This window comes from Pelophylax lessonae, assembly GCF_965119305.1.
Source record: "Pelophylax lessonae genome assembly, chromosome: 5".
Lineage (NCBI taxonomy): Eukaryota > Metazoa > Chordata > Amphibia > Anura > Ranidae > Pelophylax > Pelophylax lessonae.
In genome coordinates, this window is record NC_138772.1 from 35,737,805 (window position 1) to 36,314,520 (window position 576,716).

The following is a 576,716-nucleotide window of genomic DNA, read 5'->3' on the forward strand; positions in this document are numbered from 1 at the left end:
GGTGTCAGTGGAAGGAATAGTACCCCATCATTGGCATCAGTGGAAGGAATAGTACCCCATCATTGGCATCAGTGGAAGGAATAGTGCCCCCATCATTGGTATCAGGGAGTGGAATAGTACCCCATCATTGGTGTCAGTGGGAGGAATAGTGCCCCCATCATTGGTATCAGTGAGAGGAATAGCGCCCCATCATTGGTATCAGTGGGAGGAATAGTGCCCCCATCATTGGTATCAGTGGAAGGAATAGTGCCCCCATCATTGGTATCAGGGAGTGGAATAGTACCCAAACATTGGTGCCAGTATAGGTAAAGAAATCAGGTGCGCTGCCCTAGTGCATATGTGCAACATACGTATGTTGCACATATGCACTAGGGCAGCGCACCTGATTTCTTTACCTATTCTACAACATACACTCTAAGGTAGCAGCACACCCTATATTGAATCAGCGCACTTTCCTACCCACCACATTGGTGCCAGTATGAGGAATAGAGGCCCTTCATTGGCATCCAACACCTCTGGCCCTGGGAGTAAAGGAAAATCTCTCCAGAGGTGAAACAGGCAGCAAAACAAACCCAACAGAGTTGAGGTCCAATCCTTCCTCATCCAATGAAAAAAAAAAAAAAAGTTTTGGCTACAGTTCTAGTTTAAAGGCCAATTTAAGTTGTCACATTGAGCAGGCACATTTGTTGTCAGTGTGCGTCCACAGGCCAACAAACTTACCCGCCACTATTTTTTCAGCAAAAGCTGAGGCATGTTCGATTCCATAATGTGGTTGTAATATAATAATATATAAGCTGCAGTGTAGTGAAGGGCAGGTGCGTTTTTCTTGTTCCAGTATACACGTTGAGGTGCTATGAATAATGAATGGCAATGCACCGCAATACGCATACACCGCACACTGTACTGCACTTATTTAATAGAGCAATATGGAGAGTGGACAGCAATAAACATTTGTCTCTTTTTTAACTGAAATTTAGAATCTCATGGTTTGCTTTTGGTTACTGCTCTATTATATATAAATAAATACATTATATACACTCACCGGCCACTTTATTAGGTACACCTGTTCAATTGCTTGGTAACACAAATTGCTAATCAGCCAATCACATGGCAGCAACTCAATGCATTTAGGCATCTAGACATGGTGAAGACAACTTGCTGAAGTTCAAACCGAGTATCAGAATGGGGAGGAAAGAGAATTTAGGTGACTTTAAACGTGGCATGGTTGGTCTGAATATTTCAAAAACTGTTAATCTACTGGGATTTTCACACACAACCATCACTCGGGTCTACAGAGAATGGTCAGAAAAAAGAAAGTATCCAGTGAGTGGCAGTTGTGGGGAGGAAAATGCCTTGTTGAGGTCAGAGGAGAATGGGCAGACTGGTTCAAGATGATAGAAAGGTAACAGTAACTCAAATAAGCACTTGTTACAACCAAGGTATGCAGAATACCATCTCTATATGCACAACACATCAAACCTTGAAGTAGATGAGCTACAGCAGAAGACCACACCGGGTGCCACTCCTGTCAGCTAGGAACAGGAAACTGAGGCTACAATTCGCACAGGATCACCAAAATTGGACAATAGAAGATTGGAAAAATGTTGCCTGGTCTGATGAGTCTCGATTTCAGCTGCGACATTCAGATGGTGAGGTCAGAATTTGGCATAAATAATATGAAAGCATTGATCCATCCTGCCTTGTATCAATGGTTCAGGCTGGTTGTGGTGTAATGGTGGGGAGGATATTTTCTTGGCACACTTTGGGCCCCTTAGTACCAACTGAGTATGGTTTAAACGCCACGGCCTACCTGAGTATTGTTGCTGACCATGTCCATCCCTTTATGACTACAGTGTACCCATCTTCTGATGGCTCCTTCCAGCAGGATAATGCACCATGTCACAAAGCTCCAATCATCTCACCACTGCTTTCTTCACCATGACCAGTGCTTTAAGTGGGCTGGTATGCACTGGTACTCAGTACCGCCACTTCCAAATATGGCTCTTGAGCATACCGCCACCTCTCCGTGCGCCTTAGCGTACCAGTACGCTCATTTTGGACATCTGCGCCCTCAATTGCCCCCCCCCCCAAGAATATTTTCCACTCCAGAGCCAGACCAGTCACCACCAGTGAGTCCCCCTGCTCCGGAGTCCCAGCCCAGGCCGGGGGGGGGGTGCTCTGTGGGGACCCTGATGTGATGTTATAGGCTATAATAGAGTACCGGCACCTCTTTTGGGCCACTTAAAGCACTGACCATGACAATGAGGTCACTGTACTCCAATGGCCTCCACACTCACCACATCTCATCTAATAGAGCACCTTTGGGATGTGGTGGAACGGGAAATTCCCATCATGGATGTGCAGCCAACAAATCTGCAGCAACTGCGTGATGTTATCATGTCACTATGGACCAAAATCTTTGAGGAATGTTTCCAACACCTTGTTGAATCTATGCCACGAAGAATAAAGGCAAAAGGGGGTCATTAAAGTGGCCGGTGAGTATATATATATATATATATATATATATATATATATATATATATATATACATATACAGTCAGGTCCATAAATATTGGGACATCAACACAATTCTAATCTTTTTGGCTCTATACACCACCACAATGGATTGGAAATGAAACAAACAAGATGTGCTTTAACGGCAGACTTTCAGCTTTATTTGAGGGTATTTACATCCAAATCAGGTGAAAGGTGTAGGAATTACAACGGTTTGTATATGTGCCTCCCACTTTTTAAGGGACCAAAAGTAATGGGACAATTGGCTGCTAAGCTGTTCCATGGCCAGGTGTGTGTTATTCCCTCATTATCAAGTGTGCTAATTGCATTTGGAATCTGTTGCTGTCAACTCTCAATATGAGATCCAAAGAGCTGTCACTATCAGTGAAGAATGCCATCATTAGGCTGAAAAAACAAAACAAACCCATCAGAGAGATAGCAAAAACATTAGGTGTGGCCAAAACAACTATTTGGAACATCCTTAAAAAGAAAGAACGCACCGGTGAGCTCAGCAACCCCAAAAGACCCAGAAGACCACGGAAAACAACTGTGGTGGATGACCGAAGAATTCTTTCCCTGGTGAAGAAAACACCCTTCACAACAGTTGGCCAGATCAAGATCACTCTCCAGGAGGTAGGTGTATGTGTGTCAAAGTCAACAATCAAGAGAAGACTTCAACAGAGTGAATACAGAGGGTTCACCACAAGATGTAAACCATTGGTGAGCCTCAAAAACAGGAAGGCCAGATTAGAGTTTGCCAAACAACATCTAAAAAAGCCTTCACAGTTCTGGAACATCCTATGGACAGATGAGACCAAGATCAACTTGTACCAGAGTGATGGGAAGAGAAGAGTATGGAGAAGGAAAGGAACTGCTCATGATCCAAAGCATACCACCTCATCAGTGAAGCATGGTGGCGGTAGTGTCATGGTGTGGGCAAGTATGGCTGCCAATGGAACTGGTTCTCTTGTATTTATTGATGATGTGACTGCTGACAAAAGTGGCAGGAGTAATTCTGAAGTGTTTCGGGCAATATTATCTGCTCATATTCAGCCAAATGCTATAGAACTTATTGGACGGCGCTTCACAGTACAGATGGACAATGACCCGAAGCATACTGCGAAAGCAACCAAAGAGTTTTTTAAGGGAAAGAAGTGGAATGTTATGCAATGGCCAAGTCAATCACCTGACCTGAATCAGACTGAGCATGCATTTCACTTGCTGAAGACAAAACTGAAGGGAAAATGCCCCAAGAACAAGCAGGAACTGAAGACAGTTGCAGTAGAGGCCTGGCAGAGCATCACCAGGGATGAAACCCAGCGTCTGGTGATGTCTATGCGTTCCAGACTTCAGGCTGTAATTGAATGCAAAGGATTTGCAACCAAGTATTAAAAAGTTAAAGTTTGATTTATGTTTGGTAATCTGTCCCATTACTTTTGGTCCCTTAAAAGTGGGAGGCACATATACAAACTGTTGTAATTCATACACCGTTCACCTGATTTGGATGTAAATACCCCCAAATTAAAGCTGAAAGGCTGCAGTAAAAGCACATCTTGTTTGTTTCATTTCAAATCCATTGTGGTGGTGTATAGAGCCAAAAAGATTAGAATTGTGTTGATGTCCCAATATTTATGGACCTGACTGTATACACTGTATATACATACACACTGCTTGAATAGCCCAAATATTCGATAACCAGCTCCAGCTTTCATGCTTCTCGCAGGTGTCGGGGTGGAAAAGTTTGCCGTGTATGTGAGAGCCGTAAAACATAATCCAGAGGTGGAAGTGAGTGAGACGGGCCAGTCTCCATGTTCTGAGCACTTCTCCAGATGTGGGATGGTGAAGACAGAGATCTCCCAGCACGCAGGCTCCAATTACAGCACTGCTGCCTCCCTAATAGGTGTGCTAGGCTGAGCTTTCTGAGGTCAGTCTTACTGTTTGATACGCAAAGCTTTTCACCATAAGCCGTACGGACTCTGTTTTATTTACAATTCTAAATAATTGATATGTATTGCACGTCTCCAGCTCTAAAATATATATATATATAAAGAGAGAGAAAAAAAAATTAAATTCATAATTGTGGTAGTAGTTTGCATGTGATAGTTCCTTTTTATGATGACATCAGGAGAATAATGTCTCCCCAGCCCTTACCCAAAGCAAATTGTGGACTATTAATATTTCACCCAAGATTCACACAGCTTTCACCTGTTTTCACAACACTGCATGAAAACTGTGGGAGTTTTGGGTGAAAACATAGATAGATGCCAAAGCCCCCTATTGTCAGGTATAAATATAGTGGAAGCTGCAGGATTTAAAGCCCAATTAAACATTCAATTTAAAGTGATATTTACCACTTCTGGACTGGAAGGATTTACCCCCCTTAATGACTAGGCCATTTTTTGCGATTCCGCACTGCGTTACTTTAACGACGCTGTACCCAAATAGAATTGATTTTTTCCCCACAAATAGAGCTTTCTTTTGGTGGTATTTGATCACCTCTGCGTTTTTTTGCGCTTTAACCACTTGTCGGCCGCTTACCGCATATATACTGCAGCAGTGTGGCTCTCCCAGGCAAACCGACATAGGTATACATCGGTCACCTGGTGGCAGCTAACGGCCTGCCACCAGGGGGCCCTCCTGCGCAAACCGACATAGACCTACGTTGGTTGCGTGCCTGCAGCTAGGGGGCTAGCGCCGCCGCGCGCTCCTGCCCCCACTCAGCAGCGGGGACTCCGATGCAGCGGGCAGGTTGCTCCAATTGCCGCCTGACACCCGCGATCATTCCTTGCTGAGAGAGAAGAACGGTCAGCTGTTGTAAACACAGCTGACAACCTTCTCCCTGGAATGGTCACAGAGCCCATGTGATCCTTCTATATAGGATCACATGTCTATATGGTCATTTCAGAAGCCACGCCCCCCCCCCACAGTTAGAATCACTCCCCTAGGCTCACGTTTAACCCTTGATCGCCCACAGGGTTAACCCCTTCCCTGCCAGTGTCATTATTACAGTAACAGTCATAGTTTTAGCTCTGATTACTTTAGTAATGTCACTGGTACCCCCAAAAGTGTCAAAAATGTCAGTTAGAGGTCCGATCTGTCCGCCGCAATGTCGCAGTCCCGCTAAAAATCGCAGATCGCCGCCATTACTAGTAAAAAAAAAAAACAATAAAATTATATAAATCTTTCCCGTAGTTAGTAGACGCGATAACTTTTGCGCAAACCAATCAAAATACGCTTATTGCAATTTTTACCAAAAATATGTTGCAGAAAACACATTTTTTTGGGGGAATATTATATAGCAGAATGTGAAAAATATTGATTTTTTTTTTTTTTTAAATTGTCGCTTCAAAGAATGGAAAGGAGAAGGGGAAATGGAAGGAAAAGGGAAAGGACGTGAAAAGGGAAGGGAAAGGATATTGGAGAGAGAAGAAAAAGGACAAGAGAAGAGAAAGGGGAAGGGAAGGAAAGGGGGAAGGGAAGAAAAAGGGAAAGGCCAGGAAAAGGAAAAAGGAATGGAAATGAAATGAAAGGGGAAAGGAAAGGGAAAGGGAAAAAAAGGAAAGGAAAGTAAAGGGGAAATGGAAGGGAAAGGAAAGGAAAAGGAAACTAAAGGGAGAGGAGAGGAGGCGAAAGGACAGGAAAGGGGAAAGAGAAGGAAAAAGGAAAGGAAAGGAAAGCAAAGGCAAAGGGGAAATGGAAGGGAAAGGGAAATGACAGGAAAAGGGAAACTAAAGGAAAAAGGAATTGAAATTAAATTAAAGGCAAAAGAAAAGGGAAAGAAATAGGAGAGGAAAGAAAAAGGGAAGAGAAGAGAAAGGTAAGAGAAAGGAAAGTGAAACTAAAGTAGAAGGGAAGGGAAAGAAACAGTAAACTAAAGGAAAAAGGAGTGGAAATTAAATTAAAGGGGAAAGGAAAAAAAAGGAAAGGGAAAGGGCAGGCAAGGAAATGGAAAGGGAAATGGAAGGGGAAAGCAAAGGAAAGGAAAAGGGGAAATGGAAGGAAAAGGGAAAGGAAAGGAATGAAAGGGAAACTAAAGGGAGAGGAGAGGAGGCAAAAGAACAGGAAAGGGGAAAGAGAAGGAAAAAGGAAAGGAAAGCAAAGGCAAGGAAAGGGGAAATGGAAGGGAAAGGAAAACGGGAAATGGAAGGAAAAGAGAAAAGACAAGAAAAGGGAAGGGAAAGGTAATCAGAGAGGAAAGAAAAAGTAAAAGAGAAGAGAAAGGGAAAAGAAAGGAAAGGGAAGGGAAGGAAAAGGGAAAAGACAGGAAAAGGGAAACTAAAGGAAAAAGGAATTGTAATTAAATTAAAGGGAAAAGAAAAAGGAAGAAAATGGGAGAGGAAAGAAAAAGGGAAGAGAAGAGAAAGGAAAGTGAAACTAAAGTAGAAGGGAAGGGAAAGAAAAATGAAAGGGAAGGAAAAGGAAAAGAAAGGGAAACTAAAGGGGAAGGAAAGGGAAAGGAAAGGAGACGGGAATGGAAAACTAAGGAAGGGGAGGGAAAGGAAAGGATACATGAAAGGAAAGGGAAGATTGGCCTTTATAAAATTGAAAAAATATATTTTTTAAATGAAATCATGGTACGCCTAAGTTATATTTAGTGATTTGGTTTACAGCTACAATATTTAAATAAAAATGTATTTCTAGTTTATCTTTCTACCCATAATTGTGTATTATTGTTTGCGTTGTATCATCTTTACCCCGGACCTCCCCGTCACACCCAGCTACCGGGGCTCCTCCTGTCATGTCTGCTGGCTCTGCTATTTCTGTCTTTGTTATATTTCATATTCATAGTATTTCAGCCTTTGTCCCCGGCTGATCTGTCAAATGAGGACAAGCCCATTCATCCTGCCCGGCACAGATTCTCAGTATCAGGTTCTCGGTCGGGTTATTGTATGAGTGGAGGCGCCGGGCTGCTCACCAGTTTCCCACTGACACACTTGTATGGTGTTTTATCACCCCAGCCCCGGGGAGTTTCCTTTCTCACCGCTCTGACATTATTCTATGATTTTTTTTCCAGCTATGTACACAATGCATTATATGATTCTGTGTGCTATAACCACAAAACAATCGGACTTTCGAACCGGGGGGCGGGGGTGGGGTTGGGGGGGTTGCTGCACAACTGTATTTCTTTGCCTTGTGCAATTTCCTATCTATGAGTGTGCTGAAGAACCATAAACCAAACAGGTGCTATGTGTAAACAATTAATTTTTTTTTTAATAAAAATGTAATTTAATTTATAATTTAATTTTATTAATATAATTTAAGGCTAGGTTCACATCAATGCATTTTGCAGTGCGTTATCAGTTTTTCAGAAATGCACTACAGTCCATTTAACATGATTTCCTATGGGTCGAGTTCACATCTGTGCGTTTTCAACGGGGACTTTTTGCCCGCAGCAGGTTTGCGTTTTGGGTTCCATAGTGCTTGCATTTTTGATGCATTTCTACTGCGTTTTTGCTGGTTTCTCCTGCATGACAACAAACACCTACCAAAAAGGCAAAGAACAAAACGCATCAAAAGCGCATTAAAAATATGTGAAGAAAATGAAAAACACACACTAGGTGGGAACCTAGCCTTACATTGAATTTAAATGCATTTTAAATCTAATTTAATTGAATTTGAAATGGTCAAGTTAATATAATTTCATTTTCTATCTCAGGGACCATAAACCAAAAGGGTAATATGTGTAAAAGATTAAACATTTTTAGGTAACAGTGTATTTTAATTTAAAAATTAATTTCATAAAATTAATTTTAATAAATTAATTTAATTTTATATTTTAATTAAATTAATTTTAAATTAATATAAATTTAATTTCAAATGTTTAATTTATTTTAAATGTTTAATTTACTTTCAAATGTTACATTTAATTTTCTTTTCTATCTGTGAGTGTGCTGAAAGACCATAAACCAAAAAGTTACTATATGTAAAAGATTTAAAGTGTATCTAAAGCCCAAACTTTTTTTTTTAATTTTTTAATGGAGTTGGGAATGATTAAAAACAATGTCACATACTGTATTTCCTTTTTTATGCTGTATCCAATTGGAAAGATTTTTCTTCACTTGGGGACACAACAGGAAGTAACATAATTCCAATCTTTTATCTTGTCATTCAGGCTATCATAGCACTTCTATGACTGTTTTCCTCAATGATGTCTCATTTGAGACAGGCATGATGGAAAGCCTCCAGGGAATTAGAAGCAGAGTTGTCACCAGAACAATTTTCCCATTGGAACATTTTCTATTAAATTGTAAAATTTCCCAGGAGAAATAATGAGGTAAACCTCCCCAACAAAGGGACAAAGACAGCCTTTACAAAAAAGGATGGCATGGCACGTTATCTATTAAGAGTTTGAAAAATGTTTATTTTCTCATATGGTACTATTCAATGGGTTTTGGGGTCTTCCAAATACCTTCTTCATTGGGGTTGGTGATTGCTACATTCTGGTGTAAACGCTCTGTTTCCAATTATTGTGTATTACTATATATGCATGTAAGGGTAGAGTGATGGGGTGGTCATCATGTCCTCCTTGTTTTCCTCCTAATTGGGCATCAAGCAAGGGTCACATGAGAGGCTTACCCCAGGGTGGGTTCTTCTGGGCTACGCTAGGCTTTGGTTAGGGTTACACAAGGGGATACCTTTACTTGAGCAACCAACGGAACACTAATAAGCTCTCTCGATGTTACTGTACATCACTATGGTCACTTGTGCATTTAGGAGGGACAGGCAGAGCCAATGCCCTCTCCACCTGTCCAGCGTATCACCGCTACTTCACTGAAAGCAACCGTATGGGGTCCCACCATCGTCATGTCCTCCATGTTTTCCTCCTCATTGGGCACCAAGCAAGGGTTACATTAGAGGCTTACCCCAGGGTGGGCCCTTCTGGGCTATGCTAGGCTTTGGTTAGGGTCACCATCTCACACAGGGGATACCTTTACTTGAGCAACCAACGGAACACTTATAAGCTCTCTCGATGTTACTATACATCACTATGGTCACTTGTGCATTTAGGAGGGACACGCAGAGCCAATGCCCTCTCCACCCGTCCAGCGTATCACTGCTACTTCACTGAAAGCAACCGTATGGGGTCCCACCATCCTCATGTCCTCCATGTTTCCTCCTCATTGGGCACCAAGCAAGGGTTGGTGGAATGCACGCCGCCTACCCGGAAGTCAGCTGGAACGCAGTACGGGGGATACCGCTCTCCACGCTACAGACTTCACAAAAGCGGGTTTTATTTTTATTTTAACTGTACTGTACGTGTAATTTTTATCTCTATTTTGGAAATAAACCTTTTGAAACGGTACTTCACCATCTGGAGCCATTTATTTTTCCCTACCCGGATCTTGAGGACATCGCCTGTCTAGGATAGGATCTCGGTCGGTGAGGGATAAGCCCAGCAGGTACCGCATCTGAGGCCAAGAGGGCCATCAAGCTTCACTGGTCTCTGTGCTGTAAGGTAACTCAGACCCATTACATTTGGTAAGCTTACATCTTACCTATCCTAGAATCACTCGTTCGGCTATTGGACCATAGGAGGATCCAGCACTGAGCACCTGTACTTTTATTTGCACTGCAGTGTAATCAACTTTCACTAAGTCACTTATGAACTTTGTATTGGACTTTATTTTTTGCACTATCATGCACCTTATGACACCTATTTGATTTAATTTTTTATGATATTTATTGGGCACACTATCTCTTAATAATCATTTTATTGTTATTTATGAATTTTATTGAATTTTACTGATCTTAATGATGTATTTTATCTGGTGACATTTAGCTCTATGAATATTTATTTCCCTGTTCCTAGTCCCCATTAGCAAGCGCTATTAAATCCCAATCAGATTGGGGTTTATCCATTTCAACTAATCCTATACACATTTTAGCAGCTGCTTCCCCTTAGATTTTAATAATTCACCCCACCTCCTAGCCTTCCTAGGCGCAAAAAATATACTCTATTGAGTATATATAAATATTTATTACATTAGACGCTTACCCCATGGTGGGTTCTTCTGGGCTACGCTAGGCTTTGGTTAGCGTCACCATCTCACACAAGGGGTACCTTTACTTGAGCCAACAACCGAACACTAATAAACTCTCTCGAAGTTACTATACATCACTACGGTCACTTGTGCATTTAGGAGGGACACGCTGAGCCAATGCCCTCTCCACCCGTCCAGCGTATCACCGCTACTTCACTAAAAGTAACTTTATGGGGTCCCACCGTCCTCATGTCCTCCATGTTTTCCTCCTTGTTGGGCACCAAGCAAGGGTTACATTAGAGGCTTACCCCAGGGTGTGCCCTTCTGGGCTACGCTAGGCTTTGGTTTGGGTCACCATCTCAGACAGGGGATACCTTTACTTGAGCAACCAACGGAAAACTAATAGGCTCTCTCGATGTTACTGTACATCACTACGGTCACTTGTGCATTTAGGAAGGACACGCAGAGCCAATGCCCTCTCCACCCGTCCAGCGTATCACCGCTACTTCACTAAAAGTAACTGTATGGGGTCCCACCGTCCTCATGTCCTCCATGTCCTCCATGTTTTCCTCCTCATTGGGCACCAAGCAAGGGTTACATTAGAGGCTTACCCCCAGGGTGGGCCCTTCTGGGCTACGCTAGGCTTTGGTTAGGGTCACCATCTCACACAGGGGATACCTTTACTTGAGCAACCAACGGAACACTAATAAGCTCTCTCGATGTTACTGTACATCACTATGGTCACTTGTACATTTAGGAGGGACACGAAGAGCAAATGCCCTCTCCACCCGTCAAGCGTATCACTGCTACTTCACTGAAAGCAACCGTATGGGGTCCCACCGTCGTCATATCCTCCATGTTTTCCTCCTCGTTGGGCACCAAAAAAGGTTACATTAGAAGCTTACCCCATGGTGGGTTCTTCTGGGCTACACTAGTCTTTGGTTAGGGTCACCATCTCACACAGGGGATACCTTTACTTGAACAACCGACCGAACACTAATAAACTCTCTCGATGTTACTGTACATCACTACGGTCACTTGTGCGTTTAGGAGGGACACGCAGAGCCAATGCCCTCTCCATCCATCCAGCATATCCTCGCTACTTCACTCAAAGTAACGGTCCCACCGTGCTCCTAGTGCAGACTCCATGCGTGCACTTCAATTAACTCTTTTTCAAGTGTGAGCGCTGAGACAATGACCAGTCCAGTATCTTTGGGTTATGGAAGGGAGAAGGGATGAGTGGGATAATCCTTTGGCTCAACTATGCACAATTTGCTTGGGACAACTGAAAAAGCTTCTTGGCGCTGACTTGACGCTGGCTAGATGCCGGTCAACGCTGGTTAATGCTGGCTTGCTGCCTGTTAACTCCAAACTGCCCTTGGACTGCTTTCTCACATAAAGAAGTCCTTTTTAGCTCCCTTAAGCACTCCTTGCTGAGGTAGCTACTTGTGCTGCTGCTGTGCTGCTAAACACTTCAGGGCCCACACTGGCACCCTATTTCTCTCACTTATCTTTAGGGCTTAAACACTGGCACCCCCTTTCTCTAAACCTTCTCCACTGGTTAGCTGGCTCCTGGATCCCCTTGACCTTCTGGAGTGGTCCCCTCTCCTAAACAGACCCCTGTGCAGTCTCAAGTACTCACGATACTGTTTTTCCCCAAAACTTCTGCCCAGCAGCTCCACTCAGTCCACAGCACTCTGGATCCCTCCTCTGCAGCTCAGCTCAACCTTCGTCCTCTAGGCCGACCGCCCAGGACACCCTCACTTGCACTGACAGGAGGAGAGACAGCCGTCACCCTCCTCCTGTGACTCTGCTTCCCACCAAAGACGCTGCATCATGTTCTCCCTTCAGACTTATACCCTATCCCAGGTTGCTTTGCGGCAGATTCTGCCCTCTGAGATGGATACAAGCCCTGGTGTGCTATTGGTCAGGCTTCCTCCACTGTCCAATAAGAGCCCTCATTGGACACAGTGGGGAGACTCCCCAGACTCAACAGACACCCTTGGAAGCACATGACAGCCTAACCAAATGATCAGGCCCTCCTGATATGCTGATATGCACACAGGGCCACCCATATGCTTCTTCCTAGCACCTACTTAGGAGGGTGCTACATCTATCTATCTATCTATCTATCTATCTATCTATCTATCTATCTATCTATCTCTCTATCTCTCTATCTATCTATCTATCTATCTATCTATCTATCTATCTATCTATCTATCTATCTATCTATCTATCTATCTATCTATCTATCTATCTATCTATCTATCTATCTATCTATCTATCTATCTATCTATCTATCTCTCTATCTCTCTATCTATCTATCTATCTATCTATCTATCTATCTATCTATCTATCTATCTATCTATCTATCTATCTATCTATCTATCTATCTATCTATCTATCTATCTATCTATCTAACTATCTATCTATCTATCTATCTATCTATCTATCTATCTATCTATCTATCTATCTATCTATCTATCTATCTATCTATCTATCTATACATATCTATCTATCTATCCATCTATCTATCTATCTATCTATCTATCTATCTATCTATCTATCTATCTATCTATCTATCTATCTATCTATCTATCTATCTATCTATCTATCTATCTATCTATCTATCTATCTATCTATCTATCTATCTATCTATGTGATGTTTGGGGTTCTAAGTATTTTTTTAACTTGATTTTAACTTGTAACCAACAAATGTCAGAGAAAGGCTTAGGCATGAAGGGGTTACCTTTTCTCATCAGCAGTATATAGCAGTCCTGTGACTTGTATTAGTGTCAGGTTAAAGTTTGCAGGAGGAGTTTTCAATCTTCTCTGTCTGTCCAATGAGGCTGCAGGACCCCTGGCCCTCTGTCTGGCCCTGTGCTGATCAGATGCACCCTCCCAAGAAAAAAAAAAAAACTCTATAGCAATACACACTAAACTGAGCATGTGCAGAGTGACTCCAAAGGCTCTGTACTGTCAGGATATGGATTGGGGACAGTAGAAAAATGGGAGGATCAGAGAAGACAGGATCAAACAGCCTTTTTACACAATGCAGAGGATTAACCCCTTAGGTTCCACAGTAAGTATAACAAGCATGCTTTACTGCATATACAGACTGATTTTACTGTTGTGGGTTTAGTAATGCTTTAATGATGCACAATAATTCATTATTGCATTTTTTTAACCCTCTTTTAAGAAATAAGTGATTGGAGTTTTTTTTCAAAGCTTGTGATTCTGCTCCTGCCCCATTATTTTCAGGGATCTGCTTGTGTTTAACATTCTGGCACCGGCAGATGTTATTGAAAATCCCCTCTACCATCATCGCCGACTCAGGAAAATGCTAATAGAACACCGGGCCCTTCTGTTTTTATCCTGGATCTACTCCGTGCAACCAGAAGAACGTTCTCCTGTCAAACTTTCTGAACCTGATGAATATGTATGCCAGCGCAGAGAAAATAAAGCCAAAATCGCTTCAATCAAGCCACGTTCGCCGAAGATGTATGTATACATTTCCTATCCGTGGAAATTTCCAGGGCGTAGCGGCACGGCTTGTCAGATTCCAGAACGAGCTGGAGATTAATTTATCTTTGCAGAGTATGGGAAACGTTAAATAAGTAAGCAAGCCGGAGTGGGCAAACTTTACGGCGAAACCCGGGAAATAGCCTGGTCCTTGGATTACGTCATTATTGTCAGAGCCCCAGACGGGGAAATATACAAATCCATCCGGTGCAAATCCAGCTGTAAGGGGTTCACAATATTGTTCTAATATTTATTGACTGTAGCGACTGTGCTTACATGTATGATAAATCCAGGAGTGTATTATAATTTATGGGGCCCCACTGAAAAACTTTGATGGGTCCCCTAGTAACTTCTTTGTGACACCTGGCAATATCAACTGGGACTGGGGCTTAATTCAAAGGTTATCAACCAGGGTTCCATGGAGTCCTAGTGTTCCTCAAGAGCAGGGATCTCCAAACTATGGCCCTCCAGCTGTTTTGCGGGACTACACGTCCCATAAGGTATTGTAAAACTGACATTCACAGACATGACTAGGCATGATGGGAATTGTATTTCCTGCACAACCGAAGGACCATAGTTTGGAGACCCCTGCTCCAGAGGTTTCTAGGGGTTCCTTGAGTTATGGTTGGTTGGTGTTCTATTTGATGGTGCCCTTCAGAGAAAGGGAATACAATAAGACACATGGCCACTCACTAAAACTAGAGGAAAAACGGTTTAACCTTAAAATATGCAGGGGGTTCTTTACTGTAAGAGCAGTAAGGATGTGGAATTCTCTTCCGCAAACAGTGGTATCAGCAGGGAGCACTGATAGTTTCAAAAAACTATTAGATGGGCACCTTAGAGACCACAACATACAGGGGTATACAATGTACGGTTAACAGCAAACACACACACATCATAGGTTGAACTGGATGGACTGATCTCTTTTTTCAACCTCACTAACTATGTAACATCGTTTTGGAGCCAAGGGCATGACATCAATGATAATTTTAGCTGTCTCCCCCAATGATGACCAACCTGAGGGGCATTTTATCATTAATCCATGATGAATTGTTTTTAACAGGGGTCCTGAAAATTCTTTCAAGGGTTCCTCTGGAGTAAAAGGTTAGGAAAGCTGGTTTACTGGATCATAACAAACGTTGATGATGACATCATCTCAGCCTAGGTGAACTCACTGGCCATAGCAGAAAAAGCAAAGGGCATTCAACACGTTTCGGGGGCCACAGGTCTGGATCTGGTAACTGATTGTTCAACAGGTGACAGCAAGAAAAGCAAAGGGCATGCAATGTGTTTCATGGGTCACAAAATCACTCTTTATCAGGGCAGCTGAATGAAATAGCAAGAATATAGATGACCTTAAAAGTGCTCTCAAACAAACTAATCTGTAGGCAGAGAATAATTGGGAAGAGACCCTTTCCATTTTGCAGTAAACGCTGGCACTGACCACTTCCCCTATTTATTTCTCTCTAATAAATTGTGTGCAGTGCTCTTTCTTATAGTCATTAAAGTGTCTCCCAGATAGCAAGGATAACTTGCACAAATTTGTGGCAGTGTTGAACTGTAGGTCTGTTAACTTGCTGAACATTTTCACTGGCAAGTTGTACACTTGCAGAGCACTTGAAGTACAAGTTCTAGTTGACACTTTTCAAATATGTAGCATATTTGTGTGGCAGATCTTTACATACCTCCCAACCGTCCCGGATTCCACGGGACCGTCCCGCAATTTGAAGCAAGTCCCGGGGATCTGGAGTCCCGGAGCCCAGGGCTGGCCCTGGGCTCCAATCCGTAGTGGTATCCTCAATGGGTGCAATGTGTGCTCTCATACAAAGGAACAAGTGAGGATTTATGGGAGAAGATCTGGCCTGCAATCTATGCTCCCCCCTCCTCAATGCAGTAACTGGTTGTTAGGACTGCGACATCCTAGAAACCTATGAGATCATTTGCAGGCCACCTCTCTGTTCCGTCCCCGCCTTCAGCTCCTGATCCTGTCTCTCAGTGGCTAGTGAAAGGTAAGTGGAATTCCTTATCACACAGATGCACTCCACCAGGTTCTGTGTGTTAGCACCAGCCAACCAGAGGGGACATGCTCCACATTTGCTGGTGGGTGCCCCGGGTCCCGGCGCTACAACCACCCACATTGCTGTTTTATTGGGGATACCGAAGGCGTCTTCTTTCCCGGCCTGTCAGGACTGTAGCACGGAGCCAAGTAAAGTGCTGTGAAACTCCTCCTTGACTCCATGCTACAGTCCCGACACTCGGAGCTGTCAGCAGCACTGTGCTTAAAAAAAAGCACAGGGATATATACCATTCTGTATTTGTGATAGGGCTGGGGGGGGCGCAATGGGTGAGAGAACTGGGGGGCACTAGTAGGAGAGGAGGGAATTTTGGTGAGAGAGCAGGGGGGCATTAGTAAGAGAGGAGAGGGAAATTGGTGAGAGAGCTGGGGGGCACTAGTAGGAGAGGAGGGGGGAATTGGTAAGTGAGCTCGGGGCACTAGTAAAAGAGGAGGGGGAATATGGCGAGAGAGCTTGGGGGAGCATTAGTAAGAGAGGAGGGGGGAATTGATGAGAGCTGGGGGGCATTAGTAAGAGAGAGGGGGGTGAGAGAGCTGGGGGGGTCATTAGTAAGAGAGGTAGGGGGGATTGGTGAGAGAGCTTGGGGGGGCATTAGTAAGAGAGGAGGGGGAATTGGTAAGAGAGTGGGGGGGGGAATTAGTAAGAGAGGAGGGGGAATTGGTAAGAGAGTGGGGGGGGGATTAGTAAGAAAGAAGGGGGGTTGGTGAGAGAGCTGGGGGAGCATTAGTAAGAGAGAAAGGGGGGGATTAGTAAGAGAGGAGGGGGAATTGATGAGAGAGCTGGGGGGCATTGCTGAGAAAGCTTGGGGGGGGGGGCACTGGTGAGAACTGGGGGAGCATTAGTAAGCGAGGAGGGGAACATTGATGGGAGGGCTGGGGTGGGCATTATTAAGAGTGGAGGGGGAGCATTGGTGATAGAGCTGGGGGGCATTACTGAGAAAGCTAGGGTGGGGGCACTGGTGAAAGAGTTGGGGGGCATTTTTGAGAGGAGAGAGAGCTGGGGAGGGGGAATTAGGGAGAGCTGGGGGGCATTGGTGAGAGAGCTGGGTCTTGTTTAACCCCACCCCTTAAGCCCCTTCTACCATTAGAACTTTGGCCACACCTACATTTTGCTTTTACATGTGCTGCAGCTCACTTACTCCCTCAATTGTCCCTCATTCCGAAGTTGGGAGGTATGGATCTCTAGCAAGAGCAAAGTTGCAGTTGTAAGTCTGCAGCAAGAGCTCTGCAAGCCTACAGCATGACAATTTAGCCACAGTGCCCCCTGTGGTGGGAGGACTATTGCACAAAATAACTGAACCAGAACTTCCAGCAGACTTGCAGAATGTTTTCAAAGAAAGTTGATCTGAAGTCATGCAACGCGGACTTGCTGCATTTGTATAACAAACTTGTGTAGCCTGGCAAAGCTAGCAATAGCTTAGCAAGTCATTTCCAAACTTGCAGCACAATTGCTTGCTATCTGGGTGAGTACAGACCCCCCTCCAAGCCTACGCCCCCCCCCCCCCAGCATAGACCCCCTCCTTCAGTATAGATCTCCCTCTTCAATTTATCAGATGCAGTAGCAGTTCTGAGTGAGGAGAAATGCCCCCCTGAGCTGTGCCATGTGACCATAGCAGAGAAGGCGCCTCCCCTTGGCTCTGAACTGCCGGTGTCAGGTGGGCAGAAGTAATAATGCGGTGCAAAAATCCCATCCATCAGGCTTAATGATTGGGTCTACATTTTCAAAATGTACAAATATTTGTGTCCAGCGCCCCGCCAACATCTGTTCTAAGACAAAGTCACCAACCGGAGCTCAAGGATTGCTATAAAGTGAAAATAATAAAAAGTGGAGCGTTTTTTTGAAAAATGATACTCTTGCTGTTTATTGTGACATGTCGGGAATTTATTCATGCCGACTTGCAGCAAGATTACAGAAAGATCCATTTTAAGTTTGCCTGCAAATTCCAATACAATTTAGATTGGTCTGGCTTCGGCAGACTGAATTCTGATTGGATGCTCTGGGACGTTGCACTTAGCATTCATTCACTACTTCGCTCTTCACACTTTTTATTCAGTTGACCCAAAAGCTTTATTTTCCACGCCAGATCTCTGGATTATACGATAGCAATTTTTTTCTCTATGGTTTGCCACTGGAAAAACCAAAGTAGCGTTTTAACAGGTGTGACGTGTTGAGAAAGCCGCGAGCAACGAGCAGAATTGAAGGAACGCGCTCCTCGTCTTCCTTCGTACATGTGTTATCAATATCCGCCTCGATGGTACACAGTGTCTGTCCAAAACACAGAGAAATGTTTTCCATTCTGCTCGAGTCACAGAGCTGACATTCCGTCCTCCTTCTGTGTGGTCCTGATTAATATGGCCCCGTTGTTTAGATGCGAGCCTCTGTGGAATGCTGAGTTGTCAACTGGCCTTATTTCCAGGGCCGGTCCCCAGCTTTTCCACATTAGTCCCTGGAAATTCCCCTCCTTGTCAGGGATGGACCAGAAGACCTTGTTTATATATATATATATATATTCTGTATGTACATATAATATACTATATATATACTATATATTCTGTATGTGCATATACTATATATATATATATATATATATATATATATATATATATATATATATATATAAACTTTGTGTATATATATATATATATATATATATATATATATATATATATATATATATAATATCAAGGTGGGACACCTCTGCCGTGTAGTCAATGTTGCTTTTATAGGATTACATCTGATGTGGCTCTCCTTTTCCTTTTCCACCAGACATATATAAAAAAATTGTATATATATATACTGTATATAAAATTGGAAATGCAATCTCAGTCTTTGTTAAATTTCTTTACTCGAAATCTTCATGCATTTTACAAGCGACTGCACAGTTTCGGACATGCATATGTCCTTCATTGAGCTGCATGACATATGCATGTCCGAAACTGTGCAGTCGCTTGTAAAATGCATGAAGATTTCGAGTAAAGAAATTTAACAAAGACTGAGATTGCATTTCCAATTTTATATACAGTATATATATATATATATATATATATATATATATATATATATATTACATATACCGTGTATATATATATATATTTTTTCCCACTTTCTGCTATATAACATTCCCAAAAATAAATTTAAAAATCAAAATTTTTCATCCTTTTGTATTCTGCTACATATTTTTGGTAAAAAAAAATCCCAATAAGCGTATTTTGATTGGTTTGCTCAAAAGTTATCGCGTCTACAAACTAGAGGAAAGATCTTATGTCTGCGATTTTTAGCGGGATTGCAACATTGCAGCAGACAGACCGGACCCTTGACTGACATTTTTGACACTTATGGGGGGACCAGTGACATTACTACAGTAATCAGTAATCAAATGCTAAAAATATGCCCTGTTACTGTAAAAATTACACTGGCAGGGAAGGGGTTAACCCAGGGGTGATCAAAGGGTTAAGTGTGAGCCTAGGGGGTTTTCTCTAACTGTATGGGGGAGGGACTTGTGAAATGACCACAGAGACCTGTGATCCTAAATAGAGATGTTCATTCCAGAGAAAACAACCGTCTGCTGTGTTTACAATAGCACCCGCAGCCACCGGCCTCATGGATCGGCTTCCCCACTTCCTAATGGGGACGGGCGCGCACCCTCAGGAGTGCTCCCGCGAACCGATGTACCCATACATTGGTTTGCGCAGCCAAGCAAACCTGCCGCAGTATATCTGCGGTGGGCGGTTGGCAAGTGGTTAATTGTCATATGGTATCAATACAGTTCATACACACTGCTCGAAAAAATTAACCACTTGCCGACCACTCACTCGAGCTCTACTGCGGCAAAGTGATTAGTTCCCGTCCAGCGACGTAGATATACGTCGCTGGACTCCTCCCCTTGTGGGCGGTGCACGCGTGCCGCCGGAGGCTCGCTCCCGCTGTATTCAGTCACAGCGGGAGTCGGGCCAGGGGAGGAGCGGCAGTGATCACCGCCGCTCTTCCCCGATCGTCGGGGATCGAGTTTGGAGATCCGCCCGCTTGTGTAAACAAAGCGGGCGGATCTTCTAAGTCTCCTAAGTGACAGACAGTGACAGATTGCAGGGTTCAGCATAGCTGAACCTGCGATCTGTCCCTGTGTCACTCAGTCCCCTCCCCCCACACACGTTAGTAAGCACCAGGCATACATTAACCCCTCCCTCTCCAATAAAATTAATCCCTTCCCTGCCAGTGTCATTTTTACAGTAACAGTGCATATTTATAGCACTGATTACTGTAGTAATGTCACTGGTACCCCCAAAAGTGTCAAAAATGTCAGTCAAGGGTCCGATCTGTCCGCCACAATGTCGCAGTCCCGCAAAAAAAAAATCGCAGATCGCCGCCATTACTCGTTAAAAAAAAAAAAAACACCAAAAATGACAGAAATCTTTCCCTTAGTTAGTAAACGCAATAACTTTTGCGCAAACCAATCAAAATACGCTTATTGTGGTTTTTTTTACTAAACATATGTAGCAGAAAACAAATTGGCCAAAAATTTAAAAAATTTAGATTTTTACATTTTTTGGGGGGGAATTTCATATAAAAAAATGTGAAAAATATTGTTATTTTTTCAAAATTTACGCTCTTTTTTTGTTTATAGCACAAAAAGTAAAAATTGCACAGGTGATCAAATACCACCAAAAGAAAGCTCTGTTTGTGGGGAAAAAAAGGACGCACAGTGCCAAATCGCAAAAAGTGGCCTGGACGTAAGAAAGCAAAATCCTCCGGTGGTAAAGTGGTTAAAGGAACACTTTTTAATCAGAGTACAGCATTAAGTCAATTGAACTCCTGGAATATTTATCTGATCAGCTAAGTAGCAGAGGGGGTTGTTAATCAGTTTCAGCTGCTTTGGTGTTATTTAAAGGAGTAGTCTGAAGCCCCATTCCACAAAATGCCAGAATTTAGCCAATTGAAATACCTTTTCAATGTCGCCACTTTCAAGAAAATCGGCCCAGCGGTTATTCTTTTATTCCCTCCCGAAGTTTTCAGCACTTCCGGGTTTTCTTCTATGGCCGCCATGATAAAACTACCTCTCCCAGCATGCCCGCTCATCTCTTCCGGTAATCTCCTGCCCTCCCCCTGTGACTCCTCCGCTCGGCCCCCTCCCTAAATTATAATATTACACGCCCCCTCCTCTCGCACCTATTTCCCTATCCCCGCCTCGTAAAATACGTCCTCTTCTATTGGCTTGCCGAGCTCCGATTTTTCTACGGTCGGACGTACGCATGCGCGGTACGTAACCGCTGATTGGAGGACAGCGCTCCAATCGGCGTTTGCTGAGCTGAGCCAATGACAGCTCAGCTCAGCGCATATATGCATAAATTAGGTCAGGGGGAGTATTCGACTCCGGGCGTGGAGGCCGGCGCAGCCCGCAGTGACTCCTGGGAATCGATGAGTCACCGGGCGAAGATGGCGGCGGATGAAGAAGAAAGAAGTCGAGCGTCATCACAAGACCCAGCTTCCGGCCGGAGAGAAAAACGAGGAGAAGACCGGGCAAAAGACCATAAGGAAAACGTGAGTATATTTGAATGTGTTATAACTTTGTGTGATGCTCTATTTCCCCCAGAAACACTTTGCTTCAGACTACTCCTTTAAATTAACAACAGGTCCACTAGATGGGCAAAACAGGAATGGTTTTACAGGTAATGGCTACAGACATTTTTTCCCTACTCATCTTTTCTGACTGTTTTTCACTAGTTTTGCATTTGGTTAGGGTCAGTGTCACTACTGGTACCATGAGGCGATACCTGGACCCTATAGAGGGTGCACAGGCAGTCCAACTCCTCCAGGATGGAACATCAATATGTCCCATTGCCAGAAGGTTTGCTGTGTCTTCCAGCACAGTCTCAAGAGCATGGAGGAGATTGCAGGAGACAGACAGTTACTCTAGGAGAGCTGGACAGGGCCATAGAAGGTCCTTAACCAACAGCAGAACCGATATCCACTTGGTTGACATTTACCTATAGGTAAGCCTATATTAACGAACAATATATTTGTGTACTGGCGCAAGGGAAGAAGAGGGAAGCCAACGGCTTCTACCTTACACAATAGAAATGTCTAATGCACATATACACATGAAAGGTCCATATTCAAGCCCATATGTATATAGAAAGTCCTTGGCAAGAAGAAGAACTTGAGGGGTACTGTAGAAAAAAGACAGGCGCCACTCTAAGTGCAGTAGGAAGGTTTAATATGGCATATAAATACACACCAATATACTCACAATAGAGCAAGTGAGAAAGGCAACATATAAAATATAATCATGTCCGTCCGTGAGATGAGTGCGTCAGGATGTCTCGCTCTCCAGCCATCTCTAGTGCTCCGCTGTAGCCGATGGATGTCGGCACTTCCTGGTGACTGGGACACAGAGGTAAACATGTTGGTAATTTTTAACAACATTCAAATACAATTTGACTTGTGTTGCAAATGTATACACTATATCATTTTTTCTTTATTTGCTATATTTTTTCCCCAAGAAAGTGGAGAAACCCTTTAACATCAGGGGCGATCAAAGGGTTAAGTGTGTTCCTAGGGGGTGCTTACTAATTGTAGGGTGGTTGGGCTGATTGGGGGAAGACAAAGATCCGGGTTCCTGCTTAGCAGGAACACAATCTCCATCTTGTCCCCTTGCAGAACGGCGATCTGCCTTGTTTATGTAGCACCCTCCTAGAAAAGTGCTAGAAAAAAGCATCTATTGCTCCTTCTGCTTATCAGGGGAGCCTGATCTGTTAGGTTGCCTGTTGCATGTCTCCAGGTGTGAATCACTGGGTCTGAGGGAGTGTCCCCACTGTATCCAATGAGGGAGCTTGTTGGACAGTGGAGGAAACCCAGCCAGTGACACATTAGCTTTTATGGCAGTCCCGGTGGGAGGGCATTCTTGCAATGCATCCTGGGATTGCTCATAAAAGTGGAGGGGACATGTGACAGGGCGTCTTTGGCGGGAAGCAGAGTCCAAGGAGGAGGTGAATGGCTGTCTCCCCTCCTGTTGTGTATGAGGAAGGTGGTCTTAGGCAGTCGGCCTAGTGAACCAGGTGTGGAGCTGAGCTGCAGAGGATCCAGTGTAGCTGACGGTGGAGCTGCTGGCAGAGTCTCTCGGGAAAAACAGTGTCCGTGATTACTAAGGGACTTGCCAAGGGGTCTGCCCAGGAAGGGGGACCACTCCAATGAAGTCAGGGGATCAAGGAGCCAGCTCACACGCAAAAAATTACAGTAAAGGGGGTGCCATGTAGAACCCTGAAGAATAGGGATAAAGGGGTGCCTAGTTGGGCCCTGAAGAGCGATTCACAGAGTAATACAAGTCCAGGAAAATTCTTCTTCACTGCTAATGACAAGGTGAAGCAGCGGCCTTGCCGCACTCAGTTATATCTAAACATCCCAGCAAATTGTGCATAGTTTATTCAAGTTGGGGTATACCACTCATCCCTTCTCCTATCCAAGTTCTCAAATAAAACTACAAAAAAACAAAACCCCTGGACTGTTCCTTGACTGAGCCAAGCACTTTAAAGTCGCTAAACTATTGTGTTGTTGCTATGGGTCACCCAGGGGAACCCATCACCAGCAGCTCCCAAGGGAGTAGATCGACGTTCTGCCTCTCCCAGGGACGATAGTGGATGGCCAATGGACATCGGGTCTCCCGGACCTGTTGATTGACATCCCCGCTAGCCAATCACGGCGCAATGGCGCCACCTAGCGGCTATTGAACTAAACAACGTACAGGTACCTCGTTTTGAGCAAGAGCGCTACTTTGCCGCAGTAAATACACAGTGGCCGGTCAGCAAGTGGTAAGGGCATGTGTGTTTCAGTGTGTTTTTGGTGCATTTAGGTGCGTTCCTGGGCGTTTTTTGATGCGTTGCATCCAGGGCTTTTTTTCAGCGGGAACGCGGGGGAATGCCGTTCCGGCACCTCCAGCACTGAATGTATCTAATGGCAAGGAGTGCTGGGTTGTGCTACACTGTCTATTGATGCTGGCTGCTGAGGAACCTATTGTTGCTGGAGGGGATCTATCCCTGCATAAGGATTTATTGCTGCTGGGAATATCTAGTGTGGCTGCTGGGGGATCTATTGTCTCTGGAAGAGATCTCGTTTTGCAGGGGGGTCTATTGTTGCTGGTGTGGGTCTTATTTTGCTGAGGGGTGAGTTGCTGCTGGGAGGGATCTACTGTTTAGGCAGAAGTCATTGATGCTGGCTGCTGGGAGATCTGTTGTTGCTGCTGAGGGCTCATTGTCACTGGCTGGATCTATTGTTGCTGGGGGATCTATTGTTGTTGGCTGCATGGGATCTATTGCTTATACTGCTTTTTTGTTATCATTAACAAATTCCATACAAATGACTTAGTACCACAAATGTTACTTTGTTCTGTATTTCCTAAAAGGGATGGTACTGGGAGGTGGGTAGTGGGTGGAACCAAGGAACGGTTCATGGAGGTAGGTAGGGGCGGAGACAAGGGGTAATTCCAAAAGAGGGAGTTCCTGCTCTCTGAGAAAAAAAGCCCTGGTTGTACCGCGTTCTAGTACAGTCCAGTGCAAAAAAAAAAAAAATGCAGCATGTTCTACTTTTGTTTCTGGAACTGACATGCATTGGTGTGAACTATGCCATTGAAAACCATATAACCTACTTTCCATGCGTTAATGCAGAAAAACAACGCACTAGACTGCATGTGGTGTCAACTGGCCCTAAAGGAAACCTGTACTGGGATACAGAGGCCGCCACTGCAGCTTTTGAAAGTGAAATGTTCACATTTTTCTATAAAGTTTTGTCTACGGGTTGTATTATTGTTACACTCTGAACCAACAAATGCACAAAAATCTTCAATATACAGTCCTAAAAATATGCAGATGATACGTATCTTTCCAAAATTGATGAATCCCAGGCAAAACATAAACATAAGCCAATTACTGTTTACATCATTAGGATAAGAATAGCAAAAAGTCTTCTATCTCCAGTCATGGGGGCCTCAGGCAAATGCCCCCTTGCACCCCGTCCTATATAGAATCTCCTTTACATTATCATTTTAAGCAGTAAAATCAGAGAGGATTGCATCAGGGCATGGAAATAATGAGATTAGCATAGACTGCAATCTATTTTCTTCTTCCCCTTTAAATCAGCCATAATGAGTGTTGGGCCGGTTAATGTAATGAGGACGGACACTAATGGACCATTAGCCATATGCTAGTGAGTTTCTGGTTGTGCTAAGCCCCGGAGTGATTTGTTTTAAAAGGATCCACCTGAATAATCTGCACAAATGATTGCTAGTTCCTTTCTCTAAACTTCTTATCATCTTGTTTATTGTTTGACCGATGATGTCAGCTGGGTAACATGCCATTTAGATGAGGTTTATCTTAACATTTAGTCATCTTGCTAGCTGGTAAAAATGTAAAAAAAAAAAAAATGATAGTTGAGGTTTTAATACTTAAAGCGTATCTCTAAAGCCAAGAACAAAAATGTAATACAGTGAGGGGGGAAAAAGTATTTGATCCCCTGCTGATTTTGTACGTTTGCCCACTGACAAAGAAATGATCAGTCTATAATTTTAACGGTCGGTTTATTTTACCAGTGAGAGACAGAATAACAACAAAAATATCCAGAAAAACTCTTTTTAAAAAAGTTATAAATTTATTTGCATTTTAATGAGTGAAATAAGTATTTGAACCCTTCGCAAAACATGGCTTAGTACTTGGTGGAGAAACCCTTGTTGGCAATCACAGAGGTCAGACGTTTCTTGTAGTTGGCCACCAGGTCTGCACACATCTCAGGAGGGATTTTGTCCCACTCCTCTCTAAAGCCCCGTACACACACGCAGATCGTCGTCATACAAACGTCGGCGGACGAAAGATCTGCCGATTGTATGCGTGTTAGTATGGTGCCTCCGACAGATGTCTGCACACAATCCGCGGACAAGAGTCTTTCTTGCAAACATGAAAATTTTTGTCTGCAGACACCAGAACGGACGATTGTTCGCCTGTCAGTACAGAAATCAGCCGACAGACCGCAGATTTGCAAGACTGGGCATGCTCAGAAAATAAAAAACACAGGGAAAGTTAACCATTACATGACATCACTTCTGCAGTCAGCTGAAGTCTGCGGACAAAATTCTTGTGCTGTCCTTGTGCTGTCTTTGCACTTTTCAACAGACACCGACATCCCGGGGAGAAAAGACGAACATTTGTATGACGACGATCTGCGTGTGTGTATGGGGCTTTAGTCATTAAGGTTTCGAGGCTGACATTTGGTAACTCGAACCTTCAGCTCCCTCAACATATTTTCTATGGGATTAAGGTCTGGAGACTGGCTAGGCCACTCCAGGACGTTAATGTGATTCTTCTTGAGACACTCCTGTGTTGCCTTGGCCGTGTGTTTTTGGTCATTGTCATGCTGGAATGCCCATCCACAACCAGTTGCCCTGGCTGAGGGAAGGAGGTTCTCACCCAAGGTTTGACGGTACATGGCCTCATCCATCCTCCCTTTGGTGCGGTAAAGTTGTCCTGTCCCCTTAGCAGAAAAAGCATAATGTTTCCACCTCCATGTTTGACGGTGGGAATGGTGTTCTTGTGGTCATAGGCAGCATTCCTCCTCCTCCAAACACAGCGAGTTGAGTTACATAGTTACATAGATAGTCAGGTTACAAAAAGACACAAGTCCATCTGGCTCAACCAAGTAGTTGATGCCAAAGAGCTCGAATTTGGTCCCATCTGACCATAACACTTTTACTCAGTTCTCCTCTGAATCATTCAGATGTTTATTAGCAAACTTCAGACGAGCCTGTTCTTGGGCAGGGGGACCTTGCGGGCACTGCAGGATTTCAGTCCTTCACGGCGTAGTGTGTTACCAATTGTTTTCTAGGTGACTATGGTCCCAGCTGCCTTGAGATAATTGACAAGATTCTCCCGTGTAATTCTGGGCTGATTCCTCACCATTCTCATGATCATCGAAACTCCACAAGGTGAGATCTTGCATGGAGCCCCAGACCGAGGGAGATTGACAGTTATTTTATGTTTCTTCCATTTGTGAATAATCGCACCAACTGTTGTCACCCTCTCACCAAGCTGTTTGGCGATGATCTTGTAGCCCATTCCAGCCTTGTGTAGGTCTACAATCTTGTCCCTGACATCCTTGGACAGCTCTTTGGTCTTGGCCATGGTGGAGAGATTGGAATCTCATTGATTAATTGCTTTTATGTGAGCTTCCATCTATATATGATGTCAGCTAAAGCAACCTGTTAAAAAAAACAGTTTTTTAAGTCCTCATGCACACTGGGCGCTTTGGCCATTTCTCCGAGACGCCTTTTCTTCCCGGCAGCAGCATTTTGGCAGAAAAATGATTGATGCTTGTAAATGCGTGTAGGCGCGTTTGGATGCGCTTGGGCATTAATTCATTAAATTGGCCAGAATAATAACTTATTGTGAACCACCATGCGATCTGATTCTGCTGCGGACCAAAAAAGGGTCCTGTGCAAGTTCACTGCGATTGCGGAGCGAATACAGTTTGTATGGCTGAATTCGCACCCCACAGACATCCCATGTAATGTTAGGAGCAGTGCGCTCCGAATCATATGCGATGCCTGTGATCGCAATAGTGTGAACCGGCACTAAAAATGTCCAGCGTGCATGAGACTTAGCCCCGGTTCACACTTGTGCGTGTGCGGGGTTCGCATGTAATGTCGGAGCGCACTGCTCCGACATTACATGCGATCGGCTGTGCGGTGCGAGTTTAGCCATACAAACTGTATGGCTAAATTCGCATCGCACCCGCAGCAAACACGCACAGGAGGCATTTTTGCAGCCGCATCAGGATCGGATCGCACAGCGGTTCACACTTGTGCGATCCGATCCTGTGCGAACTGCACGATCGCACTGCGATATGCGATCAAACTGGGGGTGTCGTTAAGATTACATTGACACCCCCAGCGTATCGCATATGGCAGTGTGAACTGCCAGGGGTGCGTGTGCGATGCGGGAACAGGCTGCGAGTTCGCAGCCTTCCCGCATCGCATCAGTGTGAACCGGACCTTAAATAAAATTTGTTCCTATATAACCTCCTATGAACCCTTTGTTTACTCTGATCAGCCCTAAATAACTCCCTTTCCCCTGCTCCCCATGACTATTGATTTACTGCTGATTTGTTTATTTCTATTTTTTTCTGCTAAACCTTTTTTTTTTTTTTTTTTATTCATCAATTAGGGTGTCCTTAAAAAAAAGTTCAAAATTAAAAATCAAAATCCTTAAATTTATTGTTAAATAACTTTGCATGGCATGTATCAGAATCATAATTTTTGTGTCATTTTAAATGAAGCAAACAATATAATAAAGTGTATACTTTTATCCACAGTAGCAATACTTTTTTTAAACTAACACTGATCAAATAAAAACATTTTTTTTTTGTCTTTTTTTTGTTTTTTTTTACGATCGTGGAAACGAAAATAAAATAATTTTGTGTCCCTCACTGGCACTGCTTATGGGAGTGACAGTTGGATCCAGCACTGCAGTCTATGCCTATGCCATCTGGGTGCCTTTCCATTACATCATCATGCCAATGCAGTCTTCTGAATCCTAAGAGGCTGATCACATTCCTGCTATAAATGGCAAAATAAGGCTTGGCCAGTAGTATCAAAAGTATGGCAAGCTGGAAAATTAGTGCTATGAATAACTCTTAATCTGGGTGAATATTTCAGGTTACTGGGAAAACCCTTTTTACTTGCAGTGGCAAAAAAAAAGAAAAACAACTAAGAATAATATTAATAATAATAACAATAATATATATATATATATATATATATATATATATATATATATATATATATATATATATATATATATATAGTTATTATTAATATTAGAATTATTTTTTTTTGCCACTGCAAGTAAAAAGGGTTTATATGTGTATATATATATATATATATACATACACAGTGCCTTGTGAAAGTATTCAGCCCCCTTGAACTTTGCGACCTTTTGCCACATTTCAGGCTTCAAACATAAAGGTAAACAAATAAAAAACTAAAAAATTGGGCGTGCAAAATGATTCAGCCCCTTTTACTTTCAGTGCAGCAAACTCTCTCCAGAAGTTCAGTGAGGATCTCTGAATGATCCAATGTTGACCTAAATGACTAATGATGATAAATAGAATCCACCTGTGTGTAATCAAGTCTCCGTATAAATGCACCTGCACTGTGATAGTCTCAGAGGTCCGTTTAAAGCGCAGAGAGCATCATGAAGAACAAGGAACATGCCAGGCAGGTCCGAGATACTGTTGTGGAGAAGTTTAAAGCCGGATTTGGATACAAAAAGATTTCCCAAGCTTTAGACATCCCAAAGAGCACTGTGCAAGCGATAATATTGAAATGGAAGGAGTATCAGACCACTGCAAATCTACAAAGACCTGGCCGTCCCTCTAAACTTTCAGCTCATACAAGGAGAAGACTGATCAGAGATGCAGCCAAGAGGCCCATGATCACTCTGGATGAACTGCAGAGATCTACAGCTGAGGTGGGAGACTCTGTCCATAGGACAACAATCAGTCGTATACTGCACAAATCTGGCCTTTATGGAAGAGTGGCAAGAAGAAAGCCATTTCTTAAAGATATCCATAAAAAGTGTTGTTTAAAGTTTGCCACAAGCCACCTGGGAGACACCAAACATGTGGAAGAAGGTGCTCTGGTCAGATGAAACCAAAATCGAACTTTTTGGCAACAATGAAAAACGTTATGTTTGGTGTAAAAGCAACACAGCTCATCACCCTGAACACACCATCCCCACTGTCAAACATGGTGGTGGCAGCATCATGGTTTGGGCCTGCTTTTCTTCAGCAGGGACAGGGAAGATGGTTAAAATTGATGGGAAGATGGATGGAGCCAAATACAGGACCATTCTGGAAGAAAACCTGATGGAGTCTGCAAAGACCTGAGACTGGGACGGAGATTTGTCTTCCAATAAGACAATGATTCAAAACATAAAGCAAAATCTACAATGGAACGGCTCACAAATAAACATATCCAGGTGTTAGAATGGCCAAGTCAAAGTCCAGACCTGAATCCAATCGAGAATCTGTGGAAAGAACTGAAAACTGCTGTTCACAAACACTCTCCATCCAACCTCACTGAGCTCGAGCTGTTTTGCAAGGAGGAATGGGCAAAAATTTCAGTCTCTCGATGTGCAAAACTGATAGAGACATACCCCAAGCGACTTACAGCTGTAATCGCAGCAAAAGGTGGCGCTACAAAGTATTAACTTAAGGGGGCTGAATAATTTTGCACACCCAATTTTTTAGTTTTTTATTTGTTAAAGCGGAGTTCCGGGCACAGAAATCATTTTTCAACAAACATACCCCCGGGACAGTCAGGGCTAGTACATTCCACAATGGCTAGCCTCTGATCTGTCCAGGTTCGCACTTACCTTTTAGAAGAAATACTCACTTATAAAATTTCTTCCACAGCGTTTCCATCTCTCTTGTGGGCAGCTGAAGCCGGCGCGGTCCTCTTCGGCGTCTTCTTCCGCGTCTTCTTCTCCCAGAATGCGCCTTCACCGGCCCCTCTCGTCACTTCCGGTGCGGCGCCGCATTCCTCCACATTCCCCTGTTTAGCAGTGAGATGACGTTCAGCTCCCAGGAATCAGTGGAAGCCAGGAAGTGACGACGGAGCCGCGGCACAGAGGGAGGAAGTGAAGACTAGGTGAGTATCTTCGATCTTCAATTACAAGGTGAGTAAATAAAAAAAAAAACCTAACTATCCAATTCCTTTTCAGATGAAGGTGTAGAAGCGGACGGGCACAAAAAAAAATATCCATTTTGTGCCCGGAACTCCGCTTTAAAAAAGTTTGAAATATCCAATAAATTTTGTTCCACTTCATGATTGTGTCCCACTTGTTGTTGATTCTTCACAAAAAATTACAGTTTTATATCTTTATGTTTGAAGCCTGAAATGTGACAAAAGGTTGAAAAGTTCAAGGGGGCCGAATACTTTTGCAATGCACTGTATATAGCTTTTCAATATGAAGCTAAGGCCATAACATGAGGATATGGCCTCAAACTAGTAAAAGGAAGGGTAAAAAGTAACAAAGTACTATTCTATCAAAAGAGTAGCTAATACTTGGATCAAACTTCTAGCTGTCAGTCAATAGTAAAAGAGTTGAAGCATTATGGGACAAACATAGACCCATAGACCTATAGACCTGTAATTTGACAAGAAGAATAAAAATAAAAAATTATAATAAACAAATAAATTATTAAATTAACCCCCCCCCCCCCTCAGAAAATTATAGAAAAAAAAAATAACCAAAAAAAAAAAAAAACTAAGACATACAGACATAATGGACCCCTTGGTCTGTTTCTGCTATTGCTCTTCTATGCTTATATGTGTTTTTTTGTGTGTTTATATATTTTACATTATTATATTATATTATATTTTATTGTTAATTCAGTTTTTTTAAATCATTTTTTGTATGCATTTTGCATACCAAATTAACAATCTGCGCATATTAAAATTTAAAAAGTGATCCTTAGCACTTCTAAGTGTTGGGACAGTTCTTAATTTTGAATTTCGTCCCTAAAAAAAGCGGGTGTTGCACAACAGAGAAATGCAGCAGACCGTCACCTTTTGGCCTCACACTGACGCAAAATTAAAGATGATGCTTTGGTTGCAAAACAAACCTAACGAATAATGCTAACATATTCACACACATAAGGTACATATGAGTTGCGAATTTTGATGCACTTGTGTTGTTAATAAATGTCACCCCTGTATGTTTCCAGGACTTTGTATTGCAATATAGAGCTTAGCCACTAGATGGCAGTGCAGTCAACTGTTCCCCATGAGAAGGGTGCAGATGAGAAGGGTGCAGATGAGAAGTGACAGGGGGTGGGGGGGGGGACAGTAATGCTGTATGACATCTCTATCACACAGAGAGGCAATTCTTAGCAGTATTTGCAGGGATCAGTTTCCAGGGAAAATAATCAGAGCTGTTTTGTTTGCACATAGTGTACACTGCCTGCAATCTGCGCTGTAACACAAATAAGCTGTGAGCGGGTAAAAGTGGCGTTATCCGTCATGGCGGGATCTGGCTTTGCGCAGTAATTCATAATGATGCCGCGCAGGTTTATCCGTGTCTGGGATTCTTCAGCCGATGGAAACGACCTGCGGGAGATTTATAAAACCGTGTCATAGAAAACAGACAAGCCGGAGTCGGCGTGCCGGAATAAAACTCCTGGTAGCCGCGTCCTCCAAACTGCCACGAGCTGCTGAGATTTCGAGGTTTTCAGCATCTTCCTAGATTGGAAGGAATCCTGTTACTGCAGTCCTACTCAGAAGCACAATAAAAGGCCTGCTGAATCTAATTGTAATAGATTGTATTGATCCCAGATTAAGGCGCCATTCATACCTCAGCGTTTTGTAGCCTGAAGCTTGAAGCTCCAAAACGCAGGAGGAGAAAAAATCAATTAATCTCTATGGCAGGGATCTCCAAACTACGGCCCTCCAGCTGTTGCAGAACTACACGTCCCATGAGGCATTGTAAATCTCTGACATTCCTATACATGACTAGGCATCAGGGCCAGGACAAGGGGTGGGCAGGAGGGACAACTGCCCTGGGCGCAATGGTTTATTGCAGGGATAGGGGACGCCTTAACCCTAAGGGAAGGGGGGTCGCGGTTTGTCATCTTTGCCCTGGGCGCTGGATGACCTTGTCCCAGCACTGCTAGGGATGATGGGAATTGTAGTTCCTGAACAACTGAAGGGCCATAGTTTGGAGACCCCTGCTCTATGGGGACAGTTCACATCAGCCAAACGCCTGAAGCTCAAAAAAGTTCTGGAGCTTTTTTTTTTGTAGCAGGAATCGAGCAAATTGGTGCGTTTTTTTGTTCCATAGAAATGCATGGAAACACTTGATTTTTTGAGTGTTTAAGCCACGTTTCTGAACATTTTTCTGCTCAAATGCAATAATTAAAAAAAAAATAATAATAATATTAATAATAATAATAATCATAATAATAATATTAATAATAATATTAATAATATTAATAATTAATGAGTTCCACCCAAAAGTAAAAGCTCCTTTTATCTGCTCCCCCCCCCCCCCCCCGATGCCACATTTGGGGGAAGGGGATACCTGTCAAAAACAGGTATCCACTCCCACTTCCGTGTAAGGGCGCCATGGCGACCTACGTTATTTGCGGCCCCTCCTCCCCCCCAGCTGCCCTCTGGGAGACACACACAGGTCCCAGAAAACAGCGGGACTACTCAGAAAGTGAAGCGCGACTCGCGCATGCGCAGTAGGAAACAGGCTGTGAAGCCGTAAGGCTTCACCTCCTGTTTCCCTTAGCAAGGATGCCTACGCCTGCACCCAGATCCGATGGATGGGCCGGCTTTGGGTGCCGACATGGCGGGCTCCCTGGGCAGGTGAGTGTCCTTATAATAAAAGTCAGCAGCTACAGAATTTGTAGCTGCTGACTTTTATTTGTTTTTTAAATACAGGCTGGAAGTTCTCTTTAAAAAAAAAAAAAAAAACCATGAATAAATAATAATAATAATTATAACACATGAATAATATATAAAACATAAATAATAAATAAATAAATAAAATAACTCCAACCCCTAACCCCTAATATTAACCCCTAATCCTTAATCTTACTGAATAAATAAATAATAATATAATAATAATAAATAAAAATATTTTATTAATAATAATATAATAGTAATAATTTAATACTAATAATAGTATTAAGTATAATACTTTTAATATATTAAAAGTAAAAAAAAAATAATAAACAGTAAATAAACAAATAAATAAATAAAAGTGGATGAAAATCTGAAAAACACAGCAAATTATGAAACCGATGATATTTCTCTCTATTGGCTAATAAAAAAAACGTGCCAAAGCTCAAAAAAACACTTTTAAAATGCTGTACAAAATGCTCAAAAACACACATACAGTACAAATGCATGAAAAAAAAAAAACGAAAAAAACTCCAGGCAACTCTTCAGCTGCTAACGTCATCCAACATTAATGATGACAAAGTCAGAAAATTCAATTTAATTGCCTGTTATCTTCTGCTGCCTGAATCGAGGTGCAGGAAAGCATTCCTGAAGTCACAAGAGTGAACTTCAACTAACTCCGGTCACAACTGAAAGTTAGGGGCTCATTCAGAGACTGGAGTTGGCACCCATCCTGCGTGCATGTGTCTGCATCCGCCCTACTCTGTGTGCATGCGTCTGCATCTGCCTCAATCTGTGTGCATGCGTCTGCATCCGCCACCCCAATCTATGTGCATGCTTCTGTATCCGCCACCCCAATCTGTGTGCATGCGCCTGTATCCGCCACCCCAATCTGTGTGCATGCTTCTGTATCCGCCACCCCAATCTGTGTGCATGCATCTGTATCCGCCACCCCAATCTATGTGCATGCTTCTGTATCCGCCACCCCAATCTGTGTGCATGCAACTGCATCCGCCCGATCTGTGTGCATGCGTCTGCATCCGCCCCAATCTGTGTGCATGCATCTGTATCCACCCCAATCTGTGTGCATGCATCTGTATCCGCCACCCCAATCTGTGTGCATGCTTCTGTATCCGCCACCCCAATCTGTGTGCATGCTTCTGTATCCGCCACCCCAATCTGTGTGCATGCATCTGTATCCGCCACCCCAATCTGTGTGCATGCATCTGTATCCGCCACCCCAATCTGTGTGCATGCATCTGTATCCGCCACCCCAATTTGTGTGCATGCATCTGTATCCGCCACCCCAATCTGTGTGCATGCATCTGTATCCGCCACCCCAATTTGTGTGCATGCATCTGTATCCGCCACCCCAATATGTGTGCATGCATCTGTATCCGCCACCCCAATCTGTGTGCATGCAACTGCATCCGCCCGATCTGTGTGCATGCAACTGCATCCGCCCGATCTGTGTGCATACAACTGCATACATACAACTCCCGCTGGGAGACCCGGGCAACCAGCCTGCACGGCCGCCGAAGAGAAGACCTGATCAAAGCCGCATTCGGCTCTGATCGGGTCTCCATGTAAAAAACCCGTTTTAAGTGCAGAGGAGGGGTTTGGGGTCTTTTAGATCCCCAGATCCCTCCACAAGAGTACCTGTCAAAAAAAAAATAACATTTTTTTTTTTTAAATGTCTGAAAATATCGGCCAATATCGGCCGATACTGATATCTGATGACCAAAATATCAGTATCGGCAATAAAAAAATCCATATCGGTCGATCACTACTGAGTGTGAGTACCTGAGTGGGTATTACCTTCCTGCAGTCACTGAACAGCATGGCTGCAGTGTGGGAGGAAGAACCAGCACAAGGAGCCAATCGGATCATGTGCTGGTTAGAAGCATGCTGATAGGCGGAGAGAGCAGACTGACAGATAGATTCGTTTATTGCTGTGCTGCTTCTTCGTTCACTTTACAATCACAAGGTGCAGGCAGGTCCAGGACTGGCTGGGCTCAGAGGAAGTGGGTTGAATGATGCTGACCATCAGACTGAGGACATCTGCTGGCAGAAAAAGGTACTGCAGGGGAAAACTCTGGTTTTATTTCATCCTTTAATGCATTTTTATTTTGTATCCTCTGCTGGAGTTCTGCTTTTAATATCCAGTAAGTCACTTTGTTATCAAAAAATCAGCAACACTGCTTGGTAAGCGTTGAGCGCCCGGAGACGGGTGAGAAGGACGCGGCTGGTACATGACTTGTGATTGTTCTCCATTCAGTTCCCATGGCAGACAGGACAGGAAGCCGCAGTTTAGGGAAATAAGGAATTATCTATCTTCTTCCCATCATTTCCTCAGTCTTTCCTCCGCTGCCCTCAGGAATGTTCTTCCTTTTCCAGGATCGATCCTCTATAGAGGAAATATTCGCTCTGTATCAGCCCAATCCAAGCCAGTCTACTCCGGGGGTGGGGGGGGGGGGTGAGCGCATGGCGTGGCGGGCGGGATTCTCCCAGGCAGCCCGTATTATATAAGAGCGGAAAATTATTATCAAAAAAATGTCTGTAAACTAGAATTTTAAACTTTATCAAATTTGTAGACAAATAATAGAAGGTGTTGAAGATTGAAGAGGATCTGCCAGTGTCTGTTCTATGACGTGTCCCAATACAAGGGGTGGGCAGCAGGGAGGCTGCCCCGACACTGTGGTATCATGTGAGGTGGGGAGGGGGCACCATAAGGTGATTTGGTGAAGGGGATTTGTGTTGGGACTGGGAATTTGGGGGTTGGAAGGGCATTACAATGGCTCTAGGAGAGGAAATTTGAGAGGGGGGGAGTGTTAGAAGGGGTGATTTGGAATGTGTCGCAATGGGGGAAGAAGATTTGTGCTAGGAGGGGAAATTTAGGGGGGGGGGGGGATATTAGGAGTGGTGATTAGGAGGGATGTGTGTCGGGATGGGGAAAGAGGACTTGTGCTAGGAGGGGACATTTTGGGGGGATATTAGGAGTGGTGATTTGAAGGGATACGTGTTGGGATGGAGGAGGAGGATTTGTGCCAGGAGGGGAAGTTTGGGAGGGGGGGGGGTTAGGAGTGGTGATTAGGAGGGATGTGTGTTGGAAAGGGGGGGGGGAGAGGATTTGTGCTAGGAGGGGAAATTTGGGGGGGGGGGGAGGAATGTTAGGAGTGGTGATTTGGAGGGATGTGTGATGGGATGGAGGAGGATTTGTGCCTGGATGGAAAATTGGGGGGGGGGGTGTTAGAAGTGGTGATTTGGAGGGATGTGCATTGGGATGGGGGAAGATGATTTGTGCTAGGAGGGGACATTTAGGGGGGGGGATGTTAGGAGTGGTGATTAGGAGGGATGTGTGTTGGGATGGGGGAAGATGATTTGTGCTAGGAGGGGACATTTAGGGGGGGGGATGTTAGGAGTGGTGATTAGGAGGGATGTGTGTTGGGATGGGGGAAGATGATTTGTGCTAGGAGGGGACATTTGGGGGGGGGATGTTAGGAGTGGTGATTTGGAGGGAAGTGTGTTGGGATGGAGGAGGAGGATTTGTGCCAGGAGGGGAAATTTGGGGGGGGGGGGGGAGATTAGGAGTGGTAAATTAGGACGGATGTGTGTTGGGAAGGGGGGAAGAGGATTTGTGCCAGGATGGGAAATTTGGGGGGGGTGTTAGGAGTGGTGATTTGGAGGGATGTGCATTGGGATGGGGGAAGAGGATTTGGGCTATTAGAGATAATTGGGAGACATTTGTGCTAGTAGGGGAAATTTTTTTTTTGGGGGGGGGGGGATTTGTGCTGAGAGGGGGGTTTAGAATAGGGGGGGGGAGAGAAAGTGTACTCGGAGGAGAAATTTGAGGGTTCAAGGAGTAATTTCTTTGGGGGAGGGGGGATTTGGGGAGGGTGGGTTTGAGTTGAGGGGGCAAGTATTTGTGCTGGGGGGGGGGGGGGTAAATTATGCTTGAGGGGGTAAGCATGCATATTTGTGCTCTTTTTTTTTTCAGAGGGGGGGGGGGGTTTAGCTGACACACAAGGCACATACATCTTGGGGGGGGGGGGTGGAGTTTAGCATGTTCGCCGTTCCCCCTGGGTCCTGGATGACCTTGCCCTGGCACAGTCACAATGTATTATACAACTCCATATATATACTGCGCCCTATAAGGCCCATTTACATGCGATGATGCGTGTGCATTTTATTGTAGCGATAGTAGGTGTGATATCATGTGCCTTTCCTTTCTGTATTGACATGCGTTTTGAAGTGCGTTGAAGTGCATTTTAAAATGCGTTTTTAAATGTATAATTTGGGGTGGGAGGGGTTTGCTAATATCTGTTGTCAACGCATCAAAAATTATGGTAAACGCAGTGGACTGCATCTAGCGTGAATGAGCCCTACGTGCCAATTCACACCTACGCCAAAGTCCTGCGACATTCTGAAAAAAAAAAAACCCAATATTTTTTTTCATTCTGCTATATGACATTCCCCAAAAAATTCAAACATCAAATTTTTTTCATCATTTTAGGCCAATTTGTATTCTGCTACATATTTTTTGGTAAAAAAAATCCTAATACGTTTATTTTGATTGATTTGCGCACTATTTTTCACATTCTGTGATATAACCCCCCCCCCCCCCCCAAAAGTGTAAAAAAAAAATGTCTTAGTAAATTTTGGCCAATTTGTATTCTGCTACATATTTTTTGTAAAAAAAATACCAATATGTGTATATTGATTACCTGTGCAATTATTATTTTTTGCGCTATAAACAAAAAAAGAGCGACAATTTTGAAAAAAAAAACAAAAAACAATATTTTTACTTTCTGCTATAAATCATATCCAAATAAAAAAAATTAAAAAAAAAATTTTTTTCAACATTTTAGAGCAATTTGTATTTTGCTACATATTTTGGTAAAAAAAAAAAAAATTCCAATAAGTGTATTTTGATTGGTTTGAGCAATATTTTTCACATTCTCTTATATAACATTCATGGAAAAAAAAAGTGTAAAAAAACCAAATTTCTTCATAAATTTTGGCCAATTTGTATACTGCTACATATTTTTGGTAAAAAAAAAAAAAAATCTCAATAAGTGCATATTGATCACCTGTGCAATTATTATTTTTTGTGCTATAAACAAAAAAAGAGCGACAATTTGAAAAAAAAAAAAAAAAACAATATTTTTTACTTTCTGCTATAAAACATTCCCAATAAAAAAAAATTGTAAAAAAAAACAAATTTCTTTATCAATTTTGGCCAATTTGTATTCTGCTACATATTTTTTGGTAAAAAAAAATCGCAATAAGTGTATTTTTACAAAGTAGGGGAAAGATTTTATGTAATTTTTTTTTTTTGTTTGTTTTTACTAGTAATGGCGGCGATCAGCGACTTTTAGCGGGACTGCGACATTGTGGCGGACAAAGTACGGGATTTTGCACAGCCGCCCGCCCTGATGCGGTATATATGCAGCAGGCGGTCCGGAAGTGGTTAAACCCACAAGCAGACGTATTCTATTGCAGCCTTGCGGATTCCAATAAGCGTTTATTGATTGGTTTGCGCAATATATATTTATATATATTTATGGAATTTTAATGAATTCATTTTTTTGTATTAGTAATAGCGGCAATCAGCGACTTATAGCAGGACTGTGACATTGCAGTGGACAATCAGACACTAACTGACAATTTTGACCCCCCCTCCTCCGTGAAGTAAAGTACATTTTTTTTTTTCGCAAAGAAATCAAGAGCCACCCTAGCAAATAAAATCCCGACCCCCCCCCCCCCACAAAATTTTGAAGCCCCCCCCATATATACGCACATACAAATGAAAACGCATGCGTCGGGGGCGCCTACGCGTGAAAACGTCAATTGTGATACACATGTTAATAAAGAGTCACCCTAGAACATAAAATCCCCCCCCCCCCCACAAAATGTTGAGGTCCTCCCCCACATATACGCACATACAAATGAAAACGCATGCGTCGGGGGCACCTACGCGTGAAAACGTCAATTGTGATACACATGTTAATAAAGAGTCACCCTAGAACATAAAATCCCCCCCCCCCCCCACAAAATGTTGAGGTCCTACCCCACATATACGCACATACAAATGAAAACGCATGCGTCGGGGGCACCTACGCGTGAAAACGTCAATTGTGATACACATGTTAATAAAGAGTCACCCTAGAACATAAAATCCCCCCCCCCCCACAAAATTTTGAGGTCCTCCCCCACCCCCACATATACGCAAATATGAATGTTAATGCATGGCATGTTTTTCAATAATACCCATTCATATATGCGCAACTTAAAGTTGCAGCAACTTTAAAGTAGTCCCTGCACTACTTTGGCCCGATTTTAATGCGTTTTGGGGTCCAAAGACATAGGCATTGCTTCAAGCCCAGTCAAAATTGCATCAAAATCACGGTAAAATCACGGCGGCAAAATCGCGGTAAAATCGCACGACTTTCAAGTCGCACAAATGTGAAAGGGACCTAAACGCATGCGTCGGGGGCGCCTATGCGTGAAAACGTCGATGGTGATACACATGTTAATAAAGAGTCACCCTAGAACATAAAATCCCCCCCCCACAAAATTTTGAGGCCCACCCCCACATATACGCACATATGAATGTAAACGCATGCGTCGGGGGCGCCTACACGTGAAAACATCGCTTGTGACACACATGTTGATAAAAAGTCACCCTAGCACATAAAATCACCCCCCCCACAACATTTTGAGGCCCCCCCCCCACATATACGCACATATACACACATGAATGTAAACGCATGCGTTGGGGGGCACCTATGCATGAAAACGTCAATTGTGATAAACATGTTAATAAAGAGTCACCCTAGCACATAAAATTCCCCCCCCACACACAAAATTTTGAGGGCCCCCCACCCCCACATATACGCACATATGAATGTAAACGCATGTGTCGGGGGCGCCTACGCGTGAAACGTCGATTGCGATACACATGTTACATATTGCCGCGCACGCCAAAAGGAGAGCAATAATTCTAGCATGAGACCTCCTCTGTAACACTAAACTGACACCTATAGGGGGCTTTTGAAGTGTCGCCTATAGAAAATATAGGGTACAGAAGTTTGTCGCCATTTCACAGGCGCACGCAAATTTAAAGTTAGACATGTTGGGTGTCTATTTACTCAGCGCAACCTCGTCTTTTATATTTTATCAAAAATATGGGTAGTTTATTGCGTTTTTTTGCCTTAAGATTCACTTTAGTGTGTTTTTTACAGAAATTTTGAGTTCCCTAGACCTTTGCAGTAATAATGTATGGCATAAAAAAAATTGGAACGACCAGTATTTTATTCTCTAGGGTGTCTGCCTTCAGAAAATATTGAATGTTTGCGGGTTTTGTGTAATCTTCAGGCCTAAAATAATATTTTAAACGTGTGTGCAAAAAAGGCAAAAACAGCTCTGGCAGCGAAAGGGTTAACCACTTAAGAACCGGAATTTTCCCCCTTAATGACCAGGCCATTTTTTGCGATTCAGCACTGCGTTATTTTAACTGACAACTGCGCGGTCCTGCGATGCTGTACCCAAATAAAATCAATGTCCTTTTTCTCCCACAAATAGAGCTTTCTTTTGGTGGTATTTGATCACCTCTGCGGTTTTTATTTTTTGCGTTATAAACAAAAAAAGAGCGATAATTCTGGAAAAAAAAACAATATTTTTTACTTTCTGCTATATAACATTCCCAATTAAAAAAAAAATAAAAAAATCGAATTTTTTCATCATTTTAGGCCAATTTGTTTTCTGCTGCATATTTTTTAGTAAAAAAAAAGAAAATCCCAAGATGTGTATTTTTAATTTGTTTGCGCAAAAGTTATTGCATCTACAGACTAGGGGAAAGATTTCATGTCATTTTTATTTATTTTATTTTTTTTACTAGTAATGGTGGCGATCTGCGATTTTTAGCAGGACTGCAACATTGCGGCGGACAGATCGGACCCCTAACTGACATTTTTGACACATTTGGGGGGGGGACCAGTGACATTACTACAGTAATCAGTGCTAAAACTATGCACCGTTACTGTAATAATGACACTGGCAGGGAAGGAGTTAACCCAGAGGTGATCAAAGGGTTAAGTGTGAGCCTAAGGGGTGCTTTATAACTGTGGGGGGGATGGACTTGTGTTATCAACACAGGGACCTGTGATCCTAAATAGGAGGACATTGATTTTATTTAGGTACAGCGTCGCACAACAGCGCAATTGTCAGTTAAAGCAATGCAGTGGCGAATCGCAAAATATAGCCTGGTCAGGAATGGGGGTAAAACCTTGCGGAGCTGAAGGGGTTAATACCGGCTTTACGTGCCGGTTCACACTATAGCGATGTCAGACGTCGCATGTGATTCACACCGCACTGCTATGCAAATCACATGTGATGCCTGTGCGATGTGAATTCAGCCATACAGATTGTATACAGATTGTATGGCTGAATTCGCATTGCATTCAGATCAAAGTCACATAGGACCCTTTTTTTGGGTCCGCACCAGAATCGGATTGCATGAGTGTTCAAACCTAAGCGATCCGATTCATGTCTGAACTGACAGTTCGCACTTCGATATGTGAACAGATCTGGGGGGTGTCATTAACTATGTATTGACGCCCCCAGCAGTTCGCATACGGTAGTGTTAACTGCCCGCCAGTCGGGTGCGATGCGGGAACCCGCAGTGGATTTGCAGGGTTCCCGCATCGCACCAACATGAACTGGCACTAAGACTTGAGAATTATCACAAGGAAATCTCTTTGTTTGAGCATCATTGCCGATTCCCATATATATTCGATGCAGGAACCCTGCGAATCCACTGCGGGTTCCCTGCATCGCATTCGACTAGCAGGCAGTTCCCACTGCCATATGCAAATCGCTGGGAGTGTCAATACAAAGTTAACGACACCCCCAGATCAGTTTGCATATCGCAGTGCAAACTGTCAGTTCAGACAGGAATCGGATCGCATAGGTGTGAACACTCATGCGATCTGATTGTGGTGTGGACCCATAAAAGGGTCCTGTGCGTGTTCTGTCTGAATGCGATGCAACATCAGCCATATAATCTGTATGGCTGAATTTGCATCGCACAGATATTGCATGTGATTTGCAGAGCAGTGCGCTCCGAATCACATGCGATGTCTGTCATCGCACTAATGTGAACTGGGACTCAGAAGCCAGAGACTGATTCAGCCCACAAGGCTTCACCTGTAACTAAAATATCACTTTTGGGTGGACTGGCCCTTTAAGTGTCTGCTGTTATGAATACAGTCCTCATGTACTCATATAAGTATGGGGATCTGCTGCAGCTTTGTACTGATTGTGCTGCATCCCAGGCAGCCTCTCCCGATAGCTCAAGGACGTCGCTGATAATCGCACTGGCAGGAGCTGGCTAGCGCAGCCTAAACAAAGCAAGTCATTGAACCGGAGGCTGAAGCCATCTCTTTTCTTCCTGCCATTGTCATGTCAGACCTCCCAGGGTCACGCCGCCTATTTTTTAATTATTTTTTTTTGCTCTGTGTAACTTGCACCCCTGCATTGTAAGAAACAGCATCGCTGTGCACTTTGGCTGCGAGCAAATCTCAGCAAGCCTGCCGATGGCCCTCCCACCATCACTTCCCCTCGCTGAAGTTGACACCTGAATGAGTGCCAAGCCCCCCCTCTGACTATATAAAGCCCAGGCATCTCCAGGCAAGTTCACAATCCCAAAGACAGGAAGGCGAAGAAACAATTCAGATCCAACCATGTTCATCTCTCCCCTCCAACGCTGCCTCTTCTACCTCTCCTGCATCCTCTTTAAAAGCTGCTTGTCCTTCAAGAACGACGGCACGGAGATCCTCTACTCCCATGTGGATAAACATCTGCTGACCGCCGCCAACAGCAGCTCCATCAACCAAGCCCGCAACGGGGGCAGACACCCACTCAACTCGCCCGCGGACAGAACGAGTGAGTATCCCTTTATTTATATGCCGTATCGCTGTTTTTGGGGGCTATGCGATGCCACCGACTGGCAAAAAACACTATTCGCTTTTCGATGGCCATTCATATAGTTCAGTGTTTCTCAACCGGGGTTCCTCAAGAGGTTGCTGGGGGTTCCTTGAGCAATGGGCAGTTTCTGCCTCTCAGATAAGTTCTCCTGACACCATTGATCTTTTTAGCTTTCTGTAAGAAGGTAATTCCTTCCAATGTCCATAAGTGTAAGGAGCATTCATCCCACACACTAATGCAGGGTTTCTCAACCAGGGTTCCTCCTGAGGTTGCTAGGGGTTCCTTGAGCAATGAACAATTTCTGCCTCTCAGATAAGTTCCCATTGACACCATTGATCTTTTTAGCTATCTAGAAGAAGGTAAATGTTCCCAATGTCCACAAATGTAAGGAGCATTCATCCCACACTATAAAAAAGGGTTTCTCAACCAGGGTTCCTCAAGAGGTTGCTAGGGGTTCCTTGAGCAATGGGCAGTTTCTGCCTCTCAGATAAGTTCCCACTGACACCTATTGATATGTTTAGCTATCTGGAAGAAGGTAAATGTTCCCAATGTCCACAAGTGTAAGGATCATTCATCCCACACACTAATACAGGGATTTTCAACCAGAGTTCCTCCAGAGGTTGCTAGGGGTTCTTTGAGCAATGGGCAGTTTCTGCTTCTCAGATAAGTTCCCCTGAAACCATTGATCTTTTTAGCTATCTGTAAGAAGGTAAATGTTCCCAATGTCCACAAGTGTAAGGAGCGTTCATTCCACACACTAATGCAGGGTTTCTCAACGAGGGTTCCTCCGGGGCTTGCTAGGGGTTCCTCCAGAGGTTGCTAGGGGTTTCTTGAGCAATGGGCAATTTCTGCCTCTCAGATAAGTTCCCACTGACACCATTGATCTTTTTAGCTATCTGGAAGAAGGTAATTCTTTCCAATGTCCACAAGTGTAAGGATCATTCATCCCACACAATAATGCAGGGTTTCTCAACTAGGGTTCCTCCTGAGGTTGGTAGGGGTTCCTCAAGAGGTTGCTAGGGGTTCCTTGAGCAATGAGCACTTTCTGCCTCTCAGATAAGTTCCCACTGACACCATTGATCTTTTTAGCTATCTGGAAGAAGGTAAATGTTCCCAATGTCCACAACTGTAAGGAGCATTCATCCTACACACTAATGCAGGGTTTCTCAACCGGGGTTCCTCAAGAGGTTGCTAGGGGTTCCTCAAGAGGTTGCTAGGGGTTCCCCGAGAGGTTGCAAGGGGTTCCTTGAGCAATCGCAATTTCTGCCTCTCAGATAAGTTCCCACTGACACCATTGATCTTTTTAGCTATCTGGAAGAAGGTAAATGTTCCCAATGTCCACAAGTGTAAGGAACATTCATCTCACACACTAATGCAGGGTTCCTCAACCAGGGTTCCTCCAGAGGTTGCTAGGGGTTCCTTGAGTAATGGGCAGTTTCTGCCTCTCAGATAAGTTCTCCCTGACACCATTGTTCCTTTTAGCTTTGTGGAAGAAGGTAAATGTTCCCAATGTCCACAAGTGTAAGGAGCATTCATCCCACTGACCATCACACTAATGTATCATGAGTTGTAGATATAGTCATTTTTAGCAGGGGTTCCCTGAGACCCTTGGTTCCTCTGTGTTGAGGAAGGCTGATCTAGTATATCCGAAAAATATCTGTACAATTTTTTTAATTGAATTTCCAGGGGCATGTTGCCACCGAGCTGGTGTATTTCTATCCCTATAAAAAAAAAAAAAAAAACAGGTAAAGCTACACCCAATCAACAACAAGGAAAATAAATTCAATTAAATGGGGTTGATTTACTAAAACTGGAGGGCGCAAAATCCGGTGCGGCTGTGAAGGTAGCCAATCAGATTGTAACTTCATCTTCTTTTTTAAGCTTTACCAATAAGCCCCCGTTCACATTTAGTGCAGCTTTGAAATAGTTTCAAAGTCGCATCTCAGTGAAACTTCGGGTGCGACTTTGAAGACATTTGTGCATGTTTATTGAAGTCGCACCCGAAATTGCCCAAAGTAGTACATGTACAAATCGATGCAGCACCACAAAGTAGGCGTCTCATCAATTTAAACGCTGCCATTGCCGGCAATAGGATGCGACTTGACCTGTCAAATCGCATGATAAATCACTCCCATGTGAACAGGGGTTCAAATCTAGAAGCTGATTGGTTTCTATGCAGAGCTGCAGCAGATTTTTCACTCTTCAGTTTTAGTAAATCACCCAGAAAGTGACAATGATGTGTAATTTATATACACACAGGAAAAATTCAAGGGGAAAACTGCTGTCTAATGATGTGTAAAGACACCTAAACATGAAAGTGAAAACAACATGAATAAATAAAATTTAAGTCACACAGATTTTTATCAGCAGCTACCCTAAATGCATTAATAGGTGCTTCAATATATGGTGTGAACAAAGAAGTCCTAAAATAAAACACTATTAATAAAAGCGACAATAAAATAATATAAATTACATGAGATAATTAAAATAATTAAATTTACAAGTTTTATTTTTATAAAGTAGAATTTAAAAAAAAAAAGTGATGATAGAAAAAGATCAAGTGGTTCATCAAGTCTTCTTTTTATATATTTTTATATAATACATTTTTTTTTTTTACATTTTTATATATTCTTTTTATATATTGTTCAAATTTAACAAATTTGGATTATTTATTTGTTTATTTTCAACTTTTTTAAGCTATTTGTTTGAACATAGACCTATCTTTATCTCAAGCATGTTTAAATTCTCTTCCGTTTGATGGACCCACTGCCTCTGCTGGAAGTCTGTTCCAAGTATTGACTACTTCTTCAGTACAATAATACTTTCAAACTTTCCTTATGAACGTTTCTCCTGCTCACATCCATGTTCTCGATCATGTCTTCGTGTTCTTGATCTTGGCTTCATATTGAAAGTCCTGTCCTCCTGAACCTTATCCACACCCTTTATCTATACCCTCAATGTATAAAAAGGTTTCAGTCTTTCTCTTCTAACTTGAAGTTGATCATACTACGTTCATCCAGTTTCTTCTGATATGTTTTATCTCTCAGACCTTTCACCATTCTTGGTGCCGATCTCCGGACACTTGGTAGTTGGTAGACCTTAGATTTATACTGAAAATTCTCTCCTCCTGAATCATATCCACACCCTCAATGTATAAAAAGCTTTCAGTCTTTCTCTTCTTTCCTTGAAGCTGAACTTACCAAACACTACTAATTTCTCCTGATATGTTTTATCTCTTAGAACTTTAACCATTTTTGGTCTGATCTCTGGACTCTTGGTAGATCTTAGCTTCATAGTGAAAATTCTGTCCTCCAGAACTTTATCTATACCCTCAATGTATAACAAGGCTTCAGTCTTTCTCTTCTTTACTTGAAGTTGAACATACTTCGTTCATCCAGTTTCTTCTGATATGTTTTATCTCTTAGACCTTTCGCCATTCTTAGTGCCAAACTCTGGACTCTTGGTAGTTGGTAGACCTTAGATTTATATTGAAAATTCTGTCCTCCTGAACCTTATCCACGCCCTCAATGTATAAAAATCTTTCAGTCTTTCTCTTCTTTACTTGAAGCTGAACATAAAGGTTCTTCCATCTTCTTCTGATATGTTTTATCTCCAAGACCTTTCATCGTTTTTGGTGCCCATATCTGGACCCTTGGTAGACCTTCGCTTCGTACTGAAAATTCTGTCCTCCTGAACCTTATCCATACCCTCAATGTATTATAAGGTTTCAGTCTATCTCTCCTTTCCACAAAGCTGTACATATTAAGTTCCTCCAGTTTCTCCTGATATGTTTAATCTCAGATCATTTTCGGTGCCGATTTCTGCACTCTTGGTAGACCTTCAGAACACTATTCCTAAAATATTACATTTTAGTCAAATTCCTAGGGACTTTTTGCCACCAAACTTGTGTATTTAGCAACTAATTGCCTTGGTAGACATTCAGAACAATATATTTCAGTATAAATGTAGGTTTTTCTAGCAATGTTTGAATTCATTGTTGACTCACTACCTCTGCTGGAAGACCGTTCCAAGCAGCAACTACTCTTTTAGTAAAATAATACTTTCTAAGGTTAGTTTCGAACTTTCCTACTACTAGCTTGAAGTCATGTCCCTGTGTTCTTGATTTTCACTTCATATTAAAAATACTGCCTCCCTGAACCCTAGTCACACCTTCAATGTATTAAAAGGTTTCAGTCATATCCCCCTTTTCCCCTCTATTCCTGAGGCTGGACAAGTTCCTCCAGTCTCTACTTATACATAATCCCTCAGACTTTTTATCATTTTTGGTGATGATCTCTGGACTCTTTGTAGAATTTCAGAACACTATATTTTAAAAATGTGACACTTTAGTGGAGTTCCCAGGGATGTTTTGTCTCCAAGCCTCGCATTTATCTACATTATGCCTTGGTAGACATTCAAGTCACTATATTTCAGTATAGACCTATGCTTATCTGAAAAATGTTTACATTTACTGGTTAACTACCTCTGCTTGAAGTCTGTTCTAAGCATCAGCTACTCCTTTTATAAATCAAACTTTTTAACTTTACTCTTGAACTCTCCTCCTACTAGTCTGAGGTCATGCTTCTCTGATCTTGGTCTTAGTTTTATATTAAAAAATAATGCCTTTCTGAACCCTATTCACACCCTCAAAGTATGCAATTTTCTATCTTTCCTTGATTCTGGACATATTGAGCTCCTCCAGTTTCTGCTGATTTGTTGTATCTCTCAGACCTTTCACCATTCTATGGTTTTATGCCTCAGACTATTCAGCATTCCAGGGTTTAATCCCTCAGACGTTTCACCATGCCAGGTTTATATGCCTTAGACCTTACACCATTCCAGGGTTTATATCCTTCAGGGTTTATATCCTTCAGACCTTTCACCATTTTAGGGTTTTATCCTTCAGAACTTACACCATTTCAGGGTTTACTGTATATCCTTCAGACCTTTCACCATTCCAGGGTTTTATCCTTGAGACCTTTCACCATTTCAGGGTTTATATCCTTCAGACCTTTCACCATTTCAGGGTTTATATCCTTCAGACCTTTCACCATTTCAGGGTTTATATCCTTCAGACCTTTCACCATTCCAGGGTTTTATATCCTTTATACCTTTCATTATTCCAGGATTTTATCCCTCAGACCTTTCACCATTCCAGGGTTTTATATCCTTCAGACCTTTCACCATTCCAGGATTTTATCCCTCAGGTCTTTCACCATTCCAGGATTTTATCCCTCAGGTCTTTCACCATTCCAGGGTTTATATCCTTCAGACCTTTCACCATTCCAGGGTTTATATTCTTCAGACCTTTCACCATTCCAGGGTTTATATCCTTCAGACCTTTCACCATTCCAGGGTTTATATTCTTCAGACCTTTCACCATTCCAGGGTTTTATCCTTCAGACCTTTCACCATTCCAGGGTTTTATCCTTCAGACCGTTCACCATTCCAGGGTTTTATCCCTCAGATCTTTCACCATTCCAAGGTTTATATCCTTCAGACCTTTCACCATTTCAGGGTTTATATCCTTTATACCTTTCACTATTCCAGGGTTTTATCCTTCAGATCTTTCACCATTCCAAGGTTTATATCCTTCAGACCTTTCACCATTTCAGGGTTTATATCCTTTATACCTTTCACTATTCCAGGGTTTTATCCCTCAGATCTTTCACCATTCCAAGGTTTATATCCTTCAGACCTTTCACCATTTCAGGGTTTATATCCTTTATACCTTTCACTATTCCAGGGTTTTATCCTTCAGACCTTTCACCATTCCAGGGTTTTATCCTTCAGACCTTTCACCATTCCAGGGTTTATATCCTTTAGACTTTTCACCATTCTAGGGTTTTATCCTTCAGACCTTTCACCATTTCAGGGTTTATATCCTTCAGACCTTTCACCATTTCAGGGTTTATATCCTTCGGATCTTTCACCATTCCAGGGTTTATATCCTTTATACCTTTCACTATTCCAGGGTTTTATCCTTCAGACCTTTCACCATTCCAGAATTTTATCTTTCAGACCTTTTACCATTCCAGGGTTTCATCCTTCAGACCTTTCACCATTGCAGGGTTTTATCCTTCAGACCTTTCACTATTCCAGGGTTTAATCCCTCAAACCTTTTACCATTGGTAATGCCAGTCTCTGGACTCTCCCTCACTCTTGGTAGACGTTTAGGACACAATGTTTCAAAAACACGATACTTCAGTTGAAATCCCAGAGATGTTTCATCACCGAGCCTTTCTATTTATAAACAAAATTTTTACAAAAACACGACACTTTGTTAGAATTCCCAGGAATGTTTTGCTCACCAAGACCGTGTATTTATCAATATTGTGCCTTGGTAGACCTTCAGGACATTATGTTTTAAAAATATGACATTTTTTACTAAACAAATCTTGATAACATTTGGCTCATCAACAAATTTCAGAGTGTCCATAGATGGTACAATTTCCAAAAACACAGAGATTGATAGAAAAATTGGTCAGTTTTGGAATTCAGGGTCATTTCCAGGGACAGGGCCTAAGAACCTGGAGAATGGGAATAGTTGGTAGGGTGTGCATGTCTTTAGTGAATGAGCTGGTTGTCTAGAAGTAAGATGTGACTGCTGGTGCCAAAAGTCTAAAGAGAGGAGTAGAGTCAATAAAACTTAATAAATTGGGATCTTTCTGTGCATTGTGTGTGTGTATGGTCAGCTGTATTTGAAAACATGCAACAGTGGGTCTGACTTTGCAGAGGGACAACAAGTCACACCCATCCAATGTTGTGTCAAAGTTGCATCAAAGTTACTCTTCAAAGTCGCACAACTTTGGAGTGGTATAAGGCCCCTTTCACACTTGTGCGACCTGAAAGTCACGCAACTTGAAGCAATGTCTGTTTAATCTTGAGGTTTATGGACCTCAAGTTGGACCAAAGTAGTGCTTTGAAGACGCTGCGACTTGAAGTTGCACGGATTTGAACGGTACTTATTGGAAATCATTGGGTACGACTTGCCATGCGACTTTGCAGTCCCAAGTCGCATGGCAAGTCGCATAAGTGTGAAAGGGGCTTAAGCCATACCCATCCAAAGTTGCATCAATACTGTGTTAAAGTTGCACTCCAAAGTTGAGCTACCTTGAAGTCCTGCAAGTGTGAATAGAGCCTCATGCAACTTGAGGGCCATAGACTTCAATGCTAACCTTCAAAAGTCGCATGAAAGTCATAGCGGAATGTTTTACATGCAACAGTGGGTCCAGGTTTGCAGAGGGATAAGTCACACCCATCCAATGTTGCGTCAAAGTTGCAACAAAGTTACTCTCCAAAGTCGCACAACAGATTTTGTGTGCTTTTTAGTACTCCCCACAAAGGGCAGTCCATTCATTTCAGTGGGCTGCCCCATGCGCAACAAACGCGCCAAAGTGGCTCACGTTGCTTTTTGGGCGTTGAGCTTTGCGCATTTTAACTTTGCGTTAATCAAACGTTTTTCATGCAGAAAAATGCGTGTCTGCTTGCTATGTTTGGGGTGCCGTTGAATGGCACTACAAGTGCGACATTGTTTTTTTTGCGCATCTTGTACACATGCGAAAAAATGCATGAAACGCTCATGTGATTGGGGCGGAAGGTGAAGGGGTGAAGGAACGATAAGTAAATATAATTTGCATACAATTGGCCAAGTAATCAAATACTTTGTATCGGTCAGATAGTTTCCTATCAGGCTCCATTCACATATAGGCGTTTCAGGTCGCGGGCAGAATTACAACGATTTTGGCCGCGATTCCGAACCATTGCAAGTCGCGGGACGCCTGAGCGATTCCCGTGACTTGCGATGGCACCCCAAACGCGTTGCGATTTTGCTGCGATTGTCACCCGACGAATAGCGGTAAAATCACGCATACAGGATGCCCGACGCTCAAAAAAAGTTCTTGTACTTCTTTTTGGCGGCACTTCCTAAAATTGCAGGACGCCTGATGCCCAAAAGAAGTACAAGAACTTCTTTTGGGCGTCAGGCGTCCTGCGATTCTGTTTGCGCAATTTTACCGCGATTCATCGGGCGAAAATCGCGGCAAAATCGCACCCCGTTTGGGGTGCCATTGCAAGTCACAGGAATTGCTCTGGCATCCCGCGACTGGTCATGGTTCGGAATCGCGGGCAGAATCGCGACAATTCTGCCCGCGATCCGAAACGCCTATATGTGAATGGAGCCTGATAGGAAATAATCTGACGGATACAAAGTATCTGATTTTTTGGCCATCAGGCTCCATTCACATATAGGCATTTCGGATTGTGGGCAGAATTGCCACGATTCTGCCCGCAATTCCGAACCATGGCAAGTCGCAGGGCGCCCGAGCAATTCCCGTGTCTTGCAATGGCACCCCAAATGCATTGCGATTTTGCCGTGATTTTCGCCCGACTAATAGCGGTAAAATCACGCAAACAGAACTGCGGGATGCCTGACGCCCAAAAAAAGTTCTTGTACTTATTTTTGGCGCCACTTCCCCAAATCACAGGACGCCTGATGCCCAAAAGAAGTACAAGAAATTCTTTTGGGCGTCAGGCATCCCGCGATTCTGTTTGCGCAATTTTACCACGATTTGTTGGGCGACAATCGCGGCAAAATCGCGCTGCATTTGGGGTGCCATTGCAAGTCACGGGAATCACTCGGGCATCCCGCGACTGTCAATGGTTCGGAATCGCGGGCACAATCGCAGCAATTCTGCCCACGATCCGAAACGCCTATATGTGAATGGGTTGCCATTGCAAGTCACGGGAATCACTCGGGCATCCCGCGACTTGCAATGGTTCGGAATCGCAGGCAGACCCTATATGTGAATAGAGCCTCAATCTCACGCTGCGGAACCTCCAGCCCCGAACTGACAATTGCCTTGTCCTCCTGTCACTGATATACTCCGTGTATGACAGGTAACCGTACACCCCCCCCCCCCCTCCACTTCCCCAATTCTTCCCGTCTAATGTTACATCCCCGCACAGCTGAATGGCTTCACTAAAAATGATAGAAGAAGAACGCATTTCCTGATCTCCCGGTGACACCGCCACGTCCTGTCTATACAACAACGCACAATAGAAAGATTAGCTGAACACCCAGAGAGACCGCACCCGCCCCGTGTGAAAAGGCCCGATGGCCATTGTAATAAAAGTGCATGTAATGTGTCAGTGTAACACTTCCAGGTATTTATTACCTCTCACAGAGATCACACTACTCCCCCTGACAATGCCTTCATCCGCTTCTCTCTCCAGAAGGATGGCGCCATTTCTGTTCAGGCATCACCCAGGACCACCATCTACTTCTTAGACTAAAGTAAATCCATGGCTTTGACCATAATCCCTCGTGCACATTGCATAGCCCCCAACCGTCCCTGATTTCGAGGGACTGTCCCGGATTCTGGACAATGTCCCTCTGTCCCTCTTTCCTCCTCATTTGTCCCAAGTGTTTCCCAGTGCTAAACCTTTCATCCAAATTCTAAATTGCTGGATTTAGTATAAAGAAATAGTAGTGCTAAAAAAAAAAAAAAAAAAAGAAATCAGCCTTTGGGTCTAACTAATATTTTTTTTGTATAATTCTCCCTTAAACATTTACCGACCACCCGCCGCAGTTTTACAGGACAGGCTGGCTCGATTGTGCGAAACGACGTAGCCCTATGACGGTCGCGCGCGTAGTGCTGGGGAAGGGGGGGGCGCACGCGCGCCACAGGCAGCGCACTACCGCCCCCACTGGGTTGTCCTATGTCAGTCGCACGCGTGGTGCTGGGGGATGAGATTTTGCATTGAAGTCAGCGGAATGTGATTTTGCATTGACGTCAATAGGGGGCATTATTGCATTGAAGTCAAAAGGAGGCATTTTTGCATGGAAGTCAATGGGGTGCAATTTTGTATTGAAGTCAACAGGACGCGTTTTTTCATTTAAGTCAATAAGGGGTGTTTTTGCATTGAAGTCAATAGGACGCGATTTTGCATTGAAGTCAGCAGGACATGATTTTGCATTGAAGTAAAAAAGGGGGAACTTTTGCATTGAAGTCAACGGGAGGCGTTTTTGCATTGAAGTTGCTCAAACACGCTTTTGTATTCAAGTCAACGGGACAGGATTTGGCATTGAAGTCAATTGTTTTTTTTTTTTCTTGCATTGATGTCAATCAAACACACTTTTGTATTGATGTCAACGGAATGGGATTTGGCATTGAAGTCAATTGGGGGTGATTTTGCAGTGAAGTCAATAGGAGGCGTTTTTGCATTGAAGTCAATTGAACACACTTTTGTATTGAAGTCAACGGGACGGGATTTGGCATTGAAGTCAATTGGGGGGTGATTTTGCATTGAAGTCAATAGGGGGTGTTTAATTTAGTAAAACTTTTTATTAATGCCACATATGTTGCCATACGTTGCCGACGTCATGTGACGTATTCCTGTCTCCACGTTGGGGAATCTGCCCATTCCGAGCCGCCATGACACCTCTCCCACCTGTGATCACCGGATCTCCTTCGCTCTCACCTGTTTTTGGCTCTTGAGAAATGCAAAGTATCATCCAGACATGAAATACTTTGTTTCTGTTCCAGCGTTTGTTTTCACTTCCTGGTGGAGCGCGTCTCCAGGGCCCCCGGCGCAAGCAAACACGTCCCCATTATTAATGAAAGCATCACCACCCTCCCCTCACCGGATCTCCAAGGTGATGTGTCTGACGGGAGGGGGGAGTTCTGGGTCACGCTTGGCAGGCTGGCTGCAGCCCCGGGGCAGTTCACTGCTCGGCTCTCTGACAGTTGTGAAATTTCAAGGTGCAGCCAACATGTTGCGATTGTTAAAGCTGAACTCCAGAATAGGCAAATATTGTCCAAATCCATTCATCATGTGTATTCTTCCTTCAATCTCCGTGTGCTTTGTTTATTTCCTCCAGATCTGTGCAGTAATCCAGTGCGAGACTTTCTTCCCGTAATAAAGACCGCTCACTGCTGCTCTCTCTCCTTGTGCAGGAGGATGGGTCTTGTCTCCGCCTCTCTTTTAGTTTACTACTGGCAGCCTGTAATGGGTGGAGCCTGCTGGGTCCCTCCCACAGCTCTGATCTCTGTCTCTATGCAGGAGCTTCTTGAAATAAAGACCGCTCACTGCTGCTCTCTCTCCATGTGCAGGGGAACTGGTCTTGTCTCCGCCCCCTCCTGTAGTTTTCTGCAGGCAGCCTGTAGTGGGTGGAGCCTGCTGGGTCCCTCCCACAGCTCTGATCTCTGTCTCTATGCAGGAGCTTCCTGAAATAAAGACCGCTCACTGCTGCTCTCTCTCCTTGTGCAGGGGAACTGGTCTTGTCACCGCCCCCTCCTCTAGTTTTCTACAGCCAGCCTGTAGTGGGTGGAGCCTGCTGGGCCCCACCTCCATCTCTGAACTTTGTGCAGGAGCTTCCTGTTAATAAAGACCGCTCACTGCTGCTCTCTCTCCTTGTGCAGGGGGACTGGTCTTGTCTCCGCCCCCTCCTGTAGTTTTCTGCAGGCAGCCACTAGTGGGGGGAGTTTGCTGGGTCCCTCTGGCAGCTCTAATCTCTGCCTCTGTGCAGGAGCTTCCTGTAATAAGGACCGCTCACTGCTGCTCTCTCTCCTTGTGCAGGGAGACTGGTCTTGTCTCCGCCCCCTCTTGTAGTTTACTACTGGCAGCCTGTAATGGGTGGAGCCTGCTGGGTCCCCTCCCTCAGATCCGATATCTGTCTCTATGCAGAAGCTTCCTGTAACAAAGACTGCTCACTGCTGCTCTCTCACCTTATGCAGGGGGACTGGTCTCGTCTCCGCCCACTTCTGTAGTTCTCTGCAGGCAGCCTGTAGTAGGTGGAGCCTGCTTGGGTCCACCTGCATCTCTGATCTCTGCCTCTGTGCAGGAGCTTCCTGTAACAAAGACCGCTCGCTGCTGCTCTCTCACCTTGTGCGGGGGGACTGGTCTTGTCTCCGCCCCTTCCTGTAGTTTTCTGCAGGCAGCCTGTAGTAGGTGTAGCTCCTGGGCCCTACCACAGCTCTGCTTTCTGCATTGGATATGTACAGCACAGCGATGATGTCACCGCCACTTTTAAATGGTAATATATGGGTTTGCAAAGGCACACAAAGTGAATTTATATACAACTGGTTTGCGAAAGATCATTCTTTCAGTTGATAAACTGACTTCATCTTATTGCATAACCCCCAACTTTCCGAGATGGCAAAGAGGGACACCTTTAGCATTAAGTATGTAGGCAAGGGACACACCCCCGGCCACAGACTTGGAGCATGAAAAATAATATATAAAAAATATTTGCTTCAACCCACACATAATTACCCATAATAACTATATACATTTTTAGTAGTTATGTAAGAGGGGGTGTATTTATAAAAAAATGTAGTAAATCAGTCCCTGTGAGTACAGGATTACCGATGAAATGTCCCGGTAGGTTTAAATAGCGCAGTGGTCATGACGGCAAGAGGCAGATCAGGGCTCATTCAGAATAGTGGCAAGGACTGCTTGAGTGCTGCTTTAAAATGTGCTTTGAAATGGACACAAAAATGCCTTGATTGTGGAAGACATAACCTATTATGGACAACTAGTATCCAGACCTGTGGAGACATGGCCTCAAACTAATAGGAGGAAAGTTCAAAATGAACCTCAAAAAGTTTTATTCAACTGAAGGAGTAGTGAATGCTTGTAACAGGCTTCCAGCAGAGGCAGTAGGTAAGCACTTATGCCTCGTTTCCACTGAGCGGAACGGTTCGGGTCGCTACAGTTTGTAAGGGTTATAATCAGGGGTTTTTTATTCTCAGAGAATAGGTGCAGGAACCCCCTCTTTCAGAGTCACCCCTTGTCTCCACCCACTATCCACCTCCGAACACCGCCCCTTGGTTCCAACCCCTACCCACCTTTCAATACCTCTCCTTTTAGAGAATACAAACAGTTGTGGGGCTAGGTAATTTGTATGGAATTTGTCAATGATAACAAGAAAAGCAGTAAAATAGATCCCCGGCAGCAAGCAACAATAAACCCCCAACAACCATAGATCCCCCCAGCAACAATGGACTGCTTGCAACAATATACTCCCACCCCCCAGTAACAATAGACCCCCAGCAAATATCCTCACGGCGAGCATCAATAGACCCCCAGCAGCCAGCAACAATAGACCCCTATCTTAACAGTAGATTCCTCCTAGCAAAAACGGACCCCACAGCAACATAAGACCCACCTTACGCAACAATAGATCCCCCACCAGCAACAATAGACCTCAATTAATAGAGTGATAATAATTCAGTGCTGGAGGTGCCGGAACTGCGTTCCCCCGCGTTCCCGCTGAAAAAAAGCCCTGGTTATAATGGTCCGGGCCAATTCAGTTGAGTGTTTCCACTGCAAGTCTGGACTATTATCTGGACTGAGCTTTCGTTTGACGTGAGCATTGACGTTTTCCTGACTGCCAATCAGTGGAATGTATCGTGTGACGCCAGTAGTTCTGCCCTAACCGTACCTTACCATTTCCTATGGCCCTACATCTGAAGGAGGACCAGGAATGGTGCGGTTTGGTTTGGTTGTATGGGCCACTTTCATATTGGAAACACTCAAAATAGCGTACCGTACCGAACCGTCCTGAACCAATCCGCTCAGTGGAAACGAGGCATAAGTGAATTTAACAATGCTTAGAACAAACATAGATCATTTAGTCTCCATTCACACTGGTACGACTTGTAAGGCGACTTGGTCAGCCTGACAAGTCGCGCACCGTCGCTCCCATAGTGTAGTACAGGAGCCGTTCTAATAGGAGCGACACAAGTCGCTCCGACTTAGAAAAAGGGTCCTGTACTACTTCGGGGCGAACTGGAGGTGACTTGCATAGACATTCATGTTATGAAGTCCATGCAAGTCGCGCCGAAGTCGGGCTGCACGCGACTTCACAGGTCGCCCCCGAAGTTGGAATGTGAACAGGCACTTAGGCAGGCAGCAGGAGCATACTTGGGAAAACAATGAATGTTTATAGAGCTTGAGAACCTGCAGTGCTATTGAAGCCATTGGTATTCTTTATTATTTGGGGAACTCATTTCGAGATGGCCATGAGAGAAAAATGGGGCCTTATCACATATAATTGTGGCCCAAGAAAAAAAAAAAAGAAAAGTTTCCCAGCATCTTCTAGCCTGAGGAGGATGACAAATTTGTGAAGGTGAGGTGGAAACCAGACAAAAAGTGTGCTCTCACAAGATCAGAGAGAAGATTCCAGGACGTGGCGATGAGATGTTTTGGCGTGACCGATTGTCATCAGCCGGTCGTCTCTTTCCGCTGGAGCAGGAAACAGTCATCACTTTCATTACTATATAAAGGTCTTGTGGAATTCCGTCTCGGCCTGTTCCTCTTTTGTTTTGTCATCTAGTGAGGGTTCTCAGGTTGCCTGTAAACATAATTAAAGTCATCACTTCCAAGATCAGACTAAACTTGGAGTTAATTGAAGCTGTCCCGACCTAACCGTGACGCTGGGTGAGCACATAAAATGGCCTGGCTTCTTTTTTTTATAGTCACAGGTAGACAATTGTCATTGAAACTATTTTCATTGGGATTGGGAATTGGGAATGGGAATGTGTTCTCATTGGGAGACTTTCCTATTTGGGTGACTTTCAGTTCTGGTAATGATGGCCACAGGAGAAATAGAGAAGGAGAATCTTCCCAGCAGGGACAAAGAACAAAAAAAAAATCAGGTTTGGACTCTTCCACACTTTATCCAAAATAACAATTTTTGGATTTACATATATTTCAATGAGAATTCGACCTATTGCAAAATACATTGCTTGGTAAAAGGTGTGACAAGGTCAACTAAACTTAGGTCCTACACCTATTATTTCTTGAGCTGGCATTACTCTGGAACAGCCTTTCTCAACCTTTTCATGCCAAGGGAACCACTACCACAGATAAAAAGATCATTGGTGTCACGCTGTTGGCTATGCACGTACCATTTCATGAGAGGCCAGCTATGCCGGCACCATCAGAAGGGAGGTAAATCAGTCACAGTTCAAGGAACCTCAACCAACCTCTAGAGAAACATTAGGGTTCCACAAAACTCTGCTGCTCTAGAAAGCCTCAGTAATCAAGCTCCTCTCCCAAAAAGAAGGCCAATGATCCATTTAGGTGACTCTTGACATTGGAGCCTAAGCTAACCATTAACATGAAATGGAAATAGGAAAATACGACTACTAAAAATTCCTTCTAAGAAACTTCCATACATTGCTGTCACCATCAGGTTTGAACTATGCTGCCCCCATCAGATGGGAGGTAAATCAGCCACAGCTCAAGCACCATCAGATGAGGGGTAAATTTTCCACAGTGCAAGGAACCAATCTCTGGAGGACCACTAGGGTTCCACTGAACTTTTGTTGAGAATGACTGCGCTAGAAAGCCTCAGTAATCAATCTTCTCTCCCGAAAAGAAGGCTAATGACCAATTTAGGTGGTGGGCTTTTGAAGGCCACATCCTACTTAAATTGTTTATGGTTGTAATAGCAATAAGTAGTACAGCCTGTGACTCTTAGCACTGGAGCCTAAGCTAGCCATAAACACGAAATGGAAATAGGAAAATCTGACTTCTATAAAATTCCTTCTTAGAACCTTCCATACACTGGAAAATTTGGGTAAGAAGAGTACAGGTTTAGCCACAGAGTAGGCACACTTGGCCTTTTCTTGAATGTACAGTAGCAACTGTTTGAAGAATTTACTTCAAATTAGATATTTTTATGAGCCCAAGATCAGTGAGACAGTACTGATTAAAGATGTTGCATTGAGAAGTGTTTAGGTGAAATTATCCCTTCAAGAGTTACTTACCGTAATTTTCCTTTCCTGGCACCAATCCATGGCAGCATATTACCATATGTATGCTTCCATGTTGGCGCCAGGAAAGTGATATCTTAGTTATCAATGGAGCATGATGGGTTGGGTGAGCCATATGTCTTGGATACAGCAAGAGTGTCTTACTATAAATCCTGACTCTGTTCCTGTCCACCTGGGATTTTGGAAGTCCCCTAGAAACAGAAGTTTAACTCTCTGGCATTTACCAAAAACTGAAATATGAAAATTTAGTGACTATTGTCCAATGGTGTGAAACAAATACATTTGTCAATATGCCTATTATTGATAGCAAAATATACATATAAGTATTTAATAATATTAATTTATTTTATCTTGTTGTAGATCATCATCAAGTTGGGTGCCGAGAACTGAGGTCCACGAAGTACATTTCGGATGGTCAGTGCACTAGTTTGAGGCCAATAAAGGAACTGGTTTGTGCTGGAGAGTGCCTTCCTCTTCCCATTTTACCCAACTGGATCGGAGGGGGCTATGGTCTTAAATACTGGAGTCGCAGGAGCTCCCAGGAATGGCGTTGCGTCAACGACAAAACACGGACCCAGCGTATACAGCTGCAGTGCGCCGATGGCACCAGCAGAACCTACAAAGTAACGGTGGTTACTTCCTGCAAGTGCAAGAGATACACCAGACAGCACAACGAGTCCAGCCACAACTACGAAGGCAACACCAAACCCATCCACCCCCACCATCACGGCCACCACAGCCGGGACAAAAAAAGACTGAGCAAAATCAGCAGGCTCATCTCAAGCTAGACTTGGGCCACCATAGACTGGACTTCATTGTAAACCCAGGGGGCTCTGTCCCACTAGACTGAATTGGATATTTTTCTCCAATGGAACTCTCGGGTCACTCTCTGACCGTTAAAGCTACGTTACTGATATACAGATTTTTATATACTCTAATCTTTTTTTGAAGGACTGGGATTTTATTTTTAAGAATACTTGGGAAATTGGGAACAAAAACTGCCAAAGCTTTATGTCTAAAGCTGATAACTGTGTCAAACGCGGTTCAACCAGATTTTAAGAAGTCAAATGGTCTTATTTATCAATGCAACATAAGGGAGATGTTCTAAGTGCAATGATCGATTGGGGCTGATTTACTAGAACTGGAGAGTGCAGAATCTTATGCAGCTGTGCATGGTAACCAATCAACTTCTAACTTCAGCTTTTTCAAGCAAGCTTTGACAAAAAAATATGGAGGAAGCCGATTGGTTCCTATGAAGATCTATACCAGATTTTGCACATGCCAGTTTTAGTAAATCAATCCTATAGTAACCAATTATATTTTGGGCAAAGTGACAGCGTCACTTGACAGGTCAACCTATCTCTTCCATGTTCCCCACCACTCCGTTTGCCTGTTGGAGCCCTAAGTCTAATGGACCTTTTCCCATCCCCTACATGTTTAGGGCTGGTGACTGCCCCCAAGCACAGGGAAGAAAGTGGAAAGGTCACATCCCCCCCCCCCCATACCTGGAAATACTGGGTATTTTTGTGGTCATTACAGGTGAATGGAGTGTTAGAGAGGACCTGTGGGTGGTGGGCATGATATGTCAGGTGAACTTGTCACCTTACCTTGAATGGCAAAAACTTTCATTTGGTCAGAACAGTCAGAAAAACGGAAGATGACTGCTGATTGGCTGGTGAGGGTACCTGCATTTTGTAAATTGTACTCTGGCTTATAAAGGAATCCTGTTTCGAAGCAAAAACATACAATGCCATTGTACACCCCATTCTGAAAGTGGTAGCTGCCTAAGTCATGAAGAAGGATCAACATGACAGCCAGGGAACTAGCATTTTCTTTAAGCAAGTTGGCAGTTCACTTATTTCTTTTTTCTTTTTAATAAGGGCATTGATCATAGTTAGATTTGGGGCTTAATTTAATTTAATTTGATACGATGCAAAGTGCAATGATGTGCAGTAATCCAAAGAAGCCAGAGAGCAGCTATTGGTGTCTAAAGAAGGTAACAGTGTATATATATATATATATATATATATATATATATATATATATATACAGGGCTTTTTTTCTCAGAGAGTGGGTGCAGGAACTCCCCCCTTCTGAGTCACCCCTTGTCTCCGCCCCCTACCCACCCCCATGCACGTCCACTGGTCCCACCCCCTACCCACCTCCCAGTGCTGTCCCTTTTAGAAAACACAGAACCAAGTATAATTCTGTGGTGCTATGTAATTTGTTTGGAACTTGTTTATTATAATAAGAAAAGCAGCAAAATAGATCCCCTGCAACCAACAACAATAGACCCCCCCCCCCCCAGAAACAAGAGATCACCCACACAACAATGCCCCCCCACAACAAAAAAACACCTTAGCAACCATAGATCCACACCAGTGACAATAGACCTCCAGCAGCAACATTAGATTCTCCAGCAGCCAGCAACAATAGACCTCTCTCTCAACAGTAAATCCCTCCTAGCAACAACTGACTCACCAGAAATATAAGATCCCTCCCAGCAACAATAGATCCTCCACCAGCAACAATAGACCCTCATGCAAAAATAGATCCCCGCTAGTGACAATAGTTCCCCCAGCGGCCATCATCAATAGACCCTCCAGCACCCCTTGCACTTACATACATTCAGTGTTGGAGGTGCCGGAACTGCGTTCCTCCACGTTCCCCCTGAAAAAAAGCCCTGTATGTATATATTATATATAGATTGATATTCCTATATTGACTCTGATTATTTGTTAAGGGAGACCTTTCAGGCTAGAAGCGGCTGTTGCCCTTGCTGACTTATTTTTAAAGGTGTCATCTCTGTCATTCCCATCTTCTCTGCTCCACTATTCATTGGACTTTGTGTTCACTTAGCTTAGTAGATAAGGCAAAGCTGTGTTCATGTCAATCAGCCAATCATGTGCGAAAATCAACCCTGTTTTTTTTTTTTGCTCATGATTGGATATTAAGTGTGAAAAAAAGCTTCACAGCATTTATTAAGCAAAATGAACAAACAGTGCCGAATTGTTAAGACTAGACTTTACAGCAAGCAGTGGCGGCCCGTCCATTGGGGGCGCAAGGGCGTCGCCCCCTATCCATGTGTCCGGCCTCCTAAACTACATGCAGGGCGCCGGACGCATGGATTCCAATGGGTTTTTTTTTTTTGAAGCACGTGATTAGAGCCAGAGGCTCTAATAGGCTTTAAAAAAGGGTGGGCTTGGGGCGCAGAGCACTGCGCCCTAAGCCCACCCAGTTGTATGACAATAGCGAATGAAAATTCCCTATTATCACACTGATTCTCCTCCCAGCCAATCAAAAAGAGGGTCCTGAGACCCGTTTCCTGATTGGCCGAAAGGAGAGGCTATTGGGAGACGTAGGGGAAGCCACCGCCGCCGCTGCTGGGGGAAGCTGCCGCCGCTGCCTGCCCTCCACGTCAGTCCAGGGTGAGTGAGCCGGCAACGGTGGGGGGTGGTATGGTGTGTGAGCTGGTGTGGGCTGGGGGGGGGGGGTGTGGTCAGTCTGCTGCCCCTCCCGGCCCATGGAGCACCAGCCGCCACTGACAGCGAGTGTTATTTGTCCTGAAGTCTGAAAATGGCAGCTTCCATTCAAGGATTCTCACACAGGTATCCTGCCTCTGGAACTATAAGAGGAAGGGACCCTTCATTCAGTAAAAACAGCAACCATTTTTGAAGCCAACGACTTTAAGGAGGGGCAAAAATAATTAATGTAACAAAGCACTTTTATAGAAGAGTTGCATTGTCCCCATACTTTTCCCTTCATAAACATTCCCTTTAAAAGAGGTTTCAGTTCATTTTTTTTTTCCCCAGTATAAAATGTTGAGTAGTTATAAATAAAAAATATAATTAAAGATATTTATTTTCAGAATTATTATGCACCGTCTCTTGCGGCAGCCTGGAAAATGAAGGCGGCCTGCAGCTCCTGACCCCTGGAGAGGTCCGAGAACGTTTGAATGTGTATTTTCAAAGTGTACAGAACATTATATATGTCCTACAGCAATTTTTTTTAATATGTATCAAAGTATTTTCTTACCGCTTGTAATTAGATTGCGCTCCGCCTCTTGTAGATAATGTAAAATAATTATGTAGTATTTGTGGTATATTTTTATTGTGATATTATTATTAGTACAGAACATGTGTTCAGTGTTTATTAAAACTTTATATTGTGCAATCAGAACAGTAAATCGGTTTCCTCATTTCTTTATTTATATGTGTTTTTGGTTATCTTCTGAGCTAACGCTGAGTTCACGTACAGTATCTCACAAAAGTGAGTACACCCCTCCCATTTTTGTAAATATTTTATTATATATATTTTCATGTGACAACACTGAAGAAATGACACTTTGCTACAATGTAAAGTAGTGAGTGTACAGCTTGTATAAGGGCCCGTTCACACTGGGGCGACTTGCTACTTGCCGGGGCGACCTCACAGGTCGCGGTGCGCAGCTCGCACCGCGACCTCGGAGCGGCCGTCACGGACTTCATGTCATTGAAGTCAATGCAGGTCGCTCCAGGTCGCCCCAAAGAAGCTCCGGACCCTTTTTCTAAGTCGGAGCGACTTGTGTCGCTCCTGTTAGAACGGGTCCACAGCTTCTCTATGGCAGGCGACATACGGCGACCTGTCAGGCGACCAGGTCTTACAGTGTAAATTTGCTGTCCCCTCAAAATAACTCAACACACAGCCATTAATGTCTAAACCGCTGGCAACAAAAGTGAGTACACCCCTAAGTGTAAATGCCCAAATTGGGCCAAAGTGTCAATATTTTGTAACCATGTAACCCTCTTGGGCATGGAGTTCACCAGAGCTTCACAGGTTGCCACTGGAGTCCTCTTCCACTCCTCCATGATGACATCACGGAGCTGGTGGATGTTAGAGACCTTGCGCTTCTCCAACTTCTGTTTGAGGATGCCCCACAGATGCTCAATAGGGTTTAGGTCTGGAGACATGCTTGGCCAGTCCATCACCTTTACCCTCAGCTTCTTTAGCAAGGCAGTGGTCGTCTTGGAGGTGTGTTTTGGGTCATTTTCATGTTGGAATACTGCCCTGTGGCCCAGTCTCCGAAGGGAGGGGTCAAGGGAGGGGCTTCAATATGTCACAGTGCATGTTGGCATTTATGGTTTCCTCAATGAACTGTAGCTCCCCAGTGCTGGCAGCACTCATGCAGTCCCAGGCCATGACACTCCTACTACCATGCTTGACTGTAGGCAAGACACACGGAGTCCTGACCTCAACCCGATAGAACACCTTTGGGATGAATTAGAGCGGAGACTGCGAGCTTCTCGTCCAACATCAGTGCCTCACAAATGCACTTCTGGAAGAATGGTCAAACATTCCCATAGACACACTCCTAAACCTTGTGGACAGCATTCCCAGAAGAGTTGAAGTTGTTATAGCTGCAAAGGGGGGGGGGCAACTCAATATTGAACCCTAAGGACTAAGACCGGAACGCCATTGTGTGTGTGTAAAGGCAGGCGTCCCAATACTTTTGACAATATAGTGTATGTCTAATCTTAAAGTGCAGCACAATAAATCATTAATGGTTTTCTCATAAAAAGTTCATACTCAGTCCCCAACCAAAGACAATGATCCAGCGGAGAAGAGGACCGAATAGTGTCCTAAATTATATCTAAGTGTAAAATGGTGCACAATCCCTCCACCAAATATAATTGTGGCCTCTCACCTTATAAACATGACCTCTGAGGTAACAGGACAGTCATAAAGTGCATTCCCCTATAGGGGTCATAATCCAGATGAGACATGCATTGACATTCAATGCATTAAGATAAAAAGCCTTCTGTGTGCTACAGCCCCCCTCAGCCCCCCTAATACCTACCTGAGCCCCATCTTAATCCAGCGATGTTGGACAAGAGATTCGGCTGTCCAAGACTCTCCCTCTTCATTGGCTGAGACACAGCGGTGAGCGCCATTGGCTCCCGCTGCTGTCAATCAAAGTCAGTGAGCCAATGAGGAGAGATAGAGGGCAGGGCCAGGCCATGGCTCTGTATCTGAATGAACGCACAGAGCAGCGGCTCGGCTCGGGTGCCCCTATAGCAGGCTGCATGCTGTAGGGGTTCTTGGTAGGAGGGAGGGGCCAGAAGTGGCGGCGGAGACCTGAGAAGAGAAGGATTGGGACTGCTCTGTGCAAAACCACTACACAAAGCAAGTAAGTATAACATGTCATTAAAAAATAAAAATTAAAAAATGAAACTTTAGGATAACAATGAAACTAAAACTAACCAGGATTAGGCCCTGATCTAGATACTTTATTTTGATTATCCATAGATTTTTCCCTCTAGCGAGAACAAAAAGAAACAATTTATCTCTTCCCCCCAATGAGGAGAAAGAGATGCAGGAGGGGCACCTAAAACAAGCTTTTCTGTTTCGTTTTTTTTTTTTTTGGAGCTCCGCGGTGCCGTGCTGGTTGAAACCCTGTGAACCAAAAAAGGGGAACCCATGAAATCACAGCACACAAAAAACTTGAGGGTACAGAAAGAGCCGGTTCACACTTATCCGACTTGTCAGGCGACTTGGTCAAGTAGCGCTCCATGCTGTGCAATGGAACCGTTCTAATCAGAGCGACTCAAGTCGCTCCGACTTAGAAAAAGGTTCCTGCACTATTTTTTGGCGAAGTCGGAGCGACTTGCATTGACTTCTATTATAAGAAGTAGTTTGCAAGCCGTGATGAAGTCGCGCTGCACGGGCGACTTCAAAGTCGCCCAAAGTCGGGTCGACTTTGAGTCGGATTAGTGTGAACCGGTTCTTATTGTCCAGCCTCTGAGAAGGAAGGACCAAAAAACCTAAACCTACAAGGCTCCTGGTAGGGTCAAGTCAATCTACCGTCTATCTAAGGCCTGCCATAGACGGAGTGAATTTCTTTCCTGCAACCACAGGTTGACAATGTTGGCAGAAGAATCCCTCCCGCCAAGCCATTGTATTTTCCCCCCAGAGGGGGAGCCGTCCCCGCCATGAGAACACAATGATTATTGCTAGCGGTTATAACAGCCGCTAGCAATAATCTCATGTAAAATCCGGCAGACTGGTTGTACCCACGTTGATCGATCAATCAATCAACTTAGGTACACTCAGCCTACCCAATACATGGTTTGAATTTCCTGCAGAACTATGTCTGGCATAAAGTAGAACTATAGGCAAAACTTTTTGATTCATTTTGGATAAAGGCAAGGTTATAATCCCAATCAGATTTTTTTTTTTTACGCAATCTGTGTCCCATTGCAGAGATTTCCCTTCACTTCCTGTCCCATAGCCAAACAGGAAGTGAGTGTGGAGGAATGCGTGCTCCTACATGCAGACCACTCTAGGTATATTGCCCACATGTGATGCTGAGCTTTCATGACCCAAAGAATTGAAATCTGAGAATGAAAGAGGTGGGACAGTCAGGCTGCGGAGAAAGGGGCTAGAGCAGCCTTTTCCAACCTTTTCAATGTGGAGGAACCCTTGAAATTATTTTCAGGTCTCAGGGAACCCCTGCTAAAAATAACTATTTACTATATTTACAACTCAATCATACATTAGTGTAGCCTTCCTCAACCTTTTCAACACAGAGGAACCCATGAAATAAATTTCTGGTCTCAGGGAACCCCTGTTAAAAATTAAAAATCTACAACTCATGATACATTAGTGTGACAGTCAGTGGGAAGAACGCTCCTTACTCTTGTCATCATTGGGAAGAATTACCCCCCTTACAGATAGCTAAAAGGAACAATGGTGTCATTGGGAACTTATCGGAGAGGCAAAAATTGCCCATTTCTCGAGGAACCCCTAGCAACCTCAGGAGGAACCCTGGCTGAGAAACCCTGCATTAGTGTGTGGGATGAATGCCCCTTACACTTGTAAACATTGGGATTCCACATATACAGGATGTGGAAACCTTACAAGCGGACCTGAACAAAATAATGGGGTGGGCAACTACATGGCAGATGAGGTTTAATGTTGAAAAATGTAAAGTAATACACTTGGGCTTCAGAAACACGATAGCAAGCTACTCACTAGGGGGGGGAACCTCTGGGTGAATCTAAGATGGAAAAGGACCTGGGGGTCCTGGTGGACAACAGGCTTGGCAGTGGCATGCAATGCCAAGCCACTGCAACCAAAGCCAACAGAATACTGGGATGTATAAAAAAGGGGATTCACTGCAGAGATAGATTATTCTCCCACTTTACAAGACTCAAGAACATGGTTAGTGCACAACAAAAGCCCCCTGTCGGAGGAGGTGCCACATCCCGAAATACAATAGTACAAAATAAGAAAATCCCCTAAGGGGTTGGGACTTTTTAGGCACGCAAATATATACAAAAATTTATAAAAAATATTAGCATTTTATTATACAAAAATATATAACATATATAATACATAACAGAGTAAATTGGCAAACACTTCCATAAAAAACACAGCACAGAGAAATGCAGAAGAACAGCAGCAAGATACTCAACGCATTTCAAAGCTGTATGCTTCTTCTTTAGGGGTAATCAGCTAGATACTGCAAATAAGGTTATATAACAGGATAACATAGGATCATATTAGTACAGATGTTTATAGAAGTAGTGCATGGTATACAGATGTTATTAACTGAAAACTCACATCATCTGTGATTGTGTTGAGATTTTCTGTTTGCTGGATTAAAACCAAAAGTATAATTCCAGAGCTTGCCTGTAGGTTTCCAAAACACAGGAGAAAAGAGCTGAACCTCCAGATCAAAAAAGGGGGGGGCAAGAAAAAAAGAGGGGGGGGGGAGAAAAGAGGAGGGAGAACTGGTCCCCTATATAGATAGTAGGTTGGAAAAAAGTTGAAGATATCCAGTACATATGCTGTATGTGGCTGGAGTCCAAATAGATACAGGAACTCAGATGCAGGTTGGTATCAGGACAAAAATTCCTAATAAAAATAATTTTTTTTGTTTAAAATCAGAATGGGAAACTATCCCGTCTTTCAACTTATATCGTGCATGTGAACACACTCAAAAAAGTGCACTTAGGGGTGTGCTTTGTCCTTCCCCCGAAGGGGTAGGACCTCTACCCTGATCCCCCAGGGGGCAAGACCCCTGACAGGGACAAAGGGTTCCAATGGTCCGCCCAGCCAGAAGGCCTGGCAGACCCCATTTTTCTGGGCAGCCGAAACCAATCCCGAATACTTGGTCGAGGGGCTCTCCCAAAGAGAGACCCTACAGAGGGAGGGGAGGAAGGAACCTGAGGGCCACACATCCTCCCTCTAGACATCAGGGTAAGCCCGAGGACTCAGACCCTTCATCCGTGAGAAAAACACACACAAAAGTGAAAGAGTGACAAACGTGGGAGAAAAATAAATAAATAAGTGGCCGTGCATGGTGCACTGGCCGGGCCCTGAGGCCTGGTAACAAAAATTGCCCTGGACTTTAGCAAAAAGGAGCTGTGACCATGTGCCGGTTCACACATTGGGGTCCCACACCCAAGTGTTACTAAGAGCAGCTCTGGGGTGACCACTCCCAGAGGGCACAGACACCGCGGACTCTCTGCCTTACCAGCCCATGGCTAAACAAGGTAGAACATTTGAATCAGGAGGTAATGGACCCTTCCAGCTTTCTCTGGGAGAATTTACTCCCAGCCCCCAATTACCTATGGGCGCTCCGGTATCAATTCCTGCCAGTACTAACCTTCCAGGTCCCCATCACTCCAGCAGATTTGCATAGCCACCACCCAACCTTGGCAAGGTCAGATGACAGCACAGCGCCTCCACTGGATCACTGATAAGAACAGATACTACACTTGATCATAGCCAAAAGGCCTGGTTGAGAACCACTTTTTTTTAAAGCCCGTGGTGTGTGAACAAACTCGAATTCCACCCGGTGCAAAAAAAAAAAAATAATGCACACACGCAAACCTGAAGAACACAAAAAGTAAACAGGGTGTGCAAACGGTCCACCTCCGAAGAGGACGGACCCTGACTTTGATCCCCTGGGACGCAAGACTCCTGACAGGGACTGAGGCAGGGGCGTAACTACAGGGGTTGCCTGTGCGGTTCCCCTGTACACCTGGATAGGAGGGGCGGTGGGGGCAGCATGTAGAGAAATCACTGTCCTCCTTTTTCCTCCTGTAGCTGCAGGAGGAAAATGGAGGAGATTGGTTCCTCTGTATGCTGCCCCCGCCACTCCTCCTATCCAGTTCACTTGTGTTCTGCTGTCTCTGGGCCCCTGTGTGCTCCCCTGTTCCCCCCCCCCTTCTTGCTTCCTCCCCCCCTCCACTACTGTGCTCCCTTCCCTCTCCCGCCGGCTGCGGCAGGGGATGTGTCACAATAGAGAACCAGGAAGGGGTCAGTAAATATGTAAGTTACCAGCTCCTTCCTTTTCTGAATGGACAGAGTCATAGTCAGTGACATTGTAAAAAAATAAAATAAAAAGATAAAAAATTATACAATGAAAATACCAAAAAATAAAAACTACTGACACCAGTGGGTGAACTTCCAGGATCGCAAAGGTCACACTTGCAACCGGGCCCTGGTATTCCACCACCGTGGGGAGGCCCCAAGATGACAGGAAGGGTCCCACAACGAGAGTAAAGGCCCCAGGATCAGTGGGAAGAGCCCTAGGCTTGAAGGGAAGGGCCCCGGCCAGGGGTCCGGAGGGCCCTTCATGGTTTCTTGCACCGGGGCCCTGAAGGTTCTAGTTACGCCTCTGGACTGAGGTACTCACTATGGTCTGCCTGCCCAAAACCAAGCAAACCCAACCCAAGTACTAGGTGGGGTTTCCCCCGAAGGGAAACCCCATGAGAGTTGGCGAACTAAGCCAGAAGGCCACCCCCTCCCAAGACTTTCAAGGTGGGCCCGAGGACCCACACCCTACTCATCGTGAAAAAAAAAGTGAGATTAAGACCCCGTTCACACTGGGGCGACCTGGTCGCCTGACAGGTCGCCTGCCATAGAGAAGCTGTAGACCCGTTCTAATAGGAGCGACACAAGTCGCTACGACTTAGAAAAAGGGTCCGGAGCTTCTTTGGGGCGACCTGGAGCGACCTGCATTGACTTCAATGATATGAAGTCCGCCCCCGGCAAGTAGCGTCGCCCCAGTGTGAACGGGGTCTAAGAGTCGGTTCACACTGGGGCGACACGACTCTGTACTACTTCGGTGGCGACTTGTGCATTCCCATGCACCACAACTTCGGAGCGACTTGCAGGGACTTCACATAATGGAAGTCTATGCAAGTCGCTCCGAGGTCGCCCCGAAGTAGTACAGGACCCTTTTTCTAAGCTTTTCTGACTTGTGTCGCTCCTATTAGAACGGGTCCTGTAGCGGTCAATGGACCGCGAGGGAGCGCGACTTGTCAGGCTGACAAGTCGCGCTAGTGTGGACCGGCTCAGAAAGTGACAAACCACAAATAAAAAACACACAAACACAAGAGTGGGGAAGGGGAAGTGGAGAAGTGCAGTAGTGTCAAGGTGCAGGACCTTCACAGACCCTTCGGCCAGGAATAAAAAATTCCTCTGGTCCCGGCCAAAAGGCCGTCCCAAGAGGCAGGTGTGAAAAAAGTGCGTGTAGTGCAGTGACCAAGGTGCCAAAAAACTTGAGGTGAGCTCCCCCACCGTGAGAATTAGGGCACCCCTGGGCTGCCACCCAGGGCCGCTGATAGGGGGGGACCACCAGCCCTCTTGTAGGGGGCCCGAGCACACAGGGGGGCCCACACAGGGAGGGGGATTAGTGATGGACAACAAATAAAGAAATCTTCCTCCAGCACCTGAATCTGATCTGTCCCTCTCCCTGCTATCAGCTTTTATCTGCTGAGAAAGAGACAGTTGTCCCTCACTAATCCCCTCCCTTGTGTGGGCCCCCCTCCCAGCACAGGCTCTAATGTTAGCTCTGCTCAGGAGTTTATTTGTAACTTTGTTTCTTTCCCTCTGTCTCTCTGATCATGGAGCTCCAACTGCCCAGCCTGTATATTTTTTTTCATTAACATAGCTTTTTTTTTTTTTAGATTTAGCAAGAATTATGTTGAATTTGTGTCTGATAATAGTGATTTTGTTGTAATTTTAGCTAAATATATCTTTCATATTTTCTTGGGGGGGCCCTGCCAGGTAGTCTGTACGGGGCCCCGTGATTTCTAACAGCAGCCTTGCTGCCACCCCAGGGGCACATACACCACGGCTGCTTTTGGTCCCTGGGCTAGAGGATGATGGACATCCTCCAGCCAGGAAATGAGGCTGGCTCTATCTGATTGCTGCAGCTTCTAATGCACCGTGTGAGAAGCTCACAGTGTGCAGTGAAATAAGAATAAGCCATTTCAGTCCAGGAGAGGAGCCGCTACAACCGTGTAACACTGGTGAGAAGGCCAGAGTTTTGCTGTAAAATTTCTTCATAATAATTTTATACTTTCACTTTTATTATGCTTATTCATAAAAAGAATAAAATCCTCCAGCAAGTCAGTCATTTTGTATTTATTACATTACCCAGATGAATGTTGGTTTAGATTACAGCATTAGATACATCACTCCCTGACATTTCCCACACTCTCTGACAGATGTGTATATTCAATTATTAAAGAAAATCTACACCAGACCGGCAATGTGAGATCCTGACGGGAGGGTCACCGGATTAGGAAAATGTTGTGTTTTGTGCTCGGGGTATAATTATGATCAATATACGATGCTGCCAGTCATTGATTAGGTCTGTCATAACCAATAATACAACGATTAACCCCTTCAGTACATTAACCAATTGCCTACCAGGCCGATTCTTTTTTTATTTTTATTAATTCTTTATTTAACCACTTCTGGATTGGAAAAGATTATCCCCCTTAATGACCAGGCCATTTTTTGCGATTTGGCACTGCCTTATTTTAACTGACAATTGCACAATCATACGACGCTGTACCCAATTAAAGTTGATGACCTTTTTACCCACAAATAGAGCTTTCTTTTGGTGGTGTTTGATCACCTGTGCGATTTTTTAATCATGCGCTATAAACAAAAAAAGTGCAACAATTTTGCAAAAATAGCAATATTTTTCACATTTTTTAATATGAAATCCCCCCCCCCCCCAAAAAAAAAAATGTAAAAATCAAAATTTTTTAACATTTTAGGCCAATTTGTTTTCTGCTACATATGTTTGGTAAAAAAATCGCAAAAAGCGTATTTTGATTGGTTTGCGCAAAAGTTATTGCTTCAATAACTAAGGGAAATATTTTTGTCATTTTTATTGTTTTTTTTTTTAACGAGTAATGGCGGCGATCTGCGATTTTTTTGCGGGACTGCGACATTGCGGGGAACAGATCGGACCCTTGACTGATATTTTTGACACTTTTGGGGTTACCAGTGACATTACTGCAGTAATCAGTGCTATACATATGCACTGTTACTGTAAAAATGACACTGGCAGGGAAGGGGTTAACTTTATTTGAGAGGGAGGGGTTAAGTGTGTCCCTAGGGGCGTGTTTCTAACTGTGATTGGATGTGGCTGTGTGTGTAACAGCAGAGATCTACGGTCCTACATAGCAGGACCGTATGATCTCTGCTGTTACACAGGGGAGAATGACAGGCGGCTTTGTTTACATTAGCCGCCTGCCTTTCTCCCGGTGTAACCGACGATCGCGAGTGACCGGCGGACATCGGGTCCGCCGGTCACTCGCGCGGGGGGGTCTGTGAGCGAGCGGGGGTGGGAGCGCGCCTCCAGCGGCGCGCGCTCGCTCCCTAGAGCCTTACAGGCTAGCGACGTAGACCTACGTCACTTTGCCTGTGAGGGGCTGACTGCCGACGTAAATCGTCGTTAGGCAGTCAGCAAGTGGTTAAAAAAGAAAATCAAATTTTTTCATAATTTTAGGCCAGTTTGTTTTCTGCTACATATTTATGGTAAAAAAAAAAAAATCCAAATAAGTGTATTTTGATTGGTTTGCGCATACTGTGATGTAAGGGAGGGTGGGGGACTTTTGACCTCTGATAGCAGGTGGGCTCTTGACAGGGGAGTAGGGTGCTCTGGACATCTAGTCTGACAGATACAACTGGCTCTTTGAGGGCAACCCTGGAGAAGAGACATCTGAGAGGGGACATGATAGCAATTTATAAATACCTCAATGGTGATCTCAGCATAGAAAAAAAGCTATTCAGTCGAAGGGATTGCATGAGGACTCGAGGCCATACAATGAGATTAGAGGAGAAGCGTTTTAACCTCAGGCAACGTGGGGGGTTCTTTACTGTTAGGGCTACAAGATTGTGGAATTCCCTACCACAAGAGGTGGTTTCTGTGGGAAGTATGGTGGCTTTCAAAAGACTCTTAGACGAACATCTCAAGGATCAGAACATTCAGAGGTATGAGAGATGATTACGGCCACACACACCTACACAGGTTGAACTGGATGGACTATTGTCTTTATTCAACCTCACCTACTATGTAACTATGTAACCATAATGCAGATGCGGCCCGGGATGAAATTGAGTTTGACACCCCTGCCCTAGACTGTTCTTTAAAGCCAGTGAGTGAATGCAGGAAGTGCTGTGTGCCTGGCTGTGTGTGCTCCGAGGGGAAAATAGGACCAACATTTCCAGCAGCTTTTTAGGGGGTGCGCTACATCAGTAAGATTGCTACTCAGGGTGGCCTGGGAGCTGTCTGCCACCCAATCTCTTCAAGTAGACCCTCAACAGGGAGTCAACAAAGTCCTCCTCCAGACCTGGACTCTGAAACAATGTCCTTCAGCAGGTGTCCCCCTCTCTAGCTGTCCCCCTTGGCCCCTTAGCACAGCAAATGCTGAGACCTAAATAGTGATTTCTCGTCTTAGCCCTGGCTCACACTGATGTGATTTCAGATGCATTCCAGTACACATTGAATCGCATGACAAATGAAATAGCATGATTTTCTATGGAGGTCACTTACATATATTCAATCCAAACAGGATGCAATTTTAAAAAGGGTATTGTGCATCTTTGCACCGGCGCTGTGCGATTTTGACCTCCATATATCTGAACGGAAACTGCATGCAAAACACACATCTGTTTAAAGACAATGCGATTTCAGTATGATTTGTACAAGTCTGTGCTATGTTGCTGGTCTGCTTCCCAGAGAGCGAGAGATCCCAGGCCATAAATCTAAATCACACACAAAATGTATTAGAATTGCAGCTGAACTCGCATCAAGTTGCAGGGGACGTGATCCTTGAGGTTGCACAAGAAAACTTGGGTAAATCGCACCGAATCAGTGTGAACTTAGTGGTCCTATTCCATGGGGCAGAAGCTCCAGGAGTACTAGAATCCTCCATGATGGGAAAAGAACAATATGCTCAGGGCTCCCACCTATTTATCACCCCCCAGCCACCTTCTGGATTCTCATTTTCAGGGATTGGGTGGGGCATGATAAATATTCAGTTCCCTGATAATCAGTGCAGCCCCGTCAGTGCTGCCTCTCAGTGCCCATCAGTCCTGCCTTTCAGTGCACATCAGTGATGCCTTTCAGTGCCCATCAGTGCTGCATATTAGTGCAACCTCATCAGTGTCTCCTCACCAGTGCCCATCAGTGCCACCTATCAGTGCCGCATATTAGTGCAGCCTCATCAGTGTCTCCTCACCAGTGCCCATCAGTGCCACCCAAGGCTGCTGTTAGAAATCGCGGGGCCCCGTACAGACTACCTGGCAGGGCCCCCCCAAGAAAATATTAAAGATATATTTAGCTATAATTACAACAAAATCACTATTAGCAGACACAAATATAACATAACTCACATAATTCCTGCTAAATCTAAAAAAAAAAAAAAAAACTATGTTAAATAAAAAAGATGAGATGAGAAAAATATACAGGCTGGGCAGTTGGAGCTCAGTGATCAGAGAGACAGAGAGAGAGAAACAAAGTTACAATTTACAAATAAACTCCTGAGCAGAGATAAGTGCTGGGAGGGGGCCCACACAAGGGAGGGGGATTAGTGAGGGACAACTGTCTCTTTCTCAACAGATAAAAGCTGATAGCAGGGAGAGGGACAGATCAGATTCAGGTGCTGGAGGAAGATTTCTGTATTTGTTGTCCATCACCAATCCCCATCTCTGTGTGGGCCCCCCTGTGTGCTCGGGCCCCCTACAAGAGGGCTGGTGGTCCCCCCCCCTATCAGCGGCCCTGGTGCCACCTATCAGTGCCGCATATTAGTGCAGCCTCATCAGTGTCTCCTCACCAGTGCCCATCAGTGCCGTATATCAGTGCAGTCTCATCAGTGTCTCCTCACAAGTGCCCATCAGTGCCGCATATCAGTGCAGCCTCATCAGTGTCTCCTTTACCAGTGCCCATCAGTGCAGCCTCATCAGCGCCCATCAGTGCAGTCTCATCAGTGCCCATTAGTGCAGCCTCATCAGTGCCCATCAGTGCAGCCTCATCAGTGCCCATCAGTGCAGAAAACAAACAATAAAGTCCTGGCGCTGATCCACAGAGCAACCTCCTGTAAGATGATGGGAATCAGTAATCTCAACAGTTTGTTGATAAGGACAAATTAATCAATAATTGCATGTAGTGCAGCCAAAATCCCTAACACAGGATGGTTGTGTATATTGTAAAAGGACCAGAAAGAGGGATGGCGCACAACAGTCACGGCAACCTGAAGCATCCTACAGCCTTAGTTCCACGCTGGTCCGGCTTTCCATCTTCGTCTTGGCTACCTGTGACGCTGTGTGAGGTTCCCGGAAGTGACGATCGGTCGGGCGGCTTACCTGTGCTACGCCCGTCATAGGCACAGTGAGACATCCCTCAGCCATCTGTCCCTGAGACCCTCCGGATCCCCTCCCACTTCTCTCCATATCGGTTTTGGAAGTTGGCTCCCTATTACACACTGAGCGGGACCCCCACAGGACCTTGCCTGATGCCGAAGACCCCAGGACTGGTTGGTGGTTTTAATCATTATCAATAAACTTTTCCTTATTCTTGCCATCACAGTTTATCAGTTGGATTTATTTCTGAGCAACAATTTTATATGAGAATGATGTGCGCCATCCCTCTTTCTGGCCCATCAGTGCAGCCTCATCAGTGCCCATCAGTGCAGCCTCATTGGTGCCCATCAGTGCAGCCTCATCAACGCAAAAATTATTTATTTCCAAAATTTTATAAAAGTTTGTTTTTTTTCATCCGTTTAGCAAAAAATAAAAAACCCAGTGGTGATTAAAGACCACTAAAAGAAAGATCTATCAGTCTCAAAATAAAAATAGTGTTTGGGTACAGCGTTGCATGACTGCGCAATTATCATTCAAAGTGCGCTGAAAGCTGGAAACTGGCCTGGCAGGAAGGGGGTGGAAGTGCCCGGTAGGCAAGTGGTTAAGGAATATATTTACACAATTTATTTGTGTCTGGAGTTCGGTTTTAAGGACCGGCTGCTCAGAAAAAAAAAAGACTTTCAATTGGGGCTGAGGCCGTTATTGATTGAAGTTTCCTAATTTGCTAAAAGTGCTTTCAAAGAATTCCTGCCATCAGTCTGTTCTTTGTATTTCATCTGGAGTTTTTACGAGGTCCTGGACACTACATTCCAGATATTATAAACTCGGCCCCCTCAGATTAAAGGGGATGATATCGCATGGCTCCGGAGTGAAAAAAAAAAACGACTGCGTGGGTCACATGACCCGAATTTCCTATAAAACCGAGAAGATTGGAAGAGTTTATGTCTAAGTCTAATGAAGTGTGGCTGGTTTTATCTTGACGTTGGTATGCGGTTTTGCTCCCTAGTGGCGGCTTTCTGGAGAGTGAAGAATAATGGATTTAGCGGGATATAATCTCGGAAAGCCGTCCTAATATCTCTCACTGAGATAACATTGTCAGTAGATTAGTAATGCAGACGGATTCTTCCTTTAAATGTATCCAAAACTAACACATTATTTCCCCCGTTCATCTCTCATGGGTGGATCGAGATTATCATAGAACACTTCGAAATAAGTCGCTTATTGGTTGAACCAGATGGACTTGTGTCTTTTTCCAGCCAGACAAACAATGTAACCATGAAATTGTTTTACGCTCGTGCTGCCATTGTGTAGCAATCAACAATGGAAGACGAAAACTTCCCATTCGTTAATGTACATCCACAGATAAACTAAATTTATTTCTATTTTGGATACATTAGGAATAGGCAGGGGCGTAACCAGAACCTTCAGGGCCCCGGTGCAAGAAACCATGAAGGGCCCCCCCAGACCCCTGGCCGGGGCCCTTCCCTTTAAGCCTTGGGCTCTTCCCACTGATCCTGGGGCCCTTTACTCTGATTTATTAGGATCCCGCAGCGGGACCCTTTCACAAGTTCTGCAGTGGGCCCCCTTCCTGCCATCTTGGGGCCTCCCCACGGTGGTGGAATGCCAGGGCCCGGTTGCAAGTGTGACCATTGCGATCCTGGAAGTTCACCCACTGGTGTCAGTAGTTTTTATTTTTTGGTATTTTAATTGTATTATTTTTTATCATTTTATTTTATTTTTTTTACAATGTCACTGACTATGACTCTGTCCATTCAGAAAAGGAAGGAGCTGCAAAATTACATATTTACCGACCCCTTCCTGATTCTCTATTGTGACACATCCCCTGCAGCTGGCGGCAGGAGAGGAGAGGGAGCACAATGGGGGGGGGGGGCGGCAGCACAGCAGGAGAGGGCAGCACAGTAGGGGGGGGGGGGCCAGGAGAGCACACAGGGGCCCATAGACAGCAGAACACAAATTAACTGGATAGGAGGAGTGGGGGGGGGGACGCAGCATACAGAGTAACCAATCTCCTCCATTTTCCTCCTGCAGCTACAGGCGGAAAAAGGAGGACAGTGATTTCTCTACATGCTGCCCCCGCCGCCCCTCCTATCCAGGTGTACAGGGGAGCCGCACAGGCCCCCTGGAGCATGGGGCCCGGTTGCAATTGCAACCCCTGTAGTTACGCCCCTGGGAATAGGATAGAACCCCAACAGGCTCTTTTTTTTTTTACATCTATGTTCCTTTGGGGAGATTTCTTTTTACTTCCTGTCCTGAAGACCCAACAGGACATCTCTCCAATGTGAGGGAAAATGCTCTGTTTGGCTTGGCTTACATCAGGGGTCTTCAAACTATGGCCCCCCCAGTTGTTCAGAAACTACAATTCCCATCATGCCTAGTCATGCCTGTGAATGTCAGAGTTTTACAATGCCTCATGGGATGTGTAGTTCCACAACAGCTGGAGGGCTGTAGTTTGAGTATCCATGGCTTAGATCTTGCGTGTGTAGCACTGCCCCCTAGAGAGCCGCTGAGAATTACACTTCTTGGGTTCCCCTGGGTTACCCCTAGCAACTGAAAGTAGATGAACATCAGATACAGTTCTTGGCTCAGTCAATGATCAGTTCAGGGGATTTGGTTTTTTGTGTTTTATTTAAAACTGGGATAGGAGAAGGGATGAGTGGGACACTCCAACGTTAACTATGCACAAATTCTGAGGACAACTGACTGTAGAATGCGGCAAGGCCGCTGCTTCACCTTGCCACTGAAGTGAAGATAGATTAACTGTTCCCGCTTTAATATACTCTTCAGGATTAATAACTTGACACCCCCTTTATTCCCACTGCCTGTGTGCTGACTCCCGTCCGCTAACTGTAGCCACTGGAGTGGTCCCCTTACTGGGCAGACCCTTCGGCAAGCTCCCCTGTACTCACGGACTCTGTTTTTCAAGAGTTGCGCTGCCTTCACCTCCTCAGGAGGCTTCCAGTGGACCCCTGAGTTCAGCCACAATTTGTAGGTCCACCAGGCCTGTGACCACCTTCCACAGCTTCAGAATAGGAGACAGCCGTCACCCTCCTTCTGGGATTTGGCTTCCCGCCCAGAGACCCCCTGCCACATGTGCTCCTGGCTTTTATACCCTATCCCAGGATGCACCTCTCCTCGTGCAAACCCACTGAGAGCTTGTGTGTCATTGGCCAGGTTTCCTCCACTGTCCAACGAGCCTCCTCATTGTATACAGTGGGGACACTCCCTCAGCCCACATGAATCACACATCGAGCACACCCAGCAGGCCTAACTACTGATCAGGCTCCCCTGATAAGCAGATAGAGCAACTACGTTTTACCTGCCTAGCACCTACCTAGGAGGGTGCTACACATGTCTGGGTACTTGTATTTATTATTATTTCAGGTACTTACATATAGTGTTGTCAATTTACGCAGCGCTTTACATATATATATATATATATATATATATATATTTTACATTCACATCAGTGTCTGCCCTCATGGAGCCTACAATCTAAGGTCCCTAACTCACATCCACATAGTAGGGCCAATTTACCTACCAGAATGTCTTTGGAGGAAACCCACGCAGGCACAGGGAGAACATGCAAACTCAAGGCAGGTAGTGTCATGGTTGGGATTTTAACCAGTGACCCTTTTGCTGCTAGGTGAAAGTGCTAACCACCACTACACCACTGCGGCACCCATTGTAGGCAGGTGCAGTTATCTAGCCTGCCACTAGGTGACTCTATTCCAGAACAGTGTGTAGTTGCAGAAGTTAGTGTCATCAGGTGCTAGGCCCCCTTTAGTTAGCCCAGTTATAAGCCAGGTTGGGAGGAGCCCGAGTGCAGTTGGGGCATAGGAGTCAAATTATCACGTACCTGGTGGAGACCAAGCTGTAGAGGGGGCTTCTCTTGCACCTCCTGTCCAACACCCCTGATAGAGATGACAGGCGGTGTAAGACACAGAGTGGCACGAGGGCCGGTATAGCAGGTGATGTCTTGGCAGAAGACTGATGGCTGTGGATCACCGGATGAACACCTGAAACTGGAACTCGGTGATGCTGGATGAGAAGGCAGGAGCGTAATCGGAACACAAGCCAAGGGGTTGTCAACAGCCGGACAGCACGGGTACAGGAACGTGAGGCAGAAGCGGAGTCAGGATACAAGCCGAAGTTGGTACACAGTCTGGCAGCAAGGTACAAAGGCATAAGGCAAGGCAGGGTCAAAGACAGGCTGAGGTCACAAGGCAGGCAGGAATCCAAGGAGAGTCAAAAGGCAAGCCGGGTCGGTGTAACGGGAAATCCACAAGCAGGTCAGGGCACAGGTAAACAGGAACACAAGCTGAAAGACCACTCAGCAATGTGCTCCTGTCACCGCCTGGTATAAATAGGCCGTTTGGCGCCAATTGCGTGCGCACGTTGCGTACGCACGTTCGCGCGTCCGCGCATTGGCGCGTTCGCGCATTGGCGCATTGGCGTGTTCGCGCATTGGCGCATGCGCATTCGCACATTGCTTCCCGTGTGCCTGGGCACGCGCACTGAGCGTCTCTTACATTGCCCCCCCCCAATGGGCGGCCTCCGGATGCCCATCTGCAACATCTTCTCAGGATGAAGCTGAAAAAAGGTTTGAATTAGATCCGTAGCATGGAGGTTGGCTTCTGGTTCCCAAGAATTTTCTTCTGGGCCATAGCCCTTCCATTTAATCAGGTACTGGACAGTACCTCCTCTTTTCCTACAGTCTAATATTGCTTCAACCTCGTATTCCTCGTTGCCATCAATAGTTTCAGGCGGAGGTGGATCCGACTCTCGGTCAGGAAATGGATTGGGTCTGGTAGGCTTCAGTAGGGACACATGGAAAACAGGATGAATTCTGTATGTTTCCGGGAGTGAAAGTTCATAGGCAGCAGGATTGATTTGTCTCTTAATAGAGAATGGACCGATATATCTAGGCCCCAGTTTCTTAGACGGACATGACAGTTTTAGATTGATAGAGGATAACCAAACCTTGTCTCCCGGTCTGAGGTTTAGATCTCCCCTCCTCTTCCTATCAAAAAATTTTTTGTTGTCTTGCTGTGCTCTGACAATGGCATCTTGCAATAATTTGTTGTTGGTTTGCAAAAATGTAGCTTTTTCCTGGACTGCGGGAACCAAGGAATCAGGTATTACGTCAGGCATAAAGGCTGGGAAGTACCCATAGTTTGCAAAAAACGGGGCTTGACCCGTGGCTGAATGCACTGCGTTATTATATGCAAACTCTGCTAGGGGTAAAAGTGATGCCCAGTCGTCTTGTGAGAAAGATGAAAAACACCGGAGGTACTGCTCCAGGGTCTGGTTTGTACGCTCCGTTTGCCCGTTTGTTTGCGGGTGATAAGCTGAGGAAAAGTATGTGTCAATTTTTAATGTTTTGCAAAGGCCTCTCCAGAACCTCGAAGTAAATTGCACCCCTCGGTCTGAAGTGATATTACTAGGAACCCCGTGGAGCCGAACCACTTCCTTGATGAAGGTTTGGGCAGTTTCCATTGCTGAGGGAGTTCCCAACATAGGGATAAAGTGGGCCATCTTTGTTAGTCTGTCGACCACCACAAAGATGGTCGTGAATCCTTCAGAAGGAGGGAGCTCAACGATAAAGTCCATGTTTATCATTTCCCAAGGCCTCTTGGGAATGGGCAAAGGTCTTAGCAAACCCCAGGCTTTGGCCTTGTCATTCTTGTTCCGGATGCAGATTGTGCAGGTGCTAACATAATTACGGCAGTCGGACCTCAGACCAGGCCACCAAAAGGACCGTTGTACCAGGTCAACCGTTTTAGATATCCCAAAGTGCCCTGCCAAGGGGTGATCATGGCACAGGCCGAGGATCTTGGCACGTAGACCTGGAGGTACAAACACTTTTTGGTTATAGAAAAACAGACCTTCTTCTTCCTGAAGGCACATACCTGATGGTAAAACATCCCTTGTGGACGCCTGCTTCAGCTGCGTTAACAGATCCGCTTGCAAAAGTAGAAAACTTTGGGATGGCAGGATTGTGTCTACTGGGTGACACTCTTCGTCCTCTGGGTACATGCGGGAAAGTGCATCAGGTTTGCCATTCTTGGAGCCTGGCCTGTAGGTGATATGGAAGGTAAAACGAGAAAAGAACAGTGCCCACCTGGCTTGACGTGGTTTCAGTCTCTTAGCTGTTCCAGATTTTTGTGGTCGGTAAAGATCAGGATAGGGTGAGATGCTCCTTCTAATAGGTAGCGCCATTCCTCCAAGGCCGCCTTGATGGCCAGTAATTCCCGGTCTCCAACATCGTAGTTCCTTTCTGCTGGGCTGAGTTTCCTGGAAAAGAAGGCAACAGGATGAAGAAGAGATTTCGTACCTGAACGCTGTGACAGGATGGCACCTATGGCATTTTCTGAAGCATCCACCTCGAGAACATAGGGCAGAGCGGGATTTGGGTGTCGTAAGATAGGTGCAGTAGTGAATAGAATCTTCAACTGGTCAAACGCAGCTTGTGCTGCCGGTGTCCATTGGAAACGGGTGCCTTGCCTTGTTAGCTGGGTGACTGGAAGCATAATGGCGGAGAAGTTCTTGATAAACTTGCGGTAAAAATTAGCGAAGCCAATGAACCTTTGTGTGCTCTTCCTGTCTGTGGGAGTGGGCCATTCGAGGATCGATTTGACCTTTTGGGGGTCCATGGAGATCCCAGAAGTGGAAATGACGAGTCCCAAGAATTGGATTGATTCCTTTTCGAACTCGCATTTCTCAGCCTTTGCGTATAATCCATGGTCTCTTAGGCGGCCGAGAACCTTCTTGACATGTTCACGGTGCATTTCAATGGAACCTGAAAAGATAAGAATATCGTCAAGGTAGACAATCATAAACAAATCAAGGAAGTCTCTGAAAATATTGTTCACGAAATGCTGAAAAGTAGCTGGAGCATTGCACAATCCAAAGGGCATGACAAGGTACTCGAAGTGGCCGAATCTTGTGCGAAAGGCGGTCTTCCACTCGTCGCCCTCACGGATCCGTACTAGGTTGTATGCTCCACGTAGGTCAAGTTTTGTGAATACCGTGGCTGCCCTGAAACGTTGGAAAAGTTCAGGAACTAAGGGCAGGGGGTATCTGTTTTTGACAGTAACCTTGTTCAACTCCCGATAATCAACACAGGGGCGTAGAGAATGATCCTTCTTTTCAACGAAGAAAATACCAGCCCCTGCGGGGGACGTAGAGGGCCGGATGAAGCCTTTTTTCAGGTTTTCGTCGATGTAAAGGCGTAATGCCTCAAGTTCTAGTTCAGAGAGGGGGAAGATACGCCCAAACGGTATCTCAGCACCTGGTAAAAGTTCAATTGGGCAGTCATACGACCGGTGAGGTGGTAGGATGTCTGCTTTCTGTTTATCAAAGACTTCCAAGAACTCATGGTAAGCTGCAGGCACAAGTTGGGATGCAGAGGGATCAGGTTGCAGGCCCAAAAGTGATGCAGGTTTCCCTGGACTGGGCTGGAAGCAGTTTTGTTGACAATAGGTGGATGGAAATGCCACTTCTCCTGACTTCCAGTTTATCTGAGGATTGTGTGCTTGTAGCCATGGGATACCGAGAATGATAGGGAACAGAGGAGATGGGATAATATCCAAGCACAAGTATTCTCGGTGGCCTTTATTAGAGATAGCCAGTAATGGGCAGGTTTCTTGGGTTATAGGCCCGGACTTGAGATGGGATCCGTCAGCTAGATGGATAGATAACTGACGGGTTTTCGCTTGCAGAGGGATCTGATGACGCTGAGCAAAGTCACTGTCCATGAAGCAGCTGCAAGCGCCGGAGTCAATAATGACTGGGACTTGGATGGTCTTTCCGAGAATCTGTAGTGAGAGAGGTAGAGTAATGTGAGTGGACAGATCCTTCCCAGAACTGTTTGCAAGGTAAGAAGGAAAAGCAAACTGAGACTTACTAGGCCGCACCGGGCAGGTCTGAAGGTAATGTCCGGCTTCCCCACAATAGAGGCATAAGTTGTTTCGGCGTCTTCGCAATCTCTCCTCAGTGGTTAGTGGAGAACGTAAAAGTCCGAGTTGCATGGGCTCCACACTGGAGGTTGTGGGGAAAGCGACAGGTGGACGAAAAGCCGGAGGTGACGGCACTTGAGGCAACATCCAGGTAGGTCTGGAACTTCCAGCTCTTTCCACTCTCCGCTCCCTGAGCCTGCGGTCAAGCTGGATAGTAAGACTAATAAGGTCATCAAGAGAATCAGGCGTACCCACTCTGGCAAGTTCATCCTTAAGGCCCTCTGATAGGCCGAGACGGAATTGATGCCGTAAGGCTGCATCATTCCAGCCTGTATCGGAAGCCCATCTGCGGAATTCGGCGACATAGTCCTCAGCAGGGCGGCGGCCTTGTTGTAATGTATGTAGGGTTGCTTCGGCTGTAACAGATCGCTGGGGGTCGTCATAAAGCTGCGCCATCGCTTCGAAAAAAGATGAGATGGTGTTCAAGGCTATATCATTTTGTTCCAGGAGACGGTGGGCCCAGGATTGCGGCTCTCCGAGAAGTAGAGAGATTACGAACCCCACCTTGGTGGATTCAAGTGAGAAAGTCCGTGGCTGCAGGGCAAAGTATAGCTCACAAGAATTCCTGAAAGCCCGGAATTTGTGTCGGTCACCCGAAAATCGTTCTGGAGCAGGTACCCGAGGTTCCGGTGGTGGCAAAACCACTGAAGGTGTGGATAGAGCCCGTTCGGGCATGGAGGTCCCAGGTGCCGGGGTTGCCGGGGTAGAAGCCATGGATTGGATGCGACCCTCTAATTGGAAGTAACCCTCTTGCAAGGATTTGACTGCTTGGGTAAGCGAAGCAAGTTGCTGGCCTACTGCCTCTAGAGGTGAAGCCCCTCTCTCGGTCTCCGACATCTGGCTGAGTGGTACTATCACGTACCTGGTGGAGACCAAGCTGTAGAGGGGGCTTCTCTTGCACCTCCTGTCCAACACCCCTGATAGAGATGACAGGCGGTGTAAGACACAGAGTGGCACGAGGGCCGGTATAGCAGGTGATGTCTTGGCAGAAGACTGATGGCTGTGGATCACCGGATGAACACCTGAAACTGGAACTCGGTGATGCTGGATGAGAAGGCAGGAGCGTAATCGGAACACAAGCCAAGGGGTTGTCAACAGCCGGACAGCACGGGTACAGGAACGTGAGGCAGAAGCGGAGTCAGGATACAAGCCGAAGTTGGTACACAGTCTGGCAGCAAGGTACAAAGGCATAAGGCAAGGCAGGGTCAAAGACAGGCTGAGGTCACAAGGCAGGCAGGAATCCAAGGAGAGTCAAAAGGCAAGCCGGGTCGGTGTAACGGGAAATCCACAAGCAGGTCAGGGCACAGGTAAACAGGAACACAAGCTGAAAGACCACTCAGCAATGTGCTCCTGTCACCGCCTGGTATAAATAGGCCGTTTGGCGCCAATTGCGTGCGCACGTTGCGTACGCACGTTCGCGCGTCCGCGCATTGGCGCGTTCGCGCATTGGCGCATTGGCGTGTTCGCGCATTGGCGCATGCGCATTCGCACATTGCTTCCCGTGTGCCTGGGCACGCGCACTGAGCGTCTCTTACACAAATACTCCACACCTATGAATATGTAGCCAACAAGTGGAGGCCCTGGACAGGGCTGGAGGCTGGGGAGAGGTAGTTCTGCACCAAGGAGAGCCAGCTGTAGACTGCCTTACCCTTATGGAGGTGAAGGCTGGGGCACTTTGCAAAAGGCCTTTTAGGCCAAGCCAAGAGTTCCCTGAGTGAGGCTAACCCCTAGGGGATCCCAGGAGAGGGGTACCTATGGAAAATGGTGGACCAAGGTTCGGACATGGACCGAGGGACAGTCTTGTCTGGACTGCAGCCGCACCACTTAGCAGCCTGATCTCTTCTCCTGCCTCCACCACCGCCGCTGCTGCTGTTAAAACTCACAGCGAAAAGGTGGGAGACACAGCAGGGTGGATTCCTCTTCTGTATATGTATTTGCCTGCCTGCCACCGCTGCTGTTGTTAAACTTGCAGCAGGGAAGAAGCCGGTAGATACGGCAGTTCTAAACAGGGAGCAGGAGCTGCCCAAATGTTCGCTAGTTAAGAAGTGCCCTCTGACGTGCTAAGGTAGGACTGTGAAGGGGAAGAGCTTTAACTGCAGTGGAGACTTTGATTTAAATGAGGGGTGGGGCTATGTTTGTAAGATAAGAACTGTATTTGGGTGGAGTTTCAATATGGGGGGCTGTGATGTGAGGGGGGAGCTGTGATATGAACAGGCTTTGATGTGAGAGGGGGGAGCAGTAATATGGGGGGGCTGTGATGTGAGAGGGGTGAGCAGTGATATGGTGGCTGCGATGTGAGAGGGGGGAACGGCGATATGGGGGGGGCTGTGATATGGGCAGGCTTTGATGTGAGAGGGGGAGCAGTGATATGGGGGGGCTGTGATGTGAGAGGGGTGAGCAGTGATATGGAGGGTGTGATGTGAGGTGGAGGGCTGTGATGTGAGAGGGGTGAGCAGTGATATGGTGGCTGCGATGTGAGAGGGGGGAACGGCGATATGGGGGGGCTGTGATATGGGCAGGCTTTGATGTGAGAGGGGTGAGCAGTAATATGGGGGGGCTGTGATGTGAGAGGGGTGAGCAGTGATATGGGCAGGCTTTGATGTGAGAGGGGGAGCAGTAATATGGGGGCTGTGATGTGAGAGGGGTGAGCAGTGATATGGGGGCTGTGATGTGAGGGGGGTGAGCAGTGATATGGGGGCTGTGATGTGAGAAGGGGGAGCAGTAATATAGAGGGCTGTAATGTGAGAGGGGGGAGTAGTGATACAAGGGGCTGTGATGTGAGGGGGGTGAGCTGTAATATAGGGGCTGTGATGTGAGAGGGGGAGCAGTGATATGGGGGGCTTTGATGTGAGAGGGGGGAGCAGTAATATAGGGGATTTTGACGTGAGAGGAGGGAGTAGTGATATAAGGGGCTGTGATGTGAGAGGGAGAAACAGTGATGTTGGGGGCTGTGATGTGAGAGGGGGAGCAGTAATTAGGGAGGCTGTGATGTGAGAGGGGGAGCATTGATATGGGGGCATTGATGTGAGAGGGAGGAGCGGTGATATGGGGGCTGTGATGTGAGAGGGGGGGAACAGTGATATGGAGGGTGTGATGTGAGGTGGAGGGCTGTGATTGCAAAGGGGGCTGTGATGTGAGGAGGGGGGAGCTGGTATGATTGTGTGTTATGATTGCAAGGGGGATTGTGATATTAGGGGTGGGGGCTATGATGTTTGGGAGCTGTAGAGTGAGGAAGGGGGGCTCTGATGATAAAGGGGGGACTTTGATGAAGCCAGGGCGCTATGATGTGAGGAGAGGGGGCTCTGATGTCAAAGGGGGGACTGTAATAAAGGGAGCTCTGTGGTGTGAGGAGGGAGAGGGGGCTCTGACTTGAAAGGAGAGGGGGGGTGTCTGTGATGTGAAAGAGGGGACTGAAGACGCTGATGTAAAGGGGGCTGTGATTTAAAGGGGGGGGGGCAGGTTTGTGATTTGAAGGACCTGAGTCATAGAACAAAAATTAGATTTGAACCTCTGGAGAAAGAAAATGTTACTGACTGGACCTCCGTGAACTTTAATTCAGTACGCCTGGTTAGAGTAACATTTGCACGATGCTTTCACATGTTATTACTGTGGACTGTTCACTAAATGTGTACTGATCCCAGATAGTATGTCGATGTGATGTGGCTGTTTATGCCATGTTCCAAGTATCACCAGCAGTGGCGGCTGGTGCTCCATGGGCCGGGAGGGGCGGCAGACAGACCACACCAGGCCGCTCATCATACCCCCCCTCCCGGACCACACCAGCTCCAGCCCGCACACCATAACCCCCCCCCTCCCCGTTCGCCAGCTCACTCACCCTGGACTGACATGTGGAGGGCAGGCAGCGGCGGTGGCGGCTTCCCCCTTAGTCTCCTCCGTTGGTTGGGCTTCCCCTGCGTCTCCTCCCTCCTGCTCCTCCTTGGTCAATAGCATGGCTTCCCCTTTCGGCCAATCGGGAAACGAGTCTGAGGACCCGCTTCCTGATTGGCCAGGAGGAGAATCCATGTGACAATAGCTAATATTCATTCGCTATTGTCACACAATTGGGTGGGCTCAGGGTGCAGTGCTCTGCGCCCCGAGCCCACCCTTTTTTGAAACCTATTAGAGCCTTTGGCTCTAATCACGTGCTTCAAAAAAAAAAAAAAACCCATTGGAATACATGCGTCCGGTGCCCTGCATGTATATCAGGGGGCCGGATGCATGGATGGGGGTGGCGCCCCTGCGCCACCAATGGACGGGCTGCCAATGACCACCAGTAAAGTACAGCAATTCTATTTGTGTGTGGACATTCCTTCCTTTTGAGAAATAAAGGACAATGGCCAGGAATATCGTATGGAGGCTTCTGGCGTGGAGTGGGGGCACAATATGGCGAAGGGTACAGCCTCCACAGGAGGGTCACTGTTCTAACAAGAGAGGAGCGGGGCAGGGACTTTTGCTTTTGGCACCAAAATCCAGCTAATTGTATAAACCCTCTTACATGCTTTGCCCGCACACAGAGAAACATGCTGTACACGTCCTGCAATACCCTTAAATGTCAAACACATGTGAAAACGCACATATTTTCGCATTCACCAACCCACATGGTTCTGCAGTGCCATGCAGTTCAGTGCAGCGCATTTTTGGGAAAGAGCCAGGGACTTCTATTCCGTGTTTCTTGCACATAGGGCAGCCTACTAAAATGAATGGGCTGCCCTGCACGTGACACACAGGAATGCATGAAAATATTCCCACGCTTGGTTGCACCTGTAGATGTAAACCAAACCTTAGGCCTCTTTCACACAGGCAGCTGGGAGGCAGTAAAAACAGGCAGTTCAGCCAAAGTTTTACCACCCCCAACCGCTCACCTAAAATTCACAAAACAGGGGAAGGGGGGCTGTTCACATGTCGCGCAAATTCAACACAGCATGTTGAGTTGACAGGAGGACAAAGCACACCAAGATTCAAAGTGGAATACACATAACCAGTGGCGGCTGGTGCTCCATAGGTCGGGGGGCGGCAGACAGAATACACCATACCCCCCCCCCCCCCATCACTGGCTCACTCGTCCTGGACTGACATGGAGGGCACGCAACGGTGGCGGCGGCTTCCTCGGGGGGTGGCTTCCCCTGCTTCTCCTCCCTCCTCTTCGGCCAATAGCTTGGCCTCTTCTTTAAGCCAATCGGGAAACGGGTCTCAGGGCCCGCTTCCTGTTTGGCTGGGAGGAGAATCAGTGTGATATTAGCGAATATTCATATGCTATTGTCACACAACTGGGTGGGCTCGGGGCGCAGTGCTCTGCGCCCCGAGCCCACCCTTTTTTGAAGCCTATTAGAGCCTTTGACTCTAATCACGTGTTTAAAAAAAAAAAAAAACATTGGAATCCATGCTTTCAGCGTCCTGCATGTAGATTAGGGGGCCGGACGCATGGCTAGGGGGGGGGTAGCGCCCCTGCGCCCCAAATGGACGGGCCGCCACTGCACATAACCCATGTATTTAGATGATATTTGCTTATATTGGAGTTCAGCGGTAATGTGCCCCCTCCATTGCAATTACTGAATATTTTGCTAATTTTGTCTACGGGAATCTAATACAGAGGATTGCTCACCTTATTCTATGGCCATGCAGTCTTCCTTCACATCAGAAAATATCAATGAGATGGGCGGTGATATAGGAAAAGAGCCTTCATGGGGATCATTCATCACAACCGGGATGAAGGCTAGTGCATAAAACCAATAAGAAAAAAGGATTTTTAATACAGAAATGTTGGCTTACTGAAAAGTATGTCCATGTACAGTATAGTATGCACACAATACTTGGTCAGGGCCCCTTTTGCATGAATTACTGGACCTCATGCAACTTGGATTCTGTGCCTCTCTTCACTCTTCCTCCAGACTCTGGGACCTTGAATTCCAAATGAAATGCAAAATTCTCCACAGTCAGTGATGATTTGGGGAGCCGTGTCATCTGCTGGTGTTGGACCACTGTGTTTTATCAAGTCCAAAGTCAGTGCAGCCCTCTACCAGGAAATTCTGGAGCACTTCATGCTCTGAAGGTACCAAGATTCAAAGAAAATACACATAACCAATATATTTAGATGATATTTGCTTATATTGGAGTTCAGCGGTAATGTGCCCGCTCCACCGCAGTTACTGAATATTTTGGTAATTTAGTCTAGGGGAATCTAATACAGAGGATTACTCACCTTATTCTATGGCCCTGCAGTCTTCCTTCCCACCAGAAAATGTCAATGAGATGGGCGGTGATATAGGAAAAGAGCCTTCATGGGGATCAGTCATCACAACCAGGATGAAGGCTAGTAGACTGGGTTAAGGTAAATAAACTTCTCTATTAGATTTCCATGGATAAAATAAGTATGGTACTCTGCACATGCTGGGAGAAGGGCACATTTATTTGGGCTAGCTCAGATTTCTGCTTTAAAGTGGAATAGGTATATATACCATATACACAGGTGCATCTCATAAAATTAGAATATCATCAAAAAGTTAATTTATTTCAGTAATTCAATTAAAAAAGTGAAACTCATGTATTTTCTATAGATGCGTTACACACGCATATATTTTGCATTTCTTTTAATTTTGATGAGTATGGCTTACAGCTAGTGAAAATTCAGTATTTCAGAAAATTAGAATATTACATAGGACCAATAAAAAAAAAAGGATTTTTAACCACTTTACCACCGGAGGATTTTGTCTTACGCCTGGGACACTTTTTGCGATTCGGCACTGTGCGACTTTAACTGACAATTGCGCGGTCGTGCGATGCCGTAACCAAACGAAATGTATGTCCTTTTTTCCCCACAAACAGAGCTTTCTTTTGGTGGTATTTGATCACCTGTGCGATTTTTACTTTTTGCGCTATAAACAAAAAAAAGCAAAAATTTTGAAAAAATAAAAATATTTTTCAAATTTTTTTATATGAAATTCCCCCCTAAAAAAATGTAAAAATCAAAATTGTTTATCATTTTAGGCCAATTTGTTTTCTGCTACATATTTTTGGTAAAAAAAAATCACAATAAGCATATTTTGATTGGTTTGCGCAAAAGTTATTGCGTTTACTAACTAAGGGAAAGATTTCTGTCATTTTTGGTGGTTTTTTTTAACGAGTAATGGCGGCGATCTGCGATTTTGTTTGCTGGACTGCGACATTGCGGCGGACAGATCGGACCCTTGACTGACATTTTTGACACTTTTGGGGGTACCAGTGACATTACTACAATAATCAGTGCTATAAATATGCACTGTTACTGTAAAAATGACACTGGCAGGGAGGGGGTTAATTTTATTGGAGAGGGAGGGGTTAATGTATGCCTGGTGCTTACTGACGTGTGTGGGGGGAGGTGACTGAGTGACACAAGGACAGATCGCAGGTTCAGCTATGCTGAATCCTGCAATCTGACCCTGCCTGTCACTTAGGAGATCCGCCCGCTTTGTTTACACAAGTGGGCGGATCTCCAGACTCGATTCCCTGACGATCGGGGAAGAGCAGCGGCGATCGCCGCTGCTCCTCCCCTGGCCCGACTCCTGCTGTGACTAAATACAGCGGGAGCGAGCCTCTGGAGGCGCGCGCGCGCCGCCGAGAAGGGCGAGTGTCTGCCGACGTAGGTCTACGTCGTCAGACCTACAAGAGCCACTTTGCTGCAGTAGAGCTCTAGTGAGCAGCGGTAAAGTGGTTAATTTTGATGATTATGGCTTACAGCTAGTGACACCCCAAAATTCAGTATCTCAGAAAATTTGAAAATTACATAAGACCAATAAAAAAATAAAAGGATTTTTAATACAGAAATGTGGGCTTACTGAAAAGTATGTCCATGTACAGTATAGTATGCATTCAATACTTGGTCGGGGCTCCTTTTGCATGAATTACTGGACCTCATGCAACTTGGATTCTGTGCCTCTCCACTCTTCCTCCAGACTCTGGGACCTTGATTTCCAAATGAAATGCAAAATTCTCCACAGTCAGTGATGATTTGGGGAGCCGAGTCATCTGCTGGTGTTGGTCCACTGTGTTTTATCAAGTCCAAAGTCAGCGCAGCCCTCTAGCAGGAAATTCTAGACAACTTTATGTCTCCCTCTGCTGACCAGCTTTATGGAGATGCTGATTTCATTTTCCAGGAGGACTTGGCACCGCCCACACTGCCAAAACTACCAATACCTGGTCACATGATAATGGTATCACTGTGCTTGATTGGCCAGTAAACTCGTCTGACCTACACCCCTTAGAGAATCTGTAGGGTATTGTCAAGAGGAAGATAAGAGACACCAGACCCAACAATGCAGATGAGCTGAAGGCCGCTATCAAAGAAACCTGGGCTTCCATAACACCTCAGCAGTGCCACAGGCTGATCGCCTCCATGCCATGCCGCATTAATGCATTAATTCATGTAAAAGGAGCCCCGACCAAGTATTGAGTGCATACTATACTGTACATGGACTGACTTTTCAGTAAGCCAACAATTCTGTACTAAAAATCTTTTTTTTTTTTATTGGTCATAATCATCAATATTATTATTACACAGTACTAATATAGGGCCAACAGTTTGAAACTATTGATGCTCCCTGCTGATACCACTGCTTGTGGAAGAGAATTCCACATCCCTACTGCTCTGACAGTAAAGAACTCCCTGCGTATTTTAAGGTTAAACCGTTTTTTCCTCTAGTTTTAGTGAGTGGCCACGTGTCTTATTGTATTCCCTTTCTCTGAATAGTTTGTTCCTTATGCTCGGGTCACCAGTACAGTATTTGTACATTGATATTATATCCCCCCTCAATCGTCTCTTCTCCAGAGAGAATAAGTTCAGTGCTTGTAGTCTTTCCTCATAGCTGATGTCCTCCATTCCCCTAATTATTTTTGTTGCCCTTCTCTGGACTCTCTCCAGTTCCAGCACATGCTTCCTGAGGACCGGTGCCCAGAACTGGACAGCATACTCCAGATGTGGCCGGACCAGAGTCTTGTAGAGTGGGAGAATAATCTCTTTATTTCTGGAGTGAATCCCCTTTTTTATACATCCCAGTATTCTGTTGGCTTTGCTTGCAGCGGCTTGGCATTGCATGCCACTGCCAAGCCTGTTGTCTACCATGCCCCCAGGTCCTTTTCCATTTTAGACTCACTCAGAGGTTCCCCCCCTAGTGAGTAGCTTGCTTTTGTGTTTCTGACGCCCAAGTGCATTACTTTACATTTTTCAACATTAAACCTCATCTGCCATGTACAGTAGTTGCCCAACCCATTATTTTGTTCCTATGTTAGTCAATGAGAGCTGTCTTAATTAGCACTACTGAAGTTTCTCCAACTTTAGAAAAGTTTCCTGTACTACTTCAAGACTATTTCTATCCGACTTGTGCCCATAGACTTTAATGGAAGTTGCCTCCAAGTCGGTTCCTCATATACATTGATATGATTTGGATCCGACGTTACAGAAAAAGTACCCAGGTATTCCTTCAACGTTGCTTCAAAGTCTCTTCGAATGGCTCGTTTCCACTGAGCTTTCTGGTACTGTTCGGTACGCTATTTATGCCGTTTCCATTGTGAATGGTACCCTAATTCCGAACCGTTCCACTTTTTTGGGACCCTTTCGTTAGGGTACCAAGCACATTAGTACCGTACCAACAGGGTGGAGCTACACTCTGCAGAACTTTGATTGGTTGATAGAGAATTGTCTATCACAGCTTTCCTGCTAAACCACGCCTATCATGAAAGGGTACTATTGGCAGTGGAAACGCAATGTGTACCGTTCCGAACCGTACCGTACTGAACCGAACCGTACCGTACCACTCAGTGGAAACGAGGCATAATAGTACTCAAGTCGCCAGAAAGTCGGCTGGCAAGGTCGCACCGTAAGTTGCATGTCTTTCAGGCAGTGTGAACCGAGCCTTACTCTGATATAAGGGGGACTCTGATAGGGATTTTTTCGGCAAGCGAATATTTGTAAAATCTATTATGAGTCCCTCGGACTGAAAAGTTTGGAGACCCCTACACTAACACAAAGGAAAAACAAGTATTTATGGTTTACCGGCCCTTCACCTATTTCTATGGGATTCCGTCTGTCTTTTCTCATTTAACCGAATATTTGGCAGAGTAATCATAAAATATCTTCTGTATGCAGCGCTCATCAGTCAGCGAGCTTGAAGGGGAAACACAAAGGGCGCTCCGATAACATGCGGTAAGTGTTAGTGTAAAGTCTGTGACCAATTGATTGTAAATGCTAATGAAAAACACCCATTTCCTGCACACACATCCAGCGGATAGCGCTGAAACTGCAATCTGACCTATCGCCTTTCTGCGTCTCGATTGCTAAAGAACAAGAGCCAAATGTTTTCATTTTATGCCTTTTGATGGGGATGGTGTTCTCAGGAGCCATTTGCACTGTGAATTTTGAAAATGTTTATACTGTATGCGCACTTTTCATGCTCCGTATTTCTGCATGCTGATGATTGATGTCTTCATAGGTGTCTGTGCTCTGCAACATATCTTGTTTTCTGTTCATTAATGCCTGGTTCACACCAGTGCGGCTTTGTAGTTGCGCTATTTTAGCGAGATTTCAAAGCTGCAGATCAGTGCAACTTGGACCTCGGATTTCATTGCAGCTTGCGACTTCATTTAACCACTTTACGCAAACCGACGTACCTGTACGTCAGCTTGCAGAAGTGGTTGCTCCGGGATGATGCCTCCAACTGCAGGCATCAACCCGATACCTTTTTTTGGGCCATCGGTCGGCTTTCAGGCGATAACAGCCGATGCGGCTCAGCAGCCGCTCAGCCGTTATCCTAGTGATTGGGAGGGGACGGCCCCCCCCCTCCTGCCGCCTTCTGCGGCTCTGTTCGGGTCTCCCGTCCCACCGGCTGGTTGGAGTCCCGAACGAAGCCAGATTTGGGGATACCCTGCTGATCAGGACATTAAGGGCTATGTGAGATGATTACAGCCACACACACCCACACAGGTTGAACTGGATGGACTATTGTCTTTATTCAACCTCACCTACTATGTAACTATGTAGCTGAATGTAAACAAAAGAATGCCAACATTAACAAAAAAAAAAATGTGTGTGGGGCCCCCTCTCCCTAATCTATACCAGGCCCTTTGGGTGTACGGATTTTGAGGGGAACCCCACGGCAAAATTAAATTAAAAAAAAAACGTAGCGTAGGATCCCCCCTCAAATCCATACCAGATCTTTATCTGAGCATACAGCCCAGCAGGCCAGGAAAGGAGGGGGGCAAGTGAACCAAACCATACCAGGCCACATGGTGTTCAGTAGGGTAATTCCAATTCATCTCGAAGGTGTTCAGTAGGGTAATTCCAATTCATCTCAAAGGTGTTATGTAGGGTAATTCCAATTCATCTCGAAGGTGTTCAGTAGGTTAAAGCCAGGGCTCTACAGTGCAGGACACCTAAATTCCCCCACACCAAACAGGTCCTGGAACTGACACTGATCCAGTGCCTGAGGGCAAACAGAGCCTCCTGAATGTCTGGGCCTTCCTTGGGGGAAGTTCCATGTCCTCCTGACCCCAATCACGGGAGCAAATCCCTGGTGGTGATGTCCATCTGTTCCCGGAGCTTCCTAGTGACAAAGTACTGATGGGAGAAGCATGTCCTGAGCCTTGAGGTCACCGCACAAGCTCTGGGGCCTCACAATACAGGAGGGGGAAACGGTCAAGCTTGAGGATCCACAGGGGGACAATCTGGTGGGCGAACCTCCTCAAGGCAAGATCCCAAATGGCGGGCCAAATAAAATTCCATAAAAGCAATGACTGTTACCGCCGCCTCAGCTCTGGGTGAAAATGCAGACAGATCTTGGGGGGTGGGGGGAACAGTTCTTATGCTCCCAGATAAAAATTAGAAGGTACATTTAAGAGGTCAGCACAGAGTGCAGCTGAGAAGGAGAGGAAGAAGCAGAAAGACACCACAATGCCATACTTCTAGGTTCTTCCCCTGGAACACTCTTGGATACGGAACTGGCTAAAAGTGTCCAAAGGGTGGTAATAAATACAGACTTAGACTGGTGTGGGGTGGTAAGTGGGGTCCCCCAAGGCTCAGTCCTGGGACCAACCTTGTTCAATTTGTTCATAAACAGCATTGAGGTTGGGATCAGTAGTTCTATATCAGTTTTTGCAGATGACACAAAATTGGGCAGGGCAATAACTGCACAGCATGAAGCAGATATCCTACAGAATGACCTGGACAAAATAACAGAGTGGGCAACGACATGGCAAATGAGGTTTAACGTGGAGAAGTGTAAGGTTTTGCACTTGGGGACTAAAAACATAAAAGCACAATACACGTTAGGAGGGGAACCTTTGGGGGAATCAAAAATGGAGAAAGATCTGGGAGACTTCGTAGAGGATAGACTTGGTAATAGCATGCAATGTCAAGCGGCAGCTGCCAAAGCCAGCAGAATATTAGCATGCATAAAGAAAGGGATGTATTCCAGAGATAAAACTATAATCCTTCCACTTTATAAAACTCTGGTCCGACCGCATCTGGAGTATTCTGTCCAGTTCTGGTCGCCAGTCCTCAGGAGGGATGTGTTGGAGCTGGAGAGAGTCCAGAGAAGGGCAACTAAACTGATTAGGGGATTGGAGGACCTTAATTATGCAATAGCTTGATTTATTCTCCCTGGAGGAGAGACGCCTGAGAGGGGACATGATAGCAATTTATAAATATCTCAATGGTGATCTCAGCATAGAAAAAAAGCTATTTAGTCGAAAGGATTGCATGAGGACTCGAGGGCATACAATGCGATTGGAGGAGAAGCGTTTTAACCTCAGGCAATGGGGGGGGGGGGGTTCTTTACTGTTAGGGCTACAAGATTGTGGAATTCTCTACCACAAGAGGTGGTTTCTGCGGGAAGTATGGTGGCTTTCAAAAGACTCTTAGACGTACATCTCAAGGATCATTCAGGGGTATGTGAGATTATTACAGCCACACACACCTACACAGGTTGAACTGGATGGACTATTGTCTTTATTCAACCTCACCTACTATGTAACTATATGTAACACTGACATGGTGAAGCAGTTCCATTCACACCTGAGCATATCGATTTACTGGTGTTTTTTAAGCTTTTTTTTAAAGCATTTTAGAAATGTATTAGAAGCGTTTTAAAGCTTCAGGTGTTTTTGTTTGGCCAATAGAAAGCACTAGGGGGAGGAAAGGGAGAGGAAATTAGGGATGGAGAGCTGCTATTTGAGCATTTTACAATCATTTTTCTGCTCAAGTCAGGCATTTCTATTGAAGTCTATGGGGCCAAAAACGCTTGTAATCTGCTAAAAAGAAGCTCATGTACTTTTTTCAGCTTCACGCATTTTGCTTCAGGCGACAGAACACTCATATGTGAACAGGGACTATTGAAATAAATGGGATTTTCCTTGTTGGGCGCTTTGGAGCTTCAGAGCTGAGCGTTTTACGAGCTGAAAATAGCTCAGGGGGGGGGGAACAACAACAAGCGTATCGATTTACTGGTGTTTTTTTCCTTTTTTTGCAGCTTTTTACAAGCTTTTATAAAGTGTTTTAGAAGTGTATTAGAAGCGTTTTACAGCTTCAGGTGTTTTTGTTTAGTGAATAGAAAGCATTAGGGGGAGGAAAGGGAGAGGAAATTACGGATGGAGAGTTGCTATTTGAGCGTTTTACAATCATTTTTCTGCTCAAGTCAGGCATTTCTATTGAAGTCTATGGGGCCTAAAATGCTTGTAATCTGCCAAAAAGAAGCTCATGTACTTTTTTGATCTTCAGGCATTAAGTGACAGAACGCTCAGATGTGAATAGTGGCCATTGAAATGAATGGGATTTTGCTTTTTGGGCGTTTTGGAGCTTCAGGGCTGAGCGTTTTACAAGCTGAAAATCACTCAGGTGCAGGGCTTTTTTTCAGCGACCACTAGGAGTCCAGTGACGTAGGTCTACGTCGCTGGACCCAAGGGAGCCGCAGTAGCAGCACAGTGAGCGGCCCTAAAATGGTTAAATCAGCTCCGCCCACAGGGTTGTGTTATTCATTTACACATCTCTGGTGCAATGCTTTACAGGCTCCAAAAAAAAATAAAAAATTAAACAATTACCAGCAAAAAAATGTGCATTTATTATTTTTTATAACCGGTTCCCGACCACCTGCCGTGGTTCTCCTGTGTGAACTGACTAAGCCCTAGGCAGCGGGAATGCTGATCCACCGGGCCGGTGGCCATGATTGATCCCTGCTGAGAGAGACGGACGGTCAGCTGTAGTAAACACAGCAGAACGTTCTTCTCCCTGAAATGATCACAGAGCTCCTGTGATCCTTCTATATAGGATCACAGGTCTCTGTGATCATTTCACAAGCCCCTCCCCAATACAATTAGAAAACACTCCCCTAGGCTCACACTTAACCCTTTGATCACCACTGTGTTAACTCCTTCCCTGCCAATGTCATTATTAACCACTTGCCGTCTGCTCACTAGAGCTGTACTGCGGCAAAGTGGCTCGATAACGTCTGGCGGCGTAGAACTACGTCACCAGACACTTCTCTCTCTCGGCGCCGCGCGCGCGCCGCTGGAGGCTCGCTCCCGCTGTATTCAGTCACAGCGGGAGTCGGGCCAGGGGAGGAGCGGCGGCGCTCGCCGCCGCTCTTCCCCGATCGTCGGGGAATCGAGTGTGGAGATCCGCCTGCGTGCGGATCTCCTAAGTGACAGGCAGGGTCAGATTGCAGGGTTCAGCATAGGTGAACCTGCGATCTGTCCCTGTGTCACTCAGTCACCTCCCCCCACATACGTCAGTAAGCGTCAGGCATACATTAACCCCTTGATCACCAATAAAAATTAACCCCTTCCCTGCCAGTGTCATTTTTACAGTAACGGTGCATATTTATAGCACTGATTACTGTAGTAATGTCACCGGTACCCCCAAAAGTGTCAAAAATGTCAGTCAGGGGTCCGATCTGTCCGTCGCAATGTCGCAGTCCCGCAAAAAAAATTGCAGATCGCCGCCATTACTCGTTAAAAAAAAAAAAAACACCAAAAATTACAGAAATCTTTCCCTTAGTTAGTAAACGCAATAACTTTTGCGCAGCAATCAAAATACGCTTATTGCAATTTTTTTTACCAAACATAGGTAGCAGAAAACAAATTGGCCAAAAATGTAAAAAAAATTTTTGGGGGGGAATTTCAGATAAAAAAAATGTGAAAAATATTGTTATTTTTTCAAAATTTACGCTTTTTTTTGTTTATAGCGCAAAAAGTAAAAATCGCACAGGTGATCAAATACCACCAAAAGAAAGCTCTGTTTGTGGGAAAAAAAGGTCGTAAATTTCGTTTGGGTACGGCGTCGCACGACCGCGCAATTGTCAGTTAAATTCGCACAGTGCCGAATCGCAAAAAGTGGCCTGGACGTAAGACAGGAAAATCCTCCGGTGGTAAAGTGGTTAAAGTAACAGTGCATATTTTTAGCACTGATTACTGAAGTAATGTTACTGCCCCCCCCCCCAAAAAAAAGTGTCACAAATGTCAGTTAGGGGTCCAATCTGTCCACTGCAACGCGGCAGTCCCGCTAAAAATCGCTGATCACCGCCATTACTAGTAAAATAAATAAATAAATAAAAATTACATAAATCTTTCCCCTAGTTTGTAGACGCGATACATTTTGCGCGAACCAAACAAAATACGCTTATTGTGATTTTTTTTTACCAAAAATATGTAGCAGAAAACAATTCGGCCTAAAAGGATGAAAAATGTTGATTGTTTAATTTTTTTGGGAATGTTATATAGCAGAATGTGAAAAATATTGTTTTCTTTTTCAGAATTGTCGCTATTTTTTTGTTTATAGCGCAAAAGAAAAAAAAAAAATCGCACAGGTGATCAAATACCACCAAAAGAAAGCTCTATTTGTGGGGAAAAAAGGACATTGATTTTATTTGGGTACAGCGTTGCGCGGCCGCGCAATTTTCCGTTAAATTAAAGCAGTGCCGAATCGCAAAAAAATGGCCTGGTCATTAAGGGGGGAAAACCTTCCGGTCCAGAAGTGGTTAAAAAAGTATACTTTAACCACTTTCCCCAAATGGACGTTCCTGTACATCCTTGGGTTTCAGTGGGTATACTGGGATGTTGGGTGCACCTACAGGCATCATCACGGTATCATTCTTTTCAGCCGGCGATACATGTTCAATTTTCTTGTACAATTTTCTGTTAGATTTACCACAAACCATATAATATGAGGTCAGAGCTAAACAACACTTTCAGCTGTATCCAATTAGGCAGGCCTTTGTACTACATACAACAAGCAAAAAAGTGCAGCGCTCAAATGGTCAATAAATATCTAAAAATCATTTATGAAAGATCATTCATAAAAGATCGCTGTATTACATTCTAAAAATAAGGGAGGGAGGGGTTAAAAGGTCCAAGAGAAGCCAAGGGAAAAAGTGCACAGTGCTTGACAATATCCAGATACAAGGTGCTCACACTCAGTGCCAATATCCTCCACCAGTGGTTCTAGCCTCTCACCTGAAGGCTGAGAGTAAGCAGCCTTATTCAATAATCAGCATAGTCAAATCTCCACACTGGATCATCGGACCTTTAAATGTATCCCCTTCTACCAAGTTCAGGTAATGATATTCCCCAGAAAAAGCAAAAGGCGGATCATAGCGTATTATGCATGTAATACCACATTTATTGAGAAACAACAAGACAGCCTCTTACTTGATTCAGAAGAAAAAACAGCGATATCAGCAAACAAGACGAACAGAGCCACGCTCTGCTGACAGGGACTGCGGGTGACGTCATGATCTCCTCCCCCTTCCGCACGCGTTACGTCCGTGGGCGGGACTTCTTCAGCGTTTCTACTACATAGTTGAAGGTAAATTTCAAGAAAGTTGTACAGGAAATTGTAAGAAAATTGTAAAATGTATGGCCAGCCTAAAGCAGAAGTGATCCGAGTGGCTAATTAGCCACTTGACCACTTCTGCGGGTGGCGCAAGGGGGTCCCACCTCCATTTGTATTTACTTTCTAAAGTCATGGTGCGAATGGCACCTCCTAGGACTTTAGGAAGCACATCAGCTCAGTAGTTAGCACTTCAGCCTTGCAGCACTGGGGTCATTTGTTTGACTTTGGGGTCTCTGGTAGGGACACCATCTGCACGTAATTTGCATGTTCCCCCTGGCTTTGTGTGGGTTTCCTCCCACACACCAAAGACATGCTGGTAGGTGAATAGGCTCCTGTTTAAATTAATGTGAATATGAGATAGGGACCTTAGATGGTAAGCTCCTTGGGGACAGGGGCTAATGTAAAGGTAGAGAATGTAAATCTCTGCATAAATTGGCAGCGCTATACAAATACCTGTAATAAGTAATGTAGCACCCTACAAAGTAGGTGCTAGGTAAAGTATAATGGGCCTTGGCTGCTTAACAGCAGGGCCATGATTTTCTTTTTTTTTTTTTTTAAACTGTGTTTTATTAAATTTATCACTTGAACAGTACAAGAATACTACAAAACATTGGAAAGACAGAGAGTCATGGAATAGTACCGGTCATCAATGAAATAACACAACGGTTCAATATAGGTAAAGGATATCCCATAGATACGTAGATGCAGAGATTTACAAATTTGTCAGAATAAAGCAGATATCCTCAGGTATAACACATGCAACACATGCTCGTTATATGCATAAACAACAAAAAAAAAGAAAAAAGAGAAAAAACCCAAAGAAAAAGGAACAACTCAGCAGAAAAATGCAGGTGGTGGTCAGAGTCACAGCCTCATTCGTCAGCGGAGTGTGGGCCCAGAACAGCCCCCCCCGTACCCGGACCGCCCTCACCCTCAGGGCAGCGCGGAGCTGCACGTGTCAGATAAAGCAACCCAAGGACCCCATACTTTTAGGAACTTTTTTGGACAGCCCCTGGCCTCATAAGTCAGCTTATACAGGGGTAGGACATGGTTGATCAAATTTTTCCAAAGATCAAGTGGGATCCTGTCCACCTGTGTCCATTGCATCACTACAGTTTTCCTGGCATAAAACAACAAGAGTCGGAGAAGCTGTCTCCGATGGGTGCTGAGATCAATCTCCCCGAAAATCCCCAGTATGCACCACTTAGGGCTGCAGACATTAGGGAAATCCAAGGAGGCCGAGAGAAAGTGCGTAACTTGGGACCAAAAAGGTCTAACTTTCGGACAACTCCACAGCATATGAAGCAATTTTCCCTGGTCCCCCCCACATTTATGACAGTCTGGCGCGGGTCTCTGCCTCATCAGAAACAACCGATAAGGAGTATAATAAGTCCTATGAAATATACGTAACTGTATCAGACGGTCCCTGGCCGAGATGGGTGTCCTAAAATATACCTCAAGCACTTCTTCCCAATCATCGTCCGAGATATCCGGGATGTCTCTCGTCCACCCGGCCCTAACAGTCTCCAGGCGCGACGGCACACTAGTAAGAAGGATTCCATAGTAGGAGCTAGTCAGCTTAGTGTGCTCATCCCGCAACAATTCCTTTTCCATAGGAGAATTGTCTAGCGTGACACTGCCCGGCCCAAATTGGGCCAAGGCAGCGTGTCGCAGCTGGAGATAACGATATTGCCAAGAGCCGGGCACCCGAAAGTCCGCCCGGAACTGGGAGAACGTCTTAAAATTTCCCCCCTCAAACAATTAATGGGCATACTTCAGGCCCCGTTCTGCCCACCGCGCCGCATCCTGAGACCCAGCGAAGTGAGGCAGACTAGGATTGCACCACAAGGGTTGATTCGGGGAACAGAGGCCCGGAGTCGCCGCCAACAGAGACTCACATCTGACATATATCTGCAGAGAGGATTTCAAGAGTGCCGTACCCTCGGAGGACGCAACGCAGCGCCGGTAAATAAGATTAGCAAGCGTTTCATAGGAGGAAACCACCGCTGCTTCGACAGCCGTAGCCGCACTGCTCCTCCGAGGGAAGAGCCAATCGTGGACATGTCCCATTTGTGCTGCATAGTAATACAAGCGCAAGTTTGGAAGGGCAAGGCCCCCCATCGCCACCGGCTGCTGTAAGGTGGCAACAGAAAGCCTAGGCGCCTTCGGGTACCATAGGAAACCGGAAATAAGAGAATCAAGATCCCTGAAAAACCTATTCGGCACAAACAGTGGAGAGTTGGCAAGGAGATACAGAAATTTCGGCAACATAACCATTTTAAATAAGTTGACCCTACCAGTCAGAGTTAGAGGCAGATGCTTCCAGTGCTCCAGTCTAGATTTGAACAGGCTTAGGCAGGGAACAAGATTGTTTTGAAAATACAAGGATATAGGTTGCTGAACTTGAACACCTAGATATTTAAATGAGAACGTAAATTTCAAGGGGCAGTCAGTCGGCAGCGAGAGCGGGATGTCCATATCGACAGGAAACAAGCTAGACTTAGTCCAGTTAACCCGAAAACCAGAAAAAGAGCCGAAATGTTGAATAAGTCGGAGAACGGGCATAAGCGACGTGTGTGGATCAGTTAAATACAACAACATGTCGTCGGCATAAAGAGAGACCCTCTCCTCCAGAGACCCCACTGACATCCCTTGGACAGCGGGGGAAGTTTGCAGCAGCTGAGCTAAAGGTTCTACTGCGAGCGCAAAAAGCAAGGGGGATAAAGGGCAACCCTGCCGCGTACCCCGTCGTATCTGCAGTGGACCAGAAACCATCCCATTTACCCGAATACGGGCAAGAGGTTGAGCATATAGGATCCGAAGCCAAATCAAAAAATTCTTTCCAAACCCAAATCTCTCAAGTACATAGAACAGGTACGGCCACTCCACAGAGTCAAAAGCCTTCTGTGTATCAAGTGAGAGGACCACCCTCGGTAAACGAGAGGGGTTCGGGGCCTGCAGATTGGTGAACAACCGACGAATATTCGCATAAGCCGAGCGCCCCGGAATGAAGCCAGTCTGATCTATCCCCACGATAGAGCCAATTATCTTATTAAGACGCAATGCGAGAATTTTAGTAAGGATTTTAAGCTCTACATTAATAAGCGATATGGGTCTGTAAGAGTCACAGTATCGCGGGTCCTTATTAGGCTTAGGGATCAACACTATGAGGGCCTCCTGGAGCGAAGGAGGAAGGGAGCCACCATCAAATATCGACTTGAAGAGCACCAGGAGTCGCGGCAGCAACAGTTCCCCGTGCTGTACATACCATTCTACCGGAAAACCATCAGGGCCCGGAGTTTTATGTTTTGGGAATGATTTAATGGCTACCCCCACCTCCTCCAGCGACAAAGGGGCCTCCATACTAGCGCTCTGCTCAACACTAAGTGTGCGGAAAGGAATAGAGTCCACATAAGTATAAAGCTCTGGGGGGGTATAATGGGCCCGAGAGGTGTACAGGTCCGAATAAAATTTGTGGAAGGCGCCAAGTATGTCCTCCGTAGCTGAGAGAGAGTGCCCCGCATGATCCAAAATAACAGGGATAGCAACCGGTTCCGGAACAGGGCTAGCCAAAAAGGCCAGCAAACGACCATTCCTGTCCCCGGTCTCAAAAATACGTTGGGACTGGTACAGGAGACGCTTCTGGGTCCTCTGCACCAAGGCCAGCTCGTAAGCCCGCTGCGCCGCTTTCCACGTTCTATTATTCTCAGGGGTGGGATCCAAAGTGTAAACCCGTTCGGAGGCACTCAGAGCATCTGCCAATTCCTCGATTTCTGCTGCCACTGCCTTTTTGAACTTAGAAACCCCCTGCATGTATGCTCCGCGCAGGACAGCCTTAGAGGCGTCCCAACAGGTGAGGTCCTGCACCCCTTCCGCATTCTCCGCCCAGAAATGAGTCATGACAGTAGCACATTCAGCCGACACCATCGGTTCTGCGAGCCAGTAAGGGCTCATACGCCACACCGATCCAGCCGGACGCCTGGCCACCGTCAGTGTCATCACCAGGGGTGAATGGTCTGAGATTGCCCTCGGAAGGTACGCCACGTCGGAGATCATTGGAAGCACCTCCGAGGAGACAAACCACATATCCAATCTAGAGAAGGTACCATAAGAGCTGGAATAATAGGAGTATTCCCTTCTCTGCGGATATTTCCATCGCCACGTCTCGGTCAGACCGTACGCCGCAGCCCAGTCAGCTAATGCCAGCGACTGTCGCCCCGAGCCGTGGAGACGATCCATTTGAGGTTCCAAAACTGCATTAAAATCCCCTCCTATAATTAAAGACCCCTGAGCCATGGAGAGGACCGTCCGCATACAGTCATCAAGACGTCCAACCTCCACTGGCGGAGGGAGGTATAGGTTAACTATCGTAAATAAACGTTCCATAAAATTCAATACCACTATAACATAACACCCATCCCGGTCGGTCTTCACCTCCAGCACCCGCACCGGGCACGCCCTGGAGATCAAGGTCGAGACCCCCCTTGAATAGGTGGAGTAAGTAGCATGGAATGCGTGAGCCACACGTGGTCGCTTTAACGCCCTTGTTTTGGGGTCCATTAAGTGCGTCTCCTGCAAAAGGAGGATGTCCGCCTTAGAGCGCTTGAAATAATCAAACACTAGGGACCTCTTAATCTTGGAGTTCATGCCCCGCACATTCCATGTCAAAAGCCTCAAAGACATTTATTAACAAAAAGTAGCATGAAGAAACGCGACCCACCCAGAGGAGAACCCCCTCCGAGAGCGCCCCGCCCCCACCTGAAAAAACATACATACCAGTACCTAGCGGGCGCACGGGCAGGGAAAGCCCCCGGGGGGCCCGTCCGGACCACACCGCCGCCGAAATACCACCCAATAAAGAGCTGACCACCACTGCTGAGAAAAAAAACATACAGAGTAAAAATAAAACAGGAAACTGAAATCCACAAACCCATGAACTCACCCCCCCACCCGGCTCCCTGTCATAAAAACGGGCAGAGAGCTTTAGCCCAGAAACACTAACAACCCCAGGAGGCATAACTATGCCAGAATGTCTTTAGTTCAGTGTCCCTAAAGGAGCAGGAACACACCAGAAAAAATAAAAACAAAAACAAGAAAAATGAAAAATGGAAAATGGGGGGGGGGAGAAAAAGAAAAAATTTCCCCCCAGAGAAAAAAAAAAGGGAAAAAGACAAAACACTGCGGAGGTGGCGGCACCGCCTCCGAGGATAAAGGTGCAAGTTCAGGGGATGAAAACCTCCTCAGAGAACACATGAGGGAGACCGTCCGGTCCAGTATGGAGTCGTCCAGCCATCAGGATAACAGCACCCCCAGACAGGGGATATCAGCAACAGAGTCCGAGCATCAGTATGGAGGGGCCCAGGTAGGCCCAGACCCCCGGCAAACAACAGCTGTAATAGTCAAAGCATGTTCAGCCCCGTCTTCCCAAACCATCAAGCCAGGCCGATGCATCCTGCGGGGAAAGGAAGAAGTGAGCCTTGCCCTCATGAATCACCCTCAATTTAGCTGGGTAAAGCATGCTGTAGCCAAACTGCCCCTCCCTAAGCCTGCGTTTGACCGCATTGAAGGCCATGCGTAACTTCTGTGTAGCAGCAGAGTAGTCAGGATAGATAGAGATTTTAACTCCATTGTATTGAAGGTCAGGAAGATTGCGTGCAGCTCGCAGGATATTTTCCTTGTCCCGAAAATGAAGGAATTTTGCCAGTAAGGATCTTGGAGGGGCCCCGGGAGGGAGAGGGCGCATAGGAACCCGGTGCGCCCGTTCAATGGCAAACAAGGGGGAGAGAAGTTCCACACCTACAGTATCCTTAATCCAGGTTTCCAGAAAATCCTCAGCATGTCTCCCCTCAGACTTCTCAGGAAAGCCAACAAAGCGGAGATTATTTCTGCGCATCCTGTCCTCCAAGTCCCCAAGTTTATCAGAGTGGTCCTGTAGATCCTGCCGTTGTGTGCGGACCTCTGCCTGCAAGGGGTGAACTGTGTCCTCAACATCACTGATACGCTGTTCAGCAGCAGTGATCCGAGTGCGAATCTTCTGCACTTCATGTTTAACTATAGATAAGTCCAGCCGGACTGTCTCAATTTGAGTGGTCAGAGTGGATTGGCAAGTGTGAATAGCCTCCATGATGTGCTGTAACGTGAGGCTCCCAGAAGCTGAATCTCCCGCCTCAGTAGCCCCCTCCGGAGCCCCCCCTGCTTGGGAGTCCTCCGCATCCCATGTCCCATCCGCCGCCCAGGGATCTGAACCCTCCTGCAGCCCCGGGGATAGAGCTGGGGGTCCCTTAGACAGCATGGGGGAATCAGCGAAATGGTCCCGAATAGTGGTCGGGCCTTCTGGGGCACACCATCAGGCTTACCCGAGGATGCAGGGATCCGTGAAGGAGGCTGTCCGGCCCGGCCCGACTTCTCCTTGGGCGGACGCGGCGGCTGGGAAGAGGGTCCGGCGCCATCTTGGGAGGCCTCGCGGCCCGGGCTGTTTCGGAAGGCCGCACCCGCCTTGGTGCCCTGGGGGCCGATTTTGACCATGGTGGCCGGCTCCGGAGGTGCCAGGATAGGTGTGCCAGCGAAAATTGAGGGGTTGAACGAAAGGATTAGTGCCAGGATCAATGAAGGATCACCAGGTGCCGCCGGAGCTCCGAGACCGCGCTGCTTACATGCCGATCGCTAGCCACGCCCCCAGGGCCATGATTTTCAGCTGGGCTGTCATGTCTCCCAGGTGTAGCTGTTGAGACTGGGGAGTCTCCCCGCTGTGCTCCATGAGAGGGTTCTAATTGGGCAGTGGAGGAAACCCAGCCAATGGCACACTCAGGCTTGTATCTACCTCAGAAAGGCAGATTCTGCCGCACAGCATTCTGGGAATGGGTATAAGTTTGATGGGAACGCATGACGCAGCGTCTTTGGCGGGAAGCAGAGTCACAGGAGGGAGAGTATGGCTGTCTCTCCCCCTGTCAGTAGGATCGGGTGTCCCAGGCGGCTGCCTGAGGGGACAGAGAGGGCTGAGCTGAGCTGCAGAGGACCAGCGGAGTTGAGAGGGGTCCAGTTTCAGGAAATCATTCCCAGTTAGTGAGTACTGCAAACTGCCCCCTGGGGGTCTGCCTAGAGAGAGAGGGGACCACTCCGGTGAAGGTTGTGGGGATCCAGGAGCTAGCTAGCTGGGTGCAGAAGCAAAAGTAAAGGGGGTGCCAGTGTTGACCCTGAAGAGAAGCAGAGGGGGTGCCTACTGAAAGGACCCTAAAGTGTAGAGGGGGTGCCTAGAGAGAGGACCTGAAGTGTAGAGGGGGTGCCTAGAGAGAGGACCCCGAAGTGTAGAGGGGGTGCCTAGTGAAAGGACCCTGAATTGTAGAGGGGGCGCCTAGTGAAAGGACCCTGAAGTGTAGAGGGGGTGCCTAGAGAGAGGACCCTGAATTGTAGAGGGGGCGCCTAGTGAAAGGACCCTGAAGTGTAGAGGGGGTGCCTAGAGAGAGGACCCTGAAGTGTAGAGGGGGTGCCTAGAGAGAGGACCCTGAAGTGTAGAGGGGGTGCCTAGAGAGAGGAGCCTGAAGTGTAGAGGGGGTGCCTAGTGAAAGGACCCTGAAGTGTAGAGGGGGTGCCTAGTGAAAGGACCCTGAAGTGTAGAGGGGGTGCCTAGAGAGAGGACCCTGAAGTGTAGAGGGGTGCCTAGAGAGAGGACCCTGAAGTGTAGAGGGGGTGCCTAGTGAAAGGACCCTGAAGTGTAGAGGGGGTGCCTAGTGAAAGGACCCTGAAGTATACAGGGGGTGCCTAGAGAGAGGACCATGAAGTGTAGAGGGGGTGTCTAGAGAGAGGACCCTGAAGTGTAGAGAGGGTGCCTAGAGAGAGGACCCTGAAGTGTAAAAGGGGCGCCAGCGGTTGGGCCCTGAAGTGTTAAAGTGTACAGCGTGCAGTGTTGAGAGTTGCAGCAGCACAAGCAGTTACAGAAGCTACCTCAGTCAGGAAGGACTGGAGGGAGCTGTATGCAGGACTTTTGAGCTACCCAGAGCGTCAGAAGTCAAGTCCAAGTACAGTCCAGGACTTTTGAGCTGATCAGAGTGTCAGAAGTCAAGTTCAAGTACAGTTCAGCAAGTCAGTGTCTTTTTCAAGCGCCAGCAAGCGTTGGTCGGCATCCAGCCGGCGTCAAGACAGCGCTGAAAGGCATTTTTTCCGCAAAGTGTCCCATTTGTACCTAGTTGAGCCAGAGGAGTATCCGACTCATTCCCTTCTCCCATCCCCAATATCAAATAAACAAAACAAACCAAAGATGCCGGAATGGTCATGGTCTCCAATCTCACACTTGGGTATTCAGCTTAAATGGGCTGAAGGTGTCACCGGTAACCATGGCAGACCCACCTCGCCCAATGCCCGAAAAACCTTCTACAGTAATAAAAAATAAAGGCGTAACAATTGACAACAATCAATCAGCTCTAATTTACTGCAGTCAGGTTGATGAAGGCCAATTTCTGGCCGTTACAATGGAATAAGGGACCTTTGCACGTCAGTCTTGGCCTTACCCAACAAACCTCCTTATATGAAGGACACAGCTCCAACAAACAAGCTGAATACATTGGGGATCTGCAGAGCGGTGACAGAGCCGAGACAAGGCAGATATCCTGCAGGCGTGCAGCTGCGATACCCGGATATCTGAATATGACATTAATACCTTCTGTGTAAATTCCAGCAAAACGTGTCGCTAACATAGTCCAGGGATCAGATACAGACAATTACCCTGACAGCCAGCCTTGCCTGGATCTGCAGCCCCAATACACAGTCCATGTAACCTGAAGCCACAGACCTGAAACTATTAATCATTCAGAGAATAATTGTTATTTTTTTCTCGGGGGGAGATTGGATCTCGCAGCCCAGTGTATAGTTTACAGGCTCGGATTAATGTATGAGAGCTCCCCATTCACAAACTCACAGTTTAGGATGAGAACAAATAGTCAGCTATTTGTAATACAAGGATTGTAACAAGCTCTGTTCATCATTCCTCTACAGTTCTTTTATCGTAGATATATATATATACATACTGTACAGTGGGGGAAATAAGTATTTGATCCCCTGCAGATTTTGAAAGTCTGCCCACTTACAAAGAAATGAAGGGTCTATAATTTTTTATCATAGGTGCTTTTTAAATGATAGAGACAGAATATCAATCAAAAATTCAGGAAAAACACATGATAAAAATGTTATAAATTGAGTTGCAGTTCAGTGAGTAAAATAAGTATTTGATCCCCAAGCAAAACGTGACTTAGTACTTGGTGGAGAAACCCTTGTTGGCATGCACAGAGGTAAGAAGTTTTTTGTAGTTAGTGACCAGGTTTGGACACATCTCAGGAGGGATTTTGGTCTACTCTTCTTTACAGATCTTCTCTAAATCCTTAAGGTTTCTTGGCTGTCGCTTGGCAACTCAAAGTTTCAGCTCCCTCCATATATTTTCTATAGGATTAAGGTCTAAGGAGACTGATTTAGGCCACTCCATGGCCTTAATGTGCTTCTTCTTGAGCAACTCCTTTGTTGCCTTGGGTCATTTTAATGCTGGAAGACCCATCCATGACCCACCTTCAGCATTCTCTCCAAGGGAAGAAGGTTCTTATCCAATATTTTACAATACATGGCCCCGTCCATCGGCAAAGTCGGTCTGTACCTTTAGTAGAGAAACGGCCCATAAGCATAATGTTTCCACTTCCGTGCTTGACTGTAGGGATGGTGTTCTTAGGGTCATAGTCAGCATGTTTCTTCCTCCAAACACGGCGAGTCCCCCTCCTCAAGTAGACACATGTACAGTCATGCCAATGAACATCTAAATGATTCAGAGAAGGTGTAACAGATCAATCGGCACCCCCGACTGGGTACCTCCGTTGATGGATGCGCCTAGTGCTTCCCCAGGGCTCCAAGTACTCCACCAGACACCATAACCACCTCAGACCCCACAAACCGCTGCAGCTTGGTTGGGGTCTCACCATCTCCTACCCACCCTGGACCTACGACAAGGCTCCAGGTTCCAGTGGGTGAACCTCTCTTGCCCCAGAGAGTGAAGCAGGAACAGGAACAAGCTCTTACAAGAACTTAGTGATTATTCAAGGGAGTATGAAGAGCATAGCAATCCCTTGTAGCAGATTCCCCCAATGAGAGACAGGACTCTAGATTGAGGGTAAGCAGGAACTCAAACTGTTTATTCAAACACATGCACAAAGAGATATACACTGTGGGACAATCCCCCCTCCCCCTTAGCAGCCAATCCACACATACACAGATACATCCCATAATAAGGATTTATTTATCCCATTTATCTTAAGGCAGACAGAACGATAGAACAATGAAATACAGGCACTTACCAATAACAACCCCCACTCCATCTCACTATCTAGCAAGGGTCTATGAGACACTCCGGCAATATTCTAGCAATCTGAAAAGTCAAACCATTAATCTTCCTACATTTCCTGAGAGATATTGCTGACAAATATTACTGTCTCATCTGAAGCCATCCAAACCATTCTCTCAGCATCTCCCAAGTATCTGTCCCTCACTCCCAGTGACGTCACAGAAGGGTTGGGAGAAGGGTTGGGAGAAAGTACTGTGGTCAGATGAGACCAAAATTGAAGTCTTTGGCATTAACCCGACTCGTCGTGTTTGGAGGAAGAAAAATCCCTACAGTCAAGCATGGAGCTAGAAAATTATGCTTTGGAGCTTTTTCTCTGCTTAAAGATACAGACCAACTTTGCCGAATTGAGGGACCAATGGACAAGGCCATATATTGTAAAATTTCTTCTTCCCTCAGAGAGAACACTGAAGATGGTTCATGGATGGGCCTTTCAGCATGACAATGACCCAAAACATACCGAACCCCAGTGATCTTTGATCTCTTTCATAATGTTTAGGTAGATCTTCACTTCTCAATGGTTGCTTACCCCTGTTTAATGCTGGGGAGGAGCCCTTGCAGCTTCTCCCTGCTTAGGTAATTCAGTAAACTCAGAGGACCGGGGATGGACAGGCAGGGTCCCACCCAGAGCCCTCTGAGTTTCCAGTTTCACCTACACAAGGTGACAGGGCAATCACTCTTTGCTCTTGCTTTTCATTCCTCAAAGGATAGGGATATCTAAAACCCAGGCCCACTTTAAAGAGGAACTAAACCTAACTGGTCAAAACTCTGAGCAGGCAGCTCCTTTTTGCAGCTCTGCATGCATTCCTGGCACACTCAAGCTATGCCAAAATGGCTGACTCCTGTGCACTTGCATGAGGTGACATCATCACCCACTAGCCAATAAAGAGACTGAAAACCTGGCATCTGGAAGCAGCCCAGAAAGAAGATGACAATGGTTGGTAAGGGATGTAACTGCTGCATCGCTGGAAGGTGGAGGAATTTTTGGGAGTTTAGTTCTGCTTTAAGTTAAATGGCATACAAGTCCACTTTAAAGAGTTAAAGGAAATTACACTAAAAGAGATAACAAAATGAATATACTAATGCAATCCCAGAGACAAGTGGGAGGAAATAGGACTTCAGATCAGGTGCACATTAAGCAACTTATGAAACTTATTGAATTACTAATGGAGACATTTTAACGTCTGCAAAACAATACAAGTTATGTTTAACATCTCGGCGACTGGAAAAACAATCAGGATTTGTCTGCACTGCATCACCAGCTCAGTTTTTTTGTGATAAAATGCTAACTTCCAACGTGACATTTCTTATTTTGTCCACACACTAAATTATTGTTTGGCTTCAATAGCGCTTAATAACTGCAAGATGTGTTCAGATGATTTACTTCCTCTTACGTCACTCCGGCTGATGCACTTACATAGTACATGTAAGAGAGCAGTGTGCGCAAATACAAATTGTCTTTATGTGAAAGATACTGAAATCTATTATAGATGATTACTCCACAAATAGGAGGAATGTGGCCTGAGACTACATGTGGCTACTGATGGCCATTTAGACTGAAAAAGGCTGATCACGGCCTGCCTGCTTGTTTTCGATTGGTGTACCTAGAAGGAGGTCCAATATTAGTATTATTAGTAAGACCTCATCTGGAATATGCAGTTCAGTTTTGGGTGATAGTTCTCAAAAAGGATATCGGGGAACTGGAGAAAGTGCCGAGAAGAGCAAACAAACTGATAGGAGGCATGGAGGAGCTCAGCTATGAGTAGAGATAAGAGGAACTGAATTTAATCTATGTATAAATACATAGGGGGGACATGACAACCATATATAAATACATAAGGGGGGATATAATCACCATATATAAATACATAAGGGGGGATATGACCACAATATATAAATATATAAGGGGGGGATATAATCACCACATATAAATACATAAGGGGGGATATGACCACAATATATAAATACATAAGGGGGGATATGACCACAATATATAAATACATAAGGGGGGATATGAGCACCATATATAAATACATAAGGGGGGATATTATTATTATTATTATGGATTTCTATAGCGCCAGCAATTTACGCAGCGTTTTACAATATTAGAGGGAGACAGTACATATACAATACAATAAAATACAAGAGGATTTAGAGGGCCCTGCTCAGAAGAGCTTACAATCTAATGGGATATGATCAAAATATATAAATACATAACGGGGGATATGACCACAATATATAAATACATAAGGGGGGATATGATCAAAATATATAAACACATAAGGGGGGATATAATCACCATATATACAGCGAGAGAAAAAAGTATTTGATCCCCTGCTGATTTTGCGATCATGCAACGCTGTACCCAAACTAATTTTACGTCCTTTTTTTCCCACAAATAGAGCTTTCTGTTGGTGGTATTTGATTCCCCTGTGCGATTTTAATTTTTTGCGCTATACACAAAAAAAGAGCGACAAATCTAAAGAAAAATCAATATTTTTCACATTCTGCTATATAACATTCCCAAAAAAATTTTTTAAAAATCATTTTTTTTTTAACATTTTAGGCCAATTTGTTTTCTGCTACATATTTTTGGTAAAAAAAAAAAAAATCGCAATAAGCGTATTTTGATTGGTTTGTGCAAAAGTTATTGCGTCTACTAACTACGGGAAAGGTTTATGTCATTTTTTTATTGTTTTTATTTTTTTTTTTACTAGTAATGGCGGCGATCTGTGATATTTTGCAGGACTGCAACATTGAGGCGGACAGATCGGACCCCTAACTGACATTTTTGACACTTTTGGGGGAACCAGTGACATTACTACAGTAATCAGTGCTAAAAATATGCACTGTTACTGTATTAATGACACTGGCAGGGAAGGGGTTGACATTGTGGGTGATCAAGGGGTTAAACGTGAGCCTAGGGGAGTGATTCTAACTGTGAGGGGCGTGGCTTGTGAAATTACCATAGAGACCTGTATTCCTATATAGAAGGATCACAGGGGCTCTATGATCATTCCAGGGAGAACGTTCAGATGTGTTTACAACAGCTGACCGTTCTTCTCTCTCAGCGGGGAACGACTGCGGGTGTCAGGCGGCAATCGGAGCCACCTGCCTGCTGCATTGGCTTCCCCACTGACGAGCGGGGGCGGGAGCGTGCCGCCGGCGGTGCGTGCTTGCTCCCTAGCCTCCTGCTCGCGACCGACGTACAGTGCATCTGTGGCGGGCGGTCGTAAAGAGGTTAATGAGTGAAATAAGTATTTTATCCCCTATTAATCAGCAAGATTTCTGTCTCCCAGTTGACTTCTATACAGGTAACGAGCTGAGATTAGGACTCTCTTAAAAGGAGTGCTCCTAATCTCAGCTTCTTAGCTGTATAAAAGACACCTGTCCACAGAAGCAAATCAATCAATCAGATTCCAATCTCTCCACCATGGCCAAGACCAAAGAGCTGTCCAAGGATGTCAGGGACTGATTGTAGACCCACATAAGGCTGGAATGGGCTACAAGACCATCGCCAAACAACTTTGTGAAAGGGTGACAACAGTTGGTGCGATAATTCACAAATGGAAGAAACACAAAATAACGGTCAGTCTCCCTTGGTCTGGGGCTCCATGCAAGATCTCACCTCATGGAGTTTCAATGATCATGAGAACGGTGATGAATCAGCCCAGAACTACGCAGGAGAATCTTGTCAATGATCTCAAGGCAGCTGGGAGCATAGTCACCAAGAAAACAATTGGTAACACACTACGCCGTGAAGTGAAGGACTGAAATCCTGCAGCGCCCGCAAGGTCCCCCTGGTTAAGAAAGCACATGTACAGGCCTGTCTGAAATCTGCTAATGAACATCTGAATGATTCAGAGAACTGGGTGAAAGTGTTGTGGTCAGATGAGACCAAAATCAAGCTCTTTGGCATCAACTCAACTCGTCATGTTTAGAGGAGGAGGAGAAATGCTGCCTATGACTCCAAGAACACCATCCTCACCGTCAAACATGGAAACATTCTGCTTCGGGGGTGTTTTTCTGCTAAGATGACAACTTCACCGCATTGAAGGGACGATGGACGGGGCCATGTACTGTCAAATCATGGGTGAGAATCTCCTTCCCTCGGCCAGGGCATTGAAAATGCTTCTTGGATGGGTATTCAAGCATGACAATGACCCAAGACACACAGCCAAGCCAACAAAGGAGTGGCTCAAAAAGAATAACATTAACCACTTGCCAACCGGGCCATAACCAAATGACAGCTACAGCGTGGTCAGCTTATTCATAGAGGGCCTCCCAGATGTCGTCCCAGAATCGCCCTTCCTGAGTGCCCCCTGGAAGTGTCTGTGCTTGGCGGGTTCTGGGGACCCAGTGAATCACGGATCATGGTAAAGGGCCAATGAAAGCGGCCCTTTACCACATGATGACTTTCTTCCAATGACGGAGCGATCACTTGTCAACGAACCGGCGCATGTCCGGTTCATTTCTCTCCTCGCACACTGTACACAACGAGCGGTACAGCATGCGAGGAGAGGAGGGAGACTGCAGCTGCAATAATCCCCTACCCTCAACTATGTCCATCCAAGCCCCATCCATGCCTCATCTGTGCCATATCCATGCGCATCTGTGCTCATCCATGCCATGTCAGTTCTCATCCGTGCCACATCCATGCCACGTCAGTGCTCATCCGTGTGACATCCATGCCACATCAGTGCTCATCCGTGCCACGTCAGTGCTCATCCATGCAACATCTATGCCCCGTCAGTGCCACATCCATGTCACATCAGTGCTCATCTGTGCCACATCCATGCCATGTCAATGCTCATCCGTGCCACATCCATGCCACGTCAGTGCTCATCCGTGCCAGATCCATGCCACGTCAGTGCTTATCCGTGCCAGATCCATGCTGCCACGTCAGTGCTTATCCGTGCCACCTCAGTGCTCATCCGTGCCACATCAGTGCTAATCTGTGCCACATCCACATCATTGCTCATCTGTGCCACATCAGTGCCACATCCACATCATTGCTCATCCGTGCCACATCAGTGCTCATCCGTGCCACATCAGTGCTTATCAGTGCCCTACAGTGCCTCACAAAATTGTAATGGGAAGTCAGGAAATGATGGTGCTCTCTGCATGTTGGGCCTCTGTATGTGGCTATGCTGTGACAAAGTCCCACATATGTGGTATCGCCATACTCAGGAGGAGTAGCAGAATGTATTTTGGGGTGTCATTTTTGCTATTTACATGCTATGTGTTAGAAATATCTTAGAAATTGACAATTGTGTGTAAAAAAAAAAAATGCGTTTTCATTTTCTTTCCACATTTTCCAAAAAAATGTCATGTTCAAAAGACATATTATGCCTCATAGATTATGTGTTGGGGTGTTTTCTTTCCAAAAAGGGGTCATTATGTGGGCGTTTCCATTGTCCTGGTGCTCCAGGGTCTTCAAAAGAGTGATAGGTTGTCAGGAAATTATATGTGTAATTTTTTGCTCCTAGAACACCTGGAGGTGCTCCTTGGATGATAGGCCTCTGAATGAGGTCAAGCTGTGAAAAAGTGCCACATGTGATATCGCCATACTAAGGAGTAGCAGAATGTTTTTTGGGGTGTAGTTGCAAGTATGCATATACTGTGTGTAAGAAATAACTTCGTAATATGACCATTTTGTGAAAAAAATACAAATTCAAAAAACTCACCATGCCTCCTACTAAATATATTGGAATGTTTACTTTCCAAAAAGGGGTCATTTGGGGGGTATTTGTACTTTCTTGGCTTGTTAGGGTCTCAAGAAATTAGATAGGCTGTCAGTACATCAGGTGTGATCAATATTCAATGATTGGCACCATAGCTTGAAGACTCTATAACCTTCACAAAGACCAAATAATATATACTTATTTGGGTTATTTTTTTTACCAAAGATATGTTGCAGTATAAATTTTGGCCAAAATATATGAAGAAAACTACTAAATTTTCAAAATTTAAAAAACCGAAACAAAGGAAAATCCCTTTTTGTTTTACAAAAGTTTTTGTTTTTTTTTCATTTATAGCGCAAAAAATAAAAAAACACAATGATGATTAAATACCACCAAAAGAAATCTCTGTTTGTGTGGAAAAAAGGACGAAAATTTCATGTGGGTACAGTGTTGCATGACTGAGTATTTGTCATTCAAAATGCGAGAGCACTGAATCTGAAAATTTGTCTGGTTAGGAAGGGGGCTTAAGTGCCCAGTGGATAAGTGGTTAAGATCTTAGAGTGGCCTAGCCAGTCTCCAGACCTTAATCCCATAGAAAATATGTGGAGGGAGCTGAAGGTTCGTCAGCTTCAAAACCCTAATGACTTGGAGAGGATCTGCAAAGAGAAGTGGGACAAAATCCCTCCTGAGATGTGTGTAAATCTGGTGGCCAACTACAAGAAACCTCTGACCTCTGTGATTGCCAACAAGGGTTTTGCCACCAACTACTAATTAATGTTTTGTGAAGGGGTCAAATACTTATTTCACTCCTTAAAATGCAAATCAATTTATAACTTTTTTGAAATCTGTTTTACTGGATATTTGTGTTGGTATTCTGTCTCTCACTGTTAAAATAAATCTACCAATAAAATTATAGACTGATCATTTTTTTTGTCAGTGGGCAAATGTACAAAATCAGAAGAGGGTCAAATACTTTTTTCCCTCACTGTGAATACATAAGGGGGGATATGATCACAATCTATGAATACATAATTGGGGAAAGTATCATTATGTATATAGTGTATAAATTCATAAGTGATTCATATAGTGAACCTGGGGTATAGTTTTTCAATTGCAGGTCATTGCTGAGGACCACTTCTGGACCGGAAGGATTTGCCCCCTTAATGACCAGGCCATTTTTTGCGATTTGGCACTGCGTTAATTTAACAGACAATTGCGCTGTCGTGCAACACTGTATCCAAATAAAATTGATGTCCTTTTTTCCCCACAAATAGAGCTTTCTTTTGGTGGTATTCGATCACCTCTGCGATTTTTATTTTTTGCGCGATAAACAAAAAAAGAGCAACAATTCTGAAAAAAAAAAAAAACAATATTTTTCACATTCTGCTATATAACATTCCCAAAAAAAAAAAAAAAAAAAAACGAAAAAATCTAATTTTTTTAACATTTTAGGCCAATTTGTTTTCTGCTACATATTTTTGTTAAAAAAAACCTGCAATAAGTGTATTTTGATTGGTTTGCGCAAGTTATCGCGTCTACTAATTATGGGAAAGATTTATGTCATTTTTATAGGTTTTTTTTTTTTTTTACTAGTAATGGCGGCGATCTACGATTTCTTTTTTTTGCGGGACTGCGACATTGCGGTGGACAGATCGGACCCCTAGCTGACATTTTTGACACTTTTGGGGGGACCAGTGACATTACTACAGTAATCAGCGCTAAAAATATGCACTACTGTAATAATGCCATTGGCAGGGAAGGGGTTAACCCAGGGGCGATCAAAGGGTTAAATGTGTACCTAGGGGAGTGATTCTAACTGTATGGAAGTGGGACTTGTGAAATGACCGTAGCGACCTGTGATCCTCTATAGAAGGATCACAGGAGCTCTGTGATCATTTCAGAGAGAAGAATGGTCAGCTGTGTTTACAACATCTGACTGCCCTTCTCTCTCAGCAGGGAGTGATCGCGGATGTAAGGTGGCAATCAGAGGCATCGGGTCCGCCGGTCACACGCGCGGGGGGTCCATGACCGCGTGGGAGCGTGCCTCCGGCGGCGCACGCTCGCTCCCCAGAGCCTCACAGGCTAGTGACGTACCCCCTATATGTACTTGCGGTGGTCGGCAAGCGGTTAAACAAAACTGCAATCTTGTGGTGACGCCCAGTGATATGAATGGACTCTTACCACAATTGAGAGAGAATGGAGCATGTACTGTGGTACCAAGGAATCCAGTGAATCAGCCAAAGTTGATGGAATATCTGGTGGGATGGATGGATCAACAAAGCTTCCCGATTATTAGGGGGTCTGGAGGCTTCCACAGGTAGAAATACCAACGAGAGGATTATCAGATGTCAAACAGTTAAGTCTTAGCTGTTAGCTGCCTTGGCACCACAGCATATGCTCCATTCTCTCTCAATTGTGGTAAGAGTCCATTCACATCACTGGGTGTCTCCACAAGATTGCAGTTTTGTTTAAAGTGGAGTTCCACCTAAAAAAAAAAAAAAAAACATAAAAATACCCCCGGGACAGTCAGGGCTAGTGCATTCCACAATGGATAGCCTCTGAACTGTCCTGGGTTGCACTTACCTGCAAGAAGAAATACTTACCTTGAAAATGTATTGTCCAGCGCTGCCATCTCAGGTGTGGGCAGCTTGAAGCCAGCGCGATCCTCTTCTGTGTCCTCTTCCGTCTTCTTCGGTCCCACGATGCCCTGCGCCGGCCCCGCCGTCACTTCCGGGGCTGCAGCGTCATCTCTGCACAGCCTCTGGGCATGCCCAGAAGATGTTTAGCAGGGTATGACGGCGCCTGCACCGGAACTGACGTCGGGGCCGGTGCAGGCGCATTGATTCCTGGGAGCGATGACGTTCAGCTCCCAGGAATCATTGCAAGCCAGGAAGTGACGAATCGCCGTGGCCGCCGAGGGGAGGAAGAGGAAGTAAGGTGAGTATATTTTCTTCTAAACAAGGTAAGTAAAAAAAAAAAAAATTGCGATTATCCATTTGTTTTTCAGGTGACCCGGAGCGAGAAGATGGACGGAAGTTACATTTTAGGGTGGAACTCCGCTTTAAAGTCACGTTTTTGGATTGTTTTTTGGTAAGAGGTTAATTCACCCATTTCATATACACCCATCATCCATCAGCTGGTCTTTCTGCACGTATCACTTTGGGAACACCCCCTTCCAGATGAAAAAGACTTTTATTTAAATTGTTGTTTTATTTGGATCTTTTTTCACATATGGATATTATGTCATTGTTTATTTGTTCACGTATTAGCGCACTTTTGTCATTTACATGTTACATTTCTTCACCTATTCATTTCCCATCACAGTGCTGCTTTTACACATATTTACATTGGTTCGCGCACATTTTTCTTCATTATTTCATTATTATTTTTGATTGAACTAGATGGACTTGTGTCTTTTTTCTAGCTTTGTAACTTTATGTGTTCTTAGGTTTCTAAATATCAGTATGTCCTTCTGGGATGTCAGGTGTTGTGTGTGATTGTTCTGCACCCCCAGTGTCAGTGTATCATTGCTCTGTATCCCCAAATGTCAGTGTGCCATTGTTCTGGATCCCCAGTGTTATTGTTCTGGACCCCCTAGTATCAGTGTACCATTAATTTGGTACCTCCAAGTGTCAGTGAATCATTGTTCTGGAACCCCGAATTCTCAGTGTGTCATTGTTCTGGATCCCCAGTGTCGGTCCGACATTGTTCTGCACCCCCAGTGTCAGTGTATCACTGCTCTGTATCCCCAAGTGTCAGTGTGCCATTGTTCTGGGACGGTGCATAGGACGCGGTCCGCAGTGCTCGATGCATTTTGGAAGTTGTGTTCACAATGAATGGCGGTGCAGAGCAACAACGCATGTAACGTGTATTACCGCAGTGTTACCGGGACCCGAGGATATACCGTCCACCCTCACACAATGTGCGCTAATGCAGTGTGACCGGGACCCGAGGATATACCGTCCGCCTCACACAATGTGCGCTAATGCAGTGTGACCGGGACCCGAGGATATACCGTCCACCCTCACACAATGTGCGCTAATGCAGTGTGACCGGGAACCGAGGATATACCGTCCGCCTCACACAATGTGCGCTAATGCAGTGTGACCGGGACCCGAGGATATACCGTCCACCCTCACACAATGTGCGCTAATGCAGTGTGACCGGGAACCGAGGATATACCGTCCGCCTCACACAATGTGCGCTAATGCAGTGTGACCGGGAACCGGGGATATACCGTCCGCCTCACACAATGTGCGCTAATGCAGTGTTACCGGGACCCGAGGATATACCGTCCGCCTCACACAATGTGCGCTAATGCAGTGTGACCGGGACCCGGGGATATACCGTCCACCCTCACACAATGTGCGCTAATGCAGTGTGACCGGGAACCGGGGATATACCGTCCGCCTCACACAATGTGCGCTAATGCAGTGTGACCGGGAACCGGGGATATACCGTCCACCCTCACACAATGTGCGCTAATGCAGTGTGACCGGGACCCGAGGATATACCGTCCGCCTCACACAATGTGCGCTAATGCAGTGTGACCGGGAACCGGGGATATACCGTCCGCCTCACACAATGTGCGCTAATGCAGTGTGACCGGGACCCGGGGATATACCGTCCACCCTCACACAATGTGCGCTAATGCAGTGTGACCGGGAACCGGGGATATACCGTCCGCCTCACACAATGTGCGCTAATGCAGTGTGACCGGGAACCGGGGATATACCGTCCGCCTCACACAATGTGCGCTAATGCAGTGTGACCGGGAACCGGGGATATACCGTCCACCCTCACACAATGTGCGCTAATGCAGTGTGACCGGGAACCGGGGATATACCGTCCGCCTCACACAATGTGCGCTAATGCAGTGTGACCGGGAACCGGGGATATACCGTCCACCCTCACACAATGTGCGCTAATGCAGTGTGACCGGGAACCGGGGATATACCGTCCGCCTCACACAATGTGCGCTAATGCAGTGTGACCGGGACAATAAACATGGCGGTAATAATCCGGGGTCGTGTTCTGTATGCCAATATTTTGCTACATAAACTGAGGTGTGGGGGTAACGGGCTGCGTCTGACCGCCAACGTCAGGACTCGGCGTGGAAGAATAGCGCCCGTGTGTCGTGTGTACGCGATCAAACTGTTATCTCCGCCATTAAAACACACGGCTTTAATAAAATTACCACAAAAACGCACAATTAACGTGAAAGAACTTCTACCATCACAGAGCCCTCTGTACGGGGAATAGAGGGGAGAGGGGGATGGGGTCTGCACGGCTCTCCTCTCAGCACCGGCCTCAACCAATCCCGGGACACCTCCGGTGCGGCCTATCCCCGGGACACCTCCCTTAAAGCCTATTTCAGTACAGCTCCGGTGCGGCCTATCCCCCCGGGACCCTTCCGGTGCGGCCTACACTCAGGATCTCTCCGGTGCGGCCTGTGTGTATGATCGGAGGGGGGAGGGGCGGCGCACGGTACGGATGGCGGAGGTCGGGCGGGTGTCGGTGATCCTCCCGGCGGGGGGTACCGGGGAGCGGCTGGGTGGCGGAACCCCCAAACAATACTGCCCGGTGCTGGGGAGAGCCCTGATCAGCCGGACGATGGAGGCCATGGAGAGGTGAGGGAGATCGGCCGATCTACATCGTGCTGTGTATGTGCAGAACGTACTACAGGACCTTCCTGGGTTCTCCTCTGTACCTAACCTCCTAATCCTCCAACCCTCATCCATTCCTAACCCCTCTGTACCTAACCCCTCCTCCATTCCCAACCTCCTAATCCCTCCTCCATTCCCAACCTCCTAATCCCTCCTCCATTCCCAACACCAATACCCCTCCTCCATTCCCAACCTCCTAACCCCTCCTCCATTCCCAACCCCTATACCCCTCCTCCATTCCCAACCTCCTAACCCCTCCTCCATTCCCAACCCCTATACCCCTCCTCCATTCCCAACCTCCTAACCCCTCCTCCATTCCTAACCTCCTAACCCCTCCTCCATTCCCAACCCCTATACCCCTCCTCCATTCCTAACCTCCTAATCCCTCCTCCATTCCCAACCTCCTAATCCCTCCTCCATTCCTAACCTCCTAACCCCTCCTCCATTCCCAACCCCTATACCCCTCCTCCATTCCCAACCTCCTAACCCCTCCTCCATTCCCAACCCCTATACCCCTCCTCCATTCCCAACCTCCTAACCCCTCCTCCATTCCCAACCCCTATACCCCTCCTCCATTCCCAACCCCTCCTCCATTCCCAACCCCAATACCCCTCCTCCATTCCTAACCCCTCCTCCATTCCCAACCCTAATACCCCTCCTCCATTCCTAACCTCCTAATCCCTCCTCCATTCCCAACCTCCTAATCCCTCCTCCATTCCCAACCTCCTAACCCCTCCTCCAGTCCCAACCCCTATACCCCTCCTCCATTCCCAACCCCTCCTCCATTCCCAACACCAATACCCCTCCTCCATTCCCAACCCCTATACCCCTCCTCCATTCCCAACCTCCTAACCCCTCCTCCATTCCCAACCTCCTAACCCCTCCTCCATTCCCAACCCCTATACCCCTCCTCCATTCCCAACCCCAATACCCCTCCTCCATTCCTAACCCCTCCTCCATTCCCAACCCCAATACCCCTCCTCCATTCCTAACCCCTCCTCCATTCCCAACACCAATACCCCTCCTCCATTCCTAACCCCTCCTCCATTCCCAACCCCTATACCCCTCCTCCATTCCTAACCCCTCCTCCATTCCCAACATCAATACCCCTCCTCCATTCCCAACCCTTATACCCCTCCTCCATTCCCAACCCCTATACCCCTCCTCCATTCCCAACCCCTATACCCCTCCTCCATTCCCAACCCTTATACCCCTCCTCCATTCCCAACCCCTATACCCCTCCTCCATTCCCAACCCTTATACCCCTCCTCCATTCCCAACCCTTATACCCCTCCTCCATTCCCAACCCTTATACCCCTCCTCCATTCCCAACCCTTATACCCCTCCTCCATTCCCAACCCCTATACCCCTCCTCCATTCCCAACCACTATACCCCTCCTCCATTCCCAACCCTAATACCCCTCCTCCATTCCTAACCCCTCCTCCATTCCCAACCCCTATACCCCTCCTCCATTCCCAACACCAATACCCCTCCTCCATTCCCAACCGCTATACCCCTCCTCCATTCCCAACCGCTATACCCCTCCTCCATTCCCAAACCGCTATACCCCTCCTCCATTCCCAACCGCTATACCCCTCCTCCATTCCCAACCCTTATACCCCTCCTCCATTCCTAACCCCTATACCCCTCCTCCATTCCCAACCGCTATACCCCTCCTCCATTCCCAACCGCTATACCCCTCCTCCATTCCTAACCCCTATACCCCTCCTCCATTCCTAACCCCTCCTCCATTCCTAACCCCTATACCCCTCCTCCATATACCCCTCCTCTGTGCCTAACCTCCTAACCCTCAACCATTCATCCATTCCTAACCCTTCCTCCATTCCTAACCTCCTAACCCCTCCTCCATTCCTAACCTCCTAACCCCTCCTCCGTTCCTAACCTCCTAACCCCTCCTCCGTTCCTAACCTCCTAACCCCTCCTCCGTTCCTAACCTTCTAACCCTTCCTCCATTCCTAACCTCCTAATCCCTCCTCTGTGCCTAACCTCCTAATCCCTCCTCCATTCCCAACCTCCTAATCCCTCCTCCATTCCCAACCTCCTAATCCCTCCTCCATTCCCAACCTCCTAATCCCTCCTCCATTCCCAACCTCCTAACCCCTCCTCCATTCCCAACCCCTATACCCCTCCTCCATTCCCAACCGCTATACCCCTCCTCCATTCCTAACCCCTATACCCCTCCTCCATTCCTAACCCCTCCTCCATTCCTAACCCCTATACCCCTCCTCCATTCCTAACCCCTATACCCCTCCTCCATATACCCCTCCTCTGTGCCTAACCTCCTAACCCTCAACCATTCATCCATTCCTAACCCTTCCTCCATTCCTAACCTCCTAACCCCTCCTCCATTCCTAACCTCCTAACCCCTCCTCCATTCCTAACCTCCTAACCCCTCCTCCGTTCCTAACCTCCTAACCCCTCCTCCGTTCCTAACCTCCTAACCCCTCCTCCGTTCCTAACCTTCTAACCCTTCCTCCATTCCTAACCTCCTAATCCCTCCTCTGTGCCTAACCTCCTAATCCCTCCTCCATTCCCAACCTCCTAATCCCTCCTCCATTCCCAACCTCCTAATCCCTCCTCCATTCCCAACCTCCTAATCCCTCCTCCATTCCCAACCTCCTAACCCCTCCTCCATTCCCAACCCCTATACCCCTCCTCCATTCCCAACCCCTCCTCCATTCCCAACACCAATACCCCTCCTCCATTCCCAACCCCTATACCCCTCCTCCATTCCCAACCTCCTAACCCCTCCTCCATTCCCAACCCCTATACCCCTCCTCCATTCCCAACCCCAATACCCCTCCTCCATTCCTAACCCCTCCTCCATTCCCAACCCCAATACCCCTCCTCCATTCCTAACCCCTCCTCCATTCCCAACACCAATACCCCTCCTCCATTCCTAACCCCTCCTCCATTCCCAACATCAATACCCCTCCTCCATTCCCAACCCTTATACCCCTCCTCCATTCCCAACCCTTATACCCCTCCTCCATTCCCAACCCTTATACCCCTCCTCCATTCCCAACCCCTATACCCCTCCTCCATTCCCAACCCCTATACCCCTCCTCCATTCCCAACCCTTATACCCCTCCTCCATTCCCAACCCTTATACCCCTCCTCCATTCCCAACCCCTATACCCCTCCTCCATTCCCAACCCCTATACCCCTCCTCCATTCCCAACCACTATACCCCTCCTCCATTCCCAACCCTAATATCCCTCCTCCATTCCTAACCCCTCCTCCATTCCCAACCCCTATACCCCTCCTCCATTCCCAACACCAATACCCCTCCTCCATTCCCAACCGCTATACCCCTCCTCCATTCCCAACCGCTATACCCCTCCTCCATTCCCAAACCGCTATACCCCTCCTCCATTCCCAACCGCTATACCCCTCCTCCATTCCCAACCGCTATACCCCTCCTCCATTCCTAACCCCTATACCCCTCCTCCATTCCTAACCCCTCCTCCATTCCTAACCCCTATACCCCTCCTCCATTCCTAACCCCTATACCCCTCCTCCATATACCCCTCCTCTGTGCCTAACCTCCTAACCCTCAACCATTCATCCATTCCTAACCCTTCCTCCATTCCTAACCTCCTAACCCCTCCTCCATTCCTAACCTCCTAACCCCTCCTCCGTTCCTAACCTCCTAACCCCTCCTCCGTTCCTAACCTTCTAACCCTTCCTCCATTCCTAACCTTCTAACCCTTCCTCCATTCCTAACCTCCTAACCCCTCCTCCGTTCCTAACCCTTCCTCCATTCCTAACCTCCTAACCCCTCCTCCGTTCCTAACCTCCTAACCCCTCCTCCGTTCCTAACCTCCTAACCCCTCCTCCATTCCTAACCTTCTAACCCCTCCTCCGTTCCTAACCCCTCCTCCATTCCTAACCTTCTAACCAGCGTGCCCCCCCCTTTCAATGCACAGTGATCAGCGTGCCCCCCCCTTTCAATGCACAGTGACCAGCGTGCCCCCCCCCTTTCAATGCACAGTGACCAGCGTGCCCCCCCTTTCAATGCACAGAGACCAGCGTGCCCCCCTTTCAATGCAGAGATCATCGTGCTCGCGCCGTGCCCCCTTTCAATGTAGAGACCAGCGTGCGGCATGCCCCCTTCAATGCAGAGATCATCATAGAAACATAGAAACATAGAATGTGTCGGCAGATAAGAACCATTTGGCCCATCTAGTCTGCCCAATCATTCTTGCCCCCTTTCAATGCAGTCTGCAGAGACCAGCGTGCTGTGTGCCCCCTTCAATGCAGAAATCATTGTGCCCCCTTCAATGCAGAGTGAACAGCGTGCCAACTTGCCAAGCCCCCTAGACCAGTGCACTTGACTTACCTGTTGTAGCGGCGGTCCCCGCGTCTCCTCGAGTCCTCTCCTGTGTCCCGCCTCCTCCTCAGCCAATGGCATTGGCCGAGGAGGAGGAGGATCCGTGTGACAATAGCGAATTTTCATTCGCTATTGTCACACAATGGGTGGGCTTGGGGCGCACTGCTCTGCGCCCCAGGTCCATCCTTTCCTACTAGAGCCAAATAGGCGGGGAGCCGTGGACTGTCTGGGAGGCGGCGGCCTGGAGGAGAAGGGGTGACGTCACTGGTTGCTAGACGCTAAGCGGCTCTAGCCTAGCAACCAGTGCAGTGTGTGGGCTCCCGGCCGCCTCCCTGCAGAGAGACAGCGCCGACAGAGAGCAGCAGAGCGGTCAGCGGATCAGGGGGACAGATGGTCAAACTCACAAGGCGGTTCTGCGAACTTGCAGAAATGTAGTAACCGGTTCTATTTAACCGGTGCAAACCGGCTGAATCCCACCACTGCCCTCCTCCGTACCTAATCCCCCAACTCCTATACAACTCCTCTGTACTTAATTCCCCAACTCCTATACCCCTCCTCCATATCTAATCCCCCAACGCTTGTACCCCTCTTCTTTATCAAACCCCAGAACTCCTATACCCTTCCTCTGTACCTAAACCCGCAAACCCCTATAGCCCTCCTCTGTACCTAATACCCCCAACCTCTACAGCCCTCCTCTGTTCCTAGTACCCCAACCCCTATAGCCCTCCTCTGTACCTAATCCCCCAAGCTCTATAGCCCTTCTCTGTTCCTAGTACGCCAACACCTATAGCCCTCCTCTGTATCTAGTTCCCCAACCCCTATAGCCCTCCTCTGTACCTAGTCTCCCAACCCCTATACCCCTCCTCTGTACCTAGTCCCCCAACCCCTATGCCCCTCCTCTGTACCTAGTCCCCCAACCCCTATACCCCTCCTCTGTACCTAGTCTCCCAACCCCTATGCCCCTCCTCTGTACCTAGTCTCCCAACCCCTATGCCCTTCCTCTGTACCTAGTCCCCCAACCCCTATACCCCTCTTCTGTACCTAGTCCCCCAACCCCATATACCCCTCTTCTGTACCTAGTCCCCCAACCCCTATACCCCTCTTCTGTACCTAGTCCCCCAACCCCTATACCCCTCTTCTGTACCTAGTCCCCCAACCCCTATACCCCTCTTCTGTACCTAGTCCCCCAACCCCTATACCCCTCCTCTGTACCTAGTCCCCCAACCCCTATGCCCCTCTTCTGTACCTAGTCCCCCAACCCCTATACCCCTCCTCTGTACCTAGTCCCCCAACCCCTATGCCCCTCTTCTGTACCTAGTCCCCCAACCCCTATGCCCCTCTTCTGTACCTAGTCCCCCAACCCCTATACCCCTCTTCTGTACCTAGTCCCCCAACCCCTATACCCCTCCTCTGTACCTAGTCCCCCAACCCCTATAGCCCTCCTCTGTACCTAGTCTCCCAACCCCTTTACCCCTCCTCTGTACCTAGTCCCCCAACCCCTATACCCCTCCTCTGTACCTAGTCCCCCAACCCCTATACCCCTCCTCTGTACCTAGTCCCCCAACCCCTATACCCCTCCTCTGTACCTAGTCTCCCAACCCCTATGCTCCTCCTCTCTACCTAGTCCCCCAACCCCTATACCCCTCCTCTGTACCTAGTCCCCCAACCCCTATACCCCTCCTCTGTACCTAGTCCCCCAACCCCTATACCCCTCCTCTGTACCTAGTCCCCCAACCCCTATGCCCCTCCTCTGTACCTATTCCCCCAACCCCTATGCCCCTCCTCTGTACCTAGTCCCCCAACCCCTATGCCCCTCCTCTGTACCTAGTCCCCCAACCCCTATACCCCTACTCTGTACCTAATCTCCCAACCCCTATGCCCCTCCTCTGTACCTAGTCTCCCAACCCCTATGCCCCTCCTCTGTACCTAGTCTCCCAACCCCTATGCCCCTCCTCTGTACCTAGTCCCCCAACCCCTATGCCCCTCCTCTGTACCTAGTCCCCCAACACCCCTCTTCTGTACCTAGTCCCCCAACCCCTATGCCCCTCCTCTGTACCTAGTCCCCCAACCCCTATGCCCCTCCTCTGTACCTAGTCTTCCAACCCCTATGCCCCTCCTCCGTACCTTTCCTCCATTTCTAACTCCTAAGTGAAGAGTGGGTGAGCAATATTACAAATCCTTTGGCAAGTAAAACAGTTTAGCTATAGATAGTTCAGTTGTACTGTATAGTTGTTTGATAAATTACAACAAATCTGTAATAAAACTGAGTATGTGTTGCTCCCAAGTTTATAAATGCACTTGCTCCTTTTTTGCAGAGTCAGTTGGATATCGGACATCGTTGTGGTGGTGGCCACAGAGAGTGTGGATTTGATGAAGTCCATCATTCACAAATATGGACACAAAGGTATAACTCTGGTGGAAGGTGGGGCGACGCGTCACCGATCCATCCTCAATGGGCTCCAAGCTTTCATAGAAGATCATTCGCTGGGGCCCGCGCTGCAGAAACCGGAGGTAGTGATCATCCATGATGCCGTGCGACCATTCGTGGAGGAAGATGTCCTGCTGCAAGTCGCCAGATCAGCCAAAGAGCATGGTGTAAGTTGGATCTTGTTATGAGCACATTTTGGGGAATTTCCATGCATATGTTATGCTTTAAAAAGCCAACATTCTCTAGTTTTGAATGGAGGGTTGAAGGATTAGAATTTCTGTTCAGTTTTTACTGTTGTTGGGTTTTTACTGCTATCTGGCTGCCTCCTTTAGAGAGATTTCCTCTCACTTCCTGTCCTGCTGAAGACACCAGACAGGAAGTGGGGGAATATCTGAAACAGGAACACAGACAGAAAAAATCTAGTAAAGAAGAAATATCCAAATAAAGACTCCTGTTACTAATAAAATATAAAACAATAACCTTTTTAGCCAAACTATGAGACAATAAATATGTTTAGGCATGGAGAAAAGGGGTATAGGAGTTTGGGGATTGGGTATAGAGAAAGAGTATAGTAGTTTGGGAGTTGGGTATGGAGGAGGGGTATAGGAGTTTGGGGGTTGGGTATGGAGACTGGGTATAGGAGTTTGAGAGTTGGGTATGGAGGAGGGGTATAGGAGTATGGGAGTAAGGTATGAAGAAGGGGTATAGGTATGAAGAAGGGGTATAGGTATGAAGAAAGGGTATAGTAGTTTGGGAGTTGGGTATGGAGGAGGGGTATAGGAGTTTAGGGGTTTGGTATGGAGACAGGGTATAGGAGTTTGGGAGTTGGGTATGGAGGAGGGGTATAGGAGTTTGGGGGGTGAGGTATGGGGGGTATAGGAATTTGGGAGGTGAGGTATGGGAGAGGGGTATAGGAGTTTGGGAGGTGAGGTATGCAAGAGGGATATAGGAGTTTGGGGAGTGAGGTATGCGAGAGGGGTATAGGAGTTTGGGGGGTGGGTATGGAGGAGAAATATAGGAGTTTGGGGTGAAGTATGGAGGAGGGGTATAGGAGTTTGGGAGGTGAGGTATGGGAGAGGGGTATAGGAGTTTGGGTGGTGAGGTATGGGGGGTATAGGAATTTGGGAGGTGAGGTATGGGAGAGGGGTATAGGAGTTTGGGAGGTGAGGTATGAGAGAGGGATATAGGAGTTTGGGAGGTGAGGTATGCGAGAGGGATATAGGAGTTTGGGGAGTGAGGTATGGGAGAGGGGTATAGGAGTTTGGGAGGTGAGGTATGCGAGAGGGGTATAGGAGTTTGGGGTGTGGGTATGGAGGAGGAGTATAGGAGTTTGGGGTGAAGTATGGAGGAGGGGTATAGGAGTTTGGGGGTTAGGTATGGAGACTGGGTATAGTAGTTTGGTATGAAGGAGGGGTATAGGGGTTTGGGGATGAGGTATGGAGGAGGGGTATAATGGAGTTCCAACGTGTTCCTCCTGATAAACTGGGTGTGAAGGCCACATGACCAGGCCTGGTGGGCTGGATTCGATTCACGGACCTTGTGTTTGACAAATGTGCTATAGAGGATAAGCCCATGTTCAAGGGCCTGGTGGACACAAGGTTGGAAGCTCTATTTGAGCCCTTGTTTTTTTTTTTTTTGGCAAGACTTGCCATGCAATCTGTGATTACCTCCATGGCTATCTGCAAGACAAGAAGATTTGTGCTTCTTTAGGTAGACCTTTAATTCCCAAGACCAGGAAAAGTTCTCAACCTCCTCAGGCCCCAAGCTCCAAGTCTAAGTCTAGAGCACACTTTGGTTGGAAGATGTGGAGCTCCAAGCTTGACAAACCTGGCTCCAAGCCCTCTTCTTAATAAAGAGGTGTCCCCACTTGTCAGAGTGGAGGACATCTCTCTGCCTTTTCAGCCTTCTCACCCTAAGAAATCTTAGACGTTTGGGCTCAGAGTGTCATTACCAAGGGCTACAAACTATAATTTTGGACACTGCCTCCTCAGTCCTTTGGTGTCTGTTTTGTACCCGTTAGGAATATTCCCTTGTCTGACCTCACTTGCAAGGTATTCTTTTTATGTTGCTATCACTGCAAGGCTTAGGGTATCTGAGTAAGCCACCTTATCTGGTAAGGAGCCTTTGCTAGTGTTAAACAAGGACATGATTGTCCTGAGGGGTCCTGAAGTCCCTTTTCCTTCTTCCAGCTCAACCAGGACAGTGTCCTCTCCTCCTTATGTTCGCATCAAAACTTCCCAAGGAAATTTCTATCCACTGTCCCAATATGCTATGCACTATGAGAGTCTACTTCTCGGCTACTGCCTATTTTTGACAATCAGATTCCTTCTTTGTCCTTCCTGAAGGCTCCTGCAGGGACCTTCCTGCTTCTCACTTCACCACTCCATTGGGTTGTTGGGCAAGCCATCATTGATGTCTAAAGCAGGGCCGTGCAGAGACCTTTGGAGGGGCAGGTGCTCAAAGTATAAAGTGGGCACATGGAACAGGGCTTTAAATAGGGCTGTGCTCAAAATATCAATACAGCAATGTATCGTGACGCATTTCTTCCTGATACGCATATCGATACGGATGATTCTGTATTGATGGGGCAGAAAAATGCTGTGATACAGCTTTGAAAAAGAAACCGAACAGAAAAGACTATTTTAAGTTTAAACGTTAAAAAACATTTTGTGTCTTAACAAGTTGTGCCAACCTGAAGACTTTTTTTCTTCTGTTATACAGAATAATAAAGAAGGTACTGCTGGTGGGTACTGCTGGCGGGTACTACTGGTGGTAAATGCTTGCTCCTCTGAGACACCAATGCCGGAGTATGATGAGCCTTGCTGGAGGAAGCATGCAGAGCCGTTGCTTCTTGTATCTCTCCTCTCACAGGCGCAGTGCATTTGATATCACTCCGCCTGTGACAGGACAGAGCCGGAACTATACAGGAAGCATCGGCTCCATTCTGACCCGAGGATGAGCTGGCAGCCAGGACATCGCACGGGGGTCAGGGAGCTGCAGCCCAAATGCGGGAGACTCCCTCACCTTGCGGGAGACTTGGGATGTCTGCCTTGACAAAAGGACACTTTGGGCATCAAGGGGCAGGTGCTCAGGAACCCTCTGCTCCCCCCCTCTGCTCATGTCTGGTCTAAAGCAATGGTCTCCAAACTGTGGTCCAGGCCAGATGTGGCCCTGTACTTTCCTTAATATGGCCCTTAGGTCGCTTTTCCTCCAACTTATACGAGATACCATTTTCCCAATGACCCATAACATTTGGCCATAGTTACTGCCACTGACACCGACGATGCACAAAACTTCTTCCCACTGACACCAGTAATACAAGGAACTATTCTTTCCACTGACACCAACAATGGGGCATAATTCCATCCACAGACAGGAATGATGGGGCACTATTCCATTCACTATTCCATTCACTATTCCATTCACTATTCCATCCAATGATAGTGTAATATTCCTCCAGCTGACAATAACAATGACAATAACCATTCCATCCACTGACACCAACGATGGAGCACTATTCCTCCCACTGACACTAATGATAAAGTATGGTTTGCTCCCACACTAGGACATTTTCCATTCCCATTGTCCACAGTCTGGCTATTATACTGGCCCTTTGTTTAGAAAGTTTGGAGACCCATGGTCTAAAACAGGGGTGTCAAACTCAATTTCATCGCGGGCCACATCAGCATGCATTATGGTCGCCCTCAAAGGGCCGGTTATATCTGTAGGATTAGATGTCCAGAGTACCCCACGCCCCCCTTACACCCTTGCATGAGATGTCAGGAGCCCCTCCCCCACCATCAGAAGTCAATAGTCACCCACCCTTCCTTGCATCACAATGCACCCCCTTACCTTGTGCTGCTGACAGGAAGAAGATGCAGGTAGATCTGGAAAGAAGTGCAGGGTCTGTAGGAGAACCAGAGGAGGGCTGGAGAGTCTGCTGAATGCTGAGATCAGGCAAGGTGGTGTGTGGCTGCACAGAGAGGTGCTCACATAGGATCATAGGATGCTATGAGGAAGGCGTAAAGCCGAAACGCATCAGATTTGTCATGTTGTCACCGCTATCCATGTTGGAATAAAGAATTTTACTTGGAAGAAGACTTTTAGTGTGGCGGCTTTATTCATATAACAGTTGGTTTGGACATTCAGCCTGAGCACCGACACTTAGCTCTTTATCTTCCCACAGTGCGGTGGAGCTAGGGTGAGTTATTGTTTAAAAGCTAATAGAGTAGGAGATAATCGGACAGATAAGGGTAAGGAGTTCCATAGGATTGGAGAGGCTCTGGTAAAGTCCTGGAGGCGAGCATGGGAGGAGGTGACGAGGAAGCTAGAGAGCAGGAGGTTTTGAGAGGAACGAAGAGAGCGATTAGGTTGGTATTTTGAGACTAGGCTAGTGATGTAGCTAGGGGCTAAGCTGTGGATTGCTTTGTAAGATGTTGTTAGTATTTTGAATTTGATCCGTTGGGTGAGCGGAAGCCAGTGGAGGGCTTGACAAAGAGGAGCAGCTGAGACACTGAGCGATTGGTGAGGTGGATGAGTCTGGCGGCAGCATTCATGATGGATTGGAGGGGGAGGATCCTGTGTAGAGGTAAGCCAATGAGAAGGGAATTGCAGTAGTCGAGGCGCTAGATGACCAGGGGAGTGAACTAGAAGCATTTTTCAGATCTTTCCATAGATGTTTGATAGGACTGAGATCAGAACTCCTAGAAGGCCACTTTTAGAATAGTCCACTGTTTAGTTCTTAGACATTTTTCTGTGCCTTTAGCTGTGTGTTTTGGTTCAGTATACTGTTGAAGGACCCATAACCTGCAACTGAGATAGGGCTTTCTGAGACTGGCCGTATGTTTTGCTCCAGTATTCCACAATAGTCTTGATATTTAATTGTGCCCTGCAAAGATCTATAGCACGCCTTTGCAGATGCAGCAAAAATCACCAAAACCTTTTTCTCTTGCGTCCTCTGACAGTTGCCACCCACTCATACAGTCTCCACGATTGGGTTAGCTCCTGTTGAGCTTTGGTTGCCCAGTTGGCTCAGTTGCATATCTCTCTGGCCTGGTTGCTACGTTGCCTTTTTGGAGGTTGCGTCTTCCCACCCCTCACACCTTCACTGCTTTGGGACTTCCCAATCGTGGAGACTGTATGAGTGGGCGGCGACTGTCAGAGGATGTAAGCCAAAATAGAATTTTGTAAGAACTTACTGTAAAATTATTTTCTCTGAGTCCTCTGACAGTCGCCGCCCCCGTCCCTCTTGTTTTAGGGTTGATGGTTTCCATGGACTGCTTGCTACAGAACTGAGGAAGGAGTGGTCACTAGCTGGGGATATTGGCTGGAGGGACGGCCCCCCCTGGAGGTGTGTCTGTATGTATGTAAACGTTTTTTGCTATTTAATGCTGCCTAGCTTGCTCCTGCAGAGGGCGCCAATACCCACACCCAGAGAGGGTATTGGCCCTCTCCGCAGGAGCAAGCTAGGCAGTAATTTTGTTAATACAACAAACATTAACATATAGACACACCCAGTGGTGGGATTCAAAAATTTTAGTAACCAGTTCTGACTTTCCCAGCAAAATGACCAGCGTGCCCCCTTTCAATGCACAGTGACCAGCGTGCCCCCCTTTCAATGCACAGTGACCAGCGTGCCCCCCTTTCAATGCACAGTGACCAGCTTGCCCCCCTTCCAATGCACAGTGACCAGCGTGCCCCCCTTCCAATGCACAGTGACCAGCGTGCCCCCCTTTCAATGCAGAGAGACCAGCGTGCCCCCTTTCAATGCACAGTGACCACAGCATTGCCCCCAATGATTGCAGAGTGCCAGCCACAGCATTGCCCCCAATGATTGCAGAGTGCCAGCCACAGCATTGCCCCCAATGATTGCAGAGTGCCAGCGATCCCCCCGCACTTACCTCACGGACGGTCTCGCAGTCGCAGCTTCTCTTCAGTCCCCGGCTCCCCGCGTCTCCGAGTCTTCAGTCCTCCCGCGGCGCCTCCTCCTCGTCCAATGGCACGGTGTTTGCCTTTCGGCCAATCAGGAAGCGGGAGGACCCGCTCCCTGATTGGCCAGGAGGAGGATCCGTGTGACAATAGCGAATTCTCATTCGCTTTTGTCACAGAATGGGCGGGTCGGGGCGCACTGCTCCGCTCCCTGGCCGCCACGTCTGCGGCTGCGCGGTCCGAGCGCGGGACATTCAATTGTACTGTGCTCGGATGCGCAGAGGGATTCAGCCGGTTCTGCGAACTTGCAGAAAGTTAGTAACCGGTTCTATGGAACCGGTGCGAACCGGCTGAATCCCACCACTGGACACACCTACAGGGGGCCGTCCCTCTGGCCAATATCCCACAGCCAGTACCACTCTAATCCAGTTTTGTAGCAAGCAGTCCATATCACTTTTGAGCCATTGTGGATCATTTGGGGCTGTGCCAATACCGTCCTCATTATGGTCATGAGCTCCCCCATGCTCCTTTGTATATACAGAGCTGAAGAAAGTATTTCATAAATTTGCCTTCTCTTTGTCCCCAGTCACCCACTCCTGATTATTTTGTAATTGTGTGTGTGTGTGTATATATATATATATATATATATATATATATATATATATATATATATATATATATATAATGTGTGTGTGTATGTATGTATATGTGTGTGCGTACAGTAATCCCCCGCTCCATCGCGGTTCAGTTTTTGCTGTCCCGGTAATTCGCGGTTTTTTTTGTAATGTTATTTTACTATATAAATCATTAAAAATGAAATATTTTTGTGTTTTCCATTGCTCTTGCTCTTAGTATCTTGTACGTGTTTAAATAAGTTTCTATTGTTTTAAAAGTGTGTTTAAAGACCTTTAAAATGCTTTTACACGTACAGTGACAGTAAAAAAAACATGCCTACAATGCATTTTAATAGGGTTACACACACACACACACACACACACACACACACACACACACACACACACACACACACACACACACACACACACACACACACACACACACACACACACACACACACACACACACACACACACACACACACACACACACACACACACACACACACACACACACACACACACACACACACACACACACACACACACACACACACACACACACACACACACACACACACACACACACACACACACACACACACACACACACACACACACACACACACACACACACACACACACACACTGTTGTTTCACCAGTGGATATCTATCCAAATCCTTTTTTTTGGGGGGGGGGGATTTGGGTAGGTTCCACTCTTATCTGACTTGATCACCAATAGAATAATGACTGCTTTCTGGATGGAATATAATTCCGGAGAACACACATTATGGATACCAGCATGTGTCATTTCTGAGAATCCATATATTACCTGGATATTGACCTTTACTGACCTATCAATGTGTGGGAATGAATTCTCTCACCAGTAGATATTCTTTCATGTTCCAATATTGTGAGTTCCTGGAGATGTGAATATTTCTCCTGTTATGATTTCACAATGCGCATTGAGCAATTGTTTCCAAAGGGATGTTTTGAGCTCTGTACTCTGAAGCGGTATTCTAAGAAAAGTTTGTAATGTGCTATTTCTTCTTTGAAATGCAGATAGTACAAATACAGTTTCAGTGATAAAGTAACTACTTTCATACGGTCCTTACATTTTTGAATGGCAGTTTATTAATTCTCACCCTCAGGCGGCCAGTAGGCCTGTTAATGGCTGCTTTGTCAGTCGTTCCCTGATGGCTCAGTTCAGACACAGAGCTGATCCGAGTGGCTCTGTACTGTGTGCTCACTGTGATGACCAATCACAGCGATCACAAATGTAAATACTGTACTGTTTACATTGGAGAGCCCGCCCCTTCCTCCTTCAAGCAAAGAAGGTGGAACTAATGAATTATTATTTCTACAGTGATCTATATATTAACCCCTTACCCCCCATACCCTGTACATCTGCTCAATAACCCCCTTGAGCTCCATCCTCCTGCTGTATGTGACTTGTACATTAATCCCCCCGCCTCCTCCCTTTGTGTATGACCTGGATGTTTAAAGTAACTAATGTACCATTACCAAGCTTCATGTTTTAAGCCCCTCAATACTGCCATGTTTCTTAATTTCCAAAATATTTTGGCAAAAAATCTAATAATTTTTTGGGGTGTTCTTACTGTCCTGAAGTTTGTATGATGCTTTAGAACAGAAAGTAGTCTTTTTCCTTCTTAGAGCAAAACATGTAAATATTCAGTAGTTAACACCTTGTTGCTGCTGCCTAGTGGCCCTTTAAGATCTTAGCGCCGGGAGGCAGAGGTGGCTTTTCCATTCATGTGACCACTGTGATTGGCTGTGACAACGATTACTTGATCGAAAACTCCATATCATAAACAATGTTTGTGATGTATGTAGGCGCTCAGGCTCTGTGCTGGGAGCACGCACTGAGCACGATAACAGCAGAGAAGAGTAGTTACATAGTTACATAGTTACATAGTTGCATAGTTGCATAGTTGCATAGTTGCATAGTTGCATAGTTGCATAGTTGCATAGTTGCATAGTTGCATAGTTGCATAGTTACATAGTTAGTGAGGTTGAAAAAAAGACATCAGTCCATTCAGTTCAACCTATGATGTGTGTGTTTGCTGTTAACCGTACATTGTGTACCCCTGTATGTTGTGGTCTTTAAGGTGCCCATCTAATAGTTTTTTGAAACTATCGATGCTCCCTGCTGATACGACTGCTTGTGGAAGAGAATTCCACATCCTTACTGCTCTGACAGTAAAGAACCCCCTACGTACTTTAAGGTTAAACCGCCTTTCCTCTAGTTTTAGTGAGTGGCCACGTGTCTTATTGTATTCCCTTTCTCTGAATAGTTTGTTCCTTATGCTAGGGTCACCAGTCCAGTATTTGTACATTGATATCATATCCCCTCTCAATCGTCTCTTCTCCAGAGAGAATAGGTTCAGTGCTTGTAGTCTTTCCTCATAGCTGATGTCCTCCATTCCCCTAATTATTTTTGTTGCCCTTCTCTGGACTCTCTCCAGTTCCAGCACATCCTTCCTGAGGACCGGTGCCCAGAACTGGACAGCATACTCCAGATGTGGCCGGACCAGAGTCTTGTAGAGTGGGAGAATAATCTCTTTATTTCTGGAGTGAATCCCCTTTTTTATACATCCCAGTATTCTGTTGGCTTTGCTTGCGGCGGCTTGGCATTGCATGCCACTTCCAAGCCTGTTGTCTACCATGCCCCCAGGTCCTTTTCCATCCTAGACTCACCCAGAGGTTTCCCCCCTAGGGAGTAGCTTGCTTTCTGGTTTCTGGCCCCCAAGTGCATTACTTTACATTTTTCTACATTAAACCTCATCTGCCATGTAGTTGCCCACTCCGTTATTTTGTTCAGGTCTGCTTGTAAGGTTTCCACATCCTGCATAGAAGATATTGGCATGCTTAGTTTAGTATCATCCGCAAATACTGAGATTGTGCTGGATATCCCCTCCTCTAGATCATAGTTCTTATGGACGCATATGTCCATATGCCCTCCAGGCCATTTCATGTGGCCCTCGCACCTCTCTTGCAGCTGCAGCATCCCCTTCATCTCCGCCCCCACCTTGTCTCAGCAGTTGGCAGCAGAGAAGAGGACATAACTTCAGATCCTTCTTTTTTCTGTGCAGCCATGGTTCTCTCTGCCCCCGTCTCAGCAGTTGGCAGCAGAAAGGACAAAAACTGCTTTTCCAGATCCTGCACCTCTCTGTGCTGCCACAGAACCCCCTCATATCTGCCTCCCCTGGTCTTAGCTTTCAGCAGACTCAGGCAGATGACTGCCACCCTTCTAGGGTCCTCCTCCAGACCCAAACTTTTTTGCTTCCCAGCTCCTACCCAAGCTTTTTTCAGGCAGCAGGTAAGTGGGTTGCACTGTGACGAGGGAGGTTTGGGGACTCTTGACTTCTGATGGTGATTTGGGCTCTTTACATCTGATGTAGGGGGTGGGGGGGTGCACTGGACATTTCGTCCTTTAGATACAACTGGCCCTTTGAGGGCAACCATAATGCTGATGTGGCCCGCAATGAAATTGAGTTTGCCACCCCTGGGTTAGACGATGCAGCCAGGAAATGGGGTGGGATCTATCTGACTTGTTGCAGCTTCTAATGCACATTGTGAGAAGCTCACAGTGTGCGGTGAAATCAGAGGAAGCCATTTCAGTCCAGGAGAGGAGCCGCTACAACCGTGCAAGACTGAAAGGAAGGCCAGACTTCAGCTTTCATTGCTGACGTTTATTGGTGTCAGTGGTCCTGTGATATGCAGGGTGGGGGTAGAAGGATTTAGACACTTCAATACCGGGCACTTTCACCCCCATTCCTGCCCAGGCCACTTTTCAGCTTTTAGCGCTGTTGCATTTTTAATGACAATTGCGCGGTCATGCAACGCTGTACCTAAACCAAATTCATGTGATTTTTTTTTCCCCCCCAAAAATGGAGCTTTCTTTTGGTGGTATTTGATCACCGCAAGTTTTTTTGCTTTCTTTTTTGCTAAACAAATAAAAAAAGACCAAAAAGTTTGAAAAAAAAATGCTTTAGTTTGTTAAAATGTTGTAAATACGTTTTTTTTTTCCTACACTGATGAGCACTGATGGGGTGGCACTGATGAGGCACTAATATGCAGCACTGATGGGCACTGATAGGTGGCATTGGTGGGCACTGATAGGCAGCACTGATGGGCACTGATAGGCAGCACTGATGGGCACTGATAGGCAGCACTGATGGCCATAGGTGGGCGGCACTGATAGATGGCAATGATGGGCAACACTGATGAGGAGGGCACTGGCAGGCTCCCTGAGCACTGATTGGCATTCCTGGTGGCCATGGGTTGGCATTCCTGGTGGCCATGGGTGGGCATTCCTGATGGTCATGGGTGGGCAATCCCTGGTGGCTCTAGTGGCACCCCCCCAAGGATCTGCACTGGTAGTCAATGCTCTGATTACCAGCACAGACCCCCCCCCGTCAGGAGAGCCGCCGATCGGCTCTCCTCTACTAGTGCTTGTCAGACGCGAGCTGAGGAAAGCCGATCAACGGCACTTCCTATTTATTTGATTGGACACAGCTGGTCACATGTTAAAGCAGAGTTCCGGCCACAGAATGCACTTTGGGCCATCCGCTTGCTGAGTGTCACCTGTAAAAGAAATGGATAGTCCCGATTTTTTTTTTTACTTACCTTATTATAGAAGAAAGTATACTCACCTTTCTTCCTCTTCCTCTCTCTGCGGCCGGGGCCCGCGCCGTCACTTCCTTCTTGCGTTGACTCCTGGGAGCTGAACGTCATCGCTCCCAGGAGTCAATGCGCCTGCACCGGCCCCGCTCGTCACTTCCGGTGCGGGCGCGTCATTCCCTGCTAAACAGCTTCTGGGCATGCCCAGAAGCTGTGCAGGGATGACGCTCCTGCCCCGGAAGTGACGAGCGGGGCCGGTGCAAGGCATTGTGGGACCGAAGAGGGACCCGGAAGAGGATGCAGAAGAGGATGCGCTGGCTTCAGCTGCCCACACCTGAGATGGCAGCGCTGGAGAAGAAATTTTAAAGGTAAGTATTTCTTCTAAAAGGTAAGTGCAACCTGGGAGAGTTCAGAGGCTATCCATTGTGAAATGTACTAGCCCTGACTGTCCCGGGGGTATTTTTAGCTAAAATCCGAGGCCGGAACTCCGCTTTAAAGAGCCTACGTCATAGGCTCTTTACCGGGATCGGAGATGCGGTGTCTCAGGGTGACACACCGCACCACCGATCGCCGCTCTGCGCGCCGGTCTATCCTGCTGGACGTCATATGATGGCCAGTCAGGATAGAGCAACCACTTTGCCGCCTTCATTTTGCTATACGACGGGCGGAAAGTGGTTAAGAAAAGATTCCAGATCTTTTTTGTCTGATCCTCCAAAGCATGAGAGAGCAGCCAAGTCTATAAGGAAGGGTACATCAGCAGGCAGCGCTCAGTCTGGTATGGCGGAGGTGGAGACCTCACCTGTGTATACAGCCAGCCATAGACGATGCCATGAATGTTCTGTGGAATGCGGTGTTGATGGAACCGCGATTCCCCCTGCCTGACAGTGCGGCTGTTGGATTCTGTGGGGCAGACAATGATTTACCTTTGTCTACACGCCCAAGCGCATTGTTCCCGGGATTATGAAGATTTTCAGGGGCATTGCTCGGGATGTGGGCCTCTATTGTACTTTATCAGTCAACTATAGCTCAAGTTTTCTGCTGCAGACATAACCGCAGGACGAGCAGTTGGGATTCCTGGTGCGGGGAAACAATGGCATGCAGACGCTTTTCAACGCCATTTATTTACTCAGGAGAATGGGGGCCTTGCCTGGTGTCATCATAGGGATGTCTGTATTCTTCCTACATTTCCTCTTCCAATTAACCTTGTATAAATTGTGTCATCTGTGTCTGCTGGAAGACGCAACTTTCAAAACAACGTCCTGGAGCCTACCGGATATTTTTCCAATGTCGACATTTAAACTTCTATAAGAAAGCACTAAAGGAAGAACCTTGGGCTCCGTATATGCAATGGAATGAAAAAATGGTCTGTCTGTATCACTCAGTTAAAAAAGTAATTACATTTTATACAATGGGGGGGGGGGGGGGGGGGGGGTACTAAAACTGGAGAGTGAAAAATCTGATGCAGCTGTGCATAGAAACCAACCAGCTTCCAGGTTTTACTGTCAAAGCTTAAAGCGTGACTCCACTTTTGTTGAGAAAAAAACATTCCCCTCTGGGTGATCTCTGTACATTACAAGGATTGAAACAAACTTTGTTTCAGATTCCTCCCTTTTCTTATTCTGAAGAAATCATTGTTTGTTCCTCTGTGCTGAGTGGCTCAAATGGGAGTGGTTTCATAATTATCTATCAGCTGTGGCAGCTGCAGGGCTCTAATGAGGAAATCTGCTGGGTCTGCATCCCTTTAGACGTGTTCCTATTGGGACTATCTCACCAAAAATGACATTCTTGTTGCAGGGGATGCCAGAAATCTGACTTGTATCTTAGTGCAGACTTCTGGGAAAATTGGTGAGCCAATCACACAAGCAGGAAATGATGTTTCTGGGGTGTGGTCAGTATACATTCTGTGTACAGAACACCTCCAGGCGGCCATATTGCATTGCAATTTCAGAAAATTACAACAGCTGCAGATTGAAAAGGAAAGGTCATTTTTAATAACATTCAATTACAATATGATTTGTGTCGCAATTGTATACACTATATTGTTTTTTTCTTTATTTGCTATTTTTTTCCCCCACAAAAGTGGAGTTACCCTTTAAAGTGGTACTAAAGGTATTTTTTTTAAAATAACAAACCTGTTATACTTACCTGCTCTGTACAATGTTTTTGCACAGAGCAGCCCCAATCCTTCTATTTTCGGGTCCCCAGTGGTGCTCCTGGGTCCTCCCCCCTGCTGAGTGCCACTATAGCGAGCCACTTGCTATTGGGGCACTTGTTCGCGCTTACTCCCGAGCACTACTCCGTGCACCCATAAGACACACACAGCCCCACCTCCTGCTCCCTCCTCACTGGCTAATGACTCCCTCTGCTGTTTCTGAGCCCATGAGAAGGTAGAGAGCCAGGAGAGGAGCTTCTGTCATGCGCATCGCTGGATCGAGATTGGGCTCAGGTATGTACTACAGAGGGCGGGGGAGGGGGGCCCTGTATACTGAAGGTTTTTACCTTTTATGCATTGAATTATCTGAGTTTCAGTGGCTTTATAATAGTTGTATATCAGGTATTCCCATTCCCCTATATCACAAAACAAAAACACCTGCTGATCCTCGGAAAAGGTGTGATGACATCACTGCTAGACTCCGACCTACGCGTTTCATCCTACGGGACATTTTCCGAGGCAGTGGAGTAAAGTTACATAGTAGTTGAGGTTGAATAAAGACAAAAGTCCATCCAGTACAACCTGTGTAGGCACGCTTGGCCATAATCATCTCTCATACCCCTTAAAGAGGTTGTAAACCCCATACAACATTTTTTATTTTTTTTGCAACCTGTAAGAGAAACACATAATGAGCTAGTATGCATTGCATACTAGCTCATTATGCAATACTTACCTTAGAACGAGCCCCCGCCGTCCCGCCCGCTTACCTGTATGACGTGCGACATGTCCAGTCGCCCGTCTTCCGGGATTGCGGCATCTGGCCATCTGATTGGCCGGAGCCGCCGTGACGTCACTCCCGCGCACGTGCGTGGGAGCCAACAGTCACGGCACGGGGCTCTGAAGAAACGGCACCAGCGGCCGTTCCTGCAGAGCGCATGCGCCAGTGACGTCACTGGCTGCATGTAAGGTAAATATCTCCTAAACGGTACATGTTTAGGAGATATTTACAGTACCTATAGGTAAGCCTTATCATAGGCTTACCTATAGGTAAAAGTGTCAGAGGAGGGTTTACTTCCTCTTTAATGTTCTGATCCTTAGAGAATTCCACAATCTTGTAGCCCTAACAGTAAAGAACCCCCGCGTTGCCTAAGGTCAAAACGCTTCTCCTCTAATCGCTTTGTATGCCCTCGAGTCCTCATACAATCCTTGCGACTGAATAGCTTTTCTATGCTGAGATCACCATTGAGGTATTTGTAAATTGCTATCATGTCCCCTCTCAGCCGTCTCTTCTCCAGGGAGAATAAATTAAGCGATTGTAAACGCTCCTCATAGTTAAGGTCCTCCAATCCCCTAATCAGTTTAGTTGCCCTTCTCTGGACTTTCTCCAGCTCCAACACATCCCTCCTGAGGACTGGCGACCAGAACTGGACAGAATACTCCAGATGCGGTCGGACCAGAGTTTTATAAAGTGGTAGAATTATAGTCTTATCTCTGGAATACATCCCTTTCTTTATGCATGCTAATATTCTGCTGGCTTTGGCAGCTGCCGCTTGACATTGCATGCTGTTGCCTAATCTATCATCAACCAAGACTCCCAGATCCTTCTCCATTTTTGGTTCCCCCCTAAAGTGTATTGTGCTTTTTAGCCCCAAGCGCAAAACCTTACACTTCTCCACATTAAACTTCATTTGCCAAGTCGTTGCCCACTCCGTTATTTTGTCCAGGTCATTCTGTAGGATATCTGCTTCATGCTGTGCAGTTATTGCCCTGCCCAATTTTGTGTCATCTGCAAAAACTGATATCGAACTACTGATCCCGTCCTTAATGCTGTTTATGAATAAATTGAACAAGGTTGGTCCCAGGACTGAGCCTTGGGGGACCCCGCTTACCACCTCAGACCAGTCTGAGTATGCGCTGTTTATTACCACTCTTTGGACACGGCCTTTTAGCCAGTTCCGTATCCAAGAGCAAACTCTGCTGTCGATACCTGCAGACCTTATTTTATAAATTAAGCGCTTGTGGGGAACTGTATCAAACGCCTTAGTGAAATCCAGGTACACCACATCCACTGGTCTCCCCCCTATCTAGCTCACAGCTCACCTCCTCGTAGAATGCTAAGAGATTGGTTTGACAAGAACGCCCATTTGTAAACCCGTGCTGATTACTGCTGATGATGTTGTAAAGTAAACTGGAGTATATTCCACTAACCCCCCTACTCTTTCTATACCTATTGCCCTATAACAAAGTGTATGAACAAGCTATAAAGGCTCAAGAAAATCAAAGTGATATAGGCAGCATTTGCAAGTAAAACGAGAACCTGGACAGCACAGTCATTTTTAAGATGCTCAGGTGAGCCATCCAGGTAAAAGAAGCTCTATCTTAGTTTTTTTTTTTTTTTTTGGGTCCTAGAAGGACGCTATATTTCTCCTCTGTTTATCCTAGTTTTTAAGGTCCCTGCTCACAGTATGCAGCAAGGGTGCAGAATTATGGGAATACAACTGGTCGAGCAGAAACCAACTGAGCAGAACTAGTGACCAGAAAGTCGAATGGCTAGATATTTTAACCACTTAAGCCCCATCCCTATTTCGAACACTTTTTGTTTACAAGTTAAAATCAGTATTTTTTCCTAGAAAACTACTTAGAACCCCCAAACATTATATATATATTTTTTTTTTAGCAAAGACTCTGGAGAATAAAATGGCGGTCATTGCAATATTTTTTGTCACGCGGTATTTGCGCAGCGGTCTTTAAAACGCATTTTTTTTGGAAAAAATTTTGAAAAATCACATTTCACTGCATTTAAAAAAAACTAAACAGTAAAGTTAGCCGATTTTTTTTTTTTTGTAAATTGTGAAAGATGATGTCACGCCGAGTAAATAGATACCCAACATGTTACAGTTTAAAATTGCGCACACCCGTGGGATGGCGACAAACTATGGTCAATAGAGATCTCAATAGGCGACGCTTTCAATTTTTTAACGGTTACCAGTTTAGAGTTAGAGTGTAGCTCTTTTTTTTAAATTATGGCTCACGCTCTGGCGATCGCGGCGATACCTCACATGTGTGGTTTGAACAGCGATTTCATTCGCGGCTCGACTTCCATATACGTTTTTTTTTTTTTTGTGCGCGAGCTAACCGTGACGGGGGCGGCTAAAATTATATATTTTTTTTCCTATTTATTTTATTTTTTTTTTAACTTTATTACAGGTTTTTAAAAAAAAATATAAAAATCTGATCACTTTTATTGCTGTCACAAGCAATGTAAACATCCCTTGTGACAGTAATATGCAGTGACAGGTACTCTTTATGGAGGGATCGAGGGTCTAAAAGACCCCAAACCCCTCCACTACACTTCCATGTATGCAAAATACAGAAAACGGTGTTTTTGCATACAGCCGTTTTTTAAATTTGCCGCCTTTTGCAGCACAGTAACCCGGAAGTGACGTCATGGATGCCGCCTCCGGGTTACGTCAACGGAGACCTGATCAAAGCCGTTTCCGGCTTTGATCGGGACTCCATCCAGCCGGTGGAAGTGCCGGCTGGGTGCTCGGGTCTCCCGGTGGGACGGGAGGCCCGTTCAAAGTCACAGAAGGCGGCGGGAGGGGGGGGGGGAACGTCCCGTCCCGCTCACCCGGGTAATGATCGAGTGGCTCCCGAGCCGCATCAGTCGTTACTGACGGAAAGCTGACCGTCGGCTGTAAACCGCGGTACCGGGATGATGCCTCTAGCTAGAGGCATCATCCCAGTATAACCCCGCAAAGTCTGCCGACGTAAATATACGTCACTTTGCAGTAAGTGGTTAAGGATCCTTGGCTCCGTGTCAAGTGGTAAAAATAAAAGACAGCAGCGTGTGACCTGAACATTTGTTTGTTCCAGAAGAGAAACGGTTTCAATTTGCAGAATAGTGAGCCCACCAGGGGCAGCACCGGAAGCGAGGTGAGTATTGCAGCAAAAAAGGGTTTTTTTATATATTTTTTTTACAATGCTGGGCTACTGATTTCTAAAATAAATTCTAATGAGCAGAGTCAGGCTTTTAAATATTTTATAACTGTAGGGAAGTCAGAAAAGGAGCAAAATGCAGAAAATCTGGGGAGCCCAGGGGGGTATTTTGTAGCTGTCTATATGGAATTTCGTACCTTTAGGCAATTCTATTTTGTCCAAGCTATAGAAGAAGATTCTGATGGCTGTTTTTCACCCCCTATGTCCCAACCGCAGCTTTATAATGTCACGCTCTGTAAAGACGGAGACAAACAGGATGTGTTAAAGGAATTTATTTTTGTTTTCCCTTTTTATTCACAAATGTAATTGAGCGACAAACTGTCATTATTGGGCTGGGCGCGGAGCGTGGCGGCAATGTCAATACAGCACAATCCCGCAGCAGCCGCTGTATTCTCGGCGGGCGGACAAGCGTACAGCGCCGTTTTCTGCAAGTTAAACAAACATAATTGTGTACAAACTTCCTGTCTCGGTAGTTGATAAGATGGAATGCCAAGCAAGGCGCAAGAGAAAATGATATTTACAAACACAAGCGTTTCCAGCACAGGAACAGGCCGCGGCGAATGTAACCAGATATCGGCGGGGGGGAATAAAATGTCATGATGTAATACGCTAAATTGCTCCCAAACCACAAACAGATTGCATTTAAGAGGGGTGAGCTTAGGATATTCCCAAGTGTTATGGGGTCTTAAAGTAGAACTCTAACTCAATGGAATTACAGAACAATTTATATACAGTGCCTTGCGAAAGTATTCGGCCCCCTTGAACTTTGCGACCTTTTGCCACATTTCAGGCTTCAAACATAAAGATATAAAACTGTAATTTTTTGTGATGAATCAACAAGTGGGACACAATCATGAAGTGGAACGAAATTTATTGGATATTTCAAACATTTTTAACAAATAAAAAACTGAAAAATTGGGCGTGCAAAATTATTCAGCCCCTTTTACTTTCAGTGCAGCAAACTCTCTCCAGAAGTTCAGTGAGGATCTCTGAATGATCCAATGTTGACCTAAATCACTAATGATGATAAATAGAATCCACCTGTGTGTAATCAAGTCTCCGTATAAATGCACCTGCACTGTGATAGTCTCAGAGGTCCGTTTAAAGCGCAGAGAGCATCATGAAGAACAAGGAACACACCAGGCAGGTCTGAGATACTGTTGTGGAGAAGTTTAAAGTCGGATTTGGATACAAAAAGATTTCCCAAGCTTTAAACATCCCAAGGAGCACTGTGCAAGCGATAATATTGAAATGGAAGGAGTGTCAGACCACTGCAAATCTACGAAGACCTGGCCGTCCCTCTAAACTTTCAGCTCATACAAGGAGAAGACTGATCAGAGATGCAGCCAAGAGGCCCATGATCACTCTGGATGAACTGCAGAGATCTACAGCTGAGGTGGGAGACTCTGTCCATAGGACAACAATCAGTCGTATACTGCACAAATCTGGCCTTTATGGAAGAGTGGCAAGAAGAAAGCCATTTCTTAAAGATATCCATAAAAAGTGTTGTTTAAAGTTTGCCACAAGCCACCTGGGAGACACCAAACATGTGGAAGAAGGTGCTCTGGTCAGATGAAACCAAAATCAAACTTTTTGGCAACAATGCAAAACGTTATGTTTGGTGTAAAAGCAACACAGCTCATCACCCTGAACACACCATCCCCACTGTCAAACATGGTGGTGGCAGCATCATGGTTTGGGCCTGCTTTTCTTCAGCAGGGACAGGGAAGATGGTTAAAATTGATGGGAAGATGGATGGAGCCAAATACAGGACCATTCTGGAAGAAAACCTGATGGAGTCTGCAAAAGACCTGAGACTGGGACGGAGATTTGTCTTCCAACAAGACAATGATCCAAAACATAAAGCAAAATCTATAATTGGAATGGTTCACAAATAAACATATCCAGGTGTTAGAATGGCCAAGTCAAAGTCCAGACCTGAATCCAATCGAGAATCTGTGGAAAGAACTGAAAACTGCTGTTCACAAACGCTCTCCATCCAACCTCACTGAGCTTGAGCTGTTTTGCAAGGAGGTATGGGCAAAAATTTCAGTCTCTCGATGTGAAAAACTGATACAGACATACCCCAAGCGACTTACAGCTGTAATCGCAGCAAAAGGTGTCGCTACAAAGTATTAACTGAATAATTTTGCACGCCCAATTTTTCAGTTTTTTATTTGTTAAAAAAGTTTGAAATATCCAATAAATTTCGTTCCACTTCATGATTGTGTCCCACTTGTTGTTTCTTCACAAAAAATTACAGTTTTATATCTTTATGTTTGACGCCTGAAATGTGGCAAAAGGTCGCAAAGTTCAAGGGGGCCGAATACTTTCGCAAGGCACTGTAAAGCCAAACTCCAGGCAGATATAGAAGACACAAATTAATGCAGCTCTGTATTCACTAATATATTAAAGTGATTATAAAGTCTCATTTTTTTTTTCTATTAAAATAACAAACATGTTATACTTCCCTCCTCTGTGCAGTTGGATTTGCACAGAGCAGCCTGGAGCCTCCTCTTCTCGGGTCCCTCTTCGGCTCTCCTGGCCCCTCCCTCCTGTTGAGTGCCCCCACAGCAAGCAGCTTGCTATGGGGACATCCGAGCCGAGTCTACAGCTCTGTGTATCCATTCAGACACAGAGCTGCGGTTCGGTCCTGCCCCCTCTCTCTCTCCTGATTGGCTGAGTTTGATAGCAGCGGGAGCCAATGGTGCCGCTGCTGTCTCAGCCAATCTGGAGAAAGAGTTTCGGACAGCTGAGGCATTCGTGGACATCACTGAATCGAGAGGGGGCTCAGGTAAGTATTAGGTGGGGCTAAGGGGGCTGCTGCACACAGAAGGCTTTTATTCTTAGGACCAGTTCACACCACATGCAGTCCAGTGCATTTTTTTTCCTGCATTAAAAACGCATGGAAAGTAGGTTATATGTTTTTTAATGGCATAGTTCACACCAGTGCTTGCAGTTCCAGTGCATTCCAATTCCAGAAAAAAAGTCGAACATGCTGCATTTTTCCTGCACTGGACTGTACTGGAACGCTGTAAAACGCATCAAAAACACACTGGAATGCACCGGAGTGCACCTAAACGCACTTGAATGCACATGTCAAAAATACACTGGATTGAAAAATACACTGGATTGCATCAAAAACGCACCAAAAACGTGTCAAACACTCGCTGGAATGCATCAAAACACACACCAAACGCACGCATGCAGAAAAGCATCCGGAACGCATCCGGACTGTGTTTCTATGGTGTGAACTGGCCCTTAATGTATAGAATGCATTAAGGTTAAAAACGCGGTCTTCAAAAAGTTCTGACTTTACAACTCCTTTTGAAGTGACTGTAAACCTCAGACATGGAATATGAACAAAGCATATCCCTCTATAATGTGTACTTGTCTCAGTTCAGAAAACGAAGGCTCGGTTCACACTGCCACGACCTGAAAAACACGCCTTTGCCAGGCGACTTACTGACGATTTGCTGGCAACTTAACCGCTTAAGCCCCGGAGGATTTGGCTGCTCAAAGACCAGGGCCTATATTGCGATTCGGCACTGCGTGACTTTAACGGACAATTGCGCGGTCGTGCGACGCTGTACCCAAATGAAATTGACGTCCTTTTTTTCCCATAAACAGAGCTTTCTTTTGGTGGTATTTGATCACCTGTGCAATTTTTTTTTTTTCTTTTTACTTTTTGCGCTATAAACAAAAAAAGACAATTTTGAAAAAATAACAATATTTTTCACATTTTTTTTATATGAAATTCTCAAAAAAAAAATGTAAAAATCAAAATTTTTTTAACATTTTAGGGCAATTTGTTTTCTGCTACATATGTTTGGTAAAAAAAAAAAAATCGCAATAAGCGTATTTTGATTGGTTTGCACAAAAGTTATTGCGTTTACTAACTAAGGGAAAGATTTATGTCATTTTATTTTATTTTTTTTTAACTAGTAATGGTGGCGATCTGCGATATATATATATATATATATATATATATATATATATATATATATATATATATTTTTTTTTTTTTTTTTTGCGGGACTGCGACATTGCGGCGCACAGATTGGACCCCTGACTGACTGACATTTTTGACACTTTTGGGGGTACCAGTGACATTACTACAGTAATCAGTGCTATAAATATGCATTGTTACTGTAAAAATGCTACTGGCAGGGAAGGGGTTAACTTTATTAGTGATCAAGGGGTTAGGTGTGTCCCTAGGGGCGTGCTTCTAACTGTCAAGGGGCGTGGCTTGTGATGTAACCACAGAGACATACGATCCTACATAGCAGGATTGTATGATCTCTGCAGTTACACCACAGAGAATGACAGGCGGCTGTGTTTACATCAGCCGCCTGCCTTTCTCCCTCTCCATCGCGAGTGACCGGCGGCTCCGATGTCATTTTTTTGGGGGGGGAGCGGGTAACTAGTTTTGACAGGTACCCGCTCCCACTTCCGCTCGGAGCGCCGCGGCGCCCTGAGTGGAAGTTCTCCTCTTTCCCTCCCTCCCTGCAATCTTCTGGGACACGTCAGAGGTCCCAGAAGATTGCCGGCCAATCACGACGCATATCGCAACTCGCGCATGCGCAGTGCGTACCCGGCTGTGAAGCCGAAAACTGTCACAGCCGGGTGCCCACACCAATGATCCCGGCGCAGCAGACAGAGAGGGAGAAGAGCGAGGCTTCGGGCGGCCGCATCGCTGGACTGTTGGACAGGTAAGTGTGTGAGGCTGGAACTCCGCTTTAACCACTTGCCGACCAGTCACGTTGACTGTACTGCGGCAAAGTGGTTAGTTATCGTCCAGCGACATAGACCTACGTCGCTGGACTCCTCCCCTTGTCCCGCCGGAGGCTCGCTCCCACTGTATTCAGTTACAGCGGGAGTCGCGCCAGGGGAGGAGAGGCGGCAATCGCCGCCGCTCTCCCCCGATCGTCGGGGAATTGAGTGTGGAGATCCGCCCGCTTGTGTAAACAAAGCGGGCGGATCTCCTAAGTGACAGGCAGGGACAGATTGCAGGGTTCAGCATAACTGAACATGCGATCTGTCCCTGTGTCACTCAGTCCCCTCCCCCCACACACGTTAGTAAGCACCAGGCATACATTAACCCCTCCCTCTCCAATAAAATTAACCCCTTCCCTGCCAGTGTCATTTTTACAGTAACAGTGCATATTTATAGCACTGATTACTGTAGTAATGTCACTGGTAACCCCAAAAGTGTCAAAAATGACAGTCAAGGGTCCGATCTGTCTGCCCCAATGTCGCAGTCCAGCAAAAAAAATCGCAGATCGCCGCCATTACAAAAAAAAAAAAAAAAACACCAAAAATGACAGAAATCTTTCCCTTAGTTAGTAAACGCAATAACTTTTGTGCAAACCAATCAAAATACGCTTATTGCGATTTTTTTTTTTTTTTTTTTTTTTTTTTTTTTACCAAAAATATGTAGCCGAAAACAAATTGGCCTAAAATGTTAAAAAAAATTTGATTTTTACATTTTTTTGTGGAATTTCATATAAAAAAATGTGAAAAATATTGCTATTTTTGCAAAATTGACGCTCTTTTTTTGTTTATAGCGCGTGATCAAAAAATCGCACAGGTGATCAAATACCACCAAAAGAAAGCTCTGTTTGTGGGAAAAAAAGGACGCCAAATTTGTTTAGGTATAGTGTTGCACGACCGCGCAATTGTCCGTTAAAGTCACGCAGTGCCCAATCGCAAAATACCCCCTGGTCAGGAAGGGGGTAAAATCTTCCGGGGCTTAAGTGGTTAACTGTTCTTCCCGCTGTGTACTCCTCTCCTGCACATACTGCAATCATCATACCCTCTGTACTCCTCTCCTGCACATACTGCAATCGTCATACCCTCTGTACTCCTCTCCTGCACATACTGCAATCGTCATACCCTCTGTACTCCTCTCCTCTCCTGCACCTACTGCAATCATCATACCCTCTGTACTCCTCTCCTGCACATACTGCAATCATCGTACCCTCTGTACTCCTCCCCTGCACGTACTGCAATCATCATACCCTCTGTACTCCTCTCCTGCACATACTGCAATCATCTCTGCTCTCCTCTATTGCACATGCTGCCTCATGTCATACCCTCTGCTCTCCTCTCCTGCACATACCACCTCCTGTCATACTCCCTGCTCTCCTCTCATTCTTCTTCTTGTCATACCCTCTCCTCTCCTCTCTTGCACATACTGTCTCCTGCCACACCCTCCTCTCCTCTCCTTCACACACCGCCTCCTGTCATACCCTCTGCTCTCCTCTCCCGCACATTCTGCCTCTGGTCATGTCTCCACCCCCTCCTGCCATTTTCTGTAGGCAGCCTGTTGTGGGAGGAGTTTTTGGGTCCCTCCCACAGCTCTGCTCATGTACAGCGCAGTGATGATGTCACTGCGGCATTTACAAGGTAATACCTAGGTTTGTAATGGCATTTGTTGCACACAAAGTGAATATACATCTTTTTTTGCTTTGTGAGGAATATATTGAAATGAAACTTGTTGCATCCAGAGTTCAGATTTGGGTTTATTTTTTGTGCGAATTGGGCCTCACTTTCTCTGCGGTACACAGGAGATGGATTGAAGGTTTTCTAGGATAGTCTAGGATAGTTTTCTAGGATAGTTTTCTAGGATAGTTTTGTAGGATAGTCTAGGATAGTCTAGGATAGTTTTCTAGGATAGTTTTCTAGGATAGTTTTGTAGGATAGTCTAGGATAGTCTAGGATAGTTTTCTAGGATAGTCTAGGATAGTTTTCTAGGATAGTCTAGGATAGTTTTGTAGGATAGTCTAGGATAGTCTAGGATAGATTTCTAGGATAGTTTTCTAGGATAGTCTAGGATAGTCTAGGATAGTTTTCTAGGATAGTTTTCTAGGATAGTCTAGGATAGTTTTCTAGGATAGTTTTCTAGGATAGTCTAGGATAGTTTTCTAGGATAGTTTTGTAGGATAGTCTAGGATAGTTTGCCATTTTGTCCTTGACCCCTGCATAGATAATGACACATAAGTCACCCCTCTATTGTTGTGCTGGATTAGGGATGGCGCTGGTAGCATGATGGATATATTGACACATTCATTGGACACATTCCCCAGTCTTTGCATCATTAGCGATTATTTTGTAAGTCATTAGCTGGCGCTCTCAGCGCAGGATGCCGAGGAGGCGGCAGGCACAGACACGTACCTGCTCACACATCTGTGCCCCGGCCTCCTACAATACATACTGTAATTAGGCTTTTACTTTCCCTTATGGGTGCAAAGTTTACCATTTTAGTTGTGTGCAACCTGTAAACATTTCAAGCAAATACGAGATTACAATAGTTCACTTTTTAGAAACCATGTCCCTGTAACAGACCACTTGCTGTAAGCAAATAATTGAGGCAGCAGATTAGAGGATATGAAATGTATAAATCAGCACAACCACAATCTAAATACAAAGTGTAAATATTATGTAAGGCTCCATTCACACATGGGCCTCTCGGATCGCGGGCAAAATCGCAGCGATCCCGAATCGTTATAAATCGCGGGACGCCCAATGCGATTCCCGTGACTTGCAATGGCACCCCAAACGCAGAGCGATTTTGCCACTACAGTAATCCGTGCTAAAAATATGCACTGTTACTGTATTAATCAGGGTTTGTTCGGTCATGAAAAACCTGGAAAAGTTATGGAATTTTAAAATGGCAATTTCCAGGCCTGGATAAGTTTTAGAAAATAATTTAACCCACAAAGTTTTGGAATACTTACCTGGCAGGGGAGATACTATGATCACAAAGTTTTGGAAAAGTCATGAAAATTTGAGAGAAAGGCGCCACTCAGTGTAGCAGATGTAAATAATTTTATTGACACATATTAACCGGTTGCCGACCGCCGCACGACTATATACTGCGGCGGTCAGCCCCGGCCAGGCAGAGTGACGTAGGGGTACGTCACTCGCCTGTCACTGACTTGTGAGCCAATTGCGGGCGGGCGCGCGCCCGCCCCGGCTCGTTCACTGACAAGTCAGTGCGTGTGACCGGCGGACCCGATCGTCCGCCGGTCACTCACGATCGCTCCGGTGAAGGGAGAAAGGCGGAGCGGCTAATGTAAACAAGCCGCCTGTCATTCTCCCCTGTGTAAAAATGGAGATCAGACGGTTCTACTATGTAGGACCGTTGATCTGTTTTTACACCAATAGACATGTCCCTTTACAGTTAGAATCACGCCCCTAGGACACACTTAACCCCTCCCTCTCCAATAAAGTTAACCCCTTCCCTGCCAGTGTCATTTTTACAGTAACAGTGCATATGTATAGCACTGATTACTGTAGTAATGTCACTGGTACCCCCAAAAGTGTCAAAAATGTCAGTCAAGGGTCCGATCTGTCCGCCGCAATGTCGCAGTACCGCAAAAAAAATCACAGATCTCCACCATTACGCGTTAAAAAAAAAAAACACCAAAAATGACAATCTTTCCCTTTGTTAGTAAACGCGATAATTTTTGCGCAAACCAATCAAAATACGCTTTTTGCGATTTTTTTTTTTTTTTTTTTTTTTTTTTTTTTTTTACCAAACATATGTAGCATAAAACAAATTGGCCGAAAATGTAAAAAAATTTTTGATTTTTACATTTTTTTTTTTGGGGGGAATTTCATATAAAAAATGTGAAAAATATTGTTTTTGCAAAATTGACGCTCTTTTTTTGTTTATAGCGCAAAAAGTAAAAATCGCACAGGTGATCAAATACCACCAAAAGAAAGCTCTGTTTGTGGGGAAAAAAAGGACGTCAAATTCGTTTAGGTACAGCGTCGCGCGACCGCGCAATTGTCCGTTAAAGTCACGCAGTAAAAAAATCGCAAAATACCCCCTGGTCTTTAAGCAGCCAAATCCTCCGGGGCTTAAGTGGTTAAGAAATGACATGGAGGTAAGCGTCTTCATAGCTCGGCGTCCTTCCGGGTCCGCGGTGTTTCTGTCCCTGAGACTGGCCAGCAGCCAGGAGATGACGCTAGGGGAGAACCAATCAGGGGACTCAGTCAGATCGAGGCAGCGGTGAAGCGCATACCTCACTGGAGGGCCGCACGAACGTCAGACATTTCATGAAACATTAGGTCATGAATTTTTACTTGAAGTCATGGAAAAGTCATGGAATTTTATTGGTAAAAATGTGTACGAATCCTGATTAATGACACTGGCAGGGGAAGGGGTTAACACCAGGGGCGATCAAAGGGTTGGGTGTGTCCCTAGGGGGTGTTTTCTAACTGTAGGGGGGGGGCTTGCTGCATGAATACAGAGACCTGTGTTCCTAAATGAGAGGAACACAGGATCCCTGTGTTCATAACTGACAGAACAGCGGTCTGTCATGTTTACAATGGAAGACCGCCATTCTGTCTCCACGGGGAGCGATCATGGGTGCCCAGTGGCAATTGCAGCCTCTGGACCTGCTGATTGGCTCCCCCTGTGGCCAATTGGTATGCACTCGCCCCCACTAGCGGTCCCGCGAAGCGACATACAGGTACGTCCTTTCGCAATCAGAGTCGACCTGCCGCAGTAAAACTACAGTGGCTGGTTGGCAAGTGGTTAACTGGCAGTCATGCAACAAAAATGAAATTTATATCCTTTTTTCACATAGAGATTTCTTTTAGTGGTATTTAATTACCACTGTTTTTTTTTTTTTTACTTTTTGGTCTATAAACGAAAAAATACCAACAAAAAAAGATGGAAAAAATAATTGCGCAAACAGAATCGGGAGACGCCTGTCGCCCAAAATAAGTTCTTGTACTTTTTTGGGTGACAAACATCCTGCAATTCTCTTTGCATGATATTTTGCGATTCGTCAGGGGCGACAATCGCTACAATATTGTGCCGCGTTTGGGGTGCCAATGCAAGTCACGGGAATCGTACGGGCGTCCATTGATTTGCAATGATTCGGGATTGCAGTGATGCTGCCTGCGATCCGAGACGCCCATATGTGAATGGAGCCTTAGGGGCTGCCGACACCAAAAATGCTTTTACTACATATAAATGTCATAAAACTTTGGTAACAGTGCTGCGCCACTTAAAGTGGAGTTCCCTCTCTCCTGATTGGCTCACTGACTTTGACAGCTGTGGGAGCCAATGGTGCCACAGCTGTATCTCAGCCAATCAGGAGGGAGAGTCCCAGGAAAGGCAAGTGACTCGTGGACATCACTGGACAGAGAGAAGGCAGAGGTAAGTATTAGGGGGTGCTTGGGGGGGGGGGGCTGCTACACACAGAAGGCTTTTTATCTTAATGCATAGAATGCATTAGGATAAAAGACGTTCCTAACTTTACAACTCCAAGACTCAACAAAAATATTTAAATTCTACAGCAACACTCACTAATATTACACATAAATATCTAACTACAAAAATGTGTTGCGCTGTCCCTTTAAATTCTCTATAAATCAAAGTGCATTCTCTTCTCAAGAGACGTAATAGGAATCAATGTGCAAAAACAATAGTGCAAAAGTGAAGATAAATGTGCAGACATTACAATTTTAAAGTCACAAAGTCAAAGTGCTTTTCATTGTATAAACTGTGAAATTAAAAGTCCACCATGAAAGAAATTGTATCTTCTTTGCCATCACCATCTCCATTGTGCCAAATCACCACCAAACCCGACCGCTTACCAGATAATAAGACCCAGGTATTTTTTTTTACTACAGTACTCGGATCCCAGATGGATGGATGGGAGAACACCTCCTGGCAGCTGTAACTGCACCATGTTCCTCATAGGTATAGAAAGAGCAAGGGGGAATACCTTATTGGAATATACTCTAGTTTACTTTACTCCACTGCCTCAGAAGACGCCCTGTAGGACGAAACACGTAGGTCGGAGTCTAGCAGTGATGTCACCACACCTTTTCGGAGGACCGGCAGGTGTTTTTGTTTTGTGATATGAGCGCAATCCGAGTCAATGAGTCAATGTCTTACGATTTTTTAATAAAGTAAACTGTGCAAGACTTAGGGGAAGGAGTTCAGCTTTAAAAAAACGACATGGACTTTTGATATGAACTTTTAATGAGTGGGTTTACATATTCATGTGAATTTCCATTTTTTTCTGTAGGGTTTTGCTGACTTTCCGGAGTCTAAGGCCCCTTACACACAAGATGGGCTTCCTTGAAGTCTGCCTGTCCACCTGGGAATCTGTCCACTGATCCTCGCTGGGCAGGCGGATGGCTGCTCTGTGTCCACTCTGCTTATGCAAAGCACACACAAACCCAGCCTGCTCTCTTCTATGGGTGGTCGGATGTAAACGGACTGCCTGACTATTTACACCCGACTGCCATCCGATCTGAATCAAAAGACGGATTGGAACAAATCCCAATCTGTCTGTTTTTAGCAGGTCTCCATAGAAGAGACTGGAGGGTCCGCTTGAAAAACTGACAGATGGACCCGATCAGTCCGCTAGTGTGAAAGGGGCCTTAGAAGATATGTCCCCATTCACCTCCAAACTTTTAGAACGCTTAGTCTATAACCGCCTTGGCTCCTAACTCATTGAAAATAACCACCTTGACCCCTTACAGCAGGGGTGTCAAACTCAACTTCACCGAGGGCCACATCAGCATTATGATTGCCCTCAAAGGGCCGGTTACATCTGCAATACTAGATGTCCAGAGTATCCCAAACCCCTTACATCAGATGTTAAGAGTCCACCCCCACCCTCCCTTACATCAAAGTGCACCCCCTTACCTTGTGTTGCTGCTGGGAAGAAGCTGGTGGCAGAGCTGGAAAGCAGAAAGTGCAGGGTCTGCAGGAGGGCTGGAGCTCTACTGCAGCTCCAGGAAAGGTGTGAGGGCCACTTGAAATGGACTGGAGGGCCAGATTCGGCCCTCGGGCCTTCTGTTTGACACATGTGCCTTACAGTCTGGCTTTCGCTCACAGCACTCCACAGAAATGACCTTACTAAAACTCAGTAACGATTTACTAACTGCTAAAACCAATGCCCACTACTCCGCTCTCCTACTACTTGACCTCTCCGTGGCTTTTGATGCAGTTGACCATCCGCTCCTTCTCAATAAATTCTGTTGCCTTGGCCTCCCAAGATTCTGCTCTGTCCAGGTTCTCCTCCTACCTATCAGTGCTCCTTCAGTGTTAGCTACAACTGTCTTCTCCTCTCCATTTCCTCTTTCTGTAGGGGTCCTCCAAGGCTCAGTTCTTGGACCCCTTCTCTTCTCTATCCATACCTCCTCTCTTGATCACTTGGTAACCTCCCATGGCTTCCAATACCACCTCTACGCTGATAACACCAAAATCTGTCTACTCCTTACCTCAATCCTTCAGTCTCCTCTCGCATTACTAACTGACATATCAGCATGGATGTTGCACCACTTCTTTAAATTAAATCTCTTTTAAACTGAGCTGATGATATTCCCACCCCCCCCCCACTCGTGCCCCACTCCATGATTTTTCTATCAAGGTCAATATTACAACCATCAATCCCTCCCCTTATGCCAGGGTACTAGGTAAGTAATGGATATAGAAAAAAACTGCGCTACCCTGGTAATATTCTGTGACAGTATAAAATAAAAGTGCAAGTGCAATCTTATAAACAATGCTCATGTAATACCTTATTGCTGAATGTACAAAATAATAAAGCAATAAATAATCAATAAATAATGACTGTGGGATAACGTGATGACTCTAAAAGTGCACGTGCTTGAGTGATAAATAAACTATATGAAATTGCTTTACACATAAATTTACCACACAAAAATTACAATATATTAAATAAATATGATAAATACAGTGGGTACGGAAAGTATTCAGACCCCCTTAAATTTTTCACTCTTTGTTATATTGCAGCCATTTGCTAAAATCATTGAAGTTCATTCTTCTTCCTCATGAATGTACACATAGCACCCCATACTGACAGAAAAACACAGAATTGTTGACATTGTTGCAGATTTATTAAAAAAGAAAAACTGAAATATCACATGGTCCTAAGTATTCAGACCCTTTGCTCAGTATTTAGTAGAAGCCCCCTTTTGATCTAATACAGCCAGGAGTCTTTTTGGGAAAGATGCAACAAGTCTTTCACACCTGGATTTGGGAATCCTCTGCCATTCCTCCTTGCAGATCCTCTCCAGTTCTGTCAGGTTGGATGGTAAACGTTGGTGGACAGCCATTTTTAGGTCTCTCCAGAGATGCTCAATTGGGTTTAAGTCAGGGCTCTGGCTGGGCCATTCAAGAACAGTCACGGAGTTGTTGTGAAGCCACTCCTTCGTTATTTTAGCTGTGTGCTTAGGGTCATTGTCTTGTTGGAAGGTAAACCTTCGGCCCAGTCTGAGGTCCAGAGCACTCTGGAGAAGGTTTTTGTCCAGGATATCCCTGTACTTGGCCGCATTCATCTTTCCCTCGATTGCAACCAGTCGTCCTGTCCCTGCAGCTGAAAAACACCCCCACAGCATGATGCTGCCACCACCATGCTTCACTGTTGGGACTGTATTGGACAGGTGATGAGCAGTGCCTGGTTTTCTCCACACATACCGCTTAGAATTAAGGCCACAAAGTTCTATTTTGGTCTCATCAGACCAGAGAATCTTATTTCTCACCATCTTGGAGTCCTTCAGGTGTTTTTTTAGCAAACTCCATGCGGGCTTTCATGTGTCTTACACTGAGGAGAGGCTTCCGTCGGGCCACTCTGCCATAAAGCCCCGACTGGTGGAGGGCTGCAGTGATGGTTGACTTTCTACAACTTTCTCCCATCTCCTGACTGCATCTCTGGAGCTCAGCCACAGTGATCTTTGGGTTCTTCTTTACCTCTCTCACCAAGGCTCTTCTCCCCCGATAGCTCAGTTTGGCCGGACGGCCAGCTCTAGGAAGGGTTCTGGTCGTCCCAAACCTCTTCCATTTGAGGATTATGGAGGCCACTGTGCTCTTAGGAACCTTAAGTGCAGCAGAAATCTTTTTGTAACCTTGGCCAGATCTGTGCCTTGCCACAATTCTGTCTCTGAGCTCTTCAGGCAGTTCCTTTGACCTCGTGATTCTCATTTGATATGACATGCATTGTGATCTGGAAGGTCTTATATAGACAGGTGTGTGGCTTTCCTAATCAAGTCCAATCAGTATAATCAAACACAGCTGGACTCAAGTGAAGGTGTAGAACCATCTCAAGGAGGATCAGAAGAAATGGAAAGCACCTGAGTTAAATATATGAGTGTCACAGCAAAGGGTCTGAATACTTAGGACCATGTGATATTTCAGTTTTTCTTTTTTAATAAATCTGCAACAATGTCAACAATTCTGTGTTTTTCTGTCAGTATGGGGTGCTATGTGTACATTCATGAGGAAGAAGAATGAACTTAAATGATTTTAGCAAATGGCTGCAATATAACAAAGAGTGAAAAATTGAAGGGGGTCTGAATACTTTCCGTACCCACTGTATAATAAATATATGTGAAAGTCCAGTAAAAATGAGTCCATAAAGTGAATACAAAAAGTGAATACAAAATAGTAGGTGCAAAAACGTGCTCAGAGACTCTCAGTGCAAGGGTAAAGTGCTGCGTGCCGGTGATCCTTGGGTTCTCACACTCTGTGCCCAGGGGTAAGGTAGCGCACTTACCGGAAGGTGTGGATTCCAATGGCGTACGCCAAAAGGAATCGAAAACGCTTTTGTCTGCTGCTCCTGTGTCTGGATAGGTGGGTGGACAATCTCCTTATGGATATGGATGAGCATTCAGCATGGAAGAAAGAAGGTAGAAGCTCCTCATAGTGTAAAAGGTTTTCCTTTTATTAAACTTCAACTTCATAAAATCACATCAATCTTCATATACAGCATCCAAAGAACAAATCCATAAAAAAACCTCCGATCGGTACTGCAGACTTTAAAAGCACTCCAAATGTGGTAAAATCACTCCAGATGTAAACGTAGGTGACACAGCAAAAAACAAACAAGGTCGACCCAAAAAATGACTGCAGGGTCAGTGTGAAATGGAAGCCGCTCTTAGAGCTCCTATGGTGCCTCGCGGCTAGAGTAACACATAGGACGCTAGCTGTGCCCGCTGACTCGCGCCGAACACGGAAGTCGGAATCTCGGCGTGCGGTCCAGCTACTGACTCAGAGCGAGGCAACGTGCGTGCCAACTTGACGCGTTTCGTCAGAGTATGACGTCTTCGGAAGTGGCACGTACGTTGCGTTTCAGCTTGGTTATATGGAGGAATACCGGCTCATTTCCGCTCTTTTTTTCTCTCCAGCTCGTATTCCCCTTTCATGACATGTAGACCGGAAGCAATACACTTGCTTCATGGTCTATCTATTACGCTAGCATATTGTCTTTTTCCCTATTTATATGTATTTAAAACCATGTATGTTACCCCGAATGGAAACAGTGGGACAAAAAATATGGATGTGATATTAAATTAAAAATGTGGACAAACGTGCACGTCGGCCTCGGCCGGCTGATTTTGGTCCCATATATAAACAAAAAGTAATACACTGATTGTGTATTATGCTGTGTGGTCAGCAAATATTGCTATAATTTACTGTGTTTTTTGTAAATTATTTTTAATTTTATTTTTAAATTATGTGCAAAAAAAACCCTATTTAAAGTGCAATGTGATATGATTTAAATCCAGATCTATGACCAAATGTTTCCATTTACATATGGATTGCTTATGGCCCAGGTATTAACATAAATGCATGCAAATATCTTCGTGGCCAAAAAAGGGCATTAATCCCTTTTTCGCCAAATGTATACTATAATGGTTTCCCATACATAGGGCATACTTGGTGCAATAAATATAACAATAAAACAATGCAATAAATATAAATATAACAATAAAACAATGCTTAAAATTCAATAATTAGATAAAAAACAGTTTATGTCCAAGTCTTTGTTCATTCCCTTCGGCTGTAGAGTATCTAGTTCACATATCCAAAAAGTTTCATTTTTTGATATGGCTATTCTCCTATCTCCCCCTCTCCAATGTGGTTCCACTGTATCGATACCACAAAATGTGGCTAGTGTGGGATCTCTATTGTGGTGGGTTCTAAAGTGCATGGATAGGCTATGTTTCTTGAATCCCTTTCTTATATTGTTTAAGTGTTCCCCTATTCTAATACTCAGTTTTCTAGTCGTGCGGCCCACATATTGGAGGCCGCATGGACAGGTGACCAAATATGTTACATGTGTGGTAGCACATGTGATAAGTTTTTTTTATTTGGTAGTCTTTGGATGTGGTGTGGGACTTGAAGGAGGTTTGTCTCCTATTTTTCATTTTGACTGTTTTGCATGCTTTGCATCTTTTGCAAGCATAAAAACCTTTAAAATCCAGGAAGGTTGACCCCAACGTCTTAGGGGGGTCTGGAATGTTGTGGACCAGTTTGTCTCTCAGATTGGGCACTCTGCGATATATAAAAGCTGGTTTTGGAGGTAATATTGTTTTGAGGGTGTTATCTCTCATTAGTATGTGCCAATGACGTTTTATTACTTTTTCTAATTGTCTGTAGTTTCTATGATATTGTGTGATAAAAGCTAGGTCAAAGTGACTGGTGCTAGGTTGATCGCTCTTAGCCTTATCTACTAATAACAATGTTCTATCCATTTTTTCTATGTTATCTCTCAATGACCCTAGTTCTTTTTCATTGTACCCCTTATTGACAAATCTGTCTATTAAAATATTGGCTTGTTGCACATAATCATTATCGTCTCTACAGTTTCTGCGCATTCTTAGCAGTTGTCCCTTGGGAATAGCATTGATCCATCTAGGGTGATGACAACTGTGAGTGGGTATGTACCCATTGCGATCTGTTCCTTTAAAAAAAACTCCTAGTGTAAAAATTGCCCTGCTTATAATTGATAGTGAGGTCTAAAAAATTTACTTCATTTTTATCATAATTACCTGTAAAATTTATTTTATAATTATTAATATTCATATCATGCATAAAAACTTTTAAAGATTCCTCCGTTCCTGACCAAATAATAAAAATGTCATCAATGTACCTTTTGTAGATTACAAGATCCTTGATTTTCTTTTGAAATATTTCTTCTTCTTCCCATTTGCTGAGAAATATGTTGGCTACACTGGGGGCGTACTTTGCCCCCATGGCTACGCCTCTGTGTTGCCTAAAATATTGGCCCTCATGCCAGAAGTAATTACTCCCCATGGCAAGGTCCAGCATTTCACCTAGTAAGATTTGTTGGTCGTGTTTAAGATGTCTTTTCTTTTAGGGCCCACATGACAGCTCGTAGGGCATCTGTTTGGTCTATGTTAGTGTACAACGACTCAACGTCTATTGTGGCCATGATTAAATTGGAGGTGCCTTTTATTTCATTTAGAATGTTAATTAGTTGTTTACTGTCCCTCAAATAGGCCGGGTAGGTCTGTGCTAGGGGTTGAAGATGGAAATCCAGATACTCCCCTATTCTAGAAAAAATGGAATCTATTCCATTAATAATGGGTCTGCCTGGTGGTGCTGTAGTACTTTTGTGTATTTTTGGGACTTGGTAAATCACAGGGAGTCTAGGATGGTCGGGAATGAGGTATCTGTATTCCTTTTTATTCAATATTCCTTTTTTATGTGCCCTTTTCAATAATAATTTGCATTTGCTTCTATATTTGTGAGTGGGGTTATTTTTTAATTTCTCATATGTGGTTACGTCCTGTACCAATCTGTTTAATTCCTTTTTGTACATATCTTTAGTTAAAATAACTATGCCACCCCCCTTATCAGCGGGGCGGATAACTATATTTTTCCTTTTTTCTATTTGCTTAATTCCTTCCCATATATCTTTCTTAGTTCTACCTTTATTCTTGGACACATCCTTTAAATCTTGAGCTACCATGTTTTTAAAGGTGTCCGTAAAATGATTGTTCGGGGGTTTGGGATTAAAAGTTGATTTATTTTTAAGATGACTGTGTTTAAAATCACTAGGTGGGGGGGGGGGGGGGGGGTTCCTGAGGGAGGGTTTAAAATTGGAGCTGGGTCATTTTCTTTCAAATGGAAATGCTTTTTGATATTAACTTTCCTTATAAACTTTTGCAAGTCTATAAAGGTTTGGAACTCGTTGAATTTATTGTCAGGGGCAAATTTTAGTCCTTGATCTAGGACCCTGAGCTCTGTCTCAGTAAAGGTATCACTGGTCAGGTTAAAAATCCCCTGGCCTAGTGTTCCCTTTTTCTTTTTGAGGCGGCCCCCCCTGCATCCTCTCCTTCTCTGTCCCCCCTTCCATATTCTGGTTGAGGGGGTGGCGGGGGTGGGTGTTGTGGGTAAGGGTAAGGTTGGTACCAGGGTTTCCCCCTTCCTCCCCTGCCCCTTCCTCGATAATTCGGATTCCAACCCCTGTTTCCTCTGTAATAATGGGGAGGTCCTGGGGGGTTGCCGTATCCCCTGTGTTGAAAATCCCATGGGCCAGATTGGGTGGGGTATTGTGGTTGTTGATAATATTCTTGTCTCTCATTCCTATTGTGAGGACTGTTATAATACGTGTTAGTTGGTTGCTTCGGGGTTCTCGCTATTTGTGGGCCCCTAGGGGTATTATTTTTTCTCTGAAGGCTCGGCGTTACAGGTTTTATTGGGGAATTGCTATTTACCTCTTGTGGGTCCTGTTGGTCCCTAACTGGGGATGAATCTCTGGAGGTAATCTGTGGTTCCTCCAGTAATTCTTGCCATTTATAGACTAATTTATTCTGATAGTCTTTTATATCTCTTTGATATTTTTTAATTTTTTTGTTTTGTGTGTCCCTGTCCAATTTGTCTAAAAATTCTTTAAGGTGTTTGTATCTCTCTTTGTATTCCATTGATTGTGCATGTGGTTCTAATTGATCTTTTATGTTTTTGATTTTTTCTTTTATAACTCCCAGTTTATTCTTACGTCTAGTTACTATTAATTCCAGGAGTTTGGTTTCACTAGCTTTAAAGAAATTGTACCAGTCTTCTTCTAGCTTTTTATCTTCAATGCCATCGTTGGGAGCTAGGTCCCACCTCAAACGTCTGGGTGTGATATCCTCCTTTATGTATTTTTCTAAAGTAGTGATATCCCACCAAGTGCGAATCTGTTTGTCCATGTTGTTTTTTAATGTTTTAAACAATTGTTCCAAATTAGGAATTTTTGTTGTTTCGACTTGCCCTCCTGAGAATAACAAGTCCACATCTATTTTTTTGGTATCAGCATACTCAAAAATACAGTATGTATCCATGGCTGCGTGTGTCAAATAGTCCCCCTAAATGTAAGGGAGATCTAGTGTTGAGATGAAGAACGGTGATATACTCGCGCCTAGGAATTTTTTGATATAGTGTAATCCTGGACTCTGACCTGTCCTGTCAGCCCCAAATCCAATCGTTGTCAATAGCTTTAATACTTCACCTCTGTAACATCTCCAAATTTTGCCCCTTTTTTACTAATGAAACCACCAAGCTACTCTTTCACTCCCTTGTGATCCCTCACCTAGATTATTGAAACTCCCTCCACATATGCCTACCTCTTTATAGGTGATCCCCTCCTCATAGGCCTACCTCTTTATAGGTGATCCCCTCCTCATAGGCCTACCTCTTTATAGGTGATCCCCTCCTCATAGGCCTACCTCTTTATAGGTGATCCCCTCCTCATAGGCCTACCTCTTTATAGGTGATCCCCTCCTCATAGGCCTACCTCTTTATAGGTGATCCCCTCCTCATAGGCCTACCTCTTTATAGGTGATCCCCCTCCTCATAGGCCTACCTCTTTATAGGTGATCCCCCTCCTCATAGGCCTACCTCTTTATAGGTGATCCCCCTCCTCATAGGCCTACGTCTTTTTATAGGTGATCCCCTCCTCATAGGCCTACCTCTTTATAGGTGATCCCCTCCTCAAAGGCCTACCTCTTTATAGGTGATCCCCCTCCTCATAGGCCTACCTCTTTATAGGTGATCCCCTCCTCATAGGCCTACCTCTTTATAGGTGATCCCCTCCTCATAGGCCTACCTCTTTATAGGTGATCCCCCTCCTCATAGGCCTACCTCTTTATAGGTGATCCCCCTCCTCATAGGCCTACCTCCTTTATAGGTGATCCCCTCCTCATAGGCCTACCTCCTTTATAGGTGATTCCCCTACTCATAAGCCTACCTCTTTATAGATGATCCCCCCTCATAGGCCTACCTCTTTATAGGTGATCCCCCCTCATAGGCCTACCTCTTTATAGGTGATCCCCTCCTCATAGGCCTACTTCTTTATAGGTGATCCCCCTCCTCATAGGCCTACCTCTTTATAGGGAATCCCCTCCTCATAGGCCTACCACTCCATAGGCTATCCCCTCCTCAGTCTTTCATGAATGTTGCTGCCAGACTTATCCACCTTACCAACCACTCAGTGACCACCACCCCTCTCCGCCAATCCCTACACTGGCTTCCGATCACCCAGCGAATTCAATTCAAAATACTAACCACAACATACAAAGCCACTCACAAATCTGCCCCGAGCTACATCACCAATCTTGTCTCTAAATATCACCCAAACTGTCCTCTCCGCTCTTCTTAAGACTTCCTACGCTCTAGCTCCCTTATTTCCTCTTCCCATGCGTGTCTCCATCCTCTGGAACTCTCTACCTTAATCTGTCCAGGTATTTCCTACTCTAGCTGCCTTCAGGTTATCCCTGAAAACTCATCTCTTCAGGAAAGCCTATCACGCCTCCAACTAATCTTTAACTACTTCCATGAGCTCATCCCCTACAGTTACAACCTTTTTGTACCACTTGCCCCACCCTATTAGATTGTAAGCTCTTCTGTGCAGGGCCCTCCTAACTCTCTTGTATCTTATTGTATTGTAACTTGTATTGTCTCCCTTTTATATTTTAACCACTTGCCGACCGCCGCAAGTACATATACTGCGGCGGTCAGCCCCGTGCAGGCAAAGTTACGTACCAGTACGTCACTCGCCTGCGAGCCAAAAGGGGGCGAGCACGCACAGCCGGAGGTGCTCTCCCGCCCCCGCTTGCTCACTGGGATCCCCGCGTGTGTGACCGGCAGACCCAATGTCCACCAGTCACTCGCGATCGTCGGTTACAGAGGGAGAAAGGCAGGCGACTAATGTAAACAAAGCCGCCTGTCATTCTCCCTTGTGTAACAGCAGAGATCATACGGTCCTGCTATGTAAGACCGTAAATCTCTGCTGTTACATGAAAAGCCACGCCCATTTACAGTTAGAAGCACGCCCCTAGGGACACACTTAACCCCTCCTTCTCCAATAAAGTTAACCCCTTCCCTGCCAGTGTCATTTTTACAGTAACAGTGCATATGTATAGCACTGATTGCTGTAGTAATGTCACTGGTACCCCCAAAAGTGTCAAAAATGTCAGTCAAGGTCCGATCTGTCCGCCGCAATGTCGCAGTCCTGCAAAAAAAAATCGCAGATCGCCGCCATTACTCGTTAAAAAAAAAAAAAAAAAAAAAAAATGACAAAAATCTTTCCCTTAGTTAGTAAACGCAATAACTTTTGCACAAACCAATCAAAATACGCTTATTGCAATTTTTTTTTTTTTTTACCAAAAATATGTAGCAGAAAACAAATTGGCCTAAAATGTTAAATTTTGATTTTTACATTTTTTTTTTTTTTGGGAATTTCATGTGGAAAAAATGTGAAAAATATTGTTATTTTTGCAAAATTGTCGCTCTTTTTTCGTTTATAGCGCAAGAAGTGAAAATTGCAGAGGTGATCAAATACCACCAAAAGAAAGCTCTGTTTGTGGGAAAAAAAGGACGTCAATTTCATTTGGGTACAGCGTCGCACGACCGCGCAATTGTCCGTTAAAGTCACGCAGTGCCGAATCGCAAAATAGGCCCTGGTCAGGAAGGGGGTAAAATTTTCCGGGGCTTAAGTGGTTATAGTACTGCGTAAACTGTTGGCAATATATAAATTCTGTATAATTATAAGGTTTAATGTCTAAGTAATAAGAGGTGTAAAGAAATGAAATGAGCGATTCTTCATACAATAAACAGGGGGGATGGGAATGAATGAAATCAATGCGGGGATGCAGCGGGTGATACATTGTTTACATTCGAGATAATAAGGAATTTACTGGGATTTTGGATTCGCCCACATTAGGTACCTCCATATTATTCCTAATTACAGCAAAGAAAATAAACAAATTTGAATGCACTCGATGATTGTACACTGCACAGCCGTTTCCACACAAACATACATTCCTCCAACCAACAGCAAGATGAAAAGGAGCTTTTAGAGGAAAATACAGTTACAGATGGTTTAATGGCCCATAAAGTGCAATTAGACTTATTTTGGTTGGGAAGTTCGTAATTTTCATACTCTCCATGTTCGGATGGAGCTTAGAATTAATGACATTAATTGCTGAATTGATTTGTTTTCTCTTAAAGAGAAGCTATAGTGTATTTGCTGGGAACCAATTTAAGTCTTGAAGCCATTTTAAAGGGACCTTGTATCCAACTTAAAAAAAAATGGAGGTAAAACAAGAAGAATATCAGGTATGTTAAATGCTTACTTTCCATAATTGAATGTTTTATTGGCTTGCAATGTGCCACTGAACTTGGTAGGAAAATTGACTACTCCAGGTAGATTCAGTTCCCTAGCACTGCCTCGTCCATCATTGCACGTCACGTCCCTCTCCTCTTATGAGACTGTCTGTCTGATTACTGTCTGGGCTGGTCCAGCTCCTCTGCTCCTCCTTTTACCTCCCTGCATAACCTTTTATGTAGCTGCCAGGGGAGGAGCCAAGGAGAGTACTACTGTATAAGGAAAAACAAGAAGAGCGCCTCTAAGAGCAGTAATTTTAATACTGGATGAAAGCACAATAGTACACTCACATGAGGTAATGGAGAAAAAGCTTGTCAATGCTGTGTATGGTGGTTCCGTGATGTGGTGTGTCTGAGGATCCAACGCTGGAGCCGGGATGGTGGTTGGCGGTGAGGAGAGTTCCTGCACTCTAGGTCTTCCAGGTCGGCTGACCGTGACCAGCTTGGACCACAGCGTACCAGTGGACACTTGAAAAACGAGTGCGCATGCCCAATGGGGCCATCGTGCATGCTTTGAAATGCGTTGTGTTCCCCTTTGCCCGCTGGTGACGTCACGTGCTGTTACGCTGTGGTCCAAGCTGGTCAAGCTTGGTCAGCCGACCTGGAAGACCTAGAGTGCAGGTCCTCTCCTCACCACCAACCACCATCCCGGCTCCAGCTTTGAATCCTCAGACACACCGCATCACGGAACCACCATACACCGCATTGACAAGCTTTTTCTCTATTACCTCATGTGAGTGTACTATTGTGCTTTTATCCAGTATTAAAATTACTGCTCTTAGAGGCGCTCTTCTTGTTTTTCCTTGTCACTTTGATCTACAGAATTTACTTCACTTCTACGAAGAGCCTGCCCTTGCTGCATGTAGTCCTTTACATCCATCTGAAGCCCATTCATCTTTCATGGACTCCTCTATCCATTGACTTATGGACTATATACAATAGTGTATGTGTATATATATATATATATATATATATGTGTATATGTAGACATTATATTTTTTGTTTTTACTGATCCTTTGTTAATGTTACCTTGAGCGCCATATATACTGTATTTGTATTTTATGGAGAATACTACAGAGTGTCACATGAGTGACAGCTTTGAGTCTGCTGGGGGTTCTGACATCACATTCAAGATGGTGGCACCCAGCAGCAGTCTCAGGGAAGTATTTTTTCAGATGTAGAACCCTTTACATAAAATCTTGAGGCACCCCAGTCTGTAAACAATGTTATTGTTACTCATCAATGGGAAACCTGAGCCTGAGTCTCCATCGAGTCAGAGGTTCCCCCCCCCCCCATTACATTCAGAGGTCCCTCCATGTCAGAGGTTCCTTTTTCATGTCAGGGACCCCCATCACCATACCTGTACGGAGGTCCGCGGGAGCACTCCTGGGGGCGCGCGCACCCCCATTACCTAGCGGGGAAGCTGATTCATAGGGCCAGTGGCCACGATTGACCCCGGGCACCCGCGATTGCTGCTAGGCACCTGTGATCGCTCCCCGTAGAGAGAGAATGGTGGCCTGCTGTTGTAAATACAGCAGACCGTTGTTCTCTCTGGAATCATCACAGAGCGCCTGTGATCCTCCTATTTAGGATCACAGGTCTTTGTGTTGATTCCACAAGCCCATCCCCCTAGAAAACACCCCCTAGGCATACTCTTAACCCTTTTGATCGCCCCTGAGTTAACTCCTTCCCTGCTAGTGTCATTATTACAGTAAGAGTGCATATTTTTAGCAGCAAGTAAAAAAAATAAAAAAAAAATATATATATATATATATATATATATATATATATATATATATATATATATATATATATATATATATTTCTTTTTTTTTTGTGTGTTTTTTATAGTGCAAAAAAATAAAGGTCGCACAGGTGATCAAATACCACCAAAAGAAAACTCTGTGGTAAAAAAAAAAAGGACATCAATTGTATTTGGGTACAGCGTCACACGACCGCGCAATTGTCCATTAAAATAATGCAGTGCCTTATCGCAAAAAATGGCCTGGTCATTAAGTGGTTAACTGAACAAAAATGTAGCAAGCAAGATTTTTAACCCCACAATGGAAGCGCAATGGACCGGTGTGAAGACATACACAGAATTTAAGTAATTATGGATATGGTGCAGCGCTAACTAAAATATATCCACAATTCATACAAGAGTTCAAATGGATATAATACATAAATAGAACAGAGTCCATCAAAGAGAGTGCTCCTCCAAAAGTAGAAAATGTCCACCACTCCAAACTTGGAAGATAACCCCGTGTGCAGGAACCGCCACCAAAATAATAAATGGCCCCTTACCAATAAGCAATGATCCCCACTACAAGGATATCTGGTGCCCAGATCGACATGCACCGGCTCCTAGTACTCCTCAAAGGTTCCAATCGAAACAGATGAAGATAGGAAAGAGAGGGACAACTCCCATGGTGAAGTACGTTCATAAACCATTTATTAAGCAAAAACAGAGTGGCAACTCACATGTACACAAGGAAAAATCAGCACATCTCGGAGCTCTCTCTCTGAACTTCTGTTTCAAACCGAGAAAATGGCCGCCGTGTCTCCCTGTAAGTCTCAGCGCGACGTGCCGCAGGCTCCTCCTCCGACCGGTTTCGTCAATACGTGACGTCGTCAGGGGGTGTGACATGCCGGGGCGACCTGTGAAGTCACGGTGCACAGCGCACACCGCGACCTTGGAGAGACATGCAGGGACTTCATATCATTGAAGTCAATGCAGGTCGCTCCAGGTCGCCCCAAAGTAGTACAGGACCCTTTTTCTAAGTCGGAGCGACTTGTGTCGCTCCTATTAGAACGGGTCCTGTGCTAATCAATGGCGAGCGACCCACCGCGACTTATCAGCCGACCAGGTCTGTTTGTTCTGTTATTTTAATCTGTGTTCTTTAGTCTATGTTCTATTTTAATTGTATGGATGGTTTTATTTGTAGTGCAGTTTGTTTGTATTAGGCCTCTTGCACACGATACAGGCATACCCCACTTTTATGTACACAATGGGACCAGAGCATGTATGTAAAACAAAAATGTACTTAAAGTGAAACAATACCTTTTTTCATTTCTCAATGCATGTAAATACACTATCTCTATAGGAAATCTTGGTCAGCTTGACATGGCACTGCTCCCAAACCATAAGTGACAGGGACACCAAGCTTGGGGACCATGTCCAGGACTATGACATGGTAGATTACCTAGTCAAGCTGGCCGGCCACAAATAGGATATGTTGTAGTCCTGGGTCCTCTCTCGGTGCTCCCTAAGTTTGGTATCCCTGTCAATTATGGTTTGGGAGCAGTGCCATGTCAAGCTGACCAAGATTTCCCATAGATGCCAATGTTAAAAACCGGGAGTAGTCCCATGCCAAGCTGACCAGGTTGTGTCCGTATTTGCGAGTGTACGTAAAGTGAGTGTACGTATAACGGGGTATGCCTGTACTGTTTGAGCATCTATTTTGTCATCTGTTTTTTTTTTTTTGTATGTATTTGCGTGTATTTTCGCGCATATCCGTTTGCGCAAATGCGCAGAAACGTATTCTCACGTTCTTGTTCTGCATATTTTGTAAATGCTCAAGGTCCATATTCCTTTCACCCATTTGCGCACATCTGTGCGCATTTGCATGCATGAGGAGTAAATTACTGACCACAAATGCAGATTTTTCTATTTTGTTTTTATTGAAGAATGCACGGCGCTCATTTACGCGCCTGTGTGCACAGGCACATTACAATGAATGGGCTGTATTTTAGCTCAGTAAAAAAAAAAAGCTGTGCTGAGCTTTTTCAAGCTGCAGTGTGCAAGAGGCCTTAGGCTACGTTCACATCTTGGCGTTTTTGGGCATTTTTTCAGCTCTAAGGATCAGCTCAAAAACGCCCAACAAGACAAATCCTATTCATTTCAATGGCCCCTGTTCACATCTGAGCGTTTTGACGTTTTAAGCAAAATGCCCAACGCTCAAAAAAGTACATGAGCTTCTTTTTTGGGCAGATTACAGGCGTTTTTTATTTTTTTTTCCATTGGTCACTTGTCAACCTAAAAACGCCTGCACATAAACGCCTGAAAAAATGCCTAAACACTTGTACATAGCAACGCCAAGATGTGAACGTAGCCTTAACCACTTGCCGACCGTCGCCCGACTATATATGGCTACGGTCAGCCCCTCCTGGGCAAAGTGACGTGTATATATACGTCACTAGCCCGTGAGCCAATAGGGGGAGAGCGCGCGCCACCAAAGGCACGCTCCCGCTCCCCCTCGTTCTCGGACACTCCAGCGCGAGTGACCAGCGGCTCGGATGTCCGCTGGTCACTCGCAATCGTCCGCTGCAGAGGGAGAAAGGCAGGCGGCTGATGTAAACAAAGCCGCCTGTCATTCTCCCTGATGTAACTGCAGAGATCATATGATCCTGCTATTTAGGATCATATGTCTCTGTGGTTACATCAAAAGACACACCCCTTTACAGTAAGAAACCCGCCCCTAGGGACACATTTAACCCCTGCCTCTCCAATAAAGTTAACCCCTTCCCTGCCAGTGTCATTTTTACAGTAACAGTGCATATGTATAGCACTGATTACTGCAGTAATGTCACTGCTACCCCTAAAAGTGTCAAAAATGTCAGTCAAGGGTCCGATCTGTCCGCCGCAATGTCGCAGTCCCGCAAAAAAAAATCGCAGATCGCCGCCATTACTCGTTAAAAAAAAAAAAAACACCAAAAATGACAGAAATCTTTCCCTTAGTTAGTAAACGCAATAACTTTTGCGCAAACCAATCAAAATACGCTTTTTGCTAATTTTTTTTTTTTTTTACCAAACATATGTAGCATAAAACAAATTGGCCAAAAATGTTAAAAAAATTTTGATTTTTTACAGTTTTTTTTTTTTTTGGGGAATTTCATATTAAAAAAAAATGTGAAAAATATTGTTGTTTTTGCAAAATTGACGCTCTTTTTTTGTTTTATAGCGCATGATCAAAAAATCGCACAGGTGATAAAATACCACCAAAAGAAAGCTCTGTTTGTGGGAAAAAAAAGGACGTCAATTTTATTTGGGTACAGCGTCGCACGACCGCGCAATTGTCCGTTAAAGTCACGCAGTGCCGAATCGCAAAATAGGCCCTGGTCAGGAAGGGGGTAAAATCTTCCGGGGCTTAAGTGGTTAAGGTGGCGATATTGGCTGACAATAAATACATATTGTGTAGGTAAGTAGTCTAAAAGGCTACCTATAGCGCTTGCTTTAAAAGATTAGAATTAATGTGAATATATTGAGCTTCATAAAGTAAATATAGTATATAAAGTAATAAATTAATAAATCATATTCCATAAAAATATAGCCTGGAAGGCTATACAAGCTTGATAGGTCATGGTGCTATAAGGCACACATGACCCACAACGTCTGGTAAGTAATTGAATCTTACCTTTGTCACAGGATCACTACTGAGTGGATATATTAACCATCGCGCTGAGCACTCCCACTTTTGTTAAGAAGTTTGCACAAAGGACTCACTATATTGCACATTTATTGGAACTTTTATTTGGAATTTTTTGCACTAAGGATTCACCTTATATTTATATTGGACATTTCTTAAATTTTGGACTTTATATGTAATAATGTTTTTATGGAATATGATTTATTAATTTATTACTTTATATACTATATTTACTTTATGAAGCTCAATATATTCACATTAATTCTAATCTTTTAACCACTTGCCGACTGCCTAACGCCGATCTACGTCGGCAGTCAGCCCCTCACAGGCAAAGTGACTTAGGGCTACGTCACTAGCTTATGAGGGTCTAGGGAGCGAGCGCGCGCCCCCGGAGGCGCGCTCCCGCGTGGTCACGGACCCCCCCCCCCCCCCCCCCCCCCCCGCGCGTGTGACCAGCCGACCCGATGTCCGCCGGTCACTCGGCGATCGGCGGGGGAGAGGGAGAATGTCAGGCAGCTTGTGTAAACAAGCTGCCTGTCATTCTCCTCGCTGTAAAGACACTGATAAAACGGATCTAGTATGTAGATCCGTTGATCAGTTGATCAGTGTCCTTACAGCTCAAGCCACAGCCAATCACAGTAGAAAGCACGCCCCTAGGGATACACACAGCCCCTCCCTTCCAAATAAAGTTAACCCCTTCACAACCAGTGTATTTTTACAGTAACAGTGCATATGTATAGCACTGATTACTGTAGAAATGTCACTGGTAACCCCAAAAGTGTCACAAATGTCAGTCAAGGGTCCGATCTGTCCGCCCCAATGTCGCAGTACCGCAAAAAAAATCGCAGATCGCCGCCATTACGCGTTAAAAAAAAAAAACAACAAAAATGACAAAAATCTTTCCCTTTGTTAGTAAACGCGATAACTTTTGCGCAAACCAATCAAAATACGCTTTTTGCGATTTTTTTTTTTACCAAACATATGTAGCATAAAACAAATTGGCCGAAAATTTTAAAAAATTTTGATTTTTACTTTTTTTTGGGGGGAATTTCATATAAAAAAATGTGAAAAATATTGTTATTTTTGCAAAATTGACGCTCTTTTTTTGTTTATAGCGCGTGATCAAAAAATCGCACAGGTGATCAAATGCCACCAAAAGAAAGCTCTGTTTGTGGGAAAAAAAGGACGTCAAATTCCTTTAGGTACAGCGTCGCACGACCGCGCAATTGTCCGTTAAAGTCACGCAGTGCCGAATCGCAAAATACCCCCTGGTCAGGAAGGGGGTAAAATCTTCCGGGGCTTAAGTGGTTAAAGCAAGCGCTATAGGTAGCCTTTTAGACTACTTACCTACACACAATTTTTTACTTTAGCAGCTGCTATTAATATACACTATTTATTTATTCACTAAAGTACAATCACAATATTTATTATTTAATTCACTTATTTATAAATACGTGGCGCGGGGTATATACACCAGTATATTCCTTACATACCAATAAATACATATTCATTTAAATGTATGATATTATTTAAAAAGTCGAATATAATACAATTATTTTTTATAAATATATATTATTTTTTTAAAAACTGTCCTTTTTGGTTTCGGCCAGAATTTCCATTTAGTGCATCTCTAGTATTGGGATTTTTGGCTAAAGTTGCAGTATAATTATCATTGGGGCTCTACTGGGCTGTGTTATCAATTCAAACCAGAAGCACAGGACTCCTATTATCTATGCACTGCGCTTCACAATGTTCTGTTTTTCCAGCTTACAGCGTGAAACCTCAGATTTTTTTTTTTTAAATGTTTTTTGTTTTTCCCCCTGCAGGCGGCCGGCGCGGTTCGTCCATTAGTGTCCACCGTCATCGCTTCCTCCTCCGATGGGTGCCTGGCTCATTCCCTGGAACGCACTAAACACAGAGCCAGCGAGATGCCTCAGGCTTTCCTGTTTGACGTCATTTATAAAGCTTACCTTCAGGTAAGTGGACACGTGTTTCCAGTGCAGACCTCAGAACTTCGCTCTGGCGGATTCCGGAGTACAAACTTGCCCCCGGGGCTCCAAACTTCAAAAACTGGACAGACAAAAAGTGACACCAGAAAAATCCATGAAAGTGAAAATTAATTTTGAGTTCAAAACTTGCCATAAACATGAGGCTGTAACCAGACATGGGCACACACCGGGGTGGATATATTTCAAGGGTAACTCCACTTTTGGAAAAAAAAAAATTAGTGAATCGAAAAAAAAAAACATAATATAGCGTATAGCAGCCTTTCTCAACCTTTTCAACACAGAGGAACCCTTGAAATAAATTTCTGGTCTCGGAACTGCTAAAAAATAAAAATGTACAACTCATGACACATTAGTGTGACAGTCAGTGGGAAGAATGCTCCTTACTCTTGTCATCATTGGGAAGAATTACCCCCCCTTACAGATATCTAAAAGTAACAATGGTGTCATTGGAAACTTATCTGAGAGGCAGAAATTGCCCATTGCTCAAGGAACCCCTAGCAACCTCAGGGGGAACCCTGGCGTATACACTTGCTACACAAATCATATTGTAATTGAATGTTATTAAAAATGACCTTTCTTCTTAAATCTGCAGCACTGTAATTTTCTGTAAAATGCAATATGGTGACCTGGAGGTGTTCTATACACAGATGGTATACAGAGAAATGTAATTCTCTGCTTGTGTAATTGGCTCGCTTATTTTCCCAGAAGTCTGCACTTAAAAATACTTCTGATTTTTAGCATCCCCTGCAACAAAATTTGTCATTTTTGGTGAGATACTCCCAAAAGGGAAGTATGTCTAAAGGGATGTAGACCCTGCCACTTTCCTCATTGGAGCTCTGCAGGCGCAGCAGCTGATTGATAATTAAAAAAAAAAAAAAAAAACAGTCCCATTCTCCTTCACTTTGCACATGGACACAGACAAATAGCTGTACCTTCAGGTAGGAGTCTGCAACAAAGTTTGCTAAAATCCCTACAATGTACACAGATCACCCAGAGGGTTTTTTTTTTTTTTTCTCCACAAACGTGGAGTTACTCTTTAACCAATTGTCCACTGGAAGGTTTTACCCCCTTCATGACCAGACAATTTTTTGCTATTGGTGGCAATTACGCAATCATGCAACACTGTACACAAATTAAATTTGTCATTTTTTTCCACATAAACAGCTTTCTTTTGGTGGTATTTGTTCACCACTTTGTATTTTTATTTTTTCTTACACAAACCAACAATCTATAAAAAAAAAAAAAAACCTGAAAATTTTAATTTTTTTTCGCTATAAAACATATCCAAAAAAATGTAATTTCTTCATAAATGTAGGCCAAAGTGTAGTACCGGTATGCTACATGTCGCAGTGGTGGGTGGCAGTGATCGGGGGCTGATTCTGCTAACACTGCATTTTTTGGGGATGCTAGTATAGTTCTGATCGTGATCAAGACACTGATCCTTACATACACTATACTAGTACTGGCAGTGATCAGCTACTTTATAGTGTAACTGTGATAGAGTGGTGGGTAATCTGGTGCAAAATGACAGTGGCAGGGACTGACTAACTGGCACTGATGTCGCTAGTGACACTAATACAGTGATCCGTAAGATAATAATGTACTAATGGCACTAGCTGGGCGATCAGGAGAGCGGTCAGTGGGTTAACTGTTGGCTTAACAAGTGTATTTGTACTGCTTGTACTGACTGACAGTGCCAGTACTCTGGCTGGGTTTCTCTCCTTGCTTTCTTTTCTGAACGGCTAAGGGTCCATTCACACTAGCGCGACTTGTCAGGCGACTTGGTCGCCTGACAAGTCGCGGTCAGTCGCTCGCCATTGAATAGTACAGGACCCGTTCTAGTAGGAGCGACACAAGTCGCTCCGACTTAGAAAAAGGGTCCTGTACTACTTTGGGGCGACCTGGAGGCGACTTGCATTGACTTCAATTATATGACTTCACAGGTCGCCCCACAAAATCCTGTTGTGGCAGTGTGAATGGGCTGTAAAAAAAATCCAGCCTGAGCTTGTGTTAACAAACAAAGATCTGTTCTGTGAATGGCCACAGCCAATCAGCAGGTCTACAGCCAAAATGGTTGGCTGTAACCTGCTGACAAACTCATGTTGTGTCCAATCACAGCACAGGTCAGCAGGGAGCGCACACATGCGTGACAGAAAACCAGGAAATACTGCACTGCAACGGGGGGGAATGAAAAATGGAGAAAGATCTGGGAGTCTTGGTAGAGGTTAGACTAAGCAACAGCATGCAATGTCAAGCGGTAGCTGCCAAAGCCAGCAGAATATTAGCATGTATAAAGAAGGGGACGTATTCCAGAGATAAAACTATAATCCTACCACTTTATAAAACTCTGGTCCGACCGCATCTGGAGTATTCTGTCCAGTTCTGGTCGCCAGTCCTCAGGAGGGATGTGTTGGAGCTGGAGAGAGTCCAGAGAAGGGCAACTAAACCAATTAGGCTCCATGTACACGGGACGCTGGAAATGGCCGTTTAGGAGCAGTTGGGCGTTTTTTTCAGAAGCCCCTGAACCCATCTACATTTTATCTTATCTGTCCATGTACACCAGGTTGTTTACAGTCATTTGCAGGCAGTTGCGTTCAGGGACTGTTTTTAGAACGCAATTATTTGCGTTCGAACGTGTGTTTCCCGGCGTTTCAAACGCACAAACGCATCCGAACGCGCCTGAACGCGATGACCCGCGTTTAGCGTTCGCGTTTTTCCATTTTAAAGGGGAATAATTTTTTGACCTCTAGGAACGCTTCTAAACGCAAACGCTGCTAAACGCCCGCTAAACGCGGGTACAAACGCGACCAAACGGACGTTTCAAACGTCCTAAAAATTCCAGCATTCAAAGGGACTTTTAACAACGTCCCATGTACATGGAGCCTTAGGGGATTGGAGAACCTTAATTATGAAGAGCGTCTGCAATCGCTTGATTTATTCTCCCTGGAGAAGAGACGTCTGAGAGGGGACATGATGGCAATTTATAAATACCTCAATGGTGATCTCAGCATAGAAAAAAAGCTGTTCAGTCGAAAAGATTGCATGAGGACTCGAGGGCATACAATGCGATTAGAGGAGAAGCGTTTTAACCTCAGGCAACGCAGGGGGTTCTTCACTGTTAGGGCTACAAGATTGTGGAATTCTCTACCACAAGAGGTGGTTTCTGCGGGTAGTATGGTGGCTTTCAAAAGACTCTTAGACGAACATCTCAAGGATCAGGACATTCAGGGGTATGAGAGATGATTACGGCCACACACACCTACACAGGTTGAACTGGATGGACTATTGTCTTTATTCAACCTCACCTACTATGTAACTATGTAACGTACGGTTAAGGCCCCTTTCACACTAGTGCGACCTGTCCCGTGATTTTGGACCGCAAAATCGCATGACAAGTCGTTTTCCATTATTTTCAATGAGCCCCATTCATATCAGTGCGTTTTGAAGTCGCACCGACTTCAAAGTAGTTCCTGCACTACTTTGGCACGATTTTAATGCGTTTTGAGGTATATAGCCCTGAGCCATTGCTCAAAATCGTGTCGCATAAGTGTGAAAGGGGCCTAAATCGCGGTGCCTGGCTGTGCCGCTCGCTCGCAGTAAATGTACCGTGGGCGGGCGTGAAGTGATTAAAGTAGAGCTGTGGCTTCCTATTAAAAAATATATGTGCTGCAATTCTAAATTATAAGTCCATCGGCACTTACAGTTTTCTTTTAGTCCCCCCTACAAGGACCCACAAATATCTGTTGATCCTGCCAGTGAAGTCCACCTAATGCAGCTTCTTAGTGACAACGATGCTGAGCTGCACCTGAATTCAGAGTAGAGTTGTCACTCTCATGTAAGCGGTACCTGTTTGCACTACAGTGGGAGGAGATGTTGCAGGGAGCGTGGCTATCGGTATTGTTATTGCTGATTCACAAAGAATATATGCTGCGCTCTGGTAAAGTCAGCGTATCCTAGTGAGAAATAAGTAGATACATTGGAGGATGATGAATATACGAATAAGGGCTCTTTCACACGGGCGGTCCGATCAGATCCGCCTGTCAGTTTTTAAGGCGGATCTGATCGGATCCTCCATGCAGCTCTATGGGGCAGCGGGTGTCAGCGGAGACACCTCCGCTGACACCCGCTGCCATCCGCATCCGATCCTGTCCGTGAAATCTGGACGGATGGAAACCCTATTTTTCCATCCGTTCAGTAATCTGATCGGATCTGATGAGAGCGGACAGGCGGTCCGCTCTCATCCGATCCCCCATAGAGGGCAGCGGGGGCTGAGACACCTCCCTCTCCGCTCTGCAAGCGGAGACGGAGCTGTCATCCGCCGGCTCAGCGGGGATCGCGGATCGATCCCCGCTGAGCAACACGGATCCGCCTACGGAGGCGGACCGCGTGAAAGAGCCCTAAAACTTGCTTCCATTTAAGGCCTGGTTCAGACTGGTGCGACATACACTCCGACTTTGGGAGCACGTCGCATGAAATGTATAAATTAATGGTTCCCAATGAGAGCCGTCCTGACTGGTCTGACACAAGTCGGTCCGACTTTGAAAAAGGTTCCTGCACTACTTTGGCTCAACTTCAGCCCATTCGATATCATTGAAGTCGGATCATCATCTTAACTGATCCGACTTTGGCATGCGACTTGTGCTCCTAGGATCTTGATGGGAACCCCATGCCAAAAAAAAAAAGCAGTGTGCGGTTTTCCCCCAACTCCATACCCCAGAAGTGGTTACGATGTCCTTTGTCATTGGTAGAAATAGTGCAGATCTGATCTTGGTGTCATTTCCCCCTTTGGGACAGAAGAATTAACCCTTGTGCTGTCGGAGTTTGGATTTCAGACCTTTGTCCTTTGAAGCGTGAGCTCACGGTCTAATTCATCCTGAGCTGCACCGGTTCTGTACATACGATGAATGGACGATTGTTTTTTTTGGAAGGATTTCTCCCCCCCCCTCCCCACGGTGTCCCAGTCCACTCCATGTAGTCTTTCTCATCCTCCATTCTCGCTGTCTTCCCTTCTTAATGAAGCCAGGAGACAATTTGCTTTGTCTGATCGGATGCAGACGACATTCCATAGGTTACAGATCCGGAAAAGCGGCAGTGTCTGACCAACTGATTTCATTTCAGATATGCTAATTGGGGGCTTCCTTGCTCCGTATTTATCCCTGGAGGCCAATCGACCTTCAGCTTTGAACTCCTTTCCCTCTTTCTTCTAGGGAGTCTTGCAGGCCAAAGTTACATCAGCGACTGTTAAAGTGGTAGTAAACTCTTCTTTTTGACTTTTACCTACAGGTAAGTCTATAATAATAGCAGGAACATGGATCAATGCCTTCCCCTAGTAAAAGCACCTCCCACACAGTTAGAAAACACTGCCTAGGCACATAGGTAACCCTGTGATTGCCAAGAAGTAGTAATTCTCCTGCTCTCGAGTGGTATGTGACAAAGGATAAATGATCTTACGTGGTCTTTGTAGGCACCACCTTAGGTCTTGCCACCCCCTTAGGACCAAGGGTATCCAAATACACTGAAAAACAACAACAAGAGAGGGGCGCACCGATCTCCTGCATTACCACTAAAACGGTTTATTAACCACTTCCTGACCACCCGCCGCAGTTGTACATCGGTCGCGTGCCTGCAGCTAGGGGGCGAGCGCGCGGCACTGGCGGCACGCTCCCACCCCCACTCGTCAGCGGGGACTCCGATGCACGGGGCAGGTGGCTCTGATTGCCGTCTGACACCCGCGATTGCTCCTCGCTGAGAGAGGACGGGCAGATGTTGTAAACACAGCCGACCGTTGTTCTCTCTGGAATGATCAGAGCGCCTGTGATCCTTCTATATAGGATCACAGGTCTCTATGGTCATCTCAGAAGCCCCTCCCCCATACAGTTAGAAACACTCCCCTAGATACACATTTCACCCCTTGATCACTTACTGTGTTAACCCCTTCCTTGCCAGTGTCATTATTACAGTAACAGTGCATATTTTTAGCACTGATTATTGCAGTAATGTCACTGGTCCCCCCAAAAGTGTCAAAAATTGTCAGTCAGGGGTCCGATCTGTCCGCCGCAATGTTGCAGTCCCGCAAAAATTTGCAGATCGCAGCCATTACTAGTAAAAAAAACAATTAAAAACGACATAAATCGTTCCCGTAATTAGTAGACGCGATAACTTTTGCGCATACCAATCAAAATACTTATTGCTATTTTTTTTTTTAACAAAAATATGTAGCAGAAAATAATTGGCCTAAAATGTTAAAACATTTTGATTTTTTTAAATTTTTTTTTTGGGAATGTTCTATAGCAGAATGTGAAAAAATAAATCTTTCCCCAGGTTTTTAGACGTGATAACTTTTGCGAAAACCAATCAAAATACGCTTATTGTGATTTTTTTTTTATTTTTTTTTACCAAAAATATGTAGCAAAATACAAATTGGGCTAAAAGGATGAAAAATTTTGATATTTAATTTTTTTTTGGGGGAATATTCTTTAGCAGAATGTGAAAATATTGTGTTTTTTTTTTTTCAGAATTGTCGCTCTTCTTTTTTTATTTATAGCGCAAAAAATAAAAATCGCACAGGTGATCAAATACCACCAAAAGAAAGCTCTATTTGTGGGAAAAAAAGACATAATTTTTATTTGGGTACAGCGTCGCACGACCGCGCAATTGTCCTTTAAAATAACGCAGTGCCGAATCACGAAAAATGGCCTGGTCATTAAGGGGGCAAATCCTTCCGGTCCAGAAGTGGTAGTAAACTCTTCTTTTTGACTTGTACCTACAGGTAAGCCTATAATAGCAGGAACAAAGATCAATGCCTCCCCCTAGTAAAAGCACCTCCCACACAGTTAGAAAACACTGCTTAACCGGTTGCTGACCGCCGCACGACTATATACTGCAGCGGTCAGCCCCGGCCAGGCAAAGTGACGTACCGGTACGTCACTCGCCTGTCACTGACTTGTGAGCCAATTGCGGGCGGGCGTGCGCCCGCCCCGGCTCGTTCACTGACAAGTCAGTGCGTGTGACCGGCGGACCCGATCGTCCGCCGGTCACTCGGGATCGCTCCGTTGAAGGGAGAAAGGCGGAGCGGCTTATGTAAACAAGCCGCCTGTCATTCTCCCTGGTGTAAAAATGAAGATCAGACGGTTCTACTATGTAGAACCGTTGATCTCTGTTTTTACACCAATAGCCATGTCCCTGCACAGTTAGAAACACGCCCCTAGGACACACTTAACCCCTCCCTCTCCAATACAGTTAACCCCTTCCCTGCCAGTGTCATTTTTGCAGTAACAGTGCATATGTATAGCACTGATTACTGTAGTAATGTCACTGGTAACCCCAAAAGTGTCAAAAATGTCAGTCAAGGGTCCGATCTGTCCGCCGCAATGTTGCAGTACCGCAAAAAAAATCGCAGATCGCCACCATTACGCGTTAAAAAAAAAAACACCAAAAATGACAATAATCTTTCCTTTTGTTAGTAAACGCAATAACTTTTGCGCAAACCAATCAAAATACGCTTTTTGCGTTTTTTTTTTTACCAAACATATGTAGCATAAAACAAATTGGCCGAAAATGTTAAAAAAAATTGATTTTTACATTTTTTTGGGGGAATTTCATATAAAAAAATGTGAAAAATATTTGTTACTTTTGCAAAATTGACGCTCTTTTTTTGTTTATAGCGCATGATCAAAAAATCACACAGGTGATCAAATACCACCAAAAGAAAGCTCTGTTTGTGGGAAAAAAAAGGACGTCAAATTCGTTTAGATACAGCGTCGCACGACCGCGCAATTGTCCGTTAAAGTCACGCAGTAAAAAATCGCAAAAAAACCCCCTGGTCTTTTAGCAGCCAAATCCTCCGGGGCTTAAGTGGTTAAGCACACAGGTAACCCTTTTGAGTGGTATGTGACAAAGGATAAATGATCTTATGTGGTCTTTGTAGGCACCACCTTAGGTCTTACCGCCCCCTTAGGACCAAGGGTATCCAAATACACTGAAAAACAACAACAAGAGAGGGGCGCACCGATCTCCTGCATTACCACTAAAAAGGTTTTTTAAAATCGGAAAGCAACATACATTGTACTCACAAACAAATGAAGGTTGCACACATGTAAACACAATGAGAACCGATCGTCTCCAAAACAGCCAGGACACTCCTGTGGTGCTGGATGACGTGCTGGTATCTGCATATGTTTGGCTTGGCTAATGCGTTTCGAGGGAGGACCCTCTTCCTCAGAGCCAAAACCCTTTGATCGCCCTTATTTAACTCCTTCCCAGCCAGTGTCATTTGTACAGTGACAGTGCATATTTTTTAGCACCGATCACTGTATTAGTGTCACTTGTCCCAAAAAGGTCAAGCTGCTTGCTGTGGGGGAACCCGAGGTGAGACACTGCTCTGTGCTTCCATTCGGACGTGGAACCTTGGCTCGGCCCCACCCCTCTCTCTCCTCATTGGCTCATCAGACAGCTGAGGCTATCCTGCAACATTGCTGGATCGAGATGGGCTCGGGTAAGTATTAGGGGGGCTCCTGCACACAGAAGTTTTTGTTATCTTTATGCGTAGAATGCAGACCTCAAAGGGTTGGCTGTTTCTGCTGCGACCATTTCCAGATGGATCAGACAGGCAGTTAGGCCTATTCAATTAGGGGTCAGGTTCCTCCTTTCCCAGTTAAGGCACTCTCTCTACTTGGGCGCTTAGTGCCTCTTGGGCCTTCCATCAGGCATCAGTGATGCAGGTTTGCAAGGCGGCCATCTGGTCATCTGTGCCCACTTTTACAAAGTTTTATAAAGCGAATGTGTTGGCATCTGCGGATGCTTCTTTTTTGCTTCTTTTGGACGCAGGTTTTTTTTGCAGGCTGCTGTTTAGAGGACCTGGTCCTCTTCGAGGCTGTATTTTTTTTTTTTTTCAGGTTGAGCTCCATGATACCTGGTTGGCTATGGTTAGCCTTGTGAATTTTTTTCTGCTGTTTACCTACCCCTCATGTTTAAAGCGGAGTTCCACCCAAAAGTGGAACTTCCGCTTTAGGTATACTAACCCCCTGACATGCCACATTTGGGATGTCATTTTTTTGGGGGGGGGGGGAGCGGGTACCTAGTTTTGACATGTCCCCGCTCCCACTTCCGCTCGGAGCGCCGCGGCGCCCTGAACGGAAGTTCTCCTCTCCCCCTCCCTGCAATCTTCTGGGACATGTCAGAGGTCCCAGAAGATTGCCAGCCAATCAAGACGCGCAGCGCGACTCGCGCATGCGCAGTGGGTACCCGGCTGTGAAGCCGCAAACTGTCACAGCCGGGTGCCCACAGCAGTGATGCCGGCGCCGCCGAGACCAGAGGGAGAAGAGCGAGGCTTTGGGCGGCCGCATCGCTGGACCGCTGGACAGGTGAGTGAAAAGGCTGGAACTCCGCTTTAACACTGCTATTGGACATCCAAATGGTTAAGAAGAATCAGGAGCTGTGTCGGTCAATGAACGAAAGAAATTGGGATTTTTGACTTACCGTAAAATCCATTTCTCCAATGTTCATTGATGGACACAGCTCCCACCCCTCTGTGGAGTTGGCTTTCTCCTGACACTGCTTGTAACAAAACTGAGTGCCTATCGCTGAGTGTGGGTGTATACCCCCTGGAACTGCCCATAGGCATAGCTAAGCTTTTTCCTGCCTAGTGTCCTACTCCTGTAGGGGGCCGTATAACCCAGTGGTTAAGAAGAATCAGGAGCGGTGTCCGTCAATTAACATCAGAGAAATGGATTTTATGGTAAGTCAAAAATCCAATTTTTAATCAGTTTTCATATTTAAAGCAAACTCACCCATCCGTCCATGTCTCCATGCTTTATTTTTCTGTGAAATCACTTTTGAAAACCACTCTAGCATTTTTGGCAGTGGCCGTATTAACCACTTGACCTCCGGAAGATTTTTACCCCCCTTCATGACCAGGCCATTTTTTTTAAATACGGCACTGTGTTTCTTTCACCTGACAATATCGCGGTTGTGCGAAACTGTACACCAAATACAATTTGTCTTACCCCCCCCCCAAATAGAGCTTTCTTTTGGTGGTATTTTATTTTATTTCTTTCAACAAAAAAACACCAACAATTTTGAAAAAACAATATTTTTTACTTTCTGCTATAAAAGATATCCAATAAAAAATGTAAAAAATCAAATGTCTTCCTAAATTTTAAGCCTATATATTTTCTACATATTATTGGTAAAGAAAAAATCCCAATAAGCGTATATTGATTGGTTTCCGCAATAGTAATGGCATCTTTAAACTATGGGATATTTTTATTTAATTATTTACTAGTAATGGCGGCGATCAGCGATTTAAGGCGGGACTTTGATATTGTGGTGGACAATTTGGACACCTAACTGACACTTTTGACACTTTTTGGGAACCAGTGACACTAATACAGTAATCAGTGCTAAAAATATACACTGTCACTGTACTAATGACACTGGCTGGGAAGGGGTTAATATCAGGGGTGATCAAAGGGTTAAATGTGTGCATATAGTGATTGTTTTTCTAAACTCTGAGGTGCTTTTACTAGGTGAAGGCATTGATCCATGTCCCTGCTTTGCAGGAACACAGGATCCATGCCTTCCCTACTGATAGAACAGCGATCTGCCTTGATGACATAGGCAGACCGCCATTCTGCCTCTCTCCTCGATCATCGGTGGGTGCCAGTGGACATTGTGCGCCCTACCCGGAAGATCCGGATCACGTATATGTATGTGATCTGGCGTACAGGTGCCATCCTGAAGTAAGGGCTGATGTCCAGAGCACCCCACCCCACCCCACCTTACATCAGATGTCAGGAGTCCCTCTCCCTCCTATGGATAACAGGGCACCCCCTTACCTTGTCCTGCTGCCGGGAAGAAGTTGGAGGCGGAGCTGGGAAGCAGAAAGTGCAGGGTCTGGCGAAGGACCAGAGGAGGGCTGCTGAAGTCTGCTTAATGCTGAGACCAGGGAGGCAGACATAAGGGGGGGTTGCAACTGCACAGAGAGGTGCAGGATCTGTAGGAGGAGTTCTGTTCTTCTCTCTGCTGCCAACTGCTTAGACAGAGGGGGCAGTGGGGGAGAGACGAGCCTCTCCATGGCTGTATCAAGAAACACAGGATCTGTAGGAGGAGCTCTGTCCTCCTCTCTTTTGCCAACTTCTGACACAAGGTGACGGTGGAAATGGGGTGTTGCTGTAGATATAGGTGCGAGGGCCACATGAAATGTTCTGACAGGTCATATTTGTCCCGCAGGCCTTGCATTTGACACACGTGTTCTAGAACTGAAGTCTCCAAACTGTGGCCTGGGGGCTGTGTGCCGCCCTTTGCTTGCCTTTATCCGGCCCTTGGGGCACTATTCCATCTACTGACACCAACCATCAAAAGGCCACAATTTCTTCCATTGACACCAACGATTGAGCACAATTTCTTTCATTGACGTCGGCGGGGACTCTGATGCACGGGGCCAGCGGCGGCAATTGCCGCCGGGCACCCGCGATCGCTCCCCGCTGAGAGAAGGACGGTCAGCTGTTGTAAACACATCTGACTGTTCTCTCTGAAATGATCAAAGAACTCCTGTGATCCTTCTATATAGGATCACAGGTCTCTATGATCATTCCATAAACCCATCCCCCCATACAGTTAGTAAACACTCCCCTAGGCTCACACTTAACCCTTTGATCACCCCTAGGTTAACCCCTTCCCCGCCAATGTCATTATTACAGTAACAGTGCATATTTTTAGCACTGATTACTGTAGTAATGTCACTGGTCCCCCCAAAAGTGTCAAAAGTGTCAGTCAGGTGTCCGATCTGTCCGCTGCAATGTCACAATCCCGCAAAAAATCACTGATCGTCACCATTGCTAGTAAAAAAAATAAATAAATGAAAGTGACATAAATCTTTCCCCTAGTTTTTAGACGTGATAACTTTTGCGCAAACCAATCAAAAAACGCTTATTGTGATTTTTTTTTTTTACCAAAAATATGTAGCAAAATAAAAATTGGGCTAAAAATATGACAATTTTTGATATTTAATTTTTTATTTTTTTGGGGGAATATTATATAGGCAGAATGTGAAAAATGTTTTTTTTTTTTTTCAGAATTGTCGATCTTTTTATACAAATCGCAGAGGTGATCAAATACCACCAAAAGAATGCTCTATTTGTGGGAAAAAAAGGACATCAATTTTTTTTAGGTACAGCGTCGCACAACCACGCAATTGTCCGTTAAAGTAACGCAGTGCAGAATAGCAAAAAATGGCCTGGTCAATAAGGGGGCAAATCCTTCTGATCCAGAAGTGGTTAGCAGTTTTACCAAATGGGTTGCTTTCAAATGTCGGAAAGGTGTGCGTTAATCTTAGTCTGGTGAGGTTGTTTTGTGTAGGTCAGGAACCGTCCTCCATCATCCATTATGTTCTATGTGATTGCTCCCCTGCAGCATTGACACTTGTATTTATGGAGCTGCAGGTGTCGGTGACTAAAGACTTTTGTTGGGAAGGTTCTGCATGAAATAGATTTTTATTCCATAATAATGAGGAGGCTGAGTCATTGTCCCATCACTCATCGGAGGCCGCTCTGTAGAGTACATATATCCGTCTTCTCATTGTGCCGCGCACATAAACCGGAATCCTGGATAATGCTCCGTACATGTCGCCCTTTGTAATAAGTTATTTTTTTCTGAGTGTCTGCCGCTGAGATGTGACGAGGACAAGGCATGGCATGTTCTTAACGATCGTCAATAGCGCTGCACTTAAGTTGACTTAACAGAATTTAGAAAAAAAAATAAAAAATACTGCGTTGCTATATTGGTACATTTAAAGGGGTAGTAAAGTGTCTTTCCGAACTTGTACCTACAACAGTGGTGGCTGGTGCTCCATGGGGCAGCAGACGGGCCACACCACCCCTCCCCCCCCCCCCCCCGGACCACACCAGCTCCTCCAGCCCGCACACCTATCCCTCCCCCCCCCCTTCCCCAGTCTCCGGCTCACTCACCCTGGACAGGCAGTAGTCTCCTCCATGGGCTTCCTCCCTCCTCCTTGGCCTATAGCATGGCTTCTCCTTTCAGCCAATCGGGAAACTGGTCTCAGGACCCGCTTCCTGATTGGTTAGGAGGAGAATCAGTGTGGCAAAAGCGAATATTCACTCGCCATTATCACACAACTGGATGGGCTCAGGGCGCAGTTTTCTTGCACCCCGAGCCCACCCTTTTTTTAAGCCTGAGTCCACCCTTTTTTGAAGCCTATTAGAGCCTCTGGCTCTAATCACGTGCTTTGGGACAGGTGGAAGGAAGTCAGCAGTTGACATTTGGGGAGGGGAGGACAATGGAATGTTTTTGAAGTTTGAAATTCATTCATAAATGGACCGGGAAATTCTCTGCTATAATGGGATTTGTCCATCACAGTGAGAGATAAGAGAAAGTAGATTATTGGACTACAGAACAATACACAGGCAGATATCAGGAAGATTAAAGCAGTATTAAAGTTTTACTAAACCCACAACAGTAAAATCAGTCTGTATATGCAATAAAGCATGCTTATTATACTCACTTTGGAACCTAAGGGGTTAATCCACTGCTTTGTGTAAAAAGGCTGTTTGACCCTGTCTTCTCTGATCCTCCCCTTCTTCCACTGACTCCAAAACCAGTCCGGATAAGACAGAGCCTTTGGAGTCAGGCTGCACATGCTCTGTTTGATGTGACGTTCTAAGATTGCTGTCTAAAGTGAAGACAAATAAGTCACAGGGTCCTGATGAGATACACCCAAAATTATTAAAAGAGCTTAGTGGTGAGCTGGCAAAACCATTAACAGATTTATTTAACCAATCATTAGTAACAGGAGTCGTCCCGGAAGATTGGAAATTGGCAAATGTCGTGCCCATTCACAAGAAAGGTAGTAGGGAGGAATCGAGCAACTATAGACCAGTGAGTCTGACATCAATAGTAGGCAAATTAATGGAAACCCTATTAAAAGATAGGATTGGGGAACATCTTAAATCCCATGGATTGAAAGATGAAAAACAACATGGGTTTACTTCAGGGAGATCATGTCAAACAAATCTTATAGATTTTTTTGACTGGGTGACTAAAATAATAGACGGTGGAGGTGCAGTAGACATTGCATATCTAGATTTTAGTAAGGCTTTTGACACTGTCCCACATAGAAGACTTATCAATAAACTGCAGTCATTGAGCATGGACTCCCATATTGTTGAGTGGATTAGGCAGTGGCTGAGTGACAGACAACAGAGGGTTGTAGTCAATGGAGAACATTCAGAACAAGGTCATGTTACCAGTGGGGTACCTCAGGGATCTGTACTGGGACCAATTTTGTTTAATATCTTCATAAGTGATATTGCAAAAGGCCTCGATGGTAAGGTTTGTCTTTTTGCTGATGACACAAAGATATGTAACAGGGTTGATGTTCCTGGAGGGAAACGCCAAATGGAAAAGGATTTAGGAAAACTAGAAGAATGGTCAGAACTCTGGCAACTGAAATTTAATGTGGATAAGTGCAAGATAATGCACCTGGGACGTAAAAACCCAAGGGCAGAATATAGAATATTTGACACAGTCCTGACCTCAGTATCTGAGGAAAGGGATTTAGGAGTAATTATTTCAGAAGACTTAAAGGTGGGAAGACAATGTAATAGAGCAGCACGAAATGCTAGCAGAATGCTTGGATGTATAGGGAGAGGTATAAGCAGTAGAAAGAGAGAAGTGCTTATGCCGCTGTACAGAACACTGGTGAGACCTCACTTGGAGTATTGTGCGCAGTACTGGAGGCCATATCTCCAGAAGGATATAGATACTCTAGAGAGAGTTCAGAGAAGAGCTACTAAACTAGTACATGGATTGCAGGAAAAAACTTACCAGGAAAGGTTAAAGGACCTTAACATGTATAGCTTGGAAGAAAGAAGAGACAGAGGGGATATGATAGAAACTTTTAAATACATAAAGGGAATCAACTCGGTAAAGGAGGAGAGCATATTTAAAAGAAGAAAAACTACCACAAGAGGACACAGTTTTAAATTAGAGGGGCAAAGGTTTAAAAGTAATATGAGGAAGTATTACTTTACTGAGAGAGTAGTGGATGCATGGAATAACCTTCCTGCAGAAGTGGTAGCTACAAATACAGTGAAGGAGTTTAAGCATGCATGGGATAGGCATAAGGCTATCCTTCATATAAGATAGGGCCAGGGACTATTCATAGGATTCAGATATATTGGGCAGACTAGATGGGCCAAATGGTTCTTATCTGCCGACACATTCTATGTTTCTATGTGTATTGCTAGAGAGGTTTTTTGTTTTCTTAGGAAAGTGCATGTGATCAGCACAGGGCCAATCAGCACTGTTCAGACAGAGGGTCAGGGCTCATGCAGCCTCATAGGACAGCTCAGTGCAGTATGAAAACTCCTTCTACAAGCTTCACCAGGAACTGATCTAAGTCACAAGACTGCTATATACTGCTGATGAGCAGTTTATATTTACTAAAATATTTACATTTCCATGTTCTGTGTACTGTGGGAGACCAGATATAGTGACTGCAGGGTGCTGGGTTTAGAAACACTTTAAACCCAAAAGAAAACATTTTTTATATCGCAGCTTACCAATTCTTAGGCTCGATTCACACTGCTGCTGTGGCAAAGTAGTACGACTTTGCCCTGTGACTTCCTTTCCGATGTGATCCGACTTGGATGCTATTTGGGAGCCTGTGTAAGGGCTGAAATCGAAGCGGCTCAGCCATTTTGAAAATGATGGGCGCACAGTAAACATGCTCACCCAACAGCGGCTAGCGCACCCACTGACTTGTACAGTGAAGTCGTCATTGTTCACACATGTGCATTCCAGTTCATTCTTCTTGCCTGTCAGGTACATCGATGTCGAGAAAACTGTTCTCGTTCTATTAACAATGGCTGGGCATTTTCCGGAGAGACCTCATCTATGCGGCCCCACAGGGTGTACACCCACTTTAGAGAGGCCGCATATATGTGTTCACAAGGCAGGAAGGGGTTTAAGGGACGGCTGGGCTGGAAGGGGTTAAACTGCAATCCTGGTGAGCGGGGAGCTGATCAAATTGGTGCTTTTTGTAAATAAATGCTGCAGTTTAAATGACTTTTACAAAGCGTTCAGAAAGGGGGATTAGGATGACCGACCAAGCAGATTTGTCCAATTTGCGGTGAAAGCTCCATTCTAACAACTTGCTAAGCTTGCAATACAAACTTCCTCCCTGTCTTTCTTTTTTCCTCATTCTACTTCTCTTTCCCACTGTGTGTCTCTCCCTCTCTCTAATCCCCATCCTAATTTTTCCTTCCTCCTTTCTTTTCTTTGCTTTCTCTCCATCTTTCTTCTCTCTCTCTATCTCCCCCTTCACTCTTTATCTCCCTCTCTCTATTCACCCTTTTTTTATCCCTCTGTTTTCTCTCTTTCTCTCATCTGTCTTTTGCTGTCTTTCCCCCTCACTCTCTTTTCTTCCTTTTTCTTTCCTTCTCTTCCCATTTTCTCTGCCCCTCTCTTGATCTCTCTTTCTCTGTCTTTCTGTCTCTGCTCTTTTTCTCTTTCACTTTCGCTATTTCTTCCCTTCCTCTCCCTCGCCCTCTGTCTTGTTTAGCTCTCTTGCTCTCTCTTTCGCTCTCTCTCTCTCTCTTTCGCTCGCTCGCTCTCTCTCGTTCGCTCGCTCGCTCTCTCTCGTTCGCTCACTCGCTCTCTCTCGTTCGCTCACTCGCTCTCTCTCGTTTGCTCACTCGCTCTCTCTCGTTTGCTCCCTCTTTTGCTCGCTCTCTCTATTATGCTCGCTCTCTTTTGCTTGGTCCTTTTGCTTCTTCTCCTTTGCTTGCTCTTACTTTCGCTCACTCGCTCTTTCGTTCACTCATTTTTGCTCACTCACGCTCTCTCTTTCGCTCGCTCGCTCTTTCGCTCGCTCGCTCTTTTTCGCTCGCTCTCTTTCGCTCGCTCGCTCTCTCTCTCGCGCTCTCTCTCTCGCTCTCATTCTCTCGCTTTCTCTCGCTCTCTCACTCTCTTTCATCTTTCTCTCTCGCACTCTCTCACGCTCTCATCCTTTCTCTTTCTCCCCTTCACCTCTCCCGCTCTCTGTCTCTCTGTCTTTCCTTCTCTTGCTCTCTTTTTCTCTCCCTCTCTCTCTCGTGCTCTCTCTCGCTCTCATTCTCTCGCTCTATCTTGCTCTCGCTTTCTCTTGCTCTATCTTGCTCTCACTCTCTCGCTCTCTCTTTCATCTTTCTCTCTCTCGCGCACTCTCTCACGCTCTCATCCTTTCTCTCTCTCTCCCCTCCACCTCTCCCGCTCTCCGTATCTGTCTTTTCTTCTCTTGCTCTCTTTTTCTCTCTCTCTCTCTTTCTCTCGCGCTCTCTCTCGCGCTTTTCTCTCTCTTGCGCTTTTCTCTCTCTTGCGCTTTTCTCTCTCTCGCGCTTTTCTCTCTCTCGCGCTTTTCTCTCGCTCGCGCTTTTCTCTCGCTCTCGCTTTTTCTCGCTCTCGCTTTCTCTCGCTCTCATTCTCTCGCTTTCTCTCGCTCTCATTCTCTCGCTTTCTCTCGCTCTCATTCTCTCGCTTTCTCTCGCTCTCATTCTCTCGCTTTCTCTCGCTCTCATTCTCTCGCTTTCTCTCGCTCTCATTCTCTCTCTTTCTCTCGCTCGCTTTATCTCGCTTTCTCTCGCTCGCTTTATCTCGCTTTCTCTCGCTCTCATTCTCTCGCTTTCTCTCGCTCTCATTCTCTCGCTTTCTCTCGCTCTCGCTCTCTCTCTCTCGCTCTCTCTCTCTTTCATCTTTCTCACTCTCTCGCTCTTCCATCCTCTCTCCCCTCCACCTCTCTCTGTCTCTCTTTCTCTGCGTGTGTGTCTCTCTCTCTCTCTCTCTCTCTCTCTCTCTCTCTCTCTCGCGCTCTCATCCTTTCTCTCTCTCTCTCTCCCCTCCACCTCTGTCTCTCTGTGTCTCTCTCTCTCTCTCTCTCACTCTCTCACTCCCTCTCTCACTCTCTCACTCCCTCTCTCTCTCTCTCACACTCTTTCTCCCTCTCTCTCTCGCTTCCCCTCCTTTCCACCAGTCTCTCCCTTTCTTTGTATCTGCGATCCTATCAGCAAATAAACAGACAGATTTGTGAGAAATGTCTCCTCCGCTTTGCAGAATAAGAACCTGGAAATTTGATAATGGAGAGCTAAACCTAAAAACAACTTTGTTCCGCTAACACATGTGCCAGAGAGAGCGGCTGCCAACACAACTAAAACCTTGTAATGTTGTTATAATGGATACCAAATTTCCAGCGAGACCGGTGGTCCGTTGTATAAACTTGACTTGCTAAATACCTCTGTGTTTGATTAGTCTGTTGGCACTCAGCACTCGATCCAGGATATTGAAGAGGTCCTGTCGTTGGGGTTAGAGCCTCATGTCAGGCCCGAAGAATGTTTGCCATAAAGTGGTTTAAACTGTACCTTTTTAAAAACAAAGTCTGTGTGAATTACGGAGGAGATATCACCGTGTCAGTTTTCACCAAGGCTCATTGGAAGTAGTAGAGGCTCTGAAGAAGAAGGTCGGTCCTCGAAACATGTTAGTCGGTTAGGTCCTGGGCAGGGCCCCTTCCCCTCGGTCAGAGGTCCCGGTCATTCACAGGCGTACAGCCACTCAGGTGGCATGATGAGTTTTTTCATTATTCTGCTGTTTGTGAGCGGACACCTAATATGTTTTTATCATTATTTCTATGATAAACACATTGGATAATGCACGAGACCAGTGCGCCCTCACTTTTCTCTTTTTCTACAGTATGGTCAGGACAACCCCAGTTCTAGAGGGCAGCAAGGCCACCTAGAATTATCCACTGCACGACCGGGCATTATTGACATGATATCTATTTACATGGTCCAAGCACTCATACACAGGAGTTTGTTGTTCTAATTCAGGGGTCTTCAAACTACGGCCCTCCAGTTGTTCAGGAACCAAAATTTCCATCATGCCTAGACATGTCAGTAAATGTCAGAGTTTTACAATGCCTCATGGGATGTGTAGTTCTGCAACAGCTGGAGGGCCGTAGTTTGAGGATCCCTGGAGGTCACCTCTTCCTCCCCAGTCTAACCGTCCATGGACTAAAGTTGGGTTTTGCAGTCTGTTTGCATGAAGTGAAGTGGGGTTTGACCTTATCGGATGTCCATTTAGTTGTCTTCACTGCAATCAGGCTGACACATTTTGGCATTTATCAGAAGAACCGGCCTGTTTGAGAGCACTTGAAGAGACAAGAACTCACTGCTCAAGGTGGTGTAATTGCCTGATTACTCACAACGGTGCATGCCCCGGCTCGCCTCCGTGAAAACTTGATAAAGGAAAAGGAATTGGCAGCACTCCAGGTTGAGTCAAAATCCAGATTTATTGACTGGACATCCAAATATGACAATCGTGACAGTCAGTGTGTGAAACCCGTCTACCTTGTCACGATTGTCATATTTGGATGTCCAGTCAATAAATCTGGATTTTGACTCAACCTGGAGTGCTGCCAATTCCTTTTTGAGAGCACGTCTAGGCTGGCAGGAGTTCATGTGGATTATTTAACTGTATTTTAGGGGCCGGTCAACTCAGAGTGTGATATATTTTAGATCAGGGGTGTCAAACTCAACTTCACCTGAGGGCCACATCAGCATTATTATGGCCCTCAAAGGGCCGGTTGTATCTGTAATACTAGATGTCCAGAGTATCCCACCCACCTTACATCAGATGTCAAGAGTACCCTCCCTTACATCAAAGTGCACCCCCTTACCTTGTGTTGCTGCTGGGCAGAAGCTGGGGACAGAGCTGGGAAGCAGATAATGCAGGGTCTGGAGGAGGCCCAAGGGAGGGCTGGAGCTCTACTGCAGCTTTAGGTGAGGTGGGAGGGCCACATGAAATGGCCTGGAGGGCCGGATTCGGCCCGTGGGCCTTGTGTTTGACACGTGTTTTAGATGAAGCCTAATGACCTGAGTCAGCCCCTGACTTCTTATATGTCTTAGATACTCCAACAGAGAGATATCCAAGCCCTAATTCCCAGCTCTTTTCTGTTCTACCTGGGATATTTTGGTGTTCCCATCTACCTTTGGTGTGTCTCAGGCCCTCCTGTTTCTATTCTCTGGAGTAATAAATAAAACATTTTCAATAGGCAGAGTAGGAACTTCTCGTAAGTAAAAAAAAAAAAAAAAAAAAAGTTCACCTTTACCATAAAAAAATGCTTATGCAGGTAAGGGCACCTGTAGATGAAAACAGTCCAGTTTTGACTAAAGTTGAATAATCTAGAAAGAAATGTAGACTACAGTGCTACTACCCTTATTTAACCCTTAAAAGGATGAGGATTAGATGCTTGTGCTTGGACACAGGAGGTACATACCGTCCATGAAACTATGAGAAGCGAAAGACATTTTGGGGTAAAATCCTGCACTTTATTTAAGATCCATCAAGACATATAAAGAGAATCAGTCCTTACAGTAAGGATTCTTAATGTTGGAACTGGTTCATTTTATGTCTTGATGGATCTTCAATTAGGTGCAAGATTTTACTTTAAGATGTCTTGGTGCCCGACTTTCACTTCTCAAAAGTTGAATAATGCCCTTGCTTTTAGGTGTAGTCCATTTACGTACCTCCCAAAGCTTGGCCAAAGAACTCCCAGAGATGGTGTCCCCCTATTGCACCTTGTTGCTAGGACATGGGTAGGATGCTCCAAGCCATTACTGCATGCCCCGCCATCATAGGAACGCCCTCGCTCTCCAAATCAAAACCCTGCGCACGCTTGGTTTCCTCCATCACAGCAGCTCAAAGCTACTGCAACTAAGAGTGACCTTCATAGCAATAGAGTTCAACATGCACATCCATGGTAGCTGAAGGTTGTGTGCGGAGAGCGCGCTCTCAGCAGACTGACCAAAGTATCTTTAGCAGCTTCGAATAAGGAGCCAGCAGAACTTGCTCCTGATCATGTGACTGGTATAAGGGCCAATCACAATGGTCACATGATGGAGAAGCTCTGCCCCCCACCCCCTCCGTATCAAAGGTCTGTATCTGAGCATCACAAACTGTAAAACGCTATTTTATTCATTTTTATATTCAAAGAAAACTCACCCATCCATCCTCGTCTTCATGCATTATTTTGTTAGGCAATCACTTTGAAAAACACCCCCCTAGCATTTCTAGCCATGGCCATCTTGAGTGAGGAGAGATGATTCATGTAGCATTTACTTCCTGGAATCCATCCACCCTTAGCTCAGACACACAGGCAGGAGGGTGTGCTTAGCTGAGAAAGCCCTTTCTCCAATGAAGACTCCTGGCATGTATGACCTCATTTTTGACCTAGGCCAGAAATCAGAAAGCAACTAAAGATACGTAAAAAAAGATAAGTAAAAAAAAAAAAAACAAGTATAATATACCTTTCTATCTATTTACTGATGCTAGCAGCCTAAGGATTAAAAATAGTTCATGTCAATTGAGTTTAGTTTTACTTTAAGGGGTAAAGTAAGTGAAAGCAGGCTTTGAATGCATAAAATAAAGTGATAAGGCTAACATTTTTTTAAATAAAGAGTTGCGCCTGTCCAAACTGTTATTAGGGCATGCCAGCCCAAATTTATTGAATGACACGGAAAGTTTACATAAACATCAGTTGCCCTCGCAGAGATTCTTCCACATCAGCATTATTAGTCAATTGAAAATGCCGAGCCACCTGGCAGCACCACTGCTCTTCTTACCACTCCCTCTGACTGTGTTGCCCAGCTCTCCTTGTTCACTTGGCTCACTTAGCCTCCACTCACAGCACCCTGCTGCATGACCCACCCCTGGCCTCTGGAAAGGGGTTCTCCTGACACCCCAATAGGAGTCCACCTGACTCTTGGATTGAGATCTCTAGCAGCTTGACTCCTGGCTGGGGTTCCTCTGACACCTGGTGAGAACTCCTGTCTCTTGACTTCTGGCTGGGGGTCCTATGACCCCTGGGTGAGACCTCCTGTCTTTTGACTCTTGGCTAATGCTCCTCTGACCCCTGAGTGAGACCTCCTGGCTGAGGCTCCTCTGACCCCTGGGTGAGACCTCCTGTCTCGTGACTCCTGGCTGAGGCTCCTCTGACCCCTGGGTGAGACCTCCTGTCTCATGACTCCTGGCTGAGGCTCCTCTGACCCCTGGGTGAGACTTCCTGTCTCGTGACTCCTGGCTGAGGCTCCTCTGACCCCTGGGTGAGACTTCCTGTCTCGTGACTCCTGGCTGAGGCTCCTCTGACCCCTGGGTGAGACCTTCTGTCTCCTGGCTGAGGCTCCTCTGACCCCTGGGTGAGACCTCCTGTCTCTTGACTCCTGGCTGAGGTTCCTCTGACCCCTGGGTGAGACCTCCTGTCTCTTGACTCCTGGCTGAGGTTCCTCTGACCCCTGAGTGAGACTCCTATCTTGTGACTCCTGGCTGAGGCTCCTCTGACCCCTGGGTGAGACCTCCTGTCTCTTGACTCCTGGCTGAGGTTCCTCTGACCCCTGGGTGAGACCTCCGGTCCCGTGACTCCTGGCTGAGGCTCCTCTGACCCCTGGGTGAGACCTCCTGGCTGAGGCTCCTCTGACCCCTGGGTGAGACCTCCTTTCTCTTGACTCCTGGCTGAGGCCCCTCTGACCCCTGGGTGAGACCTCCTGTCTCTTTACTCCTGGCTGGGGGTCCTATGACCCCTTACTGAAACCTCCTGTCTCCAATATGGGAGCACTGAGCAAACCTCAGGCTTGAGTATATAAAGCCCCTGCACAACTGTGTACTCACACAGGCTGGAGCCACCCAGTAAAATCTGGACACTGGATTGAAGGCTTCGTCCCATCCAAGATACTTTGGAACCTTAAAGCTCCAGGTCCCAATCTGGGACTACAGAATCCAGAGAAAAACCAAAAACGCAACTTTTTCTGCTCCAAAACAATAGTCTGGAGCATCTCATTAAGTCTTCATGCGAATCCTGTGTCATTCTCTCCTACATTTGCACAGTGGCAGGGCCCCACATTGTCACAAAAGACAAAGAATTAAGATTTGGTCTCATCCCAAAATTCTGAGAACATCGTAAGTGACATAAGCTGGCCTAATATAGCAACGGTTTCCGCTTGACTTGTACAGAGTATAAACAGAAGGATGTTGTGTGAAGTCGGGGAATCACTTCTGTACATTATCGGGATGTTTGAGATGTGGAATGTGATACATGAGAGACTTTCCATGGGCTCTTCCTCTTCTACAAATCTGATGATTCCCCTCCTTCCACTCAGCGATCTCTATCTAATACAAATTTCCTTCCTATACAACATAACATAAACAGTCACTACTGAGGTGGCACGGCCGTTGGCATTTTCGTTTTTTTTTTTTTTCCCGCTTTCCTTTTAAATCTGGAGACGGGAGGAAAAGTGTTGTATATACGCCAAATACATTTCTTCATAACAAACTTTGAAGCAGAATTCAGATTTTAATCACTTTCAAGGACGCTCTCGTGGCGGCCTGAAAAGTGCGATAGTCTAAGAGTGAGAAAAGCGCTTTGTAGCTCACGCTGGCCAAGACTCAGTCACCGTCTAAACAAGTTCTAGGATGACAAACGGGGCCGGAGCCATTCGTGTTAACTTCTAATTATCCGATTGAACGGCGGCGTCTGACGACAGTCTTTTATTGGGTAACTCGAAACAAATGTGAAAATTGGTTGATTGGAGAAGGCGGGATAGACGCAGGTCTGGATTCGGGAAAAGATCGGGAAGTAATGCTGATTGTTTGGGGCGCCTTCGCACATTTTTGTTGCGCAGTGTGATGTCACCTCAAGCTTTTAAAGCAGTTATAAAAGCAGAAGGTTTTTTTTTACTTTAGCCACTTGCCGACCGCCCCACGTAGATTTACGCGGATTGGCTGTGCATAATTACGTAGATCTATGTGATTATGTGCACATAGTCTTTGCGGCGCGCGCCGCCGGAGTCGCGCTCCCGCTGTTATTAGACACAGAAGCAGTCAGACCGCAGGAGAATCGGGCTCGATCGCCGCCGGCCTCCCGCGATCTTCGGCAAAACTGACAGGAGAGCCGTCTGGAATGTAAACAATGCAAGACGGCTCTCCTGTCAGAGAGGCAAGGAATGATTGTGTGATTCAGCTAAGCTGTTCAATCCACCCCCCCACAGTTAAAGGCCATACACACTATAAGATTTTCTGAAGACTTTTTCCTTTAGACTTACCAAAACCATATAATATGAGGTCAAACCTAAACACTTTCAATTTGTATGCAATCTGGCAGACCCTTGCACTAAAAGGTAAATCTGAAGGAAATCTAACCACAAGTTGGATAGTGTGTATCCAGCTTTAGTAAGCACATATAGGGAACTCTTTTAACCCGCCCACCCGCCCGCGATCGCTCCCCGCTGAGAGAGAAGAACGGTCAGCTGTTGTAAACACAGCTGGCCGTTCTTCTCTCTGGAATGATCACAGAGCTCCTGTGATCCTTTCTATACAGGATCACAGGTCTCTATGATTATTTCACAAGCCACGCCCCCCCCCACAGTTAGAATCACTCCCCTAGGCTCACATTTAACCCCTTGATCACCCCCAGTGTTAACCCCTTCCCTGCCAGTGCCATTTATAAAGTATACGTGCATATTTTTAGCACTGATTACTGTAGTAATGTCACTGGTCCCCCCCCCAAAAGTGTCAAAAAGGACAGTTGGGGGTCCGATCTGTCCGCCGCAATGTCGCAAACCGATTAAAATTGCTGATCGCCGCCATTGCTAATAAAAAAAAAAAAGAGTCCATAAATGTATCCCATAGTTTGTAAACTCTAACTTTTGCGCAAACCAATCAAAATACGCTTATTGGGATTTTTTTAACCAAAAATATGTAGCAGAATACAAGTTGGCCTAAACTGATAAAGAATTTTTAGAAATCTAATTTTTTTTTATCGGAAATGTTTTATAGCAGAAAGTAGAAAATATTGGTGTTTTTTTCAAAATTGACCTTTTTTTTTTTTTTTTTTGTTTATAGTGCAAAAACGAAAAACCGCACAGGTGACCAAATACTGCCAAAAAGCTCTATTTGTTGGAAAAAAAGGACATCAATTTTGTTTGGGTACGGGGTCACACGACCGCACAATTGTCAGTTAAAGCAACGCAGTGCAGAATCGGCCTGGTCATTAAGGGGGTAAAACCTTCTGGGGCTGAAGGGGTTAAAGTGTTACTAAACCCAGGAGCCTGCAGTCACTATATCTGGTCTCCCACAGTACACAGAACATGGAAATGCAATAATTATAGTAAATATAAACTGCTAAATAGCTTTTCCCATCAGCAGCATATAGCAGTCTTGTAACTTCTATCAGTGTCTGGTTAAAGCTTGTAGGAAGAGTTTCCATTCTATTCTGAATGTCCTATGAGGCTGCAGGACCACTGACCCTCTGTCTGGACAGTGCTGATTGGCCCTGTGCTGATCACATTCACCCTGCCAAGGAAAAAACAACTCTAGCAACACACACCAAACTGAGCATGTGCAAAGTGCTCCCAATGCTCTGTACTATCAGGAGATGGATTGGGAACAGTGTCTTCCACTGTTCCCAATCCATCTCCTGGATGGATCAGAGAAGACAGGATCAAACCGATTTGTTTTACACAATGCAGACAATTAACCCCTTAGGTTCCCCAGAGAGAATATAGCAAATATGCTTTACTGCAAATACTGTACACACTAATTTTACCGTTGAGGGTTTAGTAAAACTTTATTGCATTCTCTGCACGAAGGTAAAAAACCTTCTGTTTTCAGCGACCCTCTTCCCCAGCCACCCCTAAATATTTACCTGAGCCCAATCTCGATCTAGCACTGTACAAAGTAGCAGCGGCTTTCTCCATTCTTTCTCTTCACTAGACATGGAGATGGTAGCAGGGACGGCCCTGATCCTTCTCTTCTTGCAACTCCTGGCTCCTCCACCCATAGCAAGCCTCTTGCTATGGGGGCACTTATCCAGACTTGATCCCTAGCCAGGATCTATGTGTCTATAGACACACACAGCATGGCTCAGCTTGATTGTAAGGGGGAAGAAGCCAGGAGCACCCACTGCTGAGGGTGGGCCTGAGCTTTGCTGTGTGTCTATGCACACACAGAGCCCGGCTCGGAATCGAGCCCACACGAATGCCCCTAAAGCAAGCAACTTGCTATGGGGGCACTCAGGTGGGGGGAGGAGCCAGGAGTGCTGGAAGGGGGATACGGGAAGAGGAGGCTGCTCTGTGAAAAACCATTTGCAGAGGAGGTAAGTTTGTTTGTTTAAAAATAACAAAAACCTTTACATCACTTTAAATGGGTGTTATGCCATATTTTACCATATGTTCCATTATGTGGTTGTAAACCCTCATATATATATATATATATATATATATATATATATATATATATATATATATATATATATATACCCAGTGAAGTGACTGGTCTCAGGTGATACACAGGGATGAAAAAAATCCTCCTACATAAATTGTACCTGTTTATCTGCAGCCCTCTGTCCTCTACAGCCTCCTAAGAGCCCATTCACACAGGGGCGACACGACTTGCCGGGGCGACCTGTGAACCACGACCTCGGCGCGACATGCACGGACTTCATATCATTGAAGTCAATGCAAGCCTCCAGGTCGCCCCAAAGTAGTACAGGACCCTTTTTCTAAGTCGGAGCGACTTGTGTCGCTCCTATTAGAACGGGTCCTGTACTATTCAATAACGAGCGACCCACCGCGACTTGTCAGGCGACCAAGTCGCGCTAGTGTGAATGGGGACTAAATCACACATTTTACATAGCATTCCTTAGCTCCATAAGGCATGGGGCGGGGGATCTGATGTCACACACACTGCATAACGTAGAGGTGAGTGTACAGGCAGTCCCCAGGATATGTTTCAATCTTTTTATTACAGATTTTTGCAAAAGGTATAAAATAGACACATTGCCAATAGTATAAAAATAAAATAGTAATTTGGTAAGGTGAAAACCCCAATTCCTCCCAATAAAACAAGTGGACTTTAACCACTTTAAGACCGGTCCTATTTTTGACACTTGGTGTTTACAAGCTAAAATCAGTTTTCTCTGCTAGAAAACTACTTAGAACCCCCAAACATTATATATATATATATATATATATATATATATATATATATATATATATATATATATATATATATATATATTTAGCAGAGACCCTAGAGAATAAAATGGAGATCTTGGGCAGCGGTCTTCCAAACGGTCTTCTGTGGACGTGGATTGCTGTCTCTAGAACTGGTAAAAAATAACTGTATCTACATCGCCAATAGTAATCCAAAGGCAGAAAAATTGACAATGAAGTGGAACCTCCCACTGTCCCAGAAGGTGCCATTTTTGGTGGCTTTCACCTCTGCGCGCAGGGTGTCGGAATTGACGGCATTATCCTGTCGTTCACTTTACTTGGTGATTCACAGTGATAAGACGGTTCTTCGCCCCTGTCCGTCGTTCCTTCCTCAGTCTCTGATTGTCTCTGATTTTCAGTTGAATGAAGACATTGTGTTGCCTTCCCTGTGTCCCAGGCCAAAACATCTGAAGGAAATTGCTTTGCATGCCTTGGATGTGGTCCGGGTAATTGGGGTGTACCTGGCAGCTACGGAGTCTTTTAGGAAGTCACTCACTATTTGTGCTCACGGATGGGCCTCGGAAAGGGTTGTCCGCTTCCTCTGCGACCATTTCCAGATGGATCAGACAGACGGTGATTCAGGCCTATTCCATCAGAGGTCAGGTTCCTCCATTCCCTGTCAAGGCTCACTCTACTCGGGCGCTCAATGCCTCCTGGGCCTTCCCTCATGCGTCAGTGACGCAGGTTTGCAAGGTGGCCACCTGGTCGTTGGTGCACACTTTCACAAAGTTCTATAAGGTGGATGTGTTGGCATCTGTGGATGCTTCCTTTGGCTGCAAGGTTTTGCAGGCTGCTGTTTAGAGGACCTGGTCCTCTTTGAGGGTGTATTGTTCTTTTCAGGGGAGCTCCAGTTGTTTCAGTTGAGCTCCTGTTTACCTTGTTGGCTATAGTTTAGCCTTGGGAATTTCCTTTTCGCTGTTCCCACTCATCCTGCTTTGGGACTTCCCAAAGATTAAGAAGATCTGGAGCTGTGTCCGTCAATGAACGAAAGAGAAAATGGGATTTTTGACTTAGGGTCATTTCACACGGGCGTTCCGTATGTCCATTGCGGATGAAAAACGGACATAATGCATGTCAATGGGATTGCCGATGTCAGTGGATGACCATCCTCTGCCATTCGATTTGCGTCCTTTCCGATCAGTTCCGTTTTTTTGGAACAGAAGAGAACCCTATTTTTCTTCCGCTTAAAAAACGGATGTCAGCGGTGTCATCCGCTGACACCCGCAATCCCATTGACATACATTATCTCCGTTTATTATCCGCAAACGGATGGGATGATAGACATATGGACCGTAAAAAAAAAAAAAGTGCCGGAGCGGATCAAAAAACGGTCTGCCCCGTGGGAAAGGACCCTTACTGTAAAATCCAGAGAGAGGGAGTATACCCCCTGGGACTGCCCATAGGCTTAGCTAGACTTTTTTTTCAGCCTAGTATCTTACTCCTGTAGGGGGCAGTATAACCCAATGGTTAAGAAGATCAGGAGCTGTGTCCATCAATGAACATCAGAGAAATGGATTTTAACTGTCAGCCTTGCAATGCCTCATGGAAATTGTAGTTCTGCAACAGCTGGAGGGCCACCAGTTTGAGACCCCTGGCATAAAATGATGAAGACATTTTCATTTTTTTACATTTTTTTTATTGTAAGGTTTTATAGCAGGAAGTAAAAAATATTGTTTTTTTTCCCCCAGAATTTTGCTTTTTTTGCACAGGTGATCAAATAGCACCATAAGAAAGCTCTATTTGTGGGCAAAAAAGGACATCAATTTTATTAGGGTACAGCGTTGCACGACCGCGCAATTGTCAGTTAAAATAATGCAGTGCCGTATCGCAAAAAAAGACCTGGTCATTAAAGGGGTTAAATCCTTCCTGTCCAGAAGTGGTTAATGAAGGGTTAGAAAAAGAGAAACCAGGGAAGGCAAAATGTAAGCAGTAAACTTTAACTTTAAATCACCGATTTGTCTTTTCCAAATGAACAAATGCCTCGTTCACGATATTTCTGTAGTTGCCATTTAACAGAAATAAAGCAGAGATCCTTCATATCTGAGTGGCTGTTTCCGAAATGTTTCCTTTGATCTGGAAAAGGAAGAGTCCAGACAGAAATGAGGGCTTAAATTGTCTGAAAACGGAAGTCTCGCTTGTTGTACAGAAACAAAACAAGAGCGAATGTTTCCTGTGGAATCAAGAGGCACCAGGAATGATAATGATAACATCCGAAGCATTTTTGGGAGAGGCGCGGCGAGTTTCACAATTCCTGCCTCCTATTTATGCTGGCGGAATTTATTATTGTTAGTCCGTTAGCCATGTGCATTCCATGATGGAGGGAGCCAGATTTTATCACAGAATGGATGCAGTGAAGCTGGCTGTATGCTAGTAGAATTTTAGTCAAAATTCTTCACTTCAGCCCTGGACGATTTACCCCCCTTCATTACCAGGCCATTTTTTGCTATACGGCACTGCGTTACTTTAATTGACAATTGCGTAGTCATGCGACGCTGTACCCTAATAAAATGTATGCCCTTTTTCTCTGCCCCGCAGGAAGAAGATAGTGATTATCGCTATCATAATATAATATTGTATATGTGTATATATATATATATATATATATATATATATATATATATATACAGTGCCTTGCGAAAGTATTCGGCCCCCTTGAACTTTGCGACCTTTTGCCACATTTCAGTTTTCAAACATAAAGATATAAAACTGTAATTTTTTGTGAAGAATCAACAACAAGTGAAGCTTAGAAAGAAATTCCCCTTGGGGTGGGACTTTTAAGGCACAAATAATAATATAGAATTTGAAACAAACATATATGATTATATAAATTTATTGAAAATTACAATTACAAAAATGATTAAAAATATATGGCAAGCTGTATATAGTTCATGGGGTCATGAGGCAGATACAAATATCGCTGTAATGAAGGTGAGTGCCCAACGCGTTTCAGAGACACAACAAAGTTCCGTCTTCAGGGGCAACCTTAACGTGGCGGTCTGCAAGTGATCAATCATATACTAATCAATCAGTGGTAAATATAGAAAAATATGTATAAACATATAACAATATTTGTAGTCATTACAATTCATGCACAATTTAAACACAATATATCTGTGATGGAACACTTACAGAATCTGTCCAATGACACTTTAGAATGTATGCCTGCCCTATAAAGATATAAAACTGTAATTTTTTGTGAAGAATCAACAAGTGGGACACAATCATGAAGTGGAACGAAATTTATTGGATATTTCAAACTTTTTTAACATAAAAAAACTGAAAAATTGGGCGTGGAAAATTATTTCGTTCCACTTCATGATTGTGTCCCACTTGTTGTTGATTCTTCACAAAAAATTAGTTTTATATCTTTATGTTTGAAGCCTGAAATGTGGCAAAAGGTCGCAAAGTTCAAGGGGGCCGAATACTTTTGCAAGGCACTGTGTGTGTATATATGTGTGTGTGTGTATATGTGTATATATGTATGTATATGTATGTATATATGTATGTATGTATATATATATATATATATATATATATATATATATATATATATATATATATATATATAATACAGTACAGACCAAAAGTTTGGACACACCTTCTCATTCAAAGAGTTTTCTTTATTTTCATGACTATGAAAATTGTAGAGTCACACTTCAAGAGGTAGTCACCTGAAATGGTTGTCACTTCACAGGTGAGCCCTGTCAGGTTTAATACGTGTGATTTCTTGCCTTATAAATGGGGATGGGGCCATCAGTTGTGTTGTGCAGAAGTCCGGTGGATACACAGCTGATAGTCCTACTGAATAGACTGTTAGAATTTGTATTATGGCAAGAAAACAGCAGCCAAGCACAGGAAAACGAGGGGCCATCATTACTTTAAGAAATGAAGGTCAGTAAGTCCGAAAAATTGGGAAAACTTTGAAAATATCCCCAAGTGCAGTCACAAAAACCATCAAGCGCTACAAAGAAACTGGCTGACATGCAGACCGCCCCAGGAAAGGAAGACCAAGAGTCACCTCTGCTGCGGAGGATAAGTTCATCCGAGTCACCAGCCTCAGAAATCACAGGTTAACAGCAGCTCAGATTAGAGACCAGGTCAATGGCACACGGAGTTCTAGCAGCAGACACATCTCTAGAACAACTGTTAAGAGGAGACTGTGTGAATCAGGCCTTCATGGTAGAATATCTGCTAGGAAACCACTGCTAAAGAAAGGCAACAAGCAGAAGAGACTTGTTTGGGCTAAAGAACACAAGCAATGGACATTAGACCAGTGGAAATCTGTGCTTTGGTCTGATGAGTCCAAATTTGAGATCTTTGGTTCCAACCACCGTGTCTTTGTGCGACGCAGAAAAGGTGACTCTACGTGCCTGGTTCCCACCGTGAAGCATGGAGGAGGAGGTGTGATGGTGTGGGGGTGCTTTGCTGGTGACACTGTTGGGGATTTATTCAAAATTGAAGGCATACTGAACCAGCATGGCTACCACAGCATCTTTCAGCGGCACGCTATTCCATCCGGTTTGCGTTTAGTTGGACCATCATTTATTTTTCAACAGGACAATGACCCCAAACACACCTCCAGGCTGTTTAAGGGCTATTTGACCAAGGAGGAGAGTGATGGCGTGCTGCGCCAGATGACCTGGCCTCCACAGTCACCGGACCTCAACCCAATCGAGATGGTTTTGGGTGAGCTGGACCGCAGAGTGAAGGCAAAAGGGCCAACAAGTGCTAAGCATATCTGGGAACTCCTTCAAGACTGTTGGAAGACCATTTCAGGTGACTACCTCTAGAAGTGTGACTCTACAATTTTCATAGTCGTGAAAATAACTATTTACAGTACCTAAAAGTAATCCTTTAGGTAAAGTTAGTAAAGGAAGTTTACTTCCTCTTTGAAGCGAAGTTCCACTCAAAAGTTGAACTTGCGCTTATCAGATTCCCCCCCACCTCCAGTGCCACATTTGGCACCTAACGGGGGGGTGGGGGGGGGGGGGTTGCGGGAGCAGGTACCCTGTCCCCACTTCTGTCGGACCTCGCCACAGCAAGATACGTCAGATGTTCACCCCCTACTCCTCCTCCTTTCCCTACTGCCAGGTCAGTAAGAGCGCAGCATGCTTCGTGCATTCGCAGTAGGGAACCAGCACTGCCGGTTTCCCTTACAGGCAATGGCGGCGTCAGCACCCGACAGCCGATGGAACTCCGCTTTAAGGCAGAACTAAACCCATCAACTGTTTCCCAAAACAGTTACATTCAGGACATGCCTTGGATAACAAATTGGCTGCTGCCACTGAACGACAAAGGTTGGACTTCTATTCAGCAGGCAGCCACATACAGATCCACATTCGGCTGGTCCCTGCTGAACTGACTGAATCTCGGTACGTCTATGTCCAGCCAATCAGTTCTTCTGCTGGAGCCCTCCTTCCTCCCTCCCAAAACACAGCTCCTAAATCTGAGCTGCCAATCATCAGGCCCAAACATTATCACGTGGGAAAAGAGAGCAGGTCATCATGAAGTTTGTGGATGGGTGTCCCGACTAAGTCTGGCCATAAACGGCCAAAGAGATTCGAACCATGTATGGGCAGGCTGAATGTACCTAAATTGATCGATCGACCAACTTGGATACAACCAGCCTGCCGGATTTTACATATGATTATCGCTAGTGGCTGGTATAGCAACTACCAATAAGCACTGTCTTGCAATAGCTCAGCGGGAGGGATTCCTCTGTCAGCACTGTCTGTGTTGATGGTGGGAATCGAGCCATGTATGGTCTACCTTAGGCTAGGTTCACACCTTTTGCAGGTTGCGGTTGATGTGTTTTTCCATGTACACTTGGCGTTTTTTTGACACGCATATTTAATACATTATTGATGTTTTTTGAGTTTTTTGGAGGTGTCTGATTTTATGCAGGAGAAATCAGCAAAAATGCAAGCACTGCACTTATGCGTTTCCACTGCATTTCCATTGAAGTCTATGGAACCAAAAATGCAACCTACTGCAGGCAAGAGTCCCTTACCCTTTCCAAAAAACTCACAAGTTGAAAACGCACAGATGTGATTGTGATCCACAGGGAATCATGTTAAATGGACTGTAGTGCGTTTCTGCAAAACTGAAAACGCACTACCTAGGCCAGGAATTGTGCTCCTTTGTTGTGTCAGTGGGAGGAATTGTATCCTTTTGATGGTGTCAGTATGAGGAATAGTGCTTCAATGTTGGTGTCAGCGAGAGGAATTATGCCCCATTGTTGGTTCCAGTGGATGAAATAGTGCCCCGAGGGCCAGATAAGGACAAAGGGCCACATCAGGCCCCCGGGCCGTAATTTGGAGACCACTGGTCATTACCTCTGGGTAAGATTCTGTTCAGTTCCTGTCCCAAAGGTGCAGCAGTAAGGTAGAGCAGGACTCTCCAAACATTTCAGTATAAGGGCCACATTGTATATTTTACAAATAATTGGGGGCCAAAATAAAATCAGAAATAACTAAATTTAAATAAATAAATGTTTTACTTGAATCTTCTTTTTTTGGAATCCACATGATATAATTCAGAAAAACAAGAGAGAGAATTTAAATTAAACATCAGAGTCCCCCCCCCCCCTATACATAAAGGTCCCTATCGCAGACCCCCCCCCCCCACACTAGTGTCTCCATCAGAGTCCCCCTTTACATCAGTCTATATCAAAGTTCCCCTTACATCAAGGTCCCCCCTTACACCAGTGTTTCTATCAAAGTCCCCACTTACATCAGGGTCTCCATCAGAGTTCCTCCTTACATTACAGTCTAGCATATTTGGAGAATCCCCTAGGGGTGGGACTTTAAAGGCCACTCAAAAAATTGTACAATTGAAAAGATATTATAATATGTATGTATAAATTTTATTACACAGAAAATATATAAGAAATTGACATACAACAATATGCAACAGTAAACCGTAAAATTGGCAAAAGTAGTGTTTGTAAAAAGATGTGCATATCACTCAACCAACTATTCCGTGCAAGATCCGACGTTTCAAGGTAAAAACCTCTTCTTCAGGGATTTTAGTGGAAATAGTTTTTCTGTAAGTATTAGAGAGATATATCATAGCAGACAATTGTCGATGTAACAAAATACATTAACAAATTATGGTTATAAATAGATTTAGAGTATAAATATATACTTGCTGTGGTAAGAGCATTTAAATGCAAATATATATGCACTTACATGGTTGGAGAAAGTATGGACACCAGAGTTGTTTTGCCATAGGATAAAAACATGGAATATTAACGACACCCACAGAGGCTATTGTCAGCTTTGTCTGTAGGGAGGCTGGGATGGATCCGGTCAAGGGCCAAAAATCTGATTTTGGGAAATCTTCCACCATGTGCAATAGACACATGGCGGCCCAGGGGTAAATCGGGATCGCACTTACGCATACTGCTGATATGCCTGTACATGCGTTTCCAAAGTTCTAACTTGGTCTTGCCAACATAAAAGCATTTACATTCACAGATTAAGAGGTAAACGATTCCGATGGTCCTACAGTTTACAAAATGTTTGGCCTTGAATTTTTGACCATTAGGAAGGATAGGGTTCTGTATAGTATGCATATAACTGCAATAGTGGCATGCACCACATGAAAAAGTACCTTTGTACTTGCATGGGTCAAAGGTGGACTGACTTTTCAGTTCACTGCGTACTAGTTTATCCTTCAGAGCTGGTGCCCGTCTATACGTAATTGACGGTTTGTGAGGTAAATGTGGGCTCAGAGCTGGGTCGAGGGCTAGAATATGCCAATATTTTTCAATGATATTTCTTAAGTCCTGATGTTGTTGGGAATAACTCGTAATGATTCTCAAAGTATTGTCATTTTTACGTACCCTAGGGACCAGAAGTGAGTCTCTGTCGCTCAATAATGCTTTTTTATATGCAGATTTTAACAGCTTATTATATGTATAGAACAACCTGCCTTCTCAAGATATTTTCATTCATTAGACCCATTTATTTACTCTTCACAGCATTCTGTTGATTGACCTCCGCATTTCTGGTCGGGCTATCTTGGACTCCAGTTGAGACACTGTCCCCCAGCCTGCACATTTCTTACTATCGCATGCTTATTTGACACATTTTTTTGGCTTGCTCCAAGCACCAAACCTTCTCCCTACAGACAAAGCTGACAATAGCCTCTGTGGGTGTCGTTAATATTCCATGTTTTTATCCTATGGCAAAACAACTCTGGTGTCCATACTTTCTCCAACCATGTAAGTGCATATATATTTGCATTTAAATGCTCTTACCACAGCAAGTATATATTTATACTCTAAATCTATTTATAACCATAATTTGTTAATGTATTTTGTTACATCGACAATTGTCTGCTATGATATATCTCTCTAATACTTACAGAAAAACTATTTCCACTAAAATCCCTGAAGAAGAGGTTTTTACCTTGAAACGTCGGATCTTGCACGGAATAGTTGGTTGAGTGATATGCACATCTTTTTACAAACACTACTTTTGCCAATTTTACTGTTTACTGTTGCATATTGTTGTATGTCAATTTCTTATATATTTTCTGTGTAATAAAATTTATACATACATATTATAATATCTTTTCAATTGTACAATTTTTTGAGTGGCCTTTAAAGTCCCACCCCTAGGGGATTCTCCAAATATGCTTCTCATATCGGGATGTGGCACTCACATTTAGGAACACAGCGGGAGCACACCTACATACATTACAGTCTATATCAAAGTTCCCCCTTATATCAGGGTCCCCATCAGAGTCTTTGCTTATATTAAAGTGGAGTTCCACCCTGGGAATACTTTTTTTAATAAAAATACCCGGGACAGTCAGGGCTAGTACATTCCACAATGGATAGCCTCTGATCTGTCCCGGGTTGCTTTTACCTTTTAGAAGAAATACTTACCTTGAAAAAGTATTGTCCAGCGCTGCCATCTCAGGTGTGGGCAGCTGAAGCCAGCGCGATCCTCTTCTGTGTCCTCTTCCGTCTTCTTCGGTCCCACGATGCACTGCACCGGCCCCGCCGTCACTTCCGGTGCCGCAGCGTCATCCCTGCACAGCTTCTGGGCATGCCCAGAAGCTTTTTAACAAGGTATGATGGCGCCTGCACTGGAACTGACGTCGGGGCCGGTGCAGGCGCATTGATTCCTGGGAGCGATGACGTTCAGCTCCCAGGAATCATTGCAAGACAGGAAGTGACGAATCGCCGTGGCCGCCGAGGGGAGGAAGAAGGAAGTAAGGTGAGTATATTTTCTTCTAAACTAGGTAAGTAAAAAAAAAAAAAAAATTGCGATTATCCATTTGTTTTTCAGGTGACCCGGAGCGAGAAGATGGAGGTAAGTATTATTTTAGGGTGGAACTCCACTTTAATTTCCCCATCAGACCTGGGGTGAAGGCGAGGACCAACTGAGCTTATTTTGTGCAATGAGACTGGGGATCTGCCATTGACCCGAGCTGCAGGTCAGTTATAATCTTGTAGCAGGCCGGATGCGGCCCACAGGCCACCGTTTGGAGACCCCAGAGTTAAAGAAAATCTCTCAAAATTAGAGGTCCCCATAACAGGTGCACCCATTCCTCTTACCTTTTGTTCTGAGGCTAACTCTAAAGTGTGAACTTCCCCCCTCACTTTATTTCAAGATTACAATCGTCACCAGTAAATATAGAGGGATGAATCTCCCCATTGGGGACACAGAAAGCAATGAAAACTCGACCGAGGGTCTAACCCTACCCTACTCTATCCAAAACGAAAAAAAAGTTTTGCCTAGAGAGAAACTTTAAGGTCTTCCCATTGGTTAGGAAGTGTACATTGTCACCTTGTTGGGTAACCGTACACAGCCTTGCCTTTTTACAATCAATATTTGAAGAGGAAAGTGTATGGCTGCTGTCAGGGCTGGCCCAAAACATTGTGCTACAAGAAAACAACAAGAGAAAGGCGCACCGACCTTGTGCATTACCACTTAAAAGTTTATTAAAAGCAAAGAAGGGTAGCGCACAATATACTCACAAACGTAGCATATGAACAAGCATATAGGAAATGGGCACCGCTCGCTTCCAGGACACTCCTCTACTGCTGGATAGCGTGATGGCGTCCTCAAAACCTGATGTGGCTTACGCGTTTCGAGGGAGGACCCTCTTCCTCAGAGCCAAAATCGCCACTCAAGACATTGTGCTGCCTGGGTCCAAGAATAAAATTCTGCCCCCCACCCCCTCAAAAAAAAAAAAAAAAAAAATCACACCCACCAAAAGGCCCCTCCATTATTTTATATAAATATAAAATTTCGGAAAATTTTAATATACTGTTATCTTCCATAACTCACCACCAGACCGATCCACCAAACACCCACTGTCTGTCCTCAGTCCTCCTGTTATTCCTGTGTCTGCCGCGCCCACCACCCTAGAGGATCCAGCCTGCCCTGCGTGAGATGGGAGTGCGCTGATGCCTGATGTCATTGCGCACACCACGATCACCCAAGGGACGTTCCCCAGATGAGAAGCTCCGCCTCCTCATACTCATCAGTCTACAGGCTGTAGTATGAGATGGGGAACTGCCGCCCGTAACTTGCAGCAAACTGATGACACACAAAACTGCTGGAAGAAAAATCTTGGGCGTCAATTTGCCGCTCCTCTCAAAGTGCCGCTATTGGGACCCATGTTAGGGCCGGTGTTCCGTGAGAATCACCTACCCGTGAGAAAAACCTACCCTCGTCACTTCCGGTTGCACGGCAGTGTGTTTAATGCGGAGGTTACATTAAAACAGCTGTGCTGCAATACGAGTCATCTCCGCTCCTGTCCCTGTCACTTCCCTGATCTCGGCAAGTAAATATAAAAGCGGCGGCGGCTGTATGAGAACATAAATCACGGAGCCGAGACCCGCTTTTATATTTACTAGCCGAGATCAGGGTAGTGACAGGGACAGGAGCGGAGATGACTCATAGTGCAGCACAGCTGTTTTAATTTAACCGCCGCGTCGGTAGGTTTTTTTTCACGGACACCGTGATAATTTCATACTAGTGCGCATGCGCACTAGTCTGATCCTCAGCTGCTCCATTACGTATCGCGGGCTGTGAGCATGCGCACTGCTGCGCTGCTCAGCTGTTTCTGGCCGAAAGTGACGAGGGTAGGTTTTTCTCACGGGGTAGGTAATTTTCACGTTACACTGGCCCTGGCTGCTGTACAAGTATGGGTACAGACCCTTCACCACTAGAGTCTATTGGAGAGAAATGCATTGAAGAGGTAGGAGGACAGTCTGGCATGGAGAGTGATATGCAATACTCTGGATTAGTGAATCTGCTTGTTGAGAGAAAGTTTGTTGGATACGAAAAACGATGCAGAAGTGCGGCTTTTTTATTTATATTTCATACAGATGAATAGATAAATCGTATAGCATTAGTTGATAATTGGGTTACGTCCCATTTTCATACCTTTTATATTCCATAACCCTGACGGTAACGCTTTCCATAAACACCCAGCTACAAAGCTGCCAAAGGGATAGCAATCTTCAGAAATTGCTGCAATTTTCTTTGCTCGTAAATAGAGAAAATTGAAAGCATTTGAGTAAATTTGTGGCTCCGTAGCCTGGAGGAAGGGAGCGCTGTGCCTTTCCACTTCACATCCTGGCAGAAAAATTCTAAATACATCCGTGGCTTATACAGGCTTCTCTACTAAGGCAGAGAGAGCAGTATGATCAGTGCAGCAATCCTCCGCAATAAGAAATGGACGTGACTTCTTTATAAAATGAAATCTGATTGGGCACTGTGGGGTGCTGGTCTTTACACATCATGATTGAACTGTCTATAACAAGGGTCTCCAACTTTCTTAATGTAGCACTACTCCCAAGGGAGCTGCAGAGTGTGGGTTCCCCTGGGTTACCATTAGCAACAGTAGCACATTTAAGCATGTTTCCAAGTGTGATTACCCCAGACAAGGACCAATCCAGTTTCTTTGGGTTTTTAGGGTTTATTGAGAACTTGGATGGGAGAAGGGATGAGTGGGATACTCCAACAACTGAACTATGCACAAAATTAGGCAGGGACTCTACTGAAATGCTGGTTAACCGGTTGCCGACCGCCGCAAGTACATATACTGCGGCGGTCAGCCCCGGCCAGGCAAAGTGACGTACCGGTACGTCACTAGCCTGTCACTTGCTTGTGAGCCAATAGCGGGCGTGTGCGCGCCCGCGGAGGTGCGCTCCCGTCCCGCCCCGGCTCGTTCCCTGGGAAGTCCATGCGTGTGACCGGCGGACCCAATGTCCGCCGGTCACTCGCGATCATCCGCCGTGAAGGGAGAAAGGCAGGCGGCTGATGTAAACAAGCCGCCTGTCATTCTCCCCTGTGTAGAAACACTGATCATACGGTTCTACTATGTAGGACCGTTGATCACTGTTCCTACACCAGTAGCCATGTCCAATCACAGTTAGAATCACGCCCCTAGGGACACACTTAACCCCTCCTTCCCCAATAAAGTTAACCCCTTCCTTGCCAGTGTCATTTTGCAGTAACAGTGCATATGTATAGCACTGATTACTGTAGTAATGTCACTGGTAACCCAAAAGTGTCAAAAATGTCAGTCAAGGGTCCGATCTGTCCGCCACAATGTCGCAGTACTGCAAAAAAAATCGCAGATCGCCGCCATTACACATTAAAAAAAAAAAAACACCAAAAATGACAAAAATCTTTCCCTTAGTTAGTAAACGCAATAACTTTTGCGCAAACCAATCAAAATACACTTTTTTTTTTTTTTTTTTTTTACCAAACATATGTAGCATAAAACAAATTGGCCTAAAATGTTAAATTTTGATTTTTACATTTTTTTGGGGGGAATTTCATATAAAAAAAATGTGAAAAATATTGTTATTTTTGCAAAATTTGCTCTCTTTTTTTGTTTATAGCGCATGATCAAAAAATCGCACAGGTGATCAAATACCACCAAAAGAAAGCTCTGTTTGTGGGGAAAAAAGGACGTGAAATTTGTTTAGGTACAGCGTCTCACGACCGCGCAATTGTCCGTTAAAGTCACGCAGTGCCAAATCGCAAAAAACCCCCTGGTCAGGAAGGGGGTAAAATCTTCCGTGGCTTATGTGGTTAACACTGACTGGTGCCGCTTACTATAACTTCACCTCTGACTGTGAAAAGTCCTTTTGCGCTCCCTGAGGTTCTCCTTTCTGAGGTAGCTGACTTATAATGCAGACTGTACTGCTGAACACTTCAGGGCCCTTACTGGTGCCCCCTTTAATCCCTAATCTTCAGGGCTTTACAACTTGGCACCCCCTTTCACTAAGCACCCCTGGTTATCTGACTCCTGGATCCCCCTTGACCTCTCTGGAGTGGTCCCCTCTCTTAGGCAAACCCCTGGGCAGATCTTAAGTACTCACAATACTGTTTTTCCAGAAGATCTCTTCCCAGCAGCTCCACTCGGTCAGCACACTCTGGATCCTCTGCAGCCCAGCTCAACCTCTGGTCCCTAGGCCGACTGCCCGGACCACCTTCACACTTCAGCAGGAAGATAGACAGCCGTCACCTCCTCCTGGGACTTTGCTCCCGCCAAAAGACACTCTGTCACATGCTCCCTCAGAATTTATTCCCAATCCCAGAATGCATTGCAGCAATGCCCTCCCACTGGGACAGTCATAACCCTGGTGTGCTATTGGCTAGGTTTCCTCCACTGTCCAACACGGCCCCTCATTGGATACAGTGGAGATACTCCCCAGACTCAACAGGTCACACCTGGAAGCATGTTACAGGCTAACTAACTGATCAGGCCCTCCTGATAAGCAGACAGGACCACGCATATGTTTTTCCTAGCACCAACCAAGGAGGGTGCTACATCGACAAAGGGCAAGTTTGCTGTCCTGAAGAATTTAGGGGGGCAGGACTGTGGCCATTGAAAGTAGAAAATGTCCTGGCATCAAATTTTTTACAGGTTAGGCATCTTGCACATGATACTAGCATCTACTTTTTCAGACTTTTTGTTTTGTATGTATTTGCGCGTATTTACAAGCATTTTCGCGCAAATGCAAAAACATATTCTTGTGTTCTTTGTTCTGAACAATATGTAAATTATTTGCGCATGTTTGTGCACATTTGCGCATATTTGCTTGAATTTGCGCAGTAACTTGTTAAACAAAAAAGCAGATTTTCTGTTATCTTTTGTTTTTTACTGAAGAATGCACGGCACTTGTTTACGTGCCTATGTGTATAAGCACATTACAATCAATGGGCTGTATTTTAGCTCAGGAAAAAAATAAAAAGCTATACTGAGCTTTTACAAGCTGCAGTGTGCAAAAGGCCTCACCTGTTTAAAGCTATAGAGGAGGTCTTGCGCTAGAATTATTGCTTTCGCTCTAACAATCGCGGCGATGCCTTCAGATGTGTGGTTTAAACGCCATTTACATATGCTTGTGCGACTTATGTATGCGTTCACTTCTGCACGCCAGCACGTAGGGATGAGGCAATTTATATTTTATTTTTCTAATTTATTTTACTTTTTATTTTAATTTGTCCTTTTGTTTATTTATTTTTTTATCACTTTTGACTGGTGTCACTCTCCTACTGAACAGAAAACAATACATTCATACCATACCTAATAATTATACCATGTGAAAGGGGGTACAATGGTGGTGTCACCCTCCTGGAGACAAAGGAATCCCAAGTATTACTATTGATATATATCCATATATGTATCCTTTATATCCACTCAATATATAAAACACACACACACACACACACACACACACACACACACACACACACACACACATCTAGAATATATATATCACTCTCTCTAGAAAAAAAAAATATAATAAAATGTCTGTCTGACAGACAGACACAGACAGACAGACAGACAGACAGACTTCTCCTTTTAATCGCATGCAGTAGCCATTTGCTCTGTATTCCACCATGTGAATCTTTTGCCAATACAGATAGCAGCCTACCTCAGTGGTTGGACCTAATAAGCATAGGTCGAATGCACATTGCCCTTTTGGAGTTGGGACCAACTCCTATCCTGGTTGCCTTTTACTTCTTCTCTACTAGGATAATCAGCTTGCTCTCTAGATCCGCTCCTTGTTTGTTGAATGCAAAGTACTTAAAGGAACTAAATAGGAACCATCCTTGCACAAATATACCATAAAAACGTACATTTTGTATTAAAAACTTCTTCAAGATACACTCCCATTTTGGTGTGCACCGATATTGGTGCACACAAATAAAAGCAAAAGTAGACTCTGGTCTCTTAATGAGCATAGAATATCGGCTTTACTCTCTTAATCGTGGGTGACATCACTTCCAGGGACATTATGACGTCATTGGCTCTGCCTGATGCGTTTCGTCATGTGAGTTTCTCAAGGGTCTTTTTTTTTTACTATGTTGTTGCTACATTACTTAACAAGTGTTTACACAAATGTATATGAGAATAACAATCAGTTCGATACCAAACATAGCTATGCGGTAACATACGGAAGGTGGATAGGTGAAATTGAAATGGCTAAGTGATGTAGTCACCCTCTTGATGTCATGTTTGGTTTTTATCAAATTGAAATTTCTTTCTGTCAAATATGTTGGTTGTTGGATTGTAAAACTGTAGCAACTGGACATGTGGATATCTGTATGTGAAATGCAGCCATCATAATATGTGCTATAGCTTCCCTTTAAAAAGACCGTCACTTTGCTCATTCTACAGTCCTTCCTTTTCTACTCATTTTTATTAAGGTTTTAAACCATACAGATATAAAACCATACAATACAATATAGAAAAGTACCTGGTAAATAATAACATAAGTGACATACACATGTGGTCACTAAAGAACCAGTATAACTCCATTTTGGGCTGTGTCTATATTTCTTAAGGGCGGGGAAATACTTCCTCCAAAGAGGAGCTGCACGACCGGGGGACGCTCTCATCGAAGACGAGGGGGGTCGTCTCAGCCATGAGGCGATCACAGTAGCCGATCTTTGTGTTTGCATACACAGCCCTCAAACTAGGAGGGGGACCGATGGCCCACCAGCGTTCCCACACGGCTCCGCAAACTACCAAAAGGATTAATCAGTAGGAAGAAAAACAGGGAAGAAAAAAAAAGAAGGGGATGAAGAAAAAAGGGGAAAAGAGACGCTTGCCTTAGATCTGACTAGGCTGTCCCTGTCAGGTAGGTGATCCAGCACCCATTGGGCAATTCTGGCGGGGACAAAGTACCATTGCATTAGTACTTTGTAGTTGGCCTCTATTAGGAAGGTGTTTTTATAATTGATTTTGCAGCTCCTTGCGCCAGTCTATGCCACTCTGCCGGGTCTAAGACCTCCTCTATATTCTGTTCCCAGTTTTCCTTATAAGGGAGTTTGTCATCCGTGGAGGTCAGAATGCTGTAAACCTTGGATATATACCCCATTCTACAGGCCTTTGCCACTTCAACCCAGCCATACTCCCCTTCCCACACCTACTCCCCTGTTCTGTTCCTTCATCAGAAAGTGTATTGGCACTTTTCCACTGGAAGTACCGGCTCGGCTCTACTCGGCCCTGCTTGGCCCGGTTTGCTTTTCCACTTCTTGTACCGCATGTTACGGTGTTGGAACGGTTCAGTACGGTACGGTATGGTTTGCTTTTCCACTAAAGTAGTACTAAAGTTAAGTGGGTGGGATAACAACGAATCTCTGACCAATCAGTGGCTAGTAGTGACTGCATGCAAAGGATAGTGGGATATGGTACCGGGTATGGTACCTCTTGGAACCACAATCGAGGTGGTACTGTTTTTGAGAGCCGTACCGTTCGGTTCCATGCAGTGGAAAAGCGCCGCCGTACCGTACCAAACCGTTCCTACACCGTACCATGCGGTACCAGTAGTGGAAAAGCACAAAAGCGAGCCGAACTGTTCGGTTCCATGCAGTGGAAAAGCGCCATAAGCTCCATGTCGGTTGGCTCCATGTGACAGTGTTTGTGCCTGCTGATTTTGCTACTTGGGCCCGAGCAAAGGTAAGAATAGGTGGCTTGGGAGGTGAGCTAGTAAAAGCCTTTTTAATGGACTATGAATGAGCAAAGTGACTGGGTCTCTTTTTGGGAGCTGAGCGTTCCATAAGATTTTTTTTTCCAGCTGTTTAAGACGTTTGTGTTTGTTTTCTGCCAACAGTGCACTGACTACGACCTGGATTTTGGCACAGAATGCTTACATTTGGCCCTGGAGTACAGTAATGTCAGAGCAAAGTTAGTGGAAGGACCCCCCGATCTGTGGAAGGTAAATAAAATGTTAGTGGAGGTGACCTCACATTAAATGTTTGAGTTACACTTAACTACTGCAAACACACGGCCGTTCAACCAGCGGGCAGTCGCTGCTGCCTGGAGCGCCACACTAAGCTCAGTTTGTACAAGGTCTGCAAACACTAATTGGGCAGCTGATTTGTTTTGGTGGAAGATTTAAACAGTTACACATTTTGTGGGAAACTGTGTACAAGCGACCACCACGGAGAAGTAAAGATAAGGCGAGGCTGCGTTCGGTCTGGTAGGTTTGTCTCTCTCCTATATGCTGGGTCTTGTACAGTTTACTTTCCATGCAAAACTTGGTGATGGCACCATACTGGCGTTTGCTGCATAAATCCTTTTTTGCAAACTGGGTACGTACAGAATGCTACAAAACCACTAACATTTTATATGAGTAGGTGCTAACCAGAGCAAAACGTGTTTAAGGTTTTGAAGCATGTATGCCCCCTGCTTAAAGCCAACCTTCACCCTAAAGGGGATGCTCTGCCACCCTGCCTCCTCCCTATTCCCTCTCTAACAAAAGGATGATCTTTTCTTGGAAAAAGCACTGTATTTGTGCTGCAAAGCAGCATTTCTGCATTCCTTGCCTGGGTGAAAAGCTCTCCCCACCCCACATGTATGCACATGTGCCACAGGGGTCAGATCCCAAGAGAGCCCAGTGGTATATATGCGCATACGCCAGTTTCTGCATCCATCTGCCCAGGCGTTGGGTTTCCCGAAACCTTCCCTGTCTGCATGAGTGTGGAAAATCACCTGTACATGTGCAGATGTGCCAATTGGCTGTTCCAGGACCCAAAGGCCAGGCAGAGACAATGGCTATAATAATGGCACCAGAGGGGGTGGTTATGGGGGTAGTGGAGCCACCAAAGGGGGCAGACTGAAGTTCCACTTTAAGGTAGCTAACTTCATCCTTTTTAACCACTTAGGCCCCGGAAGATTTTACCCCCTTCCTGACCAGGGCCTATTTTGCGATTCGGCACTGCGTGACTTTAACGGACAATTGCGCGGTCATGCGACGCTGTACCTAAACGAATTTGGCGTCCTTTTTTTCCCCACAAACAGAGCTTTCTTTTGGTGGTATTTGATCACCTGTGCGATTTTTTTTTTTTTTTGATCATGCGCTATAAACAAAAAAAGAGCGTCAATTTTGCAAAAATAACAATATTTTTCACATTTTTTTTTTATATGAAATTCCCCAAAAAAAATGTAAAAATCAAAATTTTTTAACATTTTAGGCCAATTTTTTTTTTTTTACCATATGTTTGGTAAAAAAAATCGCAAAAAGCGTATTTTGATTAGTTTGCTCAAAAGTTATTGCGTTTACTAACAAAGGGAAAGATTTTTGTGATTTTTGTTGTTTTTTTTTTTAACGCGTAATGGCGGTGATCTGCGATTTTTTTTTTTTTTTTTTTTTTTTTTTTGCGGGACTGCGACATTGGGGCGGACAGATCGGACCCTTGACTGACATTTTTGACACTTTTGGGGTTACCAGTGACATTACTACAGTAATCGGTGCTATACACTATGCTATGCACTGTTACTGTCAAAATGGCACTGGCAGTGAAGGGGTTAACTTTTTTTGAGAGTGAGGGGTTAAGTGTGTCCCTAGGGGCGTGTTTCTAACTGTGATTGGCTGCGGCTTGATGTGTAAGAACAGTGATCAACGGTCCTACATAGTAGAACCGTATGATCTCCATTCTTACACAGGGGAGACTGACAGGCGGCTTTGTTTACATTAGCCGCCTGCCTTTCTCCCCCTGTACCGGAGGATCGCGAGTGCCCGGCGGATATCGGGTCTGCCGGGCACGCGCGCTGGGGGGGGGGGGTCCGTGACCGAGCGGGAGCACGCGCACGCATCCGGCGGCGCGAGCTCACTCCCAAAACCCTTACAGGCTAGCAACGTAGCTCTACGTCGCTTTGCGTCACCCATGTGATGCAATTCTGGCAAGCCCACTGCATTTTGCAATCTGTTTCGGGGTATCGTTCATGGAACATGAAGCCCTGTTGACATTGTGCTGATTTGGCAAAATTTGTCATGTCAAATCAGACCCTATTGCCGGCAACGGCACCGGCTCACATGGCGGGCGGGTTTGAAATCATTCAGCTGAGCGCGCACGACAGACATCTGTACGGGTTCATGCACAGATGCCTATTGAAATTGCCCTGAAGTCGCCAAAAGTAGTGCAGAAACTACTTTTGGGAATCGGTGCGGCGCCGCAAAGTTAGGGTTGCACCAATTCGGACAGTGACGTTGCCGGTAATAGGCTCTGATTTGCCATGCGATTTGACATGTCAAATCGCATGTCAAATCTGCCCGATGTGAATGGGGGCTTAAAGCGGTAGTATAATCCGCTTTTTAACTTTCTACCTACAGGTAAGCCTATAATAAGGCTTACCTGTAGGTAAAATGATTACCTCTTAACCACTTAAGCCCCGGAGGATTTGGCTGCTAAACGACCAGAGGGTATTTTGCGATTCGGCATTGCGTGACTTTAACGGACAATTGCGCGGTCGTGCGACGCTGTACCTAAACGAATTTGGCGTCCTTTTTTTCCCACAAACAGAGCTTTCTTTTGGTGGTATTTGATCACCTGTGCGATTTTTTGATCACGCGCTATAAACAAAAAAAGAGCGTAAATTTTGCAAAAATAGCAATATTTTTCCCTTTTTTTTTTATATGAAATTCCCCCCCAAAAAAATGTAAAAATCAAAATTTTTTAATATTTTCGGCCAATTTGTTTTATGCTACCTATGTTTGGTAAAAAAAATCGCCAAAAGCGTATTTTGATTGGTTTGCGCAAAAGTTATTGCGTTTACTAACAAATGGAAAGATTTTTGTCATTTTTGTTGTTTTTTTTTTTAACGCGTAATGGCGGCGATCTGCGATTTTTTTTTTGCGGTACTGCGACATTGCGGCGGACAGATCGGACCCTTGACTGACATTTTTGACACTTTTGGGGTTACCAGTGACATTTCTACAGTAATCAGTGCTATATATATGCACTGTTACTGTAAAAATACACTGGTAGTGAAGGGGTTAACTTTATTTGAGAGGGAGGGGCTGTGTGTGTCCCTAGGGGCGTGATTCTAACTGTGATTGGCTGTGGCTTCAACTGTATGCAGAGTGATCAATGGATCTACATAGTAGATCCATGTGATCATCTCTCATACAGAGAGGAGAATGACAGGCAGCTTGTTTACACAAGCTGCCTGACTTTCTCCCTCTCCCCCGCCGATCGCAGAGTGGCCGGCGGCGATCGGGTCCGCCGGTCACATGCGCGGGGGGGGTCCGTGACCACGCGGGAGCGGGAGCGCGCCTCCGGCGGCGCGCGCTCGCTCCCTAAACCCTCACAGGCGAGCGACGTAGACCTACGTCACTTTGCCTGTGAGGGGCTGACCGCCGCCGTAGATAGTCGTGCGGCGGTCGGCAAGTGGTTAAACCTGCACAGTTTGGGAGATATTCATCCTGCATGCAGCCACTGACACCAGCGGCGCATGCGCTCTGAAGGTCCGGCGGACCTTCAGAGCTCCTTGCCGGAAAGTGAACTCCAGCGCGCATACGCGGGAGTGACGTCATCGCGGCTCCAGCCACTCGCAGCACCGGAGCCGCCGCCGAACCCGGAAGAGACGCCGAGGGAACATGACAATTTCCTTAGCGGTGTCCGGGCGACCGTGTCGGGTCTTCGTTCTAAGATAAGTATTTCATAATGTGCTAGTATGCCATTGTCTTGCAGGGGTTTTTTTGTACTCAGGGGATACTACCGCTTTAATGTTCCATGAACGACACCCCGAAACAGATTGCAAAATGCAGTGAGCTTGACAGAATCGTATCACATGGGTTCACATCCATGTGATGTGATTTTCATGCGGGGGGGAAAAAAGGGTCCACATTTGCACCAAAATGTTGTAGGACCCTTTTTTCCCCGCACCTAAATCTTATCGCATGGGTGTGAATACCCATGCGATGCAATTCTGGCAAGCTTTGGATTGTGGGAAAGTGGGAGTTACTAAAATAGCAGAGAGGTGATTTTTAGCTAAAAACACCAACAAACGCTCAAAAATGCCAATGCAAAAAAGCTAAAAAATGCAGAAAAACTGCAAAGCTACTGGCGTTTTTATAACGTCCAGTGAGCATGAGGCCTTAAAGGGTGCCATGACTGAAAAAAGTTAAGAAACATTGATCTAGATTGCCTACTTCTGATGCACTGCGACGCTTGCATAAATGAGACTGCATGAATTATTGGTATTGCTGCCAATGGAGAGCGCTGCTTTGGGCAGTTGCTTTATTGGCATATAATTCCTTCCTGTGCTGTAATTAATGGCTCGAATTTATTCACTAGGTGACCTACAAGCGAGATTTATACGCAGCTGAGTCAATTATTAAAGGTAAGTGTGTCTTTTTATGATGTTATTATAGGTTGCTAACAGGGATGTGTGTTCTAATTAACTCTTTAATGGTGTGAGCTTTACAAAACTGATAAAGAATGGGAGTGGAGCCATGAGGTCACCGCTTTATTATGAGCTCGTTAAACCTTAAAGAAATTCGGTATTAATAAAAAATGTTTAGGCAGTTAACACATTCCAGGCTGAGAGCGTGCATTTGTAATTCTCAGCAGAATGCTGTTTTTTTGTCTTGCATTCTTGTTTTACATGTCTTGCATTTACCTTAAAGTATAACGAAAGGTGAAACTTTTCTTTTAGCCCTCGTTCACATATTTGTCATGCGATTTGACAAGTCGCACCCTTTGGCCAGCAATCACACTGTTCAAATTGGCGCAAATTTGCGATGTCACACCGATTTGAAAAGTTCCTGCACTACTTTTGGCGATTTTGGGTGCGACTTGCAAATACATCTGTGCATGAAGCCGCACAGATGTCCTCCCAGTCACACCCGGAGTCGCAGTGACACGCAGTTTTAACAACTTGTCGCCCGCTCACCGTCAAATGACGGCGGAGAGGTGCGGCTCTCGTTCTGGGAAAATGTCATATGATGGCGATCCTTGTTGACTGCTGTACATTCTTGGCAACTATTGTGATGTCAGTAGAACTCTGCATAGTGTTGTCCATGATCTCCATGCAGCCATCTGACATCCTAATTCTTCTGGTTAACCATTGTGACAGGAAGTCAGGTAAATCTGTGGGTGTTGTCACAGACGGGAGATACATTTCTGCCTTGTTTAGACAATTCACCAATTACTATCAGGTGTCGGCTGCGGAGGTAGCCAGAAAGGTTTAAAGACGTTGGAAAGCTTCAGCTATTCAGAATGAGGCAATTAAGGCCTTTATAAGTTATCCAGAGGATAACTACTGATGGCTGCCTCCTGAGGCTTTTTGTGTTAAGGAGAGCAGTGAGCTGAGAAAGACTTCTGAAGGTGAGGTGGTGTTGACTTTTTCTGTGTGAAAGGAAAACAAATGGACTATTGATTTTCTGCTGTATGACCAGCAGTGTCTGCCCAGCAGTAGGTTGGGACAGACTCCATAGGTAGGTTCCTGTGTTGTGAAGGTAGATGCCCTAAGTGGCCAGGGTTTATTTTATATTTGTTTGATTCATGCTGTTTGGATGCTAGCACTTGTTTCCAGCAAATTGGAAGAATAAACTATAGACCCTTGTTTTCAACCACTCCTCGGCTGTCTCTCTGTGTAGCTAACCCCTTACACCACCCACACCCCTCCTCTGTCTGCTCCCTCTGCAGCGATCTCGTCGCGATCACTGTAGCCCGGCCACACCCCCTTCCCTGAGTCCTGTCCAATCACTTCCTTGCTGCAGGCTACACCTCTCCAATAGCTGCATGAGTGATCACTGCCGGGGAGACAGAGGTAGGGGGAGGGCCCAGCATGGATATGGTGAATGTGACCCCTCCCAGCAGCACTGCAGTGTGTGCCCCGAATGTCGTAATGTCTGTGACTGGCCTTCATTTCCAGGACATAGCCGGGGACAAGGTCATGTCAGGACAGCTTTTAAAAATGCGTTAGTGTCCCAGACTGATCGGAACAGTTGGCAACTATGCATTAGCCATTTCATATTTGTAATGCGACACAGAACCAATGGCAACGTATTGGATAATATTTGACCTGGAACAAGAAGTTCTCTTGTCCCTTTGTCGAATAGGAACAGGCTAGCTGCACAATAGGGGAATCGATCGACCATGAGACTATTCACAACATATGGGCCCTTCATTACAAGGTAAGGCAACCTAACAGCACAGTGAATATAGCTTCACTAATACCTAGTTAAAACAATTAAAACATTTTAAAGTGTACAATGCCTTTGAGTGCACCATTTTATTGAAATTCCATCACCATTCTGACTATCCTGCTACCTTCAACCAAAGCTATATTTTGCACATTCAGGGAAAAGTAACCGCTGTGCTTAGTAGGTTGCCCCCCTCTGCTGCTTATATTTCACATTTAAAAATGGTGTTTATGGATATTTTAACAAGGGAGGGAGGGGGGTACAGAAGAAAAGGAGGGGAGGTGGAAGTTGGAGGAATATAGTAAAAATATAACCATAAAACACAACCATTTATAAAGTCCCACAGTGCTCTGTTGTGCCATGAAGTTCTACACTTAGAAATAAGAGAAATTTTGACTTGGCTGTAAAACCTATATCCTGGATAACAGTACAGGGCACAGGCAGATTATTCATACACCATGGGTTATAGGCATGTAACTTCAGGTGATTGGATACTGGCAAAGCTTTAGAGGACACACCCATTGGGCACCTGTCCTATATTCCTACTGTGCTCCGTGAGTCCTCAGTTTTGTAGCAAGCAATGGAGTGTAAACCAAGAAATGTGAGGGAGGGTGGTGTGTGTCCTGTTATGTACTTCAAAATATGGAATTGACGGGTAAAATTCCTCTTATATTTTTTTTTTTTAAATCTTTTTATTGTTTCAACAAAATTAACATACAAACAATTGGTGCAAAAGGTTCACCAAGCAGCCTCACCACACACGGTCATTGGCTGGAGAAAAAAACATGCAGGTATAGGGGGGTGCCCACGCAGGGGCGGAATAACAATGACATCAGCAGTAAATGACATATTAAGGAACAAGAGGAGACCAACACGGCACCCGGAGCGGCGGTCCAGCCGAGTCACACTGGGCGGCTAGTCAGCCCTCGGGTCGCCCCCACCCAGGCAGTCAGCAAGCAGCGGGATAGAAGAGTCCGCCAAACATCTGGCCCAGACCCTGTCGTGTTTCTTTGGGCATCCCCTATAAAAGTATGTGTCCTTATACAGCGGTATCACCGAATCCACCAGCGCCCTCCACTGCCGAAGCGGGGGGGGGGGGGAGGGGGGACCGCTGTCTCCAGTGAAGCACAATATTCTTCCAAGCGTAGAACAGGAGGAGGCCCACGAGAGTACGATCTGCCGCCCTAGGCAGCAGGTCATCCAAGAGGCCCAGTAAAGCTATTTTTGGTGAGGGGTCGATTGAGACCTGCAAAACACCATTTGCAGCCGCAAACACCCGCGACCAATAATCCGACAGGGCAGGGCAGGTCCAGAAGACGTGGATAAAGTCCCCGGGAGTGCAGCTGCACCGCCAGCACTCCAGGGAGTGGGAACCATGAATCTTATGTAAACGATGAGGGGTGAGATAGGCCGGTGGGCAATCTTGTACTGAACCATGCGGTCTTTGAGCGAGATCAGGATCTTAAAGGGGGAGTCCCACATCTGCTGCCAGCCCTTCGCGTCCAAGCCCGGGACATTTCGAGTCCACCTGTCCCGGAGACTCCGGAGAGAACACCCAAAATTCCTCTTATCTTAACTGTATTATACAGGACACACGCAGAGTATTCATACACCATGGGACATCCCCAAGCAACGAATTAGAAACGTGGACAACAATGAGGCAAACAAAACTGTGCCAACAAGCTTAACATGGGTCAGAAGACCCAACCTCAGATAGCCCCTTCAAGAACCTTCTGAAAGCTTCATCAGCAGATTTGACATCTGTCTAGTAAAACGTTAAAAAATTAGGAACAGAAGACCAAGTGGTGGCCTTACACAACTGGGCTACAGAGACTTGGTGCCAAAATACCCGAGACGCTCCCACCGTTCTGGTGGGATGGGCGCATAAAAATGCAGGAAGATATTTCTTTTGGAGAACGTAAGCTCTTACAATTCGATTTCGTATCCATTGTGCAGTGGTGGACTTTTAAGCAGGGTGCCCCTTGTGAGGTCTAAAGAACAGGACAAACAGAATTCTGCCTGATTGGAGCAGTAGCCTTAAGGTACTGTATACTCTAAAGGCTCTTATATCCAGCGACACAAGCAATTTCCTTTGGATGCTAATGGCCCGTACACACGATCCGAAAATCGGACGAAAAATAACGCTTGTGAAAAGATCGGACGATAATCTGATCGTTAGTACACAGCTTACGAGAGGCGATCACGACAGTTCGCCCGATATTATCCGGTCGTGCAAGCATAAAAATCGTACTATAACACATCGTACGATAATCGTATTATCAGTATGTTGTTCATCCTAAAAAAAATGGTGAGCAGTAGACAGCGCATGAGCAGTAGACCTCATTTCCCCTCACACGCTACAACGTGGTTAGGCATACCGGAAGCTTTTGAATAATCGTCCGAGAAAATTCGTATCGTAAGTAACCTCTCCCATTTGCGAATATAATTGAGAGTTCCTAGCAACCAAACAAAAACGGACGGAACGTCGTCCGATTTTCGGATCGTGTGTACTGGGCATTAGGATCAGGGCATGAGGATGGGAGGATCATGACCTAATTGAAGTGGAATGCTGAGACCACCTTAGGGAGGAAGGATGACCTTGGATGTAAGACAACCTTGTCATTGTAAAGTATGAGGAAAGGCTTTTTACAGGAAAGGACTGCCAGTTCACAAACCTATTTGGCAGACGTGATAACGACCTCAATTCTTGAGCATGTGCTCTTAGATAAAGAACTTTCTTTTCTGGGAGAAAGTCTTTTGCTTGGGATATGTCTAGGACCAGACCCAAGTATTCCAGGCAATGGGGAGACTGGAGAGCAGATTTTTTTAAAATTGATCACCCAACCAAAGGCCTGAATCATCTGAAAAGTCCTGGTGACATTTTCTAATAGCTGAAAGAGACACGAGTCCTTCAGAAGAAGGTCATCTAGACTTGGATACCATCAGTCCTGAGAAGGACGGGTGGCTGTCTGTCAATGCGAAGCACAGAAAACAGTGATGAGGTGGGTAAATGGGAACATGTACTTAGACATCTTGGATGTCCACAGGTGCAATGTATTCCCCCTTGTTTCAGTGAGGCAATTAATGACTGCGGACTCCATGCAAAATTTTGGAATTTGATGGAGTTTAAGGGATTTTAAATCCAGAATAGGACGAATACCCCTGCTGGGCTTTGGTATCGTGAACAGGTTTGAGTAGAATACTTTGGGCCTGTTTTGCAGAGATACAAACACCATTCCCTGGGACAAGAAGTGGTTTAGGGCATTTTGCAAATCAAACTGTCTTTTGGCGATTTTTGGTTGATTTGAAAGAAGAAAGTGGTGAAGTGGTAGAGATTTGAACTCTATTTTTTACCCCTTTGAAACCACAGATTGAATTGAGATATGTTTGGGACGTCTAAGATAGGCAAACTTTTAACAGATATCCCCCCACTCTAAGAAACTGAAATAAAGGTTAAATTGTATCTTGGTGGCCTTTGGCGCGCTGGAATACGCATCCTCATCCAGTTTAACTCTATAATTGCCGCATAGAAATGGTTTATGACTATATATTAGGGATAGACCAATTATCGGCAAGGCCGATATATCGATGGCCGATATGCACTTTCCCCGATATATCGGTATCGGCCCTGGAACTGGCCGATATTGCTGATATTTTTGTGACATCATTCTGCCTTCTTAGGCCGCCTCAATCGCCTTGGACAGCCTCGAATCGAGTCGGGACTAGTCTCGCGGTAGTGTATCACAGCCATACACCCACCCACAGCAGCCCGGTGCCAGCCAACCACCCACATCCACAGGCCCTGTACCAGCCAGCCACCCACAGGCACTGTACCAGCCAGCCACCCACAGGTCCTGTACCAGCCAGCCACTCACAGCCCCTGTGTCAGCCACCCACCACAGGGTGCCAGCCAGCCACCAATAGACAGGGTGCCAGCCAGCCAGCCAGCCACCCACTGGCTCTGTCCAGCCAGCCACCCACTGGCTCTGTCCAGCCAGCCAGCCACCCACTGGCTCTGTCCAGCCAGCCAGCCACCCACTGGCTCTGTCCAGCCAGCCAGCCACCCACAGGCTCTGTCCAACCAGCCAACCACCCACAGGCACTGTACCAGCCAGCCACCCACAGCCCCTGTTCCAGCCAGCCACCCACCACAGGTTGCCAGCCAGCCAGCCACCCACCCACCGACCACAGGGTGCCAGCCAGCCAGCCACAGGCCCAGTACCAGCCAGCCACAGGCCCGGTACCAGCCACCCACCACAGGGTGCCAGACAGCCAGCCATCCACCACAGGGTGCCAGCAACCCATCACAGGGAGCCAGTCAGCCACCCACCACAGGGTGCCAGAAAGCCAGCCATTAAGCATTAAACAAAAATGAACATGTTCAGTACCAGATTTGCGTCAAAAATTGTCTTTATTTTTTAAAACTTTAAATGTACAAAATATCGTCCGATATCGATACGTTGTGACCAAAATATCGGTATCGGCCCTGAAAAAAACCATATCAGTCTATCCCTACTATATATAAGGTGTTTGTAGGTTTTGAGTTATTCTGTAGTGGAATCGCAAACCTTTTTTTATTATGACATGTTCCCTTTGAACAAATCTGTGCAGGGAAAAAAAGCTATTAAATGTACTGTATGTAAAGCTAATGCACCATGTGTGTCAGCATTGCCATCTGTAGTCACCACCAGCGGTGCGTGTGACAACGCAGGAGCACAATTAGGAGTGACGGATTGTTGTCATTCTATAACAGGTAGTACCTGAACAGGGATCTTCATTGCAGGATCCACAGGTATTTCATTGAAATCTGCAGAGTTACATGGACTGAAAGCAAATGAGATTTTAGTGATTAGACTTAGAACTTTTACTCAGAGTTGTATAAAGTACTCGAAACCCATACTTGAGTAAAAGTACAAGTGCTCGATCAAAAAGTGACTTGAGTAGAAGTGGAAGTGCTCGATCAAAAAGTGACTTGAGTAGAAGTGGAAGTGCTCGATCAAAAAGTGACTTGAGTAGAAGTACTAAAGTATTCAACATTTTTTGGACTTAAGAATTGCAAGTAGTTTTTTTTTTAATTTTGCTACTCAAGTACTGAAAGTAAAAGTACAAGTACTGTGTTATGTAATTATTAAAGAAAGAAGTCAAAAGTTTATTAAAGTTAAAGTTATTAAAGAAAGAAGTCAAAAGTACACATGACATTATACACATTTTTTTGAGCTTCATGAAACCTGCCATCTACTGTTCTGGCAGTGGTAATTTTTATAATTGTAACGAGTAACTATGCAGCACAAAAAAAATATTGGAGTAGAAGTATTGAAATCATTGAAAAAATGTAGTGAAGTAAAAGTGGAAGTAGGAGAAAAAAATTCTACTCTAGGAAAGTACAGATACCGCATTTCGGTACTCAAGTACAGTAGTGAAGTAGTTCTACTTATGGCACTTTTCCACTGCAAGTACCGGCTAGTACCGGCTCGGCTCTACTCGGCCCTGCTTGGCCTGGTTTGCTTTTCCACTGCTGGTACCGTATGGTATATACGGTCCGGTATAGGTTTGCTTTTCCTCTAAAGCAGTACTAAAGTTAAGTGGGTGGGATAACAACGGGGTGGGTGGGATTCTCTGACCAATCAGTGGCTAGTAGTGACTGCATGCAAAGGATTGTGGGATATGGTACCAGTTTGGTACCTGTTGGAACCACAATCGAGTAGGTACTGTTTTTTCAGGGCTGTACCGTACCGTACTGTTCAGTTCCATGCAGTGGAAAAGCAAACCTATACCGTACCGTAATGAACCATTCCGACCCTATACCATGCGGTACCAGCAGTGGAAAAGCACAAAAGGGTGCCGAACCGGTACGGTTCCATGCAGTGGAAAAGCGCCATTAGTTACTATACATCTCTGCTTTTACTTTTGGAAATTCTCCTACATGTTCATTATTGTTTTAGATATAGGAGCCCTATAAATGTCAAATACTTTTTCTGGAAAGGATAGCCCTGAGTTTGCACTGGCGTAATAATATATCAAACTAGCACTTAGTTTACCTTCAAAAGTTTTCCTTTTCTTTTTCCATGTCATCCGTGACCTGTGTGGTGCTCAACTAATCTTTGACCCTGAATGTTGGATCCCAGGGCTGTTTTTTTGTTCAGCTTTTAAGTTTTGACGAGTTTCTTGTTTTTACCTACGTCTGATAATTGCCGGTTCTGAGTGACTCCTCACCACTTCAGGGCTTTTTTGTCTTTAAACCGCTTACTCCATTTCTGATGACAGACTGGTAGCACCTTGACTGTTTTTGGCCATGTGGTTATCTTTACCTGCCTTTTTAGTGTTTATCCAGTGTATTTTAGTGCTTCATGCTTTATTTTTTCCTCCCTCTGAAGAATGGGATTACGGTAGTCCACTCAAATGCGTCATCAGTAGTATCAACCTCGCAGGAAGGACCATTGGAATCTCTTCTGTTTTTACTTAATTTTTAATCCGCCCCACCACATTGGTCAACTTTTCATGGATTCTCATTTTAGTTTTTCTTGTGGGTTCTTTAAGTTTTAATCCACCACGTTGCCAGGTTGGTCAACCTTTCTTTTGTGTGTTCTCATTTTAGTTTCTTTTTCTGCCTATGCTTTTTCCTTCGGGTGTTTCCATTCTGGTTTGTTTTTGTGGTATACTTAATTTTTAATCTGCCCTGTCACATTGGTTAACTTTACTGCTTTTGTGTTTTTTCTTCATGTGGTCCCATTTTAGTTTCTTTTTGTGGGTTCCTTTTTTTCCCTTCTCTTTTTTGCTAAGTAGGATTAATGAGCTGCTAGAGGGATAGTTCTGAGTGCTGAGCATGATTAAAGAAATAGCAGATGTATTTTATGTCCAGTTTAAATGGAAGAGGAACAGAAATTAATTGGACATTTTAGGGGTGATCTCTCAAAGAAATATTACACACACATGCTAAAATATAATAATTTATTATCACTCAGCCATTGGAGAAACAAAACAAAAAAGAATATACATGATGGATCTTTTAGAACAGTGGTCTCCAAACTGTGGCCCATGGAATGGATGTGGCCCTCTGTTTGCCTTTACCTGCCTCTTAGGGCACTATTCATCCCACTGAAACAAGGCACTATTCCTCCCAGTGACACCAACAGTGGGGCACTATTCCTTCCACTGACACCGACAGTGGGGCACTATTCCTTCCACTGACACTAGACACCAACAGAGGGGCACTATTCCTTCCACTGACACTAGACACCAACAGAGGGGCACTATTCCTTCCACTGACACTAGACACCAACAGTGGGGCACTATTCCTTCCACTGACACCAACAGTGGGGCACTATTCCTTCCACTGACACTAGACACCAACAGTGGGGCACTATTCCTTCCACTGACACTAGACACCAACAGAGGGGCACTATTCCGTCCACTGACACTAGACACCAACAGAAGGGCACTATTCCTTCCACTGACACTAGACACCAACAGTGGGGCACTTTTCCTTCCACTGACACTAGACACCAACAGTGGGGCACTATTCCTTCCACTGACACTAGACACCAACAGAGGGGCACTATTCCTTCCACTGACACTAGACACCAACAGTGGGGCACTATTCCACCGACACCAAAGAGCACTATTCATCCCACTGACACCATAGATGGGGCACTATTCCTTCCACTGACACCATAGATGGGGCGCTATTCCTTCCACTGACACCAGACACCAACAGTGGGGCACTATTCCTTCCACTGACACCAATGAGCACTATTCATCCCACTGACACCATAGATGGGGCGCTATTCCTTCCACTGACACCAAAGAGCACTATTCATCCCACTGACACCAACAGTGGGGCACTATTCCTTCCACTGACACCAAAGAGCACTATTCATCCCACTGACACCATAGATGGGGCACTATTCCTACCACTGACACCAACGATGGGATGCTTCTAAACTCTGGTAAAAACCTATGTGTGCATGGACACATAGGCTTTCATTCAGTTGGGTTCAGGAGCTTTGACAAAAAACGCCAAAAGCTCCTAATGTGAGTTTAGGAGCAGCAGTGTGAATGAGGCTTAGTGTGGTCAGTTTTTAATAGTTAGGGTCCATGCACACTGGCTTATTAAAAAAATGCGGCTCCTAGAGGAGTTTAGCATTTTGCCTGTAGAAGCAACTAATGTTATCCTATGTTTTCATGCACATTAGGTCATTTAGAGGCATATTTTTTGTGCAAAATTAGGTTTTGCCGCGTTAACAATTAATAAAAATATAATGTGACATCATTTGAAAATATAAAACAGATCAAATGTCTCAAAAGGGAGTTCCATGTGATAAAACAGTCCGTTCTAACACCTCATAGCAGTTCTAATTGTGAAGGATCTGATGCCTTTTTTATGTCTAACATGTGCATTCATTATGGGTATACTGTAGATGACAAGCCAAAAAGTGAATCACCCAAGTGCGCCTCAACCGTAGAGTAAAAAGTGGCTTCTTACCAGAAATGATGGGCTCTTAATCAAAACAGTCAAAAGCGCTGTGTGAATAAATATCACTTACAATAGAAACCATACACTCCTTTCTTTCTCTCAGATTAGAGCGATATCATGGTAGGGGTTGCTCCATCATATCATACATAGATAATGAATGAAAGATAGCCACATAGTGTAAAATTGTATAGTATATTTATTAAAAACAAGGAAGTACTAATTACTCACAATAATAATCAAGCATGTATACGATATATCGATCCAATGCTGTATCCGTCCCCTGCCGGTTCTGCAGTGAGAACTGAGCGTTTAAACACTGCTAATCAATTACTTCTCCCCCTCCACTCTGAGCAGAGAGCCATGACTGTCAGTCACCGGCTCTCTGCTTTCCCCACTAGCGCTCACTGGAGTGCTGGGCTGTGGAGGGGGCGAGAGTAGCTGGCTTAGGCTCTGAGCATCGCTGCGCTGCCTTGACCAGCTAATGGCCCGTACACACAATCCGAAAATCAGACGATAGATTGTCCATTTTTTTTTTTTTTTGCATGCTAGTCGCATATCGAAAATGAAGAGTTTAATAAAGTTACAGAAATTCTCGTACGACAGAATAAAAAATTGGAAGTGATTTCATGTGTTGTAGTGTATTTGTATTGTACTGATTAACCACTTAAGCCCCAGGCCTATTTCTGACACTTTTTGTTTACAAGTTAAAATCAGTATTTTTTCCTAGAAAACTACTTAGAATCCCCAAACATTATATATATATATATATATATATATTTTTAGCAAAGACTCTGGAGAATAAAATGGCGGTCATTGCAATATTTTTATGTAAACATCCCTTGTGACAGCAATATGCAGTGACAGGTACTCTTTATGGAGGGATCGAGGGTCTAAAAGACCCTCGACCCCTCCACTACACTTCCTTGTATGCAAAACGCCGAAAACTGCATTTTTGAATACACTTGTTGGGCTTTTTTCAGGTGTTTTTTGCAGATGTTTGGAGGAAGGCATTGACATCTAGCAAAAACTTGTAATCTGCCAAAAAAGAAGCTCATGTGCTTTTTGAGCTTCAGGCGTTTTGCTTTAGGTGACAAAACGCTCAGATGTGAACAGGGGCCATTGAAATGAATGGGATTTTGCTTGTTGGGCGTTTTGAGACTTCAGAGATGAGCGTTTTTATGAGCTGAAATACGCTCAGGTGTGAACAGGGCCTAAACCTTTTTCCCACTGACACAGGCAGAGGGCAGCAGATTTCCTCAAGATTTTGACAGTATTTTGCCTCTTCCATTTTTTTCTATCCTGACAAGTGCTCCAGTCCCTGCAGAGAAACACCCCCATAACAGGATATTACCACCTCCATGCTTTACTGTTGGAATGGTTTAATTTGGATTGTGAGCTGTATTGGATTTCCACCACTTATATCGTTTTTGAGACCAAATAATTACATTTTAGTTTAGGGGGATTCTTTTGTATACCCATTGTAGGTCCAGGGTAGTGGTCCATTCTTATGGAAACCAGACCCTACAGACTCTTCTAGGGCACCTCTTCCAAAGCATTTCTGCTTCTTTCTAGTGCCCAGTTACATGACCATTGCTAAGGTTAACCATATGGTCTATGCCCAGGGCTTTTTTTCTCAGTGAAAAGGTGCTGGAACTCCCCCTTTCTGAGTCACTTCATGTCTATCCCCCTACCCACCTCCAAGCACCATCCCTTGGTTCCACCCACTACCCACCTCCAAGCACCATCCCTTGGTTCCACCCCCTACCCACCTCCAAGCACCATCCCTTGGTTCCACCCCCTACCCACCTCCAAGCACCATCCCTTGGTTCCATCCCCTACCCACCTCCAAGCACCATCCCTTGGTTCCACCCCCACCCACCTCCAAGCACCATCCCTTGGTTCCATCCCCTACCCACCTCCAAGCACCATCCCTTGGTTCCATCCCCTACCCACCTCCAAGCACCATCCCTTGGTTCCATCCCCTACCCACCTCCAAGCACCATCCCTTGGTTCCACCCCCTACCCACCTCCAAGCACCATCCCTTGGTTCCACCCCCTACCCACCTCCAAGCACCATCCCTTGGTTCCACCCCCTACCCACCTCCAAGCACCATCCCTTGGTTCCACCCCCTACCCACCTCCAAGCACCATCCCTTGGTTCCACCCCCTACCCACCTCCAAGCACCATCCCTTGGTTCCACCCCCACACACCTCCAAGCACCATCCCTTGGTTCCACCCCCTACCCACCTCCAAGCACCATCCCTTGGTTCCACCTCCACCCACCTCCAAGCACCATCCCTTGGTTCCACCCCCTACCCACCTCCAAGCACCATCCCTTGGTTCCACCCCCTACCCACCTCCAAGCACCATCCCTTGGTTCCACCCCCTACCCACCTCCAAGCACCATCCCTTGGTTCCACCCCCTACCCACCTCCAAGCACCATCCCTTGGTTCCACCCCCTACCCACCTCCAAGCACCATCCCTTGGTTCCACCCCCTACCCACCTCCAAGCACCATACCTTGGTTCCACCCCCTACCCACCTCCAAGCACCATCCCTTGGTTCCACCCCCTACCCACCTCCAAGCACCATCCCTTTGTTCCACCCCCTACCCACCTCCAAGCACCACCTCATTTAGGGAATACAGAGCAAAGTATATTTTTGCTGTAATTTGTATGGAATTTGTTAATTAGAACAAGAAAAGCTGCAAAATAAACCCCTCTTTCAGCCAGAAGCAATATGCCCCCCCCCCAGCAACAATAGATTCCCCCAGCAACAGTTGAACCCTGCAACAAAATATCAACTCAGCAACAATAGACCTCTGGCAGCAACAACAGATCTCCCAAAAGCCAGCATCAATAGACTATCCAGCAGTTAGGTACAAAAGATCCCTCCCTCAACAGCAGATCCCTTCCAGCAACAATAGATTCCCTACACGCAACAATAGACCTCCCAAGCTACAACAGACTGCCTCGCAAAAATAGATCCCCTACAGCAACAATAGACCCCCCAGCATCAGTAGACCCTACAGCACACCCCTTGCCATTATACATTCAGTGCTGGAGGTGCCGGACTGCGTTCCCCGTGTTCCAACTGAACAAAAAGCCCTGTCTATGCCTGTTGTGATAAGAACACTGGTGAGGCCATTGTAGATAGACGAGGTAAGTCGCACCGAGGGAGCTAGTTTTGACAGTGTCTGAATCTGGTGACAACTGTCTGTTTGGGGCTTTCCCTAAACTTTCTAGAAATTTCTATTGCATCTCTGGGATGGGAAGTAATAGGAAATCTCCTCCCCAATGGGAGAAGGACAGCATAAAATAAACTGACATAGGGTTCAACCCTTCCCTACTGTATCCAAAACTGAAAAAAGTTTTGACTGTATAGTATATTCTGAATAATTTAAGGCATTAAAAAAAAAAAAAATCTAATCGTTTACTCTTCCTTTTAAAAACTTTGTGTAATTGTGCGTAAAGACGAGAAGCTTTAATCATCTCGAGCCTTGCTCCTGTATTTTTGCTGATAAAAAATGTGATGAAAGTGGTTTTATCACACGGTGCAGGTCTCCACACGTTCCTGCAGGAAGATTGCTAAGTGTTGCGGAAGTTTGTGTGAGCTTTGGGTGACCTTTGTGAGCACACAGCGGGATAAGCTGAAAGAGAGACAAAAGTCGTGGGGGGAAAACCTGAGAGACGGAAAAACGTGTTGAGGGGAGTGACAGTTCATTTGTCAGCGGCTTGTCATGGTTACTTGACTTGCTATGAGCTGAAAGATTGGCATCATAATTTTTTTTACCTACAGCAAAGATATGATATAGTTAGAAAAGTTATTTTAGTCTTGTTTGGTCAGCAGATTACCTGTATCTTTATTATGCGGGACGATATTTGAAAGACACTCCAGACAAATTGGAAAAATGGCGCCTTGTAATGTACGGATGGATCTGTAGAACACCGGGGTACTCCTTTGCTAGAAATCGTCTTGTTCCTTGTAGCCTTATGTTCTGGGAACACCCTTGCTGAGCACTGTCAATATGCAGGCTGGGTAGTCAGAGCCAGGCCCACTGTCCACTGTGGTACAGTACATTTGTACTCTCTTGTGTCTCAAAACTTTCCATTCTCACCCAGCAGCATACAGTATCTCTCAAAAGTGAGTACACCGTCCACATTTTTGTAAATATTTTATTATATCTTTTCATGTGACAACACTGAAGAAATGACACTTTTCTACAATGTAAAGTAGTGAGTGTACAGCTTGTATAACAGTGTAAATTTGCTGTCCCCTCAAAATAACTCAACACACAGCCATTAATGTCTAAACCGCTGGCAACAAAAGTGAGTACACCCCTAAGTGAAACTGTCCAAATTGGGCCCAATTACCCATTTTCCCTTCCTGGTGTCATGTGACTCTTTATTGTTACAATGTATCAGGTGTGAATGGGGAGCAGGTGTGTTAAATTTGGTGTTGTTGCTCTCACTCTCTCATACTGGTCACTGGAAGTTCAACATGGCACCTCATGGTAAAGAACTCTCTGAGAATCTGAAAAAAAAAAAGAATTGTTGCTTTACATAAAGATGGCCTAGGCTATAAAAAGATTGCCAAAACCCTGAAACTGAGCTGAAGCACGGTGGCCAAGACCATACACAGCGGTTTAACAGGACAGGTTCCACTCAGAACAGGCCTCGCCATGGTCGACCAAAGAAGTTGAGTGCACGTGCTCAGCATCCTATCCAGAGGTTGTCTTTGGGAAATAGACGTATGAGTGCTGCCAGCATTGCTGCAGAGGTTGAAGGGGTGGGGGGGTCAGCCTGTCAGCGCTTAGACCATACGCCGCACACTGCATCAAATTGGTCTGCATGGCTGTCGTCACAGAAGGAAGCCTCTTCTAAAGATGATGCACAAGAAAGCCTGCAAACAGTTTGCTGAAGACAAGCAGACTAAGGACATGGATTACTGGAACCATGTCCTGTGGTCTGATGAGACCAAGATAAACTTATTCGGTTCAGATGGTGTCAAGCGTGTGTGGCGGCAACCAGGTGAGGAGTACAAAGACAAGTGTGTCTTGCCTACAGTCAAGCATGGTGGTGGGAGTGTCATGGTCTGGGGCTGCATGAGTGCTGCCGGCACTGGGGAGCTACAATTCATTGAGGGAACCATGAATGCCAACATGTACTGTGACATACTGAAGCAGAGAATGATCCCCTCCCTTTGGAGACTGGGCCGCAGGGCAGTATTCCAACATGAAAACGACCCCAAACACAGTTCAAAGATGACCACTGCCTTGTTAAAGAAGCTGAGGGTAAAGGTGATGGACTGGCCAAGCATAATTCCCTCTCCACCAAATAATTTGGACCAGTGCACAAAGTAAGGTCCATAAAGACATGGATGAGTGAGTTTGGGGTGGAGGAACTTGACTGGCCTGCACAGAGTCCTGACCTCAACCTGATAGAATACCTTTGGGATGAATTCGAGCGGAGACTGCGAGCCAGGCCTTCCCATCCATATCAGTGCCTGATCTCACAAATGCACTTCTGGAAGAGTGACAGTGATCACATGAGCAATTACTTATAATACACTTAGTAAGAATTATACCTCATTACTCCTCACATTACTCCCAGGATTTTGGCTAGTGGTTAGTACTTCTTGCCTGTCAGGACTTAGGCCATTGGTTCGAGTCCCCATTATCGGTATAAAGATTGCATGTTCTCCCTATACATGCGTGGGATTCCTCTGGTTTCTCTGGTTTCCTTCCACAATCCAAAGACATGCTGTTACATTATTTGGCCCTTACCTAAACATTGGCACCAATCTGAAATTCTACTGAGCGCCTACAAGATGGCTGCCTCACCATCTGCCCCAACAGTAAACAATTAAAATTAATTATCTGGAAACCAGAGCCTTTCAACGCTTTCATATTTTTTCAATTCCTTGTTGTGAGTTTTAATTGTATTTCCTTGTTTGTATTTTTCATTTCTGGCCTTCATAAAAAAGAAAATGCCCTTACCCATTAGATTCCAGGAAAAAATATTAAAAGAGGCGCTGGGAGTTTTCAAACTTCTACATGCAGCCAGATAAAAGAAAACATCAAACAAGCTTAACCACTTAAGGACCGGGCCTATTTCTGACACATGTTGTTTACAAGTTAAAATCAGTATTTTTAGCTAGAAAATTACTTAGAACCCCCAAACATTTATATATATTTTTTATCAAAAACTCTGGAGAATAAAACGGCGGTCATTGCAATATTTTTTGTCATTCGGTATTTACACAGCGGTCTTTCAAACGCAATTTTTTTGGACAAAATACATTTCATTGCATTTAAAAAAAACAAAACCGTAAAGTTAGCCCATTTTTTATGTATATTGTGAACGATGAGTAAATAGATACCTTACATGTTACGGTTTAAAATTGGAATGGTGACAAACTACAGTACTTAAAATTCTGCATAGGCGAAGCTTTAAAAATGTTTAACAGTTACCAGTTCAGAGTTATAGCGTAGGCTTCTTTTAGAATTATCGCTGTCGCTGTGGCGATCGCGGCGTTACCTCACATGTGTAGTTTGAACACTGTTTTCTTTTGCGGGCGCAACTTGCATATGCGTTTTCTTTCGTGCACGAGCTCACCTCAACGGGGGCGCTTAAAATTTTATTTAATTTTTTATTTTTAGCATCTTATTTTTAAAAAAAAATAAAAAATCTTATCACTTTTATTGCGGTCACAAGGAATGTAATCCTCCCTTGTGACAGTAATAGGCAGTGACAGGTACTCTTTATGGAGGGATCGGGAGTCTAAAAGACTCCAAACCCCTCCACTGTACTTCAAAGTATTCAAAATGCCGAAATCTGAATTTTTGAAAACCAACGGTTTTTTAAATGCGGTGCCGTTAGTGTCGAATAAACTGGAAGTGGCATCATGAAAACAGGTGTGCCAAGCTTGTAGCATCATACTCAAAAAGACTTGAGGCTGTAATTGGTGCCAAAGGAGCTTCAACAAAGTATTGAGCAAAGGCTGTGAATACTTATGTACATGGGATTTTTTCAGTTTTTTTATTTTTAATAAATTTGCAAACATTTCAAACAAACTTCTTTCACGTTGTCATTATGGGGTATTAATTGTAGAATTTGTAAGAAAATTTTGAATTTAATCCATTTTGAAAAAAGGTTGTAACATAACAAAATGTGGAAAAGTTAAGCGCTGTGAATACTTTTTGAATGCACTGTATAGGGGCAGAGCCACGCTGCAGGAGCCGTAAGATGCACATGTTATGGTTGTTTTAAACAAGCATCATCTGGTTTTCATTGATGAGAAAGCAGGAGCTCCGCAAAGCGAGTAAAAGCAGGGAGATCTGATATAGAAGAGCATAGCACTGGATTGAGTGAGGACTTAGGTAAGTATAAGGGGGTGAGGAGGCATTTTTTGCCTAAATGCAGGGGTCTTCAAACTGTGGCCCTCCAGTTGTTCAGGAACTACAATTCCCATCATGCCTAGTCATGTCTGTGAATGTCAGAGTTTTACAAAGCCTCATGGGATGTGTAGTTCCGCAACAGCTGGAGGGCCGTAGTTTGAGGATCCCTGCCTTAATGGATTGTGCTAAAGAAAATGCATTAAAGTAGAACTATAGCCAAAATGTTTTTTTTTTTTTTTTCATTTTGGATAGAGTAAGGGAGGGGTATAACCTCTGTCAGATTTTTTTTGCCCTCTTTGTCCCATTGTGGAGATTGCCCTTCACTTCCTGTCCCATAGCCAAACAGGAAGTTAGAGGAAATCCCTGCAAATTAGGGGAATTCCTTGGGGACCCCATTAGAGTATTTTACCTCTATTACTTTTCTTAGGACAACCCAAAATTTGGAATTTTCTTTTACTGTCACTTTCAATGATGGTAAACAGGACAAATAGAGAGGGTGAATCTCCCTAACCGGGACACAGTAAGCAATAAAAACTGACAGGCGTTCTAATCCCTCTCCAATCTAAAACGAAAAAAAAAGGTTTTGCCTTTTAGTTGCACTTTAAGGTAAAAAAAAGTTTTGGCTTTAGAACCCATTGACCAAACCCTTTAAACTTCAATTTATAGTGAGCAGGCCATTGCATTGCATTTTTTGATTGACAGACATTAGTTATTTAATTTTGCACGGTCATTGCCCGTTGTATTCAGATTTTTATTTTTTATATACAGAGAAAGTTTATTGAACCTTGTAGACTCTGCCAGTGTGGGCAGGTGCGGGGAAGTCATCCTTTTGAGCAGGCTCGGTGTTAAGTGAGGAGCCTGCAGATAGTTTCTGTTTATCGTTCCACGTAACTGGAGGTGAACGCATTGATGAATTGGCATAAATCTGACAGAACAATTCTCCTTTCTCCTTTCTTCATGTGGAGAAAGTCCCTTGAATAGCAGCCAGTAGTTCCAGGTGCTCGGGATGTCGCTAAGTTGTGATCTCTTAGAGGCAAGACAGGATCTGAGGTCAACGAGGATCTGTACATGATCATGTTAAAGAAGAAGGCCACTAAGAACTGTTTGCACCTAAGCTAGCCACATGACATGAACCAAATACAGAAAAAAACCTTTCTGTTAAAAACAAAAATGTATTTATGAGCTACCTATAGACACTGGACCAGTGATGGTGAACCTTGGCACCCCAGATGTGTTGGAACTACATTTCCCATGATGCTCAACTACATTGCAGAGTGCATGACCATCATGGGAAATATAGTTCCAAAACATCTGGGGTGGCAGGGTTTGCCATCACTGCACTAGACCGTTCTTTCTCATTATTATTAACAAAGGAGGAAGCTTAAAATTACTTAAGTGACTTGGGGAACCTCTGCATCTACAGCTCATCAAACATTAGCTTAATGAGTATGTTGTAGATAAATGATTATGTTAAAGAATAAACTAAGTGGATAACCTAAAGTATTGGACTCCCAGAGTGTTTTAAACTCCCCATACTCTGGAACAAGGGTCTCCAAACTTTCTAAACAAAGGGCCAGTTTAGTGTCCTTCAGGTTTCAGAGGGGCCAGTGGGAGCAGAAAATGCCCCGATGTCAGTGGGAGTAAACAATGCCTCAATCTTGGAGGTCAGTGAGAGTAAAAATGGCCCCATCATTGGTTTAAGAGCGAGAAATAGTGCCATATTATTGGTATTAGCGGGAGGAATCGTGCCCTGTTATTGGTATCAGTGGGAAGAATAGTGCCCTGTTATTGGTATCAGTGGGAAGAATAGTGCCCTGTTATTGGTATCAGCGAGAGGAATAGTGCCCCACCATTGGTGTCTGTGGATGGAATGGTTCCACATGCTAAGGGACACATCCAGCCCACAGGCTGCAGTTTGGAGACCACTGGTCTACAAGAAATAGAAAAGACTAAAGATGAAGGATCGTTCATTGCCGTGGTGTGCCATCATCCCATTCATACATAAAGAATATAATGTGTAAAAAGATGAGGAGACTTTCAGGGCACACATAGGATTGAATTTGTTTCTGTACAAAATAACAATATTTTATAAAATCAGTAAAGTTCCTAAAGTGGAGCTCAACCCAAAAGCGGAAGTTCCACTTTAAGGACTTGTTCCCCGCTCCTCTTAAACAATAGGCACATTTGGGGAGCAGGGGGGGGGGTGGGTGTGAGGGAGCGGGTACCAGATTTTGACAGGTACCTGCTTCCCACTTCCGTTCCGAGCACCGCGGCACTCGGCAATGGAAGTTCTCCTTACCCCCCCTTCCCCTCCAGTCTTTTGGGAAACGGACAGGTCCCAGAAGACTGCATCCACTATCCACGGTTGTGAAGTCGCAAGCTGTCGCAGCCGATGCCCATAGTGAAGATGCCAGAGCCGGGGACCGAAGACAGCAGGTGAAACCACCTGGGGTGAGCTCACCGCTGGATCCTGGGACAGGTGAGTGACTATTTTTAAAAGTCAGGAGCTGCACTTTTTGTAGCTGCTGAGTTTAATTTTTACCACAGGTGCCTGAAACTCCTCTTTAACTCTTCTTCAGGGGATATAGTGATAGATATCTGTAATACCATTGTAAGGCTTCAAAAACTAAACAAATCCATCAGAGAGGTTGCAGCAACTTTAGGAGTGGCCAAATCAACAGTTTGGTACGTTCTGAGAAAAGAAGAACACACTGGTGAGCTCAGCAACATAAAAAGTCCTGGACGCCCACAGAAGGCAACAGTGGTGGATGATTACAGGTTCCTCGCTTTGGTAAAGAAAAACCCATTCACCACATCCATACAAGTGAAGGACACTCTCCAGGAGGTGGGCGTATCATTGTCAAAGTCTACAATTAAGAGAAGACTTTGACTTCACAAGATCAAATACAGAGGGTTCACCACAAGGTGCAAATAATTCATAAGCCTGAAGAATAGAAAAGCCAGGTTAGACTTTGCCAAAAACCATATAAAAAAGCCAGACCAGTTCTGGAAAAGCTTTCTTTGGATGGATGAAACTAAGATTACCAGTACCAGAATGACGGCTTCTTAGGGCTCTTTCACACGGGTGATCCGATCAGATCCGCATGTCAGTTTTTTAGGCGGATCTGATCGGATCCTCCATGCAGCTCTATGGGGCAGCGGGTGTCAGCGGAGACACCTCCGCTGACACCCGCTGCCATCCGTATCCGATCCTGTCCGTGAAATCTGGACGGATGGAAACCCTATTTTTCCATCCGTTCAGTAATCTGATCGGATCGGGTGAGAGCTGACAGGCGGTCCGCTCCCATCCGATCCCCCATAGAGGGCAGCAGGGGCTGAGACTCTGCAAGCGGAGACGGAGCTGTCATCCGACGGCTCAGTGGGGATCGCGGATCGATCCCCGCTGAGCAACACGGATCCGCCTACGGAGGCGGACCATGTGAAAGAGCCCTTAGTGTTGTCAGAACGCATGCAGGAAGTGCTGTTACTTGCAGGATCTCCAAGTAAGAACTCTGTAACAGATTAAAAAAATGTTGCTTAAAGTAGAACTTTAGTTCATCCCAAATATTCTTAAAAATACCCCCTTCACCCTCCTAACACCTATGCTGACTAACCTGTATAGGAGAGATGTATATACTTGCCTATTTTCAGCTCGCTTCGGTCTGGTCATGTGGTACGGCTCCCCTCTGTCAGTCAGTAGCTGCAGGGGAGAGGGGGGAGCACCGACAAAAGATGGGCTGTGGGAGCCAATGGGTGACGTCACCACTCTAGGCTTTACCAGCAATTTTCGAGCACTCTCTCCTCTCCACTGCAAAGCTTTGGCAGCCAGGGACCTAGCATTTTTTTAATGCACGGCTCTGGCAGACCAGGAATTTCTCCCATGACAGGTCTGATGGTGTGTTTTTCTTCCTATGTAAAGCAGGCACCCCAAGCACAGTCCTGCCAGGAAGCCGTTTAGAATCTATCCAGTAAAGAATAACCACAAACAAAGGATAATAAGTAACATATTACTGGGTTCTTCAGGAATGTTCCATTGGGGGTAGGGCCGCTGATCCCCCAGAGATGGTGGAAATATTAGCAGCTTTGTTAATTTTTGTCCCGCAGACATGCCACGCTTCCTGCTTTATATATTAGTGATCGTATAATTGCCTTCTGTCCTAGAGATTCACAATGAAACATGCCGGGTCTGATGTACAGGTAATCCCAGCAGGAAATCTCTGTATCTATTCAGCAGAGGATTTACATTAGAGCAGCCTGGTTCTGTACAACTATGACTAAAAACATATTCTGAGGGCTCTAAAGTGCACCTGTCACTGGAGAACATGTTATTTTGTACATTGAAGGTTCATAATGCAACCTGTTTGTATAAAGGAGTTAAATTCCTGTCCAGATTTAGCTTTATTCTCAGGCATTCTGTGTATTTAGGTGTATGGAAATATGGGTTTAGGCTAAAATCTTTATGTATAAAGAAAAAAACCCGCTAAATGTGATAAACCGAGCAAAACAAAAAGTGCAAGCAGCAAACTAATCTGTGTGATATCGTCAGAGCCCATTCACACTAGCGCGACTTATGAGGCGACTTGTGTCGCCCCAGGTCGCTTGACATAACAAAAGCAATGTTTATCAATCAGTGCCGTCTTAATTGGCACTACTGAAGTCGCTCCGACTTCAGAAAAGGGTCCGGTACTACTTTGAGGCGACCTGTGATCCGACTGTCCCATATACTTCAATGGGAGTCGCCTCCTTATCTTAATTGAAGCGACTTGTTATCAGACTTTCCAGGAAGAAGAAAGAGATTAGCCAGGCATTCTCCACATTGCAGCCATGCCTATATGGTATATATATATATATATGTATGTAATGGTATATATATTCCATTATCTCTGCTTGGTCTGTGTGAGTGGCACTGGGGGACACAGATAAGTGGCACTGGTGGACACTGATACGTGGCACTGATATGTGGCACTGGTGGTTACTGATTCGTGGCACCGATACGTTGCACTGGTTGACACTGATTCGTGGCACTGATACGTGGCACTGGTGGACACTGATTCGTGGCACTGATATGTTGCACTGGTGGACACTGATTCGTGGCACTGATACGTGCACTGATACGTGGCATTGGTGGACACTGATACGTGGCACTGATACGTGGCACTGGTGGACACTGATACGTGGCACTGGTGGACACTGATACGTGGCACTGATACATGGCACTGGTGGACACTGATTCGTGGCACTGATATGTTGCACTGGTGGACACTGATTCGTGGCACTGATACGTGCACTGATACGTGGCATTGGTGGACACTGATTCGTGGCACTGATAAGTGGCACTGGTGGACACTGATACGTGGCACTGATACATGGCACTGGTGGACACTGATTCGTGGCACTGATATGTTGCACTGGTGGACACTGATTTGTGGCACTGATACGTGCACTGATACGTGGCATTGGTGGACACTGATACGTGGCACTGATACGTGGCACTGGTGGACACTGATACGTGGCACTGATGGACACTGATTCGTGACACTGATACGTGGCACTGGTGGACACTGATACGTGGCACTGATACATGGCACTGGTGGACACTGATTCGTGGCACTGATACGTGGCACTGGTGGACACTGATTCGTGGCCATGATATGTGGCACTGGTGGACACTGATTCGTGGCACTGATATGTGACACTGGTGGGCACTGATTCGTGGCACTGGTGGGCACTGATACGTGGCACTGGTGGACACATACGTGGTACTGGTGGGCAATGAGGAAATGAGTAAAAAAAAAAACAGAAAAGGGGAATTAGGTCACAACACATCATATTCTGATTGGCCAAATACAAAGTCGTCTGTCATATAAGCCGTGCAAAATAATTCACAAGTCGCGCTGAAGTCGCGATAAAATCGCGGTAAAAAGTCGCTCCGACATGGGGCGACTTATGGTCGTGGCAGTGTGAACCGGCTCTCACTGTTCAAATGCAAAAATACTTTGCGCTAAATCATACATAAATCCACAGCAAATGTGATAATCCAAATAAAGTGTTTCTACCATAAAAAGTCCAGCAAATGTGATATAATCCAGGTAAGTGTCACCACCATCCGCCACTTTGAAGAGTGATCCTGTATGTGAACACCGCCACCAATGAATGAAAAACTCCCTTACCGGATCTTATGGACCTCTCATTACAAAAGGTCACAAGGCTCCATACCCAGCCAGGGCTTTTTACACCATCAACCTAAGCGGCTCGAGCGGATGTTCTCCTGTGTGTGTAAAGGCTGGTGTCCCAATACTTTTGACAATATAGTGTATTTACATCAAGCTGCAGCGTGAACTTTTCACAATCCCAGAGTTTGACATGTAAGTAAATGACTTCTCACATTGACATTTTCGTCATTTTGGGTCAGGATGAGAACAGACCGGATGTAGGGTGTTTTTAATGTTCAGAGACCGTGACATGCCTCGAATCGCAAGTGCCGAAAGAAAAGGAAGGAGCAAGTTTTTTTCCTTTTGTAGGTTGAATTTTGAACTGATAAGAAGTACGGACGTGAGTCAGAGGCCCCTACCTTCACTGTAGACAGTCTAAGAAACTGTTTGCCTAGATTAAGCTAGGAAGTTTTATGGAATGTAACTATTGGTTAACAAAAAAAAAAGAAAAACTAATTAAACTATTTTTTTTTTTTTAACTTAAGACATTGTTGGGACGTCTGCAGTTTCTGTACGCCTGGACATGTAGGATAGGCTTGGGTGGGCTCGACAAGTTTCTGCGATGGAGTTTTCATTCTTGTTCAGTAAAGTCAGTGTGCAAACTCTTAAGCAAACAAGACCTGAGTTTGGCTTTTTTTGTTTTATTTCTTTTTTTTATTCCCAGGTTGGTGTAGCGGAGTCACAGCTGGGGAAACACGTTTTCTTTTTTTTTCTTTTTTTACCGATTGTGACGACGTGTTAAATAATTAAAAGCAACAACTTAAATTTCTTAAGACTTCTTGATGTATTTGACAGCTTCACTCTTCTCCCACTTTGAGTGTGTAAACGATCGGATGCAACATCAAAGCCAGGATTAATGGAGAATCTTATGTGGGTTTTTTTAATGCGGTTAGGTTATTGCACCGGTGAGGCATTAATTCACATTTTCACAAGTTTAGTTAGCTAAGGATGACATAAAACACAATACCAGGTGCTACATTATACACCGGTTCACCCATGACATTGTGACATCTGACAGGTAAAGTGAATACTATTGATTATCTCGTGACAATGGCACCTGAAAGTGGGATGGGTATATTAGGCAGCAAGTGAACGTTGGGGTCAATCCTGTTTTAATTTATTCATAAATGATCTAGGAGGAGGGGATATCCAGCACAATCTCGATATTTGCGGACGAAACTAAGCATGCCAATATCTTCTATGCAGGATGTGGAAACCTTACAAGCGGATCTGAATGAAATAACGGGGTGGGCAACTACATGGCAGATGAGGTTTAATGTTGAAAAATGTAAAATAATGCACCTGGGCATCAGTAATGCGAAAGCAAGTTACTCTCTGGGGGGGGAGTCTAGGATGGAAAAGGACCTGGGGGTACTGGTAGACAACAGGCTTGGCAGTGGCATGCAATGCCAAGCCGCTGCAAGCAAAGCCAACAGAATACTGGCATGTATAAAAAAGGGGATTCACTCCAGAAATAAAGAGATTATTCTCCCACTCGACAAGACTCTGGTCCGGCCACATCTGGAGTATGCTGTCCAGTTCTGGGCACCGGTCCTCAGGAAGGATGTGCTGGAACTGGAGAAAGTCCAGAGAAGGGCAACAAAAATAATTAGGGGAATGGAGGGCATCGGCTATGAGGAAAGGCTACAAGCACTGAACTTATTCTCTCTGGAGAAGAGACGACTGAGGGGGGATATGATATCAATGTACAAATACTGTACTGGCGACCCTAGCATAAAGAACAAACTTTTCAGAGAAAGGGAATACAATAAGACACGTGGCCACTCACTAAAACTTGGGGAAAAACGGTTTAAGCTAAAAATACGTAGGGGGTTCTTTACTGTCAGAGCAGTGGGGATGTGGAATTCTCTTCCACAAGCAGTGGTATCAGCAGGGAGCATTGATAGTTTCAAAAACGATTAGATTGACACCTTAAAGACCACAACATACAGGGGTATACAATGTATGATTAACCGCAAACACACACACACACATCATAGGTTGAACTGGATGGACTGATGTCTTTTTTCAACCTCACTAACTATGTAATGTGTTGTCTCTGAAGTTGATGCGTTAAAAGCAGAAACAATGGGCAAGTGTAAGGATCTAAATTACTTTGACAAGGGCTAAAACGGGTCAAAGCAACTCCAAAACTGTAACTCTTGTGGGATGTTCCCAGTTTGCAGTGGTCAGGGCCTACCAAAAGAGGTCTAAGGAAGGAAAACCAGTGAAACTTGTGACAGGGTCATGGGCGGCCAAGGCTCACTGATGCACTTGGGAAGCAAAGGCTGTTTCCATGTAGTCTGATCCAATAGAAGAGCTTAAAGGGTAACTCCACTTTCGTGGGGGAAAAAAAATAGCAAATCAAGAAACAAAACAATATAGTGTATACTAGTGATCAACCGATTATCAGCAAAGCCCATATATCAAGGGCCGATCTGCACTTTCCCCGATATTTCGGAATTGGCCACCAAGGTGACCGATATTTCGGGAAATTGCCGTACCGGAGTGATGCCTGCAGATAGAGGCATCACCCCGGTACCGGCGTCCATAGCTGACGGTCGGCTGTCTTGTAATGACCACTCATGCGGCTGAGAAGCCGCTCGGCTGTCATTACAAGGAGCGGGAGGGGACGTCGCCCCCCCCCCCCTCAGAAGAGAAGAGCTTAAATTGCATAAAAAGTCCATGCTGGTTTTGATAGAAAGGTGTCGGAACACAAGGAGCCTCTCGGTTTGCTTTATACGGAGCTGTGTAGCCACAGATCGGTTAGGGTGCACATGTTGATCTGTGTCCACAGCCAAAAGTGCCTACATTAGGTACATGAGCACCAGAACTGGTCCATGGAGCAATGGAAGAAGGTGGCTTGGTATTGTTTTTTAGAGCCGACGGAGCACGTTCATGTAAAGGCAATCCAGAAGGCTAAATAGCAGCTGGACCGCTATTACAAGCAGCAGGAATAACCGCCACCCCCCCCCCCCGACGCCTCCCGAAACCTTCTTGGTCTCTTCCGTTTAAAAGTATATTGTGTTTGCCAGCCCCCTTCCTTTCCTGAAAGAATACAGTCAGTGATCAGTACAGATCAGTAGGGGTCACTATTCTTTCATTACTGATACATAGTAAACTGTGTTTACTATATGTCCGTTTTTGAATGAAACATAGTAAATGCTGTGTACATTGAATCGGAATCTCTATACAGACTCCTAGCTATTTTTCTACAGCGCAGCTCAGGCTGCAGAGTCCGTCTTCAGTCTCTCGCTCTGCTTCAAAAAGAGACTTTAGAGCTCTATTTAGACCCCTTATGTCTCTCCAAAGCCCCCCCCCCAAAAAAAAAATGTAAAAAATATGAAAAATAAAAATGTACCTGTAGGAAAAAAAAATTAGGTTGTAAAAAAAATGAAACTCATATAAAGGGTAGATCTAAAAATGCGTTTCAATCTCCCTTGCCTCTGAAGCCTGATCACGCTCCAGTGGCTACTGATAGGCGGTGAGGAAGCGACACAACGCCTCTTCACCACCCATTTTACCAACAAATGCGTCACAACCACATGCATTGCACGAGGTTGCAGGGCGTTTGCAGCGCTTCTTTGTTGACATGATTTTGTAGTGTTAGGCGGATGGCATCACTACAAGTTGGGTCAACTTTGTTGTGAACGCAAACATTACAGCATCGGCACCCTGACCACTGCCTATTGCAGCTTAAGGGTGGGTGTTTGGCAGGCGGCAAAAATGCAGCTCCGCACATTTTTGACACCCCCAACCGGAAGTCTAAACTGATTTTCCAGAAGTCTGCACTAAGATACAAGTTCGATTTTGGGCATCCCCTGCAGCATGCCCGGCGGACTCCGTTTTACTCAACGGCGATCGATCCACCGATTCCCCACTGCACTGAGCAGGTGAGTGACAGGTCTGTCTCTGCTCTCTGTGCTGAGACAGACCTGTCAGATCCTCGCTCTCTTCTATGGGAGATCAGATGAAAATAGACCGCTTGTCCATATTCATCCGATCCAACCCTCCAGACAGATGGAAAATAGGATCACTGACAGGATCGGATAGTAGCGGGTGTCAGCAGACATGTCACTGCTGACTTCTGCTGCTCCATAGGGGTGCATGGATTGTCCAATCAGGTCCGCCTGAAAAACTGACAATCGGACCTGATTGGAAAGCCCGTGTGATAGGGCCCTAATGGGATGCAGACCCTGCCACTTTCCTCATTAGAGCCCTGCAGGTGCAACATCTGATTGATAATTATACAATTCCTTCCATACACGCTCACTTTCCACATGGACACAGAGAAACAAACAACTATTTCATCAGAATAACAAAAGGTAGGAATCTGCAACAAAGTAAGTTAAAATCTCTGCAATGTACAGGTGCATCTTATAAAATTTGAATATCATCAAAAAGTAAATTTATTTCAGGAATTCATTTCAAAAAGTGAAACTCATATATTTTATATAGATGCATTACACACAGTGATATATTTCAAACATTTCAATAAAAAAATAAAAAGGATTTTTAATACAGAAATGTTGGCTTACTGAAAAGTCTGTCCATGTACAGTATAGGATGCACTCAATACTTGGTCGGGGCTCCTTTTGCATGAATGAATGCATTAATGCGGAGTGGCATGGAGGCGATCAGGCTGTGGCACTGCTGAGGTGTTATGGAAGCCCAGGTTGCTTTGATAGCGGCCTTCAGCTCGTCTGCATTGTTGGGTCTGGTGTCTCTCATCTTCCTCTTGACAATACCCCACAGATTCTCTATGGGATTTAGGTCAGACTAGTTTGCTGGCCAATCAAGCACAGTGATACCATGATCATGTGACCAGGTATTGGTAGTTTTGGCAGTGTGGGCGGTGCCAAGTCCTGCTTGAAAATGAAATCAGCATCTCCATAAAGCTGGTCAGCAGAGGGAAGCATGAAGTGCTCTAGAAATTCCTGGTAGAGGGCTGCGCTGACTTTGTACTTGATAAAACACAGTGGACCAACACCAGCAGATGACATGGCTCCCCAAATCATTACAGAGTGTGGGAACTTCACACTGGACCTCATAGAAGCTTGCTATGGGGGCACATGGAGAAGACGAAGAGTCAAAAGTGAGGGTGGGGGCAGGGCCGCTGATAGGGGGGGCCACCAGCCCTCTTGTAGGGGGCCCTAGCACACAGGGGGGCCCACACAGAGAGGGGGATTAGTGATGGACAACAATTACAGAAATCTTCCTCCAGCACATGAATCTGATCTGTCCCTCTCCCTGCTATCAGCTTTTATCTGTTGAGAAAGAGACAGTTGTCCCTCACTAATCCCCCTCCCTGTGTGGGCCCCCCTCCCAGCACTGGCTCTAATATTATCTCTGCTCAGGAGTTTATTTGTAACTTTGTTTCTCTCTCTCTCTGTCTCTCTGATCACTGAGCTCCAGCTGTCTAGCCTGTATATTTTTCTCATCTCATTTTATTTAATATAGTTTTTTTTTTTTTTATTTTAGGCTTCTTTCACACAGTCCGCCTCCGTAGGCGGATCCGTGTTGCTCAGCGGGGATCGATCCGCGATCCCCGCTGAGCCGGCGGATGACAGCTCCGTCTCCGCTTGCAGAGCGGAGAGGGAGGTGTCTCAGCCCCCGCTGCCCTCTATGGGGGATCGGATGAGAGCAGACCGCCTGTCCGCTCTCATCCGATCCGATCACTGAACGGATGGAAAAATAGGGTTTCCATCCGTCCAGATTTCACAGACAGGATCGGATACGGATGGCAGCGGGTGTCAGCGGAGGTGTCTCCGCTGACATCTGCTGCCCCATAGAGCTGCATGGAGGATCCGATCAGATCCGCCTAAAAAACTGACAGGCGGATCTGATCGGATCGCCCGTGTGAAAGAGCCCTTAGATTTAGCAGGCATTATGTGAGTTATGGTATATTTGTGTCTGCTAATAGTGATTTTGTTGTAATTTTAGCTAAATATATCTTTAATATTTTGTTTTTGGGGGGCGGGGGGGGGGGGGGGCCCTGCCAGGTAGGCTGTACGGGGCCCCGCGATTTCTAACAGCAGCCCTGGGTGGGGGACCCGAGAAGAGGAGGATCTGGGCTGCCCTGTGCAAAACCATTACACAGAGCTGGTAAGTATAACGTTTATTTTGTTTAATAAAAAAAATGCTTTAGCCCTCGTTCACACTGAATGCGGCTTTAAAATTGCGCTACCTAAGCTGTGATTGGCTCCCGCTGCTGCCAAAGGCCAATCAGGAGTGTGAGTCTCAGGAGAGGCAAGGCTTTCGTGGATGTTGTTGGATCAAGATTGGGCTCAGGTAAGTATTAGCAGGGCTGCTGCACGTTGGAGGTTCTTTTACCTTCATGCATGAAAATACACGAGGGTGAAAATCCTTGTCTTTACAACCACTTCAAAGCTGAAGTTAGAAGCTGATTTGTTACTATGCACAGCTGCACCAGATTCAGTGCACACCAGTTTTAGTAAATCTGCTCCATACTGTCTGGTGTATTTGTACTATTGCGTGAGAATTGTTCTTTTAATTATTTATAATGAAAAATGCATATCTTGTCATTATCTGACTTTGGTGCCATTTCCCTTTTTGTCTCTTAGAGTGCCTGGGTGAACAGCTCTGTATTATAACTCCTATTAAAGAGGATGCAGTTCAGATTGGATTTCTTCTTCATGAAACTCTAAAATCACAGATAAAGGTAACAATTTTCCCAACATTTATAAAGTGTCTCCTGATGTGTGTTGCGCAGGGTACAATGGGGGAGATTTACTACAACTGGTGCACTCATAAACCGGTGCTGCTCTGGATAAGGGCCAATCGGCTTCTAACTTCAGCCTGTTCAATTAAACCTGGAAGCTGATTGATTTCTTTGCAGAGCTGCACCCGATTTTGCACCCTCCAGTTTTAGTAAATAACCCCATAGTTACAGTTAGTGAGGTTCAACCACTTTACCACCGGAGGATTTTGCTGTCTTATGTCTGGGCCACTTTTTGCGATTCGGCGCTGTGGGACTTTAACTGACAATTGCGCAGTCGTGCGATGCCGTACCCAAACGAAATTTACGTCCTTTTTTTATCAAAAACAGAGCTTTCTTTTGGTGGGATTTGATCACCTGTGCGATTTTTACTTTTTGCGCTATAAACAAAAAAAAGAGCGACAATTCTGAAAAAATAACAATATTTTTAACTTTTTTATATGAAATCCCCCCCCCCCCCCAAAAAAATGCAAAAATCAAATTTTTTTTAAATTTTTGGCCAATTTGTTTCCTGCTACCTATGTTTGGTAAAAAAAAAATCACAATAAGCGTATTTTGATTGGTTTGCGCAAAATGTATTGCGTTTACTAACTAAGGGAAAGATTTTTGTCATTTTTGGTGGTTTTTTTTTTAACGAGTAATGGCGGCGATCTGCGATTTTTTTTTTTTTTTTTTTTTTTTTTTTTGCGGGACTGCGACATTGCGGCGGACAGATCGGACCCTTGACTGACATTTTTGACACTTTTGGGGGTACCAGTGACATTACTACAGTAATCAGTGCTATAAATATTCACTGTTACTGTAAAAATTACAATGGCAGGGAAGGGGTTAATTTTATTGGAGAGGGAGGGGTTAATGTATGCCTGGTGCTTACTAACGTGTGTGGGAGGAGGTGACTGTGTGAGTCAGGGACAAATCGCAGGTTCAGCTATTCTTAACACTGCAATCTGTCACTCCTTGTCACTCAGGAGATCCGCCCGCTCTGTTTACACAAGTGGGCGGATCTCCAAACTCGATTCCCCGACGATCGGGGAAGAGCAGCGGCAATCGCCGCTGCTCCTCCCCTGGCCCGACTCCCGCTGTGACTGAAAACAGCGGGAGCGCGCCGTCTACAGGGGGAGGAGTCCAGCGACGTAGTGCTGCTACTTTATTTTTGGTAAAAAAAAATCGCAATAAGCGGATTTTGATTGATTTGCGCAAATTTGTCATTTTTATTGATTTATTTTTTTTACTAGTAATGGTGGAGATCTGCTATTTTTAGCGGGACTGCGACATTGCGGCAGACAGATCGGACCCCTAACTGATATTTTTTACACTTTTGGGGGGGACCAGTGACATTATTACAGTAATCAATGCTAAAAATATGCACTGTTACTGTAATAATGACATTGGCAGGGAAGGGGTTAACCCAGGGATGATCAAATGGTTAAGTTTAAGCCTAGGGGAGTGTTTTCTAACTGTATGGGGGAGGGGCTTGTGAAATTACCACAGAGACCTGTGATCCTATATAGAAGGATCACAGGAGCTTGGTGATCATTTCAGAGAGAAGAACGGTCAGCTGTGTTTACAACTGCTGACCGTCTTTCTCTCTCAGCGGGGAGCGATCGCAGGGTGCCCAGTGGCAATGGCGGCAGCCAGCCCCGTGGATCGTCATCCCTGCTGCCTAGTGGGGGTGGGAGCACGCCACCGGTCAGTGCGTGCTTGCCCCCCAGCACCCTGTGAGCGACTGACGTAGAGCTACATCGGTTCGTGCACCAGCCTGCCGCAGTGAAAGGTCGGGAACCAGTTAATGACACCTCCAGGTTAGTTTGCATATCGCAGTGCGAACTGTCAATTCGGACAGGAATCGGATTGCATAGGTGTGAACACCCATGCGATCCGATTCTGGTGCGAACCAAAAAAAGGGTCCTGCGTGACTTTGGTCTGAATGCAATGCAAACTCAGCCATGCAATCTGTTTGGCCGAATTTGCATCGCATAGACATCGCATGTGATTTGCAGAGCAGTGCGGTACGAATCACATGCGATGTCTGACATCGCTGAAGTGTGAACCGGCACTTAAAGTCTTTTAATTCTGTATATTTCTGTAAGTTATATTGTGCTATTAACACATTATTCCGTCTCAAAAATACTTCACATTCTCCAGATGTAGACAGACTTAATTCCCTTTTATTTTAATTATTCGTAGCATACGCTCGTAAACAGAAAGGGCATAGCCCGCAGCGTGTGAGCTGATTATTAACAGTTTTATTAATCAGAGTCTGCATTAAATATGTTTTGTTTAAAACCGTTTGGAGTATGCAGAATGTTTAGTAAAGCATAAAGGCCCGAGGCAGTTCTGAGTGGGGAGGTGGATGTGGATGTGGCTGCAGAGCTGACTCTCGGTGTAGATCCGTGTTTTCCAACTTTTTTTTTTTTTTTTTAGTCAAGGCACCTTTTAAAAACTATGGACAATCTTGAGGCACCCCATTCTAAAATGTAAAAGCTATTCTACTTGTTTTACATAATGCAGCAACAACCGTTGTAGGACTCCCAACATTAGAGGTGATTTATTCTTCCAAAGCAAATATACTTTTGCAAACTGGTTCTGACTAGTATGCTAATGTTTCTCTTCTCCCTCAGTTTTTCTCCATCACTCAGCTTATGTGACCCCAATGCTGATGGAGAGGGGCACAGCAGGGTCAAACAAAAATGCTGTGCTAGTGACTGACATCCTCCATATCAACTGATGATGATGCCAATGGTCGTTAGGACGCCGGCAGATAGATGGTGGTAATGGTGCACAATGAAAACCTGTGACTTAGTGTAATTTAAAAGGAAGGCTTCATCCACACACCGGCTTGTATGATTATTGGGCTATTTTTAGGCATTTTGCCAAGGCACCTCTGAAGAAACCTCAAGGCACTCCCTGGATGAAAAATGCTGGTTTAGAGCAGTGTTTCTCAACCTTTTTTCAGTCAAGGCACCCTTTAAAAATGATCGACAATCTCGAGCAGGGGAGGACTGGGCCAGGGAGAAGGGGGGCAATTGCCCCCTTGGCCGCTCTGATTCCCCGTAAAAAGGCTGCACTGCTTCTGCCACAGACGGGCCTGAAAGATTCCTGGTGAAGAGAAGTAAAAAGTCCTTGCCACTGACCTACTGAGTGTGGGTTGAAGACAAGGACAGAGTGCAGCCCCCCCCCCAGCATGGATGGTGTAAACTGTGTCTGAGCAGAGGCTGGGTCCATGCCCCACTGGAGACTCTTCCCCCCTGGCCAGCCCCAACCGAGCTGTCCCAGTTCCCTCTAACTGCCCCCCTGCTGGCCAGGACGTGGACCCGGATTCAGCCATTAAAGTGGAGTTCCACCCTAATTTTATACTTACCTCCATCTTCTCGCTCCGGGTCACCTGAAAAAGAAATGGATAATCGCATTTTTTTTTTTTTTTACTTACCTCGTAGCGAAGAAAATATACTTACCTTACTTCCTTCTTCCTCCTTCCTCGGCTGCGGCCTGTCGTCACTTCCTGGCTCTGCAATGATTCCTGGGAGCTGAACGTCATCGCTCCCAGGATTCATTGCCCTTACATAGTTACATAGTAGGTGAGGTTGAATAAAGACAATAGTCCATCCAGTTCAACCTGTGTAGGTGTGTGTGACTGTAATCATCTAACATAGCCCTCAATCTCCTGATCCTTGAGATGTAAGTCTAAGAGTCTTTTGAAAGTCACCATACTACCCGCAGAAACCACCTCTTGTGGTAGACAATTCCACAATCTTGTAGCCCTAACAGTAAAGAACCCCCCACGTTGCCTGAGGTTAAAACGCTTCTCCTCTAATCGCATTGTATGTCCTCGAGTCCTCATGCAATTCCTTCGAATGAACAGCTTTTCTTCTAAGCTGAGATCCCCATTAAGATATTTATAAATTGCTATCATGTCCCCTCTCAGACGTCTTTTCTCCAGGGAAAATAAATCGAGCGATTGCAGCCGCTCTTCATAGGTAAGGTCCTCCAACCCCCTAATCAGTTTAGTTGCCCTTCTCTGGACTTTCTCCAGCTCCAACACATCCCTCCTGAGGACTGGCGACCAGAACTGGACAGAATACTCCAGATGCGGTCGGACCAGAGTTTTATAAAGTGGAAGGATTATAGTCTTATCTCTGGAATACATCCCTTTCTTTATGCATGCTAATATTCTGTTGGCTTTGGAAGCTGCCGCTTGGCATTGCATGCTGTTGCCTAATCTATCATCAACTAAGACTCCCAGATCCTTCTCCATTTTTGATTCCCCCAAGGGTTCCCCTCCTAACGTGTATTGTGTTTTTATGTTTTTGGTCCCCAAGTGCAAAACCTTACACTTCTCCACATTAAACCTCATTTGCCATGTCGTTGCCCACTCCGTAATTTTGTCCAGGTCATTCTGTAGGATATCTGCTTCATGCTGTGCAGTTATTGCCCTGGCCAATTTTGTGTCATCTGCAAAAACTGATAACGAACTACTGATCCTGTCCTCAATGCTGTTTATGAATAAATTGAACAAGGTTGGTCCCAGGACTGAGCCCTGGGGCACCCCGCTTACTACCTCAGACCAGTCTGAGTATGCGCTGTTTATTACTACCCTTTGGACACGGCCTTTTAGCCAATTCCGTATCCAAGAGCAAACCCTGCTGTCGATACCTGCAGACCTTATTTTATAAATTAAGCGCTTGTGGGGAACTGTATCAAACGCCTTAGCGAAATCCAAGTACACCACATCCACTGGTCTCCCCCTATCTAGCTCACAGCTCACTTCCTCGTAGAATGCTAAGAGATTGGTTTGACAAGATCGCCCATTTGTAAACCCGTGCTGGTTACTACTGATGATGTTGTTGTCTTTAGCATACTCTACGATATAGTCCCTTATCATCCCCTCCAGAAGTTTACATATTATTGATGTCAGACTGACAGGCCTATAATTTCCCGGGATATGTCTCTGGCCCTTTTTGAATATCGGAATCACGTTAGCCTTCCTCCAATCCCCTGGTACATCTCCTGTCCTAATACTGTCAGCAAAGATCAGGAACAGTGGTCTAGATATAACCATACTGAGTTCCTTGAGCACTCTCGGATGTACGCCATCCGGGCCTGGTGATTTGTTTGTGTTAAGTTTATCCAGTCTTTCCCTGATTTCCCCCTCTGTTAGCCATAGTGGCAAGTCCTGTGTATTACTACTAACCATACAGTCATGGTCAGTGTACCCTTCCTTTTCCTGCGTAAAGACTGACGAGAAAAAAGAATTCAGCACGGTTGCTTTTTCAGTGTCTTCTGTAACCATCCTCCCATCATCGCTAATTATGTGTGCAATATGCTCTGCCCTAGTTTTTTTGCTGTTGATATATTTAAAGAATTTCTTTGGGTTTTTTTTACTATCCTCCGCTATTTGTCTCTCAAAGTTGATTTTAGCCATCTTGATTTCGTGTTTACACTTCTTATTTTCCTCCTTGTATTGCTGGAAGGCCGATACTGTGCCCTCTGATTTATATTTCTTGAAGGACAATTTTTTTCCCCTAATAAGTTTTTTAACGCTACGGTTTAGCCAGCCAGGTTTGGCTTTGTCTCTTCTAAATTTATTCCCCATAGGAATGCACTGCAAGATGCCTTTGCTTAATATTGTTCTAAAGCATTCCCATTTTTCCTCTGTGGTCAGTGATCCCAGGGTTTGGTCCCAGTTTACCCTTTCCATCAATGAGTACAATTTTGGAAAGTCTGCCCTTCTGAAGTTTAGGGTTCTTATGTTCCCCACTTGCCTTTTTATATTGTTATTTATACTAAATGTGATCATCCTGTGATCGCTAGAGCCCAGGTTGTCCTGGACTCCTACCTCCGAGATTATGTCTGGGTCATTAGTGATCAATAGATCCAGGATAGCATTCTCTCTAGTAGGGGAATCCACCAACTGCGACATGTAGTTATCCTGTAAGGTTTCCGTGAATAGCCGGGCCTTATGCGAGTGTGCAGTCCCCTCTTCCCAGTCAATGCACCGGCCCCGACGTCAGTTCCGGGGCGCGCGCGTCATCCCCTTCTAAACAGCTTCTGGGCATGCCCAGAAGCTGTGGAGGGATGACGCGCGCGACCCGGAAGTGACGGCGGGGCCGGCGCAGGGCATCGTGGGACCGAAGAAGGCGGAAGAGGACGCCGAAGAGGATCTCGCTGGCTTCAAGCTGCCCACATCTGAGATGGCAGCGCTGGACAAGACGTTTTCAAGGTAAGTATTTGTCCTAACAGGTAAGTGCAACCCGGGACAGATCAGAGGCTAGCCATTGTGGAATGCACTAGCCCTGACTGTCCCGGGGGTATTTAAAAAAAAAAAAAAAAAAAATTCCAGGGTGGAACTCCGCTTTAAGTAGACAGTATCTGGAGCAGGGCTTCAGCTTGGAATAGGGGTCAGGAGGAGGACGGGAAGAGGTAGAGTGGAAGGGGGGCCGAGTCACTGCACCATAGGCCTCTGGTTTGTACTTGCCCCCTGGGCCAACAGTTGCCAGTCTGCCCCTGATCTCGAGGCGCCCCATTCTAAAATGTAAAAACTATTCTAATTGCTTTACATAATGAAGCAACATCCACACACGTAGGACACCCAACCTTAGAGGTGATTTATTCTTTCAAAGCAAATACACTTTTGCACACTGGTACTGACTAGTATTCCAGTGTTTCTCTTTTCCCTCAGTTTTTCTCCATCAATAAGCTAATGTGACCCCAACGCTGATGCAGAGGGGCAGGGGAGAGTCAATCAAGGATGCGACTGACATCCTCCATATCAACTGATAATGCCATTGGTCTTTAGTAAGTTAGGCAACTAGAAGGTTGTAATGGTGCACAATGAAAACCTGTGACTTTGTGTAACTAAAAGGCAGCTTCATCCACCTGCCAGCTTGGATACAATTTTTGGGCAATTTTTAGGCATTTTGCCAAGGCACCCCCGAAGAAGCCTCAAGGCACCCCCTGGGCGCCCTGGTTGAAAAATGCTGGTTTAGAGGATAGAAGCCTTTTCCGTGCTACAATCTGTTTTGTCATCCAGTGTCTCCATCGAATTCCTGGACTGATTTTCTGGCTCACAGATGTCTCAAATATGTAAATCCTGATGCCGGTGCAGTTCTTGGTGCAAAGGTTCACAGATACCTCATCAGCATCTCAGCTTGTGCCTTGCTGCAACGTTATAATGTTGAAAGGGGTTGTAAAGGCGGAAGATTTTTTTATCTTCATGAATTCTATGCATTAAGATAAAAAGCCTTCTGTGTGCAGCAGCCACCCTAAGCCCCCCTAATACTTACCTGAGGTTCATCTAGATCCAGCCATGTTGGACGAGAGACTCCACTGTCCGGGACTCCCCTCCTCATTGCCGGAAACAGCAGTGCTGCACCATTGGCTCCCGCTGCTGTCAAAGTCAGTGAGCCAATGAGAACAGAAGGGGGGCGGGGCCAGGCCACAGCTCCGTGTCTGAATGGACACAGGGAGCTGTGGCTTGGCTCAGGTGCCCCCATAGCAAGCTGCTTGCTGTGGGGGCACTCAACAGGAGGGAGGGGTCAGGAGCACAGAAGAGGAATCCAAAAGGAGGAGGAGGCTGCTCAATTCAAAACCACTGTTTAACATGTTTGTTATTTTAAAGATGTCCGTATCACTTTAAGTCTGTTAAGGAGACTAAGGAAATGTTTCCCTCTGCCTGCAGCAGACTGGCAATATCATCTCTTAAATAATAAAAAAAAAATTGTAAAAAAAAGAATCTATAAATAAAAAAAAATAGTAAAAGAAGTAAAAAAAATAAATAAATACTAACACCAGGGGCGGAACTGCCGGGGTCGCAAAGGTCGCACTTGCGACCGAGCCTTGGCGTTCTGCAACAGTGGTGGGACCCCAAGACGTGAAGAAGGGGGCCTGCGGGACTGTAAGAAAGGGTCCCACAATGGAATTAAAGTGCTCTGGAATCAGTGGGAGGAGCACTGGCCAGGGGCCAAGGGGGACCTTCAGGGTTTCTTGTATCAGGGCCCTGAAGATTCTAGTTACGCTTCTGAGAGTAACCCATCTATCTATCTATCTATCTATCTATCTATCTATCTATCTATCTATCTATCTATCTATCTATCTATCTATCTATCTATCTATCTATCTATCTATCTATCTATCTATCTATATCACACCCTTCTGCACAAAAGTTACATAAGTTAAATGTCACTTTTGTGCACTTTAAATAAAGTTTGTTTGGGAAAAAAGGGAGCTGTGTGATGTGCTGTATCTCTCACTACACCGCCACCTACCACCGCCTCACCGGCGCCTGAATGGAGCACTGCCTGTACACTAAAGGGCTGCATTTTATTATTATTATTATTTTTTTATTTTATTATTGTATATTTGATATGAATAGGACTGTATATAATTACAGAGACACGAGAAGTTGTGAAATAAGCAGCTTTTTTTTGCGGCTTCTCTCATTATATTTGACAATTGTTTCCTGTTAAGAGGAGACTCTGCGATGACTTTGTACAATAACCACCCATGCAGCCTCTGGCCAGGGATGAAACTGACATTTAGATCCCTGAAATGCCAATTTCATCATCTTCCTCTGCAGTTTGTTTCCCTCTCACGTACTCTGTTATTTGTTTCAACAATTAGAACAATGATGGCAATTATCTGCAGACAGGGATTGGAAGCCTCACCATGAATGTGACATTTTAATCTCCCATTTTTCTTACATTCCACAGAGGATCTCTCCTTCTATATTCAGGAAGGCAACAATGTGTCACCTTCAGAGCAGATCCAACCACCGACATAGGATGGGGCTCATTAGACTTGCGTCTGGTTTCATGGCCGGACAGTTTTGTATAAACATTCTATGAGCCTTCTTGTGCTTTGAAAAATCAACTTTAAAGATGGATTCCAGGTATATGTCCATGCAGTGTGTTTGTTGCATACCTGGTCAATGCCCCTGGAAGCTGGACATCACTGAAGTAGACTCCGCTACTCTAGAGATTGCTTCTGGGTCCCTCACCGAGTGACTGTCCTGTTGCATCCTGAATGAAGGAGGTCACCCGCTCAGCAGGGGCGCCTTGCAAAGAATGCTTATATTTTCTGAATGAATGCAAAGTGTTCTCTGATTGGACTAGGTGGAGAGGCGGGGCGGTGAATAAACAAGCTGTTTTAATGCATGTCCAGCTAGGAGTGCCGTTCACACTCTATATTCTATATATACCATAAGCCACACACAGTGGCGGAACTACCAGAGTTGCAACAGTCAAACTTGCGATCAAGCCCTGGCGTTCCGCCGCTGTCGGGGGGCTCCAGCAGGGTTTCTAGTCGCAGGGCTCTGAGCTGAGAGCGTCTCTCTCATATAGCTGAGAGCTGGCAATGACAGGTCCCCCTCCTACCTTCCTTTCTCCCTGGATGGGTGAGGAGACAGCTGATCTGATCCTTCTCCCTCTGCCCCTCCCCTTCCCTCATTAGCTTTACACTTCAGGAAATGCACACAGGAGGAAAGAGGTGGGAGGAGAAGGATCAGATTGGCTGTCTCCTCTCCCACCTATACAAGGAAAAAATAAGGTAGGAGGGGTACCCCTCAATGCCGGCTCTGAGCTATATGAGAGAAATGCTCTCAGCTCAGAGCCCTGCTGAGGAGGCAGGTGGCATTGATGAGAACTGAGAGGCAGGGTTGATAGGAGGCACTAATGGGCGCTGATAGGCAGCATTGATGAGCACTGATAGACTTCACGAATAGGTAGCACTGATGGGCATTGATGAGCACTGATAGGTGGCATTGATAAGCAATGATAAGTGGCACTAATGGGCATTGAGCACTGATAGGCAGCACTGATAGGCTGCATTAATGAGCACTGACAGGTACTGATATGCGGCACTGATGGGCATTTACTAGCACTGATGCATTGAGCACTGAAAAGCGGCACTGCTGGGCATTAAAGAGCACTGATAGACAACTTGATGAGCACTGATAGGTGGCACTGATGGACATTGAGCACTTATAGGCAGTGCTAATGGACACTGATAGACTGCACTGACAGGTGGCATTGATGAGCACTGATAGGTGGCACTAATGAGCATTGAGCACTGATAGGTGGCATTAAAGAGCACTGATAGGTGGCACTGATGGGAATTGATGAGCACATACCTGTCTATATAAGATCCCACAGTTACACTGCATGTCCGAGCACAAACCAAGCTATGAAGTCCAAGGAATTGTCTGTAGACCTCCCAGACAGGAATGTATGGAAGCACAGATCTGGGGAAGGGTACAGAAAAATGTCTGCAGCATTGGAGGTCCCATTGAGCACAATGGCCTCCATCATCCGTAAATGGAAGAAGTTAGGAACCACCAGGACTCTTCCTAGAGCGGGCCGCCTGGCCAAACTGAGCGAGGAAAAAGGGCCTTAGACAGGGCGGTGACCAAGAAAGGACATCAATTTAATTTGGGTACAGCGTCACATGACTGCATAATTAACAGTTAAAGTAACACAGTGCCCTGTTTTAAAAAAATGGCCTGGTCATGAAGGGGGGTAAATCTTCTGGAGGTCAAGTGGTTAATCCAAAATATTAGAAGACATTCAGGCTATAGTTTTCTGGTTTCAGACATCCCCTTAGTTACTTTACTTTTTCCACTACATTGGCTATTATTGATTAATATATATTGATGTGTAGGGATGGGCAGTGTGTTTGTTGCACACTTGAACAAATGGGGAGCTTGGCGGGAAGTTCGCCCACCGATGAGCGTCCCATAATGCAATGTGCTCTTGCAATTGCATTGATTGCTGATGATTGACTAAAGCATGCACCTGACCTGTGTGCTTTGGCCAATCACAGCACAATGTCCTGTCAGAGCCATGATTGGCCAAAGACAGGGTGCCTTTAGCCAATCTGGCTCAGGGGCTAAGTCCACGCCCCACACTGTATAAGGCTGCTGTATACACAGGAGCCATGTATAGTGTGTGACAATGGAGATTAGGCAGGTAGTTAGTGGATAGTGCGTTCAGTCAGTTTAGTGTAGTGTACATGCATACCAATTTTATAATGTATGGATATGTTGTAGTCCTGGGTCCCCTATCGGTGCTCCCCAAGTCCCTGTCACTTATGGTTTGGGAGTAGTGCCATGTCAAGCTGACCAAGATTTTCCATATATGCCAATGTTAAAGACAGGGACCAGTGCCATGACAAGCTGACCAGTATTTCCCATAGGCACCAATGTTTGACAGGGAGCAGTGCCATGTGAAGTTGACCAAGATTTCCCATAGACGCCAATGAGCATTGAAAGCTGAAAATTGGTATGGGCAAGAAGGGAGTGAAAGTGCTCTGTATTTAAGTTGTTAAGGGGAATCCTATGACCAAAACTAAATAATAAATAAATAAATGGCGTGGCCCCCCCCCCCCAAAATCTATACGAGGCCCTTTGGGTCTGGTATAGATTTTAAGGGAAACCCCATGCCAAAATTTAAAAAAACGTTGCGGGGTCCCCCCCAAAATCTATACCAGACCCTTATCTAAGCATACAGCCTGGCAGGCCAGGAAAGGGGGGGCGAACGAGTGCACCCCCTTCCTGAACCATACCAGGCTTCTTGCCCTCAACATTAGGAGGGTGCTTTGGGTTGTCCCCCAAATCACCCTGTCCCCATGTTGATGGGGACAGAGGCCTCTTTCCGACAACCCTGAGCTGTGGGTTTTAGGGTCTGCGGGTGCAAGGCTTATCGGAATCAGGAAGCTCCCTTTAACAAGGGGGCCCCCAGATCCTGCCCCCCCCCCAGCATGTGAATAGGTATTGGTACATATACCCCTACCCATTCACCAAAAAAGTGTAAAAAAGTTAAAACCACAGGAAACCATTTTTGACAAGTCCTTTATTTAAAAGAAAAAATGAAAACATATTGTGTCCCTCGATGTAAATCCATCGTCAATCATGATGCCCGCCGGACCTGAAAAATAGAAAAATTGCAAAGACCGCTTCGCCTCCTAAAAGGCTACCGGCCGTGTGACGGCTCTTCGGCATTGGCAGTTCTTTTATGCCGTATGCCGGCTCTTCGGCTTTGGCAGTTCTTTTATAGGCAAGATACATTGTCACATGACGTCAGAAGGGGTGGTGCCACCGGGTGACGTAACCAGATGGCCCCGCCACTTGCCTATAAAAGAACTGTCAAAGCCGAAGAGCGGGCATGTGGCTGGTAGCCTCTTAGGAGGCGAATCGTTTTTTTGCAATTTTTCGGGTCCGGTGTGCGTGGTGATTGACGATGGATTTACATTGAGGGACACTATTTTTTCCTTTTTAATAAAGGACTGTGGTTTTTACTTTTTAAAATTTTTTTGGTGAATGGATAAGATGTACCCGATACCCATTCACATAGGGAGTGGGGCGGGTTCTGGGGGCCTCCTTGTTACAGGGGGCTTCCAGATTCTAAAAAGCCCCCCACCCGCAGGCCCCGACAACCACAGCCCAGGGTTTTCGGGAAGAGGCCCTTGTCCCTATCAACATGGGAACAAGGTGGATTGGGGTGAGGGGGGAAGAGCCCCCCCGCCCCAAAGCACCTACCCCCCCATGTTGAGGGCATGTGGCCTGGTATATTTATATTTAAAACGGGGGGGGGGGGGGTGCTCGCTCCTCCCCTTTCCTGACCTGCCAGGCTGCATGCTCATATAAGGGTCTAGTATGGATTTTAAGGGGAACCCCATGTCTAAAAAAAAAAGAAAAAAAGAATATGTACCAGACCCGAAGAACCCTACGGCGTTTTTTTTTTTTTTTTTAATATGTATTGCCGGGAGTCGGCAATCCATTAAAGCCGGGAGCAAGTTTAAATTACGTTTTTTCCTTTAGAAATGTCAGTATTGCTGCAGCAGGCTACATACATGGTACAGATGCCCCACTTTACAGGCACCTTAAGGGGACCCCCCAAGGCATGATGTTTAAAGGAATTTTTCATTTTTGTTTCACTTTAACCATCATTAAAATCACTGCTCCTTTTAAAAACCTTTTTTTGCATTGATACATGTCCCCCAAGGCAGTACCTGGGTCCCCATACACTTTTTATGGCAATAACTTGCTTATAAGCCTTTAAAATTAGTACTACTGATTTTTCATGTTCGTTTCCCATTGACTTTAATAGAGTTCGCATGTTCGCTAGAACTTTTCCCTGTTAAATATTTTGGTGCGAACCGAACAGGGTGGTGTTCGGCCCATCACTGTTGATGTGCAGATCATGAGTGGAAGGTTTTATAAACTGACGCAGGACCTTTCCTCCATTTTTAGCGAATAAAAATTAGTCTTTGTATTTAAGAACAGTTTCCTTTTGATAAAGTTATAAAACAATATCTTTGTAAGTCTTAGTGTCATGCAGGCTTTCAGAAAATGTAGGTAACGGGATTATACTGTAGTTTTGTATATAGTTTCCTTATTATGGTTAAGAGTACAAAATAAATATTTTAGCCCCCATTCACACTACCGCGACTTGTCAGGCGACTTGTCAGCCTGACAAGTCGCGGTCCATTGATTGCTACAGGACCCGTTCTAATAGGAGTGACACAAGTCGCTCCAACTTAGAAAAAGGGTCCTGTACTACTTCGGGGCGACCTGGAGCTACTTGCATAGACTTCCATTATATGAATTCCGTGCAAGTCGCGCCGAAGTCACGGTGCACGGGACTTCACAAGTCGCCCCCGAAGTAGTACAGAGTCGTGCCGCACTAGTGTGAATGGGCTCTTAATAAGCTCAAGTTGAGGTTTACATATGAACCTTTCAATAAAAGAAACAGTGTCTGAAAGGAGACTACTTCTGCTCTGCTCTCTCCTAAAAAGGACCTGAATTCTGCAAGCTGTGCCCAAAAAAAGGGAGGCAGAGAGCAAAGGACTGGTCACCAATATTGCTTGGTCTCCCTGAAGCTGATCTTTCCCCATTACTGACTTAACTTGTCTTTGTAAGGAGGCAGCCATCTTGGTCGAGACAGGACTTTGCTTCCCCACGACAGGGCATCCAGCAAGGAGAACAGTGAGCCTACAACTTCAGCTTGTTCAATAAAACCTAGAAACTGATTGATTTCTGTGCAGAGCTGCACCAGATTTTGCACTCTCCAGTTTTAATAAAAACCCCCTATACATTTACAGTAAGGTCCCTACAGGTTGAGTGGTGCTGGATGTGAGGTAAGTATTTCAGCTAGAGAATTTTTCAGCATATAGGGAGACATTTTTAACATATATATTTGATTTAATAAAATGAAAAAATAAAAAATGTAAAAATGATTAAAAAAAAAATGTAAATTTAAAAATTTTACAAAATGTAAGATTGATCCCAAAACATTGTAGCTTCCCTTTTAAAAGTACACACCAGTTACAATTTAAAAAATCACTTGACATGAATACGGTGTACTTTTTTGGGCTTTCAATTTCACTTCAAGGCAGAGTGATTTGGGAACCCTCTTGGCTTACCCGGTTATAATGCAAAATAAGTGTTCCCAAACACACCACCAGCTGCATGCTTCCAGCCGCCTTTCACATACAGCATTAAGACATTTCTTACAGCCACCATTTCCCATTCATACCTGACTTGCAGCTTTGAATCTGATTGGTGATGCATTATACAGATGAAGAAAGTAGAACAGCAACTGGTTCAAGAAGATAATCTCTTCACCCAACACAACAGTCGCTCTGGAACCAGGCTGTAGTTGATTACATAGCATTAAGATTAATGCAAAGTAGGGAGACTTTCCTGATTTCCCGAAGCAAAACAGTTTTTGCTGGATAGCATTAGCATTCAAAGCCTTTGACTAGAGCAGGCTTTCTCAAGCCTTTTACCCCAGGGGAACCCCTTAAATCCAGGGCTTGGGAAACCATTACTAAAACTAATTTAATGGGGATCAGTGACCAAAATGCCTCTTATGGTTGATGGTCAGTAGGAAGAATGCAGCCTTTACAATGGCCGTGAGAAAGCCACTTTTAAATGCTAAAAAATATAATTTGTAATAAGCTGCTGACTTTGCCAAGTGGCGTTGGTCCTGGAACTATGCAGGCACCATTAAATGGGATGCCAGTCAGCGAAAGTTCAAGGAACTTCTACCAACCTCATGTGAAAATCTAAGCTCCACATAACCTCAGGTAAGAATAGCTGAACCAGAGTGTACCTTTAAATCAGGGGGTTCCAAACTTTCTAAACAAAAGGCAAGTTTACTGTTCTGCAGACTTTATGGGGGCCTGACTTTTGCCAGTGGGAGTAGAAAATGCCCTAGGATCCGAGTAATGTCTCAGGCTTGATGGTCAGTATGAGTAGAAAAAAAGATTACATTGCTCCTATGATCAGTAGGAGGAGGAATAGTGCCCAGTCATTGGTATCAGTAGGAGGAATAATGCCCCATCATTGGTATCAGAGGGAGGAATAATTCTTCATCATTGGTACTAGCTGGAGGAATAGTGCCCAAACGTTTATATCAATTGAAGGAGTTGTGCAGTATTGTTGGTGTCAATAGAAGGAATAAAAGCCGATCATTGGTGTCAGTGGGAGGATTAGTACCCACTCGTTAATATCAGTGGGACTAATAGTGCCCCATCATTGGTATCAGAGGTAGGAATAGTGCCCCATTGTTTGTATCAGTGGGAGGAATAGTGCTCCATCACTGGTATTAGCGAGGAGAATAGTGCTCCATCATTGGTATTAGTGGGAGGAATAGTTCCCAATTCTTTATATCAGTGGAGGGAATAGTGCCCTGTTGTTGGTGTCAGTAGAAGGAATAGTGCCCCCTCATTAGTGTCAATGAGAGGAATAGCGCCCAAAAGTTTATATCAGTGGTGTCAGTGGGAGGAATAGTGCTTCATCATTGGTATTAGTGGGTGGAATAGTGCTCCATCATTGGTATTAGTGGGAGGAATAGTGCCCCATAGTTTATATCAGTGGAACTAATTGTGCCCTATTGTTGGTGTCAGTAGAAGGAATAATTGGTGTCAGTGGGAGGAATAGTGCCCCATCATTGGTGTCAGTGGGAGGAATTGTGCCCCATCGTTGGTATCAGTGGAAGGAATAGTGCCCCATCATTGGTGTCAGTGGGAGGAATAGTGCGTCATCATTGGTGTCAGTGGGAGGAATAGTGCCTCATCATTGGTATCAGTGGGAGGAATTGTGCCCCATCGTTGGTATCAGTGGGAGGAATTGTGCCCCATCGTTGGTATCAGTGGGAGGAATTGTGCCCCATCGTTGGTATCAGTGGGAGGAATTGTGCCCCATCGTTGGTATCAGTAGGAGGAATAGTGCCCCATCATTGGTGTCAGTGGGAGGAATAGTGCTCCATCATTGGTATCAGTGGGAGGAATAGTGCCTCATCATTGATATCAGTGGGAGGAATTGTGCCCCATTGTTGGTATCAGTGGGAGGAATAGTACCCCATCATTGGTGTCAGGGGGTGGAATAGTGCCTCATATTAGTGGGAAGAACAGTGTCTCAAGGTGAGCAAAATAACCACAGCTTGGAGACTACTGCTTTAAATGAATCACAACCAGATGTGATCCAGTTGCCACGATAGATTTTAAAATAGTAGTTCTCACATCGACCTAAATTCAGAGACAAATAATGCTCTTTTTTCTGGAATGTGAATGAGTTCTTAGTGTAATTATTCTTTTTGTTTAGCTGAATACAAAATAAGCTGTACATCATTATCTGCCTTACAGGGGCTTTCCTGCTGAACACAATAAACTAATCATTGTGATTTGTTTCCAAAATTCTAAGTAAATCTGATTCATAAATGTGCACTTTAAACCGAGTGACCCTTCCAATCTGCAGGCGTGCAATAAGCTGTGCCTGTGAAAGGGATGTTCATGCAACAGTTACCCTGAAATAGTCTTTTATGAACAGATGTGACAGTCATTAGCAGGAGAGAATAGTCTGCTGATAATGAGCCAATGACTGAGCCTTCCAGCCAGGTGTGTAAAAGGTGGAGGCAAGTGATGGACAAATTCCAAACACAAAGGCTTGCCAGTTATAGAGATGGTACAGGTGTTAGAATATGGCAAATATTGGAGGAAATGATAAACAATATACAGTGTGGCAAAGCAAATATTTTACAGGATGTAGGAAATCAGCAGTAGAAGTGTAAATATCTGCAATAGTGTTCAGAATGTTGGGCACTGCCAACCCAGGTAAGATGTTCACTTTCCAGCAGCTGCAGAGGCGTAATCCACCCACATAGATCAATGAAAGAATGGCCATTGGTTCCAAATCCTTATAACACCCTTTTGCCTTACGCTCCAAATACCTTCCTCCACACCTAAACAATTCCTAATTTCTATAAACCTTCCCAAATGCATCCCTCAAAATCCTCTTCTCCACACCTAACCACTTGCTGCACCTAGAAGAAAGGAGGTTAAAGCTCCAGTTACAGAAATGCTTCTTTACAGTAAGAGCTACGAAATTGTGAAATAAACTTTCTCATGAGTTTGTTCTAGCCAGGTCTGTAGATTGCTTTAAAAGGCTGAATGTGTCTCTAAATGGTTATACTTGATGGGCATTTTGCCTTTTTTAGGTCCCTTCCACATGGGGCGGAATATGTTGGAATCCGCCTGCTTAGCGGGGAATTTGTCTGCTGATCCCCTCTGAGCAAGGTGGATGGCTGGTCCGTGTCCACTCCGCTTACACAGCCCACCCTCCTCTATGAGCGTTCAGGTGTAAACGGACCGCCTGTCAGTTTACACGCAACTGCTATCTGATCCGCCAGATGGATGGGGAACAGATCCCCATCCTTTTTTTAGTGGATAGGATCAGATGTCGGCGAGTGTCATTGGACGCAGGTCCGTTAACACCCGCTGCTCCATAGAGGAGAATGGAGGGTCCAATCAGGTTCGCCTGAAAAACTGACAAGCGGATCCAATCGGCCGACTAGTGTGAAAGGGGCCTTAAACCTGGCTAAATGTGTACCTATGCAGTCAGCTCAATTCCTATAACCTCTTCCAATCTTCCCAACTCCTGTAACTCATCCTTCACACTTATTCTACCCAACACCTATAACCCCTTCTGTACACCTAACCCCCCCCCCCCCCCGACTTCTTTTACATCTCCTACATACCTAATTCTCCAAAGCTTATAACCATCTCCTTCACACCTAAACCCCCCAACTCCTATAACCCCTCCTTCACACCCAACTCCTATAACCTCTCCTACATACCTAAATCCCCCAACATTTATAACCCCCTGCTTTAAAACCTAATCCTCCCCAACTCCTATAAACCATCATTCTCACGTTAACCCTCTTACACACCTAAACCCCCAAAAACTTTAACCCCTCCTTCACAACTTAACCCCAACTCCTTCTTTATACCCAAACCCCCTCATCTTCTATAACCCCCCCCCCCCTTTTTCACACCTTATTCCTCAGCCCCCTTTTTCACACCTTATTCCTCAGCTTATAACCCAGCGATGGTTGTGTGCCATTTCTCAGATGGCTCTATGGCATTTCTCAGGGTGGGTTTTTTGATGGTGACAACAGTAGACCATGTCTGTATATTGTGTGATCGAATGACATTAAAGTGGTTCTCTTAAAGGCTGAAGGTTTCTTACACTAAAGCATTCCCTGCATCAGGACACTACACAGCCCCTCTTATACTTACCTGAGCCCGATCTCAACCAAGGGCTGTGGTCAAGAGCAGCAGAATTCTCAGCTCTCTCCCTTCTCCTAGGCTCAGACACACCACCCGGAGCCATTGGCTTCCGCTGTTGTCAGTCACAGTCAGTGAGGAAGAAGCAGGGCGGGGCCAAGCTGCACTCTGTGTCTAGGGACACAGAGAGCCGGCTAGGGAGCAAGAATGCAACGGGGTGCCTCCATAGCAAGCCGCTTGCTATGGGGGCACTCAGCGGGGAGGAGGAGCCAGGAGCACCTGCAGGGGACCCGAGAAGAGGAGGAACAAGACTGTGCAAAACGATTACACAGAGCTGGGAAGTATGACATGTTTAAAAAAAAAAATAACGCATTTACAATCACTTTAAATTTTTAAAGGCTTATTTACCCTGTAACGGATCAACCAGGACCCCAACTGGGTACCTCCGTTGACGGATGCTCCTAGTGCTTCCCGAGGGCTCCATGCACTCCACCAGACACCGTAACCACTTCAGACCCCACGAACCGCCACAGCTTGGTTGGGGTCTCGCTATCTCCTACCCACCCTGGACCTACAACAAGGCTCCAGGTTCCTGTGGGTGACCCTCTCTTTCCCCATAGAGTGAAGCAGGAACAAGAACAAGCTCTTACAAGAGCTTAGTGATTATCCAAGGGAGTATGAAGGACATAGCAATCCCTTGTAGCATATTCCCCCAATAAGGCACAAGACTCTAGATTGAGGGTGAAGTATATCTCAACTTTATTGAACAAGAAGCAGACTTTTATACAGTTTTCCCCCACAAGGTTACCGCCCAGGTGGACCTTGTTGAAAACAGGCCCTGACATTCACAATCCAATGAAAACAGTTTTACACTCCCATACAGTGTACACAAAGATATACTTCACAGCAGAAGCTGATCTGGGGAGCCGGGCACTGGATCTCTTCTGGCAACCGCTGATCGATGGTAAACAACGCAGAACAGGGATCTGCCTATGTAAACAAGGCAGATCGCTATTCTAGCAGCAGGGAAGAAATTGATTTTGTGATCCTGCAAAGCAGGGACTAGAATCCATCTCTTCCCCTAGTAAATGCAGCACATATAGTACACAAAAACACTGGCTAGGCACACAGTTAACTGTGTTTGATTGCCCTAGATGTTAATTGCATATTTTTAGCATTGATGACTGTATTTGTGTCACTGGTACCTGCAAAGTGTCAGTTAGTGTCAGATTGTCCGCTGCAATATCGCAGTCCTGCTATAAGTCTCTGATCGCCACCATTACTAGTATAAAAAAAAAAACATTTGTGTAAACCAATCAATATATGCTTATTGGGATTTTTTAACCAAAAATATGTAGCAGAATACATATTGGCCTTAATTTATGAAGAAATTTGATTTGTTAAATTTTTTATTGGATATGTCTTTTTTTGTTTAGAGCGCAAAAAAAAAAAAAAAAAAAAACGCAGTGGTGATCAAATACCACCAAAAAAAGCTCTATTTGTGGGGAAAAAATGACCTAAATTTTATTTGGGCACATGGCCTTGCAGTTGTATGACCGCGCAATTGTCAGTTAACCACTTGCCGACTGCCTAACCACTATTTACGTCGGCAGTCAGCCCCTCACAGGCAAAGCGACGTAGATGTACGTCGCTAGCCTGTGAGGCTCTGGGGAGCGAGCGCGCGCCGCCGGATGCGCGCTCCCGCTCGGTCACGGACCCCCACCCCGCGCGTGTGCCTGGCGGACCCGATGTCCACCAGGCACTCGCGATCGTCCGTGACAGCGGGAGAAAGGCAGGCGGCTGATGTAAACAAAGCCGCCTGTCATTCTTCCCTGTGTAGGAATAGTGATCATACGGTTCTGCTATGTAGGACCGTTGATCACTGTTCTTACAGCTCAAGCCAAAACCAATCACAGTTAGAAGCACGCCCCTAGGGACACACTTAACCCCTCCCTCTCAAAAAAGTTAACCCCTTCACTGCCAGTGTCATTTTTACAGTAACAGTGCATATGTATAGAACTGATTACTGTAGTAATGTCACTGGTAACCCCAAAAGTGTCAAAATTGTCAGTCAAGGGTCCAATCTGTCCGCCGCAATGTCGCAGTCCCGCAAAAAAAATCGCAGATCGCCACCATTACGCGTAAAAAAAAAACCCAATAAAAATGACAATCTTTCCCTTTGTTAGTAAACGCAATAACTTTTGCGCAAACCAGTCAAAATACGCTTTTTTTTTTTTTTTTTACCAGACATATGGTAAAAAAAAAAAATTGGCCTAAAATGTTAAAAAAATTTTGATTTTTACATTTTTTTGGGGGGAATTTCATATAAAAAAATGTGAAAAATATTGTTATTTTTTCAAAATTTACGCTCTTTTTTTGTTTATAGCGCACGATCAAAAAATCGCACAGGTGATCAAATACCACCAAAAGAAAGCTCTGTTTGTGGGAAAAAAAGGACGTCAAATTCGTTTAGGTACAGCGTCGCACGACCGCGCAATTGTCCGTTAAAGTCACGCAGTGCCCAATCGCAAAATAGGCCCTGGTCAGGAAGGGGGAAAAATCTTCCGGGGCTTAAGTGGTTAAAGTAACACAGTGCCATGTCACAAAAAACGGCCTGGTCATGAAAGGGGAGGTAAATCTTCTGGAGGTCAAGTGGTTAATTGGTAACACCACTTTCTTGAAAAAAATATAGCAAATTAAAAAAATAATATACAGCAGCATATACAATTGCTGCAGTAGCCATAATTTAATATTAATAAAAAATATCTTTCCTCTTCAATCTGCAGCCACTGTAATTTTCTGTAAAATCCAATATGGCAGCCTGGAGGCCCTAAGTACACTGTTGGTGTTCTTGCTTGAAAAAAAAAAAAAAAAAGAGATAACAGATGTCAGAACCACCAGGATCTGATCTTTTGTAAGGTTGATGAGGTTCCTTCTGAGTAGAAGCGTCTTAATGATTGGAACTCTGTCATATGTGTTGCCCGTTCCATGTGATTTTGGTTAATATTGTGATGATTGGACAATCCTCAGTGGACGCAAGGATACGTGCGCAGAGAACGGGCCAGCGCTGCCGTGTTGTAAATTTCTTTGCTGGACATCCTGACAGCCTCTTTGATCATCTGCTGTATATTAAATGTGAGGTCTCCAGCAGGATGTGAGCTTCTGAGGACCTTGTCAGTGCTAGATGTGATAAATGACTTGATTTGTGTGTCTGGGGGTCTTTAAATGACATTTAGTGGTTTCTTAACCTTGAACATCCTTTTTGAGAAAAAGCAAGGCATTGTTTAGAAAAGCCAAGAACTATTAATAAAATTTGTTAATAGTTTTTACCTACAATGGGATAAAAGCACATTTAAATTCCAGCACCTGATGTTTGTCCAACCTATCCATTAAAACCCGATGATTAAAGCGTATGTCAAGGTGAAATAAAAAAACATGTCTGTAGAACATGTCTACAATATAGGCAACGTTGTCCATGTTTTTTTCTCTTTAACCCTTTCCCTGTCATTTCTAGCACACGTTTAAAAAATTTTTTTAGACGAGATTGGGCGCGTTCAGAGTGATGTGGTCGTAGGCAAGGAAGTAGATAAAAAATAGGAATTAGATTAGAAGAACGCGAGGTGAAGACTGTACTGAGAGCCGCACATTGCAATTCTAGAGATGTGAATACCATGGAGATGAATTATAAGTGCCTCTTGAGATGGTATATTACACCGGCCAGGGTGCACCGCTGTCAACCCGAGAAATCTAGTTAGTGCTGGAGGGGGTGTCAGGTTGAAGGATCAATGTTCCATAGATGGTGGGAATGCCCCAAGATCCATGTATTTTGGTTAAGGATACAATATCTTTTTTTTTTTTAACAATCAGAGCCCGTTCACACTGGGGCGACCTGTCAGGCGACCTGGTCACCTGACAGGTCGCCTTCCATAGAGAAGCTGCGGACCCGTTCTAATAGGAGCGACACAAGTCGCTCCGACTTAGAAAAAGGGTCCGGAGCTTCTTTGGGGCGACCCGGAGCGACCTGCATAGACTTCAATGTTATGAAGTCCGTGCCGGCAGCTCCGAGGTCGTCTTCACAGGTCGCCCCGGGAAGTAGCGTCGCCCCAGTGTGAACAGGGACTCAGTTTGCTTTATTGAAGGTTACTGAGAAATTTACAAATTTACATGGTTATGACATGGATATACAATGGTATATAAGTACAATAGTAGACACTTGGTTCCAGTGGTTATCTGGCAGCAAGGTAACTCCAAGGCAAGTATTATAGATCTCCAAAGGGTACTTAACAATGAGAGTTATCCAAGGCCTGAAGCTCCTGGATCCTGTCACCCCTTGACCCAAACAAAAAGCATAACAGAGCTATACAATAGAGAATGTGATAAAAGGGAAGAGGAAGGGATTGGGGGGGGGGGGGGGGAGGGAGCAACAACAGCCCGTCACAATTTTACTGTGAAATTCAAGGCTGCCACACCTTCTTAAATGTCCAGGGGCACCAACGACTTATAATAAGTCAGCTTATAAAGTGGCAATACAGCATTACCATAGCCTCCCAGGCTGAACCGGAAGGTGGAGCAGGAGAGGACCACTTACAGATTATAGCCTTCTTAGCATAGTATAACACGGTTAGTATGGTGGGGTCTCTGGGCATCATCATGTATTCCCAGTAGACCCAGCTCTGAGGATGCGGGTATGCACAAATCAAGTTTTAGGTTAAGTGTTTCAAAAATGGAGGACCAGAAGTTTTGTATCACCGGGCAATCCCAAAACATATGGATGTAGGTCCCCAACTGAGTGTGGCATCTGGGGCAGTGGGCGTTTCTTTCCAGGTACATAGATCTCAGCCTAACCGGGTGAAATATATTCGGTGTAAAAATTTGGTTTGAATTTGCTTATCATGGGAAGAGATTACTAGTTTTGGGCTATCCTCCAGTGAGTCCTCCCAATCCTCTCTGTCAAGGGAGGGAATATCTTCCTTCTATTGGTCCCACAGTTTCTGGATTCTGGGTGCCTCCCTGTCTATTAGGATACCATATAGCCCCGATAGTGTTTTTTTTAAGTTAGCTTGCGACATTAATTCTTCTTCTGGGTCTAGTTGCAGAGTAGGCTGACTTGGGAATTGGGCATTCACAGCATGTCTCAATTGTAGGTATCTAAAGTACATCCACCCTGGTAGCTTAAACCCCCTAGCTAGCTGAGTATAGCTAAGTAGCTCGCCCGAGGGAATGATGTCTCCAAGAGTTTTAATACCATACTGCGCCCAGACGTGGTGGATCAGGGATTGTTTGAAAGTGCGACAGATTGGGATTTCCCAAAAGCAGCTGTACGGGGGACCATCTATCTTCCCTCTGGAATCTGCGCCTGGCTGCCATCCAGACCCTCAGGGTTGTTCTAGATGGGATCGGAATATGAGGATAAGCCCCTGATCCCCTATATGCAATGTTCTGGAGGTCGGACAGGGAGCTCAAGTAGGCAGCCTCCACACACACCGCAGCATTAGAACGATCACCCGCAAACCAACAATAAATTGAGACCAGAATCGCCGCTCAGTAGTACACCTGGAAGTTAGGCAGGGCAAGTCCCCCAACCCAAGGTGCAGCGTGGATTTGGCCAGTCGCGGCATAGCCCCACTCCATATGAAAGAGCTAATGGTATGGTCCACCTCACGAAAAAAAAGGGTGATGGTATCCTTGTCGGGCAGTTCCTGAACAAGTAAGTGTACCTGAGCAGGAGCATCATCTTCAGGATGCTGATCCCACCCAATAGGTTGAGAGGGAGCCCCGTTCACAATTTACATTTGTCTTTGAGCAGGGATAGCAGCGGTGAAATATTGTAATCATAGTATAGTCCTATATCCCTCGTGATCTGTACCCCCAAATAACGGAACTGAGTGACCCATCGCAGAGGAGATGGGCCTGCCAGAGAAGACACGCCATCATCCAGTACAGGGACAGTTTCTCCTCCAACCCCCCTATATGCAAGCCACAAACCCCTGGGGACTCCCTAATGAGAATCACCAATGGCTCCAAGCCCAGGGCGAAGAGGGTGGGAGAAAGGGGGCATCCCTGACGGGTACCCCTGTGCAGTCTAAACGAATCAGAGATCCAGTCATTCATCCTTACCCTAGCCCTGGGTGCCTGATATAATAGTTGTATCAGTTGTATAAATTTGGGGCCAAATCCGAAGCAATGGAGAGTCTCCCATAGGTATTCCCACTCCACAGAGTCGAACGCCTTTTCAGCATCGAGCGAGGTCACAACTCGGGATCCAACATTGTCATGGGGTATCGAGAGGTTTAGGAAGAGGCGGTGAATATTAATGTCTGTGCCCTTGTCCGGAATGAACCCAGTTTGATCAATATGTATGAGGTCAGTAATTGCAGATGACAGTCTAGTTGCAAGTATCCTAGCAAGCACCTTAGCATCTACATTGAGCAGGGAGAGCCCGTAGGAGGCACAGTCCTGCGGGTCTTTACCAGGCTTTGGCACCAACACAACTATAGCCTCCACCATGGACCCTGGGAGAGATCCCAACTCAACCGCATCGGATATAGTGGCCTGCAATTTAGGGGCAATCAGCTCGGCATATTGAGAGTAAAATTCAGTGGGCAAACCATCCCTCCCGGGGTCTTCCCTCCCTGCAACTGTCCTATAGCAACCTGGACCTCCTCCAGTGTGATATTCGCCTCCAATCTATCTCCAGCCGCATCCTCCAGTGCAGGAAACGGGACGGAATCCAAGTAACGTCCCAAATCTGAAGAGGAAAAGTGGGCCCTAGACGAGTAGACATCCTGAAAATATTTCTGAAAGCAGTTGTTAATACCTTCAGGGGATGTAACTGTATGGCCCTCCGTGTCCCAGACACCCATTTTGTGAGTGGAGTCTACCCTCCCCTTGGCCAGCCAGGCTAAAAACCTTCCATTTTTATCTCCATGCTCAAACACCCTCTGGGCAGAATGAAGCATAGATTTCTTAGTTTGTTCAGTACGAAACAAAGACAAGTCTCTTAGAGCCCTGTACCACAATAGATAGTTATCTTCAGTTGGGGAGCTTACATATGATGACTCTAGCCTCCCATTCCTCTCCTCCAGGTCCACAAGGGACCGGGTCACCTCTCTCTGCAGAGCTGAGCTTTGGGAAATATATTGGCCCCTGATCCATGCCTTGAAGGCATCCCACCGCACACCCGGAGCTGCAGAATCCTGGTTTAGGACCCAAAAATTGCAAATGGCCTCTTCCAGAGGCTCCTTCAGTTTAGTATCTAGCGCCCAGAACCTGGAGAGACAACCTCAGTCCATGTGGTCTAGTGAGTGATAGGGAGACACATAGGGGGGCATGGTCAGAGACCCCCCTAGAGAGGTGCCTGGCCAAGTCAATGCGGGATAGGGTTTTGTAGGTATTGGAGAGGCAAGTGTACTCTCTGGAATGTGGGTGAAGATTCCTCTACACATCTTTCAATAGGAAAGTGTCTGCCCACTGTGACAGGGCAGTAGAGGTGCGGGAGGTTGGGTGAAGCCTGTCCACGTCCTGTGACGGCACCATATTGAAATCTCCAAACATTAGAACCTCGGGAGTATCATACCCCAGCACAATCTGCATCACATCATTTAGTATACGTATATCAGCAGGAGAAGGAAGATATAGCCCAACCAATACCATCTTTTTATCATAAACAAGGGCATGTAGGATCACATATCTGCCCCCCCGGTCAGTGCGCACCTCCAACACCTGAAAGGGGAGAGACCTGTGGACAAGAATACTGACTCCCCTGGCATATCTAGAGTAGGTGGAGTGGTAATGAGCCCCCACCCACTGTCTCCGCAAGCCAAGTATCCTGGATCCCAGAAAGTGTGTTTCCTGAAGGATACAAATCTGAGGGGGTGATTTCTTGAGATATTGAAATACCAGAGATCTCTTAGGTGCCAAATTAAGCCTCCTGAAATTCCAGGTCACAATGTTTACATTAGCCACATATCAGAATTAGGGAGAGGTTGTTAGCAGGGTATTGCACAATCTTGAGGGGCACCAACCCAGAGTCCCAGACAACCCCCCCCCCCCTCAGTGCAACCACCAGCAACAAGATATACCATATACCGGGGCAAATGGTCCCCTATGATGAAGATTCCTCTTAACATACTTCATACCGTCTCTTGAAACCTGCAACTGCAAAATTCCAAACCCCGCATTGCCCACAACAGTAAGTAATGCATTATTCCCCAAACAGAACCTGAACAGAATACATCCGGGAGGGCAAGTCCCTGATTATCGAGAGGTTGGTATAATGACCCAGTAGATCTCAATGGAGATGCTGGCAATTGGCAAAATGTTTTTCTCCTGGGGAGGGTCAGGGGCACAAACTTAAGCAACAACTTAGCAGTTTAATAGGAAAATATCCCCTTCACGTTGGCATCTGCTTCAGCCCCACAGGTGCACCACGCCACCAGCACCATGCACAGTCCCAGGATTATCCCACAGTATAACGATAAGGATCAGGTAGTGACACTCCTCCAGCCAACAACTGCGTGGAGGCCATGCCAGATCCAGGGTTACAAATATAGTGCAGCATCCTGAGGAGGGACATAGCAGATGCAGTTTAAGGTGTGGTGTCGGGAAGGGTCAGAGAACTCCAGGGTTTAAGCAAAGTCAACAAAATATACTGCAGGCAGTTTTCCTCCTTTCCACCAATATGGCATGCAAATCCTAGAACTACATGCATCAATGCGCAGCATAGCCAACAGGGCTGAAAGAATTATTTTGAAAGAGTATAACGTGCCCCAGTGCAGGCAGATCCCTCTGTGACTGAGATTAACGAAAGGGTGGTAAGGAATCCAGCCATGAGACCGCCTCTTTAGGTGATGTGAAGAATCGGACCGTTTCGCCATCTTGCACCCTCAGTTTAGCAGGAAATAGCATGCTATACCTTATAGCACGGGCACGCAGAGCGATTTTTATTTGGTCAAATGATCTGCGGAGCTTCTGTGTCTCCAGGGAAGAACATCAATCTTGCATGTCTGGTACTTTACTTCACCAACTTTACTTCCTCCCGGTCCCTGAAGTTCAGAAACCGGAATATTAGGTTGCGTGGGGGGGATCTCAGGGGGTCCGGTGTAGGTGGGTTTCTGTGGGCCCTCTCCACTGTATAATACGGGGAGAATTGGGCATCAGAGAGAATGGTGCGCAGTTGTTCCTCCACAAAGGTAGTGGGGTCTTTCCTCTCCATCCCCTCAGGCAACCCCAATATCCGCAGATTATTCCTCCGATTTCTGTTTTCAGAGTCATCCACTTTATACTCCAGGGCCCACACTCTGTACTTTAGTGAAATGATAGCAGCAGGGTGCTCTGTAACAGTGTTCTCAAGCTGGCCTGTTCTCTGCTCCACCTCTGACACCACGGGATCTAATTCTATCAATGTCCTGCCTCACAAGTCCCACATCCAACTGCACAGCTTCAATTTTGTTCATAAGGGCTGTCTGGCATGGGGAAATGGCGGCAATTACCTGCTGAAAGCCTAGGTTTGTGGGCTCATCTATCTCCTCAGCATTGGTCTGTGAGCCCATGGTAGAGACCGAGTGGAGCGCCGGCGCCATGTGGAGAACTGGGTCCGGCGTTACAGCCTCATGAAGCAGCGGGAACCGGAACTTTTTCCCCTTACGGTGTGGAGCGGGGGTCCCTCGAGGCATCAAGCAGCTAGCGAAGGGGACAATCCCAAAAAGATGGCTAGAAACCAAAGCCCCCACTGTTAGGGATTGGTGTAGGAGAGTCCATTACATATACGATATAGAGTTTGTGTAGCAGAGATGAAGAATGTGTGGACAAAGTGGAAAGACCTTAAAACAACTACAGACTACATACGAATTTGAGGAAATTAGAAAAACTATAAGAAGTAAGACATTTAGGAGTTATATAGAAGTTGAGTAGAACAATATGGAAGTCAGTGATACTAAAAGGGGAATAGAGGGGTTGGGATTCAGGTGGGAAAATGAGACATTTCTCTATTTTGTTTAATTTTTTTAAGAATTCTGTAAAATTGATTGAAATTAATAAAAATTATAATAAAAAAATAAAAAATGATTTTATGCCTAAAGATTAGGTCTCTGCTTCTGAAAGCAGGACCTTGGAAGATAAAATAGTTACATAGTAATTCTGGTTTCTCATCCAGTTCAACGAATAGAAGCGAAAAAAAGTGGTAGTTCCAATTTTTTAGATCACATGATATTTGCTCAGCAGTTCATCGTAGCAAATTCTCAGTAAAAATAAAAACATTAAAGGTAATTTTAGGGCACGCAAATGACCCAATTTGTTTGTAAAATATAAAATGTGAGGTTGCCCAGAGTAAATAAACATGTCCAACCTCAAAATTGCATGCATTCATGAAACGGCGACAAACTTTGGTACCATAAATTTCCCATTGAAAAGACCCTAGAGGTAAGTTTAGTGTTAAAACGATTGTAAACCTTAATTTTTGTCATACTTACCTGCTCTATGTAATGGTTTTGTACAGAGCAGCCCCGATCTCCTGTTCTGGGGTCCCCCGCCGGCGCTCCTGGCTCCTCCTATTCTCCTTGTGCCACCATAAAAAGCTGCTTCCTATGGTGGCATATGTGCGGGCTCGATCCTGGGCCGCTCCATCTGTGCCTATAGACACAGACAACATGGCTCAGCACTGCCTTCCACTCCCTCGTCATAAGATTTGATTGACAACAGTAGGGTCCATTGCTCCCACTGCTATCAATTTGCCCTGTTAGACTGAATCACACCTCTGCATTTTTAATGGCAGGCAGATTTGCCGTGATTCTGCTCGTGTTTTTAAAGCGTCGGGGTGTGAATGACAAATCGCAGAATGCACATTTAAGATGCCATTCATTTGAATGTCACCTAAAATTGTGGTGCGGTTCTGCCGCAGCTGTTGCACGATAAATTGCACTGCAGTCGCGGCAACCCGCATGGCATGAAATAGGTCGCCCAAAAGTAGCTCCTTAACCTTTTTGTAGGCTACAAGCTTCACTCGATGCGGGTTGCGATTAATCACGGCAGTACCGCACTGGAATTTTAGGTGCCATTCAGATGAATGGCATCTCAAATCTGCGTTCTGCAATTTATCATTCATACCTCAGTGCTTTGAAATCGCAGGCAGAATTGCAGCAAATCTGCCTGCGAATCAAAACACCAAGGGGTGAATGTAGCCTTAGGAGGGAGAGAGCTCAGGTAAGTATAAGGAGGAGGGGCTAGTGGGATCCTGTGGCACAGAAGGTTTTTTTTACCTTTAATGCAGAGAACAACTACCTTTAGAACTACTTTAACTGTGAAGTATGGGCCTGTATAGTTAATGTGTGTAACATTTGTACATTTTTTTTCCACTAAAACTTTGTCAATGTTGTTGTGACGGGTTCTCTTTGATTAGAAGCGAATGGATCATAGATTGTGCTCCATTAGCTTCTTCCATAGAAGTGGCAGCAGAAGCAGAAAGTGACATTATATATGTTGCTTTCGAGTTCTTCCCAGGTAGGGGAGATCAGCAAATGGACATTCGCTGGTCTCCGTCCTCTCTACCCAGTGACACCCACCATGTGGATCCCAGGCCTGCAGATAGGACAGCAGAGCCCACGGTGAATGGCAGGGAGGATCTCACACTTCCAGGGGACAGTGAAAGCCAACAGTTGGTTTGTGAGATATACTTACACTCCTGACTGTTGTAGCAGCTGGGAATGTGTGTGGAAAATCTCCCACTGCCACTAACATATGTCATACATTGGTGCGCGTAAAATGGAAAATACCTGATGATCAGCCAGAAATACTTTTGATTTTCTATTTGGAAATGAAAGCGCCCAGGGTTTTTGTGGTCAGTCTAATAATCACCTGTCTCCTTTGCTTATATTCAGGTTTCCATAGGAATGCAGTCCACATGTGCTGGCCCAGCTGGAAAGATTTTTGACATGTGCTTGGACAATCTAGGCAGCAGTATCTCAATAAATCGGGGACAGATGGGTAAAAAACACTGTGAGGGGTTTCGGGTTCTCTCATTTAAGTGAAACTTCTGCTCTCCTACCTGTGGAAGCAGTGGTGGCCTCTTGTGATGATGTGGGTGCTGTTCACTGAGACATTCTTCTGTGAGTCCAGGGTGGGAGTGGCTTGATGATATACCCCCAGCAGGGCCGGCCTTTGGGGTGTGCGAGCTGTGCGGCCGCACAGGGCGCCATGGGCAACAGGCCGCGGCCGCCGCTTACCTTCCGCTGTGCGGCTGTACCTGTCTCCATTCCGAGTCCAGACTGCAGGGCTGAGCTGTGTATCTCATACACAGCTCAGCCTCAGGGACGCGAGAGGAGAGAGAGAGATCGTCCTCCCTCCCCTTCTCCTCCTCCTCCCGCCCCTCTCCTCCTCCTCCCGCCCCTCTCCTCCTCCTCCCTCCCCTCTCCTCCTGGGTTTACCCCACCCACACTCTCCGGGGATTTGAGGGCAGGAAGTTTAACACAGAAGAAAAGCTGCAGACAGCCTGAGCCTTCATTCTGGGGTAAGTAAGCTTACCCTCTCTCCTGCCTCAATATGTAACAAATGTAAGGGGGGGCTCTGATGTAAGGGGGGGTCTGTGGGGGGCTCTGATGTGGGGGGGTCTCTGATGTAAAGGGGGTCTGTGGGGGGCTCTGATGTAAGGGGGGTCTGTGGGGGGGGGGTTTCTGATGTAAAGGAGGCTCTGTGGGGGGGGGTCTCTGATGTAAGAGGGGTCTGTGGGGGTCTCTGATGTAAGGGAGGGGCTCTGAGGGGCTCTGATGCAAGAGAAACTCTGTGGGGGTCTCCGATGTAAGGGGGGGCTCTGAGGGTCTCTGTAAGGGGGACTCTGTGGGGGTCTCTGATGTAAGGGGGGGGCTCTGTGGGGGGTCTCTGATGTAAGGTGGGGGCTCTGTGTGGGGGTCTCTGGTGTAAGGGGGGCTCCGGGGGGGGGTCTCTAATGTAAGGGGGGCTAAGTTATTAGTGAACATAAAGTTCCAAAAAAAGTCCAATGAAGTGCCAAAAAGGTACAAGAAAATGTGCAAAAAAGTGCAAATAAATATTTATGGTGACAAATCTTCAACGGAAGGTGTGCGCCAAAAAAAGCACCCTATGTGCTGCTTCCACCAATCACCCCAAACTGACTCCCCAGCCTATGTATTTTATGGAATCACGCTATGTTGACTAATTTTTTGCACATTGTAGAGGTTATGAATATTTAATTGTTATTTATTTAGTAGTGGTATATGATATGTATACTCTAGGAGCCATACAGATTTAATTAATAATTTAGCACTGTGCACTTTTTACAACAGAAACAGATTTGGGTGACATATTTATATATCATTTTAGGGTAAATACTATTTATGCGCTGATTTTTTTCCCCGTTTTTATCTTGCTGCTGCACCCACTTGCAGTCAATTAGCAGCAATTATACTGTTAAATAGTTTTTCAATAGATACAGCCATGTTTAGGGGGGGCGAGAGGTGAAGATGGGGGGCACCACAGGATTAGCTCGCACAGGGCACCTGAACGCCTAAGGCCGGCCCTGACCCCCAGTGGGCATGTCCTTGACTCTGCAAGCTCAGAGGAAGTGAGTTAAATGAGGTGGGGCCTCATTCAATCTGGAAAATAAAGAGCTATGACTGCAGGATGCAAAGTGATGCATTGAAGTGCGGAGATGGTAATAATGGTTCCTGACTTTTATTTGTTTTCGCTTTATGGAGAGGTTATTAAACTGTGAAGCTGGACTTTAAGGAATACAGTTGTATCCCATTCCTGTCTCCAGTCCAGGATATGAAGGAACAGAAATAGAGTAATCCTTAACTCTGCTCACTCCTCCTTAAAGCATCTTCTCTGTCAGCATATGTGTGTGCAACAGGGTCTGATTGGCTTCTAATGTTGCACCTCTCTCCCCCTGTCTGAGTGCTGCTGTAAGGAAATGGCAGATTGGTGGTGAGAAACCTCATGCACTTCGTCATCCTTTGCACCTTCCTCTTGGATAGTCCTGATGGTGAGGAACCACATGTATGAAATCATCCTCTGTACCTCTGTAGGGACAGTCCTGGTGGTGAGGAAACACATATACTTAGTCATCCTCTGTACCTCTGTAGGGACAGTCCTGGTCGTGAGGAACCACATATACTTAGTCATCCTCTGTACCTTCCTCAGGAACAGTCCTGGTGATGAGGAACCACATATACTTAGTCATCCTCTGTACCTTCCCCAGGAACAGTCCTGGTGGTGAGGAACCACATATACTTAGTCATCCTCTGTACCTTCCCCAGGAACAATCCTGGTCGTGAGGAACCACATATACTTAGTCATCCTCTGTACCTTCCCCAGGAACAGTCTTGGTGATGAGGAACCACATATACTTAGTCATCCTCTGTACCTTCCCCAGGAACAGTGCTGGTAGTGAGGAACCACATGCACTAAACTCCTCTGTGGACAATCCTGTTGGTGAGGAACAACATGTACTTAGTCATCTTCTGTAACTTCTCCAAGGACAGCTGAGGAACCACATGTATGAAATCATCCTCTCTACCTCTGTAGGGACAGTCCTGGTGGTGAGGAACCACATATACTTAGTCATCCTCTGAACCGTCCTGGTGGTGAGGAACCACATGTATGCAATCATCCTCTGTACATTCTCCATGGACAAGCTTGGTGGGGAGGAACCACGTGTACTTAATCATCTTCTGTACCTTACTCAGGGACAGTCCTGGTGTTGAGGAACCACATGTATGTAATCATCCTCTGTACCTTCTCCAGAGACAGTCTTGGTGGTGAGGAACCACATATACTTCTCTGGTTTTAGTGGTTGGTGCAGTGCTGCTAGTCTAACATGTGTCAGGGAGTGTGAGCTAGAAGGGTAGGTGTGAAGGCATAGCTGGCATGGCAGGTAGGTTACATGCAAAGCTGTAGAGTTCAGTGAAGAACAATAGTGTCCCTCTCCTGTCTTTGCAGCATGGCGGAATTGTATGATATACAAGATAATAGAGGTACCATATTTTGTGAAGTAATGCAATTTTATCATTGTATTTTAGCTGCATATTTAGCTGGGGTGCAAGAACTTGACTGGCCTGCACAGCCATTGGCTCATACTCCTCTCAATCAATAGCTGGGAAGGGGGGGGGGGGGTCAAGTCCTGCTGTCTTTGTCAATGGAGGCAATAGTGGGACAGGGGAGCTATCACGCATAGGTGCCCCCAGGGAAAGCAGCTTTTTCGTGGGGGCACCAGTTGAAGAGGAGGGGCCTAGAGCACCGGCAGGGGACCTCAAAAGAAGAGGATCGGGTTTGATCTGTGCAAAAGCATTGCACAGAGCAGGTAAGTATAGGGATGTTTGTTATTTTAATTGAAAAAAAAAATGAGTTTAATACTGCTTTAGGTACGCCCGTAAACGTATACTGTACCTGCAGTACTGGTGGTGAAATAAAATTTGCTCCTTCAAGGGAATGTAAGTTTTTTTTTTTTTTTTTTTTTGATATGATGTATTTTGTAAAGTTGTACACATAATATGATCGGAAATTTTAAGGTACACAATACAGTTGCGTTTTAGATTAAAATGTCCTTTTATTTATATATGAGCACAAAATTGATATCATAAAAGCAAACAGTGACTGATTATTATAAAACAGGAAAAAATACACGCTAGGTCAAGCAAAAAGAATGAAAAGGTAAGCAGCCACTTAACCAACTATGATACCAGCTGTAAATGATCAATATAAATAAGAAGCTCGCTAAATCCTAATTGTGTAATCATGAATAATCATGTGGTAAATAATGCAGCATGAAAACAACTAAACATGCAGTGAATAAATTATAAGCAAAATAGAAAAAAATCAATCATATGAAAGTGATATAATGAAATAGATGCAAAATCCAGTGTTGGGTGAACATAAAGTGCTTTCAATGGAAAAGTAATTTGCAATATTAAACCAGAGTGTCCATAAAGTGCAAAAAAGTGTATAAGTAACCTTGATTGATGAAATCCACCACCAAACACCATCACTTAGCATACGCTTCTTACCAGACACCATGGACCATAAATTCTAATGGTCATAAAAGCACAAAATAACCCAGCATCCGAGATAGGCGGTGGCTGCTCAGCAGTGGCTCCAAATGGATCGAGAATAAAACAAAGTGAACAAGCATAGTGAAGCCTTCTGACATTTAAGTCTTTTTATTTAAAACATATAAGAAGTACCTTCAGTGAATTTGAAACCGGGACAAACAAGTCAAAAAACAGCAGACTCTCAGCTCATGAGAAAGGAACGTCGTGAGTAACGACTAAGCAAGCGTGATGTCTTCAGTAACAGCCAATCCTACCACGTTTCGTCATCAATGACGTCTTCCCAGGGAACGTCAAATATTTATCATATGATTATTCACGATTACACTATTAGGATTTAGGGCCACTTCTTATTTATATAGTGACTGATTATTGAAATCTGATAAATACACTTTATCCTCTGATTTGATCTTAAATATTTTACCTATTTCGTCACACCTACAGTATGTACATGAATTTGTTGTTGTTGTTCAAAAAGTCAACTAAATGGAAAAGCACTTCTCAACACGTTTCTTGAACCAGAGACCACCTCTTCAGGAGAACATATGGAGAATGGTATATCTATGATTGTACAAATATACCTATTCTAAAGAAATGTCCACAATTTCATCAATGTATCTTTGTATAACATAGGCACTGTACTTGGATACATTTATCAGTCAAGCATTTTTAAATCAGCCATAAGTAGTTAAAAACATCAATATCCAAAATGTGTGCTTTGACAACATTTTCAAATTTCTTTTTGGAAATTTTGACTTCACTAATTTAATTTTTTTATTTCATTTTGCTTTGTTGTAGAACATAAAAGGAATTTCATCATCAATGTGCAAAACAGGCCAAGACCTACAGAGTATTCTACAAGGACAGTGCTACAATTTTGTTTGTATCAACGTAAGTTGAAATTTTTACTTTTATCGTTCTAGAGATGTCTACATTGTCATATAAGCATCATGTATAGCTCTTGTAGTATTATCATTATCATATTGTTCATATAGAACCATTATCCTCATCATCATCCTATTGGGCTGTACAGTCCAATAAACGGTGCATCTCCCTTCATTTAGCTGTTCAGTCCAATAAACGGTGCACCTCCCTTCGGTCCATAAATAGTCCAACTCCCTCCATGATTCAACTTGCGATTGACGCTTGGGCGCAGATTAGAGAATTAAGCTAGCCTAAGTTATCATAAAAGCATCATGTACAGCTCTTTCATCATCATCATCATATCATCAATTGAACCATCATCATTCTATTGAACTGTAAAATCCAGTGAACAGTCCAACTCCCTCCTGTCCGTAAACAGTCCAACTCCCTTCATGATTCAACTTGGGAATTACACTTGGGCACAGATAAGAGAATTTAACTAACCTAAGTTGTCATATAGGCATCATTTATAACTTTTATCATAATCATCCTATTTTTATTATTATAGAACCGTTATTTTCATCCCCTTGGGCTTTACAACCCAATAGTACATCTTCCTCCGGTCCATAAATAATCCAACTCCCTCCATGATTCAACTTGTGACTGACGCTTTGGCTCATATTGGAGAATTTAGCTAGGCTAAGTTGTCATAAAAGCATTGTGTACATCTTTCATCATCATATCATCCTTATCGAACCATCATCATCATCCCATTGGGCTTTACAATCCAATGAACAGGCCAACTCCCTCCAGCCTGCAAACAGTCCAACTCCCTTCATGATTCAACCTGAGATTGACACTTGAGAACAGATTAGAGAATTTAACCTGAATTGTTGTTTAAGCATCATGTATAGCTCTTATCATCATCATCATCATCATCCCATTGCCTTTACAGTCCCATAAACAGTCCAACTCCCTCCATGATTCAACTTTTGATTGACGCTGGGGCGCAGATTGGAGAATTCAGCTAGCCTAAGTTGTCATAAAAGCATCATGTACAGCTCTTTCATCATTGATCATCATATCATCATTATATAACCATCATCATCATCATCATCATCATCATCATCATCCTATTGGGCTGTACAATCTAGTGAACAGACCAACTCCCTCCTGTCCGTAAAAAGTCCAACTCCCTTCATGATTCAACTTGGGAATTACACTTGGGCACAGATAAGAGAATTTAACTAACCTAAGTTGTCATATAGGCATCATTTATAACTCTTTTATCATCATCATCCTATTTTTATAGAACCGTTATTTTCATCCCCTTGGGCTTTACAACCCAATACACAATCCATCTTCCTCCGGTTCATAAATAGCTAACCTAAGTTGTTATAAAAGCATCATGTACAGCTCTTTCATCATTCATCATCATATCATCATTATAGAACCATCATCATCATCATCCTATCGGGCTGTACAATCCAGTAAACAGACCAACTCCCTTCTGTCTGTAAACAGTCCAACTCCCTTCATGATTCAACTTGGGTGCAGATAAGAGAATTTAACTAACATAAGTTGTCGTATAGGCATAATTTACAACTCTTTTATCATCATCATCATCATATTGTTGTTATATAACCGTTATCTTCATTCCATTGGGCTTTACGACCCAATACACAGTCCATCTCCCTCCAGTCCATAAATAATCCAACTCCCTCCATGATTCAACTTTTAACTGACGCTTTGGCACAGATTGGAGAATTTAGCTAGGCTAAGTTGTCATAAAAGCATTGTGTACATCTTTCATCATCATCATATAATCCCATTGGGCTGTACAATCCATTGAACAGGCCAACTCCCTCCAGCCCGCTAACAGTCTCAACTCCCTCCATGATTCAACTTTTAACTGACGCTTTGGCACAGATTGGAGAATTTAGCTAGGCTAAGTTGTCATAAAAGCATTGTGTACATCTCTTTCATCATCATCATATAATCCCTATAGAACCATCATCTTCCCATTGGGCTGTACAATCCATTAAACAGACCAACTCCCTCCAGCCCGCGAACAGTCCCAACTCCCTTCATGATTCAACTTGTGATTGACACTTGAGCTTAGATTAGAGAATATAACTGACCAGAGTTGCCGTATAAGCATCATGTATAGCTTATTTCATCATCATCCCTTTTGGCTTTACAGTCCAGTAAACAGTCCAACTCCCTGCATGATTCAACTTGCAAATGACGCTTGAGCGCAGATTGGAGAATTTAACAAATCTAAATTGTATAAGCATCATGTATAATCCATATAATCCTTCTAGAACCATCATCATCATCATCCAATTGGGCTGTGCAATCCAATGAACAGTCCAACTCCCTCCAGTCCACAAACAGTCCAACACCCTCCATGATTCAACTTGCGATTGACACTTGGGCACAGATTAGAGAATTTAACTGACCTGAGTTGCCGTATAAGCATCATGTATAGCTCTTTTATCATCTTTGTCCCTTTGTCTTTACAGTCCAATAAACAGTCCAACTCCCTGCAGTCCATAAATTGTCCAACTCCCTCCATGATTCAATTTACGACTGACGCTTGGGCGCAGATTGGAGAATTTAACTAATCTAAGTTGTATAAGCATTGTGTATAGCTCTTTTATCATCATCATATCGTTCTTATAGAACTATCATTATCATCATCATCATCCCATTGGGCTGTACAGTCCAATAAACATACCAACTCCCTCCGTGATTCAATTTGCGATTGACAGTTGGGCGTGGGTTGGAGAATTATAGGTCTACCTTTTGGGGCAACAATAAATGCTTTTGACAGATTGAAGTGTACTTGTTTTTTTCAACTTGTCTTTGTGTGACCCGGCTGACCTTTCCCTTTCAGTGAGAAGAGGCAAGGAAGGTGTTAGGGTCAACTTGTCACACATGTCAGTTTTCCTGCGGTGAAACGTCTGTGTTTAATGAAAAGAAATTTAACGTAGATATCCCATTTCTTATTTGTTGGTTGCGGTTTAGTTTTTTTTTAGTTTTTTTTTTTTAATAGGACATGTACACGTTTTTAGCTGTCCCATTGAAAGGAATGGTGAATGCACAAAATCATATACTGTTTATAGCAGGCATGTCCAACCTGCGGCCCGGGGGCCGCATGCGGCCTGGAACCACAGGCAATGCGGCCCCCTGCATTGAAAAAAAGTAGCAAAAAAGGTGGACTATCCAGAGAACTTGTCAAATTTGACCAGATGGTTTTAACCCCTTCCCGTCTTCCCACCATGGCCCTATAACTGGGTCACGCTGATTACGTGACCGCTATGATTGACTGTCACATTATCGGGAGCCCATCTCAAAGGCTCACGGGCATCACTAGAAACCTAGTGCTCTCGTTGACAGCTTGGTTAGTGTGCTGAAAGTGTGCAGCAAGTGTGTTCTCAGTACAGAAAGCTCAGCTGCCATGGATGTATACACTTGTGGCATGTGGGTGGTAAGGCTGACCCTCCTTACCACTGCACATATGCATTTCGTGGTTGGCAAGAGGATAAAAAGGACCTGCATTGTTTAATTTGTACCCAAATAAAGGCAAGAAGAAGGCAAATGACTAGCCACCAGTATTGCCTAAGGTATTGCTGCAGCTGGTCTGTTCCCTGTTACTGACTTGCAACGCGTTATTCTGCACTGTCTTGGTGTCTCAAGCAGGACTTTGCTTCCTCGTGTCAGTGTTGACCCCTACTGACTGGCAGTCTTACTGGTGCTCTGACGGATGATGGGGTGGAGATTAAGAAGCAGCAGGAGGGGTGGAGGCGGAAACATAGATCCACAGAATGAGGAAAGCAGAAGCAGGGAGATTGTTGCTTTGCAGGCTCTCAGGTATAGCTTCCTCTCTAGCAAGGAGAACCATGAAGTAGCACATTAGTGACATCACAACGTCTCATTCCAAATCTGGTGAGACTAGTAGTCACAGGCAGCAGTGCCTTAGATGATCTCACACTAAAGATATACAGCTTTTAGGCTTAAGGCACATACAGGTAGGTGGCAGGGGAAGTCCACTGATATTACAGAATTACAGGAAAAAATGTAATGCAGTACTTGGGCACAATTAACATTTCTAGATATTCCTTATAATATAGCGAATATTCACTCTTTTTGTCTATTTTAAGCCTAATGTCCACTAAAACTGGCTTTAAAAAATGTTTGCAAAAATATATTTTGTGAGAAAGTTTTTTGTCTTAAGTAAGCCCTAATAGCCTGCTTTCATATCCAGATCCCAGGCTGTTCTCATAGACAAAGGTCTGGCACTTCCCGATTTATTGTCATACAAATTCTTATAGGCTAGTTAGGCAGCCCATTATAGCAGGGTGGATTTGATTTAAATAAAGTCGATTTAAATCATGATTTAAATCACTAGTAACAAGTCTTGATGTAACTGCTTCCAGACCGCTATGGCTCTTTTGTCGTCATCATCATATTGTTCTTATAGATCAATCATCATCATATTCCTATGGAACCATCATCATCATCATCCCATTGGGCTTTACATCCAGAAAAACAGTCCAACTCCCTTCCCATTTAGCTAGCCTAAGTTGTCATAAAACTATCATGTACAGCTCTTTCATCATCATCATTATCATTATATCATCCTCATAGAACCATCATCATTATCATCCCATTGAGCTGTACAATCCAAGGAACAGTCCAACTCCCTCCAGTCCGTAAACAGTCCAACTCCCTTCCTGAACTTGCGATTGACACTTGGGTGCAAATTAGAGAATTGAACCTAAGTTGTCGTATAAGCATCATGTATGGCTCTTTTATCATCATCATCCCATTGGCTCTACAGTCCAATAGACAGTGCAACTCCCTGCAGTCTGTAAACAGTCCACTTCCCTCTATGATTCAACTTTCAAATGACGCTTGAGCGCAAATTGGGGAATTTAACAAATCTAAATTGTATAAGCATCATGTATAACTCTTTTATCATCATCATCATATTATTATTATAGAACCATCATCATCATCATCCCATTTGGCTCTACAGTCCAATTAAAATCCCATCTCCCTCCAGTCCATAAATAGCCCAACTTCCCTCATAATTCAACTTGCGATTGAAGCTTGGGTGAATATTGGAGAATTTAGCTAGCCTAAGTTGTCATAAAAGCATCATGTACAGCTCTTTATCATCATCATCATCATCATATCATCCTTCTAGAACTGTCATCATGATCATCCCATTGGGCTGTACAATCCAATGACCAGTCCAACTCCCTCCAGTCCACAAACAAGTCCAACTCCCTTCATGATTCAACTTGCGATTGACACTTGGGCACAGATTAGAGCATATAACTGACCTGAGTTGTCATATAAGCATCATGTATAGCTCTTTTATCATCATCATCCCTTTGGCTTTACAGTCCAACAAACAGTCCAACTCCTACCGTGTTATAAAAATAATATTTTATTACAAAAAGCTAAACAATATATCATAAAACCATACAAATCGGTGCTTAAATGATAGTACAGGTCATGAATGAGAGATTTCTTCAATGTTCCTTTGCTAATGTTACAAGAGGTCGACGCGTTTTATTGCTTCCTCAGGACCTCACATTTTATGATTTGCAATAAGAGCATTGGTATGCATCAATCAAAATATCAATATAGCCAAAGATATAGTTACATAGTTACCTAGTAGGTGAGGTTGAATAAAGACAATAGTCCATCCAGTTCAACCTGTGTAGGTGTGTGTGTGGGCGTAATCATCTCACATAGCCTTGAATGTTCTGATTCTTGAGATGTACGTCTAAGAGTCTTTTGAAAGCCACCATACTTCCCGCAGAAACCACCTCTTGTGGTAGAGAATTCCACAATCTTGTAGCCCTAACAGTAAAGAACCCCCCACGTTGCCTGAGGTTAAAACGCTTCTCCTCTAATCGCATTGTATGCCCTCGAGTCCTCATGCAATCCATTCGACTGAACAGCTTTTTTTCTAAGCTGAGGTCCCCATTGAGATATTTATAAATTGCTATCATGTCCCCCCTCAGGCGTCTCTTCTCCAGGGAGATTAAATCAAGCGATTGCAGATGCTCATAATTATGGTCCTCCAATCCCCTAATCAGTTTTAGTTGCCCTTCTCTGGACTCTCTCCAGCTCCAACACATCCCTCCTGAGGACTGGCGACCAGAACTGGACAGAATACTCCAGATGCGGTCGGACCAGAGTTTTATAAAGTGGAAGGATTATAGTCTTATCTCTGGAATACATCCCTTTCTTTATGCATGCTAATATTCTGCTGGCTTTGGCAGCTGCCGCTTGACATTGCATGCTATTGCTTAATCCAGTGTTTCTCAACTCCGGTCCTCAGGGCACACTAACAGGCCTGATTTTAAGTACTACCTTGGAGAGATGAAGACTAGAATACTGCAATCACTGAGCAGCAAATGAGATCGCCTGTGATGTATTTCAGTTTTCTTGCAAACCTGGCATGTTAGTGTGCCCTGAGGACCGGGGTTGAGAAACACGGGCCTAATCTATCATCAACCAAGACTCCCAGATCTTTCTCCATTTTTGATTCCCCCAAGGGTTCCCCTCCTAACGTGTATTGTGTTTTTATGTTTCTAGTCCCCAAGTGCAAAACCTTACACTTCTCCACATTAAACCTCATTTGCCAAGTCGTTGCCCACTCCGTTATTTTGTCCAGGTCATTCTGTAGGATATCTGCTTCATGCTGTGCAGTTATTGCATTGCCCAATTTTGTGTCATCTGCAAACACTGATAACGAACTACTGATCCCGACCTCAATGCTGTTTATGAATAAATTGCCTGTGTCATGTGACACAGGGATATCATGTGACGAGTGATGCAGAACATCAAAACTGTAGTGCCAGCAAGTTTGATTGTAATAACTTAATAACTTATCCTTGAAGTAAATAATTCAGCACAACCAGGTATCTGATGTTCAATCCCTTGAAAGATGTATTGTCACAGAACAACATTGCCTGGGGTATGCCACGTCCAATGCACAGGTATCTCCTCGTATATAGTACTGACCCACACCAAAAGGTCCCATGAGCTACAGCAACTACATAGCACCATCCAGGAGGAGGCAATAATTGTGAAACGCGTTGACCTCTTGTAACATTAGCAAAGGAGCATTGAAGAAATCTCACATTCATGACCTGTACTATCCATTGAGCACTGATTTTGTATTGTTTTATGATATATTTTTTAGCTTTTTGTAATAAAATATTTTTATAATACGTTGTCTCAATGTCCTTCTCTTGTACCAGCAAAGTCTGCAAGGTTGTAAAATTCAATTCTGTGGGTATAGAAAAAACAAAAAGAGAGCGCACCAACCTTGCGCATTACCCAAGTGGTGTTTATTGATTAAAAAAGAAAAGGAATATACTCACAAACAGAAAAGTTATAAAAGCATTTCCAGTCCACAATGGACACAAAGCAACCAGGTCACCGGGACTGTGTCCAGGACGCCGGAGGACCTTCCAGATGGTTGACGCGTTTCGACGGGAGATCCCCTCTTCCTCAGAGCATGCCTCCTGCAGTCACTATATCTGGTCTCCCACAGTACACAGAACATGGAAACGCAAATATTTTAGTAAATATAAACTGCTAAATACCTTTTCTCATCAGCAGTAAATAGCAGTCTTATGACTTCAAACAGTGTCTGGTTAAAGCTTGTAGAAGGAGTTTTCATTCACCTCTGACTGTCCTTTGAAGCTGCAGGACCCATAACCCTCTGTATGGAGAGTGCGGATTGGCCCTGTGCTGATCACATGCACCTTCCCAAGAAAAAAAAGCCTCTCTAGCAATACACACCAAACTGAGCATGTGCAGCTTGTCCCCACGGCTTTGTTCTATTATCAGATGAATTTAGGACAATAAAAGGAGAGGATCAGAGAAGACAAGATCAAACAGCCTTTTTTACACAATGCAGAGGATTAACCCCTTAGATTCCACAGTGAGTATAACAAGCATGCTTTACTGCATATACAGACTGGTTTTGCTGTTGTTGGTTTAGTAACACTTTTAAGGTTTTTTTGGTTATCCTCCACTGATATACTTACTTTGTTCTCAGGTTAAAGAATCAGATTTTGAGGAAACCCAGAAACTGACTGGATTACTTCAGATTTCCAGAGTTTGTCCCTCTTACCCATCCGTTGTTGTGTCAGTAAGTACATTCAAACCATATAATTAATAGAGATCAGAATATTCAAGTTCTAGCTACACAAATCGATTTCCGAAACAGCCCTCTCAGATGTAGTAGCAGCCATGGCAAAACATGATTTAAATTGTTCCGATAAGTGTGCATTGGTGATCTGAGCCTACTCAGGACCTTATTTTAGTGTGCTCATTTGCCCTGTACCTGGAATTTTAAATTTTTATTTTTTATTTTTTTTAGGGGTTGCATTGGTGGATTGGGGAGGAATTCTTGGGGTTCTGTATGTCATTGGACAGGCAGCCCTGAGTTTGTTTACCTTTTTTGTTACCTTTTTGTTCCGGATCCACTTTTTGTAGTAAAAATTATTTGGGAGGCTGATGATGACTTCTACTAGGGATCGACAAATATCGGTTTTTCGTTGCCGATACCCATATTTTGGCCATCGTATATCGGTATTGGCCGATATGGGCCGATATTTTGTACATCCTATGTCAGGGTCCGAGACTAGTCTTCTCCTCCTCCAACCATTAGGTGGTGATGCTCATGTAAGGGTAAAATGATGTCACATAGCATTATTCCTCTTACAAATGTTATTGAATACGCCACTCACATATCTACAAATTAAAGATATAAGCAATTCCACATTAGCAGATCTGCTGGCAGATCGGTATCTCTCACCCACTTGCCGTAAGTGATACCCGGGTGGTACCGCTCCGTTCCGCATCCACTCAATACTGCTCTGTCTCTCACCCGCTCCATCTCCCACCCACCCGATACCGATCCGTCTCTCACCCACTTGCCGTAAGTGATACCGCTCCGTTCGGCATCTATTCAATACTGCTCTGTCTCTCACCCGCTCCACCTCCCACCCACCCGATACCGATCCATCTCTTACCCACTTGCCGTAAGTGATACCCGGGTGATACTGCTCCATTCGGCATCCACTCAATACTGCCCTGTCTCTCACCCGCTCCATCTCCCACCCACCCGATACCGATCCATCTCTTACCCACTTGCCGTAAGTGATACCCAGGTGATACCGCTCCGTTCGGAATCTATTCAATACGCTCTGTCTCTCTCGTGACCTCCGAGATCGTATGCCGGACGGAGCGGTATCACCCAGGTATCACTTATGGCAAGTGGGTGAGAGACGGATCGGTATCGCGTGGGTGGGAGACGGAGCAGGTGAGAGACGGATCGGTATCGGGTGGGTGAGAGACGGAGCGGGTGAGAGACGGAGTGGGTGAGAGACTGAACGCTATCGGGTAGATGCCGAACGGAGCGGTATCACCCGGGTATCACTTACGGCAAGTGGGTGAGAGACGGATCGGTATCGGGTGGGTGAGAGACGGAGCGGGTGAGAGACGGATCAGTATCGGGTGGGTGAGAGACGGAGCGGGTGAGAGACGGAGTGGGTGAGAGACGGAACGCTATCGGGTAGATGCCGAACGGAGCGATATCACCCGGGTATCACTTAAGGCAAGTGGGTGAGATACCGATCTGCCAGCAGATGTGGAATTGCTTATATCTTTAATTTGTACATATGTGAGTGGCATATTCAATAACATTTGTAAACGAAATTATGCTATGTGACATCATTTTACCCTTACATGAGCAATATTTGGAATATCGGCCAGTTCTGGGGCCAATACAGATATATCGGCAAAAGTCAATATCAGACCTGGATATATCGGCCTTGCCGATAATCGGTCGATCCCTAACTTCTACACCTCCTGAAAGTGCCTGCCCATCCTCTAACAGCTTCACAGTGGTTCTAATGCTCAAAATGCTTGAAGATATTCAGAGTGGAGAGGGGCAGAAGATGGAGGGGTTACCATTCCCTGATCTCCCCTTTAAGGTATGCACCTGGATGAACACTCCGCTCTGAGCACTTTTACATTCATAGATGTCTTGAGGTCTTGACACCCGAGGCTGGGAAAGGAGCAGATTGGGTACTCTCCTTCCTTGACCTGTGTACAACTTAGTTGAGACATTTGTGGTCTAATAGGCCATTTATGTTTCCATAAAGAGACTCCGTCACCAGCAAATTACTACCACATTGGGGGCTTGCACAAGACATATAAGGTATCACACGGCAGAGTGAGGGGAAAATTTTTAGGGGAATCATTTACAGTTAATTGTAAATTGATACCCTGTAAAGGTGTTTAAATATTTTTCCCATTGTGTAGGTGCACAGAATTTTAAAAGTTAATATAGTTGGTAATTATTTACACAATCTCACATTTTATATGTTATAAAAAAAAAAAAAAAAAAAGAAACATATTGAGTTTTTATGCAATAAAATCATTTAAGTGCATTGCTTACTGATAAGCAGCTACTCAAATAACGTGAAACCTAAAAAATTGCAGCTACCATCATTTCATGCTACAGGTTCTCTGTTTTTAAAAATATATAGTGAGGGAAAAAAGTATTTGATCCCCTGCTGAGTTTATACGTTTGCCCACTGACAAATAAATGATCAGTCTATAATTTTAATGGTTGGTTTATTTTAACAGTGAGAGACAGAACACCACCAAAAATATCCAGAAAAATGCATTTCAAAAAAGTTATGAATTGATTTGCAATTTAATGAGTGGAATAAGTATTTGATCCCCTATCATTCAGCAATATTTCTGAGTCTTAGATGTCTTCTATACAGGTAACAAATTAGGATTAGGAGCACTCTCTTAAAGGGAGTGCTCCTAATCTCAGCTTGTTACCTGTATAAAAGACACCTGTCCACAGAAGCAATCAATCAATCAGATTCCAATCTCTCCACCATGGCCAAGACCAAAGAGCTGTCCAGTGAAAAGGGGACACACGGGGAGGGGGGTTGACCAGAAGAAGGGAGAATAGGGGGGGGTTCGATATCGGAGAAGCAATTACAGGAATGATGCCCTGTGTCTATGCCTCTCCCTGCAGCAGCTGAAAGCTGGCAAGAGGGGAAGAAACTGGCTTTCAGCTGCTGCAGAGAGCCACACAGGGCTTCCTTCTGTAATTGCCCCTCCGCCCGACCACACAGATTCCCCGTGCTGTTGGGGCCTCCATGTGTGCCTGGGCCCCTTAAAGGAGTGCTGGTCCCCCCCTATCAGCGGCCCTGTGCGGAATCCTGCTTGAGAAAGGCATTCAGCTCAGACCAAGCTCCCACTGCTCTGCCAAACTATACACCGGCACGATGGGCACTGTGACTGGGGACAGTGAATTGCAAAGCAATGGTAGAGGAAGGCATGTTCTTGAATCTGGACTTCTCTCCCTCCCCATATAGTGCACTACCCGGCAGTGCGAGGGCAGATACAGTACCCAACTTTTAAAAGAGTGTGTGTGTTTATGTATGTGTATATGTGAGTGTGTGTGTAGGGGGGTCTATTAGACCCCAAATGTCTCCCCTGCCCTCTGGTGCAGCTATTGAAGCACAGATTGTGCTTGAATCGCTGCACCCTCAATTACACTAGCAGAGGAATGACAGCTGTGACCTCAGAAGGGACGTAACACACTTTGCTTCTCAGGTCATAAGCCGCTCACTCACTGGGCAAGCTGTTTCCTATGTTCCTGGGCTCCTCTAAGGAACGGGAGTGTCTGGGAACCACCACGGGTGTTGGCAGCAGGAGGGAACACACTTTGAGAGCCCAATAAAAGGGATCTGATGGTTCTAGAACAGCCCAGGTCACTTTATATTGGCAAGCCCTTCACCAGCTCTTTATCCACTTGTCTACCATGCCATTTATAAATGTACAGTACCTTGGTAGACAAGCGGTTCAATGGCAGTAGCAGTAACCTTTGATGCATTTCACTTTCTGGCATGAAATGCGAAGGGTTGACTCGTGCTGCTGTTTAAATAAATAGGAAAGTTTGCTGTAGCCCAGAGTTTGGTGATCTATGCCTATACTGCCTTTTTAAATGGACCGGCATCTTTTGAACTACAGCTAAGCTTGCAATGATTTGCTCACCTATATTATTATCATTATACAGGATTTATATAGCCCCAACAGTTTGCGCAGCACTTTACAATCTTAGGGTAGACACTAAAATTACAATACAATTCAATACAGGAGGAATCCGAGGGCCCTGCTCGTTAGAGCTTACAATCTAAGAGGGAGGATCAAGTGATACAAAAGGTAATAACTGTGGGGGATGAGCTGATGACGAGAAAAAAAGAAAAGTTGTTAGGTGGGGGGCAGGATAGGCTTCTCTGAAGAGGAAAGTTTTCAGGGATCGCCTAAAAGTGGATAGAGTTGGAGATAGTCGAATAGATTGGGGTAAGGAATTCCAAAGGATGGGAAAGGCTCGGGAAAAGTCCTGAAGGCGAGTATGGGAGGAGGGAGATCTAGAGCAGGAGGTCTTGGGAGGAACGGAGAGGATGATTTGGTTGGTATTTTGAGTCTAGGTTAGTGATGTAGCTGGAGGTAGAGTTGTGGATGGCTTTGTAAGTTATTGTTAGTATTTTGAATTTATTGCGTTGGGTGAGTGGGAGCCAATGGAGGGATTGGCCGAGAGGGGTAGCAGACACTGAGTGGTTTGTCAGGGGGATGAGTCTGGCATCAGTATTCATGATCATTATTTAAAGGTAAGCCAATGAGAAGGGAGTTGCAGTAGTCGAGGCGAGAGATAAGCCGGGAGTGAATAAGGAGCTTTGTGGTTTTATTGGTTAGGAAGAGACTTATTTTAGAGATGTTGCGGAGGTTGAAGCGGCAAGACTTGGAAAGTTATTTGATGTGGGGCTGAAAGGAGAGTTTACAGTCCAGGATAACACCTAGCACCCTGGCATGCGGTGATGGGTGGTTGGTTGTGCCATTGCGGCATTGACAGAGAAGTCAGGGGAAGAGGAAGAATTATGAGCTCTGTTCTGGAGAAGTTGAGTTTGAGGAAGTGGTGTGACATCCAGACAGATATGTCTGTTAATAAGTTAGTGATGCGTGAGGAGACTGATGAAGTAAGCTGAGGATCGGTATGAATATAGTTTTGTAAAAAAAAAAGTGTTACTTTGTATTAGGGATCAACCGATTATCGATTTGGTCGATAATCGGTGGCCGATATTCACTTTTTTGAAAGTATCCGTATCGGCCACAAACTTGGCCAATATGACCGATATTTTCTTAGGGTAGGGCTGCCTCCGGATGGGAAGGGGGGGATAGGGATTAGAGTGCCGCCTGATTTATACAAAGAGCAGGGTTCTTCTGCTTACCCGGCGCGGGTGCTCTCATACGAAGTCCTGCCTCCTGGACCGGCTCCTACCTATGCTAGACAGCACACTGGTGACGTCTATCATAGGAGCCGGTCCAGGAGGCAGGACTTCGTACGAGAGCTCCCATGCCGGGTAAGCAGAAGAACCCTGCTCTTTGTGTAATCAAATGGCGCTCTAATCCCCATGCACTGGTCACTCTGCATTGATGGGGGCACTGGTCACTCTGCATTGGATGGGGGCACTGGTCACTCTGCATTGATGGGGGCACTGGTCACTCTGTATTCGATGGGGACACTGGTCACTCTGCATTGATGGTGGGCACTGGTCACTCTGCATTGATGGTGGGCACTGGTCACTCTGCATTGATGGGGCACTGGTCACTCTGCATTGATGGGGACACTGGTCACTCTGCATTGGATGTGTAATTGAATGTGCAGAATATTGGCCCATATTGGCCGACCCTTGTGACCAAAATATCGGTATTGGTATCGGCCATGGAAAAACCATATCGGTCTATCCCTACTTTGTATATACCTTAAAGAGGAGTTCCGCCCCCCCATGAAACAATTTAAAAGTCAGCAGCTACAAATACTGTAGCTGTTGACTTTTAAATATTAGAACTTACCTGTCCAGGGTTCCTGCGATGTCGGCACCCGAAGCTGATTTTCGTTTCGGCTCTCGTGTGCTGCCACCGCCGCCATTCAGGGTAAGGGAGCCCGGCAGTGAAGCCTTTCCGCTTCACAGCTGGTCCCCTACTGCGCATGCGTGAAGCGTGCTGTGCTTTGTAATTTGCCCGGCGGCGGAGGAAAAAGGAGGGGGCCGAACATCCGAGGGACAGCGCCACAGCGCTGTCTCCTGGAAGTGGGGAAGGGTACCTGTCAAAAACGGGTACAGGTGCCAAATGTGGCACTGGAGGGGGGGGGGGGGAAGCATATAAGCGGAAGTTCCACTTTGGGTGGAACTCCGCTTTAACTTTGTGGAATTGCATTTCCTCCTTTTTCATTTTGGAAGGAATAAATTGGTGTACATTTTCTAGAGAGCTTTGCCTGAAGACCCCTTCTTGTTCCTGTTACTGCAGTGAAGCCAGTACATGCTTTGTCAGCACTTCTGCTATTGTGTAATAAGATATACTGAGAGACTGCCATCCTATCATTGTCTCATCTTATCCTTTTACTGTATCCAGTGTACTCGCAGCCTCTGGTGATAGAACAGCTTCTGGGAAATTTTATATGGGGGCCATTGAGCTATGGCAGAATTCTCATGATATAGTATATGTTCCGGTATTCGCATCCCAATATTATCTAACATTCTTTTTTTTAAAAAACTTTTTCCCTGAAGGCACAAAAGTGCATTTAAGGGCAAAACGTACAATAAATATCACCTGTCCTTTTACTTTTTTTTTTTAGTAAACATAAGAAGGAGGAGGAAGAAGTTAGGGAAGACAGATTCTATTTTTATTCTTCTAGGGATGAACGTTTTAAGTGGAAGTGTCAGGTTTTAAAAGAAATATATAAAAAAAATAAAAAATAAGATAAGCAGGAGATAAATAAAAAATCTGCTTTGCTTCATTACTCTCCTATATTCTGGAGCTGTCCCTGCCATAACTACTTTCTGACACTAAGGGGGAGATTTACTGCAAAATCTGGTGCATAAAAAAAACAATCAGTTTCCAGGTTTTATTGCCAAAGCTTAATTGAACAAGCTGAAGTTAGAAGCTGATCGGCTACCATGCACAGCTGCACCGGATACTGAGTGCTCCAGTTTTAGTAAGGCCCCCGTTTCCGCTAGTGCGACTTGTTGTGCGTCTTGACACATGTCAAGTTGCATGACAAGTCAAAACCTATTATTTTCAATTAGGACCGTTCTAACTGCTGCGACTCAAGATGCAGCGACTTGATAAAAGGTTTTTGCACTACTTTTGGACGACTTCAGTGCGACTTGTCCCTCATAGAAGGTAGTCGCAGTGAAGTCCCCAGAAGTAGCCGCAAACAAGTCGCGCTTGAAATTGCACAACTTTGTAGGCGCATTAGTGGAAACGTAGCCTAAATCTCCCCCTCAATGTCCTAAGGCTTCCAGAGTAAATGATGGATAGCACAATTCAACCTAGGCATCCTAAAAACTATTCTCTTCCTGAACTCCTGCATTACCGGTGGGTGCAGCATCAAACTGATTCTGCAGCTTTCCCCCGTCGGCTCCAAGGCTGAGAACAGAGCGATCAAACACCGCCAATCGCTTGGTTCTCAGAGCTCCCTGAGCAGAGAGCTGGTGACTGTTAGTCACTGCTGTCTGCTCTGCACCTTCCTCGCTCACTGGAGTGCTGGGCTGTGGAGGGGGTGGGAGCGGCTGGCTCAGGCTTTCAGTGGCTTGCCGAAAAGCTGAGCCGGGTGCCGGTCCAGGCATATTAGTGGATACCGGCCATGTGGTTGCGCTCTTTCCCGAGCCCGGACTGGCTTTGTGACATCAGCCGACAGCGGTCTTCGGCCCGCTACCTGCTGAAAACGGATCACAGGAGTGCAGAACGAACTTCTCCTTTTTAAAGTGGAACTAAACTGTATCTGAGCTCCACAAACTGAAAACAATTTAATTCAGTTGTAATATTCAAAGCATACTCCCCATCCATCCATGTCTCCATGCTTTATTTTGTTGAGAAATCGCTTTGAAAAAAGTGGCCATCTTGATTAAGGGCACATGATTCATGTAGCATTTACTTCTTGGGATCCATCTGCTTAGGCATGCAAGTAGGAGGGTTTGCTTAGCTGAGAAAGCTCCTCCTCCTCCCACGAAGACTCCTGGGATGTATGACATCATTTTGGCCTAGGACAGAAACCAGGAAGCAACTCAAATGTAAAAAAGTTTAAAACAAGTAAATATAATATATCTTCCTATCTATTTACTAATGCTATAAGCAAAAGGATTTAAAATAGTAAATGTTGATTGAGAGAGTTTAGTTCCTATTTAAATGATGACCAGCGCCTTTCAACCTACTTCTAGAGATAAGCTTGTGCATCCTTCAAACTCTCCTCTACCTGAACTCTTGCATTCCTGCCCTGCAGCTCACGTTAGCAATGATACCGGCCATGAAACGGGAATTACCTCATTGGAGTAAAAAAAGAGCGCAAGTCCAAGGTTTGGGTAGAGAAGAGTTCAGAGGACACTCAAACTCATCTCTACCCACTTCCTGTAAGCCCCGGCTGTCATTGACCTATTCACAGATCAACGTCATCTTGCTAGCCTGGGCTCATAGTACTGCCACTTAGAACGTCACTCACAAGTTGTTATGCAAGTGGAAAGACAAAACTTTGTTTTTTCAGCTGCCCTGAGCACCACTGCTATCCAAGATTTCTGTGTTAGATAGCGAGTTCCCCTCCGGCAGTTGTGGTTCCATCTGAAGACCACTGCATCACTGATGTAGGGATTGGCGGGTGACATCACAGCACCCATTGGTGAACATGGTGTCCAAAGATTTGACTTCTTTGCCTCTAGGGAGTGATTAATATGCTTCTTTTACAGGCTTTTCAGTCAAAGTGGTTGTAAAGCCTTGTTTTGTTTTTTTTTTTTTACCTTGAAGTGGTTCTAAAGGCAGAAGGTTTTTTTTTTTCTTATTGCATTCTATGTATTAGCCCCTAATATTTACCTAAACCCCATCTCAATCCAGAGATGTTGCGTGACAGCCACAAAGTCCGGGGACTCTTCCTTCTCATTGGCTGAGACAGAAGTGGGCACGATTGGTTCCCACTGCTGACAGTCAAATTTTGTGGCAGGGGGCAGGCCGAGCCGCCTTGTCTGGGGCAGTGGACACAGACATGGTGGCTCAGGAGTGAGCCTGCATGAATGCCCCCATCAGAAGTGGCTTCATATGGGGGTGCTCATCATAGAGGGGGTGCTCATCATAGAGCCGCCTTGTCTGGGGCAATGGACACAGACATGGTGGCTCAGGAGTGAGCCCGCATGAATGCCCCCATCGGAAGTGGCTTCCTATGGGGGTGCTCATCATAGAGGGGGTGCTCATCATAGAGCCGCCTTGTCTGGGGCAATGGACACAGACACGGTGGCTCAGGAGTGAGCCTGCATGAATGCCCCCATCGGAAGCGGCTTCCTATGGGGGTGCTCATCATAGAGGGGGTGCTCATCATAGAGCCACCTTGTCTAGGGCAGTGGACACACATGGTGGCTCAGGAGTGAGCCCGCATGAATGCCCCCATCGGAAGCGGCTTCATATGGGGGTGCTCATCATAGAGGGGGTGCTCATCATAGAGCCGCCTTGTCTGGGGCAATGGACACAGACATGGTGGCTCAGGAGTGAGCCCGCATGAACGCCCCCATCGGAAAGCGGCTTCCTATGGGGGTGCTCATCATAGAGGGGGTGCTCATCATAGAGCCGCCTTGTCTGGGGCAATGGACACAGACATGGTGGCTCAGGAGTGAGCCCGCATGAATGCCCCCATCGGAAGCAGCTTCCTATGGGGGTGCTCATCATAGAGGGGGTGCTCATCATAGAGCCGCCTTGTCTGGGGCAGTGGACACAGACATGGTGGCTCAGGAGTGAGCCCGCATGAATGCCCCCATCGGAAGCAGCTTCCTATGGGGGTGCTCATCATAGAGGGGGTGCTCATCATAGAGCCACCTTGTCTAGGGCAGTGGACACACATGGTGGCTAAGGAGTGAGCCCGCATGAATGCCTGCATCGGAAGCGGCTTCCTATGGGGGTGCTCATCATAGAGTAGGAGCGTTGACAGGGGACTCCAGAAGAGGAGGATTGGGGCTGCTCTTTGCAAAACCATTGCACAGAGCAGGTAAGTATAACATGTTTGGTATTTTAAAGGAAAAAAATGTAAACCTTTAATGGTATTTTAAGATTTGTCTCAGAGGCAACAGAGTCCCTATAACTTTATTTTGCAATGCAACTCATAAATTGTATTCTTGGCAAATCTTTATATCACACTCACTCCTTCTCGTATTGTAATGTTACGTAATTTTACAGGGTTCCCTTTGTAGCAGTGTGTGATAAGGAAGCTTACAGACAGAGAATATCATTTATTTGAATGAGTTTCAAGAGAAATATTCAATGAGCCCCCATTTATTTACTTTAACAATTGGCATTTGATGACCTCTATACACATTATGGACTGAATTCATTGTGGGTTAGAGTTGCTGGATGTTTGGGAGCTGTCCCCGTTTATTCTCCACAGGAAATAGTCGTATCCCAGTTTAAACCAGTCATTACAAGCAATTAAATATTTATCCTCACATAGAATGTACATTCATAGAAAAAAAATGACCAAAACGTATTAAAGTGTATGTTACCCAGCATTTCATACTCCTAACATGTGTTTGTTGTACCGTGTAGTTGTATTAAAAAGTATCCTGTTCTCTTTACATTGCTTCCTTTTTTATGAATATACTGATGATCCGGCCAGTCCCTCTGCTTTTCTGTGGCACACTGACCACACTAGGCATAAAAGCACATCCATCCCAGCGTGGTTAGTTTGTTTCTTTTCATTGTTCTTGGGAGTACAGCCTGCCTGTAATCTAATGGTCAACCTTGGGCTGACACTCCCCTTGTCCAATCAGGTGCTAGGAAAAAAAAGCAGAATTTTCCTACCACTGGTATCAACAATGGGGAACTATTCCTCCCACTGACACCAACAATCGAGAACTATTCCTCCTACTGACACCATCAATGGAGAACTATTCCTCCCACTGACGCCAACAATGGGGAATTATTCCTCTCACTGGCATCAGCAATGGGGAACTATTCCTACCACTGACACCAACAATGGGGATCTATTCTTCTCGCTGACAACAGCAATGGGGAATTATTCCTCCCACTGACACCAACAATGTGGAACTATTCCTCCCACTGGCAACAGCAATGGGGAACTATTCCTCCCACTGGCACCAACAATGGGCCATTATTCCTCCCACTGAGACCAACAATGGGGAATTATTCTTCCCACTGAAACCAACAATGGCAAACTTTTCCTCCCATTGACATCAACAATGGGGAACTATTCATCTCACTGACATCGACAACGGGAAACTATTCCTCCCACTGACACCAACAATGGGGCATTATTCCTCCCACTGACACCAACAACGGGGAACTATTCCTCCCACTGACACCAACAATGGGGCATTATTCCTCCCACTGACACCAACAACGGGGAACTATTCCTCCCACTGACACCAACAACGGGGAACTATTCCTCCCACTGACACCAACAACGGGGAACTATTCCTCCCACTGACAACAGCAATGGGGAACTATTCCTCTCACTGACACCAACAACGGGGAACTATTCCTCTCACTGACACCAGCAATGGGGAACTATTCCTCCCACTGACACCAACAACGGGGAACTATTCCTCCCACTGACACCAACAACGGGGAACTATTCCTCCCACTGACACCAACAACGGAGAACTATTCCTCCCACTGACACCAACAATGGGGAACTATTCCTCCCACTGACAACAGCAATGGGGAACTATTCCTCCCACAGACAACAGCAATAGGGAATTATTCCTCCCACTGACAACAGCAATGAGGAGCTATTCCTCTCACTGACATCAACAATGGGGAACTACTCCTTCCACTGACATCAACAATTGGGCACTATTTCTCCCACTTATTTCAACAATGAGGCACTATTCTATCCACTGACACCAACGATGGGGCATTATTCCTCCCACTGACACGATTGATGAGGCACTATTCCTCCCTCTAATCCCAAAGATGTGCTGCTCACTCCCCCCAGACACCAGGACAATTTGTACTTTCACTGGCCACAGTCTGGCCCCTCTAAAGTCTGAAGAACGGTAAACTGGCCCTTCGTTTAGAAAGTTTGGCGACCCCTATCTACACCATCCACTGCTCTTCCTGCTATGCCTGCTTCTCTTACTAGGACCTTTGCGTAAAACATAAACCTTTTTTTCTTGTTTTTGTGAAACTTGAAGGAAAAAAAAAAATGATGGTCTATATTCCGTGTTAATTATGTAGTTTTTAAATGCTTAGTGTGCTTATAAAATGATTAAGTGATGTTGTTGGATTGTTGGCGCTGCATTTGGCATTCCCCTCCAGGAAAGCTGTGAAGTAATGCAGAATGGTACCATTGATGAGCGAGGCTACACCTGTCAATCACGGCTCACCCTGCACTTGTAGCTCGATCTCCATGCCTGTGGAAGCTTGTCTTCATACACAGTTCTAGACAGAAATATTAATTCAACATGTGTCTGGGGCGTTCACTTTAATTGGACCCCTCGGGGATCATTTTATTCCCAAGTACATGGGAGTTTCCCTGATTGACAGCTGCTAAGTCTGCAAGGAATTTGATAAATAATTTCAGCTCAGTCATTGTGCTGTGAGGTGACCTGTATCTTCTACCTCAGAGGGGAAAAATGTAAAGGTTAGGTGCACCCAAAAAACATTGGTTTTTGTTGTAATGATGGCTCAATAGATGCCCTCAAAAAGGCTGTGGATGCATTTTTTACCGCTCCTTCTTAGGTGCTTACCACCGTCACCCCACCACCACTGGCTCACTTCTTCAGGTTTTGTAGCCAGGTTCATTAGCTGTAGAAGACACCTGCAGTGCAGGCATTCGCTCATAGGTGTGTGATATTGTCAAGTGCTCAAATACAAGCTCATCTCATTGCGTGAACAAAAGGGTTCAATTAACCACTTCAATACCAGGCACTTTCACCCCCTTCCTGCCCAGGCCAATTTTCCCCTTTTAGCGCTGTTGCATTTTGAATGACAATTGCGCGGTCATGCAACACTGTACCTACACCAAATTTATGTTATTTCCCCCCCACAAATAGAGCTTTCTTTTGGTGGTATTTGATCACCTCTGGGTTTTTTCCTTTTTGCTAAACAAATAAAAAAAGACCGAAAAGTTTGAAGAAAAAAAAAAAGTTTTTTTGTTTGTTATACAATTTTGTAAATAAATACGTTTTTTACTGCACTGATGAGGAGGCACTGATGGGGTGGCACTGATAGGCGGCACTGATAGGCACTGATATTTGGCACTGATAGGTAGCACTGATATGCAGCATTGGTGGGCACTGATAGGCGGCATTGATGGGCACTGATAGGTGGCACTGATGGGCACTAATGGGCACTGATAGGCGGCACTGATAGGCAGCACTGATGGGCACTAATGGGCACTGATAGGCGGAACTGGTGGGCAATAATGGGCACTGGTGGGTGACACTGATAGATGGCACTGGTGGGCAGCACTGATAGGGAGGGCACTGGTGGGCAGCACTGATGGGGAGGGCAATGGGGGGCTCCCTGAGCCCTGATTGCCATCCCCGGTGGCCATAGTGGGCATCCCTGGGGTAATAGGTGGGTATCCCTGGGGTCATGGGTGGGCATCCCTGGTGGTTCTAGTGGCACCCCCCGAGGGTCTGCACTGGTAATCAATGATCTGATTACCAGTGACGACCACCGCCCCCCCCTCCCCTGTCAGGGGAGCCGCCGATCGGCACTCCTTTACTCGTGCCTGTCAGGCACGAACTAAGGAAAGCCGATCAATGGCTCTTCCTGTTTACTATGTGACCAGCCGTGATTGGACACGGCTGGTCACATGGTAAAGAGACTACGTCAGTACCGAGATCAGAGATGCAGGGAGTCAGACTGACTCCCCGGGGGGCGCGCAGAGCTGTATTATCCTGCCCCGTCAGGTCAGGATAATACAACCACAATCCCGCCCTCAATTTGCAATAGGGCGGGCAGGATGTGGTTAAGCCAGCCATAGACGGTTCAAATCTTGGCCAGTTCAGCAGGAACCAGCCGAAATTCGAACCTTGTGTGGGCAGGCTGAATGTACCCAAGTTGATCGATTGATCGACTTGGGTATGACCAGCCTTCCGGATTTTACATGCGATTATTGCCAGTAATGTAGAGAAAGAATAAATAGTTGGAGTCGGCGCTACCTGATATATGCTTGGTAAAAATAGTAGCATTTATTCTTTCTCGACATTACTTGGCCCCTACTCCCTAGGGGTTGGTTGGTGGCAGCTTCCTACTGGTAATAAGTCTCTGGGAATATTCCATAGCGCTGGTCACCCCCCTATTTTTTACTGATTATTGCCAGTGGCTGCTATAGCCGCTAGGAATTATCACTGTGTTCTCCCGTTGGAGACGGCTTCCCCCGCCCGGGAGAACACAATGGCTCGCTCTGCAGGTGGGATTCCCCCATCAACCCGTGGTTGTAGAAAATAAAATCGCTCTATCTATAGTCAGCTTTAGCCTTTGTGACTTCTTAAATATCCTGTTCATTGAATTCTGGTGGTTATTTTGGTTAAGACCTCAGCTTGTCTTCTGGTTTCTGTAGTTGTCTGCCTTTACTATAAGAGTTACTACGGCCGAAACACGTTGGGTTGTTACCTAACCTGTGTGTTTCAGTATCTGGCCAATAAAGATTTGGATTTTATGGACCACACGGAGTTGCTGGCTTGAAGTTACTATGGGTCTGCCTTGACTCACATACCTTTGTCACGCCTTTGATAAAATATAGACTGGCATGACATTTTACTTGTATGTTAACAGTCTGATCATCTCCTACCCTGACCTCTGCTTTTTTTTTGTAGACTACTCTCTAGATTAGTGGTGGTCAACTTTCTGGATATGGAGGGCCTCAAGTGTGGCCCTTGACATCACCAAAGGGCCACACATAAATATCAGTGAATATTCAATGTCGGGGACAGCAGGCACACAACAGGGTATAGTCTCAGACTATGGGCACGATACTAGAGATGGTCATAGATTGTGGACATAATACAGGAGATGGTCAAAGACTGCAGACATAGTGCAAGAATGGGTCAGAGACTGTGGACATAATACAAGAGATGGTCAGAGACTATGGACATTTCCTACCCCAACTATTTCCAACTCCATCAACTTTAAGGCGATCCCTGAAAACTTTTCTCTTCAGAAAAACCTATCCTGCCTCCACCCAACAACTGTACTTTTATTTTCTTCATCAGCTCAGCCCCCACAGTTATTACTTTTTGTATCACTTGACCCTCCCTTTTTTATTGTAAGCTCTAACAAGCAGGTCCCTCTGATTCCTCCTGTATTGAATTGTATTGTAACTGTACTGTTTGCCCTAATGTTGTAAAGTGCTGCGTAAACTGTTGGACCTATATAAATGTATAATATTAATAATGGACATGATATAAGAAATGGTCAGAGACTGTGGCCAAGAGACAAGAGATGGTCAGAGACTGTGGACATGAGACGAGAGATGGTCAGAGACTGTGGACATGAGACGAGAGATGATCAGAGACTGTGGACATGAGACGAGAGATGGTCAGAGACTGTGGACATGAGACGAGAGATGGTCAGAGACTGTGGACATGAGACGAGAGATGGTCAGAGACTGTGGACATGAGACGAGAGATGGTCAGAGACTGTGGACATGAGACGAGAGATGGTCAGAGACTGTGGACATGAGACGAGAGATGGTCAGAGACTGTGGACATGAGACGAGAGATGGTCAGAGACTGTGGACATGAGACGAGAGATGGTCAGAGACTGTGGACATGAGACGAGAGATGGTCAGAGACTGTGGACATGAGACGAGAGATGGTCAGAGACTGTGGACATAATACAAAAGATGGTCAGAGACTATGGACATAATACAAAAGATGGTCAGACTACGAACAAGAAACAAGAGATGATCAGAGACTATGGACATGAGACAAGAGATGGTCAGACTGTGAACATGAGACAAGAGATGGTCAGAGGCTATGGACATGAGACAAGAGATGGTCAGAGGCTGTGGACATGATACAAAAGATGGTCAGAGGCTGTGAACATGATACAAAAGATGGTCAGAGACTATGAACAAGAAACAAGAGATGATCAGAGACTATGGACATGAGACTAGAGGTGGTCAGAGACTATGGACATGATGCAAGAGTTGATCAGAGACTGCAGACATGCTGTTGGAGAGGGTCAGAGACTGTGAACATGCTATAGAAGTTGTTGGAGACTGGGGACATGCTTTAGGACACAGTTATAGATTGGAGACATATTACAGGAGACTGCTAACAATCACTGCTACAACAGGGCAAATAAAAAAAACATAGAACGTGTCTGCAGGGGCCCCGGGGGCCACACAAAAGTGTCAAAAATGTCAGTTAGGGGTCCGATCTGTCCACCACAATGTCACAGTCCTGCTAAAAATCGCAGATTGCCACCATTACTAGTAAAAAAAAAAACAATAAAAATTTAATAAATCTTTCCCCTAGTTTGTAGACGCGATAACTTTTGCGCAAAACAATCAAAATATGCTTATTGCCATTTTTTTTTTTTTTTTTTACCAAAAATATGTAGTAGAATACAAATTGACCTAAAGGGATGAAAAAGTTGATTTTTAAATTTTTTTTTGGGAAATGTTCTATAGTAGAATGTGAACAATATTGTTTTTATTTTCAGGAAGTGTCGCTCTTTTTTTGTTTATCGTGTAAAAAATAAAAATCGCAGAGGTGATCAAATACCACCAAAAGAAAGCTCTATTTGTGGGGAAAAAAAGGACTTCAATTTTATTTTGGTACAGCGTCGCACGACCGTGCAATTTTACTGTAAACTAACGCAGTGCCAAATCGCAAAAAACGACCTGGTCATTAACCACTTTAGCCCCGCTCACTGTGCCTCTACTGCGGCACAGCGGCTCGTTCCCGTCCAGCGACGTAGACCTACGTCGCTGGACTCCTCCCCTTGTGAGCGGCGCTCGCGCGCTGCCGGAGGCTCGCTCCCACTGTATTCAGTCACAGCGGGAGTCGGGCCAGGGGAGGAGCAGCGGCGATCGTCGGGGAATCGAGTTTGGAGATCCGCCCGCTTGTGTAAACAGAGCGGGCGGATCTCCTAAGTGACAGACAGGGTCAGATTGCAGGGTTCAGCATAGCTGAACATGCGATCTGTCCCTGTATCACTCAGTCACCTCCCCCCACACACGTTAGTAAGCACCAGGCATACATTAACCTCTCCCTCTCCAATAAAATTAACCCCTTCCCTGCCAGTGTCATTTTTACAGTAACAGTGCATATTTATAGCACTGATTACTGTAGTAATGTCACTGGTACCCCCAAAAGTGTCAAAAATGTCAGTCTGTCCGCCACAATGTCGCAGTCCCACAAAAAAAAATCGCAGATCGCCGCCATTACTCGTTAAAAAAAAAAACACCAAAAATGACAGAAATCTTTCCCGTGGTTAGTAAACGCAATAACTTTTGCGCAAACTAATCAAAATACGCTTATTATTTTTTTTTACCAAACATAGGTAGCAGAAAACAAATTGGCCAAAAATTTTAAAAAATTTAGATTTTTAAATTTTTTTGGGGGGGAATTTCATATAAAAAAAATGTGAAAAATATTGTTATTTTTTTCAAAGTTTAGGCTTTTTTTTGTTTATAGCGCAAAAAGTAAAAATCGCACAGGTGATCAAATACCACCAAAAGAAAGCTCTGTTTGTGGGAAAAAAAGAACGTAAATTTTGTTTGGGTACGGCGTCGCACGACCACGCAATTGTCAGTTAAAGTCGCACAGTGCCGAATCACAAAAAGTGGCCTGGACGTAAGACAGCAAAATCCTCCGGTGGTAAAGTAGTTAAGGGGACAAATCTTTTCAGTCCAAAAATGGTTATGGGGGTGTGGCAGGGGGTGTGTCCTATGCCTACATACTTTTGCTAATAGATGTCCCTCGTTCTCATCTCAAAAAGTTAGGAGATATGAGCAATAAAGTGGAGTTCCACCCAAATGTGGAACTTCTGCTTTAAGTAGTCCTAACCCCCTGACATATCACATTTTGCCATGTCATTTTTTTTTTGGGGGGAGCGGGTACCTAGTTTTGACAGGTTTCCAACCGGTAGCGTTACGGTGCCCCTAGCGGAAGTTCTCCTCTCCTCCCTCCCTGCAACGTACTGGGACACGTTAGAGGTCCCAGAAGATTGCCAGCCAATCAAGATGCGCAGCGCGACTCACGCACCAGGCTGTAAAGCCGCAAGCTGTCACAGCCGGGTGCCCACACTAGAGATGCCGGCGCCACCGAGACCAGAGGGAGAAGATCGAGTCTTCGGGTGGCCGCATTGCTGGATCTAGGGACATGTGAGTGTGTGTTTATTAAAAGTCTGCAGATACACTTTTTGTAGCTGCCGACTTTTAATAAACACAGAAAAGGCCGGAACACCGCTTTAATTCCATTACATGCTAAATAAGTGTGCAGATATAACTCTTTAGGGCTCTTTCACACATGCGGACCGTTCAGATCCGCCTGTCCGTTTTTTTGGCGGATCTGAACGGTCCCCCCATGTATCTCTATGGGGCATCGGATATCAGCGAAGACATGTCCGCTGACATCCGAATCCGATCTGTCAAATATGGACGGATGGAAACCCTATTTTCCATCCGTCCAGATGATCGGATGGGATCGAATGAGAATGGACCGACAGTCCGTTCCCATCCGATTTCCCCCATAGAGATGCATGGGGAACTGACAGCTTTGTCTCCGCACACAGCGCGGAGACACAGCTGTCATCCTCCTGCTCAGCGGGGGATCTGCGGATCGATCCCCCGCTGAGAAAAACGGACTCCGTCTGACAGACGGACAGTGTGAAAGGGGTCTTAGGGTTCAGATTTTCACACTGCTGGGAGTAGTAGTAGTAGTTCATGTACACAGCCAATTAGGGTCATACACCTCCCACATCTGCAGGTTTCTCCTACAGATATGGCCAGGTGATTCCAGTCCGCCATGGAAAGGAAGTCTGTACAAATCAACGACAGGCTGACACTGTCCACCGCTGTTTGGATGAAGTCGCACATGGAGCGATTACCTGCAATTAGGGATAAATGAGTGTCCCTTGACATGAACTTGTTGCATCCAAGGACATCCCTAACCACAGGTGATCCCTCCATGTGTGACCACATGTACACAGCTGTAGACACGAAGCCTGTACAAATCAATGACAGGCTGATACTGTAGGCGGCCGTTCACAGCTGTTCACATGTAGTGATCGGAAACACCTGGCTGTACCTGCTGCAAAAATACACCAATCTGTGTAGTGTGCGGAAGAAGTCTGAATCTATCCCAGAAACCTATCACTACTGTGTGTTTTACCCACGCATACTCCCTCCAATCGCCATTCAAAGTGCTCAGAATTTTCCATATCATTTAGGCCTCTTGCACACAATACTCCTGTTTTAGCATCTCGCAGCTTGAAAAAGCTCAGTACAGCTTTTTTTTTTTTTCCTGAGCTAAAATACAGCCCAATAATTGTAATGTGCCTGTGCACACAGGCGGCGCGTAAACAAGCGCTGTGCGTTCTTCAGTAAAAACAAAATAGAGAAATCTGCATTTTTGGTCAGTAATTTAACCCTTAATGCACGCAAATACGCACGAATACACGCAAATACATAAAAAAAAAACGTCTGGAAAAAGTAGATGCTCAAACAGGAGTATTGTGTGCAAGAGGCCTAATGGGCTGTATTTTATTAAAAAAAAATAAAAAAAGCTGCACTGAGCTTTTTCAAGCTTTTTCAATCACTTTAATGGCATCCCAGTCTTAGTCCATAGGGTTCAATATTGAGTTGGTCCACCCTTTGCAGCTATAACAGCTTCAACTCTTCTAGGAAGGCTCTCCACAAGGTTTAGGAGTGTGTCTATGGGAATGTTTGACCATTCTTCCTGAATGGTCAAAGGACTCTGTGCAGGCCAGTCAAGTTCTTCCACCGCAAACTCGCTCATCCATGTCTTTATTGAACTTGCATTGTGCACTGGTCCAGATCATTTGGTGGAGGGGGGATTATGGTGTGGGGTTGTTTCCCAGGGGTTGGGCTTGTCCCCTTAGTTCCAGTGAAGGGAACTCTTAAGGTGTCAGCATACCAAGACTTTTTGGACAATTTCATGCTCCCAACTCTGCGGGAACAGTTTGGGGATGGCCTCTTCCTGTTCCAACATGACTGCACACCAGTGCACAAAGCAAGGTCCATAAAGACATGGATGAGCGAGTTTGGGGTGGAGGAACTTGACTGGCCTGCACAAAGTCCTGACCTCAACCCGATAGAACACCTTTGGGATGAATTAGAGCGCAGACTGCAAGCCAAACCTTCTTATCCAAAATCAGTGCCTGACCTCACAAATGTGCTTCTGGAAGAATGGTCAAACATTCCCATAGACACACTCCTAAACCTTGTGGACAGCCTTCCCAGAAGAGTTGAAGCTGTTATAGCTGCAAAGGATGGGCCAACTCAATATTGAACCCTACGGACTAAGACTGGGATGTCATTAAAGTTCATGTGTGTGCAAAGGCAAGCGTCCCAATACTTTTGGTTTTATATATATATATATATATATATATATCATTTTTTTAATGTTCTATACAACTGTATGCATGTCAGTGGAAATATTTTATGTATCTGTATTATCTGTTATTACCTTGGCTTGTATCCCTCTTGTTGTGCGACGCCGCAGGAGGCGATGGCGCTATAAATCAAAGATAATCATCACAAAGAGAACTTTTAACTAAACTTAAAAGTTTGCATCACTTTTGTAAGTTGGCTGGGTTTCAGAGGCCGATTATCTCCTTTTATAAGTGGGGTTATCTAGAGAGCAAATAACAATCTACTTTTGTAAGCTCTGCAGAGAACGCCGAAAGATGTCAATTCGGCGGGGAGGAAATTTAATACCCGTCCTGCAGGGTTAAATACATTACATGTACAAGTGAAGACCTGGTGTCTGGCTTCACAATCTCTGTGACATACGCAGATCTGTTTCACGAGGCAACCCATTCTGAAGTGTCTTGTCTCCAAATCCAACAAACACTCATAAATCACTTATTTGTGACCGCAAACCGTACAGAGCTGAGACATTGTTTCTAGTGAATTCAAGAGACGACCTGTCTTATTCAACTTCATGTTTGACTTGAGGCTATGGAGCGAGATGTAACCTTGGAAGGCTACTGAGGAGTAAAAATTTTCTTTTCAAGCTGTTAAAGGGGCACTCTGTCCAAAAGGGATTTTCATGTATAGATAGAACTTAGAGTTAAAGGAGAAGTACAGCCAGAGCTTGTTTGGCGGTACCTCTTCTGTGGATCAAAGGGGTGCAGTTTGTTTTGCATTCATGAGGCCCGCTGTTGGCTGACATCACAGAGCTGGTCCAGGCTCAGGAATGACTGCAACCATATGGTCTGGATCTGCCCACATGCCAGAACCGGCACCCAGCTCAGCCTCTCAGCGAGCCACTGATAGCCTAAACTGGCCGTTCCCATCTCCTCCACAGCCCAGCGCTCAAGTGAGCAAGGGGGGAAGAGCAGAGAGCTGGAGACTGACAGTCACCAGCTCTCTGCTCAGGGAGCTCTGAGAACTGAGTGATCGGTGGTGTTTGATCATTCGGTTCTCAGTGTTAGAGCCGGGCACGGGGCAGAGCAGAGAGCTGGAGACTGACGGTTACCAGCTCTCTGCTCATGGAGCTTTGAGAACCGAGTGATCGGTGGTGTTTGATCATTCGGTTCTCAGTGTTAGAGCCGGGCACGGGGGCAGAACAGAGAGCTGGAGACTGACAGTTACCAGCTCTCTGCTCAGGGAGCTCAGAGAACCGGGCGATCGGTGGTGTTGAATCGTTCGGTTTTTCAGTGATAGAGCCAGGGGGGCAGAGCAGAGAGCTCTGAGAACTGAGCCACTGAGAGCCTAAACTGGTCGCTCCCATCCCCTCCACAGCCCAGCGCTCCAGTGAGCGAGGGGGGCAGAACAGAGAGCTGAAGACTGACAGTTACCAGCTCTCGGCTCAGGGAGCTCTGAGAACTGAGCCACTGAGAGCCTAAACCAGCCGCTCCCATCCCCCTCCATAGCCAAGCGCTGCAGTGAGCGAAGGGGTAGAGCAGAGAGCTGGAGACTGACAGTCACCAACTCTCTGATCAGGGAGCTCTGAGAACCGAGCCACTGAAAGCCTAAACCGGCCGCTCCCATCCCCTCCACAGCCCAGCACTCCAGTGAGCGAGGGGGGCAGAGCAGAGAGCTGGAGACTGACAGTTACCAGCTCTCTGCTCAGGGAGCTCTGAGAACTGAGCCACTGAGAGCCTAAACTGGCTGCTTCCATCCCCTCCACAGCCCAGCACCCAGCACTCCAATGAGCGAGGGTGGCAGAGCAAAGGGCTGGAGACTGAAAGTCACCAGCTCTCTGCTCAGGAAGCTCCTAGAACCGAGCCACTGAGAGCCTGAACTGGTCGCCCCCATCCCCTCCACAGCCCAGCACTCCAGTGAGCGAGGGGGGCAGAGCAGAGAGCTGGAGACTGACAGTTACCAGCTCTCTGCTCAGGGAGCTCTGAGAACCGAGCCACTGAGAGCCTAAACTGGCCGCTCCCATGATCTCCAGTGCTCCAATGAGCGAGGAGGGCAGAGGAAAGAGCTTGAGACTGACAGTCACCAGCTCTCTGCTCAGGGAGCTCTGAGAACTGAGCCACTGAGACCCTAAACCAGCCGCTCCCATCCTCTCCACAGCCCAGCGCTGCAGTGAGTGAAGGGGCAGAGCAGAGAGCTGGAGACTGACTTTCACCAGCTCTCTGCTCAGGGAGCTCTGAGAACCGAGCCACTGAGAGCATAATCTGGGCGCTCCCATGATCTCCAGTGCTCCAATGAGCGAGGAGGGCAGAGCAAAGAGCTTGAGATTGACAGTCACCAGCTCTCTGCTCAGGGAGCTCTGAGAACTGAGCCACTGAGAGCCTAAACCAGCCGCTCCCATCCCTCTCCACAGCCCAGCACTGCAGTGAGCGAGAGGGGCAGAGCCAGAGAGCTGGAGACTGACAGTCACCAGCTCTCTGCTCAGGTAGCTGTGAGAACTGAGCCACTGAGAGCCTAAACCGGTCACTCCCATCCCCTCCACAGCCCAGCGCTCCAGTGAGCAGAGAGCTGGAGACTGACAGTTACCCAGTTACCAGCTCTATGCTCAGGGAACTCTGAGAACCGAGCGATCGGTGGTTTTTTTATCTATAAAGAGATAAACCTACACTAAAAGACCTATATTTACACCATTTAATGGCTGCTGCTGTTCATCACAACGTGAAAAAATATGTAAAATTTAAGAGCCACAGCGCAAACCCAAAATCAATACTTGAACTTCAAAGATTAATACAGAGATCACTAAAAATGCCTGGACAACCTAAAGTGCTAGAAGTGCATGACCAAATCAAATGAAATAAATCCCCCTAACATAGATGTATATGGTGCAAAAACATATACCTTCTGTGTGTAAATAATGCAACATATATGTAACAAGCAAGTAACCAGTGAAAGCCCTCAAATTGGAAAAAAAATTGCTTGCGTGCTAAAAAATTCATAAAGTGACAAGCATGTGGCCAGTGAAGACTCCTCAATGCTCCTCAAAGTAAAGTGCTATCAGTGCAACTTGAGTTCATAAAGTGGCCAGCATGTGGCCAGTGAAGACTCCTTAATGTTGCTCAAAATAAAGTGCGGTCTGTGCAAAAGTGTTGAAATTGTAGAATATCTCATGCAGTGCTCAGTGTTCCACTCCCCAGTGACAAACACACTTACCAGATCCCGTGGACCCCTTAGCCATACAGCATGTGGGTCTAGCAGGCTTAACTAAGTGAGACCAGATGTAACTCCTATGGGTCCTTGGCAAAAGCTATGGCTCATAGAAGGGAAGAGAGAGAATCCAGAGATAGCGAAATACGTTCCTTTATTTAGATAGTAACAATAGAAATACACTTACAATGCAGGAGACATCGAATCGCCTTGCTAAGAGGGTATACGAGCGTAGGTATATCGTAGTGATAGGTAGCAATGGCTGCCCTGGGATCTGCACTCGGTGTGCGTTCCAATGTGTGTACCATGGCCCGCCGGATGTGACGAACTGAGAGACTGGAGACCACGTCAACGCGTTTCGCCCCTCCCACAGGGCGTTCTCAAAGACAGGTGGTGTTTGATTTTTTGGTTCTCAGTGCTAGATCTGAGGGGTTGGGGGCAGATGCAACATCAGACTGATACTGCATCCACCTAGGTAATTATAATTCTGAAAAAAAAAAAAAAAATTCCTATACTTCTCTTTTCAAATATTTCTACTTTAGTATAAATATTTACTGTGTTTGCAGATCTTCTCCTACGCATTTAGGAGTCTCCTTACTTTTGCCATATGATATGTGTCCTGTTTTCTCCATTAAAAAATAGCGGCACGGTGGCAAAATGGTTAGCACTTCTGCCTGGTAGCACTGGGGTCGTTGGCTTAAATCCCAATCACAGCACTACCTGCCTGGAATTTGCATGTTCTCTCTGTGCCTGCGTTGGTTTCCTCGAGGCACTGGTTTCCTCCCACACTCCAAAGACATGCTAGTAGGGTAATTGGCTCCTCCCAAAATTGGCTTTATTAAGTGTATGAATGTAAGTGAGGGGTATGGACCTTGGATTGTAAGCTCTTTTAGTCCTGGTTCACATACAGTATCTCACAAAAGTAAGTACACCCCACACATTTTTGTATATTTTTTATTATATCTTTTCTGTGGGGCATCTTTACCCACTTTACCACCGGAGGATTTTGCTGTCTTACGTCCAGGCCACTTTTTGCGATTCGGCACTGTGCGACTTTAACTGACAATTGCGCGGTCGTGCGACGCCGTACCCAAACGAAATTTATGTCCTTTTTTTCCCACAAACAGAGCTTTCTTTTGGTAAAAATTTGGTAAATTTTGGTAAATTTTGAAAAAATAACAATATTTTTAAAATTTTTGTATATGAAATTCCCCCCCAAAAAAATGTAAAAATCAAAATTTTTTTTAAATTTTTGGCCAATTTGTTTTCTGCTACCTATGTTTGGTAAAAAAAATCACAATAAGCGTATTTTGATTGGTTTGCGCAAAAGTTATTGCGTTTACTAACTTAGGGAAAGATTTCTGTCATTTTTGGTGTCTTTTTTTTTTAACGAGTAATGGCGGCGATCTGCATTTTTTTTTTTTTTGGGGGACTGCGACATTGCGGTGGAATGATCGGACCTTTGACTGACATTTTTGACACTTTTGGGGGTACCAGTGACATAAATATGCACTGTTACTGTAAAAATGACACTGGCAGGGAAGGGGTTAATTTTATTGGAGAGGGAGGGGTTAATGTATGCCTGGTGCTTACTAACGTGTGTGTGGGGGGAGGGGACTGTGTGACACAGGGACAGATCGGATGTTCAGCTATGCTGAACCCTGCAATCTGACCCTGCCTGTCACTTAGGAGATCCGCCCGTTCTGTTTACACAAGCGGGTGGATCTCCAAACTCGATTCCCCGACGATCGGGGAAGAGCAGCGGCGATCGCCGCCGCTCCTCCCCTGGCCCGACTCCCGCTGTGACTGAATACAGCGGGAGCGAGCCTCCGTCGGCGCGCGTGCGCCGCCCGCAATGGGAGGAGTCCAGCGACGTAGGTCTACGTCGCTGGACGGGAACGAGTCACTCAGTGAGCAGTCGGCAAGTGGTTAAACAGAAGGTGGAGGAGCGCAAGGTCTCTAACATCCACCAACTCCGTGATGTGGTCATGGAGGAGTGGAAGAGGACTGCAGTGGCAACCTGTGAAGCTCTGGTGAACTCCATGCCCAAGAAGGTTAAGGCAGTGCTAGAAAATAATGGTGGCCACACAAAATATTGACAATTTGGGCCCAATTTGGACATTTTCACTTAGGGGTGTACTCACTTTTGTTGCCAGCGGTTTAGACATTATTGGCTGTGTGTTGAGTTATTTTTAAGGGGACAGCAAATTTACACTGTTATACAAGCTGTACACTCACTACTTTACATTGTAGCAAAGTGTCATTTCTTCAGTGTTGTCACATGAAAAGATAGAATAAAATATTCACAAAAATGTGAGGGGTGTACTCACTTTTGTGAGATACTGTATGTGTGATGACAGACATTGCATATGATTCGGAGCGCACTGCTCTGCAAATCACATGCGATGTCTGTGTGATGCGAATTCAGCCATGCAGATTGTATGGCTGAATTTGCATCGCATTCCGACATGACTCGCACAGGACCCTTTTTTTGGGACTGCACCAGAATAGGATCACAAGGGTGTTCACACCTATGCAATCCAATTCATGTCCAAACTGACAGTTCGCACTGCGATATGCAAACAGATCTGGGGGTGTCGTTAACTTTGTATGGACACTCCCAGCGATTCGCATATGGCAGTGTGAACTGCCTGCGAGTTGAATGCGATGCGGGAACCCGCAGTGGATTCGCAGGGTTCCCGCATCGCATATGTATGAACCGGCACTAAAGGCAGGGACTGATGTGAATGTACAATATACATTGTATATACATTTATACAGTATAGATGTATATGTGTAAAGCGCTATGTAAGTACCTGTAAGAAATAAATAAATAAAATACAGGGGTTGAATGAAAAGTAATGCCTCCACTTTTATATCTCAACAACAGATGGCAGCACTTGTATGCAACAAGTGCTGACACATTGGGGGAGATTTACTAAAATTGGAGCACTCAGGAACTGTTGCAGCTGTGCATGGCAGCCAATCAGCTTCTAACTTCAGCTTGTTCAATGAAGCTTTGACAATAAAACCTGGAAGCTGATTGGTTTCTGCACCAGATTTTGCACTCTCCAGTTTTAGTAAATCTCCCCCTGTCTGTAGGTTCTTTTAAATCCCCTCGTTGGTGTCAGGTCATTACAGTACATGGTTGTTTTGATACTCACCGTGAAATAGGGGACCCTCGTGAGTGCAATTTAGGCAAAATGAAAGAAAACAAATTTGGTATACTTCTGCAATACACGCATATTTTCCCATGTTTCAACTTGTAAATAAAAGTTGCAAAAGAGTTGCAAGTACTGAAAAAAAAACCTGTTGATCTGCAGGAAATCCAGTAAGCTGCTAACTACCTATACACTCTGCCTCTGCTCTACTGAAATCTTAAGCATTGTTATCTAGGGATAGACCGATTATCGGCAAGGCCGATATGCACTTTCCTCAATATATCGGTGTCAGCCCCGGAACTGGCGGAAATTGCCGATGTTTTTGTGACGTCATTCTGCCTTCTTAGGCCGCCTCCCTCACCTTAGCAGCCTCGTCTGGAGTTGGGACTAATCTCCCGGGAGTGTATCACAGCCATACAACCACCCACAGCAGCCTGGTGCCAGCCAGCCTCCCACACTCACAGGCCCTGTGCCAGCCACAGGCACTGTACCAGCGAGCCAGCCAGCCGCCCACAGGCCCTGTACCAGCCAGCCACAAGCACTGTACCAGCGAGCCAGCCAGCCACACACAGGGCCTTTGCAAGCCAGCCACAGGCACTGTACCAGCCAGCCAGCCACCCACAGGCCCTGTACCAGCCAGCCACCCACAGCCCCTGTGCCAGCCAGCCACCCACCACAGGGTGCCAGCCAGCCACCCACTACAGGGTGCCAGTCAGCCAGCCACCACAGGGTGCCAGACAGCCAGAGACCCACCACAGGGTGCCAGACACCCACAGACAGGGTGCCAGACAGCCAGCCACCCACAGGCCCTGTAACAGCCAGCCACCCACAGGCCCTATACCAGCCAGCCACCCACAGCCCCTGTGCCAGCCAGCCACCCCCCACAGGGTGCCAGCCAGCCACCCACTACAGGGTGCCAGTCAGCCAGCCACCACAGGGTGCCAGACAGCCAGAGACCCACCACAGGGTGCCAGACACCCACAGACAGGGTGCCAGACAGCCAGCCACCCACAGGCCCTGTAACAGCCAGCCGCCCACAGGCCCTATACCAGCCAGCCACCCTCAGCCCCTGTGCCAGCCAGCCACCTACCACAGGGTGCCAGCCAGCCACCCACCCACCACAGGGTGCCAGCCAGCCATCCACCACAGGGTGCCAGCCAGCCACCTACCACAGTGTGCCAGCAAGCCAGCCATTAAGCATTATACAAAAATTAACATGTTCAGTACCAGATTTGTGTCAAAAATTGTCTTTACATTTCAAAACTTTAAATGTACAAAATATCGGCCCATATCGTCCGATACCGATACGTTGTGACCAAAATATTGGTATCGGTCTATCATTGGTACTGATCACTGACTGTGTTCATCCACAACTGAAGCATAGTAAACTGTGTTTTATTATGCATCGACTTGTGAATGAACAGGAAGCCTCTGAGCTCTTCCTATTCATTCACTGTCCAGTGCAGCTGAGGCTGCAGAGAAAGGGACAGGGGAATTTCTGTCCTCACTTTCTCTGTTTAGACCCCTGATATTTCACCGAAGCCTCCCATCAGGGCTCCTAAAAACTAAAAAAAAAAAAAAATAATAATACTATTGTGAAAAATAATACAAAATAAAATATTAAAATTAAAAAACTACTGACATCGTCCACTGCTTTACTGACTGACACCATCCATTGCCCTACTGATACCAAACTCTGCCCTACTGACACTGTCCACACACCGTCCACTGCTCTACTGACTGACACTGTCCACTTTTAAGGTAGGCTAAGTTTATATTTTTTCAGTTTATTATATTTTTCTATGTTTTCCTTACCATTTAGTTAGGCCTTGCTAATTAACTTTAAAAAAAAAGGGGGCCAATCCCCAGTGATCTTTGATCTTTCATGTTGTTCAGGTTGATTTCCACCTATCAAAGGTTGCCTATCCCTGTTCTAGGGTAACAAGGCTGCTCCTTCCTAGGTACAATACAGTGGGTGACTTTTGTTGCTTTAGAACCAGAAATACACTGGAAAGCTTATCAAGTGAAAAAAGAAAAAAGCCTAAAAAATAGAAAACCAATGCAGCCACCATATCTAAGGACTGGTAAACTGCAATATATTACATTCGATTTTGCATTTAGATACAGCAACATGCTGCTATTTAATTCCAAACTTCAATGCAAATTCACTATGAAATTACTTCACAGGGAATGTGTTATTGAACTGATTAAGGACAATCAGCAGCAAGATGTTTCTGTAAGAATAGACATTTCACAAGAGTGTGTAGGTCATAATATTGCTATTCTTGGATACCAGAAGGTTTGTGAGTTCCTCAGAAGCAATTAGAAGGCCGAATCTTCCCACCCTGCCCTATCCAGTATACAGTCCAGACTTTTTCCAGAATTGAAATAAGCATTTAATGGAGATCACTACACATGCAATGTAGAAGCAGAGAATGTTGTCAGGACATGGAGTTCTACCATGACGGGTTCACAAAACGTATTTATCATTAGATAAAATGTATACAGCCATTTGGTGATTGTGGAAAAATGCATTCTATGCACTAAGGCAGTGGTCTCCAAACTGCGGCTCGGGGGCCAGATTTGGCCCTTTGCCTACCTTTATTTGGCCCTTGGGGCACTATTCCTTCCACTGACAAGAATGGTGTGGCACCACTTCTCCCATTGACACCATTGATGGGGCAATAACTCTGCCATTGACACCATTGATGGGGCACTATTCCAACTAAAACCAATGATGGGGCGCTATGCCTCCCGCTAAAACCAATGCTGGGGCACTATTCCTCCCACTAAAACCAATAATGGGACACTTTTCCTTAAACTAAAACCAATGATGGGACGCCATTCCTCCCACTAACACCAATGATGGGGCACTATTCCTCTAACTAAAACCAATTATGGGGCACAGTTCCTCTCACTAAAACCAATGATGGGGCACTATTCCTTAAACTAAAACCAATGATGGGGCACTATTCCTCCCACTGACGCCAATGATGGGGCACTATTCCTCCCACTGACACCAATGATGGGGCACTATTCCTCCCACTGACGCCAATGATGGGGCACTATTCCTCCCACTAAAACCAATAATGGGGCACTATTTCTCCCACTAAAACTTTCCTGCTCCCACTGGTCATAGTCTGGCCCACCTAAAGTCTGAAGGACAATAAACTGGCCCTTTGTTGGGAAAGTTTGGAGACCCTTGCATTAAGGTAAAAAACCTTCTACAAGCAGCTTCCATCCTCCTAAACTAAATAAACAGATTGGCCACCTCATATTGGCAGTGACAGGCATGCAGAACTGGTAAGTTAAGAACAAAGATTTTAGTTAATCTCTGAATTAGTGGCTTCAGCATAGGCATAAACATGGAGGCAAATGTCAATGGTATTGCAAAAGCTGGCTAAGAGCTTTTCTTAACGGTAGTAGGATCATGCCTGCACATTGGCCACCCTGTGAATCTTTAGATATGTTATTGAAAAGACTGCTCCTAAAGTCAACCTGTGCTTTCCTCATGCTCAGAGAGGGTTGAAGAGAAGAAGCCTGTAAAGGCATTAAAGTGTTTGTAAATCTCAGACATGAAATTTGAACAAAGCATATCCCTCCATAGTGTGTACTTGTCTCAATTAAAAGAGAAGTATGGATAAAGCTTATTTTGTGTCATACATCTCTTGTGGGCCACAGAATTACACTAACTTATGTTCTTCTGTGACCCAGAATCATCTGATAGCGGGCTTTTGCCAACAAGGCAGAGCCACTCCAGGCCCTTGAGGGATTCCAACAATATTGTCAGGATCTATCTGGCTGCCTGATTGACAGCTGTCTCTCTGCATGCAGCTGAGAGCTGGATCCAGCTGTGCCTGTGCCTCCTCAGCCTGGCACCAGTGAGCACTGGAGGAGCAGAGAGTGGTGACTGACAGTTACTGCTCTCCACTCCGAGTAGACCAAGAACTGAGGACACAGCAAGCATGTGATCACTCATTTCTCAGACTTACCGGCTTAGAGCCAACATAGGACAGCTACAGTATCAGCATGGAGGTGAGTATGGCTTCTTTCACACGGTCCGTCTCCGTAGGCGGATCCGTGCTGCTCAGCAGGGGATTGATACACAGATCCCCCACTGAGCAGGAAGGTGACAGCTCCCTCTCCGCTCTGTGTGTGGAGAGGCAGGTGTCAAAGCCCCATGCTTCTCTATGGGGGAATCGGATGAGAGCGGACCGCCTGTCCGCTCTCACACGATCCCATCCGATCCCCTGGACGGATAGAGAATAGGGTTTCCATCCATCCGGATTTCACAGACAGGATTGGATGCAGATGTCAGCGGGTGTCAGCGGACATGTCCCTGCTAAAATCCGCTGCCCCATAGGGATGCATGGGGGATAACATCAGATCCGCCTAAAAAACTGACAGGCGGATCTGATCGGATCGCTTGTGTGAAAGGACCCTATGAAAGTTTTTTTTTTTTTTTCATAACCCCATACTTCTCCTTTTAGAGCACTAAGTTATTTTTGTCTTCTGCTTCCTTAATAAATCACTTCTGACAAGTTTTCCTGACATCACGAGAAAAAGGTAACGGGATGGATCTCCAGCACCCAGCCTGTGATTGACAGCCTCAACTCTGTTCCTGTGTGCTGTGTCAAGGGGCAGCAGCTTGGTAGCAGCAGTGTGGTATCAAAGTATGGAGGGAGGTAGTGGTCCATCCATGATTGCCAGGTCTTAGTAAATTTGGTGATTCTATCCTGCAGTCTTAAGGGGCATATACCTGGGCCCAATATTGGGTGACATTGGCCGGTTCAATAAAACCGGTTAACATTAAGCCCGTGTGTACAGCAGCAGGCCTGACAGAAGATGGCCATTTGGTTGGCTTCTGTCAAAGGGGCATGACCGAAAAAGGTCTGCCGATCGGCATCTGATCAGTGCTCTTGGCTGAAAGCGCTGACCGGTGTGTTCTAGTAGAGGCCGTCCCCCTGAACAAAATAGCTCAGTGGGGGAGATCGTTGTACTAACATTGCATAGTTAGTAGTACAGCGGCTCCTCCCGAGCTCTTCAGTTTTTTATTTTCGTTCAGCCGGCTGGGTGTGTACCAGGCTTTAGCGTGAACCATTGCATGATTCACCCTTATTGCTAGTCTTGGCCAAATTTAAGCTGGGGGGGGGGATTTCTTATCTTTCTGATTGGTTATCTTAGATTTTTTTCTAAACAATCACTCTTTTTCCACTGAGATACAGCTGGTGTCAGGATTGTCTGCATATGGTATAAATGTACAGTACATGCTCCAATGACACTTAGGGCTCTTTTACATGGGCAGGTGGTTTAGCCACAGTTTTACCACCCCTCGACCCATAGGGGGGTACACATACTACAAATACAATGCTTTGCTTCGCAGATGTGGAAATTTTACATGGGCTTGCAGAGTTTGACAAGTGGCACTGTCTGTCAAACATGCCCATTAGGGTCAATGCTAGCGTGCTGCAACTGCGAGCCAAACACTTTGCTTGCAATTCATTCAGGGGGAGGTTACCTCTTAGACACTTGGCAGACACTGCTTCACCACCCTCTAAATAGGTTTCATCGCAGATTGCTTTTCAGAGGGCAGTGGACGCAATTGCTCGTGAGAAAGAACCCTTGCGCCCCTTTCATACATGTGGACCGTTCATTTTATCAGTTCAGTCATGTTTTTTTAAAGAAAAAAATGGATGAAGTTTACATCAGCTTCTCATTAGTTTCCCATCAGTTTTTACATCTGTTTTTTTACATCCACTACCAATGCAAAAATGGACCGTTTGTCCGTTTTCATCCGTTTTTTGTGTCCGTTCCGTTTTTTTTTTTCCATAAGTATTTTTATTGAAAAACTCAGAGAACAGCGTACAAAAAAACAAAAAACCGGCAGTACAGAAAGCATCAAGTCATCAATAACAATAGCACGGTGACAAAGTATAGTAAAGCATTCGACTTGTGTAGAACAGACACAAAACCAAACAAAAAAAAAAAGGAAGACCAGCAAACTTGGGCATGGTTATACATCCAAGCGATGGAGACAACATACACTATGTAGCAAGCCAAGATACAGTAAAACCTTGGTTTGAGAGTAACTTGGTTTAAGAGCGCTTTGCAAGACAAGCAAAATTTTCAAATAAATTTTGACTTGATATACAAGCGATGTCTTGATATACAAGTAGCCTCAAGTCACAGCTGAGTATAAAAGAGAAGAGAGGCGCCTCTAAGTGTAGCAATATGGTTAAATTTAATGAAGGTACAACATTTAGCAACTCACATGGTTGATGATTGGAACAGGCACATCTAAGTATGCAGGCATCCAGGCTAAAGCTGTCCACATAGACCATCCTCCGCACCGCCATCTACGTCATCCCTTCCATGCTGCCCCTCGCTTTCAGATCCCTTTACTGCAGGGTGGTCTTCCCGGTCAGGATTACAGACTGGCAGCCGGTGGTGCAGAAGATAGTCCATGTGGACAGCTTTACCCCGGATGCCTGCATACTTAGATGTGCCTGTTTTATTCATTAACCATGTGAGTTGCTAAATGTTGTACCTTCATTAAATGGAACCATATTGCTACACTTAGAGGCGCCTCTCTTCTCTTTGATACTCTGTAGCTCCTGCTGGATTTTGCTTCTAATCCCCTTGTGGAAGCAGCTATTTGTGGATGGACATTTTATGGTTATATAACCTATCGCAATGCTATAATCTTTTTTATATGGACTATAAACTGAAGGACTTATGAATAAATGGTTGTGGAACGAATCATCTGAGTTTCCATTATTTCTTATGGGGAAATTTGCTTTGATATAAGAGTGCTTTGGATTACAAGCATGCTTCCGGAACGAATTATGCTCGCAATCCAAGGTTTTACTGTATCAAGGATCGTAGATGGTGATAGGAATGCAGAGTAGAGACCCCCACAGCCAACCTACTGAATAACAAGTAACAGGATTTATGTGCCACAGCGGCACCATCAAAAAGTAAATGTTAGCCAGGTTGATCGAGTACTTTGGAGAAATACGATCGCTATGAAGCGGTGTGCCTAGAGTGTGGGAGGATCCGACTTTGGGGTAGCCTGCAAAGTATAACATGAGCCCAAGGATGAGTCACAGAAGAAACATAAAAGAGAGAAGAAAGAAGAGTAAGAGAGTTAAAGAGAATCTGCAGATGTAGACCCGTTCCGTTTTTTTAATGGAACAAAAATAGGGCTTTGCACCTGATTCCTGCCTGAGCTCTCTGCACTGCCCTATGGCAATATCTGTTCCCATCAGCTACCTGTGCATGAAACATAATCCACATAATTCAGGAATATGGGGTTGATGTACTAAAGACAAATAGCCTGTGCACTTTGCAAGTGCAGTTGCTCTAGAGCAGTGATGGCAAACCTTGGTACCCCAGATGTTTTTTAAACTACATTTCCCATGATGCTCCACTACACTGCAGAGTGCATGAGCATCATGGCAATTGTAGTTCCAAAACATCTGGGGTGCCAAGGTTGCCATCACAGCTCTAGAGCTTAGTAAAGGAGGTGAAGCTTCACTTTGCAAAGAATACCCTATCACATGCAAGGAAAATTAAAAAGACAGCATTTTTGCTTGCACATGATTGGAAGTCAGCAGAGCTTTCCCTCATTTACTAAGCTCTGGAGCAACTGCAATTGCAAAGTGGACAGTCTATTTTCCATGAGTAAATCTAGCCCTCTGTGTCAGTCACTTCAGTGCTTTACCGCCCCACTCATTTCCAAAGGCCTTGTAGGTCCAGCCCATCCAATCTGAAAAATGTCCTGCTGTGTTGATTATTATAATATGGGGGAAAAAAAGCTTGTTATCTTAGCTTGTTAGCTTGCAATAAAAGCAGACATTTGAGAGGTGTTAAAAACGCTCCTCAAACGCCTATGCACAAGATACAATAGACAGCACATTGTGCTGTTCACACTATCAAAACATGAAGTGTTGCTTTGCTTCAAAATTAAAGCCTCATGTCGAGTCAGGAGGCGTTTAAAGCCTTTCAATGCCTCCCATGCAAGTCTATGTTAAAAATTTGCCTGGCGTTTGCGGTGCAGTTTCGGTGCGTTTAAAATTTGTTTATTTCTGTCACTTTCTATTGTTGAGCAGTTTTAACGCTCATCAAACATGCCAAAACCACGCATAGGGCCTTTATGGAGAGTTTTTAACGCATGTAAACCGTCCCATACTAAAGCTCACACTGACGCCATACAAACACTATAGGAGCGTTTGTTGAGCGTTGGAAATTTAGTCAAGTGTGAACAAGCCCTAAAATATATGTCTCTTTTGTTCATTGACAGACACAGCTCCTGATTCTTCTTAACTTTTGGGTTTATACTACCTCCTACGGGTGTAGGACACTAGGTAGGCAGGAAAAAGCTTGACTACAACTATGGGCAGTCCCAGGGGGTATACTCCCTCTCTCTGCTTTAGGCACTCAGCAGTGGGCACCGCTCCGGATAGACCACTGCTCCATTGGAATAGGGGGGCTGTTGGCCAGGAGGAACGCTGCAACTCAGGCTAAAGGCCACGTCGGATGCGCCCTCGCGAGACGTTTAACTCACAGGCCAACCCCTGTCCAGAGGGGCTATGTCGCGGTCGACCTAGCATGGAGCTGAGTCCTGCGCGTGCTCACTGGCCAGACTGGGGGGACCCTCTGAATCTTGTAAAAAATATCCAGTCTGTTGTACAGTCTGGCAGTTAATTGTAGATTCTCACAGGAACAAAATAACAAAGATAGGAAAAAATTTAATTTAAAGAAATCCCAGCAAGGAACTAGGTCCTTACTCCTGACTGTGCAGAAAAAAAACTGAGTGCCTATAGCGGAGAGTGGGTGTATACCCCCTGGGACTGCCCATGGGCGTAGTCAAGCTTTTTTCTGCCTAGTGTCCTATTCCTGTTGGTGGCATTATAATCCAATGGTTAAGAAGAATCAGGAGCTGTGTCCGTTAATGAACATCAGAAAAATGGATTTTATGGTAAGTCAAAAATCCAATTTTTTAGAAGCTTTCCATTGAATGCTTTGACTAAGTAAAGGCTATTACATTAGCATGTGGGCTGCATTTATTTATGTATTACTTTTTTATTCTACTCTAAGGTCCATCTGGATTTTCCAGAGCAGAGCGGAACTCAGAACCTAAGTGGGATCCGAGACTTGGCAAAAGAAGCACAGAAAGCAGACGTCTTGGTTTATGGTCTTTTGATACGTTTCTCTAAGGTGAGTGAACATGGAAAGATAAGAAAATGTCAGTGTTGCCCAGCGCCACTAGCCATATAATAGCACTCATAATCCCTGAGTGTAAGTTCTTTCGGCACTGGCAGCCAAATCCGAAACTCCATAAACTGGAGGCGGATATACGGCTGTTTGAAAGGCTTACTGCGTTCTTACTGAATCCCAGAACATGCCTACTGTGGGGTGCGTTTCCCAAGTTCCATCTGACAGCTCCACCTCTCAGTAAAATGTGCATTATCAGCAAGGTTCACTAACTGCAACAATCACCGGAGTTAAGGAAAACAATTGTGCACCTTTATACCAGCAGTTAACAGTCTGACAACGTTGACCCAGAGCAGACAGCTGATTATACAATAAAATATAAAGGCAGTACAGTTCCCATTCAATTATAAACAAGAGGGTTAGGAGGGCCCTGCTCATGAGGGTTTACAATCTAGACCATCCATTATCAAATAGGGTTCTGTGGAATCTTGGGGTTCCTTAAGAGGTTACCAGGGGTTTCTTGGGTTGTGACTGATTCACCTACCACCTGATGGTGCCTGCATAGTTCCGACACCACTTGGCAAAGCAAGCAGCATGACACCAATGATCTCTTTTAGCTGTCTGTAAGGGTGGCATTCTTCCCACTGACCACCAATGTAAGGAGCTTTCTTCCCAATTTTTCTTTATTAAGTCTTGCAATCAATAAGCATAAAATCAATATACATAAATAAATATATACATATTTAAATGAAACGGGAACAAAAATACTGTATATAGCAAAGGCTGCTCTCAAACAAAGAATGGCTTTACAGCAAAAGCAAAACTCACATCATGAACATGCCATTCCTGGGGAAAATAATCTTAGTAAGACTAACACCACTGCACCAGACATGAAACCTGCGAGGTCAAAACAAAACCACCCCCATTATGCATGCAGCCCTTCTTCAAAAAGAAGATATTAACCAACAAAAACTAAGAGAGTGAACAAATGGAGATGGACAGTTCACCAAAGGCAGGTATGATATTCCTCTATGCCCTTATCCAGACCGCTCGAGGCTCCCTGCCCTTCTCAAATCCCCAAATCTTCCCAACCTCACACAGAATATCCACAGGGAGGACTTTCTTCTGCAGGGTAATCTAGCACCGTGCATTCCATGTGAAGTAACGGACAACTATACTAACTAGAAAGTGTATCCAAATCAAAATTCCCAGTGAGTTGGGAATGACCAGTACACCCACTCCACATAACTCATGCAATAGAGAAAGGGGATGCCTTGAGCCCTCCCCACCCTTTTATACAGTACACCTCTATGTTAAAGGGACACTGGAGCAAAAAGTGGTCCATAGACTCCACTTCACCAACACACTCTGCTCTAGGACAATCCCGATCATCCACAGGACAATGCTTCAGGTTCCCTCTCACATAGAACCTTCCATGGAAAGCGAGCCAGGCTCGATTCCTAAACTTCAAAGGGATTCTTCCCAAATTATTTAAACGCAACCCTTCCCTCATTACGGAGCCTGGGCAATCCCTTAAGGCCAGTGACACATTGAAAGCAGAGCCCAAAATCCTCTTCTCCAGAAGCTTCCTGGGGAGGTACTTGATATCGTCCACTGTCACCTGCCATTGCTGAAGTATTTTTAGACACGGGGCAACATAAGCCGGAAGCTTGCCATGTCGGACTATCAGACTTTTCACTGGCCCGCCATCTTCCCAACATCGTAGAAAAGGCCTAAACCAAGATTGAAAAATACCCACACATGCTGGCGGGGTCTCTGCTAACATATTACCAAGATTGTACTTTAAAAATAGCTAAGAAAAGAAAACTATAGGGTTGACCATTCCTAGGCCACCCTCCCACCCGGACAGGTAGGTTACATTGCGTTTGCATAGGTTCAGCCTATTTCCCCATAACAGTTGGAAAAAGCAGCTGTACACCCTTGCATAGAGAGATTCCGGCAAGATACAGACAAAGCTGACATAAAAAGATCGGGATCAGGTAAGTTTTGATTAAGTCAACCCTCTCCCTCAAGGAAAGTTTCCATTTCTTCCAGCTTGCTACTTTGGCATTGGCATCCACCAACCTGCTTTCTGAATTTCGATGGCCATAGTCAAGAGGACCAAATTTGATGCCCTACACTTTATTTACTGCTGGGGCTCTGGGAAGGCATCCAGAAGTTCAAAGTCTTTACCCTCCTTGCCTATCCAGAAAACTTCCCTCTTTTCATGGTTGACTTTAGAGCCAGAAGTCTCCGTGTACTGCTCTATCACAGAGATTACCTCCTGTGCCTCTTCCATCCCCCTTACAGAGATGTAAGGGGCATTTTTCCCAATGACTACCAATGTAAGGGACATTCTTCCCACAGACCACCAATGTAAGGAGCATTCCTCCAACTGACCACTAATGTAAGGAACATTCTTCTCAATGACCACCAATGTAAGGAGCATTCTTCCCACTGATCATTAATAGAAGGAACATTTTTCCCACTGAGCACCAATGTAGGGAGCATTCTTCCCACTGATCACCAATGTAAGGAGTATTTATCCCGCTTACCACCAATGTAGGGGGCATTCTTCCCACTGATCACCAGTGTAAAGAACATTCTTCGCACTGACCACAAATGTAAGGGGCATTCTTCACACTGACTACCAATGCAGGGGGCATTCTCTCCATTGGACTGCAATGAATTGATTTTTGCAGGAGTTACCTGAGACCTCCAAATTATTTAAGGGGTTTCTCCCTGGGGTAAAAGGCTGATCTAGACAAAGGAGTAAATGATACAAAAAGGTAATAACTGTGTGGCTATGAGCAGTCGGGAACATAAAAGTATAGTTTTTAGGTGGAGATGGGATACGCATGTGACTTGCACCGCAATGCATTTTACAGTAGAGCTCAACGCAGAACGCACCATAACACAGAGCAAATTTTATGCGTTGTGAAGCACAGCATTTTTGAAAAATAGTGTATTGGCAGCCCATTCATAATGAATGGTCTGCCTTAAAACAATGCATGTTAATGCATGCCACAAGGCACATTACATAGAGAAGGAGACTCCTGAAGACATCACTGTGTCTGAAATGATGTATGCAATGAAAATAGAATGCTTTTACATATTCAATAATTTAAATAGCATGTTGGAAAAGAGGAACCAGGGAAGGGCTAAGTACTGGCAGATTGAACTTCAGCTTGAACATCTCCAGATTTGGCTCTTGTGATTTGCGGAAAGGCATGCTGCATATCCGTCCGGCAGTGTATAAGACACGCTGTTGTTGAATGCATGGCCTGCAAACAGAACAACAACAGATTCTATCTGGAGCAAGTGTTAAGTATTTATTAATGAACCTTAAATCCTTGAAAAGCTTTTTTCGGCTGATCCAGGCCTTTGTTATGTCTCCATAAGCTGTTTTTCATCCAGAACTGGAAATATGTCATCCGGCATGCCGAAATGTAAACCTGTCACTGAGCAATTTTACATGACACGATAAATAGTTTTACAGCAACGATTTATGTTCATAGGTTGGGCTCTCCTGTTTGAAAATACTGACATCCTGTCATTTTCCTCTTCATGTTAACCACTTGCCCAGGAAGATTTACCCCCCTTCATAAACTCGGCCATTTTTTGCGATACGGCACTGCATTAATTTAACTGGCAATTGTGCGGTTTTACGACACTGTACCCAAATAAAATGTATGTATGCAAATAGAGCTTTCATTTGGTGGTATTTGTTCGGTTTTTTATTTTTTGCGCAATAAACAAAAAAAGACTGACAATTTTTAAAATAAAAATAATATTTTTTACTTTTTGCTTTAAAACCAATCCAATAAAAAAAAAAAAAAAAAAAAAAAAAATCAAACTTCACCTGTTGAAAACAGGGAGTTCAGAGGCACATGCCTCTTAACCACTTGCCGACCGCCGCAAGTACATATACTGCGGCGGTCAGCCCCTCACAGGCAAAGTGTCATACCGGTACGTCACTAGCCTGTGAGGCTCTGTGGAGCGAGCGTGCACCGCCGGAGGCGCGGTCACGGACTCCTCCGCGCGTGTGACCGGCGGCCCCGATGTCCGTCGGTCACTCGCGATCGTTGGGTGGAGGGGGAGAAAGGCAGGCGGCTGATGTAACCAAGCCGCCTTTCATTCTCCCCTGTGTAGTAATAGTGATCATACAGTTCTACTATGTAGGACCGCTGATCACTGTTCCTACAGCTCAAGCCACAGCCAATCACAGTTAGAATCACGCCCCTAGGGACATACACCACCCCTCCCTCTCAAAAAAAGTTAACGCCTTCACTACCAGTGTCATTTTACAGTAACAGTGCATATGTATAGCACTGATTACTGTAGAAATGTCACTGGTAACCCTAAAAGTATCAAAAATGTCAGTCAAGGGACCTAAAAACCTTCCAGAATACGCTTGTGAAATATATTTGGGGTGATAAGAAGCCCAGAGTGAATAGACGCACCCTATTTGCACCCAAACTGAGGGGGGGTTTGGAGGTCCCTAACCTCCTTACTTACTACCATGCTGCCCAACTCACCCACTTGGTTAGATTTCACTCTAAAGAACCCCGTCCTATCTGGATGCAGCTTGAGGCCTACCATGTCCCTAATACACCGATTGAACACCTGATGTGGCTACAGCCTAAGGAACGCCCAGCAATTTTGTGTCCTACTTTGTCCCTGTCATTAGATGTCTGGAACAGATTGACGAAACGTCACGGCTTCAGGTCCCCCCATGCCCCTATGGCGCCTCTATTGGGTAATCCTCGATTTCCTCCGGGCCTCTGTCCCCAAGCATTTACATGGTGGACCAACAAAGCTCTTCTCCGCCTAGCTGACCTACTGGACAGCAGAGGGGTTCTCTCCAAAACTGTGCTACGGGACAAGTATTCTCTGCCAGAGAGCGAGATTTTCCGCTATACCCAGATCCTTCACTATGCCTCTTCCCTGAAGAGCCTCTGCCACTTGACTACCTCTACCCCCATGGAGTATCTTTGTAACAACATAGACAAGCAGAAGGGTTATATTTCCACGATATATACTATGGTACTCGATGACGACACCAAATTGCCTTATATGACCCGGTGGGAAGCAGATCTGGGTGAGGAACTAGATAGGGCGGAGTGGAACAAGCTGGCACTCATGAACTGTAAGTCTCTGATAAATACCTCTCTAATAGAGGCGAATTATAAAGTATTTCTCAGATGGTATATGGTCCCGGTTCGGCTGGCAGCAGCAGTCCGGGGAGCATCTCCTTTATGTTTTAGGGGCTGTGGCCAGGCGGGCACGGTCTTCCATATTTGGTGGACCTGCCCTAAGGTCCGCCGGTTCTGGATACGAGTATACAACTTTATTTACTCGCTCACGGGTGTCAGCTTGGTCAAATCCCCTATGCAGGCATTGTTAGGCAAGCCGATAGAACACACCCCTAAATTTACGAAGAGGTTGGTCACCTTTATATTCACGGCGGCCAAGATCGCCATAGCTCGTTCATGGCGGTCCCCGGTGATATTGTTTGAGTTGCTTAAAGCAAAACTGACATGGATTATGGTGAATGAGCGCATGGTGGCCATCCTCCAAGATAAGCTACCCCTATTTGAAAAGATATGGGATCCCTGGATCAGATATCTGGCGGGACCTAGATGATTTACAGATGTTCCCTGAAAGGCTCACAATTGGGGGACAATCGTGACAACAGCACTCCCCCGTATCCGACCTGGACGCCAATCAATCCTTCCCCCTACCTTTCCTCTTCATTTTCTTTTCCACCTTTCTCTGTTTTCTTCTCTTTCCTAAGTTGTTTTTTTTGTGTTCCCTCTTTCCCTATGGGGTTCGGACACCTGACGGAGTTAACCCCCCGGGGACTTCTTTGGGGTTTTTTTTTCCCGCACACCGCTTCCTGTGGCACCGCTGTTCCCGATGGTGGGGCGGTGGGTTGGGGCCCGGGTGTTCGCCTCTCCCCTGCCTTGGCGCAGTGTGTTCCCTTTATGGGGCGCTGGGGGGGGGGGGGGTGGCCCTGGGCCTGCCTTGGGCCGCCTCGGTGCGGGGCATGGTGGGTGGCGGGTTGCGGGTGTGGGCTATGTTTTTTTTTATTGTGGGTTCCCCGAGGGGCTGCGTCCCCGAATCCCTTACCCATGCTGTAATGTTGCACTTTTTGACAGTCAATTACCTGTTGCCTTCTGTTATGATATTGACTTGCACTTGAAACCTAATAAAAACCTATTGAATACTAAAAAATGTCAGTCAAGGGTCCGATCTGTCCGCCGCAATGTCGCAGTACCGCAAAAAAAATCGCAGATCGCCGCCATTACGCGTTAAAAAAAACAACAAAAATGACAAAAATCTTTCCCTGTGTTAGTAAACGCGATAACTTTTGCGCAAACCAATCAAAATACGCTTTTTGCGATTTTTTTTTTTTTACCAAACATATGTAGCATAAAACAAATTGGCCGAAAATGTTAAAAAATTTTGATTTTTACATTTTTTGGGGGGAATTTCATATAAAAAAATGTGAAAAATATTATTTTTGCAAAATTGTCGCTTTTTTTGTTTATAGCGCATGATCAAAAAATCGCACATGGGATCAAATACCACCAAAAGAAAGCTCTGTTTGTGGGAAAAAAAGGACATCAAATTCGTTTAGGTACAGCGTTGCACGACTGCGCAATTGTCCGTTAAAGTCACGCAGTGCCGAATCGCTAAATACCCCCTGGTCAGGAAGGGGGTAAAATCTTCCGGGGCTTAAGTGGTTAAAATTCCTTTTTCTCTCTTTTCTTTGTTTGGATTATTATTATGCCATCTTAATATGTAACTCACACTGTGGATATTTTATAATGTTTGTACCAATCCTGGAATCAGTCCAGTCTAAAGGCCCGTACACACGATAAGAAAATTTGAAGGGAAATTTCGTCCGACGACCAATCTGCGGATTTTCGGATTGTTAGTATGGTGCTTTCGACAGCCGACTCCGACTTTTCGGCTGACAAAATCCTGATGTTCAGGCTATAAAATTTTTGTTGTCTGTAATACAACGTCCGATTTTCGTCTCATTAGTACAGATTTCGACGGAAAAAAATCTTAAGAGCAAGACTAGGCATGCTCAGAGAGGAAAGAACACATACAAAGCAATCCAACACATGACATCACTTCTGAAGTAGAATTCTGTCGTATGGGAAAATTTGTATGAAAAAAACCTCTTCACTTTCCACATAAGACTAGCATGCCACAAAAAACGGATTAGTAATCAGTGCTATACATATGCACTGTTACTGCAAAATGACACTGGTAGTGAAGGGGTTAACTTTATTTGAGAGGGAGGGGCTGTGTGTGTCCCTAGGGGCGTGATTCTAACTGTGATTGGCTGTGGGTTGAGCTGTAGAAACAGTGATCAACGGTCCTACATAGTAGAACCGTGTGATCAGTTTCTACACAGGGGAGAATGACAGGCAGCTTGTTTACATCAGCCGCCTGACTTTCTCCCTCTGCAGCGGCGATCACAGAGTGACCCGATGTCCGCCGGTCACACGCGGGGGGGGGGGGTCCGTGACCACGCGGGAGCGCGCTTCCGGCGGCGCGCACTCGCTCCCTAGACCCTCACAGGCTAGCGACATAGACCTACGTCACTTTGCCTGTGAGGGGCTGACTGCCGATGTAAATCGTCGTTAGGCAGTCGGCAAGTGGTTAATAAATTATGGGATTTTTTTTTTTTTTTTACTAGTAATGGTGGTGATCAGTGACTTATAGTGGGGCTGTGATGTTGTGGTGGATAGTCGGACACTAATTGACACTTTTGACACTTTTTGGGGACCACTGACACTAATACAATGATTAGTGCTAAAAATATTCACTGTCACTGTACTAATGACACTGGCTGGGAAGGGGTGAACATCAGGGGCGATCAAAGGGTTAATTGTGTGCCTAGCTATTGATTTTGTGCACTGTGTGGGAGGTGCTTTTACTAGGGGAAGGCATAGATCCATGTCCCTGCTTTGCAGGAACACAGGATTCATGCTTTCCCTACTGACAGAACGGTGATCTACCTTGTTTATATAGGTAGACTGCCGTTCTCCCTCTGTACTGAAGGATCAGTGGGTGGCGTCGGACATCGAGTTCACGGTACCTGCCGATCAGCTCCCACTTTGTATAATCACATCGAGAGCAGGCGCGCCCCCTACCCGGAAGTGTTGGCGCAGCAGTGCCACTTTGCAACCGTCAATGGAAGTTATACGGTTGGCAAGTGGTTAAAGCTTTAAGGAGCTCTATGGTCACAGCATGCACTTTAATTTTATAACATCAGCATTGTGATAACAATAGAAACAATAGTTATTATTAACAATCCAATATAAGCTTACTTGCAAAATCTCCTTTCATGTAAGTGTTGCCTGTCTGCTGACCGTCTCTTTTCACAACTTCCTGGATTCCCAGCATGCTTTGCAGATTCTCCTCCATTTCTAAGGACTATATATCCCATAGTACCTTGCTGCCTGCAAGCAGTATTTCCTGTACTGATTCCGCCTCCTGAAACTCCTCCTCTCACCCCCTCTGTAGATCAGAAGGCAGACTCTGTGAAATGTGTGACACAGCAGTGCCTACCCACAGGGCACAGTGACTACGTGTCACAGAATTCAGGGAAGTAAATGTGTGGGGATAGTCATAAAGTAAGTTCACATACTACAAGATGGTTCTGATTAATAGGAGTAGGCTGGAAATATTTGAAATACAATGTGGAAATGAGTATATGATTATGAAATTCTGTGATTGGACGAGGGGGGGGGGGGGTTTCACGCTCTCCACTGCTTCCAATCAGAGAACTTTTTGCATTTATAGAGAAAATGCAAATGGCACCTGTGCCGATCGGCTGACCTCCTGTGTTCACAATGCAACAGACCCAGAAGCTAGTGGAGACCACTGGAGTAGGGGTGTCTACTTCAGTGATTTCCAGGTTCAGGGGCATCGGCCAGATATGGTATATACATAGTTAGAACTAACCGGCACCATGTAAAAATATGCCCACAATTCTTCTTTAAGTTTGGTAAAAATGAAACCACCAGAGATGGTATGTCAGATGAATGAAGAGTATCCTGTGTACTGATGGCTGCTCTGTTAGGTTGAAATCTTTAGTGCTCTGCCCCCTGAATACCCCCACAGCCGTGATCTTCCAGTGCTGGGGGGATTAAGCACTTAAGCCCCGGAAGATTTTACCCCCTTCCTGACCAAGCCCTATTTTGCGTTTTTGGCACTGCGTGAATTTAACGGACAATTGCGCTGGCATGTACCCAAATGAAATTGATGTCCTTTTTTCCCACAAACAGAGCTTTCTTTTGGTGGTATTTGATCACCTGTGCGATTTTTACTTTTTGCGCTATAAACAAAAAAAGAGCGACAATTTTGAAAAAATAACAATATTTTTCACATTTTTTTATATGAAATTCCCCCCAAAAAAATGTAAAAATCAAAATTTTTTAACATTTTAGGCCAATTTGTTTTCTGCTACATATGTTTGGTAAAAAAAATCGCAATAGGCTTATTTTGATTGGTTTGCGCAAAAGTTATTGCGTTTACTAACTAAGGGAAAGATTTTTGTAATTTTTGGTGTTTTTTTTTTAACGAGTAATGGCGGCGATCTGTGATTTTTTTTTATTTTTTTTTTTTGCGGGACTGCGACATTGCAGATCGGACCCCTAACTGACATTTTTGACACTTTTGGGGGTACCAGTGACATTACTACAGTAATCAATGCTATACATATGCACTGTTACTGTAAAAATGACACTAGCAGACTTAGTTACTATAAAAATGACACTAGGGGCGTGATTCTAACTGTAAAGGGGTGTGGCTAGTGATGTAACCACAGAGACATACGATCCTACATAGCAGGATCGTATGATCTCTGCAGTTAGATCAGGGAGAATGACAGGCACTTTAGATCAGCCGCCTGCCTTTCTTCCTCTCCACGGGGAGATTGCGAGTGACCGGCGGACACCGGGTCCGCCGGTCACACGCGCGGACTTGTTAGGGAACGAGCCGTGGGCGGGCGCGCGCCCCCGGCGGCTCGCGCTCACCCCCTAGAGGCTCTCAGGCTAGCGACGTAGTACTACGTCGCTTTGCCTGTACGGGGCTGACCACCGCAGTAAATGAACTTGCGGCGGTCGGCAAGTGGTTAATAGGAGTGGCTGAAGGTGCAAGAGGCAGTTATCGAAAGTGTCAACTATGCCTGCCCTTTCCGTCCCCTGCTCCATCCATAGAAGCTGTACTATCGGTTCCGACAGTGAAAAGCAGACTATTAATGGAGGTCACATGGATGAATGAAAGGTGGATGTAGATACCGGGAAAGCAGATGGCAATAAAAACTTGACAGGGCTTCTAATCCTTCCCTACTGTATCTAAATCTTAATGTGGTTCTAACGGCAGAAGGTTTTTTATCTTAATGCATTCTATGTGCTCACATGTGCTGTTGCCTAGAAGAAGCGGAGAGTGGCGCTGGGAAGCAGAAAGTGCAGGGTCTGGAGAAGGACCAGGGGAGGGTTTGAGTCAGCTGCCGCAGTCTGCTGAGAAAGCGGAGATGAGGGGGTGCTGTGGCTGCACAGAGAGGCAGAGGATCTGTATAAGGAATTCTGTCCTCCTCTCTGGTGCTGACTGCTGAGACAGGGTGATAGGAGAGACGAGCCTCCACAGCTGAGAAGCGTAGGATCTGGCAGACGAGTTTGGTCCTCCACTCTGCTGTTGACTGCTGAGATAAGGTCAAGGTGGAGATGAAGAGGGTGCCACAACTGCAGGAGAGGTGCGAGGGCCACATGAGATGGTCTGGTGGGCCGAATTCAGCCTGCGGGCCTTGTGTTTGACACATGTGTTATACATACTTGCTTAAGGCAGATATGTAATGAATTTTTTTATGTGAAAGCTGAAGTGTAAATAAAGCCCTTTCCCATCCCTCTAGGTCACAGGTGTCAAACACGAGGCCTGCGGGCTGAATCCGGCCCGCAAGTCCATTTCGTGTGGCCCTCCAACCCAGGGCTTTTTTTCAGCTGGAACGTGGTGGAACTCCGTTCTGCCACCTCCCGGCTCTTGCAGATTCCTGCCTACCCTGCATGCACTCACAGCAGGGCACAGCAGTGCCGACCAATGATCTCCCTTCAAGTGAGAGAGAGCGACATGGAGCCACCTACACTGCCGGGAGGTACTAGAGCCAGGCAGATGAGATGTAAGGAAGCTTTTTGGGGGGTGGGGGCACTCTGTACTCCTCACACTCCTGAACTCTGCACACCAAGTACTTCTCATCTCTGCACTCTGTACATAGGGCACCCATAAACCCTGCACTCTGTATGTCATACACTCCTCAACCCTGCAGTCTGTATATAGTTATGTTATTTATCCAGATCATGTGACTGATTCCCTTCTCTGCAGCACGTCATTTGTTCCAAAGACATCACTATCAGGGGAAACCTTCTAAAAAAAAAAAAAAAAAAAACATTTCTATCCTTCAAATTTTTGGAGGACCGTAGGAGTAGAAAATGCCCTGGTGTCAGTGGCATTATCTCAGGATTGGTTGTCAGTGGGAGTAAGAAAATAAAAAGTGCTTGTGGTCGGTGGGAAAAGGAATAATGTCCAATCCTTGGTGTCAGTTGGCATAATAGTACCCCATCGCTGGTGTCAGTGGGAGGAATAGTGTCCCATCATTGGTGTCAGTGGGAGGAATAGTGGCCCGTCACTGGTGTCAGTGGGAGGAATAGTGTCCCATCACTGGGGTCAGTGGAAAGAATAGTGCCCCATTGTTGGTGTCAGTAGGAGGAATAGTGTTGCATTAGTGGTGTCAGTGGGAGGAATAGTACCCTTTGTTGGTGGAATAGTGCCCCATTGCTGGTGTCAGTGGGAGGAATAGTGTCCCATCACTGGTGCCAGTGAGAGGAATAGTGCCTCATCACTGGTGTCAGTGGGAGGATTAGTGCCCCATTACTGGTGTCAGTGAAAGGAATAGTGTACTTTCACAGAAAACGGTGGGGCATCATTATCTTCTGATGGTGGGATTGCCCTTGACATCTGATGTAGGGGGGTGGGGGGGTTGGGGTGCTCTGGACATCGTCTTAAATATATAACTAGCCCTTTATGGTAGGGTGACCAGTTGTCCCCGGTTTACAGGGACAGTCCCCGGACTGAGGACACTGTCCCCGGACCAAGTCTGTCCCCGGTTTTGTCCCTGGATTCAGGGCGGGATTAACATACGCTGGCCATCCCATGCTGGCTGAGAAACGGTCCATTGGCAGGGTGCAGAGGTGAGCTATGGATGTGGGGGCAGAAGTGTCCTCTGTGCATACCAAACCTCTGAACCCTGTACTCTATGCCTAACACCCCCTGTGTATTATGTAGTCCTGTGCCCAGTGCTCTGTGTATTATGTAGTCCTGTGCCCAGCGCTCTGTGTATTATGCAGTCCTGTGCCCAGCGCTCTGTGTATTATGCAGTCCTGTGCCCAGCGCTCTGTGTATAATGCAGTCCTGTGCCCAGCGCTCTGTATATTATGTAGTCCTGTACCCAGCGCTCTGTGTATAATGCAGTCCTGTACCCAGCGCTCTGTGTATAATGCAGTCCTGTACCCAGCGCTCTGTGTACAATGCAGTCCTGTACCCAGCGCTCTGTGTACAATGCAGTCCTGTACCCAGTGCTCTGTGTATTATGCAATCCTGTTCCCGGCGCTCTGTGTATTAGGCAGTCCTGTGCCCAGCACTCTGTGTATTAGGCAGTCCTGTGCCCAGCGCTCTGTGTATTAGGCAGTCCTGTGCCCAGCACTCTGTGTATTAGGCAGTCCTGTGCCCAGCGCTCTGTGTATTAGGCAGTCCTGTGCCCAGCGCTCTGTGTATTAGGCAGTCCTGTGCCCAGTGCTTTGTGTATTATGCAGTTCTGTGCCCAACACTGTGTATTATGCAGTCATGTGCCCAGCGCTCTGTGTATTATGCAGTCCTGTGCCCAGCGCTCTGTGTATTATGCAGTCCTGTGCCATTTACCAATAAAAAAAAATATGTCCCCGGATTTCATTTAAAAAATCTGGCCACCTTACATTAAGGGCAACCATAATGCTGATGCAGCCCGTGATGAAATCAAGTTTGACACCCCCTGATCTATAATTTCTATATTTCGAACGTTGTTTTGGAATTTATAAGGACATATTTTTGCAGTGACATATCAGCAGCGCGTCTCTTGTCTCTGTGCCGGTAATGATGTTTTGGATGTTATGGATATTAGATGAGATTTGTGAAATGTGCACCGGCAGTCTGTCACTTTCAGTTGAGGACCTGTCAGCTTGATGTATGAGGGTCTTCACATCTCCATCCCCGATGTTTTCCTGTAAATGCCTTCCTTTTGAGAAGAGAAAGGAAGGGAATGTAGACGGAGATCAGATAAGCTGCTGAACAGCTTCTGGTTCCTTTATGTCTGTGATAGGAAGCCAGCCTGCTAGCAAAGCATCTGTGCTGTAACATGGAACTTGTATCTGCAGTAGTCTAGTCCTATAATTCTTTATTAACCGGTATGGGTAGAAGAAGGTTTACTTCCAGCACCACATCCCAATGTTTAAATGCACCAGTATCCACAAAAAGGGGACTTTAACCCCTTCATGCTTAAGCCTTTTTCTAACACTTGTTGCTTACAAGTTAAAATCAGTATTTTTTGCTAGAAAATTATTTAGAACCTCCAAACATTATATATATATATATATATATATATATATATATTTTTTTTAGCAGAGACCCTAGAGAATAAAATGGCGATCGTTGCAATATTTTGTGTCACACTGTATTTGCGCAGTGGTCTTTCAAATGTCATTTTTTTTTTTTGGAAGAAATAAACTTTAATGAATTAAAAAAAACAAACAGTAAAATTAGCCCAATTTGGTTGTATAATGTGAAAGATGATGTAACGCCAGGTAAATATGTACCTAACATGTCATGCTTTAAATTTCAACACTCGTGGAATGGCGACAAACTGTGGTACTTAATAAATCTCCATAGGTGACTCTTTAAAATGTTTAAACGGTTACTTGTTTAGAGTTACAGAGCAGTTCTTGTGCTAGAATTATTGCTCTCGCTCTAACGATTGCAGTGATATCTCACATGTGTGGTTTGAACACTGTTTACATTTGCTGGCGCAACCTATGTATGCGTTCGCTTCTGCGCATGAGCACAGAGGAATGGGGCGCTTTCAATTTTTCTTATTTATTTTAATTGTATTTTTTTTTTTTTGCACTGTACTTTTTACATTTTTTTTTGTATTACTTTTATTGCTGTCACAAGGAATGTAAACATTCCCTGTGACAGTAATAGGCAGTGACAGGTACTCTTTATGAAGGTATCTGGGATTTATAAGGCCCCAAATCCCTTATTTACTTAAAAGTAGTGATCGACCGATATCGTTTTTTCGTTGCCAATACCGATACCAGTATTTTGGCCAATGCATATCGGTATTGGCCGATATTTTCGTACATTTAAAAAAAATTTAATTTTTTTATTTTTATCACTTGACAGGTACTTTGGTGGAGGGATCTGGGGCTCTAAAAGACCCCAAACCCCTCCTCTGCACACGGTCACGGACCCCCCCCCCCCCCCCCCCCCCCGCGTGTGAGCGGCGGACCCGATGTCCGCCGCTCACTCACGATCGTCCGTGACAGCGGGAGAAAGGCAGTCGGCTAGTGTAAACAAGCCGCCTGTCATTCTCCCCTGTGTAGGAACAGTAATCACACGGTTCTACTATGTAGGACCGTTGATCATTGTTCCTACACCTCAAGCCACAGCCAATCACAGTAAGAAGCACGCCCCTAGGGATACACACAGCCCCTCCCTCTCAAATAAAGTTAACCCCTTCCCTGCCAGTGTCATTTTGCAGTAACAGTGCATATGTATAGCACTGATTACTGTAGAAATGTCACTGGTAACCCCAAAAGTGTCAAAAATGTCAGTCAAGGGTCCGATCTGTCCTCCGCAATGTCGCAGTACCGCAAAAAAAATCGCAGATCGCCGCCATTACGCGGTAAAAAAAAAAAACAACAAAAATGACAAAAATCTTTCCCTTTGTTAGTAAACGTGATAACTTTTGCGCAAACCAATCAAAATACGCTTTTTGCAATTTTTTTTTTTTACCAAACAAATGTAGCATAAAACAAATTGGCCGAAAATGTTAAAAAATTTTGATTTTTACATTTTTTTTGGGGAATTTCATATAAAAAATGTGAAAAATATTGTTATTTTTGCAAAATTGACGCACTTTTTTTGTTTATAGCGCATGATCAAAAAATCGGACAGGTGATCAAATACCACCAAAAGAAAGCTCTGGTTGTGGGGAAAAAAAGGACATCAAATTGGTTTAGGTACAGCGTCGCACGACCGCGCAATTGCCGAATCGCAAAATACCCCATGGTCAGGAAGGGGGTAAAATCTTCCGGGGCTTAATTAGTTAAAAGCATTTAAAACGCCAAGTTTACCTCTTTTGAATGCTGTTTTCTTTTTAAATCTGAATCTAGCTCCGAGTACCCAGAAGTGATGTCATGACATCACTTCTGGGTTTTACATGGAGATCCGATTAGAGCCGAATGCGGCTTTGATCGGGTCTGTGGAGGCCGTGCAGGCCGTTTGCGAGCCGCGGAAGGCGGCGGGAGGGGGGCGTCCCCTCCCACTCCTTGTAATGACAGCCGAGCGTCTTCTCAGCCGCATCGGTTTTCATTACAAGACAGCCAACCGTCGGCTATGGACGCCGGTACCGGGGTGATGCCTCTAGCTGCAGGCATCACTCCGGTACAGCACTTTCCCGAAATATTAGCAATATCGGTATCCTCAGGGGCCGATTCTGATATATTGGGGAAAGTGCATATCGACCCCCGATATATCGGCTTTGCCGATAATTGATCGATCCCCACTTAAAAGCATTCAAAACTTCAATTTTAGCTGTTTTGAATACTGTCATTTTTTTAAAAATCTGTTTACTTGAAGGCTCCAGTAAATGAAAGTGATGTCATGACTTCGCTTTGACGGAGACCCGATCAAAGTCGAATCCAGGTGTGTTCGAGACTCCGGCCAGCCAGAGGACATGCCAGCTGTCGCTCGGGTCATCCAGGGGAACAAGAGACACGGGGGGAGGGGCGGCGGGAGGGGGGGTGTCCCCTCCTCCTGCTTGTGATAATACCCGAGCGGCTGCTTAGCCACATCGGTTGTTATCACAAGGAAGCCAGCTGTCCTTCTCTAAACGACAGGTATCACCCCGGTACAACCCCTTTGCAGCTGAAGGACGCAAATTTGCATTAGGCCAGCGTTAAGGGGTTCAAGGGGCTAATAGCCGCACAATTTTTTTAAAAGTTAACAATTTATTTTAAAAAGTCATTAAAATCAGCAATTAAAATTGTTAAAATCATGTCAAAAAATGTAAAAAAACAATCATTATTTATACTACAGCAAATGCAACAATCTTGACATGTTTCACCACTTATTACAGCTTCTTCAGGAGTTTATGTAGCAAACTGTACTGTACACTGCACTGTGTACAAAAAGAATAATAAGATTTCATACATGTATTGCACAATTTTACATAAAATTTACAGTATTTTATAATTTTCCAATTTTGTACATATATTATTTATTGGTCATTTTCTAGAGATGCCATGAAAAGCTACCCATTTAAATTGAATATGATGAAAATCGTCTATTTCTATATCAAAATTTGGAACCAACGTTTTAATGAGCAAAGTGCAACCGAATAGATGGCCATAGGAGACATAAAAGGATTGTTTTGTGCGGAGTTGTCCCTGTCTTCTTCCCTCCTTCATGTGTGGTTTCCTTGGGCCATCCCATGGGAGCATTGATGTGCTGGGGATGGCGTGCATTGGACTGATTCCTGTGCTGGGTGTATGCTTGGTCGCTGGTTTATGATGTTGCCGACTCTGCTTCTGGTGTGTTCCGTCTGGCGCAGGTTGTGGATCGCTGTTGGTGGAGGTGGATGCGTTTGGGCGCGTGGTCGGATCTCGGTACTGGTTGCGCTTTGCCACTGGATTTCCCTTTTATTTACATGGACTTTCTTATTATGGACTCTAGATTGTAATGCACATTTTTTTTTCTCACTATAGCATTTATTTTTGATATATCCTTTTGGTATTTATTTTTTAATTATTTATGTTTGATGTAATAACAACATGGATTATTATGTTGCACTAGCACTTTCTAGCGCACAATGTTGAGAGAGTTGAATTTGATATTAATATTGACTATTATATTTATTACATTTTTTACACTAAAAAAAAAAAAAAAAATAAAAGGTTCAAGCTAAACAAACAGGTTTTGTACAACAATATAAGAATCATAACTCTCTACAATGATTCTATATGCTACAGATATTATTTTCCTTTTTTATACAATATTGAGGTTTTATCATAATTTAAACTGGCCATGGTCATAAATACTTACAGTAGGTTTTAATCGGATTTAATGATTTAATAAAACATTTTTTTTTAATTGTGTGGAAATTAGCGCCTTTTTATGGATACTAGTGCATCTAGTCCTATAATTGTTTCCAGTGATGTACAGGCATTGACTATATTGCTAAAAGCTTGAAGGCACCTGACCAACATAACTTTAAGCTTATTGGACGTTACATTTCAAAACCACAGGCATTTATATAGAGTCCCCTTTTGTGGCTATAACAACCTCCACTCTTCTGAGAAAGCTTTCCACAAGAATTTAGAGTGCGTTTGTGGGAATTTGTTCCCTAATCAGCCAAAAGAAGATTTCTCTTTCATTCATTGATGGACACAGCTCCTGATCTTCTTAACCATTAGGTTATACTACCCCCTACAGGAGTAGAACGCTAGGCGGAAAAAAAGTCTGGCTACGCCTATGGGCAGTCCCAGGGGTATACTCCCTCTCTCTGCTATAGGTACTTTTTTTCTGCCTAGTCAGGAGTAAGGACCTAGTTCCTTGCTGGGATCTCTGGTCCTGACAATTTTTTCTTTTTATATTTTTTCCTCGTGTTTTTTTTCCCTGTGAGATCCACAATCAACCACCTCACTGGGCGACGGGCTGGATAATCTGAATTCAGTGGTCACCGCAGTCTGGCCAGCACACGCACGCAGACCTCAGCTCCAACCTAGGTTGGCCGCAACATAGCCCCACTGGATGGGGGCTGGCCTGCGAGTTAAATGCCTCGCAATTTAACCTCGCAACCGGGTCCTCTGCCCGAGTCGCAGCGTTCCTCCTGGCCGACAACCCCCTATTTAGATGGCAAGAGGTTCTGTATCAAGCAGTGCCTGGTTTCTGGTATGGTGAGTAGCTGTCCCTTCTGTCCCCCTGGAGGGTTTTGGGGTGGACGTGGGCCCCTCCATGGGACGGTCGAACCCCCGGGTTCCCTCCTTCTCATCAGGCATCCTCTTTTATCTGTCCCCCCCATCCTACACCCCCCCTCCACTTATGCTGGGGTTGTGTTGGTGGTGTGGTCCACCTCCTGAGGTTGGGGCAGGGCCCTCGATGGGGGTGCACCGCTGGCGACTGGACAATCGGCTGTGTGGGGAGGGGACCTGTACCTGGTGGGGGCTCCTGCCAGGGCCCCCAGTCCTGCTTGTGCCTGTCCTTGAGGCCTAGGGATCCCTCCTGGGTCCTGGGAGATTCGTGGTGCCTTGCAGGGTGCCATTTTGTTGTAGCCTGTGTGCTCAATGCATGGCGTCCATGTTTTGTGTAGTCCCGCAGCCATTTTGCAGTGGTTCACCTTTGAAAATAGCAGCGCCCATGAGAGTGGAGACCTCTGGACCGCGATTTCAGTGGTGGGAGCCCCTCCTCATCCCCTGGTTCTGGCTCCTGGATCCTTTAGTTTCCTGATCGCCGCTCGTGCAGTGCAGATTCTCCTGGTGGCTGCGGTGCCTGTTTTCTGCAGAGTGGTGAGTCTGGTGGGTCCTCTCCCTCTCTGCTGAGGATCGATTGGTGCTTTGTGACTGGGTGGGGCTACCAGAGTGGTGGGGGTTGTCCATTAGCAGTGTTTTACACTTTTTTTTTGTGGGGTCCCCCTGGTAACCTGTGGAGTCTTTGGTGCACATCTCCCCACCTGATCCCCTCTCTGGGGCTGCGGGGCCCTCTGGGTCCCATCCTTCTATCGATACACTGACCTCAGTCCTGGAGTCCCGGGTGGTGGTGGCTTTTGGGCGACGGGCTGGCATAAAGCTTACACCCCCCCCCTCATTGTCCTCAGATCCTGAATCTGATTCGGCAGACATAGGTCACCCTGCTTTGTTTTGAGACCACGCTGGCTTAGCAGGTGCGCGGCCCCCTTTTGAACTGATGGGCCTGGTACAGGAGAAAGGCAGGCAGGCAAGGTTCAGAGAATAGTTGATATCTGATCCGAAGTCACACATAGGGAAATCCAATCTAGCGAAGCAGGGCAGACAAACAAGCAGCTTGATCGGGTATTACACACACTATCACAAGCAGGAGACTGCAGGCTTGGTTTGCTTAAATCAGGTTTGGTCTCCACCCAGAGTCTGGCCACATCATTCACTTTGCAGACAGACAGACAAGGAGAATGCCACAACCACAACCAGAATGCTGGAATGAGGAGCAGGAGCACTAGACATTTCTGACAGGGACAGTCTCTGATTATCTCTGGCCTAGAAACACAGCCCTATAGAAGTTCATGGGACACTAAAGCACAGACGTTGCCAGGACAGTGAAGACTCTTTTTTTTGTTTTCTGTTATTTTGAAAGTGTAAATGATGGAAAAAAAATCTAACTTTTGTTATTATATTATAAGAATGTCTAATCTGTAATTTGATGCCTTTTGGAGATTTTTCCATCTTTCCTTGGCTTCTTTATGCACATTAATACACATTTTTACCTGGGGTGCCCAAACTTTTGATCCCCACTGTATCCCCAAGATGCCGATGCATAATATATAGCTGGAAGAATAAGCTAATGGTCGACGCGTTTCTCGGTGTGCTTCATCAGGACCATAGATATAGAGGGGTATTCTTGACACAAACACAGAAATAACAGTTAGTGATACATTCAGGAGTAACATAATATAATCACATATTATCTATGTAATGTCATGTATACAATTGTATGATCTATTTACATGAAAGGCCAACCTTTTCACAAGGCACAAAGGGCTAATTTGGCTTTGGGCATACACAGGGGACAAAGAAGACTCAGAACACCAGAGTGGAAATTCTTGTTACCAAAATAGTATTTCTATAAAATGATTTAAAGGGATTATCACGATACCAGGTGAAAATAGTATATGTAGATATTCAAAATAGATATAGTCTATTAGAAAATAAAAGGAGGGCAAAATTGTTACCTAGATTTCCGCTGTGGAGTAGATAGGCATAGGTGAGCAGATGAAGTGCTAGAACGTGGGGTTGGAATTCTGTGTCACAGAAGTTTTTGCCCTCCTTTTCTTTTCTAATTTTGAAAAAAAAAAACAGTTTTATGAATTTAAAAAAACAAAACACTAAAGTTAGCCCGATTTTTTTTGTATAATGTGAAAAATGATGTTACGCCAAGTAATTCGATTCCTAACATGTCACGCTTTAAAATTGCGCACACTCGTGGAATAACGCCAAACTTCGGTACCTAAAAATCTCCATAGGCAACGCTTTTAATTTTTTTTACAGATTACCAGTTTAGGGTTACAAAGGAAGTCTTGAGCTAGAATTGTTGCTCTCGCTCTAACGTTCGTGGCGATACCTCACATGTATGGATTGAACGTTGTTTACATATGTGGCCGCAACGTACGCATGCGTTTGCTTCTGCGTGCGAGCACCCGGGGACAGGGGTACTTAATTTTTTTTTTTTTACTGTTTATTTTATTTTTTATTTTTTTATTTTTACACTTTCCCTTTAATTTTTTTTTTTTTTGATCACTTTTATTCCCATTATAAGGTATGTAAACATCCCTTGTATTAGGAAAAGTGCATGACAGGTCCTCTATATGGAGAGATCTGGGGTCAATAAGACCTCAGATCTCTCCTACAGACTGGAAAGCCTGAAATCAAAAACAAAAAAACAAAAAAAAAAATACTATCTCGGCTATCCAGCCGAGATCACGGCAGTATTGACAACTGCCAGGCCGGGCATGATTTCATATTGTCACGCCCAGGCCTCTGAGAGTCCTAGACTGCCGGGGACCAGAGATGTATAGTAACTAAGTAGAACTACTTCACTACTGTACTTAAGTACCGAAAGGCGGTATCTGTACTTTCCTAGAGTAGAATTTTTTTCTCCTACTTCCACTTTTGCTTCACTACATTTTTTCAATGATATCAATACTTCTACTCCGATATTTTTTTTTTGTGCTGCATAGTTACTCGTTACTATTATAAAAATTACCACTGCCAGAACAGTAGATGGCAGGTTTCATGAAGCTCAAACCATGTGTATTATCAGCGCATACGAAAATAAAAGCTACTGTATGTATAAATAAAAGCTGCATTTGAAATAATAAAAAACAATATGATGTTCAAACTTTTGACTTCTTTCTTTAATAACTACATACCACAGTACTTGTACTTTTACTTTCAGTACTTGAGTAGCAATTTTTTTCAAAACTACTGGTACTTTTACTTTCAGTACTTGAGTAGCAAATTTTTTTAAAAAAAAACTACTTGCAATACTTAAGTACAAAAAATGTTGAATACTTTAGTACTTCTACTCAAGTCACTTTTTGATCGAGCACTTCCACTTCTACTCAAGTCACTTTTTGATCGAGCACTTGTACTTTTACTCAAGTATGGGTTTTGAGTACTTTATACAACTCTGCCGGGGACTATCTGGTCCTCGGCAGTCTCTATGGTGTATTTCTGCCGCCGGCAGATTCCTGCTCCGGCTCACCGGTCGCATAGGCGAGCCGGTAGAAGCACCGGAGGGCTGCGCCTGTAAGAACAATCAAGCGGCTGAACAGCCGCTATGATTGTTCTTACAGTGCAGGGAATCGCTGGCTGAAAAAAATTATATCTGAATGATGCCTGCAGCTGCACCCATCATTCAGATATCCCCACTTAAAGCCCAGGACGTCATATGACGTACTGCGGTATGGAAGTGGTTAATTGACCAAAGTGGAGCAAATAAGAGAAGTTGATTGTTAGGGTTTCTATACACTTATTATACACCAGGCCCTGGCATTTCCCAAGGAGCGAAGTCGTCACCACTCTTTTTTTTGACGCATCATCTTTGCAGGTCTTTGGCCGCCACATCCATGTTTGTATGATTATAAAGTAAATTCTCTTCAGACCTCACAGAGCTTTCTGTGTTTCAAATTCTTGGCATGTAGTCCTAGCTTGTAATATTTATTTTCACCACCGTGATTCCTCTAATTAGTATTTACTGTAATTATTTTCTTTCCTCGCATTCCATCGCTCGTCAGCTCACCGTTGTTCATTATGCGGAGAACTTATAATGAATGTGTCTATTATCGGCTTCCTAGGTGAGTTGCTTAGGTTGCAACAAAGTTTAAAAATCAATTTAAACAGAAAAGTAGCTTATGCAATACATTTTCTTCGCCGTGTGTGGCCTTGGCACGGGGCGAGGGTATTTTTTTGGCTGTGATTGAGCCTTTTAGATTTCGTTTACTTTATTTCAAATTGGATTCGGTGCTTGAATAGCAGAAGGTGACAGATTTAAAGGATAACTGCACTTTCAATAAACTTGCAGGATCTAAAAAAGTGAAGCTGCCTTTGTAGTGCTCTGTCATAATGGTTTACCCTTCTCTGCGGTGGAAGCTGGTTTATAAGGGGCCAGCCTGGATGGGTCGGTCGTATCGCTATGTGGCTTGTATGGTTTATCTCTCCTGCATTCTAAAGCTGGGTTTACTGTAAAATTAGGGTGAAGCAAAAGAGTTTCAAGCTAAAATCCGATCAGAAATCCGAAAACACTTTTGTAAATGTTATGTCCTACCTTGCATTAATATGGAGTGTTATTTTTTTTTTTCTGATAGTCATGAAGCCACTACATAATGTTTCTAAGCTTCTGCTTTCCATGACTCACTCTTTGATTTTATGTTTGTAAGATAGATTGTCGCTATGCCCTCTTCTTCTTTGCACCACTGTTCTTGTAACTGCCCCTGTATTGATCTTTTATATGAGCAGGGATGTAATTACGGTACAGCTCACTGCAGTGGATGGACCTGGGATGCTCAGACTCCCGATCTGCAACACCTATCTTTGGCAGACCTGGGCATCTTAGACTCATGATCTGCCCTGCCCATCCTTGGTGGACCTGAGCTGCTCTGAATCCTAGTCTTTCCTTCCCATCCTTGGTGGACCTGGGCTGTTTAGACTCAGGTTCTTTCCCGCCTATCGTTGTTGGACCTGGGCTGCTCTGGCTCCCATTCTGTCCTGCCCATTGCTGGTGAACCTGGGCTGCTACTACTCACATTCTGCCCTGCCCTTTGCTGGTGGACCTGGGCTGCTCCAACTCCCATTCTGTCCTGCCCATTGCTGGTGGACCCGGGCTGCTCCGACTCCCATTCTGTCCTGCCCATTGCTGGTGGACCTGGGCTGCTCTGACTCCCATTCTGTCCTGCCTATCCTTGGCGGACCTAGGCTGATAAGTCTCCCAGTCTGTCTTGCCCATTGTTGTGGACCTGAGCCTCTAAGACTTCTAGTCTCTCCCGCCCAACCTTGGCAGACCTGAGCTGCTCCAATTCCTGTTCTGTCCTGCCCATCCCTGGTGCATCTGGGCTGCTGAGACTTCTGCTCTGTCCTGGCCCCATCCTTTGTGGACCTGGGCTGGTGAGAATTCTGTTATGCCCATCCTTGTTGGGCCTAGGCTGCTCAGATTTCCCATGTGTTCTGCCCATTGTTGGTGGACATAGGCTGCTCAGACTCCCAGTTTGTCCTGCTTATCCTTGGCAGACCTGAACTGCACAGAATCCCAGTTTCTCTCCCACCCTTGGCAGACCTAGGCTGCTCAGACTCCTGGTATGCCCTGCCCATTTTTGGCAGACCTGGGGTGCTCAAACTGCGGGTCCAGCCCACCCATCCTTGGTGGACCTAGGGTGTTCAGACTCCTATCCCGTCTGTCTTGCCCATCGTTTGTGGACCTATGCAACTCCCAGTCTGTTCTGCCCATCCTTGGTAAACCTGAGATCCTGAGACTCCCAGTCTGTCCTGCTCAGCCTTGGCAGACCTGAGCTGCTCAGATTCTCAGTCTCTCCCGCCCATTCTTAGTAGATTTAGGCTGCTCAAAATTCTGGTTTGTCGTGCCCATCCTAGGCAAACCTGGGTTCCTCAGACTTTCAGTCTCTCCCACCCATTTGTGGTGCACCTAGGCTACTTTGGACTCCTGGCCTGTCCCACCTATCCTAGGCAGACCTAGGCTACTCAGATTCCCAGTCTGTCCCACATTTGCACTAATACTGCAGGGCCTAAAAAATCAGTAGCACCTTTTTTTTTTTTTCTAGAGCTCCTTTGCTTTCAGAAAATATATGGTTTCAGGGATCTTTCACATATTCTAAAAGCTGTGAGGGGAAAAATGAAAACCTTCAGATTTTTAGCGAGATGTGGATATTTACACTTTTGCATCTGTTCAATATTCACCATTTTGCAAAAAGGCGCAATGTAAAAATGACACATTTTTGTTATTTATTAACTCTATACAGGTTAAGCTTTTGTATTTAGTAGGGATTTAACAGAAATTTTGTAAAATTAGCTGTGTTTGTATCTGCTAATAATGGTTTTAGTGTATTTTTTTGCAAATATATTGTTTTGATAAACTTTTGCGCAAATATTGCAGGGCCTTAAAAATCAGTAGCACCTACTTTTTATTCTACAGGTCATGTGCTTTTAGAAAATATATGGTTGGGGGGGTCCTTTACAAATTCTTAAAGCTGTAAGGGTAAAATGAAAACCTTTCAAATCTGTAAAGAAAAGCGCACGCAACCTCGGGCAATAACGCTTTAATAAAGGACAATAACACAGTACATTGGAATTGCACTCACACTTTTCCTTTAAGGCAATCGCTTTACAGCATTCCAACAGGAGCTACTTGCTCCTCCCGTCCCTCCAGATGGTGACTCTGCGATCTCCTCATCCGCGGCTGCCGCCGCTGTATCCCCGTTCTCCTTAACTTCCTGTGTTGCCTGGTCACCGGATGCCGGTTCTGGTGCGCCTGCGCACTATACTGACGTAATCTACGGCGCCTCAGGAGAGCCTCAGCCAAAGCCGGAGCCACAAGTTGTACGGAGCTGCGAGGTGGGGGATTCAAGACACGGGTGCACTGCCTCTGCTGTTACTACGGACAACGCGTTTTGGAGGCGGAGCCTCCTTCCTCAGGTCCCCTGAAAACCTTCAGATTTTTAGAGAAATTTGGATATTTACACTTTTGCGTCTGTTTGAATTTCATCATTTTGCAAAAAGGCACAATTTAGAAATTACAAATTTTTGTTATTAACTCATTACTGGATAAACTTTCATATTTAGTAGGACCTTTGTAAAACTTGCTGTGTTTTGATCTGCTAATATTGATTATAGTGGATCTTTAGCAAAAAATATTGTTTTGATAAACATTTGCGAAAATATCGTGGGACCTTAAAAATCAGTAGCACCTTCTTATTCCACTGCTCATGTGCTTTCAGAAATTGTATAGTTTGAGGGGTCTTTTACAAACTCTGGACGTTTATAAGTGAAAAATAAAAAAGCAAAGGAAAAATTGCAAAAATGGTCTGGCCAGCTGAGCTTAAAAGTGGAGCCCAGGGCCTGGCAGCGAAAGGGTTAAGGTTGCATACCCCTTGTTTATAGCATATAGACATGAAAAAACATTGCTAAAATATTGGCCCCAAACCATTTCACAAATTCCCCTTTAAAGCTTCTGCTCTACCTATTACCTCTTGGAGGTCTGTAAATAAATAATTCAAATTTCTCCTTTTATACGTGGCTGACCTCTTTTTATAAATCCTTTACTGTTATGACTTTTGATAAATGCTCCCTTTTAACCTGTTTGCCAATTGTGGCTCTTGTTTAATGTTCGCACAAGGGCGGGTGATTTCATTTGTATAAACATGTAGCGGCAAACTGTGTGTTTTCTTGGCAGGGCCGGAACCGCCGATGTAATGTACATATCTCTATTTATACAACAGATTTATTATATAAAAACTCAGAAGTTTCCTGTGTTGAGGCGTTTGTGTACAGTGTCTGCGATTGTTTCTGGCACTTCCTGTCAACTTTCAGGTCTCTTTGCTTGAGCATAACTAAGGCTTATGAAAAAGCAGCAGCACTGGGCGCAAGACAACCCTTATATCCCAGCTGTAACCAAAGCAGAGCTGCCAGAAGAGGGGCCATTTACTTCAAGGCCATTATTCGAAAAAAGTGTGCTTCAACCTTATTCCAAGTTTGGGAACAGGGCACTTCAGCATTGACAAGTGGGCTCTCTTTGCACCTAGAGAAAAAGAGGTTTAGCATACACAAAGGCTTCTTTACTGTAAGAATGAAAATACAGAACAGACTTCCATAGGGGATAGCTCTACTCAAGTCCTGTCGATTATTTCAAAATGCACAGAATATTACTGGCTATTATTAATTATAGAAGAAGACACCATAGATGGTTGATCCAGAGAATCTCTGATTGCCTTGGGCAGCCTTTCTCAACCAGGGTTCCATGATGTCTAGGTTTCCTCCAGGGATTTCTAGGGATTCTTGAGCTACGAGTGGTGTCCAATTATTAACTGTTGACACCAATGGAGACATTCTTCCCTTTGACCACCATTCCAAAAAGGCTGTTCTCCATTGACCTCCAATACATCTGTATATGATGGCACCTTCTCCACTGACTACCTATACACTTATAAATGAAGGACCTTCTTCACTGACTACCTATAAAAGAAGACTTTTTTCCAAAGACCACATAAACATCTGTATAAGAAGGAACTTCTCCACTGAGCATCCATACACCTATAAAGGTCTTTCTCCACTGATCACCTATATACCTACAAAGGAAGGACCTTCTCCACTGGCTTCATATTCACTTATATAAGAAGACCTTCTCCACTGATCACCCATACACCTATAAAGGAAGGACCTTCTCCACTGACTACATAAACACGCATATAAGAAGACCTTTTCCACTGACCATTCATACACCTATATAAGCAGACCTTCTCCACTGATCACCCATACACCTATATAAGAAGACCTTCTCCACTGACCCCCCCCCCCCCACACACACCTATATAAGAAGACCTTCTCCACTGATCACCCATACACCTATAAAGGAAGGACCTTCTCCACTGACCACATATACACCTATATAAGAAGACCTTCTCCACTGACCACATATACACCTATATAAGAAGACCTTCTTCACTGACCACATATACACCTATATAAGAAGACCTTCTCCGCTGACCACCCATACACCTATATAAGAAGACCTTCTCCACTGACCCCCCCCCCCCCACACCTATATAAGAAGACCTTCTCCACTGATCACCCATTCACCTATATACCTACAAAGGAAGGACCTTCTCCACTGATCACATATACACCTATATAAGAGGACCTTCTCCACTGATCACATATACACCTATATAAGAAGACCTTCTCCACTGATCACATATACACCTATATAAGAAGACCTTCTCCACTGACCACATATACACCTATATAAGAAGACCTTCTCCACTGACCATCCATACACCTATGTAAGAAGACCTTCTCCATTCACTGACCCCCCCCCCCCCCACACACCTATATAAGAAGACCTTCTCCACTGATCACCCTTTCACCTATATATCTACAAAGGAAGGACCTTCTCCACTGATCACATATACACCTATATAAGAGGACCTTCTCCACTGATCACATATACACCTATATAAGAAGACCTTCTCCACTGATCACATATACACCTATATAAGAAGACCTTCTCCACTGACCCCCCCCCCCACACCTATATAAGAAGACCTCCACTGATCACCCATTCACTTATACACCTACAAAGGAAGGACCTTCTCCACTGATCACATATACACCTATATAAGAGGACCTTCTCCACTGATCACATATACACCTATATAAGAAGACCTTCTCCACTGACCACCTATACACCTATATAAGAAGACCTTCTCCACTGACCACCCATACACCTATATAAAGGACCTTCTCCACTGACCACCCATACACCTATATAAGAGGACCTTCTCCACTGACCACCCATTCACCTATAAAATAAGGACCTTCTCCACTAATCACCTGTATAAGAAGGACCTTCTCCACTGACCACCCATACAGGAACACCCTTCTCTACTTACTACATTTACAGCTATAAAAGAAGGACTTTCTCCATGGACCACCTGTACACCAATAGTATATAAGAAGGACCTTTTCTACTGATCACCAATGTAAGGGAGCACTTCACTCACCACCAGTTGTAGATGTCCCTACTTTTCCACACAAACAAACTGGGTCACTGAAACTGTTGCTGGGCCCACCTGTTTCTGATTTGGGGGACACTCTATAAAACAGGGACTTCCCTCAGGAACAGAGAAAGATCCCAGAGTTGAGAATCCACATACATACGATCCGATACAGTCTGATCAAACGAATTCAGAGCAGAATAAATGCAACATGTTTGAGGACCAAACACATTCCACTTTCTTCAGAGCTGCAAAATAAGTGCAAATCCAAAGATCAAAAATATAGAATTAAAAGGTCATGAATATAAAAATAATTTATAGAAGTAAAAAAAAACGAATATTAAAATATAAAAATATATAAAATATCAAAACATATTAACTTCTTTACAAATAATATCTAATTCCAGTAAATAGCAGACTCTAAGACAATAATGTCCTAAGCTGGCCATAGATGGATAGAATTTCAAGGAAAAGTCTTATGAAAATTTGTACGATAATTTTCTTAGAACATTCATTTGTTGTTTAAAAGTTTTTGTTTGATTTGATTTTGGAATGAATGGACTTTACCAAAAAAAAAAAAAAAAAAAAACACATACACTTAGAAAATCATTAATTTCCATCCTGCTCCTTTGAATTTTCTAGTCACTGTGGTGGAAAAACGAATGTCGATTTGACCTCACTAATGATTAGAAAAATTATAAAACTTTTTTAGAACCTTCTTTTCCCAAGAATATTTGTTCGAAATTCTACCCATCTATGGCCAGCTTTACATACAGACATCAGGGGTCACAAAACTTCATTAGCAAACAGTGATAACAGTTTTCCTCTTTGTAAATTTTTTAATTTTAAAGGATTGTAGTGGCAGATTGGTTATTGTTTCTTTTTTTTTAAGCCGGCCATAAATGGATTCAATTTTGGCCGAATTAGCAGGGACTGCCGAGATTCGATCCATACATGGACAGGCTGGTTTACTGAAGTCAATCAAATTTCACACAACCAGCCTGTCGGAATTTATGCATGTGGCAACTGCCAGTGGCTATAGCTGCTAGCAGAAATTATTGAGTTCTGCCGGCATGGAAGGCTCCCCGCCAGCAGAATACAATAATGCTGTGAGAAGGATTCCCCCCATCAACATGGACTTTGTTGATAGGAGAATCAAGCATTTTTATTTCCTGCAACCACGGCTTGCAGTAGAGAAAATTGAATCATCTATTTAACTTGCCTTATATACAGTATTGTTCCTACTTGCAGACAGTATATTTTATACCAAGAACAGAATGTTTGATAATCTAGGAATGCCACAAAAATATTTCCAGAACCCCTGTGCTGCCACCTAGAGTACGGTGATTTCATACTGTGACATTGAAAGAAACACTTTCCTATCTAATAAAAAATGTTATGTACAAACAAGAGGTAGACGGGACATTATTTTCCCTTTGTTGGTCTTGTTTGGTTAACCACACAGTTTGGATAAGTGTGAATGATAAGGAGGCAGGAAACCCAGGAGAGCTGATAAACTTTCTGAGTACTCTAATGACCATCACAGTTAACTACTTGCCGACCGCCCGCCGCAGATGTACTGCGGCAGGCTGGCTTGGCTGCGCGAATTGCTGTACCTGTACGGCGATCCTGGGGGGCGCACGCGCGTGCCCCCATTAGTCAGCGGGGAGGCTTACTTATGGGGCCGGTGGCCTGCGATTGCTGCCTGGCACCCGAAATTGCTCCCCGTGGAGAGAGAACGACAGTCTGCTGTTGTAAACACAGCAGACCGTTGTTCTCTCAGGAATCAGCACAGAGCTCCTGTGATCCTCCTATTTAGAGGTCTCTGTGTTGATTTCACAAGCCCACCCCCCCCCCCCCCCCCTCAGTTAGAAAACACTCCCCTAGGCACACATTTACCCTTAGATCGCCCCTGGGTTAACCCCTTCCCTGCCAGTGTCAGTATTACAGTAACAGTGTTTTTAGCACTGATATCACTGGTCCCCCCAAAAGTGTAAAAAATGTCAGTTAGGGGTCCGATCTGTCTGCCGCAATGTCGCAGTCCCACTAAGAATCGCTGATTGTCGCCATTACTAGTAAAAAAAAAAAAAAAAATCTTTCCCCTAGTTTGTAGACGCGATAACTTTTGCGCAAACTAATCAAAATACGCCTATTAGGATTTTTTTTTTACCAAAAAATATGTAGCAGAATACAAATTGGCCTAAAATGATGGAAAAATTAGATTTTTACATTTTTTTTTTTTATATAGGGAATGTTATATAGCAGAGTGGTCCCCCCCCCCCAGAATAATTGGGCATGTTCTATAGCAGAATGTGAGAAATATTATTTTTTTATTTTTAGAATTTTCGCTCTTTTTTTTGTTTATAGCTCAAAAATCACACAGGTGATCAAATATCACTAAAAGAAAGCTCTATTTCTGGGGGAAAAAAAGAACATAAATTTTATTTGGGTACAGCGTCGCACGATCGTACAACTGTCCGTTAAAGTAACGCAGTGCCGAAACACAAAAAATGGCCTGGTCATTGAGGGAAAACCTTCCGGTCCAGAAGTGGTTAAAGGTGCACTCCAGTCAAAGCTGAAAATTGAGCTGTGAGATGCAGATTGTGCGCACAATTCTTAAGCCGGCCATAGAGTAGAATAGAATAGATCAAAATTCTGCTGAACCAACTGAATTTTGATCTGTCTATGGGAAGGCAGGTTGGGTTTCTTTCACATGATTACGGCGGCTATAGCAGTGTTGCCAACGTACCCGATAGAAATTTACTGACACAACACCCAAAATTTACTGGCACAGCCAAGTTTTTACTGGTATTTCTAAGTTACAAAATTACAGTTTTAAGTGCAAATTTCAGTATTTAGGCTACAAACAAGTACAATCTGCAATTAGCAATGTGATTTAACCCCTTTACACCGATGTAATGCAAATATGCGGCCTTCAGCTTCAAGGGGTTATAACGGGGGTTCCAGTTTTAAAAAAAAAAATGACAGTATTCAAAACAGCCAAACTTGGCGTTTTGATTGCTTTTGAGTGCAAAGGAGGGATTTGGGGTCTCATAGACCCCAGATCGCTCCATAAAGAGTACCTGTCACTGCCTATTACTGTCACAAAGGATGTTTACATTCCTTGTGACAACAATAAAAGTGATAAAAAAAAATGTAAAAGGACAATGGAAAAAAAAAAATGAAAGCTCCCCATCCCTACTCTGAAACTCTAAACTGGTAACCGTTAAAATTTTTTAAAGTGTCGCCTATGGAGATTTTTAAGTACCGTAGTTTGTCGCCATTCCAAAAGCATGCACAATTTTAAAGCATGACATGTTAGGTATCTATTTACTCGGGGTAACATTATCTTTCACATATACAAAAAAAAAAGTGCTAACAAGTGTTTTTTGTTTTTTTTTTAATTCATGAAAGTGGATTTCTTGCAAAACAATTGCGTTTGAAAGAATGCTGCGCAAATACAGTGTGACATAAAATATTGCAACGACCGGAATTTTAGTCTCTAGAGTCTCTGCTAAAAAATATATATATGTGTATATATGTGTATGTGTGTGTGTGTATGTATATATATATATATATATATATATATATATATATATATGTGTGTGTGTGTGTGTGTGTGTGTGTATATATATATATATATATATATAATGTATGTGTGTGTGTGTGTGTATATGTATATATATATATATATATATATATATATAATGTTTGGGGGGTTCTAAATAATTTTCTAGCAAAAAATACTGATTTTAACTTATAAGCAACAAATGCCAGAAAAAGGCTTCGGCTCCAAGGGGTTAAGGTAGCTATTTGGGCAAAATACAGATTTCTTATTTTATTTCCAGTATAGTAAGTAAGTAGCTCAGGGACAGGACTCAGGAGGGCAGGAAATTAGAATTGGCGGCACACACATGAAATTGACTCTGACAGTGACAGCAGTCACCAACACATCCCCTCCTGAGTCACAGTGACAGTGTCTCCACGCCAGGTGGTCCCTTCAGTCCCCCCGCCGCTGCCAACAACACTGTAGCAGGCACTCGGATGTCACAGCCATATTTTTTACAAGCAAGCTTTTCCTGCTACTGCCAGGAGAAAAGTGACTATTGTTTTACTGCCTTTTAGTAAAAACACAGTGGGTGATCAAGGGGTTAAATGTGAGCCTAGGGTGTGTTTCTAACTGTGGGGGGCGTGGCGTTTGAAATGATCGCAGAGACCTGTGATCCTATATAGAAGGATCACAGGAGCTCTGTGATCATTCCAGAGAGAAGATCAGTCAGCTGTGTTTACAACAGCTGCCCGTCCTTCTCTCTCAGCGGGGAGCGATCGCGGTGCCAGGCGGCAATCGGATCCGCCTGCCCCGTGCATCGGAGTCCCTGCTGCCAAGTGGGGGCGGGAGCGTGCCGCTGTCGGTGATTGCTCGCCCCTAGCTGCAGCTGCGCGACCGACGTAGAGCTACATCGGTTTGCGCAGGAGGGGCTGTCTGCTGTAGTAAAACTGCGGCGGGCGGTCTGGAAGTAGTTAAGTAACAAACATGTTATACTTACCTCCTCTGTGCAGTTGGTTTTGTACAGTGTGGCCCAGATCTGCCTCTTCTCGGGTCCCTCTTCACTTCACCCCCCCCTGTTGAGTGCTCCCACAGCAAGCAGCTTGCTGCAGCTCCGTGTGTCTATTCAGACACGGAGATGCTGTTCAGCTCCGCCCCCTCTCTCTCCTGATTGGCTAACTGACCTTGATTGACAGCAGCAAAGCCAATGGCGCCACTGCTGTGTCATTCAGGTGGGAGAGTCCCGAATGGCCAAGGGACTCGTGGGCATCATTGGATAGAGAGGGGACTCAGGTAAGTATTAGGGGTGCCGAGGGCAGCTGCTACACACAGAAGGTTTTTTATCTTAATGCATATAAAGCACCTTCTGCCTTTACAACTCCTTTAACGTCTTTGGAAGGTTTTTTTTTTTTTTTTGCCGTTTGCAGTTCCCGTTGGGAAACACTCCAATAGAAGCACAATGGAGTTGATTTACTAAAGGCAAATAGACTGTGCACCTTGCAAGTGCAGTTGCTACAGAACCTGGTAAATGAATCGAAGCTCTTCTGACCTCCAACATCCAATCATGTGCAAGCAACAATGATTTTTTTTTTTTTTTTAAATAAATTTCCCTTGCATGTGATTGGGTATTGTTTGCACATTGAAGCATCGCCTTATTTACTAAGCCCTAGAGCAGTGATGGCAAACCTTGGCACCCCAGGTGTTTTGGAACTACATTTCCCATGATGCTTCTGCACTCTGCAGTGTAGTGGAGCATCATGGGAAATGTAGTTCCAAAACATCTGGGGTGCCAAGGTTCACCATCACTGCCCTAGAGCAACTGCACTTGCAAAGTGCACAGTCTATTTGCCTTTAGTGAATCAACCCCCAGTGCTACTCCTGTCTGTGCCTTCTTTTCCCAGTGACAACTACTGCACCCATATCTTGTATGGGTGTCACAGGGACAGGAAGTGAGAGGAAATCTCCACTACAAGGTCAAAGCCTGAAATAAGATTAGGTGGTTTTGTGGTGTGACATGACACAAGTAAACACACAGACACATTCCAGATGACTATAGTGTTCTACAAACCCCTTTACATCTTAGCACCGCGTTCCGTCTCGTGTAGACAGGCCTCTTGACACACTCCTCAGAATCTGAATTAGCGCTAATTGCGTGTTTGCTTTTGTCTGTTCCTGGTAGAGCCAAGGCACCCAGCTTTCCATTTTCCTTTCCATTGTATATGTGACTTACGTCATTTTAATCTATGAAATCTGTAAACATTTCCCCGACAGCATGAATGATTTAAAACCCGCCACGTATAATGATGTTGGAATATTCCCGCTATGATGGGTGTCACGTTGGTTTAAGAGTTTCTCTAGGCCCCTAGGAAGGGACTAAATTCACTGTTATCCACCGTACCTGGTTTCCTGGGGCATTCTCCAACTTTACAGAGGGGGGGGGGTTGAACAACATAAAATCATGTGACAAGAGGCTGAAACCCCATGCAAAAACCCACAGAAAATGGCATACAAAGCATTATATCCTACTAGCAGGATGTTTAAGCACTTCCATACAGGGCAGTTACACCCCCTTCCTGCCCAGGCCAATTTTCAGCTTTTAGCGCTGTTGCATTTTGAATGACAATTGCGCGGTCATGCAACACTGTACCTAAACCAAATGTATGTCCTTTTTTCCCCACAAATAGAGCTTTCTTTTGGTGGTATTTGATCACCGCAAGGTTTTTTATTTTTTGCTAAACAAATAAAAAAATACTGAAAAGTTTGAAGAAAAATAAAAAAGTTTTTTTTTGTTTGTTATAAAATCTTGTAAATAAATACGTTTTTTTTTCCTGCACTGACGAGCACTGATGAGGCCGCACTAGCAGGAACTGATGAAGAGGCGCTGATGGGGTGGCACTGATGATGAGGCACCAATATGCAGCACTGATGGGCAATGATAGGCAGCACTGATGGGCACTGATATGTGGCACTGATAGGTAGCACTGATATGCAGCATTGATGGGCACTGATAGGGGGCACTGATAGGCAGCACTGATAGGCAGCACTGATGGGCACTGATATGTGGCACTGATATGTGGCACTGATAGGTAGCATTGATGGGCACTGATAGGGGGCACTGATAGGCGGCACTGATAGGCACTGGTGGGCGGCACTGATAGATGGCACTGGTGGGTGGCACTGATGGCAATGATGGGCAGCACTGATGAGGAGGGCACTAACAGGCTCCCTGAGCACTGATTGGCATCCCTGGTGGCCATGGGTGAGCATCCCTGGTGGCCATGGGTGGGCAATCCCTGGTGGTTCTAGTGGCATCCCCCAAGGGTCTGCACTGGTAATCAATGCTCTGATTACCAGCACAAACCCCCCCCCCCCCCGTCAGGAGAGCAGCCGAACGGCTCTCCTCTACTTGCGCCTGTCAGGCGCGAACTGAGGAAAGCCGATCCAACGTCTTTGATTGAACACAGCTGATCACATGGTAAAGAGCCTACATCATAGGCTCTTTACCAGGATCAGAGTGACACACCGCACCACCGATCACCACTCTGTGCGCCATGCCGTCCTATGACGCCCGGCGGGAATGGGACAACCACTTTATGGCCGTCATTTTACTATATGATGGTCGGGAAGTGGTTAAATGTGAATGAACCTTTACCCACTCCCCCCCCCCCCCCCGCATTGTACTGAGGCAAAGCGACATACCCGTTTAGTGTAAAGAGAAATATCCGTGACACATAAGGCCATCATACATAATTGTATAGGAAAGAAGAAAAAAATGGACTTTACAGGCCATAAAGGAGGGATAATCAAAACGGTATAAAATACATATTGTTTATTTTATCAAAAAAAAGTTAAAAAACATTTTACATAAAGACAGACCAATAACCAATACATCTGAAATAATTCCTATTGAGGAAGAACAATTGATACAGTGGGTCCTAATATGTAGTGCAGGTCTTCAAAGCCAACGCGTTTCGCTGCATGCTTCTTCAGGGCTGAACAGACCATACATTACTTATCTACAAAAAGATAGAATGGCATTTTCATATTTTCATAGAATTATTTTAGATGTATTGGTTATTGGTCTGTCTTTATGTAAAATGTTTTTTAACTTTTTTGTTAAGTCCAATTTAAAGTCCAATTTCTTCTTCTTTTTTTCTTCATACACGTTTAGTGCACGTGAATGTGCGCCCCACCCCCCGCCTGGAACCCTCCGCGATTGTACACAACGGGAGCCTGTCAGCAAGTCCCGGCCAATGATTGACAGCCAGGACCTGCTGATTGGCTGTATACAATCACAGCCCAGAGCTCTGTGTTGATAAACAACACAGAGCTCTGTACAGAGGAAACGATCTGTCAGTTTCTCATCCCTGAAAAGCAGGGATGAGAAACTGTGAGATCTATTCGTAAAAGCGGCACATATTACACACATTACATATTGTTAGGCACACATTTAACCCTTTGATTGCCCTAGATGTTAACCTTTTCCCAGCCAATGTCTTTAGTGCAGTAATTGTGTTATCACTGATCACCGTATTCGTGTCATTGGTGATGTCAGTGGCAGTTAGTCAGTTCCCCTCCAGCATCAGTTAGTGTCAGATTGTCTGCCGCACTATTGCAGTCTCTTTTTAAGTCGCTGATCACCACCATTAGTAGTATAAAAAAAATTAAAATTCAAGTATACAGCTGCAAGAAAAAGTATGTGAACCCTTTGGAATGATATGGATTTCTGCACAAATTGGTCATAAAATGTGATCGGATCATCATCTAAGTCACAACAATAGACAATCGCAGTCTGCTTAAACTAATAACACACAAAGAATGAAATGTTGCCATGTTTTTATTGAACACACCATGTAACCATTCACAGTGCAGGTGGAAAAAGTATGTGAACCCTTGGATTTAATAACTGGTTGAACCTCCTTTGGCAGCGATAACTTCAACCAAACGTTTCCTGTAGTTGCAGATCAGACGTGCACAACAGTCAGGAGTAATTCTTGACCATTCCTCTTTACAGAACTGTTTCAGTTCAGCAATATTCTTGGAATGTCTGGTGTGAATCGCTTTCTTGAGGTCATGCCACAGCATCTCAATGGGGTTGAGGTCAGGACTCTGACTGGGCCACTTCAGAAGGCGTATTTTCTTCTGTTTAAGCCATTCTATTGTTGATTTACTTCTATGCTTTGGGTCATTGTCCTGTTGCAACACCCATCTTCTGTTGAGCTTCAGCTGGTAGACAGATGACCTTAAGTTCTCCTGCAAACTGTCTTGATAAACTTGAGAATTCATTTTTCCTTCGATGATAGAAATCTGTCCAAGCCCTGACGCAGTAAAGCAGCCACAAACCATGATGCCCCCACCACCATACTTCACAGTTGGGATGAGGTTTTGATGTTGGTGTGCTGTGCCTCTTTTTCGCCACACATAGTGTTGTGTGTTTCTTACAAACAGCTCAACTTTGGTTTCATCTGTCCACAGAATATTTTGCCAGTACTGCTGTGGAAAATCCAGGTGCTCTTGTGCAAACTGTAAACTTGCAGCAATGTTTTGTTTGGACAGCAGTGGCTTCCTCTGTGGTATCCTCCCATGAAATCCATTCTTCTTTAGTGTTTTACGTATTGTAGATTTGCTAACAGGGATGTTGGCATTTGCCAGTGATTTTTGTAAGACTTTAGCTGACACTCTAGGATTCTTCTTCACCTAAGTGATTTTGCTAGGTGATACCCCTATTAGGAGTCCCTTCTTAAGAACTGGACTGTTCCAACGGTGGTGGACCCTCCGGTTTCCAGAATAAACAAGGCAACCATGATTCCGGTTGAAGAGTCTCCAGCCTTTAAGGACCCGGCTGACAGGAAGACGGTGGCTTTGGTCCGCAATATATACACCCTGGCTGATTCAGCACTGAGGCTGATATTCTCCATTACCCTGGTGTCACAGACTCTGACCGAATGGGCTAGGCTTTTGCACCATGACCTGGAGGGGGAGTAGCTCCCCCCTGTCTTTGCTGAGCTGATGGACCAGCTGGTCAGGGGCTGCAGTTTATCTGTAATGTCTTTTTGGTTGCAGCTCCCCTAGTGGCTCGGATCTCTTTTTTGGCAGTGGTCCTTAGGCGTGTCTTTTGGCTCAAATGGCCTTGACTAATCTTCCCTTTCAAGGAGATCAGCTGTGCTACACTGAATGGCTTCATTAATGGCCTCAGAGGGGGGAAGAGTACCTTTCTTCTGCAGGCTATTAAGGGCAAGGACCCTTGTCGTAGATGTGGGCCCTCCTTCTAGGCTCATAAGAAGTTTTTTTCGTCCCTTAGGGTCAACTGACAAGTGATCGGAAGGCCTCCTCTGAAGGATCCAAGCAAACTTGGTCTGGCAAGTCCAAGAGTGGGCTTCTCCAGACCCGCGGACAAGGCCCCTCCAGCATGAAGGTGCACCCTCACCCGTATCTGGGGTGGGGGGACGCTGGTTCCCGGACCTGTGGACTCTAGTACAAGTCAGGTGGGTCCACAAGGTCATTCGGTCCGGCTACAAGATCGAGTTTCGTTCTTACCCTACAGTAAGGTTTTTGGACCTTTTATTTTGAAAGGTGATGGTTCTGACATCGGAACGTTTTCAGGGGTTTTACTGAAACCTGTTTATAGTCCTCAGGAAGGAAGGCAAGGTGCATCCAATTCAGGACCTCAAGGCGCTGAACTGCTTTGTGCGGGTGCAGAAGTTTAGAATTGAGTCCATTCGCATGGTGGTGGCTTTCCTGCATCAGGAGGATTTTTCTTGCCTCGATCGACATCAAGGACGCTTACCTTCACATTCCAATATGTATCGGTCTTCAGCGCCACCTCGGCTTTGCTGTGGGAGAGGAGCATTATCAGTTTGTGGCGTTACTCTTTGGTCTCGCTTCTGCTCCTCGCGTCTTCACGAAAGGGTTGGCCCCGGTGCTAGCATTGTTACACCAATGGGGGATTGCAGTACTGGGCTACTTGGACGACCTCCTTCTGTTAGCGGAGTCTCCTACTGCTCTGGTGGAAAACCTGGAAATCGCCATACGAACTTGAGGGTGTTTGGCTGGATTCTGGATTTTCAGAAGTCTGCTCTGGTTACATCCACAAAGCTGCACTATCTGGGTCTGACTCTGGACTCGGCCTTAGCCAGAGTGCTCCTTCCTCTGGAAAAGCTCCAGAAACTGCAGGCTCTCATTGAGGATCTGCTGTCCCAAGGACATCCTGCTTTACAGTCGCTGGCTTTGACGGCTTGGCTATCGAATGCCAGGTGCTGATGGATAGAGGAGTCGGTGATTCCAATGCTGTTAAAAGCTAGGAAATCTACTTCTAGGAAGATCTACCATCATACGTGGAAGATGTACATTGTGTGGTGTGAGTCTCTTGGGGTTCATCCTCGCTCTTTTTATCGGTGGCTCAGATCTTGACCTTCCTTCAACGGGGGTTGAGCAGAAACTAGCCTTGAGTACTAACAAGGCTCAGGTTTCGGCCTTAGCGGTCTTCTTTCAATGGCCCTTGGCCACATACTCCTTGGTGGGTACTTTTCTTCAGGGAGTTAGGCACTTGACCCCTCATGTTTTATCAAGTCCAAAGTCAGCGCAGCCACCTATCAGGAAATTCTAGAGCACTTCATGCTTCCCTCTGCTGACCAGCTTTATGGAGATGCTGATTAAATTTTCCAGCAGGACTTGGCACCTGCTTACACTGCCAAAGGTACTAATACCTGGTTTAATGATCATGGTATCACTGTGCTTGATTGGCCAGCAAACTCACCTAACGTAAACCCCATAGAGAATCTGTGGGGTATGGTCAAGAGGAAGATGAGAGACACCAGACTCAACAATGCAGAAGAGCTGAAGGCCGCTATCAAAGCAACCTGGGCTTCCATAACACCTCAGCAATGCCACAGGCTGATCACCTCCATGCCACGCCACATTGATGCATTTATTCATGCAAAAGGAGCCCCGACCAAGTATTGAGTGCATACTATACTGTACATGGACAGACTTTTCAGTAAGCCAATATTTTTGTATTAAAAATCCTTTTTCTCTTACGTCCTCCGACAGTCGCCGCCTCTTCATATTCGTCACATATGGGGTATTAGACTTTGCTCCGAAGGAGTAGCTAAGCAACAGAATATGTTAACATTAAAGCTTTTAACATATCCCACCCTCAAGGGGTGGTCCCCTCAGTCAATACCCTCCTACTTCCTGCAACCATATCTCAGTTTCAATGTCTAGCTTGTCAGGAGTGGCTGGCTCTCTCTGTGCTGGGGCTTTGTGCCCCAGACTCTTTCTTCTTTTTTGATTTTTTGTTTGAGTTTTCTCTCTACCTTTACTTAGCTGTTCTTTTTGTCAGCATTAGTTAGTTCTTCTGATGAAGAGGATCATGCGGGCTGGGTCTCGGGCTGATCCCCCTGGTCGCAGGTCGTGGGTCAGTGGCTTCCCAGCCTGCCATCGAGCGTTCAGCCAGGTAACTCTCCTGGCACAGTGAACGACCCATCCCTGTTCGGTGCAGGGATGATTGGTGAGGTGGCTACCTCACTGGACGCTGTGCGGTTTCTTAACCCCCATTTTGTGCGTCTTGTATGCGACTCACCCTGCCTCATGTGCAGCGGCTTGTTCGCCTGTGCGGGTCCCCCACGCCATTGAGAGGTAAGTGTATCTATGTGGGGACCTGTCTGTCTGGGGGGGTGTCAGTCTGGGACTGTGTAACCTGCCTCTGTTCACACTGTTTGTCTCCCTATCACTCGGCTGCATGCTGTGGGCTGCAAGGGGGGGGGGGGGAGAGCTGTGTGACACTATGTGTGTCAGCTTTGTCAGTGTGAGAAGCTGTGTGCTGTGGGGCATGTTTTGTGGCATGTTTGGGCACTATACAGCGATCGCTGCGGCGATCTACCATGTTTTTTTATATATGGCTAAATGTGTGCATTACTGTACTGTGGAGCGGCGGTTTTGGCGCCAAACGGCGCCATTTTGCCTACACTCGCTCCGGCCGCATGTTCTACATGCATGGCGGCCATTTTCTTGTAGCCTCCCATAGGCTTTAACAGAGCGCCCTGGTCACATCACTTCCTCTTCTCCTGGGTACACCGATTGAGGCAGCAGCAGCGGCGAGGGTCTCCTCAGGTTATATCCTTCTTATCCATTGCCTGTGTCAGTTTTATTGTCCCTGTGGGGGTCTCATTATGCTTGTGTGTGGTGCGGTAGGCTGCGCTCGCATCGCTTGTTAAAGGGGCAGTTAACCCTTTATTATCCGGCATTTTGATATTGGGGCAATGGATTCTCAGGAGGGCAAATTTCCTACCGCCTTGGTGGATAGCCAGGGGACCGCTGTTTCCCCCCCAGGGGGGGATTTAGCCACTATTGTGGCTGGCCTTGCTGCTCAGGTGCAGATGCTGGTGGCTGCTCAATCTACTAAAAGACCCAGAGTTTCTCTTTCCTCTGAGTCTGAGGGTGAAGGTGATGGGGCTGTTATGGCGGGGGTCTCCTTATCGGGGTCCCGCTCCTACCTGGATCTAGTGGGGTCCGAGGTGGAGGCTGAAGTTAAAGGGGTTGATAATTCTCCCCCTGGCTCGCCTGAAGAGCTTGCAATCATGGATGAATTGATTGCTTCCATAAAACAAACGCTGCGTTTGCAGGATGAAGTGTGTCCCCCCCGCTGCCTTGGCGGCTTATGGGACGCAGAGAAAACGCAGGACGCCGCAGGTTTTTCCCTGCAATGATGATTTTCAGCGCGCTGTTAAGGAACAATGGCGCAATCTACGCAAACCTTTTGCTGTGCCAAGTAGGTTCAAGCTGCGTTATCCTTTCTCACCTTCCACTGATGAACGGTGGTGTGTGCCACCCCCGGTGGATCACGAAATTGCGGTTTTAAACAAATCTACTGCGATTCCTGCAGAGGATTCCCCGGTGTTCCGTAATGCCACGGATAGGAGATTGGAGTCTCTTGCCCGTCATACTTACTCTATTACGGGCTCTATCCTGAAGGCTCTGTTTGCCTCTCTCATGGCGGCCCAGGCTGTCGCAAGTTGGACGCAGATTCTTAGGCGCGTCTTAGTGGCCGATTCGGCCTCGCCGGCGACCCTGGATATGGTGGATCAGATCCACCAGGGTGTCATGTATCTGTGTGATGCGGACTTGGACTTAGTCCCGTTGGCTGCACGTGTGCACAGCGTGGCGGTGTTGTCTCGCCGTCTGGTTTGGTTGAAATGTTGGTCGGTGGACCAATCTTCACGTAAGACCTTAGCCAATCTGCCTTTTGATGGGTCTCGCCTTTTTGGGGAGTCCTTGGATGTGTTGATTAAGGGGATCACCGGAGGTAAGAGCACTCTCTTGCCCCATTTCTCCAAGGCTAAAGGGGCTTCTGGGAAGAAGCATGCTAATTTTCGGCCCCCTCAGGGGTCCTTTCGTGCCTTTCGGTCGAACTACAAGGGCAAACCGTTCAAAGGTCAAGGCTCTCAAAAGAAGCCCTGGTCTGGGAAACAGAAGTCCGGTCAGTCCGGATCCGCAGCCCATAACAGTGCGGCCTGAAGGGGCGCCCTCACCCAGTTTTGGGGTGGGGGGACGCTTGCTCGGTTTTCTTCAACCCTGGTTGGCCCGCGTGCGGGACAGATGGGTTCAGGAGATCGTTCGATCTGGTTACAAGATCGAGTTTCTCTCTCGGCCGGAGAGCAGATTTTTTCCCTCAAATCTTCAGCTGTCTCCGGAGCGTTTACGGGACCTGCACCTGGCGGTGCAGGACCTGAGGGCTCAGGGAGTGGTGGTTCCGGTGCCTCATCGGGACAGATTTCGGGGGTTTTATTCCAATCTGTTCACCGTGCCCAGGAAGGAGGGCAAGGTTCGTCCAATTCTGGACTTGAAGGCTCTGAACCGCTCTGTGCGGGTTTGCAAGTTCCGCATGGAATCCCTGCGGTCGGTGGTGGCTGCCCTGGTTCCGGGGGAATTCATGGCCTCCATCGATTTGAAGGATGCGTATCTTCACATCCCCATTTTCGAGGGTCACCAGAGGTACCTTCGATTCGCCATTGCGGAGGATCACTACCAGTTCGTGGCGTTGCCTTTTGGTCTCGCCTCGGCTCCGCGGGTTTTCACCAAGGTGCTTGCACCGGTTCTGGCATTATTGAGCGCCCAGGGCATTTCTGTCCTGGGGTATCTGGACGACATTCTTTTTCGGTCTGCGACCAGCCAGGGTCTGGAGGAGGACCTGTCTGTCACGATGCAAACTCTGCAGGAGTTTGGTTGGACGATAAATTTTCCAAAGTCGACACTGAGTCCGTCGGTTCGTCTTCCCTACCTGGGAATGATCCTGGACTCGGTGCAGGCAAAAGTCTTCCTGCCGGAAGACAAACTCAGAACTCTCCAGGAGGAAGTCAGGTCCCTCCGGGACGTTCCGCTCTCGTCTCTGCGGACGTGCATGAGATGTCTGGGATTGATGGTCTCGGCCTTCGAGGCGATTCCCTTCGTCCAGTTTCACACGCGGGGTCTCCAAGCGGAGATCCTGTCCATGTGGGACGGACGACCTCAATCTCTGGATCTTCAAATCTCGTTGAGTCATCGCACCAGAAGAGACCTTCTGTGGTGGCTCCGGTCCCCGATGGTGTCCGGGGGCAAGTCGTTTCGTCCTATCTTGTGGACGGTGATCACCACGGATGCCAGCCTGTCGGGCTGGGGTGGTGTTCTGGGCGTTCTGTCCGCCCAGGGAACTTGGTCGGAGGGGGAGTCCTCCCTTCCGATCAACATTCTGGAATTGCGTGCTATAAATCTCTGTCTTCATCGCTGGACGGACCGGCTGCAAGGCTGCCCGGTTCGGGTGCAGACGGACAATGCCACGGCGGTGGCCTACATCAACCACCAAGGGGGCACCAGGAGTGCCCGAGCGGCTCGAGAAGTGGCCGACATTCTGACTTGGGCCGAGACTCATGTCCCGGCGATAACGGCGGTGCACATTCCGGGGGTGGAGAACTGGCAGGCGGACTATCTGAGTCGCCAGACCCTGGATCAGGGGGAATGGTCTCTCCACCCGGCTGTCTTCCAAATGTTGTGCGCGAAGTGGGGTCTTCCAGATGTGGACCTGTTCGCGTCTCGTCTCAACAACAAGGTGAGGAGGTTCGTGGCAAGGACGCGCGACCCTCGGGCAGACGCGTCGGACGCGTTAGTGGCCCCGTGGCGTCAGTACAAGCTGATGTACGCGTTTCCACCGCTTCAGTTGCTGTCCAGGTTCCTTCGCAGGTTACAATCGGAATGCAGCACGGTGATTCTTGTGGCGCCGGACTGGCCTCGCCGGTCCTGGTACCCAGACCTCGTGAATCTGGCGGTCGACGCCCCGTGGCGTCTACCTCTTCGAGACGATCTCCTGTCTCAAGGGCCGATATACCATCCTGCTTTACAGTCGCTGGCTTTGACGGCCTGGCTGTTGAGACCGAGGTCCTGAAGGAGAAGGGTCTCTCCCCGGAGGTCGTTCATACCTTGATCAACGCGAGGAAGTCTTCCTCGGGGAAGGTTTACTACCGTACTTGGAAGGCCTATTTTGCCTGGTGTGAGTCAAAGGGGTTTTCACCCCGCACGTACTCGGTTTCCCGAGTGCTGTCCTTCCTTCAAACAGGTGTCGATCAGCGTTTGGCGCTGGCTACTATAAAGGGTCAGGTGTCTGCGCTGGCCGTTCTGTTTCAACGTCCCGTGGCTTCCAACTCCTTGGTTGGCACTTTTGTTCAGGGAGTGCGGCATCTGGTTCCTCCTAGGAAGGATCCTCTGCCCCCTTGGGACTTGAATCTCGTTTTATCTGTGTTACAACGTGCTCCTTTTGAACAGATCAGGGAGATTTCGTTGTCTATGTTGTCCAAAAAGGTCGCCTTTTTGGTTGCGATCACTTCGGCTCGCAGAGTGTCGGAGCTGGCGGCTTTGTCCTGCAAGTCTCCGTATCTGGTTGTTCATTTGGATAAGGTGGTCTTGCGACCTAATCCTTCTTTTCTTCCGAAGCGAGTTTCGGAATTCCATCTTAATGAGGATATTGTCTTGCCTTCGCTGTGCGCGAAGCCTAAACATCCGAAAGAGGTGAGACTGCATTCTTTGGATGTTGTTCGGGCGATAAGGGTTTACCTTAAATCGACTGAGTCTTTTCGAAAGACTGATTCCTTGTTTGTTCTTCCAGAGGGTCCTCGGAAGGGCATGGCGGCGTCGGCCTCTACCATCGCCAAATGGATCAGGCAGACCATTGAACAGGCCTATGCTTTACAGGGGAAGGTTCCCCCTGTGCCTGTGAAGGCGCACTCGACTAGATCTCTGAGTACGTCTTGGGCCTGTCGTCATGGGGCTTCTGTAGCCCAGGTGTGTAAGGCGGCGACCTGGTCGACCGTGCACACTTTCACAAAATTCTACAAAGTAGATGTTCAGGCATCGGCGGATGCTTCCTTTGGCCGCAAGGTTCTTAGTGCGGCAATTCCCTAGGGTCCCTTGTTGGGGACCTCTGGCTGTTGGGATGAGTTTTTTATCCCCTGGTTCTTTGTCTTTTCCTGGGTTGTTGCTCCTGTTGAGCAATTATTTTTTCCTGTAGCCCAGCTGGTTTCCTTCCTTTGGTAAGGTTCCTTTCTTTGATGCAGAGACTGCGTTGCTTTTCGGCGCGGATGCGTTTCCCACCCCTCATGTTTGCACTGCTTTGGGACGTCCCCATTGTGACGAATATGAAGAAGCGGCGACTGTCGGAGGACGTAAGAGAAAACGGAATTTTTGTAAAATCTTACCTGTAAAATTCCTTTCTCTGAGTCCTCCGACAGTCGCCGCCCCCGCCCCTCTTTTGGGGTTTGGTTGTATACTCTACTGCTATTCCACTGAAACTGAGATATGGTTGCAGGAAGTAGGAGGGTATTGACTGAGGGGACCACCCCTTGAGGGTGGGATATGTTAAAAGCTTTAATGTTAACATATTCTGTTGCCTAGCTACTCCTTCGGAGCAAAGTCTAATACCCCATATGTGACGAATATGAAGAGGCGGCGACTGTCGGAGGACTCAGAGAAAGGAATTTTACAGGTAAGATTTTACAAAAATTCCGTTTTTTTATTGATCTTATGTAATATTCTAATTTTCTGAGATACTCAATTTTGGGGTGTCACTAGCTGTAAGCCATAATCATTAAAAAAAAGAAATGCTTGAAATACATCACTGTGTGTAACGCATCTATATAAAATATGAGTTTCACTTTTTGAATTGAATTACTGAAATAAATTAACCTTTTGATGATATTCTAAGCTCTAACGAGCAGGGCCCTCTGATTCCTCCTGTATTAAATTTTATTGTAACTGTATTGTCTTCCCCCACACTGTAAAGCGCTGCACAAACTGTTGGCGCTATATATATCCTGTATACAGGGCCGGTGCTAGACTATTTTATGCCCTAGGCAAGACCAGCTATTTGCGCCCCCCGCAAAGAAGGGAAGGGGATAAAAACTCCTCTATGTTACCATAATCTGATGGTTCCTCCATGTTATGCTGTCATACCCAGTGACCCCCATATTCCTCCATTTCACACCCGGGGACCCTAATGTCCCTCCATGTCACACCAGGGACTTTGATGTTTTTCCATGTCACACCCTGGGACCCCAATATTACTCCATGTCATGCTGTCATACCCACTGACCTTGATGTACCTCTATGTCAGATCCTGATGTTTTTCCATGTCACATTTGGGGACCCTGATGTTCCTCCATCTCACACCTGGGGACCCCAATCCCCCATGGCACACCCAGGGACCCCAATTCCCCATGGCACACCTGGTGACCCCAAACCCCTGTTAAACGCGGTGGCTCCTGGTAGAGGGAAATGCAGCAGTCAGAGAGCTCCACATGCCCTTCATCACCAACCTCCTCAGACCATTCTGGTGCCTCGTCGCTTCTGCCCCAGTAAAGGTTCCGCCCTCCAGTGCCGAGCTCTGGCTCAGGTGCAGCTCTCCTCCGCTCCCTGCTTAATACCGACCCAGGGAAATAAACGGCTGCCCACCAGCTCAGTGCAGAGAGTCACTTGCCGCTCAGCTCCACCTAACGAGGATCATCATGCAGGCAGCACTCTGGGGGGCTCCCTTCTTGCCTTTTGGGGCACCTCTAACAGTGGTGGAAAGCCAGGGCCTGGTAGTTCCACCACTGCCCAAGACACTTGGCATCTTCCGCTGTCCCTTCTTCCCCCCCACCTCCGCCCCTCGCCTCAGTTCACAATAATCATTCATGATGGAGAATTCATGATGGAGAGAGAGTGCCGACTCCTGGCTGCACCCCTAGGTGGCAATGTGCCCTAGGCAGCTGCCTAGTTTGCCTAGTGGAAGCACCGGCCCTGCCTGTATAATAATATTAATATGCTAATTTTATGGGATGCACCTGTACAATCTGGAAAAAAGACCCATGTTGGATCTTGAAGAGACGAGTCTGCAGTAGATCGCGCTGCAAATGAGACGAGTATTGCAGCAAAAGCTGTTCTTTTTTCCTTTGTTTGGAAAAGGCCTGGACAATCTTTTTCTGGAATATGGCTTTAAATATCATTATAGATATTACAATACACCGGCAGCAGTACAACAAACACTGACTTACTCAGGTCTATCAGATTAAAACTAATTCAGGGTTTGTGTTAGATATGCCAAATATGCAGGTAGCAAAACCGTGTGTAATCCTGAGAAAATCACAGCGATGATTTCTGCCATGCGTGTGGTCTGTTCTAAAACTGTACCGTCATAGAGAGGATTCATCCCTTCCATATTAGCAGGTTTACCTCTACAAATCTGGTGTTTATTAGAAAACAGTGGAATATATTTAATCTGTATTTCCACTTTACATCAAATTTTTAATCCTGTTTTAAGAACCTTTAGTGTGAAGCTTCCTGTCTTTACTGTACAGAGAGGACTTTGATTTATAATAAACCCAAAAGCTGCATGCCAGTGTCTGCGAATGGAAGAGTGAGCGGGGAAAAGAGAGATACACTCACTCACTCTTCTTTTTCATCTTTCTTGTTTTATCTAAAACTGGCCATACATGTGACAATCGGATCATACAATTTCTGTGCATAATAAATTATAAACAAGTCCTTTATCTAGAATAGACAGCTAATAATCACTATATATCAATTTTTAATAATATCCACATTATTTACTATGCAACTACAGTAAAACTGGGTTCACACTGTGTACGGAGCGACTTGCAGCAGGGGTTCCGGTGCATCCCTGTTCACCTTTTTTTGTCTGAATTTTTGGCTGAAAAAGACCAGAAGATGCAGAGGACCCTTCTGCAAACTGCTCCACAGCCGTCCCCGAGCTGTGTGAACCAGCTTCATTGAGAGCAGGGGAGGACTGGGCCAGGGGGCAGGGGGACAATTGCCCCCTGGGCCACTCTGATGTCCTGTAAAAAGTCTGCCACAGACATGCCTAAAGGATTCCCAATGAAGAGAAGTAAAAAAGTCTCTGCCACGGACCTACTGAAAGCGGGATGAATGGATGGTGTAAACTGTGTCTGAGCAGAGACCGGTTCCATGCCCCACTTGAGACTTTCCTCCCCTGGCCAGCCCCAGCCGAGCTATCACAGCTCCCCCCAGCTGCCCCCTACTCGCCAGGTTGGGAACCCAGATTCAGCCGGTGAGTAGAGAGTACCTGGAAAAGGGCTTCAACCTGGAATGGGGGTCAGGAGAGGGACGGGAAGAGGGAGAGTTGGAGGGGGGCTGAGTCACTGCACCATGGGCCTCTGGTTTGTACTTGACCCCTGGGCTGATAGTTGCCAGTCTGCCCCTGATTGAGAGCCAGTCAAAGTCTCTGTTGAGACCCAGTGTCTGTTGCCATCCTCCCCACGGTAGTACCATCTGCCCCCCCCCCATAGCAGTGTCCTCTGCCACCCCCCCCCCCAATAGCAGTGTCCTCTGCCACCCCCCCCCCCCCATAGCAGTGTCCTCTGCCTCCCATTAAGGTATATAAAAAAAAAAAAAAAAACGTTCAATTGTTCTTCCTCCATGCCCCCTCCCCAGATTCTGACCTGAGTCCCATATCAATCCAGTACTGTACCTGTCTGCTGGTCTTTTCACCCTTCTCCCCTCTTTTACAGGCTAGGCTGGGAGCAGCGGGGGGTCAGACGAATGTTGTAAGGAGCAAGCAGGGTAGTGGTGGTGGGGGACGGGGCTAAGCCGTGCTGTGTGTGTCTGTGGATGTACACAGCCCAGCATGGGAGCAAGCCCTCACGTGTCCCCATAGGAGGCAGCTTCCTATAGTGACCCATGGAAAAGAGGCAAAGCTGGGAGAACCGCAGTGGAATCCCAGGAGAGAGGGTTCAGGGCTGCTCTGTGCAATACCCTTGCACAGAGCTGGTAAGTATCATTTTTTCGATTAAAAAATGACTTTACAACGACTTTTGGTCAACTATAATGCAGCATATAGCAAGAATAAGGCAACTATGGTATAGTGGTTAGCATATTCGCCTAGCAGCAAAAGGGCTGCTGGTTCGAATCCCAACCATGACACTACTTGCCTGGAGTTTGCATGTTCTCCCTGTGCCTGCGTGGGTTTCCTCCGGGTACTCCGGTTTCCTCCCACACTCCAAAGACTTGCTGGTAGGTTAATTGGCTCCTGTCTAAATTGGCCCTAGTATGTGTATGTATGAATGTGAATTAGGGACCTTGAGGGTAGGGACTGATGCAGTTGTACAATGTCTATGTAAAGCACTGCGTAAATTGACAGCGCCAGGGGCGTAACTACAGGGGTTGCAATTGCAACCGGGCCCTATGCTTTAGGGGCTCTGTGTGGCTTCCCTGTACACCTGGATAGGAGGGGGCGGCGGGGCAGCATGTAGAAAAAAACTGTCCTCCTTTTTCCTCCTCTAGCTGCAGGAGGAAAATGTTGGAGATTGGTTCCTCTATATGCTACCCCTGCCACTCCTCCTATCCAGTTCACTTGTGTTCTGCTGTCTTTGGGCCCCTGCGTGCTCCACTGGTCCACCCCCCACTGTGCTGCTCCCCCCCTCCCCCCCTCCGACTGTGCTCCCTCCCCTCTCCTGCAGGCTGCTGCAGGGGATGTGTCACAATAGAGAACCAGGAAGGGGTCGGTAAATCTGTAATTTACCAGCTCCTTTTTTTTCTGAATGGACAGAGTCATAGTCAGTGACATTGTAAAAAAATAAAATAAAATGATAAAAAATTATACAATTAAAATACTAAAAAATAAAAACGACTGACACCAGTGGGTGAACTTCCAGGATCGCAAAGGTCCCACTTGCGACCGGGCCCTGGCATTCCACCACCGGGGGGAGGCCCCAAGATGGCAGGAAGGGGGCCCACTGCAGAACTTGTGAAAGGGTCCCGCTACGGGACCGTAATAAAGAGCCCCGCAATGAGAGTACAGGGCCCCAGGGTCAGTGGGAAGAGCCCCAGGCTTGAAGGGAAAAGCCCCGGCCAGGGGTCTGGGGGGCCTTCATGGTTTCTTGCACCGGGGCCCTGAAGGTTCTAGTTACGCCTCTGGACGGCGCTATATAAGTACCTAAAATAAATAATAAATAACATAACAAGTATAATGCAGCATGTACAACTGTATAGTAAGGATGAGCCAGCGTGGCATTGTGGCTATCCAAGTAAAGTCAATTTTTAGCTATTGATAGGGATTACAGAATAATAGCACTAAAATAGGAGTTTTCCTTTAATTCAAGCCAGATTCACCAGTTCCCCAAAAAAAAAAGTGTTCAGTGTCCTAATATAATACGACCTTGTGTCTCTTCAGAAAAGTCGGAGTGATTGCTGAATTAAGATCTATTCATTCCCCAAGGTCAAGGACGTCAGAATCTTTAATTATGTCTCAGTCTGCAAGCTTATCACCCGCTCCGCAGGGTTTAACCTTGACACATTCCACATTTTCTATTTCAGCACGGCTATTTATGAAATTGACCCTGACTGTGATTTATGATCTACGGGGATGAGCGATTTTTCACCCAAGTTGACCTTTTTTATTTCTTTTTTTTCTTTTGTAGTTTCTTTTAAAAAGTATTAACTGTTGTTTTTAGTTTAAAGGGCCAGCAGACACCGGATTCTGCTTGGATTGTAGTTTTTATTTCATTTACATCTAATTGCTGAAATGAAGAATAATTTCCTTTTTTGTGACATTGGTTAGAAAATAAAAGCAAGTATATTAGAATATATTGTATAATAAATAAATAAATATATATATTATTGGTTGTTGGATGTTCTCCGGTTTGAGTACAAATTAAATTTCTCTTTAAAGTGTAAACCAAAAATCTTTTTTTTTTTTTGGCGTCCTGCTTTGCGGTGTACAGTTTTCTTAACCACTTTACCACCGGAGGATTTTGCTGTCTTACGTCCAGGCCACTTTTTGCAATTCGGCACTGTGCGAAATTAACGGACAATTGCGCGGTCGTGCGACGCTGTACCTAAACAAATTTGACGTCCTTTTTTTCCCACAAACAGAGCTTTCTTTTGGTGGTATTTGATCACCTGTGCGATTTTTTGATCATGCGCTATAAACAAAAAAAGAGCGTCAATTTTGCAAAAATAACAATATTTTTCACATTATTTTTATATGAAATTCCCCCCCAAAAAAATGTAAAAATCAAAATTTTTTAACATTTTCGGCCAATTTGTTTTATGCTACATATGTTTGGTAAAAAAAAAATCGCAATAAGCGTATTTTGATTGGTTTGCGCAAAAGTTATTGTGTTTACTAACTAAGGGAAAGATTTCTGTTGTTTTTGGTGTTTTTTTTTTTTTTAACGAGTAATGGCGGCGATCTGCGATTTTTTTTTTTTTTTTTTGCTGGACTGCGACATTGCGGCGGACAGATCGGACCCTTGACTGACATTTTTGACACTTTGGGGGTACCAGTGACATTACTGCAGTAATCAGTGCTATAAATATGCACTGTTAATGTAAAAATGACACTGGCAGGGAAGGGATTAATTTTTATTGGAGAGGGAGGGGTTAATGTATGCCTGGTGCTTACCGACGTGTGTGGGGGGAGGGGACTGAGTGACACAGGGACAGATCGAGGGTTCAGCTATGCTGAACCCTGCAATCTGACCCTGCCTGTCACATAGGAGATCCGCTCGCTTTGTTAACACAAGCGGGCGGATCTCCACACTCGATTCCCCGACGATCGGGGAAGAGCGGCGGTGATCACCGCCGCTCCTCCCCTGGCCCGACTCCCGCTGTGACTGAAAACAGCGGGAGCGAGCCTTAGGCGTAGGTCTACCTCGCCAGATGTTATCGAGCCACTTTGCCGCAGTAGAGCTCTAGTGAGCAGCGGTAAAGTGGTTAAAGTGATTGTAAGTCCCGGTTCACATTTCTGCGATGCAGGAATGCTGCGAATATACTGCGGGTTCCCACATCGCATCCGCACCCCTGGCAGTTCACAATGCCATATGCGATACGCTGGGGGTGTCAATTAACAGTTAACGACACCCCCAGATCAGATCGCATATCTCAGTGCGATCTGTAAGTTTGCACAGAATCAGATCGCACTAGTGTGAACCACCATGCGATCCGATTCTGCTCCGGACCAATAAAAGGGTCCTGTGCGTGTTGGGTGCGATTACGGTGCGAATTCAGCCATACAAACTGTATGGCTGAATTTGCACCGCACAGAGATCGCATGTAATTTTAGGAGCAGTGCGCTCCGAATTAAATGCGATCTCTGTGATCGCACAAATGTGAACCGGCAATCAAGGTTAGTGTAAAAATAAATAAATAACAAACGTTATAATTTCCTGCTCTGTGTAAGGGTCCTTTCACCCGAACGATCCGATTAGATCAGGCGGACCTGATCGGATGCTCCATGCATCCCTATGGGGCAGCAGGTGTCAGCGGTGACATCTCCGCTGACACCCGCTGCTATCCGATCCGATCCTGTCCGTGAAATCCGGACGGATGGAAACCCTATTTTCCATCTGTCTGGTGGATCGGATGAGAACGGACAGGCGGTCTGTTCTCATCCGATCTCCCCATAGAGGAGAGCGGGGAAATTACAGCTCCATCTCCGGACACAGAGTGGAGACGGAGCTGTCATCCGCCTGCTCAGTGAGGATCGGCGGATCGATCCCCGCTGAACAGAACGGACTCCGTCGGCGGATGTGGACCGTTTGAAAGGACCCGTACGGTTTTGCACAGAGCAGCCCCGATCCTCTTCCTCTCAGGTCTCCTGCTGACACTCCTGGCTCCTCCCTCTTGCTATGGGGGCACTGGTGCATGCTCGCTCCCGAGCCCTGATCTATGCGTCCATAAGACACATATAGCCACATCTCGGCCCCCGCCATCTGCTCTCTCCTCCTTGGCTCACTGGCTGTGACTGACAGTAGTGGGAGCCAGTGGCTCTAGCTGCTGTGTCCAGACTATGTAAAGAGAGAGACCCGGGGAAAGCCCAGGCTCCTGTGCAAAACGCTGGATCGAGAGGAGGCTCAGGTAAGTATAAGAGGGGGGGGGGCTAGGGGTGAGCCTTCAGCCATTACAACCACTTTAACCACTTCCCAACTGCCTTTGCATATATACTGCATCAGACTGGCTCGGCTGCGCAAATCGACGTATGGGTACGTCGGTTCAGGGGAGTGGTGCTGGGGGGGAGCAGGCACGCCGCCGCTGGCGCACTCCCGTCCCCACTAGGCAGCGGTAATGCCGATCCACGGGACCAGCAGCCCTGATTGCCGCCAGGCACCCACGATTGCTCCCTGCTGAGAGAGAAGGACGTTATGCTGTAGCAAACACAGCAGACCGCTGTTCTCTCTGAAATGATCACAGATCCTCCTATATAGGATCACAGGTCTCTATGGTCATTTCACAAGTCCCTCCCCCATACAGTTAGAAAACACTCCCCTAGGCTCACACTTAACCCTTTGATCACCACTGTGTTAACCCCTTCCCTGCCAACCCCAAAAGTGTAAAAAATTTCAGTTAGGGGTCCGATCTGTCCACCACAATGTCGCAGTCCCGCTAAAAATCGCAGATCGCCGCCATTACTAGTAAAAGTAAATAAATAAATAAAAATGACATAAATCTTTCCCCTAGTTTGTAGACATGATAACTTTTGCGCAAACCAATTCGAAATACGCTTTTCTCTGTCGCTCATTGACAGACGCAGTCCTCTTGATTAATATCAAATTGGGTTATGCTGCCCTCTACAGGAGTAGGACTAGGCAGAAGGAAAAACGTTCTGGCCACACCTTAGGGGCAGTCCCAGAGGGTATATCCTCTCTCTCTCTGCTACAGGATGTTAGTCAAGGGTCAGGTTTCAGCGTTAGCAATTTTCTTTCAGAAACCTTTGGCTACCCATTCCTTGGTGCGGAATTTCATCCAGGGGGTGCGGCACCTGGCTCCGCCAGTGCGCGCGCCCTTACCACCCTGGGATCTTAATTTGGTGTTGTCGGTTCTTCAGAAACCTCCCTATCAGGGAGATTCCCTTGCTTACGTTATCCAAGAAGGTGGCTTTCTTGGTGGCCATTACTTCTGCACGCAGGGTGTCAGAACTGGCCGCATTATCTTGTCGTTCCCCATATCTGGTGGTTCATAGGGATAAGGTGGTTCTTCGTCCGAATCCATCCTTCCTTCCTAAAGTGGTTTCAGAGTTTCATCTGAATGAAGATATTGTGTTACCTTCCCTGTGTCCTAAGCCCAGTCATCCTCGGGAGTTTGCGTTACATTCCTTGGATGTGGTTCGGGCAATCAGGGTATACTTGAAAACTACGGACTCGTTTCGTAAGACGGATTCACTTTTTGTGATCACGGATGGCCCCAAAAAGGGGTTGCCTGCATCTGCCGCGACTATCTCCAAATGGATCAGACAGACGGTGGTACAGGCTTATTCGATTAAGGGTCGGAATCCTCCGTTCCCTGTTAAGGCGCACTCCACATCAGGCGTCAGTGGTCCAGGTTTGCAAGGCGGCTACCTGGTCGTCGGTTCATACCTTTACAAAATTTTATAAAGTTGATGTGTTGGCATTGTCGGATGCCTCTTTTGGCAGCAAGGTTTTGCAGGCCGCAATTTGAGGAGACCGTTGGTCTACCTCGAGGGTTTTTTTCTGTTGGGTTTTCAGTTGAGTCTCATCCTTTTGTCTGATGAGTCTTTAAAACTTCTGGTTGGCTCCGGTTGGGCCTTCTAGATTGGATTTTGATTTCTGTTATCCCACCCCTCATTTGTGGCACTGCTTTGGGACGTCCCAATTTGATATTAATCAAGAGGACTGCGTCTGTCAATGAGCGACAGAGAAAAATTGATTTTTGTAAAATCTTACCGTAAAATCCTTTTCTCTTAAGCTCATTGACAGACGCAGTAACCGCCCCTCTATTTTTGAGTTGGGTTGGGTTAAATTCTCTGACACTGCTTTGTGACATAACTAACATCCTGTAGCAGAGAGAGAGAGGATATACCCTCTGGGACTGCCCCTAAGGTGTGGCCAGAACGTTTTCCTTCTGCCTAGTCCTACTCCTGTAGAGGGCAGCATAACCCAATTTGATATTAATCAAGAGGACTGCGTCTGTCAATGAGCTTAAGCGAAAAGGATTTTACGGTAAGATTTTACAAAAATCCATTTATTGCGATTTTTTTTTTATTTTTTTACCAAAAATATGTAGCAGAATACAAATTGGCCTAAAATGATCTTTTTTTTTTTTTTTTTTTGGGAATGTTATATAGCAGAATGTGAAAGGTCTCCTCTGTGCATTGCAAACCTCTGAAAACTGCCCAGTGCTCTGTGTATTATGTAGTCCTGTGCTCAGCACTCTGTGTATTATGCAGTTCTGTGCCCAGCGCTCTGTGTATTATGCAATCCTGTGCCCAGCGCTCTGTGTATTATGCAGTCCTGTGCCCAGCGCTCTGTGTATTATGCAGTCCTGTTGCCCAGCGCTCTGTGTATTATGTAGTCCTGTGACCAGCGCTCTGTGTATTATGCATTTCTGTGCCCAGCGCTCTGTGTATTATGAAGTCCTGTGCCCAGCGCTCTGTGTATTATGTAGTCCTGAGCCCAATGCTCTGTGTATAATGCAGTCCTGTTGCCCAGCGCTCTGTGTATTATGCAGTCCTGTGCCCAGCACTCTGTGTATTATGTAGTCCTGTGCCCAGCGCTCTGTGTATTATGTAGTCCTGTGCCCAGTGCTCTGTGTATTATGCAGTCCTGTGCCCAGCGCTCTGTGTATTATGTAGTCCTGTGCCCAGTGCTCTGTGCATTATGCAGTCCTGTGCCCAGTGCTCTGTGTATTATGCAGTCCTGTGCCCAGTGCTCTGTGTATTATGCAGTCCTGTGCCCAGTGCTCTGTGTATTATGCAGTCCTGTGCCCAGCGCTCTGTGTATTATGCAGTCCTGTGCCCAGTGCTCTGTGTATTATGTAGTCCTGTGACCAGCGCTCTGTCAATGAGCGACAGAGAAAAATGGATTTTTGTAAAATCTTACCGTAAAATCCTTTTCTCTTAAGCTCATTGACAGACGCAGTACCCGCCCCTCTATTTTTGAGTTGGGTTGGGTTAAATTCTCTGACGCTGCTTTGTGACATAACTAACATCCTGTAGCAGAGAGAGAGAGGATATACCCTCTGGGACTGCCCCTAAGGTGTGGCCAGAACGTTTTCCTTCTGCCTAGTCCTACTCCTGTAGAGGGCAGCATAACCCAATTTGATATTAATCAAGAGGATATTATGCAGTCCTGTGCCCAGCGCTCTGTGTATTGTACAGTCCTGTGCCCAGCGCTCTGTGTATTATGTAGTCCTGTGCCCAGCGCTCTGTGTATTGTACAGTCCTGTGCCCAGCGCTCTGTGTATTATGTAGTCCTGTGCCCAGCGCTCTGTGTATTATGTAGTCCTGTGCCCAGCGCTCTGTGTATTAGGCAGTCCTGTGCCCAGCACTCTGTGTATTATGCAGTCCTGTGCCCAGCGCTTTGTGTATTATGCAGTCCTGTGCCGTTTGCCAAAAAAAATAAAAATATGTCCCCGGATTTAATTTTGAAAATATGGTCATGTTAGCGTACAGGGCAGGCTTACGTTTGTAGGCAGGCCAAGAACCAACTGAAGGAGTGAGAATGGCTGGCTGATAACACTGCTGCTATTTTCAAGGCAACGGCATTCTTTTGCCAGACTGCAACAGGAAATGCATACTGTATATCTCCAGGTAAGAAACTTTACACGATTTAAAAAATTTTTTTTCCTAAAGGCTAAGTCCACCTTTTGCAGAAACTGGCCAATGCAGAAAAAGGGGTCCCAATATTTTTTAAACACACTGTGTGTTTTGTTAAAATATAGTTAGATGCAAATGTCATACCTTTGGTTTTTTCTGTGATTCATGCAGCCTGGCAGAAAAACTCCACAAGCCAGCAAAGCTTGTGCACAGTTAAATACTTGAAGGAAGATCCACATAGGAAAAAGTTTAGGAAAGCCAGAAATCTCCTTTGTTAGGGAAGACATCTATCACCTAAAACACTGGTAAAAAACGGAGGATTGCTGAGGGTGGGAATGGTTATATGGGGGTTCTTACAATGTTGCTTGCCAGGGTCCAATTACCTGAAGGTAGCTGCATATAACTCAGCCATGTATGGTTGTGCCTGTGTCCTGTCCTCTATAGCCTGGGTTGATTGCAGGATGCAGAAGCCATTATGCATGCATCCAGCATCGCAGTAGCAAACGTACCTACTTTTTCAGAAGCTGTGCAGTGCATTCTTTTTTCTCATGCCTATGTATTCTCATGCCATCAATAATGAGCTAAGCCTCTGCTTAGATAGGTAGAGGGGAAATATGCACTGCATATTCATGGCTTTTATCTATATAACCAGCCATTTGTATATGGCTGGTTTATATGCAGCTACCTTCAGGTGATTAGACAGTGGCAAGTAGAGCTGTAAGCACCCCTTATAACTGCCCCCCCCCCCCAGCAATCCTTCGTTTTTTACTATTGTCCTTAGGTGATAGATGTCCTCCATACCATGGGATATTTCTGGCTTTCCTGAACTTTTTCCTATCTTGCTTTAAAGCGGAGTTCCGGCCTCGGTGGTCAATTTGAGCTAAAAATACCCCCGGGACAGTCAAGGCTAGTACATTCCACAATAGATAGCCTCTGAACTGTCCCGGGTCGCACTTACCTGTAAGAAAAAATACTTACCTTGAAAATTTCTTCTCCAGCGCTGCCATCTCAGGTGTGGGCAGCTGAAGCCAGGGCGTCCCTCTTCGTGTCCTCTTCTGCGTCCTCTTCCGTGACGTCGGAGTCCCACAATGCACTGCACCGGCCCCGCTCGTCACTTCCGGTGCAGGCGCGGCATCCCTGCACAGCTTCTGGGCATGCCCAGAAGCTGTTTAGCAGTGAATGCCGCGCCTGCACCGGAAGGGACGAGCGGGGTCGGTGCAGGCGCATTGATTCCTGGGATCGATGACGTTCAGCTCCCAGGAATCATCGCAAACCGGAAGTGACGGCGTGGGCTGCGGCCACAGAGGGAGGAAGTGGAAGGAAGGTAGAGTATATTTTCTTCTAGAATAAGGTAAGTGACCAAAAAAAATAAAAATCGCCAGTATCCATTTCTTTTTCAGGTTCCCCTTAGCAAGCGGATAGCCCAAAATTGATTTTTATCGATTTTGAGGCCGGAACTCTGCTTTAAAGCGGAGTTCCACCTAAAAAAAAAAAAAAAAAATACATAAAAATACCCCTGGGACAGTCAGGGCTAGTACATTCCACAATGGATAGCCTCTGAACTGTCCCGGGTCACACTTACTTGTAAGAAGAAATACTTACCTTGAAAATTTCTTCTCCAGCGCTGCCATCTCAGGTGCGGGCAGCTGAAGCCAGGGCGTCCCTCTTCGTGTCCTCTTCCGTGACGTCGGAGTCCCACAATGCACTGCACCGGCCCCGCTCGTCACTTCCGGTGCAGGCGCGGCATCCCTGCACAGCTTCTGGGCATGCCCAGAAGCTGTTTAGCAGTGAATGCCGCGCCTGCACCAGAAGGGACGAGCGGGGCCGGTGCAGGCGCATTGATTCCTTGGAGTGATGACGTTCAGCTCCCAGGAATCATCGCAAACCGGAAGTGACGGTGTGGGCTGCGGCCACAGAGGGAGGAAGTGGAAGGAAGGTAGAGTATATTTTCTTGTAGAATAAGGTAAGTGACCAAAAAAAAAAAAATCGCCAGTATCCACCATTACTTTTTCAGGTTCCCCTTAGCAAGCGGATAGCCCAAAATTGATTTTATTGATTTTGAGGCCGGAACTCCGCTTTAAGTACTCGACTGTGCACAAGCCTTGCTGGCTAATGGCTCAGTGTTTGGATCAGTACCCTAAGCCATTGGAATTAGAAAATGCAGGGCAGGCTTGCAACTTGTTTCAGGCAGTGGCTCCTGCTTTGGGGCTCCTTCTTTGCAGGGTTAATTATGGCAAACGCAGCTGCCCAGTCCCCTAGAACTAGTAGTAGAATTTCCAGAAAAAAAACATTTCGAAAAGATAAGCTGCAATTTTTTCAATATTTTATGTTAATGTACACTATATTACCAAAAGTATTGGGACGCCTGCCTTTACACACACATGAACTTTAATGGCATCCCAGTCTTAGTCCGTAGGGTTCAGTATTGAGTTGGCTCACCCTTTGCAGCTTCAACTCTTCTGGGAAGGCTGTCCACAAGGTTAAGGAGTGTGTTTATGGGAATGTTTGACCATTTTTTTAGAAGAACATTTGTGAGGTCAGGTACTGATGTGCTCTAATTCATCCCAAAGGTGCAGGCCAGTCAAGTTTCTCTACCCCAAACTCGCTCATCCATGTCTTTATGGACCTTGCTTTGTGCACTGGTGCGCAGTCATGTTGGAGCAGGAAGGGGCCATCCCCAAACTGTTCCCACAAAGTTAGGAGCATGACATTGTCCAAAATGTCTTGGTATGCTGACACCCTAAGAATTCCCTTCATTGGAACTTAAGGGCCAAGCCCAAACCCTGAAGAAAAAACCCACAGCATAATCCCACCTCCACCAAATGATTTGCACAAGTGCACAAAGCAAGGTCCATAAAGATATGGATGAGCGAGTTTGGGGTGGAGGAACTTGACTGTCCTGACCCGATAGAACACCTTTGGAATGAATTGAGAATGGAGACTGCGAGCCAGGCCAGTCAAGTTCCTCCACCCCAAGCTCGCTCATCCATTTCTTAATGGACCTTGCTTTGTGCACTGGTCCAAATCATTTGATGGAGGGGGGATTATGGTGTGGGGTTGTTTTTCAGGGGTTGGGCCTGGCCCCTTAGTTCCAGTGAAGGGAACTCTTAAGGTGTCTGCATAGCAAGACAATTTGGATAATTTCATGCTCCCAACTTTGTGGGAACAGTTTGGGGATGGCCCCTTCCTGTTCCAACATGACTGCGCACCAGTGCACAAACAAGGTCCATAAAGACATGGATAAGAGTTTCTTTCATCCCTTCCAGACCTCCGCCTCTAAGTCCAAGTCTGACACTCCATTTTGCTGCAAGCCCTGACTTCCAGGCCACCCGCCAAGACCACCTCCAAACCCTCCTCCAGGAATCGCAGACTCTTCCCCACCCCACTTCATGCCCTCAACAGTTGCGGGATCTTCAGTTCCCTCTCCCTGTTCCCACGCTGTAGTGGCTTCATGGTTTCTACTCTTAACCTCTGTACTGTGCCAAAGGCATTGTTCTTCTTAATTTAAACCTGAAGTGCCTGAACATTTTTCTTCAGGTGCAGAAGTTCCCCAAGGAATCGACCAAATCTGTTGTAACATCTCTTCAGCAGGGGCACTTCTGGCTTCCGTAGACCTCAAGAATCCAGGTACTTATATAGCGCCTAAATTTACACATCGCTTTACATATACAGTATATTGTACATTCACATCAGTCTCTGCTCTCAAGGAGCTTACAATCCAAGGTCCCTTACTCACGTTCATACACATGCTAGGGCCAATTTGACAGGATTAATTAGGCCAACTAACCTACCAGCATGTCTTTGGGGTGTAGGAGGAAACCGGAGTACCGAGGGGAAACCCTTGCAGGCACAAGAAGAACATGCAAACCCCAGGCAGGTAGTGCCGTGGTTGTGATTCGAACCGACGTCCCTAGTGCTGCTAGGTGAAAGTGCTAACCACTTAGCCACTGTGCTGACCATGTTCCCATCTTTCCTTCACACCAAAGATTGCTGCATTTTGTGGTAGGCGAGCTTCCAGTTTGTTGCTACTGGTCTATCCATGGCTGCAAGTGTCTTCACCAAGGTAATGGCTTCTGTCTTGCTCCTTGTTTACTCCAAGGGTGTCAACATCATAAACTGTTTGGACAATCTTCTGCTGAAGAACCGTCCTGTTCAGAATCTCTCTGATTGTGCAATGGACAGTGCAGATCCTGCAGAGATTTGGCTAGTTTAGGGGTCCCAAAACTTTCTAGGCACAGGGCCAGTTTATTATCTTTCAGAACTTAGAAGGGCCAGACTGTGGCCAGTAAGAGTAAAAAATGTCCTGGTGTCGGTAACAATGCCCAGTCGTTGGTGTCAGTGGGAAGAATAGTGCCCCATCTTTGGTGTCAGTGGTAGGGTTGCCACCTCATCCATTTAAACCAGGACACATATTAATTACACAGGTTGGGCCCTTTCACACGGGCGTTCCGCATGTCCGTATATCATCCTAATTTTTTGCGGGTGATATACGGACATAATGTATGTCAATGGCATTGCGGATGTCAGCGGATGACCATCCGCTGACATCCAATTTTTGTCTTTTTAGTTCTGCTCCGTTTTTTGGAACAGAACAGAACCTTATTTTTGTTCCGTTTAAAAAACGGAAAGGGCGCAAAATCGGATGTCAGCGGTGTCATCCGCTGACATCCGCAATGCCCATAGACATACATTATGTCCGTATATCATCCGCAAACGGATGGGATGATATACGGACATACGGAGCGGATGACACAAATGTCATCCGCTCCGTGAAAAAAAAATGCACCAGAGCGGAACAAAAAAACTGAACGGCCGTGTGAAAGAGGCCGTTCTGAGGCTAATAAAATGCACATAAGGCACTAATGCCTCGTACACACGCACCGATTGTTGGCCGACCGAGCGACCGTCTTTTGTCCAGTGTTGTTGTGTTGGTTGAAATGTGCTCTAGACTGCACACGAATTTTGTCGGCCAACAAAAACCAACTTCATAAGTGATGTCATGTGATGGTTTACTTTCCGTGTGTTTTTTCTTCTCTGAGCATGCCCAGTCTTGATCATCAGATTTTTGTCTGCCGAAATCTGTACTGACTGAAGAACAATCGGCCATTCTGGTGACGGCCAACAAAAATTTTATAGTCTGCACACCAGATTTTGTTCGGCCGAAAAGTCGCAGTCGGTTGTCAGAAGCATCATACTAACAAGCCGACAATCGGCCGATCGGACGTTGGCTGAAAATTCACGGCCAACAATCGGTGCGTGTGTATGAGGCTTAAGTGAGTTTAATTACCACCTTAATCAGCCACAGAACTTTTGTAATTATTGTGCGTCCTGGTTTAAAGGGATGAGGTGGCAACCCTAGTCGGTGGGAGGAATAGTGCCCCATCGTTGTCAGTGGGAAGAATAGTGCCCCAAGGGCCAGATAAAAGCAAACAAAGGGCCGTAGTCTGGAGACTACTGGGCTTGATCATCAACTTAAACAAGTCTACATTTGATCCCACTCTCCATCTGGAGTACTTGGGTCTGGTTCTGAACACTACTTGAGCTCAGGTCTTTTTCTTGCCAGAAAAGATTGTGCCTCTTCACTTTCAGGGTAGGACCCTCCAGTCCAAGATTCGGCCCTCAGTTCACTCGGTATATATAAACAGCCAAGGTGAGGGTGGTAGGGCTGCCAAGAACAGGAATATAGTGCTGTCACCCAATCACAGAAGGTTAGGAAATCTGCATTTAGCTGACAGGATCAACAAGAACATTAAGTGGGGTTTCACCCTAAAATTGAACTTCCGTCCATCTTCTTGCTCCGGGTCACCTGAAAAACAAATGGATAATCGCAATTTCTTTTTTTTTTTTACTTACCTTGTTTTAGAAGAAAATATACTTACCTTACTTCCTCTTCCTCCCTCTGCGGCCGTTGCCCGCGCCGCCACTTCCTGGCTTGCAATGATTCCTGGGAGCTGAACGTCATCGCTCCCAGGAATCAATGCGCCTGCACCGGCCCCGAAGTTCGGGTGCAGGCGCCGTCATACCTTGCTAAACAGCTTCTGGGCATGCCCAGAAGCTGTGCAGGAATGATGCTGCAGCCCCGGAAGTGACGGCGGGGCCGGTGCAGTGCATCATGGGACCGAAGAGGACGGAAGAGGATGCAGAAGAGGATCGCGCTGGCTTCAAGCTGCCCACACTTGAGATGGCAGCGTTGGACAATACATTTTCAAGGTAAGTATTTCTTCTTGCAGGTAAGTGCAACCCGGGACAGTTCAGAGGCTATCCATTGTGGAATGTGCTAGCCCTGACTGTCCCGGGGGTATTTTTATGTATTTTTTTGGGGTTTTAGGTGGAACTCCGCTATAAGTACATTTTGGGCTTTGGTTGGGTGTTTGGACACAACAAATAGTGCAGTATAGTATTGTCTGTGCTGTAAAATGTAATCTTTTTTTACTTGAGTTCTACTTTAGTGTAATCTTTGTACTTACTATATATACATTGTAATCTCCTGTCTAAATCATGTTACCTAAACATGTACTGGAGTGCGTAGCAGTGTGCAGAGGGTTAACTGATGATGGAAAACTGGCAAGTCAATAAGCAACAGATGTGTACTCATTTTACTTGGCTATTTATCATGGGGTAACGGGATGGCTGTCAGTAAGGAATACGGAGCATTTACAGGGACAGATAAATAAACTGACTGCAGCAGAAGGCATAGTAAACAGTGGAAGAGGGAAAATCCCCTGAGGGCATGTCAAGGTGTATATGAATGAGCTTCTAAATGGCAGCAAGCAGTGGAAACGGACAGAGCACAGAAAGATCACTTTCCTAATTCATGCCGGAGGGGAGAAACTGTCCACCGAGTGTCAGCTTCTAGATTAGCAGTGTTTCCTCAAACGGATCATGTGACAGATTGGCGCCATGCCTCACAGAAGGCTACTCCATTTTGTCCTGCAGCCTTGCAGCGCTGTGGGGTTCTCAGCAGGAAGTATTTGTATTACTACAATTTTTCTGTGAAGGTTCTCATTTATTATTGGTCATGGTATAGCTGGTAGTAGACAGTCACATTCAACTGAACTGTTCTGTAATGTTGAAGGCGATTCATAGCTTCTCCAAGCCACTTCTTTGGAATTGATGAAGTGGTTTGGAGAAGCTATAAAAGTGCCTTCAACATAACAGAACAAGTCCAGTTGAATAGGACTAAGGCTGGCCATACATTATACAATTTTCTGCACAATTTTCTTTAGATTTACCTTTAAAGCGGAGTTCCGGCCTATTTTGTAACTTTAGTGATTCCTGGAGTGCTCGCTATGCTGATCAACAATTGGGCATTTTCAATTTTTTTTGGGGGGTCCCTTACCTTAGTTTCAGGGCATTTTTGATTCTACTTCCTCCTTCTCCCCCCTCTGTGGCCACGGCCGCAGACATCACTTCCGCCTTTGCATTGCATCCTGGGAGCTGTTTTTCATCACTCCCAGGAGGCTGGAATCAGGAAGAACACCCAGAACACTCTCTGGAATCAGGAAGAAGGACACAGCAGATTACACTGCGGCTTCAGATGCCCACATCCAAGATGGCCGCGCCCAGACAGCGTTTTTAAAAGTACGATTTTGACTAAAATCCAATACCGTACACCTTTAGTATGAGAATAGCGGCTCTGTAAAGGGCGATGGATTAGTATTATAGGGGATATTTTTAGTTAAAGCGGAGTTCCGGCCTCAAATACTTTTTTTAACTATGTAGTACAAAGGCCTGCCTAATTGGATACAATTAAAAGTGTTGTTTAGTTTTGACCTTTTATTATATGTTTTTTAGTAAATCTAACAGAAACTTGTACAAGAAAATTGAACATGTATGACCAGCCTAAGTAATATTCGCTATTACAATTGTTTATTACTATACCACCCACATACACTCAGCGACAACTTGATAAGGTACAGCTGTCCATTAACCATATGCTGACTCATAAGCCCGCCATAGATGGTTAGAGTTTCCCCCTCGCCCTGCTGAACCGGCATAGATTCGAACCATCTATGGGCATGCTGAATGTACCCAAGTCAATCCATCAATTGACTTGGGTACAATTAGTCTGCCCATAAATGGTTCTATTCTCGGACGCTTCAGCAGGGTGGGGGGGAAATTCTAACCATCTATGGCGGGCTTAAGCAATAGAAATAAACAATTGTAATAGCTAATATTACTTAATCATATTCAACTGGACTTGACACCCAGGGGTCAGAGGAGCCCCAGCCAGGTGCCAAGAGACAGGAGGTCTTACCCAGGTGTCAGAGGAGCCCCAGACAGAAGCCAGGAGGCAGGAGGTCTCATCCAGGGATCAGGGGTGCTCCAGCAGGCAGGAAACAGGAGGTCTCATATCAGGAGTATGGTGGGCTCCTATTGGGGTGTCAGGAGAACCCCTATCCAAAGGCCAAGTTTGGGCCATGTGGCAGGGTTGCTGCGACTAAGGGCTGAGAGATCCAAGTGAACAACAGTCAGAGGGACTGGTAAGAAAAGCAGCAGTGCTGCCAACAAGGGAGCCAGGTGGCTCAGTATTTTTGTTGTTCATATTGATGTGGAAGAACCCCTGCCTGGGCAACTGATGTCTATGTGAACTTTCCATTTTATTTAATAAAAGTGGGCTGCCATGGCCTAAAAAACAGTTAGCTGTCATCACCCAGACAGGCCAGTCCTTCGCCGGGTTCCCCAGTGCCACCATCTTGCTTGTGTTTCAAAGCTGACTTTCCACTGAGCATGAACGAGGCATGCTGAACTTTCTCAATGGTCCCATACTGTTCTGGGCCATGTGCGCATCCCAGGAGGTTTCAGGCAGGGGGGGGGGGGGGGGTTGATACTTCGACTTGCAGAGTGGAAGTGGGAGTGGGTACCTGTCGGAAATGGGTACCCTCTCACTGAAAAAAAACGTTCCTAGTCAGGGCTATCTTTAACGCTGGGCTGCTTGCAAGTAGTTTGATAAATGGATTTGGCGATCACTCAGGAGATGAAGAAGGAATTGAGTGTTGGGGGGCGCTGGTGATTGGTTGGATGTTATGTCTGCAGCCTGTGCAGTGATTGGCCAACTCGGTAAAGTAAACCATGTCCAGGGAGAATGGCTGTCAGTCCCGGGCACAGTCACATCGACTCCTCTCCCTCACCATGTCCATCAAGCTGCAGGCCTTTGGCAAGCTGAAGAACTTCTTTGCCGCAGGGTTTGGCGGGGTGTGCCTGGTGTTTGTGTAATGATGGGGGTAGTATGGGGGGAGGGGCCCTGTGTAATTTTGGAGGCGGGGGGTCCTGTGTAATTATGGGGGTAGTATGGGGGAGGGGTCCTGTGTAATGATGGAGGAGGGGGTCCTGTGTAATGAAGGGGGTAGTATGGGGGAGGGGGTTTTGTGTAATGATGGGGGTAGAATGGGAGGGGGGGGTCCTGTGTAATGATGGGGGGGGGGGTAGTACAGGTGAGGGGTCCTGTGTAATGAAGTGGGTAGTATGGGTGAAGGGGTCCTGTGTAATAATGGGGGGGGTAGTACAGTTGAGGGATCCTGTGTACTGATGGGGGTAGAATGGGGGGGGGCCTTGTGTAGTGATGGGGGTTTTCTGAGATTAAGTCTAAGTTTCCATTAACCATCAATGTAAGAGTGAAATTCTGATCACCATTGTAAGAAAGGTATTCTTCTCACTTACCACCCATGTAAGGGGGCCATTCTTACCACTTACCACCCATGTAAGGGGGCCATTCTTACCACTTACCACCCATGTAAGGGGGGCATTCTTCCCACTTACCACTCATGTAAGGGGGGGGGGGGCATTCTTCCCACTTACCAGTATGGGGAGGTCTTGTGTAATGATGAGGGTAGTATGGGGGAGGGGTCCTGTATAATGATGGAGGAGGGGGATCCTGTGTAATGATGAGGGTAGTATAGGGGAGGGGGTCCTGTATAATAATGGAGGGGGGGTCCTTAAAGCGGAGTTCCGGCCACAAAATTTTTTTTTCAATAAAAATACCCCCGGGACAGTCAGGGCTAGTACATTCCATAATGGATAGCCTCTGAACTGTCCCGGGTCGCACTTATCTTTTAGAAGAAATACTTACCTTGAAAATTTCTTCTCCAGCGCTGCCATCTCGGATGTGGGCAGCTGAAGCCAGCTCGTCCTCTTCTGCGTCCTCTTCCGTGTCCTCTTCTCCCAGAATGCGCCTGCACCGGCCCCGCTCATCACTTCCAGTGCGGGCGCGTCATCCCTCCAGAGCTTCTGGGCATGCCCAGAAGCTGTTTAGCAGGGAGTGACGCGCCCGCACCGGAAGTGAGGAGCGGGGCCGGTGCAGGCGCATTGATTCCTGGGAGCGATGACGTTCAGCTCCCAGGAATCAATGCAAAGAGGAAGTGACGGCGCGGGCCGCGGCTGCAGAGGAAGGAAGTGGAAGAAAGGGGAGTATATTTTTCTTCAATAACAAGGTAAGTAAACAAAAAAAAAAAATCGTAACTATCCATTTATTTTTCAGGTGACCAAAAGCAAGCGGATGGCCCAAAATCGACTATGTCAATTTTGTGGCCGAAACTCCGCTTTAATAATGATGGGAGTAGTATGAGGGAGGGAGTCCAGTGTAATGATGGGGGTAGTATGGGGGAGGGGGTCCTGTGTAATGATGGGGGAGGGGGTCCTGTGTAATGATGGGAGTAGCATGGAGGAGGGGATCCTGTGTAATTATGGAGGAGGGGGATCTTGTGTAATGATGGGGGTTTTCTCAAATAAGTCTGTGTGTTTGTTTTTTGGGATGTTGGAAAGGAGAGCAAAATTGCATTTTGGGGATTTGTCCAGGGTCCAATCAGTATTAAGGACAGCTCTGTTCCTAATCATGATAGAAATGAGGAGGGGAATGAGCAGAAATTCCCTTTTCGGGTGAAGTTCCACTTTAAGTTCCTTGTTCAGGCATTTCCCGTTAATAGGTGACAGTGCCATGTCCCCTTCTCCCAATTGTGTGTTTGCCTTATTTGTGTTATCACAGGTCCACTTTGAACATCCTGAAGTGCCCATATGTCAGACCTCTAGCTGTTCTTGTATGCGTGTTGAGTTTGGGTGGATCTATATTATTGCAAACTTCACTTAGTACAAGGCACGGGCAGTTTAACCAGAGACTGCAACAATTCAAGGTCTCAGACGGTGACTCATTAAAGCAATTAATATAATTTATTTAATTAAAGCACTAAGGTATGCCTTGTCCATGGCATTCTGGCAAAGGCGGAATAAAAAGCTGGGATTATAATGTTGGGCAGATCTGGGTCAACACGGAGTAATCAAAGTGTTTATTGATAGAAACCTCCAGCATACCCGGGGGCTGTGTACACAGGCTTCCTGGGGGAACCGTCCCCGCTGAATGTTAATGGAAGCTTTCAATACTCGGAGTATTTACAACAAATTCCAGAGTTGTCTTACTTTACACTGGAATGTGTTCTGGGATTTTCTTAAAGGACTACTCCGGGCAGATGCTTTCAGTTCAGTGCATCATTAAAATTAAAGTTGAGCTCTGAGTACATATAAAGGAGACAAATAATGCAGCTCTGTAATCAATAAATGTATTTTTTAATGCTAATAGTGTAAGTACCTGACTTTGACCTGGTATCGGCCTCTTGTAGTCCCTGCACAGTATGGTTCGAGTGTTGAAAGGAGCCAATTAGTTAATGCACTGATAAGAAGCTTGCTGATAGAAGTGATCAGAGTGACAGAGATGAGCTCTGGTGTGCTGCTTCTTCTTTCACTGTCCAGTCACAGGCTTTGGGCAGGTCCAGGACAAGCTGGGTTCAGAAGATGTGGGTTTCATGATACAGGCATCTGGCAGCAAAAATGTACTGCAGGGGAAATTTCTGGATTGAAGATGAATATTTCAGCAAAGGCTGATTTTGTTATTTAATCTTTTAATGGGCTACAGCTAAAAACACTGATAAAATACATACGTGGGAGCCATTTTTATCTGCTATGGGTCAGTCCATCCAGTTCTACAATTTATACAGCTATATCACATAGAACAACCCTGGTAGGGCAGGAGACCTGATTTTTCTTTTGTTACATTTATGTGTCACTTAGGACTTGTCTTTTCCCCAGCCTTTGACTGGACAATGAAAGGAGACTGATCCATGGGGAGCAGAAAATAACTGTCAAAATACCTGCGTAACAAGGTAATTAAACTTTATAATGATGGAAAAGGATATAAAAAGATATCCAAAGCATTGAATATGCCAGTCAGTCATGTTCAATCACTTATTAGGAAGTGGAAAATTTGGGGATCTCTGGATACCAAGGTCAGGCAGACCAAGAAAGATTGCAGCCACAACTACCAGGTGAATTGTTTGGGATACAAAGACAAACCCACATGTATCCTCAGGAGAACTACAGGCTGCTCTGGAAAAAGATGGTTTGTTTGTTTCAAGGAGCACAATACAACGATACTTGAATGAAAATTGAGCTGCATGGTCAAATTGCCAAAAATAAGCCTTTACTGCGCCAATGCCACAAAAAAAGCCTGGTTACAATATCCCCAACAACACCTTGGCATGCCTCACAGCTTTTGATACACTGTAATCTGGAGCGATGAGACCAAAACAGAGCTTTATGGTCACAACAACCATAAATTGTTTGGAGAGGGGTCAACAAGGCCTATAGCGACAATAATACCAACCCTACTGTGAAGCATGGTGGTGGCTCACTGATGTTTTGTGAGGGGGGGTGAGCTCTAATGGCACGGCACCAGAGCCAAGCAAGCCAAGCAGGCACCAGACAAGGCAGGGAGCCTCCAGCCTGGCATACCATAGAACGGTAGACACAAGCCACCGAGTTCCTGGTCGGACGTGACGTCGGCACTGAGGGCGAGAAGTTAGGGCATGGCCAACGCGTTTCAGAGCCGCCCATGGCTCCTTTCTCAAAGCTGATAGGTGAATATCGCACTACCTGTATAAGTAGTGACGGTGGGGGGGGGGGGGGGGGCAGAGTAACATGTAGGAGGGGAAGAGAAATGGGAAGGGAGAGCAGGCAAGATAAGATAATCCCGCTCATACCGCTATTTACTTTGTATAAAACAGCGGTATGGGCAGGAATGTTAGCCGACGCCCTAACTTCCTGCCCTCAGTGCCGACATCACGTTCGACCAGGAACTCAGCGGCTTGTGTCTTCTGTTCTATGGTATTCTGGGCTGGAGGCTCCCTGCCTCGTCTGGTGCCTACTTGGATGCCTCTGTCCATGGACGTACTTTCGGTTACACAGCCCTTCTGACCCCTGGCAGGGTCTGACATGCACTTCATTGTTTCATCTTCTGTAAGTTGCCAATTGTCTTAATAAATCCTGGAACTTTTTACATATTGCACTTAGAGTGGTGCTCTCTTGTCTTTTTGTTTTTATGAAGCACACTGTCGGCTGACGTCACAGAGCCAGGCCATTCTTGGGCAAGATCAGGACAATGAAGTCGAGATCCTCCCACATGCCTGGACCAGCATCCGGTTTAGCCTCCCAAAAAGCTGCTGAGAGCCTGAGCTGGCCACTCCCACCCTCCACATCCCAAAGGGGGTGGGGGCTGAGTAGAGCAGAGAGCGGTGACTGACATTCACCAACTCTCTGTTTGCGAGGCTGTGAGAGACGATCGATTGGCAGTGTTTAATCGCTCGGTTCTCAGTGCTAGAGGCGGCGGGGGAAAGATGAAGCATCCAGCTAGGTAAGTATTATTCTGCAAAAAAAAAAAAAAAGAAGTTTGTATTACGGTTACAGTGTAACTGTGTGCAAAAGTACTAATATGTCATAATATAAAATATTATGATCATCATTATTATTGCTACTACAGCTTGATTTTTTTTCTTTTTTATTGAAAACTACACCATCTCTTTCAGCTTTAGAGGCTCTGAGGTCTAAGATGATGAAATAGACTAGGGAGTTACTGAGGACAGAGTGGTTAGTTGGAAAATGACTGTTAAACATTAAGGCCCCGTTCACACTGGGGCGACGCTACTTCCCGGGGCGCACCGCGACCTAGGAGTGGCCGGCATGGACTTCATAACATTGAAGTCTATGCGGGTCGCCCCAAAGAAGCGCCGGACCCTTTTTTCTAAGTCGGAGCGACTTTTGTCGCTCCTATTAGAACGGGTCCATAGCATCTCAATGCCAGGCGACCTACGGCGACCTGTCAGGCGACCAGGTCGCCTGACAGGTCGCCCCAGTGTGAACGGGGGCTAAAGCGATTGCAAACCTTCAAATAAAAAAACAAAAAACAAACATGTTATACTTACCTGCTCTGTGTAATGCTTTTTCACAGAGCAGCCCCGATCCTCCTCTTCTTGGGTCTCCTGGCAGCACTCCTGGCTCCTCCGCGCATGTCCACCATAGCAAGCCAATTGATATGGGGGCACTCGTAGGCTCACTCCTGGGCCGGCTCTGTGTGTCCATTGACACACAGAGCGTGGCTCAGCCCCGCTTCCCACTCCCTGCTCACTGGCTCCCGCTGCTGTGTTTTGATCCAATGAGGAAGGAGAGAGCCGAGAGCTGCTGCTCATCGCTGGATTGAGATCAGGCTCAGGTAAGTATAAGGGCAGGATTGGGGGGGGGGGGGTAGGTGGGGAAGCTACATGCTGAAGGTTTTTCTACACCCTAATGCAGAGAATGCATCCAGGTAAAAAACCTTCAGCACCACTTTAATTCTGTGCACTGTTTCCCCTTTACGTCCTGACAACCTCTGTTCACAGCTCTGGTCCCTAATAATGTGCTGACTTTTTGCTGACAGCTCTCCTGCTACATATCTGTCCCTCTCCTTCAAAAGGGCACACGTGCAGGCCTGTTTGAAGTTTTCCAATGAACATCTAAATGATTCAGAGAAGGATTGGGAAAAAGTGTTGTGGTCAGATGAGACCAAAATTGAGCTCTTTGGCATTAACTCAACATGTTTGGAGAAAGAAAAATGCTTACTGTGACCCTAAGAACACCATCTCTACAGTCAAGCACGGAGGTGGAAACATGATGCTTTGGGCTGTTTCTCTGCTAAAGGTACAGACTGACTTTGCCGCATTGAGGGGCCAACAGATGGGGCCATGTATTGTAAAATTTTGGATGAGAACCTTCTTCCCTCAGCCAGAACACTGAAGATGGGTCATGGATGGGTCTTCCAGCATGAAAATGATCCAAAGCATACTGCCAAGGCAACAAAGGAGTGGCTCAGAAAGAAAAACATTAAGTTCATGGAGTGACCTAGCCAGTCTCCAGACCTTAAGCCTTTAAAAAAAGAGTATGGAAGTATGGATAGAAAAGCTGCGCTACACAGTTGATAACCTGGAAATCAATCGGTAATGCTCAGAGATCATTAAGGAAGTCCAAACAAAAATAGCACAGATGACATATGCATTCAGCAGGACAGTCCAAGAAGAAAAAGTTCCAAAGTGCAGATGAATAGATGATAAATCCGCCACCAAGGGTCACTTCAAATCAGCCACAGTGGAGCATGCTAATGCGCTTACCAGATGCAGGAAAATAATCAGCATTAAACACTCTCAAGCAAGCCTGCAGCAGAAGGGGCCACCTCTCCTGAATCGCCACATCCAGCATAGATAATACCAGCCACTTGGTCCGAAGTTATGGATAGTATGTAAAGAGGAAAGGCCACAATAGTGCAGATAGTCTAGTACGTTTTATTGGATAATATACAAAAATGCACTAACAATATCTTCAGATATGGTACGCTTATCAAAAGGATTCAAAAACACCACCGCCGCCCGGCTTCCGGAAGTAGAGTAGTGACGTCAGCACGCCTTCCCTACGTACGTTTCATTACAACTAATGTAATCATTTTTTAAAAAAAGAGAGCGGAAACTTCAAGTTGCCAAACGATAGCCAAGAAACCTTAAGGATTTAGAGAAGATCTGTAAAGAAGAGTGGACCAAAGTCCCTCCTGAGATGTGTGCAAACCTGGTCACCAACTGCAAACAACGTCTTACCCCTGTACTTGCCAACAAGGGTTTCTCCACCAGTACTAACTCATGTTTTGCTTGGGGATCAAATCCGTATTTTACTCACTGAACTGAAACTCAATTTATAACATTTCTATCGTGTTTTTTTAAATTGGATTTTTGGTTGATATTCGGTCTCTATCATTTAAAATACACTTATGATAAAAAATGATAGACCCTTCATTTCTTTGTAAGTGGGCAAACTTACAAAGTCTGCAGGAGATCAAATAATTATTTTCCTCACTGTATAGTGAAAATTTACGCAAAGTTTAGACTTGCATCTAAACTACCTCGCCTCTGAAATACGCCTTGACAGGCGGTGAGGAGGTGATGTGATGCCTCCTCACTGCCTGTTTTAACCCGGTCATTGCTGCACCAAAGTGCCACAGCCGCATGATTTGCGACAGGAGCGGTAGTGGTTTTTGCTATAGGCGCAAACTTAGCATTACAACCGCATTATGTAAACCCCCCCATCTGCTGCCTTTGCAGCTTATGTGGGGATGGTTGGAAGGGGACACTAAAATGGCAGCCCAGCCATGTATTTTTAACGCACCCCCGACACAAATTTAAACAAACCCTTAAAAAGGACATTTTTGGTAACTTTATGGGTCTGCATGAATTATTACCTGATGTGTCACAATATACATCATCAATATCCTTAGTTAATGTATAATTACAAGGCAAACCTTTCTTTTCGTTTTGGGTGGAGTGGAGAGGGATTAGAACACGTTAGTTTTTATTGCTGTCTGTGCCCCCCGTTAGAGAGATTCACCCTCTCTATTTGCACTGCTTACCATCACCATTGAAAGTGAAAGTAAAAGAAAATCCCAAATTTTGGTTGTCCCTAGAAAAGTATTCGAGAGGAAATCTTCCAATAGGGACACTAGTGCTGGTGACCTGCTGGACCCCAGGGGATTCCCTTAATTAGTAGGGATTTCTTCTCACTTCCTGTTTGGCTTTGGGTCAGGAAATGAGGGAACATCTCCTCAATAGGACACAGGTGGCAAAAATAAACCTTGCAGGGGTTATAACCCTCCCTTTATAATATCCAAAAATTACAAAAAAAAGTTGTGCCTGTAGTTCTACTACTCTTTTCTAAAAAAAAAAAAAATGACAAAAAGAACAAATAAAGTTTTGAAAAAAAAAAAAATCGTGTTCGCAGGCCTATGCTCTGGGCCTGGTGGCTATGGGGGGGGGGGGGGGGGGGGTTGGGGTTTACGACCCAGAAGAGGCGCCGATTGGCTGCCTTCTGGGGGCGTAACCTGGGCGCAGGAAAAAGCGCTGAGCCACCCCCACCTTCGTGATATCCTGGCTGTGATTGGTCCAGTCTCCAGCCTGGACCAATCATCATCCAGGACATCGCTGACTCGCAATGGGTCAGTCATGCACCGTCACCGCCCGATCTCCTTCCCGCCGCCCGGACCGGAAGACAGAAGACTGAAGAGGAGGACGTCCACGGCGCTGCTCGTCTCGGTTCCCGGAATCCCGCCATCCCGCCGCCGTCAGAAGGTAAGTGATTGAAGCCGACCTGTGCCCTCACCTGTACCATCACCTGTGCCATGCCTATGCCATCACCTGTGCCATGCCTATGCCATCACCTGTGCCATCACCTGTGCCATGCCTATGCCATCACCTGTGCCATTACCTGTGCCATGCCTATGCCATCACCTGTGCCATTACCTGTGCCATGCCTATGCCATTACCTGTGCCATGCCTATGCCATCACCTGTGCCATGTCTATGCCATCACCTGTGCCATGCCTATGCCATCACCTGTGCCATGCCTATGCCATCACCTGTGCCATGCCTGTGCCATCACCTGTGCCATGCCTATACCATCACATGTGCCATGCCTATACCATCACCTGTGCCATGCCTGTACCATGACCTCAAAGTCATGCAATTTTTTTACCTCGTTTTTTGCCACGAAGCAATACCTATTACATTTTTCTTTTTGCGCCCCCCCAAAAAATTTTGAGCACCAGCCGCCACTGAACAGGAGGCAATGGCTCCCGCTGCTATCAGTCTGCCCAATGAGTAGGGAGAGAGCGTAGAGAGGCACTGCTCATGGGACTGGGGGGAATCACCTGCAAAGAAGGTTTTTTTACCTTAATGCAAAGAATACAATAAGGTAATAAACCATAAGGCTTTAGAATAACTTTAAAACTTACAGCTGGTGCCTGACTTCTAAGGTTTTCTCTTGTAGTTGTCAGTGCAGCTGGTTCCTAAACCAAATCATGCTGGCTCCTGGATTGGACAGACTGGCTTCAAAATTTCATAATAAATGCCCACTCTGGGATACAATAATCCTACCGCCCACCCACCCCTCACTAATCACTACATAAAAAAAAAACATAGCCCCTTTACTTATAGCTGTGGTCACATGAAGATCCAACCCCGTGTCTTCCCTTCTGTTTACTTCCTGGTTTGGGTCCTTCCTTGGATGTCCATACCAGTTCTTGCTTAATGTGGACACTTCCTATTGGATAGGCTGCAGTAGGGTCATCTCAGGATCTAAAAGAAGATGACGCCATCAGAGAGAAATGACAGTGGAGGGGTGATCTCGGGAGGGGGTTGATATTGCTGTTTCCCCACAAGTAAAATTGTAGCCACATGGGACCTGGATGGGGGACTTAGGTGAGCATATGGGGTAAGAAGACTATCAGTAGGGATTTTCTAAGGGGGTGGGAGCTATGGCTAGGAAAAATGTTTCCTATTTGTCTTCTAATTGTATCTAATTCTAGAACCATTGTGGAGGTAAACCATCTTTCCATTTTGGGTAAATCAAGTCATTAATTATTGGCCAGAATTTCAGAAATATTGGCATGTGTTGTCTGCTGAGAATTTTGCAGTGTATCTGTTTTTTTATATTTCTTTCCAGATTCAGGTTGTAAAGTTCCCATGTATACATTCCGCACAAACGCAACAAAATTCATGTTCGCGACATAAACATTCTGTAACATGTTATGGACATTTGCCCATCTGTCAACCATTTTCATCAACTGACTTGGCCACCTTGCACTATTTTATGTTTATGCATTTCTCCGCACGTAGCCGCTGACGGGATGTGCGCGGCGGAGGGTACGGGAGATATTCGGAGCTCGACGATCTTCCAAGACAAAGTGACATTTGTAATGGTGAAAGTCGGCTAAGTGTTCCCAGATTTTATTTAGATTTAGCCTCACATTGTTCATGTTCCTGAGGATATTGACATTTGAAATGACTCAGGAATGTAAATAGATGGTAAAACAATTTGCTTTGAGGGTCCACATTGGCGAGTAACAAAATGTTGTCCTATTTACACCTGTGCACTGTAGAAGCCGCCATTTTGTATGGGGAAGCTGTATTGTTATGCCTTTATTTTTTACTCTTAAAGGCAGTGGCGGCTGGTGAAGTTTTAAGATGGGGGGGCGCAAGACCCCACCCTTCCATTTTGACCCCTCCCATTTCTCAGAAGCCACACCCCTTATAGACTCCACCCATTTTGTCCCCTGTATTTTGCTTGCGTGAACCAATTCTCCCAATATATCACATATTAAGGGGTCTCTCAGTACTAGTATATCCCATAATAGGGAACAGGGGCCCTATTATGGGATATACTGTGAGAGACACCCTATTATGGGATACATGGACTGAGAGTGGCACAAACCCCACAGTACAGACCCCTCCAGCACAAACCCGCACAAACAACTCAAGCACAAACCCCACAGTACATGCCCTCTAGCATAAACCCCACAGTACAGGCCCCTAGCACAAACCCCACAGTACATGCCCCCTTCAATATAGTGACCACCAGTATAAATGCCCCCTTTCAATGTAGTGACCAGCATACATGTCCCCAATGCAGTGACCAGTATACATGTCCCCAATGCAGAGCTATGCATGCGTGCCTCCAGTGCAGCCAGTATACATGTCCCCAATGCAGAGCTATGCGTGCGTGCCTCCAGTGCAGCCAGTATACATGTCCCCAATGCAGAGCTATGCATGCGTGCCTCCAGTGCAGCCAGTATACATGTCCCCAATGCAGAGCTATGCATGCGTGCCTCCAGTGCAGCCAGTATACATGTCCCCAATGCAGAGCTATGCATGCGTGCCTCCAGTGCAGCCAGTATACATGTCCCCAATGCAGAGCTATGCATGCGTGCCTCCAGTGCAGCCAGTATACATGTCCCCAATGCAGAGCTATGCATGCGTGCCTCCAGTGCAGCCAGTAAACATGTCCCCAATGCAGAGCTATGCATGCGTGCCTCCAGTGCAGCCAGTATACATGTCCCCAATGCAGAGCTATGCATGCGTGCCTCCAGTGCAGCCAGTATACATGTCCCCAATGCAGAGCTATGTGTGCGTGCCTCCAGTGCAGCCAGTATACATGTCCCCAATGCAGAGCTATGCATGCGTGCCTCCAGTACAGCCAGTAAACATGTCCCCAATGCAGAGCTATGCATGTGATGCGTGCCTCCAGTGCAGTCAGTATACATGTTCCCCAATGCAGAGCTATGCGTGCGTGCCTCCAGTGCAGCCAGTATACATGTCCCCAATGCAGAGCTATGCATGCGTGCCTCCAGTGCAGCCAGTAAACATGTCCCCAATGCAGAGCTATGCGTGCGTGCCTCCAGTGCAGCCAGTATGCATGTCCCCAATGCAGAGCTATGCATGCTTGCCTCCAGTGCAGCCAGTAAACATGTCCCCAATGCAGAGCTATGCATGCTTGCCTCCAGTGCAGCCAGTAAACATGTCCCCAATGCAGAGCTATGCATGCGATGCGTGCCTCCAGTGCAGCCAGTATACATGTTCGGATGTTCCCCAATGCAGAGCTATGCGTACGTGCCCGACTGAGAGTGCACTTACCTGTGAGTCACGGCGGCTTCTCCCTCTCCTCTTCTTCGTTCGGCGGCGGGAAGGTGAGCGGCGCTTCTCCCTCTTCTGCGGCAGGTGACCGGCGCGGGCTTCTTCTCCGGACTGGACTCCAGGTCTTCGGCGGCGGGAAGCTGACCGGGCGGTGACGGTGAGTGACTGATGCACGCACCGGCACTGCCCCCATTGCGACGTCAGCGGCGTCGCAATCGGATGTCCTGGATGATGATTGGTCCAGGCTGGAGACTGGACCAATCACAGCCAGGAATCCACGAAGTGGGGGTGTGCAAGCGCTGTGCCCCGCGCCCAGGTTACGGGCGACCCACAATCGGCACCTCTTGTGGGTCGTAACCCCACCCACCCCCCCACCCCCAGCCTCCACATAGGCCGGCGGCGGCGAAGTTTGCAAACGCAATTTTTTTTAAAAAAAACTTTATTGCTCATTTTGTCTTTTTTTTTTTTTTTTTTCTTTTTTTAGGGGGGCGGCGCCCTGGCGCCCCCTATGCACGGGCAGCCACTGCTTAAAGGTGAAGTGTAGTGTTCTTGAAGTGGTTCTAAAGGCTCAAGGTTTTTTACCGTTCATGTGTGCTTCTCTGTGCAGCAGCCCCCCACAACACTTACCTGGGCCCAATCTCGATCCAGCAATGTGCACGAGTTCCTCGTCTCTCTGGGGACTTTGCCTCCTCATTGGCTGAGACATTGGCTCATACTGCTGTCAATTACAGAAACTGAACCAATCAGATCTCTGAAGAGACACGCAGAGCCACAGCTTGGAAGCGAGCCTGCTTGGGTGCTCCCATAGCAAGCTTCTTGCTTTGTGGGCACTTGGCAAGAGGAAGGGGCAAGTGCTTACGAGAGACCCCAGAAGAGGAGGATGGGGGCTGCTCTGTGCAAAACCACTTCACAGAGCAGGTAAGTATAACAAGAGGGACTTAATATCACTTTAAATGCAAGCTTTAGTTACTCCTTCTTGATCAATATAGTAATGACATTGTAAGATAAAACTTTCCATGTTCATTACATACCCTAATTTAGACCAATTGACATCATTACTGTGCCCCTGTGCAATGCAGGCTAATCCTGGCTGGTGGGTAGGGTCAGCTGGGTGCTGTACATAGCTTCCTGAACATAGCCCCCCGCCTCAGTACTTCTCTTGAAAGTCCCGATGTAAGCAGTAGGTTGACTCTTGGGAGGTGTTATGCAAATTTTAAAATTCCTTCATGGGTGGGTTTTAGTCTGGAGGAATGGATGCTTATAGGCAGACTGTATTTATCTAAAGACCACCCTGATGCTCACATATAATTCTGCCTCCATGATTAAAAAAAACTAAAACCCAATGAATGAAAGGAGTAGGAGAAGGATAGTTAACTGGGAAGGAAAGGGCTAGATAATGCTGGACAATTTCTAGCCAGTTTGTACAACTGTGCAAGACTGAAGGGAAGACTGAAGTACAGCTTTAACCAGCATGATGAAGGGCCAGTACTCCATGTTCACTCTTTTACTGCAAACAGTAGTCACAATGCACACTTCAGAGGGCATGCAGGTCCTCTTCATCAAGGCATGCTGACTTTTCTTTATGCTTAGTCTCTGATGGCTCCACCATTGGCTGTGCAGTTTTGAAATTTGGGGGGTTTGTGTGAAGTAAAGATACGGTACTTATTTGTTTGTTTTTGTAGTATTGCCCCCTTGAGGACTGCTGAATTCTTCACCTTTTTAGGTCCCTCTGGGTTACCGTTAGCAACTGCATGCACAAACTTAACACTTAATTTTCCGGCTCAGTCAATGATCAGTCTAGGGGTTGTAGTTGTTTTTGTTGTTTTATTTTAAATAGGGATAGGAGAAGGGAAAGAGTGGGATATTCAAAAATTGAACTATTAACAGTTGATGAGGACTCCTATCTGAAGGTGCAGCCACCTTGCTACCAGATGAATTGAAGGTTAAGTCTCTGTAATGAAAACTTGTTAGAGCAACTATCTTCAGGGTACTGTAACGCTCCTGCGTTTTATGTATGATGTGGATTTACAGCTGCAGAAATATTCCACTTCAGTAGTCATGTAGAGAAACGCTGAGACACCAATCCCAACTCCCAAAGACTCATCATGTGTGGATGATCTCAATTCAGCAAGTAAATACACACACTCAATAAGATGTTCCTAGAGTGACTTATGTATATAGTAACACAGTGATGATAGGCTGAAGAGACAGGTTGGGTAGAGATGGTAGATGACAGACACTTGAAAGGAAATGTTCTTGAAAGTAAGATAGTAGCAGATGGAATGCAGATAGGTTAGCAATCATGTATGGTAGCAGATGATAGAGTAGCAGGTGAACATACAGGAGAGACCAACCCAGTGCAAGAGCAGATGGTAGTAGGCTCAAGAGCTAGCAATCTTAGATAATGCAGATGTAATAATAGTCCTTAGTATGCAGAGCTAGATAGTGTAAGCTTTAGTATGAAGGTTATAGAGGTTTCCCCTGTGGGGTACTTATCGCTAGTAGCAATGTAGCAGAGGAGAGGTTCGGCAAGAGCGGATGATCCGATAGCGGGATACAGGGATCAGCGCAGCGTGGTTCCGACAGCGAGGTATGCTTGCAAGCATGAGAGCTTCAAGACAGGTTAGCATCAAGGCACAAAGCAGGTTGAACGAACACATGTTAAATAGCTGTTCAGTCCGGCGCTCAGTGATGATGTCAGCACTCTTAAAGGGAAACACACCTATATGTGCTTCATCTATCTAGGTAGATGGAAAGCACCCGGAAATGATGTGATAGGAGGCACTGAGAGTGCCAGAACCTTACAGGTACTCGCCTAGCACCCCCTTTCATTCCACCAGCTGAAACCCCTCCTCTAAACCACTATACTCCGGGGTGGCCCCCTCATAGGTCAGGCCCTCAGACACGATCCCCTGTACTCACAATACTGTTTTTCAAGGTTCTCCAGTGTCTCAACCCCTCTAGTCAGCTCTCCTGGACCTCTGGGTTCAGCTCCTTTCTTCTGGTTCACCAGGCCGACTGCCTGTGACCACATGCCACCAATGCAGAGGAGGAGACAGCCATCACCCTCCATCCGGGACTCTGCTCACCAGCCAAAGACCCCAAGCACATGTGCTCCTGGCTTTTATACCACACCCCAGAATGCACTGAGACAACCAGTCTGTGCCAATCACTGGGGCTGTATCAAAGCCTGTGTACCCATTGGCTCGGTTCCCTCTACTGTCCAATATGCCTTCCTATTGGACCAGTGTGGACACTCCCCTAGACCAGATGAATCACACACTGAGCACCATGAGCAGACCTAACTCACAGATCCTTCTCTCTATTAACCAGAAAGCAATATAGAATTTGCCTGCTGCTCCTCTGTTAGCCAGACTGAGCCAAAACTATACTCTCTCTCTAGCACCTACCTAGGAGGGTGCTACATTTTTATAGCCTAAGGTGTGTTCAATATCAAACATAAAAATCAGCACAAGGGACATGACTTAAAGCGGAAATTCACCCAAAATAAAAAGTTTTGCATTTCTAAACCCCACCACCACCACCACCTTTTGGACTGTTTTTTTGGGGTAGCGGGAACCTGGTTTTGACAGACGATCCAAGTGGAAGTTTGTTACTTTTTTCCCAAAGCCTTCTGGAACATGGCACTGGTCCCAAAAGACTGCAAGACCATTCACAAAGCACAGTGCGGATTCCACATGTGCAATGGGAAGTCAGCTGTAAAACCGCAAAGAGCCAGCTACCCATAGTTACCAAGTTGGCGCCGGGGACCTGAAGACCGGTGACGAAGCGGCTCGGGTGAGGATGGCGCTGGATTCTTGGACAAGTAGGTGTCCTTTTATTAAAAGTCAGCAGCCTACAGTCTTTGTTTTTCTGCATTGTTCTCCCCTCTCCTGCAACCAGGACCTCCTATAAATGAAACGGGATCTCTGAATGGAGAATGGGTGGATGATTGAAAGGTCCACCCCCTCCATTTGTCTTCTATGAATGGAATTGCAGGGTGGGTGGAAAGGGCTGGCATAGACTTTTGATGACCAATGAGCACTTGCCATGGAGTGATACTCAATCTGGGGCTGAGTATTGTGGTGTGTACAGTGTTTGGACTATTATATTGGCAGCATGCTATGTGCAGCAGGGTTCAGAGGGATGGCCAGGATATTTGGAGTTAGTACAGCTTTTCATTTTTCATGAAACTGTGAACTTACTCTTTAACCACTTCAGCTCCGGAAAGATTTTACCCCCTTAATGACCAGGCCCTTTTTTGCAATTCAGCACTGCGTCGCTTTACCTGACAATTGCGCGGTGTGCAATGCTGTACCCAAATAAAATTCATGTCTTTTTATTTCCCCCCACATATAGAGCTTTCTTTTGGTGGTATTTGATCACCTCTGCAGTTTTAATTTTTTGCGATATAAACAAAAAAAAAAACACAATTTTGAAAAAAAAAACAATATTTTTTTACTTTCTGCTATAAAGCTTACCTAATAAAAAAAATTTAAAAAAAATCTAATTTTTTCATCAATTTAGGCCAATATGTATTCTGCTACATATTTTTGGTAAAAAAAATCCTAATAAGTATATATTGGTTGCTTTGCGCAAAAGTTATAGCGTCTACAAACTATGGGATAGATTTACGGACATTTTATTAATTTTTTTTATTGCTTTCACTAGTAATAGCGGCAATAAGCGATTTTTAGCGGGGCTGTGACATTGTGGCGGACAAATCTGACACTAAGTGACACTTTTTGGGCACCAGTGACACCAATACAGTGATCAGTGCTTAAAAAAATGCACTGTTGCTGTATAAATAACACTGGCAGGGAAGGGGTTAACACCAGGGGTGATCAAGGGGTTAAGTGTGCTCCTAGGGAGTGCTTTCTAACTGTAGGGGGAGTGGATGCACTAGAGGAAAAGGGAAGATCTGTGTGCTGAAACACAAGACCTCTCTCTTCCTCTGTGACAGAACGGCGCACTGCCCCCGACATATCCTGCACAAAATCATGTACATGTAGGTGATTTTGCGCAGCTGGGCCGCCCTGTCGCAGTATATATGCAGGCAGGCGGTCCAGAAGTGGATAATCACTTGAATACCGGGCACTTTCACCCTCTTCCTGCCCAGGCCAATTTCCAGCTTTCAGCGCTCTCACACTTTGAATGAGAATTGCACGGTCGTGTAACACTGTACCTAAATTCAATTTTAATCATTTTTTTTCACACAAATAGAGCTTTCTTTTTGGGGTATTTAACTACCTCAATACTGGGCACTTAAACCCCTTTCCTTCCCAGACCAATTTTCAACTTTTAGCGCTGTTGCATTTTGAATGACAATTGCGCGGTCATGCAACACTGTACCTAAACCAAATTTGTGTCATTTTTTCCCCACAAATAGAGCTTTCTTTTGGTGGTATTTGATCACTGCCAGGTTTTTTCTTTTTTGGTGCACAAATAAAAAAAGACGGAAAAGTTTAAAAAAAAAAAAAGTTTTTTTGTTTAGGTTATAAAATTTTGTAAATAGATACGTTTTTTCCTGCACTGATGAGCACTGATGACGCCGCACTGACAGGCACTGATGAGGAGACACTGATGGGGTGGCACTGATAGGTAACACTCATATGCAGCACTGATGGGCACTGATATGTGGCACTGATAGCACTGATATGCAGCATTGGTGGGCACTGATAGGCAGCGCTGATGGGCACTGATAGGCAGCACTGATGGGCACTGATCGGAGGCACTGATGGGCATTGATAGGTGGCACTGATGGGCGGCACAGATCGGCACTGAATGGCGGCACTGATGTACACTGATAGGCAGCACTGGTGGGCAATAATGGGCACTGGTGGGCGGCACTGATAGATGGCAATAATGGGCACTGGTGGGCAGCACTGATAGATGGCATTGGTGGGCAGCACTGATAGGGAGGGCACCACTGGCAGGCTCTCTGAGCCCTGTTTGCCATCCCTGGTGGCCATGGTGGGCATCCCTGGTGGTCATGGGTGGGCATCCCTGGTGGCTCTAGTGGCACCCCCCCTCCCAGGGCTGCACTGGTAATCAATGTTCTGATTACCAGCACAGACCCCCCCCCCCCCCCCCCCCTGTGATCAGTGAGTAATTAGAAATACTCACTGATCCCCCTGGCTGCAGTATCGATCCTCTCTTCTTCTCCTCACTGACAGGATCTGTCAGGAGGAGAAGAGATCGAAGCCGTTACAACGGCTGTGTTTACGTTACATGACAGCTGTGATTGGACACAGCCGTCATGTGATCAGGAGGGCCAATCACAGGGCCCTCCTGCCGCATCTTGTTGCTCTGTGTCCGAGGGACACAGGCACATCGAGATCACGCCGCTGCGCGTGCCCACGGCGGCGCGATCTCTCTCCTTCTGAAGGACGTTCCGGAACGTCTGATCAGAAAGACGAGACTCCGACCCGGCCGTATATGTACGTGGCCGGGTGGGAGGTGGTAAATCACCACTGGGGTGTTTTTTTTTGCCCTACAAATAAAAAAAGAAAAGAAAATTTGTTTTTCTTAGTTTGTTATAACATTTTGCAAATAAAGTAATTTTTCTTCAAAAATTTAGAAAATGGGGAGACACATAGGGAGATAGGAAAAAGGGCTCCACACCCCAAATAATGTATTGTGAAGAAAAAACAAGAATTCCCCCGGGGTTTTTTAGCCACAAAAAATGGCAACAACGTTTAAATATGTATAAAAAGATTGCTTTGTTTTACAATTATTTAAAAACTACAAAGGTATTAAAATATGAGCTCTGGTGACAACTGTTTCTTATACCCCAATCCCAATAATGATAACATGCAAAAGGCAGGTATACCTAAAGTAAGTTTTCACAATAAATGATCCTGCCCCAAACATATGCCCAAACGCGTTTCGACTAGGTAAGTCGCAGTTTTCTTTAGGGGGAATGCGTTATCTAAATAAAAGATATATATCAAACCTGATAAGTACATATCACAACATTTAGGATTATCCATATGTGTGTCAGGGTGCCAGGAAACCAGACCACATGGGGATGTAGGTAAAATAAAGCAGTTTATTGGAGCAAACAACAATAAACACACAGCAAGAGTGAGGAAGTGAGAGCAGGAACAAGCCGGGGTTGAGTCCAGAAGCGGGTAGTCTACTGATGCCGGGTTGTCTGCCGATGCGGGGTCAAGAGCCAGGAGAGTCGTCAGCCAAGCCAGGTCATACACGGAGGAACACAGAGAACAGAAGACGGCTAGCAGAGATGCACCTTGGAGCACAAAATGCAAGGGCAAGGACTGCAACCCATCAGGTGATAGATATAGTCAGATGTGCAACATCATCACTGAGTGAGACCCAGGCAGCTGGCAAGTGATGATGCAATCAGAGTCTATAAGAGGCAGTTGTCTGCACATGTCCAAGATGGCTGCCAACAGGAGGACAAGGTAAAACCTTAACACTCCAATAGATGGGAAACAGCATTGAAACTAGAAACTTTCAACAGAAAAGTTGTTGATCCAGATTACTCTTAGGACATTCTAGCCACCCACATGGCGAGGCCCGGTGTGCGACTTACATGGTCGAAACGTGTCGGGGCAGGATCATTTATTGTCAAAATTTACTTTAAGTATACCTGCCTTCCTTTTGCATGTTATCATTATTGGGATTGATGGGTTAGGATGAGAAACGTTTGTTACCAGAGCTCAAATTGTAATACCTTTGTAGTTTTTAAATAATTGTAAAATAAAGCAAACTTTTTATACATATTTAAACATGGTTGACATTTTTTGCTGCTTAAAAACCCCAGGGGAATGCTTGTTCTTTCCTCTCTTCATAAATTTTGACCAAAATCGATACTTCTACATTTCTTTGGTAAAAATAACCCCAATCTGTGGATATTATTTGGTCTGTGTGAAAGTTATAGCATCTAAAAACTATGGCGCCAGTCATTGAAAATTGATCACACCTGATGTACTGACGGCCGATCTCATTTCTTGAGGCACTAACATGCCAGGACAGTACAAATACCCCCCCAAATTACACCTTTTTGGAACGTAGACAGTCCATTGTATTTAGTAAGAGGCATGACAAGTTGTTTTGAAGTTGTAATTTTTTCCCACAATTCTTTGGAAAATTAGAAAATGAATTCATTTTTTTCACAAAAATGTCATGTTAACAGGTTATTTCTCACACACAGCACAAACATACTTGCAACTACACCCCAAAACATATTCTGCTACTCGTCCTGAGTATGGCGATACCACATGTGTGATCATAAATGTGAAGACGTATCTAGGAAAGGGTTGTATTTTCCCTGTATTTACCATTATTTACTAAAACTGGGTTTACACTGATGCGATGCGCGAACCACAGACAGACTAAAAATATAAAGTAATGCATTTGGATGCTAAAAATACGAACACAAGTTACTCACTAGGGGGAGAACCTCTGGGGAAATCTAGGATGGAAAAGGGCCTGGGGGTCCTAGTAGATGACAGGCTTAGTAATGGCATGGAATGCCAAGCTTCTGCAAGCAAAGCCAGCAAAATATTGTTATGTATTAAAATAGGGATATACTCAACAGAAAAAGCGATAATTCTCCCACTCTACAAGACTCTGGTCCGGCCACATCTGGAGTATGCTGTCTAGTTCTGGGCACCGGTCCTCAGGAAGGATGTGCTGGAACTGGAGAGAGTTCAGGTAAGAGCAACAAAAATAATAAATGGACTAGGTGACCTCAGCTATGAGAACGACTACATGCATTAAACTTATTCTCTCTGGAGAGACGCTTGAGAGGAGATCTAATATCAATGTACAAATACCATACTGGTGACCCTAGCATAGGGAAAAAACGTTTTAGTGAAAGGGAATTTAAAAAGACACGCGGCCATATACTGAAATTGGAAGTGGATTAACCGTAAATTGCGTAGAGCAGTGTTTCCCAAACTTTTCAACACAGAGGAACCCTTAAAAAAATGTTCTGGTCTCAGGGAACCGCTGCTAAAAATTACTATTTCTACAACTCATGATACATTAGTGTGATGGTCAGTAGGAAGAATGTTCCTTACACTTGTGGTCATTGGGAAGAATTCATGCCCTTACAGATAGCTAAGATCAAAGGTGTCTGTGGGAACTTATCTAAGTGGCAGAAATTGCTCATTGTTCGAGGAACCACTAGCAACCTCTGGAGGAACCGTAGGGTTCCATGGAACCCTGGTTGAGAAACCCTGGCGTAGAGAGTTCTTTATTGTCGGAGCGGTAAGGATGTGAAATTCTCTTGCAAAAGCAGTGGTATCAGCAGGGAATGTCAATAGTTTCAAAAACTATTAAAAAAAAGACCCAAGAAGAGGAGGATCCGGGCCACTCTGTGGAAAACCAACTGCACAGAGGAGATAAGTATACCATGTTTGTTATTTAAAAAAAAAAAAATGGAGACTTTACAATCACTTTAAAGCTAAGACCAGGGGAGGTGGAGTTGAGGGGGTACTGCAGCTGCACAGAGAGGTGCAGGTTCTGTAACAGGAGTTGTGTCCCCCCTCTCTGCTGTTGACTGCTGGGATGGGAGGTGGAGGGGAAGATATGAGCCTCTCTGCGGCGGCACGGACAAGCTCAGGATCTGCCAGAGGAGTCCTGTCCTCCTCTCTGCTGCCAACTGCGGAGAGAAGGAGGGAGACTAGGGGGTGCCGCAGCTGCAGGAGAGGTGCGAGGTCCACATGAAATGGCCTGGTATGCCAGGATTCAGGCCACGGCCTTGTGTTTGACACATGTGCTTTAGGCTGTCTACTGACATGCAGGAAGTTCTGAGTAGACAAAGATAGAATGAAGAAGACATTCTGGTGTCCATGAGCTGGTGAAGGGTCCAGCCAAAGTGTTGTCAGGGGTGTCTTGTTTCTGCAGTTTATTTTGCAATTATTTTTCTTTCTGTGCACATGCTTCATTAAAGGCAGAGCAGTTTAAAAATAAAACTTTTTATAGACTGCTTCTGGCAAATATTAAAAATTAACAATGTTTAGCACATAAAATGTGATCTATTTAAAGATTGATTCGTGCGGGTAGTTGACTACCTGCCAATTGGCGGTGCATAATAAAAGAAAATATTTTTCACTTTCAAAGCTGTTGCAAGGGAACCCTGTTCAGTGCCGGGGGGCACTACGGTGCTGAAGACTTTTCCAAATTTAGCAGCAGGACAATGGGTTACTGTTTACCCAGACACTAAAGGAGGTCTCATTGGTGTGTTATGCCAGAGTTCTTCAACCTTTCATTGTAAAGATCCTTTGTAATCCCATTTCTGCCTGATAATGGAATTATGGGCCAAAATCAATAATGACATATACTGTATATGATGCAGCCTGACGCTAGCATTAGTGGGTTTAACCCCAAAATCCAATTTTTTTTTTTTACATCCTTCGCTGTATATACCGTAGTTTTCTTAAAGAAGTAGAAAAGTCTGTTAAAAAAATAATAAATTGTAGCCCCTGCAGGTTAATGTCATAGTAGCACATTATCATAGACTTGCATATAAAGCAGAATCCTCCAGCGGCACGCTGACAGGGCTTCCATCTTCACCTGGTCTTCCTTCTGGGTTTGCACACTCTGACCCTTTGAATAGCCGGGCTGCAATGACATCACTTCTGAGAGGCGGGCTGATGATGTCACAACCTCTAACTCCGCCAATCAGAGGAAACTTTGTATTCATTTATAGAATACATCGGTTGGTCTGAGCGGCTGAGCACCGCTGCTGTAGACTGATCTGTTTTTTTTGGTTGAAAATGTAATCTTTACTTGCATAAAAGATATACAAAAAACAATACTTTGTCGGGTACAATCTCCCCTGTACTGCGACGCAGCGCATAAATACACTACATTACAATACATTTACGGTCATACAAATAAATACATTCTATCAAATACATTCATTCTGCGGTATGATGCCTGATGTGTTGCGCGGAGTAAGTATACCCCGTGCCATCACATCATGCATGACGCCGCAATACCCCTAAAGCATGAAACTGAAAAATACGTTATCTATACGTTGCATTCCTTAAACAATATGAAATAATATAACATTTCAAAAAAGCAACAGGTGTAATGGGGGGGTGGGAGAGTGGGGTAAGGGGAGGGGAATGAAATCACAGGCCCGAAGCTTTATTGAATGGACAAAGACACACAAGGGAGAGTGGGGGAAGGGGAAATCTTCAGACCTCCTCTTCCTCCATGAGATCCATCAGGTTATAGTCTCTGAGCAGACTGTGGATCAGTCTGCGACAGTCCTCAATGGACATCCTCTCCCTCTGGTGGATAAGGTGCTTTCTGGCGCACCATAAAGCGTCCTTAAAGCAACACAACACCCGCCAGGCGTTGTCAATGTCCTCTTGGGAAAAAATCCCATGAAAAAGTCCGTTCAGCACACTGAAGTGTGTGATGGCAGTCTGTGGAACAAAGTCTCTAAGTTCAGGTTCCAAGGCCTTCAACAGGCTCTGTGCAAAGGAGCACTCCCAGAAAACGTGAAAAGACGTTTCCTCATGGATGATACAAAAGGGGCAGTGCCTGTATCTGCACAAGTTTCTGGCATGCATAAATGTCCTGAGTGGCAATCCCCCCTGGACAGCCATCCACGCCAGATCTTTATGCCTGTTGGTGAGTCCCTTTGAAGAAACATTCCTCCAGACCACTTTGCAAGTGGCTGAAGGGAGGCCTGGAACAGTCTCAACAATGTCTGATGCTCTGATCAACTTGTAGATAGTTTTTGGCTTCCACAAGTCGGGCTTAACTCTATGCAGCCCCAGCTCCTTGATGAACTTGAAAGTGTCCAAGTATTACCAAGGAGTGTCCCAGTTGTAGGGGATGGAGCTGTCCCATTTGTCCCATCCAAGGGACCTCCAAAGAGGCAGGAGGAAAAAACGGGACATGGAGTTGCCGCCAGAGTTCGAAGTTCTGTCAACCAAAGTCCTTGTAATGTTCTGGTACCTTTGGGTACCCTAATTACTCTTTCATAAGTGTATGCGCCCCACCATTCTCTTTTGGTAAGGTGCGCATACACCTTTAAGACTGATGCTGTCATCACTGAGCACCGGACTGGATGGCTATTTAGATCGCCGGCTCTCACTCACATGTGTTCGTTCAAACTGCTTTGTGCCTTGATGCTAACCTGTCTTGAAGCTCTCATGCTTGCAAGCATACCTCGCTGTCGGAACCACGCTGCGCTGATCCCTGTATCCCGCTACCGGATCATCCGCTCTTGCCGAACCTCTCCTCTGCTACATTGCTATTAGTGATAAGTACCCCACAGGGGAAACCTCTATAACCTTTATACTAAAGCTTACACTATCTAGCTCTGCATACTAAGGACTATTACTACATCTGCATTATCTAAGATTGCTAGCTCTTGAGCCTACTACCACCTGTTCTTGCACTGGGTTGATCTCTCTTGTATGTCCACCTGCTACTCTGTCATCTGCTACCATACATGATTGCTAAACCTATCTGCATCCCATCTGCTACTATCTTACTTTCAAGAACATTTCCTTTCAAGTGTCTGTCATCTACCATCTCTACCCAACCTGTCTCTTCAGCCTATCATCACTGTGTTACTATATACATAAGTCACTCTAGGAAACATCTTATTGAGTCTGTGTATTTACTTGCTGAATTGAGTTCCTCCACACATGTCGAGTCATTAGGAGTTGGTATTGGTGTCTCAGCGTTTCTCTACATGACTACTGAAGTGGAATATTTCTGCAGCTGAAAATCCACATCATACGTAAAATGCAGGAGCGTTACAGATTGAACGAACCACAAATGGATTCAGCAGAAATAACCACTCAGATGACACAATTAAAACAGCAAGTAACTGCGTTAATACACGCACTTGCTGAATTAAAAGAAGACAATCAGGCTCTGTCGCAGCAGGTAATTAGACTGACACAACTTACCACTGCTCAGTCCCCTGAACCCAAAATAAATCCTCCTTTGGTATTTACAGGCGATCGCAAAAAATTTTGCGAATTTAAAAACGCATGTGAGTTACTTTTCTTGCTAAAACCCCGTACCTACCTTACTGATCACATTAAGGTTTGTACTATTATTTCTTACCTAACAGGCGATCCTCGGGCCTGGGCAGACTCTCTTTTTGAGAAAAGCGACCAGCTTCTCAACTCCTATGCCTTGTTCCTAGCGGAACTCACTAGCCTATATGATGATCCCAATAGGCAGAGTACTGCCGATCTTCAATTAAGATCCTTGAAACAAGGTGGGAGACCTGTGGAAGACTTTGTCGCAGAATTCAAGAGATGGACCCTTGATTCAGAATGGAATGATGCATCTCTGAAATCCCAATTTAGGCTTGGCCTATCAGAGGCCGTTAAAGACGAGCTCGCCCGAGCGGATCTGCCAAAAACCCTGGATGCATTGATACAACTCAGTATCACCATAGATAGAAGACTACGAGGAAGAAAGGCTGAGAAAATGGGAATGCTATTATCCAGTTCTTCTCGGATCTCGGCCGTTGACCCCGTTCCTATGGAGGTAGGAACCATACGCCCACCTCTATCAACTATGGAAAGAGCCAGAAGACGATCTGGTAATCTCTGCTTGTACTGTGCATCCCCGGATCACAAGATAAACGTCTGTCCCCTAGTCTACAAAAAGAAGGGTGAGTGTTCACATGTCCTCGTAGGGGGATTGACAACTTCAATCACTAACCCTTACCTTTCTGTTTGCTTAACATTACAGTGGGACCAGAACAGGATTACTACTAAGGCCATGATTGACGCAGGATCTTGTGGAAATTATATTGACATACGTTTTGCTGCGTTAAATAAAGTTCCTATTATTTCTAAACTTAAACCTGTCTCAGTGAGTCTTATTAACGGTGTTCCTTTATCCTCTGGTCCGATCACTGATCAGACACAGGCACTCCTAGTCACTACTAACGGGTCTCATATGGAGACCACTACCTTCGATCTAATACCTTCACCCCACTTTCCCATTGTTTTGGGACTTCCCTGGTTGCACACACATCAACCAACCATAGATTGGAAGGAACGGACCCTGACCTTCCTCTCTTGCTATTGCGAGGGTACGTGTAACCTCCCGTCTTTCGGGAAGATCCTGTCTGTGGTGACAGATGAGATTGCACCACTATGTTATCAGGATCTCTCTGAGGTTTTTCTTGAGAAAAATGCTCAAGCACTACCTCCCCATCGAGACTATGATTGTAGCATTGATCTACTCCCAAATAGCAAATTGCCGTTCGGTCATGTTTATCCTCTTTCACAGGATGAACTTTCCCATCTCAAAGACTATTTGGATGAGAATTTGAAGAAAGGTTTTATTAGACCTTCCACTTCTTCCACAGCAGCAGGACTCTTTTTTGTCCGCAATAAGGACTCAAGTCTCAGGCCTATCATCCACTATAGGCAATTGAATGCTATTAAAATAAAAGATCGCTATCCTCTACCGCTTATCCCTGAGCTCATTGAGCAGGTGCGTGGAGCTACCTATTTTTCAAAATTGGACCTGAAAGGAGCATACAATCTCATTCGAATCCGTGATGGACACGAGTGGAAGACTGCATTCAGAACCAGATACGGATTGTTCGAATATCTTGTAATGCCATTCGGGCTATGCAACGCCCCTGCAGTTTTTCAACGATTTATAAACGATATTTTCAGAGACTTACTAGATGTCTGTGTTGTGGTATATCTGGACGATATACTTATATATTCACGATCCCTGTCTGAACACATAAGACATGTAAGACTAGTATTATCGAGATTGCTTGCACACAACCTTTATGTGAAACTGAAAAAATGCTTGTTTCATAAGGAAGAGGTACTGTTTCTAGGCTACATCATATCCAAAACAGGAATCGAGATGGACATGAGTAAGATATCCTGCATTCAGGATTGGCCTACACCAACCACACGCAAGGCGCTACAGCGATTCCTTGGATTTTCGAATTTCTACAGGAAGTTCATTAGAAACTTCTCTGCCATTGTGAGACCCCTCACACAGCTCACTAGCATTAAAAAACCATTCAAATGGTCAGATGAAGCAAATAAAGCTTTTCACCTGTTAAAGACAAGGTTTACTTCTGCTCCCATACTACGCCATCCAGACCCATCCCTCCAATACATTCTGGAAGTAGATGCGTCAAACATGGCAGTAGGGGCAATACTCTCCCAACGACCAACTCACACTTCACCACTTCATCCAGTCGCCTTTTTTTCTAAATCCCTAAGCAGTCCAGAGATAAATTACCCCGTGGGTGAAAAGGAACTGCTTGCTATAAAATTGGCTCTGGAGAATTGGCGACATCTACTCGAAGGCACCCAATTACCAATACTTATATACACGGACCATAAAAATCTCCAATATCTTCAGACTAACAAAACTCTCTCGCACCGACAGGTACGATGGTCACTATTCTTTCTAAGGTTTAACTTCCTAGTGACCTACACACCTGCAGATAAGAACAAAAAGGCGGATGCACTATCACGACTAACTGAAGAAAACTACTTCGAAATCCCTTCCGTTCCTATAATACCTCACAAACGCATTATTGGAGTTGTCCGTTCCTTGAAGGAAGAGGTTTTGCATGGTATAAGTTTGGATACACCCCCACCACAACTAAATACTGATGCAGAAGGCTTCCTCTACTACGACAAACTTTACATACCACCTACCATACGCACCAAGATCTTGGAATTATCGCATGATGTGCCTATGGCAGGACATATGGGTATGACAAAGACTCTTAATCTGATTACCAGGCAATTCTGGTGGCCTGACATGAAAACATCTATACAAAAATTCGTCTCTTTATGCAATGTCTGTGCCAGGTCCAAAATTGACACTACGAGACCATCCGGTCTACTATGCAGTCTACCAATACCCCAAACTCCATGGGAAGTTGTATCCTTGGACTTTATAGTGGAATTGCCTCCTTCCAAAGGATTTAATACCATCTTAGTGTCAGTGGACCATCTGACAAAAATGGCACATTTCATTGCTATTCGCAGACTACCTTCGTCCAAACAAACGGCAGAACTCCTGATGAAACATGTCTTTAAGTTACATGGTATCCCAAAAACTCTTCTGTCTGACCGTGGATCACAATTTATTTCCAAGTTCTGGCAAGAACTATGTCGCATACTACGGATCGAGCGGAAGCTCACTTCTCCTTACCATCCGCAGACCAACGGACAGACTGAAAGAGTCAACCAATGCATCGAGCAATATTTACGTTGTTACACTTCTTACCAACAGGATGATTGGGTGGATCTTCTCCCTCTGGCAGAATTTGCCTACAACAACGCAACCCACAGTACGACCAAGCAGAGTCCGTTCTACTTGAACTATGGGTTTCATCCCTCTATTCTTCCACCACGCATCCTTCCTTCAAATAACCCAGTAGCTTCAGACTATCTTACCCAAATAAAGGACTCTCTGGGTTTGCTTAATACTACCATTGCACACGCTCATAGTCAACAAAAGAAGTACTATGATCTTCGCAGAAGACCTTCTCCTCAGTACGCTATCGGGGACCTCGTTTGGCTCTCAACAAAAAATTTAAGACTGAAAATCCCTAGCAAAAAGCTTGGACCTCTGTTCTTGGGACCTTTCCCAATCAAGAAACTTATTGGAAAAGCTGCAGTACAGCTTACATTGCCAATAGACCTCAAAATACATCCCATTTTCCATGTGTCGCTACTGAAGCCCCATGTTCCTGACCAAGGAATAAGGCCTACTATCCCACCTCCTCCTCCTGTACAAGTTGAAGGTGGAGAAGAATACGAGATAAAAGAGATTCTGGATTCTCGTATCCACAGAGGAAGACTTCAGTACTTGGTTCGATGGAAGAACTATGGGCCCCAAGACGACACCTGGCTAAACACCTCTGACATACATGCCTCTAGATTAATTCGCAATTTTCATGCAAAGTACCCAGACAAACCAGCTCCAGAGGCCTTCAGGAGCCGGCCTTAAGGGGGGGTACTGTAATGTTCTGGTACCTTTTGGGTACCCTAATTACTCTTTCATAAGTGTATGCGCCCCACCATTCTCTTTTGGTAAGGTGCGCATACACCTTTAAGACTGATGCTGTCATCACTGAGCGCCGGACTGGATGGCTATTTAGATCGCCGGCTCTCACTCACATGTGTTCGTTCAAACTGCTTTGTGCCTTGATGCTAACCTGTCTTGAAGCTCTCATGCTTGCAAGCATACCTCGCTGTCGGAACCACGCTGCGCTGATCCCTGTATCCCGCTACCGGATCATCCGCTCTTGCCGAACCTCTCCTCTGCTACATTGCTATTAGTGATAAGTACCCCACAGGGGAAACCTCTATAACCTTTATACTAAAGCTTACACTATCTAGCTCTGAATACTAAGGACTATTACTACATCTGCATTATCTAAGATTGCTAGCTCTTGAGCCTACTACCACCTGTTCTTGCACTGGGTTGATCTCTCTTGTATGTCCACCTGCTACTCTGTCATCTGCTACCATACATGATTGCTAAACCTATCTGCATCCCATCTGCTACTATCTTACTTTCAAGAACATTTCCTTTCAAGTGTCTGTCATCTACCATCTCTACCCAACCTGTCTCTTCAGCCTATCATCACTGTGTTACTATATACATAAGTCACTCTAGGAAACATCTTATTGAGTCTGTGTATTTACTTGCTGAATTGAGATCCTCCACACATGATGAGTCATTGGGAGTTGGGATTGGTGTCTCAGCGTTTCTCTACATGACTACTGAAGTGGAATATTTCTGCAGCTGAAAATCCACATCATACGTAAAACGCAGGAGCGTTACAGTCCTGCGAATGCAGTTGCAAGCAAAGAACACCCCCAGTAACGTTGCGATGTCGGGCACTCCCTTACCGCCCTTGAGGGGTTCCTTAAACATGACTCCTCGCTTCACTCTGTCCATCTTGGAGCCCCAGATGAAGTGGAACACCGCCCTGGTGATGGCCTTACAGGTGTTGACCCGGGAGGGCCAGGCCTGGGCGAGGTACTGCAACACAGGGAGAATCTCGCTGCGGAGTACCAGTGTTTTCCCTTCGATGGTGAGTTCTCTGAGGCTCCATAGGCCAAACTTTTGTCTCATCTTGGACAGTCTCTCCTCCCAAGACTTCAGGGCTGCACCCTCAGCTCCAAACCAAACTCCAAGAATTTTAATGAAGTCCGCCTTGATGCTGAAAAGGATAGATGCAGAAGAAGGCAGGAACCACTTTCCGAAGAGGATGATCTCTGACTTCCCGCAGTTGACTTTTGCCCCTGAAGCTTTGCCGAAGTCCTCACAGGTCTGGACGAGTGAGTCGATGGAGCGCTGGTCAGCACAGAACACTGTTACGTCGTCCATGTAGAGGGAGCACTTGACAACCCTTCTGTCCGGTCCCGGTGCGGTGATCCCTCTGATCTCTTGGTTCTGTCGGATGCATTCGGCAAAGAGCTCTATACAGCAAACAAAAAGCAGAGGTGAGAGAGGGCAGCCTTGTCTGACCCCAGAGAGAACAGGGAAAGGGTCAGTTTTCCAGCCATTCACCAACACCGTACTACAAATGTCATTATACATCACATTCACATACGAACAAAACATGTCCCCAAGACCATACCTGCGCACAGATCCATCAGGACGGCACCACGAATAGTTCACGGAACCTTTCCCTATGGATCCCATGGCGTCCTTCAAGGAAGCCTCCGCAATCATCTCCTTGAGCAGCCTAGACGTGGTGTCGAGCTTTGCGTACATGCTGGAGCTGCGCCCATCCTCCTCAATCGGACAGTTAAAATCACCGCCGATTACTACTGCCCTGGTGGTGACCAGTTGGGTCCGCAGGGTCTGGAAAAGCTCCAGTCGCTCATTCTTATCTGGGGAGGCGTACACGTTGATGAGCCTAACTGGCTCTCCCGCCCATGAGCCGTCTACGACCAAAAGACGGCCACAGACGAGCTCCTGGACGGAGTCAACCGTGAAACGACCACCCCTGGCAAGAATGGCTACCCCTGCAGACTTACAATCGACACCCCCGGACCAGTAGGAGGGACCATGGGTCCACTGGGAGGACAGATGAGTGTACCTCCTCGAGAAGGGTAGGGCACACTCCTGAAGCATGTAGACATCACTCTGCTGGGTGGAAAGAAAGGTCAGCGCCACCTGTCTTCTAGACGCATCCTTAATGCACCTAACATTAATGGAAAAGATGGAGATCTCTGCCATCATGTAAAGGAGATGAAGGGGCTAGTTAGCAGGTGGGCTGAACTTACCTCCCCTGAGGGGGGGTGGTTCTTCCATTGCCTCTTGTGCCTGTCCGGTGTCCTGGTTCAGGCCATTCTCCTCGAGGATGCTGTCCATCAGGTCTTGGGTGAGGTCAGTCCCTGGGGGGGCCAGATCCTTACCTTCCTGCATTTCTCCTTTGTCTTCCCCCGCAGACTCGAGGTCCCCCACCACTGGGTCCAGCTGTAGACTGATCTGTTTGTTTACGTGTATGAGACAATAACACAGTATGATATGCTGTAATTAACCAAAGGTACATACAGTTTATACCGCACATCCAGCGGCCTTACATGTTAGTGAGGGACATAGTTCGGCCCAAATTAATTATGTAAAGTGTGTAGAAAGATGGAGTTCTTCTCTAAAGTGTAATTAAGCTCAGACTCTGAAAAACTCTCATTACATGCTAAATAACAGTGTTCATACTCCCAAAGCCAGTAAAGCATTTGTTTTGCGTAGAGTGAAATATATCTGGTTGATCCTGCCTTCAGCTGTCCCTCCCATCTTCTCTGTGTCCCCATTGCAGACGGAGATTGTGTAGACCAGTTGGTGTCCTCTACTGAGTATGTCAAATTTCAGTTCCCCTCTAAGTACTTTATTTCCTCCTTTTTCTTATCTGTGCAGCCCACATGAGTATAGAGTCAGACATGTAGGCCTATACACAGTGGTAAATATCAAATAGTGCTGCGCCAGAAAAAAACTGCAAAAAGTGCTAACAATAATGATTTAAAAATAATAACATCCAAAGACATTCAATAATGTGAAAAAATAGTCCAAAAAGTGAAAAGTGCTAGCAATAATCCATACCATGAAAATATTAAAACAATAATCATAGGAAGCTGCCATGGCAATATCAGCCCGTATGGCCCATATACTATATAGTATCTTGGGTCCATACTCTCCGGTGAGCGCAATTTTTTGATCCTTGGTGTGGGGTCCCTTGGCACGGTTCAATATCACCTTTGAATTTGGATGCACACTTATTACAATCACTACCTGGGACTCTTTGTGAACTTTTTTTCAGTGGCAACACTTTTGATCACTTTGAATCACATTTGATTGTATATACAGTATGATTCATTTTTATATATGATTCATTTGATTTATATGTTCATCCATTCACATATGGTCACATGTTGTTTGCATTTTTGGTTTAGCGCTGCAATTTCCTATTTTTTCACTTCACTTACAACACATGTCAGTTGATTTGCCAGCAGCTTTTCTTGTTTCAACATTTTTTTGTTAGCGCAGTTTTATTTATATTTTATCTTGGTTCACCCAACTCGTATTTCAGTGCATGAGTTTCACTGTATGGGAGTTCCTGGAGGCGTGTATGTGGGTGGAGCCCCTCCCCAGACCTGGGCGCAATACTCTGCAGACATTCCTTTGGAAGGGGATTGCTGCTGACATGTGCTGCTGAGACACTCTGGGCCTTCTGGTGCATCTGGCTGTGGGTTGGTGAGCCTTGAGGGTCTCTCTTTCTCTCTCTGCTGGGGGATCTCTAGTGCGCGCTGCTTGGCCACTTGGGGGCGCTATAGCGCGGCGGGACGATTTTAAAAAAAATGTTTTTTTCTCAAAATTTGCTAACGGGTTCCCCTGGTGTAACATGGACCCTGCTGAAGATGTGTCCCCACCTGACCCCCTCGAGGTGGCCGCAGGCCCCCGGGGCTGGCTATAGATGCACTTTCGGTGGTCCTGGAATCGTTCGTGTCTCGTCTGGAGGTGACCTTTAAAGGGCGAGGTGCTAATAAACGCCTTCCGCCTACCCCTGCCTCATCTGATGCCTCAGAATCGGGGTCTGCATTAGTCGCTGTTTACACAGGTCTCCCTGTCAGGAGCAAGGGAAGCTGAGCTGCTGAGTCACTGCTGGGAGGAAGGAGCAAGGGAAGCTGAGCTGCTGAGTCACTGCTGGGAGGAAGGAGCAAAGGAAGCTGAGCTGCTGAGTCACTTCTGGGATGAAGGAGCAAGGGAAGCTGAGCTGCTGAGTCACTGCTGGGAGGAAGGAGCAAAGGAAGCTGAGCTGCTGAGTCACTGCTGGGATGAAGGAGCAAGGGAAGCTGAGCTGCAGAGTCACTGCTGGGAGGAAGGAGCAAGGGAAGCTGAGCTGCTGAGTCACTGCTGGGAGGAAGGAGCAAAGGAAGCTGAGCTGCTGAGTCACTGCTGGGATGAAGGAGCAAGGGAAGCTGAGCTGCCGAGTCACTGCTGGGAGAAAGGAGCAAGGAAAGCTGAGCTGCCGAGTCACTGCTGGGAGGAAGGAGCAAGGGAAGCTGAGCTGCTGAGTCACTGCTGGGATGAAGGAGCAAGGGAAGCTGAGCTGCCGAGTCACTGCTGGGAGAAAGGAGCAAGGAAAGCTGACCTGCCGAGTCACTGCTGGGAGGAAGGAGCAAGGGAAGCTGAGCTGCCGAGTCACTGCTGGGAGGAAGGAGCAAGGGAAGCTGAGCTGCCGAGTCACTGCTGGGAGGTAGGAGCAAGGAAAGCTGACCTGCCGAGTCACTGCTGGGAGGAAGGAGCAAGGGAAGCTGAGCTGCCGAGTCACTGCTGGGAGGTAGGAGCAAGGGAAGCTGAGCTGCTGAGTCTCTGCTGGGAGGAAGGCGCAAAGGAAGCTGCGCTGCCGAGTCACTGCTGGGAGAAAAGAGCAAGGGAACTGAGCTTCTAAGTCACTGCTGGGAGGAAGGAGCAGGGGAAGCTGAGCTGCCAAGGCACTGCTGGGAGGAAGGAGCAAGGGAAGCTGAGCTGCGGAGTCACTGCTGGGTGCGGGAGCAGGATGAGGTCAGCTGCTGAGTCTTTTCTGAGAGGGGAAGGGGAGTTGTCGAATCACTGCTTGGGAAAGGGGAGGGGGGTCAGTAGAAGCTGAGCTGTTGAGTCGCTGATGGGAGGGAGAACATGGGTGTTAAGTTGTTGAATAAGTGCATCTGCTGTAAATTTGGAGAAAGAATTGCTCCTCAATGCCTGCAGCTACAGAAGTGAGTGAGGGGTTGTTTTAAAGCTCATTTACGGGTTTTTAGTAACAAACTATGTAAAATCTTTAGCTCAGACACAGTTGCACATTAAAGCTTAGTTCACACCATCAGAAATGTGAACAAAAAATACAGATTTTGAAGCGAACGTACGATAATCTGATTGTTGGTACGGGAGAGCCGATCACGACATTTCATCTGTAATTATCCGAAGGAGCAAACATGAAATTTTTTCTTGTACATTATCAGATCATAGGATTTTCATTTAATTAGCAGAGGATTCGGCTAGTTGTGGGAGGCTGTCATATGATGGCCTCATGTGATCAGGCTCGCTGCGGGGCGCAGGCGGCACGTTCTGTGATCATAGATTGAGGTAAAGAGCCAATCGGCAGCTCTTTACCACGTGATCAGGTGTGTCCAATCAGTGCTGCCTACCAGTGCCCTTTAGTGCCATCAGTGCAGCCTCATTAGTGCCCACCAGTGCCTTCTCATCAGTGCCCATCAGTGCCTCCTCATCAGCACACATCCGTGAAGATGAAAAATTACCAGTTTGAAAACTTTTATACCAAACAATAAGGCCTCCTGCACACGATACCTCTGTTTGAGCATCTACTTTTTCATCTCTTTTTTTTTTTTAATGTATTTGCACATATTTTAGCACATATGCGTTTGCGCAATTTCGTGCGCATGCGCACATTTTTGCGCAAATGGGCGGAAACGTATTCTCATGTTCTTGTCTTGTGCATTATGTAAATGCCCATTTGCGCACATTTGTGCACATTTGGGCGCATGAGGCGTATATTACTGACCAAAAATGCTGATTTTTTTTCTATTTTGTTTGTGCTGAAGATTGAACGGCGCTTGTTTACGCGCCTGTGTGCATAGGCACATTACAATGAATGGGCTGTATTTCGGCTCAGAGAAAAAAAAAAAGCTGTACTGAGCTTTTTTAAGCTGCAGTGTGCAAGAGGCCTAAAAAAGTTTTTTGTTTTTTTTTTTCAAAATTTTTGGTCTTTGTTTATTAAGCAAACAATAAAAAACCAAGTGAGTCCCCATTCACACTAGCGCGACTTGTCAGGCGACTTGGTCGCCTGACAAGTCGCGGTGGGTCGCCTGCCATTGATTAGCACAGGACCCGTTCTAATAGGAGCGACACAAGTCGCTCCGACTTAGAAAAAGGGTCCTGTACTACTTTGGGGCGACCTGGAGGCGACCTGCATTGACTTCAATGACATGAAGTCCGTGCATGTCGCGCCAAGGTCGCGGTGCACGCTGTGCACCGTGACTTCACAGGTCGCCCCAGCAAGTAGCGTCGCCCCTGTGTGAACGGGGTCTAATGATTAAATACCACTAAAAGAAATCCCTATTTGTTTAAAAAAAATAAAAAAAAAATAAAAATTTAGTTTGGGTACAGTGTTGCATGACAGCGCAATTGTCATTCAAAATGCGACAGCGCTGAAAGCTGAAAATTGGCCTGGGCAGTAAGGGGGTTAAAGTGCCCGCTAGGCAAGTGGTTAAAAAATATATTTTCCATGATTATAAGAAAGGCAAAGAAGTGGTCTCAGAAATGAGAATGGAGCGTTGGGGTTTTCTTTCATCCTTTGGAAAGTGGAGAAGTTGTTTCTTGTCACACTTTTCAGTCGAGCTTTCGAGTTTTGAAGATGAAGAAAGTCTGATTCCCAGGCAGATGAGAGGAGCTGCCTGCGTGATTTATATAGACGTTACTTTATACCTCATCAGCGCAGCCCGGCTCTTGGCCGCTGACCAGCACGCGGCTCGAGAGGCGCAGCCACCGCAGAGAGGCGGCTCAAAGGTGGCACAAGTGTCTATTGATTCAAGAGCTCTGTTTGGATTTACAGTCAGATTATTTGAGAAACAGCTGCCATCTGACCGCTCAGAATTATTTCCAGACTTTTACATGTTGAAAGTCGAGTCAGAAACATTTCCTCTTTTTTTCCTACAAATATACTTAAAATGAGTAAGTGGATTTGTGGTTTATAACACTGGCGCAAGTTTGTGTAACCTGTATCTAAAAACAGCTGTTTTATCTTTCCCAATATGTATTCATAGATGTCAGACTTTCTATTCGAAGGGTATTATGTTCATTTGTTGGCAAGTACTTCTTGGGTATGGGCCAACATGTGACAGTGCCTACAGTGCCAGTCATAGGTGTGCACAGGGGGTGTGCCTGGGCACACCCTAATCACTACATGTGGTGCCAAATCCCCCTAATGCCCGGGCTTTCCCGGTGTTGGCCCCGCCCCGCCCTACAGTGCTGCTGGCTTCCATCCTCTCCTCTCCTGCTGCTGCGATGGAGAATGGGGGAAGGGGCTGCTAAATATGTCTTTTCTAAGTAAATCCACTCACTGTGTCCATTTATTGATAAAGCATAGCAAACTATGTTTACTATGTGTCATTTTTGTAAAAGGCCAGGAAGCTGCTCAGCACAGTGCACTTCCCATTCATTTACTGTCCAGTGCAGCTGAGGCTGCAGAGAAAGGCATGTGTGTTTGAGCTTTGGGGTGCACACCCTAATGCAATAGCCTGCGCACCCCTATGGTGCCAGTGCTTGATTATTGGGTATTTAGGCACCCAAGGCTGTCATAAAGGGGGCCAGGAGGGAGTCCTCTGTCAACAGGGACCTTTATAGGTTTCCTCTTTTTGCTCCTGATGCCGAATGGAGCAGGAATAGAGAAGAGTATGTGCAGAAAGTGAAGCGGAAAGTTGAGTGAACCTGTGGAGATTTACACATCTCTGCCACCCAGCACATCTCTGTCCCACAACAGTATAATCAGTCTGTATATGCAGTAAAGCATGCTTGTTATACTCACTGTGGAACCTAAGGGGTTAATCTTGGGCATTGCGTAAAAAGGCTGTTTGATCCTGCCTTCTCTGATCCTTCCTTTCTTCCACTGTCCCCAATCCATCTCCTGATAGTATACAGTGTAGGGGGGCACTCTGCAGATGTTATGTAACAGCCTTATTCCAAAATGGATTCAATTCATTATTTTCCTCAAAATTCTACAAACAATCCCCCATAATGACAACGCGAAAGAAGTTTGTTTAAAATCTTTGCATATTTATTAAAAATAAAAATGAAAACAGTCCCATGTAGATAAGTATTCACAGCCTTTTCTCAACACTTTGTTGAAGCACCTTTGGCATCAATTACAGCCTCAAGTCTTTTTGAGTATGATGCCACATGCTCGGCACACCTATTTTTGGGCAGTTTCTCCCATCCCTCGTTGAAGGACCTCTCAAGCTCCATCAGGTTGGATGGGGAGCGTCGGTGCACAGCCATTTTCAGATCTCTCCAGGTTCAAGTCTGGGCTCTGGCTGTGCCATTCACAGAGTTGTCCTGTAGCCACTTCTTTTTTATCTTGACTGTGTGCTTAGGGTTGTTGTCCTGTTGGAAGATGAACCTTAGCCCAAGTCTGAGGTCCAGAGCGCTCTTGAGCAGGTTTTCATCAAGGATGTCTTTGTACATTGCTGCTTTCATCTTTCCATCGACTAGTCTCCCAGTTCCTGCTGCTGAAAAACATCCCCACAGCATGATGCTGCCACCACCATGCTTCACTGTAGGGATGATATTGGCCAGGTAATGAGCGGTGCCTGGTTTCCTCCAGACATAATGCTTGCCATTTAGGGCCAAAGAGTTCAATCTTTGTTTCATCAGACCAAAATTTTGTTTCTCATGGTCTGAGAGTCCTTCAGGTGACTTTTGGCAAAATCCAGGTGGGCTGTCATGTGCCTTTTACTGAGGAGTTGATTTTGTCTGGTGACTCTATCATAGAGGCCTGATTGTTGGGAGTGCTGCAGAGATGGTTGTTCTTCTGGAAGGTTCTCTCACCACAGTGAAATGCTGGACCTCTGTTATAGTGACCATTGGGTTCTTGGTCGCCTTCCTGACTAATGCCTCGTACACACGCAACGATTATCGGCCGACCGATCGGCCGTCTTTTGTCCAGAGTTGTGTTTTGTTGGTTGGAATGTGCCTAGACTGCACGCGAATGTTCTCGGCCAACAAAAATCTACTTCAGAAGTGATGTCATGTGCTGGTTTACTTTCCGTGTGTTTTTTCTTCTCTGAGCATGCCCAGTCTTGCTCATCAGATTTTTGTCTGCCGAATTCTGTACTGACTGACGGAAAATCGGCCGTTATGTTGACGGCCAACAAAAATTTTATAGCCTGCACACCAGATTTTATTCGGCCGAAAAGTCGGGAGTCGGTTGTCGAAAGCATCATACTAACAAGCCGACAACCGGCCGATCGGACGCTGGCCGAAAATTCACGGCCAACTATCGACGCGTGTGTACGAGGCATTAGGCCCTTCTCCTCTAATCACTCAGTTTGGCCGGACGGCACTTCTTCCATTTACAGGTGATGGAGGCCACTGTGTTCATTGGAACCTTCAATGCTGCAAAAATTTTCTGTACCCTTCCCCAGATCTGTGCCTCGATACAATCTTGTCCCGGATGTTCACAGACAAGTTCTTGGACTTCATGGTTTGGTTTTTGTTATGACATACACTGGTAACTGTGGGACCTTATATAGACAGGTGTGTGCCTTTCCAAATCGTATCCAATATACTGAATTTACCACAGGTGATCTCCAATCAAGTTGTAGAAACATCTCAAGGATGATCAGTGGAAACAAGATGCACCTGAGCTCAATTTTGAGTGTCATTTTTTTTTTTTTAATACATTTGCAAAGATTTCAAACAAACTTCTTTCACGTTGTCATTATAGGGTATTGTTTGTAGAATTTTGAAGAAGATAATGACTGGATTTCACACTGAACTCGGAGCAGCTTGCAGCAGGGGATCCAGTGCGTCCCCGTGAACCGTTTCAGGTCCGAATTAGGTAGACTAAATTTGGACCTGAAATGGACCAGAAGACACACAGGACTGTTCTGCAAGCCGCTCCACAGCCGATACGGAGCGGTCTGAACCAACTCCATTGAGAGCTGGGAACAGTCTCCTGTCATGCGAATTGGATGCGGGAAAACCCATATCCAATTCGCAATAGTGTGAACCCATCCTAATCCATTTTGGAATAAGGCTGTAACCTAACAAAATGTGGAAAAAGAGAAGTGCTGTGAATACTTTCTGGATTCACTGTAACTCCTATATGTCACAGTTTGTGTTACAGAAGTGCCAAACTCCCCCTGAAATGCACCAGGACCACTGGAGATAAGGTTGTTATACTGCTAATGCTACAAAAAGTGGTCACTTCCCCCACCTATAACTGGTCTTGACAGTAAGGAGCACTGGAAGGGCACACGGAGGTCAAAAAAGCCAAGGAATTTCCAGTCACTACTTACCAACAAGCCAGCGACCAACCGAATGAACCTGTCTAACAGTATGCAAATGCCCTGGGCCCAACTAGCAGATCTGGTGGTGACAACCAACTAGCAGACAACCAGGACCGATACCCAATCGATAAGCAGAAGTGTAGTTGGACAGGCAAGAAATCGATGCAGGTGGAATACACAAGCACAAATCAAGGTACAGGCTGAGGTCAGACTCCAGAGAGTAGATACATCCAGAGAGTACTGTAGATAAAAAAGCAGTGGTCAGGCAGACACAAAAAATGAACCTGCCGATCAGACAGTGGATGGAAGCTCTGAGTTTCTTATAAAGGTGATTAATGAGTGTCAGGTGTGCAGGCTACAGAGTGGTAGTTTTGCAGTGGCAAAAGTTAACCATAGATGGAGATGGTGAGCAATTTCAGCAATGTAAAATCTCCTTCTGGCCATACACAATCTGTGACCTAACCCTAGCTCAGGGGTGTCAAACTCAATGTCATTGCGCACCGCATCAGAATTATGGTTGCCCTCAAAGGGCCGGTTATATCTGTAAGATTAGATGTCCAGAGCACCCCATGCCCCCTTACACCTTTACATCAAAAGTCAAGAGTCACCCACCCTTCCTTACATCACAATGCATACCCTTACCTTGTGCTGCTGCCAGGAAGAAGATGCAGGTGGATCTGGGAAGAAGTGCAGGGTCTGGAGGAGAGCCAGAGGAGGGCTGGAGTCAGCTTCCAGAGTCTGCTCAGAGTTTGCTGAATGCTGAGACCAGGGGAGGCAGAGGCAAGGTGGTGTTGCGGCTCCACAGAGAGGTGCAGGATCTGTAGCCCTCCTCTCTGCTGCGGACTGCTGAAAATGGGGGGGGGGGGGCAAAGACGAGCCTTTCTGCAGCTGTACAGGGGAGTGCAGGATCTGGCAAAGGAGTTGTGTCCTCTCTTCTGCCGACTACGGAGACAAGGTGGGGGCAGAGACAAAGGGGGTGCCGCAGCTGCAGGAGAGGTGCAAGGGCCACATGAAGTGGCCTGGGGGGCCGCATTTGGCCCGCAGGCCTTGTGTTTGACACCTGTGCTCTAGCTGGATCATTACATTTCATCCCAGAGCTATAGTGGGGTTGACTCATTTAAAGTCCGTCTCATTTGCATACGTATGTTCTTGCATTGGAGAAAAGAGCAAGAAAATAAGGTTGGACGTTAAACACTGTGCGTAGCCTACAGGTTAGTGAGAAGGCGACGGGTTCTCCTTTAATATTGGTGGGACAGGCAGGCTGCAATCATTTGTTTTGTTGATTTAAACACATTACGGCGGATCACCTTACGTATTGCCCAGGCAGCGATAAAATAAACCATGCAAACAGCAATTCTTTTCTGCTTACAGTAACATTCCACTTAATTGACTGACGCAGACAGTTCTCTATGAGCCAGCCCATACACATACAGTCCTAGAGGATACATTTTTGGTGGTCTGTAGTTTTTTTCTTTATAATTGCTTCCACCTGAAGAACTGAAATTAAAAAGAAAACGAAAAAAAAAAAAAAAAAAACTGCAGGAAGTCTTTCAAATAATTCTGTACATAATTGCCAGTAATGAAGTGTACAGCTCACAAAATCGAATCTTACTTGACCACAAGGAAGCCATCCAGAGCGTGAATAGGGAACGGATACATTAGGTTTCCCGTGCCATTCCTTCAGTCTCCAGTTCCTGCATTCACAAGGGACCGTCATTAATTAACTGGCGTTTGCGTCCGTACCCTCGGAAAAACAAATATATTGAAATTTTGGCTTTTTCCAAAGGTTTTTCTTCCAAGAATGTATTTTGTTTGGCCATTCGAAAGAATTTTGAAACAGGTTGTTTAATATGTTGCGGGTGGTCTGGAGTATGGCAAGTCGTAGTGCAGATTACTAATAAAGTTTGGTACATTCGTATAAATTTATAGAGTTTTTAACAAAAATCTAAAGACCTTTTTATGGATAGTATTAACACAAGCTATATTCTCTATGGCCTCATATCAATCTTGAATCAATGTTCAATATTCTCTTTATCTGTGCTTGATTCTGTGTATTTCTATATGTTTACTCATCCAGTTCCCACCCCCAATCTGTAGATTGAAATCCATCAGCTTGATGCCCCATGGGGTGGGCAGCTAGGAGATTGTGCCATTTGACAGCTCCCTGTCTTTACTAACAACTAGGATCCAATCAGCATGGTTCTTGATTAGCTATGCAAGTGGTCTCTAAACTGCTTGCCTTTATCCGGCCCTTGGAGCTCTATTCCTCTTACTGATACGATGCATCAGTCCTTCACTGACACCAACAATGAAGCACCATTCCTTCACTGACACCAACAATGGGCCAATATTTATACCACTGCCAGCAATAATGAGCCACTATTCCTTCCACTGACCCCAATAATGGGCCACTATTCCTTCCACTGACACCAACGATGGGCCACTATTCCTTCCACTGACACCAACGATGGGCCACTATTCCTTCCACTGACACCAACGATGGGCCACTATTCCTCCCACTGACTCCAATGATGGGACACTATTCCTCCCTACTGACACCAATGATGGGCCACTATTTTTCCCACTGACACCAATAATGGAGGACATTTTTTCTGCCCTGGCAGACAGCTGTACTGAGAGTCTGCAGGAGCCTGACATTGTACTCCTGATCTTCTGATTCCGGGTGCAATGCTGTGAAGGATCCAAAGAAAAAATAAATAAATGCACATTTTGTTTTACCTGCAAAAAATGGGCCACTATCTATCCCACTGACACCAATGATGGGGCACTATTCCTCCCACTGACACCAATGATGGGGCACTATTCCTCCCACTTATACCAATGATGGGACACTATTCCTCCCACTGATACCAATGATGGGGCACTATTCCTTTCACTGACCCCAATGATGGGACACTATTCCTCCCACTGATACCAATGATGGGGCACTATTCCTCCCACTGACCCCAATGATGGGGCACTATTCCTTTCACTGACCCCAATGATGGGGCACTATTCCTCCCACTGACACCAATGATGGGGCACTATTCCTCCCACTGACACCAATGATGGGACACTATTCCTCCCACTGACACCAATGATGGGGCGCTATTCCTCCCACTGACACCAATGATGGGGCGCTATTCCTCCCACTGACACCAATGATGGGGCGCTATTCCTTCCACTGACACCAATGATGGGGTACTTTTTATCCCACTGTCACCACTAATGGGCCACTATTTTTCCCACTGACACCAATAATGGAGGACATTTTTTCTGCCCGGGCAGACAGCTGTACTGAGAGTCTGCAGGAGCCTGACATTGTACTTGTGATCTGCTGATCGCGGGTGCAATGCTGTGCAGGCTCCTAAGAAAAAAAAATAAATGCACTTTTTTTTTTTTTTTTAACCTGCAAAAAATGTTGATTTTTTTTTACAAAAAGTGTTGGGCTGTGGGTTGAAAAATGGGCAGGAAGAGGCCTGGGGAGCACTCTGAGTTGGGCTTTAATCTGGCTGCGAGAGATCAGCTAAAAATTTAAATGTAGCTTCATGTCTGTTTTTCATGAGGCAGCTGACTGTTAAAAGCAATGTATGATGGTTTTATGCGTATTTTTGTTAATATGGTCAGGACTAAAAAATTAACTTTTTATAAAAAAGCGCCCGAAAGTTAACTCTTCCAGCAATACTGAGAGTCTACATTGAGCTGCGCATGTGCGTCACAGTGTGCAATTAGGAAAAAAAATGTTGAGACATGGTCTCTTCTGCCATAAAAACCTGCCTGCCGTCAATTTCTTTCCAAAAGTGTTAGTTCTGCAATAACGTATCCCTTTAATGAATAACGTATCCCTTTAATTCTTATTATTGAAGTATAATCAAAGCTTATTTTTTTCTTAACCACTTAAGGACTCAAAGGATTTTCCCCTTAACCGGTTGCCGACTGCCGCACGACTATATACTGCGGCGGTCAGCCCCGGCCAGGCAGAGTGACGTATGGATACGTCACTCGCCTGTCACTGACTTGCGAGCCAATTGCGGGCGGGCGGGCGCGCGCGCGCCCGCCGCGGCTCGTTCACAGACAAGTCAGTGCGTGTGACCGGCGGACACACTACGATCGCTCCTGTGAAGGGAGAAAGGCGGAGCGGCTTATGTAAACAAGCCGCCCGTCATTCTCCCTGTGTAAAAATGAAGATCAGACGGTTCTACTATGTAGAACCGTTGATCTTTGTTTTTACACCAATAGCAATGTCCCTGCACAGTTAGAAGCACGCCCCTAGGACACACTTAACCCCTCCCTGTCCAATAAAGTTAACCCCTTCCCTGCCAGTGTCATTTTTGCAGTAACAGTGCATATATATAGCACTGATTACTGCAGTAATGTCACTGGTACCCCCAAAAGTGTAAAAAATGTCAGTCAAGGGTCCGATCTGTCCGCCGCAATGTCGCAGTACCGAAAAAAAATCGCAGATCGCCGCCATTACGCGTTAAAAAAAAAACACCAAAAATGACAAAAATCTTTCCCTTTGTTAGTAAACGCGATAACTTTTGCGCAAACCAATCAAAATAGGCTTTTTGCGATTTTTTTTTTTTTTTTTACCAAACCTATGTAGCATAAAACAAATTGGCCGAAAATGTTAAAAAATGTTGATTTTTTACATTTTTTTTGGGGAATTTCATATAAAAAAATGTGAAAAATATTGTTATTTTTGCAAAATTGACGCTCTTTTTTTGTTTATAGCGCATGATCAAAAAATCGCACAGGTGATCAAATACCACCAAAAGAAAGCTCTGTTTGTGGGAAAAAAAGGACGTCAAATTCGTTTAGGTACAGCGTCGCACGACCGCGCAATTGTCCGTTAAAGTCACGCAGTAAAAAATCGCAAAAAAAACCCTCGTCTTTTAGCAGCCAAATCCTCCGGGGCTTAAGTGGTTAATGACCAGGTAAATTTTTGCGATTCGGCACTGCGTTACTTTAACGAACAATTGCGCGGTCGTGCAACACTGTACTGAAAAAAATTGATGTTCTTTTTTCTCTTACGTCCTCCGACAGTCGCCGCCTCCTCTAAGTCATCACTATTGGGTATTGTCCACCTATCCGTAGGAATAGCTAGGCATATAGACTTAGTCAAAAGACAAAAGGCATTAGCATGTACACACCCACGGGGGCTGTCCCATCTGGTCAATACCCCCCCCTGCATCACCACTCCCAACTCAGTTTTAGTTTGCCTAGCATCAGGAATAGTTCAGGCTACCTTGTGCTGGGGCTTCAGTCTCAGCCTTCCTAATCTTTTATTTGATTTTCTTGAAAAATGTCAGTTTTTTCTCTCACTTTACTAGCTGTTTATTTTGTCAGCTTTAGTGTTAGTTTATTCTTCGGATGAAGATGGATCATGCGGTGCTGGGATTCGGACTGGCCGCCCTGGTTCTCCAGAGCACTGAGGGTCAGATGGACCCCCAGCCCGCCATCGAGCGTTCAGCTATGGTTCGCCCTGGCATTATGAGCGACCCATCCCTGTTCGCTGCAGGGATGCAGCCGTGAGGTGGCTACCTCACAGGACTCGTCTGCGCTGCTGCAGCGTCATGTCCCTGGCTCACGGCCCTCCCTGTCAGGAGAGGACAGAGGTTTATCCGTGCATTGAGGCTCCCCCACGCCATCGGGTACAGGTAAGTACTTTTCTGTGTGGGGCCTCTGTCTGGGGTGGCAGTCTGTGTTGCTGTGTGTCCCCATGTCTGTGCCTGTGTGACTCCCTGTGCGATCCCTGCGGGGTTCGCTTTGTGCAAATCTGTATGTTTTGTTACTGGGGGTCCCTGTCCCTGTGTCACCTTAGGTGCATGTTTGGGGGTACAGACTTGAGTGTTGTGCGGCGACCGCTGCGGGGTATGTTCGCGCGGTCCGCCATGTTTTTTTTACTGCACATGGATATGGCCCCTCTGGGGCGAGCATACAGATCGTTTTGGCACCCTCCGCCGCCATTTTGTGGGCTGTAGAATGATCGGTTCGGCCGCATGTCGGCGGCCATCTTGGTGTAGCCTCCAATGCATTCCCTATGGGCAGCCATTTTCCCTTAGGTCTGGCTTATAGCCAGCCCCTTCCAGTAGCATTTCCTTTTCCTCTCAGGCAGCAAGGACACAGGTAGCAACGATCTGCGGGCTCTGCAGTGCATCTCTCTGTCTTCTTCTGTATACTGCTTCTGGCTCAGTTTTCTTTCTCCTTTTGGGGGTCTTCATAGCTGTGACAGTAGCGGTGGGCTGCGCACTCCGCAGCGCTATTTAAGGGGACAGTACATTATTTTTTGCACTGTAATTTTTTCTTGTCTTGAGCCATGGATTCTCAGGAAAGCAAATTTCCTCCAGCTTTAGTGGGGGGCCCCAGTTCTCCTGTGGCTCCGCTGCGACCTGATCTGGCTGCTGTGGTTGCGACTTTAGTGGGAAATATGGAAATGCTGATGTCTGAACGGGCTGCGAGAAAACGGCCCAGGCTGTCTCTCTCTTCTGATTCAGATGGGGATATGGCTGCTGCTGCTGCAAGCGTGCCCTTTTCAGGGTCCCGCTCATCCTTGGACCCCCCGGGGTCTGAGGGGGAGGCTGAAATTGAGGGTGTTGACACATCCTCCCCTGGGTCACCTGAAGAACGGGCGACCATGGATGAGTTGATTGTTTCTGTGAAGGAAACCTTGCATTTAGAGGATGAGCCCAATCCTCCGGGCGTTGTGTCCTCTTTTGGGACGCACAGGACCCGCAAGTCTGCGCAGGTTTTTCTCTGCCCAGCTGAATTTCATTACACTGTTAATGAAATGTGGCGCACGTTAAAACGTCCATTCGTGGTGCCTAGTCGGTTCAAATTGCTTCATCCTTTTGCGCCGGCTACGGAATCGCGATGGTGTGTGCCTCCACAGGTAGATCACACTGTGGCCGTGCTGAACAAGGCTACCTTGGTTCCTACTGAGGATACTCCGGTTTTCCGGGATCCCATGGACCGGCGGTTGGAGTCTCTAGCCCGCCATTCCTATACGGTGGCGGGTTCGTTGCTCAAACCCGTTTTCACGTCCGTTATGGTGGCTCAGGCGGTAGCTGATTGGATCAAGGTGCTTAGAAGCAACCTAGTGTCTGATGACGTGCCGCCTGCCCGACTGGAAATGGTGGACCAGATCCACCAAGGAGTCATGTATTTGTGTGATGCAGCCTTAAATGAGGCCCCCTTGGTGGCTCGCCTCTCGAGTGTCGCGATGCTTAACCGGCGACTGATATGGCTGAAGAGCTGGTCGGCCGACCAGTCCTCACGGAAGACAGTTGCTGATTTTCTCTATGCTGGCTCTCGCCTTTTTGGCGAGGTGTTGGATACCCTGGTGAAAGGCGTCACAGGGGGCAAGAGCACTATGCTGCCCCAGAACCCGAAGAACAAGTCTTTCCGAGGCAAGCGGGGTTCTGCGCCTAGATCCAGTCAGGGGTCCTTTCGTGCCTTTCGGAACCAATCCAAGGGCAAGCCCTTCAAGGCCCAGAGCAACCAGAAGAAGCCCTGGGCGGGTAAGCAGAAGGCCGGCAACGCCGGCTCGGCGGGACACTCCGCCTCTCCCTGGAGGGGCGCCCTCACCCATTTCTGGGGTGGGGGGACGTTTGCGCGGTTTCCTCCAACCTTGGCTGCTCCGGATATCGGACAGGTGGGTCCAGGAAATCGTTCGATCAGGATACAAGATCGAATTCCTTTCCAGGCCGGCGGACAGATTCTTTCCCTCCAATCTCCATCTGCTTCCGGGGCGTCTGCAGGATTTGCATCGGGCGGTGCAGGACCTGCTTGCTCAGGGAGTGATTGTCCCGGTGCCTCATCGGGACAGGTTTTGGGGGTTTTATTCAAATCTGTTCACTGTGCCCAGGAAGGAGGGCAAAGTGCGTCCTATTCTGGACCTGAAAGCGCTGAACCGCTTCGTGCGTGTTCGAAAGTTTCAAATGGAGTCTCTCCGTTCGGTTGTGGCCTCCTTGAGTCCGGGAGAATTCCTGGCTTCGATAGATCTGAAGGATGCGTACCTGCACATCCCCATTTTCGAGGGTCATCAGCGGTACCTTTGGTTTGCTATCGCAGAGGACCACTACCAGTTTGTGGCGTTACCTTTCGGTCTCGCTTCGGCTCCAAGGGTCTTCACCAGGGTGTTGGCACCGGTCCTGGACCTGCTACGGGCCCAGGGCATTGCGTTCCTGGGGTACCTGGACGATCTGCTTCTGAGATCGAGGGCCAGCCAGGACCTTGTGCGCGACCTGTCCATCACGGTACAGACGCTCCAGGAGTTCGGATGGACCATCAATGTTCAGAAATCAGCATTGTCTCCGTCGCTTCGCCTTCCCTACCTGGGAATGGTTCTGGACTCTGCTCAGGCAAAGGTGTTCTTGCCGGAGGACAAGCTCCGGACTTTGCGGGACGAACTCAGGTCCCTCAGGGACAATCCGTCCTCGTCACTCAGGACCTGCATGCGGGGCCTGGGGTTGATGGTGTCGGCCTTCGAGGCGATTCCCTTTGCCCAGTTCCTGTCAGTTACCTTGGTGGAGGCCGAAGTGCTGAGAGGGCTTCCCTTGCAGCTCGGTGCGGATCACCCCTGGTGGTGAAACAGGAGATGACACGTCCCAAGGAGCACTGGATGCGGATGGATCCCGGATGGATGGATGGATGGATGGTGATTAGGACCGCTTCCAGGAGATCTATAGATGCTCAGAGAAAAGAGACAAGGTTAATGCCAGGCCGAGGGTCATACACAGTGAATCAGTCCGAGGAAATGGAGGTACAGAGGGGTAAGACAAGGAGAGAATCCGTGGAATCCAGGCCGATGTAGGTACACAGAATATCCAGCAGAGGTATGGTTCAGGCAAAGAGTCGTCAGGCAAGCCGAGGTCAAACAAGGAGAAGTGCAGATGGGTCAAGGAGCAAGCCGGGTCAAAAGCAGGAACGCAGATAAACAAACAGGACACAGGTACTAGAGCTGATGATAAACCAGCACTGAAGCACAGCCAGAGAGTGCTTTATATAGGGCCAGGGCTGGGGAGATGGGCGTGGTGACACACCTGATCTGCCTCCAGCGTTCTATTGTTGCTGAATGGCAATTCCTTTCCTGACAGTGCCCCCCCCCGAGGGGCAGCCTCTGGATGCCCTACGACCACACTTTCCCGGAAACTTGTTGTGAAACTCTCTCAGGAGTTTAGGAGCATGTATGTTGCCTAATGGTTCCCAAGAATTGTCTTCCGGCGGGTATCCTTTCCATTTGATTAGATATTGAGTGCGATTGCCTTTCTGTCGACAATCTAGGATGGTCTCAACCTCGAATTCAGTCTCCCCTTCTACCGAAACTGGAGGAGGTGGTAACTCTTCTCTTCCAGGGTAGGGGCTTGGTATCGCCGGTTTAAGCAGCGAAGCATGAAACACCGGATGGATCTTAAGAGAGCCAGGCAGGATTAACTCAAAGGCTACAGGATTCACTATTCTTTTGACCTCAAAAGGACCGATGAATCGGGGCCCCAACTTCTTGGATGGGCAAGACAATCTTAGATTAACTGACGAAAGCCAAACCTTGTCTCCCACCTTGTATGCTGGGTTCTCCTTCCGTTTGAGATCACAGAACTTTTTATAGGCCTGTTGTGCCTTCAGAATATTGTCCCGTAACAACTGGAGATTAGCTGCAATGGCTGCTAGCCGATCATGGACTGCGGGAACCGAAATTTCCTGATCCAGATTGGGCAAAAAGGAAGGATGGAAGCCATAATTAGCCCAAAATGGGGTTTGGTTGGTTGCGGAGTGCACAGAATTATTATAGGCGAACTCCGCGCATGGAAGCAGGGAGGTCCAGTTGTCCTGAGCACTGGTGCAGAAGCATCGGAGGTACTGTTCCAGGGTTTGATTTGTTCTTTCAGTTTGCCCGTTGCTTTGTGGATGATAAGCAGATGACAGGGACACTTCAACCGCCAAAGATTTACAGAGCTCCTTCCAGAACCTAGAGGTAAATTGAACGCCTCGATCCGAGACTATATTGTTCGGAAGTCCATGAAGCCTGACCACCTCTTTTATAAATGTATTGGCTGTCTCCAAGGCAGAAGGGGTACCCATCATTGGTAGGAAGTGAGCCATTTTGGTGAGTCGGTCTACGACCACTAAGATGGTAGTAAACCCTTCTGAGGGTGGAAGCTCGACTATAAAGTCCATAGATAGACCCTTCCAGGGTAGTTCCGGAATTGGCAATGGTCTTAACAGTCCCCATGACTTTACTTTTGCCCCCTTGTTGCGTTGACAGGTGATGCAGGAATCTACATATGTTTTGCAGTCCTGGTGTAATTTAGGCCACCAAAAGTGGCGTTGAATGAGTTCGAAGGTCTTCCTTACCCCAAAATGCCCTGCAAGTTTGTGGTCATGCAAGGTCTTGAGGACCATCAATCTCACTTGTGTGGGAACAAAAATTTTCTCCTGAAACCAGAGGAACCCTTCCCGCTTATGTAGAGATTCGGCTTCTTGTCCTGTATAATGGGTAGAGGCTTGCTGAATTGAGGACCGTAAGTCCGTATGGATCAGAAAAAAGTTTTGAGCCGACAGGATGGTATTGGGCTCTGTTGTATCGGGAGTGTCTGGAAACATCCGGGACAGGGCATCCGCTTTTCCATTCTTAGACCCTGGCCTGTAGGTAATGTGGAAATTGAAGCGGGAGAAAAATAAGGCCCACCTGGCTTGCCGAGGTCTCAACCGTTTGGCGGCCCTCAGATATTCGAGATTCTTGTGGTCCGTGAATATCATAATAGGGTGCACTGCCCCTTCCAACAGGTACCTCCATTCCTCCAGGGCAGATTTAATGGCTAGAAGTTCTCGATCCTCCACATCATAATTCCTCTCAGGAGGTGACATCTTCCGAGAGAAAAATGCTACTGGGTGTAGTAAGGCCTTTGTGCCTTGTCGCTGGGACAGAATAGCCCCCGTGGCTACTTCTGAGGCATCTACCTCGAGAATGTAGGGTAAAGCTGGATCTGGATGTTGAAGAATCGGAGCGGTCACGAACAGGCTCTTTAATTTATCAAAGGCTAACTGGGCCTCTGGCGACCAGCGGAAACGGATCTGCTGACGTGTTAGCTGGGTGATGGGTGTGACAATTGTTGAGAAGCCTTTTACGAATCTTCTGTAGAAGTTAGCGAAGCCCACAAATCGCTGAACTCCTTTCTTATCCGTGGGGGCTGGCCACTCCAAAATTGCCTTCACCTTCTGAGGATCCATCGAGACGCCCTCTGTTGAAATGATAAGCCCCAGAAACTGAATAGATCCTCTCTCAAATTCACACTTCTCCAGTTTCACGTAGAGCCCATGTTTCCTCAGGGTGGTTAGAACTTTTTTAACATGAATCCGATGAAGTTCTAGAGAGGGGGAGAAGATCAGGATGTCATCTAGGTAAACAATTAAGAAGTTATCCAGAAATTCACGGAAAATGTCATTTACCAGATGTTGGAAAGTGGCCGGGGCATTGCACAGCCCGAATGGCATGACCAAATATTCATAGTGGCCAAAACGGGTTCTAAATGCAGTTTTCCACTCATCCTCCTCTCGGATGCGGATAAGATTGTATGCCCCTCGGAGGTCTAGTTTAGTAAAGACTCGAGCATTCCGGAAGCGCTGGAACAATTCTGGAATTAGCGGGAGAGGGTAGCGGTTTTTAATGGTAACTTTGTTGAGTTCCCGGTAATCAACACAAGGTCTTAACGTACCGTCCTTCTTCTCCACAAAAAATATTCCAGCGCCAGCTGGGGAGGATGAGGGCCTGATGAACCCCTTTTTCAGATTCTCATCGACATAGGACCGGAGAGTTTCTAATTCCTTTTCAGATAGGGGGAAGATCCTTCCAAAAGGGATCTCAGCCCCTGGGAGAAGCTCAATGGGGCAGTCGTAGGGCCTGTGAGGGGGTAGAACATCAGCTTTCTTTTTGTCGAAAACATCCTTAAAGTCCCGGTAAGCTGCAGGAATGTCTTCGGAGGAATCTGAGGCCGGCTGGACGGCTAGGCAAGTGGCAGGAGCTTGGGATTCAGAAGGGAAGCAATGATCCAGGCAGTATTTGGATGAGAAGGAAATCCTCTTCTTAATCCAATCGATCTGTGGATTGTGGGCTTGGAGCCATGGTAGGCCTAGGATGACCGGGAATAAGGGAGAGGACAGGACATCGAAGCGGAGGAGCTCTTGATGACCCGAGTCCGTGGTAGTAAGGACCGGGTAGGTCTCCCTGGTCACGGGTCCGGAACTAGGCAGGGATCCGTCGGCCAGGAAAACTTGAAGCTGTTGCTCCTTGGCTTGCAGGGGTACCCCTAGCTTCGCAGCTAGTGTACAATCCAGGAAGCAACTGCAAGCTCCGGAATCAATAATTGCCGTGAGCTGGATCCTCTCTTCTGCTACCTGTAGGGAGACAGGAAGGATAAGGTGAGCAGGGGATGGCTCAGAGACCTGACAGTTCGGGACAGACCGTGAACAGCACTTACTAGGCCTCACAGGGCAATTGCGGAGGAAGTGGCCGGAAGCTCCGCAGTATAGACAGAGGTTCGCCTGGCGACGGCGTTGTCTCTCTTCGGGGGTCAAGGAGGAACGAATGAGCCCAATTTGCATAGGTTCCCCGTCTGCCGGGGCATTGACAGCTGGTCCTGGTAGAGGAGAGGCCATAAATGGGACCTTTGGCATGACCCACGTGGCTCGAGACCCTTGAAGGCGTTCTGAGCGTCGCTCCCGCAGACGCCTATCCATTTGGATGGCAAGAGCGATTAGATCCTCTAAGGATGCAGGTGTTTCTACCCGAGCCAGCTCATCTTTTAAAGCTTCCGAGAGGCCATGACGGTACTGGTATTTTAATGCTGCCTCGTTCCAGTCCGTGTCGGCTGCCCATCTACGGAAGTCTACCGTATAGTCCTCGGCCGGGCGTTTGTTTTGCTGGAGGGCATGCAGGGCCGATTCTGCTGTGACTGTACGCTGGGGATCCTCGTATAATTGGGCCATAGCCTCAAAGAAAGAGTTTGTGGAATTCAGGATTGGACTCTTCTGTTCCAAGAGATTGTGTGCCCAAGTCTGAGGTTCTTCGGCCAGTAGAGAAATTATGAATCCCACCTTGACGGACTCAGAGGAAAAGGTCCTAGGTTGAAGGGCTAGGTATAATAAACAAGCATTCTTGAAGGCCCTGAATTTCCTACGCTCCCCACGGAAGCGTTCCGGCGTGGGCACCCGTGGTTCCGGGGGCGGAGCTGAAGCCGAATGGCCGGAGCTAGCTTGGTCCGGTTGGGCCGGAGCCGGCAGCGAGCTAGCGGATGGCTGATTCGGATCAGGTGGAGGAGAAGGGCCGGCCATGTTGAGTACTCGACCCTCTAGCTGGAAGTACCCATCTTGTAGCCTTTGCACAGCTTGGGTCAGGGCTGAAACCTGCTGGCATAGGGCCTCGAGCTGGGAAGCACCTCTGTCGGCCTCTGACATGGCTGGTTTATGCTGTCAGTTACCTTGGTGGAGGCCGAAGTGCTGAGAGGGCTTCCCTTGCAGCTCGGTGCGGATCACCCCTGGTGGTGAAACAGGAGATGACACGTCCCAAGGAGCACTGGATGCGGATGGATCCCGGATGGATGGATGGATGGATGGTGATTAGGACCGCTTCCAGGAGATCTATAGATGCTCAGAGAAAAGAGACAAGGTTAATGCCAGGCCGAGGGTCATACACAGTGAATCAGTCCGAGGAAATGGAGGTACAGAGGGGTAAGACAAGGAGAGAATCCGTGGAATCCAGGCCAATGTAGGTACACAGAATATCCAGCAGAGGTATGGTTCAGGCAAAGAGTCGTCAGGCAAGCCGAGGTCAAACAAGGAGAAGTGCAGATGGGTCAAGGAGCAAGCCGGGTCAAAAGCAGGAACGCAGATAAACAAACAGGACACAGGTACTAGAGCTGATGATAAACCAGCACTGAAGCACAGCCAGAGAGTGCTTTATATAGGGCCAGGGCTGGGGAGATGGGCGTGGTGACACACCTGATCTGCCTCCAGCGTTCTATTGTTGCTGAATGGCAATTCCTTTCCTGACAGTTCCACATGCGGGCTCTCCAGACGGAGATCCTGGCCAGGTGGGACAGACTTCCTCAGTCCTTGGATCTGGATGTCTTCTTGAGTCGCCAGACCAGATTGGCTCTTCTGTGGTGGATCCAGTCCCCGGCGGTGGCGGAAGGCAAGTCCTTCCGCCCGGTGGTGTGGACAGTGGTTATCACGGACGCCAGCCTGTCGGGCTGGGGTGGAGTCCTGGGCAACCTGTCTGCCCAGGGCACTTGGTCGGAGGAGGAATCCTCCCTCCCGATAAATGTGCTGGAACTAAGAGCAATAAAACTCTGTCTCTTCCAGTGGTCGGACCGTCTCCAGGGCCTGCCTGTTCGTGTACAGACGGACAATGCTACCGCGGTGGCTTACATCAACCACCAGGGGGGCACCAGGAGTGCTCGAGCGGCCCGGGAGGAGACCGATATTCTGTCTTGGGCTGAGACTCCTGTCCCGGCGATCTCGGCAGTTCACATTCCGGGTGTGGAAAATTGGCAGGCCGACTATCTGAGCCGCCAGACCCTGGACCAGGGGGACTGGTCCCTTCACCCGGAGGTCTTTCAGATGCTGTGTGCGAAGTGGGGATCCCCAGATGTGGATCTGTTCGCATCCCGGCTAAACCGAAAGGTGGAAAGCTTCGTGGCAAGAACGCGCGATCCGTTGGCGGACGCCTCGGATGCGTTGGTGGCCCCTTGGCATCAGTATCGTCTGATGTACGCCTTTCCTCCGATTCAGTTACTATCCCGGTTCCTTCGCAGATTGGCCTCGGAACCGCACACAGTGATTCTGGTGGCACCGGACTGGCCTCGCCGGTCCTGGTACGCCGACGTTGTTCACCTGGCAGTGGTACCTTCGTGGCGCCTACCTCTGCGGGAAGATCTTCTGTCTCAAGGTCCTATCTTCCACCCTGCTTTACAGTCGCTGGCTTTAACGTCCTGGCTGTTGAGACCCAGGTCTTGAAGGACAAGGGTCTATCTCCTGAGGTTATTCCTACCCTGATCAAGGCTAGGAAATCTTCCTCTGGTAAGATCTATTACTGTACCTGGAAAGCCTACTTCACCTGGTGTGAGTTTAGGGGGTTTTCCCCTCGTTCTTACTCGGTGTCGAGAATCTTGGCTTTCCTCCAGTCTGGAGTGGATCAGCGCCTGGCGCTGGCCACAATAAAGGGCCAGGTGTCAGCACTGACGGTCCTTTTCCAACGCCCTGTGGCGTCTCATTCCTTGGTGCGCACATTCATTCAAGGTGTGCAACATTTGGCTCCTCCCAGGAAGGAGCCTTTACCTCCATGGGACTTGAATTTGGTCCTGTCCGCATTGCAGCGTGCTCCCTTTGAGAATATCAGGGAGATATCGTTGCCTCTGCTGTCGAAAAAGGTTGCTTTTCTTGTGGTGATCACTTCGGCTCGCAGAGTGTCGGAACTGGCGGTGTTGTCTTGTCTCTCCCCTTACTTGATAATTCACAGGGATAAGGTGGTTTTGCGACCACCCCCATCCTTCCTTCCCAAGGTGATCTCTGATTATCACCTTAATGAGGACATTGTCCTGCCTTCGCTTTGTACGAAGCCCAAAAATCCAAAGGAGATTGCCTTGCATTCTTTGGATGTTGTCAGGGCGATCAGGGTTTACCTGTCGTCTACGGAATCCTTTCGGAAGACGGATTCCCTCTTTGTCCTTCCTGAGGGGCCTCGGAAGGGCATGGCTGCGTCCGCAGCGACTATTGCCAAATGGATCAGACAGACCATTGAACAGGCTTACGCCTTGAAGGAACGGGTTCCGCCCTTCCCTGTTAAGGCGCACTCTACCAGGTCTTTGAGTACTTCCTGGGCCTATTGGCATCGGGCCTCGGTGGCCCAGGTGTGCAAGGCGGCGACTTGGTTGTCGGTGCACACCTTTTCCAAGTTCTACAAAGTAGACGTTCTGGCATCAGCTGATGCTTCTTTTGTCCGCAAAGTTCTCAGTGCGGCTGTGCCATGATGGACCCTTGATTTTTTTCTCTGGGTCCCTGGCTGTTGGCATTTGCTTTCCTGGGCTGTTGCTCCTGTTGAGCATTGTTTTTTTGCTGTTGCCCAGTTGGTGCTTACAGTGCATGTAAGATTCCTTTCTCTGATGTGGGTACTGCGTTGCCTTTTCTACGGTTGCGTCTCCCACCCCTCATGTCTCTACTGCTTTGGGACATCCCAATTGTGATGACTTAGAGGAGGCGGCGACTGTCGGAGGACGTAAGAGAAAACGGAATTTTTGTAAAATCTTACCTGTAAAATTCCTTTCTCTGAATCCTCCGACAGTCGCCGCCCCCGCCCCTCTTTTTGGGGTTCTTATTACCTACTGCTATGCTACCAAACTGAGTTGGGAGTGGTGATGCAGGGGGGGTATTGACCAGATGGGACAGCCCCCGTGGGTGTGTACATGCTAATGCCTTTTGTCTTTTGACTAAGTCTATATGCCTAGCTATTCCTACGAATAGGTGGACAATACCCAATTGTGATGACTTAGAGGAGGCGGCGACTGTCGGAGGACTCAGAGAAAGGAATTTTACAGGTAAGATTTTACAAAAATTCCGTTTTCCCCACAAATAGAGCTTTCTTTTGGTGGTATTTAATCACCTGTACGATTTTTATTTTTTAAAAACAAAAAAAGAGCGACCATTCTGAAAAAAAAATATATTTTTTTTACATTCTGCTATAAAACATTCCAAATAAAAAAAAATTAAAAAATTTAAATTTTTCATCATTTTAGGCCAATTTGTATTCTGCTACCTATTTTTGATAAAAAAAAATCCCAATAAGAGTATTTTGATTGGTTTGCGCAAAAGTTATTGCATCTGCAAACTAGGGCAAAGATTTATGTCGTTTTTTATTTAATTTTTTTTTTCTAGTAATGGCGGCGATCAGCGATTTTTTTTTGTATTTTTTTTTTATTTATTTATTTTTTTTTTTTTAGTGGGACTGTGACATTGCGGCGGACAGATTGGACCCCTAACTGACATTTTTGACACTTTTGGGGGTCCAGTGACATTACTACAGAAATCAGTGCTAAAAATATGCACTGTCACTGTACTAATGACACTGGCAGGGAAGGGATTAACACCAGGGGTGATCAAAGGTTTAAAGGCGTGCCTAGGGGGTGCTTTCTTACTGTGTGGGCGATGGGCTCACTGGATGAACACAGAGACTTGAGTTCCTAAATAGGGGGAACACAGGATCCCTGTGTTCATCACTGACAGAACAGCATTCTTCCGGGTTTACATCGGTGCACCGCCGTTCTGTCTCCACAGGGAGCGATCACGGGTGGACATCGCGGCCACGGGACCTGCTGATTGGCTATAGTAGGGAGCCAATCGGTGCACGCCCACACTAACTGCTACACGTACAGCGACGTACAGGTACCTTGTTTCGCGTAACAGAGCCGACCTGCTCCTGTGCAACTGCGGCGGCTGGTCGGCAAGTGGTTAATATTCAATATTTCAGTATTAATCTTAAATTTGGGTAGTGTAGCTTTGATGATGAAAGCCTGACACCCGTTTGATCTGTAAGGTGCGTCAAAGTTCAGATGCGAGTCGCTGAGAATATTTGTTGAGGAAGATGAAATTCTGTGTAAATTGTTCTGAAAATTGTATCCACATGGGAGCGATGTTATAGGTGGCTGGGAAAAGCTGCGGCAGATTATTTTCCTAACGATGTAATGTGCGAGAACTGCCTGCAAACAGTTAAAGGGGAATAAACATACAAGGGCAAACATCTGAGGGGCATATTACGGGATTAAAGGCGATTTGCTGTTTTGCATATCTTTTGAAACAGGTTATCTTTGTAGTTCCTTAAATTACATTAACCACTTCAGCCCCGAAAGGTTTTACCCCCTTTATGACCAGGCCATTTTTTTTTGCGATTCGGCACTGGTTTGTTTTAACTGACAATTGCGCGGTCGTGCAACGCTGTACCCAAATACAATTGATGTCCTTTTTTTCCCCACAAACAAAGCTTTCTTTTGGTGGTATTTGATCACCTCTGCAGTTTTTTGTTTTTGCGCTATAAACAAAAAAAGAGCATCAATTTTGAAAAAAAATAAATAAAATTGCTACTTTCTGCTATAAAACATTCCCAATAAAAAAAATTAAAAAATCAAATTTTTTTAATCAGTTTAGGCCAATTTGTATCCTGCTACTGTATTTTCTGGCGTATAAGACTACTTTTGAACATCAAAAAAATCCCCCAAAAATGGGGGGTCGTCTTATACGCCGAGTATAATATCTCCAAGGTAACCTAAGTATAAGTATTACCGGTAGATGAAAATTAGGGGGGTCGTCTTATACGCCCAGTCGTCTTATACGCCGGAAAATACGGTACATATTTTTGGTAAAAAAATATCCCAAAAAGCGTATAATAATCAGTTTGCGCTAAAGTTATAGCGTTTACAAACTACGGGATAGATTTATGGACTTTTTATTTTTTTTATTAGTAATGGGCGGCGATCAGTGATTTTTATCGGGATTGCGACATTGTGGTGGACAAATCTGACATAAGTGACACTTTTTGGGGACCAGTGACATTAATATAGTGATCAGTGCTAAATAACATGCACTGTAAAGCCCCGTACACACGTCCCGAATGTCGGCCGAACGATCGGCCGTCTTTTGTCCGGTGCTGTCGTGTCGGCTGAAAACTGCAAAAGACTGCACACGAATTTTGTCGGCCAACAACAGCCGACTGCAGAAGTGATGTCATGTGATGGTTAACTTTCCGTGTGTTTTTTCTTTTCTGAGCATGCCCAGTCTTGCTAATAGGCTGTTTGTTGGCCGAAATCTGTACTGACTGGCGAACAATCGGCCGTTCTGGTGTTGGCCAACAAAAATTTTAAAATCTGCACGACAGATTCTGTTCGGCCGAAAATGCGCTGTTGGCTGTCGGAAGCATCATACTAACAAGCCTACAATCGGCCGATCGGTCTTCGGCCGAATATTTACAGCCAACAATCGGTACGTGTGTACGGGGCTTTAGGGTCCTTTCACACGGGCGCAACCGCCAATGGAGTCAATGCAGGGCTCCTGTGTTCCTCCTATTTAGGATCACAGGTGTGTTCACAATGAAACCTAACAAAGATGCAGGCAAAAGTTAAAAAAAAAATTAAAAAATGTACACCGTAATATTAGAAAAAATTATATTCTAGCCACGCGTTTTTTTCTGAAAATCCTCTTCAAAGCTGGATTTTTCGCTTTAAATCTCTCCAACTCAGCGGTCATCTTGCACATTATACTTCATGCAAATTTACACCCGTAAGGGATGTTTTCCATGTGGCTTGTTCACACCGTTTTATCTTTTCCGAGATGTGAAGAAGTCTGACATATTATGATGACCGCCACTGACACAGAACCGGTTCAGAGAGAAAAGGAGTCAATTCATGCCGAGCAGTTAAATGGGCACAGATTGTCACGGGTTAACAGAAAACACATGTCACCAAAACATCTTCTGATGCTAAACCACATAAAGACCTAATGCAGACCATGCATGACCAAAGATATTCCTACAGTACAATCTACAGCGCGCTACAAAAATCAAAATGAGGGATAAAAATGCACTTTTTTCAATGTTTGTAAAGTTTTAAAGAGCTTGGTTTCGCCCATAGTAGCCTGAGTCCCCGTTCACACTGGTGCGACCTGTGAGGCGACCTGGTCGCCTCACAGGTCGCCGTAGGTCGCCTTCCATAGAGAAGCTGCAGACCCGTTCTAATAGGGGTGACACAAGTCGCTCCGACTTAGAAAAGGGGTCCGGAGCTTCTTTGGGGCGACCCGGAGCGACCGTCATAGACATAGACCTCGGAGGTCGCCCCGGGAAGTCGGATCGCCCCAGTGTGAACGGGACCTGAAGGTTCACTTTGGCATTTGGAAAATGACAAACTGTTGAACTGGATCAGTAATACTACAAGACTTTGTTACCGTGTGCAGTATATAAAGCCAACATTTTAGGGAATGGTTAAAACCCTTGCCAGTTTTTTTTTGTTTTATTCCCATCTGCATCCCATTGGGGAAATTTATTCTTCACATCCTGTCTTTTAAAACACATTGGGAAGAAAGGAAAATACTCTCTAAAGCCCCGTACACACGTACTAATCGTCGGCCGACTGCAGAAGTGATGTCATGTGATGGTTAACTTTCCTTGTCTTTTTTTCTTTTCTGAGCATGCCCAGTCTTGGTAATCTGCTGTCTGTCGGCCGAAATCTGTACTGACTGGTGAACAATCGGCCGTTCTGGTGACGGCCGACAAAAATTTTAATGCCTGCACACCCGATTCTGTTCGGCCGAAAATGCGCTGTCGGCTGTCGGAAGCATCATACTAACAAGCCTACAATCGGCCGAACGGTCGTCGGCCGAATATTTACGGCCGACAATCGGTACGTGTGTACAGGGCTTTAGGCCGTCACCAGTTGGAGATTCTCTCTTTGTTTCTGTTCTGGTGACTACTCAATATTTTGGGTCTTCAGTATTTCATCTTACAGGTAAGCTAAACAAGGGACAGTTCAGAGGCTATCGTTGCTTAAATGCACTAGCACTGACTGTCCTAGGGGTATTTTTAATCTCAAAAAGATTTTTCTTTATACTATTTAATTTATATGAAAGTACCTGTTGATCACTTGCCTTTTTTATTGGAGGTGGTAACAATCTTCACACTTGTCTATCTTCTGCAGCATTGCCCCTGCTTGTGCCCAGATGTCTACAACTTACTCTGCTCTTTGAATGGCCTTGGTAATGGATGGGAGTTCTGCCATGCATTGCCACCCTTCGAGCACATGCTCCAGATGTCTATAGCAGGGTTCTCCAAACTTTCTAAACAAAGGGCCAGTTTAGGGCCCTTCAGACTCTAGGGGGACCAGACTGTGGCCAGTGGGATTCAAAATTTTCCTGACATCAGCTGGAGTAAACATCACCACATTTGGTATCATTAGGAGGAAAAGTGCCCCATTGTTGGTGTCACTTGGCAGGATAGTGTCTCGTATCAGTCGCAGGAATAGTGCCCCAAGGGCTGGATAAAGGCAAGCAAAGGGCTGCAGTTTGGAGACCACTGGTCCACCATCTACTCTGCTCTCTGAATGGCCCAGGTAATGGGTGGTTCCTCTGCCCTGCTTTGTAATCGCTAGTGCACATGCTCCAGATGTCTATAATGGGTCTCCAAACTTTCTAAACAACGGGCCAGTTTAGGGCCCTTCAGACTCTGGGGGGGGGGGGGGGCAGACTGTGGCCAGTGGGATTGAAAAGTTTCCTGACATCAGCTGGAGTAAACATCACCACATTTGGTATCATTGAGTGGAAAAGTGCCCCATTGTTGGTGTCACTTGGCAGGATAGTGTCTCGTATCAGGCAAGAAAAGGGCTGCAGTTTGGAGATGACTGGTCTACCACCTACTCTGCTCTCTGAATGGCCCAAGTAATGGGTGGTTCCTCTGCCCTGCTTTGTCATCGCTAATGCACATTATCCAGGTGTCTATCACTTAATCTCACCTCTGGACAGTCCAGGTAGTGGGTGGAACCTTCTCCCGGAGTTGCACATGCTCCAACTGTTTACGGCTTACTCTGCTCTGACTGGCACATACTGGGGATGGAACCACTGTCCTGCTTTGTTGCCGCTTGTGCTCATGCTCTAGGTCAGTGTTTCTCACCTTTTTTCAGTCAAGGCACCCTTTACAATTCCGCACAATCTTGAGGCGCCCCACTCTAAAATTTAAAAACTAAATTAATAATTTTACATAATGCATACATTTACATATGTGTAGGAAACCCAACATTAGTAGTGATTTATTCTTCCAAAGCAAATACTTTTGCATACTGGTGCTGACTAGTATTCCAGTGTTTCTCTTCTCCCTAAGTTTCTCTCCCTCACTTAGCTAATGTAACCCCACTGCTGATGGAGAGGGGCAGGAGAAGGGCAAATAAGAGTATTGTGCATGCGCCCACTGTCCTTCTTATCAACTGATGATGATAGAACACTGGTGACTAGAAGGTTGTAATGGTGCACAATGAAAACCTGTGGCTTTGTGTAATGAATAGTGGTGGGCCTGATTTTTTTTTTTTTTTTAGGGGGGGGGGGGCAGCATTTCATTCTTGGACCCAGGCAGCACAATGTCTTGGGCCAGCCCTACAGGTCCGTCTCCGCTTACTTTGCAAAAACAGACCTGTCAGATCCCTGCTCTCCTCTATAAGGGATCGGATGAAAACGACCCGCCTGTCTGTTTTCATTCGATCCGATCCTCCAGACAGATGGAAAATAGGGTTTCCATCCATCTGGATTTCACGGACAGGATCGGATTGGAGAGCAGCTGTCATCTGCTCCTCCATAGGGTTGCATGGAGCATCCGATCAGGTCCGCCTGAACAACTGACAGGCGGACCTGATCGATAAGCCCGTGTGAAAGGGCCCTAATGAGTACAAGCAGGGCTTTTTTTTCAGCTGGAACTTGGTGGAACTTAGTTCCACCACCCTTGGCTCAGGCCCTCTGCTCACCTTTATTACTTGCAAACACAGAAGTCCGGCTTCTGTGTTTACAAGTGACAGCTTGTCTCCCAACTGCTCCCACAGATCTGATCTCCTGAGTGGCTCCCACTGAGTGCATGATGGGAACAATGGAGATGCAGGTGCCCTGGGTGCAGTGCTGATGCCGACACCCCCACTGGATGATCTTCCCACAAGTGAGAGACACCGCACTAACTACAGTGTGTGGGGAGGTACTAGAACCGACTGGGTGCTTCAGCTTAATACAGCAACAATGTGGATGGGGGGGGGGGGGTGCAGAGATAAGCAGCTGTGGAAAAAGGCTGAACTCAGCACACTGTATGCAGCACACCACTGAACTCTACTATGTATGTAGCGCACCCCCGAACGCTGCGCTCTGTGTGTAACCCCCCTTCCTGAACTCTTCACTACTTAAGTCCCTCCCACTATTTGTGAAATTTGACCACACCCACTATTTGATGCGGTTTGTAGTTGGTAAATTTTGGGGGGTCGTAGTTGAGTTCCTATACCTATTTTCTGCGAAAAAAAGCCCTGAGTACAAGCTAAGTATACCTAGCAGTGGCGGCTGATGCATGATAATTTGGGGGGGGCGGCAAAACCCACCCCCCTCTCGCGGGACAGTCTGCTGGCAGGCAAATACACCTCCACCAACCCCCCCGGGGGAGCCAGCCAGTCAGTCAGTCGGTCGGTCAGTCAGCTAGCAGGCAAATCCAACTATCCCCCCCCCCCCCCCGCGCGCGGGACGGCCGGACGGACAGCCAGCATTCTTACCTCCTCCTTGTTGCTATGATTTTCCTCCAGCCATGCGTCTCCTCCCTCTTCCCAGCCAATGGCCAGTAAAATCACTTCTCTTTTCAGCCATTCGGGAAAGGGTTCTCACGACCCGCTTCCTGATTGACTGGGAGGAGAATCAGTGTGATAATAGCGAATAGTCATTCGCTATTGTCATACAACTGGGTGGGCTCAGGGCGTAGTGCTCTGTGCCCCGAGCTCACCCTTTTTTTGATGCCTATTAGAGCCTCTGGCTCTAATCACGTGCTTAAAAAAAAAAACCCTCTTTGGAATCTATGCATCTGGCGCCCTGCATGTAGATTAGGGGGCCAGATGCATGGATAGGGGGGGGCGGCGCCCCTGCGCCCCCAATGGACGGGACGCCACTGACTAGTAGCCGCGGAATATAATATATTGAAAAAGTCTTATGTAGAGCCGGGCAGGCCTCATGTTTAGTGATATGGGACTTTGTTAGGATCCTTTTCATTTTTCGGAACATCTTGAAAATGTAATGGTGTATTCCAACATGTTACTGCAAAGTTCGAACGAAGGGGAAAAAAACAAAAAAACAAATTTAATTAACATACCTCCTCGTCTGCGCCCTGTAATTGGTTCAGACCACGACACTGTGTATTTAGCGTGTCATAACGCAAACCTTCACGCCGATCCAGTCGGCGTCCAAACGTTTGACACAAGTTGTATTCTCAAGGTCAGTTTATTTTAGTAAAGGTCCTTTCAGATGGTGAAAAGCTCGCCCACATAATCCGTACGCCTGGTGCGATTAGAAGGCTGCGTCCGTCGCTGTGCGGAATTGCTTGTGTCGGTTCGTGGGTGGTCGTGTAAGACAGGCTAATTGGTGACGGCTGAATGTTAGAATCACAATGGCATTCTGTTTCCTCGCCCTGTTCTGTGTGAGTGTAAACTCTTTACACAGCCCTGTGAGTCAATGGGCAAACTATTTATTGTGCAGAGCTGTTTATAATCTTTCCTCTGGCAGACGCTCATACGAGTTTACATCGCTGGATTCTATAAATTCAACTCAAGCGGTTACAGGACTTCTGCTTGGGCCTTAATAAGAGAAAAACAAAATTTGTTGCCTTATGAACAGAACACAGAATTCAGGAATGGAAAATAAATAATCTTATTTTTTTTTTTTTGGTTAAAGCCCAACTGAACTGACAGTTTAAATCATCTAAATACATTCCAGTGGCAACAAAATGAAAGATGTGCAAATAATTACAGTTAAAAAAAAAAAAAAAAACAGCCACAGCGCAAAAGTAGAAAAGCCTGTCCACTGCCAACATGCTGCAGATAAGGACCCGTGCTCTCTGCACGGAAGCAGTGGTCTCTCTGCAAGGGTCTGACATGCTCCTACCGAGTCAGAGCTAAAGCTTTCCAATCAGCATGGAGCTTTACTTAATGCAGACCAAGTGCATCAAACCCAAAGGTGCAAAGGCTTAGGCCCCTTTCACACAGGCGGACCGTTTAGATCTGCCTGTCAGTTTTTTTGGCGGATCTGAACGGTCACCCCATGCATCTCTATGGGGCATCGGATGTCAGCGGAGACATCCGATCTGATCCGTCAAACCTGGACGGATCGAAACCCTATTTTCGATCCGTCCAGCGGATCGGATGGGATGGGATGAGAACGGACAGGCGGTCCGTTCCCATCCGATTCCCCCATAGAGGACAGCGGGGATCTGACAGCTCTGTCTCTGCACACAGCGCGGAAACAGAGCTGCCATCTGCCTGCTCTGTGGGGGATCGGTGGATCTATCCCCCGCTGAGAAAAACAGAGTCCGCCTGATGGGCTCCCTGTGTGAAAGGGGCCTTAGGCCCTTTTCACACATGCAGACCGTTCGTCTGTTTTTCATCCATCCGTTGACAGTTGAAAAGCGGGAATCAATGCACTCCTATGGAAAAACGGATGTAACTGGACGATCATTCATTTACATCCGTTTTCATCCACTTCCGTCAACATCTTGGTTTTTTTTTTTTTTTAACCGATTGAAAGCTCTATTTTTCATCCGTTTAAAGAAACCAATCGGACGAAAAACAGATGACAAAGGATGACAACGGATGAAAAACGGATGAAAAACGGGTGACAGCGAATGAAAAACGGGTGACAGCGGATGAAAAACTGGTGACAGCGGATGATAAACTGGTGACAGCGGATGACAACGGATGAAAAACAGATGACAACAGATGGAAACAAATGACAGCGGATGAAAAACAGATAACAAAGGATGAAACAGATGCCAGACATGACGCTTGCCATTCAGGCCAAAGAGTTCAATCTTTGTTTCATCAGAGCAGAGAATTTTGTTTCTCGTGGTCTGAGAGTCCTTCAGGTGCCTTTTTGGCAAACTTTAGGCAGGTTGTCATGTGCCTTTTACTGAGGAGTGGCTTCCGTCTGGCCACTCTACCATACAGACCTGATTGATGAAGTTCTGCAGAGATGGTTGTTCTTCTGGAAGGTTCTCCTCTCTCCTCAGAGAAATGCTGGAGCTATGTCAGAGTGACCATCGGGTTCTTGGTCACCTCCTTGATTAAGGCCCCCCCCCCCCCCCCATCGCTCAGTTTGACCTGGTGGCCTGTTCTAGGAAGAGTCCTGGTGGTTCCAAACTTCCTCCATTTACAGATGGAGGCCACTGTGCTCATTGGGACCTTTAATGCTGCAGAAATTTTTCTGTACCCTTCCCCAGATCTGTGCCTCGGTACATTCCTTTCCTGAAGGTCTACAGACAATTCCTTGGGCTTCATGGCTTGGTTTGTGCTCTGACATGCACTGTTACCTGTGGGATCTTTATATAGACAGGTGTGTGCCTTTCCAAATCATGTCCAATCAACTGAATTTACCACAGGTGGACTCCAATCAAGTTGTAGAAACATTTAAAGGATGATCAGTGGAAAAAAAATGCACCTGAGTCTGCACATTTTGAGTGTCATGGCAAAGGCTATGAATACTTATGTACATGGGATTCTTTCATTTTTAATAGCTTTGCAAATATTTCAAACAAACTTCATTTACTTTGTCATTATGGGGTATTGTTTGTAGCATTTTGAGGAAAACAATTCATTTAATACATTTTGGAATAAGGCCGTAACATAACAAAATGTGGAAAAAGTGAAGCGTTGTGAATACTTTCCGGATGAACTGTATATAGCTGATTTAAACTGGACTTCACCTGCAGTTTTGATATTTGCCGAAATGTGTATTTTTTATGTTTATGCAACCTAAAGATTATAGGGAAGATAAATCAATATTTCTGCTCAATGAGGCAGTGATATTAAATATCCGTAGCGCAGGATATTTAATATCACTGCCTCATTGAGCAGAAATATTGATTTATCTTCCCTATTGTTTATTCCATTTAAGTAGCAGCATATTGTTAGGTTTTATACACTCCTAAGCACATAGGATCACTTATGGCCCGAATACACGATAAGAAAATTTCCGTTCAACGAGCGATCGGCCGATATTCTACTCGTTAATGCCCAGCCATCAATGAGAGATATCGATATTGTGAACGAAAAATACCGTTTCAAAAACCCGAAAAATTCTGTCATCTCGTTTGAACGATATTCTATACGTTGGTGTTGAGGTCGTTCATTTGAAATCTGTATAATCTCATCACTCATGCCCGGAAATATTTTTCGATTCGACTGTTTCGCTGGTCGGCGAGCAACAGTCGGCCGATATTGGGACCGTGTATGTTGGCAATGTTTTCGACCAACAAATACTTTTTCAAAAGTCGGTGGTCGAATGATCGGGCGATATTTTAATTGTGTATTCAGGCCATTGGTAACCTGCTGTGGGCATTGGTTATTTTTTAAGTGTTTTTTTGCATACAACATAAAGATTGCATAAAAAATGAATTATCAAGTACATATACTGCGGCGGTCAGCCCCGGCCAGGCAAAGTGACGTGTATATATACGTCACTAGCCTGTCACCGGCTTGTGAGCCAATAGCGGGCGAGCGCGCGCCCGCCCCGGCTCGTTCACTAAGGAGTCCGTGCGTGTGACCAGCGGACCCGATGTCCGCTGGTCACACTGCGATCGTCGGTAGAGAGGGAGAAAGGCAGGCGGCTAATGTAAACAAGCCGCCTGTCATTCTCCCCTGTGTAAAAATGGAGATCAGACGGTTCTACTATGTAGGACCGTTGATCCGTTTTTACAGTAGTAGCCACAGCCAATCAGTTAGAAGCACGCCCCTAGGACACACTTAACCCCTCCCTCTCTAATACAGTTAACCCCTTCCCTGCCAGTGTCATTTTTACAGTAACAGTGCATATTTATAGCACTGATTACTGTAGTAATGTCACTGGTAACCCCAAAAGTGTCAAATATGTCAGTCAAGGGTCCGATCTGTCCGCCGCAATGTCGCAGTCCCGCAAAAAAAAATCGCAGATCGCCGCCATTACTCGTTAAAAAAAAACCCACCAAAAATAACAAAAATCTTTCCCTTTGTTAGTAAACGCGATAACTTTTGCGCAAACCAATCAAAATACGCTTTTTGCGATTTTTTTTTTTTACCAAACATATGTAGCATAAAACAAATTGGCCAAAAATGTTAAAAAATTTAGATTTTTAAATTTTTTTGGGGAATTTCATATAAAAAAATGTGAAAAATATTGTTATTTTTGCAAAATTTACGCTCTTTTTTTGTTTATAGCGCATGATCAAAAAATCGCACAGGTCATCAAATACCACCAAAAGAAAGCTCTGTTTGTGGGAAAAAAAGGACGTCAAATTCGTTTAGGTACAGCGTCGCACGACCGCGCAATTGTCTGTTAAAGTCACGCCGTAAAAAAATCACGAAAAAACCCCTGGTCAGGAAGGGGGTAAAATCTTGCGGGGCTTAAGTGGTTAACAAAAAACTTCAGTTTCGTAAAAAATTTTTACTATCTCTCTTGTAAGTTAAACATCGTGTTGGTACATTTTGTAGCTAAAAAAAGTTCCTGAAAATGAAGGACTTCCAGAGTATGAACAGACCCGGCAACGTCTCCATCACCCCATCCCTGCCAGACATCACTTCAAGGACAAAATAATATTTATATTTTTGTGAGAGTCATTGCCCTTAGACGCCCATCACCTCTCTAGAAGGTCTGGCCCCCATGGAGCACCATGGGGTCAACAGTTATAAAATCATACAAGGTTAACGGGTTATATAGAGTTGAGAACATTCAAACAATATTTCTCGTGAGTTGGAGCTCAGGAGAACCTTTTTTTTTTATAAGAACTCTTGACAAAATACAAAACCTTGTCTAGGCCATATTATTAAAAATCTAAGGGGAAATGTTTCAGTATTAGGCACCAAAAGGTATCTTTAACACCAAGAACTGCTCCTATAAAATTGCACATACATTCGTTCTGTGTGTGCAAAATTGAATGTTATTAGGATATGTTCCTTCTAGGTTGAATGTGTAAATCAGGAAAACAGCTTTATGTCCACCAAATGGAGCTCATGATCATAGAAAATACATATTTACTGGGATCATCTGCTCCCTATTGGCTATAATATTCTATTTGCCTTATTCACGTGTAGCACTCACCCCTGCAAGGGCCGCTGATTTGCCACCGGTTCCTCTCCCAGATTAGTGCTACGGCAGCCAGGCACACAGCAACAGTCACTCTTTCTGGCCCAATAAACAGTCTTTTTTTATATTTATTGCTGAATAAATTTGGATGGGGTACAGGGAGCTGTGGAATATTCCATTAGTACTCAATTGTAACAAGAGGATACTCTTCACCTTGAAGCTACTCCTTAGAACAGTCCCTTTAGTAATGGCCCAAAAAATAGACAGCACGGAGGCACTGTCAGAAATATCCCAGGCCAGGCAAGCTCTAGTATTTATGTAGACTATCACCAACAGTCACCAGGATCCTACACTCAGGTCTGTGCTCACAATGTCCCTGGATACTTGGATGCCTCCTTCCAATATCATACAGACATTTCTCCAGTGAACTCTCCCGACCATATCAGTGAAATCCCATGATTAGTTCCAGAGATTTTCAACAAGCAGGCCCCCCAGCTTTAGCATAGTTGAGACCTTGGTGAGTATTGGTAGATTTTTAGGTGGGCTGCCTAGATGGGGCAGCAGCCCTTCAGGCTAGGAACTTCTCCTCCTGGACAAGAAACCGGCAGCTGCAGACCCCTGACTATTTATACCCGCCCCAGCCACCTTCTGGGCATCCTTCCCCAGCGATTGGCTGACATAACATAAATATTCTTGTTGCTGATTTGCCTTTTCAGCCCACTACATTCTAGAGTCCTCCAGAAAGCAGCTGGAAACAACCAAACCTGCAAACAACCTGTGGAGCCCAAAGAAATCAAAAGCTGCTCTACTGACTACAGAGGAGCCAAAAACTAAATTTACCAGTAATAACTGCCTGTCTGGGAGTGTGCTACATTCACTATTTTGAATGAAGAACATCTCCCCTGGAGAGAAAAAATCTAGTAACAGGGCTTTTTTTTCAGAGGCAATGCAGTGGTACGCAGTTCTGGCACCTCCAGCACTGAATGCATATACTGGCAAGGGGTGAATGGGCATGACGGAAGATCTATTGATACTGACTGTGGGGGCATGTATTGTTTCTGGAGGGTCTATTCTTGTTGGTGGGGGTCTTATGTTGCTTGGGGTAAAGGGGTCTATTGTTGCTGGCTGCCGGACTGACTATTAATGCTGGTTCCTGGGGATCTTTTGGTGCTGGTAGGGGATCTATTGTTGCTGGGGGGGGGGGGGGGTAATCAATGCTGTCGGGGTCTGTTGTTGCTGGCTGCAGGGGATCTATTTTACTGGCTTTCTTATCTTTTTCTGTACACTTGGCATTACAAAATAACACTTCTTTTGTACTCTCTAAAAGGAGAAGTATTGAGAGGATGTAAGGGCGCAGAGACATGGGTTGGTGCTCGGAGCTGGGTAGGAAGAGGAGACAGAGGACAGTGCTCAGAGGTGGGTAGGGGGAGGAGACTGCGGACAGGGCTCGGAGGTGGGTAGGAGGAAGAGACAGAGGACAGTGTTCGGAGTTGGGTAGGGGGAGGAAATGGAGGACAGTGCTCAGAGGTGGGTGGGTAAAAGAGACTGAGGATGGGGCTCAGAGGTAGGTAGGGGGAGGAGACAGAGGACGGTGCTCAGAGATGGGGAGGAGACAGAGAATGGTGCTCAGAGGTGGGTAGGGGGAGGAGACAAAGGATGCTGCTCAGAGGTAGGTAGGAGGAGGAGATGGAGGACAGTGCTCAGAGGTGGGTAGGAGGAAGAGACAGAGGACAGTGTTCGGAGTTGGGTAGGGGGAGGAAATGGAGGACAGTGCTCAGAGGTGGGTGGGTAAAAGAGACTGAGGATGGGGCTCAGAGGTAGGTAGGGGGAGGAGACAGAGGACGGTGCTCAGAGATGGGGAGGAGACAGAGAATGGTGCTCAGAGGTGGGTAGGGGGAGGAGACAAAGGATGCTGCTCAGAGGTAGGTAGGAGGAGGAGATGGAGGACAGTGCTCAGAGGTGGGTTGGGGGAAGAGACAGAGGACGGTGCTCGGAGGTGGGTAGGGGAGGAGACAGGGTGGGGCTCAGAGGTGAGTAGGGGGAAGAGACAGGGTGTGGCTTAGAGATGGTTAGGGGGAGGAGACAGATGACGGGGCTTGGAGGTGGGTAGGGGGAGGAGACAAAAGATGTGGCTCTGAGGTGGGTAGGGGGAAGAGATAGAGGACAGGGCTCAGAGGTGGGTAGGGGAGGAGACAGAGGACGATACTCTGAAGTAGGTAGGGGAAGGAAAAAGAGGATGGGGCTCAGAGGTGGGTAAAGGAGGAGACAGAGGACGATACTCTCAAGTGGGTAGGGGAAGGAGACAGAGGATGGGACTCAGAGGTAGGTAGGGGGAGGAGACAGAAGATGGTGCTCAGAGGTGAGTAGGAGACAGAGAATGGTGCACAGAGTTGGATAGGGGGAAGAGACAAAGGATGGTGCTCGGAGGCGGGTAGGAGGGGGAGACAGGGGAGGGTGCTCTGAGGTGGGGAAGAGACAGAGAATGGGGCTCAGAGGTCGGTAGGGGGAGGAGACAGCGGACCGTGCTCGGAGGTGGGTAGGGGGAGGAGACAGAGGACGGGGCTCTGAGGTAGGTAGGGGGAGGAGACAGAGGACAGTGCTCAGAGGTGGGGAGGAGACTGAGGATGGTGCTCAGAGGTGGGTAGGAGGAAGAGGGAAAAAAAAAACACAACAATATTTTTCACTTTCTGTTATAAAACATATCGAATAAAAAGAAAAAACAAATTTCTCAATACATTTTGGCCAAAATGTATTCTGCTACATGTCTTTGGTAAGAAATAAATCCCAATAAGTGTATAATGATTGATTTGTGTGAAAGTTATAGCGCCTGGGATATATACTGGAATTTTATTTATTTTTTTTTAAAACTATTAATGGCGGCAATTAGCGACTTATAATGGAACTGCGTTAATGTGGTGGACAATTTGACATTAAGGGGTTTATTTACTAAAGCTAGGGAGTGCCAAATGAGTGACAATTCTGCAGGTGAAGACTTGCCTTTGCACAGGTGTACGGCTGGTTACGTCCGTGTGAATGAGGCCTTTAACCGATATATATAAGTGATCCTGCACTTCCAGGTCGGGGGTGGGAATGCGCGCTGCCGCCAACTCGCTCCCGCTGTGGTTAGGAACCAATTGGCGGTCCCCTGTACTTGAAGCCCTCTGGCATCCACTGATTGTCAGGCAGACTTAGAATGGAGCTCTGCCTATGTAAACAAGGCAGATCACTGTTCTGACAGGGAGAAGGGATAGAATTTGTGTCCCTGCAAAGCAGGGAATAAAATCCATCTCTTTCCTTAGTACAAGCACCTCCCACAGTGTAGTAAAACACTGGCTAGGCACACAGTTAACCCTTTAATCACCCTAGATCAGTGATTGCGAACCTTGGCACCCCAGATGTTTTGGAACTACATTTCCCATGATGCTCATGCACTCTTGCAGTGTAGTTGGGCATCATGGGAAATGTATTTCCAAAACATCTGGGGTGCCAAGGTTCACCATCACTGCCCTAGATGTTAACCCCTTCCCAGCCAGTGTCATTAGTACAGTGACCATGAATATTTTTAGCACTGATCACTGTATTAGTGTCACTGGTCCCCAAAAAGTGTCAGAATGTCTGTCGCAAAATATGCCGCAGTCCCGCTTTAGGTTGCTGATCACCGCCAATACTAGTAAAAAAATTAATAAAAACACCCTATAGTTGGTAGACGCTATAAATTTTGTGCAAACCAATCAATATACCCCCAATGACATTTTTTCTTTTGCTAAAAATTTGTAGCAGAATACATATTGGCCTAAATTGATTGCTGTAGTAATGTCACTGGTCCCCCCCAAAAATGTCAGTTAGGGGTCCAATCTGTCCGCCACAATGTTGCAGTCCCGCTAAAAATCGCTGATTGCCGCAATTACTAGTAAAAAAATAAATAACTAAAAATTATAGCTTCTAAACTCGATAACTTTTGCGCAAACCAATCATTCTACACTTATTGGTATTTTATTTTTTTTACCAAAAATATGTAGCAGAATACAAATTGGCCTAAAATTATGAAAAAATTAGATTTTTATTTATTTATTTATTATTTTTTTTATTGGGAATGTTATATAGCAGAGAGTAAGGCCCTGTTCACACTGGGGCGATCCGACTTCCCGGGGCGACCTCACAGGTCGCGGCACGCTGCTCGCACCGCGACCTCGGAGCAGCCGGCACGCTGTGACTTCATAACATTGAAGTCAATGCAGGTCGCCCCAAAGAAGCTCCGGACCCTTTTTCTAAGTCGGAGCGACCTGCAGTGTGAACGGGGTCTAAAAAATATTGCATTTATTTTTAGAATTGTCGCTCTTTTTATGTTTATAGTGCAAAAAATAAAAAAAAAACAGAGGTGATCAAATACAACCAAAAGAAAGCTCTATTTGTGGGAAAGGCCTCGATACTCCTGTTTGAGCATCTCCTTTTTCAGCCGTAAATTTCAGGCGTATTTGTCTTGTGAAAATGCACGCATTTGCGTGTATTTTTGCGCATGTGCATTCGCGCAAAAATGTATTCTCGCGTTCTTGTAAAATATGCAAATTACCATTTTTTTCAGATGAACAGTATGTTCGCGTGCGTTCATTTGTCCGCATTTGCGCGTATTTGAGTGTATTAGGCGTAAATTACTGTCCAAAAATGCAGATTTTTCTATTTCGTTCTTACTGAAGAATGCACGGCGCTCATTTACGCGCCTGTGTGCATAGGCACATTACAATGAATGGGCTGTATTTTAGCTCAGAAAAAAAAAAAAAAGCTGTACTGAGCTTTGTTAAGCTGCAGTGTGCAAGAGGCCTATTTTTATTTGGGTACAGCGTTGCACGGCCGCGCAATTGTCAGTTAACCACTTGCCGACTGCCGCACGACTATGTACTGTGGCAGTCAGCCTCTCCTGGGCAAAGTGACGTACGGGTACGTCACTCGCCACGAGCCTGTAGGGGGCGAGCGCGCGCCGGCAGCGGCGCGCTCCCGTCCCCGCTCGTTTCCTACCTTCCCCACGCGTGTGACCAACGGCTCCGATGTCCGCCGGCCACTCGCAATCTCGCTCAGGAGAGGGAGAAAGGCAGACGGCTGATGTAAACAAAGCCGTCTGTCGTTCTCCCTTAGATCATCACTGAGGCTATACAATCCTGCTATGTAGGATCGTATGTCTCTGCTGATGATCTAACAAGCCACGCCCCCTTGACAGTTAGAATCACGCCCCTAGGGACACACTTAACCCCTTGATCACCAATAAAGTTAACCCCTTCCCTGCCAGTGTCATTTTTACAGTAACAGTGCATATTTATAGCACTGATTACTGTAGTAATGTCACTGGTAACCCCAAAAGTGTCAAAAATGTCAGTCACGGGGTCCGATCTGTCTGCCGCAAAGTCGCAGTCCTGCAAAAAAATCGCAGATCGCCGCCAAAAAAAAACAATAAAAGTGACATAAATCTTTCCCGTAGTTAGTAAACGCAATAACTTTTGCACAAACCAATCAAAATACGCTTATTGCGATTTTTTTTTTTACCAAAAATATGTAGCAGAAAACAAATTGGCCTAAAATGTTAAAAAATTTTGATTTTTACTTTTTTTTTTTAGAATTTCACATAAAAAAATGTGAAAAATATTGTTATTTTTTCAAAATTGTTGCTCTTTTTTTGTTTATAGCGCAAAAAGTAAAAAATGCACATGTGATCAAATACCACCAAAAGAAAGCTCTGTTTGTGGGAAAAAAGGACGTCAAATTCAGTTGGGTACAGCGTTGCACGACTGCCCAATTGTCCGTTAAAGTCGAGCCGTGCCAAATCGCAAAATAGGGCCTGGTCTTTGAGCAGCCAAATCCTCCGGGGCTTAAGTGGTTAAAGTAAAAGTGCCGTATCGCAAAAAATTGCCTGGTCAGGAAGGGGGGTAAAAGCCTTCTGGAGGTCATGTGGTTAAATCTGGCAGAGGTCACTCTATCCAACAAAAAAAAATTCCAAAGCTCTACTTGAAAATAAAGTTGCAGATTACCTGTTAAAGAAGCCCTTAGAAGCTTAGAAACTTAGATTATCACTCAGCTCCCTTTCAGCAGTCACACTCCATACCTCTAACTTTATCTTGTTGTGTATTTTCCAGGATGAAGTCCGGCTTCAGGACAACGTGCAGGAAGCGTCCGCCATCATTGTGGCGCTCATCAAAGACCGGAATCCTCTGCTCACCGGGCAGATATTGGTCGCAGGGAAATAATGTTGAAGGAATGTGCAACTGGTGAAATATGCTGCAAAAGTTTTCTGCCACCTCCAGTGACCTTTATGACCGTTTTGTACCCGCCGTGTTCCTGCTTCTTCTATTACTGAACCCACTTTCTCCAGAAATGTAAATTAAACCTTTTATTGTGTGCCGCTTATAAAAGGAAAGCTGCTCATAGTAACGAATCAAAGCTTAAATCTTCAGTCTTGCACAGTTGTACGGGATCCTCTTCTGGACTGGACTGGCTTACTCTGATTTCACTGCACACTGTGAGCTTCTCACAATGTGCATTAGAAGCCGCAGCAAGTCAGATAGAGCCCCGCCCCATTTCCCGGGTGGAGGGTGTCCAGCATTTTCTACCTGTTTCCTCCCCAGCCTGACTGTCCCTGACCCGCCCCTTTCATTCATTGGATTTCTAGTTCAATCATGGAGGCTCAGCATCACATGTGGGCGTTACCTAGGGAGGTCTGCATGCAAATACAGCATGCTTAGCAACGCCCACTCCTCCATACTGATACCCTCCCATCAAGGCATTTTGGACGGGTCAGGGGGATGGGATATTCACAAAGTCTGTCCTCAGCCCCCCCTTCACACCACAACTCCCCTTTATAGCACAGTCCCCTCTTTCTATCAGTGTCTTCAGTTCCCCTTCACATCACAGTGCCGCTTTACATTAATGTAATGGGGACTGCTCTGTAAAGGGGGAACTGTGATATACGGGGGGACTGCTTTGTAAAGGGGACTGTGATGTAAAAGGGGCACTGTGATGTAAAGGGGGGACTGCTTTGTAAAGGGGGCTGCGATGTAAAGGGGACTGTGATGTAAAAGGGGCACTGTGATGTAAAGGGTGCTGCTTTGTAAAGGGGGCACTGTGATGTAAAGGGGGAACTGTGATGTAAAGAGGGCATTGTGATGTAAAGGAGACTGCTTTGTAAAGGGGGCACAGTGATGTAAAGGGGACTGCTCTGTAAAGGGGGCACCGTGATGTAAAGGGGACTGCTCTGTAAAGGGGGCACAGTGATGTAAAGGGGACTGCTCTGTAATGGGGGCACTGTGATGTAAAGGGGGCACTGTAATGAAACAGGGACTGCTCCGTAAAGGGGGGCAATGTGATGTAAAGGGACTGCTCTGTAAAGAGTCACTGTAATCATTACCGTGACGTCCCCTTTATATTATAGTGCACCTAGCAGTCATAGCCTCCCCCATCACAGTCCCCCTGGCAGTCTGCCCCCCCCCCCCTTCCTCTCTAATATCACACATCCCTATTTTCTGCCTCCCCTGCACAGGACTCCTACCTTTAGCAAGGCGGAGGCTGTGTTCCTCTTCCGGCTCCCCGCCCACCTGATGATGTCATCCTATCAACAGGGCAGGGGGTGGGAGGAGCTCTCCATTCCAATCTGCAGCTCCTCCCACCCCTGCCCTGCTGATGACATTGTTCCCTGGGCAGGCAGAGGAGAGGGAAAACTGGCAGAGCCGCACAGCAGGAGGTGAGTGGCGACCGCGGTCTGTGATAGCCCTGTACGGATCGTGGTCCCCGCTCACCTCTTGCTGTGTGGCCCGGTCATCAACAGGACCGCCCGGGGGTTGGGGACCCCTGATTTAATGAAGTGAAACGTATAAAACAAAGGACTAATGTCTCTTATTAGCTCACTTAGTGAAAGGAAAGCAGATGGAAGAACAACTTTATAAGCACACACTAGACAAATATTAATACAATTGATGCACCAAAGTACAAGGTCTGTTTATAACATCAGCCCCGCCCCCCATACATTTATAAATCTTTTATTTTTTTAATTATGAATCGTTAAAGTGGTTCTAATGTCAAAAAATGTTTTACTTTAATGCGTTACCTGCTACTTGGCCCCCCCTTTAAATACTTACCTGAGCCCTTTCTCAATCCAGTACTGTGCCCTTCTTCAGCAGTGCTGCTCCCTCTTTCCCTATTCACAGGACTCACTGAGAGCAGCAAGAGCCCTTGGTCCCTGCTGCTGTCAATCAAATCCGGGGCGGGGGCATGTGTGCCTACGGAAGCACACAGCCTGGCTTGGAAATGCACTCGCAAGAGAGCCCCCTCAGCACACAGCTTCCTGAGGGGGCACGTGTAGAAGAGGAGGAGCGGGCAGCGCTGGCAGGGGAAAAGGAGGTAAGCAAGTACTCTGTGCAATACCCATAGGTGTGCGCAGGGAGTGTGTGTGGGATGTGCCTGGGCACACCCTAAGCACCCGTGCGGCGCAGATTCCCTCTGCTGATATTTCACCAAAGCCCCCCAACAGGGCTCCTAAAAAAAATTGTAAAATACAATAAAAAAAATAAAATTGTAAATAATAATAAAAATAAATAAATAACTACTGACACCGTCCACTGCCTCACTGACACCAATCTCTGGCCTACTGACAAGTCCACCGGCCTGCTGACACAATGTTTTTTTACATTTATTTATATATATATATATTATAAGACTGTATATGTATGTACGTGTGTGTATATGTGTATATAAATATATACAGTATCTCACAAAAGTGAGTACACCCCTCACATTTTTGTAAATATTTTATTCTATCTTTTCATGTGACAACACTGAAGAAATGACACTTTGCTACAATGTAAAGTAGTGAGTGTACAGCTTGTATAACAGTGTAAATTTTCTGTCCCCTCAAATAACTCAACACACAGCCATTAATGTCTAAACCGCTGGCAACAAAAGTGAGTACACCCCTAAGTGAAAATGTCCAAACTGGGCCCAAAGTGTCAATATTTTGTGTGGCCACCATTATTTTCCAGCACCGCCTTAACCCTCTTGGGCATGGAGTTCACCAGAGCTTCACAGATTATCACTGGAGTCCTCTTCCACTCCTCCATGATGACATCACAGAGGTGGTGGATGTTAGAGACCTTGCGCTCCTCCACCTTCCATTTGAGGATGCTCCACAGATGCTCAATAGGGTTTAGGTCTGGAGACATGCTTGGCCAGTCCATCACCTTTACCCTCAGCTTCTTTAGCAAGGCAGTGGTCATCTTTGAACTGTGTTTGGAGTTGTTATCATATTGGAATACTGCCCTGTGGCCCAGTCTCCGAAGGGAGGGGATCATGCTCTGCTTCAGTATGTCACAGTACATGTTGGCATTCATGGTTCCCTCAATGAACTGTAGCTCCCCAGTTCCGGCAGCCCTCATACAGCCCCAGACCATGACACTCCCACCACCATGCTTGACTGTAGGCAAGACACACTTGTCTTTGTACTCCTCACCTGGTTGCCGCCACACACGCTTGACACCATCTGAACCAAATAAGTTTATCTTGGTCTCATCAGACCACGGGACATGGTTCCAGTAATCCATGTCTTTAGTCTGCTTGTCTTCAGCAAACTGTTTGTGGGCTTTCTTGTGCATCATCTTTAGAAGAGGCTTCCTTCTGGGACAACAGCCATGCAGACCAATTTGATGCAGTGTGCGGCGTATGGTCTGAGCACTGACAGGCTGACCCACCCACCCCTTCAACCTCTTCAGCAATGCTGGCAGCACTTTTACGTCTATTTCCTAAAGACAACCTCTGGATACGACGCTGATCACGTGCACTCAACTTGTTTGACATGCCAAGGCCTGTTCTGAGCGGAACCTGTCCTGTTAACCGCTGTATGGTCTTGGCCACTGTGCTGCAGCTCAGTTTCAGGGTCTTGGCAGTCTTCTTATATCCTAGGCCATCTTTATGTAGAGCAACAATTCTTTTTTCAGAGACCTTGTAACACTAACGAGTCACATGACACCGGGGAGGAAAAATGGCTAATTGGGCCCATTTGGACATTTTCACTTGGGGGTGTGCTCAACTTTTATTGCCAGCGGTTTAGACATTAATGGCTGTGTGTTGAGTTATTTTGAGGGGACAGCAAATTTACACTGTTATACAAGCTGTACACTCACTACTTTACATTGTAGCAAAGTGTCATTTTTCAGTGTTGTCACATGAAAAGATATAATAAAATATTTACAAAATGGGAGGGGTGTACTCACTTTTGTGAGATACTGTATATATACTGTGTGTGTATTTATGTATGTATATACCATATATATATATGTATATATACACACACATTTGAACTTTGCCGTGCGCACCCTAATGCATTAGGCTGCACACACCTGTGGCAATACCTTTGCAGAGCCGGTAAGTATAACATGTATGTTTTTGTAGGGGAAAAAATTAGCCTTTATAATAGTGATCGACCGATATTGTTTTTTTTAATGCCAATACAGATACCGATATTTTGGTCATCGGCTATCGGTATTGGCTGATTTTTTATTTTTTTTTTTAAACAAAGGTACCCCTTGTGGAGGGATCTGGGGGTCTAAAATACCCCAAACCCCTCCTCGGCACTGAAAAGCATTCAAAATGCCAAGTTTGGCTGTCAGTTTTTTTAATTTGGCGCTGAGTACCCAGAAGTGATGTCCATCACTTCCGGGTTTTTTACATGGAGACCCGATCAGAGCCGAATGCGGCTTTGATCGGGTTTTTTCTCTTCGGCGGCAGTGTAGGTAGGATGCCTGGGTCTCCCGGTGGGATGGGAGACCTGGACGAGCTGAGGGAGGGGGGGACACGTCCCCTCCCGCTCCTTGTAATGACAACAGCCAAGCGGTTTCTCAGCAGCATCGGTTGTCATTACAAGTCAGCCAACCGTCAGCTATGGACGCCAGTACCGGGTTGATGCCCCTAGCATCCCCCCCCGGTACAAGCACTTCCCCGAAATATTGGTAATATCGGTAACCTCAGGGGCCAATTTCGATATATCGGGGAAAGTGCATATCGGCCCCAGATATATCGGTGTTGCGGATAATGGGTCGATCCCTACTTTATAACCACTTTAAGCATAAAAGCTGTTAAATAAAAACACTGTGGGAAAAAGTTGTAAAGGGGAAATATATTATTACCCTCCTGTTCTTTTCATTTGTTCATTATTGTACCTGTTGAACTGGAAAAATGTAAAATGTTTACTAAATATATTAAAACATTTTTATAACACTACTAATCTCAGACAATGCGTTTTATGGCATGCTGACTACTATTTAAATCTGATCTGTAGCCGACCCCAATAAAGTTCTATTTATATTTCTGATGGCCAGTTGTGAAATGTATTTATTACTTCTAAATTCCAAGACTTGAAATCACATGAAGTCACCCCTATATAGACCATGCAGGGCGGCGGAGGAATGTCTGTGACCACTGTGTGTGTTTGAATAGGGCAGTCCAGATTCTCATCCAAAGCAATAACATTTAGAGAGCATGTAGGGGGCGGTATAGAGTGGGCAGAGCATGTTTTACTAATCCTTTCCCCAGATCAGTACCTGACTCATTTTTTTGTACAATGTGAAAGATGATGTTACGCCAAGTAAACAGATACCTAACATGTCATGCTTTAAAATTGCGCACACTTATTGAATGACGACAAACTACAGTACTTTAAATTATCCATAGGTGATGCTTTAAAAGCCTTTTCAGGTTACTAGTTTAGAGTGGCACAGGAGGTCTGAAGTAGTGATCGACCAATATTGTTTTTTTACCGCGGATACCGATATTTTGGTCATTGGATATCGGTATCGGCCGATATCTGCCGATATTTTCGGACACATTAACAAAAATGTTTTTTAATGTCTACAGGTACTGTGGTGGAGGCATCTGGGGGACTAAAAGACCCCAAACCCCTCCTCTGCACTTAAAGCATTCAGAACACTAAGTTTGGCTGTTTTGAATGTTGTATGTTTTTGAATTTGGCGCCGCCAGTACCCGGAAGTGATGTCATGACATCACTTGCGGGTACTCGGCTGCGCCAAATTCAAAGAAATGGAGACTCAGTCAGGATCCCTGGGTCTCTCGGTGGGACAGGAGACCCAGGCAAGCGGCGGGAGGGGGGACGCATGGTATGATGAGGCTGCTCTGGAAGTTCAGGTACCATGGTATGATGGAGCTGTTCTGGCAGTTCAGGTACCATGGTATGATGGAGCTGTTCTGGCAGTTCAGGTACCATGGTATGATGGAGCTGTTCTGGCAATTCAGGTACCATGGTAAGGTGGCGCTGCTTTGGAAGTTCAGGTACCATGGTATGATGGAGCTGTTCAGGTATCAGGGTGTGGTGGAGCTGCTCCATAAATTCAGGTACCATTGTATTATGGAGCTGTTTTGGAAGTTCAGGTACCATGGTGTGATGGAGCCATTCTGGCAGTTCAGGTACCATGGTGTGATGGAGCCATTCTGGCAGTTCAGGTACCATGGTGTGATGGAGCCATTCTGGCAGTTCAGGTACCATGGTGTGATGGAGCTGTTCAGGCAGTTCAGGTACCATGGTGTGATGGCATTGTTCTGACAGTTCAGGTACCACGGTATGGCGGAGCTGCTCCAGAAGTTCAGGTACCATGGTATGATGAAGCTGTTCTGGCAGTTCAGATACCATGATATGATGGAGCTATTCTGGCAGTTTAGGTACCATGGTATGATGGAGCTGTACTGGCAGTTCAGGTACCATGGTATGATGGAGTTGTTCTCTCAGTTCAGGTACCATGGTGTGATTTGTATGATGGAGTTGTTCTGGCAGTTCGGGTACCATGGTATGGTGGAGCCACTCTGGCAGTTCAGGTGCCATGGTATGGTGTGATCTGTTCTGGAAGTTCAGGTACCATGGTGTAATGGAATTATTCTGGCAGTTCAGGTACCATTGTATGATGGAGTTGTTCTGGAATTTTAGGTACCATAATGTGATAGACCTGTTCCGGCAGTTCAGGTGCCATGGTATGATGGAGCTGTTCTGGAAGTTCAGGTACCATAGTGTAATGGAGTTGTTCCGGCAGTTCAGGTACCATGGTATGATGGAGTTGTTCTGGCATTTTAGGTACCATAATGTGATAGACCTGTTCCGGCAGTTCAGGTACCATGGTATGATGGAGCTGTTCTGACAGTGCAGGTGCTGTAGTACCATTGGCAGTTCCCATAGTGCACCTATGGTACCAACACCAAGGAAGACCTACTTACAAAACTACTATGGACCATATAAAAATATGTTTTATGGTCCATAGTAGTGCGATAAGTAGGTTGGTCTTTTTTAGTGTGGGTACTATTTTATTCAAGAGGACTCTGGACCTGCAGAGGTTTAAGACAGTTACGAAAATCTGGTATCAATATAATTGGCTAAACTGTAATCCCTCTAGATCTCGCTCTTGATTTCCCTTTTGAGTTGGATTCCAAATTTTGGTAGCACATATTGCTTAGAGACTATTTAAAAATGGGAACGATAAATGGGACATCTGCAGGAAAGAGAAATGGTAAAACTGATGTATAGACTGAAGGACTATGAGAAAAAGTCTCCTACCTGGTGGAATATTACTGTCTATATGGTCTTCTGTGGTGTTGGTTATATTTTATATCGAGGGACTCTGGACCTACAGGGGTTTGAGATTATTATTGAAATAGGATTTCAGTGCATCTATGATACTATAGCGAACACTTTCTAATTAGCATGGAATCACAGACTGAGTTGAGGTGTTCTGGGGTATTCCCTATTTCACAGGTCACATAACCCAGAGCCACAGTCCAGGATCACTTCCCAAAGTCCCACATCCAGGACTTTTTTTCAGCGGGAACGCGGGGAAACGCAGTTCCGCCACCTCCAATGCTGAAAGGTCTATCGATGCTGGCTGCTGAGGGACCTTTTTTTGTGCGGGGGGTCTTTGGTTGCCAGGTATGTCTACTGTTGCTGGTGGGGGGGGGTCTTATGTTGCTGGGGGGGGGGGGTAACTTGTTAATAGGAGGGATCTACTGTTGAGGAAGAGGTTTATTGTTGCTGGCTGTTGGAGGGTCTATTGATGCTAGCTGCTGGGGGATCTGTTGCTGCTGCTGGGGGTCTATTGTTGCCAGTATGGTATTTTCTTATGGGGAGTCCATTGTTGCTGGGGGGGGGCTATTGTTGGAGGGGTCTGTTGTTGCTGGAGGGGGTCCACTGTTTCTGAGGAGGGGTCTATCAAGTTCTATACAAACTTAGTAGCACAAAAATATACTTTGTTCTGTACTGGAAAGAGGGTAGGGGATGAAACCTAGGGACCGTGCTCAGAGGTGGGTAGGAGGCAAAGACAAAGGGTGACTCAGAAGGTGAGAGTTCCTGTACCTATTCTCTGAGAAAAAAATCCCTGCCCACATCCATCAGGCTGAGACATTGTTGGCTCCTGGGGCCCCCAGTAAGAGCTTGCACGTGGCTCCTCGACTCCATGTTGGATACCAGAGCTCTATAATTACACCTAAAGGGTATGTATACTGTATATTTTTTATGTCAATGAGCAGAATATTTGCAATGCAACAATTGCACCCAGAGCCCTCGGTGTGTGTCCAGGCTGCCTGCTGGTGGCCCATCTGGGATTGTCTCATTAGAATGATCTGTTTCATTTAAAAGTCATGAAATAAATAAAAAAAACAACAAATGTCCTTCTACTCTTCCCACCAATTGCCATGTGTTCTGCAGACGTCTCCCTCTGTCCTCTCCTCCATCATTTAGTGATTATGTTGCTAAACACATGTCTGTGCCTGGGATGGGAAGTGGGTGCAGCAAATGGCGATGGATGGAGATTTATCTCTATTGCTGGCGGTGGAGGATAGGAAAGTCAAGGAAGGAAGGGGCCTTGTCTATAATGGATTTGGGAGTGTCGCTTTCTATTTTTTTAATTCACCAGATCAAAGCGATCCCGTGTAATTGGCGGTTTAATGTGCGTTTTATGTTACCTTACGGAGTTTTTGGCAGCTAACTGTCTTTTCCTACAATTGTTCGCTGCTGTTTTTTTTTTTTTTTTTTAGGATTATTATTTTTGATCCAGCAGGAATGTGTTACCAACCTGGAAAGTCATGTGTCTTTAAACTTTGGAAAAGCCCCTGACATCATTTAAAATAATGAGATGTCTGCAGTGAGCGGAAGATGAATAGTTTCATGAAGTGTGGAAATGATGGGGCTAAAGCGCCACCTAGTGGTTACTGTCTAAAGTGTTCAGTACCTATTGCAGCTTCAATCAACCATTTTAAAGCGGTTGTATACTCAAAGGGAAAAAAAAAACCCTTCAAGACAAAGGCATAATGAGCTAGTATGCATTGCATACTAGCTCATGATGAAAACTAGTACTAGCTCATTATGAAACACTTACCTTAGAACGAAGCCCCGACACGGATCCCCGGACTACTAACCTGAAAAAACAGATCGATGTTGGAGAGGTTGGGGGGATAAGGGGACGATGTTCCACATCTGGTGGGATTGCCCCAAAATTCAAGAATATTGGTGGAAAGTTAGACAAATGATCATTGAGATTACGGGAGTTGGTGTCCTAGATCAGGGATCCTTAAACTACAGCCCTCCAGCTGTTGCGGAACTAAACATCCCATGAGGCATTGTAAAACTCCGACATTCACAGACATGACTAGGCATGATGAGAATTGTAGTTCCTGAACAACTGGAGGGCCATAGTTTGAAGACCCTTGTCCTAGATGACCCCTGGTGGTGTCTATTTCACAGAACAAAAATACCATTTAACCACTTGCCGACCGCCGCACGACTATTTACTGCGGCAGTCAGCCTCTCCTGGGCAAAGCGATGTAGACCTACGTCGCTCGCCCACGAGCCTGTAGGGGGCGAGCGCGCGCCGCCGGCGGCGCGCTCCCACCCCCGCTCGTTCCCTGCCTAGCCAGGGCGAGTGACCGGCGGCTCTGATGTCCGCCGGCCACTCGCGATCTTCCACAGGAGAGGGAGAAAGACAGACAGCTGATGTAAACACAGTTGTCTGTCATTCTCCCTGGTGTAACTGCAGAGACTATACGATCCTGCTATGTAGGATCATATGTCTCTGTGATTACATCACAAGCCACGCCCCCCCCCCCCCCCCCGCAGTTAGAATCACGCCCCTAGGGACATACTTAAAGAGGAAGTAAAGTCCCCCAAAAAAAACGAGAAAAAAAAAGCCCTGTAAAGAGAAAGGCATAATGAGCTAGTATGCATCGCATACTAGCTCATTATGTAGTACTTACCTTAAAACGAAGCCCCCGCCGTGCCGCCACCTCAGCGACAGGACGGTGACATGTCCGGCCCTCCTGCTTCTGGGTTCACGTCCTCCGGCCATCTGATTGGCCGGAGGCGCGATTACATCACTCCCGCGCGCGGGAGCCGCCGTTCATGGCACTGAGCTCTGAAGGAACGGCACGGGTGGCCATTCCTTCAGAGCGCCTGCGCCGATGACGTCATCGACAGTATGCACTCTAAATATCTCCTAAACGGTGCAAGTTTGGGAGATATTTATAGCACCTATAGGTAAGCCTTAATATAGGCTTACCTATAGGTAAAAGTTTGTGAGGTGGGTTTACAACCTCTTTAACCCCTTGATCACCAGTAAAGTTAACCCCTCCCCTGCCAGTGTCATTTTGACAGAAACAGTGCATATCTATAGCACTGATTACTGTAGTAATGTCACTGGTACACCCAAAAGTGTCAAAAATGTCAGTCAGGGGTCCGATCTGTCCGCCGCAATGTCGCAGTCCCACAAAAAAAATCGCAGATCGCCGCCATTACTCGTTGAAAAAAAAAAAAACAACAAAAATGACAAAAATCTTTCCCTTAGTTAGTAAACGCAATAACTTTTGCGCAAAGCAATCAAAATACGCTTTTTGCGATTTTTTTTTTTTTTTACCAAACATAGGTAGCATAAAACAAATTGGCCGAAAATTTTAAAAAATTTACATTTTTTAGGGGGAATTTCATATAAAAAATGTAAATAATATTATTTTTGCAAAATTGATGCTATTTTTTTGTTTTTAGCGCATGATCAAAAAATCGCACAGGTGATCAAATACCACCAAAAGAAAGCTCTGTTTATGGGGAAAAAAAGGACGTCAAATTTGTTTAGGTACAGCGTTGCACAACCACGCAATTGTCCGTTAAAGTCACGCAGTGCCAAATCGCAAAATAGGCCCTGGTCAAGAAGGGGGTAAAATCTTCCCGGGGCTTTAGTGGGTAAGGGGAGTTCCACCCAAATGTGGAACTTCCACTTATTTGCTTCCTCCCCCCCTCCGATGCCACATTTGGCACCTTTCAGGGGGGAGGGGGGGAAGGGGTACCTGTTTTTGACAGGTACCCTTCCCCACTTCCGGGAAACGGCGCCACGGTGAAGTGAGGTCCCCTCTTCCTACCCCCTGCTGCCGAGCCAATCCGAATTCGCTTCGCGCATGCGCAGTAGGGTCCCGCTTGTGAAGCCGCCGGGTTCCCTTACTGGCAATGGCGGCGGCAGCAACCGACTGCTGATAGAAACATCGGCTGCGGTGCCGACATCGCTTGACTCCAGGACAGGTAAGTGTCCTAATATTAAAAGGTCAGCAGCTACAGTATGTGTACAGTGTGTGTAGACTTTTAATTTTTGGAGTGGGGAAGTGGAGTTCCGCTTTAAGCTGTGGCTGATTAACCTTCCGTTTTATAGTGCCAGCAGAGTTCCCGGGCCAACCCCACTTGGCAGAGCCAATGATCTGTCTGTAAGGCTGGCATTCTAACCACAACTGTAAAGAGCCCATTTTTCCTTCTGACCCCTGATGAATGAATGATGAATGAACCCCTGAATAGCTTATAGCAGGGATTCCCTAATTTAAGGGTTTCTGTAGGGCAGTGTTCTACCTTTTTCAGTTAAGGCACCCATTAAAATTATGGACAATCTTGAGGCCCCCCATTCTAAAATGTAAAAAACGGCACACATAGGACACCCAACGTTAGAGGTGATTTATTCTTCCAAAGAAAATACACCTTTGCACTCTGGTACTGACCAGTATTCCATTGTTTCTCTTCTCCCTCAGTTTCTCTCCCACACTCAGCTAATATGACCCCAGTGCTGATGGAGAGGGGCAGGGGAGGATGCTGTGCAGGCACTCAACGTCCTTCTTATCAGCCGTTGACGTCCTTGGTTGTTAGGACGCCGGTACCTGGAAGGTTGTAATGGTGCACAATGAAAACCTCTAACAAACACAGTGGAAAGTCCACAAAGGGACAATACGGGGGAATTGGGACTATGCAATACCAAAAAGTAAAGGCAATGAAGAAATTACACTTAGGCCCCTTTCACACAGGCTGACCGTTCAGATCCGCCTGTCAGTTTTTTTGGTGGATCTGAGCGGTCCCCCCATGCATCTCTATGGGGCATCGGATGTCAGAGGAGACATGTCCGCTAACATCCGATCCGTCAAATCTGGACAGATGGAAACCCTATTTTCCATCCGTCCAGCGGATGGGATCGGATGAGAACCGACCGACAGTCCGTTCCCATCCGATTCCCCCATAGAGATGTATGGGGCTCTGACAGCTCTGTCTCCGTGCGGAGAACAGCTGTCATTCTCCTGCTCAGCGGGGGGATCGGCGGATCGATCCGCCCGCTGAGATAAACGGAGTGAAAGAGCCCTTAAAGATAAAAAAAGTGATACTCTAAAATATGAATTTTATTGATACAAAAAGCAGTAAAACACCTCAATGAAAAACCATTGGTAGGTAAATAGTAAAAACCACGAGGACATACAAATTGACATAAATGTGCGGGGAGAACCCCAGTATAGACGAAAATGTTGAAAATAGTTGACACAGAAGCCCCAACGCGTTTCAACATAAACTCTACTTCTAGGGGTAAAGATGTCCAACTTATCAAGGATATCTTCAACAGACCTATAAAGAGAAATAATAACTATAAAAACCTCTAAATAATAAAAACCAACAAAGTAGCGAGGTGCAACACCCTAACAAATATTATTTACATTTGGCAGATCAAAACATATACAGGTCCATACATACGATAGGAAAACAAACTGTGTGTTAGAGACTTGGAAAGGACACCCCAAAAAACAATGGCGGAAGTCCCTAGGACCGCACAAGGGATCTCTGACACACAGTTGGTTTTCCTATCGTATGTATGGACCTGTATATGTTTTGATCTGCCAAATGTAAGTAATATTTGTTGGGGGCGTTGCACCTCGCTACATTGTTGGTTTTTATTATTTAGATGTTTGTATAGTTATTGTGACGAGACCAATCTCGCCACTGGGCGTTGGAAAAGCCTGGTTGCTCGCCTGCTGCAATGGGACTATGGACCCTCTCATCAGCCCAGGCTAAATGTAAACCCCATGGCAATTTGACTGTGTTTGTGGCATCTGAGCGCTGTTTGGATATGTTGAGCGCTCAGATCCAGGCTATCTGGGGATGGGTTGAATGTAGGGGTTCTGTTCAGTAGACTGGGAGTTATGCATTTTTGTGTCTTTTTGTGTTTCTTTAAACATGTGGCTAATGGAGCCTTGCCTCTCTCCTGGAAGCTAAAACGTATTCCTGTAAACTGTAAGGAACAGGAAGCCAACTCCTAATATGGGCATTACAGGAAGTTCTGAGGAGACGGGCGGTCTATTGACACTCAGAGAAATGTGTATTGAGGGCTCGTTAGGGAACCATTGTTCTGTGTCTGACTATTGTATACATTGATTGCCCCCTGGGGCTTCTGTCTCCTTGCATTGGTCAAAGATATCTGACCAATCCCTGTTGACTCATTTTCAAGCCCTCATTTGCATATACTGGAGAGGACCTTAGTGAGAACTGCAAGTACTTTACAATTGACCAATGGGAAAGCGGTTGTTGGGGGAAGGATGTTCCAATTTCTGTATAAAAGAGTGCTCTGTTCTTCCAATAAATGTTGTTCCTGTTTTACCCTCATCTCGGAGCTTTGTCTCGTTATTGGGGGAATCTGCTGCAGGCATTGCTATGGTCTTCCATACTTCCTTAGAGAATCACTAAGCTCTTGTAAGAGCTTGTGTAGAGCTTGTTCGTGCTGCACTCTCTGGGGAAAGAGAGGTTCACCCACAGGAACCTGGGGCCTTGTCGTTGGTCCAGGGTGGGTAGGAGATGCCAAGACCCTAACCAAGCTGCGGCGGTTCGTGGAGTCTGAAGTGCTTACGGTGTCTGGTGGAGTGCTTGGAGCCCTCGGGAAGCACTAGGAGCATCTGTCAACGGAGGTACCTGCTCAGGGGTGCCCTGTCCCGTAACAATTGGTGGCAAGTGAAGGGATGGAACCAGCAGTGGAGTACAGATACTCTCTGAGAGAATATGACCGTATGGTGTGGTTACGGCTGAACTTTTTCGGACCCAATCCACTGGAGAGATCCAAGCGGTTTGTGAAGAACTTAGTGTTCGGGACTCTGCTAGACAGGGCAGAGAGAGAGGGCCAGCTGGCACGTTGGGAGGAACTCCAGCGGCAGGTACAGTTAAGGGAAGAGGAGAACCCAGTCTCCATTCCCCAGCGGCAGCCTGATTTATTGGGAATTGGGAGCCCAGTCTCCATTCTCCAGCGGCAGGCTGAGTTAAAGGGGGCAGAGACAGTCGGCCCTGTCGCCCAGCAGCAGGACTCTGTGTTGGGAGGAGAGACAGTCGGTCTCCCTCCACAAAGACTGGAAGTATGTATGGGAGAGGAGATTGTTACCCCCTCTCCCCAGCGGCAGCTTAATGTACCAGGGGGAGACTGTAAGCCCCCCACCAGTGCAGATGGGACCGAGGTCTCTCCACCGGTCCTGCAGGGAATTGGGAGCCCAGTCTCCATTCCCCAGCGGCAGTGTAAAGTGCAGGGAGAGGAGAGCAGTGTCCTCCCTCCCCAGCGGCAGTGTGATGTGCCAGGAATTGGGAGCCCAGTCTCCATTCCCCAGCGGCAGATTATCCTACAGGGAATAGAGAGCCCAGTCTCCTTTCCCCAACAAGAGGACTCTGTGTTGGGAGGAGAGACAGTCGGTCTCCCTCCGCAAAGACTGGAAGTATGTATGGGAGAGGAGATTGTTACCACCTCTCCCCAGCGGCGGATCAATGATGGGCAGAGTGTTCTATCGGGAGAGGAGCTTGTTACCCCCTCTCCCCAGCAGCAGCTTAATGTACCAGGGGGAGACAGTAAGCCCCCCAACAGTGCAGATGGGACCGTGGTCTCTGCACTCACAGCACAGGGGGTAGGGACAGGCGGTCTCCCCCTCCAGCAACCAGGCTCCAACCAGACTACTCCGGTTGTAGTGCTGGCACCAGGACAGAGTACCGCTGGTCTCTGCCCACTCAGCAACCCACCAAGGCAGCCTACCAGTCCCCTACACAGCCGTGGTGAGGCACCTGGACATGGACATGTTTCTCCTCTAACCAGGTGTAGTAACCATTTATTGTGGGTGGGCCGTACTGTTTTTTCTGTTTTGTGGGTGGGCTGCTGGACTAACAAGGGCACTGACCGGCAGGAGGTCAGGTACCCTGTTAGTCTTTTTGGAAAGGGGGAGAGATGTGACGAGACCAATCTCGCCACTGGGCGTTGGAGAAGCCTGGTTGCTCGCCTCCTGCAATGGGACTATGGATCCTCTCATCAGCCCAGGCTAAACGTAAACCCCATGGCAATTTGACTGTGTTTGTGGCATCTGAGCGCTGTTTGGATATGTTGAGCGCTCAGATCCAGGCTATCTGGGGATGGGTTGAATGTAGGGGTTCTGTTCAGTAGACTGGGAGTTATGCATTTTTGTGTCTTTTTGTGTTTCTTTAACCACTTTACCACCGGAGGATTTTCCTGCTAAAAGACCAGGGGTTATTTTGCGATTTTTTACTGCGTGACTTTAACGGACAATCGCGCGGTCGTGCGACGCTGTACCTAAACTAATTTCACGTCCTTTTTTTCCCACAAACAGAGCTTTCTTTTGGTGGTATTTGATCACCTGTGCGATTTTTTGATCACGCGCTATAAACAAAAAAAGAGCGTAATTTTTGCAAAAACAACAATATTTTTCACTTTTTTTTATATGAAATTCCCCCAAAAAAAAATGTAAAAATCAAAATTTTTAAAAATTTTCGGCCAATTTGTTTTACGCTACCTATGTTTGGTAAAAAAAAATCGCAAAAAGCGTATTTTGATTGGTTTGCGCAAAAGTTATCGCATTTACTAACAAAGGGAAAGATTTTTGTCATTTTTGGTGTTTTTTTTTTTAACGAGTAATGGCGGCGATCTGCGTTTTTTTTTGCGGTACTGCGACATTGCGGCGGACAGATCGGACCCTTGACTGACATTTTTGACACTTTTGGGGGTACCAGTGACATTACTGCAGTAATCAGTGCTATATATATGCACTGTTACTGCAAAAATGACACTGGCAGGGAAGGGGTTAACAGTATTGGACAGGGAGGGGTTAAGTGTGTCCTAGGGGCGTGATTCTAACTGTGCAGGGACAGGTCTACTAGTGTAAAAACAAAGATCAACAGTTCTACATAGTAGAACTGTTTGATCTTCACTTTTACACAGGGAGAACTGACAGGTGGCTTGTTTACACAAGCCGCTCTGTCTTTCTCCCGCTGTACCGGCGATCGTAGTGTGACCGGCGGACATCGGGTCCGCCAGTCACACTCCCGCACTCCTCCGTGAACGAGCCGAGGCGGGCGCGCGCCTCAGCGGGCGCGCGCCCGCCCGCTATTGGCTCTGGAAGGAGTGACAGGCGAGCGACGTAGACCTACGTCACTCTGCCTGGCCGGGGCCGACTGCCGCAGTAAATATACTGTGCGCAGTCGGCAAGCGGTTAAACATGTGGCTAATGGAGCCTTGCCTCTCTCCTGGAAGCTAAAACGTATTCCTGTAAACTGTAAGGAACAGGAAGCCAACTCCTAATATGGGCATTACAGGAAGTTCTGAGGAGACGGGCGGTCTATTGACACTCAGAGAAATGTGTATTGAGGGCTCGTTAGGGAACCATTGTTCTGTGTCTGACTATTGTGTACATTGATTGCCCCCTGGGGCTTCTGTCTCCTTGCATTGGTCAAAGATATCTGACCAATCCCTGTTGACTCATTTTCAAGCCCTCATTTGCATATACTGGAGAGGACCTTAGTGAGAACTGCAAGTACTTTACAATTGACCAATGGGAAAGCGGTTGTTGGGGGAAGGATGTTCCAATTTCTGTATAAAAGAGTGCTCTGTTCTTCCAATAAATGTTGTTCCTGTTTTACCCTCATCTCGGAGCTTTGTCTCGTTATTGGGGGAATCTGCTGCAGGCATTGCTATGGTCTTCCATACTTCCTTAGAGAATCACTAAGCTCTTGTAAGAGCTTGTGTAGAGCTTGTTCGTGCTGCACTCTCTGGGGAAAGAGAGGTTCACCCACAGGAACCTGGGGCCTTGTCGTTGGTCCAGGGTGGGTAGGAGATGCCAAGACCCTAACCAAGCTGCGGCGGTTCGTGGAGTCTGAAGTGCTTACGGTGTCTGGTGGAGTGCTTGGAGCCCTCGGGAAGCACTAGGAGCATCTGTCAACGGAGGTACCTGCTCAGGGGTGCCCTGTTCCGTAACAGTTATTATTTCTCTTTATATGTCTGTTGAAGATATCACTGATGAGTGGACATCTTTACCCCCAGATGAAGACTTTATGTTGAAACGCGTTGGGGCTTCTTTGTCCACTATTTTCAAAATTTTTGTCTATGCTGGGGTTCTCCCCGCACATTTATGTCAATTTGTATGTCCTCGTGGTTTTTACTATATACCTACCAATGGTTTTTCATTGAGGTGTTTTACTGCTTTTTTGTATTAACCGGTTGCCGACCGCCGCACGACTATTTACTGCGGCGGTCAGCCCCGGCCAGGCAGAGTGACGTAGATCTATGTCACTTGCCTGTCACTTCCTTGTGAGCCGCCGCGGCTTGTTCACAGGGAAGTCAGTGCGTGTGACCGGCGGACCCGATGTCCGCCGGTCACTCGCCGGTCGTCGGTGCAGAGGGAGAAAGTCAGGCAGCTAATGTAAACAAAGCCACCTGTCATTCTCCCCTGTGTAGAAACAGTGATCATACGGTTCTACTATGTAGGACCGTTGATCACTGTTCCTACACTAGTAGCCACAGCCAATCACAGTAAAAAGCACGCCCCTAGGGACACACTTAACCCCTCCCTCCCCAATAAAGTTAACCCCTTCCCTGCCAGTGTCATTTTGCAGTAACAGTGCATATGTATAGCACTGATTACTGCAGTAATGTCACTGGTAACCCCAAAAGTGTCAAAAATGTCAGTCAAGGGTCCGATCTGTCCACCGCAATGTCGCAGTACCGCAAAAAAATCGCAGATCGCCGCCATTACGCGTTAAAAAAAAAAAACGCCAAAAATGACAAAAATCTTTCCCTTAGTAAACGCAATAACTTTTGCGCAAACCAATCAAAATACACTTTTTGCAATTTTTTTTACCAAACATATGTAGCAGAAAACAAATTGGCCAAAAATTTTAAAAAATTTTGATTTTTTAATTTTTTTTGGGGGGGGGGGGAATTTCATATAAAAAAATGTGAAAAATATTGTTATTTTTGCAAAATGTAAGCTCTTTTTTTGTTTATAGCGCAAAAAGTAAAAATCGCACAGGTGATAAAATACCACCAAAAGAAAGCTCTGTTTGTGGGAAAAAAAGGACGTCAAATTAGTTTAGGTACAGCTTTGCACGACCGCGCAATTGTCCGTTAAAGACACGCAGTAAAAAATCGCAAAAAAACCCCTGGTCAGGAAGGGGGTAAAATCTTCCGGGGCTTAAGTGGTTAATAAAATTCATATTTTAGAGTATCACTTTTTTCATCCTTTCAAGTGTAATTCCTTCATTACCTTTACTTTTTGGTATCGCATAGTCTCCCAATTCCCAACCCCCCCCCCCCCCCCCGTATTGTCCCTTTGTGGACTTTCCACTATCTTCCTGGGATAGATACCTCCTGTTAATCATACCTTTAGATTTTGGAACCTAGCTACTTTGAACTCTAACAAACACAAATTTCCCAGCCAGCCTGCAAAAAACTGAATTGACCCAGTCCACAACAATTCACATTAAAAAAAAAAGTTTTTTTTGCTCACATCTGCAAATCTATTGTATGTGTAGGCTGCAGTGCCTACATCCAGGCACCTTTTGTGGCTCCCCCCTTCTGAATCACCCCTTGTCTCCGCCCCCAACCCACCCCCAAGCACGTCCCTTGGTCCCACCCCCTACCCACCTCCCAGTGCTGCCCCTTTTAGAAAACCCAGAACCAAGTATCATTCTGTGGTGCTATGTAATTTGTTTGGAACTTGTTAACTATAACAAGAAAAGCAGCAAAATAGATCCCCTGCAGCGGGCAACAATAGACCCCCCAGAAACAAGAGATCACCCACACAACAATGTCCCCCCACAACTAAAAACCACCTTAGCGACAATAGATCCACCCCAGCGACAGCGACAATACACCTCCAGCAGCAACATTAGATTCTCCAGCAACAATAGACCTCTTTCAACAGTAAATCCCTCCTAGCAACAACTGACTCCCCAGAAATATACGATCCCTCCCAGCAACAATAGATCCTCCACCAGCAACAATAGACCCCCATGCAAAAATAGATCCCCGCTAGTGACAATAGTTCCCCCAGGGGCCATCATCAATAGACCCTCCAGCACCCCTTGCACTTACATACATTTAGTGTTGAAGGTGCCGGAACTGCGTTCCTCCACGTTCCCCCTGAAAAAAGCCCTGACAGTACAACACAACACTTCTAAAGTTGTATTCTGTTGTACGAGAATTTTTGTAGGTTGAGTAACCTCTTTATTTTCTATATGAAAGAGACACAACAGATGGATATGATTTGTACATATTTCATGTTTTCTTCTAATTGGCCACCCTTGGATGACTGTTGAAAGGTGAAAGGATCTGCGCTTTTATAAACGTCACCTATCTGGTGAAATTTGTTGGCAGTTCAGTTCCCCCCTCCCTCTGCTATTTGTCGTGGGGGATTTATTGGGGATGGTCGTTTGGCTTGTAATGGTTTTAACCTAATTTTGATCAAATTTTATTGCAATTTACCAATTCTTGGACATGTTGGCCACATTTTCCCCTTTATTCGCACCTGGTAATCCTTCCAGTAAGTCTGTTGTCTTTCAACGTCCTTTAAACACTTGCTTATCGGGCACCTAAACCCCCTTCCTGCCCAGGCCAGTTTTCAGCTTTCAGCGCTGTTACTCTCTGAATGACAAATTGCGCGGTCATGCTACACTGTACCCAAATTACATTTTTATATTTTCTTTTCACACAAATTGAGTTTTTTTTTGTGGTATCACTGCTGGGGTTTTTATTTTTTTGCTTTTTAAAAAAAAAAAAAAAACTTTTCTTAGTTTGTTATAAAATTTTGCAAACAGGTAATTTTTCTCCTTTATTGATGGGCACTGATGAGGCTTGACTGATGGGCACTGATGATGTTTCACTGATGGGCACTGATGAGGCTGCATTTATAGGCTCTGATGGGCACTGATAGGCGGCACTGATAGGTGGCACTGATGGGCACTGATAGGTTGCATGGATGGGCACAGATGATGAGGCATTGATAGGCTGCACTTATAGGCACTGATAAGGCGATACTGATGGGCACTAATAGGTGGCACTGATAGGCGGCACTGATAGATTGCATGGATGGGCACTGATAGGTGGCACATGACGAGGCACTGATGAGCACTGATTGGCAGCACTGGTGGGCACTGATAGGTGGCACTGGTGAGCACTGCTTGGTAGTACTCATGGTCACTGGTAGGTAGCACTGGTGGGCACTTATAAGGCAGCAGTGACTATCCATGTGCGGTCAGTAATCTGCTTTTTTTTTTCTCTTCATGCTGAAACAGATTACCTGCTTCTGTTTACATCACGTGATCAGCTGTCATTGGCTGACAGCTGATCACGTGGTAAGGGTCCGGGACTCCGATCTGTAATCAGCCAAGTCTCATGATCTCGCTGATCACAGAGCACGCCACCCGTGCCCTGCAGGGGGCGCAGAAGCAGTGTGAGCACGGGAGGACGTGCATGGCAATTTAGGCCCGCGCTGTAGCCGTCTTTCGGCTATAGCACGGGTGCAGAGAGGTCAACAAATGTTCATGATTTTGCAGCTAAAACAATATGCGTTTAATCTTTTTAAAGAGCCTGCAGAGCTTTGCATCTGCGATTAGCAGATTACAGATCAGTGTTGGGATCCTGCAAAGTCTTCCTCCAACTTTGTGCCTATCCCATAATGGGCTTTCTGTTACAAAGCTAGAGGAAGACTGAGTGAACTACAAGTGTGTTCATCAGCACATTGGTAGTTCATTGAAGCTACAAGTCTGTCTGCTGCAGTGGAAGACCGGACTTGTAGTTTGTTCATTAACAGATCTCTTTGACTGAATGACACGGCTGCATGGGTGTAACCCCTCACAGCCATGCTTGTTTTAAAAGGTGACAGTGGATGTGGGGAGAGGAACCCCAGTCCGCTGTCGTGGGGTGGGGGAAGAGAACGAGGAGGGGTGCTTAACAATAACATGTTACCTCCATGTAACATGTTACCAAAGGTGAACTTATTCTTTAACACACGTGTGTCAAACACAAGGCCCAGGAGCTGAATCTGTCCCTCCAGGTCATTTCATGTGCTCCTTGCAGCTACGGCACCCTCCTCATCTCTGCCCCCACCTTGTCTCAGCAGTTGGAAAAAGGGAGTAGGATGGAACTCCTCCTACAGATCCTGCACCTCGCTGTGCTGCTGCAACACCCCCCCCCCCATCTGCCTCTCTTGGTCTCAGCATTCAGCAGACTCTGGCAGCTGACTCCAGCCCCCCTCTGCTTCTCCTCCAGACCCTGCATATTCTGCTTCCCAGCTCCGCCCCCCCAGCATCTTTCTGGAAGCAGAACAAGGTGATGGGGGGGGGGGGGGGTGCACTGTGCTAAAAGGGAGGGTGGGAGACTCTTGACTTCTGAGGGTGGGGTGCTCCGGACATCTAGTCTTACATATACAACTGTCCCTTTGAGAGCAACCAAAATGCAGATGCGGCCCATGATGAAATTTAGTTTGACACCTCCCTGCTTTAACAGACCAAGCTGTCCAGGAAAAATGGCAGTTAGGGGGTTGGGTCAAACCATTTACCACTGACAGGGGTGCTTACAATAATCAACGTTTAATAATTTGTATAAAAACTTTATCCCAAAAGGTAGAAAAAACTGTTGGTGTAACTGCTTAAAAGGTGTTAGCTGGAGTTCAGCTTGTTAGCCAAGTCCATCTATATCTGCTAGTGTATCGAATGCCCCCCCCCCCCCCCCCCCCCAGACTGATCATGCCACTGTCCAAAGGTGTCTCCGTTGCTCCTCCATCCAGAGTAGAGATACCCTAAGACAGGAAGTGCGTTACTGGCAGGATTACCAGGTGAATTAACCACTACCCACAAACCGACATACCTATACGTCGGTTTGAAGAAGTGGTTGTATTGGGGTGATGCCTGCAGCTAGAGGCATCACCCCGGTACCGTTTTTTAGAGCCGGCAGCCATCATTCTGGTGATAACAACCAATGCAGCTCAGCAGCTGCTGTCCGTTATCACAGGGAGTTCCCTCCCTCCCTGCCACTTTCCACCGCTCCGCCCGGGTCTACCGGTGGGATGTCCCCCAGCTGGTCAGACTCCCGAACAAAGCTCGTCAGAGTGAGAGTAATAATTCTAGCCACAGACCTCCTCTGTAACTCTAAATTGTTAAAAAATTTTAAAGCGTTGCCTATGGAGATTTTTAGGTACCGCAGTTTGTCCCCATTCCACGAGTGTGCGCAAGTCCCCTTCACAGCCCCCTTTTCTTATATCCAAATCCCTTTCACAGCCCCCCTTTCTTGCATGCCAGTGCCCTTCGCAGCCCCCCTTTCTTGCATGCCAGTGCCCTTCGCAGCCCCCCTTTCTTGCATCCCAGTGCCCTTCGCAGCCCCCCTTTCCTTGCATCCTAGTTCCCTTCACAGCCCCCCCTTTTCTTGCTCCCCGTTCCCCTTCACAGTCCCACCCCTTTTTTTTGCATCCCAGTCCACTTCACAGCAATCCCCCCCTCCTTGCACCCCAGTCACCCTCACAGCCCTCGTTCCTTGCACTCCAGTCCCCTACACCGCCCCATCCCCTTATCTTGCATCCAAGTCCCCTTCACAGCCCCCCTTTTTTGTATCCAAATCCCTTTCACAGCCCCCCTTCCTTGTACCCCAGTCCCCTTCACAGCCCCCCTCTCTTGCATCCCAGTGCCCTTTGCAGCCCCCTTTCCTTGCATCCTAGTCCCCTTCACAGCCCCCCCTTTTCTTGCTCCCCATTCCACTTCACAGCCCCACCCCTTTCCTTGCATCCCAGTCCACTTCACAGAAATCCCCTTCTCCTTGCAACCCAGTCACCCTCACAGCCCCCTTTCCTTGCACTCCAGTCCCCTACACCGCCCTATCCCCTTATCTTGCATCCAAGTCCCCTTCACAGCCCCCCTTTCTTGTATCCAAATCTCTTTCACAACCCCTCTCTTCCTTGTACCCCAGTCCCCTTCACATGTGTCCATGTGGTAAGTAAATCTTATGAGAGTGGTTCTATAATTATCAGTCAACTGCTGCACTTGCATGGCTCTAATGAGGAAAATGGCAGGGTCTGCATCCCTTTAGATGTGTTACTATTGGGAGTATCTCACCAAAAATGACATTTTTGTTGCAGGGGATGCCAGAAATCTGACTTATATCTTAGTGCAGTATTCTGGGAAAATCAGTGAGCCAACCACACAAGCAGGAAATTATGTTTCTCGGGGGCGTTCTGTATACATTCTGTGTACAGAACAGCTCCAGACGGCCATATTGCATTTTATAGAAAACTACAGAGCTTCAGATTGAAATGGAAAGGACATTTTTAATAACATTCAATTACACAATGACTTGTGTCGTAATTGTATACACAAAATTTTTTTTTTATTTGGTATTTTTCCCTACTTAGGTGGAAATAACCTTTAAAGTAATTTCTAGCAAAAAATAAAGATGTGTGCAAAATTAACAAGTGTAGACAAGTGGTTAATAAGTTATAATTTAATTCTACTTCACGTATCTGCTTCGTATCTAGATACTACATACTGTATTTACTGCTAATCTACTATACCTACATTTCCAGCTGTTTTATATAATATGCATGCAATATCTGGGATGCCAGCCTCCTAAAAAGCCTTCTGAAAGCCTGCCACAAGGTGGCGATGTTGTACCTCTGATTTTCCAAGATTTTTTTTTTCAGTTGACTCTTTTCCTCTTTAGAATAGATTATCATTGTCCCAATGAATGTCACATTCACTTTGTAATGTCCTTTCTCCGTGATGCTGCTGTTCTCATCAGTCGTTTGCATTGCTGATGAAGAGTTATAAAAGCGACAGGCGCAGTTGAACCACATTAGCAGATATGTGGCTCCATTGCAGAATGAACTGTTATCATGTCTATTCTAACATGACAGATACATAAAGTAGAATTAAATGCAACATAGAATGTCTTTGTCATCCTTGTCTCATCATTGGTGTCAGTGGGAGAAATAGTGCCCCATGGATGGTGTCAGTGGGAAGAATAGTGCTCCATCATTGGTGTCAGTAGGGAGGAATAGGGTCCCATAATTGGTGTAAGTAGGGAGGAATAGTGTCTCATCATTGGTGTCAGTAAGGAGGAATAGTGTCTCATTATTGGTGTCAGTAGGGAGGAATAGTGCCCCATCATTGGTATCAGTAGGGAGAAATAGTGCCCCATCATTGGTGTCAGTAGGAAGGAATAGTGTCTCATCATTGGTGTCAGTAGGGAGGAATAGTGCCCCATCATTGGTATCAGTAGGGAGGAATAGTGCTTCATCATTGGTGTCAGTAGGGAGAAATAGTGCCCCATCATTGGTGTCAGTGGGAGGAATAGTGCCCCATCATTGGTGTCAGTAGGAAGGAATAGTGCCCCATCATTGGTGTCAGTAGGGAGGAATAGTGCCTCATCATTGGTGTCAGTAAAGAGGAATAGTATCCCATCATTGGTGTCAGTAGGGAGGAATAGTGCCTCATCATTGGTGTCAATAGGGAGGAATAGTACCTCATCATTGGTGTCAGTAGGAAGGAATAGTGCCTCATCATTGGTGTCAGTAGGGAGGAATAGTGCCTCATCATTGGTGTCAGTAGGGAGGAATAGTGCCTCATTATTGGTGTCAGTAGGGAGGAATAGTGCCCCATCATTGGTGTCAGTAGGAAGGAATAGTGCCCCATCATTGGTGTCAGTAGGGAGGAATAGTGCCTCCTCATTGGTGTCAGTAAAGAGGAATAGTATCCCATCATTGGTGTGAGTAGGGAGGAATAGTGCCTCATCATTGGTGTCAGTAGGGAGGAATAGTGCCTCGTCATTGGTGGCAGTAGGGAGAAATAGTGCCCCGTCATTGGTGTCAGTGGGAGGAATTATGCCTCATCTTTGGTGTCAGTGGTAGGAATTATGCCTCATCTTTGGTGTCAGTGGGAGGAATAGTGCCTCATCTTTGGTGTCAGTGGGAGGAATAGTGCCCCATCATTGGTGTCAATAGGGAGGAATAATGTCCCATCTTTGGTCTCTGAAGTTTAGTAATAGTTACTGGTCTTGTCCCTCTCCTGACCTGTGATTGGACAGTGAAAGAGAAGCAGCAGACTGATAAGCTCATCTCTGTCACTCAGCTCTCTTCTTATCAGCTTGTGGAATGCACTGCACTGGCTCCTTGTGCTGCTTCTCTATTTTCCAGTCTGAGCTCTGCTGTTACTAAGACTAATACCAATTCTGATACCTACACTGCCTGCATTTAAAAAAAATACATTTGATGTATTAATGATTGCAGAGCTTCATTAAAGTGACAGTAATTTTTTTAAGAAAAAAATTAATTCAAGTATGTATTCCTAACTAACTAAAAAGTCGCCTCTCCAAACATTGTAGTGTCCCTTTAAAAAGGACCTTTCACCATTTATTGTACTTTGTTATCCCCTCCCCTCCTCTCTGTTACCCAGTTGCTAAGGATTCTTGTGTTTTCTGACCTGTAAATACACTATATTGTCAAAAGTATTGGGACGCCTGCCTTCACACACACATGAACTTTAATGGCATCCCAGTCTTAGTCCGTAGGGTTCAATATTGAGTTGGTCCACCCTTTGCAGCTATAACAGCTTCAACTCTTCTGGGAAGGCTGTCCACAAGGTTTAGGAGTGTGTCTATGGGAATGTTTGACCATTCTTCCAGAAGCGCATTTGTGAGGTCAGGCACTGATGTTGGAGGAGAAGGCCTGGCTCGCAGTCCCCGCTCTAATTCATCCCAAAGGTGTTCTATCAGGTTGAGGTCAGGACTCTGTGCAGGCCAGTCAAGTTCCTCCACCCCAAACTCGCTCATCCATGTCTTTATGGTCCCTGCTTTGTGCACTGGTGCACAGTCATGTTGGAACAGGAAGGGGCCATCCCCAAACTGTTCCCACAAAGTTGGGAGCATGAAATTGTCCAAAATGTCTTGGTATGCTGATGCCTTAAGAGTTCCCTTTACTGGAACTAAGGGGCCAAGCCCAACCCCTGAAAAACAACCCCACACCATAACCCCCCCTCCACCAAATGATTTGGACCAGTGCACAAAGCAAAGTCCATAAAGACATGGATGAGTGAGTTTGGGTGTCCTAATACTTTTGACAATATAGTGTAATTTATTATTGCTCCTCCAATCTCACTATTCTTCATTCCTCCCAGTGACATACCTCCAGCCTCTTGCAGCCTCTCGTCACATTCATGTCATACACCCCAGAAGGTTGCAGGTTTGTAAATGATGAAGTACTGATAGATTTCACGCCTGATTAGCTGACATTTATGCAAGATCAGAATCTTGAGATACTTCCTCACTTACCAAACTGCAACCCTCTGGGGTGTATGACAGTGGCGGCCTGTGCATAGGGGGCGCCAGGGCGCCACCCCCCCCCCCCCTAAAAAAAAGAAAAAAAAAATTGCGTTCGCCGGCCTATGTGGTGGCTGGGGGGGGGGGGGTGTTTACGACCCAGAAGAGGCGCCGATTGGCTGCCTTCTGGGGGCGTAACCTGGGCGCAGGTCATAACGCTAGGACACCCCCACTTTCGTGATATCCTGGCTGTGATTGGTCCAGTCTCCAGCCTGGACCAATCATCATACAGGACAACCCGCTGACGTCGCAATGGGGGCGGTGCCGGTGCGTGCATCAGTCACTCACCGTCACCGCCCGGTCACCTTCCCGCTGCCGCAGAGAGGAGTCTCGAGGAGAGGAGAAGCCGGCGCCGCTCACCTTCCCGCCGGTTCCCGCCGCCCGCCGCCGCAGAAGAGGACGAAGTATCGAGGAGGGGAGAAGCCGCCGCCGGGAGCCGAGCCGCCGCCAGGTAAGTGCATTGGATTGAAGGGAGCACGCACGCTGGTCTCTGCATTGATTGGGGGACAATGCTGTGGGCACTCTGCAATCATTGGGGGACAATGCTGTGGGCACTCTGCAATCATTGGGGGACAATGCTGTGGCACTCTGCAATCATTGGGGGACAATGCTGTGGGCACTCTGCAATCATTGGGGGACAATGCTGTGGGCACTCTGCAATCATTGGGGACAATGATGTGGCGCTCTGCAGTGATTGGGGACAATGCTGTGGCGCTCTGCAGTGATTGGGGACAATGCTGTGGCGCTCTGCGTTGAAAGGGGCTCGCACGCTGAACTCTGCATTGATGGGGGCACAGCACATTGTTCATTGCATTGAAGGGGGCACAGCACAGTTGCATTGAAGGGGGCACGCACGCTGAACTCTGCATTGTGGGGGCATAGCACAGTGTTTGTTTATTGCATTGAAGGGGGCACAGCACAGTTGCATTGAAGGGGGCACGCACGCTGAACTCTGCATTGTGGGGGCACAGCACAGTGTTCATTGCATTGAAGGGGGCACAGCACAGTGTTCATTGCATTGAAGGGGGCACAGCACAGTGTTCATTGCATTGAAGGGGACACGCACGCTGATCTCTGCATTAAAGGGGGCACGCACGCTGGTCACTACATTGAAGGGGGCATGTACGCTGGTCACTGCATTGAAGGGGGGCATGTACGCTGGTCACTGCATTGAAAGGGGGCATGTACGCTGGTCACTGCATTGAAAGGGGGCATGTACGCTGGTCTCTGCATTGAAAGGGGGCATATACCATCTCCTGTACCATGACCTGTGACATACCTATACCATATCTGTGCCATGCCTATACCATCTCCTGTACCATCACCTGTGCCATGCCTGTACCATCACCTATGCCATGCCTATACTATCACCTGTGCCATGCCTGTACCATGACTTCAAAGTCACGCAATTTTTTACTGCGTTTTTTGACGCGAAGCAATACCTATTACATTTATCTTTTTGCTCCTCCCCAAAAATTTTGACCACCAGCTGCCACTGGTGTATGACATGAATGTGACGGGAGGCTGCAGGAGTGTCAGGGTGCCAGGAAACCAGACCACACGTAGCTGCAAGTAAAATAAAGCAGTTTATTAGGGCAACAACAATAAATGCACAGCAAGAGTGAGGAGCGAAATCAGGAACAGCTGGGGTAAAGTCCAGAAGCGGGTAGTCATCCAAGCCAGGATCAAGTCCAGAAGCGGGTAGTCATCCAAGCTGGGATTGAGTCTAGAAATGGGTAGTCATCCAAGCCGGTATCGAGTCTGGAAGCAGGTAGTCATCCAAGCCGGGATTGAGTCTGGAAGCGTGTAGTCATCCAAGCCGGGGTCGAGTCTGGAAGCGGGTAGTCATCCAAGCCAGGATTAAGTCTGGAAGCGTGTAATCATCCAAGCCGGGGTCGAGTCTGGAAGCGGGTAGTCATCCAAGCCAGGGTCGAGTCTGGAAGCGGGTAGTCATCCAAGCCGGGATCGAGTCTGGAAGCGTGTAGTCATCCAAGCCGGGATCGAGTCTGGAAGTGGGTAGTCATCCAAGCCGTGATCGAGTCTGGAAGTGGGTAGTCATCCAAGCCGGGATCGAGTCTGGAAGCGGGTAGCCATACCAGCTGGGATCGAGTCTGGAAGCGGGTAGTCATCCAAGCCGGGATCGGGTCTGGAAGCGGGTAGTCATCCAAGCCGGGATCGAGTCTAGAAGCGTGTAGTCATCCAAACCGGGATCGAGTCTGGAAGTGGGTAGCCATACCAGCTGGGATCGAATCTGGAAGCGGGTAGTCATCCAAGCCGGGGTCGAGTCTGGAAGTGGGTAGTCATCCAAGCCGGGATTGAGTCTGGAAGCGTGTAGTCATCCAAGCCGGGGTCGAGTCTGGAAGCGGGTAGTCATCCAAGCCAGGGTCGAGTCTGGAAGCGGGTAGTCATCCAAGCCGGGATCGAGTCTGGAAGCGTGTAGTCATCCAAGCCGGGATCTAGTCTGGAAGTGGGTAGTCATCCAAGCCGTGATCGAGTCTGGAAGTGGGTAGTCATCCAAGCCAGGATTGAGTCTGGAAGCGGGTAGTCATCCAAGCCGGGGTCGAGTCTAGAAGCGGGTAGTCATCCAAGCTGGGATCGAGTCTAGAAGCGGGTTGTCATCCAAGCCAAGATCGAGTCCAGTAGCGGGTAGTCTGCCGATGCCGTGATTGAGTCTAGAAGCGGGTAGTCATCCAAGCCGGTGTCGAGTCTAGAAGCGGGTAGTCATCCGAGCCGGGATCGAGTCTGGAAGCGGGTAGCCATACCAGCTGGGATCGAGTCTAGAAGCAGGTATTTATCCAAGCCGGGATCGAGTCTGGAAGCGGGTAGTCATCCAAGCCAGGATCGAGTCTGGAAGCGCGTGGTCATCCAAGCCGATGTCGAGTCTATAAGTGGGTAGTCATCCAAGCTGGGATCGAGTCTAGAAGCAGGTAGTCATCCAAGCCGGGGGTTGAGTCTAGAAGCTGGTAGTCATCCAAGCCAAGATCGAGTGCAGTAGCGGGTAGTCTGCCGATGCCAGATCGTCTGCCGATGCAGCATTGAGAGCCAGAAAAGTTGTCAGCCAAGCCAGGTCATGCACAGAGGAACACGGCGAACAGAAGACTGCTAGCAGTGATGCACCTTGAAACACAAGGGCAAGCACTGCAACCCATCAGGTGATATATATGTTTAGGTGTATAACATCATCACTGAGCAACGCCAAGCAGCAGGCAAGTGATGATGTAATCAGAGTTTATTAGAGACAGCAGTCTGCACATGTCCAAGATGGCTGCTAACAGGAGAGCAAGGTCAGACCTTGACAAGGAGGCTAGAAGTCACTCTCACCTAGGCGGAGGGGGAAAAGTGGAGATGCAATAATAAAGCTGAAGTGCAATCTGCATGTATTTCCCCTTTCCCTGAATCCTCCCTTCCCCCTCATCCACACATATCTTCAAACCGTCCCGGATTTTGCAGGACAGTCCCGTGAGTTCAACTAAATTCCAGGATCCCACAGATTGGGAGTCCTGGATAAACACTTAGAGAATGCAGTAGTAAATCGGGCTCATCAATAAGTTAGGTGCTCCTGACATGTTGTTCCATTTCTCTGTGCTGACCAGCAGCTGCAGGAACGGAAGGTCCCCATGGGAGCAAGATGGCCGCCTCACTTTCGGAAACCACGCGAGCTGCATGGAACGTGTCAGAATGGGGACAATGATACATTTCGGAGCATGTTCCTAAGGAAGAAGGAGCTTCTGAGCATGCTTCGAAATACATCATCATATGTAATAGAAGAGTTTTTTATTTTTATTTATGTTAACCACTTCTGGATCGGAAGATTTTCCCCCTTAATGACCAGGGCCATTTTTTGAGATTCGGCACTGCGTCAATTCAACAGACAACTGCGCAGTCATGCGTCGTGTACTCAAGAAATATATGAACGCCTTTTTTCCCCACAAATGGAGCTTTCTTTTGGTGGTATTTGATCACCTGTGCGATTTTTATTTTTTGCGCTATAAACAAAAAAAGAGTGACAATTCTGATAAAAAAAAACAATATTATTCACATTCTACTATATAATATTCCCCCCAAAAAAATTGAAAAAACTAATTTTTTCATAATTTTAGACCAATTTGTTTTTTGCTACATATTTTTGGTAAAAAAAAATCCCAATAAGCGTTTACAACAACAGACCGCCATTCTCTTTCAACGGGGAGCGATTGCAGGTGCCCCGCGGCAATCGCGACCACTGGCACCATGGATCGGCTTCCCCGCTGGCAAGTAGGCACGTGCCCCCTGGATCGCTCCTGTGGACCGCTGTACAGATATGGCGATTCGCGGGAAACTGCCGACCTGCCGTGGTTAATGATTGTGCTGAGGTTTATGTGTGTCTGTGAGACTCTTGCTTGTGACACAACAATTAAAGCATATTTTATAAATGCAAAGAAGTCCAGGTTGCGTTAAACCATGTCCTTTAAGCCCCTCCCACCATTAACCGTTTGACCGCACTCAATGCTTGTTGCCACATGGTGTGAGCTCCACAATAATGCTCTCCCTGGAGTGCCCAAAGGCACCTCAGTTTTTTTTTACTAACCAAGCAATACCCCTTCCACTGAGGAACATTGCCCCCTCCTGGCTGCTGTAATGTAACCACACCACGTGCCTCAGATTACTCCCCCTGAAGTGCCCCTCATTTTAAAGTTGGGGGGGGGGGGTATATCAAGGTGCCACTGAAATTATTAAATAAAACCTTTCAGTGTACAATACACACAGTGAGGGGAAAAAAGTATTTGATCCCCTGCTGATTTTGTACGTTTGCCCACTGACAAAGAAATGATCAGTCTATAATTTTAATGGTAGGTTTATTTTAACAGTGAGAGACAGAATAACAACAAAAAATATAAACAAAAGTTATAAATTTATTTGCATTTTAATGAGTGAAATAAATATTTGACCCCTTCGGAAAACATGACTTAGTACTTGGTGGAGAAACCTTTGTTGGCTATCACAGAGGTCAGAGGTTTCTTGTAGTTGGCCACCAGGTTTGCACACATCTCAGGAGGGATTTTGTCCCACTCCTCTTTGCAGATCCTCTCCAAGTCATTAAGGTTTCGAGGCTGACATTTGGTAACTCGAACCTTCAGCTCCCTCCACATATTTTCTATGGGATTCAAGTCTGTAGACTAGCTAGGCCACACCAGGACCCTAATGTGCTACTTCTTGAGCCACACAGTTGCCTTGGCTGTGTGTGTTTGGGGTCATTGTCATGCTGAAATACCCATCCATGACCCATTTTCAATGCCCTGGCTGAGGGAAGGAGGTTCTCACCCGAGATTTGAGGGTACATGGCCCCGTCCATTGTCCCTTTTGATGCGGTGAAGTTGTCTCATCCCCTTAGCAGAAAAAGGCCCCCAAAGCATAATATTTCCACCTCCATGTTTGACGGTGGGGATGGTGTTCTTGGGGTCATAGGCAGCATTCCTCTTCCTCCAAACACAGCGAGTTGAGTTGATGCCAAAGAGCTCGATTTTGGTCTCATTTGACCACAACGCTTTCATCCAGTTCTCCTCTGAATCCTTCAGATGTTCATTCGCAAGCTTCAGACAGGCCTGTACATGTGCTTTCTTGGGCAGGGGGACCTTTTGGGTGCTGCAGAATTTCAGTTCTTTAGGGCGTAGTGTGTTACCAATTGTTTTCTTGGTGACTATGCTCCCAGCTGCCTTGAGATCATTGATAAGATTCTCCCATGTAGTTCTGGGCTGATTCATCACCGTTCTCATGAACATTGAAACTCCACAAGGTGAGATTTTGCATGGAGCCCCAGACCGAGGGAGATTGACCGTTATTTTGTGTTTCTTTTGTTGTGAATAATCGCACCAACTGTTGTCACCCTCTCACTAAGCTGCTTGGCGATGGTCTTGTAGCCCATTCCAGCCTTGTGTAGGTCTACAATCTCGTCCCTGACATCCTTGGACAACTCTTTGGTCTTGGCCATGGTGGAGAGATTGGAATCTCATTTATTGCATCTGTGGACAGGTGTCTTTTATACAGGTAACAAGCTGAGATTAGGAGCACCCCCCTTTAAGAGAGTTCTCCTAATCTCAGCTCATTACCTGTATAGAAGACTCCAGGGAGCCAGAAATTCTGCTGATTGATAGGGGATTAAATACTTATTTCACTCCTTTTTTTGAACTTTTAACACCAATTTTTAACTTTTTTTTTTAATGGGATTTTCTGGATTTTTTGTTATTTTGTCTTTCACTGTTAAAATAAACCTACCATTAAAATTATAGACTGATCATTTCTTTGTCAGTGGGCAAATGTACAAAATCAGCAGGGGATCAAATACTTTTTTCCCTCACTGTACCTTATTTTGGGACCATTTTCATCATCACTGGGTTGCTGTGCTTCTCTACATAAAGCAAGCAAAATTTGAGTTATGGGAGGGGCCAGAAGGAGTCTGCACATAACTTCCTAAAAACATCACAGCACCCTCCCTCAGCCCTGATGCAAGAGTGGGCGGGTTCTTGGGAGGAGTTATGCAAATATCAAAATGCCTTGATGGGTGGGGGTCGGTCTGGAGGAGTGGGTGTGGATTGGCTGGATTTCCAGGCAGAACTTCCTAAGAGCTGAAGTCCAAATTTATAAAAGAGATGAGCCAAAGGGCTAGTCAGGCTGGGGAGGAAAGATCTAGATGTTGTCCTCCAGCTAAGAATTGGGGTGGGCTTCATCTGACCTAATTGACATAATGAATGAAAGGGGCTGACCACGGACAGTAAAGCTGGGGAGGAAAGATCTAGATGGTGCTGGATATCCTCCAGCCAGGAAATGTGAAAGGTTTTACCCCCCTTCATGACCAGGGCATTTTTTGCTATTCAGCACTGTGCTACTTTAACTGACAATTGCGCGGTTATGCGATGCTTAACCCAAACAAAATGTATATGATTGTTTTCACACAAATAGAGTTTTCTTTTGGTGGTATTTGATTGCAACTGGGCTTTTTATATATTTTTTTTATTATATAATATATAATATATATATATATATATATATATATATATATATATATATATATTTTTTATTATATACATTTTTGAAAAAAAAAAAGCAAATCTCATATATTTTGGCCAAAATGTATTCTGCTGGATGTCTTTGGTAAAAAGAAAAAATCCTAATAAGCGTATATTGATTTGTTTGTATGAAAGTTATATTGCATACAAACTATGGTTTATATACTGGTATATCTATCTATCTATCTATCTATCTATCTATCTATCTATCTATCTATCTATCTATCTATCTATCTATCTATCTATCTATCTATCTATCTATCTATCTATCTATCTATCTATCTATCTATCTATCTATCTATCTATCTATCTATCTATCTATCTATCTATCTATCTATCGTTTTTTTTTGGGGGGGAGGGGGGTTTTACATTGGCAGTGTTGGTGATCAGTGACTTCTAGTGGGAATGTGATAACTCACTGGAGTTCCAATTATTTTTCAGACCCAAAATGCAAATGAATGTCACTCTGTATTCATTAAACCCCCAGGCGGTCTGATTATGTCAGTATTTTTGTGCTAAAAGCGGTACATTGTTTTGCATGGAAATATGTTCTATATTTTAGACCTGTAATTCTTAGGGATAACTCTCTTAAATCTGTCCAAACAAGAGTCTAGTAGACATCCCGGGTATGATAAAGTTTGAAACACGAAATCATAAATTATAATGTAATAACAATAAATTGAATCAAATTCTTCATTGTTTTCGCAGTGGAGATATTTCATTATGAGGGGGAATCTGTACTCGGGGGCGCTGCCTGATCCATACCGCAGTCTATGGAGCACCAAGTCCGCACATCGCTGAGCTCAGTCGCAGAATCGTTGCTGTCGTCACTTTTAGTACCTGATCACGAATTTCCCCAAGAATCGCTATCGCTCAATTCTTCAAATATTTCTGATTCACCGTCGCTGTTTCCCAGTTTTTCCAAAAGGGCTTTTGAGCTAAAAGAACGCTTTTTGGACGCCATGGACGTTCTCAATTTTCCAGGCACAAAGTACCGCAAAAAGTACAGGCAGGGCATTGGAAAAGCCTCTAGGTGAAATGGCATGATACAAAGTTGTAATCCTAACCTATTACAATGTATCATGTCACTTTTTTTCTTTTTTTTACTCTCCCGTCAGTTCCACCCCCCTTGTGTCGTGGCGCTCGCAGGGAAGGGAATTGGAAGACAGGTGACGGCATCGGCCAAGCACAGAGTGAGAGGATATCTGGAGGAAGGCTGGGGAGGACAGCGAGGGATCGCAGGGGAAGGTTCGTATCATTCTGGGGTAATCCCGAGTGTGGCTCGGAGTTACTGCTTTTGGCACTGAATATTAACCCCGAGCCACACTCGGGAATACCGCTAGGGGGGTTAATATATCATGAGATGGTTTTTTTTATAACCACTTTATCTCCTTCATGACCTGGCCATTTTTTTGTGATACGGCACTGCATTACTTTAACTGACAATTACGCAGTCGTGCGACGCTGTACCCAAATAAAATTGATGTCCTTTTTTTCCCACAAATAGAGCTTTCTTTTGGTGGTATTTGATCACCTGTGTGGTTTTTATTTTTTGCGCTATAAACAAAAAAATACCGACAATTTTGAAAAAATATATATATTTTTTTTTATATTTCTACTATAAAACATATCAAATAAAAAAAAATCAAAAATGTAATTTCTTCATACATTTAGGCCAATATTTATTCTGCTACATATTTTTGGTAAAAAAAAAAAAAAAATCCCAATAAGCGAATATTGGTTGGTTTCCGTGAACTCTATAGTGTCTACAAACTATGGGATATGAAAAATCAACGACTACTGTGTCCTACCACATTGTGGCATAAATGAGGGCTTAGTCCTTGATTTTTCAATCTGTTTATTTGCGATGTAGGTACCTTTGTATTTAATCTTGGTACTATAATTTACCCCAATGACACAACACTTTCTAAAACTATGGGATATATTTATGTATTATTTATATACTAGTAATGGAGGCAATTAGCGACTGAAAGTGGGACTGCGATATTGCGGCAGACAATCGGACACTAACTGACACTTTTGACCCTTGGTGGTATCCAGTGACCCTAATGCAGTGATCAGTGCTAAAAATATGCACTGTCACTGTACTAATGACACTGGCTGGGAAAGAGTTAAACATCAGGGGCGATCAAAGCATTAACTGTGTGCCTAGCCAGTATTTGTGTGTACTGTGTGTGGTGCTTTTACTAGTGGAAGAGATCAATTCTAGTCCCTGTTTAGCAGGAACCCAGGATCCATGCCTCCCCCCCCCCTGTCAGAATGGCGATCTGCCTTTTTTACATAGGCCAGGGGTGTCGAACTCAATTTCATCGCGGCCGCATCAGCATTATGGTTGCCCTCAAAGGGCCGGTTATTATTATTATTCAGAATTTATATAGCGCCAACAGTTTGCGCAGTGCTTTAAAACATGATTATATTTGTAAGATTAGATGCCCAGAGCATCCCACACCCCCTTACACCCTTACATGCAGGGCTGGCCCAAGACATTGTGCTGCCTGGGTCCAAGAATGAAATGCTGCCCCCCCCCCCCAAAAAAAAAATTCATGCCCTCCAAGAGGCCCCCACATTCTATAGGACTATGAGAGCAGTCAGAGGGGTGTGATTGTGTACTGAGTGACAGCAGGAGCAGGACAGAGCAGTAGACACTGGGCAGATGAGCGCACCAGGCTTTCTCCTGTCTATAGTGCCACAGTGCTCTGCAGTGCTGCGGGCATGGTACAGGAGAATGCGGGGCTGTGGGCATGGTACAGGAGAATGCGGGGCTGTGGGCATGGTACAGGAGAATGCAGGGTTGCGGGCATGGTACAGGAGAATGCAGTGCTGCGGACATGGTACAGGAGAATGCAGTGCTGCGGACATGGTACAGGAGAATGCAGGGTTGCGGGCATGGTACAGGAGAATGCAGTGCTGCGGGCATAATACAGAAGAATGCAGGTCTGTAGGCATGGTACAAGAGAATGCAGGGCTGCGGGCATGGTACAGGAGAATGCAGGGTTGCGGGCATGGTACAGGAGAATGCAGTGCTGCGGGCATGGTACAGGAGAATGCGGGGCTGTGGGCATGGTACAGGAGAATGCGGGGCTGTGGGCATGGTACAGGAGAATGCAGTGCTGCGGGCATAATACAGAAGAATGCAGAGTTGTAGGCATGGTACAGGAGAATGCAGGGCTGTGGGCATGGTACAGGAGAATGAAGTGCTGCCGGCATGGTACAGGAGAATGCAGGGTTGCGGGCATGGTACAGGAGAATGCAGTGCTGCGGGCATGGAACAGGAGAATGCGGGGCTGCGGGCATGGTACAGGAGAATGCAGTGCTGCGGGCATAATACAGAAGAATGCAGGGCTGTAGGCATGGTACAGGAGAATGCAGGGCTGCGGGCATGGTACAGGAGAATGCAGGGCTGCGGGCATGGTACAGGAGAATGCGGGGCTGTACCATGCCCGCAGCACTGCATCTTCTGTAGTATGCCTGCAGCCCCGCATAATGGCAGGTGGTGTGCCTGTGGAGCAGTCTCACTTACCTGTTCCTAAAAGCGCCTTAAAAATGGCGCCGCCTGGTGCCAACACGTCACCGCGCATGCGCCGCCGCCGCTCGGGAAAGACCGTACATGTTCGGCTATTCCCGGATTCCCGAGTGGAGGCGCATGCACAGTGTGCATGTCAGGCCAGCTCGGACCTTTTTTTTTTTTTTTTTCGAGTAATAGCCGAAGAAGAGAAGAGGCCGCCCCTCTCTAAGTGCCACCTGGGTCTCATGGTAGGGCCGGCCCTGCTTACACGAGATGTCAAGAGCCCCCCCACCATCAGAAGTCAAGAGTCAACCACCCTTTCTTACATCACAATGCACCCCCTTACCTTGTACTGCTGCCAGGAAGAAGATGCGGGTGGATCTGGGAAAAAGAAAGTGCAGGGTCTGGAGGAGTCAGCTTTCAGAGTCTGCTGAATGCTTAGACCAGAGGAGGCCGGGGCAAGGTGGTGTTGCGGCTGCACAGAGAGGTGCAGGATCTGTAGGAGTTCTACCCTCCTCTCTGCTGTGGACTGCTGGGAAAAGGGGGGGGGCAAAGACAAGCCTTTCTGAAGCTGCATAGAGGAGTGCGGGATCTGGCAAAGGAGTTCTGTCCTCTCTTCTGCTGACTACTGAAACAAGGTGGGGGCAGAGACAAGGGGGGTGCAGCAGCTGCAGGAGAGGTGCGAGGGCCACATGAAATGGCCTGGGGGGCGTATTTGGCCCGCGGGCCTTGTGTTTGACACCTGTGACATAGGCAGATCCCTGTTCTGTGTTGTTTACCAACACAGAACAGGGGCCGGAGGACATCGAGTGCGGGGCAACCGAAGATCGGCTTCTGCTGTGAAGAACCACAGGAGGAGCGGCGTGCCGGCAATGTGCCTGCCCCTGCAGGCAGAAGTGTAGGATCACATGTATATATATATATATATATATATATATATATATGTGATGCTGCGCAGAGCTGCCACCCTGTAGCAGTAAAACTGCTATAGGGCGGTCAGCAAGTGCTTAATACCTGCCTCTTGCAGTCTGCTGTACAGCAGAGCTCACACATGGGGAAGAGAGAAGCCACACAAGGAACCAATTAAAACATGCTTAGAGGAGGAGAGAGCAGTGTGACAGAGAGATGAGCTCATGAATCTACAGCTTCTCCTGTTTATTGTCCAGTCACAAGGCTGGGTTAGGTGAGGGGGACATCTCAGTTTAAGTGAAACTGCGGCAGAGAAAGACCAGGTCACCTTCCCTGTCAGATTTGGCTGTGCTGTGTGGCGGAGCGGTGTAAATTTCAGGACTGGATGGACAGAAATGCAAATCCTTTGGCAGGTTTACCAGCTGTATTCAGCAGTTTGAGTTCAGTTGTTGCAGATAGAAGTATATATATTAATAATGAATTATTAATGACATCATTTTGCTAACAATGTATCATTTATAAGTCGGCGCTACAGACAACTGGCTTCTCTCATACAAACATGTGTTTAGTGTCTGCCTTGTGCAGTTGTAGTATTAATATGACATCATTGCGGCCTCTTTTGTTTGGGTGTCTCTGGAGCGAAGGTGTTGCTGTGCTCAGGGGACAGAGGTGTCGCCCCCCGCAGACCCGCCCCAAACGCGTTGACACGGTGCCATTGTACACGACCCAGATCACCACACGGTGATACGGCAGAACAGCGCAGATGTCCCGCCGCAGCGTCTCTCTCACCGTGACGAGGGGCAGATTGTTCTTCCCGGTCTCTGCGGGCTGGATCTGCTTTCTCTTGTCCGTTTTATGGGACAAGCAGTTAAATTGTGCACGGCGGCAGCATGTGTTCAACAGATGTCTGCCAAAAAAAAAAATAAAACGTGCTCAGAATCTCCATCCCGCCTCGTGCTCTACAGAAAAATATAAAGAAAATGGTGAAATGGGAGCACGCGTTTTATGGAAATATATTCTTTTCTTTATTCTAGTCAGAGTAGAAAAAAAAAGTACATAAAAAAAAAATGTATCTTCATCCAGATATGAAATATTGCAAATGAATATATTGTAATGTTTTATCCAGCCAGCAGGTGGAGCTTAAGGCTTCTTTTTATGCTTTCTAGTTTCTCTTTCCTCCCCTGTTGTGAAAAGCTCAGAAGGTCAAACTGAAATATGCACAGCCAAGTGAATGAGTCAGAGGGGGAGATTTACTAAAACTGGTGCACATAGAATATGGCGCAGCTGCGCAAAGTAACCAATCAGCTCCAGGTTTTATTGTCAAATCGTATAGCCCCTTTCACATGTGCTTTCCGATCCGATCCACCTGTCAGTTTTTCAGGCGGACTGGATCGGATGCTCCATGTACCTCTATGGAGCAGCGGATGTCAGCGGTGACATGTCCCCGCGGATGGAAACCCTATTTTCTATCCATCTGGAGGATCGGATCGGATGAAAATGGACAGGTGATCCGTTTCTATCCGATCTCTCCATAGAGGAGAGTGGGGCTCTGACAGCTCTGTCTCTGCAAAGTAAGCAGAGACGGAGCTGTCATCTGCCTGCTCAGTGGAGATTGGCGGATCGTTCCCCGCTAAGAAAAACAGAGTCCGCCAAGCGCACTACTCGCGTGAAAGGACCCTAATTGAACAAGCTGAAGTTAGAAGCTGATTGGTTACCATGCACAGCTGTACCAGATTCTGTGTACTCCAATTTTAGTAAATCCCCCCCCAGAGTGTCAGGACCTGGATCACCTGCAGATCTCACTGTGCTTCCTGGAGTGGGAGGTTGTAGTTCTGGTGTCCACCAGCAGGTGTCTCCCAGCATTCAGCAGTTGGCAGTAATCAGTCTCTGGCTGGCTGCTGGGAGGATATTTAGTTCCTCTTCTACTAGTGCAGCAGTTCTCAACCTGTAGGTCACGACCCCTTTCACAGGGGTCGCCAAAGACCATTGGAAAACACATATTTCCGATAGTCTTAGGCAGGGAACGCACCTCTGCACTGGCACCTGAAAAGAAAAAAAATGGCCATGGCCGGCCCGACAGGTACACTGTGCATGCTCGGCTATTCTCGGGCAGACGGCGCATGCGCGGTGACGTGTTGGCGCTGGGAGGCGCCATTTTTAAATGCAAGGCACCTCATCAAATAGTAAGTGAGACCCCTCCGCAGCCCCTGCATCTCCTGCACCATGCCCGCAGCCCCTGCATCTCCTGCACCACGCCCGCAGCCCCTGCATCATGCCCGCATCCTCTGCATCTCCTGCACCATGCCCGCAGCCCTGCATTTCCTGCACCATGCCTGCAGCCCCTGCACCATGCCTGCAGCCCCTGCACCATGCCCTCAGCCCCTGCATCTCCTGCACCATGCCTGCAGCCCCTGCACCATGCCCTCAGCCCCTGCATCTCCTGCACCATGCCCTCAGCCCCTGCATCTCCTGCACCATGCCCGCGACCCCTGCATCTCCTGCACCATGCCCTCAGCCCCTGCATCTCCTGCACCATGCCCGCAGCCCCTGCACCATGCCCTCAGCCCCTGCATCTCCTGCACCATGCCCGCGACCCCTGCATCTCCTGCACCATGCCCGCAGCCCCTGCATCAATTTCTAACAATGAAAATACATCCTGCATATCAGATATTTACATTACGATTCATAACGTTAGCAAAATTACAGTTATGAAGTAGCAAAGAAAATAATTTTATGGTTGGGGGTCACCACAGCATGAGGAACTGTATTAAAGGGTCATGGCATTAGGAAGGTTGAGAACCACTGTACTAGTGCCTCTTGTGTCACTGTTTTGCTTTGCTGCCAGATACTGTTAGCCGTTTATCTAGTTCCTGTTCTCAGTCGTGCTCTATGCCTTGTACCTATACCCGGAACCCTGATGCCTTTATTTCCATTCCCCCTTGTTCCTCCTTCCTATATGTTCCCTGAACAGTTCAGGCTGAACTTCCAACTTTACCCTGCTTTTCTGTGTTCCCCATTTGTATATATCCACTTGCTGACCGCGCACTGCAGCTTTACTGCTACAGTGCGGGCCGGCTGCGCAGAATCACGTATATATACATGATTCTGCTCGCTTGGGTATGGGGCGCACCGGCTGTGCTGTGATTAGTCCCAGCACAACCTGATCAGCGGGTGTTGACCAATGGATGACCGCCGACAACCACTGATTGGCAAGGGGGAGTACAGGACAAAGCTCTGTGTATGTAAACAAAGCAGAGCTCTGTCCTGACAGCAGGGGTGTACTGGATTTTGTTTCTCTGCAAAGCAAACCCCTTAGTAAAGTACCACACAGTACACATAAACACCGGCTAGGCACATATTTTAACCCTTTGATCACCCTCTTCCCAGCCAGTGTCATTAGTACAGTGACAGTGCATAGTTTTAACACCGATCACCGTATTAGTGTCACTGTTTCCCACAAAGTGTAAGTAAGTATCAGATTGTGCACCACAATATCGCAGTCCCGCATTATGTTGCTGATCACCGTCTATACTAGTTATAAAAAAAATATGAATTCTAGTATATAAAGGTGCATCTCATAAAATTAGAATATCATCAAAAAGTTAATTTATTTCAGTAATTCGATTCAAAAAGTGAAACTCATATATTTTATATAGATGCGTGACACACAGAGTGATATATTTCAAGCATTTCTTGTATTTTGATGATTATGGCTTACAGCCAGTGACACCTCAAAATTCAGTATCTCGGAAAATTAGAATATTACATAAGACCAATAAAAAAAAAAAAAGGATTTTTAATACAGAAATGTTGGCTTACTGAAAATTATGTCAATGTACAGTATAGTATGCACTCAATACTTGATTGGGGCTCCTTTTGTATGAATTACTGCATCAATGCGGCGTGACATGGAGGTGATCAGCCTGTGGCACTGCTGAGGTGTTATGGAAGCCCAGGTTTCTTTGATAAGTCGCTGATTTTTGCCGTTACTAGTGTAAAAAAAATAAATTCCACTACATTGTCAGTGTCAAAGATGTCAGTGGCAGTTAGTCAATTCCCCCCTAGTGTCAGTTAGTGTCAGATCTTCTGCCGCATTATCACAGTCCCACTTTAAGTCACTGATCAAAACCATTACTAGTATAAAAAAATTGTTAATTAAATAAAAATTTCAGTATATAAACCATAGTTTGTAGATAATATAACTTTCACGCAAACCAATTAATATACACTTATTGGGATTATTTTTTATTTCTTTTTTTTACCAAAGACATGTAGAAGAATACATTTTGGCCTATGTTTATGATGAAATTTTATTTTTTTTAAATGTATTTATTGAATATGTTTTTTTAGCAGGAAAGTAAAAAATATTGTTTTTTTTTTTCAATATTTTTGGTCTTTTTTCATTTATATAATATATATTTATATAATAAGAAATAAAAAGCCCCAGTGGTGATTAACCACTTTACCACCGGAGGATTTTGCTGTCTTCCGTCCAGGCCACTTTTTGCGATTCGGCGCTGTGCGACTTCAACTGACAATTGCGCGGTCGTGCGACGCCGTACCCAAACGAAATTTACGTCCTTTTTTTCTGATAAACAGAGCTTTCTTTTGGTGGTATTTGATCACCTGTGCGATTTTTACTTTTTGCGCTATAAACAAAAAAAGAGCGTTTATTTTGAAAAAATAATATTTTTCAAATTTTTTTATATGAAATTCCCCCCAAAAAAGATGTAAAAACCAATTTTTTAAAAATTTTTGGCCAATTTGTTTTCTGCTACCTATGTTTGGTAAAAAAAATCACAATAAGCGTATTTTGATAAAGTTATTGCGTTTACTAACAAAGGGAAAAGATTTCTGTCATTTTTGGTGTTTTTTTTTTTAACGCGTAATGGCGGCGATCTGCGATTTTTTTTGTGGGACTGCGACATTGCGGCGGACAGATCGGACCCTTGACTGACATTTTTGACACTTTTGGGGGTACCAGTGACATTACTGCAGTAATCAGTGCTATATATATGCACTGTTACTGTAAAAATGACACTGGCAGGGAAGGGGTTAATTTTATTGGAGAGGGAGGGGTTAATGTATGCCTGGTGCTTACTGACGTGTAGGGGGGGAGGGGCCTGAGTGAGTCATGGACAGATCGGATGTCCAGCTATGCTGAACAGTCCGATCTGTCACTATGGAGATCCGCCCGCTGTGTTTACACACAGCGGGCGGATCTCCACACTAGATCCCCGGCGATCGGGGCAGAGCAGCGGCGATCGCCGCTGCTCCTCCCCTGGCCCGACTCCCGCTGTGAATGAAAACAGCGGGAGCGAGCCTCCGGCGGCGCGCAAGCGCCGCCCAGAAGGGGGAGTGTCCAGTCACGTAATACTACGTGACTGGACGATAACGAACCACTTTGCCGCAGTACTATTACCGTACTCGGTCGGCAAGTGGTTAACCACTTCAGCTCTGGAAGGTTTTAACGACCAGGCCATTTTTTGCAATTCGGCACTGAGTTTAACAATTGCGCGGTCGTGCAACGCTGTACCCAAATACAATTGATGTCCTTTTTTTTTCCCACAAATAGAGCTTTCTTTTGGTTGTATTTGATCACCTCTGCGATTTTTCGATTTTGCGCTATAGCAAAAAACAGCGACATTTTTGAAAAAACACCAATATTTTTTTACTTTCTGCTATAAAGCATTCCCAATAAAAAAATGTAAAAAATATATATTTTTTTTATCAGTTTAGGCCAATTTGTATTCTGCTACATTTTTGGTAAAAAAAAATCCCAAAAAGCGTATTTAAATTGGTTTGCGCAAAAGTTATAGTGCTTAAAAAACTATGGGAAGGATTTTTGGACTTTTTACTCTTTTGTTTTTATTAGTAATGTCGGCGATCAGCGATTTTTAGCGGGACTGTGACATTGCAGCGGACACATCTGACACTTACACTTTCTGGGGACATTATTACAGTGATCAGTGCTAAATAATATGCACCGTTACTGTATAAATGACACTGGCAGGGAAGGGGTTAATACTGGGGGTGATCAAGGGGTTAAGTGTTAGCCTATTTGTGCTTACTAACTGCGTGGGGGGAGGGGCTCTGTGAAAGGCACACAGAGATCGGTGTTTCAGCTTAGCTGAGACACACAATCTCATTGTGCCTGTCTGACAGGGGAACCTTCTGCTTTGTTTACATAGGCAGGCGGCTCTCCTGTCAGTCTCCCTGAAGATCACGGGAGCGCGGCTCCGGTGTCACGCGGGCACCGCCGAGACCGCGTGCACATAATCATGTAGATCTATGTAATTATGCGCAGCCTAGCTGCCCTGCTGCAGTAAATCTGCGTGGAGCGATCGGCAAGGGGTTAATGGCACTGCCATGCATCTACTAAATGACAGCACGTTTCTGTGTTAAGCATGCGATTTTGCGCATTCCTGACGTGCAGTAGTGTAAACTTAGCCTTAGGCTAAAATATTTTTCCTTTCTGTTATTACCTCCCTATTTACCCTTAGTTAACCCTAATTAGCCCTCATTAACTCCTTCCTATCCTTCACCCTGTAGCTATTTTTTTTTTTTTTACTGTTTTTTTTTTTTTTTAACATTTATACATAAACTTTTTCATTAGATTTTTTTTGTATGTAATGCTCATTTTTTCAAAGTTATAACACAAATAAAAAAAAAAAAAAACACCAAGCATTGGTGTCAATTCACTAAAGATTACCCCGCAATTCACTAAAGACCACCGGCCAGGGTTGTGGGGCGGAGGCCCTTTTCCCCATCAAAATGTTCTTTTTTGGGGGGTCAGAACACCTCCCATGTTGTTGGCATGTGGCATGGTATGGTTCAGGAGGAGGCTACATGCTCAGATGAGGGTCTTGTATGCATTTGGGGGGGGGGGACCCCACGCTCTTTTTTTGTTAAATTTATACCAGACCCGAAGGCCTGGTATAGATTGGGGGGGGGGGGGCCCATGCTGCTTTTTTCAGATTTGTTTCCAATTGCCAGCATGTTTTCTTTACATTCAGCTGTCAGCAGGACACTCACTGATGACTGATGAGTCATGGGCTGTTAGGGCTTCCCCGCCTGCTCCTTAACCTCCCATGCGGTAGTCCCAAGTGTGGCTCGGGGTTAATTTTCAGTACCAAAAGCGGTAACCCCTAGCCACACTCTGTATTACCCTGTAGTTAAACTTACCTTGTCCCTACGATTCCCCAATGTCCTCCAGCTGTGTCCTCCGGTCGATGTCGACATCCGTTCTCCGGGTTCCCTTCTCTGCGAGCGCCGCGATGCAGGGGGGCGGAACCAGGTGGGAAATTCAAAACAAAACATGACATAATACATTGTAATCTGTTAGGACTGTATCAAACCATTTCCCCTCCGTTTTGTCCCTAGTGCTTTGTTCAGTGCCCTGCCTGTTTTATTCCCTTTATTTTTTTAAATATTTTTTTTATTAATAATTCATTCATTTATTAATTCATTTATTAATTGTTATTCACTTTTACTGCTTTATTCCTTTTGTTTGTATTAGAATTGGTAAACTATTAATTTATTAATGAATTTATTAATTGAATTTACTAATTTATTAATAATTTTTTTTTTTTTTTTAAACTTCACTTTTACTGTTTTTTTCCTAAGAATTACAGGCCTACAATATAAAACAACAGATTTCCATGCAAAACAATGTACCGCTTTGTCATTCAAAAATACTGACATAATCAGACCACCAGGGAGGTTAACAACCAGCTACCGTGCGATAAATTACCGCATGAAAATATGTGTTAACAACCGTACAACCGAATATTCACCGCATTCTTAGTGAATCTCAAATTTGAAAACGATTTACCGAATGCATTATTTTGGCGCATTTTTTCAGCCGTTATTTAACTCTGTGAATTGACCCCTTTGTACTAGAAACGGGGGAAACGGGATTTTAGTACCATAATAAATAGGATATCACAGAATAAAATGTGTGCTTTTGTGGTTTCCCCGCACCCGATTCCCATGTCTGAGCCTGTGACTGGCTCTCAATAGAATTGGTTCATACAGCTCTGGGACGGCTGCAAAGCGAACTCCACAGGAGTCCGGGGTGTCTTATGGTCTGTTTCAGGTCTAAATTCAGCCAAAAATTCGGACTGCAATCAGACCTAAAACGGTGAACAGGGATGCACCTGACCCCCTGCTGTGAGCCGCTCTGCATGGAAGTGTGAACCCAGCCTAATGGGCCATACACACTATAAGATTTTCTGAAGAATTTTTCCTTTAGACTTACCGAAACCATATAATATGAGGTCAAACCTAAACACTTTCAATTTGTATGCAATCTGGCAGGCCCTTGCACTACACAGAAAAGGTAAATCTGAAGGAAATCTAACCACAAAAGTTGGATAGTGTATATCCAGCTTTAGTCTTTATGAGATAATCCCCAATACTTCTAAAGGGATGCAGACACTGCAACTTTTCTCTTTTTTTCTCTCTCTTTTTTTTTAGAACACTGACAGTGCATCAGGTGATTATAATGAGCCAGACCCTCCCATTCAAAATCAGTCTGCATGGCACATGGTGAAATAAACACATTTTTCTTCAGAGCAGAACCAAGTAGAAATCTGCAGCAAGTTTGTTAAAATCCCTACAATGTATATTAATTACCCAGAGGGGATTGTCTTTTTCTCAACAGAAACTTATATTTCAATTGGTCTTAAAAAAAGAAAATTAGAAAAAAAATCAACAACTAAATGAATGAATGAATAAATAAATAAATGAATAAAATATTATTGCAGATGGAATACAAATTAACTAACAAGTACAAATAAGTCAATAGGTTTAAAATGATAAATAAAAATTACAATAGTTACAATAAAAATAGAATTTAAAAAAAATTTTTTATATGATATCCCGTGATAGATATTTGATACTGGATGTATGATTGTAGAACAGATTATACACTCCTTCTTTTAACCACTTGCCGACTGCTTAACGCCGATCTACGTCGGCAGTCAGCCCCTCACAGGCAAAGTGACGTAGGGCTACGTCACTAGCTTGTGAGGGTCTAGGGAGCGAGCGCGCGCCCCCGGAGGCGCGCTCCCGCTCCCGCGTGGTCACGGACCCCCCCGCGTGTGTGACCGGCGGACCCGATGTCCGCCGGTCACTCGGCGATCGGCGGGGGAGAGGGAGAATGTCAGGCAGCTTGTGTAAACAAGCCACCTGTCATTCTCCTTGCTGTTAGGATACTGATCACTCGGATCTAGTATGTAGATCCGTTGATCAGTGTCCATACAGCTCAAGCCCCAGCCAATCACAGTAGAAAGCATGCCCCTAGGGATACACACAGCCCCTCCCTCCCAAATAAAGTTAACCCCTTCACTACCAGTGTATTTTTACAGTAACAGTGCATATATATAGCACTGATTACTGTAGAAATGTCACTGGTAACCCCAAAAGTGTCAAAAATGTCAGTCAAGGGTCCGATCTGTCCGCCCCAATGTCGCAGTACCGCAAAAAAAATCGCAGATCGCCGCCATTACACGTTAAAAAAAAAAAACAACAAAAATGACAGAAATCTTTCCCTTTGTTAGTAAACGCGATAACTTTTGCGCAAACCAATCAAAATACGCTTTTTGCGATTTTTTTTTTACCAAACATAGGTAGCATAAAACAAATTGGCCGAAAAAGTAAAAAAATTTTGATTTTTAAATTTTTTTTTTGGGGAATTTCATATAAAAAAATGTGAAAAATATTGCTATTTTTGCAAAATTGACGCTCTTTTTTTGTTTATAGCGCGTGATCAAAAAATCGCACAGGTGATCAAATACCACCAAAAGAAAGCTCTGTTTGTGGGAAAAAAAGGACGCCAAATTCGTTTAGGTACAGCGTCGCACGACCGCGCAATTGTCCGTTAAAGTCACGCAGTGCCGAATCGCAAAATACCCCCTGGTCGGAATGGGGGTAAAATCTTCCAGGGCTTAAGTGGTTAAATATGTAATATATTTGTTTACAATTGTAAAAAAAAAAAAAAAAATGTTTTAAACATGAATACAATGTTTTTTTTTTATTAAAATAAAAATAGTTACATTTAAATTTAAAATAAAATAATATATATTTTTAAATTGATGGGAATGACTTGAGGCACAGGCACCACATTTTTCCCCCAGACACAAAGGGGTTAAATAACAGGTTTGTCAGGGTTCACAGAAACAATGGTGGAAATGTCAAGTCTGTGGAACAGCCATCAAGAAACGTCAACATGAAAATGGGCATATTTCAGGCCACGCTGTGCATCCTCTCCCAGCCGTGGCGTGTAAGCCGAGGGTACCAGCTGTGTTTCTCATCATCAGAGCCCGGTGCTCAGGGAAATCCAACTTCCTGTTTTCATAGAGACACTCGGCTTGTGGTATTGTCCGCTCACCCCGCTCCGCTCCAACTCCAAAACAAGTTGTAAAAAAATGCTCCCATTTACCAGAAACTGGAACGAAAATAGTCCGCTGGCAGTAAGGTGGTCATTTAAAAGAAATATTTACTTTGTGGGTATTTTAAATTCACTTGTTTATCACTACCGAGTTAAAGTGGCAAGACCGGAAAAAAAAAAACACCATTAAAAGGGGGCTCCGCACAGAACTAATATTGGATGCCGGAGAGTTCAAGTATAAATAATATAATGTATAAATATAAATATCATTGAAACCATAAATGTCTGGCTGGATGGTGCAGAAAAAATTATATCCATGAATAATTTTTTTTTTAACATAAAAATTATTAAAACTGCAGTAAAAGAATATACATACATACAAAAAGTAAAATCTGTAAAAAAAAAGTATGTATTCTTAACTCAGAAAAATCCCTTCTATTGCTCTCCTCCAGATCTCCAAATTCCTTTTTTTTTTTTTTTTTAATTGTTTTCTGTTGGCATCTGACTTCCTGTTAGAGGATGGCACTGGCTACATTTGTTTTCCATGGTTCCACTATATGTAGGAGCGTAGCCACCTTCCCTTTTTCGTTCCTGAGATGGACTACGGGATGTGTAGTGCAGGGATCAAAATTTAAAGTCCTGAGCTACTAGCCAGGCCTTAAGAGTTACTCGCCACCAGTTGCCCCATCCAACCCCTACCCTGCCACGCCCCTAATTCCGCTCCTGAACACGCCCTCGTAAATTATCTCATAAAATGACACTGTTAAATGTGTAATGCAGAATTAGGGTACAAAAATATAACTATATATATATATATATATATATATTTGCAACAACAGCTTTATCACTGCCTATTAGTGCAGCTTCATCAAAGCCCATCATTGCATATCACTGCCCACCAGTGCAGCATCATCAGTGTCCAGCAATGCAGCCTATTTGTGCCCATCAATGTAGCCTATCAGTGCCCATTGATGCAGCCTCGTCAGTGCATCCTTACCAGTGCCCATCGATGCAGCCTCACCAGTGCCCATCAATGCAGCCTCACCAGTGCCCATCAATGCAGCCTCATCAGTGCCTATAAATGCAGTCTCATCAGTGTCCATCAATGCAGCCTATTAGTGCCCATCAATGCAGCCTTATCAGTGCCTATCAATACAGCCTTATCAGTGCCTATCAATGCAGCCTCACCAGTGCCCGTCAATGCAACCTCACCAGTGCCCATCAATGCAGTCTCATCAGTGCCCATTAATGCAGCCTATCAGTGTCCATCAGTGCAGCCTCACCAGTGCCCATCAATACAGCCTCATCAGTGCAGCCTCATCAGTACCCATCAATACAGCCTCATCAGTGCCGCCTCATCAATACAGCCTAGCAATGCCCATTAATGCAGCCTATCAGTGCCCATTAATGCAGCCTCATCAGTGCCCATTAATGCAGCCTATCAGTGCCCATCAACGCAGCCCCATCAGTGCAGCCTTTTCAGTGCCCATCAATGCAGCCTCATCAGTGCTCATCAATTCAGCCTCATCAGTGCCCAACAATGCAGCCTCATCAGTGACCATCAATAAACCTTATCAGTGCCCATCAATGCAGCCTCATTAGTACATACATACAAAAAGTAAAAAAAAAGTATGTATCCTTAACACAGAAAAATCCCTTCTATTGCTCTCCTCCAGATCTCCAAATTCCTTTTTTTTTTTTTTTTTTTTAATTTTGCTGTTGGCATCTGACTTCCTGTTAGGGTACAAAAATATAACAAAAAAAATATATATATATTTAGTGCCTATTAGTGCAGCTTCATCAGAGCCCATCATTGCATATCAGTGCCCACCAGTTCAGCATCATCAGTGTCCATCAATTCAGCCTGTTTGTGCCCATCAATGTAGCCTATCAGTGCACATAGATGCAGCCTCGTCAGTGCCGCCTTATCAGTGCCCATCAATGCAGCCTCATCAGTGCCCATCGATGCAGCCTCATCAGTGCCCATTGATGCAGCCTCACAAGTGCCCATAAATGCAGCCTCACCAGTGCCTATAAATGCAGTCTCATCAGTGCACATTAATGCAGCCTATCAGTGTAGCCTCACCAGTGCCCATCAATACAGCCTCATCAGTGCAGCCTCATCAGTGCCCATTAATGCAGCCTATCAGTGCCCATCAATGCAGCCCTATCAGTGCAGCCTTTTCAGTGCCCATCAATGCAGCCTCATCAGTGCTCATTAATGCAGCCTCATCAGTGCCCAACAATGCAGCCTCATCAGTGACCATCAATAAACCTTATCAGTGACCATCAATGCAGCCTCATTTGTGCCCATCAATGCAGCCTCATCGGTGCCTGTAAATGTAGTCTCATCAGTGCCCATCAGCACAGCCTATTAGTGCAGCCCCATCAGTGCCCGTCAATACAGCCTCATTAGTACAGCCTCATCAGTGCCCATCGATACAGCCTATCAGTGCCCGTCGATCACACCCCTTTGGGAGAGCAGAAGAGGAGAGAGCAAAAGGAGAGACTAAGGGGAGAATTATGACAGAAAGACAGTCGGGGGCAGAAAGGAGAGGGGGGGGGCAATCATGATCCTGGCGGTGGTATGTAAAGACAGGAAAGCTGCAAGGGGATGCAGCTGATAAGTATTGGAAGCGGTAGCAGATACACTGGCAGGTGTGGTGTGATCGGGTGGAGATGGAGGATCGGGTTGTCTAGCTGAGGGGAATGTTGGTTTCAAAAGAAACCTCGGGTGGTGACAGCTGTCACAGGGAGATGGGTCAGCACCCCGGCCGGCGGAGTCGCCTGCAAGTGTGCATGGGGACCGGTGTGAGTGCATTGATGATATGTGGTCTGGTTGCGGCTGTACTCGTTGCTTGGTTGGGGGAGAGAAGTGGGTGGTGTGAAGAATTGGGGGGTAATGCTGGTGTGCGGAGGACAGTGAAGAGGTGGTGACAGATTAGGCATGATGGAGGGAGGGTAGACCTGAAGGGAGAGGATACTGTAAATTCTGTTCCTGCTAAGAGAATGGGGCTCAGAGGAATATTGGCTCCCTTTCAACCCTGCGCCCCCCCCCCTTTCTCTGATGCAGCTCTACACTCGCCCTCAGCTAATTTCCACTTACCATATGGGAGCAGGAGAGTGGAAATTTTGAGGGCTGGTGTAGTGTACATAGAGCATTGCATATGACCAGACAAAGTCATCTAGAGCCCAGGGCGAACATGCCAAATTGCGCCCCCCCCCATGTATGAGCATTATATGTCAGCAAAAATTGCCCCCCCTAAATTGGAATGATTTTAAGCATAACTAAGCATAACTTCACCCTCCTCCCAGTAAAAATCCACCCCTGCTGGAATCTTCCCTCCCAGCACAAATGCCCCCCCCCCCACAGAAAAATCAACCCCCAAACACAAATCCTCCATTCCTCAAATTTCCCCTCCGAATACACATCTTCTCCCCCCACTCCAAATCCTCTCTCCCAGCACAAATCCCCCCCATCCCCCTCTTAGCACAAATCCTCTCCCTCCACCTAAATGTACCCTCCTAGCACAAATATCCCCCAATCATCCCTGTTAGCACAAATCCCCCCAAATGTGTTTTTCCCTCCTAGCACAATTCCCCTCCCCCTCTACCATATCACCTCTTCTAGCACAAATCACCCAAATTCCCCCTCCTAGCACAAATCCTCTTTCCCCACCCCCCTCCTAACACAAATCTCCCTAAATCACTGCTTCTAGAACCCCCCCAAATTTCCACTCCAATAACAATTCTTATACTCTGCCACCCCCAGATTCCCCCTCCCAACACAAATCTCCCCCCACCAATCTCCTTGCAGCCCCCCAACCTCATAGGATACTACAGTTCCCAGGGCAGCCGTGTGCTTAGGGTCGTTGTCCTGTTGGAAGATGAACCTTTGCCCCAGTCTGAGGTCCAGAGCGCTCTAGAGCAGGTTTTCATCAAGGATGTCTCTGTACATTGCTGCATTCACCTTTCCCTCAATCCAGACTAGTCTCCCAGTTCTTGTTGCTGAAAAACATTACCACAGCATGATGCTGCCACCACCATGCTTCACTGTAGGGATGGTATTGGCCAGGTGATGAGTGGTGCCTGGTTTCCTCCAGACATGACGCTTGCCATTCGGCCAAAGAGTTCAACCTTTGTTTCATCAGCCCAGAGAATTTTTTGTTTCAGGTGCCTTTTGGTAAACTCCAGGTGGGCTGTCATGTGCCCTTTACTGAGGAGTGGCTTCCATCTGGCCACTCTACCCTACAGTCCTGATTGGTGGAGTGCTGCAGAGATGGTTGTTCTTCTGGAAGGTTCTCCTCTCTCCACAGAGAAACGCTGGAGCTCTGTCTGAGTGACCATCGGGTTCCCAAATTATGTCCAAGCACCTGAGCTCAATTTTGAGTGTCATGGCAAAGGCTGTGAATACTTATATACATGGGATTTTTTTTGTTTTTTGCAATGTAGCTGTATTATTTTTTGCATTACTATGACCTACCACCAAAGAACAACCCAAAATAAATTCTCCTTCTCCTTACAATTGCAGCAATACTACATATCATCTGTAAATTATTTTTTGTTTGTAAGGCCCAAACAAATCCAACCCAAAACACTGACCATTGACCTTTGACCTCAGCCTTCCACCCCAACCTTTGACCCTAACCTCGACCCTGACAATGACCTAGATCAAACCCTGATCTAGCAAATTTATCCTAATTTTATTTATTTTTTTTGGTTTACAAACTTCTCCTCTAGCTGAGAGAAAAACATAATATGTATCTTTTTCTCCATTCAAGAGGAGAGAGAGTACAGGGCGGGCTGTACAGGTCGCATATTGCTGGGAGGGTGACATATGATGTCCTCCCATCATCCGTAAGCACCTGTTGTTGCTGTGTCCTTGAGACATAGCTGATTACAGAACGTGGTAAAAAGCCAATTCCAGCAGGCTCTTTACCACATGATCAGCTGTGTCCAATCACTGCTGATCACAATGTAAAGAGGATTTGCTCGTTATCGGCATTCCTCCCCTCACGCTGACAGTGCAAGAGGTGAGGAGAGCCGATAATGGGCAAATCCACACAGGGGACAGCTACACTGATAGTGAGGGCACTGATCATCAGTGCAGCCCCAACAGTGCTCATCAGTGCTGCCAAGCAGTGCCAATCAGTGCTACCTGTCAGTGTCTATCAGTGGCGCTGATCATTGCCCGTCAGTCCGCCTATCAGTGCCTCCTCATCAGTACCCATCAGTGCCACCTCATTAGTGCCCATCAGTGCTGCCTCATCAGTGCCACCTCATTAGTGCCCATCAGTGCCGCCTCATCAGTAACAATCCATGCCACCTCATCAGTGCCCATCAGTGCTGCCTCATCAGCACACATCAGTGAAGGAGAAAAATTCCTTTTTTCCAAAATTTTATGACAGGGAAACTAAGAAAAACTTTTTGTTTTCAAATTTTTCGGTCTTTTTTTGTTAGTTTAGCAAAAAAATAAAGTGGTGATTAAATACCATCAATAGAAAGTTCTGTCTGTGTAAAAAAAAAAAAATGATAAAAATTTTGTTTGGGTACAGTGTTGCATGACCGCGCAATTGTCATTAAAAGTGCGACAGCACTGAAGGCTGAAGATTGGCCTGGGCAGGAAGGGGGTAAAAGTGACTGGTAGGCAAGTGGTTAAATAGATTCCTGATTAACCAGAATGGATATAAATCCACTTTGTGTGCACCCAATGCCTTTGCAAACCCAGATATTACCTTGGAAATGTAGCTGTACATAGCCTGTGCAAAGATCAGAGCTGTGGGAGGGGCCCAACATGCTTCGCCCAACACAGAAAACTAGGAGGAGACGGAGACAAGACCAGTCTCCCTGCACAAGGAGAGAGAGCAGCAGTGAGTGTTTTTTATTACAGGAAGCTTCTGCACAGACGGAGAGTTCAGAGATGGAGGAGGGGCCCAGCAGGCTCCACCCACTCCAGGCTAGCTGTAGAAAATTGAGGGGGTGTTACAAGACCAGTCCCTCTGCACATGGAGAGAGAGCAGCGGTGAGCGGTCTTTATTACAGGAAGCTCCTGGACAGAGGCAGAGTTCAGAGATGTAGGAGGGGCCCAGCAGGCTCCACCCACTACAGGCTGGCTGTAGAAAACTAGAGGAGGGGGTGGTTACAAGACCAGTCCCTCTGCACAAGGAGAGAGAGCAGCAGTGAGTGGTCTTTATTACAGGAAGCTCCTGGACATAGGAAGAGTTCAGAGATGTAGGAGGGGCCCAGCAGGCTCCACCCACTACAGACTGGCTGTAGAAAACTAGATAAGGGGGCGGTGACAAGACCAGTCCCTCTGCACAAGGAGAGAGAGCAGCGGTGAGCGGTCTTTATTACAGGAAGCTCCTGCACAGAGGGAAAGTCTCACGCTGGATGACTGCACAGATCTGGAAGAAATACACAAAGCTCACCAAGATTCAAGAAGAAGACACATGGCAAATGGATTTAGACAATTATTCTGGAGTTCAGCTTTAATTTTTTCCACCCTGGAGTTCTAATTGTAACACGTTATTCTTGCAGGTTCTCTGGTCGTCCATTGGAAGGTCGGGATGAAGTCATCCTTTGCTGCCAAACATTGGGGAAACATATTTGAAAAGGCTGGCGGGATCTTCCTGGTTACCGCAAACAAATAGCAAGTATCAATGAACAAAGGCCAAAGACAATATTATTTCGGAAGCGAGAAGGAAAATCGGCTTCTGCGGATTATTAATAGTTTACATCCAGTGATGTCACCCTTGTTTTTCCCTTTCTTGGGGCTCATAATTGGACCTCGGAAGACCTTGGTGACCTGAGCTGACATCTTATTATTTCACGACGTGCGAATGGGAATAATGTCTTCCCTTGTACAAACAATGCACGGGAGAAGTAGAGCGTGACTTTGTAGGAGAATATAGATCGCGGTTATGTGCTTCAATCTACATAGAATTATTCTCTCTGTTATTATTATATTATATTTTTACTTGTATAGGTTGGAGATGTGTGCAGAAATTGCAGAGTGAGTCCTTCGAATGACGTCAGAGTCGGGGTGGCTTGGTGGTTTCTACTGTCACCCTACAGCACCCGGATCCTGGGTTCAATTCTCACCCAAGGCATCTCCATGGATTTTCATAACGTGATCCAGTGTCTAGGCATTTATTAATCACTTCTGGGCCGAGCCTTTTTCTGACACTTACAAGTTAAAATGTGTTTTTTTTTTTGCTAGAAAATTACATAGAACCCCCAAACATAATATATATATATATATATATATATATATATATATATTAGCAGAGACCCTAGAGAATAAAATGGAGATCTGTGCAATATACAAACGCAATTTAATTGGGGAAAAAATACACTTTTATAATTAAAAAAATAAGAAAACCGTAAAGTTAGCCCCATCTTTTTTCTATAATGTGAAATATAATGTTTAACACCGAGTAAATAGATACCCAACATGTCATGCTTCAAAATTGCGCACACTTGTGGAATAAATACAAACGTTGGTACTTTAAAATCCCCATAGGTGACATTTTAAAAATTTCTACAGGTTACCAGTTTAGAGTTACAGAGGAGGTCTAGAGCTCAAATAATTGCTCTCGGTCTAACGATTGCGGCGATACCTCACATGTGTGGTTTGAACACCATTTACATATGTGGGCGCGACTTTTGTATGCGTTCGCTTCTACGCACAAGCTGACAGGGGCGCTTTAATTTTTTTTCCCTATTTATTTTATCTTTTATTTTTTGCTAGAAAATTACTTAGAACCCCCAAACATTATATTTTTTTTAGCAGAGACCTTAGAGAATAAAATGGAGATCCTTGCAATATTTTTTATCAGACGGTATTTGCTCAGCATTCTTACAAACACAATTTTTATGGAAAAAATACACTTTTTTGAATAAAAAAAAAAAAAAAAACTTAAAGTTAGCCACATTTTTTTTATAATGTGGAAGATAATGTTACGCTGAGTAAATAGATACCCAACATGTCATGCTTCAAAATTGCGCACACTCGTGGAATGGCGACAAACGTTGGTACTTAAAAATCCCCATAGGCGACATTTTAAAAATGTCTGCATGTTACCAGTTTAGAGTTATAGAGGAGGAATTGGGCTCAAATGATTGCTCTCGGTCTAACGATCGCGGCAATACCTCACATGTGTAGTTTGAACACTGTTTACATATGTGGGCTCGACTTGCATATGCGTTCGCTTCTGTACGCAAGCTAATGGGGACGGAGCGCTTTAATTTTTTATTTTTTTTTCCTATTTATTTTATCTTTTATTTTTTATTTTTACACTGTCTTTTAAAAAAAAAAAAAAACATTTTGATCACTTTTATTCCTATTACAGGGAATGTAAACATCCCTTGTAATAGAAATAAGCAGGACAGGGCCTCTTTAATGTGAGATCTGGTGTCAAAAAGATCTCACATCTACATCTACACAAAAAAAAAAAAAAAAAAAAAGAAAAAAAGTATTTTTTTTTTCTCATGATGAAAAAAAATGGGCTCTAAATCCGTTGCTAGGAAGCGACGTATGACGTCTCTCCGGTCTTCCAAGGCCATAGGATCGAGTGGGGGCCGTCTTGCTCTCACTCGACTTCCTGCCTGAGCGGACCGGATTGTTTTCCCCTCTACCGACGGCTCCCGTAGGCGGGGAAAATGAGCGGGAAGCGGTAGGAGGGGGGCACCTCTCCCGCCGCCCATAAAGGTGATCCCGCGGCGAACCCACCGCTGGGACCACCCTTATGTTAAAGTGAACCGCCCCCAGTTTAAAAAAATACATCAAAGTACCAACATAAAACTGCGGCGGGCGGTCCGTAAGTGGTTACCTACTTGCCGACCATATAACTTAGATATAAGGTGGCCCTGCTGCACCAGATCACATACCTAGTACGCAATCTAGCACCTCCAGGTAGGGGGCGCGCACCACCGGTGACCCGGCTCTGCTCTGATGTGACTTTACACAACAGATGCCGATCAGCGGGGGCCGGCCAACAGATTACGGCACCCGCCGATCGTCCGGAACACACACAGGGGCTCTGGGAAGTAATGGATTTTCTTTCTACACAAAGCAGGGAATAAAACGTCCCTTGTTAAAAACCAGAGGTGTAACTAGAACCTTCAGGGCCCCGGTGCAAGAAACCATGAAGGGCCCCCCGGACCCCTGGCCGAGGCCCTTCCCTTTAAGCCTGGGGCTCCTCCCACTGATCCTGGGGCCCTTTACTGCGGTCGCAGGGCCCTTTATTACAGTCCCGCAGGGGGACCCTTTCACAAATTCTGCATCTTGTCCTCACTCGACTTCCTGCCTGAGCGGACCGGATTGTTTTCCCCTCTACCGACGGCTCCGGTAAGCGGGGAAAATGAGCGGGAAGCGGTAGGAGGGGGCACCTCTCTCGCCGCCCATAAAGGTGATCCCGCGGCGCCATATTGGGGCCTCCCCACGGTAGTGGAATGCCAGGGCCCGGTTGCAAGTGTGACCTTTGCGATCCTGGAAGTTCACCCACTGGTGTCAGTAGTTTTTATTTTTTGGTATTTTCATTTTATTATTTTTTAAATTTTTATTTTATTTTTTTTACAATTTAATTCATTCAGATAAAGACGGAGCCGGTAAATTAAGTATTTACCTACCTTTTCCCGGCTCTCCATCATGACACATCCCCTGCAGCAGCTGGAGGGAGAGGGAAGGGGGGGAGCCGGCAGTGCTAAGCAGGGGAGCACACAGGGGCCCAGAGACAGCAGAACACAAGTGAACTGGATAGAAGGGGTGGCAGGGGCAGCATACAGAGGAACCAATCTCCTCCTGCAGCTACAGGAGGAAAATGGAGGACATTACTTCCTCTAAATGCAGCCCTCGTCTATCCAGATGTACAGGGGAGCCGCACAGGCCCCCTGGAGCATGGGGCTAGGTTGCAATTGCAACCCCTGCAACCTCTGTAGTTACGCCCCTGGTAAAAACAGTACACACACAAACACTGGCTAGGCACACATTTAACCCTTTGATCACCCTAGATCAGGGGTCTTCAAACTATGGCCCTCCAGTTGTCCAGGAACTACAATTCCGATCATGCCCAGTCATGTCTGTGAATGTCAGAGTTTTCCAATGCCTTATGGGACGTGTAGTTCCGCAACAACTAGAGGTTTGAGGATCCCTGCCCTAGATTTTTAACCCCTTCCCAGCCAGTGTCATTAGTACAGTGCATATTTTTAACACCGATCACTGTATTAATGTCACTAGTTCCCACAAAGTGTTAAAAGTGTCAGTTAGTGTTCTATTGTCCACCACAATATCACAGTCTTGCTATAAGTCGTTGATCACCACCATTACTAGTATAAAAAAATAATACTAAACAAAAATTCCACTATATATCCTCTAGTTTGTAGACGTGATAACTTTTGCGCAAATCAATCAAGTTACGCTTATTGGGATTTTTTTTACCAAAAATATGTAGCAGAATACAAATTGGCCTAAATTTTTTAGGAAATTATTTTTTTTCTATTTTTTTATTGGCTGTGTTTTATAGCAGAAAGCAAAAAATATTGTTTTTTTTTTTGTTTTTTTCTAAAATTTGGCGCTCTTTTTTTGTCTATAGGCCAAAAAATAAAAATCGCACAGGTGATCAAATACCACCAAAAGAAAGCTCTGTTTGTGTGGGAAAAAAAATGGACATCAATTGTATTTGTGTACAGCGTCGCACGACCACACAATTGTTAGTTAAAATAGCGCAGTGAGTGCCGAATCGCAAAAATGACCTGGTCATGAAGGGGGGTAAATCTTCCAGAGGTCAAGTAGTTAAAAAGATAAAAGAGATATTAAAGGCTATATTGTTTTTATTCCTTAAAAAAAAGAAAAGAAAAGGGGGTTACACTTACCCGCTCTACGCAAAAATAATGCACAGAGACCCCCCTTATCTCCTCTTTGGCAGTTTCCTGCAAGTTTGCTCCTCTCTGATACAGGTGCCTTCTCAGCAAACCAGGTGCTAAGGGGACGCATGCATATACTCCTGACCCGGGCTGTGCCCATGCATAGACAGACATAGCTTCATTAGGCCACACCCCTGCTCCCTCATTAGAGAAGTTTGGCTGACATCAGTAGTAGCCTATGGCTCCACTGCCCTCTCCTCTATGGGGAGATCGGATGAAAATGGACCAACTGTCAGTTTTCATCCGATCCTATCCGATCCGATCCTCCAGACGGATGGAAAATAGGATTTCCATCCATCCGGATTTCATGGACAGGATCGGATCGGATAGCAGCGGGTGTCAGAGAACATGTCACCACTGACATCTGCTGCTCCATAGGGATGCATGGAGCATCCGATCCGGTCCACCTGAAAAACTGACAGGCGGATCGGATCGGAAAGCCCATGTGAAAGGGGCATAAAACCTTGGATTGAGAACATTTTGCAAGACAAACAAATATTTTTTTACAAATTTTGACTTGATAAACAAGCGATGTCTTGATGTACAAGTAGCGTCACGTCACAACTGAGTATAAAAGAGAAGAGGGGCACCTCTAAGTGTAGCAATATGGTTACATTTAATGAAGGTTCAACATTTAGCAACTCACATGGTTGGTGATTCAGCAGACACATCTAAGTATGCCGGCATCTGGGGTAAAGCTGTCCACATAGACCGTCCTCCTCACTGCCATCATCCCTTCCACACTGCGCTTCAAGCCTCACTTTCAGATCGCTATACTGCAGGGTAGTCTTCCCGGTCATGACTCCAGACTGATGGCGCTGCGGAGGACAGTCTATGAGGACAGCTTAACAAGACACATCTAAGTATGCAGGCATCCGGGGTAAAGCTGTCCACATAGACCGTCCTCCTCACTGCCATCATCCCTTCCACACTGCGCTTCAAGCCTCACTTTCAGATCGCTCTACTGCAGGGTAGTCTTCCCGGTCATGACTCCAGACTGATGGCGCTGCGGAGGACAGTCTATGAGGACAGCTTAACAAGACACATCTAAGTATGCCGGCATCCGGGGTAAAGCTGTCCATATAGACCGTCCTCCTCACTGCCATCATCCCTTCCACACTGCTCTCCATGAGCGATTCAAGCCTCACTTTCAGATCGCTCTACTGCAGGGTAGTCTTCCCGGTCATGACTCCAGACTGATGGCGCTGCGGAGGACAGTCTATGAGGACAGCTTAACAAGACACATCTAAGTATGCCGGCATCCGGGGTAAAGCTGTCCATATAGACCGTCCTCCTCACCGCCATCATCCCTTCCACACTGCTCTCCACGAGCGCTTAAAGCCTCACTTTCAGATCGCTCTACTGCAGGGTAGTCTTCCCGGTCATGACTCCAGACTGATGGCGCTGCAGAGGACAGTCTATGAAGACAGCTTAAAGAGGAAGTAAACCCTCCTCAGGAAGTTGTACCTATAGGTAAGCCTATATTAAGGCTTACCTATAGGTACTGCAAATATCTCCTAAACATGCACCGTTTAGGAGATATTTACCTTTAATGCAGCCAGTGACGTCACTGGCGCATGCGCTTCCTTCAGGGCCCCGTGCCGTGACCGTCGGCTCCCGCGCGCGTGCGCGGGAGTGACGTCACCGCGGCTCCGGCCAATCAGATGGCCGGATGCCGCGATCCCGGAAGACGGGCGACTATACATGTCGCCCGTCATACAGGTAAGCGGACGGCACGGCGGGGGCTCGTTCTAAGGTAAGTATTTCATAATGAGCTACTATGCGATGCATACTAGCTCTTTATGGGTTTCTCTTTCAGGATGTAAAGAAGAGAAAAAAAATTTTTCCCGGTGTACAACCTCTTTAACAAGAAAGAAAACTCCCTTGGCTGGTGGGATTTTGAAGGCCAAGAGAACACCACAAACATATATATATATAAAAATATATTTAATAGATCATGTTGAAATCACATAGACAAATTGTAAACAACTATTAAAAAAAAAACATGGTATACAAAATCTTCATACAACAAATGTATAATGTAAAAAACTAATGCAGATTACAACAAATGTAGAGATGCACACGTTTCCAACGTACTCAACGCGTTTCAGGAAATACCCTTCGTCAGGGGTATAAGCAGAGGAAATACTGTGCGTACATACATTTTCTGTAATAGAAGATACAAAGCTAATAAAAAATGCAAAAACAGAAAAACATACAAGTATTTTATAACATAATGATTACTGAAAAACGTGTTACCATTACATAGATTGAGTGGTACATACCATATAAATGGAGCCACTGACATATCAGTGGGATAAGAAGACCCAGGGGTATATTGGTGAACAGAACGGAAAGACAAAAAGAGGGGAAGGAAAGCCGAAGTACAGAAGTATGAGGACAGCTTTACCCCGGATCCCTGCATACTTAGATGTGTCTGTTTTAATCATCAACCATGTGAGTTGATAAATGTTGAACCTTCATTAAATGTAACCATATTGCTACACTTAGAGACTCCTCTCTTCTCTTTTATACTTTGTAGCTCCTGCTGACTTTTGCTTCTAATCCCTTTGTGGAGGCGCCATATTGTGGATGGACATTTTTATGGTTACACAACCTATCGCAATGCTATAATCTTTTTATATGGACTATAAACTGACGGACTTATGAATAAATGGTTGTGGAACGAATCATCCGAGTTTCCATTATTTCTTATGGGGAAATTCACTTTGATATAAGAGTGCTTTGGATTACAAGCATGTTTACGGAACAAATTATGCTCGCAATCCAAGGTTTTACTGTTTTTCTTTATGCAGTATATGTTTTTGAACTTCAGCTGTAAGTAGGTGTAATTTCCAATGATGTAATATATTATCTGTCAGACTTATTCTCATTTTTATCTTCTCTTATCTATTTATAGCACGGAGAGATGATGGAGCTGCACAAAATTTAAAAGTGACCCTGTCAGCAAAAACAAAATGGGCTCAAAAGATTTGCCAGTAAAAGAAGAGACTAAATACTAGACATGTGCAGTTCGTTTCGCTTCAAATTGAAATTCGGGATGAATGTTCAGTTATTCAGAAATTCCAATGTATCCGAATTTCTGAATTACAATAGTAACGAATTTAAATGAATCCGGAATAACGGATCAAAATTTTGGATGAAATTTGAATTCAAATAGTTTGATTTGAATAGTTTTCTAATCGAATTTGAATTTCTGAAGAGAATAAAATATAATAGAAAATACAGGAAAAGAATATAATAGAGTAAAACAGAACAGAATAGAAAATAAAAGAATAGAAAAAAATAGAATAGAAAAAAAGGGATAGGATAAAAAATAAAAGAATAGAGTAAAACAGAACAAAATAAAATAGAAATTAAAAGAACAGAATAAAATAGAATAGAAAATAAAGGAATAGAATAGAATAAAAAAATAGAATAAAATAGAAAGAATATAACCATTTTTTGAAATTCGAATTTCTAATATAAAAAAAATTTGAATTTGAATAGAAAAGAATGGAAAATTAAAGAATAGAAAAGAATAGAATAGAAAAAAAGGGATAAGATATAAAATAAAAGAATAGAGTAAAACAGAACAAAATGGAACAGAAATTAAAAGAACAGAATAAAATAGAATAGAAAATAAAGGAATAGAATAGAATAAAAAAATAGAATAAAATAGAAAGAATATAACCATTTTTTGAAATTCGAATTTCTAATATAAAAAAAATTTGAATTTGAATAGAAAAGAATAGAAAATTAAAGAATAGAAAAGAATAGAATAGAAAAAAAGGGATAAGATATAAAATAAAAGAATAGAGTAAAACAGAACAAAATGGAACAGAAATGAAAAGAACAGAATAAAATAGAATAGAAAATAAAGGAAACGAATAGAAAAAAATAGAAAAAAAGAAAAGAATATAACCATCTTTTTAAATTCGGATTTCAAATAGTAAAAATTTGAATTGGAATAGAATAGAAAAGAATAGAAAATAGAATAGAATAGAATTAAAAAAAACAATAGAATAGAAAGAATACAATAATTTCCTAATTTCCAATAAAATAAATCCGAGTTTGACTAGAATAGAAAAGAATAGATTAGAATAGAATAGAATAGAATAGAAAATAAAATAAAATAATAGAATTCACAAGAATAGAAAAGGAAGTTTTTTTTTTAATTAACTATTTTGTATATTGGAAAACTAATAAAATTTAAATTAAAATAAAAAGAGAAAGAAAAGAATAGAATAGAAAAAAATTAAAAAGAATAGAAAGAATATAACTATCTTCTGATAAATTCTAATTTGAATAGAAAAGAATAGAATAAACAATAGAAAATAATAGAATAGAAAGAATATAACAATCTAACCGTTTTCCGAAATTCGGATTTCAAATAGAATAAATTTGAATTAGCATAGAATAAAAAAGAATAGAATGTAATAGAAAATAAAATAATAGAATAGAAAAAAACAATTGAATAGAATGGAATAGAAAGAATTTAACCATCTTCCAAAATTCTAATTTTGAATAGAATAAATTAGATTTTGTATGGAATTCGATTCTAATGCATTTCAAATGGAATTCTATTTGAATGCAATTCGATTCAAATTCAAATAAAGGAAACAAATTTTGAAAATGAATTAAAAAAAAATGTAGCTTAATCAATTTATGTAACTAAGGAATTGAAACAAAATGACTTTTTCGTTCTGCATATGTCTACTAAATTTCTCTCCTACTCTGCCCGGACAGCCAAATTGAAAGAAATCTTCTTCTGATGTCTGCTGAGAAACCGACACTTCCTGGAGTGTCGATCTCCTTGCTCCGCTGTTGTCTCCATTGGTTCTCTTTGATGACCTCCACATCAATACTGTGTCCATATATACTCACTTCTTCTGCTGCCTGTACAGCCAAATTGAGAGAAATCTTCCTATGAAGTCGTCTGAGAAACCGACACTTCCTGGAGTGTCAGTCTCCTGGCTCCCCTTCTGTGTCTAGTCTACTGATTCCCCTTGATGACCTCCAAGTCAATACTCTGTCCTACAGTAAAGTAATGCTGGTGGGAGGACCCATTGATGGCAGCATTGACAGCAAAGCGATCAAAGCGCTGGTTTCTCAGCAGACTTCAGAGAAAGTTCTTCAAACATCATCGAGATCCAGCTTTATTCTCCAGCTACCACCCCCTCCCCCACGTGTCCCACGTGCTGGATCTCATGCATACACAGAGCAAATCAAAAAAGAGCCTACGCAGTCGATGTGAGCTAACCTTATCTATGCAGGAGCAAAATCTTGCAATGACTTGCCTAGGTTCGGCTTTAGCATTTAGTACCTTGTAGCCTTCCTAGAGGTCTGAAGGAAAAGGATGGGCTTGTAAAACATTTTTTTATTTATTTACACTAAATCAAAAAAAATATACTCAGAGGCACAAGAGAGTGACCCAGCACATAGACATAAATATACACCGACTGACAGAAAATAAATAAAAAGAGTATAAAATCCAAACATGTGCCTCAAGCAACCAAGAGCAACAATTTACAGCTTGTGTAATAATGGCCAACGTGTTTCTGGGGTCCTGCCTCCTTTCTTCTGGACCTTAATACCATTCTAGTGTTTATTTTCTGTTGGTCAACGGACGTTTATGCCTTTATGCTGGCTCACTCTCTTGTGTTTGTGATTTTATTTTTATGGTTTACTGCTAATAAATGGTAAACCATGAATCATGAGGTCAGTGCACCCTTTCTATGACTTGTGAAGTAGGATGATGGACCTTCTTCTTTATCCCAGTGGTTGGTTTGGTTTAGTTCCACAGGAAGTCAAAGCGTGTCTCCACGCCCACGCCCCATGATGTTATTGTTAGTTCCTTAGTGTAAGGGACCACACTAAGAGGGTTGTCATTGTATCTGTTTTCCTGCTGTACACTATGGTACCATGGACACCTGTCTCTTCCTGCTATACATCATGGCACCATGGACACAGGTCTCTTCCTGCTATGCACAATGGACACAGGTCTCTTCCTGCTATACATCATGGCACCATGGACACAGGTCTCTTCCTGCTATGCACAATGGACACATGTCTCTTCCTGCTATACACCATGGCACAATGGACACAGGTCTCTTCCTGCTATGCACCATGGCACCATGGACACAGGTCTCTTCCTGCTATGCACCATGGCACAATGGACACAGGTCTCTTCCTGCTATGCACCATGGCACAATGGACACAGGTCTCTTCCTGCTATGCACCATGGCACCATGGACACAGGTCTCTTCCTGCTATACACCATGGCACCATGGACACAGGTCTCTTCCTGCTATGCACAATGGACACAGGTCTCTTCCTGCTATACACCATGGCACAATGGACACAGGTCTCTTCCTGCTATGCACCATGGCACCATGGACACAGGTCTCTTCCTGCTATGCACCATGGCACCATGGACACAGGTCTCTTCCTGCTATGCACCATGGCACCATGGACACAGGTCTCTTCCTGCTATGCACCATGGTACCATGGACACAGGTCTCTTCCTGCTATGCACCATGGCACAATGGACACAGGTCTCTTCCTGCTATGCACCATGGCACCATGGACACAGGTCACTTCCTGCTATGCACCATGGCACCATGGACACAGTTCTCACACAGGTCTTCTCCTGCTACACACTATGGCACCATGGACACAGGTCTCTTCCTGCTATGCACCATGGCACAATGGACACAGGTCTCTTCCTGCTATACACCATGGCACAATGGACACAGGTCTCTTCCTGCTATGCACCATGGCACCATGGACACAGGTCTCTTCCTGCTATGCACCATGGCACCATGGTCACAGGTCTCTTCCTGCTATGCACCATGGCACAATGGACACAGGTCTCTTCCTGCTATACACCATGGCACCATGGACACAGGTCTCTTCCTGCTATGCACCATGGCACCATGGACACAGGTCTCACACAGGTCTTCTCCTGCTACACACTATGGCACCATGGACACAGGTCTCTTCCTGCTATGCACCATGGCACAATGGACACAGGTCTCTTCCTGCTATGCACCATGGCACCATGGACACAGGTCTCTTCCTGCTATGCACCATGGCACCATGGACACAGGTCTCTTCCTGCTATGCACCATGGCACAATGGACACAGGTCTCTTCCTGCTATACACCATGGCACCATGGACACAGGTCTCTTCCTGCTATGCACCATGGCACCATGGACACAGGTCTCACACAGGTCTTCTCCTGCTACACACTATGGCACCATGGACACAGGTCTCTTCCTGCTATGCACCATGGCACAATGGACACAGGTCTCTTCCTGCTATGCACCATGGCACCATGGACACAGGTCTCACACAGGTCTTCTCCTGCTACACACTATGGCACCATGGACACGGGTCTTTTCCTGCTATGCACCATGGTACCATGAACACAGGTCTCTTCCTGCTATGCGCTATGGACACATGTCCCTTCCCCCCTCCAAGCTTTTTTGCCCTCAGAAGGACTTTGCATAAAACTCTATTTCACAAAGATGATACAGTTATGAAGACACCATGTGGACTTCTTACTCTTCTGGGTAATGGGGAATTACTCTCAGGCATTAAGTCTTGCAGGTAAAGTGGGCCAAAGGCAGGGCCGCTGATAGGGGGGGACCACCAGCCCTCTTGTAGGGGGGCCCGAGCACACAGGGGGGGCCCACACAGAGAGGGGTATTAGTGATGGACAACAAATACAGAAATCTTCCTCCAGCACCTGAATCTGATCTGTCCCTCTCCCTGCTATCAGCTTTTATCTGTTGATAAAGAGACAGTTGTCCCTCACTAATCCCCCTCCCTTGTGTGCCCCCCCCCTCCCAGCACTTATCTCTGTTTAGGAGTTTATTTGTAAATTGTAACTTTGTTTCTCTCTCTCTGTCTCTCTGATCACTGAGCTCCAACTGCCCAGCCTGTATATTTTTCTCATCTCATCTTCTTTTTTATTTAAGTTTTTTTTTTAGATTTAGCAGGAATTATGCGAGTTATGTTATATTTGTGTCTGCCAATAGTGATTATGTTTTAATTTTAGCTAAATATTTTCTTGGGGGGGGGGGGCCTGCCAGGTAGTCTGTACGGGGCCCCGCGATTTATAACAGCAGCCCTGGCTAAAGGAGTTCCATTTAGGCCAGGCTGGACCTCTCCCTGGACTTATAGGGATGAAGTTTGTGCATTGTTGCCCCATTAGTCATGGGGTCTGGGGGAGAGCCCATAAGGAATGCCTCAACCAAACCCTGAAAGAGGTAATGTTCCTGCATGTGATCCCGATACATAATGCTTGTATACCAGATTAACCTAAGAGCTTCAGTCAAGGTGATAGTCGGACACAGAAGAGTATTAACAGCTTACACATGCGTTTGCAAATGCGTGTCAACTAAACCCCTGTTCTTTATTTATATCATGAGACAGGTCTACTTGGTTGGTGGCAGACTGGAGGGTGAGTACATCAAACTGGGGGCTGGCTGGCTTCCATGCACCTCTTTTAATCCTTTTCAATTCGTTTTTTTCGATACAGGGATGGAGACGCTGGGCATACCTGCTGGTGTCTCACTTAAAGTCCCACATAGACCACATTGTCTATGTAACCAGGGATGGAGGCACCTTGCCTACAGGCTGGTGCTTCATTTAAAGTCCTACCGTGCGTTTTTGGTGGATGCAGTCCAATTTGACCCCAGTTTTTTTCATATACAGGGATGGAGACCATAGCATGACCTGCTTGTCTTATGTAAAGTCCCAAATATTTTATGAAATTAGGGATGGAGGCGCACTGTGCTATACAGGCAAATTGCCTCATATAAAGTCCCAATCTGTGTTTGACACTGCATCCACCAAGGGGTTGGAGGTGTATGCTTCTCAGCTGGTCGTTTTCACTTTGTACCATCTTAAGAACATTGCTATTAGAGTTTTGAGATACTAGACCAGTCATGGATGGAGGTGGGTTGGGGGAAGTTTGGGCTGCTCCCTCTCACCTGCCTCCTATCCATCCATTAGCAGCCATGTGCTCCCAGAGTCGAGACACTCAAATTTAAAAGTGTTAGGACTGCAGGTGACGCGGGGTGCCGTGTCGGGGCTCTGCAGCTTACACATGTGTTTGCAAATGCGTGTCAACTAAACCCCTGTTCTTTATTTATATCATGAGACAGGTCTACTTGGTTGGTGGCAGACTGGAGGGTGAGTACATCAGACTGGGGGCTGGCTGGCTTCCATGCACCTCTTTTAATCCTTTTCAATTCATTTTTTCCAATACAGGGATGGAGACGCTGGGCATACCTGCTGGTGTCTCCCTTAACCACTTGCCGACCGCCGCACGACTATCTACGGCGGCGGTCAGCCCCTCACAGGCAAAGTGACGTAGGGCTACGTCACTAGCTTGTGAGGGTCTAGGGAGCGAGCGCGCGCCGCCGGAGGCGCGCTCCCGCTCCCGCGTGGTCACGGACCCCCCCGCGCGTGTGACCGGCGGACCCGATGTCCGCCGGCCACTCTGCGATCGGCGGGGGAGAGGGAGAAAGTCAGGCAGCTTGTGTAAACAAGCTGCCTGTCATTCTCCCCTCTGTATGAGAGATGATCATATGGATCTACTATGTAGATCCGTTGATCACTCTGCATACAGCTGAAGCCACAGCCAATCACAGTTAGAATCACGCCCCTAGGGACACACATAACCCCTCCCTCTCAAATAAAGTTAACCCCTTCACTACCAGTGTATTTTTACAGTAACAGTGTATATATATAGCACTGATTACTGTAGAAATGTCACTGGTAACCCCAAAAGTGTCAAAAATGTCAGTCAAGGGTCCGATCTGTCCGCCGCAATGTCGCAGTACCACAAAAAAAATCGCAGATCGCCGCCATTACGCGTTAAAAAAAAAAACAAAAATTACAAAAATCTTTCCCTTAGTTAGTAAACGCAATAACTTTTGCGCAAACCAATCAAAATACACTTTTTGCAATTTTTTTTACCAAACATAGGTAGCATAAAACAAATTGGCCGAAAATGTTAAAAAATTTTGATTTTTAAATTTTTTTTGGGGGAATTTCATATAAAAAAAAGGGAAAAATATTGCTATTTTTGCAAAATTTACGCTCTTTTTTTGTTTATAGCGCGTGATCAAAAAATCGCACAGGTGATCAAATACCGCCAAAAGAAAGCTCTGTTTGTGGGAAAAAAAGGACGCCAAATTCGTTTAGGTACAGCGTCGCACGACCGCGCAATTGTCCGTTAAAGTAATGCAGTGCCGAATCGCAAAATACCCCCTGGTCAGGAAGGGGGTAAAATCTTCCGGGGCTTAAGTGGTTAAAGTCCCACATAGACCACATTGTCTGAGTATTAACAATACAACTGTGGGAGAGATATAGCTTGTTCTGATCTTGCCTGAAGAGCAATGGGATTATTAAACGATTTTACCTACACGTGCCCAGGCAAAAGCTTTAGTCAGCAGAAAAAAAACAAAGTTTACACATTTTCAAAGTGAAAAAGAGGCATATTTTTTTGTGTGGGGGAATAGGACTGTATATGAAAAAAAGAAGATAATTTTTAGGTAAAAGGACCACTTTAACCACTTGACCAGCCATTTTTTGCGATAGGGCACTGCGTTACTTTAACTGACAATTGCGTGGTCATGCTACACTGTACATAAAATAAATTTATGTAATTTTTTTCCCCACAAATAGAGCTTTATTTTGGTGGTATTTTATCGTTGCGTTTTTTTTTTTTTTTTTCGCTATAAACAAAAAATGTCTTCATAAATTGGGGCCAATATGTATTTAGCTACATATTTTTGGTAAAACAATCCCAATAAGCCTATATTGATTGGTTTAATCAAAGTTATAGTCTCTACAAACTAGGGGATATACAGTGCTCAGCAAAAATAAGTACATCCCTTTTAAAAAGTAAGATTTAAATCAAAATCTCAATGAACACAAGAACATCTTTCAAAAAATTTGACAAAATTGAGTTTTATAGAACATTTTTTTAGCTCATTACATGAAAGTAAGGTTAATAATAGAACTTAGGACAGTCCCAGGGGGTATACTCCCTCTATCTGCTATAGCCACGTTTTTTTCTGCCTAGTCAGGAGTAAGGACCTAGTTTCTTGCTGGGATTTTTGGTCCTGGCAACATTTTTTTAGATGGAAATTTTTTTCCTCCTGGATTTTCCCTGTGAGATATACAATCAACGTCCAGACTGGGCGACGGCCTGGATAGTCTAGATCTAGATGGTCAGCGAGTGCGTTCAGGCCTCAGCTCTGCGCTAGGTGGGCTGCGACATAGCCCCACTGGACGAGGGCTGGCCCTGTGAGTTAAACATCCTGCAAGGTTGCATACGACCGGGTTATGGCCTGAGTTGCAGCGTTCCTAATGGCTGACAGCCCCCAAATTTCGATGAAGAGGAGGATCTGTCTGGAGTAGTGCCTGTCTGGTTCCTGGTATTCCGGGTATGGTAAGTAGCTGTCCCCCTTCTTCCCCTGGAGGGTTTTTGGGTGGGTGCCGTCCCCTTTATGGGAAGGTCGGGCCCCCAGGTTCTCCTCCTTCCTGGCAACCCCCTGACCTGTTCCCCTCCATCCTACCTCTGCAGGGTCTGTATGGGTGGTCTGGACACCTCCTGATGATGGGAGTGGGGGGCGGTGCGTCGCTAGCGACTAGACTATCAGCTGTGCGGGGAGGGTTGTACCTGATGAGGGCTCCTGCCAGGGCCCCCCGTCCTGCCTTGTGCCTGTCCTGTGGCTAGGGATATCTCCTGGGTCCCCGAGACCCTTGTGGTGCTGCATGGGGCCGCCATTTTCTTGTAGCCCCTAGGCTACAATGCACAGCGGCCATTTTGCGGTGGTTTGCCATTGAAAACAGCGGCGGCCATGACAGTGGAGCCTGAGGGTGGTGTTTTCGGCAATGGGAGCCCCTCCTCATCATAGTGCTGAGGGGATGGGGAGGGGCAGTACAGCTACAATAGGGCGGTTGTTAACTAGTTAAAGTGTAATGTCAACCTAATTGGATGGAATTTAATTTGCAAAATTCATGTGTATCATAAACAATTGCAGATTTTTTTTTTTCTTATAAAACACAATTTTTTATTTATTCTGTGTTACATTTCAGTGCTGGTCTTCTTCAGCCAGCCACTTCTTGTCTACATATACTAGCTCCAGCATTGTCATACAAAAAGTCCATACAAAAAATAAATCTTCAAAGTATTTCATATCAGGAAAGGATCCCTTTGATGATTTATTTTTGAGTATTTTGACAGTTGTATGGACTTTTTTGTATGACTTTGAAATTTCTGAATATTATGTATTATTTTCACGCTTTATTATATCACTTGCAAATATATGATGGTCCACTGCATAGTAGCAGTGGTTGCGATACTGTGGAATTGATTATTGGTTGGTACACTAACGTCACAAAATCTTTTGGGATTATTATTTTTAAGTAGCAGCACTGAAATCTATAACACTATAGGCGATTTTTGGAATCCTAAGCGCAGTGAAATACACAACATTTTCTGTTATAGTGTATCGCACTACTGAATTTGGTCACTAGATGGCAGAATAAAACAATCCCTTCTTCCCCCCTAGAATGACCGCTTAGGTTAACTGCCTATTGTGAATTTCACACCGCACCAGAGCGTATGATTGAGGGCGCTGCGTGCTATGAGAGCGTTTTTATCGCACACACCATTGTGCTGTGATTAATTAGCCAGCAAAGTGTGGGAAAGTTCATAAAGCTCCATTATAAAGGCATTTTCTCTGTGTAAACTAAAAGATCCAGAACCAACACAAGGCAAAGCACCCTCTTTTTTTTTCCTTTTACAATCTGATTTCCTAATTATACCGTATCTTGTCCGTATGAAATAAATATAATTGGATTTCTTTTTTGTATTAATTCCTCAATATCGTCTGCTATATGTGTGAAGGTCATATGACAAATAAATGAATAAGTTATAAAGTGCAACTTCCTGTGCAAGGCAATAACCATTTTCTGACCTACGTATCTTGATTATATATTGTTGATTAAATATTATATACATTTTTTAAAGTGTACCTGTGTCCAGACTATAGACCATTTAAGTTTTTTCAAGTTTATTACACCTAAGATACTAAGACCCAGCCCCCCCCCCCCCCTCAGGGCCGGGACAAAAAGGATGGCTGCCCTGGGCACTGTGGTATCATGAGAGGTGGGGAGGCACCTTGAGGATATGGGGGGGGGGGATTCTGTTGGGAGGGGGAATTTGGAGGGGGATAAGAATTGTTCTAGGATGGGAAATTAGGGTGTGTGCTAGGAATGGTGATTTGGGGAAATATGTGTGAAGAGGGGGGATGGGGGAAGAGGATTTGTGCTTGGAGGGGGGATTTGGGGGTTTGTGCTAGAAGAGGGAATTTGTGCTAAGAGGGGAAATATGTTTTTTTTTTGGGGGGGAGGGGGGAATTTGTGCTAGTAGGGATAATTGGGAGGTATATATACTAGGAGGGGAACGTTGGGGGGGTGTTGTGCTAGGAGGGGGGATTGGTGGAGAATTTGTGCTGGGAGGGGGATTTAGAGTGGGGGGAGAAGATTTGTGCTTGGAGGGGAAATTGGATGGGGTAGAAGATTTGTGCTAGGAGGGGTGATTTTTTATACAGGTCGATTTGATGAGAGGATTTGAGGAAGGGGGATAGGGGGCAGATTTGTACTTAGGGGTAAGCTCAATTTAGTACCCAATTTTTTTTTTTTTTTGGGGGGGGGGGCTGCTGACACATAATGCTAATACAGTTGGGGGGCACAGTTTGTTATGTTTGCCCTGGGCTCACAAAGACCTTGTCCCGGCCATGCCCCCCCCCCCCTTCCTTGCTGCAAAGCCACATAAAATGTAAAAAAAAAAAAAAATTGTGGATGGGGGGACAGTTAGAAAATATACTTACTCCCCCCCCCCCACCTTTGCTAGACAAGGGTCACATCCTCTTTCTTCCCGCGGAATGTTGAGTTACCAAAATCTCATAAGAACAAGGATGACCCAGCTCTGTGCTGCAGTATCTTCTTGGGAGAAGCATTCTTTGGGATCTCGTCTGTAGAAAAATATTGACACCCCCTGTGGGGAAAAGGTAAGTAGATCATCAACTTTTTACCTTAAAGGTATTTTTTTTTTTTTTTTTTACATTTTATGCGATACAGTAGTAAATCAGATGTAAAAAAAGAAGTAAATGAGCTTTAAAGTAAGCCCTTAATAACCTCAATAGCTTCAACTACTGTGGAGTGATTCATCTTCAACCAGTTTATCTGTACACTCTCTATGGACCAGTGCAAATTTTACATTTACACTATGGGCCTGTTTATTTGGCAATAGCTTGTCAAATAAATAACCAAAATAAAAAAAAAAAAAAACAAAGTAATGTATATTTTTATTTGTTAGGACAAACAAAAAAACTAAAAAGATAAATAACAAAGTAAGGCATGTATTATTTTATTTAGAACAGGGGTGTCCAAACTTTTCACCTTCCTCGGCCACATTGGAAGAAGCGGAATTGTCTTAGGCTGCACATAAAATACACTAAAGCCCCGTACACACGTACTGATTGTCGGCCGAACGATCGGCCATCTTTTGTCCGGTGCTGTCCTGTCGGCTGAAAAGTGCTAAAGACTGCACACAAATTCTGTCGGCCAACAACAGCCGACTGCAGAAGTGATGTCATGTGATGGTTAACTTTCCTTGTGTTTTTTCTTTTCTGAGCATGCCCAATCTTGCTAATCTGCTGTTTGTCGGCCGAATTCTGTACTGACTGGCGAACAATCGGACGTTCTGGTGACGGCCAACAAAAATTTTAAAGTCTGCACGCCAGATTCTGTTCGGCCGAAAATTCGCTGTCGGTTGTCGGAAGCATCATACTAACAAGCCGACAATCGGCCAATCGGACGGTGGCCGAATATTTACGGCCGACAATCGCTACGTGTGTACGGGCCTTTTCACTTAGGATAGCTGATGAGCAGAAAAAGTCAGGCAGATCACAAGTTTACAATCACTGATATAAATAATGTACCTATCTAATAAAAACCTAATTTTTAAAAAAAATATTTTTTATTATTATTAAAGTAACAGATGGCAACATAAAACTAGTGTGATATTTGTCACTGTTTTTGATAAACTAACACATCAATATCTGGTTCGATAGATGTAGTAGCAATTCTAAATGAATTTTCAAGGTGCTGATCAGATATTTTGGTTGACCAAATTGGTGGGACAACCCGCTTTAGAAAAAAAAAAAAAACACAAAAAAGTAGTTATTATTATTATATAGGATTTAGCGCTTTACAACTTGAGGGTAGACAGTACAAATACAATACATTTTAATACAATAGGAAACAGGGGGCCCTGCTCATTAGAGCTTGCAATCTTATTCATATTATATCATTTTTTTTGGACAATCAAGACTTTATTTTGGTATTATTGTCTCACAAAAATGTTTTAAATTTTTATTCCATCCATTGCCAAAAAATGTATCAAAACTAAAAAAAAAACACTTATAGTACATTTTAAAAGAGCTCTAAGCCCCGGTTCACACTAGGGCGACCTGTGAGGCGACCTGGTCGCCTCACAGGTCGCCGCAGGTCGCCTCCCATAGGGAAGCTACGGACCCATTCTAATAGAAGCGACACAAGTCGCTCCGACCTAGAAAAAGGGTCCGGAGCTTCTTTGGGGCGACCAGGAGGCGACCGCCATAGACTTCAATGTTATGAAGTCTGTGGCGGCCGCTCCGAGGTCGCGGCGCGCTGCTCGTACCGCGATCTCGGAGGTCGCCCCTGAAAGTAGCGTCGCGCCAGTGTGAACCGGCGCTAAAACAAGCTCTCAATAACCTCTCTATTTGCAGCTACTGTGGAGTAATGCATCCTTAAACAGCTCTCACATCTACACACCTCCCTATAAACCAGAGCAAGTTTTACATTTCTGCTATTTGGAAACAACTTCGTCATAAAAAATAATAATAAAAAAACATAAAGTTATGCACATTTATTTTTTAGGACAAACAAAAACTACAAAACAGAAGTACATATATTGTTTTTTTTTTTTTTTTTCAAACACAGCTTTTTTCAACACGATTGTTAGAGCGAGAGCAATAATTCTAGCCCTAAACCTCCTCCCAACGGCCTTAAAGGGCCCATTTTTTTTCTTGCTGAAAAAAAAGACATTTTATTTTTGCTTTTAAGTGTCGTTGTGAGATGTGAGGTTTTTTGACCCCAGATCTCACAATAAAAAGGACCTATTCTGCTTATTTCTATTACAAGGGATGTTTGCATTCCTTGCAAAAGGAATAAAAGTGATCAAAAACATTTCTTTGAAAGGAACAGTGTAAAAATAAAAGGTAAAAGAAGTAGGAAAAAAAAATTTCTGTCCCTCTGAGCTCGGAGCGCAGAAGCGAACGCATACGCAAGTCGCACCCACATATGTAAACCAAACATGTGAAGTATTGCCACGATTGTTATAGCAAGAGCAATAATTCTAGCCCTAGACCTCCTCTGTAACTCTAAACTGGTAACCTGTAGAAATTTTTAAAGCGTCACCTATGGAGAATTTTAAGTAAATGTTTGTCGCCATTCCACGAGTGTGCGCAATTTTGAAGCATGACATGTTGGGTATCTATTTACTGGGCGTAACATTATCATTCACAATATAGAAATAAATTGGGCTAATTTACTGTTTTCTTATTTTTTTTATTCAAAAAAGTGTATTTTCTCCCAAAAATTGCGTTTGTAAAACCGCTGCGCAAATTCGGTGTGATAAAAAATATTGCACGGATCTCCATTTTATTCTCTAGGGTCTCAGCTAGAAAAAAAATATATATATTGTCTGGGGGTTCTAAGTAATTTTCTAGGCATTTATTAACCACTTCTGGGACAGGCCTTTTTCTTATACTTGTTGTTTACTTCTTGATACTTGGTGCTTTACAAAAAAAATGATTTTAACTTGTAAACAACAAGTATCAGAAAAAGGCTCGGCCCAGAAGTGGTTAATAAATGCCTAGAAAATTACTTGGAACCTTAAAAGGCCCGGCACAGAAGTGGTTAATAAATGCCTAGAAAATTACTTAGAACCTTAAAAGGCCCGGCCCAGAAGTGGTTAATAAATGCCTAGAAAATTACTTAGAACCTTAAAAGGCCCGGCACAGAAGTGGTTAATAAATGCCTAGAAAATTACTTAAAACCTTTAAAGGCCCGGCCCAGAAGTGGTTAATAAATGCCTAGAAAATTACATAGAACCTTAAAAGGTCCGGCACACAATTGGTTAATAAATGCCTAGAAAATTACTTAGAACCTTAAAAGGCCCGGCCCAGAATTGGTTAATAAATGCCTAGAAAATTACTTAGAACCTTAAAAGGCCCAAAGAAGTGGTTAATAAATGCCTAGAAAATTACTTGGAACCTTAAAAGGCCCGGCCCAGAAGTGGTTAATAAATGCTGAGAAAATTACATAGAACCTTAAAAGGCCCGGCCCAGAAGTGGTTAATAAATGCCTAGAAAAAATACTTAGAACCTAAAAAGGCCCGGCCCAGAAGTGGTTAATAAATGCCTAGAAAATTACTTAGAACCTTAAAAGGCCCGGCCCAGAAGTGGTTAATAAATGCCTAGAAAAAATACTTAGAACCTAAAAAGGCCCGGCCCAGAAGTGGTTAATAAATGCCTAGAAAATTACTTAGAACCTTAAAAGGCCCGGCCCAGAATTGGTTAATAAATCCCTAGAAATTTACTTAGAACCTAAAAAGGCCCGGCCCAGAAGTGGTTAATAAATGCCTAGAAAATTACTTAGAACCTTAAAAGGCCCGGCCCAGAAGTGGTTAATAAATTCTGAGAAAATTACATAGAACCTTAAAAGGCCCGGCCCAGAATTGGTTAATAAATCCCTAGAAATTTACTTAGAACCTAAAAAGGCCCGGCCCAGAAGTGGTTAATAAATGCCTAGAAAATTACATAGAACCTCAAAAGGCCCTGGCACAGAAGTGGTTAATAAATTCTGAGAAAATTACATAGAACCTTAAAAGGCCCGGCCCAGAAGTGGTTAATAAATGCCTAGAAAAAATACTTAGAACCTTAAAAGGCCCGGCACAGAAGTGGTTAATAAATGCCTAGAAAATTACATAGAACCTTAAAAGGCCCGGCCCAGAAGTGGTTAATAAATGCTGAGAAAATTACATAGAACCTTAAAAGGCCCGGCCCATAAGTGGTTAATAAATGCCTAGAAAAAATACTTAGAACCTAAAAAGGCCCGGCCCAGAAGTGGTTAATAAATGCCTAGAAAATTACTTAGAACCTTAAAAGGCCCGGCCCAGAAGTGGTTAATAAATGCCTAGAAAAAATACTTGGAACCTAAAAAGGCCCGGCCCAGAAGTGGTTAATAAATGCCTAGAAAATTACTTAGAACCTTTAAAGGCCCGGCCCAGAAGTGGTTAATAAATGCCTAGAAAAAATACTTAGAACCTTAAAAGGCCCGGCCCAGAAGTGGTTAATAAATGCCTAGAAAATTACTTAGAACCTTAAAAGGCCCGGACCCGGAATTGGTTAATAAATGCCTAGAAAATTACTTAGAACCTTAAAAGGCCCGGCCCAGAAGTGGTTAATAAATGCCTAGAAAAAATACTTAGAACCTAAAACGGCCCGGCACAGAAGTGGTTAATAAATGCCTAGAAAATTACTTAGAACCTTAAAAGGCCCGGACCCGGAATTGGTTAATAAATGCCTAGAAAATTACTTAGAACCTAAAACGGCCCGGCACAGAAGTGGTTAATAAATGCCTAGAAAATTACTTAGAACCTTAAAAGGCCCTGGCCCAGAAGTGGTTAATAAATGCTGAGAAAATTACATAGAACCTTAAAAGGCCTGGCCCAGAAGTGGTTAATAAATGCCTAGAAAAAATACTTAGAACCTAAAAAGGCCCGGCCCAGAAGTGGTTAATAAATGCCTAGAAAATTACTTAGAACCTTAAAAGGCCCGGCCCAGAAGTGGTTAATAAATGCCTAGAAAAAATACTTAGAACCTAAAAAGGCCCGGCGCAGAAGTGGTTAATAAATGCCTAGAAAATTACTTAGAACCTTAAAAGGCCCGGCCCAGAATTGGTTAATAAATCCCTAGAAATTTACTTAGAACCTAAAAAGGCCCGGCCCAGAAGTGGTTAATAAATGCCTAGAAAATTACTTAGAACCTTAAAAGGCCCGGCCCAGAAGTGGGTAATAAATGCCTAGAAAATTACATAGAACCTCAAAAGGCCCTGGCACAGAAGTGGTTAATAAATTCTGAGAAAATTACATAGAACCTTAAAAGGCCCGGCCCAGAAGTGGTTAATAAATGCCTAGAAAAAATACTTAGAACCTTAAAAGGCCCGGCACAGAAGTGGTTAATAAATGCCTAGAAAATTACATAGAACCTTAAAAGGCCCGGCCCAGAAGTGGTTAATAAATGCTGAGAAAATTACATAGAACCTTAAAAGGCCCGGCCCATAAGTGGTTAATAAATGCCTAGAAAAAATACTTAGAACCTAAAAAGGCCCGGCCCAGAAGTGGTTAATAAATGCCTAGAAAATTACTTAGAACCTTAAAAGGCCCGACCCAGAAGTGGTTAATAAATGCCTAGAAAAAATACTTGGAACCTAAAAAGGCCCGGCCCAGAAGTGGTTAATAAATGCCTAGAAAATTACTTAGAACCTTTAAAGGCCCGGCACAGAAGTGGTTAATAAATGCCTAGAAAAAATACTTAGAACCTTAAAAGGCCCGGCCCAGAAGTGGTTAATAAATGCCTAGAAAATTACTTAGAACCTTAAAAGGCCCGGACCCGGAATTGGTTAATAAATGCCTAGAAAATTACTTAGAACCTTAAAAGGCCCGGCCCAGAAGTGGTTAATAAATGCCTAGAAAAAATACTTAGAACCTAAAACGGCCCGGCCCAGAAGTGGTTAATAAATGCCTAGAAAATTACTTAGAACCTTAAAAGGCCCTGGCCCAGAAGTGGTTAATAAATGCTGAGAAAATTACATAGAACCTTAAAAGGCCTGGCCCAGAAGTGGTTAATAAATGCCTAGAAAAAATACTTAGAACCTAAAAAGGCCCGGCCCAGAAGTGGTTAATAAATGCCTAGAAAATTACTTAGAACCTTAAAAGGCCCGGCCCAGAAGTGGTTAATAAATGCCTAGAAAAAATACTTAGAACCTAAAAAGGCCCGGCGCAGAAGTGGTTAATAAATGCCTAGAAAATTACTTAGAACCTTAAAAGGCCCGGCCCAGAATTGGTTAATAAATCCCTAGAAATTTACTTAGAACCTAAAAAGGCCCGGCCCAGAAGTGGTTAATAAATGCCTAGAAAATTACTTAGAACCTTAAAAGGCCCGGCCCAGAAGTGGGTAATAAATGCCTAGAAAATTACATAGAACCTCAAAAGGCCCTGGCACAGAAGTGGTTAATAAATTCTGAGAAAATTACATAGAACTTTAAAAGGCCCGGCCCAGAAGTGGTTAATAAATGCCTAGAAAAAATACTTAGAACCTTAAAAGGCCCGGCACAGAAGTGGTTAATAAATGCCTAGAAAATTACATAGAACCTTAAAAGGCCCGGCCCAGAAGTGGTTAATAAATGCTGAGAAAATTACATAGAACCTTAAAAGGCCCGGCCCATAAGTGGTTAATAAATGCCTAGAAAAAATACTTAGAACCTAAAAAGGCCCGGCCCAGAAGTGGTTAATAAATGCCTAGAAAATTACTTAGAACCTTAAAAGGCCCGGCCCAGAAGTGGTTAATAAATGCCTAGAAAAAATACTTGGAACCTAAAAAGGCCCGGCCCAGAAGTGGTTAATAAATGCCTAGAAAATTACTTAGAACCTTTAAAGGCCCGGCCCAGAAGTGGTTAATAAATGCCTAGAAAAAATACTTAGAACCTTAAAAGGCCCGGCCCAGAAGTGGTTAATAAATGCCTAGAAAATTACTTAGAACCTTAAAAGGCCCGGCCCAGAATTGGTTAATAAATGCCTAGAAAATTACTTAGAACCTTAAAAGGCCCGGCACAGAAGTGGTTAATAAATGCCTAGAAAATGACTTAGAACCTTAAAAGGCCCGGCACAGAAGTGGTTAATAAATGCCTAGAAAATTGCAAAGAACCTCAAAAGGCCCGGCCCAGAAGTGGTTAATAAATGCCTAGACACTGGATCACTTTATGAAAATCCATGGGGTGCCTTGGGTGGGAATTGAACCCAGGTAAGGTAACCACCAAGCCACTTCGACTCAAAATGTGAGGTATGAGGTATCGCCACGATCGTTAGAGCAAGAGCAAAAATTCTAGCCCCAGACCTCCTCTGTAACTCTAAACTGGTAAGCTGTAGAATTTTTTAAAGTGTTGCCTATGGAGATTTTTAAGTACCAATGTTTGTCGCCATTCCACGAGCGTGCGCAATTTTGAAGCATGACATGTTGGGTATCTATTTACTCGGCGTAACATTATCTTTCACATTTTAGAAAAAAATTGGGCTAACTTTACTGTTTTCTTATTTTTTAATTAAAAAAAGTGTATTTTTTCCCAAAAATTTGCGCTTGTAAGACAACAATTGCACAAATACGGTCTCTGCTAAAAAAAAAAAAAAAAAAAAAATAATAATACTGTTTGGGGCTTCTAAGTAATTTTCTAGCAAAAAAGTGTCAGAAATAGGCCTGGTCCTTAGGTGGTTAAAAGACTTAGTAGTAACATATTAGCTATAGGCATGGCGCACCAAGCATGATGCTTATTGGCTCCTCTCTGCTATCCGGAACGCTGAGCGGTATCCAGATCCTGTGCCATTCACTGTTGTAGTGACTTGCGCTGTATGACGGCTATTCTTAGAAGTAAATATATTGATTTGTAAATGTTGCACCTAATGAAACATTTAGTGAGCCGTGGAGGAATCGATGGCGGCCGCAGGCTGTACACTTCACCGGCTGATTAACCAGCTAATGACCCAGCAGACTGGCGTCGTTGTGTCCGGACACGCTGCAAAAAATCGTGTGACATTAAAAGTAAGTATTATATTGTACAATGACTGTGAGATACATATAAAGATATTAACCACTTCAGCTCCGGAAGGTTTACCCCCCCCCCCTTCATGACCAAGCCATTTTTTGCTATACGGCACTGCTCTACTTTAACTGACAATTGCGCGGTTGTGCGACACTGTAATCTAAGAAAAATTGATGTCCTTTTTCCCCACAAATAGAGCTTCTTTTGTTGGTATTTGATCACCTGTGCGATTTTTATTTTTTGTGCCATAAACAAAAAAAGACTGACAAGTTAAAAAAAACAAAAAAAAAAAAAACAATATTTTTTACTTTCTGCTATGAAACATATCCAATAACAAAGTGTATAAAATCGAATTTCTTCATAAGTTTAGGCCAATATGTATTTTGCTACATATTTTTGGTAAAAAAAAATCCCAATAAGCGTATATTGATTGGTTTGTGCAAAAGTTATCTAGTTAGTCACTAGGTGTTTTTTAATGGAATTTTTCTTTCTTTCTTTTTTTTACTAGTAGTAATGGCGGCGTTAGTGACCTATAGTGGGACTTCGATATTGCGGCGGACAAATTGGACACCAAGTGACACTTTTTTGAGGACCAGTGACACTAATACAGTGATCACTTCAGTGCTAAAAAATATGCACTGTCACTATACTAATGACACTGGCAGGGAAGGGGTTAACATCAGAGGCGATCAAAGGGTTAAATGTGTCCCTAGGGAGTGCTTACTCACTGTGGGGGAGGTGCTTTAACTGTGGTAAGGCAGAGATCTGTGTTCCTGCTTTGCAGAAACACAGGATCTCTATCTTCCCTTGTCACAGAACGGCGATCTGCCTTGTTTACATTCTGCCTCTCTCGGGAACGGTCGATGGGTCCCAGCAGACATACAGTAGGGCCTGCCAGACCCACTGATTGGCTCTTGCTGTGTCCAATCACAGAAGGAGCTGGTCACCGGCGGCGCTCAAGCGACACTCAAGTTTTACTCAGCTCCTTGCTTTAATGCTGTACAGTCTGTGACTTCAGATTCTTGCCTGCTTAAGTTAAGAAATTCTGTGTAAATTCCTTACTTTGAATTAAACAGATTTAGAGGCGAGAGGGCAACAGATAAACATGTACAAGTTATGTAGGAGGATTTGTTTCATCTCTGTGTATCACCTGAGGCCAGTCACTTTACTGGCTCTATGGAAGGGTTTACAACCAAAAAACCCATCACTGACCTCTCTAGCTGCTTGTACAGTAAAGTAATTCATTCTCAAAGATCTCAATAGAGACTCTAAAGTTGGCTTCAGTCAGATTTTGTCAGCTTAGAAACACCTGCTGTGTGTTTTATATTAAAGGACTGGTAGGCTGGCAAGATTCTCATGCAATGGGGGGGAATAGACAGCTGAGTTGTGTTTTTAGCACCTCCCCAGCCTCCCCCTAAAGCTGCAAAAGTAGTCAGCCAGGGCTGTTCACATGCTGCAGCCACAGAAAGCAACCAACTGCAGTAAATGGGGCCCCACCACAACCACCCTTTAACCACGTGTATTGCAGCGTGGTGGTGCAGATTTTTGAGAACATATCACTTTCCAAATGCCTGTCAAACACCCTCTGAAAAATCATCCACTGTGGATCGCTGCTCAGAGGGACAGCAAGGACTGTTGCATGTGTAAACGAGCCCTAAAAGGAACGAGAAATATGATTTCAGTGCTTTTGCTTTGAATTTGAAGATTAACTTTTCCACAATGCCAGTAGCAACAGAGATGAAGGAAGGCTTGCTTAAAAGTGATTGTAAAGTCTCGTGTTTTTTTTTTTTTTTTTTTTAAATAACAAACATGTTATACTTCCCTCCTCTGTGCAGTTGATTTTGCACAGAGCAGCCCGGATCCTCCTCTTCTTGGGACCCTCTTTGCTGCTCCTGGCCCCTCCCTCCTATTGAGTGCCCCCACAGCAAGCAGATCGGAGCTGCCGTTCGGCTCCGCACGTCTCGCTCCTGATTGGCTGAATTACTTTGACAGCCACAGGAGCCAATGGCCCTGCTGCTTTGTCTCAGCCAGGAGAGCGTCCCAGATGACCGTGGGACTCGTGGACATCACTGGATAGAGAGGGAGCTCAGGTAGGTATTAGGGGGGCTAAGAGGGACTGCTGCACACAGAAGGATTTCTGTATCCTTGCATTAATATAAAAAAAAAACCTTCTGCCTTTACAACTCCTTTAAAGTGTTTATATTGCTTGTTCAGAATACATTTGTGCTTTAGTTTGCATAGTTAGATGTGCGGTTCATTTCCTTCCGAATAAATATTCAGACAAATTTTTCCTTATACGGAGATTCGGATATGTCCAAATATCTGAATTACATTATAAACAAAGTTTACAGAATTACCAAATAACTAAATTAAATACGTCAGAATTTCCGAAATTCTAATTGAAATTTGAATCTAATTTTACATAGAATTCCATTCAAATTGGAACTGTAAACATATTTCTGAAATCAAAGACAGTGTGTGTTATTAGAGTACCACTTTAAAATAATGCTGTTTTTGTTAAGCTAAAAAATGTTTAAAGTGATTGTAAAGCCTTGTTTTTTTTTCCTATAAAAATAACAAACATGTTACACTTACCTGCTCTCTTGCAGTTGGATTTGCACAGAGTGGCCCGGATCCTCCTCTTCTCTGATCCCTCTTCTGCGCTCTTGGCCCCTCCCTCCTGTTGAGTGCCCCCACTGCAAGCGGCTTGCTATGGGGGCACCCGAGTTCAGTCACAGCTCCCTGTGTCCATTCAGACACGGAGCCCTGGCCCGTTCCCACCCCCCATCTCCTGACTTTGATAGACAGCAGCGGCAGCCAATGGCGCCACTGCTGTGTCTCAGCCAATCAGGAGAGAGATTATTCGACGGCTGAGGCGCTCGTGGACACCGCTGGACAGAGAGGGACCTCAGATGAGTATTCGGGGGACTGAGGGTGGCTGCTGCACACAGAAGGCTTTTTATCCTAATGCATAGAATGCATTAAGATAAAAAAAACCTTCTGACTTTAAAACCTCTTTAAAGAGCCATTGTAATCATTTTGATGACACTTTTTCTTTTGCTTATTGGAAATAATATATAATATTCGAATAAAAAAAAACCCTAAAATATTCAATTCAACCGATTTAAAATGTATCGACTAGAACGTATTGAATCGAAAAAATTGGTGAATTTAAAGCAAATTAGAAAAAGACATAAAGCGAATTCCGAATACGAATCCCGAATACGAATTAAACAAATCAACCAAGTTTATTGAAACTAAATAACTAGATCAACGAATCCAAACAAAACAAAATACGTTTTTGTCATGCACATGCCTATGCATAGTCTGGATCAGTGGTGGCTGGTGCTCCATGGGCCGGGGAAGGGGGGGGGGGGGCAGCAGACAGACCACACCATACCCCCCCCCCCCAGATCACACCAGCTCACACACCATATCCACCATCCCCCCCCGGTGGCGGCGGCTTCCCCTGCGTCTCTTCCTTCCTCCTCCTCCAATAGCATGGCCTTTCCTTTCGGCCAATCGGGAAACAGGTCTCAGGACCCTCTTCCTGATTGGCTGAGAGGAGAATCAGTGTGATAATAGTGAATATTCATTCGCTATTGTCACACAAATGGGTGGGCTTACGGCGCAGTGCTCTGCACCCCGAGCCCACCCTTTTTTGAAGCCTATTAGAGCCTCTGGCTCTAATCACGTGCTTAAAAAAAAAAAAAAAAACCCCATTGGAAACAATGCGTCTGGCGCCCTGCATGTAGATTAGGGGGCTGGACGCATAGATGGGGGGGGGGCGGTGCCCCTGCGCCCCCAATGGATGGGCCGCCACTGGTCTGGATACAGAATCACTTATGGTAACTCTATGAACAAATTCATGACATGCCACAACATACCCCAACAGTGTCATCCTGAATTGGCACTCAAAAACTGTGAGTATTTGCCACGATTGTCATGTGAATATACGCGTGGGAATTGCGGCAAAATGTGCGTGTGAAAACACGTTTGCCTAAGGTCCAAAATTGTTCCCTGAGCTTCTATGGCGCTACAGATATGTATAGGGCAGCCATTCAAGTAATTGGGTTGCCCTATGCGTGTCACGCAATAAAGCACGTGGATTACGCTCTTAAAACCGCAAGCAGGAACCCAAGCAGGAACAGGGCCTTTAGGGATCTTTGCTGTGTTGCCATGCCAGATGTCGCACGGATCTTGGAAAGATGCACAATTGCTACAGCCCAATTCATTTCCATGGGTGAACCTCCAGCCATCCCCGATGCGCAATGCATGGTCATGAGTGGCCAATAGCTAGGACTGAACACCGTCACATAGGACACTGGAGCATGCTCAGGAATGCAGAGAGGGAGTGTTGATGTGTGAATACACCTTACAGCACACATGTCAAACACAAGGCCCATGGGCCGCATCTGGCCCTCCAGGCCTTGTCATGTGGCCCTTGCATCCAGTTTTGCAGCCAGTGTATGGTGGAACTCCATTCCACTACTACCAGCTCTAACCTCCAGCTCCCGCTCCTTGCTGTCACTTGCAGACACAGGGGCTCCCGGAACTAACAGATTCCTACACACACTGACAGCAGGGACAGATCTCCAAAGTCTAAGAGAGAGAACAATCTCTGTGTAAGGCGAGGCAGAGCTGCCTACACATGGAGGTACTAGAGCCAGATAGGAGAGAGAGATGCGAGGAAGCTTTGGAGAGGGTTGCATTGCACTTTCTGCATAACACACTTCTGAAACGTGCCCTTAGCACACTCCTGAACTCTGCCCATAGCACACTCCTGAACCCTGCCCGTAGCACACTCCTGAACCCTGCCCGTAGCACACTTCTGAACGCTGTCCGTAGCCCACTCCTGAACCCTGCCCGTAGCACACTTCTGAACCCTGCCCGTAGCCCGCTCCTGAACCCTGCATGTAGCACATTCCTGAACCCTGCATGTAGCACACTCCTGAACTCGACACTCTGTATGTAGCCCACTCCTGAACTCTGCACTCTGTACATAGCATACTACTGAACTCTGCACTCTGTATGTAGCCCACTCCTGAACTCTGCACTCTGTACGTAGCCCACTCCTGAACTCTGCACTCTGTACGTAGCGTACTCCTGAACTCTGCACTCTGTACGTAGCGCACTTCTGAACTCTGCACTCTGTACGTAGCGCACTCCTGAACTCTGCACTTTGTACGTAGCGCACTCCTTAACTCTGCACTCTATATGTAGCCCACTCCTAAACTCTGCACTCTGTACATAGCCCACTCCTGAACTCTGCACTCTGTACATAGCCCACTCCTAAACTCTTCACTCTGTACATAGTGCACCCAAAATACAATTTGCCCTTTGAGGACAACCATACTGCTTATGTGGCCCCTTGGTGAAGTTGAGTTTGACACCCCTGCCTTACGGGGTTGTGGGCTTTCAGGAGGCACCATCACTCCACCCTGAATGGACAGGTGTCAATATCCTTTAAACTGGAACTCAATAAAGTGTGCAAAAAATCCTCCACCACCCTCCCCAACACTCTCTGTAAGAGGAACCACGAGAGTTCATAATCATTTAACCTTTGTAGAAGATATCCAGTCCTATGGAGAAAAGGCACATAAAATTTTATAGTCCCACCGCCATCATAGAAAACCATTCACTGGTAGCCCTGGCACCACTCTGCCCATATAGGAAACACTCATCGAGCATAAAGGACTTTCCCCACATGCCGAACTTCCTCAATGCAAAATAAATGTTCCACATAAAGATTATAAAAGGAAACATCTTCTATAACGGCATCTTCCTGACTTTTCTAATGTTGTTTCTTAATGCCTTAAATTATGGTGGAACTTTACGGGGCTATTTATAAACAATAATAATAAATCATTATTATTATTATAGACCATATGGAGGGAAAAAAAACCCCAATAACCTGGGACTTTCACGGTACTTAACCATACATGGACATTTATAGATCAATACATAAAGTCAAAAATTCATCATATAAAATCACCAACCACTTCAATACCGGACACTTTGACTCCCTTCCTGCCCAGGCCAATTTTTAGCTTTCAGCGCTGTCGCACTTTGAATGACAATTGCACAGTCATGCAACACTGTACCCAAACACAATTTTTATCATTTTTTTTTTTTAAACAGATAGAGCTTTCTTTTGGTACCCACCCTTTTTTTCCCCTCTCTTTATCTCCTTGCCTTCATCGCTACTGATGTATTTGACACGTTTTGTATATATGATGTATTTATTGTAATTGATATGTTGTATTGATTTGTATGATATGTTGTTTATTTACCATACCATATGTTTACACCATGAAGATTGTATCTATAGCTGGATCCTGAAGAATCTCATTATCGGAGCTAAACGCGTCGATCCATCCAACTATATGTGGTGTATTCCTATAGTTAACACTTATGCTATGTTATACATAAGTGTTTGTTTTTAACCATGCACTTTTTTCTGTATATTGTCAAATAAAATTTGTATACATTTTTTAGACATTTTCTGTTGATACAATTTTTGTCTTTGGGCACATTCTTTAAAATCCCCTGGTTTTTCTCGTCTGCTATGTCATACTTGTTACATTTATTTATTTATTTTTTTATTTAAAATGTTATTATTCGACTTGTTACATTTACATAAGTATTTATGCACTACTGTTTTTTTTTTTTGCAAACAAATTAAAAAATGTTAAAAACTTTGAGAAGAAAAGTTTTTCTTTTGTTCGTTTGTTTTGTAAATAAGTAATTTTTCTCCTATACTGATGTGCACTGATGGGGCGGCACTGACAGGCACTGATAAGGCAGCATTGATGAGGTGGCACTGATGAGAAAGCACTAATATGTAGCACTGATGGGCACTGATAGGCAGCACTGCTATGCAGCACTGATGGGCACTGTTGGCGGCACTAATGGTCACTGATAGGTGGTACTTATAGGCAATGATAGGCACTAATAGGCAGCACTGATGGGCACTGATAGGCGGCACTTATGGGCAATGATAGGCACTGATAGGCAGCACTGATGTGCACTTAAAGATGGCAGTGATGGGCACTTAAAGGCAGCACTGATGGGCACTGATTGGAATCACTGACAGGCACGGTTTAGCATCATTATTGGGCACTGGCAGGCATCACTGATGGGCACTTAAAGGCAGCACTGATTGGGATCACTGACAGGCACAGATTGGCGTCCTTATTGGGCACTGGCAGGCATCACTGATGGGGCTGAACTGATAATCATTGCACTGATTATCTGTGTGCATCCCCCTACTGAGGAAAGCCATTTATTGGCTCTCCTCACGCGCTGTCATATTTACAAAAAGTGTACTCACTTTTGTCAGATACTGTATGTTGTCTCCACTCAAGTGCAACTAGACATTGTACCATTGTAAGGATGTGTGACATCAGCTGTTTAGACGTTTTAGAAACCAGGAGTGGGTAAGCTCAAGAAATATGTTTCAGGTGTATATGGGACCCAGGAGCCAAAGTTCTTATAGATATTGGTTTGCCAGTAATGTTTGATGAGTGCGCATGAATAATAGATGCAGTGCCTTGAAAAAGTATTACAATTTTCAAATTTTGTCAAATTTTGTCATGTTACAACCAAAAACGTAAATGTATTTTATTGGGATTTTATGTGATAGACCATTTGTATTAAGCCCGTCTGAGTCAATACTTTGTAGAACCGCCTTTCCCTCCAATTACAGCTGAAAGTCTTTTTGGGGATGTCTCTACCAGCTTTGCACATCTAGAGAGGGACGTTTTTGCCCATTCTTCTTTGCAAAATAGCTCAAGCTCAGTCAGATTGGATGGAGAGCGTCTGTGAACAGCAATTTTCAAGTCTTGCCGCAGTCAGTGTAAAATTGCTAGAAAAAAATAGCTAGACAGTGGATTGGAGTGGACTGGTGGACAGACACTACTACAACACTTTCAAATCAATACTCCCAGTTAAGTAGAACAATATTATAGTGCAGAAAGCATAACATTTCAGCATGTTCACCAGTAAGACCCTGTTCACACTGGGGCGACCTGTCAGGCGACCTGGTCGCCTGACAAGTCGCCGTGGGTCGCCTGCCATAGAGGAGCACAGGACCCGTTCTAATAGGAGCAACACAAGTCGCTCCGACTTAGAAAAAGGGTCCTGAGCTTCTTTGGGGCGACCTGGAGCGACCTGCATTGACTTCAATGACATGAAGTCCGTGCCGGCCGCTCCGAGGTCGTGGTGCAAGCTGCGCACCGCGACTTCACAGGTCACCCCGGCAAGTCAGGTCGCCCCAGTGTGAACGGGGTCTTAAACGACTGCTTTTCTTTTCATAAATTGCTGCCACTTCACTAAAATCACGCTCACTTGGTACTGAGGAAGGAGGAGCAGAAAGGTATCTTCTAGCATGAGAAGCAAGTCTTTTCTAGCGTGCCTCATTTTCTTTCCACCACTGAAGAGGGTCACTTCCTCTGTCAATTACTGGTTCCTTCAAATAGAGATGAAGTTCATCATCCAGGCTCATTATTGCCGATTCTGATGAATCCTCCGCATGAGGTCCCAATAAAACACTGAACATTGCATCTATTTGACCACAATGAATTTTCTCTTCTGTCCGTTGTCTATTTGGACATATTTCTCCTGCATCTTGATCTTCCACATCAGAAACCTTCTCTTCTTGACTTTTCTTTTCGTCAGGGGGGACCTCCTGCACCTTCTGTTGAATATCTTCTGTCAGCCATTGTTTTGCCTTGGCCAATACATCATCAGAAGCAGAAGAGAAAGGATGGTTCTTGTATCGAGGATCCAAAAGACATGCAAGCATGACATTTTTATTCTCCTCATGCTTCTCAAACCGTTTGCCGAGACTGTCCCTCATGGCCTGCCTACATGCTTTAATGCCACGTGTGTTGGGTCCTTCATTCTGTTGAAGAAGCATCTTCAGCACTCTCACACATGGGATGACAGAGGACACAGATGAGTCGTAATGACTCACCTCTAGTGTCACTTCCTCAATGTGTAGGAGCATCTCAATAATGTTGGCTACTATGTCCCACTGATCAGCAGTAGGACAAGAATGTTCTCCAAGTCCATATTCACCAGAATATATAGTGAGAGCTCGCTTCTGCTCCAGCATCCTCTGTAACATATGTAGCGTTGAGTTCCATCGTGTTGGAACAGCCTGTATCAAGTTGTTTTTGGGTAGGCCAAGGTCTTCCTGAATGCACCTCAGTCGTCGCTTGGCAAGAATAGAATGGTGGAAATGGCCTGCGCACTTCTTCAGCATGCTAATAATGTCAAGCAAAGCTTTCAGGTTTGACAGACCATCATTTACCACAAGTTCGAGGGTGTGACACTTCAGCAAGTCTCATACCTTTAACCATGTTCGCTCCGCTGTCTCGCAGCACAAGCATCACTCAGTCTTTGGTGATTCCCCATTCTTCTAGCATGCCTAGAAACATTTCTCTAATGTACTCCCCAGTGTGGGATCCTTGCATCACTTTTGTATTCAACACCAAATGCCTTCTTGTCCATCCGCTGTAAATGAAGTGGCATGTAAGACTCATTAGTGATTCTGTTTGTCCTGACCAGCAATCAGTCTTGAATGAGAGTGAGTTGCCAGCGTTCTCTGGATGTAGCATAGTCTTTACTTTTTCAACGACCTTTTGGTGAATCTTTTGCAGCATTTCAGTTCAATAAAATTTGTCACTCTTCACTGTGTACCTTGGCTCTAGTATGGACATCAACCACTTAAATCCAGAGTCAGACACCATTGTAAATGGCTGGTTATCAGTGACCATCATCTCTGTGATTACTCTGTCCAGCATTTGGGATCTTCCATCAGATTTTTGCCACCTGTTTCTTTTCTAAAACATATCTGTTATTGTTGCCTGGGATAGGGATGTTTCACCTTGTGATTCATTTAGTTTTTTTTCTGTGCTGCATTATACAATTCAACATGATGAACTCTTAGATGGGCCCAAAGATTACACATATTGTTTTTGCAAGTGTTGCACAGTGCTGCTGATTTTCCTGGAGATGAAGAAGAGAAATAGTCCCGGACTTTTCATTTTTCTATCTCCATCCATCTCCATTGAAACTTGAAAAGACACTAATATAGGCTTAAACAAAATGACCGGCTGGCACCCTGTGGTGATGAGTGGCTGGCACCCTTTGGTGGGTGGCTCGCTGATAACCTGTGGTGGGTGGGTGGCTGGCTGGCACCATTTGGTGGGTGGGTGGGTGGCTGGCACCCTTTGACGCTTGGCTGGCAACCTGTGGTGGGTGGCTGGCTGGCACCCTGTGGTGGGTGGGTGGGTGGCTGGCACCCTTTGGTGGGTGTCTGGCTGGCACCCTGTGGTGGCTGGCTGGCTGGCACCCTGTGGTGGTTGGGTGGGTGGCTGGTACCCTGTGGTGGGTGGCTGGCTGGCTGGCACCCTCTGGTGGGTGTCTGGCTGGCACCCTGTGGTGGCTGGCTGGCTGGCACCCTGTGGTGGAGAGTTGGCTGGCTGGCACCCTTTGGTGGCTGGCTGGCTGGCACCCTGTGGTGGGTGGGTGGCTGGCTGGCATCCTTTGGTGGCTGGCTGGCTGGCACCCTGTGGTGGGTGGGTGGCTGGCTGGCATCCTTTTGTGGCTGGCTGGCTGGCACCCTGTGTGGTGGGTGGCTGGCCGGGGCCGATTCCGATATATCGGGGCAAGAATGGAATGGTGGAAATGGCCTGCACACTTCTTCAGCATGCTAATAATGTCAAGCAAAGCTTTCAGGTTTGACAGACCATCATTTACCACAAGTTCGAGGGTGTGACACTTCAGCAAGTCTCATACCTTTAACCATGTTCGCTCCGCTGTCTCGCAGCACAAGCATCACTCAGTCTTTGGTGATTCCCCATTCTTCTAGCATGCCTAGAAACATTTCTCTAATGTACTCCCCAGTGTGGGATCCTTGCATCACTTTTGTATTCAACACCAAATGCCTTCTTGTCCATCCGCTGTAAATGAAGTGGCATGTAAGACTCATTAGTGATTCTGTTTGTCCTGACCAGCAATCAGTCTTGAATGAGAGTGAGTTGCCAGCATTCTCTGGATGTAGCATAGTCTTTACTTTTTCAACGACCTTTTGGTGAATCTTTTTCAGCATTTCAATTCAATAAAATTTGTCACTCTTCACTGTGTACCTTTGGTGGCTGGCTGGCTGGCACCCTGTGGTGGGTGGGTGGCTGGCTGGCATCCTTTGGTGGCTGGCTGGCTGGCACCCTGTGGTGGGTGGGTGGCTGGCTGGTATCCTTTTGTGGCTGGCTGACTGGCACCCTGTGTGGTGGGTGGCTGGCAGGTACAGGCCCAGGGTCTGTGGCTGGCTAGCTGGTAAAGTCAGGCAGGGCCTGTGGCTGGCTGGCTGGTACACAGGCCTGTGGGTGTGTGGGACTGGGTGACTGGCTGGCACCGGGCAGCTGTGGGTGGTGGGTGGCCGCGACGGCTGTGTTACACAACGTGCACTGTGTCTGGGACTGGTCACTGTACTGTGATTTTGATAAGAACTAGAAGATCACTCACTGTCCCGACCAACTGTGCACCACATGCAGACTCCAGTGTGGGTAAAACTGAGGCTGAGGGAGTTGGCCTAAGAAGGCTGCAGGAGCTGCCCAGTGCGCGGAGGTGCATGGCGCAGCATACTCGATGACGTCATGGCAATATCGGCAATATCGGTACCCGCCGGGGCCGATTCCGATATATCGGGGAAAGTGCATATCGCCCCTCGATATATCGGTGTTGCCGATAATCGGTCGATCTCTAATATATATATATATATATATATATATATATATATATATATACTTTTAGCAGAGACCCTGGAGAATAAAATGGCGATTGTTGCAATATTTAATGTCACACATGCCACACAGGTCATAGTCCACTCTCTGCTGACATCACAGATGTCGTTCCAGGCACCACGTCATTGCAACCACAGAGTCGGGATCCGCCAGATGCCTGGACCGACACCCAGCTCAGGCTCTCAGTGAGCTGCTGAGAGCCTGAGCGGGCCGCTCCCGCCCCCTACATAGCCCAGCACTCCAGTGAGCGAGGAAGGAGCAGTCAGCAGCTCTCTGCTTAGGGACCTGTCAGAACTGAGTGATCAGCGGTGTTTAATCGCTCGGTTCTCAGTGTTAGAGGCACCAGGGGACCGATGCTGCATCCACCTAGGTAAGTATGCATGGACAGGGCCATCTTACTGAATGGGCACTTGCCCAGGGGGCCCCACCTGCCCAGCGACCCAGCCCCAGCCAAGCATTAGTCCCGATCCCGTTTGCATCCCGGCACAGAACTTAGCAGATGGCAAGCGTCTGTCGGCCCTGTGCTGCTGTCAAGGCCACTTGGGCCGTGGAAGGGGAGCCCACAACTTCAGGAATGTCCGCCTCCACGGGAACAGACACACACAGGACAGACAAGTCTGACTCCCGTCCACGTGTGTGTTCACCGAACCCAACCGCCCAACTTGGAAGCTGTCATTATCCTGGCACTGCTGTACCAATAAATATCGCCTTATCGATAATTTGCATTTTTATTCTCGTGGGTGATTGTGTAGGCGGGGCCCCAGTGCACTGCATTGCCCGGGGCCCTTTAATGTTCTCAAGATGGCACTGTGCATGGAGGAAAAAAAAAACATACTTCTCTTTTAAGGATCCCCCCACCACTGGAGATAAATAAGGCAAAACTGAACTGAAGATTGCAGAAAAGAAAATCTATTTTTGGTGGTTGTAGCTCCAAAATGGTGGAGTTGAGTTGGAATTGAACATCATTCTATTCTTGTAGTAATGAAAATAGTAAAAAAAAAAAAATATATTAAAAAGCTGTGCATCCCATTTAACAATAGGTTAGAGTGTGTCAGCCTTCTCTGGATGGAGGCCGGTCCCGCGCAGAGCAGCCCTCGCCCTGGTAGCCCAGATGAAAGGAGTTAGGGGGTGCGATTTCATAAAGCAGCGCGAGATGTAATTCATGACTTCGCTGAGCTGGAATGACAGGTGGAAGCTTTGATTGCACCCAGTTTATGGCTATTAGCAGTTTCCCCCTTCAGATTTGGGCCTCCCCCGACTTCCTCCCTGACCTCTCCCCATCATTTATGCTCCAATTTGGAAGTGAGAAACACACGCAGCGGCTTTGTCTGCGCCCGCCGCTCAGGCCCTGATGCACCGCTGATCCCTGTGACATTTGTGACTGTGGAAAAGGCATTAAGCAGGTGTACTGGACACTTCGCAGGTCCCCGGGAACGCAACAACGCCTGGCTTGATTCACAGCCTGCCCTGCGGCTAAAAGCCAAAATCAGTCATTTGTGTCATTTTCCTGCTGAAATTCCATATTTCCCACTAAAATGCATTTCACTCCTTTCATATCCCCAACACACCGAACCTGCAACCCCAGCTGTGCCGGAACTCAACGTCTGAGGGGGGGAGCAGAGGTCTGCTGGGAGCTGTAATAGACTCAGAGTTCAAGATGGATAGTACATATATACTGTATGTATTAGATAGATAGATAGATAGATAGATAGATAGATAGATAGATAGATAGATAGATAGATAGATAGATAGATAGATAGATAGATAGAAATGGATGAATGATGGATAGATAGATAGATAGATAGATAGATAGATAGATAGATAGATAGATAGATAGATAGATAGATAGATAGATAGATAGATAGATAGATAGATAGATAGATAGATAGATAGATAGATAGATAGATAGATAGATAGATAGATAGATAGATAGATAGATAGATAGATAGATAGATAGATAGATAGATAGATAGATAGATAGATAGATAGATAGATAGATAGATAGATAGATAGATAGATAGATAGATAGATAGATAGATAGATAGATAGATAGATAGATAGATAGATAGATAGATAGATAGAGTCTATCAAGTATGTATTCATCCATCTGTTTTTTCAAACTTTCCCCCTCTCCATCTCTCTTTTACCTCTTTATTAAAACCATACTAGAGATAAACTGAAGTGACAACCCTAATGTATCTATCTATCTATCTATCTATCTATCTATCTATCTATCTATCTATCTATCTATCTATCTATCTATCTATCTATCTATCTATCTATCTATCTATCTACCAAGTAGATATATGAACTTTTTAAAATTATAGATCTGATACAGAGTAAGATAGATAGATAGAAAAGGTTTAGGAGTGTGTCTATGGGAATGTTTGACCATTCTTCCAGAAGCACATTTGTGAGGTTGGGCACTGATGAACGAGAAGGCCTGGCTCTCAGTTTCCACTCTAATTCATCCCAAAGGTGTTCTATCGGGTTGAGGTCAGGACTCTGTGCAGGCCAGTCAAGTTCCTCCACCCCAAACTCGCTCATCCATGTTTTTTTGGACCTTGCTTTGTGCACTGGTGAGCAGTCATGTTGGAACCTTATGCACATTAACATTATCGCTCTGTGTGCCAGCGGGGAGATGAGAGAGATCCCCCGCTGACAGCTGGGAGAAGAGAAGGAGAGCAGCGGGAGATCAGCTGAGCTTTGAGCGGCGCTGTACCAAAGGTATTTTACAGAATTATAATATAATACTTGGCTCTTCCGTGACCCGCTCTGGACACTGCAGAGGGAGGGGCTGAGATCCCCCGCTGACAGCTGGAAGAAGAGAAGGAGAGCAGAGCGGGAGATCAGCTGAGCGCTGGGCGGCGCTGTACCGAAGGTATTTTACAGAAATATATTACAGAAACACACTGGACATGATATAAAACAGTAAGAGTGGATGCTAGGATTTTACAAACACTTAACCACTTTAAGCTCGGAAGGATTTGCCCACTTCCTGACCAGGCCATACTTTGCTATTCGGCACTGCGTTACTTTAACGGACAATTGCGCGGTCGTGCGACGCTGTACCCAAATGTCCTTTTTTTCCCAGAAATAGAGCTTTCTTTTGGTGGTATTTGATCATTGGTATTTTTGCGCTATAAACAAAAAAAGAGCGACAATTTTGAAAAAAAAAAAAACAACAACAATATTGTTCACATTCTGCTATATAACATTCTCAAAAAAAAAAAATAAATAAAAATCAAAACTTTTTAACATTTTAGGCTAATTTGTATTCTGCTACATTTTTTTGGTAAAAAAAATTGCAATAAGCGTATTTTGATTGGTTTGCGCAAAAGTTATCGCGTCTACTAACTACGGGTAAGATTTATGTCATTTTTATTGTTTTTTTTTTTTTTTTTTTTACTAGTAATGGCGGAAATCTGCCATTTTTTGCGGGACAGCGACATTGCGGCTAACAGATCAGACCCCTGACTGACATTTTTGACACTTTTGGGGGGACCAGTGACATTACTACAGTAATCAGTGCTAAAAATATGCATGGTTACTGTAATAATGACACTGGCAGGGAAGGGGTTAACATTATGGGTAATCAAGGGGTTAAATGTGAGCCTAGGGGAGTGATTCTAACTGTGGGGGGCGTGGCTTCTGAGATGACCATAGAGACATGTGATCCTATATAGAAGGATCACATGGGCTCTATGATCATTGCAGAGAGAAGAATGGTTGGCTGTGTTTATAACAGCTGACCGTTTTTCTCTCTCAGCGGGGAGCGATCCTGGGTGTCAGGTGGCAATCGGAGCCGCCTGCCCCGTGCATCGGAGTCCCCTCTGCCGAGCGGGGGCGGAAGTGTGCCGGCGGCGGGAGCGCGTCGTCGGCAGGAGCGTGCCGGCGGCGGGAGCGCGTCGTCGGCAGGAGCGTGCCGGCGGCGGTGCGCGCTCACCCCCTAGCCTCCTGAGAGCGAGCGCCATACATGTACGGTGATTTGCCTGGGAGCGGCTGCCTCCTGCAGTATATCTGCGGCGGGCGATCGTAAAGAGGTTAACTATGGCTTATTTTCGGGGTAGGGCTTATATTGCCGGCCTCCCTGAAAATAACAGTAGGTCTTATTTTCAGAGTAGGTCTTATTTTCGGGCAAACGCGGTAGTTGAAGTTAAATCTAATGAAAATTGTACAGAAAATTGTAAGGAAATCGTATAATGTATGGCCAGCCGAAGAAAGCACCCACACATTTTTCTATGCAATCATGATTTGGCAGAGCAAGCAAACACAGGTGTGAAAATCACATCAAAAAATAACTTTCAGGCGACGTGTAGAATAACAGCTGGAAATGAGAACCCCACTAAATACACGGCTTCCCTTTCATATGGACAGAGGTACGGCACTCGCAGGAAAAACCTGCCTCCGTCACATGACCGCCATTAAAACGTACGCCAAAGGAGCGATCAATTTTAGAGTCACGCATGACTTTAATCCATGTCAGATCCTCGTTTAAAGTAAGTTCTCCAGGAACATCTGTGCCTTTAAAAAGGTCTTGAAAGAATTTACACCCATGGCCCATTAGCATTTCCAAACACCCCGCAGTCTTACCGGGCTCACACGTGTTGAGTGCATGGCAAAAAATCCCTTTCACTAAAGCCCCTTTAACTGGCGTGCTTTTAATACCCGCTCTCTCAGCTGAGCCTCCGAGTCATTTGTTTTACATGCCGCATTAATCTATCCCATATTTTCCCAGACCGAGCAGCTACAGTTCCACTTGTGAGGTGTTTTTGCAAGCCTAGTCAGAAGGATAGGCAGAGAGGGTCTCTTAATTGACCACTTCCCTCTAAGCAGCCGACGGTGCGGTCAATCCCGACCAAGCTCTGCCTCTCAAAAAACCCAGCGGTTAAATAATCTGCTGTCAGGGTGGGCTGGCTTTTTATTCTGATTTTATTTTTATTTTTTTATTTTTTTTTTTTTTGTATTTTGTGGCTTTTGCATTCAAGACGATTTGTTAAATTGCAGCACGATGGTCATTAAAACAGAAATGGAAGTTTTCTGGGAAAAGTTTATTTTATGATGTCAGGACAACCTTAAAAGTAAAATAAATAAAAAAGGAATAAATTCAAGAAACAAGTAGAAACAAAAAGAGGCAGGGCAAAAAAAATAAAAAAAAAGAATAATACCTTAATTTTATTATACTGCAAAGGATTAAAATAAAAAAAAGCAATAAATTCAAGAAAAGGGTAGAAACAAAAATAGGAAAGGCAAAAAAAAAAAAAAAATAATAATAATACCTTAACTTTATTATACTGCAAAGATGTGAGTGAAAAAAAAATCAAAGCAATACAATAAAAAAAAAAAAAAAAATGGATTTTAAAATTAATCACAAATTGAAAGTATATAGGGCCATGCACACTATACAATTGCCTTTAGATTTTTCCCTTTAGATTTACCAAAACCATATAATATGAGGTCAAATCTAAACACTTTCAATATGTATGCAATCAGGCAGGCCCTTGCATTACATAGTTGAAGGTAAAGCCCCGTACACACGTACTGATCGTCGGCCGAACGATCGGCCATCTTTTGTCCAGGGCTGTCGTGTATGTTGAAAACTGCTAAAGACTGCACACAAATTTTGTCGGCCAATAACAGCCGACTGCAGAAGTGATGTCATGTGATAGTTAACTTTCCTTGTCTTTTTCTTTTCTGAGCATGTCCAGTCTTGCTAATCTGCTGTCTGTCGGCCGAAATCTGTACTGACTGGCGAACAATCGGCCGTTCTGGTGACGGCCAACAAATATTTTAAAGTCTGCACGACAGATTCTGTTCGGCCGAAAATGCGCTGCCGGCTGTCGGAAGCATCATACTAACAAGCCTACAATCGGCCGATCGGTCGGCGGCCGTATATTTACGGCCGACAATCGGTACTTGTGTACGGGGCTTTAATCTAAAGGAAATCTAACAACAAATAACTTTGAATGGGTGCAACCTGGATACGACTGGAAAACATGGGGAACGACTTAAAGTAAAAAAACAAAAAAAGCAATAAATTCAAGAAACAAGTAAAAACAAAAAGAGACAGGGCAAAAATAGGAATAATACCTTTATTATATTATACTGCAAAGGATGTGAATGAAAAAACAAAAACAAAAAAAAAATCACAGCAATTAAATAAAATTAAACAAAATGGATATTTAAATGAAACACATATTTAAAGTATAAGGCTACCTTCACACTTGTAGGACTCCAAAGTTGAGCTGACTTTGGAGTGCAACTTTGGATGGGTACAACTTGCATACGACTTGGAAAACATGGGGAACGACTTAGGGCTCTTTCACACGGGCGTTCCGTATGTCCGTTTTTCATCCCATCCGTTTGCGGATGAAAAACTGACATAATGTATCTCTATGTAAATACGGATGTCATCGGATGATCATCCTCTGACATCCGTTTTTTGTCAGTTCAGTTCAGTTTAGTTTTTTTGAACGGAGGAGAACCCTATTTTTTCTTCCTTTCAAAAAACGGAACTGAAGCAAAAACGGATGTCAGAGGTGTCATCCGCAGACATCCGTTTTTACATAGACATGCATTATGTCAGTTTTTCATCCGCAAACGGATGGGATGAAAAACGGACATACAGACCGGATGACACAAGTGTCATCCGTGTCCGTTACAAGAAAAAAAAAAAAGGACCTGATCGGGCAAAAAAAAAGGAACGCCCGTGTAAAAGAGCCACTAAAGTAAAAAAATAAAAAAAGCAATAAATTCAAGAAACAAGTAAAAACAAAAAGAGACAGGTCAAAAATAGGAATAATACCTTTATTAAGGCTACATTCACACCTGAGCGTAGCGTTTTTCGCGCGTTTTTTACCGCGATTTTACCGCGATTTTTGCAGCGTTTTTTACCGCGATTTTACCGCGATTTTTACCGCGATTTTTGTGCAGGCGTTTTTAGATTGAATAGAGATCAATGGAAAACGCCTGTAATCTGCCCAAAAAGAAGCTCATGTACTTTTTTGAGCGTTGGGCGTTTTGTATACAGCTTCAAAACGCTCAGATGTGAACAGGGGCCATTGAAATGAATAGGATTTGTCTTGTTGGGCGTTTTGAGAGCTGATCCTAGAGCAGAAAAACGCCCCAAAAACGCCCCAAAACGCCTAGATGTGAACGGAGCCTATATTATACTGCAAAGGATGTGAATGAAAAAACAAAAACAAAAATAAAAATAAAATAACAGCAATTAAACAAAATGGATATTAAAATTAA

The 576,716-nt window shown here is 45.4% G+C and overlaps 2 protein-coding genes across 2 annotated transcripts; both read left to right on the forward strand.

The window, feature by feature from the left end:
• Positions 1-43,249: 43,249 nt before the first annotated feature.
• Positions 43,250-60,458, forward strand: SOSTDC1 (sclerostin domain containing 1). The gene is made up of 2 exons (XM_082259839.1): positions 43,250-43,478; positions 59,666-60,458. Exons 1-2 carry the CDS (start codon positions 43,277-43,279, stop codon positions 60,091-60,093), a joined length of 630 nt encoding a protein of 209 aa, XP_082115965.1. The 5' UTR covers positions 43,250-43,276; the 3' UTR covers positions 60,094-60,458.
• Positions 60,459-122,240: 61,782 nt separating this feature from the next.
• Positions 122,241-476,156, forward strand: CRPPA (CDP-L-ribitol pyrophosphorylase A). The gene is made up of 10 exons (XM_082259071.1): positions 122,241-122,535; positions 129,242-129,521; positions 176,398-176,547; positions 220,774-220,878; positions 225,242-225,287; positions 255,764-255,861; positions 291,330-291,422; positions 299,491-299,583; positions 335,556-335,675; positions 475,991-476,156. The coding sequence occupies exons 1-10, from the start codon at positions 122,399-122,401 to the stop codon at positions 476,099-476,101; spliced, it is 1,233 nt and encodes a 410-aa protein (XP_082115197.1). The 5' UTR covers positions 122,241-122,398; the 3' UTR covers positions 476,102-476,156.
• Positions 476,157-576,716: the final 100,560 nt, after the last annotated feature.

Bases quoted from the DNA above. Each gene is read 5' to 3' on its own strand.
- CRPPA (XM_082259071.1), top strand. From the start codon at position 122,399: ATGGCGGAGGTCGGGCGGGTGTCGGTGATCCTCCCGGCGGGGGGTACC. The intron at 220,879-225,241 runs GTAAATAAAATG...TTTATTCACTAG, and splicing joins GACCCCCCGATCTGTGGAAG to GTGACCTACAAGCGAGATTT. The intron at 299,584-335,555 runs GTAAGTACATTC...TTCTACTCTAAG, and splicing joins ACCCATCCGTTGTTGTGTCA to GTCCATCTGGATTTTCCAGA.
- SOSTDC1 (XM_082259839.1), top strand. From the start codon at position 43,277: ATGTTCATCTCTCCCCTCCAACGCTGCCTCTTCTACCTCTCCTGCATC. The intron at 43,479-59,665 runs GTGAGTATCCCT...ATCTTGTTGTAG, and splicing joins CTCGCCCGCGGACAGAACGA to ATCATCATCAAGTTGGGTGC.